Source organism: Chiloscyllium punctatum, chromosome 1, assembly GCF_047496795.1.
Source record: "Chiloscyllium punctatum isolate Juve2018m chromosome 1, sChiPun1.3, whole genome shotgun sequence".
Taxonomy (NCBI): domain Eukaryota; kingdom Metazoa; phylum Chordata; class Chondrichthyes; order Orectolobiformes; family Hemiscylliidae; genus Chiloscyllium; species Chiloscyllium punctatum.
Genome location: NC_092739.1, coordinates 136,286,521 through 136,745,693, shown reverse-complemented (window position 1 = coordinate 136,745,693; position 459,173 = coordinate 136,286,521). Strand labels below are relative to the sequence as shown.

General features: G+C 41.9%; 5 protein-coding genes, 1 long non-coding RNA gene and 1 other non-coding gene across 24 annotated transcripts; 3 read left to right on the top strand and 4 right to left on the bottom strand.

The window, feature by feature from the left end:
* Nucleotides 1-82,430: 82,430 nt before the first annotated feature.
* Nucleotides 82,431-183,438, bottom strand: st8sia5 (ST8 alpha-N-acetyl-neuraminide alpha-2,8-sialyltransferase 5). Of its 6 annotated transcripts, none has more exons than XM_072575015.1 (9): nt 182,188-183,438; nt 150,664-151,396; nt 138,267-138,374; nt 116,307-116,399; nt 114,169-114,255; nt 109,574-109,718; nt 105,358-105,470; nt 102,886-102,978; nt 82,431-102,459 (listed from the first exon to the last, which is right to left on the bottom strand). In XM_072575015.1, the coding sequence occupies exons 2-9, from the start codon at nt 150,786-150,788 to the stop codon at nt 101,997-101,999; spliced, it is 1,227 nt and encodes a 408-aa protein (XP_072431116.1). In that variant the 5' UTR covers nt 150,789-151,396; nt 182,188-183,438; the 3' UTR covers nt 82,431-101,996. The 6 variants fall into 6 exon arrangements, with proteins under 6 accessions (XP_072431116.1, XP_072431125.1, XP_072431136.1 ...); XM_072575024.1 differs by lacking the exon at nt 182,188-183,438 and adding an exon at nt 151,432-151,651 and having other exon boundaries at nt 150,664-151,043; XM_072575035.1 differs by lacking the exon at nt 182,188-183,438 and adding an exon at nt 151,495-151,651.
* Nucleotides 183,439-183,621: 183 nt separating this feature from the next.
* On the top strand, nt 183,622-197,572 carry LOC140480275 (uncharacterized). 9 transcript variants are annotated; one of them, XR_011961247.1, is made up of 7 exons: nt 183,622-183,867; nt 184,501-184,622; nt 186,060-187,161; nt 190,271-190,443; nt 190,626-190,815; nt 195,655-195,754; nt 197,047-197,572. It is a non-coding gene; the product is annotated as an uncharacterized lncRNA (long non-coding RNA). The 9 variants fall into 9 exon arrangements; XR_011961251.1 differs by lacking the exon at nt 184,501-184,622 and having other exon boundaries at nt 183,623-183,832; XR_011961248.1 differs by lacking the exon at nt 184,501-184,622 and having other exon boundaries at nt 183,623-183,867.
* Nucleotides 190,916-191,051, top strand: LOC140482937 (small nucleolar RNA SNORA5). The gene has a single exon (XR_011961828.1). It is a non-coding gene; the product is annotated as a small nucleolar RNA SNORA5 (small nucleolar RNA).
* Nucleotides 197,573-202,000: 4,428 nt separating the features above from the next.
* pias2 (protein inhibitor of activated STAT, 2) lies at nt 202,001-282,938 on the bottom strand. Of its 2 annotated transcripts, none has more exons than XM_072574972.1 (14): nt 282,853-282,938; nt 278,581-279,052; nt 271,184-271,268; nt 269,056-269,106; nt 259,444-259,534; nt 258,035-258,169; nt 247,525-247,630; nt 233,772-233,845; nt 232,941-233,101; nt 221,072-221,211; nt 218,716-218,896; nt 212,833-212,966; nt 209,565-209,602; nt 202,001-204,218 (listed from the first exon to the last, which is right to left on the bottom strand). In XM_072574972.1, exons 1-14 carry the CDS (start codon nt 282,874-282,876, stop codon nt 204,018-204,020), a joined length of 1,893 nt encoding a protein of 630 aa, XP_072431073.1. In that variant the 5' UTR covers nt 282,877-282,938; the 3' UTR covers nt 202,001-204,017. The 2 variants fall into 2 exon arrangements, with proteins under 2 accessions (XP_072431073.1, XP_072431079.1); XM_072574978.1 differs by lacking the exon at nt 282,853-282,938 and adding an exon at nt 282,685-282,825.
* Nucleotides 282,939-297,217: 14,279 nt separating this feature from the next.
* On the top strand, nt 297,218-380,810 carry katnal2 (katanin p60 subunit A-like 2). Of its 2 annotated transcripts, XM_072574935.1 has the most exons (16): nt 297,218-297,376; nt 310,730-310,800; nt 315,408-315,574; nt 325,189-325,231; nt 326,359-326,461; nt 340,943-341,032; nt 341,141-341,239; nt 347,557-347,634; nt 348,179-348,277; nt 348,362-348,425; nt 353,617-353,735; nt 357,009-357,100; nt 368,816-368,926; nt 371,522-371,684; nt 376,406-376,508; nt 380,001-380,810. In XM_072574935.1, exons 1-16 carry the CDS (start codon nt 297,320-297,322, stop codon nt 380,138-380,140), a joined length of 1,599 nt encoding a protein of 532 aa, XP_072431036.1. In that variant the 5' UTR covers nt 297,218-297,319; the 3' UTR covers nt 380,141-380,810. The 2 variants fall into 2 exon arrangements, with proteins under 2 accessions (XP_072431036.1, XP_072431038.1); XM_072574937.1 differs by lacking the exon at nt 376,406-376,508.
* hdhd2 (haloacid dehalogenase-like hydrolase domain containing 2) lies at nt 376,503-422,407 on the bottom strand. 3 transcript variants are annotated; one of them, XM_072574943.1, is made up of 8 exons: nt 422,038-422,407; nt 404,804-404,924; nt 399,359-399,567; nt 396,699-396,783; nt 390,345-390,561; nt 385,340-385,403; nt 383,364-383,484; nt 376,503-379,178 (listed from the first exon to the last, which is right to left on the bottom strand). In XM_072574943.1, the coding sequence occupies exons 2-7, from the start codon at nt 404,902-404,904 to the stop codon at nt 383,381-383,383; spliced, it is 780 nt and encodes a 259-aa protein (XP_072431044.1). In that variant the 5' UTR covers nt 404,905-404,924; nt 422,038-422,407; the 3' UTR covers nt 376,503-379,178; nt 383,364-383,380. The 3 variants fall into 3 exon arrangements, with proteins under 3 accessions (XP_072431044.1, XP_072431051.1, XP_072431057.1); XM_072574950.1 differs by having other exon boundaries at nt 376,503-379,118; XM_072574956.1 differs by lacking the exons at nt 376,503-379,178; nt 383,364-383,484 and adding an exon at nt 383,503-385,104.
* Nucleotides 422,408-429,359: 6,952 nt separating this feature from the next.
* Nucleotides 429,360-444,668, bottom strand: ier3ip1 (immediate early response 3 interacting protein 1). The gene is made up of 3 exons (XM_072574965.1): nt 444,515-444,668; nt 434,778-434,879; nt 429,360-429,626 (listed from the first exon to the last, which is right to left on the bottom strand). Exons 1-3 carry the CDS (start codon nt 444,603-444,605, stop codon nt 429,571-429,573), a joined length of 249 nt encoding a protein of 82 aa, XP_072431066.1. The 5' UTR covers nt 444,606-444,668; the 3' UTR covers nt 429,360-429,570.
* Nucleotides 444,669-459,173: the final 14,505 nt, after the last annotated feature.

Sequence of the window (459,173 nt, the reverse complement as noted above, 5' to 3'; positions counted from 1 at the left end):
TTCTGTCCCTCAGGAATCCCCCCAACAACTTGCCCACCACTGACATCAGGCTCACTGGTCAATAGTTCCCTGGCTTGTCCTTACCCCCCTTCTTAAACAGTGGCACCACATTAGCTAACCTCCAGTCTTCTGGCACCTCACCTGTGACTATCGATGATACAAATATTTCAGCAAGAGGCCCAGCAATCACTTCTCTAGCTTCCCACAGAGTTCTAGGGTACACCTGATCAGGTCCTGGGGATTTATCCACCTTTATGCATTTCAAAACATCCAGCACTTCCTCCTCTGTAATCTGGACATTTTGCAAGGTGTCACCATCTATTTTAGTACTTTCTATATCTTCCATATTGTTTTCCACAGTAACCACTGATGCAAAATACTAGTTTAGTATCTCTCCCATTTTCTATGGCTCCACACGAAGGCCGCCTTGCTGATCTTTGAGGGGACATATTCTCTCCCTAGCTATCCTTTTGTCCTTAATGTATTTGTAACAACCCTTTGGATTCTCCTTAACTCTTGACCTGCTGTACTTTTCCAGCACCACTCTTGACTCTAATCTCCAGAAGACACTAGAGCAAAAATGGCAGGAGTTTGTAGGTATAATTGAGGACACTGTACAGAGGTTCATTCCCAAGAAAAGAAAGATTAACCGGGGAGGGATTAGACAACCTTGGCTGACAAAGGAAGTCAGGAAATGTATTAAAGAAAAAGAGAGATCCTATAAAGTGGCTAAGAACAGTGGGAATCAGAAGATTGGGAAGGATACAAAAGCAAACAGAGGATAACAAAGAGTGTAATAAGAAATGAGAGGATCAAATATGAAGGTAGGCTAGCCAGTAATATTAGAAATAATAGTAAAAGTTTCTTTCAGTACATAAGAAACAAACGACAGGCAAAAGTAGACATTGGGCCACTTCAAACTGATGCTGGGAGCCTAGTGATGGGAGATAAGGAAATAGCAGGAGAACTTAACAAGTACTTTGCGTCAGTTTTCACAGTGGAAGACATGAGTAATATCCCAAAAATTAAAGGGTGTCACGGGGCTGAGTTGAGTATGGTTGCCATTACGAAAGAGATAGTGCTAGAAAAGTTAAAAAGTCTTATAATTGATAAATCTCCTGGCCCCGATGGGATACACCCTAGAGTTCTGAGAGAGGTTGCTGAGGAAATAGCAGAGGCATTGGTTGAGATCTTTCAAGAGTCACTGGAGTCAGGAAAGGTCCCGGATGATTGGAAGATGGCTGTAGTAACCCCCTTGTTCAAGAAAGGATCAAGGCAAAAGATGGAAAATTATAGGCCAATCAGCTTAACCTCGGTTGTTGGTAAAATTCTAGAATCCATCATTAAGGATGAGGTTTCTAAATTCTTGGAAGAGCAGAGTCTGATTAGAACAAGTCAACATGGATTTAGTAAAGGGAGGTCATGCCTGACAAACCTGTTGGAATTTTTTGAAGAGGTAACAAGTAGGTTAGACCAGGGGAACCCAGTGGATGTGGTCTATCTGGACTTTCAAAAGGCCTTTGATAAGGTGCCACACGGGAGACTGCTGAGCAAGGTGAGGGCCCATGGTGTTCGAGGTGAGCTGCTGGGATGGATTGAGGATTGGCTATCTAACAGAAGGCAGAGAGTTGGGATAAAAGGTTCTTTTTCAGAATGGCAGCCGGTGACGAGCGGTGTCCCGCAGGGTTCGGTGCTGGGGCCACAGCTGTTCGCATTATATATTAATGATTTGGATGAGGGAACCGGGGGCATTCTAGCGAAGTTTGCCGATGATACAAAGTTAGGTAGACAGGCAGGTAGTACTGAGGAAGTGGGGAGGCTACAGAAGGATCTAGACAGGTTGGGAGAGTGGTCCAGGAAATGGCTGATGGAATTTAACGTGAGCAAGTGCGAGGTCTTGCACTTTGGCAAAAAGAATATAGGAATGGACTACTTTCTAAATGGTGAGAAACTTAATAAAGCCAAAGCACAAAGGGATCTGGGAGTGCTAGTCGAGGATTCTCTAAAGGTAAACATGCAGGTTGAGTCTGTGATTAAGAAAGCGAATGCAATGTTGTCTCTTATCTCAAGAGGGTTGGAATATAAAAGCAGAGATGTACTACTAAGACTTTATAAAGCTCTGGTTAGGCCCCATTTGGAGTACTGTGTCCAGTTTTGGTCCCCACACCTCAGGAAGGACATACTGGCACTGGAACGTGTCCAGCGGAGATTCACACGGATGATCCCTGGAATGACAGGTCTAGCATATGAGGAACGGCTGAGGATACTGGGATTGTATTCGTTGGAGTTTAGAAGATTAAGGGGAGATCTAATAGAGACGTACAAAATAATACATGGCTTTGAAAAGGTGGATGCTAGAAAATTGTTTCTGTTAGGCGAGGAGACTAGGACCCGTGGACACAGCCTTAGAATTAGAGGGGGTCATTTCAGAACGGAAATGCGGAGACATTTCTTCAGCCAGAGAGTGGTGGGCCTGTGGAATTCATTGCCACGGAGTGCAGTGGAAGCCGGGACGCTAAATGTCTTCAAGGCCGAGATTGATAGGTTCTTGTTGTCTAGAGGAATTAAGGGCTACGGGGAGAACGCTGGCAAGTGGAGCTGAAATGCGCATCAGCCATGATTGAATGGCGGAGTGGACTCGATGGGCCGAATGGCCTTACTTCCACTCCTATGTCTTATGGTCTTATGGTCTAATCTGCAGTCTTCATGTTCGCCAGATATGGAACTGACATCAGTGAATAGTTCACAATTTCAATTACAATTGACAACTGAACCTTAAATGAAACTTTCTGAAACTTGATAATCCAGATGGTCAAGCAATTGGGATTTCCAACCATTTTCACTTTACTAAGAAGATGTCAGAGATAATAAGGAACAATCACTGTATCATGAGGCAGAATTAATCAGCCTTTTATCTGTGCTGTATCCATGTCTCGGAGTAAGTGATAGGGAAGTTTGCCATTAAATATAGAAGTGAAATTCAAATACAGCAGAACCAATTTGCACTGTAGTCCCACAGGGGTTTAGTTAACAGCAAACATCTTTGCCCAGAATTTTGTCGTGGAGACTTTCCTATGTATGTGGCATCTAAGTACAAAGGCTAACTGAGAATCAGGCAGATCGGGGGCATGTCTGTGAAACAGGCTGTATTCTTCTCCTTGATTAAATTGGATGAAAGAATGTCATTTCTCACACCCACGTAATTCAGTTCATCTGGGAACAGGAGAAACCAGGTTTGACATTTCTTTTTTCGAATTTCCTCCTTTCTTTCTTCTATTGGGTTGAATACATTAGTCGACTATTCTAAATATGTTAATGCACACCTTTTGGGGCTGTGAGCAGAAATGAGTGAATGGAATTAAATGCTCTCCCTCTTAATGAATTTTTTTGGTGAGGGGGCATTTAGTCAGGTGAAAGGCTGGTGAGTGGACATCCCATCATCTTCCCACGTCCACTCTGATTATGTTAATTTAATGTAGCAAGACCTTTGGTGAGGTCATACATAGCAGGCTTGATTTAATCCACTAGAAGGTAGGGGTTCATACATGGTTGAAGTACAGCAAGGAAACCAGTGTGGGGTCTTTTGCAGGTTCCTGGGTTCCCTCTTTCAAAGGCACTCAATGCCTGTGGGAATCCTGCCCTGTCTGCTGATTCCCATCAACTCTTACACCACAACTTGTAGCCTGCAAGCCTTCTCCTGGTATTATACACCTCACAGTGAGGAGTCAAACCCTCAGGTGGGTGTCATACCAACTGCAGCCACCTGAGGTGCTGCTGCACGACAGAGCTGCCAGTCTCTTCTCTTTCCCAAGATCCTGGGAAAGCCCACAACTGTCAGGTTAAGTCCCTGAGTGGCATTTAAATATGCCAGATCTTCCCCAAAAGAGGGGACCTGAGACCGTCATCAGCTTTCCAGCTGACAGGTGATGCTCCCATCACCTATTAAATATCACACAAGGTTTTGGGTGAATTAAAGAATTCTGGATTAGTGGTGCTGGAAAAGCACAGCAGTTCAGGCAGCATCCGAGGAGCAGTAAAATCGACGTTTCGGGCAAAAGCCCTTCATCAGCAGAGTACCTGAAGGGCGGAGAGATAAATGAGAGGAGGGTGGGGGTGGGGAGAAAGTAGCATAGAGTACAATAGCTGAGTGGGGAGGGGATGAAGGTAATAGGTCAGGGAGGAGGGTGGAGTGGATAGGTGGAAAAGAAGATAGGCAGATAGGACAAGCCATGGGGACAGTGCTGAGCTGGAAGTTTGGAACTGTGGTGAGGTGGGGGAAGAGGAAATGAGGAAACTGTTGAAGTAGCTTCAGAGCAGAGGAAATGACCTGGGAATTGCAGTGGGAGAGGGAATGCTCAGACTAAAACCTGAGCAGCTGTTAGATATGGACAGTGTTTACTTGCATTAAAGTACTTGATCTTTTTTTTTAGTCATAGCTGAAGTTGTCCATTCCTGACAACCTCCTTGTAAACCTCTTCTTTACCTTTCCTATATGAACTCATCCTTCCTGAGCTGACCAAAATTGTACACAATACTTTAGCTGTAGTTTCATTTGTATTTTATACAATTCTAGCGTAATTCCTGTCATCTAGTATTCCTCTCTATTACATTTCTGACCTCATTCTCCCGTTCTCTACAGTTGAGCCACACATGTTGCTGTGGAATAGGCTCTGATTGTGATTCCCTGAGGAACCATCACTCTCATCAGTATTCAAAACTGAATACTGGCTGTAGAGAATGATGTACTCATGAGTCTCCAGCGTTACTTGTCTGTTCCTCTTTGGCCAGTTGATGGTTACCAATTGCCTTTCAATCAGAAAATCCTTAAACAATGGGGTGAACACCTCCAGCAATGTGCTATCATGTACCTCACAGCCTCGTGCATGCACTTCCATAACATTATCTGCTACTCAGGTTCTGAAACCTGGAGCACGAGCTTCTCCAGCAGATAATGTTTTCTGCACAGTTCATGGTCTGGAACATGATCTGGTTCCTGATGTTCACATATGGAACAGGATGTGCATTCCACAGGAATATCATTCCTCTATTTATTCAACTAACTAAACCTAACAGAAATAGACTCAAGAACAACATTAGTTTCTGATCAGTTTGCAACCTAGTACATTGTTACTGTATTTAAAAAAATAAAGCAAGTTAGTCAGGCATAAATTTCATTGATAATGATTTTGCCGATTGATCCTGATATTTCTGCAACTTTCTAAACTAAAGAATTGCTCCATGAAGCAGATATGGTCTGCGAGTGACAGCACCTTCTTTCCTTCCTCTTTCTCCCTCTTCTATCAGACTGCCTTCTTCATATGTACAAATATACATATCATCCTATAGATTAGAAGCAGAACACCTTTCAGTTTATTTACCTTTCTCCACCATTCAATAAGATGTGTTTTTCAATTCAACATTTCTATCTACTCCTGATAACATTTGCTTCTTTTGACTAACAAAAATGTCTTAACAATACTCAACTAACCCACCTCATCACCTTCTGAGGCAAAGAGTTGCACAAGAGTAGCATAACTCTGAGTGAAAAAAAATTTACTCATCTCTGCCTAAAAAAAGAGCAATCCCTAATTTTTAATCAGGGCTCCCTAAATCTGGGATGCAAATGGAAGATACTGGAGAAAATCAGCAGGTCTGGCAGCATCTGTGTGGAGAGAAACAGAGTTAACATTTCGATTCAAAATGACATTTTTTTCGGCATTCAAGGGGGCTAGCAAAATGATAGTATTTATGTTGTTGAAAAAGGAGGTAGGGAGCAAATGGAAAAGTTTGTAAATGTGTCAACAACAAAAGGCAGAAGGAGAGCTCAATGGTAGTAGAGGAGCAATACAGATGGAAAGTAAGTCTTAATGGTAGGCATTAGTGGCAGAAAACAGGTAAACTCTGCTGAGAGCAAACCCATACAAACAAGACATGGTTTGTTGGGGTGGGGTGGCAGTGGTTGGCTATAGGATGGAGGATCAGTGGTCTGATATTGTTAAACTCATTGTTAAGTCCTTAAGGTTCTAAAGTGACTAAGTGGAAAATGAGGTACTGATCGTCAGCTTGCATTACACTTTGCTGAAAATTTCAGCAAGCCTACTTTTGCGTGCTCTGTATTCCGCCAGCCAAGCAACCTTGTCACCATGCTCATATATATCTCCATACACTATGAGTACCTACTTTACACAATGACTTCTTTTCTGGCCAAATGCCTTCTGTAAATACAAGTAAGGTATGTCTATAGGCTCCCCTTTATCCACAGCATGTCACTCATTCAGAAAACTCCAATAAATTGGTTAAACACAATTCCCCTTTCACAAAACTATCTGGACTCTTTTTGATTACAATAAGCTTTTCTAAATACCCAACTATTACCTCCTTTATGATCGATTGCAATGCCAAGTAACAGATGTCTAGCTAACTGGCTAACTAGTTTCCTATTTTCTGTCTCCCTCCCTTCTCAGATGGAGGCCATATGTTTGCTACTTTCCAATCTAAGAGTCTTTCCAGAACCTAAACAATCTTTTGAAAGCTAAAACCAACACATCTACTTCCTCATTAGCCACTTCTTGTAAGACGGGGAGAAAGTGAGGACTGCAGATGCTGGAGATCAGAGTTGAAAATGTGTTGCTGGAAAAGCACAGCAGGTCAGGCAGTATCCAAGGAACAGGAGAATCAACGTTTCGGGCATAAGCCCTTCTTCAGGAATTGGAAAAGCGCAGCAGGTCAGGCAGCATCCAAGGAACAGGAGAATCGACGTTTCGGGCTTCTTTCCTGAAGAAGGGCTTATGCCCGAAACGTCGATTCTCCTGTTACTTGGATGCTGCCTGACCTGCTGCACTTTTCCGGCAACACATTTTCACTTCTTGTAAGACCCCAAGATAAATTCCATCAAAAACTTCAGTTTGGTGTCTTGTCATTCTTCCTTCATGCTGTAGTCCAAGGAGAGTGTGTCAGACAAGCCTGTTATAAAGAGACATTGAAAAGCCAATTTTTTCAGCCAAGTGCTTTATATGTTGTTTTTTTTCTTACTCTCCTAATAGCCTATCCCTAAGTTCTAGAGAGGTGATGCTCTTCCCCTTATTTTTATTGCGGCTATACAGTCTTAGTTGAATTAACATTGGATTAAGGATGGCTATGGAAATTTTTCTCAGTTACTATTTATCACAGCTCTGGTTTGACCAACAGTTTGCCTTGTAATTTGCAAAACCAGCATCAAGTATCACAAAAGTTCTCTGCCTTGTCCTTATGGTAACATCAGTGCCCTAGAGCAGCCCAGAACTCCATCCAAACAATCCTGTGGTTTAGATATTTGCATTTAAAGGATTAAACAACAGGTGAAAAATGTCAGAAATTTTTTAAAAAACTTTTCTTCTGGCATTTAAAGCTCACGGTTGTTAGTTCCAGCTTTACATCCTGGTTAAGACTTTAAGATTTTGTAGAAACAGGTATGAAAACTAAAAATCTGTGGCATGCGTCTCTCTCTCTCTCTCTCTCTCTCTCTCTCCATCACACACAGAAATACTACTCCCTGCTTCTTTTCGATCTGGTTACCAAATGAAATGGATGGGTGCCAGATTTTCTGGTACTGTAGCTCTACAGAAGGCGAAACACCACATATCACCCACCATCATTGCTTTTCACACACAAGTTGCATTGTGTGCAGCAATGAAAACGTTTCAGTTAAAATTTCTAACGAGATATAGCAATGTCAAGATGATACGCTTGACTGGTATCCTCAGTTCAGTGCTCTTGTTATTTTGCAGTGTACTTGGAAACATAGAAAATAGCAACAGAAGTAAACCATTCAGCCCTCCAAGCTTGCTTTGCCTTTCAATATGACCTGGCTAAGTACCCTGTTCCTGCTTTTGCACAATATCCTTTGGTCCCTTAGCCCTAACAACTATATTGACTTCCTCCTTGAAAACTTTATTATGAATATGCTTATTTCAAAGTATTCACCGTGCTCATAGTTTGAAAAAAGTTAATCTGCATCTGGAGGTGTAGCCTCACTCACTTTAGGTAAAACTGAATTGTGGGTGACACATAAATCCTGCAAAATAGTCACAGGCTGACATTAAAAATACCAAAAATACACAGGAGACTCATTGACATCTTTAAGTAAATAGGATGGTTAAATATTGAAGGTACAACCCTTCATCAGAACACAGCTCATAATTTCTCTTTACAGCACTATCAGATCTGCAAGTTTTGATATGCTCTTTTTTTCTCAACAACCATTTCATAAGGAGAAGTTGTTTCTCAGTAAACATTTAAAAATTCAGCTGAATGTCAAAGAAAGTCCTAGTACAGGTTATGCTGAAGTCTAAAACTGTTTTCTTAATTTAAATATTAATTCAAACACAATAAACATTGTTTTCAGTCTCACCAGTTTTCTTTTCCTCCTTATTGTTCTCACGCTTCCACCACATCGTCACAAAATTGTTAACTGATTTAAAAGATATTCTTTTATTTAACCTTATAAAAGCTATGAGCCTGTCTTTGCTCTACTACATCTAACTGCAGCACCTCCACAGGCTGATGTGAAAGTAAAGGTGATGACTTTCTTCACTAGATGATATCAAACCGGGCTCAAACGAAACTGACACGATACAGAAATGATGAGAGCAGGACTTCCTCCAACACAAACTTATGTGGTTATCTGACATAGAAAGCTTTAAACAAAAACAAAAATGAGGCTCATGACTGTCTGGAGAAGGGATGGAGATAACAAGGAAATATAAAGAGAGAGCAAATTTCCAAAGTTTCCTTCTAAATTAGCAAATGGGCTTTCAGTTAACTGGCATTATACAGTTGCAATTAAACTCTCTGTTATTAGGACACTGTGACAAGAAATAAATAATTGTTTTTAAAAACGCCTCATTCTCTTTTCTGCAGTCCCTCTCTATTTCTCCAATTTCCTATGTGCCTCTAATTGTTGTGCATATTGGTATATGGTTGCTTTACTCTTTATATATCTTTAGAAATTGATTGTTCTATTATGAAGTGTCTACTAACAAAAAGAGATAGGTATTTTGGACCCCCTTCAAAATATAGCCAATCATTTCAATGGGGCAGTAAAGTTACTGATCCCATTTTACAGAACGGGACCATCTCAATAACACCAAGAGGTAAAAGCAAACGTTGACTTTAACAGATGGTAGACATGAGAAATAGCTCGGTCAATGAACATGTTGTAAGTTCTAACATGGAGCTACCAAACAATTAGTCTGCAAGGTATATGTATGTGACTATCAGCTATGATATGATCAACCGTGGCTGTGCTGCCTTAAATGCTTCTTCTGCTTTGATTGTATTGGTATCACAGTCTAATATCCACTTTCCATCAACATTTATGAATGTAGTTAGCAGTAGTTGAACCAGACCTGACTTGTTGATATAAGAATCTTAAATTAAGAGTATAAACCTTTTCAATGGAAGTAATGCTAATATTCATTGTCAAGGTTCACCTAAGTACAAGTGGCCACTTTTGTAAAGTAGAAACAGTGACCAAGTTTTAGGAAACATTTTTTATGATGCTAAAAATAAACTTATTAGCATCTTCAATTGTATCTATCAGTTTAGAACATAGAACAGTACAGCAGAAGAACAGGATCCTTGGCCCACAATGTTGTCACAAACATGATGCCAAATTAAACTAATCTCTTCTGCATGCATTCCTTGCTTATTCATGTGCCTTCTAATCCCCTTAAACACCCCTGTTGTATCTGCCTGTACCTCTACCCCTGGCAGCCTGTTCCAAGCACCTACCACTCTCTGTGTAAAAACTTTAGCTGAACCAGTTGTTTGTCTGTGGGTTGACGTGAATGTATCCAATCTAAATTAGCAAAACTATAACTCACATGAATTATTTATTAAGAAACTAATTGATATTGTCATGACCTTTGTGGCCCCATTCTAATTGTCAACATAGAAGGGCTTCTCAACTGTTTGCAAGATGCTCGGGCTCAGTTCAAGTTCCTTAATTCTGTGGAATGGTTGGTGGTTCATTATTGTATTATTTTAAAGTAATTATCACATGTTTACCAAGCTGAAGGATGATAATGCTTTGAACATTTACAGATATTTTCCAGAAGCGGCACGATGGCACAGTGGTTAGCACTGCTGCCTCACAGCGCCAGAGACCCGGGTTCAATTCCCGCCTCAGGCGACTGACTGTGTGGAGTTTGCACGTTCTCCCCGTGTCTGCGTGGGTTTCCTCCAGGTGCTCCGGTTTCCTCCCACACTCACAAAAGATGTGCAGGTCAGGTGAATTGGCCATGCTAAATTGCCCATAGTGTTAGGTAAGGGGTCGATATAGATGTAGGGGTATGGGTGGGTTACGTTTCGGCGGGGCGGTGTGGACTTGTTGGGCCGAAGGGCCTGTTTCCACACTGTAAGTAATCTAGTCTAATCTAATCTAGTCTAGTCTAAGTGGATGTGCTGTCAGATTGGCAATTTTATTCGCCAGTTGCTATACAGTTGCCATACCACGTAAAATGAGAGTCAGAAGTTTAATTCCAATACATTACATTCAGGCACCTGTGTTAGCTACCTAGTGCAGGGAATAATCACATATTATTATGCATACCTTCAATTAAGGGCATTGTGAGGGAGGTTCTGAAGATGTAGCTAATGATCAACTTCTTTTAATCTTATGTTTTATTAAACAATGATATGTATTTAATATTTAATTAGTATTTAAAATAAAACTTCCAAAATTGTCTCACCGATTTAAAATCAAACCATTAGCTTTGAAAAATAATCCCAATTTATTTTGATTCAAGTAATTAACATACTTAATGCTGATTCACTCAATGTTGTTCAGTTGGACTCTGGAAAACATCAGAAGGATTTGTCTCGCATTGAGACTTACTGATTGCACACACAGACTCCAATCTAATAATACTGGATAATTATCTCGTACTAACCGGTGTATTCATTACGTCTCCCAGTGACAGGAGAGAATGTGCGGCTCAGCTGGCAATCGGTATGAAATAGGGATAGCCAACTCTTGCAGGGAATGGTCCAAATCTTGTGGCGAGTAGTATTCATGATGGAAACCTCTTCCACGTACCATGCCTGCTGTTTTTCCAGACCATCATGCTGTGTAACAAGAAATATGTTTACAAACTTGGAATGAATACCATCAATAACCAAAGCCAGCTCAGTGTTAAAAATTGGACAATGTAAGGAAATGGTGGAATTAGCGCTTCAAAAAAACCATGTTGCAGGGCATAAAGGCATAGATTTCCAGCACTTCCTCTCAATGTTGGTTGTGATAGTTAATGGGTTTTGAGGGGACAAGCCTATATTTTCAGATTTTTAAGTTGCTGGTCCATTTAGCAACCAGGTTTCTTTAGGATGTGATACAATACCTGGCATTCAGTAAATGATCTTGTGATCAGGTTGACAAACAGTAGAAGGACAAAAAAGATCAACATATATTAATTATAGGTATGTGATTCTATGTTCAAGTGGCTAAGCTTTTAGTTTGGAGAACAAACTGCTGCCAAAGAGAAATAACCTCTCTAATATCGAGCTCAATTGGAATTTTGTGTGTTGGCCAATAGTTTTTGACCAACTTGACCGCTTGTTAACTGAAGGATTCCATGAATAGTGTTGCTAAGAGAGAGAATGGGAGGAGAGTTTTAGGTGCAAAACTGCAGAGTTAAAGAATATTAGAGCTTAGGAGAATTCTAACCTCAGTTGGCTATATGAGAGTCACCTCTTTTGAATGGCGAATTTCACCCAAAGGACAGTTGGAGGAGATTCAAAGAGAAAACCATGCTAGAAAATATGCAAGACTCAAGTAATCGCATCCCTTTTATAAATCTGAAAAATTATACTCAGACAGAATGTTAATCCTCCAGTGTTTGATAAGTGGCTGACTCAAGTTTGTTGGGATGAAAGCTGATTTGGTTCAGAGGATAATGTAATTTAAAGAGTTCAGTTTAGATTATAGATTAGGGACATTGCAAATGGCCTCAGGATCACAGAGTCATACAGCATAGAAATAGACCTTTGATCCAACTCATCTATGCTGACCAGGTTTCCCAAGCTAAACCAGTCCTGTTCACCTGCATTTAGTCCATATTCCTCTAAACTTAATCAGAATTCATGTACTTACCAAATGTATTTAAATGTTATCATCTTACCTGCATCTACTACTTCCTCTGGCAGTTCATTCCACATATGATCCACTTTCTGTGAAAAAGTTGCCTCTCAGGTCCCTTTTAAATCTTTCTCCTTAAACCTTTAACATTATGCCCTCTAGTTTTGAACTCCCTTATCCTAAAGTAAATACTCCCCTATTCTTATTGGCTGTGATCTCTGCTGGAAGTGCACATATGTGAGCAGGGCTGGACTAAACTCTGAGAGATGTTTCCTGAACAGTCAGACATCTTGACAATACTTATTGCACTAACTCATAACAGAGCAATACACACTCTGGAAAATAGTCACTCGGGCAAAGCACTGAAGGTTTTATGAAAACTCTGTACAAGAAGATATGTCACCAGTCAGGAAATTAGATCCATATGCAATCTGGGCAGCAACTTGGCAGAGTGATTGACTTTTGTGCCAATCTGTGCCAAGGATTTGCATTTGCTAAATTCAGCACCCGACCACATTCAGTTTCAATCAGTGGTTTAAGGGGGCAAACTCGACAGACACCTGTGCAATTTAAACTTGTTGCTTTGCTGCAGTGTCCCTTAGCCAGAGCCTGGATAAGGGAGAAGATGACCGTGAGGCATTGTGAGCTGGCAACAGCTTCTCTTGGGGTCACAAATACATCATCTTTGCTCCTTCTGACAAACAAAAACAGAAATTTGGACTGTCATGAGGCCAGTTTTCTGCAGCCCTGAGTAGTTGCAATCTTGTTTAAGAATCATGGATAAGGCTTAATAGAACCCAATAGCCTGAGGGATATGATAGAACAGTGGTTATGTTGCCAGATCAGTAATCCACCATTTATTGATTCAGAGACATGAGTTCATAATTCCACCATTGCAACTTGGGATTTTAGCTCAATTATTTAAAGAACTCTGGAGTAACAGCTTGTTAGTAGTGACCAATCTCCAATCAATTGATCAACAGGAAAGAGAGCCTCAAGCACCTCTTCCTTACCATAATGTGTATGTCCACAGGCAATAGATCTTTCCATGGTCAAACTTGATACAGTAGCCACAATGACTGTAGGGTTCAATGGAAGCAAATACAAACAAAAATTACAACTTTCTCTCATTCGTTCATCAGATGTGAGCACATCTGGCCAGGCCAGCATTTATTGTCCGTCCTTTAATGCCCAGAGGACTGTTAAAGGTCAGTCACATTGCTGTGGGTCTAGAGGCATGTCTAGGCCAGATTAGGTAAGGACAGCAGTTTGCTTCCCTGAAAGAGATAAGTGAACCAGAAGGGATTTTTCCCTGACAACAGTTTCATGGTCATTATTAAACTCTTTATTCCAGATTTTTAAAAAATTAATGAATTCAAATTCCACCGTGGCAGGATTAAAACATAAGTGCCTTGAACATTACTTGGGTCACTGCGTTAACAGTCCAGCAATAATATCACTAGGCCATCACCTCCCCAATTGTGAAAATTGAAAGGATTCAGAAAAGATTTTCAAGGATGTTACCAGGGTTGGGGAATTTGAGCTATGGGGAGAGATTGAATAGACTGGGGATGTTTTCCCTGCAGCGTTGGAAGCAGAGGGGTGACCTTATAGAGGTTTATAATATCATAAGTGGAATGGATAAGGAAAACAGACAAGGTCTTTTCCCTGGGGCAGGGAGTCCAGAACTAGAGGGTATAGGTTTAGGGTGAGAAGGGAAAGACTTAAGCGGCAACTTTTTCACGCAGAGGGCAGTGCATGCATGGAATGAGCTGACAGAGGAAGTGGTGGATGTGGTACAATTGCAACGTTTAAAGGCATCTGGAAGGGTACATGAATAGGAAAGGTTTAGAGGGATTGCCAAGTGCTGGCAATCGTGATTGGATTAGTTAGGATATCTGGTTGGTATGGACGATTTGGACTAAAAGGTCTGTTTCCATGCTGTACATCCCTATGACTATAATAACGACTCTATAAAGTTGTTTTACAGAAGTACCTCTAAAGTGATGCTTTGGAGTTCCCCAATTTCTGGTCCATAGACATTAAACGTGTGAGATGATCCCATTCTGAACTGAAAGGCTACAGGCTTCTGAGATTTAGTTGATACATTCGTCTTGCACAGATGTTTCTTGTTCATTTTTCCTTTTGATCCTTTCATTTGAAGGAAAACCTTGCAAAGATGGAACACAATTAACTATTTTCTCAATTTCCATTAAGATTAAAATTCAAATGTTGTTCTTTCCTCCTCTGTGGACTATTTTCACAATTAAACAGTATCAAACATCCACTGGTGTGTGGAGACTTCTTTCCATGTGTGAATAGCCACACATAGCTTCCTTTCTGAGGGAATCTATTTTCCTCATACTCCCAACCCCTTGCCATTTTCCTCTGGCCTTTATGTGGCCTAATGCTGCTCAGGTTGCCAAACTCACTGAGGTTAGAGTCATGGAGTCACAGAGATGTACAACTTGAAATCAGACCCTTTGGTCCAACCCATCCATGCCGGCCAGATATCCCTACCCAATCTAGTCCCACCTGCCAGCACCCGGCCCATATCCCTCCAAATCCTTCCTATATACCCATCCAGATGCCTTTTAAATGTTGCAATTATACCAGCCTCCACCACATCCTCTGGCAGCTCATTCCATACATATGCCACCATCTGTGTGAAAACATTGCCTCTTAGGTCTCTTTTATATGTTTCTACTCTCACCCTAAACCTATGCCCTCTAGTTCGGTACTCCCCGACCCCAGAGGAAATACTTTGTTTATTTAGCCTATCCATTCCCCTCAAAACTTTGTAAACCTCTATAAGGCTACCCCTCAGCCTCTGATGCTCCAGGGAAAATAACCCCAGCCTGTTCAGCATCTCCCTATAGCTCAAATCCTCCAACCCTGGCAACATCCTTGTAAATCTTTTCTGAACCCCTTCAAGTTTCACAACATATTTCCGATAGAAAGGAGACCAGAATTGCACACAATATTTCAACAGTGGCCTAACCAATGTCCTGTGCAGAGGCAACATGACCTCCCAACTCCTGTACTCAGTACTCTGACCAATAAAAGAAAGCATACCAAACACCTTCTTCACTAACATATCTCCTTGTGACTCCACTTTCAAGGAGCTATGAACCTGCACACCAAGGTCTCTTTGTTCAGCAACACTCCCTAGGACCTTACCATTAAGTGTATAAGTCCTGCTAAGATTTGCTTTCCCAAAATGCAGCACCTCGCATTTATCTGAATTAAACTCCACCTGCCAAATCTTGGCCCATTGGCCCATCTGGTCAAGATTCTGTTGTAATCTGAGGTAACCCTCTTCACTGTCCATTACACCTCCAATTTTGGTGTCATCTGTAAACTTACTAACTATACCTCTTATGCTCGCATCCAAATCATTTATGTAAATAACAAAAAGTAGTGGACCCAGCACCGAATCTTGTGGCACTCCACTGGTCACAGGCCTCCAGTCTGAAAAACAACCCTCCACCACCACCCTCTGTCTTCTACCTTGGAGCCAGTTCTGTATCCAAATGGCTAGTTCTTCCTGTATTCCATGAGATCTAACCTTGCTAACTAGTTTCCCATGGAAAACCTTGTCGAACGGTTACTGAAGTCCATATAGATCACATCTACCACTCTGCCCTCAGCAAACCTCTTTGTTACTTCTTCAAAAAACTCAATCAAATTTGTGAGACATGATTTCCCACACACAAAGCCATGTTGACTATCTCTAATCAGTCCTTGCCTTTCCAAATACATGTACATCCTGTCCCTCAGGATTCCCTCCAACAACTTGCCCACCACTGATGTCAGGCTTACTGGTCTACAGTTCCCTGGTTTGTCCTTACCCCCCTTCTTAAACAGTGGCTCCACATTAGCCAACCTCCAGTCATCCGGCACCTCACCTGTGACTATCAATGACACAAATATCTCAGCAAGAGGTCCAGCAATCACTTCTCTAGCTTCCCACAGGTTTTAGGGTACACCTGATCAGGTCCTGGGGATTTATCCACCTTTATGCATTTCAAGTCATCCAGCACTTCCTCCTCTGTATTATGGACATTTTGTAAGGTATCACCATCTATTTCCCTACATTCTATATCTTCCATATCCTTTTCCACAGTAAATACGGATGCAAGATACTCGTTTAGTATCTCCCCCATTTTCAGCAGCTCCACACAAAGGCCGCCTTGCTGATCTTTGAGGGGGCCCTATTCTCTCCCTAGTTACCCTTTTGTCCTTAATATATTTGTAAAAACCCTTTGGATTCTCCTTAATTCTATTTGCCAAAGCTATCTCATGTCCTCTTTTTGTCCTCCTGATTTCCCTCTTAAGTATACTCCTACTGCCTATATACTCTTCTAAGGATTCACTCGATCTATCTACATACGCTTCCTTCTTTTTCTTAACCAAACTCTCAATTTCTTTTGTCATCCAGCATTCCCTATACCTACCAGCCTTCCCTTTCACCCTGACAGGAATATACTTTCTCTGGATTCTTGTTATCTCATTTCTGAAGGCTTCCCATTTTCCAGCCACCCCTTTACCTGCGAACATCTGCCCCCAGTCAGCTTTTGAAAGTTCTTGCCTAATACCGTCAAAATTGGCCTTTCTCCAATTTAGAACTTCAATTTTTAGATCTAGTCTATCCTTTCCCGTCACTATTTTAAATCTTATAGAATTATGGTCACTGGCGCCAAAGTGCTCTCCCACTGACACCTCAGTCACCCGCCCTGCCTTATTTCCCAAGAGTAGGTCAAGTTTTGCACCTTCTCTAGTAGGTACATCCACATACTGAATCAGAAAACTTTTTTGTACACACTTAACAAATTCCTCTCCATCTAAACCCTTAACACTATGGCAGTCCCAGTCTATGTTTGGAAAGTTAAAATCCCCTACCATAACCACCCTATTATTCTTACAGATTGCTGAGACCTCCTTACAAGTTTGTTTCTCAATTTCCCTCTGACTATTGGGGGTCTATAATACATTCCCAATAAGGTGATCATCCCTTTCTTATTTCTCAGTTCCACCCAAATAACCTCCCTGGATGTATTTCCAGGAATATCATCCCTCAATACAGCTGTAATGCTATCTCTTATCAAAAACACCACACCCCCTCCTCTCCTGTCTCCCTTTCAATCCTTCCTGTAGCATTTGTATCCTGGAACATTAAGCTGCCAGTCCTGCCCATCCCTGAGCCATGTTTCTGTCATTGCTATGATATCCTAGTCCCATGTTCCTAACCATGCCCTGAGTTCATCTGCCTTCCCTGTTAGGCCCTTTCATTGAAATAAATGCAGTTTAATTTATTAGTCCTACCTTGTCCCTGTCTGCCCTGACTGTTTGACTCACTTCTGTTCTCAACAGTCTCAGATTGATCTCTTTCCTCACTATCTCCCTGGGTCCCACCTCCCCCACCCACCCATCCGCTCCCCCCCCCCCAACCCCCCAACCCTCCCCTCGCCCCCACTAGCTTAAATCCTCCCTAGCAGCTTTAGCAAATCTCCCTGCCAGTATATTACTCCCCTTCCAATTTAGGTGCAATCCGTCCTTCTTGTACAGGTCACTTCTACCCCAAAAGAGATTCCGATGATCCAAAAATGCGATCCCTTCTCCCATACACCAGCTCCTCAGCCATGCATTCTTCTGTGCTATCCTTCTATTCCTGCCCTCACTAGCTCATAGCATCATGAGTATTCCAGATATTACTAATCTCAAGGACCTCCTTTTTAAATTCCTGCCTAACTCTCTGTAATCTCCCTTCAGAATCTCAACCTTTTCCTTTCCTATGTCATTGGTTCCAATGTGGACAATGACGTCTTGCTGGCCCCTCTCTCCTTGAGAACATTCTGCACCCTCTCTGAGACATCCTTGATCCTGGCACCAGGGAAGCAACACACCATTCTGATTTTTCTCTGCTGGCCACAGAAACGTACCTTGGACTCGAGAATCCCCTAACACAATTGATCTCTTGGACCCTGACATACCCTTTGATGCATTAGAGCCAGTCTCAATACCAGAAACTTGGCTGTTTGTGCTATGTTCCCCTGAGAATCAATCACCCCCTACATTTTCCAAAACAGCATACCTGTTTGAAATGGGTATAGCCACAGAATACACCTGCACTAGGTGCCTACCTCTCTTAGCTTTCCTGGAGTTAACCCACCTATGTGACTGTACCTGAGACTTGCCCCCCCTTCCTATAACTGCCATCAATCACATATTGTTGCTGTTGCAAATTCCTCATTGCTTCTAACTGTCTCTGCAACCTATCCATTCGAGCTGATAAAATTCTCAACCAACAGTTTTATTGCAGATATAATCCGCAATAACCCTTAAACTCTCTTTAAACTCCCACATCTGACAACAAGCACATATCACTCTACGAAAGGCCATTTCTGCTCCTTCACAGTCTACAGACCCAGAAGATAACATCGTCTTATTCCTCTACTAAACAGTGCCCTGAACCAGAGGACACAGCTTAAAAATACAGGGTAGACCATTTAGGACAGAGATGAGGAGAAACTTCTTCACCCAGAGAGAGTGGTGGCTGTGTGGAATGCTCTGCCCCAGAGGGCAGTGGAGGCCCAGTCTCTGGATTCATTTAAGAAAGAGTTGGATAGAGCTCTCAAGGATAGTGGAATCTAGGGTTATGGAGATAAGGCAGGAACAGGATACTGATTAAGGATGATCAGCCATGATCATATTGAATGGTGGTGCAGGCTTGAAGGGCTGAATGGCCTACTCCTGAACCTATTGTTTCTTGTCTATTGTTAGGTTGGGATATCCATTTTAAATGGGAGATAACATGTGGCTTTCTTCCACATACCATTCATGTCTTGTAGCACAGGATTTAAAAAGTTTGAGAATTCACAAAGTAAATGGAAAGCGTGGTGAGGAGTTTAATGTGTGTATGTTTGATTGGACAGTGAAAACTTCAGATTTACTGAAAATCTGTAGTTTATTTTTCACCTTTCACTTCTGGCTCTTTTTCCTGTCCAGTGGCCAACCCTTCAATGGGAAAGGATGCACCTTATTTTATTCAAAATAAACTCAATCACCAAATAACAAATAAAAAACAAGGGCCAAAGACCAACAGCTAAAAGCCAGGTGAAACAAGGACGACCGTTATCAAAATAGTGTTTGAGCGGGAGATAATACACTCTTGCTTGTGGAATGACACAGTTTTCTTTGCATCAGATCATCTAATAACTAATTAAAATAAGCAACAAATTACAAGCACTGCCATCCAAGGGCTATAAAATGAAGGAAGGGAAAGAGGGAGGGGCTAAACTAAAATGGTGCTGGAAGGGGTAATACTGCATCCCAGACCTGCGGTGGCCACTTTTCTCTAAAGCCTTAAGGATGTTGGCAGATAACATGTGCTTGATCTCTAAGAACACCAGGCACAGAGTCAAGCAGTCAGGAACAATGACCACAACACAGCCAAACACATATTTTCCTCTAATCAATCAGTTAGACAATTAGAAGTAAGTTATTTGGCCCCTCAACCCAGCTGCACCATTGAATAAGATCATTGCTGATCTGACATTCCTCATGATGACTTTGTGGAGTCAGGAGGTGACTTGCTCCCCGCAGAATTCCTAGCTTCTCACCTGCTCTTGTATTCACAGGATTTATGTGGCTAGTCCAGTTCAACTTCTAGTCAATGGTAACCCCTAGACTGTTGATAGTAGAGGATTCAGTGATGGTAATGTAATGGGGGCGGCATGGTGGCTCAGTGGTTAGCACTGTTGCCTCACAGCGCCAGGGTCCCAGGTTCGATTCCAGCCTCGGGCGACTGTCTGTGTGGAGTTTGCACATTCTACCTGTGTCTGTGTGGGTTTCCTCCGGTTTCCTCCCACAGTCCAAAGACCTGCAGGTCAGGTGAATTGGCCATGTTAAATTGCCCGTAATGTTAGGTAAGAGGTAAATGTAGGGGTATGGGTGGGTTGTGCTTCGGCGGGGCGGTGTGGACTTGTTGGGCCGAGGGGCCTGTTTCTGCGCTGTGGGTAATCTTTGCAATTGAACAACAAGACTTTTTCTCACAGAGGGTGTTGTGTGTATAGGATGAAATGCCAGCAGAAATGGTATAATGACAACATTTAAAGGTATCTGAATGGGTATATGAATAGGAAGGGTTCAGAGGGATAGGGGCCAAATGCTGGCAAATAGGACTAGATTAATTTAGGATATCTTGTTGGTTTGGACGAGTTGGATTGAAGGGTCTGTTTTCACGCTGTACATCTCTATGACTGTATAATGTGATGTATAATTCTCCCCTGTTGGAGGTGGCTATTGCCTGTCAGTTGTGTCTTGTGACTATTGCTTACCATTTATCATATTGTCCGGGCCTTGCTGCATAAGAACACAGTATCTGAGGAATTGTGAATAAAGGTGAATATTGTGAAATCATTGGCCAACATCTTCACTTTCAGCATTATGATGGACAGAATATAATTAATAAAACTACTAATGATGGTTGGGTGTAGGACACTATCGTGAGGAACTCCCACAGAGATGCCCTGGAGCTGAGATGATTGACTTTTGAAAAACACAACCATCTTCCTTTGTATATAACCTGGCCCTTCTCACTAGTTAAGATGAGCGCTGTTAAGTTGTAAGTGTCAATTCCTAATGTTTGTTGCACAGCAAGTCTGTCTCGCTAATACATTTCTAACTTTACGTGTTACTACAGTAATGATTTGTGTGTGTTACAGATTCTATAGGACAGGAATATTTGATTATGTTTCCCTTCAAACAGTCACCTCCTGTCTGAAACTTGATGACTCCTCCTCTAGAGGTTATTCCTCATTGTATTTTCTATTCCATCCATTCAAGATGACCCTGATAAAGCTATGGGATTTAATTATCATATAACCATAGCAACTGTGTTCTCACTCCTGTCACAATTGAGATGGGAGGGGCTATAAAAAGCTGAGTTTACTACCCAAAAATCTCAGTTTCATCTGATTTGAGTTTGCATCTACAGATTTGATCTAAAGAAATCATGTAAACATTAGACTAACAGAAGTTCTGAAGAAGATTTGAACAAGTTTGACTCCATGGCTTTCCCATATGAATCATAGTGTTTTCGCCTGCTTAAATCTACAATGCTTTGTGGCAGTCAATTTTCATGGCAATATCAAAGGAGTCAAGATCAATTTTTTTACCCTGGAAGTCAATCCTCAGTGAACCTCAGAAACTCTCAATGGGAGTTCAGAAAAAGATATCATGGAGTCAAATCTGAATAATATTCCTACAGTCATACCCCTGTAAAACTTGAAGAATTCAAGTGGAAAACGCTGCAAATGCTGAAGAACTCAAATCTGAACATCATCAGTCACACCTCTTGGAAAATCTATAGAAGCAAGATATTGTGAAGTCTGAAGTAGTCATGAACCATGGAAGTCCAAAGGGAACCAAGCACAATAGCAGACAAATTAGCCACAATGAGAGTCCAATTGAATTCAGGCCTAATGGGCAGTCAGGTGAAGTCAGGCCCCAAATAAATTCAAGAGACATAAGCTTCCAATGGTGCCCAGTAGAAACAGAGCGCTATGAAAGTTCACTACAAACAAGGTTCAATGGGAGTTCAACAGAAACAAGGTCCTGCTGGTTTCCAGTAGAAACAGGATCCTGTGGAGGATCTACAGGAATGAGGTTCCATGAAAGTTCATTAGGTACAAGGCCTCACTGCTGTCCAGTAGGAACAAGATCCCATGCAGGTTCGATAGAAACAAGGGCACAATGGTGTCCAATAGAAACAAGATGCCATGGAGGTTCAATCGAAACAAGATGCCATGAAAGTCCAATAGAGACAAGACCTCACTGGTGCCCAATAGAAACAAGACTTCATGAAAACTCAATAGAATCAGGATTCAATAGAAATTCACTAGAAGCAAGGCACCATTGGTGCCCAATAGGAACAAGATGTCATAAAAGTCCAACACACTCAATGCCTCACTGGTACCCAATAGAAGCAAGGCCCCATGGAAGCTCAATAGAAACAAGGTTCAATGAAAGTTCAGTAGAAACAAGGCCCCAGGGAAGCTCAACAGAAGCAAGACTCAATGAAAGTCCAGTTGAAATAAAGCCCCCATGCTGTACAAAAGAAAGTAGATCCAATGAAAGTTCAATGGAAACGAGATTTAATGGAAGTCCAATGGAAACAACGTCCCACTGGTGTCCAATAGAAATAAGTCCATATGGAATTCTTACAGAAGAAAAGTTTCCTTGGAATTCAGTCAAAGTGAAACCTGAAAGAAACCTCCTAACAGTTAAACCTCAGAGATGTCCTACAGTTCATTGGAATCAGGATGAGGATCTGAAGATGGGAACTTTGGATCATTCCATGACAATCAAATCCAAGGAGAGTTTTCCAGGAGAAAAGTCCCACAGTAATTCTCTGGCAGTTGAGTATGCAGAAAACTTTGGAGAAGTCATGAGGGTTCAAACTCTAGACAGCTCTGTGGCAATGAATTATTATGAGAGGCCCTTTAGAATTGAACTTAGTGAGGATCATATAGCAGCTAGATCTGAAATTAGAGCAGAATCAGCCAAAACTAAAATTGGCATCACAACTGTCAAATCACATTGGAGTCCAGAAGAAGATGTGAAGAATTTAGATCTCAGTACTTATGCAGCAGTCAAGCCTCAGGGAAGTGAATTCATGCTCAGCCCAGAAAAGTTTTCTAAAGACCTGAAGAACCTGAATGTGAGCACTCCTGAAGAAGTCAATTCCAATCTCTTTCTTCCTGTAGTAAATTCTCAGTGGGGGCTTGGAAACTGTGACTCTCAGGATGTTAACAGAGAAGGTAGGCTTCTGTGCAACCTGGAAAATAATGAGTCAATCATAGGTAGCCCTGCAGTAATTAGATCCTTTTGTTACCCTATGTTAGACCTGTTACCTAGAAGTTTTAGTGAAGATCAGATGACATCAAAGATACAGAGTCCATCTGAGGTTGAGTTCTATGGGAGGTCAACAGACAGTAAACCAGAAGAAGAGGAGTCTGAAGCACACTTTTCTGGAGAGACTTTTCTAGCAGTGAAACCAGAACAATATCTGGAGTATGATATGCAGATGTCAAATCTGTACTGCTTTGCAATGGACAGCCCCCCTTGCAGTCTCACATCATTGCCTCCTCAAGAAGAGCTGCATCATTTAAACATAGATACTCCAGTGGCAATGAACACCCAAGAGAGACTTGCAAAAACTGAATACCACTGGAGAACTACAGAAACTCTGACTCAGACTGACCCTCTAGCAGTAAAATGTGAAAATAGTCTTTCAAACGTTGCTTCTGAAAACAGCCCTGTAACTATCAAGCCTTTCATGAACACCAAATACCACTTAAGGAAGTCATGCATAGATGTCTCAACAGGTGTCAGATTCCATCACAGTCCAATAGAAATCAGGACTGAAACACAACCTAAGGGAGTCAAAGCTCAAGGCTTTGCACTGACAAACCAAGAATATCCTTCAATGGAATTAATGAGAGAAACTGACTCAGCAGCAACTGAAACTCAAGAGATTCCCATAGATCTGCAATATCACTCGAGACCAAAGTATGGCAAAGAAAATTTAAAATTATGTAATTCTTTAACAAATGAATTCCAAGGAAATCTTGTGGATGTTCAATCTATTATGAATTCTTTACCAATAGAAGACTATGAAACTACTCCATCAGGCAAATCCTACAATGGTCCTGCAGAAATCAGACCTCACAACCGTTGTAGTATAATGTTGCATGAGGATTGCATTGGAGAAGACTTGGAGATTTCAGATTGGGAAAATCAAATAAAACATCCAATTAGTCTTGTAGGAGTTGATCCGGATGTGAGACTGGATGAGAGTCTGGAAACTTTAACATTTCAAAAGATTCCTGAAAATAACTTGCAAGAGCCAAACTTCATTTGTTATATAGATCCTTGGATCCATGGAAATCCTGTACCTGATGTCTCACATGTAATCTCTGAGAATGAGCTGGAATACGTAGAGTTGCATAGTTCTGCAGACATCCAACCCAGTTGCAGTTCTGAAGGCCTCGGGACTATGATAAATTCTTCACAGCTTGGAACTCATGCAAGTCCCTTGACAGTTAGATCCTGTAACAGGCTGACCAGAGTAAGATATGAAGACATTTTCAGTGATGATCTGAATAATTCAAATCGAGACAATCTTGTGCTAATGAGACCATGTGGGAGTCTTGCAGAAATTAAATCTCAGGGAAACATTGAATCTGATATACCTCAGGGGAATGCTGTGAAAGTCATACCTGAAAGAAGTGTAAATGAAAATCTTCAGCAGAAACTGTCAGAAGTCAACTGTACAGAGTATCTTGCCAGTACAACCAGTTCTGAAGAAAATTTAAATATAGCAAAAATACCCTATAACCCTCTAGAAGTTAGACAGCTCCAAAGTCCTGCAGAAGTTAATTCTGAAGGAATTAGTGTAGTCAATGATCTAAAAGACATAGAAAAGTTACATAATGTAATTAAAATGAATGACCATAAAAAAGCAATAAGATGCCATAACATTCCTGTGGAAGTGAATCCTGAAGGAGATCTTTTCAAATGTAGAGCTCCAAGCAGTGGTACAATTATCATACCTGCTGAGATCCAGGACAATGAACAGTCTTCACAAGTTAGGCCCACTGGCAGTCATGAGGCATTCACACCCCAGGGGACAGTTCCAGTCACTACCATGGGGAATCCTGAAGAGAGCTCAAAGGCAACTATCAATATTTCTATACAAGTCATTCTCCCATCAGAAGCAACTACTGAAGAAAATTTTCTAAAGATCCAACCAAAACAGAACCTTACAGAGGAACTAGAGCTAAGTGTGATAAACAAACCACCAGGTAGAATTAACGGGAATCCTCAACCAGTCAAACCATGTGTAAACCCTACAAATGTAAGACCAACTGTTAGTACTTTACCACCTAGTTCCCATGACAATTCTATATTAGAACCATATGTAAAATGTTCTGAAGAAGTCCCATTAGAAAACACTATAAGATACCCTGTAACAATTGGACTTTGCAACAGTCCTATAAAGGATAAACCTCAGCAAAGTGCTATAGCATTAGGTCTTCAAAATAATTCAAGAAAAGGCCAGACATCAAACTTCATAAAACCTGACTCTGGTACCTCACATGAGAGCTTCTTAGACATCACTTCTGAAAGAGATTTCACAATTTTCAGATGTCAGGAATGCACTGAAGATCTTGAAATGCCAAATTTGGCAAATGAAGAGACAGCCACTGTCTGTCAGGATGATCTATCAGTACAGCCAAAAGAAGCCATCAGAAAAAAACATTTACAGACAGTTGAAAAAGTCAATCAGGTAAACTGTCTTACTGAAGTGAGACCAGAAGAGAATCCTGCAGGAACCACACTCTCTTTGTGCCATGAAAAATTTGCAAGTAAATCAAACCTTGATACTTCTTCCACAGTTGTTTCTCAAGTCAGTGATGCTGCTTTAACAGTCAAAGGCTCTGGAGAAGAACTGCAGTCAAAAGCAAATAACCTTCCGGTAGATGCCAATTATGGGAATAAGAGTGCAGTACAATACCAGAAGAACTTAAATCTCAACAGCTCTGTAGCCAACAGTTGTTCAGGAAACTTTGTAGGAATTAGCAGGACACTTGTACCACTTGGGAAGTCTGGAAAAAATCTGAACATCACTATAAAACTCCATCAAACTCCTAACAAATCTAAGCCTCAAATAATAATCACACCTAAAAGCAATGCTGTGGCAAGAAATGATCAGGCAAGTTCTTTTGAAGCCAATTTGGAAGAGAATTCTGCAAAGGTTAAATCATTTTTAAATTGTCCACAGAAAGCAAACAACTCAAACGTATATGGTATGGAAGAAGACAACCAAAATAAACATTGCGTTTTGAGCTCTATGGATGTTACAACTGGAGTTGACTCAGAGATACCAAACCTAAATCATTCTGTCGATACTAGTTTCAATCAGAGTCAAACCGACATCAATCTTAAAGATACACCTGCAGCAAACACATCTCCAATGTGTCACACAGAGGACAGGAATCAAAGGACTCCTAACACACTCAAGCTGCAAGAGTATTTTGTAACAATGAAACCTGAAGACGGTACTAATTCAAGCACATTATCAGAGAGTCTTTCTGAATTCAATTCTCAGAGTAGCCTGAGTGCAGTCACTGATGAATCAATTTCTAGTGAAAACCAAAGTATATTAATTCTGCCCAATCTTGCAACAGGTAATCAACAAGCGAGTGCTACTTTAGGAACATCAGATAAATTTCATAAGCAAGATTTGAGTCCTAAGGCACTCAAACCTGAAGTTAGTCCTTTAGGTGACACATCCCTTCAGAATCCTGGTTTGCCTACTACTGAAAGAGGTATTGCTGCAGATACACCTCAGTGGGGTTCTGCTGAAGAACTGAAGAAGTTAAATCTGAAGGATTTTCTGGCAGCAGCCATTGATCAAGGTAGTGACAATACTATAACAATGGATAAAACTGATGGTGGCTTAAACAATTCAAGTGTGATTAGTTCTATAGATGTGACACCTCAAGGAAGTTCAGAAATGAGAAAAACAGTGCTGAACAGTCCTTTTGCAAGAACATCTCAGGATAGTCTTTTGGAAGTCAGTTCTGAGGAAGGCCATAAAACAATTAGATCTCTTGAGAATTCTGGAATGCAACTCAACAATTCAAACATATATGGTATAGATGAACTTCAACAAAATGATACTGTCAATGTGCAGAAACCTCAGGGGAATGTGACAGAAGATATACCTAATGATGGCTCGGATAAATCAGGTTTGAGTAATCCAGAAGAAGTCAGCTTCAGTGAAAATGAGGTGGACATCAATCCTGAACACATTCCTGGAGCAAATACAACACAAAGAAGTGACATAACAATGAGGAACAATGTAAGTCCTACAAACTTGATCCCTCAACAGGCTTCAACTGAAAACAAACCTGAAACTAATCCTAAAGGAGACATACCAATCAACAGTGCTCCTGCACCTACTTCTGAAAGAAGTACTAGTGCAGCCATACCTCAATGGAGTTCAGATAAAGAACTAAAGAAGGACAATGCTCTTCCAATAAAACCAGCAACAATTCCTAAAGAAGATATGAGTTTACCAAATATGGACAGCTTTGTAAATATACTGGAGAGACCTAAGGAGAGTATAAACCTAATGAACTCAAACATTACTGGTTTTGAAGCAGGGAAATTTCAGGGCAGTCCTTTCTCAGTGATTATTACCAAAGAAAACATTTCAACAGTTGGATCCTTTGAGAATTCTGCAAAGCAGCTGAATGGTACAGTAAATAAGACACAGGAAGAGGTTTCTGCACTGGAGACACTTCAAACAATTCATATCAACATTGTGGCGGAGACGCCACTTGGGAGTCCCACATTAAATTCTTCTGAAAGAAGTTTTGATTCATTGACACCTCAGTGGCATAATGATGGAGAACAGAGAAAACCAAATCAAAACAGCCTCAAAGCAGGCAGTCATCAACAGAGTAATGTTACAGGAACACAAGAAGGGACTTCTGAAGAAGGTAGGAGAACATCCATAGTAATTATTTTTATAAATGACAATTCTGACTTGGGTAACAACTTGGAAGAGCTTGATCCTAATAGTTTCTTAGCAAGATATTACAAGAGAAGACTTGCAGAAGTTAATTTTGAAGAGGAACTTGAGATATTTAGATCCTATGGAAATTTTGGACATCAGTTAGCCATTTTATCCATTAATGATGTAGGAGAAGCCAACCAACAGGATTCAGATGAAGCAGAGGGGAACTTGGGCAAAGATATTTCTGAAGATCTATCAAGCACATCAATATTGAATACTCCTGAAGTTATCCACCTGAAAGCAAGTCGTGCAGAAATCGATCTTACACATTTTCTGATAGTAAACATACCTCAGAGGCGTTACATAGATTATAATTACAGTGAGAATAATCCAAATTTCATGCCTCAAGCAAGATTCATGGTCGACAAATCTGATGTTAGACACAAAGGTAGTGCACTGTTTGGCAGTCCTGCTGTAACTGTTCCTGAACAAGTGCTTGGAGTAGGTACAGCTCAGAGGAGTTCTGATGAAGAACTGAAAAAGCCAAATCTGAAGAATCTTGAAGCAGTCAACCATTGGGGAAATATATTATTAGTAACACTAGAAACATCAGCTGGGGATTTTATGAAATCAACTACTAATAGTTCTGTAAATACCACACTTAATGACACTGCAGACTTAGGAGAGTCTTATCCTAATAGTCTCATAGCAAGAACATATCAGGCATGTCCTTTGCAAATCAATTCAGAAGAGGGTTTAACAAGAGATAAATCCCATGAGGATTCTGAACAGCAATTAAATGATTCCACCATTAATGGTGTAGAAGTAAGCCAAAAGGAAATTTCAGGGGAGAAACCTGAAGACAATCCTCAAAATAGTATACCTGAAAATGATTCACTGTCAAATCTCAAATATCTTGTAGATATTAGCCATCATCAGAGTCAAACAAATACCAGGCTTAAACACAGTCCTGTACCTACCACTTCTCAGGTAAGCCACACTGAGATCACAGACCACAAAGGCCCTGCAGAATTAAAATCTCAAGATTTTGAGGCACTCGAACCTGAAAGTAATCCACAAGCTGCCTCATTACTAGCAAGTCCTTCTGTGTTTGATTTTCAAAGTAACCTTGGTGCAACATCACCTCAGTGGAGTTCTAACACAGAGGTGAAGCTGTCACATCTGAAGACAATTTTGGCAGACAGTTTACAGACGCCAAGTGCAACAGGAAGCCAAGTAAGGTCACCTGGAGAAGATCAAAGGACATCAATTACACAAAGTCCTGTGGATTTTACACCAGAGGGAAGTATAGACATGGGAAAACTAAACATTAATAGTCATAATGAAGGAAAGTATCAAGGGAGTTCTTTGCATATCAGTTCTGAAGATCATCTTGCAGCAGTTAGATCCCGTCGGAGTTCTGCACAGCTACTTAACAGGTCCACGCTGCTTGGTTTGGAAACAGAGAAACTGCAGGAGACTCCTGAAGAGATTTTGTCTACGTTTGACTCCAGTTCATCAGTTTTGAATATTGATGAATATACTGGCCTCAAACGGAGTCAGGCAGATATTAACCTTTCACGTATTTCTATAGTAAACACACCTCAGAGAAGTTACACAGATGTCAAACTTGATCAGAATAATGGAAAATTAATGTCTCAAAAGAGTTCTATGACATCAAAACTTGAGGTTAGTGCTCAAGGACAAATACCATTTGAGACTTCTGCTGAAAATATTGCTTCAGCGACATCTCAGCAGCACTCTGACGAAGAACTGAAAAAATCAAGTCAGAATGACCTTGGAGCAGTCAGTCATCAGCAGAGTGCTGTTACAATAACATCAGAAAGGACTTCAAGAGAAGACAAGAAACAATCCTTGCTGATTACTTCGATAGATACCATTCCTAACAGAAGTAATGTTTTGGGAAGATTTGATCCTAATAATTTCTCACAAAGAAAAGATATGAGTTATCCTTCGGTCGTCAACTTTGAAGAGAGTTTTAGGACAATTAGTTTGCATAGAAATTCTGGGCAGCAACTAGACAATTCATACAAAGATGGTAGAGCAGCAGTCAAAACACGCTCCATTTCTGTAATTGACGGGCCACATGAGAATTTGATACAAGATCAGTCTAGCTCAGAAATGTCATTTTTGACTTTAATGGAATCTATCAGTCTCAAAGCAAGTCATGCTGATGTCAATCTTACACGTTTCTTAAATATGTCTCAGAGAAATCAGATAGATACCAAACTCAATGAGAGTTATACAAAATTCATGCCTAAAGAGAGTTTGATAGCACTCGATTATCATAAAGAGAGTATAATATCTGTTGCAACTGTTTTTGAAGCAAGTCTTGATGCTGATACATATGATTGGAATTCTGACAATGAAGTAAAGATGTCAAATCTGAAAAGAGGCAAATCTGTTCATCAGGGTAGTGTTACCACATTAATAGCAGAAAAGTCTACTGGTGATATGAAGAAATCAAGAGTGGATTCATCAGCAAGTATCACAGGTAAACGCAGTGCTGACTTGAGAATGCTAATTCTTAATAGTCCCACAGCAAATAAATACCAGGGAAGGCCCTTCGCTTCCAATTCTGAAGAGCACCTCACACGAATTAGATCCCATCTGAGTTCTATACAACAATTAAATCTATCAAACCTACCTGATATAGCAGAAGTCAACCAAGACAAAATAGTTGGGGACCATGAAGAAAATCTGAAGAATATTACATCTGGACATAACTTGAAGATGTTGGATCGCATGTATCCATTAATGGCCAGCATCAGTCAAACCCATGTGAATGTTGCACTTAAAGATGCTGGTGAAGTCAGCACACCTCAGGTGAGTCACACTGAGCTCAGACAGTATAAGAGTTTTACCATATACAAATCTGCACAATTTCTTACAGCTGGCTCAAAGGCAGGGAGTAGTCCTCAAAGTAGTCTTGGTACAATATCAGTTATATGGAGCTCTGATGAAGATCTGAAGAGTTCAAATCTATGGCAATTTACAGGAGCCAGTGTTCAGGGCAGTAATGTTACTTTAGGACCAGAGAGATCTAGAGAAAGTGTGAGAACAACAACTATGGATAGTTCTACAGATGACACAACTAAAGGGAGTATAGACCTGAGGAAGGGACACATCATGAATTCTAGAGAACAGCTAAATGATTTCCAGCTGCATATTCTTGAAGAAGTCAAACAAGAAGAAACCTCTGGAGCTGAAATGGCACAGGGCAGTCCTAAAACAGATACGTTGGAAAAAGGCTTAGATATGTCAAATTTAAATCAGCCTGAAGGTATCCGTTTCAACAGAAGTCAAGCAGATTTCCTGCCTAAGCATGTTTCTGCAGTAAACACTCCCAAACAGAGTTCCATAAGGCTGGATGATATCCCTATGAACCTTCAGCCTCATAAGGCTCCTCAGCCTCTCAAATCTGAAGGTTGTCCCAGTGAAGGCACATCACTTGCGAAACCCCTTGCTGCTGAAACTCACAGACGTCTTGCTGCAGGCACACCACAGCAGAATTCTGACGAAGAGCTAAAGAAATCAAATCACAGTCCTGAGGATGTCGGATTCTATGAGAATCTTACAAAGGTTGAGCCTAGTCAGACTACTGCAGCAGAGCAGCCTCAGAAGAACCAGATGGAAATTACACTTAATGGCAGTCTTACAAAAATCAATGCTGAATGTTGCACTGAAGCAGCCAGACATGAAGAGAATATTTTAGGAGCAACATTGCATGGGGATCCTTTTGTTGAAACCTCTAATAAAATGCACAAATCAGCAGCACCCCTATACAATTCCAAGGAAGGCCTGATGAATGAGAATTGTCTTCCCAAAGTGGCGTCGGAATTGCATACCAGAGATGTCAGCTCTGAACTGAGCATTGGTGAAGTCAGACCTCACCTCAGTTTTGAAGAACTCATGACTGAATTAAATATTGGTGAAGTAAGATCTGATTTGAGCTTTGGAGAAGTTATAGTTGAAATAAATATTGGAGAAGTTAGGTCTGATTGGAGTATTGGAGAGGTGAGGTTTGAGGTGGGGTAGACCTGAAGAGCTCACAAAAGATATCGCAATGAGATCTTGAAATGGTGCTGCACACAGTTGATAAATAGAGTTCAAATGAGCAATTGACTTATTTTTGAGTTTATTCTTTTGTCTTTCTGCTTTTCGTAATCCAACATATGATAAACATAATTATTCTTGGCGCAATTAAAAAAGCTTGTAATATTTTTATACACATTGCCATATTAGTTTCAAAACACCTTTGAAGATCGCCGATGTTCATAAGCTCTTTTGAAATCAATATTAAATTACTGAAAAAAAGTTGAAGAAATATATGTATATATAAAATTGAATATGAAAAAGTAGTTTGCAGTGCTCCTCCTCCTCAAAGTTGTCATGTCTTCTTTTATCTTGCAATAACCTGACAGACCACTCCCATCCAAATTCTACTGCCCCCTACTCCTCTCGGTGGAAACTACATTGAACTTTGCCCCCAAATATCTTAACTAGACCTTGGCACTACACCTGATGATGCCCATCCTGTTCCGCTATGCTCCCCCTATCCCCTTATGGAGGCCACTGTAGTGATCATTAACAGTAAACACCCCTCCCAGTCCCCCATAGCTACCATGCCTTCCCAAGCCTTGACTCTCACACCCCTTTTGGCAGTGATACCTCCAACCCCTACACGCTGCTTGTTTAGACCTCCCTCACATCATCCTGACTGATCAATGGACAGGATATTCAACCCAGAAATTCAACCCAGGATATTCAACCCAGATCTCCACTGCCCACTCAGATCTGTATCAAATTCCACCCTAAAATTCTTCCAACTAAAATCATTTCAAAATTTCTTTACTGAACATTTTGAAAAAAACATTTCAAAAGCACAACATATTCTATAATTTCTAAATGATCTCTTTGAGGCATCTTTGGCCGAAGTGTTATTTAGGTCACCATACACAGGCTGAGGAATTCCACAATGTTTTAATGTAATTCTGACATTTAATTGTACATGAAACACCATGGAATATGGAAGATCTGTTTTCTTTCGCAAAAAATTAATCTCTTTATACTATCCTTTTTTCTGTCTCTCTACATGATCCACATATAAGCTCTTCATATTCTCTCCCTTACAGAATGTTTGAAGGTTGGGTGGGAACACCCTGGAGCCCCCTCCCAAACTGCATTGTGAGTCTCTGTACAGCACTTGGACTGCGGCATTTCAAGAAAGCAACTCACTACCACCTTCTCAAGGGCCAGTGGGATAGGCAATAAATGCTGGCCCAGCCAGTGTTTTCACTGACATGTACGGATGTTTCACCTGATAAGACTTGATCAGAATGAACTCACCTTTGCACCAGTGCCTGCATCTTTCTTCTGTCCTGTCTTCACTGTCACTTTGTACAATATGTCGCCATCTGTTGCAGTTCCAGGCCTGGAATGCTCAGTTCGATAGTGGAATGATTGCGGGTACACAGCACTTTTAGGACGCTGAATGTCACAATGAATTGAAACTCATTATAATTTTGAATCAAGTTTGTCATTTAGCTAGCTTTGTCAAATAAGTAAACTCATAGTAATATCACAAAGAACATACAAAGGCAATTCAGGTTAAAAAGCCAGTATCCTCCCAGACTCACTTCATGTGCTCTAACAATCAATTCAGTGCATTTATTCTGTTGGAAAAAATCCTGTAAAGCACCCTCATGCCCACAAAACTCAGGATATTTATTTAACTTTACAACCTATGATACTTTTCCTAGTCATTCTCCCTGACAGGAATTCCTTACTCATGCTTGAGGCATAACCATTTGGTACCTATGACTTTTAGTTTATTTGCACTGATGACAGCAGCGAAGGTTATGAGAATTTTAAAGAGCTGAATTTTACAACCCCATACAAGAAACTGAAAACCTAAAATCCTGGAGATCACAGCAGGTCAAGCACCATCAATGGAGAGAGAGCAAGTTAATGTTTCAAGACCAGATGACTTTTCATCAGAGCTGAAGTGAAGTGTGGAGGAGACAGCATTTATCCTATAGTTGTGGGGGTGGGTGGGTGGTGGGAGGAGTTAGGGGAGGAGTGTAGGGTGCAGGGGAGAAGGGATATTGATAGTTCCGATTAAGTGATCGGAATGTGAGAATGGTAGAACAATGGTGTGTCTAACTACCAGACTGGAAAGAACAGATAGTTCCACTAGAGTGGGGGAAGGGGAGAAAGGACATGGTGACAGAGAATGTAACAAGTAAAGCTAAAAAAAGGGAACGGGAGTGTGTTCACATCTGAAGGTGCTGAACACAATGCAAAGTCCAGAAGGTTATAAAGTGCCTAGTCTGTAAATGAGATGTTGTTCCTCCAGTTTGCGCTGTGATTCACTGGAACACTGCAGCATGCCGAGGACAGACTATGGGCATGCGAGCAGGATGTGGTGTTAAAATAATCAGCTACAGGAAGGTCGGGGTCCCGCTTACACACAGACCACAAAGCAGTCACCCAGTCTGCGTTTGGCTTCTCCAATTTGGAGTAGGTCATACTGTGTGCAGTGAATACAATAGACCAGATTGGGAGGAGAATTTTGTCTATATTGGTGGCCTGATTGAGTTTTCTTATTCATTCAGGGGATGATGGCTGTCTAGGTCGACATTTATTGCCCATCCCAGAGGGCAGTTAAGGGTTAACTACATTGCTGTTGGTCTGGAGTCACATGTAGAGCAGGCCAGATAAGAATGTCAGTTTACTTTTCTGAAGGACATTACTAAGCCAGATGGGATTTCCATGAAAGTTTGGCAATGCTTTCATGGTCATCATTAGATTCTTAAAATTGAATTCAAATTCCACCATCTGCCATTGTGGGATTCAAACCTGGGTCCCCAGGGCATTAGGTGGGTTGCTGGATTAACAATACAGTGATAATATCACTAGGCCACCATCTCCCTTAGCCTTTGTAAAATAATTTAATTTTCTTCACATGAAGGCAAGTTTAGCTCAGCTTGAAATCAGAACCCCAGAATCATGCTTGTTACATTTGTTTCAACTTTACCCAATGCATCAAGGAATTTATTCCAGGCAGAGATATCAAACAGAACAGCCTTCTTGATTGGCACCACATCCATAAATGTTAACTCCCTCCATCATCAATTATCAGTCACAGCACTGTGTATTATTACAAGATGCAGTGCAGAAATTCACCAAGGATCCTTAGACAGCATCTTCCAAACACACAACCACAGGACAAGGACAAGGGTAGCAGATACATGCAAACACTACTACCTTCAAGCTTCCCTCCAAGCCACTCACTATCCTGATTTGAAATATACCTCTATTCCTTCAGTGTCACTGGGTCAAAATCCTGGAACTCCTTCCTTAATGGTATAGTGATTGTAATGTGATCAACCAGGTAGACCTCACACACTAGGAGTTCTGGGATTAGGGCTGTTAATCAGGGAGCCCAGGCTGACAGATAAGAACAGGAGTTGGCAGATCATTGTCGAGAACTCTCCATGTGTAAATAAAGGGGGGCTTGGAGATGGGATACCGGCCTCTCTGGAGTTATTTCAAATAGCGTTTTGGGCAGTTCAAGGTGGCAGCTCACCTCCTCAAGGGTAATTAAGGATAGAACATAGAACATAGAACATAGAACAATACAGCACAGAACAGGCCCTTCGGCCCACGATGTTGTGCCGAACTTCTATCCTAGATTAAGCACCCATCCATGTACCTATCCAAATGCCGCTTAAAGGTCGCCAATGAATCTGACTCTACCACTCCCACGGGCAGCGCATTCCATGCCCCCACCACTCTCTGGGTGAAGAACCCACCCCTGACATCTCCCCTATACCATCCACCCTTCACCTTAAATTTATGTCCCCTTGTAACACTCTGTTGTACCCGGGGAAAAAGTTTCTGACTGTCTACTCTATCTATTCCTCTGATCATCTTATAAACCTCTATCAAGTCACCCCTCATCCTTCGCCGTTCCAACGAGAAAAGGCCGAGAACTCTCAACCTATCCTCGTACGACCTACTCTCCATTCCAGGCAACATCCTGGTAAATCTTCTCTGCACCCTCTCCAAAGCTTCCACATCTTTCCTAACAATAAATACCAACATCCCCTGAATGAATAAAAACAAATTGCTACTCCTATTCTCAATCTTGTCTCAGGGAAGTTTTATACAATCTGGACCGCTGGAGAGGGTGCAGAAGAGATTTGCCAGGACGGGGTGGCATCATGGCTCTGTGGTTAGCACTGCTGCCTCACAGTGCCAGGGACACAGGTTCAGTTCCAGCCTTCGGTGACTGTCTATGTGAAGTTTGCACATTCTCCCTGTGGCTGCATGGGTTTCCTCTCACAGTCCAAAGATATGCAGGTTAGGTGAATTGGCCATGTTGAATTGCCCATAGTGTTCAGGGTTGGTTTTACCTAGGTTATGTGCATTAGTCAGGGGAAACACAAAGTAATAGGGTAGGGGAATGGGTCTCGGTAGGATACTGTTTGGAGGGTCAGTGTGGACTTATTGGGCCAAATGACCTGTTTCCACACTGTAGGGATTCCATGAAATTTTATATTGCCTGGAGAGTTTCAATTACGAAAAGAGATTGGACAAATGAGGATTGTTCTCCTTGGAGCAGGAGAGAACTGAGAGAGGATATGATTGAAATGAGTACAATTATGAGGTGCATTAATAGGGCAGGCAGAAATCATTTTTTTCTCTTTGATTGAGGGATCATTGACCAGGAGCACAGATTTAAGGTACGGGGCATAGGTTTAGAGGAGATGTGAGTCAGAATATTTTCACTCAGAGGGTAGTTGGAATCTGGAACTCACTGTTTGTAAATATGGTGGAACAGAAACCCTGATAATATTTAATAAATATTTAGATGTGCATTTGCAATACCAGGCATACAATGCCATTGTCAAAAGTGCTGACTTTTTTTAAGGTATAGATCTCTATGACACAGTACAGTCATTTTATTTTTATCAAATATGTGAGAGTAATTCAAAGCTCATTGTAGAAAAGCAGCTCTGGAGAAGTATAAGATGGACTGTCAGATCACTACCACTACTATCATTCAGTAACAAACATTTTCCCTTCAGCTCTGAACCACACATCCTCAAAATGCTAATATGACATTAATTGAATATTTCACAATAACTGGAAACTTTCAACCAATAATGAGACAATTCAGTTTCATTTCTTCTCTCTTTGCTGAAGGGCATCTATTAACTTATACATATTTTTGTTTCATTTAGCAATCTTATCTCATTTGTTAACATTAAAACCAGTCTTCCAATTCTCAATTGCAGATACACACAGTTCTTGTTCTGTTCAGGGCATTGGGAATATCATTGGATTGCATACAAAGTACATTAAAAATGTTACCTTGTACTTCTATTATCTAGCTAACTTCATATAGTCAAGGAAAGGTTTCAGAAGTTGTGCATCATCCCCATTAGATTAACACCGGGATTTTCATTACCTACTGGAAAGACAGTTGGTATAAATTTACCAGCATGCTTTGGATCCCAATATCAAGACCAAATATAGCCCTCAAGCCTTCATGTGGATGCACCAATGCACCCTGGGGGGACGCTTAATTGGCACCAGCCAATTAAAAGACGAAACTCTTGACTGATTAATGATAGTGCCCTGCATTTCCAAGTAGCTAACCCAATCAGAGAGTGAGATGTCTGCAGCCTCAGGCACCAGAAACAACAACGGTAAACACAGCCCTGTTGATTCTGCTAAGAGCCTTGTGTCAAAATGAAGAGAATTCTCCCCTAGGCTAGCCTGATATAGTTATACCTGATAAATCATACCTTACCATCAATGTTCCAGACCCCTCCACCATCATCTCTCTAACCAGCATGACAGACCCAGCAGAGGTGGCAGCACAATGCATATAGTCAGGAGACAGAGAGTTGCCCTGGGAGTCTTCAACATTGACTCTGGATCCCCCAAAGTCTAATGGCATCAGATCAAACATCTACAAGAAAACAACTCTGTCCCCAGCTGATGAATCAGTCCTCCTCTATTTTGAACACTGCTTGGAGGAAACATTGTGGGTGTCAATGTTGTAAAGTATAACTGCAGTGGGGAAGAGAGGCTCAGCAGTATCACTGGTGACTGAGCTGGCCTCGTCCTAAAGGACATAGCTGCGAAACTAGGTCTGAGGCAGGTAGCAAGGGAATCAACTACAGGGAAATAAGTAGTTGACGTTGTTCTCACCAATGTACATATCACAGATTGATCAAAACGCTGGAAATCCTTCCGAACAGCACCCTGGGTATCCCTACATGGCAAGGACTGCAGCAGTTCAGGAGGCAGCTCAACACATTCTCCAGGACAAATAGGCAAAAAGCACATCCCGTGATGAAGTGCCACGTTCAAATTGAGGATGTTCTACATCGTGCTGTGTGGCATTATCACCATTCTAAATGGGATAGAATTCAAACAGGTCTAGCAACTCAAGAGTAATCATGAGATGCTGTGGGATATCAACAGCAGCAGAATTTTTACTCTATCACAGTCTGCAAACCTCATGGCCCAGCATATTCCCTCCAAAGGGGCAACCTTTTCATGCAGAGGGTGGTACGTGTATGGAATAAGCTGTCAGAGGAAATGGTGGAGGCTGGTACAATTGCAACATTTAAAAGGCATTTGGATGGGTATATGAATAGAAAGGATTTGGAGGGATATAGGCCGGGTGCTGGCAGGTGGGACTAGATTGGGTTGGGATATCTGGTCAACATGGATGAGTTGGACCGAAAGGTCTTTTTCCATGCTGTACATTTCTATGACTCTCTGATTCTATGGACGAAAGAGTAAGGGTGCCTGCCCTTGACATCAATCTGACATTTGTCAGAATATTGCATCCAAGGAGCCCGACCAAAGTTGAAGTCACTGGGAATTCGAAGGAAACTTTCCCCTGGTAGAGTCATACCTGGCATGCAGGAAGATGGTTGTGGTTGATGGAGGTCAATCATCTCAGCTCCAGGACATCTCTGCAGGAATTCCTCAGGGTAATGTCCTAGGCCCAACCATCTTCAGCTGCTTCATTAATTACCTTCTCTCCATCACAATGTCAAAGATGGAGATCTCTGCTGATAGTTGCGTAGTATTCAACACCATTCACAATTTTTCAGATGCTAAAGCAGTACATGTCCAAATGAAAACAAAATACTGCAAGTGCTGTAAATCTGAAATACAGACAGAAAATGCTGGAGAAACTCAGCCAGTCTGGCAGCATCTATGGACAGTGAACCAGAATTAAGATTTTGAGTTCAATGATTCCACTTCAGTTCTGGAGAAGAATCATACTGGATTCAAGTAATTAATTTTGGTTCTCTCTCCACAGATACTTCCAGATCTGCTGAGTTTCTTCAGCACTTTCTATTTTTGCCTCAGAGGATTCTGGGTAATCCATGATGGGTGACAGGAAAAAAATGGCTGTAAGAGCTGCTCCTATTTTGAGATACTTTCAGTGTTGGAGCTGATTTCCTTGAATTCTATGAGCAATAATTAATGATTTATAAGCTACTGCAATGTTTTAGAGCTTTGGGAAAATAAAGATCAAAACAATGGCACTTTAAAAAGGAGGAAGAAAGACAAAGGTCGTGACCACATGGGAAGTGATTCAAATGGAGAAAGAAACCTATACTGCTGTCTGACCTAGCAGTGAATCGGCCCATTACTGCCTTTGCTGTTTGAGTTTAAGTATCTCTGGACACCAGAGTTCATCTAGGAAAATTAATGAAAAGTGAAATTCACAGCTATCCTTGGAGATATCTGCATCGGAGAGCTCACAGCATGGTAGCAGCTAAGTGGATAGTTTTTAAAGTGTAACCTTATTAACCTTTTTTGTAAAGCTACAATAGAAAATAGAATGGGTTCTTTTCTGTTTACATTTTTTATTGAGACCTGTCTCTTGATTAAGTTTTCAAAATATAAGACCCAGGTACTAAATTAGCATGGAGTAGTATTTTAAAGCAGTAAGACTCTGGTATTTTCTAGATTGTGAAGGTGCAAAATGGCCTTTAGTAGAATGATGTGCTCTTCCTGTCAAATGTGGAGATTAGGGAGAGTTTCTATGTTACTAATGAATATGTCTGCAGGAAATGTGTTTGAATCCTATTGGATGACATGGATTGGTTGGAAAGGTAATTAGAGCCAATGAGGAATTTACAGGAGTTGGGGTAAAATGGATGCCAGTTGTAGGAAGGGAGAAAAACTGCAGATACAGTCAGATAGATGAGATACCTCTAGGAAAGGTAGGAGAGGGAGGCAGGCAGTGCAGGAATCTCCTGTGACTATCCCCATCTCAAACAAGTATGCTGTTTTGGAAAATGTGATGGACTCTCAGAAGAACATAGCATGAGCAGCCAAGTTTCTGAATTGAGACTGGCTTTAATGTAATGAGAGGTACATCAGGTTGCAAGCAATCGATTGTGATAGGGGACTCTCTATCAGAGGTACAGACAGATGTTTCTGCAGCTGACAGCAAGACATCAGAATGGTGCCAGGATCAAGGATATCTCACAGAAGGTACAGAATATTCTCAAAAGGAAGTGGGACCAGCAGGAGGTCATTGTACACACTGGAACTAACAACATAAGAAGGGAAAAGGATGAGATTCTGAGAAGAGAATATCGAAGTTAGGCAGGAATTTACAAAAGGAGGTCCTCGAGAGTAGTAATATCTGGATTACTCCTGGTGCTACAAGCTAGTGAGGGTAGGAACAAGAGGATAGAGCAGATGAATGCATGGCTGAGGATCTGGTGTATGGGAGAAGGGTTCACATTTATGGATCATTGGAATCTCTTCTGGCATTGAAGTGACCTGTATAAGAAGGACGGACTGCATCTGAATTGGAAGCGGACAAATATGCTGGAAGGGAAATCTGCTAGAGTTGCTCAGGAGAATTTAAGCTAGTAAGGTTGGGGGGAGGGTGGTGGAGTCATGGAAATAGTGAGGAAAGAGATTAATCCAAGACTGGTACAGTTGGGTAATGGAGCAAGTAGGGCAGGCAGGAACAAAGCAGAGAATGAGATAAGACTGACAAATTATTTCAATGCAAGAGGCTGAGCAGGAAGGCAGATTAATTCAGGGCATGGTTGGGAACATGGGACTGGGATATCATAGCAATTACAGAGATATGGCTCAGGGATGGACAGGGCTGGCAGCTTAATGTTCCAGGATACAGATAGTATAGAAAGGATAGAAATGTGACTAAGAGAGGAAGTGGAATAACATTATAGCTGTACTTAGGGAGAATATTCCTGGGAATGCGTCCAGCGAAGTTATTTGGATGCAAGTGAAAAATAAGGAAGGGATGATAACTTCATTGGGATTCTACTATAGACCACCTATAGTCAGCAGGAAATTAAGAAACAAATTTGGAAGGAGATCTCAGTTATCTGTAACAATAATAGGGTGGTTAAGGTAGGGAATTTTAAACCGAGACTGGGATTGCCATAGTGTTACAGGTTTACTGGTTCAGTATGTGCATGCACTTACTAGAGAAGGTGAAAAACTTGGCCTACCATTGAGAAATAAGGCAGAGTAGATGACTAAGGTGTCAGTGGGTAGCACTTTGGGGCCAGCGACCATAATTCTATTAGATTTAAACTAGTGATGGAAAAGGATAGACCAGATCGAAAAGTTAAAATTCTAAATTGCAGGAAAGCCAATATTTATTGTATTAGGCAAGAACTTTCAAAAGCTGATTGGGGGCAGATGTTTGCAAGTAAAGAGATGGCTGGAAAATGGGAAACCTTCAGAAATAAGATAACAAGAGTCCCGAGATAGTATATTCCTGTTTGGGTGAAAGGAAAGGCTGGTAGGTATAGGGAATGCCGGGTGACTAGAGAAATTGAGGGTTTGGTCAGGAACAAAAAGGAAACATATGTCAGGTATGGACAGGAGAGATCGAGTGAATCCTTAGAAGAGTATATATACTTAAGAGGGAAATCAGGAGGGCAAAAAGGGGACATGAGATAGCTTTGGCAATTAAGGTTAAAGAGCATCCAAAAGGGATTTTATAAATACATTAAAGCCAAAAGGGTAACTGGGGAGAGAACAGAGCCTCTCAAAGATCAGCAAGGCAACCTATGTATGGAACTACAGGAGATGGGGAGAAACTAAACGAGTATTTTTCATCAGTGTTTACTATGGAGAAGGACATGGAAGATATAGAACATGGAGAAATAAATAGCAACATCTTGAAAAATGTCCATATTACACAGGAGGTGCTGGACATCTTAAAATGTGTTAAGGTGGATAAATCCCTGGTACCTGATCAGGTGTAACCTAGATCTCCATGGGAAGCTAGGGAAGTGATTGCTGGGCCTCTTGCTGAGATATTTGTATCATTGATAGTCACAGGTGAGATGCCAGAAGACTAGAGGTTGTCTAATGTGGTGCCATTATTTAAGAAATGTGGTAAGGAAAAGCCAGGGTACTGTAGACCAGTCAGCCTGACATCAGTGGTGGGCAAGTTGTTAGAGGGAATCTTGAGGGACAGGATTTACACGTATTTGGAAAGGCAAGGACTGATTAGGGATAATCGATATGCTTTTGTGCATGGGAAATCATGTCTAACGAACTTGATTGAGTTTTTTGAAGAAGTAACAAAGAGGATTGAAGGCAGAGCAGTGAACATGATCTATATGAACTTCAATAAGACATTTGACAAGGTTCCTCATGGTAGACTGGTTATCAACATTAGATCTCATGGAATTTAAAGGGAGAACTAGCCAGTTGGATACAGAACTGGCTCGAACGTATAAGACAGATGATGGTGGTGGAGGGTTGTTTTTCAGACTGGAGGCCTGTGACCATCAGTTTGTCACAAGGATCAGTGCTGGGTCCACTGCTTTTTGTCATTTATATAAATGATTTGGATGTGAACATAGGAGATGTAGTTAGTAAGGTCACAGATGACACTAAAATTGGAGGTGTAGTGGACAGCGAAGAAGCTTACCTCAGAATACAACAGGATCTTGATCAGATGGACCAATGGGCTGAGGAATGGCAGATGGAGTTTAATTTAGGTAAAGGTGAGGTGCTTTATTTTGGAAAGGCAAATCAGGGCAGGACTTCTACACTTAATGGTAAGATCCTGGGGGATGTGGCTGAACAAAGAGACCTTGAAGTGCAGGTTCATAGTTCCTCAAAATTAGAGTCACAGGATAAACAAGAAGTGAAGGAGTCATTTGGTATGCTTGCCTTTATTAGTCAGGGCATTGAATATAGGATTTGAGAGGTTATGTTGCTGCTGTACAGGCCATTAGTTAGGCCACTTTTGGAATACTCTGAGCAATTCAGGTCTCCCTCCTATGTAAGGATGTTGTGAAACTTGAAAGGGTTCAGAAAAGATTTACAAGGACATGGCCAGGGTTGGAGGGTTTGCTCGATAGGGAGAGGCTGAATAGGCTGGGGCTGTTTTCTCTTGAGTGTCAGAAGCTAAGGGGTGACCTTATAGAAGTTTATAAAATCATGAGGGGCATGGATAGGGTAAATTGACAAGATCTTTTGCCGGGAGTTGGGGAATCTAAAACTCAACAGCATAGGTTTAAGGTTGGAGGGGAAAGATTTAAAAGGAACGTAAGGGGCAACTTTTTTATGCAGAGGATTGTGCATGTATGGAATAACCTGTCAGAGGAAGTGGTGGAGGCTGGTACAACAACAACATTTAAAAGACATCTAGATGGGTACATGAATAGGAAGGGTTTAGAGGACCATGAGCCAAATGTTGGCAAATGGGACTAGATTTATTTAGGATACGTGGTCAGCATGGACAAGTCAGACTGAAGGATCTATTTCTGTGGTGTACATCTCTGTGACTCTGACTCGATGTCCAAATATCTGTGTTTGACCAGAGACAGAAGTCTACAATCGATATTCACTGGCAATACTTTATTGTATCCTTCATCAATATCCTGGGGTTACTGGAGATCAGAAATTGATGTGGACTATCCATACAAATACTACGGCTACAAGAGTCAGATGCTAGGCTCACCCTCTGTCACTCAAAAGCCTGCCCACCATCTATAGGGCACAAGTCAAGAATGTGATGGAATACTCCCCACTTTAACATATGCAGCTCCAACAGCAATCTATCTGCTCAACTTCTTCCAGAACAAACCAGCCCACCTGATTGGCAATCTATGCACTTCCTGCTACATTCAACTCCCTTACCATTAATGTATAGTTGCTGCAGTAACATACCACCTTCCAAACCCATGACATCTACCACCCAGAAGAACATGGACAACTTTGTAGCTCCAGCACCTACAATCCCCCTATAAGTCAGTCACTGTTCTAGCTTGGACCTATTCACATTCCTTTACTGACACTGGGTCACAATCCAAGTATTGTGGGTATTGCTACACATGAAGAACTGCAGTGGTTCAAGAAGGCAGCTTACCAACACCTTTGCCAGTACAATTAGGGATGGATAATAAATGCTGGCCCAGCCAGTAATGCTCACATCCCTTGAGGGAATGAAGAATTTGAACTGAGGGATTCCTACTGAGGATTACCTTCAGTGGCAAATGAACAGACACTGTCAGGCCTATAAAGACCATAAGACAGAGTAGCAGAAGTTGGCCATTTAAGTATCCTTTACTGTTCAAGAAAATCATAAATCTGATGATCCTCGACTGCTTTTTCCTACCTTTACCCACAATTCTTACTGATTTAAAAATCTACTTTTCTGACATAGTGCTTCACACACTAAAGCTCCACAATTGCTAGAATTTTTCAGTTGAAGCTGAGATCAACATATTCTTTATAAAATCTGAAGTATTTATGTTCATGCAGAGTAGAGGAATATTGAAACCCAGGAAGCTAACTGAAATCAAACTGCACGTTTACCAAGGCTGTGCACTCCTCTTGATGGTGAGACCGTTAACATATGCTCAGCTGGAGGAAAGACCAAACAGTTGCTATCTCAGATGTGTCCTCAAAAACGTAGGCAGGACAAAGTCACCAAATGTGAGGCCCTGGAGCATGGTAATTCTAACAACGTACATGGGTTGCTTAGCCAAATATTTTTGCACTGGGTTGATCATGTTCATCTCATGCATGAAAGCCATATACCCAAAGCCCTTTTTGGACGGTGCAATGGCCACTGTCTCATGCCTCCTGAGTATCCATATCTCCCTGACAAGAACACCCACAAGCAAGATGTGAATGGATAAGGGAACTGACACACAAGATACACTGAATAATGACTCTGGGAACTGGGAGACAGTAGCCTTACTCTTTGTAAACTGATCATCTGGAGAACCAATGGAAGAAGCAAGAAGAAAAGAAAAGCTCAACTGGCCAAGAAGAGGGCCCAGAGATATCAAAGGCTAGCAAATTGTGCACCTTCGCGACCAAATTTCTTCCTCTGCAGAAAATGTAATAGGGACTGCAATACCAGAATGGGGCATTACTTAACACATAGTCAGTGACTATACACTAACCATCATGTTATGAGATAGAAAGCTGCTGCATGACATTGCCATTGGTCTGGAGTTACCAGCTAAGAATGGTACCTTTCTTTCCTTAAAGAGTATAAGTGAATCAGTTGCATTTTTACTACAATCTGGTCATTTCATGGTCACCATTGCTAATTTTTATAGTTTCTATACAGATTTTTATTCCAAATTTACCTAATTAATTGAATTTAAATTTCCCAAGAGTCCTAGTGAGATTGGTACTTTTGGCTCTAAAACAATTGTCCAGGCTCTACCTCACCAGTCTAGCACCAGAATTGAGTTATTACCAATAAACTGGAAGGAGGGAAACACAGGGAGTAATGTGGGTTGCATGACTATTCAATGATCAGCTGTGGTGAGATCATAATTTGAAAAGAAAATTCACTGCTGGCATGTTTTCCATCTTAGATTATTTACAGCATGGAAACAGGCTCTTCAGCCCAATATGCCCACACCAACCCTCTGAACAGTAATTCACCCAGACCCAATCCGCTGCCCTATATTTACCCCTGAGGTAAAAACAATGACTGCAGATGCTGGAAAGCAAATACTGGATTAGTGGTGCTAGAAGAGCACAGCAGTTCAGGCAGCATCCAACGAGAAGCGAAATCGACTTTCGGGCAAAAGCCCTTCATCAGGAATAAAGGCAGAGAGCCTGAAGCGTGGAGAGATAAGCTAGAGGAGGGTGGGGGTGGGGAGAGAGTAGCATAGAGTACAATGGCTGAGTGGGGGAGGAGATGAAGGTGATAGGTCAAGGAGGAGAGGGTGGAGTGGATAGGTGGAAAAGGAGATAGGCAGGTTCGACAAGTCCGGACAGTGCTGAGCTGGAAGTTTGAAACTAGGATGAGGTGGGGGAAGGGGAAATGAGGAAGCTGTTGAAGTCCACATTGATGCCCTGGGGTTGAAGTGTTCCGAGGCGGAAGATGAGGCGTTCTTCCTCCAGGCGTCTGGTGGCGAGGGAGCGGCGGTGAAGGAGGCCCAGGACCTCCATGTCCTCGGCAGAGTGGGAGGGGGAGTTGAAATGTTGGGCCACGGGGCGGTTTGGTTGATTGGTACGGGTGTCTCGGAGATGTTCCCTAAAGTGCTCTGCTAGGAGGCTCCCAGTCTCCCCAATATAGAGGAGACCACATCGGGAGCAACGGATACAATAAATGATATCAGTGGATGTGCAGGTAAAACTTTGATGGATGTGGAAGGCTCCTTTGGGGCCTTGGATAGAGGTGAGGGAGGAGGTGTGGGCACAGGTTTTACAGTTCCTGCGGTGGCAGGGGAAAGTGCCAGAATGGGAGGATGGGTCGTAGGGGGGTGTGGACCTGACCAGGTAGTCACGGAGGGAACGGTCTTTGCGGAAGGCGGAAAGGGGTGGGGAGGGAAATATATCCCTGGTGGTGGGGTCTTTTTGGAGGTGGTGGAAATGTCGGTGGATGATTTTGTTTCTGCGAAGGTTGGTAGGGTGGAAGGTGAGCACCAGGGGCATTCTGTCCTTGTTATGGTTGGAGGGGTGGGGTTTGAGGGCAGAGGTGCGGGATGTGGACGAGATGCGTTGGAGGGCATCTTTAACCACGTGGGAAGGGAAATTGCGGTCTCTAAAGAAGGAGGACATCTGGTGTATTCTATGGTGGAACTGGTCCTCCTGGGAGCAGATATGGCGGAGGCGGAGAAATTGGGAATACGGGATGGCATTTTTGCAAGAGATAGGGTGGGAAGAGGTGTAATACAGGTAGCTGTGGGAGTCGGTGGGTTTGTAAAAAATGTCAGTGTCAAATCAGTCATCACTAATGGAGATGGAGAGGTCCAGGAAGGGGAGCGAGGTGTCAGAGATGGTCCAGGTAAATTTAAGGTCAGGGTGGAATGTGTTGGTGAAGTTGATGAATTGCTCAACCTCCTCGCAGGAGCACGAGGTGGCGCCAATGCAGTCATCAATGTAGCGGAGGAAGAGGTGGGGAGTGGTGCCGGGGCGTAGCCATGGGCACACGTATGGTCCCCAGCTATGCATGTCTCTTTGTTGGCTATGTAGAACAGTTGATCTTCCGTAATTACACGGGCACCACTCCCCACCTCTTCCTCCGCTACATTGATGACTGCATTGGTGCCACCTCGTGCTCCCGCGAGGAGGTTGAGCAATTCATCAACTTCACCAACACATTCCACCCTGACCTTAAATTTACCTGGACCATCTCTGACACCTCGCTCCCCTTCCTGGACCTCTCCATCTCCATTAGTGACGACCGACTTGACACTGACATTTTTTACAAACCCACCGACTCCCACAGCTACCTGGATTACACCTCTTCCCACCCTATCTCTTGCAAAAATGCCATCCCGTATTCCCAATTTCTCCACCTCCGCCGTATCTGCTCCCAGGAGGACCAGTTCCACCATAGAACACACCAGATGTCCTCTTTCTTTAGAGACCGCAATTTCCCTTCCCACGTGGTTAAAGATGCCCTCCAACGCATCTCGTCCACATCCCGCACCTCTGCCCTCAAACCCCACCCCTCCAACCATAACAAGGACAGAACGCCCCTGGTGCTCACCTTCCACCCTACAAACCTTCGCATAAACCAAATCATCCGCCGACATTTCCACCACCTCCAAAAAGACCCCACCACCAGGGATATATTTCCCTCCCCACCCCTTTCCGCCTTCCGCAAAGACCGTTCCCTCCGCGACTACCTGGTCAGGTCCACACCCACCTACGACCCATCCTCCCATTCTGGCACTTTCCTCTGCCACCGCAGGAACTGTAAAACCTGTGCCCACACCTCCTCCCTCACCTCTATCCAAGGCCCTAAAGGAGCCTTCCACATCCATCAAAGTTTTACCTGCACATCCACTAATATCATTTATTGTATCCGTTGCTCCCGATGTGGTCTCCTCTACATTGGGGAGACTGGGCTCCTCCTAGCAGAGCGCTTTAGGGAACATCTCCGAGACACCCACACCAATCAACCAAACCGCCCCGTGGCCCAACATTTCAACTCCCCCTCCCACTCTGCCGAGGACATGGAGGTCCTGGGCCTCCTTCACCGCCGCTCCCTCACCACCAGACACCTGGAGGAAGAACGCCTCATTTTCCGCCTCGGAACACTTCAACCCCAGGGCATCAATGTGGACTTCAACAGCTTCCTCATTTCCCCTTCCCCCACCTCATCCTAGTTTCAAACTTCCAGCTCAGCACTGTCTCCTTGACTTGTCCGGACTTGTCCGACCTGCCTAGCTCCTTTTCCACCTATCCACTCCACCCTCTCCTCCTTGACCTATCACCTTCATCTCCTCCCCCACTCACCCATTGTACTCTATGCTACTCTCTCCCCACCCCCACCCTCCTCTAGCTTATCTCTCCATGCTTCAGGCTCACTGCCTTTATTCCTGATGAAGGGCCTTTGCCCGAAACATTGATTTCGCTGCTCGTTGGATGCTGCCTGAACTGCTGTGCTCTTCCAGCACCACTAATCCACTATATTTACCCCTGACTATGGGCAATTTAGCATTCACCTAACCTGCACATCTCTGAATTGTGGGAGGAAGCCAGAGTACCCAGAGGAAACTTACGCAGACACCAGGAGAATGTATAAGCTCCACACAGACAGGCTCCCAAGGCTAGAATTGAACCCAGGTCCCTGGCGCTGTAAGGCAGCAGTGCTAACTACTGAGCCACCATGCTGCCCCGGATCTTACACAATTTTAAAACAAGGCTCCGTTTAAACAGGAATAACATTCAAAAGTTTGTATTAGGATAGTGAGATGCCTTCAAATATTTACATTTGGGCAGTTAGACATCATTGAAATTCTCTTGTAAATATGGTCTTCCGCAGGATAAAGCATGGGATGCATGATCACCCCTCTTGGTCTCAGAACAATCGTCATGATCAAAGCTGAACTTTCTGTGGCCCTTATTTCCCTACAAGGATTGTCTTATCTGAATGTGATCCTAAGGCATGAGTTCACTCTTAGGTGTCTCCTAATCTGCATAAAACATCTAAATAAACTTCATGCAGTTTGTGACACCCCTATTTGCTATCCTTCAAGTATCTGGAAAAAGATATAATGGGCTTACAGAAGGACAGTGTGGCTGCAGTTGGTGTTCAAACTTCTTGGCATAGTAGTCAAAGAGATGTGGGTCATTGAGAGTATTATACTGAGGAAAACTGACGATCCGGTTATCCTTATGCCTGTAGCCAGTGTCCATTGTCCGTGCTATAAACACAGAGTGGTTGAAATTAATGTGCTTGAACATTCTATTTGACACACTAGCAATTTCTCATATAAATTTACTGTGTTTTATATTTTAAACAAGTTGTTACCTACTTAAAATAAATTATTTTGTCAAAGTAGCTCACGCAAGAAGTAACAGAAGCAACTTAATGACTGTGCTAAACAGAGCACTCAGTGGAATCTCAAAATGATAGAAAATAAGGATTTAAGTATGATTGATCATGGTGTACAAAAAATTTTGAATCAGAAGGACTGACACCATCTTTTTGGTCTTTCACTGCTGGGATCTGGGTTAAAATTCAGAATGCTGATAAATTTGATAAGGATTCCTCAGAGCTAATTTAAATAAAGCCTAAAACATGGCAAAACTGTAAACAGTTACTTGACATCAGTCTTCAATCCTGTAGCCTTCAATCCTCTGTTACCATTTTAGTTTTAAATACCATAAGTGCAATGTTTTAATGCAACATGAATAATGTTGTAAATAATAAATAGATGCAAATGAAATTCTGGAGAGCATGAGGATTTCAAATCAAAACAAGCCACCTGTCCAATCTCAGGACTCTGAAAGATGTTGGGCCTGTGCTATGGGATGTCTTGCTTACATATTTTGTGAATCGCTGAAGTAATGACTGTTCTCCTGGTGTACTGACTTTCAAAAAGGCCAACGAGGTTGAATTGGAAAGCCAAATAAACTGAAAAAAAAGGCTTCAGTTTCAGGAAGGTTTTCAGAACGGTCAGACTGTAGGACAGGCCTTCGCAAAGGAGTTGTTAGAGACATGGAAAATGGTTTCGGGAAAGGAAAGCTATGTGTTACCAACCTGGTTGGATCCTTCATGAAGATTAAAAGTAATATTAGCAAATTTGCTGATGACACAAAGCTGGGTGGCAGGGTGAAATGTGAGGAGGATGTTAGGAGATTACAGGGTGACCTGGACAGGCTAGGTGAGTGGACAGATGCATGGCAGATGCAGCTTAATGTGGATAAATGTGTGGTTATCCACTTTGGTGGCAAGAACAGGAAGGCAGATTACTACCTCAATGGAGTCAAGTTAGGTAAAGGGGCAGTACAACGTGATGTAGGTCTCCTTGTACATCAGTCAATAAAAGCAAGCATGCAGGTACAACAGGCAGTGAAGAAAGCTAATAGCATGCTGGCCTTCATAACAAGAGGAATTGAGTATAGAAGCAAAGAGGTCCTTCTGCAGCTGTACAGGGCCCTGGTGAGACTGCACCTGGAGTACTGTGCGCAGTTTTGGTCTCCAAATTTGAGGAAAGACATTCTGGCTATTTAGGGAGTGCAGCATAGGTTCACGAGGTCAATTCCCGGAATGGCAGGACTATCTTACGCTGAAAGATTGGAGCGACTGGGCTTGTATATGTTTGAGTTTAGAAGGCTGAGAGGGGATCTGATTGAGACATAAAAGATTATTAAAGGATTGGACACTCTGGAGGCAGGAAGCATGTTTCCGCTGATGGGTGAGTCCCGAACCAGAGGACACAGTTTAAAAATAAGGGGTATGCCACTTAGAACAGAGTTGAGGAGAAACTTCTTCACCCAGAGAGTGGTGGGTGTATGGAATGCTCTGCCCCAGAACGTTGTGGAGGCCAAGTCTCTGGATACTTTCAAGAAAGAGTTGGATAGAGCTCTTAAGGATAGTGGAATCAAGGGTAATGGGGATAAAGCAGGAACAGGATACTGACTGAGGATAATCAGCCATGATCATAATGAATGGTGGTGCTGACTCGAAGGGCAGAATGGCCTACTCCTGCACCTATTGTCTATTGTTACTGAGATATTTGACAAACCTTGCATGTTTGGATTTTCAATAAAGCTTGAGTCAAGATCTAACCTATACTATAGGCTGCTGTTCAGAATAGATTGGGATTGGAGGATGGTTCCCAGGTTGGATAAAGAATTACTTTTGTTCTTTTACATAGCGGGCTGCTGGGGTAACTGTGCTGGCCAAGTGTATTGGAGTTCTGGAATGATTTGTGTTACAATTGTTCTTGAAGTTTCCAAACAGATTACACAGTTTTTGGGCTGGGGGGCACTGGGGTCATGTTACAACAGGATTGTATAGCAGAGACTGAATAGAAGCCAGACTTCTTTTATCTGTACCTTCTGGGGTGACCTCAGTTGGAACATTGAACACTTAAAATTACTGCGTCCTTTGTGGTAATTATATCATGTGACAAACACATGTAGCGCCACAGACCAATTATATTTCCTGTTCCACACTCTGTTGGATTGTTCCCTCTTTACCCACTTTCCCAGGCGATTGCTCCCTTCAAGCCTTGATACTGATGTCTGTCTCCCTGACTCCCAATGATCACATCAGCTCAGCTTCTCTCTCTGATTTCAGTATCAGTACGGTCAATAACCAGAGAACACAAAGGCAGAGTGGGAATGGTATTCCCGCCAACCTCCCACAGCTGTGAGATGACAAATGGTGCATCCAGCAGTACTTACCAGCAAATGGGGCTTTTCTGCTAACCACAGACTCCATGGTTCTGTGATTTAGAACGACTTTGTATTTCCTTAGACTGCTAGTCCACTGTTCATTCTTTTTTCTGGGATCATTCCATACAGGTTTACCTCTGGGAGGAGAAATGTCCCTGTACTGAAATCCTGATTTTAAAAGAACAGAGAAAGATGTCAGTCCATGATTATCTCACATATGATTTTACAGGTTATTAATGCCAGGAGATAGTTATTCAAGCACAAGCTTTGATAAATCCATGACTAAGGTGAGAGAATGCAGTGTCAGAGGTAAGTAGCAGATTAGATTGCAAGTTGTTTACAAAACCAAAATTAGAGGGTTAATGGTTAAAGGTTCAACAGCAGAGACTGGCAAAAGGTAGGAAGTGGTATTCAACAGGCTCCTGATGAAGAATTTATGCTCGAAATGTCGATTGTCCTGCTCCTCAGATGCTGCCTAACCAACTGTGCTTTTCCGGCACCACATTGTTTGACTGTGGTATTCAACAGGCTACAACAGGCTACAATTTACATTAATAATCTGGATTCAGGAATTATAAGTATTAAATCACATTATGGAAGAAGCCAAATTGGGAGTTACAGTTAACACTGAGGAAGACTAAGCTGTTAATAATATTGCAGATACTGCAAAAGTGCTGCAGAATGACAAAGTAAATGTGAAATTAAGTTCAGATAGGTATGAAATGGTCTACTTTGGTAAGACCCCTTATAAAATAAGATTCTGAATGTGATAAAGTCACTAAGAGGTTTAAACTTCACATTCAAATCACATCAATAGAGAGCAGTCTAACCAGGATATAAAAATTGTAAGCAAAACACCAATGTTAATTTATATGTGAATAAAATTCAAAGTTGAAGAAAAATGTTAAACCCATATGGAACCCTGGTTATACTAAACTTAGAGTATTGTGCATTGTTAGCTCATTAGCTCCTTAAGACAATTAAACATAGGAGCAAGAATAGACCATTCCGTCCATGAAACTTTGTCCACCATTCAATAGGATCTTGGCGAATCTGATTACGGCCTTTTTCCTATATGCTCAGCCCAAAACCTTTGACTCCTTTTTCACTCAAAGGTCTGTCTAGCTCAGCCTTGAATATATGCAAAGACCCAGCCCCCAATGCTCATTATAGAAGAGAATTCCAAACATGAATGACCCTCCAGAAGAAGACATCCCTTCTCATTTATGTTTTAAGTGGGAGGCCCGTTATTTTGAAGCCATCTCCCAGTATTAGTTTCCCACACGAGTGGAAACATCCTCTCAGCATCAACCCTGACCCTCTCAGAATCTTACATGCTTCAATAAGATTGCCTCTCATTCTCCTAAACTCTAATAAGTAGAATGCCAACCTGCTCAGCCTTTCTTCACAAGACAAACCCCTCATCCCAGGAACAAACCTCTGAACTGCTTCCAATTCAAATACGTCTTTTCTTAAGGAAGATGACAAAAACTGTACAGGTGATATTTACAGATATAGCAAAACTTCAAACTTTTATAGTCCTCTTGCAGTAAAGAACAACATCCTGCTTTTATTTCTAATTACTTGCTGCACCTGCGTACTAACTTTTTGTGATTCATATACAAAGATACCCAGAATTCCTCCATACTGCATCATTCTTAAATTGCTCTCCTTAATTTTCTACCTTTCTAACTTCCTGAAAAATGATAACCTCACATTATCCCACTCCCATCTTCCAAATTTTTGCCCATTCACTTAACCTCTCCATATCCCTTTGCAAACTCTTACACCCTCCTAAAAACTTGCATTCTCCTCATTAAAAAATATGCAGGCACTACCAAATGTAGAGTGTCAGACTGGGAGCACTCATCAGGAAAGACTGACAGCCTAGGTGCTTCTCATTTTTCTTTTTGTGCGAGACTCGCTATATTTAGATTAGATTAGATTAGATTCCCTACAGTATGGAAACAGGCCCTTTGGCCCAACAAGTCCACACCGACCCTCCAAACAGTAATCCACCCAGACCCATTCCACAATCCTACATTTACCCCTGATTAATGTACCAAACACTATAGGTAATTTAGTATGGCCAGTTCACCTGACCTGCACATCTTTATTTTGAGATTTTTACATCTACACCCTTTTTCTCATTCAGTATCCACTAATTTCCTCTTCAATTGAAGGTGTTGAATTAATTCAATTATTCCATGTTCTTTAGACATTTTGCCCAGATGAGCAGCCTACATATGGAAGTCTAGACAAGAAAAGTTTAGACAAGTAATTTGACTGCAGACTGGGCACCAGAACTAAATGTTGGCAGAGGGGATCCTTATAGTGGGAAAAAGTGAGGACTGCAGATGCTGGAAATCAGTGTCTAGACTAGAGTGGTGCTGGAAAAGCACAGCAGGTCAGGCAGCATCCAAGGAGCAGGAAAATCGACGTTTTGGGCAAAAGCCCTCCTTATAGTGGTTTGAGTGATGTGGGTAAGGGTAAAATGTGTTGCTGAATTGGACAGGAAGCCTGACAAGGCCCATCTCAATTTTGGGAGTGTCGTGTTCAATTGTTTATGCTTTTGACAAGGCGGTGTGGTAGAATTCTGGCTAGGCAGCTGCAAGTTTGCAATTGACAAGTTATTGCTTGTTAAATGGCCCAGCTCACCTCATTAATATTCAGATTTCTACTTACCAAACTTGTCAAACATGCAAGCCAATACCTGGTGACCTCAGCTTACCACTTGCTCGCAACTACCTCCACAATGGACTCCAGGCATCTGAGGACACGCTCTGTGGGCACCAGTCACACGCACTCTATGTCCATGGACACTAACAACCAACATGCACCAACCTCTAAGAACCATCATGGCACACCTCTGATCCACTTAAAGGTAATTTCTGAATGTCCGTGCTGCACCTCAGGCTGCACCAATGACTATCACTGTGATGCTGAAGCAAGGACACTATGCACTCAGAGACATGCAGCCAGCTCAAGGATTGACACAGAATAGATCTCGGACTTGTCACTCAATGTTCGAGGGTATGCTGATTCTGAGCCCACCTGGATGCTCACGGCAACTTTGTCTTGCATTACCTTGCCTCGTTGATCAGCGTATACCCAATGAAACATGTCATGGTTGTCAGGTGTCCTCAGTCAAGTCAAGAGGGACATCCTTCACTCAGGGGATCCTAGCAGTAAGGTGAAAGTGAGGACTGCAGATGCTGGAGATCTGGGTCACGATTAGAGTGGTGCTGGAAAAGCACAGCAGGTCAGGCAGCATCCGAGGAGCAGGAAAATCAATGTTCCGGGCAGGATGCCTTTATCAGGAATAAGCCTTTATCATCTCATTCTCTAACCTTGACTCGGATCCTAGCAGTAAGTCAAAGGCAGCCTTCCATACAAGTGCAGAGCTTGGAAATGGTCAGTCAGCCACTTGGGGTTACACAGTCAGGATACTCTCCACATCAGGGGTGAAGTGCTAATTTTGGGCATCAACCTTTTCTCCTCCCCTGTGGGCTGTTTTACTCTTGGAATGAGATGGGGCAAGTATTAGTGAGATGTCTGGGACAGCTGTTACTAATAGTGTAGGTGGGGAGGGTCCTGAGAAAGTGTAGCACAAAGGGCATGCAGGGTGGATGGTGTGGAGGGAGTGAGGTGAGTGACAGTGAGTGGGGCAAGATGCTGACATTAGTGAGAGAGTTAGAGCATGAACATTGGTGGGGTGAGTGTGAGATACTGGAGGGATGACAAGTGAAGTTTGTCCTACTGAGCATAGCTCCAGTCGGCTGAGACTGCTGTAACCTGGATGACAGTCTCAGACCAGGTGGCATGGTGGTGTCATGGCCTCCACTGGTGGAAGAGACCATCCCATCTCTGCATCATCTCAACTAGCAGAACCTCCGGGTCCCTGTTCTCAAAGCAAGATGCCATATTTCTCCCATCTGCCCTGGCCAGACCAATGTCAGGAACTGTGTGGGCAGCTCGAGACTGACTGTGTTTTACAAAGAGTATGGTGCAAAGGATGCCAGAGAATTCCTGGATATCCACTGACCATAAAGCCATGAGACATAGGAGCAGAAGTTAGGTCATTCCACCCATCAAGTCTGCTCCGTATGACTGATACGTTTTCTCAACCCCATTCTCACACTTTCTCCCCGTGATCCTGATCCCCATGACAATTAAGAACCTATCTATCTCAGTCTTAAATATGCTCAATCACCTGCCTCCATAGCCTTCTGTGGCAATGTATTGCATAGATTCACCACTCTCTGGTTAAAGAAGTTTCTTCTTATCTCTGTTCTAAACAATCTCCTCTTTATTCTAAGGCTATGCCCTTGTGTCCTAGTTTCTTCCACCAATGGAAACATTTTCCCAACATCTACTCTGTCCAGGCAACTGGACAGAGTAGGAAGAACTCCACTGAGTGGTGATTTGCTCTGTGAACAGTGTGTGGTAAGATGGGGCTAGAATTGGATGTGAAGGATGTCATGAGGTGAGTTTGGCAAGAAATGGTCAGATAATACACCTCGTGGAGGGAATGCCTCCAAAAATTCAAACATGACTCACTCAGGTGCAGTCAAAAAAGCGTAAGAGTCAGCCTGAAGTCATTAATCCAGCAGATGTCACTAGCTAGAGAGTTACAGCAGAAATCCTTGTTGTGGGACCAGGGGATGAACTATATTTAAAAATAAAAGAAATATACCTAGACATTCTGCAGACAGCTGTCTGCTGCTTTGCCTTTTCTTGGTCGAGTGGAAAATTTTGGCTAAAGCTACAGTTGACATAATGTGCATGTCCCCAGAATATCATCAGGATGTAACTTTGTCCTTTCAACGAAGCCCATGCTTCTCTGACATGTTAAGAAGGCAAGACAGGAACATAACAGGAGCACAAACTAAGACTCCAGGCCATTTTAACCACCTGCAAACCCCAACCTACCCACCTAACATGCTCCGGTTGCTGAGAACAGCTGGAGGTGAGTCACAACAGATGTGTGGTCAGGAATTTCAACCCAAGTGTGAAAATTCTTGGCTGGACTTGGGCTGAGGGTGAAACTAGGAAGCAGATTCTCAAGTCAATTTGTAAATCTTTAGTATTAGGAAAATTGGAATGTGATAAAACAACCACCAAAATACTGAGGAGGCTGGGATTGTGAAATAAAAAAAGGAAAACGTTTGAATTCATTCCACTAAACAGACTTACCAGTGGCTGGGCGAATGCGCGGTACTGTGTTGATGGGGTATGGGTCTATTGGCCTAACAGTCCTGACTGAACACTCAGAGATCTGAGGCTGTAGTACACCAGTCATCGCTGCTGAGGAAGTAAAGTACTGAATCTGTGTGGGCATTGTGTTACGCAAACCTTGAAAATGAGGAAATATTAATTAGAAAATATGGTCACACAATGCATTTAACAGCAGATAATACAAACACGTGGATTAGAAGCAGGAGTAGGCTGTTTGGTCCCTTGAGTCTGCTCTGCCATCCAACAAGACCAAGTCTGATATGAAGGGGAAATCATGTTTCAGTAAATTTTTGGAAATCTTTCAGAAGTAACAAACAACGTGGATAGAAAGTAACCTGTGAATGGGTTGTACCTAGAGTTCCAGAAGGCATTTGACAAGATACCACATCAAAGATCACAGCACAAAATAGGAGCTCATGGTGCAAAGGGTATCCATGAAAATAGCTGGTGGATTGGTTAGCAACAGATAACAGAACATGGGTATAAGTGAGAAATGTTCAGGTTACCAAGTTTTGCTCCAAACAAAGACCCCTGTGGAACTGCAAGGTCTTGCACTTTGGAAAAAAGAATGCAGGCATGGACTATTTTCTAAACAGTGAGAAAATTCATAAAGCCAAAGTACAAAGGGATCTGTGAGTGCTAGTCCAGGAGTTTCTAAAGGTTGACTTGCAGGTTGAGTCCATGGTTAAGAAAGCAAATGTAATGTTGTCATTTATCTCAAGAGGGTTGGAATGAAAAGCAATGATGTACTACTGAGACTTTATAAATCTCTGATAGGCCCCACTTGGAATACTGTGTCCAGTTTTGGGCCCCACATCTCATGAAGGACATACTGGCACTGGTGCGTATCCAGTGGAGATTCACACGGATGATCCCTTGAATGGTAGGCCAAACATTTGTTAGAGTTTAGAAGGTTGAGGGGAGAATTAATAGAAACTTACAAGATAATGCATGGCTTAGAAAGGGTGGGAATTTGTTTCCATTGAGGGGGGGAGACTAGGACATGTGGGCACAGTCTTAGAATTAGAGGGGATCAATTTAGAACGGAAATGAGACATTTCTTAAGCCAGAGAGTTGTGGGCCTGTGGAATTTATTGCCACAGACCGCAGTGGAGTCTGGGACATTAAATGTCTTCAAGGCAGAGATTGATAAATTCTTAGTCTCGCAAGGATTTAAGGGATACGGGGAGAGTGTGGGTCAGTGCCATTGAATTGCCCATCACCCACGATTGAATGGCGGAGTGGACTCGATTGGCTGAATTGCTTTACTTCCACTCCTACTTCTTATGGTCTTATGGTCCTATGGAACTCCACTAGTCACCAATTGCCATCTTGAAAAAGACCCCTTTATCCCACTCTCTGCATTCTGCCAATTGGCCAATATTTAATTCACACCAGTCCCTAACACCATGGGCTCTTATTTAGCAGTCTCCTATATGGTATGTTGTCAAAGGCATTCTGGAAATCCAAATAGATCGCTTCACTGGCTCTCCTTTGTCTAACACTGTTCGTTACCTTCTCACAGAATTCTAACGGATTTGTCAGGTGTGACCTCCCCTTGATGAATCAGTGCTGATTCAGCTCTATTTTACCAAGCATTATCAAGTACTCTGCAATCTCATCCTTAATAATGGACTCTAAAATCGTACCAACCACCAAGGTCAGGGTAACCAGCCTATCATTTCATGTTTCCTGCCTCCCTCCCTTCTTAAACGGGGGTTTATGTTAGCCATTTTCCAGTTCTCTGGGACCATCTTTGGCTCCAATGATTCCTTGAAGATCACTATCAACGTCTCCACAATCTCCTCAGCTATCTCTTTCAGAATCCTGGGTTGTAGACCATCTGGTCTGGGTGACGGATCCACCTTCAGACCTTTCAGTTTCCCCAGCACCTTCTCCATAGTGATGGCCACTAAACTCACCTCTGCCCCCTGACTCTCTTCAAGTTCTGGTATACTACTGGTGTCTTCTAATGTGAAGACTGATGCAAAGAACCTATTTAGTTTCTCTGCCATATTTAAGTTTCCTGTTACTACTTCTCCAGCCTAATTTTCCAGCAAACCAATGTTCATCCTTGACTCTCTCTTATCTTATAGACATCTAAAAAACTCTTGCAATCTTCTTTTATATTACTTCATCTTTCATAGAACATAGAACATAGAACATAGAACAATACAGCACAGAACAGGCCCTTCGGCCCACGATGTTGTGCCGAACTTCTATCCTAGATTAAGCACCCATCCATGTACCTATCCAAATGCCGCTTAAAGGTCGCCAATGAATCTGACTCTACCACTCCCACGGGCAGCGCATTCCATGCCCCCACCACTCTCTGGGTAAAGAACCCACCCCTGACATCTCCCCTATACCTTTCACCCTTCACCTTAAATTTATGTCCCCTTGTAACACTCTGTTGTACCCGGGGAAAAAGTTTCTGACTGTCTACTCTATCTATTCCTCTGATCATCTTATAAACCTCTATCAAGTCACCCCTCATCCTTCGCCGTTCCAACGAGAAAAGGCCGAGAACTCTCAACCTATCCTCGTACGACCTACTCTCCATTCCAGGCAACATCCTGGTAAATCTTCTCTGCACCCTCTCCAAAGCTTCCACATCTTTCCTAAAGTGAGGCGACCAGAACTGCACACAGTACTCCAAATGTGGCCTAACCAAAGTCCTGTACAGCTGCAACATCACCTCACGACTCTTGAATTCAATCCCTCTGCTAATGAACGATAATACTCCATAGGCCTTCTTACAAACTCTATCCACCTGAGTGGCAACTTTCAAAGATCTATGTACATAGACCCCAAGATCCCTCTGTTCCTCCACCTGACCAAGAACCCTACCATTAACCCTGTATTCCGCATTCTTATTTGTTCTTCCAAAATGGACAACCTCACACTTGGCAGGGTTGAACTCCATCTGCCACTCCTCAGCCCAGCTCTGCATCATATCTAAGTCCCTCTGCAGCCGACAACAGCCCTCCTCACTGTCCACAACTCCACCTATCTTTGTATCATCTGCAAATTTACTGACCCACCCTTCGACTCCCTCATCTAAGTCATTAATAAAAATTACAAACAGCAGAGGACCCAGAACTGATCCCTGCGGAACTCCACTTGTAACTGGACTCCATGCTGAATATTTACCATCTACCACCACTCTCTGACTTCGACCGGTTAGCCAGTTTTCTATCCAATTGGCCAAATTTCCCTCTATCCCATGCCTCCTGACTTTCCGCATAAGCCTACCATGGGGAACCTTATCAAATGCCTTACTAAAATCCATGTACACTACATCCACTGCTCTACCCTCATCCACATGCTTGGTCACCTCCTCGAAGAATTCAATAAGACTTGTAAGGCAAGACCTACCCTTCACAAATCCGTGCTGGCTGTCCCTAATCAAGCAGTGTCTTTCCAGATACTCGTAAATCCTATCCCTCAGTACCCTTTCCATTACTTTGCCTACCACAGAAGTAAGACTAACTGGCCTGTAATTCCCGGGGTTATCCCTATTCCCTTTTTTGAACAGGGGCACAACATTCGCTACTCTCCAGTCCCCTGGTACCACCCCAGTTGCCAGTGAAGACAAGAAGATCATTGCCAACAGTACTGCAATTTCCTCTCTTGCTTCCCACATAATCCTAGGATATATCCCGTCAGGCCCGGGGGACTTGTCTATCCTCAAGTTGTTCAAAATGTCCAACACATCTTCCTTCCTAACAGGTATCTCTTCTAGCTTATCATTCCTCTCTTTTTTAAAAAATATTCTCTGCTGGTTTTTAAAGACTTCCCAATCCTCTGGCTTCTGACTAATCTTCACCACATTGTATCCTTTGACTTTTGATTTTATGCTCTCCTTTACTTCCTGTCATTGCTGCTCCACCATCTTCCCTGCTCGGATCCCCTTCCAATAACTCTAGCCCCCAGCTCCTCTCTCATGTCTTTATAGTTACCTTTACTCAATTGTAATAGCATTATGTCTGATTCCAGTTTCTCCCTCTCAAACTGCAGGTTGAATTCCATCATATTATGGTCACTAACTCTTAGAGGTTCCTTCACCTTAAGCTCCCTAATCAAGTCTGTCTCACTACACATCACCAAATCCTGAACTGCCTGTTTCCCTAGTGGGCACTACCACAAGCTGCTCTGGAAAACCATCTCATAGACATTCATGAATTCCTTTTCTTGAGATCCGCTACCAACTGGATTTTCCCAGTCAACCTGCATATCAAATCCCTTATTATTATTGTAATAGAGCCATTCTTACATGCCTTTTTTTAATCTCCTGATTTGCTTTCTTCCCCACATCCTGAATACTGCTGGGAGCCCTGTACATAACTCCCATCAGGGTCTTTTTCCCTTTGCAGTTCCTCAACTCTACCTGCACAGATTCTAAGCTCTGCAGTCCTGCCACATCTTGTCATGAGTGGTGATGAACAATTTAAAAACTCACTTGAGGAGAAGGCTCCACAGATATCCCCATCCTCAGTGATGGGGAAGCCCAACACATCAGTGCAAAAGATAAGCATGAAGCATTGCAGGGTAAAAACAATGACTGCAGATGCTGAAAACCAAATTCAGGATTAGTGGTGCTGGAAGAGCACAGCAGTTCAGGCAGCATCCAAGGAGCAGCGAAATCGACGTTTCGGGCAAAAGCCCTTCATCAGGAAAAAAGCTCTTTTCCTGATGAAGGGCTTTTGCCCGAAATGTCGATTTCGCTGGTCCTTGGATGCTGCCTGAACTGCTGTGCTCTTCCAGCACCACTAATCCAGAATGAAGCATTGCAACCAACTTCAGCCAATACTGCCAAATAGGTGATCCACCTCAACCTCCTGCAGAGGACCCCCATCATCACAGTCTTCACCATAATTTGATTCACGCCACCTGATATCAACAAACAACCAGAAGGCAATGGATACTGAAAAGGTTATGGGACCTGACAACATGCTGGCAATAGTACTGAAGACTTGTAATCCAGAACTTGCCACTTCCCTAGCCAAGCTGTTCCAGTAGATACAATACTGGCATCTACCCAATAATGTAGAAAATTGCCTAGGTATTTCCTGTACACAAAAACAGGGCAAATCTAACCTCGCCAAATGCTGCCCTATTACTCTATTATCAATCATCAATTAAGTGGTGGAAGGTGTCATCAACAGTGCTGTCAATCAGCACCTGCTCAGCAATAACCTGCTCAGTGACGCCCAGTTTGGGTTTCTAGATTAGATTAGATTAGATTACTTACAGTGTGGAAACAGGCCCTTCGGCCCAACAAGTCCACACTGACCTGCCGAAGCGTAACCCACCCAGACCCATTCCCCTACATTTACCCCTTCACCTAACACTACGGGCAATTTAGCATGGTCAATTCACCCAACCTGCACATCTTTGGACTGTGGGAGGAAACCGGAGCACCCGGAGGAAACCCACGCAGACACAGGGAGAATGTGCAAACTCCACACAGTCAGTCGCCTGAGCTCTGGACCACTCAGCTCCTGACCTCATTACAGCCCTGATTCAAACATGGACAAAACAGCTGAATTCCGGAGGTGAGGTGAGAGTGACAGTCCTTGACATTGAGGCTGCATTCGATCAAGTGTGGCATCAGGGACGCCTAGCAAAGCTGGAAACAATAAGTATCGGGGCAAACTCTCCACTGGCTGGAGTCATACCTGACACCTAGGAAGATGATTGTGGCTCTTGCAGGTCAGTCATCTCAATTCCAGGACCATCCCTCCATTCAAAGTTTGGGAGAAGATTTGTAGCTTGGGTGCTCGTTGTCTGACACTCAGACAACAACTCACCAGATTGAAGGACCCGATACCCAACATGAGCAAAAACTAATGTAGTGTACAAAATCCCATGCAAGGACTGCACAAAACACTACATAGGACAAACAGGAAGACAGCTAACGATCCGTATCCATGAACACCAACTAGCCACGAAACAACACGACCAGCTATCTTTAGTAGCCACACACACAGATGACAAGCAACATGAATTCGACTGGGACAACACTACCATTATAGGGCAAGCCAAACAGAGAACAGCCAGGGAATTCCTAGAAGCATGGCACTCATTCACAGACTCTCTCAACAAACACATCGACCTGGACCCAACATACCGGCCACTACAGCGGACAGCTGGAACTGACAACCGGAAGCGGCAGAGACAGGCCACTATAAATGCTGGAGGAAACAGCACCGAAGCGCTTCACGGGAGGCTCCCAAGCACTGAGGATGTCACCTAGACACGGGACGAAACGTTGGCAAGACAAATTCCCAGCTCGGCAAACAGAACCACAACAACCATCCCTCCATCATAAGGACAGAAGTGAGGATATTCGCTGTTCATTGCACAACGTTCAGCACCATTGGTGACTCCTCAGATACCAAAGTAGTCTATTTCCAAATGCTGCAAGGTCTGGACCCCTAGTTTGGGTTGACAAGTAACGTTCATGCACACAAGTGCTAAGCAATAATCCAGTAAGGGCAAATCTAACCATCACTTCTTGGCTCTACCATCACTAAATATCCAGCTATCAACAACCTGGAGATTACCATTGACCAGAAACTGAACTAGACTAGTCATATAAATACTATGGCTACAAGAACAGATTAAGGCTAGGAATCTTGCAGTGAGAATCTCACTTCCTGAATCCCAAATTCTGTCCTCATCTACAATGCACAAGTCAAGGTTATGATGGATGACAGCAGTTTCAACTACACTCAAGATACTTGACTGGGAGAAAGAGAGGACTGCAGATGCTGGAGATCAGAGTCAAAAAGTGCAGTGCTGGAAAAGCACAGCCTCACAGCATTTGAGGAGCAAGAGAATCGATGGTTTGAGCATAAGCTCTTCATCAGGATCAAGAGCTTAAGCTTGAAACGTCAATTCTCCTGCTCCTCGGATGTTGCCTTACCGGCTGTGCTTTTCCAGCAACACACTTTTTGACTCAAGATGCTTGACATCGTTGAGGACAAAGCAACCCACTGATTGGCACCACTTCCATTATTGACACTCAGTAGCTGCAGATTGTAGCATCTTCAAGATGTACTGCAGGAATTCATTTTGACAGCATCCTCCAAACTCATTGCCATCTAGAGGGACAAAGGCAGCAGATATGTGGGAGTACCACCATCTGCAAGCTTCCCCCCCCAAGCCACTCACTGTCCAGACTTGTAAGTATATTGCCATTCCTATACTGTCACTGGATCAAGATTTTGGAACTCCTTCCCTAAGGGCATTTGTATCTACTAAACCAAATGGACTGCAACAGTTTGACAAGACAGCTCCACCACCTTCTCAAGCTTAACTAGGGATGGGCAGTAGATGTTGGTCTAGCCATTGATGTCCACAGGAATGTACTTAAAAACATCTGAGTGGGGTGATGGCCTAGTATTATCACTAGAGATTAATCCAGAGACCCAGGTAATGTTCTGGGGACCAGAGCTCTGCAAGTTTATTTCTTTCAAATAGTAATACCCTGGATACAGTTTCCTTTTGAAATGACTGATCAACTCCACATCCAACTTCTAGCCAGCCTACATGATAGACCAAATAGCCTCCTTCTATAAGGGTCACTGAACTCGAAAAATTAACTCTGCTTTCTTCCCATTGATGCTGCCAAACATGGGGAGTTTCTATTTCTGTTCTTGTTTCAGATCTCTAGTGTTGTCTTGTCTCTCCCTAAAACAATTTAGACAATTCTGACCAGAATGTTATGAATGAATTTGCCCAGGTGTCGCACAATACCGAAGCGGTCAAATTAATACGAACACAAGCCAGTATCAATGCAAAATAGTCCTAACTTTAATGGGAACAAAGTTACAATAATCTTTAATATTGAACATATTATCTCTAATCTTGTTTGGCCCCTTAAGGTTACAATTATTTCTGAGTCTCTTGTAGATTTACGCAGTTGCTCTCTATGGCTCTGCCTCTGATTTTACCTCTCTCCCTCTGAATGGTCAGCTGGTCTCTGCTGCTTGCCATGCTGGTCTCCTTGGAAGGCCATAAACAATTCAAGAGATTCCAAGAGAGAGGTATGCAGGTGAATCCTTTTAGATAGTTTTCTGGAACTTTCTATAATTCTGGCTAATCAGAGAGACACACTTTATAGTTTGAAATATTGTCAATCATTTGGATGGCTTGCTACTGTTTGTTTCTTTGTGTTACAGGATCTAGTACCTTTCTGGGCCCCTCCCTTTGTTTGGTGGATATGTTGTTGGGAATGTCTGTGCAGAATAACTGTTGCCTTGTACATTATGCTAATGTCATTAGCACCTGGCTGCTGTTTTAGCACTGTGCCTTGTGTGTGGGTTTTGTGATCTCAGAGATTTACTTGGCCAGTGTACCCAGCATTCCTTGCTGTTTGACCAAGTTAGCAATCTATCAGTGTTTTAACAGCCAGATGGCTTCTACACTAGTATCCACAGTTCTTTGTTTATATTAGTTGATTTCTGTGCTGTAATCATTCTGTGAATCAAAATCAATACCACTCACAATCTAAAAAGGATTCTTTGTCATATCCACCCGCTGCAGTTTAAATCTGTGTAAGACTATAAGAAATAAGTGGTAGGCATTAGGCCCAATAGGTGTGCACCATGGAATATGGTCATTCCAACATTCCTCATGTCCACTTACCTGCTTTTTCCCATAACCCTCAATTCCTCTACTGATCAAGAGTCTATCTCTGCCTTCAGTACACAGAAGGACTCTGCCCCTCATCTCTCCGTGACAAGAGCTCCAAAGACTCACAACCCTCTGAGAGAAGAAAATCCTCCTCAGTCTTAAATTGGTGCCCCTTTATTCTGAGACTATGCCCTCGGGTCCTAGACTTTCCCATGATGGAAAACATCATCTCAGCATTTACCTTGTCAAGCTCCTTAAGAATCCTATACGTGTCAATGAGATCACCTCTCATTCTCCTAAAGTCCAATGAGTAGAATCCCAAACTGTTTAACCTTTGCTCATAAGACCTCATCCTTGTGAACCTTTGCAGAACTACTTCCAATGAAATGGGTTGAAGGGATATAGGAAGTGGACAGGAAAGTGGAGTTGAGGCCAATGTGAGATCGGCCACATCATGTTAAATGGCAGAGCAGACTGCTCCTAGTTGTTCTGTTGACTTTATTGTCAAGGTTGGCATTTATTGGCATTGACCTGATTGGCTCTCTAAGCCATTTCAGAGGGCAGTTAAGATTCAGCTACATTGCTGTTGGTTTACATCACGTGTAGGAGAAAGTTAGGACTGCAGATGCTGGAGATCAGAGTCGAAGAGTGTGGTGCTGAAAAAGCACAGCCGGTCAGGCAGCACCCAAGGAGCAGGAGAGTCAACATTTCAGGCATAAGCCTTTCATCAGGAATGAGGCTTGTGGGCCAAGGGGGCTGAGAGATAAATGGGAGGCGGGTGGGGGGAAGGAAGCTGGGAATGCAATAGGTAGATGAAGGTGGGGTAGAAAGTGATAGGTTGGAGAGGCGGGTGGAGCAGATAGGTGGAAAGGAAGATAGAGGACCATTCAAGAGAACACTTAACTCCCCTTGGAGTGTCCTTGGTGGAGTGGGAGGGGGAGTTAAGTGTTCTTTTGAATGGTCATACCTGTCCATCCTCCTTCCCACCTATTTGCTCCACCCGCCTCTCCAACCTATCATTTTCACCCCACCTTCATCCACCTATCTCATTCCCAGCTACCTTCCCCCAGCCCTACCTTCCCTCCCATTTATCTCTCAGCCCCCTTGACCCACAAGCTTCATTCCTGATGAAGGGCTTATGTCTGAAAGGTTGATTGTCCTGCTCCTTGATGCTCCCTGATTGGTTGTGCTTTTCCAGCACCACACTCTTCAAATACATCACATGCAGACCAGGTAAAAACACCACATCAAGAACACTTGTGAACCAGATGGGTTTTTAGACCATGCTGTTATAATTAGTCTAGCTTCTATTAACTTCACATTCCATCATCCATCACAAGGGGGATTTGAACCCATGCCCTCGAAACAAGAGTCTTACAGTCTGGATTATTAGCCCAGCGATATTACCACTAATCACAACATCTAGTGCGCATAGAAGGATGGAGTCAATAACTGAAAAACACAGGCCCCACAACTACAGGCACCTCCAAACAACCAAAGTAACACAGACGATAGAGTGGGAGAGTTGTCCCAGGCCTAATTAATCTGAAACTATAGAGTAAGCGCTCTGGGGGAAACAGAAAAATGGGCAAAATGGAAACAAAACACTCCTTCCTAACAGAAGTAACATTTAAACAGCGACGCACTTGCCTCGTATAAACCAGTTGCAAAAACGCAAAGGCTGAATTCTAGTTCAGCGTTTTCTGTAGTGAGGGAATGAATAAAATAGGTAATAAAAACCCCAAACAGTTTAAAAGTCTGATCAGTACCATACTGGGACCAGGTAGACTAAGCTTACCTTAAATCACTGTCAATCACAGGGTTCCAATGTCTAATCAAATTATTCAGCTGGTCTGACTAACTCTGTAAATATTTACTTTACAGTAGCGACAGCTCTTGTATTGGGGGAATTGAGGGAATAATTCCCGTGCGCCTCGTTTGCCAAAGTCTATCAGCAGCTGTCGGCATCCAGTCGGTGTCCCATCTGTGTGTGTGTTTAATGATTTTTGTTGCTAAGGAAGCAAAAGCAGTAACTGGGAAATTAAGTAAACGTCATTGTTTTAATTACCAATCCTCTCAAACAAAATTAGGAACGAAAACTGAGGTCAAGTTTTGGGAGGATCTAAAGAACAGATATTGGCGATGCCCTGGTGTTTTTTTTTCATGCTGGAGATATGTTCGTGACACAGTGGAATTGGCAGAAGGCTGCTATTTAACTGGGATGTGTGGCGTCAGGATCATCCCATTGACAAGGGCGGACTCTCCCAGAGCATTTTCCCTCTGATTGTGTTGAACAATCCCAGATGGAATTCTGCAAAATTCTCTTCTCGGTTCCTCGTTACAACAGCTCAGGGATGACAATTATATCCTTTTGGTTTAACACAGGGGCGGGTTTTTTTGATTTTTATGAATGGGGCTATTTTTCCCGGAAAGTTTGGAGTTTTAATTTAGAAAATTGCAAAACAGACGATAGCACCTGTTCCAATCCATTTTGGACAACAGTGTCAAGGTACAAAAAAGCAAAATGCACCTTTAAGTTCTTTTTGCTTTACCACATGGTAACTTCTGCCATTCCCTTCCATTTTGTACAGAAGTCTGAGCAAAGACTGTACAGAACTACTGTAGAACCTTTGTACGTACTTATAGATTTTTTAATGAATAAAGTGTATTTTTGCAATATTTTTTATTCATTCGTAGGACATGGGCATCTTTGACTGTTCAGTATTTATTGCTTGTCCCTAATTGCCCTTGAGAAGGTGGTGGTGAGCTGCCATCTTGAACTGCTGTAGTCTGACTCACAATGCCATTAGAGGGGAATTGGACCCAAGCACAGTGAAATTATCAAATCGTTTCCTTTTGTGTTTCGAAAAAGCCTTTTCTTGCAACTGGATTGAAATTCTAATGAGGAATGGCAAAATTCTACTGTATTTTGTGCAAAGTACTGTCTTGTACTTATGTTTACCTGTAGATAATTAAGAATAAAGTATATTTTTGAAATAAAAATATGTATTGCGTTATCATCACCCATTCCCAAAAAAAACTAACCCTTCTGTCCTTGCAAACTGTCTCCCATCTCCAGCCTCCCTTTCCTTTCCAAAGTCCCGAATGTTTTGGACTGTCCTAAAGCTGTTCTCATCTTTCCCAGAGCTTCATATTTGAATCTTTGGTGGTCAGCACTATTGTTGTCACAGGTACAGTAACGGCTCTTAGTAAAGTCACAAAAAAATCCAACATGACTGTAACAAATGTGATCATTCCCTCCTCATGCTTCTGAACCTATCTACAGTGTTTTGCAAAATTGATTACAGCATCATCCTCCATTGCCTGTCCACTGTTGTCCAGCTTTTGCCTGACTTCATTTTTATTGATCTAATCAGAATCAATTCACCTGCAATGGTTCCTTTTCCATGCCATTGTCTCTGGGGTCACCTGAGGATCTATTGTTAACCTCTTCCTATCTCTCACTTACATGTTGACACTTGGGGACATTATCCAAAAGCCATACTGTCAGCTTTCACATGTATGGTGATGGCACCAAGCCTTCCCACCAACGTCCAGACTCTCTCTCAAACATCACCTTTGCCATCTCTGGAAAAGTCTTGTTTCATCAGCAGGACAGAACTACCAGGGGTGCTGGCACAGATGCTTATAATTGGAAGGGCATCTTCAATATTGCTTTCTGACCCCACAAAGTTTTTTTGGGATCAGGTCAAACTTTAGCAAGGAAATTTGTGGTGAAAAAGTTGACATTTAACCTATTGGATTAGTCAGCTCACTGCTTTCACAACTTAACCTTCCCAGTAGAGGGCAGCAGGACCACACACAAGAAATCTTTTCTTGAGCAAGTCAGATAGTGACAGTTAAAGAACAAAAACAAGGTTAAAGAAAACCTCAGGGAAAGGCTCGCTATAAAAATAAAATGTAAAACAATTAACTACAAGAGAATAACTACATCAGAGAGAAGAAAACATGTGGAAGAACTGGAACATATTATTCTAATTATCCCATAACCACCACTGAAAGTGCAAGCTGCTTACTGAGCAATGATCAACAGGCATTAACAGGACGACTTGTCACATAACCCTTTAACATTCTAACTCACAACTCTTGATGAAAGATACGTAATCATGCACTTAAATTTTTTAATTGGGACTGAAAAATATTCTGAGTATTTTTGCATGATTAGAAACATCCTAGTCAATTACAGACTCTGTTGTATCACTTAAAGATGCTGATTAAATATCCCCATTTATGAAACAACCCAGCATATCAGTGTAAAAGATAAGGCTAAAGCATTTGCAACAATCTTCAGGGAGAATGCCTGGTAAACGATCTAACTTGGCCTCCTCCAGTGATCCCCAACATCACAAATATGTCTTCAGCCAATTCACTCCACGTGAAATCAAGAAAAGATTGAAGGCACTGGTTGCAAAGGCTTTGAGCCCTGACAATAGTTCAGCAATACTACTAAAGACTGGTGCTCCAAAACCTGCTACTCCCTTAGCCAAGCTCTCCCAGTCCCGTGACAACACTGGCATCTATTCAGCAATGTGGAAAATTATCCAGCTACATGCTAAATTGCTCATAGTGTTAGGTGCATTAGTCAGAGGGAAATGGGTCTGGGTGGGTTACTCTTTGGAGGGTCGGTGTGGACTTGTTGGGCTGAAGGGCCTGTCTCCACACTGTAGGGAATCTAATCTAATCTAAATCTAAATCCAACTCGGCCAGTTACTGTCCCATCAGTCTATTCTCAGTCATCAGTAAAGTGATGTAAGAAGGGGTGTCAAGGGTGATTAGCTAGCACATGCTTAGCAATAACCAGCTCACTGACACATACTTAATTTGGACTCACCTCATTACAGCCTCATTACAAAACAGAAGGTGATGGCCTAGTGCTGTTATTGCTGGACTGTTAATTCAGCGAACTAGGTAATGTTGTGGGAATCTGGGTTCGAATCTAGCCATGGCAGATGGTGGAATTTGAATTAAATAAGTATCTGGAATTAAAAATCTAATGATGACTATTTGTCAATTGTTGGAAAGACCCATTGGGTTCAATAATCCCTTTAAGGGAAGGAAACTGCCATCTTTACCTAGTCTGGCCTACATGTGACTCCAGGCCCATGCAGATGAGATTGATTCTTAACTGCCCTGTGGGCAATAAATGCAGCAAAGCCCTCATCCCGTGAATGAATTTTTAAAAAATCTGAATTCCAGAGTTGAGGTGATGATAAGGCTGCATCTGACTGAGTGTGGCATCAGGAGCCCTCGCAACACTGAAATCAATGGATATCAGGGGGAAAACTCTCTGCAGGTTGAAGTCATACCTGGCATGGCAGAAGATGGTTGTGGTTGTTGGATGTCAGTCATCTCAGCTCCAGAATATTTCCAGGAGTTTCTCAGGGTAATGTTGAATCAATATTTCCAGAGATGCTATTACACACTATAGGAGCAGGTAGAATTTGAACCCAGGCCTCCACAGCCACTGTGCCATAAATTCCTTTAAAGACTTAGTGTGTCAGCTACCAGCACAAGGCGTAGCAGTGGGATTCCTCAGGATGGTGTCCTAGGTCCAACCATCTTCAACTGCTTCATCAATGACCATCAGAAGTGGGGATGTTCACCAATAATTGAACAATAATTGATCAATCATAACCTCTCAGATGCTGAAACAGTCCATGTTCAAATGCAGCAAGATCTAGACAATATCTATTTGTGCCATTTAAGTGCAAGTGAATAGTCATTTCCAATAAGAGAGAATCTAACCATCATTCAGTGGCATCATAGAGTCATAGAGATGTACAGCACAGAAACAGACCCTTCAGTCCAACCTGTCAATGCCAAGCAAATATCCTAATCTAATCTAGTCCTATTTGCCAGCACCACGCCCATATCCCTCCAAACTCTTCTTATTCATATACCCATCCAAATGCCTATTAAATGCTCTAATTGTACCAGCCTCCACCACTTTATCTGGCAGCTCATTCCATATAAGCACCACCTTCTGCTTGAAAAAGTTGCCCCTTTTAAATCTTTCCCCTTTCACCCTAAACCTATGCCCTCCCCCACCCAAGGGAAGAGACATGTCTATTTATCCTATCCATGCCCCTCATGATTTTACACACCTCTATGAGGTCACCCCTCAGCATCCGATGCTCCAGGGAAAACAGTCCCAGCCTATTCAGCCTCTCCCTACAGCTCAAATCCTCCAAACCTGGCAACATCCTTGTAAATCTTTTCTGAGCCCTTTCACGTTTCACAACATCCTTCCGAAAGGAGGGAGACCACAATTGCACACAATATTCCAAAAGTGGCCTAACCAATATCCTATACAGCTGTAACATGACCTCCCAACTCCTATATTTAATGCTCTGTCCAATAAAGGAAAGAATTCCAAATGCCTTCTTCACTATCCTATCTACCTGCAGTTCCACTTTCAAGGAGCTGTGAACCTGCATTCCAGGGTTCATTATTGTTGCATTACTGTTGTTGAGTCTTCTACTTTAAACATCCTGGGCATCACCATTGATCAGACATTGAACAAATTAGAATTATAAATACAGTGGCTGCAAGAGCAAGTCAGAGTCTAGTAAACCTGAAGTGAGTAACTTACCTCCTGATACCCCAAAACCTGTCCAGCATCTACAAGGCACAAGTCAGGGATGTGATGGAATACTCCCCACTTGCCTGGAGGGGGGCAGCTGCAACAACACTGAAGAAGTTTGACACCATCCAGGAAAATGCAGCCTTGCTTGATTGGCACAACATCCACAAACATCCACTCTCTCCACCGCCAATGTTCAGTAGCTGCAGTGTGTACCATCTACAAAATGCATGCAGAAATTCACATTGACATCAGATATTGGAACTCCTTCCTTAATAGCACTATGGGACACCAGCAACCAATGTTCTGCTACCTCTGAGGTCCCACGTGCAGCAACCAGCATGTCAATGCCAACCAACTCCTGGAAATCACTGAATTATGGCCATATATCAGCATGACACATATACAAATTGCAATTTACACAGGAAACCGTTGTCACACTCAAGGCTTAATGGGAGTTTATGGGTTAACTCCATCCAAATCATTCTAACTTCAACATACATGTCCAGTTACTGATGTAAGAATGATCTGCAAGGTACGCACAGGCTTATCATTGTATTTGCATCACATATTTGCAATATCTATTACAGTGACGTACAACTAAAGGATCAGAAACTAAATTAAGGAAAACCCAGAAAATCCCATTGACAAATTGGTACTGAACATCTGAAGGAATAGAAGTTGAAGCTGGAGATCACTGGATCATACATAATAGATCCTTATTCCCTGACAGAGACAAAGCCATGATAACATCACAAACAATACTTTGTCCACTCAAACCCATCTTTTGAACCAGCACACTCACTCCTAAGTTGCTTTTAGCCTGGCAGGATTGATTGCCAGCAGTGCTAATGATACAGAACAGCCCAGCATGCCACAGCTCATTAACGTCTGCTGGAAGGACACAGCAGAATGAATACAGGTAGTTTGCTACCTGAGCCAAATGTGGCTTAGTTCTTGACACTCCTGTCTGATTAATACAAGGCTGTGGATTCAATTCCAGATTCATAGAGTAGAGTCCTACAATACTGAGACAGGCCCTTTGGCCCAAACTGGTCCATGCCAACCAAAATGTCCACCCACGCTAACCCCATTTCCCTGCATTTATCCCATGTCCTTGTAAAATTTAGGCTGAGTACTGCAGTGTTGGAGATAACAATCTGCTGATATGTTAAACTATGGTCCATTCTGATTTGTCAGTTGAATGCAAAAGATTTATAGAACTGCAGGAAGTTGTGAAAGAACAAAGCTGATACGTTTTCTGTCAACAGAGAACCCAAAACTATTGACAAACTGGAGAAGGTATATATTGGTCTGTCCAAATACAGTAGTTGCATTTATTATCAAGTGCAAACAATGCTTCGCTTTTTACAGAATCACCGGCTAGGCCAGCATTTATTGTTTATCCCTATTTGCCCAGAGGGCAATTAGAAGTCATATGTAGGCCAGCTCAGGAAAGGATGACAGGCTTCCTTCCCCAAAGGACATTAGTGAACCAATGGGCTTTTACAAAAATTGTCAAAAAAAAGGTCAATAACATGGGGACTTTTTTAATAGATATTTTTATTGGAAATTTAACATTTTTACAAGTTTACAAAAATAAACAAAAATCTCAAGTACAAACATTGATATACAATTAAATCTTAAATAAATAATAACCAAAATTTAACAAAAGAAAAATACTGAGAAAAAAAACAAAACTCAACTAACTACTAATCTAACCTACAACTAACCAGAGTGTATAATTAAGTCTCTTACATCATTCAACTAAGAGAAAGAAAAAAAAACAACGGATAACACAGAAATTGGATAGTGAGATACATGCTCAGAATGTGTTAACATCAAATGTAACAAAACCCGTATTCGTGCGGGATTCCTCTCCCAAAGGGGACATATTTTTTAAATGAAAGGCAGGAGGCTTAGAGGGTTTTTGAGGAAAATTGTTTTCACCCAGAGGGTAGTTCGTGTCTGGAATGTCTGGGAGAGTGGTTGAGAGAAGGAATCTCAATCTTTAAAAAGTACTTGGATGAGCGCTTTGAATTCAAGGCAATGGACCTCCTGTAGACAGTAGTATGTATTAGTAGTACAGACCCGATGGGCCTCTTCTGTACTACTAATATGGTCACATGGTCACCATTAGACCAATAATTTTTTAACTTCATATTTTTATTGAATTCAGATTTCACCATCTGCCATATTGGGATTCAAAGCCACGTGACTAGAACACTAGACTGAAGCTTTGGATGTTTAGTTCGGTGACAATCAAACCTGTTCATCAACTTAAGCATTTTTAATTTTTCAGTGAGATCACCTCTAACGCATCTAAATTCTAGAGAACATAGGATTAGTCTACTTAACCCCTCCTGCCAGGACATACTTTCAGCCTAGGAGCCTCCCTACACAACATTTTCCACACTTCCCCTGGGACAAGTATTTCATGCCTTAACTAAGAATCTCACCAAAAATTGCAACAATTGCATTGTTGCTCTTATGCTCTAATTTCCTTGCAATAAAGACTAGAATAGGGGAGATGATGACCTAGTGGCATTATCACTGGACTGTTAATCCAGAGACCCAGGTCACGTTTTTGAGACCCATGTTTGAATAATGCCATGGTAGATGATGGATTTGAATTCAACCAAAAAAACAAATTTGGAATTAAGAGCCCATTGTCAATTGTCAGAAAAATCCTGATGGTTCATTAATGCTCTTTCGGAAAGGAGATCTGCCATCCTTACCTGGTCTGGCCTACATGTGACTCCAGACCATGTGGTTGACTCTCAACTGTCCTCTGGGCATTTAGGAATGGACAATAAGTGCTGGCTTGGCCAGTGACACCCTCATCCCATGAATGAATGAAAATAGGGACTTGCCTTCCAAATGGTTTGCTGCTCTTCTATGTTAACCCTCTGTGATTCATGTATTTTCAGGATATTTGGATTTGTCTGAATACCAATATTTTCAATCTCTTACTATTTAGATAATATGCTATCATCTATTTTTCTTATCAAAGTGTATAACTTCACATGTCTCCACAGTATGTTCTATCTACCGAATTATTATTCATTCATTAAAGCTGTCTAAATCCTATTGCAGCCTTTCTGGATCTTCTTTACTGCCAATTTCCTTATCCAACTTGGGATCATCAGTAAACCTGGATAAATTACACTTCATCCCCTCATCTAAGAGAGTGACATAGTTTGTAAAAAGCTGAGAGAAAAGCATTGGTTTATGAGTATCCCACTAAAATAGTCGGTTTCTTCCTACCAATCGTCAAACAATTATGATATACTCACTGAAATGATTGAGTCTTACCTTTACGCAATAACTTCTGGTATGACACTTTATCAACTGATTCACACCTATGCATCCAACGAGTTGGACCCTCAAAAATCTATTAACCTTGTGAAACATTTTCCTTTATTAAATCTGTATGGACTGATCCCAATCACATTATGATTTTTGATGTATCCTGTTGCTATACAAACCAACAATGTTCTGAATTTGTCTCTCTAATCTTATTAAATTTGACTGTGAGAAGTTAAGTTTTGTCCATTTAAAAACTGCTTTGCATTTTGAAGTATTTCCTTGGTTGTGAAGTATTTTGGCACATCCCAAGTGTGTAGATGCTTTATATGTTCATCCTATTAACAGGCTGATGATTTGTGAGAGGGGTTATACTATATGGAGTAATGCATCATAGTGCTTCAAGTCAGTGTCAACTCCATTACACAATAAAGAGTCAAAGAACTTCACTTAGAGATATTTTATTGTTAATGTAATGTTTTCCACTGAATTGTAAAGAGATTCACCATAAGTCCTCTTTGAAAATCTATTTAATGAATTAGAGGCATTTACAGTACAGTAGGAGGCCTCTTTTTTGTGCTGACACTCAAGAGACAGCAGCTGTGCTTAGTCCTAAATTCCCATAACTAAGGGCTAACAAACAAGTAATCAATTCCAAGAACAATTTACTATAACATTGTGTACAGTTCTAGTCGCCACATTATAGGAAGGATGTGAAAGCATTGGAAAGGGCGCAGATGAGATTTACCCGGATGTTGCCTGGAATGGAGGGTAAGTCTTATGAGGAAAGGTTGAGGGACTTGAGGCTGTTTTCATTAGAGAGAAGAAGGTTAAAAAGTGACTTAATTGAGGCAAACAAGATGATCAGAGGATTAGTTAGGGTATTCAGTGAAAGCCTTTTTCCTCAGATGGTGATGGCTAGCACAAGGGGACATAACTTTAAATTGAGCAGTGATAGAGGTAAGTTCTTTACTCAGAGTAGTAAGGGCATGGAAAGCCCTGCCTGCAACTGTAGTGGACTTGCCAACATTAAGGGCATTTAAATGGTCATTGGATAAACGTATGGATGAAAATGGAATAGTTTAGGTTAGATGGGCGTTAGATTGGTTTCACAAGTCGGTGCAACATTAAGGGCCGAAGGGCCTGTACTGAGCTCTAATATTCTATAACGGAACAGTGTATCAGATTGAACAAACATCAAATCAAATGGTTTATATTTTGAAGCAGTGTATTTGGTGATTGGTCAGTGCAAACAGGAAGACTCCCTCCCAGCAACCAGTCCACAAACTGTTTTTAAAAGTTTTTAAAAATTTAGTCAGAATTTAGTGCTGGCAATTTGGGGGTTTGTCCAATTTCCACCCGATGGCCACACTTCACTTCATGGTTGTACACTTCACAGTTTCTCTCCCAGATAGCTGATCCTTTTATCAGGTAATCAGGCACATTGTGGGCTCTGAAACAAAAACAGAAATCGCTGGAAAAGCTCTACAGTCTAATAGCATATGTGGAAGGAAACCAGAGTTAACAGTTCAGGTCCATAATAATTCATGGGTTCTTGTGGTGCAGTGGGAGGATTCTTACTTCTGGACCAGACAGTTCAGTTTCAAGAGCACAGCAGGTCAGGCAGCATCTGAGGAGCAGGAAAATCGACTTTTCGGGGAGGGGCCCTTCATCAAGAATTCCTAATGAAGGGCTCCTGCCCGAAATGTCCTTCTGTGCGTTTCCAGCAACACTCTAATCTTGACTCTAATCTCCAGCCTCTGTAGTCCTCACTTCCATCTGGTTCAGGTTCATGTCCCATTTGCCCTAAAATTATCTCATAACATTTAAAAGGAAAGATCAATAATACTTACAAACAGGTATCTGGAGATCCAGTTTATATTTGAGCCTAGCTTAAGGATTGCAGGATGCCAGTCACAGAGAGGCAATGACCAGCAATGAGGTTGGGAAAGGAGTCAGAAGCAAGAGTGAGATGTGAACCTCAGCACTACCGCTACTCTTTGACACCAAGCCCTTCATTTAGGCATAAAAACTCTGGTCCAAATGAAGCTGTATATAAACCTTAGAGAGTTTGAGGTGGCATCTGCATGTTGTGTCAGAGATCCTTGTGATGAGGCTCTCAAGTGGCAATGTAAAAGGTTGAACACATGGTGCTCCACCCTAACCACTCTGAGCTCAACTGTGTGATGTAGGAAGATGGTAGGGTCTCCAAACCATATACTGCCCCAATCAAATGATCTTCTCCTCTTCCTAATAATTTCTGCCATCCTTAAACTTTGTCCATTAAGTCAGAGGCAATCAAAACAACATTTTATGTAAAACTGCTTTAGTAAGGCCTGGTAAATTATTTATTCATCCATCCATATTGTGAATTGGAAGGATTAGCTGTAAATTAATAAAGTCACTGCAGCACCACTGTAACACAAACTGACTGGTCTCCAAATATACTCCAAGAGGGGCTGAATCTCAAACGTACCTGCCAAAGTCTCTTACAAAATGCTCTATATAAAACAGTAATGATTTAGTCAGATACATGGAACAGAACGTAAACATCAGGAATATCAGGACACTAGCACATATAATGTAAATCTTTCGATACAGTGATATGTGTTTAATTGCTGTTAATTCAAATGTAAATTGCCACCTACTTGGAAGGCAAGCCTAAAAATATTTTTTCACATATCAAAGTTTGTTGGCTACCACCAGGAAAGTAAGCATTCCTGTCAAGGTGCCATTGTTTACCTCCGATAGCAGCATTTAACAGGATATGCTTCAGCTCTGTGCTGCAATCAGCAAGATGGTGACAACACACTGACATGTTTTATGGTGAGTTGCACAATGTACTGTCAGTCTTGGGGAGTTCCAGTTAACTGTAGTTACACAGAAAGCTCACAGCTGGCAATTCTCCACTAACTCTGTCTTTGGATGGGGTGGTTTGGCAACTGCTCTTCCCAAGATTCCAAGAAATTACAGAGTCGTGAACGCAGACTAGTCTGTTATGAAAACCAGTTTTCCATCATCAACTCCATCTATATTTCCCGCTGCCTCAAGAAAGTAACCATCATAATCAAAGACCCTTCCCACCTTGTTCATACGCTCTTTCACCCTCTTCCGTCAGGCAGAAGGTATGAGCATTTGGATACACATATGAACAGATTCAAGAACAGCTTCTTTTCTGTTATCAGACTTTTGAATGGACTTCTCAAATGTTAATTCTGATCTCTCTCTTCTCTGCAGCTGTAATCCATTATTCTGCACTGTGTTCTGCTATCCTGATGCATTTTGTATGTAACAATCTGTTTGTATACCACACAAGACAACATTTTTGATCGTATCTTGGTATCAATCAGTCAAGAAACTACTATCAGCTTGTTGGGGTCAATGTAGCTCTAAGGCGATATACTTGGTGATGAATGTTTAATAAAATGATGGATTTGATTCAGATAAGTTTACAATATCCCAGGACACTACGAATTTACCAAAACGTTCTCTTTTAGAGCCTAATGTAATGGATGAGACACTGGTGGATGGGATACTTTACCCCACATAGATCTTCCAATCAATGCACCAAGGGAAACCACAGAATACTTACTCATGCCATATTGGCTACGTGCTGTTATGGATTAAATTCTAGCAATTCATGACAGATGATTCTCCTATAATATCATAGTTGCACTCCAGCGAATCCTCATTCAATGAGGCTGATGGGAAAAGAGGGGTTGGGGCAGACCAGCAAAAAAATCACTCAAAACAGCCTGAATTAAGGTTTAAATCATATTTATTAATGAAACAAAAGTAAATTTGCATTGAAGAACTATTGTTAATGCAGGGACAGAGGGTCACCACCTTCAGGTGCAGTTGTGATTGCAAAAGTGGATGGCTGTGGTTAATTGTCTTCTGACTGTTTCTTGGGGGTTGGTTCAGATTGTGTGATATGCAGGTACAAGAGCAAACTAAAAAAGCAAATAATATGTATAAGAGTAATACAGTCCTGCGGGAATCATACAGGACTTATACAAGAATATTCTTGTCTCAGAGGGAGAGCAACGAACATTTATTAGTTTAATTTTTTAGATGAGGTGCTCAATGTTCAGTACTGTACTTCACATGCTGACAGCAACTGACATTGGTCACATGCGCAGAATGAAATGTGCAAAACAGTTGCCACTGGAAGCGTGCTATTACGAACAGAGGTAAGCGTTCTTGAAAATACCGTTCCCTAATTCTTTAGCCATGTTATAATTGAATTGCGCTGCTGAAGCACACTTTATATGAGAACTATGCCAACACAATGGTTCCTACCTTTCAGCCTACCTGCACCTCACCTGACCTGACTGGAGTGTGCCATTATGTGAAGGTAGTGTGCATTCCATATCAGGTACATGAAACAATTTTAAGGTTGATGAATTTAATCATATGGTTACGATCAGTGCTACAGAGTCAACATTTATTGCCCATCAGCAATTGGTGGTTGTGAGCCACATTCTAAGAAATATTTTCAGAGATGTTATTACACTCCTCTAGAGCAGGTGGGATTTGAACCTGGGGCTCCTGGTTCAGAGGTAGGAACATTACCAGTGCATCACAAGAGCCACCTTCTATAATGGCTACAATCATCTGCTGAAGGTACTCAGTATACTTGGCAATGGAGTTACAGGATTTTGACCAGCAATGATGAGGGAGGGATAGTGGATGACTAGGACAGGAACTTGGAGGTGGTGTGTTGTTAATGGGTCCCTTACTTTTGCCCTTGTGGGAGGCAGAGACTGTAGATTTGAAAAAGCCTTGGTGCATCTTGTAGACCATAGACACCAACATCCATTGTGGAGGATGCAAATGTTTAAGGCAAAGAATGAGAACTATTTTGGTCTGGATGATGTGTTTGAGGGTTGTTGGAAGTGGTCTAGTGGACATCGTTCAGCACACTGCTAACTTGTGCTATAAGGATGCAAAAAGGCATTGGTGCATCAGGTGGTGACTGAGTGTCACTTAAACAGTTCTAATTACAGTATTTATGTGGTTAGTCAAGTTCAGTTTCTGATCACAAAAAGGTTTGATTTGGCACCAAAATCATGGTGATATGTTTCTATACTTTTCAAACACCTTGCTGACTGAAAAATCAATGTTAAATAAATCACTTTGTTTGATTTTGTTCTCTATACTTCATTCACTTTCTGTTTCTTCAAGATATTATTGTCACAAACAATTCTATCAATTTGGCAACTCGTTCTTCAATTTTCATTACTCCCTGTGAGGAAATAACGAGCTTTCTTTAGAATTGTAATCATAATCATGAGTTCAGGGTATTGGTAATACTGGGCATAAACACATGCTCCATCATTTTCTTAGATCATACATTTGAGCCTGCACCAAAAGATCAAAAATGACCTGCACTTAAATTAAATTCTTAACATGGCAAAATGTTGCTTGGTGCTTCAGAACTTTGGGGAAGATCTTTGACCTGAGAAAACATTTAACAAGAGATTGATAACTAGGGTTGTACTTAAGTGACAGGTTTTAACCAATTTATTTTGGAAGGCAAAAAGAGGGGTAAGGGTGGAAGTAGAGTATGAGAGCAATATGACTGTGTTCCTGAGATTATTATATCACTAACATAGTTGTAAAAATCAATCCATGCAATGGCATGAACTAATGGCATCAAAGAGAAACTTTTAAAAATATCCTTTGATGCAAAAAGTGTTGATAATACAATATTTATTACCCTTGCCACATGGCCTAAATACATAGGTAGTCAAAATATGCAGTGCTGAAAAGCTCAGCCATTCAGACAGCCTCTGAGGGGCATAAGCTCTTCATCACAAATGACAGGGTGGCCCAAGGAGGCTGAGAGATAAATGGGAGAGGGGGGTGGGGCTGGGGGGAAGGTAGCTGGGAATGCGATAGGTAGATGGAAGTGGGGGGTGATGGTGATAGGTCGGAAAGGAAGATGGAGCAGATAGGTGGGAAGGACGAACAGGTAAGGACAGTTCGAGAGGGCAGTGCCAAGTTGGAAGGTTGGACTTGGGATAAGGTGAGGAGAGGGGAAATGAAGAAATTGGTAAAATCTACATTGATCCCGTGTGGTTGGAGGGTCCCAAGGTGGAAGAAGATGCATTTGTCCTCCAGGCATTGGCTGGCTAGAATTTGGTGGTGGAGGAAGCCCAGGAATTGCATGTCCTTGGTGGAGTGGAGGTGTGGGGGGGGGGGGGTTGCGGTTAAAGTGTTCGGCCACAGAATGGTGGCGTTGTTTAGTGTGTGTCTGTCCCAGAGATGTTCTCTGAAACATTTCACAAGTTGGTGTCCTGTCTCCCTAATGTAGAGGAGACCACACCAAGAGCAACGAGCACAGATGACGTATGTGGAATTACAGGTAAATCTGTCAGATGTGGAAGGATCCTTTGGGGCCTTGGATGGAGGTGAGGGGGGAGGTCTGGGCACAGGTTTTGCACTGCTTGCGGTGGCAAGGGAAGGTGCCAGGAGTGGAGGGTGGGTTGGTGAGAGCCGTGGACCTAACAAGGAAATCGTGGAGGGAGTGGTCTCTGCGGAACGCGTACTTTCTCCAAAACACATAGGTAGTTGACTGAACAGAGAATACTTTAGAAATAAATCAATTAGTAGGAACTCAGTGTTAGGAAGATGATGAGTCCAGTGGGAGTGGAGGTGGAGATTTAAAAAGAAATATTGTTAGAATCTGATGAGCAAGTTTTAGAACATAAGAGTAAAAAGCAGCTGAGTGCCTTCAGTTCATGTATCACTTTTAATTTTGTAATTGCTTACCCTTAAAGAGAATCCTGGTGAGTAAACTGCTCTTTAAGAAGAATAGTGTACACAACAAAATTTTTACTAGTGATGATGAATTAGCTTATAGCAGACACAAATGTGAACACACAAAAATTAACGAGCATTACATCTCAACTTACAAAAAGAAGATTATGCTTTACAGGACAGTGGCACATAAAATGGAATCAGAAAGCTTTATGATCTTGGTTAATATTATATATGAGATACTTTGATGCTACAGGCATTTTGTCTCAGAAAGTCTGTCATTGACCTTATGTGTTTTTAATTGTTCCTGGTCTGATCTAACTATCCAGCTATTAAGACACTGAAATATTTGGAATAAAAACATTCTAAAGGTTGTGGGTTAGCTGCATTATCCTTTGCCCAATTGTTTACTGTTTCTTTTTCTTTACTCTCCCAGAGGATATGGAATTGTTCCTGTCCCTGGTTGCCCCTTGAATTGAATGGAGAGAGTAGTTCATTCTAACATTGCTATGACGTGAAGAGATCAGACCTAATCATTCTACTATAAATGCCCTCACTTGGGCCAGTGAAAGAAAATTCTAATTTCTGCTCAAGTACTGAACAGAATTTTAAAATAGTGGCTTGACACAACTTTGCCATGAAACGTAAATAGCATTTCTATGTAACACTGTCAAACTTCCTTTTATTACTACAGAATATATTTCAGAAGTACCCAGCTGAATATTTGGAAACGAGTCAGAAAAACTGACTGAAATATTAATCTGTGCTGGTTTACAACTAGAGAACCAAACACCAAAACCTGTCTGTAATCCTTGATGTATTAACTTAATATCAGTATTAAATTGAGTTCTGAGCGGTGTAGTACTGTACTAATAAACTTTTAGATTGGATGCTACATAACTGACTATATCTGCAAAAGGAAGATGACCACAAATAAATATCCAATAAAACACAGCAATCCTCCTCAACTGAGGAATTGATTTGATTAGAGTGAGTCCACATGAATTGGAGTTGGGTAGGTCATGTCTAATTAAGCTGACTAAGGAATTTAGATAGATTTTTTAAATGGATGTAGGTGTGTGGGCTTCCAGACATTCACTAACCTTCTAAATAAGAGGCAGTCAGCTGAAATACAATTGTGAGATTGAAGAACTTACATTAGTCTAGTTAAGATTTTGATTAGACAATACAAGCTCTTGGGACTGAAAAAATCATAGTGGTCTGGTTAAGATATTGGTGAGACAGTAGCAATAATAATGGCTGTTCATTGAAATCATAAGGAAGTGAATAGTGGTGCCCATAAGAGTCAGAGCTAGAATCTCAACTCTTCACTAAATTTATTAATAATTCTGCATAGTTGAAAGCCTTATATTTCCAATGGCACAAAGACTAAGTGGTTTTTAACAATGCAGATATGAGCACAAAAATACAAACACACATTAATCAATTAAATGAGTGAACAGAACATGGCACTTAAATTTCAATATACATAGAACATAGAACAATACAGCACAGAACAGGCCCTTCGGCCCACGATGTTGTGCCGAACTTCTATCCTAGATTAAGCACCCATCCATGTACCTATCCAAATGCCGCTTAAAGGTCACCAATGATTCTGACTCTACCACTCCCACGGGCAGCGCATTCCATGCCCCCACTACTCTCTGGGTAAAGAACCCACCCCTGACATCTCCCCTATACCTTCCACCCTTCACCTTAAATTTATGTCCCCTTTATCTATATAGATAAAGAAGAGATTGTATATTTTAACTGAAAATAGATCAAACTATTTTTGAATGATGAAAAGCCACAAACAGCTTGGAGGACTAGACAGTGGTAGGGATCTGTGTTCACAGATCACAGTAATGTAATCAATAATAATATAAAAAGCTGTTTGAATGTTTGCTTTTCGAAGCTGAGGTCTGGAACTTAAAAAGGTATTTTGCTGAAGCTAATCTAAGTGCTGGCTATACAACATCTAGATTACACTGTAACTGTTTTCTGTGTGCCACATTTTAGAAAGGATATGTTGGATTTGGAAGGACAGGAGTGCAGATTCACTAGAACGTCATCAGTGTTCCAAGGGTTAGCTTATGAAGAAAGATAACACAAACTGGCTTTGAATGCATTTCTTGGACAAAAGGGTGAGGGTGATTTGGTTGAAGTTTTAGAATTTTGAAAGGAATTGATAGAATAGTTTAGAACGAAGGGCATAAAGTCATAGAACATAGAAAAATACAGCGCAGTACAGGCCCTTCGGCCCTCGATATTGCGCCGACCGAAGCCTACCTAACCTACACTAGCCCAATAACCTCCATATGCTTGTCCAATGCCCGCTTAAATGACCATAAAGAGGGAGAGTCCACCACTGCTACTGGCAGGGCATTCCATGAACTCACAACCCGCTGAGTAAAAAATCTACCCCTAACATCTGTCCTATACCTACCACCCCTTAATTTAAAGCTGTGTCCCCTAGTAACAGCTGACTCCATATGCGGAAAAAGGTTCTCACTGTCAACCCTATCTAAACCCCTAATCATCTTGTACACCTCTATCAAATCTCCCCTAAACCTTCTTTTCTCCAATGAGAAAAGCCCCAAGTGCCTCAGCCTTTCCTCATACGATCTTCCTACCATGCCAGGCAACATCCTGGTAAACCTCCTCTGCACTCGTTCCAATGCCTCCACATCCTTCCTATAGTATGGCGACCAAATCTGCACACAATATTCCAGATGAGGCCGCACCACAGTCTGATACAACTGCAACATGACCTCAGGACTCCGGAACTCAATTCCTCTACCAATAAGGCCCAGTACACCATATGCCTTCTTCACAGCACTATTTACCTGGGTGGCAACTTTCAAAGATCTGTGTACATGGACACCAAGATCCCTCTGCTCATCCACACTACCAAGTAGTCTACCATTAGCCCAGTAATCCATCTTCTTGTTACTCCTACCAAAGTGAATGACTGCACATTTAGCTACATTGAATTCCATTTGCCACCTTACTGCCCAGCTCTGCAACTTATCTATATCCCACTGTAACCTGCCACATCCTTCTTCGCTGTCCACAACTCCACCGACTTTCATGTCATCTGCAAACTTGCTCACCCAGCCTTCAAGCCCCTCCTCCAGGTCATTTATAAGAATGACAAACAGCAATGGTCCCAAAACAGATCCTTGTGGAACACCGCTCGTAACTGCGCTCCAAGATGAACCTATACCATCAACTACTACCCTCTGTCTCCTTCCAGCCAGCCAATCCCTAATCCAAACCTCTAATGCACCCTCAAATGCCATACCTCCGTAGTTTTTGCATTAGCCTGCCATGGGGTACCTTATCGAACGCCTTGCTAAAATCCATATATACCACATCTACTGCTTTACCCTCGTCCACTTCCTTGGTCACCTTCTCAAAGAATTCAATAAGGTTTGTGAGGCACGACCTGCTCTTCACAAAACCATGCTGACTATCCTTGATCACATTATTCCTATCCAGATGTTCATAAATCCTATCCCTTACAATTCTCTCTAAGACTTTGCCCACAACAGAAGTGAGACTCACTGGCCTATAGTTACTCAGGCTATCCCTGCTCCCCTTCTTGAACAAGGGGACCACATTCGCTATCCTCCAGTCTTCTGGCACTATTCCCGTAGACAACGACGACATAAAAATCAAGGCCAATGGCTCCGCTATCTCCTCCCTAGCTTCCCAGAGGGTCCTAGGATAAATGCCATCAGGCCCAGGGGACTTACCTATTTTCATCCTTTCCAAAATTTCCAACACCGCTTCCCTACATACCTCAAAGCCGTCCATTCTAATTAATTGTGACTCAGTATTCACATCGGCAACAATGTCCTGTTCCTGAGTGAATACTGACGAAAAGTATTGATTTAGTGTCTCACCAATCTCCTCCGCCTCCACACACAATTTCCCACTACTATCCTTGACTGGACCGATACCTACCCTAGTCATCCTTTTATTCCTGACATACCTATAGAAAGCCTTTGGGTTTTCCCTAATCCTACCAACTAAGGACTTTTCATGTCCCCTTCTCGCTGCTCTTAGCTCTCTCTTTAGATCCTTCCTGGCTATCTTATAACTCTCAATCGCCCCAACTGAACCTTCACGCCTCATCTTTACATAGGCCGCCCTCTTCCCTTTCACAAGGGATTCCAATTCCTTGTTAAACCACGGCTCCCTCACAAGACCCTTTCCTCCCTGCCTGACTGGTACATACTTATCAAGGACACCCATTAGCTGTTCCTTGAACAATCTCAACATATCATTTGTGTTCTTCCCTTGAAGCCTATTTTTCCAATCCATGCATCCTAAGTCATGCCTCACCGCATCATAATTTCTCTGCCCCCAGCTATAACTGTTGCCCTGCAGTGCACACTTATCCCCCTCCATCACTAGAGTGAAAGTCGCCGAGTTGTGGTCACTGCCCCCGAAGTGCTCACCTACCTCCAAGTCTAACACCTGGCCTGGTTCATTACTTAGAACCAAATCCAGTATAGCCTCACCTCTTGTTGGCCTGTCTACATATTGTGTCAGGAAACCCTCCAGCACACATTGGACAAACATCGACCCATCAAACGAACTCGAGCTATAGCTTTCCCAGTCACTATCTGGGAAGTTAAAGTCCCCCATAACAACCACCCTGCTACTTTCACTCTTCTCCTGAATCATCCTCGCAATACTTTCCTCTACTTCTCTCGGACTATTAGGAGGCCTGTAGAAAACTCCTAACAGGGTGACCTCACCTTTCCTATTTCTAACCTCCGCCCAAACTACCTCAGATGGCAAGTCTTCCTCCATCACCCTTTCTACTGCTGTAATACTATCCTTGACAAGCAATGCCACACCTCCCCCTTTTTTACCCCCATCTCTGACCCTACTAAAACATTTAAACCCTGGAACCTGCAACAGCCATTCCTGTCCCTGTTCTACCCACGTCTCTGTAATGGCCACAACATCGAAGTCCCAGGTACCAACCCATGCTGCAAGCTCATCTACCTTATTTCTTATACTTCTGGCATTGAAGTATACATACTTCAAGCCACCTTCCTGTTTACAGACACCCTCCTTCGAGATCGATGCCATGTTCCTAACCTCCCTACACTCAAGGTCCTGTACCCTAAAGCTACACTCCAGGTTCCCATGCCCCTGCAGAGTTAGTTTAAACCCTCCCAAAGAGCACTAGCAAACCTCCCCTCAAGGATACTGGTGCCCCTCAGGTTCAGGTGTAGACCATCCTGTTTATAGAGGTCCCACCTTCCCCAGAACGAACCCCAGTTATCCAAATACCGGAATCCCTCCCTCCTGCACCACCCCTGTAGCCACGCATTTAACTCTTTTCTCTCCCTATTCCTCGACTCTCTATCAGGTGGCATGGGTAACAAACCAGAGACAACAACTCTGTTCGTTCTAGTTCTGAGCTTCCAACCTCGCTCCCTGAAAGCCTGTCTAACATCCTCACCCATCTTCCTACCTATGTCGTTGGTGCCAATGTGGACCACGATCTGGGGCTGCTCCCCCTCCCCCTTAAGGACCCGGAAAACACGATCAGAGACATCACGTACCCTTGCACCTGGGAGGCAACATACCAATCGTGAGTCTCTGTCGCCCCCGCAAAACCGCCTATCTGTGCCCCTCACTATTGAGTCCCCAATAACTATCGCTCTACCTTTCACCACCCTTCCCTTCAGAGCAACGGGGACAGGCTCCATGCCAGAGGCCTGAACCTCGTTGCTTACCCCTGGTAAGTCATCCCCCCCACAAGTATCCAAAACGGTACACTTGTTCTTGAGGGGAATGACCGCAGGGGGTCCCTGCACTGGCTGCTTCCTCCCACTCCCCCTCACTGTCACCCATCGCTCTATAACTTTTGGAGTAACTACTTCCCAAAGCTCTGATCTATGACCACCTCTGCCTCCCGAATGATCCGCAGTTCATCCAACTCCAGCTCCAGTTCCCTAACACGGTCTTGGAGGAGCTGGAGATGGGTGCACTTCTTGCAAGTGTAATCAGGAGGGACGCTAATGGCTTCCCTCACCTCATACATGTTGCAAGAGGAACATTGCACTGCCTTCGCTGCCATCCCTCTAAAAGGTAAACTTTAAAAACTAGATCTAAAAAAACAAACAAGCAAAATGCAGCACTTACCTGCTTATCACAACGGGTCGTATTATTAGGTTAGAGGAGGAGGGCGGGTGCGAGGCTCTACCCCTGTAGTGCTTCGGGTTCCTCGCCTGCGCGCTTTTATAAGAAAAAAAACCTTCCCAGGTAAGCTAGCGCGACACCAGCTTCCGGGTCCGCTAGGCGCTTAAAAAAAAACTTTAAATTTTAGCCGTTAAAAAAGCAATAACTGGACTATACCGCGACTTAAAAAGAAACACCATCAGACAGCTGTTACCTGCTCCACCAAGAGAGTGAGTGACTCATAATCAGAGTCTAGAAAATCTGTCTTTCGAGTGAGGTACTAGTGTGGAGCTCATTCCCACAGAAAAGCAGTTGATGTTACATCGATTCATAATTACTGGTTGGAGGTAATGCTTTTGCCCCGGTGGTTAATTTATCTGCTTGAGTCTCAAACTGCTTCTCAAAACCTTTTTACACAGATATGGTATGGCCAAAGACAGAAATGATTTGTTTTGGCAAAGATGCATTAACACTGGGTGTAAGGGAAAATTAACATCGTTTTTCGGAATATTGTGGATCATTTAATTTAGAATGTTGCTGATTATTTTAGAATGTTGTGGGCTGTCTAGCTGCTACCATCCAATTTGCCACAGCTGTCAAAATGTGAGCAGAGTTTTCAGAGCAGATTATCTGAGTTGGAATGGTCTGAAACCTTCTCAGTAATATGGAAGTTCTTAATAATTCAACCACATTTTTGTGTATCTGGAGTCACACATAGGCCAGACCATTGGTTAGGCCCCTTTTGGAATACTGCATTCAATTCTAGACTCCTTGCTATAGGAAGTATGTTATGAAATTTGAAAAGATTCAGAAAAGATTTACAAGGATGTTGCCAGTGTTGGAGGGTTTGAGCTATAGGGAGAGGTTGAATAGGCTGGGGCCATTTTCCCTGGAGTGTTGGACGCTGAGGAATTACCTTAGAGAAGTTATAAAATCATGAGGGGCATGGATAGGGTGAATAGCCAAGGTTTTTCCCCCCAAGGTAGCGGAGTCCAAAACAGCTCTGGTTTAAGATGATAAGGGAAATATTTAACAGGACCTAAGAGGAAATCTTTTCACGCAGAGAGTGGTGCATGTATGGAATGAGCTGCCAGAGGAAATGGTGGAGGCTGAATAGGAAGGGTTTAGAGGGAAATGGGCCAAAGGGTAGCAAATGGGACTAGATTAATTTAGGATACCTGGCCGGCATGGACGAGTTGGACTGAAGGGTCTGGTTCCGTGTTGTACAGCTCTAAGAATCCATGACCAGATAAGGATGACAGATTTACTTCCCTAATGGATATTGTGGAGCAGATGGATTTTTACAACAATCAATGATAGTTTCGCTGTCAATATTATTGAGACTAGCTTTTTTGGATATATCAATTGAAATTAAATATCATAAACCATGGTGGCCAGACTTGAACATGTATCCCCCAGCATCAGCCTAGATTGCTGGATTACCAGCACAGTGACATTATCACTACACTGTTCTGTCTCACAGTCAGTAGCTCAGTATAATTTTAAGAGACACGCTCATCATCGTATCATAATAGTAAACCTGATGGAATAAAAGTCCAGCTTACCTCAGATCACTTGAAGCATAATATGCTACTGGAAGCATGTTCCTCAGTTGGTATCTATTAATCTAATATAAGACACATCTAGCTGCCTGGATTGTAAGTGTAATGTTTGTGTATAATAGTTAGATGTAATAAACATCTGCTGGATTTTACAATGCCATAAAATCTCATGTTCAGCTCCTTATATTTTATGTGGAACAAAGCAAGCACTGATATAACATGTGCTGCTGTACTCATGTCACAGTTAGTAGTAACAACAATATATCAAAAAACTCCAACATCATGGTGTCAGACACTTGGATGACTAATTGAAGGCAAACTGACAATTGTTTTGAACGTCAGAGCATTTAGATAATTAGCAGCATGAGTTTCTGAGAGTACAGATCTATAGATAGGGTACTGACCAACAAGAAGACAGAACTATTTTTGTTTTGACTGGACTGTAAGCTCTTTCAAGGTAACAGAAATTTCTAAGAATTACTCAAGCAAAAAGTTGAAAACTGAAGCCCACTTTTGGGCAGAGACCCACAGAGAGCTGGAAGCCCAGTGTACATTCTTACAGAAGAGTGATGCAAAAGTTAAAATCTCAGAAAACAACAGCAGAAGTTGGTTCTTAAAGAAGCAACACATTTCATTTCCACTGACAAAATCAAGAGCTTTTTAAAAGAAATTACACTGCCTTAAAAAGGTATCATTCAAGGGTCTTTAAGGATTAAACCATGGACAGCAGCAAACACATTGGGCAATGGACATACAGTTATACCTCTTGTGAGCTATAATTGTTCAAACAACATATGCAGGTTTATTTTACAGATGAAGTGATATATGATTCAGGGAAAAGAGCTCTGAAAATCTTGTTTGCCATTGCTAAGGAGGGGCTTTGCAAAATTGACACATCTGTTTTTTTAAGGATGACTGGAAAGATCTGGAAAGTTCAAAGGCCAGCTCAAAATAAGAATCAACTTGAAGATATACAGACAGAAACTCCAACAGTGTATTGGCCGGCTTGTTGGAACGCAGCAAAGCACATGCAGGTAATTTTTCTGACGGGGTGCAGCCATAGAGGCTCATTGAGTTCCTTATAATTTCCATACTAATTAGAAAGATTTAGGAAGGATATTTTGACTAAGAGAAAGAGACATACCATTGACAAGCACTGCTTGTGGTTGGACACACGCATGAAGTCATAGTGGCAGGTGAACAATAATTACACAAAGCTAATACAATTGCTCCGGTTAGCAAAACTATCTAAATCTGTTATACTGTACATATGGTTAGTTGCACCTACCCAAAAGCTATCATGCAATTTTTGATATCTGTAAAGCATCCTGCACCAAGGGACACTGGGCATACATGTGCATGAAATCTGGTTTTCAGAATAGCAGCTGGTGACAAATGGTGTCCAGCAGGTTTCAGTGTTGGGGACGCAGCTGTTCACTTTATATATTAATGATTTGGACGAAGGGACTGGGGCATTCTGGTGAAGATCGCCGATGATAGGCGGACAGGCAGGTCGTACTGGGGAGGTGGGAGACTGCAGAAATATTTAGACACTTTAGGAGAGTTGTCCAGGAAATGGCTGATGAAATTCAACATGAGGAAATGCAAGGTCTTGCACTTTGGGAAAAAGAATACAGGCATGGACTATTTTCTAAACGGTGAGAAAATTCTTAAAGCCAAAGTACAAAGGGATCTGGGAGTGCTAATCCAAGATTCTCTAAAGGTTGACTTGCAGGTTGAGTCCGTGGTTAAGAAAGCAAATGTAATGTTGTTATTTATCTCAAGAGGGTTGGAATATAAAAGCAGCAATGTATTTCTGAGACTTTATAAAGCTCTAGTTAGGCTCCATTTAGAATACCATGTCCAAATTTGGACCCCACACCTCAGGAAGGACATACTGGCACTGGAGCATGTCCAGTGGAGATTACATGGATGATCCCTGGAATGGGAGGCCTAACATACAACGAACGGCTGAGGATCCTGGGATTGCATTCATTAGAGTTTAGAAGGTTGAGGGGAGATCTAATAGAAACTTAAAAGATAATGCATGGCTTAGAAAGGGTGGACACTGGGAATTTGTTTCCATTAGGCGGGGAGACGAGGACACATGGGCACAGCCTTAGAATTAGAGGGGGTCAATTTAGAACAGACTTGAGGAGACATTTTTTTCAGTCAGAGAGTGGTGGGCCTGTGGAATTCACTGTTATGGAGCGCATTGGAGGCAGGACATTAAATGTCTTCAATGCAGAGATTGATAAATTCTTGATCTCGCAAGGAATTAAGGGCTATGGATAGAGTACGGGTAAGTGGAATTGAAATGCCTATCAGCCATGATTAAATGGCGGAGTGGACTCGATGGGCCAAATAGCCTTACTTCCACTCCTATGTCTTATGGTTCCAAAGGACAAGTGGGACTCTAGAACAAAACACAGGTACCAACAAGATAGTACAACTCCACAACACTAGCTACAAGGAAAAAGTGTTAAGATGCCGTGCAAATGCAAAACCACCAAGGAGATTCAAAATCAACCAAATGAAAGGCAAATTTTAGATGACTAAGCTTTTCAAGTTATTAACCTACCACATCATGTTGACAGCATAAAGTAATAAAGAGCTTCAATAATGATCAAATGTACTTAGAAGGCAGGGTAATGCATATTCAAAGCTAAAATCAACACGGGGGCTAGTGCCATCATATCATCACTACACACCCTGAAATCCACATTCTTCAGCAAGGAGTACTCCATAACATAGCTATAAAAGATTACCTCAGAGTGTATAATAGACCATCAATTCTGTCCTATGGCAGAATCACACCATAGTGCAAGTATGTAAGATCATTTTAGCTTTTCAAAATTTTCTACCTTCGAGATGCCAATGGTTGAGCTGTGGCAGGACTGCATAGCTCTCACAATTCAGTAGATTCATGCCACATGTGAAGCAATTGAATCAGTTAATGATGTGCAAGATTACGATTTATAAATGAGATACATACCAGGTATGAGGACAATTATGCTTCACGCATTGTGTGGGTTTGGTAAATGCTCAAAGACCAAGATATTCTTCTGAATCTACATGTTGATGGTCTGGATTACAAAGTTGAAGACATTCTCAAGGTTAATGTGTTATACTTTGTCCACAGTCAGTGTGACCAGTTGCAATTAACTATGAGCAAAATATTATTCTCTAGGAATGACCTGACAGTTTGGGACATCTAACAAGGTTTACTCATTTGGCCAAACAGGGTCAAACTTTGTATAAAATGGCAAGTCTTTCTCAAGGGCAAATAAGTGCTATACTTAGTTATCATGTCCATGTTGCACAATGGACATATGTGTATTAGATGTACTGGAATGTGAATCTGTGCACAGGCCAGGGATGAATCAGGACAGTCAATGTTTTTTGAGTGCATGCAAGTCATGTCAAACATATTAACCCCTGCTGCTGAGGGAGCCTCTACAATTTAGAAATGTTCCCTACACTCCTTGAACAAAAGTAGCAAGAGATTGATTCTCAGTACATGGGGAAGATTACATCTTAGTGTCATACAGCATAGAAACAGACTGTTATGCCCACCTTATCCATGCCAACATATCAGCACCAAGCTCCACTAATCCCATTTACTGCACTTGGTCTATAGCCTATTATGCCTTGGCACTTAAAGTACTCATCTAGATGTCCCTTCTTCTGATAGATTACTTCCCTACAGTTCAATGACTTAAAATCGCAAAGCTGGTCGTTTTTCTCAAAGTAACTGTGTCCTTCATTTTTCTCAGAGGGGTCGTAAAACAGCCCAGGCTCCGAAATGGCTGAGTTGGTGCAGAGATTGTTTAATGGGGCCCTTTTCGTTTACCCCTAAACAGGGGATACCTCAGGCCAAAGGCTTTTATGTTTTTGAACTAACTTGTATAATGAAAGGGAGTGGCAGCTGAGGATTTCTGGTTCAGTTCAGCAGTTGTGTGTGAAGAGAAAGGCTAGGTACTCTCTCTCCTTCTGCCCTTCTGATTTTGAACTGGGAGTTGCCTGTGCTGTTTTACTGTTTGTGCTCAGGGGTGTGTGTGTTTTTGAAACAGCACCATTAAGTTGGGTTTGGATAGGATAAGGTATTTTCTGTTCTTTGTGTTTCATTCCGTCATTTTGTAAATAAAGTTTGTTTGTTTAAAAGTTGGCAGTCGACGCAGCTAATTTACACTGGGAATATCCACTATACACTAAAAAAAAGCAAAGTATGGTCTGGGTTACTTGCTTAATGAGGTTTTGAGGAGTCTGGCCTGGTTCAGAACATTAGCAAAACACCCAGCAAAACCATCACTGACACAAAGAGCATTATTTTTAGTTTAATTGTTATCCTGGAATTAATACTGACAATGGACTGCTGTACACTGGCAAGCCATTTCCAAACATGTTTATTAAATGGGGAGTGTCCCACCATCCAAGCTGAAATGGTCCACCAGACTGTAGTACTATCAAATCAATAATCATCAGGTATTAACTAACAAAGCAAGATTTTCATATTTATTCCTGCATTTTCACGCAATACCAATGATGAAGGGATTACCAGCCCGAGCACAACATTTGCTCAGAAAGCAAGTGTGAACAACCTTGCCCACCAACTGTCTAAACAATTCTGTGAATATTTCTTCAAAGACAGAGAAGTGTGACAGAGATACACAAGTGAGTAGGTAGAGAACAACCAAAACTCTGCACTGGGCAAAAATTGCAAGTTAGAAATCTAAATACAAATTTTTGGATACCACAAAGGCTTATAACATAGGTCAAATCAGTACTGGTAATGGTGCTACATTGTAAAGAAAGAAAAGTCAGTTCAGATCAATGTTCAGCACACAAACATGCAAGAAGGACAAACACTCCAAAGATGATGACTGTGCAAAGATCTTGAGTAGCAGCAACCAGCAGAAAGATGACCAACTTGTCAAATAACTGCAACAGAAAGCAACATCTACCTCTCCAGACAGGTACACAATCACCAACCAGAACAAAACGTCAAGCCTCCAAAGTGATACAATAGATTTCAGAATGTTAGTCTTGTAAACTCTATTTCACCTGTTGGTATAAGTATTGAATTGACAATATATGCCGATGTACAAACACTTAGATCTGTTCAGAAAAAGGGGGATTTTGTGTTGTGTTTCATTGTCAGTATTCTTTTAAGAGGCAAGCTCACACTATCATCGCTCTATAACAGCATGTGACCTGAAGCTACAGACGTCTCACACTCTACCTCAGATCACTTGAAGCATGCTCCTCTGTTGTAACTTCTCGCCTAATATTAGCCCAGACACGTACAGCCGGATGAATATAATGCTGCTACATAATGGAAATGTCTGTTAGATTATTTAATATGATATCCTGTCCTGTCCTGATTAGTTATGGGAGAATAAATAAGCATTGCTGCATCACGTAAAAAGGTATCACAAACAAATTCAAAGCTTCTTGCATGGCAAAGGAAATAGAAATTGAAGTTGAGAAAATATGTTTAAAACGGGTTTCAGGTAGAACAGTTAATTGAGAACCAAGCTGAATTCAGAACATTCAGAAGGGAAGTATGAAAGCAAATACTAGGACCAAAGAGGGATAATAACAAAAAATTGGTAGCTAACATTATGATTAGATTCCCTACAGTATGGAAACATGCCCTTCGGCTCAACAAGTCCATACTGAACCCTCCGAAGAGTAACCCACCCACACCTATTCCCCTACCCTGCATTTCCCCCCAACTAATGCACCTAACACTATCGGTAATTTAATATGGCCAATTCAGCTGACCTGCGCATCCTTGGACTGTGGGAGGAAACCGGAGCACCCAGAGGGAACCCAAACAGACACAGGGAGAGTGTGCAAACTCCACACAGTTATCTGAGGCAGGAATTGAACCCAGGTCCCTGGCGCTGTGAGGCAGCAGTGCTAACCATTGAGCCACCGTGCCACCCCAGATTAAAGAAATCTCAATGGCTTTTATAAGCATATCAATAGTAAAAGGGTATAAAAGGAGTTGTGGGACCAACTAGGGACCAAAAATGTAGATTTACATCTGGAGGCAAGTGTCATGGCAGTGGTTAAATATGAATACTTTCCACCTACCTTTACCTATGGGGCAGATAGTGCCCAAGCTATGGCAACAGAGAAGTAACAAAAACAGAAATTACTGTAAAATTTCAGTACGTCTGGCAACATCTGTGGAGAGAAATCAGACAGGTCTTCAGAAATGATATAACAAGAGTCCAGAGACATTATATTCCTGTTCAGGTAAAAGGCTGGTAAATGTAGAGAATGCTGGATGACTGAAGAAATTGAGGGTTTGGTTCAGAAAAAGAAGGAAGCATATGTCAGGTGTAGACAGGAGAGATCGAGTGAATCCTTCGAAGAGTATAAGGGCAGTAGGAGTAAAATTAAGAGGGAAATCAAGACGGCAAAAAGGGGACATGAGATAGCTTTGGCAAATAGGGTTAAGGAGAATCCAAAGGGTTTTTACAAATACATTAAGGACAAAAGGGTAACAAGGGAGAGAATAGGGCCCCTCAAAGATCATGCAAAAGTGAGGACTGCAGATGCTGGAGATTAGAGTCGAGAGTATGGTGCTGAAAAAGCACAGCAGGTCAGGCAACATCAGAGGAGCAGGAAAATCGACGTTTCGGGCCAAAACCAAGGCTCTTCCCGAAACGTTGATTTTCCTGCTCCTTGGATGCTGCCTGACCTGCTGTGCTTTTCCAGTACAAACACACTCGCCCCTCAAAGATCAGCAAGGCGATCTTTGTGTGGAGCCACAGGAGATGGGAGAGACACTAAACAAGTATTTTTCATCAGTGTTTACTGTGGAGAAGGTCATGGAAGATGTAGAATGTAGGGAAATAGATGGTGACATCTTGAAAAATGTCCATATTATAGAGGAGGAAGTGCTGTATGTTTTGAAACTCATAAAAGTGGATAAATCCCCAGACCTGATCAGGTGTACTCTAGAACCCTGTAGGAAGTGAGGGAAGTAATTGCTGGGCCTCTTGCTGAGATATTTGCATCATAAATAGTCACAGGTGAGGTGCTGGAAGACTGGAGGTTGGCTAATGTGGTGCCACTATTTAAGAAAGGTGGTAAGGACAAGCCAGGGAACTATAGACTGGTGAGCCTGATGTTGGTAGTGGGCAAGTTGTTTGAGGGAATCCTTAGGGACAGGATGTATATGTATTTGGAAAGGCAAGGACTGATTAGGGATGGTCAACATGGCTTTGTGTGTGGGAAATCATTTCTCATGAACTTGATTGAGTTTTTTGAAGAAGTAACAAAGAGGATTGATGAGGGCAGAGCAATAGATGTAATCTATATGGACTTCAGTAAGGGTTTCACAAGGTTCCTCATGACAGACTAGTTAGTAAGGTTAGAACTCATGGAATACAGGGAGAATTAGTCATTTGAATACAGAATTGGCTTGAAGGTAGAAGACAGAGGGTGATGGTGGAAGGTTGTTTTTCAGACTAGAGGCCTGAGACAGAGAAAGCAACTCAGTTACTCAATTTTTAATTAATAAAGAGGAAGTATTAGATAAGCTGTCAATACTTTAAGTTGATACGGTGCCAGAACCTGATAATATGCCTCAAAAATACTGAAGGAAATTGTAGTGACGTGTACAACAATCTCTTAACCTTTCTTGGACTCAGAGGTGTTGCTAGGGTCTGGAGAATTGCAGTTAGTCCTTGTTCATAAAATATTGTAAAGGTAAGCCCAGTGAATTAGCTTAACGTCATTGATGGGGAAACTTGTAGAACCACAAGGATCAGTGCTGGGTCCACTACTTTATATCATTTATATAAATGATTTGGATGTGAGCATAAGAGGTATAGTTAGTAAGTTTGCAGATGACACCAGAATTGGAGGTGTAGTGGACAGTGAAAAAGGTTACCTCAGACTACAATAGGATCTTGATCAGATGGTCCGAGGAGTGCCAGATGGAGTTTAATTGAAATAAATGCGAGGTGCTGCATTTTGGGAAAGCAAATCTTAGCGGGATTTATACACTTAATGGTAAGGTCCTAGGGAATGTTGCTGAACAAAGAGACCTTGGAGTGCAGGTTCATAGCTCCTTGAAAGTAAAGTCACATATAGATAGGATAGTGAAGAAGGTGTTTGGTATATTTTCTTTCATTGGTCAGAGTATAGAGTATAGGGGTTGAGAGGTCATGTTGCGACTGTACAGGATGTTGGTTAGGCCACTGTTGGAATATTGCATACAGTTTTGGTCTCCTTCATATCAGAAGAATGTTGTGAAATATGAAAGGTTTCAGAAAAGATTTACAAGGATATTGCCATGGGTTGGAGGATTTGAGCTATAGGGAAGGGTTGAATACGCTGGGGCTGTTTTCCCTGGAGAGTCGGAGGTTGAAGAGTGACCTTATAGAGGTTTATAAAATCATGAGGGGCATGGATGGGATAAATAGACAATGTGTTTTCCCTGGCACAGGAGAGTCCAGAGCTAGAGAACATAGTTTTAGGGTGAGACGGGAAAGATATAAAATAGACCTAAGGGGCAACTTTTTCAGGCAGATGGTGGTAGGTATATGGAATGAGCTGCCAGAGGAAGTGGTGGAGGCTAGTACAATTGCAACATTTGAAAGGCATCTGCATGGGTAGATGAATAGGAAGAGTTTGGAGGGATATGAGATTGGTGCTGGCAAGTGGGACTAGATTAGGTTAAGATATCTGGCCGGCATGGACGAGTTGGACCGAAAGGTCTGTTTCCGTGCTGCACATCTCTATGACTCTATGACCCTTCTTCAAAACTTCAGAAATGAGATTTTACAGTAATTTATGGTTTTGTTTCAGATTTCCAGCATTCAAAGATCTTTCAGATTTTTGACAGAGAAAGCAATTCAGTTACTCAATTTTTAATTAATAAAGAGGAAGTATTAGATAAGCTGTCAATACTTTAAGTTGATACGGTGCCAGAACCTGACAATAGGCCTCAAAAATATGGAAGGAAATTGTAGTGACATGTACAATAATCTCTTCATCTTTCTTGGACTGAGAGGCATTGCTAGGGTCTGGAGAATTGCAGTTAGTCCTTGTTCATAAAATATTGTAAAGATAAGCCTAGTGAATCAGCTTAACTTCATTGATGTGGAAACTTGTAGAAACATTTATTCAGGACAGGACTAGTAGTTACATTGAAAAATATGGATTAATTTGAAAGGGTCAGCATTTATTGAAGGAAAATTTTTATCTAACTAACTTGCTGAAGTTTATGAACAGGTAACACAGAGGGTTAATTGGAAAATGCTATTGATATGCTGTACCTTGACTTCCAAAATACATTTGAGCAGTGCAACACAATAGACCTGTGGGGAAAGTTATAGCTTATGGAAAAAAGGGACGGAGCAGCATGCATACAAAATTGGCTGAGTGATAGGAAACAGAGAGAATGGTTAATGGGTAATTTCAAGCTGGAGGAAAGTTTGCTCTGGAGAGCACCCATGCTTTTTCCAGTATGTCCAGTCTTGGAGTGCAATGTACAATTTCCAAGTTTTTGGATGACACAAAACCTGGAAGCACTGTAATCTATGAGGAGGATAGTGTTGAACTACAAAAGGACATAGACAAATTGTTGGACTGTCAAGTAGGTACAGATGAAATTCAATGTTAACAAGTATGAGGTGAAACATTTTGGTACAAAGAACACAGACAGACAATATAAGATAAAGGGAACTATTCTAAAGGATGTACAGCAGCAGACAAGCCTGCATGTATATGTGCATAAAACACTAAATGTGGTAGGACAAGAAATGAGATTGCTAATAAAGTATACAGTATTCTAGGCACAGGGAACAAGAGCTGGGAGGTTAAGATTAGATTCCCACAGTGTGGAAACAGGCCCTTCGGCTCAACAAGTCCACACCGACTCTCCGAAGAGTAACCCACCCAAACCAGTTTCCCTCTGACTAATGCACCTAACACTATGGGCAATTTAGCACGGCCAATTCACCTGACCTGCACACCTTTGGATTATGGGAGGAAACCGGAGCAAACCCACGCAGACACAACGAGAATGTGCAAACTCCACACAGTTGCCCCAGGCTGGAATCGAACCTGGGTCCCTGGTGCTGTGAGGCAGCAGTGCTAACCACTGAGCCACCACGCCACCCTTACTATAAAAGTTCAGTTGGAGCAAGTGCAGAAAAAGTTTACACAAACAGTTCCAGGAATAAGAAACTTCAATAAAGGAGTTTAAAAAAAATGGAGAAGTTGGGACTGTTTAAATTTGTGCTGTCTAGTTCTTCATCATCTTACCAACAGGACGAGCAGTTTATCCCTATCTACTATGTCCAAATACCTCATAATTTAGAAAGTGTCTTTGCCTTCTCTTCCCCTTGGAAAACAGTCCCACCCTGAAGTGAGATTAAAAAACTCTTCACAAAGTGAGCAGTTAAGGTCTAGAGTGCTGAGTCTGGAGGTGTGGTGGAGGCAGGCTCCACGGAAGCATTCAAGATGGAGTTTGATGATCATTTAAACAGAAATACCATGTAGGGCTACAGGGAAAATGGCAAGTGATCGGTACTGAGTTAGAGAACTTGTGCAGGCAATAATGGTCTGTAACAGTTCTGTGATTCTGGAAGCACAACAGTGATTGAAAGAGCAGGGAAAGAGTTATTAAAACTGCATGATGGTGACTGCCAGCTAGAAACACACATGCAAATAATTAGATACCAGCCAAGGTTTCTAGAATATGCAAGCAGCCCAGACCATACAAAGTCATTACTGATCATAGTCCTACATAATTTCAGGACAATAATCAAACCATGATACTAACACCTGGAACTAGTTGCACTGGTTTCTTGAAGTTTCTTCCAACTTCATGCAAGGACAAATGAACAAGTATGTCAAAGATTTATCTATTTTTCCAATAATCGCCCTTGTCTACGTATGTTATAAGGGAGAGACAGTCATCAAAATGTACTGGATGGAAACATTTTGACAGCATGCCTATAAATTTTCAATACACATTCCAGGCAAGAGACACTCCTTGCAGATTTAATGAAATTAAGCTCTGAAACTTGCATAATTTAAAACCTGCTTATTTTGATTTTCTCCAACTGTACTCACTCTTATCATTTTCAGTCCATATCTTCCTCTGATTTGGGAGCAGTGAATGTTGCTTTTTGTCAGGATGGCAAAGCAGGGTAGGAAGGTGATATTCTTTACACTTGGATGCAAAACCAAGTAACTAACCCTAACTGAGCCTTATAAACTCAAAAACAATCCATAATTAAATCATACTAAATAATGGAAGAATTTCTTGAGTTCTTTGGAGAATCAGGCTTTTGGAAAACAGCCTGGTAAATACTGATTGTCCTATGAAGCCTTGAGTAGACAGGCAGGAGGCTGGAAGAACACAGCAAGCCAGGCAGCATCAGGAGGGGGAGAAATTAACGTTTTGGGTGTAACCCTTCTTCAGGACTGGGGCAAGATTCCAACACCTGCAGTGCTTTTGTTTCTACGAAGCCTTGAGTCAGTGTGTTAATATTTTAACGTTCTAACAATCCCATATCCAACTCTTAGGAGGGCTTAAAACTACACACCTACGTCCCACCCAAGAACTTTGAATGGCTAATCACAGTGAAAGTATCACTACCTTATTTATTGTGTATTTATCTAGCCAGTAATGTGGAAGGATGATCCATTCCATGAAGCTCAAAGTGTACTAAGTAAAATTCAATCTAGTTGATATGATTTATAGGTAGGTCCACCCAACTGGTAAAAGGGTGTTGAAGTTTAGCTACAAGTCCCAGTATGGACTTGGAGAATCCCCTTACTGTGCATGTGCAGAAAGTTAAAGATCTCAGTAGTCATCTTGTGGAAGCCAGGCCGAGGTTTGACATTGTCATAGTAATGGTGGGTGATGTAGAAACCCGAGGGGTCCATTGAAAATGACCAAAAACCATAGAGATGGACCTCTTCACACAGCTCCATGGCAGCTGTCACCAACATTAAGCCACTGCTGAGTCGTTTGGCTCTCAGCCCCTGTCTCATCCAGAAACGGGAGACATTCTCAATATATCGTGGATGGAAATAGAACATGGATTGTTGAGATTCAAAATCATCCAGGACATACTTGACCCTGAATGAAACATCTGTGTTGCGGGTGTTGTAGAAAGCTGGCATAACCACTGATGCATTTTCATAGGCTTGTAGGACTTCATAAAATGGTCGTCTCCACTTCTCTAATTTTTGGAATCTAAAAGCAGAAAATACAGTCTTCAGTTTCTTTTCGAAATTTTGTTGTTTTTGAGCAATGAAAACATCGCTCAATGCTATTTGTTTCAAGTGCCTCTGTCCGAAACCATCACTACCCGCCACCCATCCCAGGTCAGCTGCATCAAAAATACTACACAGGTTAAAACAATCTCAGCTTGGGATTCTGCACCATCACAGCAGGACAGTACCAGCTTAAAAATACCACCACTTCCTACTCACAATACAGTCCAATTTTCATCAGGGTGGCCAACTTCAGGTACAGCCTCAACGTTAGGAGCAAACTAAGATCATGTCCTGGTTCGAAGGCTGCAATTCAATTTTGTAATTTCCAATGGATGGAGCCTGAAATATCTTTGAAGGCAATTTATTGAATTTCAATGGCTGGATAAAAAGTGAGCAAACTCACCTCTCAGTTACAATACTCGGATTTATGGTCACAATATCAGTCTTTGCTCCAACATCTGTGGTATACTTTTCAGAAATTGGTGGCAAATTACATCTAATGTAAGAGTTGATAGTAAAATAAATAGTTGGCAAGGTTATTCTCACACGCGGTTTATAAATGCAAACTTCTACTCGCGTTTTAAATGCATTACAGTGCACTATTGCTTGCAGAGCATGAAAAAGGCATTGTTATTCTACATTGGTGCAAACTTTGCTCTACTCTTGTCAGTGATGGATGAAGGGCTTTTACCGCATTGCAATGGCATGACAGACCCTGCAATTAATCTGTTTATAAAGCAGTTACATCCCTTGGCCAGATTTCAGCCTATCAATTTCTCCAATTGTCCCTGCAGTCACATCCTGTGTGAGCTAGTATTTTCTGAGGGGAAAGAGGAAATTCTCAGTTGTAGCATACATAGCTATGTCATAGAAATTTCCACTGTATTGGCCAGGCTACAGTTCCATGTGAAGCATAGCCACAATGGGAGGGTTAATGTAATAGCAGTTCCCACACTATGGCGCCCAATCTGTAGGGATACGTATCCTTGGGGGCTCTTTGGGAGCAATCATTCGTCATTACATTTAAGATCCATGGTGAACATTTGCCAAATTTTTAAAAATAGCAATGATTAATTTGTGGTGTTTGGGTGTTCATTCAAGGACAAAAACATGAGGATTCTCCCTGGTTTGTTTTTCTCCCTCAAATAGAAGGACAAATAGTGAAGGATGGTCTGGTGGGTTTCCTCACAGGACGTGTGATGTGTGGTCAGCAGTGACACGAGACTACTTTGAAATTCTACACAGAGGACTCATTTCCATCCTAATGCATGGAGCCAGCAGTCACTTCAACAATGTGATGAGCATTTGCAAGTAAATGATCTTTAGTTTGGAGAAAAAAGGCAAGCCGAATGCCAATAACTTTCTGAGACCGTGGAATTCCTGGCGGCATTTGGAGCATGGAGTGATGACATGGGGGAGCTGGTAGGTGTCGTGCATATTTGTGAAACTGCTCCAGCTTGCTCCCACCAACTACTGACCATGAACTCTAAAGATGTTCATGTGCGTGAGCTAGCTCCTTTGGAGATAGAGCAGCATGTTGTTCACACACTGTGGAGAATCTCTATATCCTGAGAGGAGCCTGGACCCTGGATCATGTTGCTGCACAAGGGGGCTATGCAAGGTAGGTAACGCTGGACAATTCCACATATAATATGGTACAGGGAGGGACAGCTTAATGTACTGGAATAAGAAATTCAGTTAGAAATAACTTCCTTATACGTTCTGTTGAAAAAAATCCAATCACTGAATCAGAAAGTCTATAAATTATTTAACATTCCACTAACAAAATATATCATTTTCTAACATAAATGTGTGTTTAATGGCACAAATATTACAAGAGACCGTGAAAAGATCCAATTGACTTGTTTATAGATACAGAGTTTTAAAAAGCCCACATTCATATAACATTTTTAACACATAAATAACAGCATAGTCAGGAACTTCACAAATGGAAACGGGATGGGAAAGAAATGCTAAATAAAAAGATGGATTTTGAGATGAATTCCTTAAGGACTTGTAAAAGTGGTTGGAAGGAAAGTGGAATTAATGCCACGGGCAGGTGAGGTTGCAAAAATCAGTCAAAGCACTTAAGGATATGATAGAAAGTAATATAAAACTTGGAAAAAATGTAGATGTAGGATACAAAAGGGCCATGGAAAATCTGATGAATGAATCATTGAAATTTAACATGCTGTGAGATGGTTGCCAGTATAGATCAAGAATGGATGGGATTTAATGCAGAATAGGATGCAAGGTGCTATGGTTTGGCCAATTTGTACAGAATCGGAGGACATGAAGTCACGGATGACAAAAAATGGTCAAGGGTTTCAGGTGCATTTTTGCACAATTGTTGATTTTATAAATGAGGATCAAAATTAGGCTTAACATCAACAAAAGGGCAAGGTTTCATACAACTTGTTCCAATTGAGAAGGGAGTAAAATCAATACTTGAAAGATTTTGAGAGTTTCCTCATTACTTAGCATTAGGATCATTGCATTTTCAGTTATATATAAATGACTTGGACTGGTAAAAGGTCATTTTCTCTGCTGTATTCTGTACTTCTTAAGGGTGTTTCTGCCAGTTTCATATTTCAAAATACAACAATGTGAAGTGATAGCAGACAGTGAGATCATTCCCATAGACCAATCATTAGCAAAATAATGGAAAACAGTGATCAACCAAAGGTAAAGAAAGGTGGAACGGGGCAACAAATACATTGTACAAATCAAATGTGGAGTACACTAAAAATTGCCATGACCCTTCTGTATTCAATTTATCAAACAACTTAGAACTGAAATTGTCAGCTACTATTCCACCATTAAAGACTGAAATATTGGTCATCTATAACAAAGGAAAGGCTCAGTTCTATCATACCTGAACACAAAGTCTGCAGAGTCAATCTCATTCCCACACCTACTGTTCTTCAGGATTCCTCCATTCCCAATCACTGCACATTTCTTAAACTGGGAGCGTGAATAAGGCATTTCCTGTGAAGAAAAAGACCCTTACTGTAGTTAAAAGAAAGCAGAAAATGGCGGATGCTGAAAATCTGAAATGGGCTCCCTGACCTGTAGCATATTTCCAGAATTAATCTAGAATCAAAATGAAACTCCAACAAGCATAGACAGACACACCTGTATATATAGGCGAAAATGAGGACTGCAGATGCTGGAGATTACAGTCAAGATTAGCATGGTGCTGGAAAAGTACAGTAGGTCAGGCAGCATCCGAGGAGGAGGAAAATCAACGTTTCAGCCAGGAGCTCTGACCTGCTGTGCTTTTCCAGCACCAGTCTAATCTTGACATCTGTATATATGTGCATGCACAACTAGGTACTGTTATAAGTTTGTGTGTATATGTGTATATCTATTATCTATGGATATATATATATATATATATATAAAATTTATGAATATGCACAAGTTTCCATATTTGCATAAATATTTTAAATATAAACACAGTAAATACATTCTATACATTACAAATTGTGTCCATAAAAATACAAAAGAGCTATGTACATTAGAATAAAACATGTGCTTTAGCCAATTCTCATTGGGATGAGTATTTTTTCTACCAACAAAGTTAATATCTTGAAAACAAAAATTTGCTGGAGATCACAGCAGGTCAGGCAGCATCCATGGAGAGAAAGCAAGTGACCGTTTTGAATCTAGATGACTCTTCAATCAGAGCTGAAGTGAAGTGTGGAGGAGACAGCATTTATGCTATAGTTGAGGGTGGACTTGAGAGTGCTGGGGGAGAAGGGATGTTGGTAATTCAGATTAAGTGATCAGAATGTGATAATGCCAGAACAATGGTGTGTCTAACTTCCAGATTGGAAACATTCAGGTATTTTTAGAGATAATTTAACGAGCCTATTGTAGATACAGGCAACAGCAGGCCAAACATTGTGCACAAGAGGCAAGCAATAAAATTGTGTTGCGTTCAAATCTTTAATTTGACAACTGTAAAACATACCCTTATAATGTCCTGACAATGATATGCAAATCAACATTTTATGGTATCAGCAAGCTCTGCTTTGATCTGAAATTGAATCAGTTCAAGCAGATTTTGAGCTAGATATTTATCTGCATGATTTTTGGTGGATCTAGTGCCATCCTAAAACTGGAGGAAGGTTTTTCATTGAAAAGGTACAGACAACTGTATCATGAGGTATTTGGTATCCACTGATTCCCAACCTTGAAGCTGTATGCTTAGATTTAGCTGTACCTACTGGAGTTTATGTGACAAGATCTTACGCCTTTACCATCTGCAACACTTTCTCAAACACAGTCTATTAACAAATTAATACATCCTATTACCATAGTGTACAGAAGAGGTTTACCAAGAGGTTACAAGACTTCAGTTATGTGGTGAAATTGGAGAAGCTGGGACAGATCTCCTTAAAGCAATGGTAGCGAAAAAAATCATTTGCAATTATGAGGTTTTTCTACTTATCGTATACACTTGTGTAAAAGTCAAAGTCAATTTCATGTAAAAGTCAACCCCTTATTTTTGGCCAAAAAATCTTATATTTTCCATATATCTCATGTAATAGTCGACCCTACTATATTGCATTATAAACCTAACACAAAGGAAACTGCACGTTCCCATTAATCCACTTAAATGAAATCGCATTCATTCAGTCATAACTCTACTTAGTTCACTTGGCTTACTACAGCATATTTTGATTCAGACTCATACCAAGTCTATCGGTACTTTGTTCACTATACATCCAAAACTTAATATCCTTAAAAAGTTAATTATGTTCATTATGCCATTATATCTGAATAAAAGATATATATCTTTAATTCTTTGACAAATTTGTTAATGTTGCTGAGGTTCATTACATACGAGAGTAAATGGGAGGGAGGTGGAAGAATTTGGCGGGTAAGTTCAAGACACTGACACATTCAGAATTTAATAAATGTTTCATTTTAAATGTGTCATTATACCAGGCCATAATGATGTTGAACAGTGTGATTTTGCAGGATTTCAATGAATCTTTGACATGGTAAATTTTCAAACCAGTATGTATAAATAAAATTTATAATCAGTAGTAATTCATTCTTGTTTCTCTTGCTTTTATCCGGTAATTACCTTTACTGTAATTCACTGTGTGTTTCTTCTTTACCCGTGATTAGTTGAGCGATCAAATTGACTTCTGCTAATAATACGGTATTTCAAACTGTACCATGAATTTCAACCCCTCAAAACTCGTGCCCGTGTAATAGTTGACCCTATAAATTGAACCTTTAAAAATATACTAAAAAATTTGACTTTTACACAAGTATATACGGTATTCAAACTGTTTCATCTGGTAAGTGGGTCAGCAACCATTGATTTAAGATGAAGGTCAAAACAACTTGAGGAAATCAGGAAAAATGATTTTCACACAGCTAAGATCTGGGGTGCACTATCTGAAAGGGTGGTGGAAGCAGACTGTGCAGAAATATTCAAAAAAGAACTGCACAAATACTTCAAAAACAACTATTTAACAGGGCTCTGAGGAGGAAATACTGCAATATGGGAATAAGGTCCAATAACTGAAGCCTAAAGGCAGACTGATAGTCCAAAAGTGACATGCAGCCTGTGGACAGCACAAATTGCCTCTTACTATGCTGTGAGATTCTATGATTTAAGATGTTCATCAATTTTCCCTAGGCGGAAGTACATGAGACCACAGCATTTCTGTGAAATGGTAGATTTTCTGAAAGTAAAACAATCTCATTGATGGTACACACAAACTCTTTGCTTTTATGGGTAGGAAAAGTTTCCATTAATGTGCAGTTGATTGTAGAACATAAGAATCAGACCATGTACGTATTTGCCAGATAGCCTAAAGACAACTAAAGCAACTTATTGCAGGGTGCAAAGGGAAAACAGAATTACAGTCAAGGTAACAAGTTAGTTAAAGGAGGAAGTTCCCAACCTTCCACAGCAGGTTCTATCTGATCCCACTGTAGAGTTTAAAGCTGTGTTTAAAGTGACTGAGCCTGATATTTGTGGGTGACTGGAGCGGTGTCCAGCAATATCAAAGCCTGGCATCTGTGGAAATGTTCAATTCCACAACCCACACCAGGGGCTCATCTGATGAGTATTCACACTCAGGAAGATAACTCCTCTCCTATGATGGTTTCTAATAAAGAAGGTAACCTGATTCTCAATTGAGCCCCACAGTTATTTCTTTCATGTGAAATGGACAGGACTATAGACAATCATGGACAAAATGGCATGTTCATCTGTTAAGGCTTCCAGTTGGGCGTAAAAGTGAACCAAAGTTGAACTGGTTTCATATTAATCAGCTAAAAACTATTAAATAATATGTATTTCACCTCTTTTAGTTTCAGATTAATTAGGAAATGTTTCAGCTTATAGAATTGGAAATGGAATTTATCAACATTGTTCCAACAAAGGGCTTTCCTGTCAGGAATCAGGTCGTGTATGAATTTGCACTGCAAATGAGACTACAGAAGATAAATGTTTTACTCAGGACTATTTAATATGATTGTTTATTGTGAATATTGCAAATGAGAATCTGACATGTTAAACTAATATGCTGAGAACAAAACATGGAACACAGTTGTGTACAATTTCAAACTCATATTTTACTTCAGATCAAACAAATTGCCAGTAACAATTTGTTCTTAGGTTCAGTCTTTAACATTTAGCTTAGAGTTCATTTTAAAATCCAGAAGGAGGTATTGGAGATAATAGTTCAGCTGGAATATCCAATACCCACACAGTTGTTAAATTTAAAAATGATAATGAAAAGAATGATTATTTCTCAGAATTATCTGATTAAAAAAACCGAGAGAGAGAGAGAGACAAAGGAAATAGTGATCTAGGAATTAAATCTTGTTGCTTAACTATTCTCAATGTGGGTACGCTTCCTCGCTAAGAATGTAGTCCATAATGTTTCCTTTGATACAAATTGTGGCAACAATTGCAATACTATTTACATTTTACTACCTGAAGACACCTTACTTCAAGACTTCAAAAATGCACCACTGATTTGACTGCTCCTAAAACTCCTGCTCATAATATTGAAATGGCTAAGCTCCCACTGCAACCCGCTGGTCAATCACTTTACCTTCGGAAACAACTGGAAGACTTCAGCATCAATGAAGATGAAGCCACTGCTGTCTACTTCATACTTCAGTTTAATGCCCTTGGGGGTGTTCTTCTGTGTCGTAAATAGATACACTGGTGCATTGCAGCATCGAGTCAAATGAGATCTGAGTATGGAAACAGAAGTTGAGTGATTTCGGACCCCACATGGACAGCTCAGAAATGAACCTGACTAACGCGTAAGATTGATAAACAGTGGAAGATCACCAGCAGATAAAGAAAGTTAGTAAGAGAATTTTCCAAAGTCCGTCCCCAGCCTGGCCACAGTTTTGAGGCAGATAAGAGTTCAGGGGATAAGAACTCTCAAGTCTCAGATGGGAAGGGAGGGAGCAAGTGTACTTTCTTCAACAGCCTCCTTTCCTGTACAGCAGTTCCTCTAAAAATAAACCTGCCATATCAAAATTGCTCCTCACTCTCTGGCATTTCATCAAGATTCCCTACCCCTTCTCCCCATTTTCATGGGTCCACCCTCTCTTCTCTCCTTCCTTCCACAACATCAACCCCGCTTACCTGGATATGGGTTTGTCTTGTTCTAGTCATCCTGTTATAGGAAGGATATTATTAAGCTGGAGAGGGTTCAGAAGAAATTCACTAGGATATTGCTGGGAATGGAAGTTGATTTATAAGGGAAATTGAGTTATAAGAAGAAGCTGGAAAGGCTGGGACTTTTTTCACTGGAACTTAAGAGATTGCAGGGTGACCTTATAGAGGTTTGTAAAATCATGAGGAATATAGATAAGGTAAATGTAGGTGTCTTTTCCCTAAGATGGGAGACTTTAAGGCCAGGGGGCATATTTTTAAGGTGAGAGGAGAAAAATTGTAAGAAGACATGGAGACAATTTTGTTTACACATAGGACGTGGTGGATGTGGGTACAGTTACAACGTTTAAAAGTCATTTGGATAAGTACATGAATAACAAATGTTTGGAGGGATATGGGCCAAGTATAGGCAAATGGGAATAGTTTAGTTTGGGCCTATGATTGGCATGAACTGGCTGGAGCAAAGGGTTTGTTTCCTTGCTGTATGAATCTACGACTATCCGTAGTCCCAGTCCTGGTGCTACTGTGACTACTGACCTATTGGTCAATCCGATTAACTGGTAACAGTGAGCATGTGAGTAAAGTACAATCACAAGATGGGGCTTGGTTTCCATTCAAGGATCCCTTCATGAGATGACAGTTCAGCAGGTCTAGGTGCGTTAATGTAGAGCCATATGGACATCGAAGCTCTATCTTTGTTGTTCGCCCACTTTTTCAGAAATCAGACCTGTTTGATCCAGCCTTAGGCAACTGTCTGTGTGGAGTTTGCATGTTCTCCCCATGTCTGCGTGGGTTTCCTCCGGGTGCTCCGGTTTCCTCCCACAGTCCAAAGATATGCCAGTCAGGTGAATTGGCCATGCTAAATTACCCATAGTGTTAGATGCATTAGCCAGAGGGAAATGGGTCTGGGTGGGTTACTCTTCGGAGGGTTCGGTGTGGACTTGTTGGGCTGAAGGGCCTGTTTCCACACTGTAGAGAATCTAAATCAGAATATTCATGTGACTCATAAAATGCATGTCAACGTGGCAAACATATTAACTCAGCACAAAAAGAGTCTCTGCAACCACATAATATTCCATACACTGCTTGATTGAAAGTATCAAAAGACCTATTTACAGTGCAAGGGAATGATTACATTCTTATTACAGATTATTTCTTCCAATTGCCCACTGGTTAACAACTTAGCAACACAATCATAATTGTTGTTGACATGACGAGTGCTATTTTGAGTTTATACTGCATGCCAGATCAAGCAGTATCTGTCACTGTATTGCAGTACACAGACAAAGCATTTAAAATCATAAATACTAAGTGGGGAGTGACCCATCATCACCTGTGCTCAAATGGTCCAGCTGAATATATGGTACATGCTACCAAATAAAAAAAAAGATTAAAATGTTGAGCAAAAAAGCAAGATTTTCATTTTGCTGTATTTTTGTGCATCGAAGGACAAGGAATTACCATTCCCATCACAACTTATGCTCAAAAGGCAAATTTGAACAAGTTGGTCCATCAGTTGTCAAATCATACCAAGACATGACATTCTTCTTCAAAGACTGTGGAGCATGTCAGAAAGACATAGCGAACAAGCGGGTACACACCTACCAAAACTCTGCATGGACAGAGAGTGCAAGTTAGAAATACAGCTACAGATACTTGGATACCACAGAGGCTTCCAAAACATGCAACTGTCCAGATCATACCAATTTATTATTAATCATGATGCCAATTGTGAAGGAACAGAAGCCAACTCAGATCAACTTACAGCACACAAATCATGCACAAAGGGAGGGAGGGAGAACATTCCAAAGATGTTGCCCTGTGATGTTGAGTGATAGCAACCAGCAGCAAGACAACCAAGTTGTCAAACAAGTGCAACAAGGAACAATGCATCCTTCTCCGAATGGTCGTACAATAATAAAATCAGGACAAATGATCAAACCACTATTGAAATTTGAAATGTTAATCTTGCAACTTTGTTGTACTTGTTTGAAAATTAACAAATTTACTATGTATAATTAAGCATGTGTGTTTGGAATAAGTTTTTATTGTTGGGGAAAAGGGGGATGTTGTGTTATATCTCAATCAGTAATTCTGTAAGAGACATACTCATGATAATGTAACTGCATTATAGCACATGACTTGAGGATTTAAATGATTTAATTCAGATCATTTGGACTGAAGGGTTTTCTTCTGCGCTGTATGACTCTATTTGAGCCATGGGATGTTACTGGAAATATGCCCCTCTGTTCTACCTAATAGCCTAGTATTAGCCCAGTCAGTCATGTGCCTGAGGAATTTAATGTTTGTACATAAGTTACCTGGAAAAATGTCTGTTGGTCTCTTCAATAAAATATCCTGCCTGGTTTCTTATATTATGAGAGGTAATTGCCATGTCAGGTAAAATATCCTGCAAGAGATAAACTTACAACACTGTGTACCACCCCTCCACGTCTCTCCCTCACACACCACACCCCCCCCACCCCCCACCCATGGTAAATTGTTGGATATGCTAATCCATGAGCAAACACATTGTAGATGAAGACAGTATATGTAAGTGAAAGCCAAGCAAAATTCAAAGGAAAAGCTCAAAGCTCTCAAAAAGAGTAATTTCTGAAAGGTGTCATCATCAATGTTCAAGAGAAAGGTTGAATGGATAAAGGCAGTTAGAAGAAATCAAAGAATTAAGGAATTTGTGACTTCTTTTTCCTCATGCGTTTTAAAAAACATTTCCTCATCTGGGTCATGCTCAAATCCTGATCATGTAGTTATGCAAGAACAATCCATTCTGACATGGCAGCTGTTCTTAGTATTGTCTAGTACTTGAGTTTGTATGTAAATAAATCACTCAAGAACAGCATCTGAAAGATGTAGAATAATTAAATCTCGGAAGGCAAAAATATATCATTCATTAACATTGCAGAAATGTAAACATCATCTTACTTGTAATATTTGGACAAAGGGTCGCAGACGCTTGGAATGAAGTTGAAGTTGATCTCAAAATTGCTAAAAGTTTACTTCCAAGTGTGGAATATCATATATAAACCTGATGGTACGGAGGGTGATTACTTGTGAAATGGTGATGCCAAAGTTAGTATTAATGATCCTGTGATAAAGATGAAGAGAATTTGTACAATGATGTTTAACTATGAGGCAACTGGAATGAATTGTTCAGTGATTCAAGCCAAAGATTTTGAAGAATTTCAACATGAAGTATTGTACATAATTAATTATATATTTGTATTTACGGATCAAATATAGAGTTTGTATTGTCTTAAAATTAATGAATGATAAATGTATAATTAATATGAATTCTTTAATGTTATTTGTTTTATTTTATACCATTGCAATGATTGCACTCAGACCCAAATCAAGCATCATGTCAACCCCTCTTGTAAAATCTGACAACTTTTAGACTAAAATAATGGTCTCAAGATTTGGGATTTTGAGTATGGAATAAGATTTTATCATTGGGAAAAAGGGGGATGTTGTATTATATCTCAATCAGTAAACCTTGAAGAGACATACTCATGATAACATAACCGCATCATAGCAGTCATTGTATTCCTTTCATTCTGGGTGACCTATTTCACTCTCTCTCAATCTATTCTTACCTATTTCTGTTATTCTCTTTTACTTTTACTCCTACTCCACCCCCCTCTTCTGTCCTTTCCCCTATTCCTCTCTCTTCTCTCCCTTGCTTTCAGTCCTGAATTTATGATTTATTTAAAACTCCTGAGCAACTAGTAACTGTTTCTCAAACATTTCCTATTCTCTTCCCCAAATGTTTTCCCTACCCTTTTCCATTTATACTTTTACTTTGTGTTCCTATTTGTTTCATTCAAATTGTCTTTGTTTCCCTCACCTTCTTCCCAACTATCCACTCAGTCTCCTTTTCCTCCTCTTGCACATCTACTGAAACTCCTCCTCCTGAATTGCTCCAGCTCTTTTTTTTCTTCACCTCCAGCTTCTCTTTCACTTCTCATTTTCATCGTTCCTGCCTTCTCATTCACTTACTTGAAAATATTGGCTGCGGTCTCATTCAATTCCCATTTACACAGCTGTAGGGTCTTCCATCTGTCAAACAGTTCAGACTGTTTCACCCTGCAGAACAAACAGTCAGCATTACACAAACAGCTATGTCATGTTCAAATGTAAACAGAGCTAATTCCATTATATGGAGCCTAGAATATGAAATAAATTAAACTATTTGAGACTTGTGTGTAAAATCTGTGTTCCTCATCAGAAATAGGAGCTGCAGCAAGCCATTTGGCTCTTCAAGTCTGCTCCACCATTCAAGCAGATCACAACTGACCTCTGACAGTGTGGTTATTCTCAGTGGCAGAAAATGGAAGGTCCACTTGCCAGTCTTGTGACTGAGGGGAGTCTTTGCATCCCCGTGGTGTGAGAGAACTGTTAGACACTTGCAGCACGGAGGTTGCTGGCCTGCTCCTCCCTGAAGGCATTGCTCTTATTGGTGGTGTTGGGGCGAGTACGAATCCAGGAAGGTCCAGTTCAGAGTCCGACAGAGAGGCTGTCACATTCTGCTCCTGAATTAAAGTGTCCCTGCTCCTGGTTACCTGGAGCTGTGGTGAGGTGGGGACACTTTGGTCCCCAGTGGCTAGAGATTGCGTTTCACCGGGTCTCTCGCGACATCTGGCAGCTCCGGGTTGGGGGGGGGGGTTGCTCCTCTCCTTCTCCCCTGTGGTGCTGTACCTCTTTTTCTTGGTGGCCATTCCCCTGCATAGCTTCATCATCAGAGGAGCTGCTGGTTTGCCCATCATGATGCTGCCTCTTTCTGCTTTGCTGTGGGCCCTGGGGGCCTGAGGCATTTTCCTCTCGTGTTGTTCCTCACCAGTATCCATTCCCCAGCTTCCTTCATTTCTTACACTGACTCTGTCTGTTCAGGTGGAGATTGGGTTGGTGCTGTAACTCTGCTCTGGCTACCTTTTCCTCTTCTCCAGCCTACCTTTCCTACTGGGTGATACTTGTTTCTGTTTTCTTACTGGACATTGACACCTTACTGACCTTTGGGAGTTCATGGCTCACGTTTTCACTTCCACCCATCTGAACATAGGTGCCCCCTCCATCCTGCTTCCCCACACAGGGTGCAGCTCGTGGACTCCTTGCAGTCCTCAGTCAGGTGACCCTCCTGTTTGTAGTTCCTGCAGAGGGTCACTTTACAATCCGCTGCCACATGCCCTGACCTCCCACAGGTTCAGCACATTCTAGGCTGCCCCATGAACGTCAGCTCAGCTCAGCTCCCTCCAATCGCAAAACTAGAGGCCGAGTGGAGGATGTCCCCTCTGGCATTTACTTTCAGGGTCACTTTGTCCTGTCGCTTGCTGATCTACATTCCAAAGGGGTCCACTACATCGGTGCTGGGCTCCTTCAAGCGGCAGGAAGGTTAGGACACCTGTTGCCAGGACATGCAGGTTGTATAAATGCATTATAACTACCTGGCTCCTCTGTGCAGGGAGAACAAACAATGTACCATGGACAAGACGGAGATGGGGTCCTCACCTCCTTTCTCCTCAAATACCTTCATGGGATGCTCACATTGCTTCATGCTTTTGAAGGTCACATCGAAGTACACCCCCACCCCCAACTGCTGGAGAATTTCTGCAGACAAAAAATATTGGCTGCTTGGAACTCACAGGAATCCAGGAGGACTCTCTTCACAAAGAAGGTTCAGTCGACCGGGGATCCTTCCTGCAACGTTTTCACAGTCTTGGATCCTCTGGCCTGGGACACCAGCACTAGCAGAGGTCATAGCTCTGGTTAGCTGGTCACTGAAATGTCATTAAGTGAGGCCAGCATAAAGATCGACCAAATGCAACTCAGCTCAACCGACAATCCTTCAAATTCTGGTCACAATCACGATACAATGATGACGAAGGTCCTCAGCTCAGACTCCTCTTGGGAGAACCATCTTCTGGATCATGGTCTCTTCCCTTCCAGGTAAGCTGATAAGAACAGAGACTACACTTGATCTTAGCCAAAAGACGGAGAAGCAGCAGACAAAGTAGGTTTCCAAATCCTAGTTACTTCTCACCAGTAATCTCTAGTGTGGATTAGATAGGCTGATGTACAGTACAGAAACAAGTCTATGTTATCCTGTGTAGGTCTCCACTTTTAAAGTAACAGTGACTTACATGGAAAGTATCTTCACCTCCATGATCTCATTCCGTAGCTTCCAGCATGTTGAGGAGTTGTATTCAAATGAAGCTTCACGCAACTCAAAGTACCTGCAGGGAATAAAATTTGCATTTTTAAAAACAAACTCACACAACATGTTTTCATCAACTCCACACTGTACTGCCTTCTTATTTCTTTACAAATATTGGGAGAATGATTTTGAATAGTTTTCTTCTCTGTGTATTGTTCAAACTGGGGAAGGAATGAGTGCAACAGGAAACAGCACAATTGTGTGTTGTGCGAGATCTCTAAGATGTGGATTCGAATTTCCTGTGTGGTGAATTCTCAACCCTCAAGAGCTGATCCTCTGCAGAAATGTGTTTAGTTGAAGCCAGTTGACCCTCCCATCACCTCCCCTCCCCCATTACAAAGGTCAATGGTTGAGTAACCAGTGGTGCCCTCTCACATAGATTTGATGCCCACATATACAGCATACTGGCAATAGTTCAAAACTAATCTCCACATGATCAGTTCAGTCTGAATAATGTATGTGGAATGGCAGGGTGCATATTGGGAACTCATAAATACCCCTCCAACCTTAAAAGTGATACTTTAAATAAATCAACAGGCCACTTACAAGAAAGAATAAAGTCTGAAGGATTTATTTGAATTTCCTCTCTTTTGTACTGCCCTCAATATTTCAGGACTTTCCCTCTCCTTTCTTTGCCATTTTTTTTTGGCTTTTTCTCACTAATGTCACTTGTGTCCCATCCTTATCATTGTTAGTTGCACAGCTTCCTATTGATGAAGATGGAAAAGCTCCAAACACAAGGAGGGATTTATTTTTCAGGTCATCCAAGTACAAAATGTGCCTTTCGCCCAAGGCTCCAAAGAGTGATGTAGGCTACTGTCAACTGGAGTTTCCCCCACCCTCGTCTCTCCGAGGTCCCATTGTACGCCGCTTCCCCCATCTCCTCAGGTATAACTGTATGCCAGGCAGATCATATTGTGCCAGTTATGAAAAGTGCTCAGTTAGGAGTTCAGGGTCAGTATGGTAACGAGGACTGGCCCTCAAGGCAGACCGTGGCTCTGTTGAAAATTGGGGCCCCCTTCAAAACTGTATGCTTTCAGTATTCCATATAGAGCTGTCACTGTGTAGCGTGAGCCCTCATTTAAATATGGTACAGTAGTGACTAACCTCCTACCACGGTAAACAGAAGGTTTATAAATGCAATGTTGTTGAAAATAAGGAATGAAAACTAAACATCAAATACAGGTGGTCAAGGGGACAACAAGTGATCAGACATCATTGGTAGATGTAACACAGTCTTCAGCCAAAAGGATTCAGGCAACTGATTGACAGGGTGTAAGTTACCTGCCCCTAGAAAAAGGGTAAATTAACAAGTGATCAGGGCAGAGGGCAGTGTTTAGGGAGCTGTCTGATCCAGGTGGAAGGCAGACTAGAAGGTGCAGGAGGAGGAAGCCCCAGTGAAGAGTTCCCTAACACCAGCTAGAAAACAATGCTGCCGTCACAACTTTATTGAGACCAATGCATTCCATACCAATAGCCGGTTTGTCCTCTGGTTTCTAAACTTGTCATGGTTCTATACTTTCTTTACTTAATTATCTAATGTATCGTATCTAGACTCTACTGCTTCTTAAACTCAATAGACTATCAGAAAATTTTCACAAATTGTTGACTGCCAATATTATGTAACTATGATCACGAGCCCCCAAATAAACATATACACTACAGAAATGGGCAAGTGTCGTACCCACTGCTTGTCCATTCCACATCTGGATTTTAAAATCTACCCTACGCTTCCTGCCTCTGCTCTGCTGTGTCAAATGGTCCTTACTACAACCCTCTCAGCAGCTGAACATTTTGCTAAGACATAAAGTGGGCCAAGAATTGACTCATTATGCAGGGCTTCACTACCAGAGACCACAAGAAGTTTTCACTGAATTCACAATTTTCAAGAGTTAAAAAATTGCTTTTATAAAAAAGCTCCACTCCAAATAAAAAAAGGAGCAGTTAATTCAATGTACCATATCACGTAATGGTGGGCCAATGTGATGCCTGTAATCCTAATATTGGAGATGTGGAAAATCTATCCCCTGTCTTCTTCCACATGCTATGGTGACAACAGGCAATTTGTTTTTACTTAGCAGGTCATGGGGTATGCCCTCTTCTTCGGCCATGGTTAAACCTGATTGGTGGAGGTTAGTGAGGTTTAATTATTTTATTTGCAGGGTAATCAGTCAGTGAATTAATCAGAGACTTATTTCAGCGACTTAGTTCAACTTATTTCACTTTCCTTTTGTAGGGTCATTGTGTGTCCTAACTGATTACAGAGTGGTTGATCAATCTGCCATCACTGCTGCCAATTTTCACATACTTGGACTTTGGGCAACATATTGCTAGATGCAGGCAGCCATGAAAGTTGATCTAATTTTTAATTCTGGCAAGTGAATTTGGGGCTCTGATTCACATTACCCCTGACAATGCACATCATATCATGTTATGACCAAACTATGCACAACTTTGCTACTGGCTTTTGTAAAAAGACAGGATCCAGTCTTCCAAGAAAAGCATTGTGTTCTATGGAATTTTCCTAACAGTAAGGAAAAGCCTCTGAAGTGAAAAACAGGCTGTGTTCCCCTAGATCAACAGATGACTAACTGAGCATCCAGAAATATCTTTTGTACCTACAAGACTGCATGCCGGATTAGCCCATGACATTCATCCCAACTTGGAAAAGGTTCTTCAAGAATTGTTTTTTTTGCAAGGGATACTGAAACAATCAGATCCCTGTACCTAAGATGGACAGCTGGATTTTCACAGAGTCAGGGAATTTCTGTGGACCTTTAGAAAAATGTTTGGTAGGACTCCAACACACAAGTTTTTATCACACACCCCAGTCCACTTCCAAAGATCTAGCAGGTACCAAGGCATGAGTCACATGGGAGGAAAATCTGAACTCAGTGGGGCCATTTGAACTTAAAGCACCAAGTCTATACAGACTCTATCCTAACTGATCTAAGGGCCTTAACCTGTAATATGGGAGTCACAAATTGATGCAGTCAACATAAATGCTCCTGAAGGGTGAAACAGGTCTGCTAACGTGTCATAATAGGAGGCATTTTTAATCCTCCACTCTTTAAAGATGAAAAAAATAGGCATAGATTGTAAATAAAAACCCATCTGCTGACTGCTTAACCCAACAGTTGGCTTGGCCCAAAGATGTCCACTCCTCCCAAAAGCTGAAAATGTGTTGCTGGAAAAGCGCAGCTGGTCAGGCAGCATCCAAGGAGCAGGAGAATCGACATTTTGGGCATAAGCCCTTCTTCAGGAATCCTGAAGAAGGGCTTATGCCCGAAACATTGATTCTCCTGCTCCTTGGATGCTGCCTGACCTGCTGCGCTTTTCCAGCAACACATTTTCAGCTCTGATCTCCAGCATCTGCAGTCCTCACTTTCTCCTCCTCCCAAAAGCTGCCAAGGTCAGAGAAAAAGACAGTCTTCAACTATTTTGAAGAGCTGTTATTTTGGTGCAAAGGCAAGATAATATTTCACTACAGCAGTTATTCATCAATAATCTCAAAATTCTGTAGTCTCCCTTAATAATTCACTCCTCTCTTTGTCCTATCTTGAGAATATGAAACAGGGGGCTCAAGACACAACCCGGGCAGAAGAAGCCCAAAAATCTCATTATTTGGTCAGTGAATTGAGATGGTCATACCTATTATTCAATATTGCAACAGCATTGTTCAGCAGTATTCCATTGTCAAATAATCTTTTCTACTGAACATACTGTGAAAGATCACTGTAAACAGAGACAAATCAATGCCAATCATGAGGAAGTGCTTATTGAGAACCAAATGGTCTATATACTACTGCAACTCTTGTCAACCAGTTCATTTAGTACCATAAGCTCTAGGATGATGGTATTGATCTCACTTTTGCATTCCAGCTGCCAAAAGCACAGTTTGAAGTCAGGGTAATGGCCATTGTCCCTATGTCATTTCAAATCATCAGATCAAAGAGAACTGTGAAGTTACCACAAGGTTGAATCCATGAACAACAGGCATGGAAGACTGATGTTGCACTTGGAAATGCAAACATTTTAAATAAATTAGAATATTTGTAGTTAAATGTTTTCAATGAATAATTTTAAGAAAATCATGTTGTTTAATAATGTTGGTACCTTAGAATGTCATAATAGATGGGGAGGAAGTTGTTAGATTGGGAGCTTTGATCAAATGCTCGATCATATGTTGGAGACTCTGATTGAAGGTTGGAACTAGAGCAGCTTAGAGCAGGGAGCCCACCTAAGAGATCTGGGGCCTTGTCACAGCTGTTAAAGGATCAAAGAAACAAAAACCGAGAAAACCTTCTAACCCTTTCCATCGCATCCATTTACTCCCCATACCATCTCTTGCCTCCCCACCTCCGCAAATCTGTGTCTCTTCGCCCATACCACAGTCCTTATTCACCCCATTGTCAGTTTAATGTTTGCCCACAGCCACAAACTTTTGCCCTTAAATGCCAACTGACCCAGTTTCCACCATGTGCTGAGATTAAACAATATAAAGTTTACTGTCTATTAATTAATTCACGATACTTATCAAATCTTTAACTGGCAGACAGACTGACAGTTTGACAAAGGGTCAGTTAGACTCGAAACGTCAGCTCTTTTCTCTCCTTACAGATGCTGCCAGACCTGCTGAGATTTTCCAGCATTGTCTATTTTGGTGACAGTTCCACAGGTTTATCCACTTTTTATTCATGTTAACATCTACATTTAACAATCCTGGTGGCAACGTTGGATCTTTCTAGGATACACTGCTATTTCAAAGACTTCTGGCAGCTTTAGAACTACTCCTGAAATGATAAAACCCACAAGCTACATTTTGACCTCCCAACAGCGAAAAATTAATCTATTTGGAAGCATCCGCACTTCAATGTGTACTGCTGCAATAGAGTTCGTATTCAGTTTAGCTGCACTTTAATATGGGCACAGAAAGAGAAACTGCTGAAAAAGTTCAGCAGATCTGGCAGCATCTGAGGACAGATATCTGTTTATATTTTGGGACAGGTGAATGGTGAATTCTTTGTTTGGAGGTGGGAACCCCAGATTTGGGAGTCCAACACACTTCGGCTAGAACGGAGTCCCACTCCATCATTACGAAAATACAGGCCACTGAGTCCCAAAGGTGACAAAACTATAAAGAACATAGTGGGACCATTCAGGCCATAACCCCATTCCTTCCACAGACCGAGTATAATTCATGGCCTTATCTCATTCAATACATATCTTTGCTGGTCATCTAATCAACTTCATCATCCAGACCTGGCTTCTGAATATATAATTAGCAATTGAAAAATTCTGTTTGATTTGGAGCTACATTTTACAGTCTAGAGACACAAGGATCAAGTATACTTACTGTGAGGAAAGATCAAAGCTAAATTTAGAATCTGCCTAGACCCAAGTGTTCAGTTTCACTTTGAGTGACACAGTTATTGAATCACCAAGGAAGCAATAACAATATCTGAAAAGTCACTGTTTATTCTGCATGATCCTAATGTCCTTCAAATGAACAGCTGCACCACATGACTAAACCGGCTCAGATTTTGTCCTGCTTGCACCCGCCAAGGAAGCCATCTGGATAAAGCGGCCTTATCATTAATTCATTACAAAGGGGTGGCTGATAGAAGCAAGCACAAGAGACAGACAGACATACAGAGCACAAGGGTGGGTGTGCATGTGCACAAGAGAAAGAGTGAGGGACGTTACAAGCTATTTTTACAAACTTTATGGGAGGGGGCACAGAGAAAGATACGAGGTAATCAGGTCATTTTATTATGGAAGGGAAATCATGTTTAACCAATTTGTTGGCTATTTATTCAGAACTTCCAACGAGTGGGCGGCACGGTGGCACAGTGGTTAGCACTGCTGCCTCACAGCGCCAGAGACCCGGGTTCAATTCCCGCCTCAGGCGACTGACTGTGTGGAGTTTGCACGTTCTCCCCGTGTCTGCGTGGGTTTCCTCCGGGTGCTCCGGTTTCCTCCCACAGTCCAAAGATGTGCAGGCCAGGTGAATTGGCCGTGCTAAATTGCCCGTAGTGTTAGGTAAGGGGGAGATGTAGGGGTATGGGTGGGTTGCGCTTCGGCGGGGCGGTGTGGACTTGTTGGGCCGAAGGGCCTGTTTCCACACTGTAAATAATCTAAAGAACCATACTGGACTCAACATTAACTGTTTGTCTCTCCACAGAAGCAGCTAGACCTGCTGAATTTCTCCAATACTTTATGTTTGTTAATTTCAGATTTCCAGCATTTTGCTTTTACAGAAATAGGGAAGTTATGTTTCACCTTAACAGGACACTGCTGAGACCACATCTGGAGAATAATGTACCGAACAGGTCTCCTTATTTAAGGAAGCAGAAATGCATTGGCAGCAATTTAGAAAGATTTCCTGGACAAATACTTCAGATAGATGGGTTGTCTTGTAGGGAAATGGGCAAACCAGGCTTGTAGGAGGTAACTTCATTGAAGTGTGCATGATTCACATATTGAAGGAATAGATGTCGGAAGAATGTTTCCACTTATGGGAGAATTGAGAATTAGGGCTCCCTGTTTAAAGCAGGAGTCAATCATTAAAGACACAGATAAAAAAGACCATTTTTTTTCTCAACAGGTTGAATGGGCTTGGAGGTCTCTTCTTCAAAAGGTGCTGGAAGAAGGGTGAATATACTGAAGACAGGGGTGAATAGAGTTTTGATAAACAAGGCACTGAAGGATTATCAGTAAATATAGGAAAATGAGTTTTTGAAGTGGACAATTAATTTTCTTTACCCACCCCACAGCCAAGGCCTTGTTATCACATGGGCTACTCTCATCACAGCCAACCCATTTTTACCCACTAATGGTCCCCATCAATAGCCTTTCTTTCCACCAGTTCACCATCATCCAACTGATGTTTTCTCTCTTTCTGTCTCCATCTTCACCACCTTCATCGCTCCCTTCCCCTCTCCACCCTGATCTTCAGCATAAATACCACCTTTTCCTGGCTACACAACAAAAAGCACTTCTCAATAAGGATCATTAGGCCAGAAATATTAACTCTGCTTTCTCTCCACAGATGCTGCTACACCTGCTGAGATTCTCCAGCAATTTCAGATATCCAGCATCAGCAGTTCCTTAGAACACAGAACAGTACAGCACAGTACAGGCCCTTCGGCCCTCAATGTTGTGCCAACCTTTTATCCTACGTTACGATCCGACAAACCCACATACCTTTCATTTTACTATCATCCATGTGCCTATCCAAGAGTCGCTTAAATATCCCTAATGTATCTGATTCTACAATCACTGCTGGCAGTGCATTCCACGCCCCTACCACTCTCTGTGTAAAGAACTGACCTCTGACATCTCCCCTAAACCTTCCTCCAATCACTTTAAAATTGTTTCCTTGTGATAGCCATTTCTGCCTGGGAAAAAGTCTCTGACTATTCACTCTACCAAGTCACCTCTCATCCTTCTTCATTCCAATGAGAAAAGTCCTAGCTCCCTCAATCTTTCTTCATAAGACATGCCCTCCAGTCCAGGCAGCATCCTGGTAAATCTCTTCTGAACCCTTCTAAAGCTTCCACATCCTTCCTACAATGAGGCGACCAGAACTGAACACAATATTTCAAGTGTGGTCTAACCAGAGCTCCACAGAGCTGCAGCATAACCTCGCAGTTTTTAAACTCAATCCCCCTGCTAATGAAAGCCAACACACCATGTGCCTTCTTAATTACCCTATCAACTGGGGTAGCAACTTTGAGGGACCTATGGACATACCCCAGTTGATAGGGTAAGCAGACAGCCAAATGCCCCCGTATCCCATGCCTCCTTCCTTTCTGAATGAACCTGCCATGGAGAACCTAATCAAACGCCTTGCTAAAATTCATGTGCACCACATCCACTGCTCTACCTTCATCAATGTGTTTTGTCACATCCTCAAAGAATTCAATAAGGTTTGTGAGGCATGACATGCTCCTTACAAAACTATGCTGACTATCTCTAAACAAACTATGGCTTTCCAAGTAATCATAAATCCTGTCTCTCCGAATCCTTTCCAATAATTTGCCCACCACAGATGTAACACTGACTGGTCTGTCATTCCCAGGATTATCCCTATTCCTTTTCTTGAATAAAATTTGCCACCCTCCAATCATCTGGCACTACTCCAGTGGACAGTGAGGACGCAAAGATCATTGCCAAAGACGCAGCAATTTCTTCCCTTGCTTCCCATAGTAATCTTGGGTATATCCCGTCAGGCCCAATGGACTTATCTATCTTTACTTTTTTCAAAACTTTCAGCACATCCTCCTTCTTAATGTCAACCTGTTACAGCATATCAACCTGTTTCATGCTGTCTTCACAAATGTCAAGGTCCCTCTCAGTAGTGAACACCGAAGCAAAGTATTCATTAAGGACCTCCCTATCTCCTCTGACTCCAGGTACAAGCTCCCTCCACTATCCCTGATCGGCCCTACCCTCACTTTGGCCATCCTCTTGTTCCTCATATAAGGATAGAATGTCTTAAGGTTTTCCTTCATCCTACCTGCCAAGACTTTTTCATTTCCCCTCTAATTCTCCAAAGTCCATTCTTCAGTTCCTTCCTGATTACCTTGTAACTCACTAGAGTCCTATCTGATCCTTGCCTCCTCTTGCCTCCTCAACCTTAAGTAAGCTTCCTTCTTCCTCTCGACTAGATGTTTCACATCCCTTATCACTCAAGGTTCCTTCGCCCTACCAACCCTTCCTTGCCTCAGTGGGACAAACCTATCCAGCATTATCAGCAAGTGCTCACTAAAACAACCTCCATATCTCTGTCATGCATTTCACTGAGAACATATGTTCCCAATTTAGGTGCCCCAGTTCCTTCCCCCAATTAAATACTTTCCCATACTGTTTGCTCTTAACTCTCTCCATGACTATAGTAAAGGCCAAGGAGTTGTGATCACTATCACCGAAATGCTCTCCAAACAAGAGACAGACAATAGACAATAGGTGCAGGAGTAGGCCATTCAGCCCTTCTAGCCTGCACCGCCATTCAATATGATCATGGCTGATCATTCCTAATCAGTATCCTCTTCCTGCCTTATCTCCATAACCCTTGATTCCACTATCTTTGAGAGCTCTATCCAACTCTTTCTTAAATGAATCCACAGACTGGGCCTCCACTGCCCTCTGAGACAGAACATTCCACACAGCCACTCTCTGGGTGAAGAAGTTTCTCCACATCTCTGTCCTAAATGGTCTATCCCGTATTTTTAAGCTGTGTCCTCTGGTTCGGCACTCACCCATCAGCGGAAACATGTTTCCTGCTGCCGGAGTGTCCAATCCTTTCATAATCTTATATGTCTCAATCAGATCCCCTCTCAGTCTTCTAAACTCAAGGGTATACAAGCCCAGTCGCTTCAGTCTTTCAGTGTAAGGTAATCCCGCCATTCCAGGAATTGACCTCGTGAACCTACGCTGCACTCCCTCAATAGCCAGAATGTCTTTCCTCAAATTTGGAGACCAGAACTGCACACAGTACTCCAGGTGTGGTCTCACCAGGGCCCTGTACAGCTGCAGAAGCACCTCTTTGCTTCTATACTCAATCCCTCTTGTTATGAAGGCCAGCATGCTATTTGCCTTCTTCACGACCTGCTGTACCTGCATGCTTGCCTTCATTGACTGGTGTACAAGAACACCCAGATCTCTCTGCACTGTCCCTTTACCTAAATTGATTCCATTGAGGTAGTAATCTGCCTTCCTGTTCTTGCCACCAAAGTGGAAAACCACATATTTATCCACATTAAACTGCATCTGCCATGCATCTGCCCACTCACCTAACTTGTCCAAGTCATCCTGTAATCTCCTAACATCCTCATCACATTTCACCCTGCCACCCAGCTTTGTATCATCAGCAAATTTGCTAATGTTATTGCTGATACCATCTTCTATATCATTAACATATATTGTAAAAAGCTGCGGTCCCAGCACGGATCCCTGCGGTACCCCACTGGTCACTGCCTGCCATTCCAAAATGGAGCCGTTTATCATTACCCTTTGTTTCTTATCAGCCAACCAACTTTCAATCCAATCTAGTACTTTGCCCCCAATACCATACGCCCTAATTTTACTCACTAACCTCCTGTGTGGGACTTTATCAAAAGCTTTCTGAAAGTCCAGGTACACTACATCTACTGGATCTCCCTCGTCCATCTTCAGAGTTACATCCTCAAAAAATTCAAGAAGATTATTCAAGCACGATTTCCCCTTCATAAATCCATGCTGACTCTGACCTATCATGTTACTACTATCCCCACGTGTCGTAATTTCATCCTTTATAATAGACTCCAGCATCTTTCCCACCACTGAGGTCAGACTAACTGGTCTATAATTTCCTGCTTTCTCTCTCCCACCTTTCTTAAAAAGTGGTATAACATTAGCCACCCTCCAATCCTCAGGAACCGACCCCGAATCTATCGAACTCTGGAAAATAATCACCAACGCATCCACGATTTCCCGAGTCACCTCCTTCAGTACCCTGGGGATGTAGACCATCAGGCCCCGGAGATCTGATGCCTGGCCTAGTTCGTTGCCAAGCACTAAATCTAATATGGTTGTTTTTAGTTCATTTTGTTCGTCAGTACTATCTAGAAAAAAAGAACAATGATACTATGATAAGATAAAACAAGCTAAGGACTACACTACAGAATGACACCAGCAGCATGGGTTCATTCCTTGTAAAGCCTGTGGTAGTTCACAGATTTCTATGTTCTTGCCTTGGCTGACACCTCATGTGGATGGTTCTCCTCAAGCTATGTATCCTGTACCTCTAAAGGAGACAGATATCTATAGTCTTTTGTGGACTCTGGCTAATGGGGTGAGGTGTATCAAAACTACATCCTTAATTGAATATGTATCCATAAAATAATTAAGCTTTTAAAAAGAAAATCATGGATGACTTTTATCACATCAAATGCATAGTCAAAAGGGTTTAATTATAAATATCAAACAGTTGTCCTTCAGAACATTATGTGAATTCCATTCCACTCATTACTTCCTGTCTTGTAATATCGCAGCAAACATTACCCAGATAGCACTGGAACTATAAACATGTGACAAGATAAATGAGAGCTGCTCTTATTTATAGCAAATGCCCTAACTGGACAGTCTCACTGGGTATAGATCAGCAGAAGGTCTTTGATGATGCAAGAATGCTATGTATGTACAGTAACAAAAAGTTTCCCATGTATTTTTTCCTGATTTTTAAAATTGCCTGGCAAAAAAATGATGTCAAAGGCAAGCTAGCATCTACTGAAGCCCAAAAAAAATGATTTACTTGTGCAGGCAGAATGCATAACTTGGATTTAAAATGATTAGTTTGCATTTGTCTTCACTAACATGGATGCTATTAATGACAGTGTGTACACAGGCAGTAAAGAAAGTCATTAGAATAAAAATTAATACAGGAGATTCTTAAAAAGATAGACACTGTTCACAGAAACATACAGCACAGAGCAGGCCTGTCGGTCATCGAGTCTCTGCCGATCTATCTACACCAATCCCACTTTCTACCATTTAGTCCATAGCTTAAATGTTTGACATTTCAAGTGTTTATCCACTGACTTTTTAAAAGGTTGAGGTGTTCTGCCTCTACCCCCTCCCAGGCAGTGCATTACAGATTCCCACCATCCCAGGGAGAGAAACTTAAAATTATGCCCATCGTTACTGACCCTTCAACTAAAGAAAACAACTGCTTCATATCTTTCCTGTCCATGCCCCTCATAACATTTTACAACTCAAAAGAAAACAATCCAAGCCTATCCATTTTTTTTTTGTAGCTAGAATATTCCAACCCAGGCAACATCCTGGTGAATCTCCTCTGTACCCCCTCCAGTACAATCACATCCTTCCTACAATTTAACTACCTGAACTGCACATAGTACTCTGCTGTGGTCTAACCAAAGGTTTGTTCAGCTCTAATAGAAATTCCCTGCTCTTATTATCTATGCCATGACTGATAAAAACAAGGGCCCCATATGCCTTCTTAAAAACCCTCTGATCCTGTCCGGCTGCTTTCAGGGATCTGTGTACAAGTACACCAAGATTCCTGTTCCTCTGAACTTCCTTGTGCCTTGCTATTCATTGAGTACTCCAAGTGTACCATCTCACTTTTCAGGATTAAATTCCATCTGCCCTTCTGACTGACCCATCTATAGCTTCATGTAACCCAAGAAGTTCTTCCTCACTATTAAACACCTTGCTAATTTGTAAACTTACTTATCATTTCCCCACATTCTCATCTATATTGTTATCTATATCAAAAACAATAAAGGGACCCTGCCCTGATCTCTTGGTGTGCCACCAGACACTGGCCTCCAGTCTCACACAATGCCTTCTACCAGCACCATCTGTCTCCTATCATTAAGCCAATTGGGATCCAATTTGCCAAGTTACCCTGAATCCCACGTGTTTTTACTTGCTTCATCAGTCTCCCATGTGCGACCTTGTCAAACATTTAAGCTGAAATCCACATAAACATCAACTGCACTATCCTCAAGTGTTTAAAATAAGAAAGTCACCTGGTTATTGGTTGTTATACTGAGAGAAGCAGGGGTGGAAGTTGACAGGTTATTCCAATCTTTCTTAGTTATGGTCATGCCAGAGGAGTGTAAACCCACCGACTCCCACAACTACCTGGATTACACCTCTTCCCACCCTACCTCCTGTAAAAATGCCATCCGTATTCCCAATTCCTCCGCCTCTGCCACACCTGCTCCCAGGAGGACCAATTCCACCACAGAACACAACAGATGGCCTCCTTCTTTAGGATGGCCTCCAACGCATCTCTTCCACATCCCGCACTTCCGCCCTCAGACCCCACCCATCCAACTGTAACAAGGACAGATCCCCCCGGTGCTCACCTTCCACCCTACCAACCTACGCATCAACCACATCATCTGCCGACATTTCCGCCACCTCCAAATGGACCCCACCACCTGAGATATATTTCCCTCCCCACCCCTTTCCACATTCCGCAAAGACCGTTCCCTCTGTGACCACCTGATCAGGTCCACACTCCCCAACAACCCACCCTCCCATCCTGGCACCTTCCCCTGCCACCACAGTAATTGCAAAACCTCCGCCCACACTTCCTCCCTCACTTCCATTCGAGGCCCCAAAGGAGCCTTCCACATCCATCAAAGTTTTATCTGCACATCCACCAATGTCATTTATTGTATCCGTTGCTCCTGATGCAGTCTCCTCTACATTGGGGAGACTGGACGCCTCCTCGCAAAGCGCTCTAGGAAACATCTCCGGGACATCCGCATCAATCAACCCCACTGCTCTGGCCCAACATTTCAACTCCCCCTCCCACTCTGCCAAAGACATACGGGTCCTGGGCCTTCTCCACCGCCGCTCCCTCACCACTCGATGGCTGGAGGAAGAACACCTCATCTTCCACCTCGGAACACTTCAACCCCAGGGCATCAATATGGACTTCACCAGTTTCCTCATTTCCCCTCCCCCCACCTTACCCCAGTTCCAACCTTTCAGCTCAGCACCGTCCCCATTACCTGTCCTACCTGCCTATCTTCCTTTCCATCTATCCACTCCACCCTCCTCTCTGACCTCCCACCTTCATCCCCACCCCCAATCACCCATTGTACTCTTTGTTACCTTCCCCCACCCTCCTCTCGACCTATCACCTCCATACCCACCTCCATTCACCTATTGTACTCTATTTTACTTTCTCCCCACCCCCCCCCTCATTTATCTTTCCACCCTGCAGGCTCCGCCTCTATTCCTGATGAAGTGTTTTTGCCCGAAACATCGATTTTCCTGCTCCTTGGATGCTGCCTGACCTGCTGTGCTTTTCCAGCAACACTCTAATCCAGACTGTAAATATTATATGCCTGTTCAAAAAGGAAGGATAAAACTGGTAACTACAGGCCAGCCAATCCAACATCTGTGGGGGAGAAATTCTTACAATAGTACAATGGTTGGCATTGCTGCCTCACAGCGCCAGGGACCTGGGTTCAATTCCAGGCTTTGGTGACTGTCTATTTGGAGTTTGCACGTTCTCCCCATGTTTGTGTTAGTTTCCACCAGGTGCTCCTGTTTTCTCGCACAGTTGAAAGATGTGCAGGTTAGGTGGACTAGCCATACTAAATTGTCCATTCTTTCCAGGGATGTGCAAGGACTGGTGGATTAGCTATGGTAAATGTGGGGTTACAGATAAAGGGTGAAGAGGTGGGTCTGGGTGAGATGCTGGTTGGAGGCTTGGTGCAGACTCGATAGGCCAAATGGCCACTATCTGCACATGAAGTAAATTCTATGAAGTAAACCACTGGCACCATGAAACATAAGTTAATAAATAAAACACAGATTTACTAAAAGAGAATTATGTCTAACTAATGAAATTAAATGTAATGATATCAGGAGTAGGGTTAATAGGAGCAGTATGATTTATTTATGGACTTCAAATAGGCATTTAATAATGTACCATAATATGGAGATGTTTGCAAATTCAAAGCCTATCGACTTAAATGGACTAATGGCTCCATAGATACAGAATGCTTAAAAAGCAGAGAGTGTGGTGAATTGTTGTTTTCAAACTGGAGGAAAGTGCTCAGGGAGAGTCCCCCAGAGATTGGTTTGAGATCACGGCTTTTTTTTCTTAAATTAATGAATTGTTGTACTAACAACGTGGGCTTGCAAATCCCAGACATAATTTCAAAACTTGCAGATGATACAACTTAAATATAGGAAAGGTTGAGGTACACAGTATCAGATTTCACCAGAAAACAGCGATTGCTGAAATGGTCAGACGTGGGCAGAATTTTACAGTTCTCTGCTAGTAGTTTTGCAAGCACCGTAGCTTTGTAGCTCGTTACAACTGTTGCCGGAATGACTACTTTTTTCAGAAATCCTACCTACTTGAAGCATGCAGTGCATCAACTTGAGCTACCAAATCAAATGCAGACGTTCAAATGCAAAGCAAGTTTCTCATTATTCTGCCTTAATACTCCTGAGCCTCAAACTTATTCTTTTGTTTATTTAACCTATTTTTCAAAAGAGATGTTATTACACACCTCTGAAGCAGATACCAGTCCAGGGGTAGAGACACTACCTTAACCTTGAATTCTTACAGCCGTGTCAGATTTTCAACACCTATTGTGCTTTGGCTTCCATGTTTGAGATTTCCGAGGTAGTCCCTAAAGGATTAGTCTAATTATAAAAAAGACTGATAAAAGTTCTCAAGGTACAAGCAATCGGAGGAGACTTTCAGACTCCAAGTTGAAATGCTAATGCTTCTAGGATGTATATAGCTGTTATATTGGGTCTGTGGTAGCTAGAGGGGGAACCAACAAGAGACAAAAACATGTTTCACCTCATTTTCACTAATCAGTCTACCACACATACAGCTACCCATGACAGTATTGATAAGAATGACCACCATACAGTCTATGTAAAGATGAAGTCCCTTCTTCATGTTGAGAATTCCCTCCAATTTGTTGTGTGGCATTACCACCATTCTTGGAGAAAGTGAGCACTGCAGATGCTGGAGATTAGAGTCGAAGAGTGTGGTGCTGGAAAAGCACAGCCCTTCAGGCAGCATCTGAGGAGCAGGAGAATTATGCCCGAAACATCAATTATCCTGCTACTTGGATGCTGCCTGATGGGCTGTCCTTTTCCAGTACCACACTCTTCAACTACCACCATTCTAACTGGAATAGACTTCACACATATCTAGCAACTCAAGACTGGGCATCCATGAGATGCTGTGAGCAAACAGAATTGTACTCCAACACAATCTGCAACCTCATGGCCTGGCAAGTCTTCTCACTCTATCATTACCATCAATACTGGGGAACAACCATGGTTCAATGAGAAGTGCTGAAGGACATGCCAGGCCTTCCTAAAATGAGGTGTCAATTTGGTAAAAGTACACAACAAACTAATTGCGTGCCAAATACCATAAGCAATCAACAGATCAGATCTAAGCTCTACAGCGTGACCACATTCGGATGTGAATGGTGGTGAACAATTAGACAATTCACTGGATGCAGCAGCTCCACAAATATCCCCATCCTTAATAACGTGGGAGACGAGCACAATCCAAAAAAGATAAGGCTGAAGTAATTTTAATACTCTTCAGCCAGAAGTGTCAAGTAGATGATCCATCAGGGACTCATCCAGAAGAAACCAGCATCACAGATGGGTCTTCAACCAATTTATTTCACTCCACGTTATATCAAGAATGACTGCACTTAATATTAAAATCACGTTTGACAGTGTGGCATCGAGGTGGCCTAGGAAAACTGGAGTCCAGAGTTTCTCAAGGCAGTGTCCGCAGTCCAACTATCTTTATCTGCTTCATCAATGGCCTTCTCTCCATCACATGGTCAAAGATTGAGGTGTAATCCAATGATTACTCAACATTCAGCACCATTTAAAACTCCTCAGGTCACAAAATAATCCATGAACAAATGCAGCAAGAACTTCATCCAGGTTTCGGCTGACAAGTGACAAGTAACATTCATGGCACATATGTGCATTACCATTGCTGAATCCCCCATTTTCAATATTCTGGTGGTTAGCATTGAACAGAATCCAAATTGGATATACTGTTGTACTGCATTGGCTATCAAGGTCACATTTTACAGAGTGTGGCTTCAAAGTGCCCCTAGCAAAACCGGAGTCATTGGGAATAAGACCATAAGGCATTGGAGCAGAATTGGGCCATTTGGCCCATTGAGTCTACTCTGCCATTTGATCATGGGGACTATGTTTCTAAACACCAGTCCCCTGTAACTCTTGATTATCCTTGTAGTCAAAATCCTATCTTATCTTAAAGAGATAATGATTTGGCCTCTCCAGCTTTAAGAAGGAAAAAAAAATTGCCTCTTGGAGTCACTCCTAGAGCAAAGGAAGATGCTTGAAGTCAGTCATTCCTGTCACACAAATGTTGGGCAATGCAGGGTACTATTTACATACAATGAGTCAATGAGAGGGTTTGATAACTGAACAAAACCTTGTTATACTTCAGCAGAAAGACCTTAGACAGTGGTCTTTCCCCACTGTGTATTGGTGGGCAGCTGCCCCAAGCTTTAGTGTGTCCCTCAGAATGTAGTCCTGGTGCTTGGAATTTGCCAGTCTCCGACACTCAGTCTAAGTCAGCTCTTTGCTCTGGAATACCAACAAGTTTCGGGCAGACCAAAGAGCGCCTTTCAGCGAGTGGATGCTGCTCCAAGCACAATCGCTGTTTGTCTCAGTGTGTGGCTCAGGGAACAGACCATAGAGCACAGAGTCCTGCATCACAGAGCTGCTCGAATAAACCCGGACAAAAACCATTGTGTCTCACTCCGGACCTTGCGTTTGTACAATTCAGAAGGAGATGTGTGACAGTTTCTTGACCGATTTTTAATTTCAAAAATCTAATTTATTCTTAAAAATATATTATACAGAGGAACCTCGATTATCCGAATGAGATGGGCGAGCACTATTTCATTCGGATAATTGATTACTAGGTTAATTGATTTCCTCTGGGGCTCAGTGTTTTCTGTGAAGTCTGCTGCCCATTCAGGAGACTAGGCAGCAGCATATTGCGCGGGCCCTCGCCCGACCCCAACCATGCTCCCAACCATGCCCCCCAAACGCCATCCCCGCCCTCGCCCATCCATCCAACACCATCAGCCCCCGCCCGCCCCCAACCTCATCCAGCCCCGCCCTCGCCCCAACCTCGTCCGCCCCCAACCCTGTCCAACACCACTCCCCCACCCGTCCACCCCCACCCACTGTCCAACCCCCGTCCGTGGCCCCGCCCCCTGGCTGACCCACCCCCGTCCGCATCCCTTCCCACCCAGCCGGGGCAGCCGGACTGTACACTAACAGTAAGACTGCTGCTGCCTTTGTGGGGTAAGTCTCCAAATAGCACACATACACATATTCACACAACTATTTACTGCAATGTTTTGACAGGTTCCACCTCTGCCCTGTACAGGACAATATGGGAGAGATTATCTGGGGAAGTGGGGTTTAGGATACACCCCTGTGTAGAACTCCAGGGAAAGAGAGGGAGAGAGAGAGAGGTCAGTCATTTGGAGACGATGCCTGGACTCTCCAGGACTGTTCTCGGCAGCACTTAAGTGAACCGAGTTAATTTTTAATCATCATACCTGTAAACAAAAGACGCGATCAGGGTTGAAACAGCTCTTTGACGTCATGTTTTATCGGGACCTCGAGATCTCCTTCAGATAATCCGATATTCATATAATTGATATTCGGATAATAGAGGTTCCTCTGGATACATATATAACCACGAGAGCACTTTGGTTCTGCACAGTCTTAGCATATTGAGAACAAACAAACTTTGGAGTTTGACTTTCCTGACCATTCCTAAAACTCAAAGACATTTCTTACATTTATAAGACTATATTTACATATATTTGAGGCATGGGGAGGATTCAATACCTGAACAGATTGCCATTACACTTCAGCAGAAAGGTCTTTCCCCACTGTGCCTTGGCGGCAGCTGCCCTAAACATTAGTGTGTTCCTCAGCAGGTAGTCCTGGACCTACGAATGTACCAATCTGCAACACTCAGTTGGGGTCAACTTCTTACTCTAAAAGACCAAGATGTTTTGGGCAGACCAAAGAGCGTCTTTCACTGAGATGGACTGTGACTGGAGGACTATGACTGTCTCAGTGTGTGTCCCAGGGAACAGACCACACAGCAGAGTCCTGAATCAATGAACTACTCAGGATGAACCTCAACAAAAACCACTGCTTCTTTCTCCAGACTTCCTCCACAAAGGCACATTCTAGAAGGAGATGTGTGACAGTCTCAAACCCCCTGCAGCTGCTTCGAGGGCAACATGTTGTGGCACAGAGTGCACAGGCATACATGAAGGATGTCACACATAGTGCCCTTCTCACCATCAGCCAAGTGATGACTTGGTGCTTGTTACAAAGTTCTGGTGATGAGGCATTCGGCCAAATAACTTTGACAGCCTGCTCAGGGACAGCTTAACAGGACCTACCCTTTCTTTTTTCCCCACAGGGTCTCGAGGATGCTATGTGCCGACCATTTCCTGGTGGACTTATGGTCAAAGGTGTTTTCCTTTGCATATTTCTCCATGAGGGACTGGTGATATGGAATGGTCCAACTATTTGGGTCATTCAGCGGCACCAAGACCAATCCCATCCTTCATAACACTGGGGATAGGAAGAACCTCAGTAAGTAGTGACATTTGGTGTTTGCATACACAGGGTCTACGCGCAATTGATGCAGCTGCACATTAAGATCGCCATCAGAATGAGTGTGGTTTGGGTATGCTCTTCTTCCCCTTATCCAGAGCTTTATACATGGTGTCCCTGCAGACACAAGCTGTATTAGACCTCCAGATGAAGTGGAAGATGGCTCAAGTGACTGCAACAGTGCAGGTTTGGGGAGTGGGCCATACCTGCGCCACATGCAACAACAGAGAGTGCCTCACACCTGATGACCAGGTCTCCATCCACAATATAGAGAGGGAACAGTGCTCTCAAAAGCACAGTCTCTTCACCAATGCAGCAGCTTCAAGTGCAGTGTGCTATATTTCTCTCCAGGTACTCCTCAGCCTTTGAACCTGGTTCCTGAGAAGCCAATTTCCGTGATCCCCTTCTCAGAAGTCAACTTCTCTCAGAATCCTCCTTGGTCACTTCTCACCAGCACCCTCTGCTCCTTGGAGCAGAGGAGGCTGAGGGGAGGGGACATAATTGAGATGTGTGAAATGGTGATGGGCATTGACAAGTTGATGGGAAAGAGCTTTTCCCATTAATGGAGTGCAGAGAAAGACAGGAAAGGCAGACTGGAAAATGGGATTACAACAGAATAGTTAGATGGTTGTTTTTGATTGGCATAGACTCAAATACTGTGGCTAAAATAACAGGTCAGAGGCTAGGATAATGGGGAGGCAGTAGTCTAATTATTGCCAGAGTAGCAATCTGGAGACTCAAGTAATGTTATGGATACGTGGGTTCAAATCCTGCCTTTCCAGATGGTGAAATTTGAATTAAATAAAAATCTGGAATTAAAAATCTAATGAACACCATGAGACAGTTATCGATAATCGGAAAAATACCCATCTGGTTTACTGATGTTCTTCAGGGAAGGAAACTGCCATCCTTACCTGGTCTGGCCGCCATGTGGCTCCAGAGCAATAGCAATTTAGCTGACTCTCAACTGCCCACTGGGCAATTAGGGATGGGCAATGAACACTGGCTTAGCCAGCAATACTCTTATCCTGTGAAGGAATTCATGAAAAGACAAAGCCTGTGGGAATTCATCTGTAGACTCTTCAAAGCCTGTCCACAAGACACAACTCAGGAATGTGAAGGAATGTTTCCCAATCACTTGGATGGATGCAGCTCCAACAGCACTCAAGAAGCTTGACACCATCCTGGAATAAGCAGCCGACTTGATTGGCACCACATCCACAAACAATCCGACACTCAGTAGCAGTGTACAACTAGATGCACTGCAGAAACTGACCAAGGCTCCTTCCACAGCATCTTCCAACTCCACAACCATGTCAATCTAGAAGGACAAGGGCAGCAGATACGGTGGCTCAGTTGTTGCCTCACATGGGTTCGATTCCGGCCTTGGGCGACTGTCTGTGGGGAGTTTGCACATTCTCCCCGTCTCTGTGTGGGTTTGCTCTGGTTTCTTCCCACAGTCCAAAGATGTGTAGCTCAAGTGAATTAGCCATGCTAAATTGCCCATAGTGTTAGGTGTATTAGTCAGAGGGAAATGGGTCTGGGTGGGTTAATCTTCAGAGGGTTGGTGTGAACTTGTTGGACTGAAGGGCCTGTTTCCACACTGTAGGGAACAATCTAAGATACTTGCAAACATCATCAACTGCAAATTCCCCTCAAATCCACTCAACATTCTGATTTGGAAATAGATCATTCCTTCATTGTTACTCGGTCAAAATCCTGGATCTCCCTCCCTAACAGTACTTTGGATGCAGCAAGGCCAAATGGACTGCATCAACAGTTCACTATCACATTCTCAATGGCAACTAGGGATAGTTAATAAATGCTGCACAAATATCAGAATGAGTTGCTTCAAGAATTCAGTTTAACTTTCAACCCACATTGGAACCTCTAATTTTCCTTAGGCACTTTCATACCAACAGTCTACTAAGACGTGATTCAAGTGAAGATGTTCACAAATATCTAAGGATATTTGTGACAAATATCTTTGTCACAAATGCTGACAAAGAACAGCATTCTGGCTTGAAGGATTGAGAAATCACAGTTATGAGGATAGATGGAGAAGTTGGGTTTGTTTTCCTTGGAATGGATATGGCTATGGGGAGATCTGATGGAAGTTTTCAGTATCATGAAGGGTCTGGACATAGTAGATAGGGAGAAACTTGTCCTTTGTAAGAGGATTAAGACAACACAAACTTAAATGTACTTTTGCAAACGTAGCAAATACAAAACGAGAAAATATTTTTCATCAGGTGGTAAGGATCTGGAACTCACTGCCTAGAAGTGTGTTGGAGGTTCAATTGAGGCATTCAAGAGGGTAGAGGTGATTGTCTTTAATTGAAATAATATGCAGGGTTACAAGATAAAGCAGGATTAGCAGAACTTCAAAATGCTCAGAAAGCAGATACAGCTACATGGACTGAATGGCTTCCTTCAGCACAATAGCAATTCAGTTATTTGGTTAATTATGTTGCCATATGGGGAAACCAAAGATGAAAACACAGCTTTATTCTGCTTCATGGTATGAAAGCAAATAAATATCAAGAAGCTACTCAACTTTAAATTTATCTGTGACTTTAAACTTGAAATGTAGACCCACTTGTCATCACGAAAAATTTCAGAAATAATACTTCAAAGAATTCAAATTAATCTGTTTTGAAAGTACCTGCTGTTCAAACCACTGTCAGTCTTCTGTCCTCCATCATCCGTGAAATTATAGGTCCCTGTCATATTATCCAACTCTTCCGCATTCTCCCTTTTATAATGTAGTCCACTGACAAGAAAATCATTCAGTTGATTTACATTGAGAGTCTACACTCATTGTAAAAAATGTTTTGCTATATTTTATAAAGATTTTAACCATTATATTTATCCTGAGTATTTTTCCACATGATCATTTATTTTAGATGAAGTATAATCTTGGTTGTAGCATAGGCTCCTAGGGGTAGAAAAGAAACAAAATCTGATTTAATCTACTTCCCATTGTGAAAGAGCAAAAGTGTAAACCAAATTCACAAACTAAGACAATAAAACAAACAGATTCTTAAGAGGAACATCATATATTTCCGATTCCATGTAGACAGTTCTAAACTCAGCAAAGCTTCCCAGCATCATTAGAGATTGGAGACGGTAAGTGCCACTTCAGGCAAATGCTATAACTCTCCAAAACTTTTGCACTCCTCCAAATCTAACCTGGTGTATTTCCCTCTTTCTTCACTCCACCACTAAAGTTGGTGCATTCAGCCACCAGGCCTAAGTTCTGGAATTTCCAACTGACAAATGAGGAACCTCAGTTACAACATAGTTTGAAAAGGTTGAGATGGATTCCTTCAGTGAAGAGAAAGTTTATACCGATCTTCCAAAATATGAGGGGTCTGGACAGAGTACAAAAAGACAAAACAACTTTCATTGGTGAAATGGTGTAGAACACGAGGGAACAGATTTAAGGGAACTGATAAAAGGAGCAATGGCAGCACAAGGGAAAACTTACTCATGAGCTTCATATAGAGTCACAGAGTCATAGATATGTACAGCACGGAAACAGACCCTTCGGTCCAACTCGTTCATGCCGACCAGATATCCCAACCTAATCTAGTCTCATTTGCCAGCACTCGGCCCATATCCCTCTAAACTCTTCCTATTCATATACCCATCCAGAGGCCTTTTAAATGTTGCAATTGTACCAGCCTCCACCACTTCCTCTGGCAGCCCATCCCACACATGCACTGTCCTCTGCGTGAAAAAGTTGCCCCTTAGGTCTCTTTCATATCTTTTCTCTCTCACTCTAAACCTATGCCCTCTAGTTCTGGACTCCGCACCCCAGGGAAAAGACCTTGTCTAAATCTCTATAAGCCTGCCCCTCAGCCTCCGATGCTCCAGGGAAAACAGCCCCAGCGTATTCAACCTCTCCCTATAGCTCAAATCCTCCAACCCTGGCAATATCCTTGTAAATCTTTTCTGAACCCTTTCAGGTTTCACAACATCCTTCCAATAGGAAGACGACCAGAATTGCATGCAATATTCCCAAAGCAGCCTAACCAACATCCTGTTCAGCCACAGCATGACTTCCCACCTTCTGACTCAATACTCTGACCAATAAAGAAAAGCACAGTGGCTCAGTGGTTAGCACTGCTGCCTCACAGTGCCAGGGTCCCAGGTTCAATTCCAGCCTTGGGCAACTGTCTGCGTGGAGTTTGCACATTCTCCCTGTGTCTGTGGGGTTTCCTCTGGGTACTCTGATTTCCTCCCACAATCCAAAGATGTGCAGGCGAGGTGAATTGGCCATGCTAAATTGTCCATATTTGTTAGGTACATTAGTTAGAGGGAGGTGGATTACTCTTCAGAGGGTTGGTGTGGACTTGTTGGACCGAAGGGCCTGTTTCCACAATGTAGGTAATCAAATGATACCAAATGCCTTCTTCACTATCCTATCTAGTTGTGACTCTACTTTCAAGGAACTATGAACCTGCACTCCCCAGGACCTTACCATTAAGTGTATAAGATTTGCTTTCCTAAAATGCTGCACCTCACATTTATCTAAATTAAACTCCATCTGCCACTTCTCAGCCCATTGGCCCATTTCATCAAGATCCCATTGTAATCTCAGGAAACCTTCTTTGCCATCCACTACACCTCCAATTTTGGTGTCATCTGCAAACTTACTAACTACACCTCTTATGCTCACATCCAAATCATTTATATAAATCATGAAAAGTAGTGGACCAAGCACCAATCCTTATGGCACTCCACTGGTCACAGGCCTCCAGTCTGAAAAACAAGCCTCCACCACCACCCTCTGTCTCCCACTTTTGAGCCAGTTCTGAATCCAAATGGCTAGTTCTCCCTGTATTCCATGAGATCTAACCAGTCTCTCATGGGGAACCTTGTCAAACACCTTACTGAAGTCCATACAGATCATGTCTACCGTTCTGCCCTCATCTTTATTACTTTTTCAAAAAACTCAATCAAATTTGTGAGACATGATTTCCTTCGCACAAAGCCATGCTGGCTATCCCTAATCAGTCCTTGTCTTTCCAAATACATGTACATCCTGTCCCTCAGGATTCCCTCCAACAATGTGCCCACCACCGATGTCAGGCTTACCGATCTATAGTTCCCTGGCTTGCCCTTACCACCTTGCTTGAATAGTGGCACCACATTAGCCAACCTCCAGTCTTCCGGCACCTCACCTGTGACTATTGATGATACAAATATCTCAGCAAGAGGCCCAGCAATCACTTCCCTAGCTTCTCACAGAGATCTAGGGTACACCTGATCAGGTCCTGGGGATTTATCCACTTTTACTCATTTCAGGACATCCAGCACTGCCTCCTCTGTAATATGGACATTTTTCAAGATGTCATATCTATTTCCCCATATTCGTTATCTTCTATGTCCTTTTCCACAGTAAACACTGATGCAAAATACTCACTTAGTATCTCACCCAGCTCTTGCAGGTCCACACAAAGGCCGCCTTGCTGATCTGTTAGTGGTTAGAATCGAGAATGCACAGGCTGAGTGTGGAAGCAAGGAAGTGCACAATTATCAGAAAAATATCCGGCAGCCTTAAGAGATGACCAGGTGAGTGGCACCGGGTGAACTATTCCTTTGGAATCTCAGCATACACAAGATTGGCCTTTTGTGCTGAAACCATTCTGTTATTTCGTATACATCTCTGTTTCTATCATTCTCTCTCTCTCTCTCACTCTCACTCACACTCACGTTTTAAAAAAAAATTAATAAAATCAATGTATTCATCCAAGTTTTCAATCACTTGTCTCAATTTCTCTTTCTTTAGCTCGGGGTCAGATTTATAGCTCTTGAAATTCTGGTCACTGAGATAGAAGTGGGGCAAGATCTTGGAGAGATCTGAATGGCAGAATGGAAATTTAAATTCTAGGTGTTAGTGATCCATCAGCCAATATAGGTCAGCGATTATATAGGTAATGGGTGAGTGGAACTTGGTGCAAGATATTAGATTTGGTCTTCCTGATGGTTTTTGTCTCACCCATGACTTGATACTGCAGGGATCATCACACAAATGTTGAGACATTGAGAAAAGCAGTGGATGAGCTAGATAACCTCAGCTTGCATGTGGAATCTGGCCTCATTGCTCCAGATGAAAGGATCAAAGAAGATAATAATTTGGTACTTCAGAAGTAATGGGTAGAAGGTAGGAAGAGAAGCACACGTTCAAGGACTTTGGAGGCAAAACAAATTGAGATTGGAACTAGAGTAGCAGTTTGTAAAGATGACCTTTGAAGAGTCGACTTAACAAAGGGTAGCTTGATTTTATTTTCTAACAGCTTCAACAAAATGCAAAAGTCGTCTGGCAGCCAAACTGATCATGTCATGTTCTCACCAAATGATTAAGTGAATATTAACCCTTTAAAGTAATGTTAACCCAACCTGCATTGAAGAAAGGTCACTGAACTCAAAACGTTAACTCCGATTTCTCTCCACAATTGTTGCTGGACCTGCTGAGATTTTCCAGCAATTTCTGTTTTTGTTAACCATATGATGCTCTTTCCCAAAGCAAAAATCTGTAACATTTGGAAAGAATCTCCTGGTCTACTAGAGCTCAATTTTGAAATATGGAAGGCAAGACCAACCAATGTGTGTTAAGTACAAGTTGCACTGGTTTTTATTTCTGGGTTCTGGGAGCACTTCTCCACCTCCATCTCAACCAGCAATAAAGTTGGAGAGGCTTCCATTCTCTGAGGACCTGGCTACTGAACTGAGCCATCCCTTACAACTTGACCTGCAACTTCACATCAAGGATGAAAACAATGCAGCGAGTGGCTGTCAAAATCATGGTTGAAGAGATTCTGACTTGGGTAAGTGAAGAATGAGACACCGTGGAAGGACTTTGGATGCTGTCCTGGAGGAACTGATGGAGAAGGTTGAAAGGAGACAAGTTATCCTGTAACCACGGCTGGGCAAGGAAAACAGGCTATCCAGTCACAAAAGCAGAGACTGTGGAGCACGGGAAGAGCTCTAGGAGTTGACCATGGAATCGAGACTAGAGGACTTCACTATAATGGCACAGGTTCACTAACCTCACACAAGTGATCATGGTTAGTGAGTGCAACCAACTGCAACATTAGCCTCAGGCACTGATCATATGACTGCATCCACATCATTTACCTAACAACCACTCTCAACCAGACTTCATATTTAACATTCATATGCTTCACCTCATCCCAATGCTCTTTGCACTGCTGCTAGCCCTATACCCACATCTCATGGTTTGTCACTGCCAGCTATTCAACCACATCAGCTAAACAGAGTCTCAGTGATACATGGCATACAAATGAATCTAACCCAAACAGGACAGACATGTTTTCATGTCCTAACTCCTATACAAGAAATGATGCTGACCATTATTGGGACACCCATTGCCAAGGCCATGGCTAGGAGCAGGGCTGAAACCATCTTAGATGATGGTACCTTCATTCTGAAGGCCCATTTCTTCCTCTTCCCATAGTCTCTTCTGATTTACAAGCAGATGGTGAAGCATGTATCTCTTCCCTTCCCTCCCATCCTGGTCATCCTCAATCACTTCTCACTTTGCATTTTTTTCTCATTCAGATATCCAGGAGACGCACCATGCAGGCAGTGGACCAACACCAAGAACAGACTGAAGGTCAGAGTGATAAGGACGACACAGCACTGTCATTTGATTAAAAAGTCATGATCACCAGCTCAGCAAACGACACAGATATAGTTTAAAGGCTAGATTAGCAGAAGAATCTGCAGATGGTGTGATACGAGGCACAGGGGGTAACTAGATTACTAGTGCAAGTGCAGGATAAGTTGGTGCAAACTCGATGGGCTGAAGGATCTCTTCTATGCTGTTTGACTCTATGAAGTTACAAGGTGCCTACTCAGCAGAGAGTGAAGTCCCACCTCCGAATCCAATGCATCACCCTCCAACATTTCCACCACCTACAATCAGACCTCACCACCAAAAAGATATTCCCTTTCTGACCCCTGTCCACTTTCTGCAGAGACCTTTCATTCTGCAACTCCCTCTCCAACTCTACACTTCCCACCACCTTTCCCGATAACTGCAAGAGGTGCAACACCTGCCCCTATACCTCCCCTCTCACCTGCATCCAAGGCCCAAAACAATCCTTCCAGGTCTGAGAGAGTCACCTGTACTTCATCCAACCTCTTCTATTATATCCATTGCTCCCGAGGTGGTCTTCTCTAGGAAGACCAAATGCAGACCCACGGACCGGTTCGGGGAGCATCTATGCTCTGTATGCATCAACCAACCCAACCATCCAATTGCCAACCATTTTAATCCCCCCTCCCACTCCCCTGGAGATATGTTTTTCCTTGGTCTCCTCCCCATCAGAGTGAGGCCAAACGTAAATTGGAGAAACAACACGATATTGGGAGTTTACAGTCCAATGGTCTCAAAATTGACTTCACCTGTTTCAAAATTCCTCCTCCCTCAGCTTTATCCCATATCCAGCCCTCACTGGCCTGACCTTACACGTCCATCTTCCTACTCATCTATCTGCTCCACCCTTCCCAATCACGATAACTCCCTAACTGTATTCAACTATCACTATCCTACCTATCCTTCGCTCAGCCCCAACCGCAACGCCCCACCCCCCCTTCCTCTATTTACTATTGGGCTCCCCTCCCCCTCCACAGTCCTGAAGGGTTTCAGCTCAAAATGTTGACTTCCCTGCTCCTTGGGTGCTGTCAAGAATGTGGTTCTGGAAAAGCACAGCAGATCAAGCAGCATCCGAGGAGCAGGAGAATTGATGTTTCGGGCATTCCTGATGAAGGGTTTACGCCCAAAACATCGACTCTCCTGCTCCTCGGATGCTGCCTCACCTGTTGTGCTTTTCCAGCACCACACTCTCAACTCTAATCTCCAGCATCTGCAGTGCTCATTTTCTCCCTGCTCCTCGGATGCTGTCTGACCTGTTGTACTTTCGCAGCTTCACATCTACTGGATTCCAGTATCTGCAGTCCTTCCTGTCTCCAAGAGAGTGATGTCTACATGGGACCTGCTGTGGTGAATGTACTTACTGTACCAGTAGTTCTGAGGGAAGCAAGCCCTGTAATCAGAATAGCCAGAAATCATGAAGGAAGTTGCTTCCTAGTGTAGGTACAGCGAGCATAATGAACAAAAGAAAGAAGGAAAGTAAGTTAACCACTGACAAGGCCTTGACCTAGGGGTTACTGATATCGAGGAGGGGCAAGAACTGGAGTGAGAAATGATTTCCCTCTGGAATTAAGAATCTAATGATGAGTGTGAATCCATTGTCAATTGTTAGGAATAAAACCCATCTGATTCACTAATGTCCTTTAAGGAAGGAAACTGCTGCCTTTACCTGTCTGACCTCCATGTGACTCAACGGTTGATTCTTAACTGCCCTCAGGACAGCTGGGGGAGGATAATAAATGCTGGCCAATCCAGCGATGCCCTCATTCTGCGAATGAGATTTTTTTTAAAAAGAGCTGCCTAGTTAAAAGGTTCTAACTTTGCCTATTTGAACAAAACACATTAACTGTCAGCCCACAAATCTGTGTGAGGTGAACTCTATGAATGAGGCACCAGTGGGCTGCTGAATTAATAGAGCTTGACATAGCATGAATGAACATTTTCAGTAGAGGATCCAAACTACAGTGGAAGGATAGGGGTAGTGTGTAGCACAGTCATTACTATTCCTTACAAAATATTATGGATGTAGCTTTAATGGATGTTCTATAAAAGTGTTCTATAAAAATATATCTTGGCTGTAGAACATGGAGACATCCTGGTGTAATTACATATTTACCCCAATCACCACAGTGAGATCTGGGCATTATTGGCAGAGTTGGCTCATCTCCAACTGGCGTTGACACCACCTGCGTGTCTGGAGTCACACGTGGACCAAGTAAGAATGGCAGATTGTATTCAATAAAGAATATTAATGAATGAAGAGGGATTTTACGAAAGTTGATGATAGTTTCAGAGTTACCATTAGAGACTAGTTTTCGATTCCAGACATTTTTAAAACTGAAGTAAAGTTGCACAAGCTGCATCCCTTGGGCCTTAGCCAACATCCTTGGAAAACTTGTCCAACAACACTGTCAGAGCTGAAAATGTGTTGCTGGAAAAGCGCAGCAGGTCAGGCAGCATCTAAGGAGCAGGAGAATTGGCATGAGCCCTTCTTCAGGAATAAGGCAGCAGGAGAATCGATGTTTCGGGTATAAGCCCTTCTTCAGGAATGAGGCTTCCTCCAATAACACTGTCATGCCATCTCCCCAGTAGTAGCAGACATTAAATTTCATAAACGTTTAAGCTGTGGTATACACGTTATGCACAGAACAAGTTAATGTTAGGAGAAGAAAATCAATCATTAAATGGAGACAATACTGTGGAGTAATGAGTGAAGATGTGCAGATAGAGCTAACCCCAGGAATGTGTAGCATCCTCTGAAATGTCCGATACTTAGGAGTGTTTGTACTAGATGGGAGTGGAGAGCTATAGTTCTTTTTAAAGGTTTACACTCCATCCGTACTGACACAAATTCACAAAGGTTTTAAAGTAATAGAAAATTCACAGAAAATTCACAGAAAAATGCAATTCAGGAAAGGATTTTAAGTACATGGCCTTGATTTTGCAGTAAGAGGTTATTTCTGAGTCAATTTAATAACTTCCTGAGCAGACTACATGAGCATCATTAAATTCAGGAGTTGGAAAACTGCTGCCTAAGTTGCTTGTGATGCTTCTCCACAAGCTTTGCTACACTGCTCAACGAGAGATTCAGAATGCAAACATACAAAAGGTGTGAATAGGGAGAAGCTAAATAGGCTGGGGCTATTTTCACTGGAGCATTGGAGGCCAAGGGATGACCTTAGAGTAGTTTATAAAATCATGAGGGGCATGGATAGGGTAAATAGACAAGGTCTTTTCCATGGGGTGGGAGAGTCAAAAACTAGAGGGCATAGGTTTAAGGTGAGAGGGAAAAGATTTAACGAAAGGAACTGAGATGCAACTTTTTCATGCAGAGGGTGATACGTGTATGGAATGAGCTGCCAGAGAAAGTGTTGGAGGCTGGTACAATTACATTTAAAAGGCATCTGGATGGATATATGATTAGGAAGAATTTATAGGGACATGGGCCAAATGGGACTAGATTCATTTAGGATATCTGGTCACAATGGGTGAGTTGGACTGAAGGGTCTGTTTCCGTGCTGCATATCTCCATGACTCCATGGCAGACTGAGAGAAGAAATCAGGGCTTTTCCATTCATATGTAAATTTTTTTAAAATGATAGGATAAGTCCTAACTTATGGAAGTGCATTTTAAGTGCGAGGGAAATTGTTGGGGAGATGTTGAGTCACATTCCTCCTGACTTTAATTATCACAAAATATCTTCTAAACTTTTTTACCTTTATCTTTGCCTCTTTTTCTTATCCTCTTTTATTTCAGTAAAAGCTGTAGAGAGCAGGAGAGTTCAGCCTCAGTTTTGGTGTGTACCAATGGGGGAAGTAATCATCTTGTGATATTAGCATTGAACTGTTAATTCAGAGACCCAAATAATGTTCTGGGACCTGGGTCTGAACGCTGCCACAGCAGATGGTAGCATTTGATTCCATTAAAAATCTGGAATTAAGAGTTTAATGACGACCACAGATCCATTATCGACTGTCCAGAAAATCCCACTTGGTTCACTGATGCCTTTTAGGAAAAGAAATTGCCATCCCTACCTGGTCTGGCCTATATTGGACTCCAGATGCACAATGTAATTGACTGTTAACCACCTTCTGTGCAATTACAGATAGGCAATAAATGTTGGCCTGGTTGGTGACCCCATCACCCCATGAAAGAATAAAAAAAGATCCTTAAACTTCAGGTATTCATCATTTCAAAGAAGAAAAATAGCTCAGCTGTATCTCACTGACCTTCAATGGTACCATCAGTGGTGTTCTCCTCAAGTCACTACCAACATATTGGAGCACTACTGACCATTAGAGTCATAGAGATGTATAGCACGGAAACAGACCCTTCGGGCCAACTTGTCCATGACGACCAGATATCTTAACCTAATCTAGTCCCACTTGCCATCACTTGGCCCATATCCCTCCAAACCCTTCCTTTTCATATACTCATCCAGATGCCTTTTAAATGTTGCAATCATACCACTTCTTCTGGCAACTCATTAAATATTGTAATTGTACCAGCCTCCACCAAGTCCTCTGGCATCAACCTCTCCGTGAAAAAGTTGCCCCTTAGGTCCCTTTTATATCTTTCCCTCTCACCCTAAACACATGCCCTCTAGTTCCCACCCCGGGGAAAAGATTTTATCTATTTATCCTATCCATGCCCCTCATGATTTTATAAAACTCTTATCTATAAGGTCACCCCTCAGCCTTCGGCGCTCCGGGAAAGCAGTCACAGTCTATTCAGCCTCTCCCTACAGGGGTATATCCTGGCAACATCTTTGCAAATCTTTTCTGAACTCTTTCAAGTTTGACAACATCCTTCCAATAGGAAGGAGACCAGAACTGCAAGCAGTATTCCCATAGTGGCCTAAACAACATCCTGTACAGCCGCAACATGACTTCCCAACTCCTATACTCAATCCTCTGACCAATAAAGGAAAGCATACCAAACATCTTCTTCACTATCCTATCTATCTGCGACTCCACTTTCAAGGAGCTATGAACCTGCACTCCAAGTTATTTTTGTTCAGCAACACTCCCTAGGACCTTACCATTAAGTGTATAAGTCCTACTAAGATTTGCTTTCCCAAAACGTAGCACCTCACAATTATCTACATTAAACTCCATCTGCCACTCTTCAGCCCATTGGCCCATTTGATCAAGATCCCATTGTAATCTGAGGTAACCTTTTTCGCTGTCCACTACACCTCCAATTTTGGAGTCATCTGCAAACTTACTAACTATATCTCCAATGTTCATATCCAAACCATTTATATAAATTACAAGAAGTAGTGGACCCAGTACCAATCCTTGTGGCACTCCACTGGTCATTGGGCCTCCAGTCTGAAAAACAACCCTCCACCACCACCCTCTGTCTTCTACCTTTGAGCCAGTTCTGTGTCCAAATGGCTAGTTCTCCCTGTATTCCATGGCTGGATCTATCATATCAACACTGTGGGTATTATAGTAGGGCAGAGGTTGTGAACATTGCAATGAATAGCTAAGCTCCCAAACCATCAAAATCTAATCATCCATCCATACATGGGAGTACATAAGAATTAAGAGAAATAGGCTAACTAACCCTTCCAACCTGTCCTGCCATTCAACAGGACCATAGCTGATCTGATTGCCTCTTGCTTCTCATATTCTCATCATGTGGCTAGATGGGTACAACTGCAACAACATTAAGAAATTCAACACTTTGAGGCAAAGTGGCTCTCATTATTTTGTAGCTGCAACATGCACAATGTAAAGAACACATTGTAGCAACTTACTGCCAGTTCACAGTCACTGCAGCAACTTACTGGAACTATGCTGTCATTCCTTCACTCTCACAGTGGTAAAGTCCTGAAATCCCTCTTCCTAACAGCACTGTGGGTGTCCTTGTACACCAAGGACTGCAGTAACTTAAAATGGCAGCTCCCTACCACCTTCTCCAGAGCAACTGGGGATGGTCATAAATGCTCACCCGGTCAGTGCTTCCCACATCCCATGAACTAATAAAAATTTAGGAAGATTACATCGTCATTCATAATACAAAATAGCCATCTCACCTGAGTCACAAAGGTGTGCAAGTCCCATTCCAGAACCTGGAGCACAAAGTTTAGCTTGACATTTTTGTGCAACACAAGGGGAGTACTGCACTGCTGGAGGTGCCAACTTTCATAAGAGGCATCTCAAATAGTTGCAAAAAATTCTAAGACACTACATTAAAGAACAAGGAAAATCTCTGGAGTGTTTTCACCAATGTTTACCAACAACACTGAATCAGGCTGGCTGACCAATATCATACTTCTCTCTGGAACACTGCTGTGCACAACTTGGTTGCCCTGTTACCAACACTACAACCAACAGTAATTACACTTCAAAAAGTGCTTCCTTGATTATATTGATGTCATGAAAGACTTCATTTTAAATGCAAGTTCTCTCTCCCTCTCCCCTTCCATTGTCTGTCAATTTTTTTTAATCACTGTAAAAGGACAGACACAGTAATATCTTGGAAATATGATCATTTCAAAGTTCCAGTCCAAGTCACACACTATCCTAGTTTGGATAGCTCAGTGAGACAATATCCTGAAATTCCCTACCCATTATCATGAGGGCCGTATCACCACAGTTCAAGACGAAAGATCACCATCATCCTTTGTGGGCGGCACGGTGGCACAGTGGTTAGCACTGCTGCCTCACACCGCCTCAGGCGACTGACTGTGTGGAGTTTGCACGTTCTCCCCGTGGGTTTCCTCCGGGTGCTCCGGTTTCCTCCCGCAGTCCAAAGATGTGCAGGCCAGGTGAATTGGCCATGCTAAATTGCCCATAGTGTTAGGTAAGGGGTAAATGTAGATGTAGGGGTATGGGTGGGTTACGCTTCGGCGAGGCGGTGTGGACTTGTTGGGCCGAAGGGCTGTTTCCACACTGTAAGTAATCTAATCTAATCTAATCCTTTTAAGGGACCTCATCATGGACATTAAATGTAATCTTGTGAACAATGAAGATAACTGACCCTCAACCAATATCTGCAGTCAGGATTTCTACCTTATATGCGTCTCTGAGCACTGAATAAAAAGCATCATTGGGCTTCACTATGACAATGACCACTGTGGAAATATGCTAAACTTTTCTGGCTCAGATCACAGATGAGGATATTGGATTTTATGAGTGGGAGCAGTGGCAATCGTACACAAGTGATCCTAGAGGCCATGGCATCATGCAGATTCTGGCCCCAATGCAGTCATTTTACAATAAAAATCAGAGATAAAAGTAAGGAATTGCGATGAAATGAAACTTCATCTAATTAGGGACTGCAGTGCCATCCAGTTCTTTAAATATATAAACCGCTAACTGTCACCATTGGAAGGCAAAACAGATAATTAACAAAAGTTCTTACCTTTTAATATAGTTCTTGCCATACAGAATCTGCTGCAGCAAAGTGACTATTGCAAAAGAACAAATAAATATGAAAAACAGGGTTCTGTTTCCCAACAGATCTCTTCCAGAGGGATCTGAATACATATCTCTCGGAGGGAGAGGGTCGTGGGTGAGTACTGGTGTCTCTCTGGTCTTGTTTCAAGCCCTCTCCTGGGAAATCTCTGATTTGCAGTAGTTGTACCCAGTATATATTTCTAAAGAGCAGCAGTTTTATCTACTGTTCCAGCGAAACCGAGGCGCCGCTCTGCGTTCAATTAAGTCCCATCAATCGCCCAACTCTGTGATTCTGTCCGTTCGCCCTTGAAATCTGTTGTCGCAGATGACTGAATCTTCTTAAAGCTGTGAAACCGCCAATTTTAAAGAGAAATAAGTTCCTCCTACTTTTGCAATAAGATTAAAATCGCAAAAGAAAATATATTCTTGGCGTTTCAACTAAACAAAGCAACACAAATTAACAGATTTAAAAGAGGTAGGGGTATATGCTTCGGGTGTTAAGGTTTTAATTGTAAACTTAATCGAGAGAGGCAGTTCCAGGACAGAAAGCGGTCGCTCGGAAACATTGTTTTATTTTCAGACGCTGCTGTGCTGCCGGTCTCCAGCAGCGTCTCCAGATGCCCCCCAAACACACACAAGGCTCTCGCTGCAGAATGACTGACCTCCAGCCGCTCCACAATTCAACTGCTCAATCCAACCTGCAACAACATGCAAACAGACTCCAGTTACTTACCCCGCCAAATAAAACCGTATGCTGATATTAACATTTAAAAATAAGCGTTTAAAAATGATAAACCAGTCCACAGTTGCAATCGAGTTAGCTTCTGTATCTCGTTTCACATTGCGCTGCCTTTCCGGTTTGCTCGCCACTGCTTTTTCGATCGAAAGCCCTCAGTCTCCCTCAGAATAATAAACAAGGTCACTAGCGCATCTCGTCAAGGACAGAGATTAGCCCCCCTTTCGAACACACACACACACGTCCACCGATTCCACAGCCACACATGTATTCCAGTTGGGCCAACTATTTAATTGGTATACAAATGAGCATATTTTAAATTTGCTTCCACCATGCCACTAAAAATAACGGCGAACGATTACAAATGATCTTCAAAAAAAATCCAGGATGCTCAAGTAATAACTGCTCACAGAACACTGTCATAAATTAAACGTTTGAATTATGCAGCACTAAATATGCATGAATGTGCTACAAAGCATGGGAGTTTACGAATGACTGTTGTTGGCGTTAGTATACTCAACATCATGAAATTCCATTTCTTGTTCCTGCAATATTATTGAAGTGGAAGTAGCATTTGTAGATATCTGACATCTCTCTACACGATTTGGAGGTGCAGATATTCGACTGGGGTGTACAAAGTTAAAAATCACACAACGCCAAGTTATAGTCTAACAGGTTTATTTGGAAGCACTAGCTTTCGGAGCGCTGCTCTAGTTGTCACCCACCTGATGAAGGAGCAGCGCTCCGAAAGCTAGTGCTTCCAAATAAACCTATTGGCCAAAACCTGGTCATAGAGTCATAGAGGTGTACAGCACGGAAACAGATCCTTCGGTCCAACCCGTCCATGCCAACCAGATATCCCAACCCAATCTAGTCCCACCTGCCAGCACCCGGCCCATATCCATCCAAAGCCATCCTATTCATATACCCATCCAGATGCCTTTTAAATGTTGCAATCATACTAACCTCCACCACTTCTTCTGGCAGCTCATTCCGTACACATACCAGCCTCTGCGTGAAAAAGTTGCCCCTTAGGTCTCTTATATTTTTCCCCTCTCATCCTAAACCTATGCCCTCTAGTTCTGGACTCCCCCACCCAGGGAAGAGACTTTGTCCATTTATCCTATCCATGCTTCTCATTATTTTATAAACATCTAGAAGATCATCCCGCAGCGTCCAACACTCCAGGGAAAACAGCCCCAGCGTATTCAACCTCTCCCTATAGCTCAAATCCTCAAACCCTGGCAACATCCTTGTAAATCTTTTCTGAACCCTTTCAAGTTTCACAACATCCTTCCAATTGGAAGGAGACCAGAAGTGTATGCAATATTCCAAAAGTGGCCTAACCAATGTCCTGTACAGCAGCAACATGACCCCACAACTCCTGTACTCAATACTCTGACCAATAAAGGAAAACATACCAAACGCCTTCTTCACTATCCTATCCACCTGCAACTCCACTTTCAAGGAGCTTTGAACCAACACTCCAAGGTCTCTTTGTTCAGCAACACTTCCTAGGACCTTACCATTAAGTGTGTAAGTCCTGCTAAGATTTGCTTTCCCAAAATGCAGCACCTCGCATTTAACTAAATTAATCTCCATCTGCCACTTGTCAGCACACTGGCCCACCTGATCAAGATCCCATTGTAATCTAAGGTAACCTTCTTCGCTGTCCACTGCATCTCCAATTTTGGTGTCATCTGCAAACTTACTAATTATACCTCTTATGCTCATATCCAAATCATTCATATAAATGATGAAAAGTAGAGGTCCCAGCACCAATCCTTGTGGCACTTCACTGGTCACAGGCCTCCAGTCTGAAAAACAGCCATCCACGATCACCCTCTGTCTTCTACCTTTGAGCCAGTTCTGTCTCCCTGTATTCCATGAGATCTAACCTTGCTAACCAGTCTGCCATAGGGAACCTTATCAAATGCCTTACTGAAGTCCATATAGATCACATCCACTGCTTTGCCCTCATCAATCCTCTTTGTTACTTCTTCAAAAAACTTAATCAAATTTGTGAGACATGGTTTCCCACTCAAAGCCACATTGACTCAGATGGCAATGAAACAGACTACAGATGGTAGGTGGAAGACCTGGAAAAATGGTGTACTGAGAACAACCTAGCACTCAATGCCGGCAAAACCAAGGAACTCATTATTGACTTTCAGTGGGATATTACTCATGCTCCCCTACACACTAACAGCATAAAGGTGGAATGAGTGGAGAGTGTCAAACTCCTGGAAGTGGTCATTCACAACAAGCTTTCTTGGACTTCATGTGGACGCACTGGTTACAAAGGCCCAACAATGTCTCTTCTTCCTCATACTGGATTAGTGGTGCTGGAAGAGCACAACAGTTCAGGCAGCATCCAACGAGCAGCGAAATCGACGTTTCGGGCAAAAGCCCTTCATCAGGAATAAAGGCAGTGAGCCTGAAGCATGGAGAGATAAGCTCGAGGAGGGTGGGAGTGGGGAGAAAGTAGCATAGAGTACAATGGGTGAGTGGGGGAGGAGATGAAGGTGATAGGTCAAGGAGGAGAGGGTGGAGTGGATAGGTGGAAAAGAAGATAGGCAGGTCGGACAAGTCCGGACAAGTCAAGGAGACAGTTACTGAGCTGGAAGTTTGAAACTAGGATGAGGTGGGGGAAGGGGAAATGAGGAAGCTGTTGAAGTCCACATTGATGCCCTGGGGTTGAAGTGTTCCGAGGCGGAAGATGAGGCGTTCTTCCTCCAGGCGTCTGGTGGTGAGGGAGCAGCGGTGAAGGAGGCCCAGGACCTCCATGTCCTCGGCAGAGTAGGAGGGGGAGTTGAAATGTTGGGCCACGGGGCGGTTTGGTTGATTGGTGCGGGTGTCTCGGAGATGTTCCCTAAAGCGCTCTGCTAGGAGGCGCCCAGTCTCCCCAATGTAGAGGAGACCACATCGGGAGCAACGGATACAACAAATGATATTAGTGGATGTGCAGGTGAAACTTTGATGGATGTGGAAGGCTCCTTTAGGGCCTTGGATAGAGGTGAGGGAGGAGGTGTGGGCACAGGTTTTACAGTTCCTGCGGTGGCAGGGGAAAGTGCCAGAATGGGAGGGTGGGTTGTAGGGGGGTGTGGACCTGACCAGGTAGTCACGGAGGGAACGGTCTTTGCGGAAGGCGGAAAGGAATGGCGAGGGAAATATATCCCTGGTGGTGGGGTCTTTTTGGAGGTGGCAGAAATGTCGGCGGATGATTTGGCTGATGCGAAGGTTTGTAGGGTGGAAGGTGAGCACCAGGGGCGTTCTGTCCTTGTTACGGTTGGAGGGGTGGGGTCTGAGGGCGGAGGTGCGGGATGTGGACGAGATGCGTTGGAGGGCATCTTTAACCACGTGGGAAGGGAAATTGCGGTCTCTAAAGAAGGAGGCCATCTGGTGTGTTCTATGGTGGAACTGGTCCTCCTGGGAGCAGATACGGCGGAGGCGGAGAAATTGGGAATATGGGATGGCATTTTTGCAAGAGATAGGGTGGGAAGAGGTGTAATCCAGGTAGCTATGGGAGTCAGTGGGTTTGTAAAAAAATGTCAGTGTCAAGTCGGTTGTCACTAATGGAGATGGAGAGGTCCAGGAAGGGGAGCGAGGTGTCAGAGATAGTCCAGGTAAATTTAAGGTCAGGGTGGAATGTGTTGGTGAAGTTGATGAATTGCTCAACCTGCTCGCGGGAGCATGAGGTGGCGCCAATGCAGTCATCAATGTAGCGGAGGAAGAGGTGGGGAGTGGTGCCGGTGTAATTACGGAAGATCAACTGTTCTACATAGCCAACAAAGAGACAGGCATAGCTGGGGCCCATACGTGTGCCCATGGCTACGCCTTTGGTCTGGAGGAAGTGGGAGGATTCAAAGGAGAAATTGTTAAGGGTGAGGACCAGTTCGGCCAAACGAATGAGAGTGTCAGTGGAAGGGTACTGTTAGGGACGTCTGGAGAGGAAAAAATGGAGGACTTGGAGGCCCTGGTCATGGCAAATGGAGGTGTAGAGGCATTGAATATCCATGGTAAATATAAGGTGTTGGGGGCCAGGGAAACGGAAGTCTTGGAGGAGGTGGAGGGCGTGGGTGGTGTCTCGAACGTATGTGGGGAGTTCCTGGACTAGGGGGGACAGGACAGTGTCAAGGTAGGTAGAGATGAGTTCAGTGGGGCAGGAGCATGCTGAGACAATGGGTCGGCCAGGGTGGTCAGGGTTGTGGATCTTGGGAAGGAGGTAGAACCGGGCAGTGCGGGGTTCCCGGACTATGAGGTTGGAAGCTGTGGGTGGGAGATCTCCTGAGGTGATGAGGTTCTGTATGGTCTGGGAGATGATGGTTTGGTGATGGGGGGTGGGGTCATGGTCGAGGGAGCAGTAGGAAGAGGTGTCCTCGAGTTGGCGTTTGGCTTCAGCGGTGTAGAGGTCAGTGCGCCAGACTACCACTGCGCCCCCTTTATCCGCTGGCTTAATGGTGAGGTTGGGATTGGTGCAGAGGGATTGGAGGGCTGCGCGTTGTGAGGGTGAGAGGTTGGAGTGGGGGAGGGGGGTTGACAGGTTGAGGCGGTTACTGTCCCGGCGGCAGTTGGAAATGAAGAGGTCGAGGGCAAGTAATAGGCCAGCGTGGAGTGTCCAGGTGGATGCAGTGTGTTGGAGGTGGGCGAAGGGGTCCTCGGAAGGTGGGCGGGAGTCCTGATTGTGAAAGTAAGCTCGGAGGCGGAGGCGACGGAAGAATTGTTCAATGTCACGTCGTGTATTAAATTCATTGTATTAAATGTGTGGAATTTGGCATGATGGCGAATACCCTTGCCAACTTTTATAGGTGTGCCATCGAGAGCATTCTGTCTGGATGTATCACTACCTGATATGGCAACTGTACCATTCAAGATCGGAGATGGTTACAAAGAACGATGAACTCAGCCCGGACAATCACAAAACCAACCTCCCATCTATAGAATCCATCTACCAAGACTGCTTCAAGAAAAGACCGCCAGCATTCTCAAAGATCCATCCCACCAGACAAAGCTTTTCACTGTGTCTTGGTACACATGACAATAAATTCAATTCAATTCAATAATCAGTCCTTGACTTTCCAAATACATGTACATCGTGTCCCTCATGATTCTCTCCAACAACTTGCCCACCACCGACATTAGGCTCACTGGCTTATTGTTCCCTGCCTTGTCATTGCCACCCTTTTTAAACAGTGGTACCACATTAGCCAACTCCAGTCTTCCAGCACCTCACCTGTGACTAACGATGATACAAATTTGTTGTGTGATTTTTAACTTTGTATATCTCTACATGCCTGGACAACAGGGCACTGGCACCCTCATGAAGATTGTGAATAAACAATGCAGCGGCTGTTTAGCTCATCATGTTTGCACTAACTATCAATGTTCCCTTTAAGTTTTGAGGGTCTGCGCATGCCGATCAGCGCTGACTGCCGGTTTCGGAAATTGCTGCCCCGTGCGGACTTCAAAGGTTCTGACAGACCAAAACAAAACCAAACAAAACGTTCAGCTATCCAGCAAGCATTATGGTTTAATACCATGCTCCTGTCTTGTCCGGTACCCTTGCATATTATTTCTATTCAAATATTCATGTAATGATCTCTTAAAAGCCTCAATTTAATCTGCCTCCACCTCATTTTTACATTCTAACTACTTATTATGTGAAAAAGACTTTTCTCGTATCATATTTGCTAGTTTGCAAATCACTTTAAATCTGTGCCCTCTTAATTCAAACCTTTCACAAACAGAAACAGTTTCGTCCTATCTCCTCTATCCAGTCCCCTCATGATTTGGAATTTTTTTATCAGATCTCCTCTTAGCCTTCTGGTCTCCAAAAAGAACAGTATCACTCTCTCCAGTCTATTCTCATAACTGAAGTTTCTCATCCCTAGAACTATTTTTGTAAATCTCTTGTGTTCACATTCTTTCTATAGTGAGGCATACAGATCTGTACACATTACTTCAGTGAGGTCTAACAGTGTCTTGTATAATCATAGAATCCTGACAGCACGAAGAGAGGTCATTCAGCCTATAAATCTACTCTGGTCCTCTGAAAAGCATTCCACCCAGACCTCCCATCCCAATCATTCCACAGCCTAAATACTACAGGACAATTTAGCATGGCCAGTCCACCTAACCTGCAAATCCTTGGACTGTGGGAGTAAACCAGAGCACCTGATGGAAATCCAGACAGACACAGGAAGAACATGCAAACTCCACACAGTCAGCCAGTGCTAGAATTGAACCTAGGTTCCTGGTCCTGTGAGGCAGTAGTGCTAACCACTGAGCCACAATACTACCCAAGTTCAGCATAACTTTCTTACTCTTGTACTGTATGCCCCGTTGATCAAGCCCAGAATACTTCATGCTTTATTCACTGCTCTCCACTTGTCCTGTTACCTTCAATGATTTGTGCACGTTCGTGTCCAGGTTGCTCTGCGCCTGCAACCCCTTAAGTGTTGTGGCTCTCCTATTTTGTACTTGCTGCCTGTGTTGTTCCTACCAAAATCCATCCTGACTTAATCTGCCAACTATTTGTCCATGCTCACTCCACCAACTTGTCCATGTCCTTATAAATGTCTGTGAAAGTCACAGTGCTTCCAAGTTTAAAATAAATCACAAAATTTGAGATTGTCCCCTACACATCAGATCTAAATCATGAATAGGTATCAGGAAAAGCAAGGGATCCAATACTGACCCTTGGAGAACTCCACTACAAACATTTCTCCAGCTCAAAAAGTAAATATTGATCACTACTCTATCTTTCCTATTATTCTGCCAATTTTGTATCCTTTTCCTTTTATTCCATAACCTTTCTACAAGTCTGTTGAGTGGCACTGTAATTACTGCCTTCTGGAGGAGGTTAGAGTGGATGAATGCTTAGCTGAGGAGCTGGTACAGGGGAGAAGAATACACATTTTTGGATTATTGGAATCTTTTCCGGAGTATAAGTGACCTGTATAAGATGGATAGGTCACATCTGAATTGGAAGGCAACTAATATACTAATGGGGACATTTGCTAGAGCCACCAGGGGCTACCGAAACTAGTAAGTGGGGTACGGGGATCGGGTTTAGAGAGTGGTTGGGGTGGAATCCAGAGAGATGGAGAGAAAAGGGATCAGTCCAAGGCTGGTACAGTTGGGAAAAGGAGCAAGTCAAATAGTCAAGGCAAGCAGGAGTAAAGCAGAGAACAAGGTAGGACTGATGAATTAAAATTGAAATTATTTCAATGCAAGACGCCTGACAGTAAGGCAGGACATGGTTGGTAACATAAGACTGGGATATCATAGCTAGTACAGAGACATGGCTCAGGGATGGAAAGGACTGGCAGCTTAATGTTTCAATATATAGATGCTAATGGAACGATAGAAAGGGGGAGGGGAGCAAGAGTGGAGGGGATGTGGTGTTTTGATAAAGGATAACATTACAGCTATACTCATAGACGATATTCCAGGAAGTATCCCCAGACAAGCTATTCGGATGGAACTGAGAAACAGGAAAGGGATGATCACCTTATTGGGATTGTACCACAGACCCTCCAATAGTCACTGGGAAATTGAGAAGCAAATTTATAAAAAGATCTCAGTTATCTGTAAGAATAATAGAGTGTTGGGGGATCCAAGATGGTGGCAATCTGAAAGGTCTGCACCTGCTGATCTCTGCACCACAGCTCAGACAAAGTGGTGCTTTTACCCTCCCTACTTAAATTATTTTGGAAAAATTCGATAATTAAATACTGGTGGAATCATTATAAAGCCTTTATTTTCGCAAGAGAAGATGACTAAAAGTAAAAGCACGGCTAAGTCCCAACACACAGGGTATTCCCTGGCAGCGTCAGACACGCCCGGAACCATAACTGTGACCACAGCTTCAGCCTCCTCTACAACTCCACTGGAATCACTTACCCAACAGACCTTGGCTGTTGAGTTTGTGAAGCTCAGAGAGATGATCGAGGCGTCGATCAAGGAGAATGGTAGCAGGCTGGAACTAATCTTGGCCATGCTGCACAAACATGAGCAGGAGGGGCTCGGAAAGTAAATGGAGGAGGTTGAATGGCGGACTGCAGCATTGGAGACCGTGATCAAGTCCTTGACAGAGACGATCCAGGCCCTCGAGAAGCAGGTCCGAGCCTTAACCAAGCAGATTGACAAACTTGAAAACAGAGGTCAGAGGAAGAACATCCAGGTCATCAGGTTGCCAGAGGTGGAAAGTGAGCAGCCATTACGTTTTTTTGAAGTCTGGCTACTGCAATTTCTTGACTGGGAAGCCGAGGCGGGCTGCATGAAGGATGACAGAGCTCACTGGGTTGTGGTGTGCAGGCCCGGTTTTGACCTACATCCCCGCCACTTCTAGTGCAATTCCAATGCTACAGGAACAAGCAAAGAGCAATGGAAGCTTCCAGAATGCAAGGGAAGGTTCCACAGAGTTTGATTTACAAAGAATCCAAGACAATGTTCTTCCAGGACTTTTCTGCGGCCACGATCCCTTTGATGAGGTGAAGAGAAGACTGAGGGACCTCGGTATTCAGTACTTCATTTTACTTATGATTAGTCTGTACGCTTGTTTGATTCTTCAATAAAAGCAGAAAACCTTCGGGACGTTCTAAAATAGACAGGATAATCTAAAGGATATGGACAATCATGATTAGATTAGATTCCCTACAGTGTGGAAACAGGCCCTTCAACCCAACCAGTCCACACCGACCTTCCAAAGAGTAACCTACCCAGACCCATTTCCCTCTGACTAATGCACCTAACACTATGGGCAATTTAGCATGGCCAATTCACCTGACTTGCACATCTTTGGACTGTGGGAGGAAACCCACACAGACACAGGTAGAATGTGCAAACTCCACACAGACAGTTGCCCAAGGCTGGAATCAAACCTGGGACCCTGGAGCTATAAAGCAGCAGTGCTAATCACTGAGCCACCATGCTGTCATGTTTTCTCTTTTTCTTTTGTATGTGTCTCCTTTTCTTAAAGAAAGTGTTGTTGGATCTTTTTCTGATGTTAATTGGGGTTAATGCATAGTTGGGGATGGGTTGAGTGCTCACTTTTAATGTCTTTGTTAATAGCACTATTTTTTTTCTTTTGCTTCAGTTTGGGGTGTGGCTTAAGCTGCAAGGAGTTATGGAAGTGTATGGGAGATGCGTAAGCACCCCCCTGTGGGCACTGGGCAGAGTCCCTCAATAAATGCCTTTTGTATTTTGTATTTGTTTTTCTAGATTAGATTACTTACAGTGTGGAAACAGGCCCTTCGGCCCAACAAGTCCACACCGACCCGCTGAAGCGCAACCTACCCAGACCCACTCCCCTACATTTACCCCGGCCCGTAACACTACGGGCAATTTAGCATGGCCAATTCACCTAACCTGCACATTTTGGGGCTGTGGGAGGAAACTGGAGCACCCAGAGGAAACCCACGCAGACACGGGGAGAATGTGCAAACTCTACACAGTCAGTCGCCTGAGGCAGGAATTGAACCCGGGTCTCTGGCGCGAGGAGACAGCAGTGCTAGCCACCGTGCCGCCCATAAAGTTGTTGGAGGGAATCCTAAGGGACAGGATGTACATGTACTTGGAAAGGCAAAGGACTGATTAGGGATAGTCAACATGGCTTTGTGCGTGGGAAATCACATCTCACAAACTTGATTGAGTTTTTTAAGGAAGTAACAAAGAAGATTGATGAGGGCAGAGCGGTAGATGTGATCTATATGGACTTCAGTAAGGCATTCGACAAGGTTCCCCATGGGAGACTGATTAGCAAGTTTAGATCTCACGGAATACAGGGAGAACTAGTCATTTGGATACAGAACTGGCTCAAAGGTGGTGGAGGGTTGTTTTCCAGACTGGAGGCCTGTGACCTGTGGAGTGCCACAAGGATCGGTGCTGGATCCTCTACTTTTTGTCACTTACATAAATGATTTGGATGCGAGTATAAGAGGTACAGTTAGTAAGTTTGCAGATGACACCAAAATTGGAGGTGTAGTGGACAGCAAAGAGGGTTACCTCAGATTACAACAGGATCTTGACCAAATGGGCCAATGGGCTGAGAAGTGGCAGATGGAGTTTAATTCACATAAATGCGAAGTGCTGCATTTTGGGAAAGCAAATCTTAGCAGGAGTTATACACTAGCGAGTGTTGCTGAACAAAGAGACCTTGGAGTGCAGGTTCATAGCTCCTTGAAAGTGGAGTCACAGGTGGTTTTTGGTAGATGTAGTTTTTGAAAGTTCTGTTGGCTTGTTAGGTGTAGTAGTTTTAGTTTGCATTGTTTTTAGGCTTCGTTCATACTCGACGATTTTTAAGTCGAATTCTGCCTCTCGGAAGTTCAAGGGTTGTTGCAGAGGGTTATGGCTAATTGTAGTCTCACATGGTGTACATGGTGAACATTAAAGGGAGTCATTCGCCGGTCAAGAGGAAGAAGGTACTCTTGAGTCTTAAAAAGAAGAGGGTTGATACTGTCCTGTTGCAGGAAACTCACCTTGGTGAAAAGGGTCATTTTGATCTGGTGTTTCTTTTTATCCTTCAATACTAACAGGAGGACAGTGGCCATACTCATTTGGAAGAATTTCCCATTTAAGTTACTAAATCATATTAAAGATGAGTATGAATGGCTCATAATTCTTAAGCCTCAATATATGGTGAAGAGTATGGTATTTTGAATGTTTATTGTCCTCCGGTGCACCCCCTTAAATTTCCGATAGATGCATTCTCCAAATTGATTGCCCTTGCGACATATTATTATAGGGGGAGATTTTAATTTTCTCATGGAACCTACGGTGGTTAGAATGCTCAAAGACCTCCCAAAATATTCTCTGCAATCTAAGCAACTAGTTGATTTATGCATGGAATTGGGACTGGTGGCTGTTTGGAGGCGTCTCCACCCTACAGATAGGGACTTTATGTTTGTTTCTGATCCGCACAAGTGTCATACTTGGATTGATCTTTTCACAGCCTGTTTTTGGAATTTGTGATGTCCTGCACAATTGGGAATATTACCATTTCCGATTATGCAGCAGTATATCTAGTGATCAAGATTAAGGGCAATGTAGCAGGTTCACGGGACTGGCGAATTGACCCCTTTAATCTCAAGGACAGTAAGTTCATTGAGTATTTTTCTAATGAGTTTAAAGCATTCTTGGCTAATAATTCAGATACGACTTGCAACCCTTATATTCTCTGGGAGACTATTAAGGCTTATGTTAGGGATAATTATTTCTCACTTTGCCAGTTGGAAGCAACAGAAGGGAGAGCAACAGCATCTGCTCGAGGCACGACTGAAGACAGCTGAGACGCCACATTTTAATAGGGCATTGGTGGCCAAGTTGCAGTAGGTCAAAGCACTTCGGTCCACCCTGAATTCCAAGCTTACACAGATAGTAAGGAAGGAAATTTCCTTTGCGAAACAAAGGTTGTTTGAGCATGGTGATAGACCGGGCAAGTATCTGGCATATCTGGCTAGGAAAAAGAATGCCCCCCAATCTATTACCCCAATCAGGGAAGGGACTGGAATTCTTGTGATTCTAAGAAGATCAATGCTGCATTTCAGAGATTTTACTTCAAATTATACCAGCCAGAAGGCTGTGAGGACAGATGGTTTAAGATGGAGTCCTTTTTTAGGAGCCTGGATCTTCCAGGAGTGACCTCCAAGCAGGCGTCTCTCCTTAATTCTTGATGAAGGGCTTATGCCAGAAATGTCAATTCTTCTGCTCCTTGGATGCTGCCTGACTTGCTGTGCTTTTCCAGCGCTACACTCTTGTCTCTCCTTAATGCCCCTTTAACGGTGCAAGAGAAACAAGAGGTAGTGAAGCAGCTTCAAAGTGGAAAGGCACCCGGCCCTTATGGTGTATCTAGTGAATTCCACAAAGAATTTATAAATATATTGTCAGGGCCAATGCTGGGCATGATACAGTCATGACTGCCTCCCACTATCCATGAGAGAAGCCAATATCTCTCTCACCCTTAAGAAAGGGAAGAGCCCAGAGGACTGTGCTTTATAGGCCCATCTCGTTTTTAAATTCTGATTTTAAAATTTTGTCCAAGGCTCTCACATTAAGGCTGGAAATAGTGTTGCCTTCCATTGTCAAAGAGGACCAGTTGGGTTTTATAAAGGGCCGCAGATCCTTCAAATGGTCCAAGTGTGTCAGCAGCAATCGTTTCAGAAATTAGTAATCTTTTTAGATACAGAGAAGGCATTTGACTGGGTGAAGTGGCCATATCTTTTTTACACCCTGGAATGGTTTGGTCTAGGTAAAGTCTTTATTAGGTGGGTAAGGGTTCTTTATAGTGATCCTCTGGCTGTAGTTCTCACCAATGGATTAAGATCCAGTAATTTTAGTATCTGTAGGGGCAGTCGGCAAGGTTGTCCCCTCTCACCTCTCCTTTTTACACTGGTGATTGAACTGCAGCAGAGGCTATCCGTAGGGATCCTAACATAACTGCCCCAGAAGTGGGTTCAAAGACACATTAGATCACATTATATGCAGATTACGTTTTTATCTTTTTGTTGAAACCAGTAGTTTCTGCACCCCATTTGGTACAATGTATTAATTCATTTGGCTTCTTTTTGGGCTATAAGATTTATTTTTCCAAATCGGAGGCTATAGGGTCTTGGGATTCTTGTTACTTCCGTCTTCAATCATTTATTTAAGGCAAATTTTATCCACTTGCTTGACAAGATTAAGTAAGATGGGAGGCCCCTCCAATAGCCTGGTTCGGCTAAATGGCCCTTATTAAAATGGGGCCTTATTCCTCATCCTTCCTCATTTGTTCTACTCTATGTGATTTGTCCCAGGCAAATATTAGGACACTTAATTTCTGGTTTAGTTCTTTTATCTGGCACCACAGTCCCCTTATTAAGCTTGCCAAATTACAATTGCTCCAAGAGCTGGGAGGAGTAGACCTCCTGAGTATTAGAAGATATCAATTAAGCTCCCTTTTATCTTTTGAGAGCAACTGGGGTTGTGAAGACCCGGCATCAATATGGTTGAATATTGAGGACTCCCAGGCAAAGTGTTTCCTTATTAGTCTGTTGTTCTTAGATAAAATGAGAACAGTTGCGGAGTACTGTGTAATCCAATAATCATTAATACTATCAAAGCATGGAAGGCAATGTGGCAGAGTGAGGGTAATATATCTGAAACTTCTTTTCTTACCCCAATGCTTGGTATGCCAGGATTCCAGCCAGGGATAATGGACCCATGGTTCAAACTCTGGGTAGCAAGAGGAGTTTCCTGTTTGGGTGACTTATTTAAGGGTGAAACATGATGTCCTTTGACCAAATAAGCCACAAGTATGGATTACCTAGCAGAGACCTTCCTTGTTTTTTTCAGATTAGGGACTATATTCAAAAAGAAACTATGCTCTTGACTGACTTTTACAGACTGGATACAGAGAAAAGGGTGCCCCTTACCAAGAGCACTCTCTCAGTTAGTACTCTTTATCATCTCTTAGGGATGGTCCCTCGGATGATATTGAGCGACTATGTGAGGTCTGGGAGAGAGAGTTAGGAGTTGAGATGTCCTCGGAGACATGGGGGGACACTTGTGAATGTGCAAGAAAGATTTTGATCTGTAATAGGACCCATGCCATGCAGCTGAAGATTCTTCATAGGGTCCAGCTGGCCCCAGACCATCTTTTAACATTTAAGGTTGGAGTATCCTCAGTGTGTCCCAAGTGTAAAATAAGTACTGGTACTCTCACTCACTGTCTGTAGTCCTACCACAAGTTTTGTATGTACTGGAGTGTTGTGACAGGAGTAATAGAGAGGGTCTTGGGGACCGAAGTGAAGATGGACCCGATTTTTCTTCTTTAGACACTCACGGGAGAAAGTTTTTTTAACTTTCTGCTCAAGGAAAACTACTTTGATGTGTTGGGTATCTGAAAACCTCCCCTGGCCTGTTGGGTTGGCATAAGGTAATCATGGAACATATCCCCCTGGACTTTCTTATAAAAAGAGTGCATCCAAAAATGGAAAATTTTTATAAGACATGGCAGCCCTACTTGAATTACCTAGACACAGATTTGTCTGCCATTTTAACGAGGGCTTTTGTGTAGCCATGACAATCTGATTTAGCGAACATGGTGCCCTGAGAGGAAGAATTTTGAATAAATGCGGGTGTTATATTCAATACTTTCGAAGGTCGAGAGCTATTGTTTCGTTGTGCTGAGTGGTGCTATTCATTTATTACTTCTACTGGACTGTTTATCTTGAACATGACAATAGTTTTGTTTTGTTTGCATGACTGATTTTTATTTCTTTTTTTATACATAGTGGTGTTATTTGTTTATTTACCATTGTTGTAATTTTGTAATTTTATGTAAAAAAAATCTTTTTCCAAAAAAACATTTTAAAAAAAGAATAAACATGTGGTAATGGTAGGGGATTTTAACTTTCTCAACACAGATTGAGATTGCTATAGTGTTAAGGGATTAGATGGAGATGAATTTGTTAAATGTATACAAGAAAATATTCTTCATAGAATCCCTATAGTGAGGCACAGGCCATTTGGCCCAACAAGACCACACCGATCCTCCAAGGAGTAACCCACCAGACCCATTCCCCTATATTTACCCCTGACTAATGTAGCACCTAACCTACACATCCCTGAACACTGCGGGCAACTTAGCACAGCCAATTCACTTAACCTGCACACCTTTGAATTGTGGGAGAAAACCAGGACACCCAGAGGAAACCCACGTATTCACATGGAGAATGTGCAAACTCCACACAGACATTGCCCAAGGCAGAAATCAAACCCAGATCCTTGGCACTGTGAGACAGCAGTGCTAACCACTGTGCCACATTCTTATTCAGCATGTGTATGTACCTAGTAGAGAAGGAGCAAAACTTCAATACCTCTTGGGAAATAAGGCAGGGCAGGTAATTGAGATGTCAGTGGGGGAGCAAGTTAGGGCAAGTGATCATAATTCTATTAGTTTTAAAACCATTATGGAAAAGGATAGACCAGATCTAAAAGTTAAAGTTTTAAGTTGGAAGAAGTTCGGTTTTGACGGTATTAGGCAAGAACTTTCAAAAGTTGATTGGGGTGGATATTCGCAGGGAAAGAAACAGCTTGAAAGTGAGAAGCATTCAAAAATGAGATAATTAGTGTCCAGAGATAGTATGTTCCTGCTGTGAAATGTAAGATTGTTTAGGTATAGGCAATGCTGGATGACTGGAGAAGTTGAGGCTCTGGTCAAGAAAAAGAAGGAAGCATGTGTCTGGCATAGACAGCAGAGTTAAGTGAATCTCCAGAGGAATATAAGGGCAATAGGAGTATACTTAAGAGGGGAATCAGGAGGGCAAAAAAGGACATGAGGTAGCTTTGGCAAATAGGGTTAAGGAGAATCTAAAGAGGTTCCACAAGTACATTAAGGGCAAAAGAGTAACTAGGGAGAGAATAGGGCCCCTTAAAGATCAGCAAGGCCGCCTATGTGTGGAACCACAGGAGATGGGAGAGATACTAAACAAATACTTTGCATCAGTTTTTACTGTGAAGAACGATATGAAAGGTAGAGAACTTGAGGAAATAAATAGCGATATCTTGAAAAATGTCCATGTTACAGAGGCGGTGATGCTGGACATTTTAAAATGTATAAAGGTGCATAACTCCCCATATCCTAGAACTTTGGGAGAAGCAAAGGAAGTGATTGCTGGCCCCCTTGCTGAATATTTGTATCATCAACAGCCACTGATGAGGTGCCGGAAGACTGGACATTGACAAACATGGTGCCAATATTTAAGAAATATTGAAGGGATAAACTAGGGAACTATAGACTGGTTGGTCTGACATCAGTGACAGGCAAGTTGTTGGAGGAAGTTCTAAGGGACAGGAATTACATGTATTTGGAAAGGCGAGGACTGATTAGGAATATTCAACATTGCTTTGTGTGTTGGAAATTGTGTCTTATAAACTTAATTGAGTTTTTTGAAGAATTTGGATAGGGAAAGGTTGAACAGGCTAGGGTTGTTTTCCCTGGAGCGTCGGAGGCTAAGGGGTGACCTTATAGAAGGGCATAGAGAGGGTAAATAGATAAAATCTTTTCCTTGGGGTGGGGGAGTCCAGAACTAGAGGGCATAGGTTTAGGGTGAGAGAGGAAAGATCTAAAAGAGACCTAAGGGGTAACTTTTTCATGCAGAAGGTGGCACGTGTATAGAATGAGCTGCCAGAGGAAGTGGTGGAGGCTGGTACAATTGCAACATTTAAAAGGCATGGGTATATGAATAGGGAGGGTTTGAAGGGATATGGGCCTGGTGCTGGCAGGTGGGACTAGATTGGGTTGGGATATCTGGTCTGCATGAACAAGTTGGACCGAAGAGTCTGTTTCTGTGCTGTACATTTCTATGACTCTATAAGTGCCAAAGAGGACTGATGAAGGCAGAGAGGTGGACGTTGTCTATATGGGCTTTAGTAAGGCATTCAACAAGGTTCCGCATGATAAACTCGTTAATGAGGTTAGAAAACATGGAATACAGGGAGAACTAGCTATTTGAATACAAAATTAGCTCAAATGTAGGAGACAGAGGGTGGTGGTGGAGGGTTGCGTTTCAGACTGAAGGCCTGTGAGCAGTAGTGTGCCCCAAGGATCGGTGCTGGGTCCACTACTTTTTGTCATTTATATAAATGATTTGTACTTGAACATCGGAGGTATGGTTAGTAAATTTGCAGTTGACACCAAAATTGGTAGTGTAGTGGACAGTGAAGAAGGTTACGTCACAGTACAATGGAACCTTGATCTGATAGGCCAATGGGACAAGGAGTGGAAGATGGACTTTATTGTAGATAACTGTGAGGCGCTGCATTTTGGAAAGGCAAATCAGGACAGGACTAATACACTCAATATGATAAAGGGCTTTTGCCCGAAACGTCGATTTTACTGCTCCTCGGATGCTGCCTGAACTGCTGTGCTCTTCCAGCACCACTAATCCAGAATAATACACTCAATGGTCAGGTCCAGGGGAGTGTTACCGATCAGAGACCTTGGAGTGGGGTTCAGAGTTCCTATGAAGTAGAGTCGAAGTTAGACAGGGTAATGAAGAAGACTTGCCTTTATTGACCATGTTTTGAGTATAGGTGTTGGGACGTCGTGTTGTGGCCGTACAGGATATTGGTCAGACCACTTTTACATTACCGTATTCAATCCGGGTCTCTCTGCAATAGGAATGATATGAAACTCGGAAGGATTCAGAAATGACTTACAAGGATGTTGCCAGGATTGGAGGGTTTGGGCCAGAGGAAGTGGATGAGGCTGGTACAATTAAAATACTTAAGAGGTATCTGGATGGGTATATGAATGGGAAGGGTTTAGAGGGATATGGGCCAAATGTTTGCAAATGAGACTGGATTAATTTAGGATATCTGGTTAGCATAGATGAGTTGGACCGAAGGGTCTGTTCCGTGCTATACATCTCTATGACTCTATCTCTATGACTCTTAAGTCCACATGCAGCCTATCAATTACATTATTCTCATTAGTCTTTTCTGTTCTATCTTTCAAAAACTCCAGCAAGATTGTAAAATATAATTATCCCTTTAGAAACTCATGTTGGTTCTTCATAGCCAGCCCACCTTTTTTCATGTGACTACTAATTTAAAGTTTTTAGAAGTTTCTCTTAAATTTAAGTTAACCAAAACAAAACCAACTGCTAATTGAACTTAGCAGTATAACGTTTTTGAATAAGGCTATAGTGTCTACAATTTTCCAGTCCTCTAGCATCTTCACTGAGTTCAGGGAAGACTGAAAGATTGCCAGTATCGCTACAATTTTGATTCTTATTTCCTTCATTATCCTTGGATGCATTTCATCTGGTCCACAGGGAAGGGGAGTCCAAAGTTTAAGATGAGATGGGAAAGATTTAAAAGGGACCTGTAAGTATTGACAGTCAATACAACATTTTTGAAATAACTCCACCACCCCATCACCAAGTCACACTTTATTTACAGGTGGAAATTCCTTGACGTTGATTCAGCTTCCTCAGAGCCAACTCTTAAGAGTGTACAAAACTTCTGGCACGACTGTTTATAATCTGTCAGCCAAGGCTCCTGATTCAACCACATTAACAGCTCCTTATCGATTTTGCACCCATTCCCGTGAGTTTCCACCACTGGCCTGGGTGACATCTACCCCCTTGGTGAAGACAAATGTATTCATTCAATTCCTCAACCATGCCTTTTGCCTTCATGTATAAATCCACCTTTGGGCCTTAATCAGCCCCACTCCTCTTTTTACCACCCTTATGTGTTTTGGGATTCCCTGATATGATGGCCATCAGCTTTTCTCATAATCCCTCCTCAGAGTCACAGAGACTGACAACAGAAATGAACTATTCTAAGCCCATTTTCTACTACTTGACCAATAGCAATGTATGCTTTGGTATCACAAGTGCACAGCTAAATATTTCTAAAATATTATGAGGGTTTCTGCCTCTACCATCTTGCAGTCAGGGTATTCCAGATTCCCACCACCCTTTGGGTGAAAAGGTGTTTCCTCACATCTCCTCTAAACCTTGCCCTTGCCTTACTTAAATCTATGTCCTTGGTACTTGGTACTTCTCCTTCAAGGAGAAAAGTTTCTTTCTGTCTACCCTATCTCTGCAGTGTGGTGACCTTCAGGTTAAATAAACTCCAGTTTGTGTCTCTGTAATGAGAAAGCAATATTATGGTCTAGGACTGCGGCGACTTTACCTATCTATGGCCCTCATAATTGTATGCATCTCAATCATTTCCTTTCATCTGTAAACATACTGCTCAACCCACCCTCATTCAGGTCTAAATGATTTATATAAAGCACAACCAACAAGGATCCTAGGGGACACCACTAGACATAGACTTCAAGTCGGTGAAAAAACCCTCAACCATCTGCTTCCCGCCATGGATCCAATTTGCCAAATTTCCTTGGATCTCTTGGGTTCTTATCTTTGTTATCAGTGTCCCATGCGGAACATTGTCAAAACCTTTGCTGAAGTTCAAGTATAGACGACATCAAAAACATTGCACTCATCTATACATTTGGTCACCTCTTCAAAAAATTCAATTAAGTTGGTCAGACTTGACCTCCCCTTAAATAAACCATGCAGACTGTTCTTGATTAAGCCTTGTCATTCCAAATACAGATTAATTATGTCTATCAGAATTGTTTCCAATAGTTTTGCCTTAACCAAGATTATATGACTGTTGTGTCCTTGTTTATATATAGAAGAATCACTGAATCACTACAGTGTGGAAAGAGGCCTTTTGGCCCATCACCTCCTCGTCAAAAAAGTGTGGTGCTGGAAAAACAAGTCAGGCAGCATTCCTGACATCAGACATTCCTGATGAAGGGCTTACGCCCAAAACATTAACTTGCCTGCCTGACCTGTTGTGCTTTTCTAGCGCCACACTTTTCAACTCTGACTCTCTAGCACTTGCAGTCCTCACTTTCTCCCATCACTTCCTAACCTTGCTCCCTTATCTCTCACTGCACCTGACAATAGGGCTGCGCTCCAAACGTTTGTGTGATTTTAACTAAACCTGTTGGACAATAACCTAGTGTCGTGTGACTTCTGACTTTGACCACCCAGTCCAACACTGGCACCTCTACATAACATTGTCTGTCCAGCAGCACCTCTCCTGTAGCCAGAGAAGAACTGAAAAAGTTTGGAAGCGTCCCTGCTATTTGTGCCCTTGTCTCACTAAACAACCTGGTATACATTTCATCCGGCCAAGATTTATCTACTTTTAAGCCTGCCAGACAACACAGAACCTCCTCTCTGTCTACGAACCTCTATTATGCTTTTCCACCTCCTTATTGGATATCAAATGTATTCTGAATCTAACACCAGTCAGAAGCATACACTTTCTTCTTTGCTTTAATTTCTATCTCCTTTTCCATCAGGGAATATTGGATTTCTTTGTTCCCCCTTTCCCCTTTGAGGGAATAAACACTGATTGTAATCAAATTGTTTCCTCTTTGAAGGTTCGTTGTTTTAAAGATTAAGAAAAAAATGACCAAGGGTGAAAAAGATAAATTAGAATTCTTTTATTTGTTCAATGAACGTGCATATGACCAGCACGTATTGCCTATCACTCCACTTCCTTTCCAGTAGTAGATTATCTGTACAGTACACTAACCAATGCAGTTGCACCCTTGTTCCTTAGTTCTAGCCAAATTAATTCTTGAACCCTCCGAGGTATCCTCTTACTCCAGCACTACTCGCCCTAAACTAATGCAACCAACATCGCTGCTCCCTTTCCTTCTCTAATGACATATGAGGGAAGGCTGGATTGACCAAGCTTGTATTTACTGGAATTTCGAAGAATGGGGGGAATCTCATAGAAACATATAAAATGCTGATGGACTAGACAGGTTAGATGCAGGAAGAATATTCCTGATGTTGGGGAAATCCAGAACTAGACATTACAGTCTAAGAATAAGGGATAAGCTATTCACCTGATGAAGGAGCAGCACCCCAAAAGCTAGTGCTTCCAAATAAGCCTGTTGGACTATAACCTGGTGATTTTTAACTTAATTCAGGATGAAGATGAGGAAAGATTTCTTCACTTAGAGACTTGTGAACCTGTGGAATTCTCTCCCACAGGAAGCTTTTGGGACCAGTTCATTAGACATATTTAAGAGGGGTATGGGGAGAGGGCAGGTATGGGCTACTGAGATTGAAGGATCAGTCATGGTTAAAAATCACACAACATCAGGTTATAGTCCACCAGGTTTATTTGGAAGTACAAGCTTTCAGAACACTGCTCCTTTGTCAGGTAGCATATGGGACAGGATCAAATGACACAGGATTTATAAACTATAAAACTGAAAAGCTAGTTTCAGTGTGAGATCATGTTTCTCAAAATCTGCAAGCCTTTTATTATATTCTTCAATCAGGGAGTTTTGAACAGCTGTATATTCTTTCGTCACATTTCCTTAATGATTTGCTTATAACCTGTTCATTAATTACCTTTGCCAGCTCAGGAAAGTGTTTAGCTGAAAGTTCTGATTGGGTAAGGAGAGGGTAGAAGGTTTAAAGGAGATGTGAGGAAACACCTTTTCACCCAGAGGTTTTTTTGCAATTTACGTGTAGTCCGAGAATTTTTGAGTCAACATTTTGCTGCCGTGACTCTTTTCTCTCAACACAGGTAACATTTCTCTAGGCTGAGTAAGTGGTTGGGGCTGTGGCAGGGGCCGATTTAGGGTTTTATTTTACCTTATGACCACTGCTTGTGTCCAAATAGACGACCTGCCCCTCGCCTAGTGAGACTTGTACCTTGAAGAGGTCAACCAAACCGATCGGACCGGGGAAATAAAGAATAAAAGTTCTTTTTTACAAGGTTACTGCGGGGTGACCTTGGCTATTCTCTATATGGCTTAGAGACATGACTCCTTCAGATATGGCAGCTTGAACTCATGAGATTATAGAAAAAGGAAGACAGGCTCGGTAAATCTTTCACTCCATTTTATTGATTGGGCCGGTTGAAATTTGTTTATTGTAGAGCAAGGAGTTATAAGGCACAATGGGACAGTCTCTCAATGCAGTTAGAAAGGGTAATCCCTTTCAGACTATGTGTGAGAGAATACCTGATCAGGAAAATGATTTATAGGCGTTAGAGCCCCTCAGGGAAATTGTACATTTTGGTAAATTCCTTGTGTGAATTGGGCAACTTAGTAAATTGTTATATATGAATTAAAGGATGTCCAGTTTGAATTATTGAACGATTGTGCTAGTGTTTGTGTTTGAGAGACAGCTTTCAATAGAATGGGAAGTGATGCCAAAACTAAGACTTTGTCAAGATATGGACAGAGAGAGACAGAGAGAGAGAGACAGACAGAGAGAGAGAGAGAGACAGACAGAGAGAGGGAGAGAGAGACTGCTCTCACTGATCTAAGTATTAACTCTTTGTGATCTGTATTGAATGTATTTTTGTTCATTGGTGATAAATGTAGTCTTATGCAATCTTTGCTTTTTTTTGTCCCTTTGAACGAGAGATCCAGGAACGTTTTGATTTAAGTCTGCATTTTGGAAATCCATGGTGATTTTAAAGTGTTGTCTGTACCTTTTATTAGTTTAGCTCATGCATAGTTAATGTTATTTCCTTTTGAGGGACATTCTGTACTAATTTGAATCTATATCTGCCATGGAAGGTTCATTTTAAAAAAATTGGGTTGTAAAGATTGGTTAAAATTATCTCTTGGAAATTTAGTTTATCACATTTGGAATTTCATTTTCTGGCCAGAGTGAATTTCCAAATACTATTTTGTAGGATAAGCTAATCTTTAATTCCGGAAATGCAATCCCATTTGAACTAGATTTTGGAAAAAAGTTCAAATATCTGAGAAATCTGATGAAGATATTGGCAACATTGAACAATATTTGGGTTTTGAGGGAGATGCAGGCACACCTGCCCTTGTATGTGCTGTTGCAGATCTATAATAATTTTTTGCTTGAATACTTAAAATCTCCAAAGGCTATTATTTTTTTTAAAACTCTCCCTTCTTTGGAAAGGAAGGGTAGTCTGCCGCAGTGGTATTAAGATGTAGGCATTTCAGCCAGTATTATGATATGGAGGTGTTTTTTCTTCTTGACCCTTTCAGACAGGTTCACGTACAAATATAGCATTTACCCAAAATATTCAATGATGATATTAATATTTCCTTAATATTTCAGTAAGGCGTTTGATAAGGTTTCCCATGATTGTCTATTGTACAAAATACAGAGGCATGGGATTGAGGGTGATTTAACAGTTTGGATCAGAAATTGGCTAGCTGAAAGAAGTCAGAGGGTGGTGGTTGATGAGAATGGTTCATCCTGGAGTTCAGTTACTACAGGGGAACCTCGATTATCTGAACATGATGGGTGGGCACTAACCCCACCTCCCCCCCCAACACTGCCTCTGACCCACCCAACAACACCCTCCAGCCCCCAACACTGCCCACACCGCCAACTCCAGCACCCACCCCCAACCCCGTGCACACCTCTCCTCACCCCAAAACCGCGCCCCCGCCCCTTATCCCCGTTCCCTCTCCAGGACAGCCGGAATGGCCACCAACAAGACTGCTGCTGATGCTGCCTTTGTGGGGTAAGTCTCCAAATAGTATTCACACAACTTTTTACTGCAACTTTTTGACAGGTGCCACAATTGCCCTGTATAGGACAATGTTAGAAAGATTATGTGGGGAAGAAGGGTTTAGGGTACACCCCTCTGTAGAACTCCAGGCAAAGTGTGGGGAGAGAGAGAAAGGGCGGGCAGACAGTCATGGAGACGGTGCCTGTGTAATCACTGTAAACAAAAGACGCGATCATTGTTGGAAACACATCTTTGATGTAATGTTTCCATCGGGACCTGGAGAACTCCTTCGAATAATCCAATTTTCGGATAATTGGTATTCGAATAATCGTGGTTCCTCTGTAGTGGTGTACCACAAGGATCTGTTTTGTGTCCACTGCTGTTTGTCATTTTTATAAATGACCTGAATGAGGGCATACAAAGATGGGTTAGTAAATTTGCGGATGACACTAAGGTCGGTGGAATTGTGGACAGTGCCTAAGGATGTTGCAGGTTACAGAGAGACATAGATAAGCTGCAGAGCTGGGTTCAGTTTAATGTGGAAAAGCATGAGGTGACTCACTTTGGAAGGAGCAACAGGAATAAAGAGTACTGGGCAAATGGTAAGATTCTTGGCAGTATGGCTGAGCAGAGATCTTGGTGTTCATGTAGATAGATCCCTGAAAGTTGCCACTCAGTTTGATAGGGTTGTTAAGAAGACATACGGTGTGTTAGCTTTTATTGATACAGGGATTGAGTTTCGGAGGCACGAGGTCTTGTTGCAGCTGTACAAAACTCAGGTGCGGCCGCATTTAAGAGTATTGTGTACAGTTCTGGTCACTGCATTATAGGAAGATTAAATTAGATTCCTTACACTATAGAAACAGACCCTTCGGCCCAATAAGTCCACATCGATCCTCCGAAGAGTAACTCATGCAGACTCATTCCCCAACATTTACCCCTGACTAATGTACCTAAAACTATGGGCGATTTAGCACGGCCAATTCACCTGGCCTGCAAATCTTTGCATTGTGAGAGGAAACCGGAACACCTGGAGGAAATCCATGCAAACACGGGGAGAATGTGCAAACTCCACACAGTTGGCCAAGGTGGGAATCGAACCCAGGTCCCTGATGCTGTGAAGCATCAGTGCTAACCACTGAGCCACTGTGCCACCCCATGGATGTGGAAGTTTTGGAAAGGGTTCAGAGGAGATTTACTAGGATGTTGCCTGGTATGGAGGGAAGGTCTTATGAGGAAAGGCTGAGGGACTTGAGACTGTTTTCATTAGAGAGGTGGTGGTTAAGAGGTGACTGAATTGAGACACATTAGATAATCAGAGGGTTAGACAGGGTGGACAGTGAGAGCTCTTTTCGTCTGATGGTGATGGCTAGCATGAGGGGACATAGCTTTAAATTGACTGGTGATAAATATAGGATGTCAGGGGTGGATTTTTTACTTAGAGAATAGTAGGGGTGTAGAATGCCTTCCCTGCAACAGTAGTAGACTTGCCAAATTTAAGGGCATTTAAATGGTCATTGGATAAATATATAGATGAAAATGGAATAGTGTAGGATAGATAGGCTTCAGATTGATTCCACAGGTTGGTGGAACATCAAGGTCTGAAGAGCCTGTACTGCGCTGTAATGTTCTATGACAATTATGGTAGTCAATGAAGCCATAATTTAGATTTTATTGGTATGTCTATAAAATAGAATTACTGGAACAGATTTACCTGATAATTCTAATCGCAATCTGTTCAGTCACTTGGTTAGTTGGAGTTAAAATTTATTCAGTAAATTACATTTTTTTTCAGTTTTGAGTTTGTCCTTTTTTAAATTTAAAAACAGACATAATAAATCGATTATTTCTAAGGTTATAAATTGTTTGTGCTCACAGACATTATAACATTCCTTTCCTATGTGGCCTTTACAATTTTAATTTGTGTTCTGGATTAAGTGCCTTTTTAAAATCTGTGGGATTAATGTGGGTTAAATTGCAATTCCAGTAGTGTAAATCAAATGTACAGCATTTTAGAATGCTTTAAATTGCTTTTAGTTTTTCTTTGAAGGCAGTGACTAAGGAAATTGTGGATGTGGTTTAAGATGGATTTTAAATTTGTTTCAACTATACTTTGTGTACAGTCCAATTTCATCCGAGATATGTTGGTAGTTTAATTAACTAACTTGACTTATGGAGTGATGCACTGGAGGTATTACACAAGTGTTTCAAATTAATTTTAAATCGTTACTTTTTTTAAAAAAAACATGCAATCTAATAGCTGAGTGGAACTAAGTTATTTTGATGCAGACTAAATGTTGTTTAGTGTGCACTTATTAGGACAATCCTGATACAATTTTCTGTATACAACCCTAATGAGATTTTAATAATTTTGGGACATTTAAATCTGTTTGTTATTCTTAATTAACAGTGAAATGTCTCAGCCACTTGGTCAAAATCCATCTCTCAATTAGAGAATGTGTTTATATTAGTATATATATTTTTAATACCATTTGTATTAGTCCTGAATTTAAAAAGTCAATTAATTGGCAAGTTCAATTGGGTTTTACACAAATTGAGCAATGTACACACAATTGGCAATAGAAGTTATGGCAAAATGTGGGAAAATGTAGGAAGCAGAGCAAGAGAAGACATGTTAAGGGAAAGTGAGACTTTGTGTTCCTCCTGCAAAGCATTGGCACTGAAACAACAGGTTGAATAATCTTCTGTGTTGTAGCCTTTTTTATTTTTACTTGCCGAAGAGTAGGACAAATCTAATAGTTGGGATTTCGTACACTGCTACTTCTGGATATTACAGAGGCATTACTTATCTTAGATGTTCAAATTGAATGTATTAACAACAGGTCAAAAAGGAATATTTAATTAATTGACATCAGAAGTTTCTGAAGAAAGGTCACTCTGAGGAAATTGCATCATTGGGCATTAACAAACAGATCAGCAACGAAAATAGCTGATGCTGTGAGTATATTAAAAATTTTAATACATAACAATAGTTGATTAGCCTATTTTAGATTTTAGAAAATTTAAAATAGACATTACAGATATGTTGAGTGTATGATGCTGGAAAAGCACAGCAGGTCAGGCAGCATCCGAGGAGCAGGAGGATCGACATTTCGGGCATAAGCCCTTCATTAGGCAATTCCTAATGAAAAGCTTATGCCCAAAACATTGATTGTCCTGCTCCTCGGACACTGCCTTACCTGCTGTGCTTTTCCTGCACCACACTCTCAATTCTAATCTCAGCATCTGCAGTCCTCACTTTCTCCAATTCTAGACATGTTACTAATGATGTAATTGTTTTTATTTTAATACTTTATTATACTACGTTTATGACATTTAAGTCTCAATTCTGTACCCTCTGTATAGGTCAGGAAACCAGAGACCTCGGATGTGACCTCTTGTGAACAGGCGGTAAACCTAATTTGAAAGAAAAAATTTGAGAAATAGTGTAAATTATTAATTAAAGAATGGAAGGATAGAGCTGATATTAACTGGAAAGATACCTTACTGGCCATTTGGAGGAATAATACATGTGATAGGAGGATAGAGGTACGTACAACTGATAGAACTCCCAAAAGCTGGGGGATGTTAAAATCGGTAAACGGGAGGTTAAAAAAATGGGAACAGCAAAAATATTATAAGGACACTAAGGCTGAGGAGGGTAAAAAAGGGGTTGAAGCAATACTGCTGTAAATATAATCTAAGTTCTACCCGAGCCTATGTCTGGCATACTGATAACTTTTGGGGAAGGGGATGACACTGATAGGGATGGGGAACAGGGATTTTATCCCAAGACACCAAGTGAGCCCCGAACATCTCCTGATAGTCCCCGCACATCCCTGATTCTAAACCTCCCCCTTACTCTGAAGCTGAAGGGTCCAGTATCAGTCACCAGGCTCATAGCCAACATCATGGGGACGAGCGGCCTGGACCATCTTCAACCAAGGGCCGTTCCAGGAAACAAAGTAATGATTATGAATCAAGCCCCTGACTGTAGGGAGAAACCAGCCCAATTTACTCAATATGTCCGAGGACAATACAGAGATATAATGTCACTCCTCAGGACTTGCTTGCTCTTTGCTTTATGATCCTGTCCCCTTAAAAAGTTACCAAGTGGCAAGGACAGATTGCCCAGGGTGTTGCAGGGGAAAGTGAAGACTGCAGATGCTGGAAAATAGAGTCAAGGGTGTGGTGCTGGAAAAGCACAGCAGGTCAGGCAGCATCAGAAAAGCAGGAGAATCGACGTTTTGGGCAAAAGCGCTTCATCAGGAATGAAGCTCTGAGCCGAGGTGGTGGTGAGACAAATGGGAGGGTGGTGGGGCTGGTAGCTGAGAGTACGATAGGTAGATGGAGGTGGGGGTAATGGTGATAGATCGGAGAGAAGGGTGGAGCGGATAGCTGGGAAGAAAGTTGGACAGATAGGACAGTTCAAGAGGGCGGTGCCAAGTTGGAAGGTTGGAACTGGGATAAGATAGGGAAGGGGAAATGAGGAAACTGGTGAAATCCACATTGATGCTGTGTGGATGGAGGCCCCAAGGCAGAAGATGGGGTGTTCTTCCTTCAGGCGATGGTTGGGTAGGGAGTTGCTATGGAGGAGACCCAGGACCTGCATGTCCTTGACGGACTGGGAGGGGGAGTTGAAGTGCTCAGCCACAGGATGGTGAGGTTGGTTGGTGCGGGTATCCAGAGATGTTCTCTGAAGTGTTCTGCAAGTAGGTGTTCTGTCTCCTCAGTGTAGAGGGGACTGCGTTGGGAGCAAGAGTTACAAGGCCTGTCTGAAGTTACAAGGTCTTGAAGAAGAGTTTCCCTAACAATGATGCCCAGGCGGACCACTTAATCCAGTCGTTAGAATGGGCCTTACAACAATCTGTAAGCATTGGTGAAGTACTGGAATTAACCCAAACCTGGGGAACTGGGAAGTCATTACCGGGAACAATTTGTTGCCTATTACAGAAAATTGCAGGTAATCAAGCCTTTAATCAAGAAGATGACTCACCTTTGTTTAACGGTGTGCTTTTGCTATGTATTCCTTCTAGTACCACTGACACGGACAAACAATATAAACTGGTGCAAGAATTCCCAGTTGCTAATGAGGTGAGCAGTGGTCTTCTACTGGGATGGTCAGAACGAGAACAAACCATCATCCAAGTTATCGGTAAAAACCAAATATGTCCAGTGGCCTTATCATCCCTATATGCCATGTGCCAGCCCTGACAGGGTTGGATTGGACCAGGATACCCACTGGGAGCAGAACCGACCATGTATGCCTGCCAGCAACTACTGCTGAGTAACCCTTTCCCAAAAGGACCCTGGAAAGGGGGACATGCAGGCCCCAGTATTACACCTTAGGGACTGGGACCAATACAGCGAAATCCCCTCTGGGACAAATGTTTTAACTGTGGGAGATATGGCCACTAGAGTGAAGTTTCCTTATTGTTACCTTGGAACTACTGCAGGGATCGACACGCTTTCTTAAGGAAAAATGAGCAGATATATATACTGACTCTTGTTATATGTTTGGTGTGGCCCATGAATACAGAACCTTGTGGAAACATGGAGGGTTTTTAACTTGCACAGCCTTTCAGTAATTTCTTTTCATACAGGCTTTACAATTGTCAGCGAGTCTAAAGGTTCAGCTCACACTGGTGCTACGTCTACAGTCTTTTAAGGCCATGCATGCAGCCTTACACCCCAAACTTCTGATCCTATTGGATTCCAGCAGAACCTGGTTAGAAACAGTTTAAGGATGGGTATGCCAGACCTGGATGAGATACAGAATGTATGGGGGAAGTTCCTGCTGTGAAGCACAAACTATGGACTCAACTGGGGTGTTCCCTCAATACTCAAACCAAACTGTCATTTACCACTACGGGACAAGTTTGTGTTCCTTCTTTGCTCCTACCTATCTTAATTGATTATGTGCATAATTGTACATGAGTTTTGAGAAGATTTGTAGCTCAGCTTGAGATTCCAGATGTAAGTTTGCTCACTGAGCTGGAAGGATCATTTTCTGATGGTTCGACACCATACTAGATAACATCATCAGTGAGCCTCCAGTGAAGCACTGGTGTTATGACCCGCTTTCTATTTCTGTGTTTAGGTTTCCTTGGGTTAGTAGTGTCATTTCCTGTGGTGATGTCACTTCCTGATCTTTTTCTCAGAGGGTGGTAAATGGAGTCCAAGTTGATGCGTTTGTTGATAGAGTTCTGGTTGGAATGCCATGCTTCGAGGAATTCTCGTGCATGTCTCTTTGGCTTGTCCTAGGATGGATGTGTTGTCCCAGTCAAAGTGGTCTGCTTCCTCATCTGTATGTAAGGATACTAATGATAGTGGGTAATGCCATTTTGTGGCTAGTTGATTTTCATGTGTCCTGGTGGCTTATTTTCTACCTGTTTGTCCAATGTAGTGTTTGTTACAGTTCTTACAAGGTATTGTGTAAATAACGTTTGTCTTGCTTGCTGTCTGTATAGGTTCTTATAAGTTCATTAACTGCTGTTTTAGTGTGTGGGTGGGTTTGTGGGCTACCATGATGCCAAGAGATCTGAGTAGTCTTGCAGTAATTTGAGATGTCTTTGATGTTGGGGACTGTGACTCCCCTCAGACTGGTTGGATCATGTTATATAAGGTATGTAGTTCCTCTCTTTCAGGTTTTAGACAAGTTGCCTTCACCCCCAAGAACCAAGAGGTACCTCCCTGCTCTTCTTACATGTACTGGGATAGCTTCCCCTCCTATTGCATTCTATTTACAGGGTTCAGAATTATGTAGGTTAAGGAAAATACTGGAAATTGTTACCAATAATACTGCAAATGCCCTGATTCATATCAACGCAGAAATGTTCACAATCAGAACAGTAGCCCTTCAGAATCAATTGGCCTTGGACTTTCTACTAGCCAAGGAGGATGGTCCTTGTGCCATTGTAGAAAAGGAATAATGTACCTATATTCCTAACAGATCCTCCAATATCACTAATCTCTCCAGGCACAATACTCAGGAGGTCCAAAGACTTAGTGAAATGGAATATAGTGAGATCAGTAGTTTCACTGGATGGTGGCCATTTAAGGGTCTCTTTGAGAATATTGGTGGCATTTCTTTTCATTTTGGGACTATATTACTTACTATAATTGTCTGCGTTCTTGCATTCAAATGCTTATGGTCACTGAACAGCTGGTTGCTTTTGTCGTAAACTTTAGGAATGGCCTGGTTGATCATTAAATGATGATGTATTGGGGAAATAATAGCTAAAATCCAGTATTTTGCATGTCTCCTTTTTGTCATAATAATTTGACCTTTAAAATGGCTAAGCTCAGTGACTATGAGAATGGATTAAGGAATGCACAAATCTTGGCATAACCTAGCATCTGTCTCTTTCCCAGACAGTTGCTATAATATAATGACTGACATATTGAATGTAACCTTAGATATTATCTGTATTGATGTAAATAACACATTAATAGATTTGTTTAACAATACTAAATGTATTATCTAATGGGAAACTAATTAAAACAAGAAACATTATCTGGTGAGAATTGGAGAAAAACAAGATAATCACACACATTAAGGGTATACATTCTGCTGCCTCTTTACTAAGAATTAGAAATCCATTATAAGCATATTCAGGAATATCTATGACTGATACTCTGAATTATTGACTTTTGATCTCTCGCTGTCTTAATTACAATAAAGTGTGCTTTTTTGCAACTTACGTGGGGTCCGAGAATGTTTGAGCCAACACTTCCAGTTTAGCATATTTGTGGTCCTTATAAGTTGCATGATGCTGGTATTCATTGCATTTCTTCACTATTAAAATTATGGCGTCACAGTGCAAACACATCATTTTATCCTTCATAGCAACTACATAATACTTCAAATTCCATTCTTCTTTGAATACTCTGCTCTCTCCCTTCAATGTTCGTTTCTTAGCTTCTGACATGACTGGGTTATGAGCAAAACTTTTAAAAATGGAACACAGATTTAAGCAGGTGGCTTTAGTATTTATATTTAGTATAGGCAGAAAGCCGCAACTAAATTCCTGAAGAAAGGCTCATGTCCGAAACGTCGATTCTCCTGCTCCTTGGATACTCCTTGACCTGCTGCACTTTTCCAGCTCTGATCTCCAGCATCTGCAGTCCTCACTTTCTCCCAGAAAGCCATAACTAGTACCCCAAAAGGTCGCAGGTCCCTCACCTAGTCCATTCCAATACCACCAACACCACTGCTCCTCCCAAAACCTTCCCATGTAACTGCAGAAGGGGCAACACCTGACCCCTCACATCTTTCCTGGTCACCATCCAAGGGTCTAAGCAGTCTTCCCACGTGAAGCAGCAATTCACCTGTACCTCCTCCAATCTTGTGTATTGTTTTTTTTCTGCACCAATGTGGCATACTGTACATTGGAGAAACTAAATGCAGGCTGGGTGACCATTTTGCAGAACACCTCCAGTCTGTGCATTTGCAGGACCCTGACCTTCCAGTACAGTCATTTCAACACAGTGTCCTGCTCGCATGCTCATTTATCTGTCCTTGCATGCTCATGTCAGACTTTGCACTTTACAGCCTTCTGGACTTAACATTGAGTTCAACATCTTCAAATTGTGAACCATTTCTTCCCTTTCATTTAGCTTGTTATCATGTCCTCTCTCCCCTTCCCCATCCCAGAGACACTGTCTGTCCTTTCAAGTCTGGCAGGAAACACACCATTGTTCTGCCATTCTCACATTCTGATCACTTCATCTGAACAATCAACATCTTTTCTCCATCAGCACTCTACATCCTTCCATCGCCTTTCGCATAAATGCAACCTCTCCACACTTCACTTCAGCTCTGACGAAGAGTCATCACACTCAAAACGTTAGCTTGCTCTCTCTCCATGGATGCTATTTGACCCGCTGTGATCTCCAACATTTGTTATTTTCAAACTGTACTGAAGACTGCGGTCACGGTGAGGGGCGAGGCCGTTGGCGTGCGCGTGTACTGGAAGGGGCGGGGCCGTTGGCAGGCGCGTTTACAGGGAGAGGCGGGGTCTGGCCGTTGACGCACGTGTTTATTGGGAAGGGGTGGGGCCGGGCCGGGCCGGAGAGGCGTGCGATTACAGGGAAGGGAGGGGACGTTGAGGCGCATGATTACGGGGAGAGGCGGGGCCGAGCTGAGCCGTTGTCATGCGCATGTGTGTTCGTCTTTCTCTTTCTTTCTTCCCTGCCCCATATTGGTTGCTGACGTTGTTGTGATTCTGCTAGCTACAATCTCCCTGCATCTGCAAATATGTTGGGACGTTATCTATCGCTATCACCGACAAAAGAGAATGCAGTGTTCCAGCTACCGTTACGTATCTGTATTTCAACTTTATTCCAGGTACATCCGATGGAATTCGCGAAACTTTATTCCAGGTACCTTTTTTCCCCGCGTGTGTGGTAATGTTGGAGAGGGGGTTCCAAAACCATCAGCTACTGTGGTGCGAGTTATTTCTAACGGAATTTTCTTAGAAAGCCAGTCTACAAACAGCTTGGAGTTTCGAACAGACCGAGAGTTGAGGACGATCATCGGCTTCCCCTTCAGTTTAGGCGCAAGTGTTATTCTCATCTGTGTTAACGTTTGGTTCAAATTTCTGGGGAACGCTGTCAATCTCCTTTATTTCAACATTCATTACTCGGAGGGAAATGGGTCTGGGTGGGTTACTCTTCGGGGGGGGGGGGGTGGGGTCGGTGTGGACTGGTTGGGCCGAAGGGCCTGTTTCCACTCTGTCGGGAATCATCGTTGATCATCCGCCTCCCCGACAAAAAAAACGTGTGTCATACAAAAAAGATATTAATTAAGAGGCGATTATGTTGAAAGATCTTAGCGTAAAAATCGAAAAATACAAACTTTTCCCCGCGAGATCGTTAATAATTATTCAGTCTTGCCAATTATACTGTTTAATTTCTCCATCCATTGACGCTTTCCAGCCTTTTTCCTTAAGCAGAAATTGCTTAAGCTTTCTTTTCAGCTCTGATGTCCTGGATGTTTCTTTCATATTCTCACAGCCTGGAGACTTGTACAGACTAAACTACTGTAAATCAGTTACCATGACGTATTTTTTCTGAACTCAACCATGTATTTATGTGGTAAAGCTCAACGATGTAAACAGTTAACATGAACTCCCCAGGTAATTGATGAAGTTATTTAACTTACCTCACATGCTTTCCTAGAAAAGCTGTCTTGAGATCATTGTTCAAAATGACTTCTGCCTTTGTTTAAGGAACAATCACATTCGCAGAACTGAAAACTAGCGTCTTTATTTTCTCCACTTCCAAATCCATATTCCCAAATAATAACATTCTATAATCCTACGTCACACCTTCTTTCTCCCCCTTGCATAAGAAATAAGAACAAGAGTAGGCTGTTAAAGTCTACTTCGTCATTCCATAGGATCATGGCTGATCCAACATTTCCTCACACATTTGGTGTATTTTCCCTGTAACCATTTATTCCCCTCCTGGTCAAGAATCAATTTCAGCCTTAAATATACGCATGAACTCTATTCATTCAGAGTTTTTACAAATACATTAAGGACAAAAGGAGAGAATAGAGCCTCTCAAAGATCAGCAAGGTGGCCTTTGTGTGGAGCTGCAGAAAATGGGGGAGATACTAAATGAGTATTTTGCATCAGTATTTACTGTGGAAAAGGATATGAAAGATATAGAATGTGGGGAAATAGATGTGACATCTTGCAAAATGTCCATATTATGGAGGAGGAAGTGCTAGATGTCTTGAAACAGTTAAAGGTGGATAAATCCCCAGGACCTGATCAAGTGTACCCTAAAACTCTGGGAAGCTAGAGAAGTGATTGCTAGGCCTCTTGCTGAGATATTTGTATCATCGATAGTCACAGGTGAGGTGCCAGAAGACTGGAGATTGGCTAATGTGGTGCCACTGTTTACTGTTTAAGAAGGGTGGTGGAGGGTAGTTTTTTTAGTCTGGAGGCCTGTGACCAATGGAGTACCACAAGGATCGGTGCTGGGTCCTCTACCTTTTTCCATTTACATAACTTATTTGGATGCGAGCATTAGAGTTGCAGTTAGCAAGTTTGCAGATGACACCAAAATTGGAGGTGTGGACAGCGAAGAGGATTACCTCAGATTACAAGATCTTGACCAGATGGGCCAGTGGGCTGAGAAGTGGCAGATGGAGTTTAATGTGAGATGCTACATTTTGGGAAAGCAAATCTTGGCAGGAGTTATGCACTTAACGGTAAGGTCCTCAGGAGTGTTGCTGAACAAAGAGACCTTGGAGTGTGCCGAGTGCTGGCAGGTGGGACTAGATTGGTTTAGGATATCTGGTTGGCATGGATGGGTTGAACTGAAGGGTCTGTATCCATGCTGTCCACATCTCTGACTCTATACAGCTCTCTGTGGCAAGGAATTCCAAAGATGCTCAACTCACTGAGAGAATAAATTCCTCATCTTTGAGGCATTTTCATTTTCTGTTAGTTTCCTCAGTTTGTGAACTGTTGTATTACTGAGTTATTCTCTCTTCATGTATTGTTATGAAAATCAATGTTTCATGTAAATATATTACTAATATATTCACATTGATTTTTCAGAACAATCATTTTCTACATGAGTCCACCTCAGTCATCGAACGTTGAACATTACAGTGCAGTATAGGCCCTTTAGCCTTCAATGTTGCGCCGATCTGTGAAACCAATCTATCTGTCCAAAACTATTCCATTATGATCTATATGTTTATCCATTGACCATTTACATGCCCTAAACATTGGCAAGTCTACTACTGTTGCAGGGAGGATGTTCCATGCCTCTACTACTGAGTAATGAACCTAACTTGGGGATTGGCTGACAGAAGGCAGAGAGTTGGGATAAAAAGTTCTTTTTCGGAATGGCACCTGGTGACAAGTGGTGTCCCACAGGTTCAGTGTTCGAGCCGCAGCTGTTCACTTTATATTTTAATGATCTGGATGAAGGGACTGGGGGCATTCTGGCAAAGTTCACTCATGATCCAAAGTTAGGCGGACAAACAGGTAGTACTGAGGAGGTGGGGAGGCTGCAGAAAGATTTAGGCATTTTAGGAGAGTGGAACATGAAATGACTGTTGAAATTCAACGTGAGCAAGTGCGAGGTCTTGCACTTTAGAAAAAAGAATACAGGTATGGACTATCTTTGAGAAAATTCATAATGCCAAAGTACGAAGGGATCTGGGAGTGCCTGACCAGGATTCTCTAAAGGTTGATTTGGAGGTTGAGTCTGTGGTTAAGAAAACAAAAGTAATGTTATCATTTTCCTCAAGGGGGTTGGAATATAAAAGCAGCACTGTGCTTCTGAGACTTTATAAAGCTCTATTTAGGACCCATTTAGAATACTTTGTCCAGTTTTGGGCCCCACACCTCAGGAAGGACATTAGATTAGCTTACTTACAGTGTGGAAACAGGCCCTTCGGCCCAACAAGTCCACACCGACCCACCGAAGCGCAACCCTCCCATACCCCTACATCTACCCCTTACCTAACACTACGGGCAATTTAGCATGGCCAATTCACGTGACCTGCACATGTTTGGACTGTGGGAGGAAGCCGGAGCACCCGGAGGAAACCCATGCAGACACGGGGAGAACATGCAAACTCCACACAGTTAGTCGCCTGGACATATTGGCACTGTCCAGCAGAGATTCACACGGATGATCCCTGGAATGGTAAGCCTAACATGATCGGCTGAGGATCCTGAGATTGTATTCATTAGAGTTTAGAAGTTTGGGGGGAGGTCTAGTAGAAACTTACAAGATAATGCATGGCTTAGAAAGAGTGGATACTGGGAAGTTGTTTCCGTTAGACGGGGAGACTAGGACCTGTGAGCATAGCCTAGAGGGGGTCAATTTAGAACTGAATTGAGGAGACATTTCTTCAGCCATAGAGTGGTGGGCATGTGGAATTCATTGCCACGGAGCACAGTGGTGGCTGGGAAGTTGGGTGTCTTCAAGGCAGAGATGGATAAATTCTTGATCTCGCAAGGAATTAAGGGCTATGGGGAGAGTGTGGGTAAGTGAAACACCCATCAGCCATGATTAAATGGCGGAGTGCACTCGATGGGCCTTCCTTCCATTCCTTTGTCTTATGGTCTTATCTATCATCCCTCAGTTTAAAGCTATATCCTGTCATCATCCAAAGAAAAAGGCTCTCTCTGTTCACTCTATCTAATCCTCTGATCATCTTGTCTCTATTAAGTCACCTCTCAACTGCCTTCTCTCTAATGAAAACAGCCTCTCCTTATAAGACCTTCCCTCCATACCAGGTAACATCCTGGTAAATTGCCTCTGAACCCTTTCCAATGCTTCCACATTCTTCCTTTAATGCGGCGAACAAAGATGTATGCAGTATTCCAGGTTTGGCTGCACCAGAATTTTGTACAGCTGCAACATGTCCTCATGGCTTCGAAATTCAGTCTTTCTACCAATAAAAGCTAACACACTGTATGCCTTCTTAACAACCCTAACCTGGATGGCAATTTTCTTGGATTTGTGCACATGGACACAGAGATCTCACAGCTCATCCACACAGCCAAGAATCTTATCATTAGTACTCTGTATTCCTGTTACTCCTTCCAAAGTGAATCATCTCTCACTTTTCTGCATTAAGCTCCATTTGCCAGTTCTGCGTCTTATGTGTGTCTCTCTGTAACCTGCAACATCCTTCCGCACTGTCCACAACTCCACCGATCTTAGTGTCATCTGCAAATTTACTAACCCATCCTTCTGTGCTCTCACCCAGGTCATTTATGAAAATGACAAACAGCAGTGGCCCGAAAACAAATCATGCAGTACACCGCTAGTAACAACTCCTGGATGAACATTTCCATAGACCACCACCCTCTGTTGTCTTGGAACTAGCAAATTTCTGATCCAAACTGCTCAATCACCCTCAATCCCATGTCTCCGTATTTTCTGCAGTAGTGTGGGGAACCTTATTGAACACTTCACTGAAATCCATATACACCACATCAACTGTTTTACTGTCATCCACCTATTTTGTCACCTTCTCAAAGAACTCATTAAGGTTTGTGAGGCATGATCTACCCTTTCACAAAACCGTGTGACTATCCCTAATCAAATTATTTCTAGATGATTATAAATCCTATCTTTTATATTCTTTTCCAACACATTTGTGATCAAGGGGACAATGTTTACTAGCCTCCTGTCTTCTGGCACTATTCCTGTAGACAATGAAGACCAAAGACTGCAATTTCCTTCTTCGTTTCCCAGGGAATCCTAGGATAAATCTCATCTGGCCCAGGGAATTTATCTATTTTCACACTTTCCAGAATTGCCAACACCATCTCTTTATGAACCTCAATCCTGTCTAATCTAATGGATTAGTATATCAGTATTCTCTGCGACAATATTGTCTTTTTCCTGTGTGAGTACTGATGAAAAATATTTATTTAGCGCCTCTCCTATCTCCTCGGACTCCACACATAACTTTGATTGATCATCTTCCCCCCATCATCCCCCAAATCCCAGTCCTCCACCATTGGAGGCAGTGCGTTCAGCTGCTGGGGCTGTGGGCTCTGAAACTCCCTCCCTGAACCCCTCCATGCCAGAGAAATTGCTGGACACAGGTACAGTTACAACATTTAAATGACATTTAGACAGGTACATGGATAGCAAAGGTTCAAAAGAATGGGAGCTAAATGCAGGCAGATGGGACTAGTTGAGTTTGGAAAATCTGGTCGGCATGAATGATTTGGGCCAAAAGAGCCTGTTTCCGTGCTGTCCGATTCAGACTCTTAATTGCCCAGAGAGCAGCTGAGAATTGGTGACATCTGATTTGAATGGTTTCTGTTCCGCATTTAGCTCTTGCTCCAAGTCTGATATTCTTGGGTTGTTTGACTGACGCTGCTGGTACTCCTGCTTACACCTGCTCTGTTACCTTCAGTGTCACTGTCTCTCAATCTTTGGCATCTCCAGTTTTTCTCTGGTAGGCTCTATGCTGCAATTCCTTCCTGTTAGATGTTGCCTTCTGTTATCTGTTGGCCTCTGACATTGTTTGCCTTCATGTTCATGCTCTGTTCTGACTACTCTGCTGCTGTCTCTCAATATTTCATCTTGAGCACTTTCACTTGCCACCATACTTTTCAGTGTCTCCACAAGTTGGCAATCATCTCAACCCTTTGCTTATTAATCTAATAATTTGTTCAGGATCAAAGGTAAGTGTGTGATAGCATACTTGCCTTTTTGATGAGGGAAAAACGTGGGTAAAAGGCTTCAATCTCATTGTATGCTGGAGTGTGTGGGTGAGGGTGTATTTTACCTGTTGTCTTCTCATTGTGTTCCAGACTTGTTAACACATTCTGGATGGACTGTTTAAGAGAAAAGTTACAGTTTTTTAAATAGTTCTATAAGCTTGGGTGGCACGGTGGCTCAGTGGTGAGCATTGCTGCTTTAAAGTGCCAAGGAACTGGGTTCAATTTCACCCTCTGGTGACTGCCTGTGTGGAGTTTGCACGTTGTCCCCAAATCTGCCTGGGTTTCCTCCTGGTGCATCGATTTCTTTTCACAGTCAAAATATAAGCAGGTTAAATTGATTGACCATGGTAAATTATCTGTAGTGTCTAGGAATGTACTGGCAAGGTAGATATGCTATGGTAAATTTGGAGTTACGGGGCTAGATGCTCTTTGGAGCGTCAGTGTAGATTTGATGGGCCAAATTGTCTCTTTTCATACTTTAGAGAATCTGTGATTATAAATGTTAACTGATAAATAGGGATTATTTATTTTGTATTCTGACTTTTAAAAATTTTCTTCAACAGAAATATGACCAAGTTGTGACATAATTTTGAAATAATAATTGAAAAGGCAAGCTAGCTCTGTCTATGCAATTATCCATTGAATATGAAGGATTGCCCCTTCCCCTGCAGAAGGGCAAAGGGGATGCATCTGATCACCAAGTCGGTGCTGAGAAATAGAATAGACCATTTCTAAGGTGTGTAAGATCTGGTGTTCAGGGCTCACAATATAAGACCATAAGACATAGGAGCAAAATTTAGCCATTCGGCCCATCGAGCCTGCTCCATAATTTGATCATGGATGATATTTTCCTGTTTTCTCCCTGTAGGTCATGATCAACCCTTGCTAATCAAGAGCCAATCTATCTCTGTCTTGCAGACACTAATGACTTGGCCTCTAGTCTTCTGCGGCAATGACTTCCACAGATTCACTAACTTCTGGCTGAAGAAATTCCTCCTCATCTTAGCTCTAAAGGGATGTCAAAGGGTATCTTAGTTGACATTACCAAGGAAGTTCAATATCTGGTTGAAGAACTATTTTTTCAAGTGTCCAGCGGGTGTTCAAAGAAGTAAGTTCTGACAGTACAAGGTTTTGTCATGGGAAATATCAATTAAATTAATATTGAAAAAGGTCAAAGTGGGGTAATTGGTGGATTAAAATTTTGACCATGCAGTCATGTATACTTACGTGTATTCTTTATTATAGTCTACACTCTGAAATGGCTGCTGATACTAAACATGTAGCTCATGGGCCTCTGTGCTCTGACTTGTGAACATGGAGGATAATAATATGCTACGTACAAAATAGTAGATTTTTCAAATAATTTTGCTAAATCTGGATCTAGGCTGTCAGCCTTCTTGATGAGATTCTTCATTAGGATGGAAAGTGAAATTATAAAATGGCAACTCGGACCCTAAGCCTAACAAGGGAAACTGCCAAGGTATGAGTAGTGGGTTGGCTATGATAGATTGGGTAACTACATTGAAAGACATGATGGATAAGCAATGGCTAATATTTAAGGAATATAGGCATTGCAACAGTTATACATTTGTTTTTGGTGTTCACTCACAACAGGAAAAGTGGTCCAACCATGTCTGACAAAATAAGTTAAGGATGGTGTTAGATCCAGAGAGGAGTACTATAAAGTTGCTGGCAAGATAAGCAAGCCCGAGAATTGGGAGCAGATTGGGAGTTTAGAATTCAGCACATGAAGACCAAGCGATTAAGAGGCGAAAAATAGAGTGAGAGGTAACTTACAAACAACATAAAAGCAGATGGAGTGTTGTGAAATTTGACCAGACTAATTGCTGAGATGGCATGGAGAAATTTGGTCATTTAGGCCTTTATTCACTAGTTTAGTAGAATGAAAGGGGATCCTGTTGAAACATAAAACTCTGCCAGGGCTAGGGACAGAGGATGCAGAGGTGATGTTTCCTGTATCTGTGGGTTCTCAAGTAAGGGATCATGTTCTCAGGATACAAGGTAGACCATTTAGGATTGAGAGGAGAAATTGTTTTGCTTGGGGTGGTGAATGTATAGAATAGATTTCTAAACTGTAAAGTCATGGGTGGTTATGGAAGACAGCAGGAATATGGCTTTGCAATAAAGGATCAGTGATGGACCTCTGTGAATTTGAATATGATTGGCCACCAAATGGCCTACTCCTCTTTTTGTTATGTTTCTATGATTTTGTCCTCTCCATAGAGAAAGAATAAGAACGTTGTTCCAAGGTAATTGAGGGGAGAGAGTTGCATAATGCCACTTGATTAGCAAACCAGAAGCCCCAGCAAATTCACTGGTGATGTGGATTCAAATCCCACCATTGTAACTGGTGGAATTTAAAATCTGTTAATTAAAATTCTGAAATACGAAGCTAATCTCTGTTATGATGACTATCATCCATCATTGTTAAATTCCATCTGGTTCAATAATGTCCTTAAGGGATGAAATCATCCGTCCTCACCTGTTGTGACCTAAATGTGACACCAGATCCACAGCAATGTGGTTGACTCTTAACTCGCATCTGAAATCCTTTCAAGAGGTGAACTTGTCTATGCAGCCCTTGTACTTCTGTGAGGTAATCGTCACTGGTTAGAAGATGTAGGTCAAAAGGAGCCTTGGTGAGTTGCCACAGGATATGTTGTTTATGGTAGACAATGTCACAGTGTGTCAGCAGGAGAGGAAATGAATGTTTTGGATGTCAGAGGGGTGTCAAGTAGACTGCTTTATCCTGGATGTTGTTAAGTTTCTTGGTTGTTGTTGGGAACTGTACTTAATCTGGCCAAGTGAAGAGTATTCAATCAAACTCTGACTTGTACCTTGCAGATGGTGCACAGGCTTTGGGGAACAGGAAATGAGTTACTTCCCATAGAATTCCCAGCCTGTGACCTACAATTACAGCCATGATACTTATATGATCTTTTGAGTTGATTAGAATGCAGGTCAGGCATGTCCTGTGAAAATGAGTGGTAGAAATGGCAAGACTATGGAACCATGGATGACAGGTGAACTTGTGAGACTAGCAAATAGAAAAAAACATACATAAGGGCGAGGAAACTGAAAACAAATGAAGCTTTCGAAGAATATCGGGAAAGTAGAACCAATTGAAAATGAGGAATTAAGAAGGATAAAAGGGGTCATGAAATATCTTTAGTGAACAGGGTTAATGAAAATCCCAAAGCTTTTTATCTCTAAGATAGACCAAAAGGGTAACTAGAGAAAGGGTTGGTCCGTTCAAGGACAAAGAAGGAAAATTATGCGTGGAGTCAGAAAATGGGTGAGATTCTTAAGGAGTACTTTGCATCAATATTTACTGAGGAGAGGAACATAACATGTTGGGGTTAGGGATGGTTGTTTGTTTACTTTAAGTCAAGTCGGCATAAGGCAGGAGGAAGTTTGGGCTATTCTTTAAAAGGCATTAAGGTGGGCAGATCCCCAGTCGAGATGTGATTTATCCCAGGTTACTGAGGGAAGCGAGAAGGAAATAGCTGGGGCATTAGCAGATATTTTTGCATCATCCTTGAACACGGATGAGGATCTGGAGGACTGGAGAATTGCTAATGTTGTCCACTTATTTAAGAAGGGTAGCAGGGATAATCCAGGATAATGATAGACCAGTGAGCCTGACGTCAGTGGTAGAGAAGCTGCTGGAGAAAATAGTGAGTGATAGGATCTATTTACAATTGGAAGAAAATGGGCTGATCAATGTTGGGCAGCGTGGTTTTGTGCAGGGAAGGTCATGTCCTATCAACTTAATAGAATTCTTTGAGGAAGTGACAGAGTTGATTGATATGGGAAAGACTGTAGATATCATATATGTGGGCTTCAGTAAGGTGTTTAATAAGGTTCTCCATAGTAGATTGGTGGAGAAGATGATGAAGCTGCATGGGGTCCAGGATATACTAGCTAGATGGGGAGAGAACTGGCTGGGCAACAGGAGACAGTAGTAATGGAAGGGAGTTTCTCAAAATGGAGAACCGTGACTAGTGTTGTTCCACAAGGATACATGCTGGGAACTACTGTTGTTTGTAATATACATAAATGATCCAGAGGAAGATATAAGTGGTCTGATTAACAAGTTTGCAGATGACACTACGGTTGATGGAGTAGCAGATAGTGAAGGGGACTGTCAGAGAATGCAGCAGAATATAGATAAATTAGAGAGTTGGACAGAGAAATGGCAGATGGAATTCAATCCAGGCAAATGTGAGGTGATGCATTTTGGAAGATCTAATTCAAGCGCAAACTATATAGTAAATGGAAAAGCACTGGGGAAAATTGATCTGAGTGTTCAGGTCCATTGTACGCTGAAAGTGGCAGGTCGATAGAGTGGTCAAGAAGGCATACTGCATGCTTTCCTTCATCAGACGGGGTATTGAGTTCAAGAGTTGGCGGGTCATGTTACAGTTGTATAGGACTTTGCTTCGGCCATGTGTGGAATACTGCGTTCAGTTCTGGTCACCACATTACCATAAGGATGTGGGTGTTTTGGAGAGAGTGCAGAGGAGGTTCACCAGGATGTTGCCTAGTATGGAGGGCACTAGCTATGAAGAGAGGTTGAGTAGGTTAGGATTATTTTCATTAGAAAGACAGAGGTTGAGGTCTACAAAATCATGAGGTATAGACAGGGTGGATAGCAAGAAGCTTTTTCCTAGAATGGGGGACTCAGTTACTAGGGGTCACGGATTCAAGGTGAGAGGGGAAAAGTTTAAGGGAGATATGCATGGAAAGTTCTTTACGCAGAGGGTGGTGGGTACCTGGAATGCGTTGTCAGCGGAGGTGGTAGAAGCAGGCAAGTTAGCATCGTTTAAGCTGTATCTTAACAGATACATGAATGGGCAAGGAGCAGAGTCATAGAGATGTACAGCATGGAAACAGACCCTTCGGTCCAACCCCTCCATGCTGACTAGATATCCCAATCTAGTCCTACCTGCCAGCACCCGGCCCATATCCCAGATAAAGGATCTGAAGAGGCGCAAGCCTGGTGGGCCAAAGGGCATGTTCCTGTGCTGTACCTTTTTGTTCTTTATGACTGATCCAATTCAGTTCAATTTTTGGTCAATAATAATACTGTCTTTTGAATGTGAAGAGGTGCTAGATTCTTTTGTTGATGGCGGTCATTGCCTGTCATGTGGTGTGAACACTACCTGCCCCTTATTAGCCTAACTTGTCCACATCTTGCTATGTATGAACTGTTTCAGTATTGGAGGAGTGGCAAATGGTGCCGAATATTAGCAATCATCAGTGTACATGCCCACTTCTGACCATACAATGGTGGGAAGGTCATTGATGAAGCAACTGAAGATGTTTGGGCCTGGGACACACCTGATGCGATGAAGTCCTGGAACTGACCTCCAATGACAGCCATTTTCATTTGTGCTAGGTAGAACTCCATATATTGGAGAACTATGCCCAGTCCCAGATGATTCCAGTTTTGCCATGGCTTCTTCATACCACGTGCAGCGAAATACTGCTTTGATGTTAAGGACAATCACTCTTTCTTGCTGTGATTCTTGTACTAGTTAGATAGAAAGGTGCATGCAACATATTTCCTGGGAAGGATCTTGTAGCATTGCAATTGATTGTGAACTTTAACATTTAGCTGCATTGGCACCCAAAGTATTGATTGTCTATTAAAGATCACAATGATATAGTCTCAAGTTTTCATGGCCTTTACTGGTCAAAACAATATTACCATTACAGTGGTTGAATTATTATGTGGGGAAATTAAGTAATGAATGTCTTGAACCAGCAATGAGTCCATTAAAAAGAGCTTGGAGCATGACACTGACCATCTTTCAGAGCTATCACTTCATGTGATTGATATTCAAAATGGGAGATAAGCAATGGAGAAATGAAATCAGCAGCAAGTGTTGTGAAAATCTGAAACCCTTTTCCGCCTTGCCAGCACTGCCAAAAAGACTGCTGATGCTGAACCAAGTGCACGTTTCATGGCTATGGTTGATACCCTTGCTTTATAACAAAACATCACAGGGTTTGGAGCAAAGGTAAGTAAATAGAGGTACAGTGAAGTTCATAAAAACCCTGTGTATTTTGGCTTTCACAAACACAGGACTGCTAAAAACGTTTCACAATTGGTTAAATATCTTAGTGTTGTTAATATTCTATGTAGAAAATGCAGTAGCTGATTTACATATGGAAAACTCATACAGCAATATGATAATGGCTATATAAACTGTTATGATGATGAAGGGGACATAAATGGCCAGGACACCTGTTTTTTGCAATAATGCCATGGCATTTTTCTAAAATCCACCTGAGATTACATACATGGCTTCAGTTTCACATCTCATCTGAACTGAACCATAGCTGACAGAGCAGACATGATCTAATTTAGTAAACCAAAATCAGTTGTGTTCATTGGATTTGGCCATTGCTGGCTTGGCAGTATTTATTGCCAATTCCTGGTTGCCTTTGAGAAGATGTGAGCTATTTTCTTTGAACCACTGCAGTCCCATATTGACCCAGTGACCTCGAAGGAACAAGATATATTTTGACATCAGCATAGTGAGTGGTTTGGAGGGGAACTTGTCGGTAGTCGTAAGCCCATGTATTTGTTGCTTCTCTCTTTCTAGATTGATGTAATTGTGGTTTGGAAGATGCTAAAGAGCTTTGGTCGGTTTCTGCAGTGCATCTTGCTTTTTGTGCACAACTCCTCTCTGAGCAATTTTCTACACTGGTAGTTGTTAAATGGACTTGTTCTGTTTTTTTTTTCACCTGCTATTTTAACAAATAAACCAAGACTGACATTTCAGTGCAGCACTCGGGATACCGAACTAGTGGAGGTACCATTTCAGATTAAAAATTAAGCAGAGGCCCAAACTGCTATATTTTCTGAATATGTCTTTTAAAAAATCCATGGCACTGTTTCAAAGATGATTAAGATGAATAAGGCCCAGTGCCTTATTCAATATTTATTCATTCAATCAATATCTTTAGGATAGATTTTGTTTTTACTGAGGGTTGAGACTTTGTAGCTTTCTGCTTCTGAAGTTGGGTGGGGGTGGTCATTGAGTATTTTTAAGATGGAGGTAGATAATCTTCTTCATAATCATGTTTAACAAAAAAATTATCAGGAGAATATCATCTTATAAATTAGGAACACAAGTAGCTTACTCCGTTATTCAATATGTTTGTATGCTAGTATTAATCAGTGGGGAGATGGAAATATTTCTGCAAAAAATGCTTCAAAAAATGAATGTGTTATGAAATGAGAGATTCTGCCAGTTTCAAACTGATTATGAAATTTTATTTTTGTTTCTTCTAACTACTTTTGCAGCTGCCTTGAAGTCTACACTATTGGCCAGGCTTTTCCTTAGCATGTCTGAACATTGGCAGACCCTACTGAAAACAAATGCTGGAGATCACAGTGGGTCAGACAGCAGCTGTGGAGAGAGAGCAAGCTAATGTTTTGAGGCTAGATGATTCTTCATCGGACTCTACCTAGAGACTCATTGCAATGGCCTCAGTCTAGCCAGATCATTGCAGAGACCCACAAGTCGAGAGTGTGGTGCTGGAAAAGCACAGCAGGCTAGGCAACATCCAAGGAGCAGGAGAATCTGTTTTGGGCATACATCCTTCATCAGAGAACCACAAGTGCATGCAAGAGCCTTGGAAAACTCATGTAAAATCATTATTTCATGTTGTAAATGCTTTTTCTATTTCAGCATTCTGCATCAAGTGCAGAATTTTAAGATAATAAGGTATTAGATCTAATTAATATAAAACAGCATATACGGTTTAAAAATTAATCTTAACAGAAAAATCAAAACCAGTGAATGAATTAATAAAACTTTTAAAAGTTGGCTATTGTGTATTATTAATTTATGCATGTAACACTATAAGTAATGTTCCTAAATAAATAGCTTAAAAATGTGTTGCTGGAAAAGCGCAGCGGGTCAGGTAGCATCAAAGGAACAGGAGAATCGATGTTTTGGGCATAACCTTCCTGAAGAAGGGCTTATGCCCGAAACATCGATTCTCCTGTTCCTTTGATGCTGCCTGACCTGCTGTGCTTTTCCAGCAACACATTTTTAAGCACTGATCTCCAGCCCTCACTTTCTCCTTCCTAAATAAATACACAACTGTGGAAACTGGAAATCTGAAACAGAATGCTGGAGAAACAAACAGGTCCAACAGCATCTGCGGAGAGAAAAATAATTGATGTTTGTGTTCTAACACCAGGTCAGTGGACTTGACACTGAGTTCCTGTCAGCAGACCTGCTGTGTTTCTTTGCAAATCATGTTCCTATTTGTTGAATCCATATTCTTATCAATTATTTGTATGTCATTAGTTACAAAATAAAGTTTGAACACTTGTGTTAATCTTGAGCACTATAATGCAGTATAACTATGGCATTTATCCCTTTTGAATAACTTCTACAAATTAAAATTGTTCTCTTTCACAATTTTTCTCCACTTGTTCAAATGGTGTGAGCATTGTTGTCTAGATGTTTTTCCTCTCTGACAGCATTTACTGTCGAGTGTGGTGCTGGAGAAGCACAGCAGGTCAGGCAGCATCCAAGAAGCAGGAGAATTGATCTGAAGGGCTTATGCCCCTGCTGTGCTTTTCCACCACACTTGACTGTGATCTCCAGCATCTCCAGTCCTCGCTTTCTCCTGACAGCATTTATTGTCCATTCTAATTGTCCTAATGTAGATGACTGTGAGCTGCCTTCGAGTTCATGGGGTGGTCAGCCACCTATAATGGTGTTAGGAAGGGAAATTCTTGAGGAGTAATCAATATGCAGTATTAATTAATCAGCTGGGTATGGTTAAGGGAAAATGGTAATCAGGCAGTTTCTTTACCCCAGTTTAGTTGGATGGCATAAGATCCAGGATAACTACACCTTAACAACAGTTGACTCTGTCCTGCCAGTGGGATATGATGTGTTAGGTCTAGTTATGGTTATGCTTGTGATTGTGTCAGGTTGTTGCTTGACTAGTGTGAGACAGCAGTCTTCCTCAACACTGCTTGTGCCAAGTCAAAAGGTAAGATGTTCATTGTTGATTCTGCTGCCTAGCTTGATGCCAGACTTGGTTTACTTAAAAAATTTGATATGGTCAACTAATGTGACAATACAGTTGGTTCCCATAAGCTACATTGTAAAAATACCAACTGAGGTTAGTAATCTTCAAAGCATGTTGATAATCATTGCTGGTCCAAAAGTTTGTGCTAGCAATATCATCTTTAAAGTATTTTTAGAAATTAAAGTTTACATCATTGATGAGTTCTCCTGTGTCTCAGATGTACAAGTTCACCTCAAAGTTTTAATACCATTCCAACTTGGACATAAAGTTCCTACACTGTCACAAACCTTTGGCACTCTGGGTGTTTATGCACCCAAATGACTGTAGTATTCAAGTCAACAGCTCGCCATCTTTCAGGCCAAGCCAACTACACCTATATCTTGTGACTGGATTTAAGATAAACTTCTGGGAACTTTCCCAAGGATATTGCAAGGGTAGAAGTATTTTGAGTTGTAGGATGAAGCTGGGGCTATTTTCCTTAAGAGATTTATAAAATCATGAGGGGCATTGATAGGGATGTCCAAAACTAGAGAACACCAGTTTAAGGTGAAAGACTTAAAAGGGACCTAAGGGGCAACCTTTTCATACACAGGATGTATGAGCTGTCAGAGGTAGTGTTGGAGGCTGGTAAAATTAAACATTTAAAAGGCACCTGGATGGGCATATGAATAGGAAAGATTTAGAATGATATAGGCCAAATGCTGGTAAATGGGACTATATTAATGTAGGCTTTCAGGTCAGCCTGAACAAGTTAATCTTTCCTTAGTGTACAACTCCATGACTCAACTTCAGAAAATCAGTGGACTACCTGATGAGAGAGAAAAGAAAATCAATGTATTCCAACATTTTCTCAAAGGCAAGTGTTAAGCTAACTGGGTGTAGTTCCCTGCTTAAGTTTCTGCATATTATATTGGATTTTTCAACATTTAAAAATTCTTAACCCTCTGCTACTATTTTGATTTTGTCTGAACCCTGTCCAGCTTAACATCTTTCCTATAATAGGGCAATCAGAACTGGACACATTAATCCAAAACAAGCCTCACCAATGTCCTAATTCCTATACTCTAAAAGTTTGAGCAATGAAGACAAGAATGCTAAACAACTTAACCATTCTACATGTGATGCGAACCCCTAGGTGTCTCTTCCAACAGTATCCAAGACCCTTCTATTAATTGTATTAAGTCTTGTCCTAGTTTACCAAAATGGAATACATGGATTTATCAAAGTTAAACTCCATCTGCCACTGTTCAGCCCATTGATCCAATTCATCAAAATCTCTTTGTAAGATAACCTTCTTCACCGTCCACTATACCACCAATTTTGGTATCTGCAAACTTTCTATACTCATTAAAATTTATATAAATGACAAGATCATGAACTTAGTACTGATTTCTGTGGAACAGTGGTCATAGGCCTTCCAGCTGAAAAGAAGACCTTCATCACTGTCTTCTACCGTTAAGCCACTTTTGTATCCAATCGGCAAACTCTCCCTGAATCCCATGTGATTAACTTTACTGATTAGTCTACCATGCAGAACCTTGTCAACCTGTTCATCGGGATTACCTCTTAATAATGAAATAGAATTCCTATGATCTAGACTTGGAGGGAGGAAACCACAGGAAAAGTTGAGATCGCAAAAGGTGACACCATTTCTGTTCTAGAATTTCTCAGTCATGGTCATTGGAAGGTAGGGTAGATTCTTTGCAATGTTTCTGCAATAATGCAATTATTACACAAATACTTTATGAAATCCTGGAATAGTGCTTCAAAAATACTTAAGGCTATCAGAATATTTAATTTCAGAACTTCTCTAAAAGTTACAATCATTGTTCATATCAACAAATTTTAAACCACTGCCTTCATAACTTGAGATGTAACACAAAAATGAAAAGACCTGCTTCCTCTGTAATTTTAAGATGAATTAATTTTGCCCTGAAGTGTTGTTTGGATTATTCTGTATTTCTCAGTACAACAATGTTCTTTTTCCAGAAATCTGATTTCCTGGAGACTTAGGTGCTTTTAAACAGGATTGTATGTTGCTAATGATGAATTCTGGAGTTAAAGAATAGCATACTGGAAGCGGATCCATGAGATGTTTTCCGCCAATAGCTAATGGATCTGGGAACCTGTATGGACTCAAGATTCTTGAACTTTTCAGAGGCACAGCTCTCTCAAAAAAAACATAGTTACAGACATTTCAACAGAAAATGTTAAAAATCTAACTTCTCTTGTAAATGTTTTGAAATTAAGTAACAAGGACTCTTAGTAAAGCAATCAATCAAGAGCCCTCAAGTGCTATACAGTAAACTTGTAAATAGCTTTAGTAGCATGTTTTTATTTGCATATTAATTACATTGTGATTTAAAGCTTTTTTAGGATTACAAAATTGAGTTGATGTAATGCATATGTGACACAAAACTGCTATAACATATAATGGAATGGATTCAATCTCAGTACTGTAATGAAGTTTTTTTTTTTACAAGTGGTCATGTGGGTAAAATGTTCATATTTCTGAGAATTTAGCAGATAGTTTGATGAGGTTTGCCCTTAACCTTCACAACCAGCTTTATTAATTGGAAGCTATGCCAAACAGGCCAGAAAATTCAGAAACTGCATTATTCAATATCTTCCAACTGTTTACAACCTAATGATTTGATGTTGCATCAAAATATAATAATAAATGGAATCTTGACACAAGTACAGGCACTTTGTAACCAGTCAACAGGGTGTTCTAAATACCACTGTGGCATACAGCATTCACATTCCAATCAATTATGGCTTCCAAGAATTATTTCAGTCATTGCACAGCAGGCCTACCAGTGGCTGATATACATTCCTACATCTGCAAGGTCATGTGTACTGACATTTCTTGCATCAATTTCAAAGAAAGATTTATGCACTAAAGCAAATATAAGTTAACACTAAATTTTATAATTTAAGCCACAGGGAAACAAAGGTACAACTCAATGTTTAGCTCATCTTGTTCAGGGCAATTAGTGATGGGCAATAAATGTTGGCCTAGAAAGTGATACCCATGTCCCAGTAACACTTTTTTAGAAAACTGGAGCACCACACACACATCCCAAAGAAAAAAAAAAATCATCTCAAAGAACAGAGGCAGATATTAGGCTTCAGAGAACATGTTTTAGTTTTTAGGTCCCAAATTTATATAACACTACAAGCTTCTTTAGCATAGAAGAAAATAATGACACAAGAACTTTATTTCAAATCCCATGACAACAAAAGAGACAATATCAATTGCTTCAAAATATTAACTTTCTTTTAAAAGGAATCAGAGCTTTCTCTAAAAAAATTCAGAACACATCTTTAGATAAATGCTTTGCCCTACTTTAAGTAGATGAAAAATAGGTTTGACCTATTTTGACCCAGTCAATGCAGCCAAGATGATTTTTTTAAAGAATTGCATAATTTCAAAAATAAAATTTAAAACGTTCAACCAAATTAATGAAAGCCTTTTTTGCTAACTCCTCCATCATTCTCTCCTGAAGGCACTATTACTGGGGTGCAATTTCAAAGGCACCATCTTCTATCACAAAACTGCAGAGCAAACACTGCTGCTCTGATGTTATCCAAGGCTCACTCACCAGGGCAGATTTGGGAGGATTCATTTAAATGGACATTAAACGAGTACTCCCATTTAGCTTAGAGATGAGACCAATCAAAATATCACAATAAATAGTCTGGCTGTGATCAACAAGCTCAGGATTGACTAGAAATTGTACCTTGAACCTTCTGGACTACATTGCTTACTACAGCACATGGTGCATTTATCCACACTAGATTATTAAGTGACCTAGAAACTAAAGATAACCAACTATTTTCAGCATGTCCTGGCTTTCAAGTACTAAGCACTTCCAGGTCAGAATTGTGACTTTTCTGAAATGCAGAATTGGAATCCAAATCAGAAACTCCAGGGCTTGGCTCTAGTTAAACTCTATTAGGATTTGTACAAATATTGTGTAACTTTAGGTTCTGCTCCAATCTGGCCCCCATAACACGAAATACAGATTTCCCTTTCAGATCAGATTCATCAACGTTTCAGGCTCAAATGAAGGGCTGTGGCATACGGCAAGAGGAAGTAATCCAAGTGTATACGATTTAATAATTAAATTTTACTACTTCTAATTTTCTCCTATCTTAAACCATAAGAGTAGAGGAATGGGATGTTGTCCACAATTGGTGGTCCATTTACCTCATCTGCATTTCCATTGTGTGTGTAAGAGACCACACAGTGACTGCCAGCAAGATATTAAATTGGACAGTGCATATCTAAATAAATCTTGCCTACAGTTTCTTTTCTCCCCACTTCTAAACAGCAGTATCTGGATTTTCTCTTCTGAATCACTGACACATTACTTCATACTGATATTATCTCAAAATCGGCTAGATCAACAGGTACTGAAATCAGATTCTTCCTAATTTTAATGAAGACCATGCAGTGTTTGCCAGAAGTACAGATTGTTTGCTTATTCCCTGCTTTCCCCAAGAAAATTGCATTAAAATTACAAAAGGAATGCAAACCATTTTTAAAAAGTGTATTTTCTCCATCCTAGAAACACTGTACATGCTTATAGGTAATTCAATCATTGATAAAGAATTACATCTCAGAACTGGCTACTACAATATCTTATACTAAAGATCTCAACATCTGGCTCAGTTATTGCATTTGAGTCAGAATTACAGTACTTAACACCTCAGCAACTGTGAAACAAAGGAATTCTTCACAGTAACCAAGGGTATAGTATACTTCGCAATAAAGCACCAATTATTTGAACTGTTCAGAGACGATGCATACATTTTGGGTTTGGAGGGGCACCTTGAAAATTCAGAGTCAATAGAGGAATAAAAAATTGCTGTGAACTTCAACAGTGGTTGTAAATGGAACTACACTACATTAATCGCAACAAAATATTACAATTTTGTCTTCTGCTTCCATCAGACTTCAAGCCAAGGATTTCAGACTCCATTTCTGTCATCCATTTTTGTTCTCATTCCAAGGAAGTGCTGCACCAGCACTCTGAATGCTGCCAGTCAACAAAGTTTTTGATACTTTGAAAGCAAAAAAGTGGCAGCATTGCGGAGAATGCACAAAATGTTGAAATAGAGTTCTTGGCTGCAGCGTGACTGCTGTTTCATTCTTCTTCCCTTCAACCACCCCATCCAGCTCCTGAATACAAAATCAAGTCTATGCAAAATTTATCAATCTAAAGAGATGATGTCTGGTATGCTGCTGCCTCCTCCGGCTCCTGCTATCACCCCAGTTTCTGCTCGACTGTTGCTGCTGCCGCTGCCCTCATGATGCTGGGTTGATGAGATGATGCTTCCACCCACAGTGGTGGGTGTTATAGTCGGTGATCCAACAGCAGTGGAGAGATTGTCCAGAAATATAGATTGACAGTACTGTAGTTGAGGAAATAGAGGGAACAATAAAAGTAAATGAGTGCTCTATGATCCAGTATGACCTGACAGTTTGTTAGGAGAAGGGGGAAAAAAACTGTTTTCCCTCTGAACCATCCCACAGTCGAAGTTATTCAAGTAAAATGTTCATAGACCTCCAACACATTTGCAAGGAAGTAGCAAGGAGAATACTAGAGCAGACGATGCAGTAGATCCTCCCTTCTGGTAGAGTACTTGCTAGACTGTTTAGCACACATCAATATCTACAGGAATTACTGACATGAAAACTAGAGTTCTTTGTTTCCTTTATGGAAGGGTTTTTGTTTTAAAAACCTGTCAAGGTTTAATTTTAAAAGGTTATTTAATTCCCAATCAATTTACCAAAACATCATAGAATCCCTACAATGTGGAAAGAGGCCATTCGGCCCATTGAGTCTGCAATGACCCTCCCAAAAACATCCCACCCAGAATCTACACTCAACCTATCCCTATAACCCTGCTCTTCCCATGGCTAATCCATCTAGCCTGCACATCCCTGGACACAACAGGGTAATTTAGCATAACCAATCCACTGAACCTGCGCATCTTTGGACTGTTGAAAGAAATGGGAGGACACTGTGAAAGACACAGACAGAACAAGGAAACTCCACAGAGTCACTCAAGGCTGGAATCTAACTCTGGACCCTGGCATTGTGAGACAACAGTGCAGACCACAGAGCCACCATGCTGCCCCCGCCTTGCTAAACTACTAATCATGCTAACTTGCGATCCACTATACAGTTAAGAGAAAGCACAAAATTATACATATCATGAAGATGATCTTGAACACTATTGTTTCTGTGCGAAGATGCACCTGCATAATTTTGTATTTAAAATTAATAGGAGGGAAGTCGGTCTGGATTACAGTCTGGAACAGCATTGCAACTGTTAGAGCAAATAAGTTATTTTAATTAGACAATAGGTGCAGGAGTTGGCCATTTGGCCCTTCGAGCCAGCACCACCATTCATTATGATCATGGCTGATCATCCTCAGTCAGTATCCTGTTCCTGCTTTATCCCCATAACCCTTGATTCCACTATCCTTAAGAGCTCTATCCAACTCTTTCTTGAAAGTATCCAGAGACTTGGCCTCCACAGCCTTCTGGGGCAGAGCATTCCATACACCCACCACTCTCTGGGTGAAGAAGTTTCTCCTCAACTCTGTTCTAAGTGGCCTACCCCTTATTTTTAAACTGTATCCTCTGATTCGGGACTCACCCCTCAGCAGAAACATGCTTCCTGCCTCCAGAGTGTCCAATCCTTTAATAATCTTATACATCTCAATCAGATCCCCTCTCAGCCTTCTAAACTCTAGTGTATACAAGTCCAGTCGCTCCAATCTTTCAGCGTAAGATAGTCCCGCCATTCCAGGAATTGACCTCGTGAACCAACACTGCACTCCCTCAATAGCCAGACTGTCTTTCCTCAAATTTGGAGACCAAAACTGCGCACAATATTCCAGGTGCGATCTCACCAGGGCCCTGTACAGCTGCAGAAGGACCTCTTTGCTTCTATACTCAATTCCTCTTGTTATGAAGGCCAGCATGCTATTAGCTTTCTTCACTGCCTACTGTACCTGCATGCTTGCTTTTATTGACTGATGTACAAGAACACCTAGATCTCGTTGTACTGCCCCTTTACCGAACTTGACTCCATTTAGGTAGTAATCTGCCTTCCTGTTCTTGACACCGAAGTGGATAACCACACATTTATCCACATTAAACTGCATCTGCCATGCATCCGTCCACTCACCTAGCCTGTCCAGGTCACCCTGTAGTCTCCTAACATCCTCTTCACATTTCACCCTGCCACCCAGCTTTGTGTCATCAGCAAATTTGCTATTATTTTTAATACCTTCATCTATATCATTAATGTACACTGTAAAAAGCTATGGTCCCAGCAATGATCCCTGCGGCACACCATTGGTCACCGCCTGCCATTCCAAAAGGGAGCAGTTTATCACTACTCTTTGTTTCCTGTCAGCCAACCAATTTTCAATCTATGTCAGTATTTTGCCCCAATACCATGTGCCCTAATTTTGCTCACTAACCTCCTATGTGGGACTTTATCAAAGGCTTTCTGAAAGTCCAGGTACACTACATTCACTGGATCTCCCTTGTCCATCTTCAGAGTTACATCCTCAAAAAATTCCAGAAGATTAGTCAAGCATGATTTCCCCTTCATAAATCCATGCTGACCCTGACCTATCCTGTTACTGCTATGCCCATGTGTCGTAATTTCATCTTTTATAATTGACTTCCGCATTTTTCCCACCACTGAGGTCAGACTAACTGGTCTATAGTTCTCTGTTTTCTCTCTCCCTCCTTTCTTAAAAAAAAGTGGGACAACATTAGCCACCCTCCAATCCGCAGGAACTGATCCTGAATCCATAGAACATTGGAAAATGATCACCAATGTATCCACGATTTCTAGAGCCACCTCCTTCAGTACCCTGGGATGCAAACCATCAAGTCCCGGGGACTTATCTACCTTCAGACCTAACAGTCTCTCCAACACCATTTCTTGCCTAATATAAATTCCCTTCAGTTCAGGTCCTTCAGCCACTATTTTTTAATTAACCTGAGAACTTTTCTAACTGACCATGCAAAGAAACCAAAGGAGTACATTTCTCATGCTTCTTAGGGAAGGAAATCTTCCTTACTTATCTGTGGGGTCTGGCCTACATGTGACTCCAGACCCACCTCTGGGCAAATAGACATGGAAAATCAATGGATGTTTAGCTAGCAATATCCACATCCCATGAATGAATGAAATAAATTGTCCATGGGACTATCAATTTCATCCTATTGTTTCTAGAGGATTTAAAACCATCTAAGTTAAAATTGGATTGAAAGTTGGTTGGCTGATAGGAAACAAAGAGTAGTGATAAACGGCTCCATTTCGGAATGGCAGGCAGTGACCAGTGGGGTATCGCAGGGATCAGTGCTGGGACCGCAGCTTTTTACAATATATATTAATGATATAGAAGATGGTATTAGTAATAACATGAGCAAATTTGCTGATGATACTAAGCTGGGTGGCAGGGTGAAATGTGAGGAGGATGTTAGGAGATTACAGGGTGATCTGGACAAGTTAGGTGAGTGGTCAGATGCATGGCAGATGCAGTTTAATGTGGATAAATGTATGGTTATCCACTTTGGTGTCAAGAACAGGAAGGCAGATTACTACCTAAATGGAATCAATTTAGGTAAAGGGGCAGTACAGAGAGATCTGTACTGTACACCAGTCAATGAAGGCAAATCTTGTACACCATTCAATGAAGGTAAGCATGCAGGTACAGCAGGTATTGAAGAAGGCTAATAGCATGCTGGCGTTCATAACAAGAGGAATTGAGTATAGAAGCAAACAGGTTCTTCTGCAGCTGTGCAGGGCCCTGGTGAGACCACACCTGGAGTACTCTGTGCAGTTCTGGTCTCCAAATTTGAGGAAAGCATTCTGGCTATTGAGGGAGTGCAGCATAGGTTCACGAGGTCAATTCCTGGAATGGCGGGATTACCTTACACTGAAAGACTGGAGCAACTGGGCTTGTATACCCTTGAGTTTAGAAGACTGAGAGGGGATCTGATTTAGACATATAAGATTATTAAAGGATTGGACACTCTGGAGGCAGTAAACATGTTTCTGCTGATGGGTGAGTGCTGAACCAGAGGACACAGATTAAAAATACAGGGTAGACCATTTAGGACGGAGATGAGGAGAAACCTCTTCACCCAGAGAGTGGTGGCTGTGTGGAATGCTCTGCCCCAGAGGGCAGTGGAGGCCCAGTCTCTGGATTCATTTAAGAAAGACTTGGATAGAGCTCTCAAGGATAGTGGAATCAAGGGCTATAGAGATAAGGCAGGAACAGGATACTGATTAAGGATGATCAGCCATGATCATATTGAATGGTGGTGCAGGCTCGAAGGGCCAAATGGCCTACTCCTGCACCTATTGTCTAAAATAGTTGCTTCGCTTATCTTTGTAAATTTTTTTGAACAGAATTATGTTTGCAGCTCTCTGGTACCATCCCTGAAACTAAGGAAGATGAAAAAATTATTGCATGTGCCGCTGCAATTTTAATTCCAACATCCTCCATATTCTTGGATGGATCTTAACTGGTCCAGGTGCCTTGTCAACTAAATACAAAACAGCCTATTCACTCAAATTCTAAACTCTTCTAGCAACTAAATTTCCAAGCGCTATTTAGAATCTTCCTCCTTGGTAAAAAAATTCATAAGCAAGACAAAGACATTTGTTTAATATTTCAGCCATGACTTATTCCTCCACATACACAGCAGCTTTAATTTCTCCTTTGCTCTGACCTCACAACTTATTATTCTCAATTTTAATGTTATCCTTTTCTCCCAGTATTCTGTGCAACTTGGTATTCCAGCCTATTATTTCCTGATCTCCACATCTTTGCTGAGTTAGCATAAATTCTCCTGATCACCAAAAGCAAAGCTACCTCCATCACACTCCCCCCATAGTCCCAGCTCTGTCCAGGTGCAAAACGCCTGTCGAGGTTCCATTTTCACCACAGCCGGTCCCAAGAATCTAAAGCCCTCCCTCCTGTACCAACATTCCAGTCATGCATTCATCGATCTTATCCTCCTATTTCTGTTATGAATTGCATGTGGCCCAGGGAGCAACCTGCAGAGTGCAGGCGCAACGCCTGAGAAAAAGTTGATCTAGATTTCTTGTGTGCTGGGCAAAAGGCCAAGAGACAATTTGGAGAGATGCTAAATCTGTATTGACTGGTATGATGAGTATGATGAATTTTCATCTCCTGCCACTGGCTCCCTTTGAGCAGACTAATGCTGAAGGAACAATGAGCAATTCCCAGTCAAGTCTACATGCAGATGCTGAGACTCCTACTACAGGGGTATAAGAAGCAGTCACTGAATCTATCACTGTCCCTGCCAAGAACTTGATAATGAATAATGTGTGGGGGAGGAAGAGTTAGAGCAGAGGACAGCAGTATTGGGGTACTGTTAGAATCAATCTCGCAAAAGATGTGCAACGTGACAGTTCTGTTCTCTTGCCACCTCGTGTTAAGAAACTCACAAAATAGTCACGCCATTTAAACTAATGGGATTGGAATCGCTTTATAATCAATACAGTTCGCGTTCTACACATAACCATCTAAATTCTTCAATCGTATTAAAGTGAATATGCATTGAAGAAACGTGTTATAGCAGAACTGAATGTATATACAGCACGAAGTGTTTCAGGACAGGTGACAAGTATGCCTTGGTGTATTATAGATAGCACCAACTATCACAGTAAAAACTACATTACATGCATACATACCTGAGGATCACTCTGAAACAATGAGAAAAAGTCCAAATCTGAAAAAGAAATTGCATTTACAAATCAGATGAGATACTGTAAAACGATTTGAAATTTAGAATCAAATCAGTATGCTCAATCTTCAAATGTAGTTTAAGTGCAAGCATCATTTGGGTATGTCTTCCATTTCAGAGAGAAGCACCCATTGAGACACATGGTGTTGCTTATTTTCCAAAGGAAGTGAGGCAAATTGTTGGACAGTAGGAGGGGCCTGAGTGAAGTTTAATTAACATGGGTTACCGCTAATCACATGACAATTCGGTGATCATTGCTGAAAGTGTGATGTATATTAAAGTCTGCACACATTGATAATAGGAAACGTTCAAGTTTATTCACACAAAACAGGAAGCATTGTCACAAACTGATCCTAAGAGGCCAAAGATGCCATCATAGCCAACACAGTTTTGGAAACTTTACAATTTAATTTTATGTTAATCTGTTAGTATGACCACCTTAAATCACCTGCATCACTATGATGGCCAGTTGTGACAAATGAGGAAAATTTCCCAGGTTCACGAAAAAAAAAGGACAATTCCAACCTGACCAATTATCTCTATCAGTCTACTCCCATTCATCAGTAAAGCGAAGGAATGGGTCATCAACTGTGCTACTATGTGGCACATGCAAAGGTCTAACCTGCTCACTGGTGCCAAGCTTGCATTCTGCCTGAATCACGTCTCCTGACCACATTACAGACGAGGTTCAAACATGGAAAAGAGAGCTAAACTCCAGAGGTGAGGAAACTGTCCATGACATCAACACAGCATTTGACCAAATATGGTAAGGAGGAGCTCTAACAAAACTCAAGTCAATGGAAATCAGAGGAAGTCTCTCCATTGATTGCACAAAATTAAAAAATGGGTATGGCTCTTGGAGGTCAAACATCTTAACCCTCACTGCAGGAGTTCTCAGGCACTGTCCTCTGTGCAACTACCTTCAGCTGCTTCAATTACTTTACTTCCATCATAAAGGTCAGAAATGCAGATATTTTCAAAGTTTGGGAGAAGATTTGTAGCTCGGGTGCTCGTTGTTGTGGTTCTGTTCGCCGAGCTGGGAATTTGTCTTGCAAACGTTTCGTCCCCTGTCTCGGTGACATCCTCAGTGCTTGGGAGCCTCCTGTGAAGCGTTTCTGTGCTGTTTCCTCCGGCATTTATAGTGGCCTGTCTCTGCTGCTTCCGGTTGTCAGTTCGAGCTGTCCGCTGTAGTGGCCGGTATATTGGGTCCAGGTCGATGTGTTTGTTGATAGAGTCTGTGGATGAGTGCCATAGCACGGAGGATGTCACCTAGACAGGGGACGAAACGTTTGCAAGACAAATTGCCAGCTCGGCGAACAGAACCACAACAATGCAGATATTTTCCGATGATTGCACACGGTTCAGCACTACTCATGACTTCTCACACACTGAACAAGTCTGTGCTCATATGCAGCAAGACAGGCTTTGGCTAATAAGTAGCCAATAACATTCACTCTACACAAATGCCAGGCAATGAGCATCTCCAACAAGAGCATCTAACCATTTTTCCTTCATGAACAATGGCATTACACTTACTGATTCTGTCGCATCAACAACCTGGGTAGGTGCGTGGGTTTACCACTGATCAGGAATTGAACATCCACATGATGTGGTGGGTAAAATAGCAAGACACAGGCTAGCAAATTTGCAGTAATGCATCTCAGTCTCCCTAAAGCCTCTCCACAATCTACAAGACATGTCAGAAGTATGATGAGATATTCTCCACTTGCTTATTTGCAGCTCCAATAACATTCAAAAAGCTCAAGACTATCCTGGACAAAGTAGTTCATTTGATTGTTACCCCATCCTTCCTCTACCACTGATGCACAATGCCAGCGTGTACTACAAGCAGCACTGTGGTAGTAAACCACTGAGGTTCCTTCAACAGCAGTTTCAAAACCTGTTACTCCAACCAACTAGAAAAGACACGTTCAGTAGATGCAGAGGAATTCACTGCTCTGGGAGACAAGGAAGAAAATTACAGGGGCTTGGACCAATAGTTTTAATCCCTCTCAGGTCACAGAGGATTGGAGGACAGATGATACGGTTCCATTTTGAACAGAGATGGTTGAAATAAAATAGGAAATTTCAAATCAGTGTGGTGTAGTAGGTGCAATGGGTCATTGAATATATTGTTTTGCATATTCCTCAAGCTCTTATTGGGTGAGAAGTGCAAATAGTTCCTTGTGCCATAGTTCAAAGATTACACCCATCCTAACCTCATTCTGAGGATTCCACAAATCCCAGTACAACATGAGAGATTGGGTTATCGCTCCTATTTCTCATCATTAGCACACAGAACAAATGGTCCTCGTGTTAAACAGGAGACAATTCAATGCTCAGTTTGTATCAGCTATTAACGAGTGAGGGGTTTTACAAGAACTACAATTGCGTGGGAGAAAGAAACATTAACAGATACAGGGAAGCAATGAGGATGAGAGGGCGCACAGTGGCTCAGTGGTTGACACTGCTGCCTCTCAGCATCAGGGTCCCAGGTTCGATTCCAGCCTTGGGTGACTGTCTGTGTGGAGTCTGCATATTCTCCCCATGTCTGCGTGGGTTTCCTCCCACAGTCCAAAGATATGCACGTCAGGTGGATTGGCCATGCTAGATTGTCCATAGTGTTAGGTGCATTAATCAGAGGGAAATGGGTCTGGGTGGGTTACTCTTCAGAGGGTCAGTGTGGACTTGTTGGACCGAAGGGCCTGTTTTCACACTGTAGTCAATCTAATCTAAGCTAATTAGAATAATTCACAAGGAGAAAAGTACTGACCCTTAATTAAGCAAAGGGTCCATTCAGTGGCATAGACACACTGACATTTTGTGCAATTATTACTCAGGGAGACTACATGCTGCTTTACAGCTCAGCAGGTTTTGCAATTAAAGTATCCTCAGAAATGGGCACGCTCCTAACTTTCTCCATTTATATTTAGGCAGCACTAAAACTAAAGCTAACAAGGGAAATGACGAGAAGAGATAGTTGGAAATAATCTTTAAGGATGCTGAGTGAGCATAGGCTTGAGTACTGGGTACAGCTGTGCTGCACACCACCTATACTTGTGATGTTTTGACGAGCTCCCAGGCCACAGACACCTGTCGTACTATTCTCCAAGAATCATTGCACTCAAAATCAGGGCAGGCTAACTGGGACATTGACAAATTGCCTTTCTTAATACATAAAAGGAGGTATATGTCATTTCATAACCTGTCCTTACTTTGAATGTCAGGTGGAAGGGCCATTGTTGAGTGATGGAATGTGGCTGGATAGTCTGCCAACTGAGGCAGAAAACTTGTATCAACAGTCGTGACATTTGGCAATCGAACTGCAGGTGGCTGATAGGCAAGGACCCTGTAATTCAGAGAAATAAAAAGTAGTAAGCTTTTTCCATTAACATGAAGAGTGTTTAAAATAAGCCATTTAACACTTAACACAGCCATTGTTATTACAAATTCCGTGAGGAAATGCATCATTTGTTGTGTACTCAAGACATATAGAAATTTTTAGATTTGAACCTTAGGATTTCTAGATTCAGTCTCCATCTTTGGCACTTGCTAACACCATAGTGGTAAAATAAATGGCCAATTTCTGACTTCCATAACCTGACTTAAATATGAAATGGACTAAAATGTTTTCTTATTTAAAAAAAAAGGAAAAAAAAACACTGACTTACGACAGTCACAGTGATCATTCGACTATTATGATGTGGAGGAGTTGGTATTGGACTAAGGTGGACAAAGTTAAAAATCACAACACCAAGTTATAGTCCAACAGGTTTATTTGAAAGCACTAGCTTTTGGAGCGCTGCTCCTTCATCAGGTGGTTGTGGAATATAAGATCATAAGACACAGAATTTATAGCAAAAGATTATAATTCAAAGTTTGTGAGAAGATTTGTAGCTCGGGTGCTTATTGTTGTGGTTCTGTTCACCGAGCTGGGAATTTGGGTCACAAAACTAGCCACAAAATGACATGACCAGCTATCCTTAGTAGCCACACATGCAGATGACGAGCAACATGAGTTTGACTGGGACAACACTACTATTATAGGACAAGCCAAACAGAGAACAGCCAGGGAATTCCTAGAGGCATGGCACTCATCCACAGATTCTATCAACAAACACATTGACCTGGACCTAATATACCAGCCACTGCAGCGGACATCTGGAACTGACAACCGGAAGCGGCAGAGACAAACCACTATAAATGCCGGAGGAAACATCACAGAAGCGCTTCACAGGAGGCTCCCAAGCACTGAGGATGTCACCTAGACAGGGGACGAAATGTCTGCAACACAAATTCCCAGCTCGGCGAACAGAACCACAATAAAGATTATAAATGTCATACTGTGATATATTGAACACACCTGGATTGTTCAATCTTTCATATTTTAGAATGGGTTGCAGATTTTGGTTTATTAATATGTAAACCCCAGAACTTCTTTTACATCACCTTCGAGATAACTTAAGGTTTTATAACAAAAGGTGACATTTCAGCTCAGACAATGCATTAAAGGTGTGAAGTCAGAGTCAGTCTGTATTCAAAGTTTGGGAGAAGATTTGTAGCTCGGGTGCTCGTTGTTGTGGTTCTGTTCGCCGAGCTGGGAATTTGTCTTGCAAACGTTTCGTCCCCTGTCTCGGTGACATCCTCAGTGCTTGGGAGCCTCCTGTGAAGCGCTTCTGTGCTGTTTCCTCCGGCATTTATAGTGGCCTGTCTCTGCCGCTTCCGGTTGTCAGTTCGAGCTGTCCGCTGTAGTGGCTGGTATATTGGGTCCAGGTCGATGTGTTTGTTGATAGAGTCTGTGGATGAGTGCCATGCCTCTAGGAATTCCCTGGCTGTTCTCTGTTTGGCTTGCCCTACAATGGTAGTGTTGTCCCAGTCGAATTCCTAGCAGCACTAGAATGCACACTCAGGAACAATGGACTGACAGAAGAGACACAACAAACTGTGAGACAAAGTATCGTCCGGCTGATAACAAGAAAAGAACAAACACATAACCTCAACACCAAGGAGAGGGAAGCACTAAAATCGCTAAGAAACGATAAGAACATAATTATACTACCAGCAGACAAAGGCAGAATGACAGTCATCCTGGACAAAGCAGAGTACATGCAAAAAGCACAACAACTACTTGCAGATACCAACACCTACCAAAAGAGGGAGTTTGACCCCACCCCACAGCTCACCAATAGGATAAACAACACACTGAGGAATCTACAAAAAAACGGACAGATAACCAGGTCTGACCTACAAAGAATGAAATCTGAAAGCAACAACACCCCCAGATTCTATGGACTACCCAAAGTGCACAAACCAGACATCCCACTCAGACCCATAGTATCATTACCAGGGACACCATCACACAAACTGGCCAAAGAACTACAGCAGAAACTGAAACACCTGATCAGCGGATCCAGACAATCTATACAATCGACACAGGAATTCTTGGACATCATCAGAAATATACACATAGACAAGGAAGAACTATGGTCTCATTCGATGTAACGGCACTGTTCACCTCCATTGACAAAACACTAGCCAAAGAAACAATAGCCAACCTGCTGGACAGACATAGGTTCAACGTCCTGTTGTCTGTTATCAACAAAGACGGCCTACTTAAACTACTGGACTTGTGCCTCACAACACACTTCACATTCAATAACCAAATATACGAACAAATCAACGGAACACCCATGGGTTCACCGATCTCTGGACTCATAGCAGAAGCAGTAATGCAAAAGTTAGAACAAACAGTCTTACCACAACTTCAACCCAAACTCTGGGTCAGATACGTGGATGATACCTTTGTAATAATTAAAAACACAGAAATAGAGAACACACACCAGATCATCAACGCCACACTCACAGGAATCCGATTCACTAGAGAGGAAGAAAAGGACAACCAACTCCCATTCCTAGACGTGATGGTACAGAGAACACCGAACGGAGAATTCACCACAAAGGTTTACAGGAAAGCCACACACACAGACCAAGTCCTAAACTATGAAAGCAACCACCCCAACACACAAACGAAGTTGCATCAGGACACTATTCAAAAGGGCCACAACACACTGCAGCACACCAGAACTACAAAAAGAGGAAGAGGAACACCTATACAAAGTATTCGCCAAAAACGGATACCCTCGCAATTTCATCAACAGATGCCTAAGGGAGAGACAATGGAACGAGGACATGCCGCAACCCCAAAGACCAGTCACACTACCATACATCAGGAGCATTTCTGAACTGACAGCCAGACTACTGCGACCACTAGGACTCATAACAGCACACAAACGAACAGCCACTCTCAGCCAACAACTCACCAGAACAAAGGACCCGATACCCAACATGAGCAAAAACTAATGTAGTGTACAAAATCCCATGCAAGGACTGCACAAAACACTACATCGGACAAACAGGAAGACAGTTAACTATCCGTATACACGAACACCAACTAGCCACGAAACAACACGACCAGCTATCCTTAGTAGCCACACACACAGACGACAAGCAACATGAATTCGACTGGGACAACACTACCATTATAGGGCAAGCCAAACAGAAAACAGCCAGGGAATTCCTAGAGGCATGGCACTCATCCACAGATTCTATCAACAAACACATCAACCTGGACCCAATATACTGGCCACTACAGCGGACAGCTCGAACTGACAACCAGAAGCAGCAGAATCAGGCCACTATAAATGCTGGACGAAACAGCACAGAAGCGCTTCACAGGAGGCTCCCAAAGACTGAGGATGTCACCGAGACAGGGGACGAAACGTTTGCAAGACAAATTCTCAGTCTGTATCCCAATCTTGAGTCAGACTTGTTCTATTTCTAGGTGTATGCATGAATAAGCGAGACAGAGAGCGAGCAACAGAGAGCGCGATAGACAGAGACAGGGGTTGAGAGACAGACAGTCAGAGACAGAGGTTGAGATAGAGAATGAGAGAGAGCATATGAGAGATGGTCTGTGTGCGCGCACATGAAAGAGAGTATATAGTGTAGAAGGGTCAAGGGAGTGTGACATGAACCCAAGATCCTGGTTAAGACCAGCCTCATGGGAACTATATTTGGCTATCAGCCTCTGCTGGACCAGTCAACACACATAATATTTTGTAAATTCCACTTTGGAAATAGAAGCAGTCTGACTGATGAATGGGATACAGACAGACTCTGACCTCACACCTTTAATGCATTGTCTAAGCTGAGATGTCACCTTTTGTTATAAAACCTTAAGTTATCTTGAGAAAATGACTTAAAAGAAGTTAGATTAGATTAGATTAGATTACTTACAGTGTGGAAACAGGCCCTTCGGCCCAACAAGTCCACACCGACCTGCCAAAGTGCACCCACCCATACCCATTCCCCTACATTTACCCCTACATCTAACACTACGGGCAATTTAGCGTGGCCAATTCACCTAACCTGCACATTTTTGGACTATGGGAGGAAACCGGAACACACGGAGGAAACCCACGCAGTCACGGGGAGAATGTGCAAACTCCACACAGTCAGTCGCCTGAGGCAGGAATTGAACCTGGGTCTCTGGCACTGTGAGGCAGCAGTGCTAACCACTGTGCCGCCCACCGTGCTGGGACTTACATATTAATGAACCAAAATCTACAACCCATTCGAAATGAACAATCAGAGGGTTAGATAGGGTGGACCGGGAGAGCCTTTTTCCAAGTATGGGGACGGCAAACGTGAGGGGAGATGGTATAAGACAAATGTCAGAGGTAGTTTCTTTACTCAGTAGTAAGGGTATGGAATGCTTTGCCTGTAACGGTAGTAGATTCGCTAAGTTTAAGTGCATTTAAGTCGTCATTGGACAGACATATGGACGTACATGGAATAGTGTAGGTGGGATGGGCTTCAGATTAGTATAACAGGGTGGCGCAACATCGAGGGTCGAAGGGCCTGTAATGCATGTAATGTTCTATGTTCTATGTAAGCCAGGTTTGTTCAATATATCACTATATGACACTGTAATCTTTTGCTATAAATTCTGTGTCTTATGTTCTTATACTCCACAACCACCTGGAGCAGCAACTAGTGCTTCCAAATAAACCTGTTGCACTGTGGTGCTGTGCGATTTTTAACACTTGACTACTGGTTGAGCCAGTTCATGAAACCATCAATAAGCTCAACCAAGTATGAACCGAAATCAAATTGACTAAAACCAGTCACTTAACTCTGTACCTCCCATTTGAGTTACATCTTTTGGGATGAAAGTTGCTGAGATATCATCCAGCCTGGGGAGTTGCAAGTGAAACAGAGGAGAACACATAGGAACTACCTTACAGGCGACATCTTTTGGGTAGGCAAAGAGAGAAAAAATGGGATTTCTTTTATAAACTGGAAGGTTTGTTCTCTTTCACTCATCTGTCTCAAAAATATTTTGATTAAACAATTTGGACAATTTGTTGAGGACTCAAGATATTTTCAAATTTTGCTAATGTTGAGAATATACGTCACCAGTTAACCAACCATGATTTCATGTTAAAGCTAGCACCAAGGAATTTTTTAAACTCCATGTCATGGACAGTCACTCCTTTTAAACTTTCATACTTGTGCTCATGTGTGCACTTGAAGTTGCATTTCTTAGTAATAGAATTCCTCTCTTTCACTCACTTGTAATTGGCTCCTAAGAACATAGAACATAGAACAATACAGCAAAGAACAGGCCCTTTGGCCCTCAATGCTGCGCCGACCTGTGAACAGCTCATCCCCCTATGCTATCCCATCACATAAGAGTTGAATAGTACTGTTTTAATTAAAATCTGAGATAACTGAATTCAAAACAGTTTTGCAGCTATCCAATGGAAGGGGTTTCACTCCACCTCACATATACACTAGCACCTGATGACAGCAGGTGGTCAGTTACAGTTACAATGCTGCATTTTCACCAGAAAATTATTTTTTATTCTCACGTGAAAAATGCATCAAGTGAACAAGGAAAAGATGGTTGGCAGCATCTACAGAATCATGATACAGCAACAACAGCTACAGGAACAAAGATCCAGAAGAAATAAAAACACCTCTTGCCTGCAAAAATCATTTGTTAAGAATAACATCTTAATATACATCTTACTAACCCTTTGCTGGCAGTGTCCTCTGTATCTGCTGGATATAAGCACCTCTTCTTTAGTGGAGGTTCTGTCTCCTCATCAGAAGATGAACTTTCAATAGTGAGATCTATAACCTCAACCTTCTTGTTGATATTTGCTTCACTGGTTGGCACTGCAGAAGCAGTCTTGTTAGTTATGTTTGGAGTTGCTGGAATTAGAAAACAATAGGAAAATAACAAGGGAAGGAGGTAAAGGCTGGAATTCTAAAATAAAACTTGAAAATAGAAATACGTAGCATGTCAATTGCCAACTGTGAAAAATAATCAGTCTGACATTTCAGATGTATATCTTTCATCAGAAATAAATCAAAATCTCTTATTCCTACAGATGACGAATATATTCGTTTTTGTTTTTATAAGTGAACAGGTCTCAGTTTTAAAATGATCAAAGGCTTGCTATGATGCTGATTGCCAAGATAAGTCGTGTTTAAAAAATGCCTCCTATTCTTTCCACCTTAAGTTTATTCTCCCACATCAAATATCATTCTCTGATCAAGAGAGCAGGCAAATTATTTAACACATCTGGACAATCCTGATTTGCAAATGTCATTAGACTGTACACTCCGAGCAACTTTTTTTTTTCAATTGCAGAGTACCAGCCTGGATAAGAACAGAAGAATAAGGAGCAATAGTTGATCAGCTTCTTCCAGAAAACAAAAATTAAAATAGCAGAGTCTGGAGGTGACAAAGGCTTGGGTGGAGGGTGGTGCTATGGAGATGGATGAAAGTGACATCTATGAGATGATTTAGAATTGAAAACTCAAATAGGTTCCTGAAGTTCAAAATAGTCCCATGCAACCCGAGACAAAGCTCCAGGAAAGGGGGAAGGAAAGTTTGATTCTAGGTACAAAGGGATTTTCTTACGAGAGGTTGAGTAGCTTGGGCTGGCACTCATTGGAGTTGAGGAGAATGACAGAAGACCTATTAAAACATGCAATTCATAGGGGGCTTTACAGGGTAGATGCAGAGAGGTTATTTCCCATTGTGGGACAGTCTAGGGCACCATGACATAATCTCAGAGTAGGGGGCCACCTATTTAACACAGAGGAGGAATTTGTTCTCTCAGAAAGTAGTGAATCTGTAGATCCTTTACCACAAAGGGCTCTTGAGATTGGGTCATTAAGTACATTTGAAGCAGAGATGGACAAATCTTTTAATCAGGAAGGGAATGGAAGATTACATGGATAAGGCCGTAAAGTGGAGTTCAGGATTATAATATCAGCCATTGGATCACTGAATGGCAGAGTAGGCTCAATAAGCCAAATGGCCTACACATCCTTCTAAATTTACTGTCTTCGGAAATGGTGGCGAGGGCATGGAGCTGAGACAGAGGTCAAATACAATAACTTTGAGCTTTCCAATATAGACTAAATCATTCCTATATTTTCCTTGTCAGTCTTTCATTCTGTACTCTCCAAAGGCACCCGATTACTCAAGCCTCTAATGTTTACACACCAATCTCAAAAACAAATCTGCACCTTCCAAACATTTGCCTTGCTAATCTAACAAAGACCTCAAAATATAAAAACAAGCTCTTATTTAAACTCCTTCACTGTCACACTTTGCTCAATATCCACAAACTTCTCTAACTTTACAATATCTGTTCCTCTGACATGACTATTTCTGTATTCAGTTCCTCCTTGTGCTGCCTCAATAGCGGCGCTGCCTTCAGTTGCCAGGTTCCACTCAAAATTTTCTCCCATTTCCTCCTCTTTTAAACCTCATCCTTTTTAAAACTTATATAGACACCCTTCTAAGTACATCTTCTTTGTATCAGTACCTCTTTTCCACATACCTCGTCAAAGTAACTAGAGCCTCTTTAACTAGTGAAACCATTACAGAAATGCCAATAATTAAATAAATGTTGAAGGTTTGAGACAGATTACATGCTAATTTGAAGAAACACTCTATAGGTCACAGACTGTAGAAGATTGGTTCATTCAGCATATTACATCAAAACAACGTTTTAGCATCCAACTTGACTATATTTCTTTAGCAAGAAAACCTGTGCATCTCTGTTGCTGGCATGCCAAATTCTCACCATTACACTTCAATGAATCACAGCACAATAAAAGAATAAAAAACATAATGAACTCAAATAACCACTGTCTGCTAATTATGTAGATTGGCTCAAGGCAATATAGTCAGTTATGAAAAAGGAGAAAAATGAGCATTTAAAAAAAGTGTGCGTGCACTATTTTTCTGGCTAATTTAACCCCCAGATTTATAATGTACCAAATTACATAAACATTAAGAAAGCAAGAATAAACACTTAACATTGAAATCACTCTCCAGAGAAAGTATCCACACATCTCAGAACTCACATGAAAGTTCAACTTTTGTACATTGAGAGTTGGGTAGTTTTAAAGATTCCTTTTTGGGCCTCATCGGACACCAGGAGCCATCTTCTTGGAATTTAATCTCATCTACATCTGTGCAAGAATTCAGGATTTCCATAAACAGACTGGAAGAGAAAACTAAGAGTTACTGCAATATTAATAAAGAGTTGAAATCTAAAATACCATCAACCAAAGCTTAAATATTTCACTTTCCACACCCAGACAGGGCACCTCTTATTCTACAAAGGAGAAAGAAAAGGGTTATAAAAATGAGCATACTGCCACTATTCCCCGATAGTGAATTTTGGCATTACCAATATCATCTTGTTACGGACCTGTCTGTGGCACAAATCTAAAATACAAAAACACTTGACAACCTGCAATTGTGTACAGATTTTAATATAATACAACCCAATTACTTGAAAGATACAAAATTTTGAGGGGTCTTGAATGCATATGGACTGGAGTTTGCACATTCTCCAAGTTTCTGCATGGGTTTCCTTTGGGTGTTCCAGTTTCTCCTATAGTCAAAATATGTGCAGGTTAGATAGATTGGCCACAGCAAAGTGCCTCGGTATGTTCAGGCTAGGTGAGTTAGCCATGGTAAATGCAGGGTTACTGGGATGCTGGTGGGGTTAGGTCTGAATGGGATGCTGTTTGGAGAGTCAGTGTAGAGTTGATGGGCTGAATGATCTATTTTCACACAGTAGAGATTTAATGGTTCTATGACTGGATGTTTCCTCTTATGGATGAGTCTAGAAATAGTCACTGTTTAAAACTAAGTGCTTGTCCATTTAAAACAGATGAGGCAAAAAAAAAGAGGATCATAAATCATTAGGCAAAAATGGAGGACAACATATGCTGGAACCCAGAGTTTAGATCATAGTGGTGCTGGAAAAGCACAGCAGAAAATGTGTTGCTGGAAAAGCGCAGCAGGTCAGGCAGCATCCAAGGAGCAGGAAAATCAACGTTTCGGGCATGAGCCCTTCTTCAGGAATGAGGAAAGTGTGTCCAGCAGGCTAAGATAAAAAGTAGGGAGGAGGGGCGTTGGAAATGCGATAGGTGGAAGGAGGTCAAGGTGAGGGTGATAGCCCGGAGTGAGGGTGGGGACGGAGAGGTCAGGAAGAAGATTGCAGGTGAGGAAGGCGGTGTTGAGTTCGAGGGGATTTGACTGAGACAAGGTGGGGGGAGGGGAAATGAGGAAACTGGAGAAATCGGAGTTCATCCCTTGTAGTTGGAGGGTTTCTAGGCAGAAGATGAGGCGCTCTTCCTCCAACCGTCGTGTTGCTATGGTCTGGCGATGGAGGGGTCCAAGGACCTGCAATGTCCTTGGTGGAGTGGGAGGGGGAGTTGAAGGGGGAGGTGTGGGCGCAAGTTTTGCATTTCTTGCGGTTGCAGGGGAAGGTGCAGGAAGTGGAGGTTGGGTTGGTGAGGGGTGTGGACATGATGAGGGAGTCACGGAGGGAGTGGTCTTTTCGCAACGCTGATAGGGGAGGGGAGGGAAATATATCCCTGGTGGTGGGGTCCATTTGGAGGTGGCGGAAATGACGACGGATGATATGATGTATATGGAGGTTGGTGGGGTGGTAGGTGAGGACCAGTGGGGTTCCGTCCTGGTGGCGATTGGATGGGCGGGGCTCAAGGGCGGAGGAGTGGTGGAGGGCATCGTCGATCACATCTGGGGGGAAATTGTGGTCTTTGAAGAAAGAGGCCATCTGGGTTGGACGGTATTGGAACTGGTCCTCCTGGGAGCAGATGCGGCAGAGACGAAGGAATTGGGAATATGGGATGGCGTTTTTACAGGGGAAGGGTGGGAGGAGGTGTAGTCTAGGTAGTTGTGGGAGTCGGTCGGTTTACGTCCGTGTTGATTCGGTCGCTCGAGATAGAAATGGAAAGGTCTAGGAAGGGGAGGGAGGAGTCTGAGACGGTGCAGGTAAATTTGAGGTCGGGGTGGAAGGTGTTGGTAAAGTGGATGAACTGTTCAACCTCCTCGTGGGAACACGAGGCAGTGCCGATACAGTCATCGATGTAGCGGAGGAAAAGGTGGGGGGGTGGTGGCAGTGTAGCTGCGGAAGATGGACTGTTCCACATATCCTGCAAAGAGGCAGGCATAGCTGGGGCCCATGCGGGTGCCCATGGCTACTCCTTTGGTTTGGAGGAAGTGAGAGGATTGGAAAGAGAAGCATAGCAGGTCAGGCAGCATCCGAGGAGCAGGAAAATCGACGTTTCAGGCAAAAGCCCTTTCATCAGGAATAGAGGCAGGGTGCCTCCAGGTTCCTACCTGCCAATCTTCTTCTGGGAGCGGATAGGTGGGAAGAAGATTGGCAGGTAGGACCCTGAAGTCACCCTGCCTCTATTCCTGATGAAGGGCTTTTGTCTGGAATGTCGATTTTCCTGCTCCTCGGATGCTGCCTGACCTGCTGTGCTTTGCCAGCACCACTCTGATCTAAAATCATGAATCATTAGAACTTTCTTTGCATAAAAGGTGAAGTAGAGAATGCAAGATTACTGGTGTAGGCAGGAATGTGGATTTGAAGTTAAGATCATGGCAATCTGATTGTATTGAATAATATAGCAGAATCAAGGGGCCAAATGATCTACTCCTGTACCTTATTTATATGCTCCCAAGACACTTCACAGGAGTATTATAAAACAAAAATTGATAGTGAGCTACAGAGAAAGATGATGCCCTAGACAAATGATCAAAATTTGAGAAAAAAATATGTTTTGAAGAATATCTTAAAAGAGGAAAAGGGGGTAGTGAGATAATTTAAGAAATGAGTTTCACAGTTTTGGGCTTTGCAACAGATGGCACACCTAATGATTAGATTAGATTAGATTAGATTACCTACAGTGTGGAAACAGGCCCTTCGGCCCAACAAGTCCACACCGCCCCGCCGAAGCGTAACCCACCATACCCCTACATCTACATCTACATCTACCCCTTACCTAACACTACGGGCAATTTAGCATGGCCAATTCACCTGACCTGCACATCTTTGGACTGTGGGAGGAAACCGGAGCACCCGGAGGAAACCCACGCAGACACGGGGAGAACGTGCAAACTCCACACAGTCAATCGCCTGATGGTGAAGAGACTAAAATTACACAGATGAAGTTCAAGACACTAGGATAAGAACAATGCAAGTACTTCAAAAGGGTTAATGGCTCCATGATATTACAAAAATTAAAAAGGGCAAGGCGACAGAGGGATTTGGAATTGGACTGAGATGAGCATTTTAAGATCGACGAATTATCCCGATAATACTCAAACTCACAGGCAACAGCAAATGAATCACCAACAATTGGATTTAGGAAGCATTTATAGCACAATAAACTACTCCAAGGCAATGTGCATAGGAAAGAGAATGACTAAGCAGGTGATTTAAGAGAGCTACCTTAGTGATTAATACCAAATGGCAAGTGTTGAGGATTGCTTTTTGCCTTAAAAAGGCAGGAGAAGTAGCTAATGACTTGAGACAAGTGCTCAAGGAGTACAATCAATCTGGCTGAAAACTCTTAACAGAGAATGTGAGAAGGGTGTACAGAGGGACCGACAGATGAAGGACAACTGCGTGTATCCAGGAAATCAAGTTACACAGAAGTAAAATGGGATACAGGTATTTAACATTGGAAAAGATTTAGACTCATGCTGGAGAAACGCTAATTTAAATGAGTTGTTATGCGACGTGGATAGATTCAATTTTAGAAAAGTGTATTGCCATTTTGCGCTGGTCATTAGGAAAAGGACAGATGAACCAGGACAGAGTGGAGTGAAGTTGTTAGAGGTAGCTGGGATTGGCCTTGCTCTAAAGGAAGATGTTAGAATAGTAAAAAACATAGGCTGTGAAGTTTGAGTCACACCATTCCTCTATGTGAGGATTTTAGCTGGCCACCTTATAGGGAGATCCAGGAGGTAGTACTGAAGGAGTGAAGGAGTCTTAGCCCTTGAGTTCATCTAACAGCTTTGAGATTCTTGCTCCCTGTGTGGATGAGAGTGGGAGCTGTAGGGAAGATAAGCAAATTGACTATAGCATCATATTACAAGGAATCACTTGGGCGGGGGAGAAAAGAGAAATGAGATTGTAATCGGGCATAGCATGGTCACAAGGAATAGACACTGTTCACTGTGGTCAGAATCCAGTGTCCCAAAAACTGTGTTGCATGCTTGGTGCCCAGGATCAGGCTATCTCATTTAGGCTGCAGATGAACTTGGATTGGGGAGGCAAGATCCAGGTGTCGTGGTCCACAGAGGCACCAACAGTATAAAGAGAAACACAAAATGCCATGCATCTAGAAAAGTGGCATTCCAACCAGAACTCCACCAACAAACACATTGACTTGGACCCGATTTACCACCCCCTGAAAAAAAAAGAACAAGAAATGACATCACCATTGGAAATGGCATCATCAACCCAAAGAAATCCAAACATATAAACAGAAAGCAGGAATCATCAGCAATGCTTCGTCTAGAAGCTCACTGAACGTGTTACCTAGGATGGTGTCAAAATGTCTGAACATGAACCTTGCAGCTCAGTGAGCAAGCCTACATCCAGTAGTCATGATGTGGGCAAGAAAATAAATCAGGAGACAGAAAAGGCATGCAAGAAAGGCACCATTACAATAATCATGGGGGACTTCAATATGCAGACGGACTTGAAAATTCAGGTTGGTAGCAGACCTCAAGAAAAAGAAATTTGTGGAATGTTTATGAGATGCTTTTTTTGGAGCAGCTTATGATACAGCCCACTAGGGAAGAGGCAACTCTGGATTTGGTGATGTGTAATGGGGCAGACTTGATTAGGGAGTTTAAACTGAACAAACTCCTAAGGGGCAGTGACCATAATATGATAGAATTCACCCTGCATTTTGAGAGGGAGAAGCTGGAAACAGATGTAACAGTATAATAAAAGTAACTACAAAGACATGAGGGAGCAGAAGGCCAGAGTTGTTTGGAAAAGAAGCCTGGCAGGGAAGATGGTGGAGCAACAATGGGAGAAGCTTTTTGTGAGGCACAGCAGAAATTCGTCCCAAGGAAGAAGAAACATACTAAGTGGGGAGCAAAGCAGCCATGGCTGACAAGGGAAGTCAGTGTATGCTTTTGCTTTTATGCTGTCAATGTAGTGAAAGTTAGCAGGTAGCCATAGACTGAGAAGCCTTTAAAAACCAGCACAGGATAACTAAAGAAAAGATGAAATATTAGGGTAAGCTAGCTAGATATATAAAACCTAAGAGATAGGCAAGAGGACATTGAACCACTGGAAAATGAGGCTGGGAATAAAGAAATAGTGGAGGAACTAAACAGGTACTTTGCATCAGTTTTCATGGTGAAAGACATTAGCAACATACCAGAACTTCAAAGGAAGTCAGGGTGCAGGATTCAGTGTCGTGGCCATCACGGAGGAGAAAGTGCTGGAAGAACTGAAAGGTCTGAAGGTGGATAAATCACCCAGATTGGATGAACTGTATCCCAAGATACTGAAGTGAGATAGCTAAAGAAATTATAGAGACATCTTTCAGGAATCACTGGAGTCAGGGACAGTCCCAGCAGACTGGCAAATGGTTAATGCAACACTCTTGCTTAAGAGGGAGGCAGAAGACAGGAAATTATAGACTAGTTAGCCTGTTTTGGTTGTTGGAAAGATTTGACAGTCCATTAAGGATAAGATTACAGAGTACTTGGAATTGCATGGTAAAAGTCAGGTTTAGTTGGCAGCTAGAAAGGCAAATGGAATATTAGCATTCATTTCAAGAGGGCTAGAATACAAGATCAAACATGTAGCCTTGAGGATGTATAAAGCTTTGGTCAGACCGCATTGTAATGTTATAAGCGGTTTTTTGGCCCTGTATCTAGAATGGATATGCTAGTGTTCTGAGGGGAGGCTTGCAAGAACGATCACAGGGGAGAAAAGACTCGTTACGTGAGGAGCAGTTGAAGACTGTGGGTCTGTAACTCGAGAGAGTTTAGAAGGATACTGGAAGGAGAGACTAGGAACCAAAGGCAAAGAGTGAGAATGAAGGGATGATCCTTTAGAACGGAGACAAGGAGTATGAATCTGTCGTACACATTGCCACAGACGGCTGTAGAGGCCACATAACTGAGCGCATTTAAGACAAAGATAGATGGGCCCTTGATTAGCAAGGAGATCAACAGTTAGAGTCATATAGAACATAGGACATAGAAAAATACAGCGCAGTACAGGCCCTTTCGCCCTCGATGTTGCGCCAATCCAAGCCCACCTAACCTACACTAGCCCACTATCCTCCATATGCCTATTCAATGCCCGTTTAAATGCCCATAAAGAGGGAGAGTCCACCACTGCTACTGGCAGGGCATTCCATGAACTCACGACTCGCTGAGTAAAGAATCTACCCCTAACATCTGTCCTATACCTACTACCCCTTAATTTAAAGCTATGCCCCCTCGTAATAGCTGACTCCACACGTGGAAAAAGGTTCTCACGCTCAACCCTATCTAAACCCCTAATCATCTTCTACACCTCTATCAAGTCACCCCTAAAACCTTCTTTTCACCAATGAAAACAGCCCCAAGTGCCTCAGCCTTTCCTCATACGATCTTCCTACCATACCAGGCAACATCCTGGTAAACCTCCTCTGCATCCGATCCAGTGCCTCCACATCCTTCCTATAGTATGGCGACCAAAACTGCACACAATACTCCAGATGTGGCCGCACCAGAGTCTTATACAACTGCAACATGACCGCAGGACTCTGGAACTCAATTTCTCTACCAATAAAAGCCAGTACGCCATATGCCTTCTTCACAGCACTATTTACCTGGGTGGCAACTTTCAGAGATCTGTGTACATAGACACCAAGATCCCTCTGCTCATCCACACTACCAAGTATCCGACCATTAGCCCAGTACCCCATCTTCTTGTTACTCTTACCAAAGTGAATCACTTCACACTTTGCTACATTGAACTCCATTTGCCACCTTTCTGCCCAGCTCTGCAGCTTATCTATATCCCGCTATAACCTGCCACATCCTTCCTCACTGTCAACAACTCCACAGACTTTCGCATCATCCGCAAACTTGCTCACCCAACCTTCTAGCCCCTCCTCCGGGTCATTTATAAAAATGACACACAGAATAAAAATGACAGATGTACAGCATGGAAACAAACCCTTCGGTCTAACCTGTCCATGCCGACCAGATATCCCAACCCAATCTAGTCGCACCTGCCAGCACCCGGCCCAAGAAAGCAGGAGAGTGGGGGTTGAGAAACAGATCAGCTGTGACTGAATGGGGCCGTAAGGCATAAGGAGTTGAATAGTCTACTCCTAATTTTAACTTTTGACTGAACAAAACTCAAAAATTTGATTCTATATTTCTACAAATAATATGGTAGACTAATGAGAAAGTGAAGTCACATGGTATGCAGGGTGTTCTAGCTAGGTAGATGAAGAACTGGTTGAGCAACAGGAGACAGACAGTAGTATTTGATCCACAGGGGTCAGTGTTGGGGCCACTGTTGTTTGTAATATACATAAATGATCTGGAAGAGGACACTGTTGGTATGATCAGCAAGTTTGCAGATGACGCAAAGATTGGTGGAGTAGCAGAAAGCATAAGGGACTGTCAAAGAATACAGGGGGATATAGATAGACTAGAGAGTTGTGCGGAAAAGTGGCAGATGGATTTCAATCTAGACAAATGTGAAGTGATGCATTTAGGCAAGACTAATTCTAGAGCAAATTATACAATGAACGGAAGAGCCTTGGGAAAAGTTGATGGGCAGAGAGATCTGGGAGTGCTGGTCCATTGTACCCTGAAGGTTGTTGCACAGGTGGATATTGTGGTCAAGAAGGCATATAGTATGCTTGCTTTCACTGGATGGGGTGTTGAGTATAAGAGCTGGCAAGTCATGTTAAAATTGTATAGGACGTTGGTTCGGCCGCATTTGGAATACCGTGTACAGTCTGGTCGCCACATTACCAAAAGGATGTGAATGCTTTGGAGAGGGTGCAGAGAAGGATTACGAGGATGTTGCCTGCATGGGGTGTGGGCATCACTGACGAGGCCATTCTTTATTGTCACGGAAGGTGCTAGCTATAAAGAGAAGTTGAGTAGGTTAGGTTTATTTTCATTAGAACAATGGAGATTGAGGGGAGACCTGATTGAGGTTTACAAAATCATGAAGGGTATAGACAGGATGGATGGAGACAAGCTGTTTCCAAGGGTGAAGGATTCAATATTGAGAGGTCATGCTTTCAGAGTGAGGGGTGGAAAGTTTAAGGGGGATACACGCAGCAAGTACTTCACACAAAGGGTGGTGGGCATTTGGAACGAGTTGCCAGCACAGGTGGTAGAGGCAGGCACGGGAGATTCATTTAAGATGCGCCTGGACAGATGCACGAGTAAGTGGGGAGCAGATGGATACAGATGCTTAGGAACTGACCGTTAGGTTTAAACAGTACATTTGGATCGGCTCAGGCTTGGAGGGCCGAAGGGACTGTTTCTAAGCTGTAAATTTTCTTTGTTTTTTGCACAAAATATTTAGGGGAGTCAGTGGTGTAGCAGTAAGGTTGCTGGACCAGTAATCCAAAACCAATGGTTAAAGTTTTGGAGATATGGGTTTGAATCCAACCATAGTAAATGGTCAAACTTCAATTCATTAAAATTCTGGAATAGAAATCTAGCCTAATGGCAACAATATAACAACTATTGATTGTTATCAAAACCCAGCTGGTTCACCAGTGTCCTTTAGTGAATCTATTAATAGCAGTAACTCTGCCAGCTTTTCCTGGTTCTATCCAACATATGACTCTGGATCCATGGTAATGTGGTTGACTCTTAACTGCTTCCGTGACAATAAAGAATGGCCTCGTCAGTGATGCCCACACCCCATGAATGAATTAAACGAAAATAAAATATCAAATTAGATATAACAATTATTATTCCATTTATGCTTTTGCACTATTTTCAAGCCTTGTTTCTTGAAGAAACAGATGACCTCCATAACGGATTGACTTTTTTCATCAGTTTAATATCTACCTACAACAGGGTAAAAACAAAGACTGCAGATGCTAGAAACCAGATTCTAGATTGGAGTGGTACTGGAAAAGCACAGCAGTTCAGGCAGCATCCGAAGAGCAGGAAAATCGACGTTTCGGGCAAAAGCCCTTCATCAGGACTAGAGGCAGGGTGGAGAGACAAATGAGAGGATGGTTGGGGTGGGGAGAAAGTAGCATAGAAAGTACAATGGGTGAATGGGGGTGGGGATGAAGGTGATAGGTCAGAGAGGAGGGTGGAGTGGATAGGTGGAAAGGAAAATAGGCAGGTAGGGCAAGTCATGGGGACAGTGCTGAGCAGGAAGTTTGGAACTAGGGTGAGGTGGGGGAAGGGGCAATGAGGAAACTGTTGAAGTCCACATTGATGCTCTGGGGTTGAAGTGTTCCGAGGCAGAAGATGAGGCGTTCTTCCTCCAGGCTTTAGGTGGTGAGGGAGCAGCAGTGAAGGAGGCCCAGGACCTCCATGTCTTTGGCTGAGTGGGAGGGGGAGTTGAAATGTTTGGCCACAGGGCAGTGTGGTTGATTGGTGCAGGAGTCCCAGAGATGTTCCCTAAAGCGCTCTGCTAGGGGGTGTCCAGTCTCCCCAGTGTAGAGGAGACCGCATCGGGAGCAACGGATACAATAAATTATATTGGTGGATGTGCAGGTAAAACTTTGATGGATGTGGAAGGCTCCCTTGGGGCCTTGGATGGAGGAGAGGGAGGAGGGGGGAATGTGTTGGTGAATGTGTTTTACCCTGACCTTACATTTACCTGGACCATCTCTGACACCTCCCTCCCCTTCCTGGAACTCATCTCCATTAATGACGACCGACTTGACAATGACATTTTTTTTACAAACCCACCAACTCCCACAGCTACCTGGATTACACCTCTTCCTACCCTACCTCCTGTAAAAATGCCATCGCGTATTCCCAATTCCTCCGCCTCCGCCATATCTGCTCCCAGGAGGACTAGTTCCACCACAGAACACACCAGATGGCCTCCTTCTTTAGAGACCGCAATTTCCCTTCCCACATGGTTAAAGATGCCCTCCAACGCATCTCGTCCACATCCCGCACCTCCGCCTTCAGACCCCACCCCTCCAACCGTAACAAGGACAGAATCCCCCTGGTGCTCACCTACCACCCTACCAACCTTTGCATAAACCAAATCATCCGACGACATTTCCGCCACCTCCAAACGGACCCCACCACCAGGGGATATATTTCCCTCCCCACCCCTTTCCGCCTTCTGCAAAGACCATTCCCTCCGTGACTACCTGGTCAGATCCACGACGCCCCCAACCACCCACTCTCCCATCCTGGCACCTTCCCCTGCCACCGCAGGAATTGCAAAACCTGTGTCCACAAATGCAGCTAACACATACACTTAGGTAAAAGTCAAATTTTTGAGTGCAATTTTTTTAGTCAAAGATAAGTAGTAAATTTTACACAGGTAATATTTTTGAGCAGTTTACTTTCTATTAAAATACACCTGCCTGGCACACCTCATGGTTCTCAAAAGAATCCACAAGGTAATGGGGAAAGGACCACCCACACCATGCACTTGTTCTTTTTCTCTTTCTCTCTTGGATTCTATTTTAACACCCTGCGATAGGAAATGGAAGCACCCGCTGTTACAATGTTTCTCAGGGGACAGGTGACGAAAAAAGAATAACGACTGCACTATTTGAAAATATCATGCTGATGGCCCCCAGCCCCTTACATAACCTCTATTACAGGGGAATCTGAACTAGGTATTCACTCGCACCTAATTGATGAGGGCTGAGCCACCTTTTTGAAGGAAGGCCGAGGCACAATGAATAAGGACGTAAGACCCAAATATTTATTTATTTATTTATTTAATGCTCACTCTAGCAGTTCGTCCCTGGATTCTATTGCTATGTTAATTTTTTTGTTACTTTTTTTCTTATCTGTAAGCTTCTGCATATCAGGTAGGAACTGGACAGAGTATGGCAAGTATAATTTTTCTGAAATGGATAATGAATTGAGTTTTTCAATATATCTGCAGAAGTTATAATTCCATATTTGGGATGTGAGCATTTCTGGCGAGGCTGCATTTGTTGCCTATCCTTAATTACTCTGGAGAAGGTGGCAGCAGCTACCTTCCTGAACTAATACAGTTGTTAGGTATACAGACACCCACAGTGCTGTTAGGAAAGGAGTTCTATGACTTAGACACAGCAATAATGATGGAACATTAATATGGTTCCCGGTCAGAATAGTGAGAGACTGGGGAACTTAATAAAATGTATGAGATCTTGAAGGGACATTTCAGAGTGGATACAGGAAGATGCTTCCGCTGGTGATGGGAGACTAAAATTTAAGGAGTGGTTTTACTTTTAAGACAGAAGACAACATTTTTCTCTGAGGGTCAATGTAGTGTAGAATTCTCTTCCCCAGAAGTTAATGGAGAGTAGTGTTTAAATTTATCCATGGCTGAAATAAACAGATTTTAGATAGACCAAAGTCATCAAAGGTTATGTTACAGACAAGAGAATAGATGTAAAAGAACAGCTAAATAGCCCACAATCCACAACGGTGGAGCAGACCCAAAGGATCAAATGTCCTTCTCCTGTTCCTATGAGGTATATGAAAACCTACTTTAAGCTAAAAATCATGGAATCAAGTTTCATTAGATTGACTTTTACACTAGTATATACAACATTTCTCTACTAACTCCAAAGCATTATATAATTTCTGCAACCTATTAAAAATTCATTTCTCTATTCCTGAATCTTGTGGAAAATTCAAGAGACAATTTTGTTTTAAAAAGGTTGTACTGAATCAATTTTGATACTAATGGTCTGGACATACCCATCTATTATTAAACTATCATAGGATGCCTTTTTATCACAGACTGGACAAATCCACGTGGGCTTCTTTTCATTCATCTGAAGATAGAGGGCAGCATCGAAGCATTGTAGATGTGTACAGGTGACTGCACGGCAAGGGACTATCAGTCGCATCTTCCCCAACTATAAAATAAAAAATAAATCGAGGTTAACTTATTAATACTCTTAAAAGGGTTACTGAAATATCAATACTGAACCATACCTGTAACGTCTGCGCTTGTGAAATTAAATGAATATGTCTACTTTAATCATGATAATAAAACTAGTTAGTACATTTATCTATAATGAAATTGAGCAATGTGAAATATTAGGGAAAAGAAATATTAAAGAAAATTGTACAAAATTTAATTTTGAACTTTTAAGCCATTATCTAACATGCAGGAAAATTGGAAACTACAAAAAATCTTTTGAAAACACACTGTAACATAATAACATTTTTCAATTTCTCTTATGAAAAACATTTATAATTCCAAATAGCAAAACATTCTTTTGTAAAAGACTTGGGAGGTAAATCTCTGCAAGGAGAACTTATGCTAGCTTACAAAGTCAAAAGAATCCCTGCCACAAATATTTGCTCAGATCACAGCATCTGAATGATCATATTCCACAGAACTTTGCTTTGTAAAAAAAATGACTATTTCAAAGCTTCACATAACTCGCACAATAAAAGCAAGAATACAGAGCATGGAGTCCAATGTGTGCTTGCCTGAGGTATGAAGAAGAAAAGCATTGCTTAATGACCCCCCCATTTCCCAACTAAACCCTGATCAAGTGACACATTTAAGAGACTTACGGGACACATCAACGAAACTCTTAGGCTTGTAGTTGCAATCTCGCTATCAGGATCTGCAGTCAGCTTTTCTTTAACTATTGAAAAGACACAAGTTGAGAAATGGTCACAATTGTATAAGAGTAATTGGCACTTTACAAAAGATTGAATTTGGGTTGCTCATTGAGTCATGCAATTGAAGGAAAAGTTCATCAAAATGGTTTGCTAATTGATTATTAGGATAAATTCAAGTTTCTTTGGCTGATTGCCTTGGTAAAAGTACCACTACAGTTTTTTTCACTGTATATAATCTCAAACAACTTTCCTTACTTGAGCACACTAGCCAGAAGATTACCATTAAATAACTAATGTAATAAATGCCAATTTTTGTAATTTTAAAAAAGAGAGTTATTTAAAAAGGGTTCAACTAAAAGTCTGATGGACAGCTCGATGTATGTTGCATCTGTAAATACACACTTAATTACAGGCCGTCCTTGTGATTTTCAAGTCCCATGCTTTCTAAACTGAAATACACAGTAATTTTTGTTAATTTTGTCATTTTTCTGGGATATAAATTCCTCTTATTAATTATTTCATACCATAAAACCTTGAAAAGCAAAAAGACAGACTGTTTTTCAAGTGCAAATAGAAACTGCCTTTGATGGAAACAGCAGTAAAAACGAACTTTCAAGGAAGGCTTCCATTCTCACTGAAGTTAAAAGCTTGTGCAACAAGGTGCAAAAGTCAGCATATTGGAAAGGCAGGGAGACAATAAAAGCCACACAGTTTCTAATTAGACCAAAATGAGACTCTTGTGAAACAGAACTCAATAGAACATAAAACATTCTAATAGGCAAAATATCTTCCACCAGCACCCTGGTGAAGACAAGGCTCCTTAAAGTCTGTAAATAATATAAGTTAACAAGAGCCACTCTGGCAGCCAACAGCATTTCTCTACCAGAGTTATACTTAAACAGTGGCATCCTGGAGTCCGAGTAAAACTGGAAACAATGGGTATTGGGTGGCAAGCTCTCCAGTGGTTAGAGTTATACCTAGAGTTACATGTAGGAAGATGGTTGTGATTGTTGGAGGTCAATCCTCTTGGTTCCAGGACACCTCTGCAGGAACTCCTCAGGATAGTATCCTAGGCTCAAATCGCTTTAAGCTGTTTCATCAACCATAAGGTCAGAAGTGGGGATATTCAGCACCATTCACGAATCCTCAGATACTGAAGCAGTTCAAGTTCAAATGCAACAAGGTCCAGACAATATCCAGGCTTGGACTGACATGTAGCATTTGTACCATACAACCTCCAGGCAATGACCATTGCTGAAGAAGGGCTTATGCCTTTGATTCTCCTGCTCCTCAGATGCTGCCTGACCTGCTGTATTTTTCCAGCACCACACTCTCCACTCCGATAAGAGGCAATCTAAACACTGTCCCTTGACATTCAAAAGTGTTACCATCACTGAGTTCATCAACTATCAACATCCTTGGGGTTACCATTGACCAGAAACTTAACTGGACTCACTACATAAACACAGTGGCTACAAGAGCAGGTCAGAGGCTAGGAATACTCCTGCTCGTAACTGAGCTCCTCAATTCTCAAAGCCTGTCCACCATTGAGAAGTCAGGATAGTGACAAAATACTCACTTGCCTGGATGGATGCAGCTCAAACACACAAGCAGCCTGATATCATCCAGGAAAAAGCATCCTGCATGATTGCCACATCTACAAACATCCACTACCACCCAACACCTCCGTAGCAGCAGTGTGTACGATTTACAAAATGCACTCCAGAAAGATTAGATTAGATTCCCTATAGTGTGGAAACAGGCCCTTAGGCCCAACCAGTCCACAATGACTCTCCGAAGAGGAACCCACCCAGACCCATTTCCCTCTGACTAATGCACCTAACACTACGGGCAATTTAGTATGGCCAATTCACCTGACCTGCACATCTTTGGACTGTTGGAGGATACCGGAGCACCCGGAAGAAACCCATGCAGACACAGGGAGAACGTGCAAACTCCACACAGACAGATGCCAGAGGCTGGAATCAAACCTGGGAGCCTGGTGCTGTGAGGCAGCAGTGCTAACCACTGAGCCCTCAGCAAAGAACCTGAGGCAGCACTTTCCAGACTCACTACCATTGCATTCTAGAAGGACAAGGGTAGCAAACGGATGGGAAATACCACCTGCAATTTTCCATCCAAGTCACTCATCATCCTGACTGGGAAATATATTGCCATTCTTTCACTGTCACTGGATCAAAATCCTGGAATTCCCTAAAAGCATTGAGTCTACCTACAGCACAAGGAACAAAGAAAATTACAATGCCGGAACAGGCCCTTCGGCCCTCCAAGCCTGTGCCAATCCAGAAACCTGTTACCTACTTTTCAAAAATCTGTATCCCTCTGCTCCTTGCCCATTCATGTATTTGCCCAGATACATCTTAAATGAGAATATTTGAGAAGATTTGTAAGTTTGGTCGCTGAGCTGGTAGGTTTGTTCTCAGAAGTTTCGACACCAAGCCAGGTAACGTCAGTGAGCTTGTGTTGAAGCGCTGGTGTTCTGTCCTGCTTCCTATTGTGTGTCTTGGTCTGTTAAAGGTGGGTGATATCATTTCTGGTTCTTTTTCTCAGTGGTTGGCAAATAGGGTCCAATTCAATGTGTTTATTGATAGAGTTCCTGTTTGAATGTCAAATCTCTAGGGTTTCTCATGTGTTTCTCTAGAATGTTCTAGGATAGATGTGTTGTCTCAGTCCAAGTGGATCCTAGGACAGGCTAAACAGAGACACGCACAGAAATTCCTAGAGGCCTGGCATTCAAACCAGAACTCCAACAATAAACACATTGATTTGGATCCCATTTATCAACCCCCGAAAAAGAACCGGAAATGATATCACTCATCTTTAAAGACTAGACACAAATAGAAAGTGGGACAAGAACACCAGCATTTCAACAGAGACTCACTGATGATGTTACCTAGCATGGTGATGGACTATCTGAGAACAAAGTTACCAGCTCAGCAGGCAAAATTAAAACCTGAACATCTCAAATGACGCTATCATTCCCATCTCTACCACCTCTGCTGGCAACACATCCCAGGCACCTACCACCCTCTTGTAAAGAACTTTCCATGTATAATCTCCCTTAAACTATTCCCCTCTCAACCTGAACTCATGACTCCTAGTAACTGAGTCGCCCAATCTGGGAAAAAGCTTTTTGTTATCCACCCTGTCTATACCTCATGATTTTGTAGACCTCAATCAGGTCCCTCCCTCAACCTTTGTCTTTCTAATGAAAATAATTCTAATCTACTCAAGCTCTCTTCATAGCTAGTGTCCTCCATACTCCAACACTCTGGTGAACCTCCTCTGCAACCTCTCCAAACATCCACATCCTTATGGTAATGTGGCGACCAGAACTGTACACAGTATTCCAAATGTGGCCAAACCAAAGTCCTATACAACTATAACATGACCTGTTAACTTTTGTATTCAATACCCCGGCAATGAAGGAAAGCATGCCATATACCCTCTTGACCACTCTATCGACCTGCTTTGCCATCTTCACCTGAATATCCAGATCTCTCTGTACATCGATTTTCCCCAGGACTTTTCCATTTACTGTATAGTTCACTCTTGAATTGGATCTTCCAAAATGCATCACCTCACATTTGGCCAGACTGAACTTCATCTGCCGGTTTTCTCCATCAGTCCAACTCTCTAATCTATCTATATTCTGCTGCATTCTATGACAGTCCCCATTCACTATCTGCTACTCCACCAATCCTAGTGTCATCTGCAAACCTGCTAATCAGACCATCTATACCTTCCTCCAGATCATTTACATATATCACAAACAACAGAACGGATCCTTGTGGAACACCACTGGTCAAGATTCTCCATTTTGAGAAACTCCCTACCACTACTATTGTCTCCTGTTGCCCAGCCAGTTCTCTATCAATCTAGCTAGTATATCCTGGACCCCATGCAACTTCATCTTCTCCACCAGCCTACCATGGAGAACCTTATCAAATGCCTTACTGAAATCCATGTATATGATATCTACAGCCCTTCCCACAATCAACTTTGTCACTTCCTCAAAAGATTCTACTAAGTTGGTAAGACATGGTTTTTTTTGCAGGGAAAGTCATGTTGCCCATCACGAAGAAGCCCATTTTCTTCCAAAATGAATAGATCCTATCCCTCAGTATTTTCTCCAGCAGTTTCCCTACCACTGACGTCAGGCTCACTGGCCTATAATTACCTGGATTATCTTTGCTACCCTTCTTAAACAAGGGGTCAACATTAGCATTTTTCAGTCCTCCACGTCCTCTCACGCGTTCAAGGATGCTGCAAAGATATCTGTTTAGGCCCAGCTATTTCCTCACTTGCTTCCCTCAGTAACCTGTGATAGATCTCATCCAGACCTGGGGTCTCATCCACCTTAATGCCTTTTAGAATAACTAACACTTCCTCCCTCCTTATGCCAACTTGACCTAGAGTAATCAAACACCTATCCCTAACCTCAACATCCGTCATGTACCTCTCCTCGGTGAATACCGATGCAAAGTACTCATTAAGAATCTCATCTATTTTCTGACTCCATGCATAGCTTTCATCCTTTATATACAAATAAGACTTTAGGATTTTCCTTAACTCTGTTGGTAAAGATATTTCATGACCCCTTTTAGCTCTCTTAATTCCTCGATTCAGATTGGTCCTACTTTCCTGTTATTCTTCCAAAGCTTCGTCTGTTTTCAGATTCCGAGACGTTATGTTTGCTTCTTTTTCCCCTTAGCTAGTCTCACAATTTCACCTATCATCCATGGTTCCCTAATCTTACCATTCTACCCCACATTTTCACAGGGACATGTCTGCACTGCACTCTAATCAACCTCTTGAAAAGCCACCCATATTCCCATATATCAAATGTGGATTTACACTCAAACAGCAGCTTGCAATCGACATTGCCCAGCTCCTGCCAAATTTTGCTATAGTTGACCTTCCCCCAGTTTAGCATTCTTCCTTTAGGACTATTCTCATCTTTGTCAATGACTATTTTCAAACGTACGGAATTGTGATCACGACCAAAGTAATCCACTGCTGAAACTTCAAACCACCTTGCCGGGCTCATTCCCCAACACCTGGTCCATTATGGCCCCTTCCCGAGTTAGATTATTTACGTGCTGCTCTATAAAACCCTCATGGATGCTCCTTACAAATTCTGCTTCATCTAAACCTCTAACACAAAGTGATTCCCAGTCAACATCGGAAAAATTAAAATCTCCCATCACCACCACCACCTGTTGCTCATATACTTTTTCATAATCTGTTTACATATTTGTACCTGTATCTCACGCTCGCTGTTGGGAGGCCTGATGTACAGTCCCAACATTGTTACATTACCCTTCCTATTTCTGAGCACTGTCTCTATTGCCTCATTGCTGGAGTCCTCTATACTGCCTTCCTTCAGCATAGCTGTAATATCCTCTCTGACCAGTAATGCAACTCCTCCATCCTTTTTACCTCCCTTTCTATCCCACCTGAAGCAGCTATATTGTGAGATATTTAGTTGCCAATCATGCCCTTCCCTCAACCAAGTTTCAGTAATAGCAATAACATCATACTCCCAGGTACTAATCCAAGCCCTACATTCATCTGCTATACCTACTACCCTTCTCGCATTAAAACAAGTGCACCTCAGACTACTATTTATCAACTGCTCCCTGCCTACTCTTCCCTTTAGTCGCATCAACTTCATTATCTGGTTCCTGCAGCTTTTAGTTATTACCTCTTCACCATCCACTAACCTCATTTGGTTCCTTTCCCCCTGCCACATTAGTTTAAACCTTCCCCAGCAGTGTGAGCAAAAGCATCCCCTAGGACATTAGTTCCAGTCCGGCTCAAGTGTAGACCATCTAACTGTAATAGTCCCACCTCCCCCAGAACTGGTCCCAATGTTCCAAAAGTCTGAACCCCTCCCTCCTGCACCATCTCTCAAGTCACTCATTCATCCTGCCTATTCTTTCATTTCTACTAGCATGTGGCAATCGTAGCAATCCTGAGATGTTACCTCTGAGGTCCTACTTTATAAACTCCTTAAATTATGCTTATAGGACTTTATCCTGTTTATTACCTATATCATTGGCGCCTGTGGGCACCACAACAGCTGGCTGTTCACCCTCCCCCTTCAGAATGTCCTACATCCTATCTGAGACATCCCTGACCCATGCACCTGGGAGGTAACACACTATTCAGGAGTTTCATTTTCGACCACAGAACCCCTAACTACTCCCAATACAAGTGAATCCCCTTTGACATAGAACACAGAATGTTACAGCGCAGTACAGGCCCTTTGGCCCTTGATGTTGAACCGACCTGTGAAAATAATCTGATGCCTGTCTAACCTACACCATTCCATTATTATCCATATGTATGTCCAATGCCCATTTAAAACGCCCTTAACATCATTGAGTCTACTATTATTGCAGGCAGGCCGTTCCTCACCCCTAAGTAAAGAAGCTACCCTTAATATCTGTCCTAAACAGGCCCTTCGGCCTCAATTTAAAGCTAAGTCCCCTCGTATTAGCTTTCACCATCTGAGGAAAAAGGGTCTCACTGTCCACCTCATCTAACCACCTGATTGTCGATTAGGTCACCTCTCAACCTTATTCTCACCAACTAAAACACCCTCAGTTCCCTCAGTCTTTCCTTGCAAGACCTTTCTTCCATACCAGGCAACATCCTAGTAAATCTCCTCTGAACCCTTCCCAAAGCTTTCACGTCCTTCCTATAATGCGGTGACCAGAACTGTACACACGGTGGATCAGTGGTTAGCACTGCTGTCTCACAGTGCCAAGGACCTGGCTTCAATTCCAGCTGGGGCAACTGTCCGTGTGGAGTTTGCACATTCTCCCCGTGTCCATGTGGGTTTCTTCCGGGTGTTCCGGTTTCCTCCCACAGTCCAAAGATGTGCAGGTCAGGTGAATTGCCCATGTTAAATTGCTCATAGTGTTAGGTGCATTAGTCAGAGGGGAATGGGTCTGGGTGGGTTACTCTTTGGACTTGTTGGGCCGAAGGGCCCGTTCCCACACTGTAGGCAATCTAATCATACTCCAGGCACGGCCTTACCAGTGTCTTGCACAGCTGAAGCATGACCTCGTGGTTCCGAAACTCAATCCAGCTACCAATAAACACCAATACACCATATGCCTTCTTAATAAGCCTATCAACCTGGTTGGCAACTTACAGGGATTTATGCACCTGGACACCGATCTCTCTGTTCATCTACCCTGCCAAGAATTTTACCATTAGCTCAGTATTCTGCATTCTTGTTACTTCTTTCGAAGTGAACTACCTCACTTTTCTACATTAAACTCCATTTGCTACTTCTCAGCCCAGCTCTGCATCTTATGCCCCTCTGTAACACACAACATCCTTCAGCACTATCCGCAGTTCTGCCTACCTTAGTGTCACCTACAAATTTACTAACCCACCCTTCGATGCACACACCCAGATCATTTATACAACTTACAAACAGTAGTGGCCCCAAAACTGATCCTTGTGGCACACCGGAGGTAACTGAACTCTAGGATGAACATTTCCCATCAACCACCACCCTCTGACTTCTTTCAGGTTTGAAAGAAGTCAGAGGGTGGCGGTTGATGGGAAATGTTCATCCTGGAGTTCAGTTACCAATATCTGATCCAAACTGCTAAATCATCTTCAATCCTGAACTTAATAGCCCAAGTGTGGAACCTTATCAAACACCTTACTGAAGTTCATATACACCACATCAACAGCTTTACCTTCATCCACCCGTTGTCACCATCTCAAAGAACTCAGCAAGGTTAGTTAGGCAGAACCTACCCTTCACAAAACCGTGTTGACCATCCCTAATCAAATTATTTCTTGCTAATGAATCCTATCTCTTATGACCTTTTCCAACACCGTACCCACAACTGAAGTAAGCTCACTGGCCTGCAATTACTAGAGTTCACCTGACTCCCCATCTTAAACAAGGGAACAACATTTGCTGTCCTCAAATCTTCTGGCAATAATCCAGTCGACAATGATGACAGAAAGATCAAAGCCAAAGGCTCTGCAATCTCCTCCCTGACTTCCCAGAGAGTTCAAGGATAAATCCCATTCGGCCCAGGGGTCTGATCTATTTTCAAATCTTCCAAAATTGTTAAAACCTCCTCTTTGTCAACCACAATTCTATCTAATCTAGTAGCCTATATCTCTGTATTCTCACTAACATTGGAAAAGGGCAATGTAAATACTGATGAAAAGTATTCATTAAGCGCTTCTCCTATGTCCTCAGATTCCACACAAAACTTCTCACTCCTGTCTTTGATTGGCCCTAATCTTACTCTAGTCATTCTTTTATTCCTGATGTACCAATAGAAGGCCTTTGGGTTTTCCTATCTGCCAACAACTTCTCATGTCCCCTCCTGGCTCTTCTTAGCTCTCTTTAGATCTTTTCTGGCCAACTTACAACTCTCAAGCCCTCTAACTGAGCCTTCACTCCTCATCTTCACATAAGCCTTCTTCTTTCTCTCGACAAGAGCTTTAACCTCTTTAGTAAACCATGGCTCCCTTTTTCAACAGCTACCTCCCTGCCGGATACATGGCAGACACAGCAAAATTATTTGCTATACTAAGGAACTTTAGAACAAGACAACATAATTTTAAGATAGAACTGGGCTAATTTTCCCCCAATGAGTATAGCAGTTGGGATGTCACATTGCAGCTGTATAGGACATTGGAATACGGTGTTCAATTCTGGTCTCCCTGTTGTAGGAAAAACATTGTTAAATTTGAAAGGGCTCAACAAAGATTGACAAGGATGTTGCTAGGATTGGAGGGTTTGAGTGATAGGGAGTGGCTGAATATGCTGAGGCTAGATTCCCTGGAGCATCACAGGCTGAGGGATAATCTTGTAGATATTTATAAAATAATGAGGGGAGAGGGGTGAATTCCCCAGGGTAGGGGAGTCCAAAACTAGAGTGCATAGGTTTAAGGGAAGGAATTTAAAATGGACCCAAGGGGCAACTTTTTCATGCAGAGTGTGGTACTTGTATGGAATGAGCTGCCTGAGGAAGTTCTGGAGGCTGGTACAATACATCATTTAAATGGCATCTGGATGGGTATAAGAATAAGAAGACTTTAGAACAATATGGGCCAAATGTTGGGACTAGATTAATTTAGGATATCAGGTAGGCATGGACAAGTTGGACCAAAGGGTCTGTCTCCACGCTGTACAACTCTGACTCTAGGATAGGTACATACTTATCAAGGACCCGCAGTAGCTGTTCCTTGAAAAAGCTCCACATTTCAAGGGAGTCCATCCCCGGCAGCTTCCTTCCCCATCCTATGCATCCTAAATCTTGCCTAATCGCATCATAATTGCCTTTACACCAGTTATACCTCTTTCCCTACAGTATATACCTATCTTTGCCTATAGATATTGTAAACATAACCAAATTATCACTATTGCGAAGCTGTTCACCTACCTCCAAATCTAACATTTGGCTGATTTCATTTCCCAGTACCAAATCCAATGAGGCATCGCCCCTTGTTGGCCTGTCTACATACGGTGCCAGAAAGCCCTCCTGCACACATTGAACAAAACCTGACCCATCTAAACTACTTGAACTAAAGAATACCCAATCAATATTGGGGAACTTTAAATCCCCCATAACAATTACCGTTACTCTTGCTTCTATCGAGAATCATCTTTGTTATCCTTTCCTCTACATCCCTGGAACAATTCAGAGGCCAACAGGGTAACCTCTCCTTTCCTGTTTCAAACCAAAGCCCAAACTACCTCAATGGACGAGTCCTCAAACCTTATCTCAACTGTTGTCATACAGTTGATTAACAATGCCACCTTTCTCCCCCCCTCTCTCCTTTTACCATCTTCTCTGCTCTTACTGAAACATCTAAATCCTGGAATCTACAACAACCATTCCTGTTTCTTCTCTAGCCATAAGTCTGAAATGGCCACAACATCGAAATACTAGGCACCAACCCATGCTGCAAGTTCATCCACTTTATTCCAGATGCTCCTGGCAGTGAAGTACACACACTTCAAACCAACATCCCAATTGTCAGTGACCTCTCGCGACCTTGTAAACCTATCCCTGACCTCACTATCCTCAACCTCCTGTACACTGGAACTACAATTTCAGGCTCCCACCCCCCTGCTGCATTCATTTAAATCCTGCCGAAAAGCATTAGCAAATTTCCCCCAGGATATTGGTACCCCTCTGATTCAGGTGAAGACCATCCTGTTTGTACAGGTCCCAACTTCCCCAGAAATAACTCCAATTATCCAAGAATCCAAAACCCTCCCTCCTGCACCATCGTGTTCAGCTCCACACTCTCCCTGTTCCTCGCTTCACTAGCACGTGGCATGGGCAACAAACCAGAAATAACATCTTGTTTGCTTTAGGTCCAAGCTTCCTCCCTAGCTCCCTGAATTTCTGCCTTAGATCCCCACCTTTCTTTTCCACACTGTAGGGAATCTAATCTAATCTGTTTATGTTGTTGGTGCCTATGTGGAGCACGACTTGGAGCTGCTCCCCCTCCTCCTCAAGGATCCCAAAAACACGATCAGAGACATCACGAACCCTGGCACCTTGGAGACAACACACCAATTGTGACTCTCTCTCAACTATAGCCACCCCACCTTCAGCCATCTCCGCCAACAGAATCCAAAACAGTATGCCTGTTTTGAAGAGTGATGACCACAGCGGACACCTGCACCATGTTCCTGCTCACTCTCTGCCTTTTGGTTTCCGTTCCCTTTCTCCCTCAGCAACCTTAATTTGCAGTGTGACCAATTCACTGAATGTGCTATCCATGACCTCCTCAGCGTAGCAGATGCTCTAAAGTGAGTCCATCTGCAGCTCCAGAGCTGTCATGCAGTCTAACAAGAGCTGCAGCTGGACACACCTACTGAACGTGAAGGAGTCAGGGACATCAGCTGTGTCCCTGAGCTCCCACTTAAGCAAGAGGAGCATAATACTGGTCCGAGATCTCCTGCCATATTTACTCTTAAGCTTAATTTAGTCTAAATAATAGATAAATTAAATTTAAAAATTTTTTACCAACCATACTACTTACCAGGACACGATAAAAAAAAGAAAGAAAACCCTTACCTTATCAACAAACCAAGTTTTTTTTAAATCGTTAGAGGAGGAAGGAGGGTGGGAGACACTACATGTGTAGTGCCTCGGGTTTAGTCACTGCTCAAATATATCATTCACTCCCATTCCCAGAGTGCAATTCAATCGCTCCCACTCAGTTCCCCTCTCACTATGGTAAAAACAATGACTGCAGATGCTGGAAACCAGATTCTAGATTAGTGGTATTGGAAGAGCACAGCAGTTCAGGCAGCATCCAAGTAGCTTCGAAATCAACGTTTCGGGCAAACGCCCTTCCTCTCACTATTCCCACTGCTGCTGCAAAATGGAGGCCGCTTCAATGAGCTAAATATTTAATGGTAAATATACCTTTTCAGCAGCCCCCCGGTCATCGCTACCACTGCTCCCATCGCTGCTACATCAGGTGGACTACAGTGGTTCAAGAAAGCAGCTTACCACCATGTTCTCAACTGCAACTACAGGCAGGCAATAAATGTTGACTGCCCAGCAATATCCATGTCCCATGAATGAATAAAAGGAATTTGATTTTATAAACACTACTCTTATTGGGCAGAACAGTGATCAGCAGTGCAAACCGCAGACAGCATTCAGCTTTGGTTGCCCAAGCAATACCAGGCTAGCCACAAGAAAAGGGCCAAAAGAAAAAAGGATATTGCATTAAGTTGCAATTAGATTATAGTCTGGGCTTGAACTGCCATTGTCAACTGAATCACAAACATATTTGTAGGCAACAGTGTAGAAGTTGGGATACCTTTGTTCACAACTACTGAAGGAAAAAATAAATCCTGTAGCAAAGGCTGTGATCCAATTTGAAAAAGAAATAGATAGTCCTGCTGAAAGGTCACAGACCTGAAACATAAAGCTTTGTGCCTCCACAGATGCTGCCAGACTCTGAGTATTTTTAGCATTTCCTATTTAATTTCAGATTTCCACTTATGTGCCAGAACAAGCGCTGCTAAAAATATAGATTCTTTCAGAAGGTGACAGAAATACTAAATGGAAGAAAAGAAGTAGATGAGGTGAGCACGGAATTTCAAAAAGCCCTTGATAAAATATCATTCAAGAAACTACTGAAGACTAAGAACAATAAAATTAAGGGTAGAGTAACAAATTGCACTAAAGGTTGATTAGAACAAAGAAAGCAGCAGCATTTAGGGGCAGTCATTCAGTGGCTTGAACTATGGTCAACTATGCTGAGGCCATGTCAGTTCACTATTATGCCCATAATTTCAAAAAAAGACTCAAGGGAATGACAGCTCAAATTGCAGGAGATCGTGAAGTAAAAGGCATAATAATCAAACCTGAGAATCAATGAAAGGACAACTTGACAGAATGGCAAAATAGACAATGTCAGAGGGAATTCAATAATAATAATGAGGTGGTACATTTTGGCAATAAAATTAAAAATACTTTTAATATGGAAGGGTTAAATGATATGCAACAGCAGAGAGTTTGAGGTTTAGTTCAGGTGGGCAAGTTATTAAATCACAACAGCTTAAGTCTATAAGCCCTTAAACAAACAAATAGAACACTGAGTTTTATGGTAAAACCTGAAAGGCATGATGGGAATCTCCATCATACTTGGAATACTGTGTAAAAACAGAACTACCAATGCTGAAAATCTGAAACAAAGATAGAAATTACTGGAGAAACTCTACAGGTCTTCAGCATCTATGGAGAGAAACCAGAGTGAACATTTCAGGTCTAGTGATCATAAATGGCAGAGCAGGTTCGAAGGGCTGAATGGCCTTTTCCTGCTTCTATATTTCACTTATTTTCTATGTTTTCTTCCTAAGGCCATTATTGGAACCCTGTATGCAAACAATAGGAGGGATGATACAATGATAATTCATTGAGGGCATTCATAATTACCAAAGATAATGAGGCAAAATTTCCCATCATCATAGAAATTGACAGCACGAGGTAATTGAGCACATTAGGCTGTTTCATTTTGTGTGTCTTGGCCTATAGCTTTGTAGACTGTTGCACTTCAAGTACACATCAGAGTACTCTTCAAATAGTCAGAAGACCATCTTTATCATTCTTTTAGGCTTTCAGTTCCGGAATCCAACCATTCTCTGGATGAATAGATCTCCACGCAAATTTCCTCTAAATCTTCCACCTCAATCTAAATCTAAACCCCTCAATCAAAACAAATAAGAACCTCCCTGTAGTCTACCCTCAATTTTATACAGTTCAAGTTTCCCCTTGGCCTCCTGTTGCAAAAACAACCTTGTCTATCCAAACTTACCTCGTCTTTTAAACTGTTTTCATCAGAACTTGATAATAGACATATTTAAAATTATGAAGAAATGGAACAAAGTTAGAAATAGACCATAGTTAAGGAACCTAGAAAAGCTTAAAGTTGTATAAGCTATTCACAGCTTATGATGTATTACCGAAAAACAAATATACATTGACATTTTCACAAGCTTTTAACCCTGCTAAGCTCATCAGCTCAAATGATCTTCAATGTTATTGCTCACATGATAAAGGAGTTGTTCCAGAGCTGAATAATCAAAATTAATTTTCTCTCAATCAAACACACAAAAATGACATCAACCCAAAAAATGTATTAGTATTCAACTTACTAAGTGCTCTGGAATGGTCAGAATTCCTAATGCCTTTGTTCCGCAGTCTCTGCAGTAATACAGCAGATGTCAGTTGCTTCACCAAGAATACAGACACGGAATAATTCTAGAAAACAAAAGATATAGATTTGCTTCACAAATTTACTTTTAAGTTCAGGAGTTGGATTAGTATGAAAAGTGGTAACGCACATGTGCAAGTTATCAATTATGTAAGACACTGATACGTTGTACTATGTATACGCACAGCAATTCAAATCCATAACTATTTACTCAGTTGCTGCAGTAAGGTAATCTTGGCTATTGTCATCACAAATTGCAAAAAGACAACAGTGACATACACAGGGAAGATTTAAATTGCCACAAAGAAAAAAAGTTCTCTTTTAAGAGTAGCTTGCAATAGTGCCTTTAAGGGCTATTTTTAAAAAAAAGTTGATTGTAGCAATGTATTACAGCTTGAGATGCAGTTAAAAGGTCCTACTTAACACACCTAAATCTGCTCCCCCTTATTTTGAAGCTATGGCCCATGTTCTCATTTCACCCGTCAGTGGAAATAACCTCCCGGTTTCTACCTTTTCCCTACCCTTGCACAGTGCCCTCAAATGCCACAACTGAATTAGGGCAACACAATGGCACTGCTTCTTCAGTGCCAGGGACCTAGGTTTGATTCTAATCCTCACTAATGATTTGGAGATGCCGGTGTTGGACTGGGGTATACAAAGTTAAAAATCACACAACACTCAAATCGCTCCGAAAGCTAGTGTGCCTCCAATTAAACCTGTTAGACTATAACCTGGCGTTGTGTGATTTTTAATCCTCACTATGTCTGCGTGGGCTTCCTCTGGGTGCTCCGGTTTCCTCCCACAGTCCAAAGATGTGCAGGTTAGGTGGACTGGCCATGCTAAATTGCCCATAGTGTCTAGGAATATGCAGACTACATTGATTAGCCATGGGAAGTGTGGGGTTACAGGGATAGGGTAGGTGGTGGGTCTAGGCGAGATACTTTTGGGAGGATTGGTGCAAACTTGATGGGCAGAATGACCTGCTTCTACACTATAGGGAATTTATGAGTCCTCCTCCAAGCAGCACATTCCAGACCTGAACCACTTATGCGAAAAAATGCAACCCCCAGTGTCTCCAAAACATCTGGAAAATTCAATCACCAGAGCAAAAAAAAAATCAGAGAACAGTAATCTCAATACTGTCTTCAAGATGTTTTTCCAATCAAAGGCTGGTTTCCTCATGTTTGATGTTAATAAGCTCATAACAAGCCTATCAACAGATGTGGGAGAGTGCCAGCTGTGATTGTAGTAGCACAAAGAAGGTGAATGCAGCAGCAAGGTTGATAGGAAGTGAGGGTTACCACGATAAGTGGAGAAGAACTGTTTGCAAGGGTGGCTGACCCCAGGAGATGATACTGTCAGGCCAGGGCTGGGGAGTGGATTAGTGAAGCTGGAAAGAGGAGTGAGGAGTGTGTGTGTATGGAGAGTAGTTTCAGTCTTTCAACAATGGAATATTTACCTAACTGGGAACCAGGAAATCATGTAAATTATTGTACAGTGTGTACCTCAAGGTTGCAGAAGTTCAGAAGCTACTAAATAAGGAAAATTACAGTGGATGCTGCTTTAATGTACAATGTACATTGGATAATTTAACACCAGTTTTATTTCATAAGGATTTGCATTGATGTGCTAGCACATCTGAAACATTTTATGTATTGTAAATCATTTGAAGCACAGTGATGTTTACAGATTCAACCCATTACTTGCTCCAATTTAACTGCTACTATGCCCAGGAAATTGATTGTTGTGGCCTTAGGTTTAATGGAACAGTGATGATTGTTGACCATAGTGATGGATTATTCAATTGAACCAAGGGATACTAATATCCTGGGTGGGAAATTTATTAGTGCTATACGGGTGGGTTTAAACTAGCTCAGCAGGGGGAACCTGTGGTGTAGTTCCAGTGCATAGGAGGATGTGAGTAGGGAGAACATGGACAGGATTTCACAGTCACAGGAGTATGCTGGCAGACAGCAAGCTGGTTTGAACTGTGTCTACTTCAACTCCAGGAGGATCCGGAATAAGGTAGGTGAGTTTGCAGCATGGATAAGTACCTGGGACTTCGATGTTGTAGCCATTTCGGAGACATGGATAGAGCAGGCTCAGGAATGAATGTTGCAGGTTCCAGGGTTTAAATCTTTCATTAAGATCAGGGAAGGTGTAGCCTTGTTAGTCAAGGATATTATAACGGTGGCTGAAAGAACTTCTGACTAGGATTCGTCTACTGAGATGGTATAGGCTGAGATTAGAAACAGGAGGAGAGGTCACACTGCTGGGAGTTTTCTTTTTATATAGGCCCTTCGCAAAGTTCCAGGGATGTGGAGGAAGGGATTGGCAAAATGATTCTAGGTAGGAGTGAAAGGTACAGGGTGGTCATTATGGGGAACTTTAACTTCTCCAACATTGAATGGAAAGGATATAACTCTAGTGCGTTGGATGGATCAGTTTTTGTCCAATGTGTGCAGGAGGGAATTTCCTGACACAGTATGTCGAAGGGCCGATAACAGGGGAGACCACACTGGATCTCGTACTTGGTAATGAGCCAAACCAGGTGTTTGATTTTGTGGCAGCTGAGCACTTTGGACAGTGTGACCATAATTCAATTAAGTTTAGTTTAGCAATGGAAAGGGATAGGTACATGCCACAGGGCAAGAGTTATCGATGGGGGAAGGGCAATTATAATGCGATTAGACAAGACTTAGGAGGCATAGAATGAGGTAGCAAAATACAGGGGATGGGGACAATCGAAATGTGAAGCTGGTTTAAGGAACAGATATTGCATCTCCTTAATAGGTATGTCTCTGTCAGGCAGGGAGGAAGTGTTAAGGTAAGGGAACTGTGGTTTACTCAAGAAATTGTATCTCTTGTTAAGAGGAAGAGGGAGGCGCCCATGTGACATTGAGACGAGAAGGTTCAGATGAGGCAATAGAGAGTTATAGATTAGCTAGGAAGGATTTAAAGAGAGAGTTAAGAAGAGCAAGAGGGGACATGAGCAGTCTTTACCAGGTAGAATAAAGGAGAACCCTAAAGTTTTCTATAGGTATGGGAGGAATAAAAGGATGACTAGAGTAGGAATAGTGCCTGTCAAAGAATTGGGAAGTTGTGTGTGGACCCTGTGGAGATTGGAGAGGTGCGAAACTAATATTTCTCATCTGCTTTCACTGAGGAAAAGGAGAATATTGTAGAGGAGAAGAGTGAGATACGGGCTATTAGATTAGAAAGGGTTGAGGTTAATAAGGAGGAGGTGTTATCAATTCTAGAATGTGAGAAAGCAGATAACTCCCAACCGGCCCAGGGACTTATCAGAGGGTTTTCTGGGAAGTTAGGGCAGAGCCTTTGGCCTTGATCTTTGAGTCATCATTGTCTACAGGTTTAGTACCAGAGGACTGGAGGATTACAAATGTTGTGCCCTTGTTCAAGAGCAGTAGAGACTACCCAGGTAATTATAGACCAGTGAGCCTTACGTCTGTTATAGGAAAAGTTTTGGAAAGGATTATAAGAGATAAGATTTATCAGCTACCAAGCAACAATTTGATTGGAAATAGTCAACATGGTTTCGTCAAGGGCAGGATGTGTAACACAAACCTCATTGAGTTGGCCAAAAATGTGGATGAGGGTAAGGCAGTTGATGTGGTATACATGGACTTCAGTAAAGCCTTTGATAAGGTTCCACATGGTAGGCTATTGGAGAAAATGCAGAGGTATGGGATTGAGGGTGATTTAGCAATTTGGATTTTAAACTGGCTTTCTGTAAGAAAGCACCAAGTGGTGTACTACAAGGTATTGTTTTGGGACCACTGCTGTTTGTCATTTACATAAATGACTTGGACGCAGGCATAGGTGGATGGGTTAGTAAGTTTGCAGATGACACTAAAGTCGGTGGAGTGGTGGACAGTGTGGAAGAATGTTACAGGTTGCATGGGGACTTGGATAAACTGCAGAATTGGGCTGAGAGGTGGCAAATGGAGTTCAATGCAAATAAATGAGAGGTAATGCACTTTGGGAAGAATAATAGGAAGGCAGAATACTGGGTCAATGGAAAGATTCTTGGTAGTGTGGATGTGCACAGGGATCTTGGTGTCCATAAACATAGATCCCTGAAAGTTGCCACCCAGGTTGATTCTGCTGTTAAGGCTGCATACTAGTGTGTTAGGTTTTATTGTTGGAAGGATTGAGTTCCCGAGCAATGACGTCATGCTGCAATTGTACAAAATGCTAGTGCGGCCTTGCTTGGAATATTGTCTAGAATTCTGGTCGTCCCATTTTCGGAAGGATGTGGAAGCAGAGGAGATTTACCAAGATCTTGCCTGGTCTGGAGGGAAGGTATTATGGGGAAGGCTGATGGACTTGGGTCTGTTCTCATTGGAGAGAAGGTGGTTAAGAGGAGATTTGACAGACATAAAAGATAATCAAAGGATTAGATAGTGTGGACAGTGAGAGTCTTTTTCCTAGGATGATAATGTCAGCTTGTACGAGGGGGCATAGCTGCAAATCGAGGGGTGATAGATTTAAGACAGATGTCAGAGGCAGATTCTTTCCTCAGAGTGGTAAGGGTGTGGAATGCCCTGCCTGCCAAGGTAGTTAACTCAGCCACATTAGGGGCATTTTAACAGTCCTTGGATAAGCATATGGACGATGATGGGATAATGTGGGGGATAGGCTTAGATTAGTTCACAGGTCGGCACAAAGTGCCTGTTCTGCGCTATATTGTTCTATGTTCTATATTCTAATCTTGCTTCTCAGAGTGTCCAAATACTCAACAGAATAATATACTGGACACACTTATTACAAGTGCATCAGCTGATAAAGTTGCCAAAGCCCTACTGGACCATAGGGCTGCTCTATCATGAGACAGCGAGAGTGAAAGCAAGGATTGACAGCAGTTTAACCAAAGAACCACAATGCCTTCCATGAGAGAGTTGGAAAGGAGTTTCCAAGTTCTGAAAAAATGTCACTGTACTTGAAATGCTAACTCTACTTTCTCTTCACAAAAGCTACCAGATCTGAATTCCTCCAGCAATTTCTGCTTTTGTTTCAAATCTTCAGCATCCGCAGTTCTTTGTTTTATTTTAAACTGGTTGCTAGTGTTATTCAAACACTTAATTATTCAGCAATTGCTGCCCAACTGACATTTACATTTAATAGCAGGCACTTTCTTTTGCATTGAGTACACAGTTTGTACTTTGCTTCTTATTATTATACTTTGAGCTCTGACAATGGTTTAAACAGTTATGACCTGACAGCAAGGTTGTCACCACTACATTATAACAATGTCCAAGATACATTCTTAGAAAAATAGAAACAGAAAACAGGAGCAAGAGTGGGCCATTCAACCCATCAAGCTCATAAGACCATAAGACATAGGAGTGGAAGTAAGGCCATTCGGCCCATCGAGTCCACTCCGCCATTCAATCATGGCTGATGCGCATTTCAGCTCCACTTGCCAGCGTTCTCCCCATAGCCCTTAATTCCTCTAGACAACAAGAACCTATCAATCTCGGCCTTGAAGACATTTAGCGTCCCGGCTTCCACTGCACGCCGTGGCAATGAATTCCACAGGCCCACCACTCTCTGGCTGAAGAAATGTCTCCGCATTTCCGTTCTGAAATGACCCCCTCTAATTCTAAGGCTGTGTCCACGGGTCCTAGTCTCCTCGCCTAACAGAAACAATTTTCTAGCATCCACCTTTTCAAAGCCATGTATTATTTTGTACGTCTCTATTAGATCTCCCCTTAATCTTCTAAACTCCAACGAATACAATCCCAGTATCCTCAGCCGTTCCTCATATGCTAGACCTGTCATTCCAGGGATCATCCGTGTGAATCTCCGCTGGACACATTCCAGTGCCAGTATGTCCTTCCTGAGGTGTGGGGACCAAAACTGGACACAGTACTCCAAATGGGGCCTAACCAGAGCTTTATAAAGTCTTAGTAGTACATCTCTGCTTTTATATTCCAACCCTCTTGAGATAAGAGACAACATTGCATTCGCTTTCTTAATCACAGACTCAACCTGCATGTTTACCTTTAGAGAATCCTCGACTAGCACTCCCAGATCCCTTTGTGCTTTGGCTTTATTAAGTTTCTCACCATTTAGAAAGTAGTCCATTCCTATGTTCTTTTTGCCAAAGTGCAAGACCTCACACTTGCTCACGTTAAATTCCATCAGCCATTTCCTGGACCACTCTCCCATACTGTCTAGATCCTTCTGTAGCCTCCCCACTTCCTCAGTACTACCTGCCTGTCTACCTAACTTTGTATCATCGGCAAACTTCGCTAGAACGCCCCCGGTTCCCTCATCCAAATCATTAATATATAATGCGAACAGCTGTGGCCCCAGCACCGAACCCTGCGGGACACCGCTCGTCACCGGCTGCCATTCTGAAAAAGAACCTTTTATCCCAACTCTCTGCCTTCTGTTAGATAGCCAATCCTCAATCCATCCCAGCAGCTCACCTCGAACACCATGGGCCCTCACCTTGCTCAGCAGTCTCCCGTGTGGCACCTTATCAAAGGCCTTTTGAAAGTCCAGATAGACCACATCCACTGGGTTCCCCTGGTCTAACCTACTTGTTACCTCTTCAAAAAATTCCAACAGGTTTGTCAGGCATGACCTCCCTTTACTAAATCCATGTTGACTTGTTCTAATCAGACTCTGCTCTTCCAAGAATTTAGAAACCTCATCCTTAATGATGGATTCTAGAATTTTACCAACAACCGAGGTTAAGCTGATTGGCCTATAATTTTCCATCTTTTGCCTTGATCCTTTCTTGAACAAGGGGGTTACTACAGCCATCTTCCAATCGTCCGGGACCTTTCCTGACTCCAGTGACTCTTGAAAGATCTCAACCAATGCCTCTGCTATTTCCTCAGCAACCTCTCTCAGAACTCTAGGGTGTATCCCATCGGGGCCAGGAGATTTATCAATTATAAGACTTTTTAACTTTTCTAGCACTATCTCTTTCGTAATGGCAACCATACTCAACTCAGCCCCATGACACCCTTTAATTTTTGGGATATGACTCCTGTCTTCCACTGTGAAAACTGACGCAAAGTACTTGTTAAGTTCTCCTGCTATTTCCTTATCTCCCATCACTAGGCTCCCTGCATCAGTTTGAAGTGGCCCAATGTCTACTTTTGCCTGTCGTTTGTTTCTTATGTACTGAACGAAACTTTTACTATTATTTCTAATATTACTGGCTAGCCTACCTTCATATTTGATCCTCTCATTTCTTATTACACTCTTTGTTATCCTCTGTTTGCTTTTGTATCCTTCCCAATCTTCTGATTTCCCACTGTTCTTAGCCACTTTATAGGATCTCTCTTTTTCTTTAATACATTTCCTGACTTCCTTTGTCAGCCAAGGTTGTCTAATCCCTCCCCGGTTAATCTTTCTTTTCTTGGGAATGAACCTCTGTACAGTGTCCTCAATTATACCTACAAACTCCTGCCATTTTTGCTCTAGTGTCTTCCCGGTTAGCCTCTGCTTCCAGTCTATTTTAGTCAGTTCCTCTCTCATGCCCTCATAATTACCTTTATTCAACTGTAACACCATTACATCAGATTTTGCCTTCTCCCTTTCAAACTCCAGACTGAACTCTACCATATTATGGTCGCTACTTCCTAAGGGTTCCCTTACTTTAAGATCTTTTAGAGTCTGGTTCATTGCAAAGCACTAGGTCCAGAATAGCCTGCTCTCTTGTGGGCTCCATGACTAGCTGTTCCAAAAAGCCATCCTGTAAGCATTCCATGAATTCCCTTTCTTTAGATCCACTAGCAACATTATTTACCCAGTCCACCTGCATATTGAAGTCACCCATGATCAATGTAACCTTGCCTTTCTGACATGCCTTCTCTATTTCCCGGTACATGTTGCGTCCCTGGTCCTGACCACTGTTAGGAGGTCTGTACACAACTCCAATTATGGTTTTTTTGCCTTTGTGGTTCCTCAATTCCACCCACACAGACTCCACATCATCCGACGCTATGTCATTCAATACCATAGATTTAATTTTGTTCTTAACTAACAAGGCAACCCCACCCCCTCTGCCCACCTCTCTGTCTTTTCGATAAGTCGAAAAACCATGGAGGTTTAACTGCCAGTCCTGACCCCCCTGTAACCAAGTCTCTGTGATGCCTACTACATCATAATCATTCACTATTATCTGTGCCATTAATTCATCGGCTTTGTTATGAATGCTACGAGCATTCAGGTAAAGTGCCTTAATGCTAACTTCCTTATTAGAGATGTTGTAAGTCATATGTCCTAAGTTATCCTTGCTTTTTTCTGCATTCTCAGTCTGCCTCAATTTTAAATCCGCCTGGAAACATGCTATCCTGCTGCTTATCTTTCCATTTACCTCCATACTCCCTGTCGCTTTCACTTTCCCTTCCCCCCAACTCAGAAGTTTAAAGTCCTACTGACCACCCTATTTATCCTCTTCGCCAGAACATTGGTACCTGATCGGTTCAGGTGGAGACCGTCCCAACGGTACAGATCCCCCCTGTTCCAAAACTGATGCCAATGCCCCATGAAGTGGAATCCCTCTTTCCCACACCAATCCCTTAGCCACGTGTTTACTTGCCTAATTTTCTTGTCCCTATGCCAATTGGCACGTGGCTCGGGCAGTAATCCGGAGATTATGACCCTTGAGGACCTGTGCTTCAATTTCCTGCCTAGTGCTTCGTAATGCCCAAACAGGTCCTCCACCCTAGTCTTGCCTATGTTGTTGGTACCAACGTGGACCACAACAACTGGATCCTCCCCCTCCCGCTCCAATATCCTTTCAAGCCGGTCAGAGATGTCTCGCACCCTGGCACCGGGCAGGCAACACACCATGCGAGACTCCCGATCCGGCTTGCAAAGGATACTATCTGTCCCCCTATTCAATAGCTCACTCCACTATTCAACATGAACATGGCCAATCGTCTAACTCAAAGCAATGCTCTTGCTCTCACCCACACCCCTTTAAGCTTTGAACTCCAGAAATCTATTTCTCTTAAATATATTTAGTGATATTGACTCCATAGTCTTCTGTGCAACAGAATTCCACAGATGAAGAGATTTCTCATCAATGGAAAATCACCGACTGCACATCCTGAGACAGTGACTTCTTGTTCAGAGATCCCCTCTCATTCCTCTAACCTCCATTGAAGTGACCCAATCTCTGCCCATACATCTGCCTTTCAAGCAATCATTTGGTGAATCAAAATGGCAAGATGGTGCTAGACCGTGGCAATTCTTTGCATCTGTCCCCAGAAGATCATCTCCTTCCATGTTTTACAATTGTTCTACTCTTGTAAATCTCAACTTTAATACCAAAAAGTGGTGCTGGAAAAGCACAGCCAGTCAGGCAGCATCTGAGTATAAGCTCTTCATTGTTCTGCTCCTCAGATGCTGCCTGACCAGCTGGTTTTCCAGCACTACATTTTTGACTTTGATCTTCAGCATCTGCAGTCCTCACTTTCTCCTAAATCTCAATTTTAAGTCTGATAAATAACAACCATGACCATCTTCTTATGTGCCAGGGTATGACTCCAACCAGCAGAGTGTTCTCCCTGTGAAGCCAAGTGATTCAAATTTTGCAAGGGCTTCTTGTTGCCATATTCTATCAAATGCAGCCTTGACATCAAGGGCTGCACTCTCACCTCACCAATACTCCTTGGGGCAACATTTTGATTTTATGGGGTTATTATTTTCATTCTCTATAACTAACTTATTAGGTGACATAGTCAGTTAATAAATATATATTTCATATTTGAACTGAAATTTGGGATATTTGGACACTCGGTTGAAATTAGAAGAGCTCATCAGTATCCAAAACCTCCATTAAACTTAAATCCACCATACACAAGGAAGCCAATTTTTTTTAATGCAGCATTTGAATTGAAACAAGACAAGAAATAGTTAGCGATATAAGATTTTAAAATAATTGACACTTCTAAACACATTCCATACATTAGCGAGGTCACAGCTAATATGCTTCCAACATATATTCATTAAACTGATCAAAACAAACCTGAGGGACTGAAAAGTTTAGGGACAGCCTGGTTGAATTCAAATTCAAATTCAACAACTGAAACAGTGGTCATTATAAGAGCATCCACCACATTTTTCCCCATTTCATAGCACCTGAATATATGCAACCCAAAGCTAGCAATTCCACATTCATTTTCAAGGTGCACGCTGCCATAACAATTTCAAGTTTCTCTGGTCCCTAGTTTGCTGCAAATTACTTCCTGGACATATTTTAAACTCTTCTTTCTCCTTTGCAGCTGTTCTTTCCAACTCAACCTCTTTTTATATCTTCCTACTTACTGCTTCTCTTTCTTAGTGCTTTCCTCTCCCCACTCACCACCTCCAGCCTCTTACTCCTGCCTTGTATCTTTTAAAATAGGCCACCAGTACCCTTATGTAAGGCACAGTTTTAAATGTTAGCAGAAGTTACTTACTCTTCCCATTTCTGGTGCCCAAGAAACTGAAATTTGATTGGGTACAGCCGATGAGAGTCTAACTTGCGATGTGATGTTTAAAGGCCGACCAGGTCGCTTCTGCTCAACACCGTTTTTAGGTGGCGGCGTAAACCCCTGAAAATTAAAATTAAAAATAATGATCATGAAGGAAGGTAATGGGACATGAATTTGAATCCCACCCAAGTAGATAATGAAATTTGTATTCAACAAAATCTTTAATGTTAAAAAAATTGCTAGTCAAGCGGTGAGCACAAAACCAATGTCATTTGTCATAAAAGCACATCGTTCATTAATGCTCTTTAGGAACAGTAATCGGCCATCATCACCTAGTCTGGCCTATGTGTTAACTCCAGTTCCAGACACAAATCTTAGCTGGACTTATACACCTAACTGTAAGGCCCTAGGGAGTGTTGCTGAACAAAGAGACCTTGGAGATAGGATAGTGAAGGCGGCGTTTGGTATGCTTTCCTTTATTGGTCAGAGGATTGAGTACAGGAGTTGAGGTCATGTTGCGGCTGTACAGGACATTAGTTAGGCCACTGTTGGAATATTGCATGCAATTCTGGTCTCCTTCCTGCCGAAAAGATGTTGTGAAACTTGAAAGGGTTCAGAAAAGATTTACAAGGATGCTGCCAGGGTTGGAGAATTTGAGCTATAGGGACAGGCTGAACAGGCTGGGGCTGTTTTCCCTGGAGTGTTGGATGCTGAGGGGTGACCTTATAGAGGTTTACAAAATTATGCGGGGCATGGATAGGGTAAATAGATAAAGGCTTTTCCCTGGGGTGGGGGAGTCCAGAAGTAGAGGGCATAGGTTTAGGTGAGAGGGGAAAGATATAAAAGAGACCTACGGGGCAACTTTTTCCACGCAGAGGGTGGTTTGTGTATGGAATGAGCTGCCAGAGGAAGTGGTGGAGGCTGGTACAATTGTACCATTTAAGAGGCATTTGGATAGGTATTTGAATAGGAAGGGTTTGGAGGGATATGGGCCAGGTGCTGGCAGGTGAGACTAGATTGGGTTGGGATATCTGGTCGGCATGGACAGGTTGGACCGAAGAGTCTGTTTCCATGCTGTACATCTCTATGACTCTATGTGGTTGACTCTTAAGGCTTCTGAAATGATCAACAGAGTCAATCAATTCCAGTTGCAAGATAATAAATGCTGGCCTTACCAATAAAAGAAGATGAACATGTACTTAGCATTCTTCCCAAGGCAAGTCCTTCAAATAAACAATGCAGGCAATAGTTCTGCAAGATTCATTTAATTCAGATGCTCAATAAATAAAACATTCCACTTCCCAAGTATTGACAGATTTCCTCTGACCAGCAAATTTCCCTCTTAAATAAACCCCTCCCCTCAACCCCCAAATCTTTTAAAAATATAAACTTACCGGTAGCGGATAAAGTTTTCCATTTACTTTTATACATAAATTATTAGGATAATTGTCTTCCTGCGGACAGCTCGTCTCTGCGAGACAAAACCTGAAATAATACGATTGGGCAACTGGATTAGCAATTGCTCTGGTAAGAATTCTGAAGAAACAAAATTCCTCTTTTAAGAAACAGTAAATGCCAACTTGGTCAAATCCACTTATCAGATTTAGGGCTATGTCCAAAACTAACAATATTAATAACTTGCATTTACAGAAAAATATTCTAAGTTTTAAAAAGTTGTCCCAAGAATATCTTGAGATATCAATTTAGAAAAACAAAATCTAGAATTAAAATTCAATATAGCATATTGAATAAAAGGATAGAACTACTGAACATATTAACTATCTTGGAAGGCTTAAAATACAGAGTTATGAATATTGATAAAACAGGTTTACGACAAAAACAAATGACATTAATGTCCTCACCATTAAATCAGTTAATTCAAAATTCCAAACATTCAGCAACCAATTATCGGGTGAGAAACTGGGCTTGTCAGTGGAAACATTTTGGTTCAGGTGAAGAGTTTATGCCTGAAATGTCGACTCTCCTGCTCCTCAGATGCTGCCTAACATGCTGTGCTTTTCTAGGGCCACACTTTTTGACACTGACTCTCCAGCATCCACAGTCCTCAATTTCTCCACGTTTTGGTTGCCGAGTGCCCTCAGAGCTCCACTTGAGCACCAGTTCATTCTGTTTGCCATTGTGTTGCAGATGTGCGTGCGCACAGCAAACACCTGAACAGCATTCAAGTTATCTTGCCAGTGTGCAAATCAGGTTTAAGGGGTCTTATGGCATGGTGGCAGTGTCCCTATTTCTGAGGCAGGAGACCCAAGTTCAAGTCCCACCTTCTCCAAAAGTGTGTAATACCGTCTCTTAGCATGCTAAAAAGAAAATATCCAAAACAGGTTTCTTGCCAGTTGTGTCACTCAAGACTTCAACCAATATTGGCTATTTCTAGGACTGTACAAACATGTCCTTATTTCTATCATTTGAAGTTATAAATGTCTACAGGAAGAAATTGTATGGCAAGCGTTGGTGGACTTTTCACTGATTTCAAGGCTTCGGTGCAAACCAATGCTTCCCCGACATGGGTGCATTAAAATCACAGAATTGACTTCCTTCTGTACTGTACATCGACACACCACGTCTGTACTAGTTCCGAAAACAGCTACCCTGCTCACACTCCAGCCTCATCACTTTCAAATATATATCCAGCTCTCCTTTGCAATCCTTGTCCACCACTCTCCCAGGCAGCACTTTCCAAATCCTGACAACTGAGTAAGAAATTTCTCATCTCACTCCTAGCTCTCTTGCTGACAATCTTGAAATTGTGACCCCCTAGTTACTGACATATTAACTAGTGTAAATAGAGTATCCTTCTTTACCCTGTCAAAATAGTTCATAGAAGACAGAGGGTAGGGGAACAGGGTTTTTTCTCAAACTGGAAGCCTGTGACCAGCGGCATGTCAAAGGGGGATCAGTGCTGTGTCTACGTCATTTGTTATTCGTCACCTACATAAATTACTTGGATGAGAATTCAAGACTAATGGTTAGTATGTTTGCAGATGACACCAAGAATAGTGGTATAGTCGACAGTGAAGGAGGTTAATTGAGAATACATTGAGATCTTATCAATTGGGCTAGTGGATTGAGGAATGGCTGATAGAATTTAATTTAGATAAATGAAAGGTGCTGCATTTTGGTAGATTCAACCAGGGCAGGACTTACAGTCAATGGTAGGGCCCGAGGAAGTGTTTTATTGAACAAAAGATCTAGGAGTACAGGTTCATAGCTTCTTAAAGGTGGAGTCACAGATAGACAGGGCGATGAAGGCAGCTCTCAGCATGTTTTCTTGCTTTCATCCCTCAGAGCATTGCGTACAAGAATTGGTGCATCTTGTTGCAGCTCAACAAGACATGGGTATGGTCACATTTGGAGTACAGCGTGCAGTTATGGTCATCCTACTATAGAGAGGACATTTGAAACAGAGTGCAGAAAAGATTTATCAAGATGCTATCTGGATTGGAAGGTTTGAGTTATAAGGAGAGGCTGGATAAGCTGGGACTTTTTAAATCCTGGAATGTAGGAAGATGAGGGGTGACTTTATAGAGGTCTAACAAATTACAAGAGGAAAAGATTATGATAAATGGCCAACAGTTTTTCTTCACGGTATGGGAGTCTAAAATTAAATGGTATAGGTTTAAGGCAAGAGAAGAGAGGTACAAAAGAGTCCAGAGGGGCATTTTTTTCCACACGGAGGATGGTGAGTACCTGGAATAGGCAGCCAGAGGTAGTGTAGAGGCGAGTACAATTTTATTTTTTTAAGAAATATTTGGATAAGTGCATGGGTGGGATAGGTATGGAAGAATCTGGACCAAACACAGGCAAATAGGACTACATTAATTGTGAAACTGGGGGGCATGGAAACAATTGGGCCGAATGGCCTCTTTCCATGCTGCAGATCTCTAGGAATTCTAAATTCTAGGAAGGCCAATTTTGATTTTATTGGGCACATTTGGAGTACAGCGTGCAGTTCTGGTCTTTCAAAAGTTGTTTGGAGGTATATATTTGCAGCTAAGGGGACAGATGGAAAATGGGAACCTTCAAAAATGAGATCGAGAGTCCAGAGTCAGTATGTTCCTGTTAGGGCGAAGGATAAGACTGGTAGTGGAAGGGAATGCTGGACGACCAGAGAAATTGAGGTTTTGGTCAAGAAAAGGAAGGAAACAAACATCAGGTATAGACAACAGAGATCGAGTGGATCCCTAGAAGTGGTTAAAGGCAGTAGGAGTATGCTAAAGAGCGAAATCTGGAGGGCAAAAATGGGACATGAAATAGCTTTGGCAAAGAGGGTTAAGGAGAATCCAAATGGGATTCTACAAACACATTAAAGTCAAAATGGTAACTCGGGAGAGAATAGGGCCACTTATAAATCAGCAAGGCCACTTTTGTTTGGAACTGCAGGAGATGGGTGAGATACTAAATGAGTATTTTCATCAGCGTTTACTGTGACGGAGGATATGGAAGCTAGAGAACGTGAGGAAATAAATGGTGATATTCCAAAACACATACATATTAGAGGTGCTGGACATCTTAAAATGCAGGAAGATGGATAAGTCCCCAGACCTGATCAGATGTATCCTAGAACTCTGTGGGAAGTGAGGGGAGAGATTGCTGGGTCTCTTGCTGAGATGTCTATATCATTAATCGCCACAAATGAGGTGCTGGAAGACTGGAGGTTGGCTAACGTTGTGCCACTATTTAAGAAAGGTGGTAAGGAAAAGCCAGGGAATTATAGACTGACAATGGATGGTGGGTAAGCTGTTGGAGGAAATCCTGAGGGATAGGATTTACACTTATTTGGAAAGGCAAGGACTGATTAGGGATAGATAACAGAGCTTGGTACTTGGGAAATCTCACTAACTTGATTGAGTTTTGTAAAGTAGTAATGAAGAGGATTGGTGAGGGCAGAGCAGTGGATGTGATTACATGGACTTCAATAAGGCATTTGGCAAGGTTCCTCATGCTAGATGGGATAGTAAGGTTAGATCACACAGAATAAAGGAAAAACTAGCAATGCGAATACAGAACTGGCTCAAAGATAGAAGACAGAGGGTGGTGGTGGAGTTTTGTTTTTCAGACTGGAGACCTGTGACAAGTAGTGTGCCATAAAGATCGGTGCTGGGTCTACTTATTTTTAATCAATTATATAAATGAATTGAATGTGAACACAAGAGGCATGGTTAGTAAGGTTGCAGATGACTCTAAAATCTGAGGTTTAGAGGACAACGAACGTTACCTCAGAGCACAATGATATCTTGATCAGATGGGCCAATGGGCGGCAAATTAAGTTAATTTAGATAAATGTGAAGTGCCCCACTTAGTAAAGGCAAATCAGAGCAGGACTTGTACACGTAATGGTTAGGTCCTGGTGACTTGCTGAACAAAGAGACCTTGGAGTGCAGGTTTGTACTGCTTTGAAAGTGAAATCTCAGGGAGAGAGGAGGGTGAAGGTGGCATTTGGCATGCTTTTCTTTATTGGTCAGAACATTGAATATAGGTGTTGGGAGGTCATGTTGTAGCAGTACAGGACATTGGTTCAGCCATTTTTGATGTATTGCGTGCAATTCTAGTCTCCCTGCTATAGGAAGGCTGTTCTGAAACTTGAAATTGTTCAGAAAAGATTTGAGGATTTTGCCAGGGTTGGAGGATTTGGGCTATAGGGAGTCTGAATAGATGGGGGTTATTTTCCCTGGAGCACCAGAGGCTGAAGTGTGACCTTATAGAGGTTTATAAAATCATGAAGGGCATGGACAGCATAAAAGGCAAGGTCTTTGCCCCGGGACGGGGGAGTCCAAAACTAGATAGCATATAGTTTTAAGAAAAGAAGGGAAAGACATGAAAGGGACCTCGGGGGGAACCTTTTCTCAGAGCGGGTGGGGCATGTATGGAATGAACTGCCAGAGGAAGTGTTGGAGGCTGGTATGATTAAACATTTTAAAGGCACCTAAATGGGTATACGAATAAGAAGGGTTTAGAGGGATGCGGGCCAAATGCTGGCAAATGGGAGTAGATTTATATCGGATGTCTGGTCAGCATGGATGAGTCTGTTTCCATGCTGCACATCACTATGACTCTATTTGAAAATAATCAGTAAGGTCACCTTTCTTTATACGTAAATTCTTTCATTCCTGGTATCATTCTAGTAAATCTCCTTTGAACTTCATCCAGAGCTTTAACATCCTTCCTTAAATAAGGTGCCCAGAACTGAACACAATGTGGTCTGAGCAATGATTTGTAGAGGTGTAGCATCACTTCCGTACTTTTACACGCTATGCCTCTATGAACACCAGGATTCTATAAGCTTTCTTAATAACTATTTCGACTTTCTTGGCCACCTTCTGAGAATCATGCATGTGAACTCGGAGGTCCTTCTGCTCCTGCACTCTTTTCAAAGTTGTACCATTGAGCTGGTATTGTAGCCATGTTTCTTTTACCATTTCTCTGCATTGAAATTCATTTACCAGGTGTCTACCCAATTGGCCAAATTGTCAACATCCCAAATTGTCGCTGACATTGCTCAGCATTACCCTCCCAATTAATTATATTCTCTAGCTTAAAACACCGATCCCCAGAGAACACCTCTTTTAACTTACCTCCAGCCTGAGAAATGCCCATCCATGCCTACTTCTATTTTCTACCTTTTAGCCTATCAAGGGCACATCAATCCAAAACATTTCTAATTTGCTAACCAACCTGCCATGTGGCACCATATCAAATGCCTTTGGAAAGTTCAGAACTACCCTCATCTACCAACTGTGTCACCTTGCTAAAGAACTCAACTAAAATGGTCAGACAATGACCTGCCCTTGACAAAGCTCTGTTGATTGTCTAGTATTCATTCGTTTTTCTCTAAGTGCATACTTACCTTACCATATTACTTACTGTATTACGGCCTCCATCAGTTTTCCCACTACTGATATCAAGCTGACAGTTCTGTAGTTTCCTGGGTTGTCCTTTACCCCTTTCTTAAAGGAGTATCACATTCGCAATCCTCCAGTCACTCAACAGTTCCAGGATTTGTTCCCTTAATTCTGAGCAATCTAGGATGTATCCCTTCTGGGTGTTGAGTGTTTTCTATCTGGAGTTCACCAGCCTTTTTAGTACCAGTTCTTTACCTATCACTATACTGTTCAGTTGCTCAACATCCACACTTTCAACTCGGGCCATTGTCACATCTTCTGAGCTGGTAACGGCAGGAGGAATACATAAATGCAGCAGTTCTGCCATGACCTTTGCTTCAGTGAGCAGCTTTCCCTGCTTGTTCCTTTTGGGCCCCACTTTATCTTTCATTAACCATTTACTATTAACACATTTGAAGAACATTTCAAAATTTGTTTTAGAGCAACCTGACATCCATTCCTCATGCTTCCTTTTAGTCTTCCTTATGTCAGCCTTAGCCTCTCCCCTGCATTTGAGATCCTCTTCCTGATCTCTGTCGGAACTGTTACGCATCATATGCCTCCTACTTTTTCCTTATTTTCTTATCAATATCCTTAGTCATTCAGGATGCTAGTAGATATTTTTCTTGACTTTACATTATGACTTGAAGAATAAACAGAGGCCTTACAGAATATATCAAATTACTTGGACAAGGTGAAGGAGCAGCAAGAGAAAAGCTCTCACAGGAGTCCAAATCCACCCAGGGTGTTCAGGAAGCAACTTTTCTTCACTTGAACATCAACAAGGAACAATGTTGAAACATCTGCATTTGACTAAGATGTCCTTATTGAAATCTGCAACCAGCTGAAGTCACAGCTACAATGTCAAGCAGGGCAAGGTCTATGGTTTTAAAGTTGATCATATTGAAGAATTATTGGGCATCTTGCTACCCTGCTGTTGTACAAGAGATAATGGAGGCTCTCTATTCAAAGACAGTTGTCTCCAATTCATTCTATCTTTTCAGAAACAAGCGGCTGGAGTAAGCATGCAGCTCGGCTAGGATTGAAAGTTTACCACAAAATGTGAATACCACTAGTTTTGAGAAAAAAAACTTCTGTTACTGAAGCACTCCAAGGGTTCTGCAATATTTGGTGGAACAAATATCAGAATGATCATGGTTTGTTGAATTTCACAACACTGAAGAGGCAGTTCCTGCCACCAACCACACAGCAAGGAGAAATAGGGAAATGCTGAAGAAGAGGAAAAGGAGACGACACTTTATGACTCAGCTATCTAAGAAGCACTCGCCCAAATCCAGTATCAATAACAGCTATCCCAATTTCCCCATTCACAAATTCACCAGAACTAATCTTCTCTCTGTCCATCATAACACCTACCTGGCCATAACACAAAATAAAAGTCATTAATAAATGATGTCATGTTATAGTGCACACAAAATTGAAGTGATGCCTGTTCCACATTCCATTAATACTGCCTTCTGTGCGGCTCTGCCTATCGTAGTTCTCCTAAATCAGCTGCTCGATAGCTGCAGCAGTTTTGGTGGAAGGCAGCTGACTTTCATGGAGTGAAATTGCAGACAGCCTTGGTAGACAACCTCCAGCGTTTCTAGGTGGTCAGCTGTAGAACATGGCCTTTTGGTTGGATCTATAATTGTATGAAAACAGAACAGCAACACCACAGGAACAGGCCCTTCAGCCCACCAATCCTGTGCAAACACAGGATGCCTTTCTAAGCGAAAACCTTTTGCACCTACATGGCTCATATCCCGTCATTGACCTTCACCCCTCTCTGCAAACACAACACCTTTCTCTATCTTTCCACTCCTGCACCCAGACCTTGAGCAAAGAACTTGCTCGCTCCCTGTTCAGCTATTTCTCACTAATTCAGGCCAATTCTCTTCAAACACGAATCTTAACGTCTGCTCCAGCCACAATGGACCTCAAACAAAATGGTGTTCCTTGATCAACAGCAGTTGGCACTGGCTAGACATAGATTGTTCAAATACATCAAGGCTGCATTCATCCGGATGTGGTGTTGAGGAGCCCTGGCAAAACTGAATCAACAGGGGCAAAATCCCCTCTGGTTGGAGTCATACGTGGCACATCGGAAGATGATCATGATTGCTGGACGTCAGTCACTCAGCGCCAGGACATCTCTGTAGGAGTTTCTCAAGGTAGTGTCCTAGGCCCAACCAGCTTCAGCTGCTTCATCAATGACTTCTCTTCCACAAGGTCAGAAGTAGGGATGTTCCCAGATGATTACTTAATGTTCAGCACCATTTGTGACTCCTTGGACGCTGAAGCAATCCATGTTCAAATACACGATCTGGACAATTTTCAGACATGGACTGACATGTGGCAAGTAACATTTATGCCTCACAAATGCCAGGCCATGGTCACCATCGATAAGGAACAATCCAACCACTGCTCTTTGACATTCAATGGCATCACCATTACCGAATCCCAAACTATCAACATCCTTAGGGTTACCATTGACCAGAAACTGCCACATAAACAGAGGCTACAAGTGTAGGTTAGAGGCTAGGAATTCTGCAGTGACTAGCTCATCGCTTGACTCCACAAAATCTGTACATCATCTCAAGTGTGATGGAATACTTCCCATTTCCCTAGATGAGCGCATCTCCAACAATGCTGAAGAAACTTGACACCATTAAGGACAAAACATCCCACTTTACTGGCACCACATCTACTCCTTCCAGCATGACACTTGTACTATCTACAAAATGCAGTGCAGAAATTACCAAGGAACCTTTGACAGCACCTTCCAGACCTACAACTACTTCAGTCTAGAAGGATAAGGGTAGCCAACACACTAGCACATATGAAAACCTGCAAGTTTCCCCTCCAAGCCACTAACCATCTTTACTTGAAAATATATCACCATTTCTTCAACGTCCCTGGGTCAGAATCCAGAAATTCCCTGCTGAATGACATTGTGGGTCAACCCACGTCATGTGGACTGCAGTGGTTCAAGAAGGCAGCTCATTACCACCTTCTCAAGGGGCAACTAGGAACGGACAATAAATGTTGGCCAAACAGTGACACCCACTACCCATGAACAAAATAAAACAAAAATGATTAAGCAACAAAGTTGCTAGTGGTCTTCTTGAAAATTCTTAAAAACTTTGTCTCGGATATGGCTACCACCGATAAGGGCACCTTATTACCCATCTTTAACTGTCCTTGAACTAAGTGGCTACTGTGATGGGATTCAAATCCAAGTCCTCAGATCATTAGCTTGAGCCTCTGGATTTACATGTTCAACGAGGTTATTGCTGTGCCACCACCTTCCTGCACTGTCGTCAGCATTTAATAACATCACATTGTTTGCCCTTTTACACTATACCCATAGCAAATCTTTTTTATTCATTTATCAGATCCTTAATATCACTGTAATAACTCAAATAAGGTCTTCAGGATGCGATTGGTAATTTTATTTTATGTTTTTTCATACCAAATTCACACATCTTCCATGGAAGAGGGTGAACATGTACCTTGCTTCTGGATCAGTTCTGATGCATAATTCTTTCTTATGCATTACTCCTCCATACTCAGGAGAAAGTGAGGATTGTAAATGCTGGAGATCAGAGTCGAAAAGTGTGGTGCTGGAAAAGCACAGCTGGTCAGACAGCATCCGAGGAGTAGGACAGTTGACGTTTCAAGCATAAGCACTTCATCACAAATGAGGGGGTGGCCCAAAGGGACAGAGATAAATGGAAGGGGGTGAAGCTGGGGGGGGGGGGGTAGAGGAGGCGGGAAGAGAAGAGGTAGCTGGGAATATCCATTTTCCTTCCCACCCTCCTCTCCGACCTATCACCTTCACCCCTATCTTATCTACCTATCACATTCCCAGCTACCTTCCCCTCTCATTTATCTCTCAGCCTTCTTGGACCATCCCCTCATTCCTGATGAAGAGCTTATGCCTGAAACGTAGACTCTCCTACTCCTCCATACTTATACTCTACAACTCAGATTTATGACCAAAATATTGTGCAACTTATTTGTCTCTTTAAAGGTAGAAATGAAACAAATGAAAAAAACAAACTCAGCTCATTTGAACAAGTTGCGAAAAATGGATTAACTTACCTCAACTGAACCTGCACAATATAGTCTCTTCTTCCACCTGGCAAAAAGTCCCTATAAGGAATTTGAAAGATCAAGTTAGAGGTAAACAGCATTGCTTCAAGTTCTCTCAAACCGTAAACATTCACATACCTGTTTTCCAGCCATAAGAACAATCTTTGAAAAAAGTATTAGTCAAAGATAAAATACTGATAAAATCAAAACTACAGCCAAAAATCTCAAATGAGTACAAAACACACATAACTCATGGTTTTTTTTTAAAAACATACTCATTCCTGAAGGCATCAATTCATCTCAGAGGACTGTTTCACAAATCCCAGCTGTACTTTGTTTCGAGTGAGTCATTCCAAATTGAAGTATCTTGATATTTTTCTCAGAAATTGAAACCATTCAGCACAAAGCAGCCCACTCCATTCACCACCTTCAACATTCACACAGATCACCACCGATGTACAGTGGCAGTAGCTGTCTATCATCCATAAGTTGCACTGCAGCACTTCACCAAGGGTTCATCAGCAACATCTGAAACCCACAAACTTGACCCTCGTAAAGGACAAGAGCAGAAAATGCATAGGAACACCATCTGCAAACTCCCCCCAAAGTCTCACACTATCCTGACTCAAACATATTATGGCTTCTTCACTGTAAGTGGGACAAAATCCATGACAACCTCCTTAACAGTGAGAATGTACCTACACCCCAAGAAATGCAGTGAATCAAGGCAGCAGGCTCAGCACCAGCTTCTCAAAGGCAAATGAGGGACAAGCAATAATCTTTGTGTAGTCAATGATGCCCACATCCTGTGAACAAATTAACAACATTATTACAGTTGAGAACGCAGTGGACATTTACAGTGTGCAGTTCCCCCACAGGAGACAATAGATCATATATCAGAAGCAGATAACCTGGCTATTTTTTCTTTGGTAAAAACAATGACTGCAGATGCAGGAAACCAGATTTAGGATTAGAGTGGTGCTGAAAAAGCACAGCAGTTCAGGCAGCATCCGAGGAGCAGGAAAACCGACTTTTCGGATAAAAGCCCTTCATCAGGAATACAGGCAGAGTGCCTGAAGGGTGGAGAGATAAATGAGAGGAGGGTGGGGGTGGGGAGAAAGTAGCATAGAGTACAAGAGCTTCAGGGCAGAGGAAATGACCTGGGAGTTGCAGTGAGAGACGGACTCCCTGAAATTCTTGTAGAGAGAGGAGGAAAACTTCTTCAAGGTAGGCATCCTTGCAAGAGGGTGGCCTAATCTAGCATTGCTAGAGCCAAGTGTATGACCCCAGCTGAAATCACGTAACAATCTGATCAGGATAAAAACCTGTCAATAGAGTCATAGATATGTACAGCACAGAAACAGACCCTTCGGTCCAACTCGACCATGACGATCAGATATCCTAACGTAATCTAGCCACATTTGCCAACACTTGGCCCATATCCCTCTAAACCTTTCCTATTCATTTACCCATCCAGATGCCCTTTTAAATGCTTTAACTGTACCAGCCTCCAACACTATCTGGCAGCTTATTCCATACACGCACCACCCTCTGCCTGAAAACGTTGCCCCTTAGGTTCCTTTTAAACCTTTCCCCTCTCACCCTAAATCTCTGTCCTCTAGTTCTGGACTCGCCCATTCCAGGGAAAAGACCTTCTCTATTTATCCTATCCATGTTCTTCATGGTTTTGTAAACCTCTCTCAGATCACCCCTCAGCCTCCGATGCTCCAGGGAAACAGCCCTACCCTATTCAGCCTTTCCCTGTAGCTCAAATCCTCCAACCCTGGCAACACCCTTGTTATTCTTTTCTGAGACCTTTCAAGTTTCACAGCATCCTTCAGATAGGAAGGAGACCAGAATTGCATGCAATATTCCAAAAGTAGCCAAACCTGACCTTTTTTTTTGTTGCACAACTGGCAGTGACTTTATCAATTAAACTTTTATTGAAATAAACTTGAAGGTACTTCATAAAATAATTAAATCACTTTCAAGTAACGGAAACAAGTCAGAGAGCTCCAAAGTGCATCATGAAGCTTCTGCTGCTTTCCCACCCTCACCTCTTGAGGACAGAAATCTTCTAAAAGACCTTAAGGAAACCCTGGCACTACATTAACAGAAATACATTTGTCATTCTTACCTAGATATGCATATTTCTTTTACTTGTTGAGGAGTCAATGCGAAGATGAAGTACTTTTCCTGGAATCGTTGAATGTTTGATGGCACTGAAGTTTAAAAAAGTAAATAATCATTAAACTACACAATGGTAATGCAGTGGATGTGCTGTAGCTGCATTTTCAGTGAGCCTTTGATAAGGTGCCTATAGCCACCAACTATCAAAAGACATGACCCACTATCACTAGTATCTTTACGTACAGCCGAAGAATGACACCACTTTGACTGGGACAACACATCCATCGTAGGACAAGCTAAACAGAGAGACGCATAGGAATTCCTAGAGGTCTGGCATTCTAACCAGACCTCTATCAATAAGCACATCGATTTGGACCCCATCTACCATCCTCTGAGAAAAAGAATCAGAAATGATATTATCCACCTCAAGAAACCAAGACTCAAATAGAAAGTGGGATGTAACACCAGTGCTTCATCGGATGCTCGCTGATGTTACCTAGTATGGTGATGATACGTCTACAACAAACCTCCCAGCTCAGTGAGCAAACTTACAATCTGAACCTCAACCTGAGCTACAAATCTTCTCAAAAATCACAAAAGATGCCTATAATAGACTCGTGAATAAGGTGATAGAATGTAAAGCAGAATAGATTGCTGGTTGGCTTCTGAACAGAAAGCAGAGTGGCAGTTAAGAGTAATTATGGTGGCAGAAAGTAGGAAGCAGTGTCCCACAGGGATCTATACTGGGACTATGGTGTTCATAATATAGGTAAATGCAAAGTAGAATCTATTGGTAGCAACAATAAATAAGTTATTATTAACGTGTAAGTCAAGATGGATTAGAAGAACGAGTGATCTCATAGGATAAGTGCAACAATCACTAAAGTTGCAGACTTATTAAGTCTAAGTGTCCCTTGGCAGAATGGAGGATACAATGAATACTAATTCCCCCAACCTTCAGCTATGATGCAAGTCCACAGGGAATTCATTCTTCAACTCAGTCAGTCACAGATGATTATACTGCCTCTTGGAACACATTAATTCAGTTATGCTTTTTGTATATTGGCACTTTGAATAATTTACAATTTTAATAATAGATTCAAAGAATTGTGATTTGTACATGCTTGTACTTTCCCAGTATGTACGAAATCTGATGACAACTTACAAGATAAACAGCTCTTAACATAGCAAAATGTCCCAAAGGACTTCTCAATTCCCATGTTAGGTTTTCTCAATCTGGCAAGCAGTGTGCAAAGAGTACCTTTGCGTCCTCATGTTCTAGAAGAATTTGAAAAATAGGAAAATAAGCAACCAGTTTTGATGCCTGATTGATTGAAAAGTGTATAAGTGGACATATTAGAACAGACTGATATCAATGTTGATACCCCTTCAGGTTGATGCCATCACATCAGAATTGCCAGTTGATTCCTAGAAAATATCTAAGTCCATAGTATTAAACTACTGTCAAAGTTAACTCGTAAACTGACTAAAACTGAAACTGTGACATATTGAATTTGTTTTGTTAAATTCTATATTAGACTGTGAATTACATACTGATCTAGTGGGGAAATCATAAGATACAATAGAATATTACTTCATGCTGGAAAAGAACACGCCCTTTATACATTCAAAAACTCTATTATGAAAGAGAGTCATAGAGCCAGAGTTGTGCAACATGGAAACAAACTCTTCGGTCCAACTCGTTCATGCCTACCTGATATCCTAAATTAATCTAGTCCCATTTGCCAGCATTTGGCCAATATCGTTCTAAAGACTTCCTATTCATAGATCCATCCAGAAGCCATTTAAATCATGTATTGTACCAGCCTCCAGCATTTCCTCTGGCAGCTCATTCCATACAAGGACCATTCTCTGCATGAAAAAGTTGCCCCTTAGGTCCCTTTTAAAGTCCTTCCCTTGAACCTATGCACTCCCCTACCCAGCGGAATTCACCCTTTTCCCCCTCATGATTTCATAAATACCTACAAGGTTATCCCTCAGCCTGTGACGCTCCAGGGAAACTAGCCCCAGCATATTCAGCCTTTCCCTATAGCTCAAACCCTCCAATCCTAGCAATATCCTGGTCAATCTTTGTTGAACCCTTTCAAGTTTAACAACATCTTTCCTATAGCAGGGAGACCAGAATTGAACACAGTATTCCAAAAGCGGCCTAACCATTATCATGTACAGTTGCAACATGACATCCCAATTGCTATACCCAATGGGGAAAAATTAGCGCAGTTCAATCTTAAAATTATGTTTTCTTGTTCTAGAGTTCCTTAGTATAGCAAATAATTTCGGTGTATCTACCATGATCAATACACAGTACCATGATCATTTTAAAGATCCTGATTAGATCAGCCTTAAATATTATAAACTCAAATTAGTAAATGCCAAGCTGAAGCAACTTCTCCTTCCAAGTTAATATATAGCTAGTATCATTCTGACAAACCTCCACTGCATAGTTCTCAAGAATAATTCATCAGCTTGTTGCCTCATAATGCCAGGGACCCAGGTTCAACTCAGCCTCGGGTGACTATGTAGAATTTACACATTCCCCGTGTCTGCACGGATTTCCTCCGGGTGCTCTGGTTTTCTCCCCCACAGTCCAAAAATGTGCAGGTTAGGTCGATTGGCCATGCTAAATTGCCCACCCCGTCTAGGGATGTGCAGGTTAGGTGGGTTGTGCTCCAGAGAGTTAGTGTGGACTTGCTGGGCTGATTGGCCTGATGGAGAAAGAGAAGGCTGCAGATGCTGGAGAGTCAGAGTCGAAAAGTGTGGCACTAGAAAAGCACAGCACGTCTGTCAGCCATCTGAGGAGCAGGAGAATCGACATTTCAGGCATAAGCCCTTCAACAGGAATGGCCTGCTTCCACAATGTAGGGATGCTATGATGATCTTTTCTGATTTTTAGTATCAGAAACAAAATGCAGTTTTAACAAATCTGTTTAATTCTATCATCTCCCTTTTCAATCTAACCACTTTGAAGTAAAACCCAACATGCTACTTGTCTAGTTTATTTTTCTGCATATTCAACAGCTTTGAGCAACATGTTGTTATCTGTGAACACATTTCATTGTTTCTCCACAATTTTTTGTCCCTTGTTATTATGAAAGCATACTAATTTGTTATTCTCCGCAACCTGAGAGATCAGGAAGTTTAAATGTTTTAATCAATCCAAAAATTGACTTTTATTGTTACAATTCGGGTTTTCTCTTCCCCCATCTAGTCATGGTGGAAAGGGTAGCTTTTGACTTGTTTTGAAGGTCGGATCACTCTGTCTGAATCTTATTTGGGAGAGGGGCGTTGAAGAAAGCATGGTGGAGATATCAAAAGGACCATCCAAACTCATATGCGCCTACCGAGGTCCTTAGGTCACTAATTCGCGGCCACTAAACAGCCACATTCCACACCAATTGGAATTTAAAATCACAGCAGGGCTGGGTGTGCTCAGGCCATGTAGAAAACCTAGTAGCCCTGAAGGTGATGCAAGCTAATATTGAGTTTATTTGACTTTTCAGCAGAACTGTGGAGGGGACAGCATTTGTGGAGGGGACAGCATTTGCGGAGACAGAGGGGTCAAGGAAAGGAAGTGTCAGAATTGGACGACATAAAAGTTAGAGGGATGGAAATGGGAGTCAAAATGAAAAAAAGCTTTCAAGGTCCTGACCGCACTGTCTCCATTTCAGGGAATAAACTATCCACTGCCATCCACTACAAAGCCACTGACTCCCACAGCTACCTTCACTACAGTTCATCGTACTCTACATCGTGCAAGGATTCCATCCTTTTCTCCCAGTTCCTTGGGCTACGTTGCACCTGTTCAGATGATGCTACCTTCCAAAACAGCACTGCTGACATGGCTGGTTTCTTTCATGACTGTAGTTTCCCACCCACTGTGGTTGACAGGGCCCTCAACCGCATCTGACCTATCACCCGTTCTTCTGCCCTTGCTGCGTCCCATCACTCAACAGCATGACTGGGTTCCCCATTTTCCTCACTTTTCATCCCACCAGCTTCCTCATTCAAAGGATCATTCTCTGCCATTTCAAAGAACTGCAGCAGAACACCACCAAATACATCCTCCCCTCAAATCAGTCTGTATTTTGCAGGGATTGTTCTCTCTCAGAAACCCTGGCCCTTTCCACAACCACCAACACCACCCATCTCCCACCCCACCCTCTCCTTGGCACCTTCCCACGTAGCCACAGACAGTGCAACACCTGCCCCTTCACCACCTCCCTGCTCACCATCTAAGTGCCTAAACAATCTTTCCAGGCGAAGCAGCATTTCACCTGTACCTCCTCCAAACTTGTGCATCATATTCACTGCACCCAATATGGCCTACTCTACACATTGGAGAAACCAAACGTAGACTGGGTAACTGCTTTGCAGAACACCCCCGGTCTGTGTGCAAGTGGGACTCCAACCTTCCTGCAGTCAGTTATTTTAACACAGCATCCTGCTTACACGCCCACATGTCTGTCCTCGGCAGTGAATCACAATGCCAACTGGAGGAACTGAAAAATGTGTTGCTGGAAAAGCACAGTAGGTCAGGCAGCATCAAAGGAGCAGGAGAAACGACGTTTGGGGCATAAGCACTTCTTCAGGTTCCTGAAGAAGGGCTTATGCCCGAAACATCGATTCTCCTGCTCCTTTGATGCTGCCTGACCTGCTGCACTTTTCCAGCAACATTTTTCAGCTCGGATCTCCAGCGTCTGCAGTCCTCACTTTCTCCTTGCCAACTGGAGGAAGAACATCTCATTCAGATTAGGGACATTACAGTCTTCTGGACTTAATATGGAGTTCAACACCTTAAAATCATGAACCAACTCCCATTTCTTCCCTTTAATTTGTTAAAATGTCCTCCCCTCCTCCCCATGCTACTTACTGTCCTTTCAAGCCTGCAGGAGACACACCACTGTTCCACTATTCTCACATTCCAACCACAATGTGAACTTAGAATATCTTTTCTCTATCAGCACCTTCCATCACTAACTGCACTAGCCCCCGCACACCCCCACAACCCCCCCCCCCCCCCCCCCACCCCCACCCCCCTCAAACTATGGCATAAATGCTGTCCCCTCTGCACTTCACTTCAGCTCTGATGAACAGTCATCTAGATTCAAAACATTAGCTTGTTTTTTTGTTCTCTCTCTCTCTCTTTCTCTCTCCATGGATGGTGTCTGGTTTAGAGTGGCGCTGGAAAAGCACAGCAGTTCAGGCAGCATCCGAGGAGCAGGCAAATCGACGTTTTGGGCAAAAGCCCTTCATCAGGAATCCTACATTCCTGATGAAGGGCTTTTGCCTGAAACATCAATGTTCCTGCTCCTCGGATGCTGCCTGAACTGCTGCGTTTTTCCAGCACCTGCAGTCAGTCATTGTTTTTACCATGGATGGTGTCTGACCAGTTGTGATCACCAGCATTTGGTGTTTTCAGTACAAATTCCAGCATCTGCAGTAATTTGTTCCCACCTTTCACAGGGTGATTAGCTAGCTTTATCACATTTAGCTCAGCCTTCTAGAAAACAGTCCAGAATCTGCACTATGACAGGAAACTAGCACAACAAACTGCAGTGGCAAATTATAGGCCTGCCCATCTCTAGAACTAGTCCACAAGGTCTGGCCCATCAAACCAACATAATGAGTGCAATATATATAACAATGAAGTAAGTCCCTAAGGAATTTATGATAGCTCCTCTAGAGTGTTTTTGATTCAGTTTGACTGAAATTTTTAAAAATGCATTTTGCTTTAAAAAGGAACAATAATTGAAATGGCTATTGCTCAGAAAATTTAAAATTTTAAAATTTTAAATATGTGGGGTGCGTGTATGTGTTCAGATTTATCCTGTTAAAGCTTCATATTCTTTTCTTTGAAAGACTAAAGTAGTTCATTTTCCCACTCAAAATATTAAAAACAATTATTCAAAGATCAATTCTTGCACTAATCAGGAGGCCCTTACATATCACAGTTAATATTACTTTTACTTCTCTCCGCATTAGGGTCATCTCAAGAGATTTCCAATTAATTACTGAGACATTTTACACTATGAAGAAAACTTTGAAGATTAAATCAGATTATTAAACTCACTAATCATACCGGTCATTGGCCTGTGTTCCAATCCCAAAAGACTATTTTCCAAATGTGAGTTAATCGAGCAATTATTAGCAGGTTCTTTGACCTTTTTAACTATTATAAGGCAGAAACTCTGACTAAACCTTTCCGTCAGTCAGGACCACAGGCCAATTACAATACCTCAAATAGTAGCTCAGCGAACAATATGCATCCAAGAAAACTCAGGTTAAGTTATGCAGTACAGTTCCCAATTAGGATAACGCTGTGGCTTTCTTTGCCTATAAGATTTACTAATTTAGATTGTGGTAATTCAACACAGGACAATTTTGGTGCAAAGGAGGCTATTTGGCTCAGCTAACTGACATTACCCAGCGTCAGTGTCAATTTCCTACTTTTCCCTCTTGCCCTTGCACACTATTTCTATCCAAGTAATCACTCAATGTTGTCTTGAATGCCTCATTTAAATGTGTCTCCATCACACTTTCAAGCAGTGCATTCCATAGCATGTTCCTGAGTGACAACATTTTTCACATCAGCCTTGCTTTATTTGCACATCACTTTAAATATATGCTCCTTTGCTTTTAGGAGTGGGAGCAGCTTCTCCCTATCTGCTCTATCCAACCCTTTCAGGATTTTGGACAGTTCTATCAAATCTCCTCTCAGATAAGAGTGCCAACTCTTCAATCTACCCTCACAATTGAAGTTTCTCATTTCTGTACTCTTGCCAATACATTCATGTCTTTCCTAGAATGTGACACCCACAACTGTACATCATACTCCAGCTGAGATCTAACAGCGGAACAAATGCAAATTAGGAAAATTCTCAATGTATATTAGATTAGATTCCCTACAGTGTGAAATCAGGCCATTTGGCTCAACTTGTCCTCACCGACCACCCAGACCTATTTCCCTTGACTATTGCACCTAACACTATGGGCAATTTAGCATGGCCAATTGACCTAGCCTGCACATCTTTGGACTGTTGGAGAAAACCGGAGCACCCAGAGAAAACCCACACAAACATGGGAGAACGTGCAAACATCACACAGACAGTCGCCTGAAGCTGGAATCGAACCCGGGGCCCTGGCGCTGTGAGGCAGCAGTGCTAACCACTGAGCCACCGTATATAGTCAAGTAACTTACTAACACTTGCAACTGAGACAAATGTACTCAAATTTTACCCATTTTTGCAGCTGTATACCATGAAAGTTGCTACCCTGCAGAAGTATGGGCTGGTTAAAAAAGATGCACGCAGCTACTTGGAACTGTGTTCTGCTTAAGATATGCCTTCATTCAATTTACTGTAATGTTTGAATAACAAAACGTACCTAGACTTGTCGGTTTAATAAGCACGTCCAGCACATCATAAAAGGGTATGCTTTTCAGTTGGACATCTGGATGGACAGGATGGATGGAGGGAGAAGCCTCTTGCATTTCTATATTTGGCTTCGTCTCATGTAGCAGCACAGAGCTAACCAATGGAGATGAAGTCTGAGGTGTGGCTGATGTGGATGCCGAAGAATGCGCAATCCCCGAGGTCAACTCAGAGTCACTAGACAGGTTATTGTCCAAAGAGAAAACTGAAGATTTTATAGCTGACAAGTCAGCAAGGCTTTCAATAGTTCTAGGAAAACGTCGTCTGTATAGTTCCTTAATTTTGATCTGAACAGCCGGACTACAGCCACTCTTTAAAAGGTGTAGTGCTCTCACAAGGAGTTCATGCTTGCGACCACTTTTGTTACGACCAGCAAAACCTAACAACACTTGAAGCTCTGAGACACGAAAACTCGAAACCATATTCTGAAAGATAAAGCATTCAATGTAAATAATTTCATCAACCATCAATGTTTAGTTTCAACAACGTTTAAGCTTCTAATGCTTAACAATTTGAATTAATACTTATCTCAATAGTCCTATTTTACTCAATACTAAATGCTGCATAACCTATACAGAAGTTATCTTAAAATTGGTAAATGATGTGGGAGCTGGAACCTCCTTAGTTTTATTCCAACTGCACAGGTCTTACATTAATGAAATAACTGTGTATGTTATTTGTATGTACTAAATAAATGCTATTCCAACAAAGACTTATGTTTGATTGAACTTATAGCAATTTACTGTCATTCATTTAAACTGGGTACATAAGAACAGGGATAGGCCATTCAGCCTATTGAGCCAGTTTTGCCGGTTAGATCAGAGTTGATCATCTGCATTCCAGCTTTCAAGCCTAATGGATGACTATCTCCACAGTAATTTATGACAAAAAGTCAAGGTTATCATTAAATCTATCCTGCAGAGAAGAATGCAACTTACAATATTTTCTGACAAAGTAACTGGTGAATCACTGATAAGAATTGTTAGACAAAGAGAAATCAAGATCCATCAAGTTTAGCTCCTCCTATTCTGGTAGTCGTTTAATAAAAGGGAAAAGAGTTATTGACTGATGATAACAATGAAACTCCAATTAATTTGCAATAGACCCAGAATTGATAGAGAAAACCTCAAGGATGGGGAGCTTTGGGAACCATAGATCCAAAGTCATTATTTTCCTTCCAAATATGTCATGTTGTGTCGTGTCTTATCACATCACATCTCAACTTATTCATACATTGCCTCCTAAAATATTATTTTCTGAAGTAAATATACTTAGATTAACGTAGATTTACTAACTGCTTCCTCCATCTCCCAAAGGAGACTGTCCCCCATGGATCTTTTATTGTCTATTTGTTTTCCCCCAAGGAGAGAATGAAGGTTAAGGGAGGTATAAAACAATTTAATGATTCATATCTATTCACAGCTCACCAAATGTTTCAGTCCTCATTCAGATGGGTTACAGAACTCAATAGAAATACATGTATAAGTTACAACAGCCAGCTCAAATCATAAGAGAGCTTTCTGTTATGCATCTGGATCATTCACATATAATAAGTAGTAAAAGATAATTTATGGAAGTCACCAAAGGAACACAGGAGTAGGCCATTGATCCTGCCATCCAATTAGATCTGCTATATCTATGTCCCTTGATGTTTTTAGCTGCAGAAGTCTGTTGATTTCAATCTTGAAGCTGGTCAACAACAGAACTTTCACAGCCGTCTGGGGTAGAGAATTCCAAAGATTGACCATATGCTGAGAAATTCCTCATCTCTATTTTAAATAGGTAATCACTTAATCTGAAATTACATTGCATTTTAGAAACTCCAGCCAAGGTGATATCCGACTTACAACTAACCAATCATGACTTAAGAATTGTCTTTAAAAACAATGCAATTAAATTAACTACCATTCTTTGAAACTCTAGAGAATACAGGCCCAATTTCCCCAATGTCTTATGAAACAATCCTGTCATCCCAGGGATTAGTATCTAAACTCCCTACCTGCAGATTTGAGAATTGCAGAAAGCACTCTTAAAACATAGTACTGTATGTAAACACCCAGAATTTGCATGCGCAACTCAAAATATAACAAAGCAATCAAAAGCCAAAGTTAATTGCAAAGGAGGATATAAGGTCAGAACTTTTCACAGAGCAAAATACTGCTTCAAGGTTGTAAACAGTTCAGTAAAGACTCAGATAGTGGCAAGGAAGGTGACTGGAACTGGCAGTAAGTGAATAGTTACGCATGGCATCTGAAAACACTGGCTTGCCTTCCCAATGTTCAATTTGGTGAAATTGCAGTTTATCCAGGCTGGACATCAGTGAAATTAGTCTACCAATAAAGGCACTGGAGAATCAAAAAGACATGTGGTGAAGTTGAACCAGGTGATTCCAACCTACGTTAAGAACCTGACATGTCCTCAGATAAAGCAGTCAAGGGACAGCATCGAAATGAAATGAGCTGAGAATTAGTATGGGTCAAGGATAGATCTCTGGATGACTCCAATGAGAACAGGGCTGGGATGTGTTAAAGTGGTATTAGAAACAGAAAATCTTTGGAGGAGATTTTCTGCCTACAACTCGGTAGTTCAGAGCAGTATCATAAAAATACACTTTAAATCAGCTGTGGATCACCAAAAGCAAAGGTTATAGTGTCAATTTGTGAATCTCTACCTAGCTCCTGTTAAAAATTGTTTTCATAAATTAGAAAAACTTTTATGTCTTACCAACTTTCAAACAGATATTAACAAAGCTCTAAGTTCTTATTTGATTGAGTATATGCTTTTCATGAAATGACCATGCAAACAAATGAACGTGCCGAGTCGAGTGATTTCAGGCTGCCAAGTCTAAGAAGTCTCTACATGAATCTACTCTCCAACTAGGGAACAATTTCTTCTTAGTTTGCTAATTGTTTGTGAAAATACACCACTAAAATAATACTCTTAGCTTGTCAATATATATTTAATCCATTATTTCAAGTTCATCCATCAGTACTAAGCAACACCCTGCATAACTTGGAGAATTTTCCAGAATTGATGGAAAATCACTTCAACAATAAACTGTATTTTAGCACTGGGTTATCATTTACATCAGTCAGACCCTCAAGTTAGGTAAATCATAATATTTTAGCATTAAGCTAATTATATTAATTCAATCTGATTAAATCATCAACCCTCTTCCTCCTTTTCCATCTGTACATCATTAATACCTTAATGACAAAAGAAGTGTTCATCAGAATCATAGCAATGGCAGTATTCTATATTCTTTATCTTATGACACTATCAGTACTCACATTGCACCCAGCTGAACCCAAATATCAACTTGTGCTTTATTTGAATCAGTTTATTTGACCTAACAGCAGACATCCCTTATTTGGATTCAAAACATCCAATCAGATTATGACACTTTAGGTTTGACTATTCAAGTGTGTTAAAAAAGGACGAGGTTTTTTTTCCCCACAAGGGAAACTTGACATGGCGAAGTTGTCACGGACTTAAGACAACGGGAACAGACAGCTCTTTATGTAAAAAGGGAAGCTTCTTATGACTAAAGTTTTTTTTAAATGTTCATTCAAACGACATTTGTACATTACATCACAATTGAAAAAAACATTTTATTTACTTAGATAAAAAAAACTAAAGATCTGAAGAATTGGCACCATCATAAATGCCCACCAAACATTAAGACAAAAATAGTTTGAAACATCAACATTAAAAGATATGGAAATTGCTGTCTAAATCATAAAAGACAAAAGAACGTGGCAGGAAAGAAATCACCGAAAATGCAGTTTAGCAAAACGAAAATTTAAAGTAATCAGGACTAAATTCCCTTTAAAGAGTTAGGAGATAGCCTCCTGCTCCCAGGAGCAGCTGCCCAGAGAGAAAAGGCGGGGACAGTTGTCAAATCAAAGGCCTAACGGCCCGGTCACTAGTGGGAGGTGAATATCTGGGCTTTCCAGATCATGACAGACCGACTGATTTGTTTTATATAAATTTTCTCGCGGCAGCCAATTAGTTGTTGAGGTTCCGGTTTGAGGATTTTTTTAAAAAATCTAATTACCAGGAACGCTTCCCTGGTCAGGGTTGCTCGTTCCTCAGTGTCTTGCCTTGCCTCTTTCCCCTTGGCCCGCCGCTTCCAGCTGGGCTCTTTCTTTTCTCCAGTTTCCGCTCCCCCCTCTCTCTCTCTGTCTCTCTGACTCCCTCTTCCCTCTCTTACTAGACCACTCACCCTCAACTCGTCAAAATCCGCCATCTTTCGGCCCGTCCCATTATGCGCTGCACCATGACGTCATTCCCGACGTAGCGTCGACGTCGTGACGCAGAACGTCACCCATGGCCATACCCCCATGCTCCAAAACCCACTTCAATGACTCACATGGCTTCAACTTTGGTCAATCTGTGATCACTACTGTATGGTGCGACACTCATCTCAACTGCTGAAGTGCAAAGGCAATTTTGGAGTCCATAAGTTGCACCCCACCAAAATGGAGGGAAAATAAAACAGCACGGTGTAGATCCCAATGTCCCGAGGTCTCTGTCAACAAGTAATCTCAACCCTTGAGAAGAATGAGGTTAGGCCCTCACAGAACAATCTTGTGTCTTATCAGCCTTTCCAACAATACGATATTTCCAACCTTATCTGGAAATCAACCTTTGTCTGAACGCCATGTAAGTCTCCAATCTATATGGTGAATGATTAGTCTCCTTGCTTAACACTTAATTTCAGCAGTTTCCTCCCTCCAACTCAGCACCATCCTCTTGAACTGTCCTACCTGTCCATTTTCCTTCCCACCTATCCGTTCCACCCTCTGCTCTGACCTATCATCATCACCACACCCCCACCTGCATTCACCTATTGCCCTCCAGCCACCGTGCCCTCCCGCATTTATCTCCCAGCTCCCCACCCCCCCGCCCCAAAACTGCTGATGAAGAACTAATGCTTAAAACGCAAACCTTCCTATTCCTTGGATGCTGCCTGACCTGCTGTGCTATTTCCACGCCACACTTTGACCCTTGCTTGTCATGCAACTGTCTAAACGAGAGACAAATCTTTCATCCCCATGAAAGAGACCAAAGGTTATGATGATGATACCCTCATCAAGGTGTTGGAGAACTGAACATCTTTGCTATTCCAGTCACTTCATATTGACTACCAACCACAGAATGTATTTGTAACAACTTTAACATAACACATTCCAGAGGTGTTCAAGAGAACCTAATCAGCCAAACCAAAATCCTGAGCCACAGAAATGTACACTACTAGAGGAAGAGAATTGAATGGAATTGAATTTATTGTCATGTGTAGCAAGGCACAGTGAAAAACTTTGTCTTGTGAGCAATAATGACAGATCACAGAGTTAAGTAGCATAGACAAGTAAATAATAGGTAAACAGCGGCAAAAACAAAAACACATGTATAGGCAAATGTTAAGAGTTTAAGAGTCCATTTGGTATTCTAACAACAGTAGGGTAGAAACTGTTTCAAAACCGGCTGGTGCTTGTGTTCAGGCTTCTGTACCTTCTCCCCAATGGTAGAAGTTGTAGAAAAACTTTGTCAGAGTGGGATGGATCTTTAAGAATGCTGGCGGCTTTTCCTTGACAGTGGGCTTGGTAGACGGATTCTAGAGACGGGAGGTTGGCCTTTGTGATTGTCCGGGCCGAGTTCACCACTCTCTGTAGCCGTCTCCGATCTTGAATGGTACAGTTGCTATACCAGGTATGATACACGGGTGCTGTGTTGCCTCCCAGGTGCCAGGCTTCTTGAAGTCTCTGATCGTATTTTCGGGATATTTGTTGGGGAGGGGGAGTAGCCCAAAGTCGTGGTCCACATAGGTAAGAAGATGAAGGTTTCCACACTGTATGGAATCGAATCTAATCTAATCTATATCTCTAAGCACAGGGGGTGGAGGGTGTGGGGGTGGGGTGGAGGGTGTGGGGGCGGGGGGGGGGTGGAGGGGAGTCTCTCAGTTCTGCGATTAATCAAAAACACTAGCAATTCAGTCTGGTTCTGCAAGATTTCACACTTTATTATCACGGCCAGGCACAGGTTGTTCAGCAACACAGAGCTTAAACACTTATGTGTTTGTAGGAGAAAGCTGTGCGCATGGCTTAAGACAAAGACATTTTTATATCTTTTTTTGAAAAGGAGTACAGCCATGATTACAGAGCAAAATCAAACAATTACCAATCAAATTTAATAAAATGACATTATTGACAGCCACTTAGCCCAATGATATTTCCTGGGAACCAACTTTGTTTTACACAAACAATCTTCTTTATCTCTTTTTGCAGCTGCAAATGCAAGTTAAGATGGCTAGTAATTTCTTATCTATTCTAGTTATTTCTATGCTGTAAAGGAAGTATCATCTGCTGATCTTTGATTCAGTACTCAGGAATGCAGCTTTTAGCAAGGTTAAAAGCCATTTTAAGCAAAATTGTCAATTTGCAGCCTCGAAGCTGTTTTGTCATACTACTTGCATTAAGAAGCCATTTTGTTGTTAGTAAGAGCATGTATTAAATGGTTACTCCTGACACAGCCTGTATTCAGATTTTAGGTCCTCCAAAGAGAGTTGGGGATTTAAGGCAGAAATTCAGGGAGCTAGGGTGGAGGTTTAGAGCGAGGACAAACAGAGTTGTTATCTTTGGTTTGTTGCCTGTGCTATGTACTAGCGAGGCAAGGAATAGGGAGAGACAGGAGTTGAACACGTGGCTACAGGAATGGTGCAGGAGGGAGGTTTTTGGATTCCTGGATAATTGGGGCTCTTTTTGGGGTAGGTGGGACTTCTATAAACAGGATGGTCTTCACCTGAACCAGAGGGGTACCAATATCCTGGGGTGAAATTTGCTAATGCTCTTTGGGTGGGTTTAAGCTAATTCAGCAGGGGGATGGGAACCTAAATTGTAGTTAGAGTATTGAGGAGGTTGAGAATAGGGAGGTCCGAAATAAAGTTTCAAGGTCACAAGAGGGCACCGGCAAGCAAGAAGTTCATTTGGAGTGTGGCTATTTCAACGCCAGTAGCATCCAGAATAAGGTGAGTGAACTTGCAACATTGGATTTCGATGTTGTGACCATTTCAGAGACATGGGTAGAGCAGAGACAGGAATGGTTCTGGGATTTAGATGTTACAGTAAGAACAGAGAAAATGGTAAAAGAGGTGGGGGTGTGGCATTGTTAGTCAAGGGCAGTGTTGCGGTGGCAGGAAGTACATTTGAGGACTTGTCAACTGAGGTAGTATGGGCTGAGATTAGAAACGAAAAGAAAGGTCACCCTGTTGGGAGTTTTCTATAGACCTCCAAATTGTTCCAGAGATGTTGCAGAAAGGATAGCAAAGATGATTTTCGATAGGAGCAAGAGTGACAGGGTAGTTGTTATGGGGGAACTTCAACTTCCCAGATATTGACTGGGAATACTGCAGTAGTTTAGATGGGTCAGTTTTTGTCCATTGTGTGCAGGAGGGTTTTCTGACAGTGTGTAGACAGACTAACAAGGGGCGATGCCACATTAGATTTGGTACAGGGTAATGAACCCGGCCAGGTGTTAGGTTTGGAGGTAGGTGAGTACTTTAGTGATAGTGACCACAATTCAGTTGTGTTTACTTTAGCTATGGAAAGGGTTAGTGTACACCAGAGGGCAAGAGCTACAGCTGGGGGAAAGGCAACAACGATGCGATTAGATAAGATTTAGGATCCATAGGATGGGGAAGGAAACTGAAAAGGATGGGCGCAATAGAAATGTGGAGCTTATTCAAGGAACAGCTACTGTGTATACTTGATAAGTATGTACCTGTTGAGCACAGGAGCCGTGATTTACTGAGGAAGTTGAATATCTTGTCAAGAGGAAGAAGAGGATTTATGTTAGGATGAGATATGAAGGCTCAGTTAGGGTGATTGAGAGTTACAAGGTAGCCAGGAAAAACCTAAACAGAGAGCTAAGATGACTGAGGGGAGGACATGAGAAGTTATTGGTGGATAGGATTAGGGAAAAACCCTAAAGCTTTCTATAGGGATAAAAGAATGACTAGAGTAAGATTAGGGCCAATCAAGGACAGTAGTGGGAAGTTGTGCATGAAGTCAGGAGATAGGGAAGTGCTAAATGAATATTTTTCATCAGTATTCATACTGGAAAAAGACAATATTGTTGAGGAGAATACCGAGAAACAGGCTACTAGGCTAGATGGGATTGAGATTCACAAGGACGTGGTGTTAGAAATTCTAGAAAGTGTGAAAAAAGATAAATCCCCTGGGCCAGATGGGATTTATCCTAGGATTCTCTGGGAAGCCAGGGAGGAGATTGCAGAGCCTTTGGCTTTGATCTTTGTTATCCTTGCCCACAGGAATAGTACCAGAAGACTTCCCTTGTTCAAGAAGACAACTTTGCTAATTATAGACTAGTGAGCCTTACTTCGGTGTGGATAAAGTGTTGGAAAGGTTATAAGAGATAGGATTTATAATAATCTGAAAAGGAATAAGTTGTTTAGGGAAAATCAACACTGTTTTGTGAAGGATAGGTCGTGCCTCACAAATCTTATTGAGTTCTTTGAGAAGGTGACCAAACAGACGGATGAGGGTAAAGCCGCTGATGTGATGTATATAGATTTCAATAAGGCTTTGGATGTAGGCTTGCTTTCTGAGCTGAAAGGTTCATTTCCAAGCGTTTTGTTACCTTACTAGGTAACATCCTCAGTGGGCCTCATGCGAAGCAACACTGAAAATTTTCTATTTATTTGTTTGGGTTTCTTTGGGTTGTGATGTCATTTCCTGTGATGAAGTCACTTCCTGGTGGTGATAGATGGGGTCTACCTCAATGTGTTTGTTGATAGAGTTCCGGTTGGAATGCTATGCTTCTAGGAATTCTCGTGCGTGTCTTTGTTGGGCTTGTCCTAGGATGGATGTATTGTCCCAGTTGAAGTGATGTCCATCCTCATCCGTGAGGGCATTTTTCCTCGGATGGTGATGGCTATCATGAGGGGGCATAGCTTCAAACTGAGGGGTGATAAATGTCAAACAGATGTCAGAAGTAGTTTCTTTACTCAGAGTGTCCTAAGACTGAGATGAGGAGGAATTTCTTCTCTGAGGGTGTGAGTCTTTGGAACTCATCTCCACCGAGAGCTTTGGGGCAGAGTCCTTGTGTATGTTTTGAGATAGATAGATTCTTGATCAGTAGGGAGTGTAAGGATGATGGGAAAAAGGCAAGAAAGTGGATGTGAGGAATGTCAGATCAGTCATGAATGGTTTCACTGTTAAATGTTGAAACATACTTGAGGGGCTGAATAGCCGACTCCTGTTCCTATTTCTTATGGTTTTATGGTCTTATACATAAACAAGGAAATTCCACAACATGGTTTCTAAATTGCTAAAGGTATGTTCACCGGTAGTGTAGCAAAGGAATAGGGAACTAACAGTAATATTAGAGCCCAGAATGTAGTAGGGCTGAAGGAGATTAGAGAGATCAAGAGTAGTAAAACCATTCAGAAATTTAAATACTAGCATGTGAATTTAAATTGGAAGTAAAAGCCATTGAAATTCATCAAGCACAGGGGTGATGGATTAATGGGACTTACATTTGTCAAAGTTAGAAGAATGGAGGCTTGCTAAGAGAGCATCGATATGGTCTCAAAGGTAGTGACAGCAAGTATGGTAGAGAAAGAAAGTAGCATTCTTTGTGGTGAGAAGGATGTAAAGTAGAAATAAACACAATTCTAGTAGACTCAGTAGGTCTGGCTGTGGAGAGGAAAAAGAGTTAACATTTCAAGACTAGTACGTCTCTCCTCCAGAATTGAGGCTGGAGATAGGAAGCTCATCATGTGATCAAGTAGCATGCAGACTTTGAAACAGTGACCAGGGAATGGAATCAATGTCTGTGGATTGAAGTTTGTGATTAAGATGAAAGGCATTTTTTCCTGTCATCCCGTTGTTAGTTGAAAGATACCTTCTAGGTCACCCAGGACCGGACTTTGGAAAAACAGTTTGAAAATATTAAGACAGCAAAGATGTCTTGTATACAATAAAACATCTGGATGGATATATGAATAGTAAGAATTTAGAGGGATATGGGCCAAGTGCTGGCAAATGAAATTAGATTTATCTAGGATATCTGGTCGGCATGGACAAGTTGGATTGAAGACTCAGTTTCCATGCTGTAGATCTCAATGACTCTATGACTCTAGGTGATGGACACTAACTGAATACCCTTTATTTGCTTGTGCTCATAACTGCTTTCTTATTAACTGAAACTGTGGAATGGAGTGCTGAACTCCCTCAGCTGTAAAGGAAAGGAATGGAAACCCACTGAGGGAAATATCAGCTGTTGTGCAGCCATTTAATTGCCAGTTGGCCAGTAATACGTTGGAGGCAGGGCTTCCACAACTCAAGTACAGAAAGTCCTAACTTGGAAAGCTGTCGGCTGGTCAGAGACTGGTGGTTTTGGCATTGTCACCAATAATATTACACCTGGGATTTGAGGTGATGATTTGCATTGTTTCAGTCCAACAGGGGAGTACCAACCTTACAGCCCTGGGCAAGGTGCTTCATGCCTTGGTGAGAGAGAAATCTGGAGGAGATGTCTTACAATGTGCCTAGGTGGTTACCAAATGCCAGTTAATTCTCAGTAGACAGGCAGGAGGCTGGAAGAACACAGCAAGCCACGCAGCATCAGGAGGAGGAAAAGCCGACGTTTCGGGTGTAACCCTTCTTCAGGACTGGGGGTGGGTATAGGGGGAGCTGCAGATAAAGGGTTGGCGGGGGGAGGGTGGTGAAGTGGGGATAGGTGAAGACAGGTATAGGATATGACCAGTTTGGTTAATGGGAGGAATGAATCCGGTTGATGGCAGGGAGGAGTGGAAGGGAGGGGGAGGGCCTAGAAATGGAGTCAAGGGATGGGAAAGGAGATTATTTGAAACTGGAGAACTCAATATTGAGTCCTCTGGGCTGTAGGCTGCCCAGCCGGAAGATGAGGTGTTGTTCCTCCAATTTACGGTTTAGTTTATTGTGACCATCCTTGGCCTCCTCCATTGCCACGATGAACTAAACCGTAAATTGGAGGAACAACACCTCATCTTCCGGCTAGGCAGCCTACAGCCCAGAGGACTCAACATTGAGTTCTCCAATTTCAAATAACCTCCCTTCCCATCCCTCGACTCCCTTCCTAGCCCCTCCTCCTCCCTTCCACTCCTCCCTGCCACTAACCAGATTCATTCCTTCCATTGACTAACCAGGTCATACCCTGTACCTATCTTCACCTATCCCCACTTCACCACCCCGTCCCCCGCCAACCCCCTTTATCTACAGCTCATTCCTTCTCCAGTCCTGAAGAAGGGTTACACCTGAAATGTTGACTTCTCCACCTCTTGATGCTGCCTTGCTTGCTGTGTTCTTCCAGCCTTCTGCCTGTCTACTTTGGATTCCAGCATCTGCAGTTTTTTTGAATCTCACCAAGTTAATTCTGGGAGCCAGTGAGGTAATGGCTTTAAGTGGACATAAGTTATTTTATAACCAGAAATAATGTTGTTAACACAAAATTTATCTTTGATTAAGTTACAATCAAACAGTGGATCAAGATTTTAAAAAATCACAGTGTACAGAAGGAGGCCCATCAGGCCATTGAGCCTTTGGTAGATCTTTGAAAGAAAGACACAATTGGTCCCACTAGCCACTAGGTTCCAAAATTGTTTTTCATGTGAAATATTTGTACAATTCCCCTCTGGGATCTCTGTGTTCTCAACAACGCATAACCTTCTGTCTTTTCTTCGAATTAAAAATCTAAAGCTTCTTTAGTTTCAGACATTGAGGTGTCATGGTGAGTTAGGTGGGGCCGTGGCAAAACAGTCATCTTTAACTAAAGTTGAGAGTGTGGTGCTGGAAAAGCACAGCAGGTCAGGTAGCATCCGAGGAGTAGGTGAATCAATGTTTTGGGCATAAGCCCTTCATCAGGAAACTCCATCTTTAACTAAAGGGCTGCCGCAAAAACAGAAAATACTGCTATTAAACCAACAGCCTTAATATGAATGCAAGTCATTGATTATGATAGTAATGACTAATACAACAGTTAAAAAGATTTACTCTCATTACATTTTCTGCTGTTTTTCAATCCAGATTCCAGATGGGTAACTCACTACATTGTCCACATTAATAGAGATGATATTCATGTAAAACTTTTAACTGCTGTAAAGTCAGCGTGAAAGAGGAGCAATTGCAACAACAACATATACTTATAGCCTTTAACAATAAGAAAGCTAACAAGGCATGCATAGAAACATTGTGGAGGGAAACCATTCCAGAACCTGAGGCCTAAACAACTGAAGGTGCAGCCATCAACAATGGAGCAATTAAAATTGTGGGTGCATAGGGGCCAGAAGCAGAGGAGCACAGATGCCTTAGATTGTTGTGGGACTGGAGAAGATTATAGAGATAGGGACAGATAAGACCATGGAATGACTTGAAAGCAAGGATGTGAGTTTTAACAGCAGAGTTTTGGAGAATAATGACAGAAACCAGTGCTTGTCTTGGAAGCGATATGATTAAGGTAGGATCTTCACCAAAGTGGTCTTCCAGTTGCAGCTGTCATGCCCAACAAGAAATCTTGCTTAGATCAGCGACAACGTGATACATTGGAATTTGTTCTAAAAGATGTGTGTAGGGTAGGTGGATATGGATAAATTTCCAATATGTGGTAAGGCACAAGAGAAGACAGCTTAAACAAATTTTTGTAAAGCATTTGACCAAAGCTTCATGTGGCCATTTAAATAGCTGTAGGTTATCAACATGCTTAGCTAAATTACATATCTTTTCATGGTTGGCTTGACTTAGCTCCGAGATCCACATAGTGTTAAGTAGAAGTTTCACAGCACTATTACTCTATAACTAAGGTGTGAGACACATGTCACATGTCATTTTCAATGTCTTTAATACACTTCAGAAGTTCAAAATAACTTCAACAGCTATTCAAATCTCTCTACGACTTCATAATTAATATAAAGGAAAGGCCTGTGAAATGAAAATAATTATTTTTATAAATATGATAATGACTGATTTTTGCCATAACTAACAGCCAATTAATAAAATTGTATTCTTGATACTTTATTAATTGTCACAGAGGTATAGAAAAAGTAGTTCACTCTCTTTGTTTGTGTTATAGTTCAACTTCCAGTATTAACTTGGAAGTTGAAATTTAAAAATAAATAAACATATATAGTTGAATAAGAAATTGACCAATTAATAGAAACATTTTGTTCTATGTGCAAATTAGGAGCAGAAATAGGACTCTTGTCTGCTTGAACCTGTTCACCATCAATAAGATCAGAGTTGATTTGATTACTCTACATTCCAACCTACCACCTTTCACCCCTTTGCAAATCCATTTCTGCCTTAAAAATATGGAAACACTCTGCTTTCACTACCTTCTGAGGAAGCACCCCAAAGACTCATAACCCAGTGTGAGAAATATTCCTCCTCATCGCTCTTTAATGGGCAACTTCTTATTCTCAGTAGTTGTAGATTCTTCCAAAAGAGTTAATATCCTTTCCACATCCATCCTATAAAAATGCAATGTCATATATATATATCAAACAAATTGCAGCTTACTCTTCAAAACCCCAGCTGATATAAGTCACGCCTTCTCACTTTTCCTAATTAGACAACTCACCCATTCCAAATATTAGTCACTTGAGCCTTCTCTGAACTGCTTAAGATGCATTTACATCTTTCCTTAAATAAAGAGACTGATATTCCAGATGTGCTCTCACCTGAAAAAAACTGAAACATTGCTTCCTCACTTTTCCAATGAAAAACAGTGCTGGAGAAACTCAGTAGGTCTCACAGCATCTATAGACAGACTATAAAAATAGGAATAACTGGAAAGCTCAGAAAGTCTGGCAGCATCTGTGAACAGAAATTAAAGTTAACATTTCAGGTCCGATGACCCTTCCTCTGAACATACTGAAGAAGGGTCACCGGACTTGAAACGTTAACTGATTTCTCTCACAGATACTGTCAGACCCACTGAGCTTTTGCCATAGGTCAAGAGTTATCGATGGGGCAAGGGCAATTATAATGTGATTAGGCAAGAATTAGGATGAATAGAATGGGGTAGCAAAATGCAGGGGATGCAGACAATGGAAATGTGGAGCTGGTTTAAGGAACTGAAGGGAAGGAGGGAAAGGAGGAGAGTGTTAGTTATTGGGGACTCAATAGTTAGCGGCTCACATAGAAGGTTTGTTGGGAGCGAACGAGACTCACGATTGGTGTGTTGCCTCCCAGGTGCCAGGGTCCGTGATGTCTCGGATTGCATCTTTGGGGTCCTGAAGGGAGAGGGTGACCAGCCTCAAGTCGTTGTCCATGTAGGTACCAACGACATAGGTAGAAAGAGGGATGGGGATGTAAGGCAGGATTTCAGGGAGCTAGGGTGGAAGCTGAGAGCTAGAACAAACAGAGTTGTTATCTCTGGTTTGTTACCCATGACACGTGACAGCGAGGCAAGGAATGGGGAGAGATATCAGCTGCAAGGATGATGCAGGAGGGAGGTTTTTAGGTTCTTGGATAATTGGGGCTCATTCTGGGGAAGGTGAGACTTGTACAAACAGGAGCACTGTACTGGTCACAGGCCTCCAGTCTGAAAAACAGCCCTCCACCACCACCCTCTGTCTTCTACATTTGAGCCAGTTCAGTATCCAAATGGCTAGTTCTCCCTGTATTCCATGAGATCTAACCTGGCTTACCAGCCTCCCGGGGGAACCTTTTCGAACGCCTTACTGAAGTTCATATAGATCACATCTACTGCTCTTCCCTCATCAATCCTCTTTGTTACTACTTCAAAAAACTCAATCAAGTTTGTGAGACATGATTTACCACGCACAAAGCCATGTTGACTATCCCTAATCAGCCCTTGCCTTTCCAAATACATGTACATCCTGTCCCTCAGGATTGCCTCCAACAACTTGCCCACCACCGACATCAGGCTCACTGGTCTATGGCTCCCTGGCTTGTCCTTACCACCTTTCTTAAACAGTGGCACCACGTTAGCCAACCTCCAGTCTTCCGGTACCTCACCTGTGACTATCGATGATACAACTATCTCAGCCACAGGACCAGCAATCACTTCTCTAGCTTCCCACAGTGTTCTAAGGTACACCTGATCAGGTCCTGGGGATTTATCCACCTTCACCTGTTTCAAGACATCCAGCACTTCCTCCTCTTTCAATAGATATTTTTCAAGATGTCACCATCTATTTCCCTACATTCTTTATCTTCCATATCCTTTTCCACAGTAAGTACTGATGCAAAATACTCATTTAATATCTCCCCCATTTTCTGCAGCTCTACACCAAGGCTGCCTTGTTGATCTTTGAAGGGCCCTATTCTCTCCCTAGTTACCCTTTTGTTCTTAATGTATTTGTAAAAACCCTTTGGATTCTCCTTAATTCTATTTGCCAAAACTATCTCATGTCCCCTTTTTTCCCTCCTGATTTCCCTCTGATAGGCTTCTGATAGTCCTCTCATTAGCAACTCAATGGAGGTTCAGAGAATAGAATCTCAGTTTTAATAATTAAACAAATATTCTTCGGAACTTACTGAAAGGTATCTGCATGCCTTGGTGTCATCTGAAGCCAAGCAAAATCTAATTCCACGTCCTAGTTACATTATGGATTGTGGAGTCTGTTTAAGTGAACTGGCAAGTTACATCTCATTTATTTATTTTTGATTTATTCCTTAACTGTATCTGTTTGTCTATCTGTCTTTGTATGAGAGTGGGGTCTAAAATCAAGGAAGATTGGTTTTAAATCATATAAATGAATTAGATTTATCTTGTGGTTTAACATTGCTCTGCGAAAGCTGCTGTACTGTATTATTAATGTATTGTTTAACCTTTTGCTTACACTATAAATGTAGTGTCTGGTAATGGTTATTCACAAAATCTGATATTGGTTATTAAAAAGGCCTGGTTAATTTTGAGGGTTATTGAGTATATTACCTTTACAGTGTTATGAGTATAAGGATAAGGAGGCTCATTTGATTTGGCTGCCTGTCTCCATGTTGTAATACAGCCCACTGCTAAAACAATTTGTTCAGTCTCAATTCTCTGGCAATTGTAATTTTCTTCAGACCCTCGCTCCCTTTCTTATCCTGATTTACAAATATTTCTGGGATGTTATTTATACCCTCCAAAGTGAAGACTGATGCAAAATATTTGCTCAATTCATTTACTATCTCCTTATTTTCCATTAATAACTCCTCTGTAATGGAGAAACAATTTTTAAACTTTAAGAATGGAATAGATTTTAATTACTTAAGATACTCACTTAAAAACTTGCTTCTCTAGCAGAGCAGGAACAAATTCCTACATTATGAAAAAGTTAGAAAAAGCAAAAGGAACGCCATCTTTCCCACTTTACCTAAGTGCCTTACTCACTCAACCCCCAGCACTTTGTTCAGTCTCAGTCAGTGACAAGTCACACTGAGTTACATCAGCCCTGGTTAAAAGAAAAACCAGAACAGAAGTTGCTGGAAAAGCTCAGCAGTCTGGCAGCATCTGTGAAGAGAAATCGGAGTTAACTTTTCTGGTCTGATGACCCTTCCTCAGAACTGAAGTTACAAAATTCATAATTTAAATAAATAAATTTCAATTAAATGTTAATTGTGAAATACAACAAATTCAATTTTTTAAAGACAAGAAGATTTCACCTACTTACCAAACTCTCAGCACTCATTTCAAAGTTCCATTTGTTCTTACATGTCTAAGTCATATTTTTTGATCTTAGCTACCTAAAGAGGAATGGAACTTGCTCAGTGGTTGTCTATTTTCTTTCATAATATTATTGCACTTGGAACTTTCAATACTTGAAAGTATAATATAACTTTTAACTTATGCATTTCAGTGCACATCATGGTTTTTTAAATGTCTTTGTTGTTAAAATTGTATGCTACTAAATCATCTAGACTAAAAAGATACAGTTCAATCCCTGGTCTATTAACTCATTAAATGAGTCTCCTGCTATTGAACTGAGCCACGCAGAACAGGAGGGCCTTCATTTGTCCTTCAGATTGCCAAACCTGGATCTCAATTTTTTACTCCACAACAGCGACAGGAGTGATAAGTTTATATTATTGAATCATTGGCTTCTCTGTGTTTGCAATCTGTGATATTTCATACTGGAATTCGAGGCAGGGTGGTGAACTGGAAGGGAATGTTCTCAATACAAGAAGCTACTTATATCTATACACAGGGGCCTGTCCACTGCAGGGAAAGGGAACATATACATGTGCTGTGACTTTTATACAATTAAACAAAATTGGTAATAATGGGATAGAACATAGAACATTACAGTTCAGTACAGGCCCTTTGGCCCTCGATGTTGCGCTGACCTGTGAAACCAATCTGAAGCCGATCTAACCTGCACAATTCCATTATCATCCATACATTTATCCAAAGACCATTTAAATGCCCTTAAAGTTGGCAAATCTACTACTGTTGCAGGCTGGGCATTCCATCCCTTACTACACTAGGAGTAAAGAAAAACTCAAATAGTAGCACAATGGTGCATTCTCCATAGTAATGCCTGAACCAGTCAGATTTGATTTACCAACCACTTATTGCTATTTACTCACATGGTAATATTGTTGCTGTCTTTGAAATTTGAAACTCTTGTGTCAGTTCTGATGAGTTGTTGTTCGCAAGATAGGGAAAAAGAAAATCTAGAAGGCAGAGACTATGAGTAGGTGAAAATGGGTTAGCTATGCTGAAAGCAACATGTATTATGACAGTGCTTGAAGTGTGTCATAATGTTCGAGGACCACAGTTTGGATGGATCCTGGCTTACAGCATCGAGAGTGGTGTCCAGCCTAGACTTTAAATATGGTGCCAGTGGCATGTTTGCAGTAAGGTCTTGGCATGGCAAGTACCTTGGATTCTGCAAATCTATGGGGATTGCCAGAGTGCCTGGTTCAGTAATGAATGAGGTTAAAATGGGAAGACAGTATGAGAAAAGTCATTCCAAGCCATGGTAGACCAGGTGCCATGAATGTCACTTGACAATACGAGAACATTTCACCTCATGTTTCTTTTGGTGATTGTAATGAGGTCAGCCAGCTGGACTTTATAGAATTTAAATTCCCTGTATGGGGCTGTTAATCTGTTCCAATCAGGGAGCCCTGGCTGTCAGATAAAAAGATAAGTGTCTGGGATCCTGATACTCTGGATAACTGGACCTGGAATGTTACTCTGCTTTCCTTCCACAGATGCTGTCAGACGTGCTGAGTTTGTCCAGCAATTTTTGGCTTTAAAATGGATTAGTTGTGCTGGGAGAAGCCCATCCACAGCAGGACTTAGGGGAAGGTAAAGAACTAAAAAGAGATTATTCACATTCTAAAGTGGTTAAACTCAGTGTTGAGTCCTGAACGTTTTATGGTTTAAATGCCTCTGCCCTCCCTCCCTACAGTTTGAAACAATCTCAATGCCATCCTCCAAACCGTCAATCACTGGAGCCCCGCCCACTCTGATAGTCACTAATGATTGGATACAAATTCCCAAGATGGCGGCGTTTATGTATCTCCGGGAATCGGATTGGTTTATGCTCACGTCAATCACCCCAGTGATTAAATTGGGTGCCCGCCTCATTTTGTTCACCCTTCGTCTTTTTGTCAAATATTTAATAAGATAACATTTCAATAAAGTAAGGAGACAACAAAAGTGCTACAAACAAAACAATGTCTTTGGAACTCTCCTATCAAACTCTAAAAACGGCGCATCAAGCGAGAGAGGCAGTAAGTTATGACAATGACGCGGCTCTTAATGAAATGAGAATGAAGTTTCCCAAATGTTCAAATTTAGTTTTATCCTAGATTTTATCACCTTATTTGTTATCTAGCATGCTGTTTCAATTCATAGTGGGAATATTAGAAGTGCGGCAACTTTTTTTTGCGATTGTGTTTTGACCATTGATGATGGCAACTACATTGGACTCCGCAAATCCATGATTAACTCGCACCACAACTGGATTAAATTAATATTCAATACAAATGTGATTTTTTAAAAGTGCGGTTGAAACACTAAATTACAACTTGAAACTATTAATTCGAGTTCATAAGGTTTGAAGTTATTTGTATGAGTTACTAAAGTTAAAGCAGCGACAGAAGTCTGACAAATGAGGAAATTCATTATTATTGAACCAAAATTTGACTATTTTATATCACACGGTGAAAGAGTGAAATTTCCTTTTTATTTCATTATTTTTTGTTGAAGTTTATTGTAAGCGTCAGGCCAGTAGAATCGACCGTTTCCATGGAGACTGACTCTGGAGCGCCCTCGGCTGCACGGGAGAATCTTTTCACACTCACCTGGATACGGCAAGGAGAATTGGATGCCAGAGCAGGTTGGCCTTCTGGGCTCAATATCAATTTCAATATTTGTAGAGCCTGAGCACCTTTTCCCATGTCCTTACCTCCAGCCTCCGTGAACCAGGCCTTGTCATTCACATGGGCTGTTGCCACACCATCCCATTATCAGAAAGTAATGGTCCTGATTAGTAGCCATTGACCCCCCGGTTGACCCTTAGCTAGTCCTTTGTCTGTACAACTACTGTTCTCTCTCACTGGCCTTCATCGCCACCTATTGTTTACTGCACTCTTTCCCCCCCCCCCCCCCAGCCCCCAAAGCCAAAACACATCTTCAGCATATATAGTAACTTTTATTGAGCTATGATCAGGTCTGAAAAAGAGGCACTGGACTTGAAATGCTAACTCTGCTTCCTCTCCACAGATGCTGCCAGACCTGCTCAGCTTTCCCAGGAATTTCTGTTTTTGTTCAGGTCAATCAAATTGATAGACAAGTCAAATGTGTTGTATATCAGAATCCAGTCGGCAAAGGCGTGTCGCAAAGTTGCAGCAGTATTAATTTGCTTGTGTCAGATGGTTTCAAATTCCTCAAACTCTGTGCTGCACTCTCCAGTTCAGCCCCAAACCAAGGGCAGAGAAGACAAGCTTATTCTTCCTTCGCCTGATAATTGCCATATTTTAAAAACAAATCATCTTTTACTTCCTGCAGTTACGACATGGAGTTAATCTCTTGACCAATTTAAACCAGACATACAGAAAAGCTGACCTCGCACTGTAACCTGTAAAATTTTGAGTGGCAAAGAACTATTCCAAATACCATTATTTAAAGAAAAGATTTAACAATTTTATTCTTTAAGTCCAAAACAGAACATTAAACAACAACTATTTACAACTTCTTTCTCTTAAACCTATTTTTTATTTCCCACTCTAAAATACTGGCTCCATAAATTCCCTCTTAAATTTATGGTAAATCAATTTTCAAAACCAATTTCCATCTTCAGATGTCAAACTTCCTCTGTAAATTCCTCTAGATTGTCTTCTGTCTTCTGCTGAACAACTTTCTTATGGACAGGTATCTATCAAAGAGCTATTCTGCTGGCGGTCTGTTGGTGCTTGGCTGCTCTTTGCTGTTCAAAGTAACCAATTTTATATATCCCAAAACATTGGACTGTCTCATTGTTTCAATGTCATTAAAACATTAAAATTCAAATTCATTGGATTTTGGTATCTTGGGGCATAATTTAAACTGGCCGAATTTCAATTTGTTATGTACCTTGGCAGCGCTGGTCCAGCTATTTGTTTCACAACCAAATGTTACATTTTTAAATTGTTCAGCACACTCTGTACTTTCAGTCAATCCTTGCCAGCTTTCATGGCCTCTTAAAGGTACAGTACACAGCTACACCTTTATAACACTGCCAATACTTACAAGTTTCTGGCTGCTACCTCATTGATTCCCAGTTGGCCTCTGATCACATCAAATCTCTGAATGCTCAGCTGGCTGCGACATTTTGTTTTCCTGCAATGGCATAAAGGGAAGGATTGAGTGAGTGGCTCAGAAGTGTTAGTGGTGATGCAGGGACAGGAGAGGTAGTGAAGTTTTCTCAGTGAATGAATAGAAAGTGCAGAAGGCAAGGAGAATGAGGTGGGTGAGAGTCATCGAATGGATATGCAAGACCAAAAGAAAAAGAAACAGGAGTAGGTTGTTCAGACCATTGAGCCTACTCCACTATTCAGTAGGATAATGGCTGATCTGATATTCCTTACATTCCCTTTCTTACCCTTTCCCAATAATCCTTGATTTCTCCTACTGATCAAGAATCTATCTATCTCAGCCTTAAGTATGCACAAGGACTCTACTTCCACAGCTCTCTGTCATAAGGAATTCCAAAGACATTCCTGTCTTAGAGAAAAAAAATCCTCCCTTGGCAGTCCTAAATTGGTTGCATTTTACTCTAAGGCTATACCTTCTGGTCTTAGACTTTCCCATGAAGGGAAACATCCTCTGAGCAGTTATACTATGAACCTCCTTAAGAACCCTAAATAAAACAAAATTAACTCTGTTTTCTCTCCATAGATGCTGCCAGACCTGCTGTGTTTCTCTCGCACTTAATGATTTTGTTTACTTTAGAATCTTGTATATTTGAATAAGCTCACCTCTCATTTCTCTAAATTGCAATGAGTACAGTACCAACCTGTTTACTTTTTCTCATCAGACAATCCCTCCATACTGGAATCATTCTGTTGAACCTTGTCTGAAATAATAAGACCATAAGACCATAAGACATAGGAGTGGAAGTAAGGCCATTCGGCCCATCGAGTCCACTCCGCCATTCAATCATGGCTGATGCGCATTTCACCTCCACTTACCAGCGTTCTCCCCGTAGCCCTTAATTCCCCGAGACAACAAGAATCTATCAATCTCGGCCTTGAAGACATTTAGCGAAGTGAAGTGAAAGATGACATTTAGCGTCCCGGCTTCCACTGCACTCCGTGGCAATGAATTCCACAAATTATTTGTCCTTTAAATAAGGGGACCAAAGCTGCTCACAGTATTCCAGATTTAGTGTTACTAGCATCTTGTTCAGTTGCAGTAAGACACCCTACTCTTATACTCAAACCCCCTTGAAATAAGGGCCAACATTACATGAGCTGCCTTGTGTACTTATATGCTGGCTTTCTGTACTTTGTGCACAAATAACCCAAGTCTCTTTGGGATTTAAATGATTCTTTTGTTCTCGCTTTTCAAAATGAATAGCTTCATGTTTTCCCACATACTCCTGTTGTTGTTTTGGTATTCATGTTTGCAATAAGGCACTTGATAATTTGTAAGTATTTTCTGATAGTTTGTGATGAAGCAGTTATATAGCTGCGATACATTAGTTATTATATGAAGAATCTGTACAACTACGACAAATGGGGATGGTTCTCTGATACCAGAGGACAAGCAGGTTGTCATTACACAATGTTGTCTTGTTAAAGCCATGGGAGCTGTATCCTGCTCACAGCTGAGGTGTTAGAGATCTCTCCCATCAGTCACCCTCCTCTCCTTCTGGTTTGTCTTTCATCAACCTGCTAAGGGGAAAGTGAGGACTGCAGATGCTGGAGATCAGAGGCGAGAGTGTGGTGCTGGAAAAGCACAGCAAGTCAGGCAGCATCCGAGGAGCGGAGAATTGATGTTTCGGGCAGAAGCCCTTCAGGCATCATGCCTGAGGAAGGGCTTATGCCCGAAAGGTTGATTCTCCTGCTTTTCCAGCATCACACTCTCGGCATCTACCTGCTAAGGACTGTTCAATGAAGATCGATTTTGACAAAATCTGCTTGATGAGAAACTCCTCTTTGCTCTGAGTCTACCTACTCTTGGTCCCTGTGTGGTTCCTCTAGCGCAGGCCCTACACAGTTTTTTCCAGTATGAAGTGGCTTCCCTAAATTCCTTGTCCCTAGTGCATTTATTCCAGTGCAGAATTGGCCTAGACTCTGTAGACTTCTCATGTTGCCTCCCATCCTGACACTTGTTGTTTATATCATATTTGTAGGGGCAGGTAGCTTACACAGTGTCAATCAACTGTCTGAACCCTTTTGACTAATGGCCATATGACAGCCACTCATGGTGCTGAAGGATTATCATTCATCGCCTGCCTTCAATTGAGGATTAGTTTACCATTCTTTCAAAATTATTTTCAAAAATGACCCACTGATAATAGGGTGTATTTGGTGCCAGATACATTATTGGTGCTGGTTCATCTGGCATTATGACTTGTTTTTTGTATTTCTTCCCTTTATTTTCATATGTTAACATTTTTGAAAGTTGATATCTGTTGTAACAGCTGTTAAATCAAATCTCATGCTGCACGGTAAAGACTAGGAATGTTCAGCTTTTAACAGATCCTGATATTCAACACTTCATTTGCCAACATTTTGCATACTTGCATAATCTATCAATATCTCTCTGTAAACTGTTTAAATCCCTCTCGCAACTTGCCTCTCCACCTATTTTCTGTTTTGTTTGCAAAATTGCTACAGTACATGCAGTTCCTTCCTCTGAGATGTTAATAAGTTAGTTGAGGCTTCCTCAAAACCCTCTGATAAATGAGACAACTGACCTGGGCTGCTATCTCCATTCAGTCCATCTGTGTTGGTATAATTTACTCTTTGCAGAAAATGTGTTGCTGGAAAAGCGAACCAGGTCAGGCAGCATCGAAGGAATAGGAGAATTGACGTTTCGGGCATAAGCCCTTCTTCAGGAATGAGGAAAGTGTGTCCAGCAGGCTAAGATAAAAGGTAGGGAGGAGGGACTTGGGGGAGGGGCGTTGGAAATGCGATAGGTGGAAGGTGGTCAAGGTGAGGGTGATAGGCCGGAGTAGGGTGGGGGCGGAGAGGTCAGGAAGAAGATTGCAGATTAGGAAGGCGGTGCTGAGTTCGAGGGATTTGACTGAGACAAGGTGGGGGGAGGAGAAATGAGGAAACTAGAGAAATCTGAGTTCATCCCTTGTGGTTGGAGGGTTCCTAGGTGGAAGATGAGGCGCTCTTCCTCCAACCGTCGTGTTGCTATGGTCTGGCAATGGAGGAGTCCAAGGACCCGCATGTCCTTGGTAGAGTGGGAGGGGGAGTTGAAGTGTTGAGCTATGGGGTGGTTGGGTTGGTTGGTTTGGGTGTCCCAGAGGTGTTCTCTGAAACGTTCCGCAAGTAGGCGGCCTGTCTCCCCAATATAGAGGAGGCCACATTGGGTGCAGTGGATGCAATAGATGATGTGTGTAGAGGTGCAGGTGACTTTGTGGCGGATATGGAAGTATCCCTTGGGGCCTTGGAGGGAAGTAAGGGGGGAGGTGTGGGCGCAAGTTTTGCATTTCTTGTGGTTGCAGAGGAAGGTGCCGGGAGTGGAGGTTGGGTTGGTGGGGGGTGTGGACCTGACGAGGGAGTCACGGAGGGAGTGGTCTTTTCGGAACGCTGATAGGGGAGGGAAGGGAAATATATCCCTAGTGGTAGGGACCGTTTGGAGGTGGTGGAAATGACGGCGGATGATACGCTGGACGTGGAGGTTGGTGGGGTGGTAGGTGAGGACCAGTGAGGTTCTGTCCTGGTGGCAGTGGAGGGGCGGGGCTCAAGGGCGGAGGAGCGGGAAGTGGAAGAGATGTGGTGGAGGGCATTGTAGACCACATCTGGGGGGCATTTGCGGTCCTTGAAGAAGGAGGCCATCTGGGTGGTACGGTTTTGGAACTGGTCCTCCTGGGAGCAGATGCGGCGGAGATGAAGGAATTGGGAATATGGGATGAGACGGTGCAATTTCTGAATCAGGCTGTGAAGAAGTTCAGGATACTCAATGAACCATCTGTAAAATGCAGTGAGGATGGGAGGTGTGGGCGGGGGAGTGGTGTGGTGGTGGTGGTGGGTGTGGTAGGTGGGCTTTCCTCAGCCTGTGCAGAAAGTAGAGACACTGCTGGGCTTTCTTGACTATGGAGCTGGTGTTGAGGGTCCAGGTAAGATTCTCCATCAGGGGTATTCCAAGGAAATTTGGTGCTCTTCAGGATCTCCATGGGGGAGCCATCGATGTAAAGCGGAGATGGTTTTTCCAGGGGGTAGGGTGGGAGGAGGTGTAGTCTAGGTAGCTGTGGGAGTCAGTCGGTTTATAGTATTTACAGTGTTGAAGTTTTTTTATCTGGTGTACTGTGTGTGAAAAACATCTCTTATTCTATTTGTTTTATGTCCTCTGAGTGATATGGTTCTCTATTTCATTTGTGCCTTGAATTTGCTTGGGAATTCTGATGACCCCATGCTACAGGGATTCCTTCAAATCACAAACTGTCCATTTTTGCCTCCTATGGGTCATCTAGTATGTAAAGACCAATTTTAGTTTTTTTCTTGACTATGGGCTAAAATGGGAGAAGATAGTACTTTAAACCAAAAATAAACAAAGGTTTTTGCAATAGTTAAACACAAGTTACTGAAACACATTGTGAATTGTTTTTCTAATGAGTAGAGTAGCTTTTATTTGTCATATCTACCATATACAACTGATACAGTAAAAACGAGACAGCGTTCCTCTGGTACTGAGGGTGCTACATTGACAGCATAAACTACACAATTATACACAGCATAAAGTGCATAAGTGCAAAACACGCAAGTTACAGTATAACAGAAAAATGATGAATAATAGACATTTTCTAGCAGCAATATGGAAGAATTTCAGATGGGAAAGAGTCTGATTATACTGTGTTAAGGAGCCTGATGGCTTGAGGAAAGAAACTATTGCACAGTCTGCCCGTGAGAGACCGAATGCGCCGGTATCTTCTGCCAGATGGCAGGAGAGAGAAAAGTTTGAGAGAGGGCTATGTGGGGTCTTCCACAATGCTCTCAGCCTTTCGGATGCAGCGTGTGGTGTAAATGTCTTTAATGGAGGAAAGAGAGATCCCGATGATCTTCTCAGCTGTCCTCACTATCCGTTGTAGGGTCTTACAAGCTGAGACGGTGCAATTTCCGAATCAGGCTGTGAAGAAGTCCAGGGTACTCAATGAACCATCTGTAAAATGCAGTGAGGATGGGAGGTGTGGGCGGGGGAGTGGTGTGGTGGTGGTGGTGGATGTGGTAGGTGGGCTTTCCTCAGCCTGTGCTGAAAGTAGAGACACTGCTGGGCTTTCTTGACTATGGAGCTGGTGTTGAGGGTCCAGGTAAGATTCTCCATCAGGGGTATTCCAAGGAAATTTGGTGCTCTTCAGGATCTCCATGGGGGAGCCATCGATGTAAAGTGGAGAGCGGTCACTCCGTGCCCTCCTGAGGTTAGCAACCATCTCTTTCATCTTGTCCACGTTCTGAGACAGGTTGTTGGCGCTGCACCAATCCGTTAATCGCTGCATCTCCTCTCTGTATGCTGAGTCATCGTTCCTACTGATATGACCCACTACAGTCATATCATCAGTGAACTTGATGATGTGATTCAACCTGTGCTTCGCTGCACAGTCGTGTCAGCAGGGTGAACAGCAGTGGACTGAGCACACAGTCCTGGGGGTTGTGTGATGGTGTTGGAGATGCTGTTCCCGATCCGGATTGACAGGTCTTCCAGTAATCGCCAGACCATAGCAACATTTTGGCTGGAGGAAGAGTGCCTCATCTTCCACCTAGGAACCCTCCAACCACAAGGGATGAACTCAGATTTCTTCAGTTTCCTCATTTCCCCTACCCCCACCTTGTCTCAGTCCCAACTCTTGAACTCAGCACCACCTTCCCAACCTGCAATCTTCTTCCTGACCTCTCCGCCCCCACCCCCACTCCGGCCTATCACCCTCACCTTAATCTATCACATTTCATACGCCACTTCCCCAAGTCCCTCCTCCCTACCTTTTATCTTAGTCTGCTTGGCACACTTTCCTCATTCCTGAAGAAGGGCTCATGCCTGAAACGTCGATTCTCCTGCTCCTTGGATGCTGCCTGACCTGCTGCGCTTTTCCAGCAACACATTTTCAGCTTCTAGTAATGTTGCCTTGTTCAAGGAGTGAGGGAGAATTTAAAACAAAAAAGACAGCGCATGTGGCAAAGTTGCCCAGAGACAGAGTTTTGATTGGCTTTTTAATCAGCAATAGATATTTGTTTAAGAGGACTCAACATAATAACCGCCACTTGATTTAGTTCCTGGACAGGTTAATACAGTCTTGTGTGTTTCAATATAGCTGAAAGCATCAAGCTCTCTTGCTGTCTCTCCTGTCTTTGTAGAGAAGTAAAATAAAATTCCTAGTAGTTAACTGTTCTCTCTTTTCTCTGCAAGCTGAGCTCTCTGCAAATCCCCTATTAAAAAGAAAAAGAGGGCAGGGGGGTATACCATGAACACTTTCAGAGCCCCTGAAAGGATGCAATTTCAGTCAGCAAACAGAAGACTGAGAATTGGTGTATCCATCTTGTATCATTTAGCAAAAAATCAGAAGGAATCGAAAGAACCTGAATTTATCGGCATCTGTGATTCAAACTGGTGCCAGAACTCTGCTTTCCTATTCCACTTTGCACCTTCACCATCCCCCCACCCACCACCCCCAACCACGACGGAATTTGTCTTTCATTGTCCTTTACATGTCTATATATGTACAAGAATTTTATGAAAGAGGTAGAATTGAAATTAGAGTTATGGATTAGGAACTCAAGATTACAATAAAGGTTTTGTTGTTAATGGTGGGGGGAAGTTGTGCATATTCTTTTTAACCTGAACTGGAAATTGGATAGAATGGGCAATCATGGTTGAATCAAATTTTCACATTTGTAACGACATAAACAATTGAGAAATTTGGTGAGGATAGAAAAAAGAGATTCTGGATATCCAGAAAATAAGACCAATCTTTGCATGCAAGGTGTCAATGACTAAATGAAAATCTTGCTAGTGAGCAGCAAGGGGTCTATTTATATGTATTAATGTCTCATTATTACCTACTCTTGACTTATTTGTACACAAGCTTCTATTTTCTGAAGAAACAGGTAGAAACTAGATAGCACCAATTCCTACTGTGCCTCTTTTCTGGGCATCCACCTTGGTCAGCATTCCCCAGCATCTCCAGGTCAGTGATCACCTGTGCATTCAATCCATGGAGGCTGGAGATTAGCGAAGCAGCAGTTTCATTGCACATCTTTCTTACTTTTATAAGATAGTTCACTGCTTCAATATTGCACTTTGGAGCTTGTTGATAATGTTCGTAGCAATTTTGTAAGCAGGGATATGCACACATCTCATGGATTGGAGCAGGGTGCATCTCAGGACTCTAAGCTCACTTGCTTACTTATTTTGTGCCTACTTGGATGTCACAGCATCTCTATATCCTTTCGGTATTGTACACTGCTGCCTCATTAAGAACAAATACAAATCCAGGCATTCTGTAGTGTTTACCAGCAATGGTCAGTCAACGGGGATGGACTTGTTGATGTTTAGCCCTGTGTTATGTCAATGCCACATCAGCAATATGTGCGAGCAACTTATATAATGAATGTATTGAATGGGCCTCAACCAAATTACCCTGATCAAAGAGTAAGAGGAATAGTCTTCAGTTAAATCAAAAGGTCTGTCATCAGCTAGGGGTAGAGTTGTTTGGTGGATGGGAGAGGAGGACGAGAGATGTTGGAGTCACGGTCTGCTCATTGAAAGTTGAGATTTATCCAGGGCTGCTAAATCTGTTGTGAGGATTGGAGGTGCTGGTATGCAGAGGAATTAATTATTGTGAAAAGGGGCAACCCAACTTGAGGTTGGGAGCTAATAGAAGGATAGATCATGGGAAGGCACTGGAAGGGGTCATTGATTGATTGGCTTTGAATGGGGAGGGAGAATGATGTATCGTAATGTTTAGCATAACTGAGCTGTAGAGTTATAGAGATGTACGTCACAGAAACAAACCCTTCGGTCCAATTCATCCATGCTGACCAGACATCCTAACCTAACCTAGTTCCATTTGCCAGATCTAGGCTCAAGATTAAGTAGGGAGACGTAAGTTAGTGGGACACTCAAATCTGACGGAATTGAGTGCAAAACACAAAAGGAACATGAAAGTTTGGGGGTCACCTAGATTGATGGACTGAGACTAAAGTAATAGAGCCAATGCAGGCAGGTTGGGCCAAATGGCCACCTTCTGCACCATAATGCTTCTGTGAACTCGTTCCAAATGAGTTATTTTCTATCCTCATCTGAACCGAAATGGAAATGTAAAATGGCTACTGCTACAAGCCAGAATGGATAGAGTAAGGCTTTTTTTCTGCCTGAGGGTCTGGGTTCTGTGAGCAATCTGAGGCCTTTCAAAGGGCACTTGTATTAGCTAGGCACTGAGTGCAGGTTAATTAAATCTGTCTTCACAGAATTCTGCAGAGAGGCCTCATGCAGACACCACCTGTGTCAACTAAACACCTACGCCACCAGCACTCTTGACTATATCATTGATCATTACAAGTTATCCATAGTAATGACTGTGAAGCAGAGGTAGTTTCTGGCGAGCTGTAAAGTTTCATCTACATTCAACAATAAACAAACACATTCCAAGATCTCCCAGCCTGTACAGATCCAGGACCTGCTTACCCCACAACTTGGAGTACAAAATGTTCACACTATTATCTTATATACAATACTGCCCTTCTTGGATAATGTGGGGTTGGGAGCAGAAGGTTTATTTTAATCGTCCCATATTTGCAACATGGCTTGTACAGCATACAGCAGATCTGCTGTGCAAACGTAGAGGCAAATCATTGCCCTCCTTCTCAGATGCCTCAATGTTTTGAGGATCTTGTTTTAATATTTATTTGTGATGTGACTGCTTACTGCCTTGTTTCTGATACTCCTCACATGGCTAATTCAAACCATTGACAGTGGATTTAGACACAGAATCTGTTGTTGTCTGTGCAGTCACTACACTTGGAGCAGAAGTTGTTGAGGAACACATGCATCTGGAAGCCTAGGATTAGCCTAATGCAAAGGTTCCAACAAAAGGCTGCCATCCTGAAGCAGAGAAACTTGGGTAGGTACATGAATAGGAAAGGTTAAAGGTATATGGGCCCATTTAACTTGGGGAAACATAGCATGGACGAGTTGGACTGAATAGTCTGTTTTCATGCTGTATGGCTGTATAAGTGCAGGAGACTTCCAGTCATTCCATCTTCAATGGAATGCCCTCTAGGTCAGTACGGATCAATGTCACTGAATGGGAATAGTTTTATCATCTACTACAGCATTCTAGGTACTGGGTGCTAAAGTTTCTACAGAGGTAATGGTCAGAGCATCATGTTATGAAGCTCACCCTACATACAATGCAACAACAACTTCAATTGGAGCCATTGATGACTATAACATGTCTCCTCAACATGAAGTTCCCATGCTTTCTCAAATCTGGTGGTTCACTGTAGTACAATACAGACTTACGGCATCATATAATCCTTACATACTGTACTCTGGACTGTGAGGAATATTGGAAATGAGGCAACTGCTGAAGGTCACAGCAAGTGTACATGGAGGACAGTGAGGATTTGTGGAAGCTGCAGCATTGGACCGAGTTGGAAAATGAGAATGTACACCAGAAGGAATGTTACTTTTTATCATCTGGCAATACAGCATCATCAACTGTAGTAATCCATGACTTCTTTGGCAACCACTTTCAATAGAAGTCATTTAGGTGAAGACGACTGTAAATATATATTTTTACTATAGAGGCAAGCAACCGCTGTTTAATTCCCAGCCTTAAATGCAGCTTATCAGTTTGTTCCTTCTTTGCTTTTCCTCTTTTGTGACTAGGTGGCTCAGACAATTTTTTGTCCTGGCCAAATGAAGGCTCCACTTGATATGCTGAATTTCCACAGGGTTGAGGTTTGGAGGTAGATGGACTGGACATGTCTGGAGTGTCCTGAGGGGAGACCTTTTGGGTGTGGGGTGAGGTGGAGGCCGAGTGCTTATGTGCAGTTTCCCTTCTATCTGGGTGCCTATTGGCACCACCCTGGCCCCTTACAAGGAAGGGGCACCTGAAATGAGGTCAAGGTCTCTCATATCCTTGTTGATTTTGTGTGCTAACTACCAATGGGTAAAGCGATGATTTGCAGATCTGAAAGGTCTGTCATCTTCCTCATAAGTGCATGAGGAGATGTGTCCAGGAGGTGGTCTCTTCATGGTGGAGGTTATGTGGATGCTGCTTGTGCTTGCAGAAGACAAAAAATGAAATGAGTTATAAAATAGGGATAGAAACTTGGGCATGTTAACCATACATTCACAGTGATAATGTAGAGCAGAATAGCGCACTGCTTGGTATTAAATATTTCTTGGCATCATCACATGATCAGTTGTAGTCCTCTCATTTGGTAAGCATTTATACCTTTTACAGTGGTGGGCAGACACCACTCGGGCACCTGACTACCTGTCTTAACCCATGGCTGCTTTCTCCTGGGATGAAACAAGGGCAAGGATTGAGTGAGATGAATATGGCTGGCACAGCTGTTTATGGTTGGTGCAGGTTGAGAGAAACCTCACCATTTTTCCAAGTGAATAGGAAGCACGGAGTGCAGGAATGATAAGTAGTCTGGGAAACTGGGGTGGGTGAGGGCAGTTCATGAAAGATGCAACATGTAGTAGTGGGAATGGTAGACCATGAGCCTTGGAGAGGAGTGTGTAGTGGCAGAGTTGGAGTCAGTGTGTGGTTGCAGAAAGAAGATCCACTTATCTTGGAGTTCAGAACGTCATTAATCTTTTTGCATGGATTGCCATTCCTCTAGATTGTGGATGTTGCACTGAACTGGGTGGTAACTTCAGATCAGACTAGCAGGGTCTGATGCTGTGGTCTACTTTGACAGTCCTGAGGAAATAAGTTGGCCCTCTGTCTACAACCTGGCCTACCAGTACTTCCGGGTACCAGTTAACACCCCTCTGAAGCAATTCCTCACAAATTGCAACTATTTCTGGTTTGTAGCAATTGCAGTGGTGCACAGCTGGGCTTTAAAAATGGCACTGAAAAATCTTGAAGGTCCTGGGGGCAGTGAGTGTACCCACTGCTGGTGAGCACAAGCTAGTGTGACACAGGCGCCATGGGGATGTGGTGCATACTTAATGGGGTCCGCACAGTAAAATTGCGTGGGAAAACTTGGTAGAGTTTACAGAGAGAAACCTTCCATAAAAATCCCTGAAATTGACACTTTGACAGAATTTTCCCAAATTCTGTGGAGTCAGCTCTGGGATTCTGCTGACAGATTTTTGATATCCAAAATATTTTGTCATCAATGCTAATTCAGTGGATATATGGTATACTTGCCAATACATTAACAATACTATAAATCCCTGTCTCTTATTTATAGGATGAAATTCGATCAGAAGCCCGGCGTAAGAATCTTTTGATTCTAATTTTGCACTACTTAACTGAAGAAGGGTGAGTAAATCACTCGGAGAAAAGTATATTTTTGACTGTCTGCTCACTGTGGACTTAATTTTTTTTCACTAAACCAATTTTCTCTGCTTTCTTTACCCCCTCAAACTTAACATCTGATGAAAATAATTTCTTGCCAAGTCTGTTCATTGTTGTTCCTGTGTCATATCTTGCAGTCTTCAACTCTAAGAGTGTCTGTAGCAAATTAAGTTCTTTGCCTTTGCTCCTCACCAAAAAATTTGTTCCTATTTACTAACTCCATCTCTATCCCCAGACATTGTCTGATTGAAGTACGCTGTTCACAACCTTTGCATCCTGTTTAATCTTTTACTGAGCTTTCATAGCATGGATAGGGTGAATAGCCAAGGTCTTTTCCCCAGAATAGGGGAGTCCAATGCTTGAGGGAATATGTTTAAGGTGAAAGGTAAAAGGGACCTAAAGGGCAGCATTTTCACACAGAGGATGGTGTGTGAATGGAATGAGTTGCTTGAAGTGGTGGAGGCTGGTACAATTACAGCATTTAATAGGCATCTGGATGATATATGAACAGGAAGGGTTTAGTGGGCTAAGAGCCAAATGCTGGCAAATGTGACTAGATTAATTTAGGATATCTGGTCAGCAGGCGATGAGTTGGTCCGAAGAGTCTGTTTCCATGCTGTACAGCTCTGTGACTCAAAGGTTTGCCAGACAACCCCCCATTAAGAACCTGGAGTAACACTGTCTTTGTCATAGAGATGTACAGCACGGAAACTGACCCTTCGTCCAACTCACCCATGCCGATCAGATATCCTAACCTAATCTAGTCCCATTTGCTAGCAACTGGCCCATAACCCTCTTAATGCTTCCTATTCATGTATCCTTCCAGATGCCTTTTAAATGCTTTAATCGCACCAGCCTCCACCACTTCATCTGGCAGCTCATTCCACACACGCACCACCCTCTGCATGAAAAAGTTGCCCCGTAGGTCCCTTTTTTAAATCTTTCCCCTCTTATCCTAAACCTATGCCCTCTTGTTCTGGACTCCTCGACCCCAGGGAAAGAACCTTGTCTATTTATCCTATCCATGCCCCTCATGATTTTATAAACCTCTAAGGTCACCCCTCAGCTTCCGATGCTCCAGGGAATATAGCCCCAGTCTGTTCAGCATCTCCCTATAGCTCAAATCCTCCAACCCTGGCAACATCCTTGTAAATCCTTTCTGAACCCTTTCAAGTTTCACAACATCCTTCCGATTTGGTAGGAGACCAGAACTGCACGCAATATTCAAAAAGTGGCCTAACCAATGTCCAGTACAGCTTCAACATGACCTCCCAACTCCTCTACTCAATGCTCTGACCAATAAAGGAAAGCATATACCAAACACTTTCTTCGTTATCCTATCCACCTGCAACTCCACTTTCAAGAACCTATGAACCTGCACTCCAAGGTCCCTTTGTTCAGCAACACACCCCAGTGCCTTACCGTTAAGTGTATAAATCCTGCTCTGATTTTCTTTTCCAAAATGTAGCACCTCACATTCATCTAAATTCAACTCTGTCTGCCACTCCTCAGCCCATTGGCCCATCTGATCAATATCCCATTGAACTCTGAGGTAACTTTCTTCGCTGTCTTCTACAGCTCCAATTTTGGTATCATCTGCAAACTTACTAACTGTACCTCCTATTTTCACATCCAAATCATTCATGTACTTGACAAAAAGTAGTGGACCCATAACTGATCCTTGTGGCACTCCACTGATCACAGGCTTCCAGTCTGAAAAGCAACCCTTCACCACCACCCTCTGTCTTCTACCTTCGAGCTGATCCTATATCCAAATGGCTAATTCTCTCTGTATTCTATGAGATCTAACCTTGTCGAACGCCTTACTGAAGTTCATATAGATCATGTCCACCGCTCATCAATCCTCTTCATTACTTCTTCAAAAAACTCAGTCAAGTTCGTAAGACATGATTTTCCACGCACAAAGCTATGCTGACTATCCCGCCTGTTCTGAAGAAGAGTCACTGGACTTGAAATGTTAGCTCTGCTTTCTGAGGTTCGACAGCAAATTATATTTTTGTTTCCGACCTTTAGCATCTGCAGTTCTTTGTTTTACTCTCTTGTTTTACACTTTGCTCCTCCAAAGGTTGCAAACAATTATGTAATTTCATTGTCTACTAGCACTTCATCACTCATTGTATCCATATACTAGAAAAAGCAGTCCGTTTTAAAGAAACACTTTATGGAATCATGGAAAGTTTACAGAACAGAAATAGGCCACTTGACCCATCAACTGTGGGTGAGCTCAAAAATGAACACTCGATCTAATCTCACTTTCCAGTTATTTGGTCTGTACTCCTGCAGTATAGAGCACTTGAGGTGCGGATCCAGACATGTTTTAAATTACCTGAGTGTATCTGTTTCTGTTACCATTTCTGGCAATGATTTCCAGATGTGTCTCCCCCTCTGATGAAAAGTTTTTTTTTGTCAACTTCCCTTTTAATATTTCTATCATTCAGTTTACGTCAATGACCCCTCCCGTAATGATTGATTCCTCCCGTAAGATAGGTAGACCTTTCCCATCCAATCCCCTCACAATTTTACACCTCTCTATCAAATGTCTGCTCAGCCTCCTTTTATACCAAGAAGAACAAACCCAGCCTATCCAATCTTTCCTGTTAGCTGCACTTTTCAGCCCTGGCACTATCTTTGTAACCTCCTCTTCTCTTTCCTGGTGCGATTTTGTAATGATGTGACTAGAACTACACAAGATACTCAAGTTTCAATACCGTTTTTGTCCCAAATGTTATGGAGAGGACGTTTTAAAGTTTCTGTTAGTAGAAGAAAGTGAGGACAGTAGAAGCTGGAGATCAGAGTCGAGAAGTGTGGTGTTGGAAAAGCACATCCGGTCAGGCAGCATCCAAGGAGCAGGGGAGTTGACGTTTCGAGCATAAGCTCTTCATCAGGAATGGGAGGGGTCCAAGGGGGCTGAGGGATAAATGGGGAAGAAGTGGGCTGGGGGGAAGCTAGCCGGTATTGCGATAGATAGATGAAAGTGAGGAGTGATGGTGATAGGTCAGAGAGGACGGTGACGCAGATAGATGGGAAGGAAGATGGACAAGTAGAACAGTTCAAGAGGGCGGTGACGAGTTAGAGGGTTGCATCTGGGATAAGGTTGGGGCAGGGGAAATGAGGAAACTAGTGAATCCATGTTGTTAGAAGGTCCGAAGGTGGAGTTTGGCGGAGGAGGAGGCCCAGGACTTGCATGTCCTTGGCAGAGTGGGAGGGGGAGTTGAAGTGTGGAAAGATCCTTTGGGCCTTTGACGGAATTGAGGACAGAGGTGTGGCCCCAAAGGATCCTTCCACATCCGAATCCACACCTCATCCTTGTCCAAGGCCCCAAAGGATCCTTCCACATCTGACAGAGACTTACCTGTACTTCCATACACGTCATCTGTTGTGTCCGTTGCTCTTGATGTGGTCTCCCCTACACTAGGGAGACAGGACCAACTTGCGGACCATTAAGAGAGCATCTCTGGGACACACGCACCAATCACCCCACGCCCTGTGGCCAAACACTTCAATTTCCCCCTTCCAGTCCGCCAAGAACATGCAAGTCCTGGGCCACCGCCGAACTCTAGCTACCCAATCCCTGGAGGAAGAACGGCTCACCTTTCACCTTGGAACCAACCTCATCACCTTCCAACCACGCAGGATCAGAGTTGATTTCACCAGTTTCCTTACTTCCCCTGCTCCCACCTTATCCTAGATCCACCCTCTAACTTGGCACCGTCCACTTTTTTTTAGATTAGATTACTTACAGTGTGGAAACAGGCCCTTTGGCCCAACAAGTCCACACCGACCCTCCGAAAAGCAACCCACCCAGACCCATTACCCCACATTTACCCCTTCACCTAATACGATGGACAATTTAGCATGGCCAGTTCACCTAACCTGCACATTTTTGGACAGTGGGAAGAAACCGGAGCACCCAGAGGAAACCCACGCAGACACGGGGTGAATGTGCAAACTCCACACAGATTGTTGCCTGAGGCGGGAATTGAACTCTGGTCTCTGGTGCTGTGAGACAGCAGTGCTAACCACTGTGCAACCGTGCCGCCCATAATAGCAGAGGATGGTTTCGATCTATCGACGTCTGGGTTATGGGCCCAGCACACTCCCGCTGCGCCACTCTGCTCCCCAAATGAACTGTCCTACCTGTCTATCTCCCTTCCAACCTATCCGCTCCACCTTCCTCTCTGACCTATCACCATCATTCCCCAACTTCATCTACACATCACATTCCCAGATAACTTCCGCAGCCCCACCCCCTCCCATTTATCGTTCAGCCACTTTGTACGGCCCCCCCCCCCCCAACAATTCCTGATGAAGAGCTTATGCTCAAATCGTCGACTCTCCTGCTCCTCAGATGCTGCCTGATTGGCTGTGCTTTTTCAGCACCACACTTTTCGACTCAGTTTCTGTTAGTAGTTGGAATAATCTTGAGGTTTTTTTTCTAAATGTTCCTTTTGGATAGTACAATTCTGTCAATGTCTTTGAGTGTTACATTTATTTGAATTATATAATCAATTGAGACTTACTTTACATTTCTATCCTGTGTATGTGAATAGTTATATAGATACAGCAAACACTCTGGAACAAGAAACTAGTCTAGGCTTACGGCGTTTTGAAGTTTGTGATAATATTGACCTGGAGACTATCCTAATGGAGTATGAAAGCTACTATTACGTCAAATTTCAACGGTATCCAAAATTAACTAAAAAAACAGCGGATGATGGTAAGTAAAACATAGTCCCAGATTGTTAAAATGAAAACTGCTGTAGAGAGTTAATTCATTCTACCCAGCAAAGTCAAAATTCCAATGAGTACTTTGATATGCATGTAAAATTATCATATTTTATGTGAACTGGAAGCAGAAATAGACTCTACCATTCAATAACATTGTGACTAATTTGTTTGTGTTTCAAATTCCATATTCCCAACTACCCCAATAACTCTTGATTTCCCCTGTCTATTCCAGAATCTAACCACCTTTTGTCTTGGAAAAAATGCTAAACTCTCAGACACATTCTCTCACACAGACTCACTCTCTCACACCACTCTTGCAGATATAATTTCTAATCTCCATCTCAAAATTTTAAAATACTGCCTCCTAGGTCTGGAGTGGAGAAGGAGGAGAAAGTGAGGACTGCAGATGCTGGAGACCAGAGTTGAAAAACGTGGGGCTGGAAAAGCACAGCAGGCCAGGCAGCATCCGAGGAGCAGGAGAATCGACGTTTCGGGCATAAGCCCTTCCTGAAGAAGGGCTTATACCTGAAACGTCGATTCTCCTGCTCCTCGATGCTGCCTGGCCTGCTGTGCTTTTCCAGCCCCACATTTTTCAACTCTGGAGTGGAGAAGAACTATCCTTTGAACGCTCACCTTTTTCAAGACCATTCTGGATCTTGGACATTCCTTCAATCTAGTCACCCCAGAAATTTCTCAACTTAAGAACATAGAACACAGAAGAGTACAGCACAGTACAGGCCCTTCGGCCCTTGATGTTGTGTAAACCTTTTATCCTACTCTAAGATCAAACTAACAGATGTACCCTTCATTTTACTATCATCCATGTGCCTATCCAAGAGTCGCTTAAATGTCCCTAATGTATCTGACTCTTCTACCACTGCTTGCAGTACATTCCACACACCCACCACTCTGTGTAAAGAACCTACCTCTGACATCTCCCCTCAACATTCCTCCAGTCACCTCTAAACTTACACCCCCTTGTGAAAGCCATTTCCATCCTGGGGACGAAAGTCTCTGACTATTCACTCTATCTATGCCTCTCCTCATCTTGTACACTTCTATCAAGTCATCTCTCCTCTTCCTTCACTCCAATGAGAAAAGCCCTAGCTCCCTCAACCTTTCTTCATAAGACATGCCATCTAGTCCAGGCAGCATTCTGGTAACTCTCATCTGCACCCTCTTTAAAGCTTTCACATCATTCCTGTAATGAGGTGACCAGAACTGAACACGATATTCCAAGTGTGGTCTAACCAGGGCTTTATAGAGCTGCAGCATAACCTCAATCCCCCTGCTAATGAAAGCCAACACGCATACGCCTTCTTAACAACCTTATCTACTTGGGTAACTTTGAAGGATCTGTGAATGTGGATCCCAAGATCCCTCTTTTCATCCACACTACCAAGCCTCCTGCCTTTAACCCTGTAATCTGCATTCAAATTTGATCTTCCAAAATGAATCACTTCACGCTTTTCCAGGTTGAACTCCATCTGCCATGTCTCAGCCCAGTTTTGCATCCTGTCAATTCCCATTGCAACCTACAGCAGCCTTCCACACTATCCACAACTCCACCAATCTTCGTATCATCGGCAAATTTACTAAACCACCTTTCCACTTCCTCTTTCAAGTCATTTATAAAAATCACAAAGAGCAGAGCTGCCAGAACAGATCCTTGTAGAACTGTTCAACGAGCTGAATACTCTCCATCTACTACCACCCTCTGTCTTCTGCGGGCAATTCTGTATTGACTCAGCCAACTTTCCCTATATCCCATGCCTCCTTACGTTCTGAATGGGCACCTCCTTACGTACCATGGAGCACCTTATCAAACATGTTGCTAAAATTCATGTACGCCACGTCTACTGCTCTACCTTCATCAATGTGTTTTGTCATGTCCTCAAAGAATTCAAGAAGGCTTGAGAGGCATGATCTGTCCCTCACAAATAATCATAAATCCTGTCTCTCAGACTTCTCTCCAATAATTTGCCCACCACCAATCGAACACAGACTTGTCTCTAATTCCCAGAGTTATCCCTATTCCCTTTCTTGAACAAGGGAATAACGTTTGCCACCCTCCAATCATCTGGTACTACTTCAATGGACAGTGAGGATGCAAAGTTCGTTGCCAAATGCGCAGCAAACTCTCCCTTGCTTCCCATAGTAACCTTGGGTATATCCCGTCTGGCCCAGGAACGTATCTATCCTCATTTCTTTTTCAAAATTTCCAGCACATCATCCTCCTTAACGTCAACCTGTTCAAGCATATCAGCCTGTTCCATGCTGTCCTCATAAACGACAAGGTCCTTCTCACTAGTAATTACTGAAGCAAAGTATTCATTAAGGACTTTCCCTTTCTCTCCAACTCTAGGCACAGGTTCCCTCCACTATCTCTGATCGGCCCTACCCTCAGTCTGGCCACCCTCTTATTCCTAACATGTAGAACACCTTGGGATTTGCCTTAATCCTACCCACCAAGGCTTTTTCATGCCCCCTTCTAGCTCTCCTAAGTCCATTCTTTAGTTCCTTCCTAGCCACCTTGTAACCCACTATAGCTGTGTCTGATTCTTGCTTCCTCAACCTTAAGTAAGCTTCCTTCTTTCTCTTGACTAGATGTTCCACATCTCTTGTCATCCAAGGTTCCTTCACCCTACCATCCCTTCCTTGCCTCAGTGGGACAAACCTATCCAGCACTCACAGCAAGTGCTCCTTAAACAACGTCCACATTTCTATCGTATATTTTCCTGAGAATATCTGTTCCCAATTTTTGCTCCACAGTTCCTGCCGAATAGCATTGTAATTCCCCTTCCCCCAATTAAATACTTTTCCATACCTTCTGCTTCTATGCCTCTGCATCACTATAGTAAAGGTCAGGGTGTTGTGATCACTATCACCGAAATGAGCTCCCACCAAAAGATCTGACACCTGACCTGGTTCATTGCCAAGCACCAAATCCAATATGGCTCCCATCTACATACTGAGTCAGGAATCCTTCCTGAACACACCTGACAAAATCTACTCTAACCAAACTATTTGCACTAAGAAGGTTCCATCCAATATTAAGGAAGTTGAAGTCACCCATGGCAACAACCCTGCTACTTCTTGACCTTTCCAAAATCTACCTCACAATCTGGTCCTCCATATTTCTCTTGCTATTGGGGGGTCTATAGAAAACTCCCAATAAAGTGACAGATCCTTTGCTGTTTCTGACTTACACCCATACTGACTCTGTAGACAAACCCTCCTCAATGACCCCCCCCCCCCCCCTTTTCTGCAGCTGTGACATTATCTCTGATTAACAATACCACTCCCACACCTTTTTTACATCCCTCCCTATTCCTTTGGATCATCCAGCATCCATTCCTGCTCTGTGATATCTAAGTCTCCATAGTAGCCACAATATCTTGATTCCAAGTACTGATCCATGCTCTAAGTTCATCACCCTTATTCCTGATATTTCCTGCATTAAAATAGACATACTTCAGCCCATCACACTAACTGCAGCTTTGCCCTATCAACTGTCTGTCCTTCCTCACAGACTCTTTGCGTGCTGTGTCTGCCTGTTCACCAGCTACCCGACTCTCCGATCTGTGACTCTGGTTCTCATCCCCCTGCCAAACTAGTTTAAACCCTCCTAAAGAGCTCTAGCAAACCTCCGGCCCAGGATACTGGTGCCTTCCAGTTCAGGTGCAACCCATCCTCCTTATAAAGGCCCCATCTTCCCCAGAAGGTATCCCAATGATCAACATATCTCCTTCCTACACCAGCTCTGCAGCCATGTGTTCAGCTGCACTTGCTCTCCGTTCCTAGCCTTACTAGCCCATGGAACCAATAACAGTCCTGAGATTGCAACTCTGCTTGTCCTGCCTTTTAGCTTCCACCCTAACTTCCTATATTCACTTTTCAAGTCCACTTCCCTTTTCCTAGCTATGTCATTGGTACCGATGTGTACCGCATCTTCTGGCTGCTCACCCTACCCTTTAAGAATCCTGTAGACTCAATCCAAGACATCCCTGGCACCCAGGAGGCCACATACCATCTGGAGGTCTCATTCGCAACCACAGAATCTCCTCTTACTATCATTTTCCTATTCTCCCCGTTTCCCTTCTGAGCCATAGAGCCAGGCTCAGTGGCAAAGACCTAGTCGCTGTGGCTTTACCCTAGTACACTCTCAAAGAAAAATAGTATCCAAAGCGGTATACTTATTATTGATGGGAATGGCCACAGGGAATCGCTGCACTATCTGCCTGTTCCCTTTCCCTTTCCTGACGATCACACAGCTATGTTTACCCTATAACTTATGTGCAACTACCTCCCTATAACTTCTTTCTATCGCCCCCTCAGCCTTCTGAATGATTCAAAGTTCATCCAGCTCCAGCTCCAGTTCCCTTACTTGAGTGGAAATATGACCAGTCTGTCCAATCTAGCATCATCACCTCTGAAAAGCCACCAATGCATTTACATTCATTTTTAAGTCAGGAAATCAAAACTGCACATAGTTTCAAGATATGGTCTCGCTTCCCTCCGTTTTTACCAGTATTCCTCGAAACCTTTCCTATTCATGTCTAAATGTCTTTTAAATGTTGTAACTGTACCTGCATCCACCACTTCTGGCTATCCATTCTAAATACTAACCATTCTCTGTATGAAAAAGTTGGCCCTTACTTCCCTTTTTTAAATCTTCCTCTTCTCACTTTAAAGATATGCCCCCTAGTTTTGAAGTCTTCCAGCTGAGGGATAAGATCTTTGCTGTTCACCTTATCTATGCCCCTCATGATTTTATAAACCTCCATAAACTCACCCCTCAATCTTATGCACCAGTTTTAAAAAACTCCCACCTTATCCAGCCCCTCCTTATAACTTAAACTGTCCGGTCCCAGCAACATCCTGGTAATTTTTTTTCTGAACCCTCTCCAATTTAATAATCTCCTTCTTATAGCAGGGTGACAAGAACTGTACACAATTACTCCAAAAGTGGCCTCACCAATATTTTGTATAACCTCAAAAAGATGTCCTAATTCTTATAGTGAATCACCTGAGCAATCAATGCAGCCGTGCTAAAATTTTTATTAGATTCTTCTCTCCCTACCTCTCTTGAGTTTCTGCTGTTACTGGAATATTTTTGTATCCTCTATAGTGAAGATAGAAACAAATTATTTGCTAGTTTCAGCCACCATTTCCTTATTATCTGCGATTCACTCCCCTCTGTGTTTGCATCTCTCTTCCTGTGGAGCATAGGTGTTAAGAAGTATTTACTGGATTAGTGGTGCTGGAAGAGCACAGCAGTTCAGGCAGCATCCAACGAGCAGCGAAATCGACGTTTCGGGCAAAAGCCCTTCATCGGGAATAAAGGCAGTGAGCCTGAAGCATGGAGAGATAAGCTAGAGGAGGGTGGGGGTGGGGAGAGAGTAGCATAGAGTACAATGGGTGAGTGGGGGAGGAGATGAAGGTGATAGGTCAAGGAGGAGAGGGTGGAGTGGATAGGTGGAAAAGGAGATAGGCAGGTCGGACAAGTCCGGACAAGTCAAGGAGACAGTGCTGAGCTGGAAGTTTGAAACTAGGATGAGGTGGGGGAAGGGGAAATGAGGAAGCTGTTGAAGTCCACATTGATGCCCTGGGGTTGAAGTGTTCTGAGGCGGAAGATGAGGCGTTCTTCCTCCAGGCGTCTGGTGGTGAGGGAGTGGCGGTGAAGGAGGCCCAGGACCTCCATGTCCTCGGCAGAGTGGGAGGTGGAGTTGAAATGTTGGGCCACGGGGCGGTTTGGTTGATTGGTGCGGGTGTCTCGGAGATGTTCCCTAAAGCGCTCTGCTAGGAGGCGCCCAGTCTCCCCAATGTTGAGGAGACCACATCGGGAGCAACGGATACAATAAATGATATTAGTGGATGTGCAGGTAAAACTTTGATAGATGTGGAAGGCTCCTTTAGGGCCTTGGATAGAGGTGAGGGAGGAGGTGTGGGCACAGGTTTTACAGTTCCTGCGGTGGCAGGGGAAAGTGCCAGAATGGGAGGGTGGGTCGTAGGAGGGTGTGGACCTGACCAGGTAGTCGCGGAGGGAACGGTCTTTGCGGAAGGCGGAAAGGGGTGGGGAGGGAAGTATTTACCCTGTATAAGGAATTAATATATCAGAAAACTACAAGTAAATAAATAATTGGCTTTAAAATTCAGCTTTGATTTTATATTGACAATAGGGCTAGCAGTTGCCTAAAAAATGTAGGACTTTATCATTAAGTGTATAAGTCCTGCTAAGATGTGTTTTCCCAAAATGCAGCACATTGCATTTATCTAAATTAAACTCCATCTGCCACTTCTCAGCCCATTGGCCAATCTGGTCAAGACCCTGTTGTAATCTGAGGTAACCCTCTTCACTGTCCACTACACCTCCAATTTTGGTGTCATCTGCAAACTTACTAACTATACCTCTTATGCTCACATCCTAATCATTTATATGAATGACAAAAGTAGTGGACCCATCACCGATCCTTGTGGCACTCCACAGGTCACAGGCCTCCAGTCTGGAAAACAACCCTTCACCACCATCCTCTGCCTTCTACCTTTGAGCCAGTTCTGTATCCAAATGCTTAGTTCTCCCTGTATTCCATGAACTCTAACCTTGCTAACCGGCCATCCTTGGACTGAAGAATTTAAATTCACCAGTGTCACATCTATTGTCAAATATCAATGTTGAATCCATGTTTTTCAAAGAGACAGAGGTCTGAAATTTATTAATTAATGAAGAAAATATAATGGATATATGTAATCAAATTGATTGTGACGCATGTATTCGCTAAATTTTATTTATACTCTTTTGGATATTAGAAATTTGACTTGCAGTTTTTTTATACATTTAAGGTAGTTGTGAGATTTTCTGGAAACTCCGTGTAAAAATTGTAAAATTATTGATGTCTTTGCATAATGAAGATAGTGTTTCAAAAAAGGGCACAGTTTCAATCTAAAACACCATGGCGACATACTTGATCATACTTAAACATACATATGAAAAGTAAGGCTTTGCATAATTTGAGCAAAGCTTTTAAAATAAGGAAGGCACTACTTTGAGATTGTGAGAACCAATTAGTTCAATTGGGTTTTCAACTTAAGCACCTAGGCTATTTGTGGAGAAAATCTGGAAATTTTCCTACAACCACTTTTAGATTGTAACAATGATTATTTTTACAAGGTAGGTAAAGGCAAACTTGCTCCCATGCTTAATTTCCATCTTAGTGCCAGTAAGTGTTCCCAAGGAGGCTCAATGAAAACTGGAGCAGCAACATAGCACTTTCTGCTTGGGTACTGTACAGCCTTCAGGACTCAGTACTGAGTTCGGCAACTTCAGAGCATGTTCTCAGTCCTATTTTCCTTGTCTTTCCCTGGCCATGTCTTGTTTACGTCTTGACGTTTCACTGAGTGAATCCATTTTCTCCTTATCACACCTGTCTTTTGCATCTAGTTTACATGTTTATTGCTTCTTTACCACCATTAACTCTCCCTTTGTGTTTTGGTCAGGGCACTCTCACCCACTCGCTCATCCTCCCCTCTTTGTCACCAACATCTAAAAATCCCTTTCCAGTTCCAAAGCTGTCAGATTGCAATGTAAATGTTGATTCTCTTTCTCTCTTCAGAGGTTGTCAGACTTGCCAAGTTTCTCCAGCACTTCCTGCTTTTATAGAAGGGCAAGATTGGGTTGGATGTTAAACTATTATTTCCACAGATGTAGAAGACAGAGGGTGCTGGTGAAGGGTTGCTTTTCAGACTGGAGGCCTGTGACACAAGGATTGGTGCTGGGTCCACTGTTTTTCTTCATTTATAAAAATTATTTGAATGTGAACGTAGGAGGTATAATTAGTAAACTTACAGATGACATCAAAATTGGAGAAGTAGTGGACAGTGTAGAAGGTTAACTCAGAGTACAACAAGCTCTTGATCAGATAGGCCAATGGGCTAAGGAGTGGCAGATAGTATTTAACTTAGATAAATGTGAGGTGTTGCATTTTGAAAAGGCAAATCAGGGCAGGACTTATTCACTTAATGGTAAGGTTCTGGGTAGTGTTGCCGAACAAAGAGACCTCTGAGTGCAGAGTCATAGTTCTTTGAAAGTGGAGTCTCAGGGACAGAATAGTGAAGGAAGCATTTAGTGTGCTTTGTTTTATGGGTCAGAGCATTGACTATAGGAATTGCAAGGTCATGTTGCGGCTATACAGGACATTAATTAGCCACTTTTGGAATATTGTGTACAATTCTGGCCTCCCTCCTATAGGAAGGATGTTGTGAAACTTGAAAGGATTCATGAAAGATTTACAAGGATATTGCCAAGGTTGGAGGGTTTGAGCTATTGGGAGAGGCCGAATAGGATGGGGCTGTTATCCCTGGAGCGTCGGAGGCTTGAGAGGTGATCTTTTACAGAGGTTTAGGGGCATGGATAGAGTAAATAGACAAAGTATTTTCGCTGGAGTGGGGGAGTCCAGAACTAGAGGGCACAGGTTTAGGGTGAGAGGGGAGAGATTTAAAAGGGATTTAATAGGGCAACATTTTCATGTGGAGGGTGGTGTGTGTATGGAGTGAGCTGCTGGATGAAGTGGTGGAGGCTGGTACAATTGCAACATTTAAAAGGCATCTGGATGGGTGTATGAATAGGATGGGTTTGGAGGGATATGGGCCAAGTGCTGGCAGGTGGGACTAGATTAGGTTATCTAGTTGGTATGAACGAATTGGACCGAAGAGTCTGCTTCCATGCTGTACATCTCTGTGATTCTATTTGGGCAGTAGAACATTTTGTATGATGAATGCTTATTTCCAGAATCCTTCAAGAAAATGTTGGATCTCTTTTGGGTGAGATGGCAATTAGGAGATTAGTTTGCACAGAAAGTGGGTATTCTGTAATCCATTCAGGGTTAATCTGATCTGAATAATTGCCTAAAGGGGTTGTGGAAAATTTGAAGTTTTTCTCCACAATTGGCCCAGCTTTATAATACTTTTCACCTTTTATTTGTTTTCAAAGTTTGGGAGAAGATTTGTAGCTCGGGTGCTCGTTGTTGTGGCTCTGTTCGCAGAGCTGGGAATTTGTCTTGCAAACGTTTCATCCCCTGTCTAGGTGACATCCTCAGTGCTTGGGACCCTCCTGTGAAGCGCTTCTGTGATGCTTCCTCTGGCATTTATAGTGGCCTGTCTCTGCTGCTTCCGGTTGTCAGTTCCAGCTGTCCGCTGCAGTGGCCGGTATATTGGTTCCAGGTCGATGTGCTTATTGATTTGAATCTGTGGATGAGTGCCATGCCTCAAGCAATTCCCTGGCTGTTCTCTCCAGGGAATTCCTAGAGGCATGGCACTCATCCACTGATTCAATCAATAAGCACATCGACCTGGACCCAATATACTGGCCACTGCAGCGGACAGCTGGAACTGACAACCAGAAGCAGCAGGCACAAATCACTATAAATGCTGGAGGAAACATCACAGAAGCGCTTCACAGGAGTCTCCCAAGCACTGAGGATGTCACCTAGACAGGGGACGAAACGTCTGCAACACAAATTTTATTTGTTTAATCATTCCAATGTGCTTAAATGAAAAGATTGGTGATTGTTTTAACTTAACTTTCTTTCTTTATTTTGCTTTTAGAAAATTCAAAATTGCAATCTCGGAGTGGAGGTAAATTAAAGAGGTAAAAATAAATAATCCAAATATAACATCAAAAAGAAACGTTATATCCAACACCATGTAAAAGTCAATTTTCTTAACTTATTAACTTATTTTCTAATTTTAAATATCACCTTAATTTCCTAGGATGGAATAAGATATAGAGAAACTTTTTATTCACTATCTCTCTGCTGAACATGCCACTCAATGGATGATGGTCACTCTGAAGTTAAGTTAGCAATGAGTTATTAAATCATGAATCACTGACCCCAGCAATCTGTCTCTGTGGCAAGATATTCACCTCTCAATGTTCAGTTAATTGAAGCATTCTTTAATGGAAGATTGTGTCTGGATTTGCTTTAATAAGCAGCAAAACAGAAAATAAAAAGCAAAAACAAAAATATTTATTTTTTAAAAGTAAATTCCACTAAATGTAATAAGAATTAGAACATGCACATAAGGTGAAATAGCTAGTAAAATACTTTCTTCAAGGTATTTACTTTTTAAACATGACTTTTTTGTAACTTGTTATAATACAGACATTAACAAGATGCTGCATTTACTTTCAAAGCACCATAGTTTGTTCAATAGTTGTTACTCAGATGATGGTCTGATTTTGGAAGGCAGAGAAATGGCTGCTGGGCTTGGGCAGGAATCTCATAAGTGCTAATTTCTAACTTCTAATGTTGATTCATTTTAAGTAGGGTCAAAGTAGCATTTTAACATTCCCACCATGGCTTCCCTGCCAGGCTGAAGCATATTGGCAATCAATAGGAGGACAAGTGTAAAATGTTGTATTTTGTGCTCTTCTGGCACCATTAGGTAAATTGCAGCATCTTTTGCTGGGATTTTTCTTACCACATGAAATCTTTCTGATACCCTCCTCTCTGCAAGTCAGTGATTATGACAGCACAATTGTCATGAAAATGTATATACATATAATTTATATAAATCTAGATTTGGAAATTATAATGAAAAACCTTAATAAAAGAGTATAGCAGAAGTGTCACAACAGCAAGTAATTTGTGTAGACAAGAAGTGCATACAGATGTAATATTTTTAGTGTAGGTATTTAAATTAGAGAATAGTCTTGAAACAGTCTCTAATGCAAATTTATTCTAAATGAAGTTTCTGCTGCATTCTTCAATTTAGGACACTAAGCTGTGCTTCTAAAGCGCTTCCTAAAATCTCCACAGTACAGCGTCCATGTTCCAAAACTGGAATGAAAAAAACTGAGCAGAAAAATCAAAGTCAGGTCAGTTCTGGCGAGTGTTGTATAAATTGAAATGTGACCTCTAATATTTCTAATTCGGATTTATCTCTTTTAAATTGAGGTCTGTGCAATACCAGAGAATGAACGTCCTTAGTGGTACACTATATTTGAGTGTTGCACATCTTTCTCTTTAGGATTTGGATTTCGATTTGTCATACAAACCAGTTAGTTCCTGAAAGGGTTAACTAACATCACAAGATGAATTTGGTGAATCAAATTAAATGACTGTTTCTGAGAAGACATTTCCAGAGTTATGTTTCCTATGAGGTTTTCATGTGTTCCTGAATTGTTAAAAGTATTAACAGCATGTAGCTCATTTGTACTTGGTCTTAAGTTGCACATGACTCTGTGCTTGTTTGTGGATGTGGGCATTGCTGGCTGGACAGTGCTTATTGCTTATCACTAGTTGCCCTTGAGAATGTGGTGGTGAGTTGCCTTCTTGAACCACTGCAGTCCACCTGCTGTGGGTTGCCACACAATATGATTTGGGAGGGATTTCCAAGATTTTGATCCAGTGACAGGGAAGGAATTGCAATTATTTCCAAGTCAGGATGATGAGTGGCTTAGAGGGAAACTTAACGTTGTTCCCATGTATCTGCTGCCCTTGTCCTTCTTGATAAAAGTAGTCATGGGTTTGAAAGGTGCTGTCTGAGGATCTTGGGTGAATTTCTGCTGTGCATCTTGTAAATAGTACACACTATCGCTGCGTCTGACTGTCGGTGGTGGAGGGAGTGGATGCTTGTGGATGTGGTACCAAACCTGAATGGTGTCGAGCTCCTTGAGTGTTGTTGGAGTTGCATCCATCCAGGCAAGTGGTGAATAATGCATCACGCTCCTGATTTATGGTTTGTAAAAGATGGACAGGCTTTGGTGAGTCAGGAGGCGAGTTACTCAAAATATTCCGAGCCTCTGACCTCCTCTTGTACACATTGTGTTTATGTGGTGAGTCCAGTTGAGTTTCTGGTCAATGGTAAGCCCCCCCTCCCCAGGATGTTGATCATGGGGGATTTGATGATGGTAATACCATTGAATGTTAAGGGGTGGTGTTTGGATTGTCTGTTATTGGTGATGGTCATTGCCTGGCATTTGTCATACCCAGGTAAAAACAAGGACTGCAGATGCTGGAAACCAGAATCTAGATTAGAGTGGTGCTAGAAAATCACAGCAGGTCAGGAAGCATCCGAGATGCAGGAAAATCGATGTTTTGGGGAAAAGCCATCTATTTCTGATGAAGGGCTTTTGCCCAAAATGTCGATTTTCCTGCTGCTCGGATGCTGCCTCACCTGCTGTGCTTTTCCAACATCACTCTAATCTAGACATTTGACACACCCAGTTGTGTGAGGTCGTCAGAGGCTAGGAATACTGCGAGTGACTCACCTCCTGACTCCCCAAAGCCTGTCCATTTGGCAATTGTGGCATGACTGTTATTTGCCACTTGTCAGTTCAAGCCTGGATATTGCCCAGCTCTTGTTTCATTTGAATATGCACAGTTTTGATATCTGAGAAGTTGCAAATGGTGCTGAACATTGTGCAGCAATCGGTGAACATCCCCACTTCTGACCTTATGGGGTATCCAGCGTCACCAACCGTTTCATAATATCACTTGGAGTGAATTGAATTGGCTGAAGTCTGGCATCTGAATTGGTGGGGACACTGGAGGAGATCAAGATGAATCATCCACTCGGTGTTTCTGGCTGAAGATTGCTGTGAATGCTTCAACCTTATCTTTTGCACTGATGTGCTGGGCTCTGCCATCATTTGAGGCTGGGGATATTTGTGGAGCCTCCTCCTCCATTGAATTGTTTAATTGGCCACCATCATTCACAACTTGGTTTGACAGATTTGCAGAGCATAGATCTAATCTTTGTTGTTAGACCTCTTAGCTCTGTCTATCACTTGCTGTGTATGCTGTTTGATATGCAAGTAGTCCCGTTTGGTAACTTCACCAGGTTGACACCTTTTTCACAGAAGACAGTTATATATCTTAGTGGTGGATATAAACGGGCAAAGGAATGGCTGGAAATTGGGAAGCCTTCAAAAATAAGATCAGAGTCCAGATAGAGTATGTTCCTATAAGAGTGAAGGGGAATGCTGGATGACTAGGGAAATTGAGTTCTGGTCAAGAAAAAGAAGGAAGCATATGCCAGGTATAGACAGCAGGGATTGAGTGAATCTCTAGAAGAGTATAAGGTCAGTATGAGTATACTTAAAAAGGAAATCAGGAGGGCAAAAAGGTGACATGAGATAGCTTTGGAAAACAGTGTTAAGGAGAATCCAAATATATTAAGGACAAAAGAGAATGTAGGAAGAGAATAGGGCCTCTTAAAGTTCGTAAGGCTACCTATGTGTGGAGCCACAGGAGATGGGTGAGATACGAAATGAGTATTTTGCATCAGAGACAAAATAGAATTGCTGGAAAAGCTCAGCAGATCTGGCAGTATCTGTGGAGAGAAATCAGAGTTAATGTTTCGGGTTCTCTGTTCAGAACAGAGTATTTTGCATCAGTGTTTACTGTGAAGAAGGATAAGGAGCCTTGAGAACTTGGAGAAATAAATAGCGATATCTTGAAAAGTGTCCATATTACAGAGGAGGACATGCTGGATGTCTTAAACAGCGTAAAGGTGGATAAATCCCTGAGACCTGATCAGGTATACCCTAGAACTCTGTGGGAAACTAGCAAAGTGATTGCTGGACCCCTTGCTGAGAGATTTGTTCATTGTTCAGTGAGGTGCCAGAAGACTGGAGGTTGGCTAACAATGTGCACATTTTAAAGAAAGGTTGTAAGAAAAAGCCAGGGAACTATAACCGGTGAGCATGACATGTTGTTGGAGGGGATTCTGAGGGACAGGATTTATATGTTTTGGAAAGCAAAGGACTGAAGAGGGATAGTCAACATGGCTTTGTGTATGAGAAATCATGTGTCACTAAGTTTATTGAGATTTTGAAGAAGTCTAAAGAAGATTGATGAATACAGAATGGTGGATGTGATCTATATGGACTACAATGAGGTATTTGGCAAGATCCTGCATGGTAGACTGGTTAGGAAGCTTAGATCATATGGAATACAGGGTGAACTAGCTATTTGGATACAGAACTGGCTTGAAGCTAGGAGACAAAGGGTGGAGGCCTGTGACCTGTGGTGTGCATAAGGATTGGTGCTGTGTGTGCTGCTTTTTGTCATTTATATTAAATGATTTGGATGTGAACATAGAGGGTATGCTTAGTAAGTTTGCAGGTGACACCAAAATTAGTGATGTAGTGGACAGCCAAGAAGGTTACCTCATCATACAATGGGACCTTGATAGGATGGGCTAATGGGTTGAGGAGTGGCAGATGAAGTAAATTTAGTAAATGAGAATTGTTGCATGATGGTAAGGTGAATCAGGGCAGAACTTATACACTTAATGCTAAGATCCTGGGGAGTGTGTCCAATCAAAGAGACCCTTAGAATGCAGGTTCAAAGTTCCTTGGAAGTGCAGTTGCAGGTAGATAGGATAGTGAAGAAGACATTTGGTATGCTTGCCATTATTGGACAGTGCATTGAGTACAGGAGATGGGAGGCCATGTTGCAGCTGTACAGGACATTGATTTGACTGCTTTTGGAAAACAGTTCTGTTCTGGTCTCCCTGCTATAGGAAAGATGTTGTGAAACTTGGAAGAGTTCAATGATTTCCAAGAATGTTGCCAAGATTAGGGGTTTGAGCTGTAGGGAGAAGCTGAATAGGCTGGGGCTATTTTCCCTTGAGCGTCTGAGGTGGAGGGGTGACCTTGTTTACAAACTCATGAGGGGCATGAATAGAGTGAATAGTCAAGGTCTTTTCCCCTGCGTAGGGGAGTCCAAAACTAGAGGTTTAAGGTGAGGGGGTAAGAGTTAAAGTGGATCTAAGGGGCAGTGTTTTCACATAGAGGGTGTTGCATGTATGAAACAAGCTGCCAGTGGAAGTGGTGGAGGCTGGTACAATTATGACATTTAAAAGGCATCTGGATGGGTGTACGAAGAGTAAGTATTTAGAGGGTTATGGGTCAAATGCTGGCAGATTTATTTAGGTTATATAGTAGGCATGGACAAGTTAGACCGAAGGGTCTTTTTCACTGCTGTACAGTCGATGACTCTGTCATATGATTTGCTGGTAATACTAATAAAACCAAGAGTGAGGCACACTCTCAATGAACAAGCTTTTGCTGAAGACCTCATGTGTACGTCCTTCCCTACTTTCCAACTGAGGTACTGATACTAATAAGGATTCAGTTGTTGACAGTGAATCTACCCATGTAATGTTGGTTGCCAGTGTGCCAAAATTTAAAGAGCATTCATCTCTAATGATGTGGGAACTTATTCAGAGGACATAAAGGAATTATGAAATTAAATTAATAAGAAACTTTAAACACAGCAACATATTCTACAGCACATAAATAAAGTGAATGCAAGTCAAAATGGAACTAAAGCTGCAAAGATGAGGATAAAATAAATAGTGAAATGACAAATATTAAATATTTATTTTGCTTTCATATATACAGACCAGGGAAGTGGTTTGGTTGGACACTATCAGAGGATGAGATTCAAAGTCATATAATTGCATTTAAAATTAAAAGCCAAGAAATAACAAGCAAACAGATGATAAAGCTCTTACTCTGGAAAGATTGCTTCCAGACATTTTAAAATGATCTGGTGACGAGCTTTTAGTAATACTTTAGTAAAATGGTACAGTTCTGCAGGACTGACAGATCATATTGTACTTATGCTTAAGAAGGGAAATCTGTAGAGAAGTCAGCTTAACGTTAGAATTAAAGGGGGAAATTCTTAGAACTATTGAGATTTTGGCATTGAAAGGGGCCATTCTTGTTTCATCAGCTTAATTAAATTGTGTGAAGACTTAAGAGTAGACGTATGATGGCTCAGTGGTTAGCATTGCTGTCTCAGTGTTAGGGACCCAGGTTCAATTCTAGCCTTGGGTGACTGTGTGGAATTGGCACCTTTTCCCAGTGTATGCGTGGATTTGCTGTGGGTGCTCCAGGTCCCTCTCACAGTTCAAAGATGTACAGGTTAGATGGAATAGCCATGGGAAATGCAGTGTTACAAAGATAGGGGTGGATTTGGGTGGGATGCTGTTCAAAGCGGGATGTGGACTGATAGACCAAAAGACCTGCTTCTGCACTACAGGGATTTATGATTCTAAAACAATAAATATATTACTTACCTTGTCAAATATATGTTTAAAATCTCACACATAACAGACTGATGAATAAGATCAAAGCATGTGCGGCTAGCTAACAGTCTACAAGTAAACCGGGGAGTGGGGGTAAAGATTACCTATTCAGAATGACAAAGGTGGGGAATGTACTTAGATCACAGCTCACAACCTATATTTTAAGATTTGGTCTTTGGAATCAGAAGCTCCATTACTAAATTTGTGGACAACACCATATTGGGAGGGATTGTTAACACTGAAGAGAACCACAACAAATTACAAGACACAGACTTTCAGACTGGGCAACTGGTTGGCAAATTAATAGAAAAAAACATTAAAATTTGGTAAGAATCAAGAGGTTGGATATAACATTAAAGTATAGTAATAGGATCAGAGAATCGAGATCTGGGGGTGCATTAGCTAAACCTTTAAAAGTTCAAATAATGCCATACAGTATTAAAGAAATAATGTAGAGCAGATCATTAAACTAATGTTTAATTCCAGAGGGAGAAAATTATAGAGAATTTATGCAAAGCTTGTATTAAATGTTGATTAAACTGCACATTACGTATTATGTACAGTTATGGTTGCTGTATTACAACAAAGGATAGAGAAGCATTGGATAGAGTGCAAAAAAGATTTTCGGGAATGCTGTGTGAACTATGATTTAGCAACAATCAGGAAAGGAGGAATGGTCTGATTTGCTTTACCTTTGACCTAGTAGATAAACTTGGGAAAAGTTTTGATAAAATACACCTAGAAAGATCTGCGTTAGTTTTTGTGGGGAACATCAAATCTAGAAGTCATCCATACAGGATAGTTGAATAAAATTTCCGGTTTGATTGCAGTAAATCACTTGATATGCAAACTCAATTCTCCTGATACAGAATGTTGATACAGCCTATTTCGAGAAAGTGGAACTGGTGTAGGTAGTAGTACATTTTCGATAATACAGACTGCAAGGTTTGTGAAGGTTTGTAGCTCAGGTTGAGGTTTAGGGTTAGGTTTGCTCGCTGAGCTGTAGGTTTGATATCCAGATGTTTCATTACCTGGCTAGGTAACATCAACAGTGGCAACCTCCAAGTGAAGCGAAGCTGTTGTCTCCTGCTTTCTATTTATATGTTTGTCCTGGATGGGGTTCCTGGGGTTTGTGGTGATGTCATTTCCTGTTCGCTTTCTGAGGGGTTGATAGATGGTATCTAGATCTATGTGTTTGTTTATGGCACTGTGGTTGGAGTGCCAGGCCTCTAGGAATTCTCTGGCATGTCTTTGCTTAGCCTGTCCCAGGATAGATGTGTTGTCCCAGTTGAAATGGTGGTTTTTTTCTTCATCCGTGTGTAGGGCCACGAGGGAGAGAGGGTCGTGTCTTTTTGTGGCTAGCCGGTGTTTGTGTATCCTGGTGGCTAACTTTCTTCCTGTTTGTCCTAGGTAGTGTTTCTGGCAGTCCTTGCATGGGATTTTGTAGATGACGTTGGTTTTGTCCATGGGTTGTACTGGGTCTTTTTAGATTAGATTAGATTACTTACAGTGTGGAAACAGGCCCTTCGGCCCAACAAGTCCACACCGCCCCGCCGAAGCGTAACCCACCCACACCCCTACATCTACCCCTTACCTAACGCTACGGACAATTTAGCATAGCCAGTTCACCTGCCCTGCACATCTTTGGACTGTGGGAGGAAACCGGAGCACCCGGAGGAAACCCACGCAGACACGGGGAGAATGTGCAAACTCCACACAGTCAGTCGCCTGAGGCGGGAATTGAACCCGGATCTCTGGCGCTGTGAGGCAGCAGTGCTAACCACTGTTAGTTAGTTTTTGTTTGAGAGTGTTGGTGGGTTTGTGTGCTACTAGGATTCCGAGGGGTCTTAGTAGTCTGGCTGTCATTTCTGAGACTTCTTTGATGTATGGTAAAGTGGTTAGGGTTTCCGGCTGTGTTTGGTCTGCTTGTTGTGGTTTGTTCCTGAGAAATCTGCGCACTGTATTTTTTGAGTATCCGTTCTTCTTGAATACGTTGTATGGGTTGTTCTCCTCTGTTTTCCGAAGTTCGTCTGTGCTGCAGTCTGTGGTGGCTCATTGGAATAGTGTTCTGATACAGCTTCGTTTGTGTTGGGATGGTTGCTGGTGTAGTTAAATATTTAGTCAGTGTTTGTCAATTTTCTGTATATGCAGGTTTGTAGTTCTCCATTGTCCTTTCTTTCGACTGTGACGTCCAAGAATGCGAGTTTGTTGTCGGTTTCTTCCTCCTTGGTGAACTTTATGCTTGTGAGGGTGTTGTTGAAGATGTTAAATGTCTCTTCTATCTTGTTTCATTTTGTGATGACAAAGGTGTCATCTATGTAGCAGACCCAGATATTTGGTTTGATGGTTGGTAGGGCTGTTTGTTCTAGTCTTTGCATTACCACTTTTGCTATGAATCCTGATAGTGGAGATCCCATGGGTGTGCTCTTAGTTTGTTTGTAGATTATGTTGTTGAAGGTGAAGTGGGTGGTGAGGCACAGGTCCACTAGCTTCATGATGTTTTCGTTGGTAATGTGATTGATGGTGGTTGGGGAGTGTGTGATGGTCTCATCTAAAGGTGTGGTAAGTGTTTCCTTTGCCAGGTCGACATTGATGGAGGTGAACAGTGCTGTTATGTTGAATGAGATCATTGTTTCATTTTCCTCTATTTTGGTGTTTTTGATGATTTTTAGGAATTCCTGGGTGGAGTGGATGGAGTGCTGTGACTCTTCTACTAGGTATTTCAGTCTTGCGTGTAGCTCTTTGGCCAGTCTGTAAGTTGGTGTTCCGGGTAGTGAGACTATAGGTCTGAGGGGGGGCTCCTGGTTTATGGATTTTTGGTAGTCCGTAGAATCGTAGGGTGTTGGTCCCATCTGGTTGCATTTTCTGGAATTCCGTCTTGTTTAATTGTCTGGAACTGTGTAATTTTCTTAGGAGATATGTAATTTTGTTTCCTAGATGTGGGGTCGGGTCTAGTGTCACCTGTTGGTAGGTGTTGGTGTCTGCGGGTAGTGCATTGGCTTTCTCTACGTAGTCCCTTCTGTTCAGGATGACTGTGAGCCGACCCTTGTCTGCACGTAATATGACGATGTTTTTGTCTTTTTTGAGGTTTTCTTGGGCTTTCTTTTCTTGTGTGTTCAGTTTGTTTCCTTCCCTCTTTCGGCTCAGAGTAGGTGCAACTGTCTGTCTGATCGTTTGTTGTGTTTCTTCCGTGAGTTTGTTGTCCTTCAATGTGGTTTCCAATGCCGCTAGGAAATCCTTCTTGTCAGTGTCTCGGTAATTGAAATTTAGTCCTTTTACTAGTACCGCTTTTTCTGTGTCCGATAGGGTTCGGTCTGATAGGTTCTTTATCCATGCCCGTGTTATCGGTTTTGTCTTTGTTTGTGAGTTTGTCAAGTTTTTTCTTCAGGTCCTGATTTTTCTTTATCTGTGTTTGTCGTTGTTTAGTGTTTATGGCTCATTCTACCGCATCTGTCCATTCTTGATTTGTTGCTTGTTTGAATAATGGTTTTTGGCATGCAATTTCCCCGTTGTATTTTTGGGTACAAACAAACAAAGAGCACACCCATGGGATCTCCGCTATCAGGATTCATAGCAGAAGCAGTAATGCAAAGACTAGAACAAACAGCCCTACCAACCATCAAACCAAAAATCTGGGTCCGCTACATAGATGACACCTTTGTCATCACAAAACGAAACAAGATAGAAGAGACATTTAACATCATCAACACCCTCACAGGCATAAAGTTCACCAAGGAGGAAGAAACCGACAACAAACTCGCATTCTTGGACGTCACAGTTGAAAGAAAGGACAATGGAGAACTACAAATCTGTGTATACAGAAAATCGACAAACATTGACCAAATACTTAACTACACCAGCAACCATCCCAACACACACAAACGAAGCTGTATCAGAACACTATTCCAATGAGCCACCACACACTGCAGCACAGACGAACTTCGGAAAACAGAGGAGACTCACCTATACAACGTATTCAAGAAGAACGGATACTCAAAAAATATAGTCCGTAGATTTCTCAGGAACAAACCACAACAAGCAGACCAAACACAGCCAGAAACCCTAACCACTTTACCATACATCAAAGAAGTCTCAGAAATGACAGCCAGACTACTAAGACCCCCTCGGAATCCTAGTAGCACACAAACCCACCAACACCCTCAAACAAAAACTAACAAACTTAAAAGACCCAGTACAACCCATGGACAAAACCAACGTTGTCTACAAAATTCCATGCAAGGACTGCCAGAAACACTACATAGGACAAACAGGAAGAAAGTTAGCCACCAGGATACACAAACACCAGCTAGCCACAAAAAGACATGACCCTCTCTCCCTCGTAGCCCTACACACGGATGAAAAAAAAACACCATTTCGACTGGGTCAACACATCTATCCTGGGACAGGCTAAGCAAAGACATGCCAGAGAATTCCTAGAGGCCTGGCACTCCAACCACAGTGCCATAAACAAACACATAGATCTAGATACCATCTATCAACCCCTCAGAAAACAAACAGGAAATGCCCTCACCACAAACCCCAGGAACCCCATCCAGGACAAACATATAAATAGAAAGCAGGGGACAACAGCTTCGCTTCACTTGGATGTCGCCACTGATGATGTTACCTAGCCAGGTAATGAAATGTCTGGATATCAAACCTACAGCTCAGCGAGCAAACCTACACCCCATAATACAGACTTGATGGCCAAAGGGCTTTTACTGTACTACATGATTCAATGAGGCTTATAATGAAATTTGTTAGATTCTTTTTCTCCAGGTATTGTTCAGATAATGTTCATCTTGCAATCATTTTATTCAGAAGTTTAAAACTAGCTTCAACCTGTCTGCCTGGATGTAGTTATGTGGTAAAGCCACTGGGTGTCAGGATAGGAATTGCATTTGGTTCAATGTTGCAATATATTAACTGGATTGTAATGCTACTTTGTAGTAAACCATTTGAGATTTCATTTGAGATTTTTAAAAAATTACAACTCTTTCTCCAATGCAATATGGCTTATCCAGTTTAGGGTGGCAAGCTGGTTAGTGGCTAGTACTGCTGCCTCATAGTGCCAAGGTAAAAACGAAGTAAAAAGGTTCAATATTAACCTCTGGTGACTGCCTGTATGGTGTTCACACATTATCCCTGTATCTGCATGGGTTTTCATCGGATGCTCCTGTTTTATCCCGCAGTCCAAAGATGTGTGAGTTAAGTGGATTGGCCATGCTAAATTGCCCATAGTATTCAGGGATGTATGGACTTTATGGGTCGAATGGCCTGTTTCCATACTGTGGATACAATGATACTACAATTCTGAGTTTTCTTTCTCCTGTAGCCAAATCACCAAGTGTTATTATAATTTGGGCCATGATGTGACTGCTGAATTGTAGCACTTTTTTCATTAATAAAATTTTGAACCCCTATATCCCAAGCTAAGTTTGTCAAGTTTGGCTGATCCTATTCCTGAGGGTTAGGTCACATGATATTCAACAGCATGACATTTGCTGCAGTCTAAGTCAGGAGTTGAAGTACACATTGGTAAAGACAGAATAAGGGATGAGGTTTTGCATCACGAATTAATTGAACTAAGCAGTAGATTAAAAAGCAGGACCTCAAAAGATTGTAACCTCTGGATTATCCCTCGTGCCTCATGTTAGCAAGTACAGAAATAGCAGAAAAGAGGCAATGAATGTGTGATTCAGGAGTTAGAGCATGAGGGATGGTTTTAGATGTCTAGATCATTCGCACCATTTCTGGGGAAGGTAGGCCCTGTACAGAGGGATGGTCTGTACCTTTACCAGAATGGGATTAACATCCTTGTGGATGGGTTTGCCTGTGTGTTGGGAGGAACTTAAACATGTTTGAGGCAGGGCATTAGGTCAATAAGGACAAAGCATACTTTTATAAAGCAACTAAGGCTGAAGGAGTTCAGTAATGTTGAATTTCAAGAGAGTTGGGCGAGGCTGGATGGCCTGTATATTAATGCTAGGAATATTATAGATAAGACAGATGTGTTAAGGGCATGGATTGAGATGTGGCATTGCAGTGTTGTTGCCATCACAGAAACATGTTTGAAGGAGGAATAGGACTGGTAACTCAACATTCCAGGATGTAGGATCTTCAGGTAGGATAGGAGTTGCAAAATTACTTTTATTAATTAAAGAGTCAGTTTCTGCAGTAAGGAGGAACAATACTTTGGAAGGGTCCTGAGAATCCCTACAGTGTGGAAACAGACCCTTTGGCCCAACAAGTCCACGCTGACCCTCCGAAGAGTAACCCACCCAGACCTATTCCCCTACATTTACTCCAGACTAATGCACCTAACCTACACATCCCTGAACACTATATGGGCAATTTAGCATGGTCAATTCATCTAAACTGCACATCTTTGGATTGCGGGAGGAAACTGGAGCACCTGGAGGAAACCCATGCAGACACAGGGAGAATGTGCAAACTCCATACAGACAGTTGGCCAAGGCTGGAATCGAACCCGGATCCCTGACGCTGTGAGGCAGCAGTGCTAACCACTGAGCCACTGTAATGAGGGTCTTTAAATGAGGTTTTGTGGATAGAGCTTAGGAATAAAAAGAGAGTAGTAATACTGCAGGGTGTGTATTATAAACCCCCAGACAGTCAGTGGGGAATAGAGGTGCAGATATGCAAACAGTTCACTGAAGTGTGGAAAAATAACAATCCTATTTTGTGCATCTAAACCAAAATTTTCCTGGCTAACATCAGTTCTGAGGTAGGATCTCTGGACTGAAACGTTAACTCTGATTTCTCTTTACAGATGTTGCCAGACCTGCTGAGCTTTTCCAGCAACTTCTGTTTTTGTTTCCAATTTACAGCATCCACAGTTGTTTTGGTTTTGATTTGTATCTTCAACTGCTCTTGGAGACAGGGAAGGAAATTACAAGGACTCTGACCCAATTTTCAATTCCCCTCTGGCCTAAGAGAGGGCAGCTAATATGTTTCCACTTTTCAAGAATGGTGGTGGAGAAAAAAATGGGGAAATGACTGGCTATTAAGTCTCTCTTACAACTAGTATGAAAACTATTGGAGCTAATTCTGAAGGAGAGACTTAATCTCCACTTGGAAAGTCAAGGTATGATCAAGGCTAGCAAGCATGACTCTGTCAGAGGGAGGTAAAAACAATAACAGCAGATGCTGGAAAGCAAATACTGGATTAGTGGTGCTGGAAGAGCACAGCAGTTCAGGCAGCATCCAACGAGCAGCGAAATCGACGTTTCGGACAAGGGCTTTTGCCCGAAATGTCGATTTCGCTGCTCGTTGGATGCTGCCTGAACTGCTGTGCTCTTCCAGCACCACTAATCCAGTATCTGTCAGAGGGAGGTCATGACTAGCAAGTTTGATAGAATTTTTTGAGGAGAAGACCTGGTGTGTAGATGAAGGTAGTGTAGCTGATGTAGTATGTATAGATTTCAGCAAAGCCTTTCCTGAGGTCCTTACGTGGAAGACTGATGAAGGTAAAAGCACATGTGATCCAGGGTAGTTATGGTAGTTAGATCCAAAACTGGCTTAGGATAGGAGATATAGTGGTGGGAGAAGGTTGTTGTGTGACTGCAGGCTGGTAACCTGTGAGATTTACAAGAATCAGTGCTGCGTTCCTTATTATTCTTCGAGAAGAGAATGTGGAGGAGATGATAAGTAAGTTTGCAGATGACACAAAGATTGACCAGATAGTTTCCAGTGGGAGAAGGTCTTAGTTCACAGGAGGATTTGGACATGTTGGTCAGCGCAGCTCAGTTGTAGATGAAATTTAACTCTGAAAAGTGTGAGGTGATACACTTTGGAAGAAGTATCAAGACAAGGGAATACTCAATGAATGGCAGGACATGAAAAAGCTCAGAGGAATCTCCCAACATGTCTCCACAATGTCATGGCATCTTGTCCTGCAATTGCAGAAGGTGTAACACATGCCCATTTACTTCCTAACTCCTCAGTATCTAAGGCCCCTAACAGACCTGCTAGGTGAAGTAGCACTTTAACTGCACTTCACTCAATATAGTCTATTGTATTTTCTGCTCACAATGTGGTCTCTTCTACATTGGGAAATGAAGTGCAGACTGGCTGACTGTTTCACAGAACTCCAATGTTTTGTCTACAAAAAAGACCAAGTTTCCAGTTACTTGCAGCCTCAACACACCAGTGTGTTCTTTGGCCAACATCTGACTAATGCACCATCGGGGGTGGCATGATAGCTCAGTGGTTAGCACTGCTGCCTCACAGCGCCAGGGACCCAGGTTCAATTCCAGCCTTGGGTGACTGTCTGCCTGTATGGAGTTTGCACGTTCTCCCCGTGTCTTCATGGGTTTCCTTCAGGTGCTCCAGTTTCCTCCCACAGTCCAAAGATGTGCAGGTCAGGTGAATTGGCCATGCTAAATTGCCCGTAGTGTTAGGTGCATTAGTCAAACGGAAATGGGTCTGGGTGGGTTACTCTTTGGAGGGTCAGTGTGGACTTGTTGGGCCAAATGGCCTATTTTCACACTGTAGGGGATTTATTCTAATCTCTGTCTCAGGCTTGCTGCAGAGCTTCAGTGCAAGCTAGAAGAACAGTGCCTCACTTTCCGCTTGGGAACCATGTAGTCTTCTCAATTCAATATTGAGTTCCATAATTTTGGGGCCTGAGCAACTTTTCCCATGCTTTCCCCTATCCCCACACACCAAACCTTGTCATATGGGCTGCTATGACAGTCTACCCATTGTCAGCCACTAATAGTCCCCATTCGGAGCTAATCATTCCTTTAGATGGATGTATTGACACTCCTTTATGTGTCCAACTGTTTTTCTCTCTCTTTGGGCTCTATGCCCACCTAACATTTACTCCCCCACCCCCACCCCCCATACCTCCATCTTCTGTATAAAATCCATACCTTTCTGATGAAGGGTCACTGCTGAGATTTTCCAGCAATTTCTGTTCTTGTTTCAGATTTCTAGCATCTGTGCCTTTTTTTAGAAGGTTTAGAGGGACATTGTGAAAATAAGTTTTCCCCCAGAGGGTGGTGGGAATCTGAAGTGCACTGCTTGGGAGGTAGTTGAGGTAGGAAACCTCAACCTTTAACAGGTGCTTGGATTAGTTACCTGAAATATCAAACATTCAAGGTTGTGGTCCAAATGCTGAGAAATGGGACAACTGTAGATTTAGAGTAGTTTTTGTTGGCGTACACTCAATGAGCTAAAGGACCTCTTCTGATCTCTGACACTATGATCACTTTTTTTTTGGTGATTAATTCAGGAGAATGGGCAGTCTACACCTCCTGAGACATCAGAGTTTGGTTTGAATGTGTCTACTATTAAAGTTGGAGATGGACTTCATCCCAGACGGGTAGGTGCTAAAATGCTCATTCTTGTTCCTGTGACTGATAAGAGAAATGTTGATGTTGAAACTTGAGCAAGTTTTCTCAATTTTATTTCACTTTTATTTTATATACAGGGTCAGATCATTGACTTACGAGGTATGATTCAAAATGCTGTCAAAGATTCATCAACTGAAATAGCAGTCAACAGTCTACATTACAACCAAGATCCTTCAGTGAGTTTGGTTATGAAGATATGAAAGGTTTTGAGACCAGATTTGATTTTCTTGAAAATGATGCCGCTTGAAATCCAAAAATACACCAGTACAGCACAGGAACAGGTCCTACGGCCCACCAAGCCTGTGCTGATTTCTAGTCCTTATTTAGACCCACTACTTATTGTCCATGTGTGGTTTCTATCCCTGTTTGCCTCTCATTCATTTGTCTATTAAGATGCACCTTAAATGTTATAAACATGCCTACTTCCATCACTTCCACTGACAGTGTATTCCAGGCACCCTCCGTGGGAAAACTTCTCCCTTAAATTTTCCCCTTCTCACCTTGAACCTGTGCAGTCTTGTAGGGCCTTTCTACCAGGGGAAAAAGCCTTTGAGTATCCGCCCTGTCTATGCCTCTCATCATTTTGTAGAGAGCTACTAGGTGGCTCCTCAGCCTCCATCTTTCCAGTGAAAACAATCTGAGTTTATCCTACCTCTCCTCATAACTAAAATCGTCCATACCAGGCAACATTCTGGTAAACCTTCTCCGCACCCTCGCCAAAGCATCCATGTCCTTTTGGTAGTTTGGCAACCACACTGCATGCAAAATTCCAGTTTTGTACAGCTGTAAGATAACTTGCCAAGTTTTATATTTGATGCCCCAGCCGATGAAGGCAAGCGAGCTATCTGCCATCTTGACCACCTTATCCACCTGTGTTGCCACTTTCAGCAGTCTGTGGGACTGTACGTCCGGATCCCTCGGTATGTCAGTGCTCCTAAGGGCTCTGCCATTCATTACATAATTTGCGCCTCAATTTGATTTTCTGAAATGCATCACCTCACATTTGTCCAGATTAACCTTTATCTGTCATTTCTCTGCCCATATCTGCAATCTATCTATATGATGCTGTATCCTTTGACAATCTTCCTCGCCAATTCTAATTTTGGTGTCATCTGCAAACTTGCTAGTCAGACAATCTACATTTTTCTTCAGATCATATAAAACAAACAGAAGTCCCAACACTGATCTCTGCGGAATACCGCTAGTTCCTGATCTCCATTCCGAAAAGCATCCATCCACCACTATTCTCTGTATTCTATGACCAGACCAGTTCTGGATCTATCTAAACAGCTCACCCCAGATCTCACGAGACTCTGTTTTTGTATCAGTCTGCTATGAAGTGCCTTATCCACTGCCCTTTCCTCATCAATCTTTGTCACTTCACGAAAACTCAATCAAATTGGTAAGACATGACCTTGCCTGCACAAACCCATGCTGCCAATCAAAACCTATCTACCTCTGCCTTAATTACACTCAATAACTTGGCCTCTACAGCCTTCTGTGACAATGAGTTCCACATACTAATCATCCTTTGACTGAAGGGATTCCTCGTCATCTCCGTTCCAAAGGGTTGTCCCTTGCGCTCAGGTCCTTGTCATCCCCAATCTACATTCCCCAGTCCCTGCCTAATATTGTCATAGGTGGCCTTCCCCAAATTTAGTACTTTTACCTGAGGACTAATCTTTTATCTATCAGTAACTTAAGACTTATAAAATTATGACCTCTGTTCTCAAATTGCTCCCCCCATTTGAAACTTCAATCACTGGTTGGGCTGATTCCTCAACACTAGGTCTATTATGGCCCCTTCCCTAGTTAGATTAGATTAGATTCCCTACAGTATGGAAACAGACCCTTTGGCCCAACAAGTCCACATCGACCCTCCGAAGAGTAACCCACCAAGCACCATTCTCCTACCCTATATTTAGAGATAAAAAATCCATTTACCCTTGACTAATGAACCTAACACTATGGGCAATTTAGCATGGCTAGTTCACCTGACCTGCACATCTTTGGATTGTGGGAAGAGACCAGAGCACCCACGCAGACACAGGGAGAATGTGCAAACTCCACACAGACACTCACCAAAGGTGGGAATCAAACCCGGGTCTTTGGTGCTGTGAGGCAGCAGTGCTAACCACTGAGCCACCGTGCCACCCCATATTGCTTCACAAAACCCTGCTGGATGCACCTAACAAACACCCTCCAGCAGAAATAGCAGCACAGTGGTATACAGTTGGGAGGGAGTTGCCCTGGGAGTGCTTGCCACTGATTGCGGACCCAATGAAGTTTCATAGCTTGAAGTTAAAAATGAGCAAGGAAATTTCTTGCTGATTACCACATACTGCCTTCCCTCCACTGATGAATTGGTACTCTTCCACGTCAAACAACATTTAGCAAACACTGTACACCAAAAGTAGCTCAGCAGCAGTACTACTGATTGTCCTTTTGGACGTGACCAGCTCATAGCTGCTAGACTGGGTCTGCAGCAGGTGGTGAGGGAAAAACGTACTTGACCTCATCCTTACCAATATGGATGCCTCTGTCCATGACAGTATCAGTAAAAGTGACCATTGTGCAGTCCTTGTGGACACAAAGGCTTGCTTTCACATTGAGAATACTGGCCATTGTGTGTCTGGCACTATCACTTCACTAATTAGGAAAGAGTTATATCAAACCTAGAAACTTAAGATTGGGCAGTCATGAGGCGCTTGTGGGCCATCAACAACAGCAGAATTGTAGTCCAGAGTGTGGAGCTGGAAAAGCACAGCAGATCAGACAGCATCCAAGGAGCAGGAGAATTGAAGTTTTAGGCATAAGCCCATCATCAGGAATGAGGCTTGTGAGCCGGGGTCTGAGAGATAACTGGGGTGGGGGGGTGGGGCTTGGGGGAAGGTAGCTGAGAGTGCGATACCTCTACTGAGGTGATTATCCCAGTGAGGTGGTTACCCCGCCCCCCCGCTTCATCTACCTACCACACTCTCAGTTACTGTCCCCACCCCCCCCAGCCCCACCCCTTTCCAATTTATCTCTCAGCCCCCAGCTCACAAGCCTCATTCCTGATGAAGGGCTTATGCCTGAAACATTGATTATCCTGCTGCTTGGAAGCTGCCTGACCTGCTGTGCTTTTCCAGCACCACACTCTCTACTCTGATCTCCACCATCTGCAGTCTTCACTTTCTCCTAGTAGCAGAATTGTACTCCAGCACAATCTGTAACCTTGTGGCCTGGTATATCTCCACTCAATCATTACCACCACCCCTTATTGTTTGGAGAGTGCAGGCGGTCATGCTAGGAAAAGTACCGGGTATACCGAAAAATGAGGTCTCAACCTGATGAAGCTCCCAAACAGGGCTACTTGCATTGCCAAACATTATATGCAGCAAGTGACAGATAGAGCTAAGTGATTCCCACAACCAACAGATCAGATTTAAGCTCAGCAGTCATGCCATATCCAATCCTGAATGGTGGTGGACAATGAAATAACTCACTGGAGGAGGAGGTTCCACAAATATCCCCATCCTCAATGATGGAAGATCCCTGCACATCAGTGCAAAATATATGGTTGAAACATTCCCTGCAATATTCAGTCAGATGTATTGAGTGGATGATCCATCTTGGCTTTCTGCAGTGGCTCCAGCATTACAGATAGCAGTCTTCAGCCACTTTGATTCACTCCACATGATATGGTTGGAGACACTGAAAAGCTATGAGGTCTGACAATATTCTGCCAAGAACACTGAAGACTTGTACTCCAGAACTTGCCACCCCTCTAGCCAAGCTCTTCCAGTACAGATACAACTGTGTTCTGTTTGATGTTTTAAAACATTGCCCAAGTATGTCCTGAACATAAAAAGCAGGACAAATCCAACCTGACCAGTTACTGCCCCATCAGTCTACTCTTGATCATCAATATATGCTGGAAGATGTCCTCAACAGTGCTAACAAGCAGTAACTGCTCAGCAATAACCTGCTCAGTGAAGACCAGTCTAGGTTCTGCAAGGACCATTCTGCTCCTGACCTCATTAAAGCCTTTGATCAAATGTGAACAAAGGAGCTGAATTCAAGAAGTGAGAGTGACATTCCTTGACATCAAGGCTGCATTTGACTGAGTGTGGTACCAAGGAGCCCTTGCAAAACTGGAATCACTTGTATCGGAGGCCAACTCTCTGCTGGTTGGTGTCATACCTGGCACATTGGAAGATGGTGATAGTTATTGGGGGTTAGTCATCTTGGCTCCAACACATCTCTGCAGGAATTCCTCAGGGTTGTGGCTTGGCCCAACAATCTTCAACTGCTTTATCAATGACCTTCCTTCCATCATAAAGACAGAAGTGGTGATGTTTGCTGATGATACAATGTTCAGTACCATTTAAGATTGATTGCTTCAGTATCACAATGTTCAAATGCAACAAGATCTGGACAACATTCAGACTTGGGCTGACAAGTGGCTGTAATATTCGTGCTGTACAAATGCTATGACCATCACCATTAAGAGACAATCTAACCACTGCCCCTTGACCATCAATGGTCTTACTATCACTGAATATCAAACTATCAACATCCTGGAGTTACCATGGACCCAGAGCTTCCCACATAAACACAGTGGTTGCAAGAGCAGGTCAGAGGCTAGGAATACTGTGACAAGTAGCTCACTTCCTGACTCCCCAGAGCCTTTCTATCATCTACAAGGCACAGGTCAGGAATGTAATTGAATACTTCCTTCTTGCCAAGATGAATGCAACTCCAACACCAGTCAAGAAGCTTGACACTATCCAAGACAAAGTAACCGCTTGATTGGCACCACATTCACAAACATCCACTGCTTCCTCCAAGACACTCAGTACACACTGCTGCTAATCTATAAGATCCACTGCAAAAATTCACCGATGAATGTTTGACAGCACCTGCCAACTCCATGACCACTTCCATCAAGAAGAATAAGGGCAGTAGATACATGGGAATGCCACCACCCACAAGTTACCTTTCAAGCCACTCAACATTTTGGCTTGTATATATTGCTGTTCCTTCACTGCTGCTAGATCAAAATCCTGGAAATCCCTCCCTAACAGCATTTTGGGTCAACCCACAGCAGATAGATTGCAGTGGTTCAAGAAGGCAGCTCACCACCAGTTTCTCAAGGGCAACTTGGGATGGGCAATAAATGCTATTCAGCCAGCGACACCCATCCCAAGTTGCCCTTGAGAAACTGGTGGTGAGCTGCCTTCTTGAACCACTGCAATCTATCTGCTGTGGGTTGACCCAAAATGCTGTTAGGGAGGGATTTCCAGGATTTTGATCTAGCAGCAGTGAAGGAACAGCAATATATACAAGCCAATATACAGACAAGAAAAATGACCAAGGAGGAATTAGAGACTAAGGTCAGTAAGGCTAAGAGGAAGAACAGACAAATGAATGAAAAAAAAGAGTAATTTCTCCCTGTCTGTTCTTCCTCTTAGCCTTACTGACCTTAGTCTCTAATTCCTCCTTGGTCATTTTTCTTGCCGACCTACTGCTCTTGTTTCTGTCATTAGTGCCAAATCACTTCTGTACCATTTTTACCTGTTGCATAGTTTTATATTTTTGTGTTCATCATTGAAAATATGATAAGTGATTCTATTCTTGGTGATATTTTAACTGAGAGTTACCTGAACCCTTTCATTTGTTTGGGAACAGGATTGACTGCATTCCGTATTTTAAAGTGGACAAACAGGAGGTCAGAAGAACACAGCAAGCCAGGAGGTGGAGAAGTCAAAATTTTGGGTTGAAACCCTTCATCAGGACTCGAGAGGAAAAGAGAGTTCAAAATTTAATAGAGGGAGAGGGTTGGGGCTGGGGGAAAGGTAGGTGGGATAGTAATAGGTGGATGCAGGTAGAGGGTTATTGTCTTAGTCAAGATTAGAGTGGTGCTGGAAAAGCACAGCAGGTCAGGCAGCCCAGGGCTCCTACCTGAAATGTCGATTTCCCTGATCCTCAGATGCTGCCTGACCTGCTGTGCTTTTCCAGCACCACTCTGCAGTCCTCATTTTCGCCTGGTTATTGTCTTAGGTCAGTGGAAAGGGTGGAGCAGATTGGTGGGAAAGAAGATGGTCAGGTCAAGGAGCCAGGGAGGAGAGTAATGTTGAGGGTGGGGAGATAGTGAGACAGGAGGTGAAATGGAAGGAGGAGGCAGGGCTGGAAAGGGAGCCGGGGATAGGTGAAAGGTTATTTGAAATTGGAGAACTCCTGATGTCACCTGGCTGCTGTGTTCTTCCAGCCTTCTCTTTGTCTACTTTGGATTCCAGCATCTGCAGATTTCTTTTCTCTCTGTATTTTAAAGGCCAGTTCAGAGATTTTCAGTATTTGTCAATGAAGTGTTAGAAATCTAGCAACGTGATCCAGACATGTAGCCTGATGGATGTTGCATTCCATCATGAGATATGTTGATAGGTATACATTTTCAAAGTCATCTACCATGTACTGGTGTACTAACGTGCTTGAAATTTTTGTTTGGTAGGAACGCCTGATAAAACCTCTGGGTGCCTTCATCGGAATGAATGGTGAACTGAGAGACCTTGCTGTTGTTGTCAGTAAGGTAAGTTGTAGAGAAATTTAATTTCTAAACCTGAATCACCTATAGTCGAACAGCCTCTCAATAGCTTCAGCAAAAGAAAGTAAAGGATTGTGAGAAAACAATTTTTCAACTTGTAGCTTTGGTTTTGCATTATAGGCAGGTATTTGTAGTGCGTTTCAGCATAAGTAATTATGAACTATGAGCATAATGCACAAATGTAAGATGGAACTTAGAAATTTTTTTAAAAATTTGCAAACATGAAATTGAAGCAGAACTAGTAAAAATGGACAACAAGTCAATCTGGTGAAGGATCTTGCACAAAATGCAAATCATATTTTGTTGTTTGGCATTGCTATCATGTTTTTGTTCTTTAGCTGCTATTTAAATATTTATGCAACTGTAATCTTGAGAAGGAGCAGTGCTCCGAAAGCTAGTGCTTCCAAATAAACCTGTTGGACTATAACCTGATGTTGTGTGATTTTTAACAAAATCTTGAGAGAAATTTAAAGTAATAATTCCAAATTCTAGATATTTTAAAAGTTTAAATTGATTTTATCTACTTAAGGATATTTATCTACATAATCCAAATGTGAGATGGGATGACATAATTGGGCTGGAACCAGCCAAACGACTTGTCAAAGAAGCTGTTGTCTATCCTATTAAGGCAAGTTATTTTTAATTTAAAATAATGTTCTGTGTTTTCCTGATTATACATATGATGCTTAATCTTGTACATCTTTACCTCTAGTATCCTCAGTTGTTTACTGGGATTTTGTCCCCATGGAAAGGACTGTTACTTTATGGACCACCAGGTAAGGATTTTTTATTTTGGAATTAAAAACAAGAACATTTGGAAATACTGAGCAGGTCAGGCTGATTTGTGCAGAGACAACCAAAGTTAAAGCCTGATGGCCTCTTGTGAGAACTCTAAAGGAATTTTATGGCATGTTTTTGAGAATTAGCACAGACAGAAATTGTTTAATAATAAAATAAATAATGATCTTGCTTTTGGATCAGGAAATCATAAACTACAATGTATTTTAAGGGGCAAAACTAATATTATCAAATAACGGCAGCAAAAACAACTTAGACAGTGCTTTTCACCGTATGACCACTTCTGCACACTTTTCAGAAGCAGATACTGGATAGGAATCCTGGCTGATATTCATTCTCAAGGGTACTGAGTTAACTCTGGTATTCCTTTAAGAAGCTCTGAACAGGTCATAGCCAGGATCCTCATGGTCTTCATTTCTGATATGATATTGGGAGGAAAGGTTGCTCACCAAAGTGAACTAGTGTAGCAGAAGTGACAGGTTCATGTACAAAGAATGAGAATGAGGGCCAAATGTTGGAAGCTGCAATTATCAATAGAACTTAAGTCCAGTATGACTGATTGCATACAGTGGCTTTTGGCTTTTGAAAGAGTTCAAGTAAGTTGCTGGACAAACCAAAGTCCTGTTTGTCATTCTCTCTGGAGGAGAGTTGTTCAGTTACGTGTTCAGGGCAACATTACAATTTTTTTCTCACTCAGGGTGGGGATCAGTTGGTCGAGGTGTCCTGTGTGTATGTGTGTGTGGCAAATGAGCACATTTCAGAAAGAACAAGTTGGCCAGAACAGTGAAATTCAAATGAAAATGGGGGTTGCCTTTCATTGTAATTTCCTCCTTTTGTAAATAGTACTTATGGAGATGGTCCAGCTGAATCTCAATCTTGCAGTCTCTCCTCCCATTGTCAAAATCCTCACAGTGATGCTCTCCCACTCCCTGCCAATAGTCTGTCAGATATTCACACCATCCCTGACCGACAGAAATCCTGCTATTCATTAATGAGCCAATCAGAAATAAATGCTTTGAGGGAACCAGCTTCTGATTGGGGTATAGCCCCTTTCAAAATCTTATTGTTGCGTTTGGCTGCATTTTGAACAACAGATTGGCGGACCACCTAGAACCCCTTTTCTGGCCATATTGTGGTTGCTGTTGTTGGGCTGCTGTTAGACCTGCCCCTTATAGATGCTAAATATCATGGAAAGGATTTAGTAACAGAACGTAAAGCTATTGAAGGCTGTTGTCAAGTCTTATTCCTTTTAGGCTTTCTCCCTATATATCTTTAAAGAAGTACATGCAATAACGATCGTTTCATCTCTTAAAGAAGAATAAAAAACATTATAAATGTTCTGTTAGTTATGCATGCTTTAAAAGAAACTACATACAGTCCAGTATGGTTAGAGTGCAAATGGGACCCATTGCTTATATACAGGTATATATGAGGCTCATTCATCACTTGATTGTCAAATTAAGTGACTGTCCTGTTGTAACTGGAGCATATCAGTAATGTTGCAGCTGCATTGGTCTCACATGGAATAAATGCTGAAGAGGAGGCAATACTGTTACATAAAGAAAATTCCAGGGACTCCTAACCCTTGCTGCTCATGATGCAGACTTTCATTCTATCTGAACTGAATTCAAATTCTGACCTCAATCTATTCCACCAACCTGTCCCCAACTTGTTCTTAACAAAAATAAACATAAGGGGCTGCAGTAGATCGTTTGGTCCTACAAGTCTATTTAATTATTCAGTAAGATCATAACCAATTTTCTTCCCCATAGTATTCCCATAAACTATAATTCCCCTATTAACCCAGACTGTTCCCTTGGTTCTGGTATATTCAGTGACTGAAACACCCACATCTTCCTCGGATAGCAAATTCCCAAAATTCAGAATCTTTTGAAGAAATTTCTCCTCATCTCATTTGTCAATAGCTGACTCCTTCTGAGACAGCAACCCTGTGTTTAACATTCCCAGCCTGGAAGAATATTTTTGCAACAACAAGCCCTTCAAGAATATTCTATATTTCATTACATGACCTCTCATTCTTCCAAACTCTCGGCCCAGTCCACTTAATTGTTGTCAAAGAACAATCCTCTTGTATTGGGTGCCAGTGGTGATGGAGGTCACTTAGCAAAGAAACAGAGCAATTCTGAGCCCTTCACCAGCAATTGGCAACAGCAAGGGAGAGCTGCTAGAGCAGTTGAACAGGCTGTCACTGGGAAAGAGTGTTTGGTGAAGAGAGGGTAGAAAGGAAGGGAGACCGAAGAACTTTTCAGCCCAATATAACTCACATGCTAATTCCATGTACATAGTGTAAATAGTTCCTTGCTTATCCTACGTTTCCCTTCCTGTTTGTAATGACCTAATAGTAGCAGTTGAATAAGGAAATACTGATTTATGATCCTTTTGGCTGTCCATGTGTTCAGATCTCACATTAATTCATCGTAAATGGCTGACTTTATTCTGAGACTGCAAGCCTATGTTCTAGATACCTAGCTATGGGAATGTTTTTCAGCAATAAGCCTCTTAAGATTATTCTACAGTTAATTAGATCATCTCTAATTCTTCAAAACTCTAAACCTAGTCCACTCAATTTCTCCTCAAAGGAAAATCATCCTATTATATGAACAAGAGTGTGGTGCTGGAAAAGTACAGCTGGTCAGGCAGCATCTGAAGAGCAGGAGAATTGACGTTTCGAGCATATGCTCTTCATCAGGCATGAGGTGCTTGGAATGATGAAGAGCTTATGCTGGAAATGTTGATTCTTCTGCTCCTCGGATGCTGTCTGACTGGCTGTGCTTTTCCAGCACAACACTCCAGATTCTGATTTCCAGCCGCTGCAGTCCTCACTTTCTCCTTATTATAGGAACAAGTCCAGTGAGCCTTTTAGGAAAATCTACAAGCCATACTATCGTTGTCGTGTTCTCCTACAGAGAAAAGCATGGAAATGAAGAACCAATTGACTGGCCCTTTAATATAACTGTTCTATGATTCTATGTTCTTCCTTGGGTATGTACAGATTCCTTCAAGAGTGGCCTCACAATTCCCTATTTATAACTGCAGTAAGACATTTTTACTCTTGTATTCCAGTTTTTTTTTTAAAACGTCAGCACACCGTTTACCTTTCTAGCTGCTTTCTGCAGATGAGTTAACTTTCTGCAATTCTTGTACAAGATACCAAAGTCTCTTTAAATACAAGCATGTCCGAATCTTACGTATAGGAAAAACATAGAACATAGAACATAGAACATAGAACAATACAGCACAGAACAGGCCCTTCGGCCCACGATGTTGTGCCGAACTTCTATCCTAGATTAAGCACCCATCCATGTACCTATCCAAATGCCGCTTAAAGGTCGCCAATGAATCTGACTCTACCACTCCCACGGGCAGCGCATTCCATGCCCCCACCACTCTCTGGGTGAAGAACCCACCCCTGACATCTCCCCTATACCTTCCACCGTTCACCTTAAATTTATGTCCCCTTGTAACACTCTGTTGTACCCGGGGAAAAAGTTTCTGACTGTCTACTCTATCTATTCCTCTGATCATCTTATAAACCTCTATCAAGTCACCCCTCATCCTTCGCCGTTCCAACGAGAAAAGGCCGAGAACTCTCAACCTATCCTCGTACGACCTACTCTCCATTCCAGGCAACATCCTGGTAAATCTTCTCTGCACCCTCTCCAAAGCTTCCACATCTTTCCTAAAGTGAGGCGACCAGAACTGCACACAGTACTCCAAATGTGGCCTAACCAAAGTCCTGTACAGCTGCAACATCACCTCACGACTCTTGAATTCAATCCCTCTGCTAATGAACGATAATACTCCATAGGCCTTCTTACAAACTCTATCCACCTGAGTGGCAACCTTCAAAGATCTATGTACATAGACCCCAAGATCCCTCTGTTCCTCCACCTGACCAAGAACCCTACCATTAACCCTGTATTCCGCATTCTTATTTGTTCTTCCAAAATGGACAACTTCACACTTGGCAGGGTTGAACTCCATCTGCCACTCCTCAGCCCAGCTCTGCATCATATCTAAGTCCCTCTGCAGCCGACAACAGCCCTCCTCACTGTCCACAACTCCACCTATCTGCTTTCTTACTTCTCCTGCTAAAGTAAATAATTTCAAACTTCGCCACATTGCTTGCCATACTTTTGCCCATTGTCTATATATTTTTGTGGCCTCTTCACCATTTACATGCCCACCTAACTTCACTGTACTTGGATATGGCACATTTAGTCTCCTCATCTAAGTCATTAACAGCTGAATCTTAAATCCTTGCAGTATCCTGCTGGCGTAAATATGTCCTATTTTCATCTACTGACTTCTCTGTCCACTAACAGATTTATTAATAACTCATTAAATAATTTTCAATATAGTTTTAAGCAGCAACACTGACATTGAGAGACTAAGACTCCTGCCATTTCTCCAGCTGAGATTTGCCAAATCAATATGGATGAGATGGATCAAGTACAGGATCACCCTGGTCAGCATAACTTGGTTGATCACATCCATGTTAATGTTTGAGAATATGTCAATTAACTTTCCTATTTTTCTCTCCCCAATTGCTCTTTACCTAACTCTTATTGTTACTAGTGTATGGATCCACAGAGCTGAAAATCATCCCAGTGACGGGCAGTAGAGTAAGTGTTGACAGACGAATTGATCATAGTGAGCATTATAGTCATGCTCACTCAGCTACCAGTCACACATTCACACTTGTAACCTTTTCAACCAGGCTCTCTGTTCTTAGTTAACTTTTTTTACTAAGTAGCCCAGAATTCTAAGTGCCCCAACTGCTACCTGTTGCATTTAATAAGGTCAGCATCAAAAAAGAATGAAAGCTGAAGTTTCTGTTTTGCAATTTAATGGTATCTTTGCCAGTACCTTTGACCTATTAGGCCCATTGAGGGAGCTATGTTTATGATTTTAAGTGAATATTTTGTTTTGGATCAATGTTATTAGCCACAGCTTGATGTTCTATGGTTTTTAAACAACACAAAGTGAGTTGTACATGGTTATCAACAAATTATTCAAAAGTATCCTCATTGCTATATACTCCTTTATAAATTTTGCATAATATCTGATTATATTTTTTAAAGACAAACAAGTCTTTTTAATTTCTTTGAGTGTCTTAAGAAATATTAATGACTATATTTTGTTAAGGTACTGGAAAAACATTGCTCGCAAAGGCTGTCGCCACTGAATGCAACACGACTTTCTTCAACATTTCCGCCTCTACCATTGTCAGCAAATGGAGAGGAGATTCTGAAAAACTTGTCAGGGTAGGGAACTTTTATTAGTTCCTCTGTCAAATATTTTTGTTTCATAGGTGTCTCCCTTGTAAGGCTTCTACTATTAAATATGGTAAATACCATGTGTAATGTGACATTGAGCCATACATCGTACTTAGTAACTTCAGTTTCAAAAAGGACTAGAAATGGGATTAGACATCTAACCTCTAGGCAAAAGTGAGGACTGCAGATGCTGGAAACCAGAGTTTAGATCAGAGTGGTGCTGGAAAAGCATAGCAGGTCAGGCAGCATCCGAGGAGCAGGAAAATCGATGTTTAGGGCAAAAGCCCTTCATCATTCCTGATGAAGGGCTTTTGCCCGAAATGTCGATTTTCCTGCCCCTCAGATGCTGCCTGACCTGCTGGGCTTTTCCAGCACCACTCTGATCTAACCTCTACAGCCTATTCTAAGGCTGATCAATGGCCTTAACCTGATTTTTCTGTTTGCTACCTCTATGCTTTGGCTTCCAAAATTCCATCTATCCCAACTTGAATTTACTCAACACTGGAACATCTGCAAATCTCTGGGGTCAAAAATTCCCAAGATTCACAATCCTTTGAAGAAATTTCTCCTCATTGGCACTGAGTCAAAATCCTGGGAATCCCTCTTTAATAGCATTGTGGATCTACTGACAGCACACTGCAGCAGTTCAAAAAGGCAGCTCACTAACACATTCTCAAGGGCAATTAGGGATGGGCAATAAATGCTGTCCCAGCCAGTGATGCCTGTGTCCCATGAGTAAATATTTAAAAATTCAGTTCTAAACAATAGACCCCTTATCTTGAAGCTGTGCTTCCATGCTGTAGATTTCCCAGTTGGCCCAGTATTGAGCCCCTTCAGAGTCTAAAATGTTACAAGGACCATAAGACCATAAGACATAGGAGTGGAAGTAAGGCCATTCGGCCCATCGTGTCCACTCTGCCATTCCATCATAGCTGCTGGGCACTTCAACTCCACTTACCTGCATTCTCCCCGTAGCCCTTAATTCCCCGAGACAACAAGAATCTATCAATCTCTGCCTTGAAGACATTTAGCGTCCCGGCCTCCACTGCACTCTGCGGCAATGAATTCCACAGGCCCACCACTCTCTGGCTGAAGAAATGTCTCCGCATTTCTGTTCTGAATTTACCCCCTCTAATTCTAAGGCTGTGTCCACAGGTCCTAGTCTCCTCACCTAACGGAAACAATTTCCTAGCATCCACCCTTTCCAAGCCATGTATTATCTTGTACGTCTCTATTAAGTCTCCCCTTAATCTTCTAAACTACAATGAATACAATCCCAAGATCCTCAGCCGTTCCTCATATGTTAGACCTCCCATTCCAGGGATCATTCATATAAATCTCCGCTGGACATGTTCCAGTGCCAGTATGTCCTTCCTGAGGTGTGGGGACCAAAACTGGAAACAGTACTCCAAATGGGGCCTAACCAGAGCTTTATAAAGTCTCAGTAGCACAACGGTGTTTTTATATTCCAACCCTCTTGAGATAAGTGACAACATCGCATTCGCTTTCTTAATCACAGACTCAACCTGCATGTTGACCTTTAGAGAATCCTCGACTAGCACTCCCAGATCCCTTTGTACTTTGGCTTTACGAATTTTCTCACCGTTTAGAAAGTAGTCTGTGCTTTTATTCTTTTTGCCAAAGTGCAAGACCTCGCATTTGTTCACGTTGAATTCCATCCGCCATTTCCTGGACCACTCTCCCATACTGTCTAGATCCTTCTGCAGCCTCCCCACTTCCTCAGTACTACCTGTCTGTCCACCTATCTTCGTATCATCGGCAAACTTCGCTAGAATGCCCCCAGTCCCTTCATCCAGATCATTAATATATAATGCGAACAGCTGTGGCCCCAACACTGAACCCTGCGGGACACCGCTCGTCACCGGCTGCCATTCTGAAAAAGAACCTTTTATCCCAACTCTCTGCCTTCTGTCAGACAGCCAATCCTCAATCCATCCCAGTAGCTCACTTTGAACACCATGGGCCCTCACCTTGCTCAGCAGCCTCCCGTGTGGCACCTTATCAAAGGCCTTTTGGAAGTCTAGATAGACCACATCCACTGGGTTTCCCTGGTCTAACCTGCTTGTCACCTCTTCAAAGAATACCAACAGGTTTGTCAGGCATGACCTCCCCTTAGTAAATCCATGTTGACTTGTTCTAATCAGACTCTGCTCTTCTAAGAATTTAGAAACCTCATCCTTAATGATGGATTCTAGAATTTTATCAACAACCGAGGTTAGGCTAATTGGCCTATAATTTTCCATCTTTTGTCTTGATCCTTTCTTGAACAATGGGGTTACAACCGCGATCTTCCAATCATCCGGGACTTTCCGTGACTCCAGTGACTCTTGAAAGATCTCAACCAATGCCTCCGCTATTTCCTCAGCCACCTCTCTCAGAACTCTAGGATGTATCCCATCGGGGCCAGGAGATTTATCAATTTTAAGACTTTTTAGCTTTTCTAGCACTATCTCTTTTGTAATGACAAAAGGAGATCATTTCTCATTCCTCTAAACTCCAGAGTATATTTCCAATTTACTTAACCTCTTCATCACAGGATAAACCTCTTTCCCAAACTAGTGATCCTTCTCTGACCATCCTTCCCTGATCATCCTTCCTTAAATATGGAGACCAAAATTAAACGCAGCACTCCAGAAGTGATCTTATCAAAGCACTAAACAGTTCCCTTATACTTATGTTCCAGTCCCCTTGCAATAAAGGCTCATGTGTTTTTTGACTTTTTAACTGCTTGTCATATGTTTCTTGTTTGAGTACAGCCAGAACTTGCACTTCATTTTGATATTTAAAAGTTCCACACCTTTTAACAAACCCTGCTTTATTGAGAACTCACAAGGCAAATCCTTCCCAGCTGTACACCACTGTCAGCAATTCTGGTAGGTCTGCACTGCCAGTGCCACAGCACACTTTGGGTGGTAATGGTGGTATCTGGGTTTTTACAAAGTATGATTCCATGTGTATGTCTGTGTCAGGCTGTATTGTTTGTAGGATAACCTTCCCCAGATTATTGCTGAGCAGCTTTAGCATTGTTGATGACACTTTCCATCACTTTACTGATGGTTGAGAGTAGACTGATGGGACGGTAGTTGACTGGGTTGGATTTGTTCTTCTTTTTATGCTTTATCACCATATGAGAGTTATTAATATTGTGGTTTTACTCCCCATTTCTCGGTTGCACAATGTTATTCTTATTTTAATATATAATTTTTATTTCTAAAGCGCATTACCTTTTGGTTTTTCCAGGTATTGTTTGAACTTGCTCGATTTCATGCTCCCTCTACTATCTTCCTGGATGAACTGGAGTCTGTGATGAGCCAACGTGGTAGTGCCCCAGGGTCAGTATTCTCAGTTGTATTTTTTATTTTTAAAATTATTTTTCTCTCACCTTGTGGGTGAATGTCTGCCCTGGTGTGCGCACATGGGAGTAAGTTGTGAGGTAAGTGACAGAGGTAGGCTTCATAAACAACAAAGGAGAGAACAGGGGCAGCCATTTCATAAACAGTATGTGAGTGAGACAGAGAAGGAGGCCACATTAAACTCTGTGTGTATGTGTGTGTGTGTGTGTGTGTGTGTGTTAGAGACAGCAGCTTCTGAAACTGTCTGTTTGTGCATGTGAGAGATGTGAGTGACCATGAGAGAATGGGGATAGCAGGGACTTGCCCTCAAGAATTGAGGGAGGGAGAGTTGGTGTCTCTGGAACATGATGTAGCAACAAAGAAACATAGCAATTATGAGTTATTGAGCAGCTGATGATAGTAACTGTTACAATTACAATAATTTTAAACAACAGAAATTTCCAAACATGGGCAGGGAAGGTAAGGATTTATTAACAAAGTGAATGATGTTGATTTGTCAATAAAAGTAACAAATTTCTATTCAGCTCTATTGTAAGTAGTACATGATTACACTTAAAATAACTTAATGTAAGTAAAAGTAACTAAAATTGAAGTAAAATACATATTCAATATATGGCAGGGCAGCTCAACCAAGTGGAATCTCTTTCAAGTGATATGTAGGCAGTTGTGGACATTCTCGTGACCTAAATGACTCCGTGTTTAGGAGGTCTAGGAGCAATTGAAGTTACTGAGGTACATTCACAAGGCACAGAACTACATGGAAAGCACTTTCAGAGAGGTGGTCACACTGCAAGTTAAAGGTAAGTGGGCAGATAGAGAATGGGTGACTGCCAGGCAATCTGAGAGACAGACAGGTATTGCAGGAGTCCCCAGATGTCCCACTACCAACTGGCTTTAAAGTCTGGATATTGGTGAAGATGATGGATCCTTGAAGGAGAATAGTGAGAGCAAAGCCTGTGGCATCACAAGTGGTCCAGCTGTGTAAGAGGGGAGGAAGAAGAGTAGAAACCTATTAGTGATGGGGGATTCTCCAGGGGAACAGACAGGCTTAGATTAGATTCCCTACAGTGTGGAAGCAGGCCTTTCGGCCCAACAAGGCCACACTGACCCCCCGAAGAGTAACCGACCCAGACTCGTTCCCTACGTTTTTCCTTGACTAAAGCACCTAACAATATGGGCAATTTAGCATGGCCAGTTCACCTGAACTGCACATCTTTTGGAAAGTGGGAGGAAACTGGAGCACCTGGAGGAAACCGGAGCACCTGGAGGAAACCCATGCAGACATGGGGAGAATGTGCAAACTCCACACAGTTGCCCGAGGCTGGAATTGAACCCGGGTCCCTGGTGCTGTGAAACAGCGTTGCTAACCACTGAGCCACCGTGCCACCCGTAATTGATATGACTCCAGAATGGTATGTTGCCTTACTTGTGCTAAGGTCGAGGAGTCACAGAATGGCTGCAGGATGTTCTTCTTAGGAAAGGTACAATTATGATCAGATGTCATGGTCTGCAGTGGTACTAATGACCAAGGTAGGAAAAGGATGTGGTCCTGAAGTCAAAGTTTAGGGAGCTAGGTAGAAAATTGGCAAACAGGACCTCTTAAATTAGTAATCTCTAGATTACCCTCAGTGCCACGACCAAGTGAGCACTGAAATATGAAAATAAGACTGGTGAGTGTGTGATTTGAAATATCATATAGGAATACATGTTATGCGGTTTTAGATTTATTTTTCATTCACCCTATTCAGAGATGTTATGGATTTGAACCTGGGTCTCCTGGCCTAGAGGCAGTGAACTAGGAAGCAGTTCAGAGAAGGTTTACTAAACTATTACCTGGAATGAGCAGATTGCCTTATGAGAAAAGAGTAGACAGACTTAGCCCGTATCCCCTGGAGTTAGTCAAGGTGACTTAATTGGAATATACAAGATTGTAGGGAATTTGTTGGGTGGATATTGAAAGGATGTTTCTCTTGTGGGAGAATCGAAAACTTGGCATCATTGTTTAAATATAAAGAGGTGCCCATTTAAAATAGATGAGGAAACTTCTTTTTCTGAGAATTGATCTTTGGAATTCCCTTTCTCAAGAGGCATTGGAACCTTGAAATATTTTTAAGGTAGAGGTAGATAGATACTTGATTAGCAGGGGATGAGTGATTATTGTGGATATGCAGGGATGTAGTGTTGAGGTTAAAATCAGATCAGCCGTGATCCTACTGAATGGCAGATAGACTTGATGGCCCTATATGGCCAATTCTTGTTCCTTATTTGTAGATGAGCAAGTATTTAGGATGCAATATGAGAATACATAAAATGCTGGGGGAGGCAGATGAGACTGAAATAAAAGTTGAAAAAGTAAAAGTGGATGGATCAGAGTAAGGGAGAGAATTGGCAAGTCTGAATATGGGTGACATTGTTCGGCTGCATACATGTGAATGTATATAGTTAATAAGATTGGGGAATTACAAGTGCAGATTGCATCTGGAATCATAACATTGTGGTGATAATGGAAATCTGGCACAATGAAAGGCAGGACTGGGGTTAAATATTCCTGATTTACATGTCTAGAAAGTACAGGAAACCTTTTAAAAAAAAGGGAGAGATGGTGTTTTTGTTTAAGGAGAGAGAATGTTTCAAAGGTTTAAAGAACAATTAATTTGACTCGAGCTGCAGAATAAGAAGGGTCCAATTACGCTGCTTGGTTTAATCTATACACAACCATAAGTAGGAAGGGGTGTAGAGGAACAAATATTCAAGGAAATTAGAGAAGTGTAAACATCATGCAGGTATAATGCAGGACTTTAAATATATGTGGACTGTCATAATTGTAGTGTAAGGAGCAGCACCGGACAGCCATTCCTAGATTGAATTCTGGAGCATTTTCTACAGTGGTGTGTGTTCAATCCAAATGAAAGGAGCCCTGGATGTGATTGAGGTGAACCAAATAGATTGGTGTCAGTAGGAGAACATTTTAGGACCAATGATCATTGTCAGCTTAAACATTATGGTGCAATTTGAAAAGGCATTTATCAATCCAGAGTAAGAATAACAAATTGGTGGAGATCTGATTTCGGTGAGACAAGAACATAGCTGGGCCAGATATCCCATGGACCTTTGGTTCCAATCTAAGTAATGGCTGAACAATAAGCTATCTTCAAAGATGAGGTGGTTATGAATGTCTGAACGAGGAACAAGAGGCCAACTCGGTCCTTTTAGCTTACTGCGTCATTCAATAATATCATGGCTGAGCTGATTTTCACCTCAACCCAAATTCCTGGATATCCTTGATTTAATCATTAATCTTCTGGGTAATCAAGAATCTATCTGCCCCATGGTTCAGGCACAAGGTATATTTCTTCAAAATGAAAAGGTAGCACAAACAATCTAGTGCTCTTAGAACGTCAAATGAGGTGTTAGAATCATAGAGTCATCGAGATGTACAGCATGGAAACAGACCCTTCAGTCCAACTTGTCCATGACGACCAGATATTCCAACCCAATCTAGTCCCACCTGCCAGCACCCGGCCCACATCCCTCCAAACCCTTCCTATTCATATACCCATCAAATGCCTTTTAAATGTTGCAATTGTACCAGCTTCCACCACTTCCTCTGGCAGCTCATTCCATACACGTACCACCCCTCTGTGTGAAAAAGTTGCGCCTTAGGTCCCTTTTGAATCTTTCCCCTCTCACCCTAAACCTATGCCCTCTAGTTCAGGACTCCCCGAACCCCAGGGAAAAGACTTAGTCTATTCATCCTATCCATGCCCCTCATATTTTTGTAAACCTCTATAAGGTCACCCCTCAGCCTCTGACGCTCCAGGGAAAACAGCCTTAGTCTATTCAGCCTCTCCCTGTAGCTCATATCCTCCAACCCTGGCAACATCCTTGTAAATCTTTTCTGAACCCTTTCAAGTTTCACAACATCTTTCCGATAGGAAGGAGACCAGAACTGCACACAATATTCCAACAGTGGTCTAACCAATGCCCTGTGCAGCCGCAACATGACTTCCCAACTCCTGTACTCAATACTCTGACCAATAAAGGAAAGCATACCAAACGCCTTCTTCAATATCCTATCCACCTGCAACTCCACTTTCAAGGAGCTATGAACCTGCACTCCAAGGTCTCTTTGTTCAGCAACACTCCCTGGGACGTCACCATTAAGTGTATATAAGTCCTGCTAAGATTTGCTTTCCCAAAATGCAGCACCTCGCATTTATCTGAATTAAACTCTATCTGCCACTTTTCAGCCCATTGGCCCATCTGATCAAGATCCTGTTGTAATCTGAGGTAACCTTCTTCGCAGTCCACTCTAAATTTGGTGTCATCTGCAAACGTACTAACTATACCTCTTATGCTCACATATAAATGACGAAAAGTAGTGGACCCAGCATCAATTCTAATGGCACTCCACTGGTCACAGGCCTCCAGTCTGAAAACAATCCTCCACCACCACCCTATGTCTGCTACCTTTGAGCCAGTTCTGTATCCAAATGGCTAGTTCTCCCTGTATTCTGTGAGATCAAACCTTGCTAACCAGTCTCCCATGGCGAACCTTGTTGAACGCCTTACTGAAATCCATATAGATCACATCTACTGCTCTGCCCTCATCAATCCTCTTTGTTACTTCTTCAAAAAATTCAATCAAGTTTGTGAGACATGATTTCCCACGCACAAAGCCATGTTGACTATCCCTTATCAGTCCTTGCCTTTCCAAATACATGTACACCCTGTCCCTCAGGATTCCCTCCAACAACCTGCCCACCACCAACGTCAGGCTCTCTGGTCTTCAGTTCCCTGGCTTGTCCTTACCACCCTTCTTAAACAGTGGCACCACGTTAGCCAACCTCCAGTCTTCCGGCACCTCATCTGTGACTATCGATGGTACAATATCGATGATATTAATTAAGGCAGAAAGTATGCTTATGATAGTGTCAGATTGTAAATACAGTTGAGAACCAAGCTGAATACAAGAAGTTCAGAGAGAATGTGAGAAAAACAAAGAGGGAATCTGAGAAAAGACTGACAGCTGACAATCCTGAAGTTTCAGTAAGCATGTCAGTAGTAAAAAGGGGTAGTAAAAGGAGGCATGATTAAAGAACCAAAAAAAGAGGATTTACACACCGAGGGAAGAGGCATGTTTGAGGCACTAAATAAATACTTTGCATTTGTCTTTAATGATAAGCCAGATGCTACCTAGGCCGTAATGACAAAGCAGGAATCTCAGTCAATCTGAAGCATTTAAAATTGATAAGGAAGTGGTGTTTGATAAGTTGTTAATACTTCATGTTGCAAAGACAGTGGGATGAGATCAGATGGATCTGAAAGTTAAAGTTTTAAATTGGAGGAAGGCTAATTTTGATGGTATTAGGCAAGAACTTTCAAAAACGGATTGTGGGCAGATGTTCACAGAGAAAGGGACGGCTAGAAAATGGGAAGCCTTCAGAAATGAGATAACGAGAGTTCAGAGAAAGTATATTCCAGTTAGGGTGAAAGGAAAGGCCAGTAGGTATAGGGAATGCTGGATGACTAAAGAAACTGAGGGTTTGGTTAAGAAAAAGAAGGAAGCATATGTCTGGTATAGACAGGAGAGAGAAAGACAAAATAAAGAGACAGTAAAGAGAGTATAAAGGCAGTGGGAGTATACTTAAGCAGGAAATCAGGAGGGCAAAAGGGGACATGAGATAGCTTTGGCAAATAGGGTTAAGGAGAATTCAAAGAGGTTTTCACAAATACATTAAGAACAAAAGGGTAACTAGAGAGAGAATAGGGCCCTTCAAAGATTAGCAAGGTAGCCTTTGTGTGGAGCTGCAGGAGAGGGGGGAGATAGTAAATGAGTATTTTGCATCAGTATTTACTGTAGAGAAGGACATGGAAGATCTAGAATGTAGGGAAATAGATGGTGACATCTTGAAAAATGTCTATATTACAGAGGAGAAGGTGCTGGATGTCTTGAAACGCTTAAAGGTGGATAAATCCCTAGGACCTAATCAGGTGTACCCAAGAACTCTGTGGGAAGCTAGAGAAGTAATTGCTGGGCCTCTTGCTGAGATATTTGTATCATCGATAGTCACAGGTGAGGTGCCGGAAGACTGGAGGTTGGCTAACGTGGTGCCACTATTTAAGAAGGGTGGTAAGGACAAGCCAGGGAATTATAGATCAGTGAGCCTGACGTCGGTGGTGGGAAGGTTGTTGGAAGGAATCCTGAGGGACAGGGTGTACATGTATTTGGAAAGGCAAGGGCTGATTAGGGATAGTCAACATGGCTTTGTGCGTGGGAAATCATGTCTCACAACTTGATTGGGTTTTTTGAAGAAGTAACAAAGAGGATTGATGAGATAGATGTGATCTATATGGACTTGAGTAAGGCATTCGACAAAGTTCCCCATGGGAGACTGATTAGCAAGGTTAGATCTCATGGAATACAGGGAGAACTAACCATTTGGATACAGAACTGGCTGAAAAGTAGAAGAGAGAAGGTGGTGGTGGAGGGTTGTTTTTCAGACTGGAGGCCTGTGACCAGTGGACTGCCCCACGGTTCAGTGCTGGGACCAGTACCTTTTTGACATTTATACAAATGATTTGGATGTGAACATAGGAGATATAATTAGTAAGTTTGCAGATGACACCAAAATTGGAGGTGTACTGGACAACGAAGAAGGTTACCTCAGATTACAATGGGATGTTGATCAGCTGGGTCAATGGGCTGTGGAGTAGCAGATGGGGTTGAATTTAGATAAATGTGAAATGCTGCATTTTGGAAAAGCAAATCTTCATGGGACCTATACACTTAATAGTAACGTCCTAGGGAGTGCTGCTGAACAAAGAGACCATGGAGTGCAGGTTCATAGTTCCTTGAAAGTGGAGTCGCAGGTAGATAGAATAGTGAAGAAGGCTTTTGGTATGCTTTCCTTTATTGGTCAGAGTATTGAGTACAGGAGTTGGGAGGTATTTTGAGGCTGTACAGAACATTGGTTAGGCGTCTTTTGGAATATTGCATGCAATTCTGGTCTCCTTCCTATCGAAAGAATGTTGTGAAACTTGAATGGGTTCAGAAAAGATATACAAGGATGTTGCCAGGGTTGGAGGATTTGAGCTTTTGGGAGAGGTTGAATAGGCTGGGGCTGTTTTCCCTGGAGCGTTGGAGGCTGAGGGGTGACCTTTTATAGAGGTTTATAAAATCATGAGGGGCAAGAATAAGATAAATTGATAAGGTCTTTTCCCTGGGGTGGGGTAGTCCAGAACTAGAGGGCATTGGTTTTGGGTGAGAGTGGAAAGATATAAGAGGGACCTTGCAGGCAACATTTTCATGCAGAGGATGGTGCATGTATGGAATGAATTGCAGAGAAAGTGGTGGAGGCTGGTACAATTACAACATGTAAAAGGCATTTGGAGGAAAATGGGCCAAGTGCTGACTAAAGGGACTAGATTTGATTGGGTTATCTGGTCGGCAAGGATGAGTTGGACCGAAGTGTCTGTATCCGTGCTGTACATCTCTCTGAGTTTATCTGAGGATATTGGAGGAAGTGAGAATGAAAATTGCAATGGCATTGGCAATAATCTTTGTCTTCCCTGGATTCTGGAGGAATGACAGAGGATTGGAGAATTGCGGCCTTGTAAAGGTAGGCCCAACAATTATGGATCAGCAACTTGAATTTTTGTGGCGGTGAAACTTCATTAACTGTTTCATGAGTGGTCTTTCCTCCATCCTAAGGTCAGAAGTGGGTATGTTTGCTGATGGTTCAGCACCATTTACAGATCAACTCTCTTATCTGCATTGATGCATTAATCTTTACTCATCACTGTCCCATGCAATTTTATACCTGTGCTTTGTGCTGAACCTTCTGGTCTACATTACTAATTCATGAACTGAAACAAACATGTGCAGCCAGTGGATTCTTGAATCAATGTCTTTGGCTCTGGTCAATGCCCCATGATGGTGAAAGTGAGGACTGCAGATGCTGGAGATTAGAGTCAAAATTAGAATGGTGCTGGAAAAGCACAGCATGTCAGGCAGCATCCAAGGAGCAGGAAAATTGATGTTTCGGGCAGGAGTCCTTCATCAGGAATAGTGATGAAGGGCTCCTGATGAAGAGTTCCTGCCCGAAACATTGATTTTCCTGCTCCTCGGATACTGCCTGACCTGCTGTGTTTTTCCAGCATCACTCTAATCTTGACTCAATGCCCCATGATTCCTAGTCACTCTCTTTCCACTGCGTAACCTTTTGACTAAATATCCACAGATTCTGTCTTTTCTCATAAAAGTCTGTCACTGTCTCCACAACCTTCCCAAAACTGGAAATACTTTCCTCCAAACTGATTTCCAACCTATCTGCAAGTCAACTTCATCTCTCCAAGTTTAGCTTCGAATTCTCCTATATCAGCTCAACCGTGCTGACTCATAATCAAGCAATATTTCTCCTTGCTGCCATGGTCTTGTAACTCCTCCCCCCCCCCCCCCCCCCCACACAACTCACCATGTTCACATGTTTTGGTTGCTGTTCTGGGCTACAGCCCATTACATGAGGGAGCATAAGAACTAGGTGTAGGAGGAAGAAATTTCAGCCCTTGAGCCAACTCCACCATTTAATACAATCATGACTAATCTCAACTCAGCCTCAATGATGCTTTCCTGCCTCCCTCTCTCCAACCCATTACTAATTAAAAATCTGTCTCTCTCTCTCTCCTCAAATTTACTCAATGTCCTGGCATCCACCACACTCTAAAAGTGAATTCCACAGATTCACGGCCCTTTGAGAGAAGTAATTTCTCCTCCTAGAAGTCTACAGCATGGAATCAGGCCGTCAGTTCAACTTGCTCATGCCACCCTGTTTTCACTGTTTATACTATTCCCATTTGCCTGCATTTAGTCAATAATCAGAGTATGGAATGCACTGCCTAAAAGTGTGGTGGTAGGCAGGTTCAATTGAGGCATTTAAAAGGGTATGGGATAATTATTTAAATAGAAACAATAAACAAAAATATGATGCAAAGGCAGCAGAATGACACTAAGCCATGAGGCTCACTTGAAGAGCCAATACAGGCATGATGGGCCGAATGGCCTCACTCTGCAGCGTAATATATCTGTGATTCTTTGACAAGTCCTATCACTTTGCACCATCCCATTCAAAGTCCTTCAGAGTCCGTGCACTTGAAGCTTTTGAAGATATACTATCATCCACCACTTGTAGTAGTCTGACCTGCTCTTGCTCAACAATATTTCTGGCCGCAGTTAGGGATGTAAAGAGCTTATTTCATGGATGTCAAAGTTGAATTTCTGCAGTTGTTCAAACAGTGCTCATTGACCCGCCTTGGTGGTGTTAGTCACAAATTGCACAGCGACAGGATCACTGCGCAACTTCTGTAGTGCTTCACATTTCTGTTTTAAATTTGCTACCATGTATCCTAAAATGATGATTTCCTTGTTCATACTTCTGTATGGTTTCTTCTTTCCTGTCATTCTCGCACCCAGTTGTACCACCTTTACATTTCCTTTGTCTGGATACTTCACATCCCCTTAATTCCTAACAAATTTTTCACTACTTCTCAGTCTTCCCTCTGTCATAGAGTTATAAAGCAAAGAAACAGACCTTTTGGTCCAACCAGTCTATGCTGAACATAATTCCAAACTAAATTAGTCACATTTGCCTGCTCCTGGCCCATATCCCTCCAAACTCTTCCTATTCATGTATCCATCCAAATGGCCTTTGAACATGGTAATTGTACCCATATCCACAACTTCCTGAGGAACCACCTCTGTGTAAATGATTTGCCTCATGTCGTTTTTAAATCTGTCTCCTCTCACCTTAAACATGTGCCCCCTAGTCTTGAAATTCTCCATCTTGGGGAAAAGGCAAGTACCATCAACTCCATTAATACCTCTCATTATTTTATAAACTTCCATGAGGTCACTTCTCAACCTCCTACCCTCCAGTGAAAAAAGTCCCAACCTGTCTTTATAACTCAAACCTTCCATACCCAGCAACATCATGGTAAATCTCTTCTGAACTCTCTTCAGCTTGATAATATCCTCCCTAAAACTGGGTGACCAGAACTGGACACAATATTCCAGAAGAAGCCCCACCAATGTCCCATACAACCTCAACATAATATCCTAACTCCTTTACTCAAAGGACTGAGAATTTAAGGCAAGAATGCCAAAAGCTTTTTTTAAGCATCCTGTGTATATGTGACATAAACTTTAAAGAATTACGTACCTTCTAGGTCCCTTTGTTCTATAACACTACCCAAGGCCCTACCATTAATTGTATGCACCTTTCCCTCGTTTGTTGTACCAAACTGCAATAATTTGCAGGTATCTAGATTCTTCAGCCCATTGACACTGTCCTTTAGCTATCCTCTCCTCTTTCACCCTCTGTTTCACTTGCCATTCTCTTAAGTATCTGATTGAGGTGGATGTTGGACCCTCCATATGTCTGCAGTCCTAATTTCTCCATCCTCCTTTTCTTGCTAACGCTCTTTCTTTGTGTACCCGCAGAAGGCAAAGCTGCAGCCCCACTCATGTTACCACTACTGTTTCCACAAAGATTGCTGGCAATCTGTTATCTCTCTACAATATGTTCATTTGTAAACAAGACCCTTACCGTGTTGAAGTAGGTTATTTTACAGAATAATCTGTGGGAGACTCAGCAGGTTTAACGATCATTTATTGAGTCAACATTAGAAGACTTTCGCAGAAAGGATTCTAAGGCGGGTCTCTGCCAAACAGCAACATTCATCAGATATTTATACACCAAGTCACAGAGACAGTCTATCATTTTATTTGTAATAAATAAATAACTTGTTTCCCACAAATCAAAAATGGCATGGGTGCCAAAAGTCTAAATCTACTTCCCCTGTCTTCTGTGCTACTTTTGGCTTTGAGTTCCCCATAGCAGACTACCAGACACAGTTATAGCAGCAGTTCGAACTTGCTTGTGTGTTTATTACTTTTTAATCTGACAACCTTTATTTCATAAAAGTAACACAAATTACTATCAGGCTAACTAAATTCCCTGGAGAAAGTGAGGACTGCAGATGCTGGAGATCAGAGCTGAAAATGTGTTGCTGGAAAAGCGCAGCAGGTCAGGCAGCATCCAAGGAACAGGAGAATCGACGTTTCGGGCATAAGCCCTTCTTCAGGAATGCGTAACTAAATTCCCTACCTATTTTTAATGTAATTGTTGAACCCATCTTAATATCTTTTTAATCTTCCCCATATAAATTGATGTGGGTTTAGCCCATGTCGTAGCCAAGATTTTCTTCTTACGATTTCTGGGATGTTGTATTACTGGAAAAGTCAGCGATGTCCATCCCTAATTGTACTCACACACATTAGCTTGTATTGAAAATTGCTTTGTGTATGTGGCACTGTCTTACCTCTTATTGCAACCTCCTGTTTGGCTATATCATCCTTAGTTAGCTTAGTTGTCACAGTTATCACAATTTGGGGCTTTTATGTCAGTAGAATGAGTTGTGTGATTTGATAGGAAAATTTTGTTTCTAAATTCCAATTCCTGTATGACTTCTTCAGAACTTATGTTCTGGAGAAGAGTATGACTGGACTTGTTAACTCTTTCTGTCTTTATGGAGGCTGCCAGACCTGACAAGTTTCTCCAGCAAACTCTGTGCTGCACATTTCCAGCATTCACAGTATTTTACTTTTTGAGGAAGCAGTTTGTATTTTCGTTACAGGGGAGAGCACGAAGGAAGCCGACGGATGAAGACTGAACTCTTAGTCCAGATGGATGGTTTGGCTCGTTCTGATGACCTTGTCTTTGTTTTGGCAGCTTCTAACTTACCTTGGTAAGATTTAAATTTTTTTTATACTTTCAATTCTTTCTCATTTTGTACATACATTTTCTGCCCTTTTTTAATATTTGATGAATCAATATTATTAGCTGTAATCTGTGTCCTGTCTCAATGGTTATGCAAAAGGGGTCCAGCTTCCCACCTCTGCTGCCCCTTTTAATACCAATACTGCCAGAACTGAATGCATCAGAGGGAATAAGTTAGCAATTTAGTGCATTGGGAAGGAAGTGCTGCATTTTGCCTCCAAAATGTGAAGTATTTCGCAAGTAAATATTGATTTTAATTAACCAGTAATTTAAACTGGAAAGAAACAAAAAAAACCTCAAAAAACTAAAATTTAAAAGTTAAGCATAAAGAGAGTGGAGAGTAGACACAAGTGAGAGCACAGAGCTGATTAGAGGTAATTTCTATTTAGTAAATCCAAAAATAATACACACAATCAAGGTGTAATGTCACAGAACAGTAATGGTTTGACAACGAGTTTTACTGCTATCTATTTTTCCCCTCTAAATTAGGGGAGTGACTCAAACTGAGACATTTAGTTAGTAGTTTGACAAATGGAAGCATGGAAGTACACCAGAGTACCACTGAAGGCATTCTGTGCCATGTGGAAACTCCAGTATGTTTCTGCATATGGTGGATACCACATGTTTTTATCTGGAGCAGCTCAATCTCTGGGTTTGAAGCTTAAGTAGCAACTGCAACTCAAAATGTCTAGGCTAAGTAATATTTTAGACATTAAATGAGGTAGTGACCCCACAAATTAGCAGGTAATGATTGAAAACTTAACCACCATACAAGGAGGTGGGAAGTGCAAGAGTTCCTAACTGCATCTTGCTTTTGAATTGGTATTCCAGTTCTGAATACTGCCTTCCTCTGGGAAGTATAGCCAGAACCAAAGACAGCAACACCACTGGTGTGTCAGTTTATAAGGCGAAGGGGGAATGAAGGTCAGGAAAGCAATGGTGACAGGGAATTCCATTGTAAGGGGTAGAGAGAAATTTCTGCTGTCATAGACTCAGTTCACAATGGTATGCTGCCTTCCTAGTAGCACCGTTAGGGAAACTATTGCACAGTTAAATAACAGTCAAATAGGGAGAGCAAACAGCTAGAGATTTTGGTACATATTTGTACCAACACTGGAATGGATGGTGAAATAGAGTCAGAAAGACACACAGCATGGAAACAGACTCTTTGATCCAACTCATCCACCCCACCCAGCCATCCCAGTCTGACCTAGTTCCATTTGCTAGCATTTGGCCCAAATTCATCTAAACCCTTCCTATTTATATACCCATACAGATGCCTTTTAAATTTTGTAATTGTACCCATCTTCACCACTTCCTCTGGCAGCTCACTCCATACATGGGATAAAGTTAGTCCTCTGGCCCTTTTTAAAATTTTTTCCTTCTCACCTTAAACCTAGTTTTAGACACTCCCAGCCTATGAAAGTGACCTTAGCTATTCACCCTATCTGTGCCCTTCATGATCTTATAAACATCTATAAGGTTACCCCTCAGCCTCCTAAATTCACATCCAAATCATTTATATAAAATGATCCTTATGGCACACCGCTGGTCACAGGATTCCAGTCTGAAAAGGAACTTTTTTACCACGACCCTCTGTCTCCTACCTTCAAGCCAATTTTGTATCCAATTGGCTAATTCCCCCTGGATTCAATGTAATCTAACCTTCTCAGCCAGTCAACCTGCTGAACCTTGTCGAAGGCTTTGCTGAAGTCTATAGAGACATTGTCTGCCACTCTGCCTTCTTCAATCTTTGTCACCTCTTCAGAAAACTCAGTCAAGTTAGCGAGACACTATTTCCCATGCACAAAACCATATTAACAATCTCTAATCAATGCTTGCCTTTCCAAATACATGTAAATCCTGTCCCTCAGAATGCCCTACAACAACTTACCCACTATTGACATAAGGCTCACCAGTCTATAATTCCCTGGCTTTTTCTGACAGCCTTTCTAAAATAATGACACGTTAGCCAACCTCCAGTCTTCTAGCACTTCACCCATGGCTGTCAGTTATACATATATCTCAACAAGGGGCCCAGCAATCCCTTCCTTTGCTTTCCAAAGGTACAGGGATTTATCTACTTTTATGCATTTCACTACTTCAAAATGCTTGAATATATTCATCTCTAGAGGTTTGTTGAGCTGTGCTTTAGAATCCCATTATGAAACTTGGTTGTGATCTAATACCCCACTAATATGGCTATGATCAGCAGGGGTCATTTACACATAAATCAAATGAATTGTGAGCTTTATTTGACTGACCATTTTATGGGCAGTTAATAGCCATTTAAAAACTTATTTTAAAAAATTCTATCAGTTGAATTTGATATTTACGTAGGCGTTTCAAAGACTTCTAAATGTTATTATGGGCCTCATGAGTTCTGGATATATCGCTATTTACACTGCTCTCTAAGGTTTCAATTTCTGCACTTTTTTATTAGTCTTCAGAACAAATGATCTGACAAAATGGTTAAGTTTGGTCATCAGGCCAACTGAGTGCAGACGAGTTGAAGCTTCAAAACATCTTTATATTAATGGGGCCAATCAAACCTTTTCTGCAGGGAATTGGACCATGCCATGTTACGCCGATTAGAGAAACGGATTTTAGTAGATCTTCCTTCCAAAGAAGCACGGCAAGCAATGATTCTTCATTGGCTGCCTCCTGTCAGTAACAGTGGGGGTGTGGAACTTCAGACAGAACTGGACTATAGTTTATTAGGAGAGGTGGGTATTGCATCGACGCACAAGTTCATTAAAGTATTCTGAGTTACTAATGCAAAATGTGTTCAAACAATACCAACACCACAATGTCATAGTTGTTGATTTATTTTGTAGCTAAGTAACAAAGATATGACTTGGATTAAGTGGTTTATATTTACTGCTATTTAATATTTCACAAGTTAAATTTGTTAACTAGTCATGCTGATTGGATGAAAAGCTTGTTCTGGAGCTAATATTGGACAAGAAACAAAAGAGGGTTTAGAAAAGCTCTAAACAGCAACTGCAGAACCATTGCTAGGTGATGCTGTCTGAAAAATTGATTATCATCTGACATTGATGCACACATTTTCTGGAAATCTATAAATGTTCTATGAAAAGATAATAGATGCAAGCAGAATGTTGGATAAGACTGTATGGGAGAGGTAGCAAATCTGGAGGGGAACCTAGGTGAGGGAGTGGATCTCAAAATATTCCCCCATAAATTTCCCCCATATTACCTAGAAAAATTCACAGAGAGAACTCAACTCCGTTATTAAGGTGGAGAAAGTCAGAAGTCACAACACCAGGTTATAGTGCAACAGATTTATTTGAAATCACCAGCTTTGAGAGCGCTGCTGCTTTGTTGGGTGACTACACCTGACAAAAGAGTAGCACTCTGAAAGCTTGTGATTTCAAATAAACCTGTTGCACTATAACCTGGTGTCATGTGACTTCTGACTTTGTCCACTCCAGTCCAACGCTGGCATATTCACATCATTGAAAGTGAGATAATCAGTGAGGACCAACTCCTCCAATCATAAGCGGTTTCTCTCCAATGCTTGGAGTTTGGCTCACAGAGCCTAAGCCTGAGAAACTGCCTGTGATGGAGGAGTGGTTAGGGAAGGGAGTGCAGGTAGCGGATGAATTGTTGGGGAAGGTGGAGGCCAGCTTTCACTGTATTCATTGGGGCTGGGAACTGCAAGGAGGGAGGAAAGAACATAGAACATAGAAGAATACAGCGCAGTACAGGCCCTTCGGCCCTCGATGTTGCGCCGATCAAAGCCCACCTAACCTACACTAACCCACTATCCTCCATATACCTATCCAATGCCCGCTTAAATACCCATAAAGAGGGAGAGTCCACTACTGCTACTGGCAGGGCAGAAGTTGAGACTGTAAGGGTTTCTTCAAAGTGGACATGCCCAGAAGAGATGTGGCAGTGAACTAAATACTAAATAAAAACCGAAAGAACTGTGCATACTGTAAATCGGAAACAAAAACAGATATTGCTGGAAAAGTTCAGCAGGTTTAGCAGCATCTCTGAAGAGAAACAGAAGTTAATATTTTGGTTCCGGTGACCCTTCCTCAACCTTGGGTCACCATATCTGACAAATTAACTCTGATTTTTCTTTACAGATACTGCCAAACCTGCTGAGCATTTCCTGCAACTTCTCTTTTTGAGACTGTAAGGGTTCTGGTTGAAAGGGGTCATACTGAAGTAACTGGGAGAGGTTGCAATGGAGGTCATTGGAGAGAGTGGGAACACTGCAAGGGATGTAATGCAGAATACTACTTCAAATCATTTGTGGGATGTGGGCATTGCTGGCTGACCAGCCAGCTTTTATTACTCATTCCTAGTTATTCTTCAGAAAGTGGTGTTAAGCTGTCTTCTTGAACCTCTGCAGTCCATGCGGTGGAGGTACACCCAAAATGCCCTTAGGGAGGAAATGCAGGCTGTAAAGGGATGTAGGGGAGAGGGGAAGGCTGCAAGGGCAGGTGCATAGGGGAGAAAATAGAAGATTGCTTAAGGGTGGAAGAGAGAAGCCTCAAAAGAAAAAAGTTTCAATCCAGTTGACAAAGGAATACTCAGCTATCTGGATGAACTTAAAATCACTAAGGCGCAAATAAATGTAGAATTGGTACCTTAAGGCTATGATGTGGAGGTGCCGGTATTGAGGTGGGGTGGACAAAGTTTAAAAAAAAAATCACACAATATCAGGTTATAGTCCAACAGGTTTATTTGGAAGTACTAGCTTTTGGAATGCTACACCTTCATCAGGTAGCTGTGGAGCAGGATCATAAGACGCAGAATTTATAGCAAAAGATTACAGTGATATGCAACTGAAACAATATATTGAACAAACCTAGATTGTTTTGAAGTCTTTCATTTTTTAGGATGGGTTGCAGGTTTCAGTTCATTAATATGTATATCCCAGCACTACTTTTAAGTCACATTTTTGAGATAACAAGGTTTTATAACAAAAGGTGACATCTCAGCTCAGACAATGCATTAGAGGTGTGAGGTTAGAGTCTGTCTGTATCCCAATTTTAAGTCGGACTGGTTATTTCCAAAGTAGGAATTTATAAAAATGTTACATGGATCGACTACCAGCATTGACCTCTTGCAGATTGTGTGTTTTGAGCCAAATAGAATGTATCTGCAAATACATATAAATCTATGGGGTGAAGTTGTGTGTGTGTGTGTGTGTGTGTGCATGTGAGAGAATGTGTGAGAGAGTGCATGAGTTACAGATAGTGAGGAGGATTGGCAAAGGATACAACAGCATATAGATAGATTGCAGATTTGGGCAGACAAATGGCAGATGGAGTTTAATCCGCACAAATGTGAGGCGATTCATTTTCGAAGATCAAATTCAGGAGGAATTATCCTATAAATGGCAGAACCTTTAGCAGCATTGACTTAGTGAGGGATCTGGGCGTACAGGTCCACAGATCCCTGAAAGTGACAACACAGGTGGATGACGCTTGCCTTCATCAAACAGGGCATCGAATATAAAAGTTGTCAAGTTATGTTACAGCTGTGTAAAACTTCAGGTTAGGCCACATTTGAATATTGTGTGCAATTCAAATTGCCGTACTACCAGAAGGACATGGATGCTTTGGAGAGGGTACAGAGGCTGTTTAGCAGGTTGAGGGGATTTTTAGGTAGGGGGAGAGGCTGGGGAAGCTTTGCTTTCACTGGAAAGGTGGAGGCTGAGGAGTGACCTGAGAGGTCTACAAAATTGAGAGGCATAGATAAGGATGGGTAGTCAGGGGCTTTTTTCCCCAGGGCAGAAACGTCAACTACAAGAGGACATACATTCAAGGTGAGAGGGGCAAGTTTATGGAATAAGTGCAGGCAAAATATCTGACGGTGGTGGGTGCTTGGAATGCAGTGGAGTTGGTAGAAGCAGTCATGTTAACAATGTTTAAGCCATATCTTGATAGACAACTGAATGGGAGGTGAACAGAGAAATAGAAACTGCCTATGGGCAATAAGTAGTTGGTCTAAATAAGAATTAGGAATTGGTGCAGGCGTGGTGAGCCAAAGAGCCTATGCTGTATTCCTATTTGTTTTTTGCCAGTAGCCACTAAGTGTCCATGTGTCAACACAATTACAGAAGGTAATACGAGAATGCATCAACTGAATAATCTTTGCTATGGCAGGCATTTGACTTCAATATAAATGTGGAATGAAAGGCTAGTCTAATTGCAGCCACATAACTACAGTTGATTTTCATTTAAAAACTCTAAAAAATTTGCCATCCTATGAATTCTGGCCTGTATGTGACTTTGGGCTTACAGCAATGTGTTTGACTTGGAATTGCTCTCTGGGCACTTAGAAATGGGTAATAAATGCTGGCCTAGCCAGCAATACATACCCCCATGAACTTTTTTTTTTAAAAAAAAATGAGAATGAAAAGCTAGTCACGAAAAGTCTCAAGTGCCCTCAAGGAAAAATAAATGATTTGTGCTCTGCAACACAGCAGACATTGGGTGCTGAAGCCTTCCAGTTGCAGGAATTCATTCAGAGGTCAGTTGTTTAGGACCATGCACAATTTTGACAAGTGTTGAGCATTTAGGAGCAGACAGAAGATAGGCCGCTGCAGAAATATACATTGAAGGGACATGAGAATTCACAGAAAAGGGAGACAACTATTGCAGTTCTGCAGTTGAAGGAAGGAAGCTGACTCAAACACTTCCCTACTTTGTTCATATCACAGGTTAGATATTATGTGCCCCCATACTAGGTGTATTTTTGGCAGGAAGCACATAAGATAGTTTGCCAACTTCAAGGCAGACTGATTTTACATACCTATGTAAGGAAAGGCAGGAAGAAATGGATAGACTTCAATTTTTGGGGGGGGAAAAGAGGAGGAGCATGGGTGCCTTTATGGATCAAGAGCACACTTCTTCCACACCACTTGCTTGACAACCTCAATTCCCACCCTGTCCGTGGACTCAGTAATAGCCACTATTGACTCCTGGTGCTGACAGGAATGATGGACGACCAGCTGCTCCCAAGGCAGGGCTCCCTCTCAAGTGAGGGATAAAGGTGCCACTTAATTAGGATTCAGCCAACCGTAGTACAACGCAACTGCAGGGCAGGCTTGCAAAGAACAAGTCAGCATCCAAGAATTTTCTTCCAAGCTATCTTGTAGTTCCACCTCCCCTCAACGCCACCACTATCCCAGCACTCCATTTCCCATATCATCTTGTCTTCCTATTTAATTGATTTCTTTTTGCCAGTTTTGATTTGCCAATACTCCTTGTCATGGTTTAATTTTCACAGTAACTTTGCCTTCTAATGACACATCTGGTGGATTTGGGTCAAGATGCTCTACATTTCTGCTCTTTTCTTTGTGTGACATTCATGTGGGAGCAGTTCAAGAGACATCAGTTTAAATTTGTCAAAAATGCAACCATATTCCTTGTATCATTTAATTCTGTACTTTCTATAACAGGAGACCAAAGGTTATTCTGGCTCTGACATCAAGTTGGTCTGCAAAGAGGCAGCTATGCGACCTGTGAGAAAGATCTTTGATGCATTAGAAAATCACCAACCAGGTAGACTAAAGAAAAAAACTGAGCAGCAAATACATTTGCCACACAAAAAAAGTGATTGAAATCGTAACTAATACATTGTGTGAAACAAATTACTGTGCTTTCTGGTTTGCTCCTTTTGGAATATACAAACTAGGAACAGGAGGAGGACATTTGGCTCTTCAATTCAACATCACCATTTAATATGAGCATGGCTGATTTTCTATCTCAACGTCTTAATCCCACTTTCTCCAATTACCTTTTGATGCCTTTAAAGTCGAAAGATGTACCTCTCTTTCTGAAATATATTCAGTGACTGGGCCTCCAGAGTCTTCTATGGTTGAGGATTTCACAGGTTCATTGTCTTTCTAAGAAATGTTTCCTCATCTTGATCCTAAATTAATCTACTCCATATTCTGAGACTCTGTCTTCTGGCTCTAGAGTTCCAAATGAAGGAAAACATCCTCCCTTGTAACTGCTCTGTGCAATTTAGAATGCTCAAATTTTATATTAAAATTTTATACATTTCAATCTTCTCCAATCCTTCTAAACTCTGACATTTACAGGCCCAGTCAGATCAATATCTTATTACAGTACACACCTGCACTTTGGTTATCAGCCAATGAGACTCTGCTACACTTCCCCATGTCAAGTATATGTTTCCTTACGTAGGGAGACCAATACTGCATGTAATACTCTAGGTGTGGTCTAGAGTAATAACTGTAATAATTGTAATAAGACATTCTTACTTCTTAACTCAAATCTTCTTGCAGTGAAGACCAATATACACTTGTTTTTCTAATTGTTTGCTGCATCTATCTGTCTACTTTCATTGACTGGTGTACAAAGACACCCAAATTCCTTTGTGCATTCACATTGCCCAATATATCACAATTTAAATAATACTCTGGTTTTCACAATGAAAGTGCATAACTTTTGGCAATGTTATATTGTCATATGCTTGTCCACTCATTCCACTTATCTAAGTCACTTTGCAGCCTCCTTATAAACCCATACTCCTGCTCAGTTTTGAGTCACCAGCAAATTTGAAAATATGCATTTAGTTCTCCCATCTAGATCATATATTATATATCATGAATAGTTGGGTCCAAACATTAAACCTTGTGGTACTTAATTAGGCACTGCTAACTGCTCAAAACAAAAAAACATTTATTCCCACTCTCTTGCTGTCTAACAAACAATTCTTGATTCATACACCACACTTCGTTTGCCCACTAACCTTTTATGAGGCACCTTATCAAAAGCATTCTGGAAATCCAAATGTACCATATCCACTGATTCTCCTCATTCACTTTACTAGTTAAATCCTGAAAAATAAAACTTCAGTAGATTTGTTAAACAGAGTTTGCCTTTCACAAACCCATGTTCAATATCGTTGATGCTTTTCAGATGTTCGGTCATCATATCGTTTATAATACTGTAGCATTTTCCCCACTACAGATGTTAAGCTAACTGGTCTGTAATTTTTTTTTAAACCTCTTTCCCTCACTTTTCATGTACTGGGGTTATGTTAACTGGTAGGCAATATTCGAGTGGTATTATCACTAGATTATTAATCCAGACACCCTTGTAATGTTCTGGGGACCTGGGTTCAAATTCCATTATGACCTACGGAATTGGAATTCAATAATAATGTGTAAATAAAAGTCAAACCATGAAACCATTGCCAATTGTTAGAGAAAAACCCTTCTGGTTCATTAGTATCCTTTAGGAAAGAAATCTGTCATCCTTATTTGGTCGAACCTACATGTGACTCCAGACCCACAGCAATGTTGTTGACTCTTAACTGCCCTCTGGGCATTTAGGGATGGGCAATAAATGCTGACCCAGCAGTGACACCCACATCTCATGAATGAATAATTAAAAAAATTTGCAACCCCCCAATCTGTAGGAATTGCTCCAGAGTCAATAGTCTTGGAAGGTGAGCACCAACGTATTAAATGTTCCACAACCATTTACTTTAGTACTTAGGAATGTAGATTATTGAGCCCTGGTAATTTGTTACCGTTTAACACCATTAATTCTGCTAGACCATTTACTTACTAATACTGATTTCCTTCAATTCCACAATTTTACTAATCCCTTGGTGCTCTCACATTTCTTTATGTCATCTTTGGTGAAGACAAAACCAAAGTACTTGTTCAATTCTTCTGCCTTTGGCTTCTCATTATAATTTCTCTTGCTTCTGGCTATAAGGGATTTGGCTTTACTGATCTTTTCTCTTCGCAATATATTTATCATATCTTTATTTCACAAATCCTTAAAAACCATAATCATGACTAAAGAGGAGTTGTTTGTTATTTAAACAACCATAATACTGTTATTTTGTGATGTTCTGAAGGTAGACTTCACAAGACTGTTCCATCTGGGGTGGAATTTTATTCCTCTGGACGAAGGTTCAAAAGGTGGTCTAGGCTGTGCTGGGTGATTGAACAGGAAGATACAGGAAGACATCCCATCACCTTCATGTCTTCTCTTAGTTAGGTCTAGGCCATGAGGTCTCTTGACGGTTTTCCCACCTCAGGGACAACTGAGGTCCTTAAATGGCTATTTTTAACGGTCTTGCTGTTACTGGTATCTCATGAGCATCAAGTGAGGCCAGGATATGCAGATCTACAACGAGGAATACACTGGATTTTAGGATGTTCTCTCCTGAACATTTTAGCATTGCCCCTGTCAAAAAGAGTGAGAATGGTGATCTTACCAGTAAAACAACCTCCCTGCCCCCACTTCACCTCTTAACACAATCGCTCTAACTGCCCCTGGCAAATCCTCTCCACACACATTAAGTAAGTGGCTCCATCGTCAATCATCTTACTATGCTGTAGAGCAATAGCTGGCAGCTTTTCAGGGTGGGATGGTGCCCTGTGCACTAGATTTCTGGAAGGCCTGATAGTGAAAAGTAGGTGCCAGATGGAACTTAATGCCATTAGGCTTCCTGAAAATGGCCAGTTGCAGTCACCATTAGTTTTCCAGTTGGTAACAAGCCTACACTGATACCATTACATTGAGCCTTTAAACCTGTTGTTTCTTTGACTAAATATACAAAGTTTGGCCTTACTTTGATCACCTGGTGAACTACAAACAATGTTTTGGGCTGTTGTTTTACCTTTGGGCAAGTTTCATTGAATGGGTTAGGGGAATGATGATGGGATAACATGCTGGCTGCATTCAGAGTAAAGAAATTTGTTATAAGAGGCTTCAAATGGGATGTCAGGAAGCTTATGGATGCAACTAAAAGGTAGTCTCAAAACAATTTCTGGTATCCCTGGATAGAACAACGACCAGAAAATACTAGAAGCATTTGGCCAGTCTGGCACTGTCAGTGGAAAGGGTAGCAATGAGTATTCTAGGTCTTGGCCAATCAAGTTCAGATCAAATCACGTAGTTGAGCTAAATGTGCTATGACTGGGAGAGCGTGGCTATGATTTTTCACTTGTTCAGGTACTATATTCCAGATAAAGCATCTACAATTTTCACTTCTTTTACATTCAGGAAAAAACAGCCTACCCACTTTTCAACTGGAAACAATCTCCACAAATGATGTTCTTGACGTGATAATTCATACCAAACCATCTGCTAAGAATCTTTGTCAGAAATACACTGCCTGGCAGCGTGAATATGAATCTGTATGAATCAAGAGATGCAAAAAACAATTACAACAAAAAATGTTTCTTCCAGATTGAAGGCTGGCTATGGTGACCTCCTATGACATTTTAAAGCAAAACTGTTTCTTTAAGAATAAGTTGGCATCTGTAAGTTGAAAATTCAATAGGAACATCATTTCTAAACTTTTGACTACAGGTACTTTTAACATAATGGAGACATGCAAAACTATAGCTCAAACAAAGGTCACCAACAACAACACTCACATGCAGTTCAGTGATTGAAGCAAATGTTAGAACTGTCATTGATGGCAAGCATTTCCCGATATACAGAGGCAGCAGAGGAAGAAACATTTTGGTGAAAAAAATCTCACTTTTAAATTGCAGTTTTTATGATATGTAGGTATCTAAGTAATTTCAGGTATTAGCTGGGAGTTATGATTTATTGGCCTCTTTATCCATTCATCACTCATGGCTGCTTCATACCATGCCAAGATTAAATCTTGTGTTAGAAGGTTAATGCTGTTCAAAAGCCATTATTTGCCTCATTGACAGTCAATGGACAAAAATTTGCTCAGCATTTTCTCTTAGTTCATTATCTTTAATTCTAGATACTTTCCTATTAAGTGTATGAATTTTAAAATGCTTTGATAAATTATACCTGTACTTATGAACTGTGAGATGGGAAAATAAAAGAAATGCTGCCTAAAACTTTCAAATGTCTCAAGTCTTTTCTCATAATATTAAAAATTGTAGTTTCAAATGTCCTTGAATTTAGTACTGTTGCAGAATTTTTCTCCCAAAACTGTGTCATACTAAAGTATCCTGTGAGGAAGGCGCGTGCAGATTATCTTTGGTAGTAATCAGAACTGAAAAACATTAACTCTGATTTCTTTCCACAGATGCTGCCAGACCTGCTGAGTTTTTCCAGCAATTTTGTTTTGTTTTTCTGACTTACAGCATCCACAGTTCTTTTGGTTTTTAATTTGTTTTGATTTATTGTAGTTACATGTAGCTAAGTACAGTGAAAAGATTTGTTTTACAAGTATAAGGCAGATCACAGCAAACTAGGGTATTGGTTGGATTATGGGTCAACTCATTTTAGCATATGGATTATTTCTGTACCTAGTGCATGTCTGCCTTCACCAATTTCCATCCAATGGAGTTTGTTTGGTACTTATTAAATTTGCACCTATTTACATTCTGCTCACGAGAAAAAAAATGCAGTACTACAGCATTAAAGATGAGGCTAAATGAATGAAGTACTAATGTGCCTTGGAAAAAGTCATTCATAATTTTTTGCCATTTTTAAATCTGAAGTTATATAGATCTAAAATGTTTTCACAAAACTGAACAGTAAGATTGTTTGTTACCATAATTTTATTAAACACTATCATTTAAAACAAAATTTTCTGGTGAATAAACGATACCTATAAATTGGTCTTATTATACACAAGTTAAATGACAGCTTAGATTTTCTCCTTTAGCAGAATTGGAGCATATTGGGCAAGTTCTAGCTGCTGTGAAGATCCTACCTTCGTTCTGCCTATTTTGTGACTCCAACATTTGTATAACCTCAGCAGTTAACCTGTATTCTGAAAAATCTTTTTGGAATTAAACTGAGGAACGGCTATGATAAGGATTCAAATTTGCTGGAGTGTGGGCCCCTACAGGTCATCAAACATGGAATTTTCTTATACTTAATAACCCCAAATGCAAAATTTACAACTGATCTCAATTCAAAATCCATTACCTCCAGGTCTTCTGGATTTAAACATTTAAATTACATTACCTCTCAGGCCCTTGTAGCTAAGTGGTAATGCCCCTGCGTCTGCCATAGGCCTGGGTTCAAGTCCCACGTGCTGCAGAAGTGTGTCATAATATCTCTGAACAGGTTGATTAGAAAATGTCTACTCAACTTCCTCTCACTAGCCCTATTGGAAATATGCCCTCCTTTTATTCAGAGTATCTTGAATGCAAACTTTGGAAACGAATGAAGGCACTAAATTTAATACATGGACAATTAGATTATAAACAAATGGCTGGCACATTATACACCACTTTAAATGTTTAAACTTCCAACCAAAATAGAATTGGAATCAGGAAAGTAACTGTGCCAAACAACTAATGCCAGTGCTAAGAATTTTTTAAATTTTGGCAAGATTTACTATGAGCTCCAATTCTGCTGTAACTGCTGGAATTTGCTAAAGCAGAATTTCTAGACCAATTTCCATTTTCCAAAATGGTGACACAACCAGATTTGACAATTACACAGATTCATTAATCTGAACTCAACAAGTAGTTAAATTATGAACAATGGCTTGGCAAATCGAAATGGACTGGTAATTGAATGGGGTGTATAAAGGTGCTCTGCTGGCTCTCATTTCTGATCTAAATAAATGCTTGGACTCAATGCAACATTTAAGTTGTATTGGATTCAAAATTAGCAGCAGTAAGAAAGCAAGCAAGATATTATGGAAAATTGAGAGAATATGTATCAGCATTCATTAATAAACAGTGCAGTACAATTATATGCAAGCTTCTGTACTTCCATATTGAAAATAAAATTAGTAGGCATAAACATTGCAAGCTTGAAACAATGTGTTAAGGGAAAACTGAAAAGAACCTGGTATGTTTGATGACTTGATACAACTTTGTTCAAACATGTGAACCTTTAAATAACAGTGAATGAGATACCAGGTAACATCAGTGAGTCAGTTGGGGTCTATTTACAAAGAAATTTATGCCAAAAATTTTTGAAAGATTTTAATTGCTATGACATGACAGGTACATGCTTACTAACAGGCCAGAGAAAAGTGAAGAGATTGGTCTGTGGTGGTAAAAATATTTAGATAAATTATGGATCCGCAACCTCAGATGTCTTACAGGGGACCATATATTTCAGATTAAGTAGATATACAAAGACAAGTGAGCACCACAATAGAGGTTTAGTTCTAAGCTTTGGAAACAGTCAAGAACACCAGATGCTATTAGGTGATAGATATTTGCTCCCACAAGAACAGAGGCTTTTGGTTCTTGGACAAATAACAATCTTCTTCCAAAATTAATTTGACAATTTTCCAGGACCATAGGTATTGAAATACATGACATATCAGTTTGATCCATCATTGACACAACTGTGCAAAATTTTGTATTTTGCTTTGTGTTTGATTGAATTTCAACACATGAAATTTTGATATTGTCATTTGAAAATAGCTTTAAGTTGTTTGGTGATCTGTAGTACGTGGCCTACCTAGGATATTATCCATTTTACAGAAGTTTCTTTAGTATGTGGTCGACAGCCTGTGGAAAAGCATCACATATCAAATATGGAGGAGGGTTTGTTTTTCCTCCATCTCCAGGTTGGTATTTTCCTGAAGGAAATAAGCAGCAGTAAAATGAGTGTTGGTGATACATCAAAGATTTATTTTTGTTTTTGCAAATAGCTTATATGAACTAGCAACAGAGAATTCACTTGATGATTACAATCTTTAAAAAATTGTTCAATATCATAAATCACAGAGCTTTTACAGCAAGGGAAAAGGACATTGGCCCATCACGTCTATGTTGGTCATAGAGTCAGATGTACAACCCAGAAACAGACCCTTTGGTCCAAATCATCCATGCTAACCAGATATCCTAAATTAATCCAGTCCCATTTGCCAGCACTTGGCCCATATCCCTCTGAACCCTTCCTATTCACATACCCATCCAGATGCCTTTAAAACATTGTAATTGTACCAGACTCCACCACTTCCTCTGGCAGCTCATTCAATATATGCACCACCCCCTGCGTTAAAAAGTTGCCCTTTGGGTCCCTTTTATATCTTTCCCCACTCACTCTAAACCTATGCCCTCTAGTTCTGGACTCCTCCACCCCAGGGAAAAATCTTTGTTCTAATCCCATTTTCCAGCACTTGACCCATACTGTTGTATGCTAAGGTGTTTCAAGTGCTCATCTTAACCTTCTGTGCATTTTGAGGGTTCCCACCTCTATTACCGTTTTAGACAGTGAGTTCCAGAAACCCACAATTCTCTGGGTGAAAAATGTTTTCCTCAAATTACCTCTAAACATCCTGTTTAATAGAGAGATTAATAACCAACGGGGCACAGATTTAAGGAATCTTTCAAACACACACCTCAGAAGTTTGTATCTCAATCATCTGAGCCTTCTCTGCTCTCGAGAGAACAACCCCAGTCATCTAGGGTCTCTTCATAGCTGAATCATTCCAGCCCAGGCAGCATCCTGATGAATCCCCTCTGCACTCTCTAGTGCAATCAGACCTTTTCTATGATGTGGCAACCAGAACTGTACAGACTACTACAGCCATAGCCTAAAAGATACAACTCCATCATAACCTCTTTGCTTTTTTATTCAATGCATTGACTAATAAAGGCAAGTATCCCATTAGCCTTCTTAACTTCCTTATCTACTTGTCCTGCTGCCTCCAAAGTTTAAACCATCCTGTAATCTAAGGCCTTCCTCCTCAAATTTTCATGTAATCTGTAAATTTACTGATCATTACTGCCTACGATCATGTCTACATCATTAATGTATACAACAAACAGCAAGGATCCCAGCACCCCTTTGGTATGCCACTGGACATAGTTTTTTTTTGCTTCAACAACCATTATCCTCAGCTTCCTGCCACTAGGTCAATTTTGGATCCAATTTGTCAAATTTCCCTGGATCCGTGGGGTCTTACCTTCTTAACCTGTCTGCCATGTGAGAATTTGTCAAAAGCCTTACTGAAGCCCATGTAGAGTACATCAACTGTAATATCATCTACACACCTAGGCATATCCTTAAAATTCAATCAAATTTGTTAGATGTGATCTCCCCTTTACAAAGCCATGTGGACTTTTCTCGACCCATCTTGGTTAACTTTGGCTCTCCAAGTGGAGATTAATTCTGTTCCTGCAATTTTCTTCCCCAGTGGTTTCCATTTCACAGACGTTAGACTCACTGGACTGTTGCTTCTTGGTTTATCCCTCTTAAAATGATGGTAAGTAATAACATCATTGTGAAAATGTCACACTTTTTTATGAGCAATTTCAGAATATAAATAAAAAGAAAACAAGAGAGACAACATATTAACCTAAGTAAACATCTAAAGAAAATTCAGAAGGCAAAGTATTACCTCTTTTTACTGAATTAGTCTGGATGGGTGGCGAGAGCAAAATAAAACATTCACTATAAGTTTTGGAAATAGTTATAAGCATACTTACCAGTTTTTACCAAAATCCCCAACATCCCAGCATTTTGTGCTCCACCAACGTCATCCCTAGCATCCTAGAGACAAAAAATTAGTCAAAGTTAACATTTCTCCTTTTCTACACAAGATGGAACAGAAAAAAAATTAAGCAACAGAAATAAGCAAGGTAGCAGAGTAGATTAAGGGGAGATAACTGTAAACAAAGCTATATATCTCCCAAAAACTGTAAAGGATTTCTTAAACAGTAGAAAAAGGGTGGTTTAAAAAAAGTGTAGGCTAATTAGAGATGGAACACAAAATATTTTCTGAAGGATGAAAGATGCTAAATGTGAACTTGGCCTATTCCCACAGAAGCATATTGCATAGTGATAATGAAAACGTTAATGAAATAGTCGCCAAATGTAGAGATCATGAAACTCAAATGATTGATGCACCAGGCCCTGATCATTTACATTCTAGAATGCTGAATGAAGTGTGAAATAAATAAAAGAAACTTTAACTACAATCTTTTAACTGTTATTCAATATGGAAATTGGATGGGAAGGTTACCAATGTAACATCTCAGTTTAAGAAGAGATAAGCAAGTTATGCATAGACCAGTCAGCACAATGTCAGTAATAGGTAATCTTCCTAAGGCCATAAGACTTAAAAGAATATTTACTTAGACATGAAGATTAATCAAGAACACAAGTTATTGTTGTGTTAAAGGCAAGAATTCAAGATGATTCTCGTGAGCAAACCATGGTACACAGATGAAAAAATGCCACGAACGTATGTTTTAAGTTGCTGTATAGTTCGCTTGTTTATAATATGAAGTACGTGCCAAAATGGAATATGAAGTGATGTTTAGGAAGACAGATAAAATGTAGTCAGTAGTTAACAATTGCATTTCATTTAAAACAGGTATAAATAAATCATCATGCATATATTTCACAGAGTGGTAAAAACCAATTTTGAATATTCCACAAAAGGTGGACATGGAGGGTAGTGGAAGACAAGAGAACTGATCGGAGTTTGAGGGGACTGGAATGAGGAGAGGCTTGAGGTGAAGCACTAAAATAGGAAGGTAACAGTTCAGGCAATGCAATTGGAAGTGGAGAGGGAGGGACAACAGAGTGGGACAGGGAGGGAAAACAGAAGGAAGAAAAGTGGAGGTGTGTGGGGAGGTGGAAAAAGAAGGGAAAGAGAATGGAGGGAGAGCAAGAGGAGGGGAAGAAATAGGAAAATTTAGATCACTGCACTAAGTTTTTCATGAATTCAAGAAACCAAACTGTATTTTGAAAAACATAAGTCTCCCTTCAGTTTGTGATTTTAAATGTATATCTTAAGGATACCATCACAATAGACTTTTATTCCAAATTACTTGATCAAAACTTTCAGAATTTTGGATGGCTCTCTTAACCTTCATATCCCATACCTTCTCTTAAAAATATAATCCCAACAATATTTTCTGCAATTTTCTTAAACTGCTCCATTGCCAAAATTGGACACATTCCTCCATCATTGACTCAATCAACACTTTATTCAACTCTTTAGCTTACACCTTCTACGCCTTATATTTCAAAATCCGAGATCTTGTTTCCTCATCAAGGTCAATATAAATAGAGATTCTTATAGGCAGACATTTTAAATCTTTTAAATGGCTGACTATCTAATACTGCTGTGGCATATTCTTAATGTCATACATCATAGAATCATAGAATCCCTATAGTGTGGAAGCAGGCCATTTGGTCCATCAAGTTCACACCAACCCTCCAAAGACCATTTCACCCACTCCCAACCCTACCCTATCCCTGTAACCCTGCACTTTCCATGGCTAATCTACTTAGCCTGCACATTCCTGGACACTAGGGGCAATTTACCATGGCTAATCCACCTAATTTGCACATCTTTGGACCACTGAAGGAAACTGGAGCATCTATAGGAAACCCACACAGACACAGCAAGAATGTGCAAGCTCCACACAAACACCTGAGGGTGGAATCGAACCTGGGTCCCTGACGCTGTAAGACAGTAGTGCTAACTGCTGAGCCACAATGCCACCCCAATCTATTTATTTCAGTGAATTTTTAATTACACCATTCAAGATATTTTGAAGATGATTTTGCACTAGTCAGCATTCAATCTGAAACTACTGGTTAGGGTGAAGCTAGAAATTCCATAAAAGCAAAAATGACCATATGATAAAACACAGGTGTACAAGTAGGCCATTCAGTCCATCGAATCAACTCTGTCACCCAATGAGATCACGACTGATCTGATAATTTTCAACTCCACTTTCCTGCCTTCCCCCCGCTATAACCCTTGATTCTATTACTTATTAAAAAAAAATCTACCTCAAACTTGAATATATTTAATGACCCAGCCTCGACAGCCCTCTGCAGTAAATAATTACAGATTTACTACCTTCAGAAGAAATTCCTCCTCATCTGTTTTAAATGTGTGGCACCTTATTCTGAGATTATGCCTGTTGGTCCTAAACTCCCACTGAAAGAAATCAACCAATCCACATCTGTCCTGTTAAGTCCCCAGAGAATCTTGCCTATTTCAATAAGGACACCTCTCATTCTTCTATATTTCAATGAGTACAGGCCCAAAACTACTCAAAAGACAGAATTCTGTTCTGAAGGGGGATCAGTGGACCCAAAACATTAACTCTAATTTCTTTCCACAGATATTGCCAGACCTGTTGAGATTTTTCAGTAATGACTTTTTGTTTCGGATTTCCAGCATCCACAGTTCTTTTTGTTTTTTGGTTAATGCCCAAACCACTGAACCTTGCCTCATTAGGCAATCCCTCCATAGCTATTATCAGCCCATTGAATCTTCACAGGACTGTCTCCAATGTCAATATATCTTTTATAGAGTCATAGAGATGTACAGCAAAGAAGCCCAAAGCTGTTCACAAAGTTCCAGCAGTGGTCTGACGAGCGCTTTGTTAAAATTTTAGTCAAACTTCCTTACTTTATACTCCATTCCCTTTGAAATAAATGCCAGCATTCCATTTGCTTTCCTATTACCTTTAAAGTTGGATGCTTACTTTTTTTTTGAGATTCGTGGACAAGGACTCCTAAATCCCTCGAGTGGACAGGATGGATTAATAGCTAGCATTGCTGCTTCACAGCACCAGGGACCTGGGTTCAATTCCGCCCTCAGGTGATTGTGTGGAGTTTGCACATTCTCCCCATGTCTGCATGGGTTTCCTCTGGGCTGCACCAGTTTCCTCCCACAGTCCAAATATGTGCAGGTTAGGTGGACTGGCCATGCTAAATTGCCCAAAGTGTATAGGGATGTGCAGGCTAGGAAGTTTAGGAGAAAGCGAGGACTGCAGATGCTGGAGATCAGAGTCGAGAATGTGTGGTGCTGGAAAAGCACAGCAGGTCAGGCAGCATCTGAGGAGCAGAAGAATCGATGATTCAGGCAGGAGCCCTTCATCAGGAATGAGGCTAGGAAAATTGCCATGGGAAGTTCAGGATTATAGGGTAGGGGTCAGTTCTGGGTGGTATCCTTTATTCTTTCACAGGATGAGGATGTCGCTAGCTAGGCAGCATTTATTGCCCATTCCTATTTGCCCAGAGGACAATTAACCATATTATATCTGATATCTGATGTAGGCTAGATGAGGGAAGGATGGCAGTTTCCTTCCCTAAAGGAAATTAATAAACCAGATAGGATTTTTCTGACAATAGACAATGGATTCATGGTCATCATTAGTCTCAAATCCAGACTTTTTTTATTGAATTCAAATTTCGCCATCTGCAGCAGCGAGATTCGAACCCAGATTCCTAAAACATTAACTGAATCTCTAGATTCACAATCCAGTGATAATACCACTAAGCAATCATCTCCCCCTGCTCTTCAGAGAGTCTGGTATGGATTCAATGGGCTGCTTCCACACTGTATGAATCTTATGATTCTCTGTTCTGTAGCTTCCTGCATGCAGTCTTTCTCAAATTTAAATATTATACAGCTCCTCTTCTTCAAAAAGTGATGCAAAACCAATAAGAAGTGTGTTTTAAGGGTTATCGTAGTACTGAGCACCAGCATGGAAGTGACTTTACTGTTATCTATAAGAGATACAGTTAATGCAAACTAATTTTTTTTCTACCATTTGTTTGACTTAATTTACAAAAACCAAATTCAACGCAGTGATTTATAGCCTTAACAACTGGCAGAGCTCAGCAGGTGAGGAGATATCTCTGTATATGGTAAACTAAAAATCATGTCAAGTATTCTCTGTCGGACCACAGGGCTTGCTGCATTTATTATGGACAGGAAAAGAAACATTTCCAATTCAACAGAATAGTGACTCACCCACTGAACCTGAGGAAATTAGTGAGTGTAAAATACTTAAAAACTCACGAATTCATTCTAAAAAGACAGATTTCAGCAATCCCACATCACTGTAAACTGGTATCCATAAAACAGCTAGAGTCAGATGTAATCGAAATGCAAAAAAACCAACAAATCAGACCAAGTACTGTGACACTTCGCTTAGAGACCCCCATCCCAAGTACCACTCAATTCTGGAGAACCGAGGCAGGTGTAATGATAAGTGATATTCTTTCTGTATCTAGGATTGAAACAAATTTCTAGGAAATATTACTCTGTCTGACCAGGGCATGGCTGCCCAGACTCAATGTCAAAGATGTTCTACTTACCCAATAACGATACTGCAAGAACACAAAGAATTGCTTAAAAGTGTGAAACAAATGAAGTTCTTACATGTGATAGGAGTGACCACCTGACCAACTCGTAACAGACGGTGCTATAAATTCATTCTGAATCTGAAAGTATCAGCAGATTCTAACCTCCAAAGAAAACAAACTGATAGAAGGCAATATTAACAGTACATTAGCTATGCCATTGGTCTTTACTGTTTCCTTTTAAGGCCAAAGGAGACCAAACAGAAGGAGAGCTAAAGCCAAATACTGAATTTAAAAAAAAAGGAAAGGAAGGAGTGAAAGAAAGGCAAGTTCAGTTGACAAATTCAGTCAGTTGACAAGCTCAGTACATACATCACCAATCATAACTGCCTCTTCTGGTTGGCATCCAATGCTTCGGAGAGCCTCAAGGAAGAATGGTTTCTCTGGTTTTCCTACTACTGTGGCCTTGACATCTGTTGCATATTCCAGCCCAGTGATAAAAGGTCCTGGCCCAAGTGATAAGCCATCCAGTTTTTTGTAGTACCTTGCTTTGTGTATAGCAATTAGAGGAGCACCATCTAAAATTAACCTAGGTGAAAGACCGGATAAGAGAAGACAGACATAGACCAAGTTTATATGAGGAGCAATTGTATGTAGAGAAAAAAAGATTTTTGTTGTCCTTTTCTGTAAACATAGTTCTATGGGTACAGTACCTTGCCAGGATTGTTTTTTTTTGTGTGAACCTAGAGAATATTTCAACATGTTATTAAACTCTGGAGTAGAAGCAAGCCACGTCTGGCCCTCAACTCATTAAGATACTCTGCATAATACATTTAAGGTGTATCTGCAAAATTATTATTGTTGTCCATAACCAAGAATCAATGCTTCCCCCTTCCCTTTTCAACACTACAAGTATTAGGAAGCAACTGATTCATTTAAACACATTTATGATCACACTCTTAATACAGTATATTAAGACATTCCAAAGTGCTTCACAGAAAGGAGGTGAGAAAAGTAGAGAAGTGGAGAGGTTTACAGAAGTAATTCCAGAATTTAGGCCCCATTGTTAAGTTACCAGTTCAAGACACAAGTGAAATTACTCAAAATATATTTTTCCAAGAACTCAAAATCTTCCATAACCCCTTTCTGCCTATAAAGCCAAGTCCATTAGACAAACTGCATTCAGCTCAGCTTTGTAAAACACTAAGCTACTGGTCAACACTAACGCTGATATGTCACTTTGTGTACCCCCACAAGCAAAGGTTGAGGAAACTCTGGATGTGCTGTACTCCACCACTAACACCCTAGAGACAGAACACCCCGAGGCCCTGTTTATTGTAACTGGTGACTTCAATCAAGCCAATCTAAGGAAGGTGTTGCCCAAGTACCACCAGGACATTCTCTGCCCCACCAGGGGCCCGAACATTTTAGACCACTGCTACACCACTGTGAAGGATCCCTACCATTCCACCCCCCACCCTCATTTCAGGAACTCTGACCATAATGCCGTGCTTCTTCTCTCGGCTTATAGGCAAAAGCTCAAACAGGAGACCCCCCTCACGGATACAGGTCCAGTGCTGGTCGGAGGAGACAGAGGATCAACTCTGGTGCTGTCTGGAGTCGGCTGATTGGGCCGTGTTCAAACAGTCTGCAGGTACCTTGGACGAGTACGCCACCACCGTCACAGACTTTATCAGCAAGTGTGTGGAGGACTGCATACTGAGGAAATCAATCCGGGTGTTCCCCAACAGAAACCCTGGATGAATCAGCACATGCAGAACCTGCTCAAAACCAGGCGTGAGGCCTTCAGATCAGGAGACATACTCAAATTAAGGAATCTAAGTATGACCTTCGCAGAGCCATTAAGACAGTCAAGGACCAGTTCTGATCTAAACTAGAAAGCCAGACAAACATCCGATGACTATGGAAAGGACTGAATGATATCACAGGTTCTAAAAAGAGACAGTGCAAAATAGCAGATGACACATCCCTCCCAGATTGTCTCAATGCCTTCTATGCTCACTTTGAGCAGTATTTCGGCAGAGAGGTAACACCTATTCCGACAAATCCTGACGAATCTATCTCAACAGTCATTGCATCAGAGGTATGACCAGTTTTCCTTTGTGTGAATCCAAGGAAAGCGATGGGACCAGACAGGGTAACAGACTGCGCACTCAGAGCATGCGCAGATCAACTGACAGAGGTCTTCTTGGACATCTTCAACCTCTCCCTGCAGCAGGCCACTGTCCCTGCCTGTTTCAAGAGAGCCAACATCATCCCTGTGGCTAAGAAAGCTCATGCAGCATGTCTCAATGACTATTGCCCAGTGGCCCTAACTTCATGGTCACGAAGTGCTTTGAAAGACTGGTCATGGCATTAATCAACTCCAGCTTCCCCACTACTCTTGACCCAACAGATCCACGTCAGATGCCATATCACTTATCTTTCACTCCTCCCTAGAGCATCTTGACACTAAGAACAGCTACATAAGAATCCTACTCATTGACTACAGTTCAGCCTTCAGTACTATTATCCCCTCGAGACTGATTACTAAACTTAATGATCTCAGACTAAGCCCCACTCTCTACAACTGGATCCTCCATTTCTTGACACAGGCCACAATTAGAGAAGATTGGGAAAATATTTCATCCTCATTAACACTCAACACTGGAGCCCCCCAGAGGTGCATACTCAGCCCCCTACTGGACTCACTGTATGCCCATGACAGCGTCACCAAATACTAGACTAACGCCATTTACAAGTTCGCTGATGACACTATCATAGTCGGTTGAATCTCAGATGGCAACGAAACAGACTACAGATGGGAGGTGGAAGACCTAGAAAAAATGGTGCACTGAGAATAACCTAGGTCTCAATACCAGCAAAACCAAGGAACTCATTATTGAGTCTCAGTGGGATGTTACTCATACACATTAACAGCACAGAGGTGGAACGAGTGGACAGTGTCAAGCTCCTGGGAATGGTCATCAACAACAAGCTTTCTTGGACTCCATGTGAACGCACTGGTTACAAAGGCCCAACAATGTCTCTTTTTCCTCAGGCAGCTGAGGAAATTTGGCAAGACAACGAATACCCTTACCAACTTTTATAGGTGCACCATCGAGAGCATTCTGTCTGCATGTATCAATACCTGGTATGGCAACTGTACCATTCAAGATCAGAGACAGTTACAGAGAGTGGTGAACTCGGCCCGGACAATCACAAGGGCCAACCTCCCATCTATAGAATCCGTCTACCAGGCCCGCTCTCAAGGAAAGGCCACCAGCATTCTCAAAGATCCATTCCACCCTGGCAATGTTTTTCTACAACCTCTACCATCAGGGAGAAGATACAGAAGCCTGAATGCACACACCAGCTGGTTTTGAAATAGTTTCTACCTTATTATTGTTAGAATACTGAATGGACTCACAAACTCTTAGCATTTGCCTGTACCTATGTGTTTGTTTTTGCCGTTGTTTACCTATTATCTACTGTCTATGCTACTTAACTCTGTGATCTACTTGCATTGCTCGCAAGACAAAGCTTTTCACTGTGCCTCGGTACACGTGACAATAAATTCAATTCAATTATGTGAGTACATAAAACGTTCATCTTCCTGTTAGATCTCATATGAAAGTACCAAATTCATCCTTCACCCAGCATTACCAAGTAATTATCACCATCACATTGCTATTTATGGAAGCAATTGACCGCTGTATTTTCTGAATAGTGAGTACTTTAGGTAGTTCATTGCTGTAATAAACTTGGAGATTTCCAAAGTCCAGAAGAATGGTATATAAATGCAAGTCTTTCTTTCTGTTCCAATTTTTAGTCATTTTCCAGATTAACTGTCCTAGTACTGAAATAAGTTCATATCCAAGGTGGTTCACCACCAGATAATTTCAAATGCAGTTTAGAAATGCTAAACAGTTTACTGTTTTTCATGGGAGAGAAATCAGACTTTACATTTTGGGTTGAGTGACCCTTCCTCAGAACTAATAGTGTTGGAGGCGAGTGAAGGGGTCTGTGGGACAGGGAGAGGACACTTGTCCAAAGAAATGAGTTTTGAAGGCAACAGAAGAAGAGTTTAATGTTATGTTGTGCCCAAAATTCATCAAGGTGGGGACAGAGGGATAAGACTGAGACCTTTGCTGAGTGCAGAACATTTAGCATCGGAGAGCAGAACGTCAGGAGGGACAGTAAAGAGGTAGGGTTCAGGGAAGGGATGAAGTCAGAGGGAAAGGGATGAAAGTTTTCAGAGGGGTGTAGGTATCTCTGAGGTATTGCATCTTGTGCCTTGATGTCTGAAAGGAAAAGAAAAGGTTTCTTGTTAGCACACGGACTGAACCAGCGGATGAAGTGGAACCGGGGAGTGGTGCAGCCCTGAGCCAGCGTGATGATGCTGTTGGAGAGAGATCTCAAGAGTGTGCATATGATGAAACATAGCATTGAGTGTGGATCTCAGGGTGCAGTGAGAACAGCTGTCTGTAGAACTTTGAACGTCACGAGATACCTATGGTCCTGGGTGGATTCAAAGCACTAAGGATGAAACTTGTGTTGAAATCCACATGGGGTGAGTCTGAGCCAGAGACAGTCACTGAAGAATGTGGTGTGGTTGTGGGAACAGGTTTTAGCAAATACCTGGTCAAACATGAGGAGGAACATCGAAATTAATGAGCATGGACAGCAAAAACGATTAGAATGTAAATCCTGTCGGAGAGGGGTACAGAACTTCTTAAAGGTGGGCATGCTTGGCAGTGGTGTACCAATGAGTTAAATACCAAATAAAACTCAAAGGACTGTGGATGCTGAAAATCATAAACAAAAACAGAAATTGCTGGGAAAGCTCAGCAGGTCTAGCAGCATCTGTGGAGAGAAAGCAGAGTTAATGTTTTAGGTCTAGTAACCCTTCCTCAGAAAGGCAGATTTTTTGGTTACTATTTTTCCATCTTATTTCATAGTTTCAGCAGTTTTCCTTTTAATTTGGAATATTTTTTGTTTTTCTGTCATGGTTGATTAAAGAATATAATTTTCTCATGTATCTATCTTTGATGTGTAAATATCTCTTCTTTACAAGCAGACAAAAAAGTGCTGTCAACAGCCTTGCATACTTGGGTTTGGTAGGCAAGATATTGTATCTGGTAAGTTCTGTCTGATTAGCTCTTCCATGTAGTCAAGGCTGTTCCAAATCTTAACTCCACCTACACAGAACCTTGATCTTCGAATAGTTTAACAAAGTTGTAAAATTGTTAAATAATTCACAGAAGTCTAGGTACCTTCATCCTTTGCAGTTGCTATCTATCACCTATTGGAACTCTGAAGTTGTCTGAATCTTCTGCATTTTTCCATTTTAGAACTCTCGACATAGAATCCCTACAGTATGGAAGTAGGCCATTCAGCTCATCAAAACCACACCGACCTTCCGAAGAGCCACGCCACTACCCTATCTCCGTAATCCTGCATTTTGCCTTGGTCTATCCAACTAGCCTGTACATCCCTCGACATGATTGGACAATTTAGCATGACCAAACCATCCAACCTACACATCTTTGGACTGTGAGGGGTGGAATGCTGACTGTCATATTCACCTCCAGAGAGGAAGAGGAGATGTATCTTGCAATCTTTAGCTATAGGGATCATTTGTAGCAGCCTGTCCAACTGTACTTTTGGTTGCTAAGGTAGCTGGACCCAGGTTGTCTTAAGATAAAGGATAAAATAAGAAAGAAGCAAAATTAGTTGAAAAAAAAACAATGAAGAAAAGAATAATCAAGAATGATATTCACACAGCAAAGTTGGGGGTGGGGGGGGTGGGGAAGAGATGAAAACTCTGCTAAATAGGGAGACATAAGTTTTTGGAAACAAGGCAAGGCAAGCGAGAAGATGGCAGATTATATAATCAGGATTGATGGTCATATATTAGCACCAGATGTGGACTGGATATCAGAAAACAGAGATTAGGTACAATCCTGTCATATTTTACATGCAAGGCGCAATTAACAGAATGGCTCAAGGATCATTGCTCAACCCACAGCCGTTTATTACCTAATAACAATTACTTCAATGAAGGACTGAATGCAAACATATCCGTTTTCATATTCCTGATGATACAAACCTAGGAAAGTCAGTTAGCAATGAGGAAGATGCAAAGAGGTGCAAAATGATGTAGACTAGTTAAGTGATTGGATTGGTAGATAAATTATAGTTACGCACTTTAATATAGAAGAACAGTAAATAAGCTGTGATCACTTATTCTTAGAGGACTTGAAGGATAGCCGCTGAGCCGTTGTTTCTCCTGATATCTATCTAATGTTTTTTAAAAACAGGGTAGGCAATTTATCTCCTGTCTGTTTTTTTGATACTAAAAAAACTTTATTATTCAAAGATTACTTGCCATGACAATGCCAGTTTTTGTGCTTATACCTGAAAATGAAGATAACTCCAGGTCAATTCCAAAAAGTTCCTCCCTTTCCCTTGGAGGTGCTGAGTTTCTCGGCTATGGTACAACAGGCTCCCTCAGTAACCTCATACATTCCTCACTTGCAAGCTGAGACAGTGAGTGTCACGAGGCTATTTCCATCCAACATAACAATATTATTTCATTTTCATATACATTCTAATCAACCTGTTGAGTGATGTTATTACACACTTTTGGAGCAGTTGGGACTTGGACCCAGGCTTCCTGACTCAGAGGCATGGGCCTCTCCATTATTTTACTGTTACTCTTACCTGAATGCCTTGTTCAATGTAGTGTAATTGAAGTGCTGTGGAGCTAATCCAATAACCACAGCATTAGGATCACTTGTGTCTATTCCTGAAAAATAAACATTTTGATTAACTTTTCGAACTCGATAGAAAGTGCTCCAAGAAGAGACAATTCTTGATTATTTTTTGTTACTTAAAAGAGAAGTTCTCAAACATAATTTGATTTTATTTCCTCCAAATTTCTGGTTGCTCCACCTATTCACATGCAGTTAGATAAACTTCCATTGCTCTGTCAGCTTCATATCTTGTTCAGTCCTGGGTCGGACGCAAATTACCTCACGTCAATAGAATGTATCAAAGTGCAATATAACCAAACAATATTAATGCATAGTTGATATTGTTATGGCAAACAAATGTGGCAGTCAATTTGTGCATAGTTTCACAATCAACAAGATAAGTGACCAATTCATCTGTTTCTATTGGTTTATTTTTGAATTGAAATGGCTTTCAGGGGCACTGGAGTAGCTCCCTGTGCCACAAGATATTTTCCACCCACTTCAGCAAGCAAAAAGGATCTCAGTTTAGTCTAATCTGAAAGTGAGCAGCCTGACTTAACTTTTTTTTTTGAGCAAATTCAAACATCTGATTCAGGGTGACAGCTAGCCTTCATACCAACATCATAATAGCGAGTTTTAAATTACAAAGACAAAAGTTGATAAAGGTGAAGTGTCAGATAGAGTTTTGGTACTTAAAGCTAATGAGGCTTTGGGACCAGATGAGATGCATTAAAGGATGTTGAAGGAAAGGTGTGCTGAAAGTGCTGAGGCACTGGCCATAATCTTTCAATCTTCCCTAGCTGCAAGGAAAGTGCCAGAAAACTTGAGAACTGCAAACCTGACAACCTTGTTTACAAAATAGTTGCAAGGATAACTCCAGAGTGTCAGTTTTAGATTAGATTAGATTAGATTACTTACAGTGTGGAAACAGGCCCTTCGGCCCAACAATACCACACCGCCCCGCCGAAGCGCAACCCACCCATACCCCTACATCTACATCTACATCTACCCCTTACCTAACACTACGGGCAATTTTAGCATGGCCAATTCACCTAACCTGCACATCTTTGGACTGTGGGAGGAAACCGGAGCACCCGGAGGAAACCCACGCAGACACAGGGAGAATGTGCAAACTCCACATAGACAGTTGCCCGAGGCGGGAATTGAACCCGGGTCTCTGGTGCTGTGAGTCAGCAGTGCTAACCACTGTGCCACCGTGCCGCCCCTTAAGTTTAACTTCAGTTATTGGAAAGCTTCTGGAAACAATCATTTGGGAAATAATTAGTAGTCACGTGGATAAAGGTGGGTTGATTTGGAAGAGTCAGCACACATTTCCAAAGGTGAAATGGTGTTTAACTAACTTGTTGGACATTTTGAAGAGGTAACAAGGGTTGCAGATGGTAATATTGTTGACATGGTATATATGGACTTGCAGAAAGTATTTTATACTTTACTCAATTGTTTTACACAAAAAAGTTGGAATAATAGTGACAGTAGCAACATTGTTACAAATTGGTTGAGTAATAAGGAAGAGAATTCAGCTCAATGGGTATTTTTCAGGTTAGATGAAGGTTTGTAGTAGGGTTCCTCAACGGTCAGTAAGGGGACACTTTATGGATGTTACAAAACCTGGATATATTGAAAACAGTGAGAAGGACAGTGCAAATCTCAAAAGGACAGAGATAAGGTAAGGAAGTTAGCAAAGAGGTGGCAGATGAAGTTCAATACAGCGAAGCACGAGGTGATGCATTTTGGCAGGAAGAGCATCGAGAGACAATATAACAATTTCAAAGGGTACAAAAGCAGTGGGATTTATATATTTGTGCATAGCTCATTGAAACTGTATGACAGGCAGAGAGAGCGCAATTAATGAAACATACACCATCCGAGACTTTACTTGATGGGGTTTAGAGCAAAATAGCAAGGCGTTGATGCTGAACTTGTCTAAGATGGTTGTTAAACCATCTTGTGTACAGTTCTGGGTGCTATCTTGTAGGTCAGATGTGAACGCATTGGAGAGAATGCAGAAGTCTTTCCAGGGATGAGAAACTTCAGATATAGGAGGATCGACAGGTTGGGACTCATCTTCACAGGTAAGGTGGCTACAAGGAAATTTTATAGAAGTATTCAAAATCATGAGCAAAGGGGGAAAAACTGTTCCCATTTCTAAAAGGATCAAAAACGAGAATGCACAAATTTAAAGCGATTTGCAAAAGAAATCAATGGACTGTGAGAAGAAACATTTTCACACAGTGAGTAGTTATAGGAGGTCTATAGCATGGAAGCAAGCCCAGCTTACCCATGCCGTCCAGTTTACACAATTTAAACTGGTCTCATTTGTCTGCATTTGATCAATATCATATTAGGAGTATGAAATGCACTGCCTAGAAAAGTGAGAGGAGGCAGGTTCAATTGAGGCATTTAAAAGGGATAATTATTTAAATAGAAACAATCTGCAAAGATATGATGCAAAGGCAGTAGAATGGCACTAAGTCATCAGGCTGACTTGGACAGCCAGTAGACATGATGGCTGAATAGCCTCCTTCTGCAGTGCAGTAGTTGTTTGGTTCTTTGACAAGTCTTATCCCTCTGTACCATCCCATTCAAAGCCCTTCAGAGTCAGCATACCTTCAAAGTCTTCAAGTGCACTATCATCCACCAAAAGTAACGGTCTGACCTGCTCTTGCTCAACAAGATTTCTGGCTGCCGTTAGAGATGTGAAGATCTCTTCCTCATGGATGTCAAAGTTGAGCTTCTGTAGTCGTTCAAACAGTGTTCGTTTACACTCCTTGGTGGTGTTAGTCACAAACCTCACAGCTACAGGAGCACTACGCAACCTATGTAAATTACTGAAGTCAATGCTAGCTTCTTTCTCAGCTCATTGCATAAAACAGCTTCTTTCTTAAAAAAATAATTGCACAAACGTAGAGGTTATCTTTGAAATGTCATTAGAAACTATAATCAAAGTTAAATCCAAACATATAGAAACATCCACCAGTTACTTTTGACAATTTATTTCAGAAATCAATGAAATTTTAAGACTTCACTGAAGATTTTTTTTCCAATCAAAGAAATTGTTAACCACAACTAAGCATAAAAATCTGTTAATACAATACAAGCTTTATAAATTGAAGAGAGATGCTTAGTAGCAAAAAGGAAGTTGCATACACATTCTGTTCTATAAATATGCTATCATATTAATAAAGGTATCAGCACATTTGTCCAGAGTCTAGGCACAAAACAGACAAGGGATGAACTCAGGGTGGAGGAATTCAAAGTTCAAAGTTCATCGCCAAAAGCAGCTCGGTGACACCATGACGACTTGGCCAACTTGGTCAGTAAAGTACAGAACTGCTAAAGGTAAAGCTGGCATATTTGCAACTATCCTCGGCCATAAGTGCCCATGTGGATGATCCATCTCATTTCAAGTCCCGAGCTGTCATTAAGTTAAATTATTCTTTTTCAAGCATTCCCCTTGAGATTGGTTGAAAGTTATTTTTTGACTTTTAGGGACTGCTTTTTTGTTCTTACAAATTCATTTATTAGCTGATGTGATCATACACTAACAAGATCGTCTGGAATTCTGTTGATACATGAAGTACTTGGACCAGCACAGAAGCAAGTTAAAATAATTTATAAATACCCACAATAATAACCAACTTTCCATTAATCTTAACGTCACAACAAGAAAAGCATTAACACCACTTAATTAAAATTTGTATAAGGTTATAGGCACAAGTTAATACTTATTTTCAAAAAAATAAGCAACAACCACTTCTACGCATGAAAAACCATCACCCCAAACATAACTTTCACAGACTGGTGAAAAACTATAGTTAACATATGAAAAAAGAAGAGAGTCAAACAGTTAGGGCAGGCAGGAACAAAGCAGATAACAAAGCAGGACTGATAAATTAAACTGCATTTATTTCAATGCAAGAGGCTGAACAGGGAAGGCAGATGAACTCAAAACATGGTTGGGAACATGGGACTGGGATATCACAGCAATTACGGAAACATGGCTCAGGTATGGACAGAACTGGCAGTTTAATGTTCCAGGATACAAATGCTATAAGGAGGATAGAAAGGGAGGCGTTGATAAGGGTTAGCATTACAGCTGTACTTAGGGAGGATATTCCTGGAAATACATCCAGGGGAGCTATTTGGGTGCAACTGACAAATAAGAAAAAGATGATCACCTTACTGGGATTGCATTACAGACCCATAGTCAGCCGGGAAATTGAGAAACAAATTTGTAAAGAGATTTCAGTTATCTGTAAGAATAATAGGGTGGTTATGGTAGGGGATTTTAACTTTCCAAACATAGACTGGGACTGCCATAGTGTTAAGGGTTTAAATGGGAGGGATTTGTTAAGTGCGTACAAGACAAGTTTCTGAGTCAGTATGTGGATGGTACCCACTAGAGAAAGTGCAAAACTTGACCTACTCTTTGGAAATAAGGCAGGGCAGGTGACTGAGGTTTCAGTGGGGGAGCACTTTGAGGCCAGCGACCCTAATTCTATTAGTTTTAAAATAACGATGGAAAAGGATAGACCAGATCTAAAAGTTGAAGTTCTAATATGGAGGAAGGCCAATTTAGATGGTATTAGGCAAGAACTTTCAAAAGATGAATTGGGGCAGACATTCACAGGTAAAGGGACGGTTGGAAAATGGGAAGCCTTCAGAAATGAGATAATGAGAGTCCAGAGAAAGTATATTCCTGTTAGGGCGAAAGGCTGGTAGGTGTAGGGAATGCTGGATGACTGGAGAAATTGAGGGTTTGGTTAAGAAAAAGAAGGAAGCATATGTCAGGTATAGACAGGAGAGATCAAGTGAATCCTTAGAAGTGTATAAAGGGAGTAGGAGTATACTTAAGAGGGAAATCAGGAGGGCAAAAAGGGGACATGAGATAGCTTTGGCAAATAGAATTAAGGAGAATCCAAAGGGCTTTTACAAATACATTAAGGACAAAAGGGTAACTAGGGAGACAATAGGGCCCTCAGAGATCAGCAAGGCGGCCTTTGTGTGGAGCCGCAGAAAATGGGGGAGGTACTAAATGAGTATTTTGCATCAGTGTTTACATTGGAGAAGGACATGGAAGATATAGAATGTGGGGAAATAAATGGTGGCATCTTGAAAAATGTCTATATTACAGAGGAGGAAGCGCTGGATGTCTTCAAATGCATATCAAACGGAAATCCTGAGAGACAGGATGTACATGTATGTGGAAAGACAAGGACTGATTAGGGATCATCAACATGGCTTTGCACATGGGAAATCACAAGTGTCTCACAAACTTGATTTGAGTTTTTTGAAAAAGTAATAAAGAGGATTGATGAGGCCAGAGCACTGGACATTATCTATATGAACTTCAGTAAGGGGTTCGACAAGGTTCCCCAAGAGAGAATGGTTAGCAAGGTTAGATCTCATGGAATACAGGGAGAAATAGCCATTTGGATACAGAACTGGCTCAAAAGGTAGAAGACAGAGGGTGGTGGGGGAGGGTTGTTTTTCAGACTGGAGGCCTGTGACCAGTGGTGTGCCATAAGGATTGGTACTGGGTCCACTACCTTTCATAATTTATATAAATGGTTTGGATGTGAATACAGGAGGTATAGTAAGTAAGTCTGCAGATGACCCCAAAACTGGAGGTGTAGTGGACAGCAAAGAAGGTTACTTCAGATTACAACAGGGTCTTCATCCGATGGGCCAATGGGCTGAGGAGTAGCAGATGGAGTTTAATTTAGATAAATGCGGGTTGCTACATTTTGAGAAAGCAAATCTTAGCAGGACCACACATTTAATGGTAAGGTCCTAGGGAGCGTTGCTGAACAAAGAGACCTTGGGGTGCAGGTTCATAGCTCCTTGAAAGTGGAGTCGCAGGTAGATAGTATAGTGACGAAGGCTTTTGGTATGCTTTCCTTTATTGGTCAGAGCATTGAGCATGGTGATTGGGAGGTCATGTTGCAGCTGTACAGCACATTAGTTAGGCCACTTTTGGAATATTGCATGCGATTTTGGTCTCCTTCCTATCAAAAGGATGTTATGACATTTGAAAGGGTTCAGAAAAGATTTACATGTATTTGCCAGGGTTGGAGGATTTGAGTTATAGGGGAGGCTGAACAGGCTGGGGCTATTTTCCCTGGAGCGTCGAAGGCTGCAGGGTGACCTCGTAGAGGTTTATGAAATCATGAAGGACATGGAAAGCATAAATAGACAAAGTATTTTCCCTGGGATGGGGGAGTCCAGAATTAGAGGGCATAGGTTTAGAGTGAGAGGGTAAAGATATAAAAAAAAAGAGACCTAAGGGGCAACTTTTTCACACAGAGGGTGATGCATGTATGGAATGAGCTGCCAGAGGAAGTGGTGGAGGCTGGTACAATTGCAACATTCAAAAGGCATCTGGATGGGTATATGAATAGGAAGGGTTTAGAGAGGTACGGGCCAAATACTGGCAAACGGGACTAGATTGGGTTGGGATATCTGGTTGGCATGGATGAGTTGGACTGAAGGGTCTGTTTCCATGCTGTACATCTCTATGACTATGTTTCAACATGTACATAGACACAAAGTTGTAACATTTTCATCAGGCAATTTTTCAGCACCATTCCTGACCCTTCAGATATTGAAGCAGTCCCTGCCCATAAACAGCAAGCATTGGACAATACCCAGGTTTGGGTTAATAAATGGCAAATTATGTTTGCGCTATATTAGTGCTAAGCAATGTCACTGGAAAGTGAACTGGACCATGATATCAAAATTGTGGTTGCAATATCAGGTCACAAACTGGGAATTCTGTGGCAGGTAAGTCACCTCCTGACTCACAAAAGCTTGGTTATTGTCTCCCAGCCACAAGTTAGAAGAATGATAGAATATTCTCCCCTTACCTGGATGATTGGTGCTCTAGGTACACTTCAGAGGCTCATCACTACACAGATCAAAGCAGCACAACTTTTCACAGCCCCCAAATAGGATCTTTGAAACCTGCCACCTCTACCATGTACATGTTCCTCTTTAAACCACACAGCACCCTGACTGTGGCTGGGTCAATGTGCTGGAACTCCCTTCTCTTAACAGCACCAACACCACGTGGACAGCAGCAGATGATGAAAACATCTCACCTATGTTTTCTCAAGGACAGTTTGGAATGGCAATAAGTAATGTCGAGCTAGTGACACCCAAATCTCATGATTCCATAATAAAGTGCAAAGGGGTCAATGCCTATTTTAGCACTGTCTGTGATCCCTCCCTTCCTTTGAACCTGAGCACCACTTTACCAAATTGGCTAACTCTCAGACCAGATGGCCCTGAACTTGCTGGCCCACATGCATCCATTGTCCCTGAAGAACCCAACACCAAAACAAAAACTCAAATAAAAAAAACTGGTGAGAATCTAAACTCTGGATTTAGGCTGTTGTCAGGAGCAACCAATTAATACATGCCCTTACTAACAGCAAAATGGCTTCTTAATGTAGTAATATAAAGTAACATAACAAAATAGTTTCTAGGCTGAAAATTGACAATTCTGTTTAAAATGGCTTTTAACCCTGCTAAAAGCTGCATTCCTGAACTAGCTGAACCAAACATGAGCAGACAATGCTTCCTTCACAGTATAGAATTAACTAAGCTAGGTAGGACATTACTAACCATCCTAGCTAACCTTGGAGACGCTGGTGCCAAAAGATAAAATGTGCAAAACAAAGTTAGCTCCCAGGAAATATCATTGGCTTAACACATGTCTATAATGTCATTTTATTAAATTTTATTGGATTTACTCTGTAATTAAGGCTGTACTATTTTTCAAAAACAGTTATAAAAATTGAATTTCTTTTAAGCCATTTGCACAGTTTCTCCAAGGAACATGGAAGTGTTTAATGTCTGTCCTGCTGGACAACCTGAGCCCGACTGTGATAATAAAGTGTGAAATCGTGCAGAACGAGAATTGCTAGTGTTTATTTGACAGATTGCGGAAGCCAGGGACCCCTCCTGTGGGTCGAGATCTTCACTGGAATGTGGATCTGGAAGGGAAAGTAAGAAATCTTAGGTAATGAAAGTAAGTGGGGGCAAACTTACTTCTGTAGTGCTTCCTGTGCACCAGATATGGCTGTATCTTCAATGTGTAATGTTCCACTGAGATCTACTAGGACAGCCTTTAATGCTCGTCGTGTTGCCATTCTCTATTAACAAGTATAATCTGTCAACATAAAATAGAGAAAGTAACAAAAAAGAAACACTCAGATTGGCAGATCTACTTCTTATTTGCTCTAGGTATATGAGTAATACTAAAAAGGCTGTATTTATTGCTTGTCCACGTACTGAAATATGTGCTGCTAGGCCTTCCTCTTGAATTATTAGTCTTTGTGGTGGTACTGCACCCATAAATTTGTTAGAAAGGGCATGCTAAGGTTTTGATCCAGGTACAAAGGCATACATTGATTCTCAGATCCACACCACTGTTTCTTCACATCCAAGATAAACACAGCGTAGAACAAAATCATACAAACAAATATATTGCTATGGAGGTCAGTTAGTTCAATTGGTTGACAGCTGGTTTGCAATACAGCATGATGTGAACAGGGTGGGTTCAATTCCCAAGCTCCTCGGATGCTGCCTGACCTGCTGTGCTTTTCCAGCACCATTCTAATCTAGACTCTGGTTTTCAGCATCTGCAGCCCTTGTTTTTAACCTCAATTTCCACACTGGCTGACATTACCATGAAGGACTCTCCGTCTCAAACTCTTCCCTCACTAGAGACCTGGTGATCCTCAGGTGAAAACCAGCATCAATCATCTCCCTCTAATGAACGATTCTCCTAATCTCTTATCTTAAAAGGAAGACCCTCTATTTTTAAATAAAGTCTGCTTGTTCTAGATTTCTCCTTGAGGGGAAATATCCTCTCAGCATCTACCCTGTCAAGACCCCAGAATCTTATAAGTTTCAGTTTACATTCTCTCATTTATCACATTGTAGGCCTTGTGGCTGAGCCTTAAACAAATCCTGGAACCAGTGTACTACTCTACTATTACCCAGTGATAGGCTGTTTCAAAGTATACCAATGTTAGAGGTACACAGTTAAGCAAGACTGTCACTGGAATTTCCAATATTAAAGACAGTATCAGTGTCAATTGTTGTACAAACCCATCCTGTCACCTCTAGTGAAGGAAATCTGCCATCTTTGCCCAGTATTCACACCTGCTCTGGCCCATTTAGGACTGCAGACCTCAGCAATGTTGACACTGTTGACAACTCTTAAAGGTTCTCTGAAATGGCCTTGTCAATTGTGGTAAAGTCACTACAAAATCTAAACCAAGGAATGAAACAGGACAGACCACATGGCATCAGTGTAGACACCAGAAATCCCAGCCACATCATATCTGCAAAGTTCTGAACATCTGGATGTTGTGCTAAGATTAGGAGAGACAAGTCAAGCAACATTACAAACATGGAATCTTATCTTACTATGTTCCAGACACCATCATCTCCATCCTCCAGTATGTTCTGTCCTACCAGCAGGACAGATCCACTAGAGGTAGCAGAACAATGGAGGTGGTGGTGGTGATGATGATAGGGAATGGGGGAGTCACTGTAGAGGTCCACAATATTGAAGTTTAATGGCATCATCCAATCATAGAGTTGTACAGCACGGAAATAGACCCTTTGGTCCTACTCATCTGCTCTGGTAACCTAAACGCATCTAGTAGGAGAAAAAGTGACGACTGCAGATGCTGGAGATCAGAGCTGAAAATGTGTTGCTGGAAAAGCGCAGCAGGTCAGACAGCATCAAAGGAGCAGGAGAATCGACGTTTCGGGTATGAGCCCTTCTTCAGGAATGAGGAAAGTGTGTCCAGCAGGCTAAGATAAAAGGGAGGGAGGAAGGACTTGGGGGAGGGGCGTTGGAAATGCGATAGGTGGAAGGAGGTAAAGGTGAGGGTGATAGGCCGGAGTGGTTAGGAAGAAGATTGCAGGTTAGGAAGGTGGTGCTGATTTCAAGGGTTGGGACTGAGACAAAGTGGGGGGGAGGGGAAATGAGGAAACTGGAGAAATCTGAGTTCATCCCTTGTGGATGGAGGGTTCCTAGGCGGAAGAGGAGGTGCTCTTCCTCCAGCTGTCGTGTTGCTACGGTCTGGCGATGGCGGAGTCCAAGGACCTGCATGTCTTTGGTGGAGTGGGAGGGGGAGTTGAAGTGTTGAGCCACGGAGTGGTTGGGTTGGTTGGTCCAGGTGTCCCAGAGGTGTTCTCTGAAACATTCCGCAAGTAGGCGGCCTGTCTCCCCAATATAAAGGAGGCCACAGAGTGCAGCGGATGCAGTAAATGATGTGTGTGGAGGTGCAGGTGAATTTGTGGTGGATATGGAAGGATCCCTTGGGGCCTTGGAGGGAAGTAAGGGGGAGAAGGTGTGGGCGCAAGTTTTGCGTTTCTTGTGGTTGCATGGAAAGGTGCCGGGAGTGGAGGCTGGGTTGGTGGGGGGTGTGGACCTGACGGGGGAGTCACGGAGGGAGTGGTCTTTTCAGAACGCTGATAGGGGAGGGAAATATATCCCTGGTGGTGGGGTCCGTTTGGAGGTGGCGGAAATGACGATGGATGATACAATGTATATAGAGGTTAGTGGGGTGGTAGGTGAGGACCAGTGGGGTTCTGCCCTAGTGGCGATTGGAGGAGCGGGGCTCAAGGGTGGTGGAGCAGGAAGTGGAGGAGATCTAGTCCCATTATTTGGACCATATCCCTCTAAACCTTTCCTATTCATGTACCCATCCAGATGCCTTTTAAATGTTGTAATTATTCCAGGCTCCACCATCTCCTCTGGCAGTTTGTTCCATACACACACACCACCCTCTTAATGAAATCGTTGCCCATCAGGTCCCTTTAAAATATTTCACCCTCAACCTACGCCGTCTAGTTTTGGACTCCCCTACCCTAGGAAAGTACCTTGGCTATTCACCTTATCCATACTCTTCATGATTTTATAAATCTCTATAAGGTCACCCCTTAGCCAAGTAAAATTTAAAAAGGTAACCTCCTGCTCATTACTGTGTACAGCCCCTTGGCTGATGAATCACCACTTCTCCACGTTAAACACTATTTAGCAGAAGTACTGAGAGTGGCATTTCACAGAACAGAACCTGGATTAGGGATTTTGATGCCCATCACAAAGCGTGGCTTGACAACAGCACTCCTGACCAAGTTGGGCAAGAACCATTCATCTATTGCAGTAAGTAATGGCAGAAACAAAGGGTAGCACACCTCATTCTCCACAATCTACTTGTCACAGAAGATGCATGTTTCCATCACAGTATCATCAGGAAGGACCACCACAAGTCTTGTGAAGACCAAGTCCTATCTTCACATTGAGGATACTGTACATATGTTGTGTGGCATTACCACCATACCAAATGGGACAGACTTTGAACAGATCTAGCAACTCAAAACAGGGAAACCATGAGGTGCTTTAAGTCATCATCATCAGCAGCAGCAGAAGTGTACCAAACCACCATCTGTAATCACATCTATCCAGTGTATTCCCCCATGCTACCATTAAGTCAGGGCAACAACCCTGGTTCTATGAGAAATGCGGGACAGCATGACAGCGGAAAGACTACATGTTAGCCATGGGTAAGGTCCCAGAAAACTGGAGGGTAGCAAGAGGGTGGTGGTGGAGGGTTGTTTTTCAAACTGGAGGCCTCTGACCAGTGGAGTGCCATAAGGATCGGTGCTGGGTCCTCTATTTTTTGTCATAAGAGATGTACAGCATGGAAACAGACCCTTCAGTCCAACCCATCCATGCTGACCAGGTCCTAGGGAGTGTTGTTGAACAAAGAGACCTTGGAGTGCAGGTTCATAGCTCCTTGAAAGTGGAGTCACAGGTAGATAGGATAGTGAAGGCGGCGTTTGGTATGCTTTCCTTTATTGGTCAGAGTATTGAGTACAGGAGTTGGGAGGTCATGTCGCGGCTATACGGGACATTGGTTAGGCCACTGTTGGAATATTGCATGCAATTTTGGTCTCCTTCCTATTGGAAAGATGTTGTGAAACTTGAAAGGGTTCAGAAAAGATTTACAAGGATGTTGCCAGGGTTGGAGAATTTGAGCTATAGAGAGAGGCTGAACAGGCTGGGGCTGTTTTCCCTGGAGCATCGGAGGCTGAGGGGTGACCTTATAAAGGTTTACAAAATTATGAGATAGGATAGGGTAAATAGGCAAAGTCTTTTCCCTGGGGTCGGGGAGTCCAGAATTAGAGGCCATAGGTTTAGGATAAGAGGGGAGAAGGTAAAAAAAAAGACCTAAGGGGCAACCTTTTCACACAGAGGGTGGTATGTGCATGGAATGAGCTGCCAGAGGAAATGGTGGAGGCTGGTACAATTGCAACATTTAAGAGGCATTTGGATGGATATACAAATAGGAAGGGTTTGGAGGGATATGGGCAGAGTGCTGGCAGGTGGGACTAGATTGGGTTGGGATATCTGGTCGGCATGGACGGGTTGAACCAAAGGGTCTGTTTCCATGCTGTACATCTCTATGACTCTAAGACCTTATTCAAGAAGGGCTGCAAAGAAAAACCTTACTGGTCTACAGTTCCCAGGTTAACATCTGTGATAGATAAGTTACTGGAGAAGATTCTGAGTGATAAAGTATACACATATTTGGAAAGACAGCCTTGGATTAGGAATAGTCAGCATGGCTTTGTGGGTGGGAGATCATGCCTCACAAATTTGTTAGCGTTCTTTGATGAAGTGACCAGGAAGGTTGATGAGGGCAGGGTGGAACACATAGTCGATACGGATTTCAGTAAGACTCTTGATAAAGTCCACATGGTAGGCTGCTCTGAAAGGTTAGTTCGCATGGAATCCAGGGGGTGCTAGCACATTGGATACACAATTGGCTTGAAGTAGGAAATAGAGGGTAATAGTGGAAGGATGTTTGTCAAACTGGAGGCCTGTGACTAGTGGTGTACCTCAGGGGTCAGTTCTGGGCCGATTGCTGTTTGTTATCTATATCAATGATTTGAATGAGTATATACATGGTTAGTAATTCTGCAGATGACACTAAAATAGGCGGCATCGTGCACACTGAGGAAGGCTATCAGAAATTGCAGCTAGGCTTTGATCAGCTGGGGAAATGAGTCAAGAAATGGCAAATGGAGTTTAATACAGATAAGTGTGAGGTCTTGCATCTTGGAAAGTCAAATCAAGGTAGGAGTTTCATGGTGATTGGTAGGGCCTTAAGAGTGTAGTGGAACAGAGGGACCTTGGAGTTCAGGTGCACGATTGTCTGAAAGTGGACTCACAGGTAGGCAGGGCAGTGAAGAAGGTTTTTAGCACACTGGCCTTCATCAGGGCATTGAATATAGAAGATGGGAAGTTATGCTGCAGTTGTAAAGGATGTAGATGAGGCTGCACTTGGTGTATTGTGTTCAGTTTTGGTCACCTTTTTATAGGAAGGATTTTATTAACTAGAAAGAGTGCAGAAGAAAGTTACAAGGATGTTGCCAGGACTCAATGGTCTGAGTTACAGGGAGAGTTTGGACAAGCTAGGACCTTTTCTTTACAGTGAAGGAGATGGAGGGAAGATATTATAGAAGTGCATAAGTTCATGAGAGGCATAGATAGGGTGAATGCACTCAGTCTTTTTCCCATGGTTGGGGAATCGAGGTCTAGAGGGCATCAGTTTAATGTTATTGGGGAAGAAGAAAAGGGAATCTGAGGGGCAACGTTTTTCACACAGAGGGTGGTACGCATATGCAGTGAGCTGTCAGCAGAAGTGGTTGAGGCAGGTACATTAACAGTATTTAAAAGGCATTTGAATAAATACTCGGATCAGAAAGTTTTAGAATTTATGGGCCATGTGCAGGGAAATGGGTTAGCGTGGATGGATATATTGGTCAGCATGGAAGATTCTGTCTCTGTGATATAAGAATCTGTGTGGAGTTGATGAAGCTACAACACAAAACTGTGTGGCAATCAGATTATGCTGCAAATAAAAGACAGCATTAGAGCCACACAGCACAGAAACAGACCCCTCTGTCCAACTCATCCATGCCAACAAATTGTCCAAAACTAACCTAGTCCCACTTGCCTACGTTTGGCCCATATCCCTTTAAACCTTTTCTTGTGTACCTATCCAAATATATTTTAAATGTTGTAACTGTAACTGCATCTCCCACTTCATTCCACATACAAACCACCCTCTGTGGAAAAAGTTGTCCCTCAGCTCCCTTTTAAATCTTTCTCCTCCAATCTTAAAAATATGCCTCCTAGTTTTGAACTCCCCACCCTGGGCAAAAGACCTTTGCTATTCACCTTAGATAAGCCTTTCATGACGTTAGAAACCTTTTTAAGGTCACCCTTCAACCTCCTACACTCCAGTCAAAAAAGTCACAACCTATCCTTATATCTCAATCCTTCCAGACCTGTCAACAGCCTGGTAAATCTTTTCTGAACTCTCTCCAATTTAATAATATCTTTCAAAAAGTGGCCACACCAATGTCCTCTACAAACTCAACATAACGTCCCAATGCCTCACACTCAAAGGTCTGAGCAAATGAAGCAAGCATGCTAAATGCCTTAATCACCTTGTCTACATGTGATGCAAATTTCAAAGAATTATGTACCTGACTCCCGAGGTGTCTCTGTCCTATGCCACTCCCCAGGTCACTACCATTAATTGTATAAGTCCTGGTCTGTGTGTTTACCAAATTGCAAAGCCTCACATTTATCCAAATTAAACTCCACCTGCTAGTCCTTAGCCCATTGACCCAGTCGATCAAGATCTCTGTATAATCTTAGATAACCTTCTTCCCTGTCTACTATACGAACAATTTTATCATCATCTGCAAACTTATTAACCATACCTCCTAAATTCTCATCCAACTCATATAAATTACAAACAAAACTGGACCCAGCACCAATCCCAGTGGAACACCGCTGATCACATGCCTCTAGTCTGAAAAACAACCCTCCACCACCATCTGTCTCTTACCACCATTGTATCCAGTTGGCAAGGTCTCTCGGAATCCCATGTGATCCAGCTTTACTAATCAGTCTACCACGCAGAACCTTGTCAAAAGCTTTATTATGTAGATGTGTACCACACTTCTCTCAATATTTTTGGTTCCATCCTCAAAAAACTCAAATCAAATTTGAGACACACAATTACCCACGCACAAAGCCAGAATCCCCTACAACAACGTACCCACCACTGATGTCAGACTCGTACTTCTATAGCTCCCATTTATCTCCTTATGACCTTTCTTTAAACAAACAAAGAAACAAAATTTACAACCCAGGAACAGTCCCTTCAGCCCTTCAAGTCTGAGCCGATCCAAATGTACTGCCTAAACCTGTCGGTCAATTCCCAAGCATTTGTATCCCTCTGCTCCCCACCTACTCATGCATCAGTTCAGACGCATCTTAAATGAATCTCCCATGCCTGCCTCTACCACCTCTGCTGGCATCGCGTTCCAAATGCCCACCACACTCTGTGTGAAGTACTTGTCGCGTGTAACCCCCTTAAACTTTCCACCTCTCACCTTGAAAGCATGACCTCTTGTTATTGAATTCTTCACCCTGGGAAAAAGCTTGTCTCTATCCACCCTGTCTATACCCTTCATGATTTCGTAAACTTCAATCAGGTCCCCCCTCAATCTCCTTTTTTCTAGTGAAAGTAAACCTAACCTACTCAACCTCTCTTCATAGCTAGCACTTTTCCTTACCAGGCAACATCCTCGTAAACCTTCTCTGCACCCTCTCCAAAGCGTCCACATCCTTTTGGTAATGTGGCGACCAGAACTGTACACAATATTCTTAATGCGGCTGAACCAATGTCTTGTACAATTTTAACATGACTTGCCAGCTCCAATGCTCAATACTCAGTCCAATGAAGGCAAGCATACCATATGCCTTCTTGACCACTCTATCCACCTGTGCAGTAACCTTCAGAGTACAATGGACCTGCACTCCCAGATCTCTCTGCCCATCAACTTTTCCCAAGACTCTTCCATTCATTGTATAATTCGCTCTAGAATTAGACTTGCCTAAATGCATCACCTCACATTTGTCTGGATTGAAAGCCATATGCCACTTTTCCGCCCAACTCTCCAGTCCATCTATATTCTCCTGTATTCTCTGACAGTTCCTTATGCTTTCTGCTACTCCACCAATCTTTGCGTCATCTGCAAACTTGCTGATCATACCAGAAGTGCCCTCTTCTAGATCATTTATATGTATATTACAAACAACAGTGGACCCAATACTGACCCCTGTGGAACACCTTTCTCCATTTTGAGAAATTCCCTTCAACTACTACTCTGTCTCCTGTTGCTCATCCAGTTCTTTATCCACCTAGCTAGAACACCCTGCACACCATGTGACTTCACTTTCTCCATTAGTCTACAATGGGGAACCTTATCAAACGCCTTACTAAAGTCCACGTATATGACATTAACAGCCCTTCCTTCATCTAACAACTTGGTCACTTCCTCGAAGAACTGTATTAAGTTGGTAAGGCACAATCTCCCCTGCACAAAACCATGTTGCCTATCACTAATAAGCTCATTCTTTTCTAAGTATAAATAGATCCTATCTCTCAGTACCCTCTCCAGCAACTTCCCCACCAGTGACGTCAGGCTCACTGGTCTGTAGTTACCTGGAATATCCCTACTACCCTTCTTGTACATGGGGACAACATAAGCTACCCTCCAGTCCTCCAGCACCTCACCTGTATTTAAGGATGCCACAAAGATATCTGTCAGGGCCCCAGCTATTTCCTCTCTCGCCACCCTCAGCAACCTGGGATAGATCCCATCTGGTCCTGGGGATTTGTCCACCTTAACAACCTCTAGCATACCCAACACATCTTCCCTACTTATGCCAAAGTGATCCAGACTAATCAAACTTCTATCTCTAATCTCAAGATTCATCATGTTCCTCTTCTCAGCGAGAGGCACATCAGCAATCCTCCAGTACTCTGGCACCTTACTCATTGCTGTGAATGATATGATAATTACTGCTAGGAGCCCTGACATGTCTTCCCTAAATCCCGAAAATATCATGGGATACAATTGATTAGAAAGCTGTATAAATTTCCAGGACATGTTTTTGAAGGCCTCCAGCATTTCCTCTTGAGTAATATATTTATTTTCCCTGAGTTCCCTATCCTCTGGATTTATGGGCATCGCTGGCTGGGACAGCATTTATTACTCATCCTCAGTTGCCTTTTCTAAGGTAGTGGTGACTTGCTGCCTTGAATCACTGCAATCCATCTGGTGTGTACACACATGCACGCACAGCCTTTGAGGGAGGTATTCCAGGATTTTGACCCAGCAACAGTGAAGGTACAGCAATACATTTGGAAAACAAGATTAGGTAACTTGCAGGCGGTAGTGCTCCCACACATCTGCTAGCCTTCTCCTACTAAGTAGTGGAGGTCACAAATTTGGAAGGTCATGTTGGAAGGGCCTTAGTAACTTTTGATAAGGCATCTTGTAGATGGTACACACTGCTGGCACTAAGTTTCAGTGGTGCAGGGAGTGAATATTTGTGAATGTGATGCTAACCAGACTGCTCTGTCTTGTACATTCTTGAAAACAATGTTGAGTTGCACTCATCCAGGCAAATCGAGAGTATTCCATCATATTCCTGACATGCGCATTATTAAAGACAGAAAAGGTTTTGAAGAGTTTGAAGTTAAGCTGCAGAATTCTAAACATGCTCTTATGTGACTATATTTATATGGCTGGGCCAGTTCAGCTTCTAGTCAAGGACTGGACCTAGGATATTAACAATGAGGATTCAACAATGATAATGCCATTAAACATCAAAAAATGATGGTTAGATTCTCTCTTGTTCAAAATAGAGTCATAGAGATGTACAGCATGGAAACAGACCCTTCGGTCCAACCCGTCAATGCCGACCAGATATCCCAACCCAATCTAGTCGCACCTGCCAGCAGCCGGCCCATATCCCTACAAATCCTTCCTATTCATATACCCATCCAATGCCTCTTAAATGTTGCAATTGTACTAGCCTCCACCACATTCTCTGGCAGCTCATTCCATGCACGTACCACCCCTGTGTGAAAACGTTGCCCCGTAGGTCTCTTTTATATCTTTCTCCTCACCCTAAATCTGTGCCCTCTAGTTCTGGACGCCCCGACCCCAGGGAAAAGACTTTGCCTATTTACCTTATCCATGCTCCTCATAATTTTGTAAATCTCTATAAGGTCACCTCTCAGCCTCCAACGCTCCAGGGAAAACAGCCCTAGCCTGTTCAGCCTCTCCCTATAGCTCAAATCCTCCAACCCTGTCAACATTCTTGTAATTTTTTTCTGAACCCTTTCAAGTTTCACAACATCTTTCCAATAGGAAGATCAGAATTGCACGCAGAATTCCAAAAGTGGCCTAAGCAATGTCCTGTACAGCTGCAACATGACCTCCCAACTCCTGTACTCAATACTCTGACCAATAAAGGAAAGCATACCAAATACCTTCTTCACTATCCTATCTACCTGCGACTCCACTTTCAAGGAGCTATGAACCTGCACACCAAGGTCTCTTTGTTCAGCAACACTCCCTAAGACCTTACCATTAAGTGTATAAGTCATGCTAAGATTTGCTTTCCCAAAATGCAGCACCTTGCATTTATCTGAATTAAACCCCATCTGCCACTTCTCAGCCCATTGGCCCATCTGGTCCAGATCCTGTTATAATTTGAGGTAACCCTCTTCGCTGTCCATTACACCTCCAATTTTAGTGTCATCTGCAAACTTACTAACTGTACCGCTTATGCTCACATCCTAATCATTTATGTAAATGACAAAAAGTAGAGATCCTTGTGGCACTCCACTGGTCACAGGCCTCCAGTCTGAAAGACAACCCTCCACCACCACCCTCTGTCTTCTACCTTTGAGCCAGTTCTGTATCCAAATGGCTAGTTGTCTGTATTCCAGGACATCTAACCTTGCTGATCAGTCTCCCATGGGGAACCTTGTCGAACGCCTACTGAAGTCCATATAGATCCCATCTACCACTCTGCCCTCATCAATCCTCTTTGTTACTTCCACAAAAACTCAATCAAGTTTGTGAGACATGATTTCCCACACACAAAACCATGTTGACTATCCCTAATTAGTCCTTGCCTTTCCAAATACACGTACGTCCTGTCCCTCAGGATTCCCTCGAACAACTTGCCCACCACCAATGTCAGGCTCACTGATCTATAGTTCCCTGGCTTGTCCTTACCACCCTTTTAAAACAGTGACACCACGTCTTCCGGCACCTCACCTGTGACTATCAATGATACAAATATCTCAGCAAGAGGCCCAGCAATCACTTCTCTAGCTTCCCACAGAGTTCTTGGGTACACCTAATCAGATCCTGGGGATTTATCCACCTTTATCCATTTCAAGACGTCCAGCACTTCCTCCTCTGTAATCTGGACATTTTGCAAGGTGTCACTATCTATTTCCCTGCAGTCTATATCTTCCATATCCTTTTTCACAGTAAATACTGATGCAAAATACTCATTTAGTATCTTCCCCATTTTCTGCAGCTCCACACAATGGCCGCTTTACTGATCTTTGAGGGGCCCTATTCTCTCCCTAGTTACCCTTTCGTCCTCATGTATTTGTAAAAACTCGTTGGAATAATAATTGCCTGGAATTTATGTGGCACGACTATTGCTTGCCACTTACCAGCCCACTCCTGGATATTGTCCATGTCTTGCAGTCCATATCCAAACACAGCCTCAGTATTTAAGAAGTTATGAATGATGCTGAACATTATGTAGTGAACATCTTTACTTCTGATCTTCTGATGGAGGAAAGGTCATGAATGAAGAAGCTAAAAAATGGGTGAGCTTAGGACCAGGCTGATAAGTGGCAAGTAATAGTCGTGCTACATAAACTCCAGACAATTATTATTTTGAACAAGAGAGAATCTAACCATCAATCCTTGATGTTTAATGGTGGCTGAAAATGGCTGAGCCAAGGACATTACCTCATGAAACTCCTGTAAAAATGTCCTTGAACCGAGATGACAATCTCTAACGATCATATCAATCTTCCTCTATGCTGGGAATGATTCCAACCAGCAAAGAACACTCCCTGAAATTTCCATGTTTTGCTACACCTGCTGATGCTACACACAAGGCCATCACTCTCACTTCACCTCTGGAGTTCAGCTCTTCGGTCCATGTTTGAATGAAGGGTATAATGAGCTCAGGAGTTGAATGGCCCTGGTGGAACCAACACTGAGCATCAGTGAGCAGATTATTCTTACTGCTTTGCGAGATGAGATGAGATGAGATGAGATGAGATGAGATGAGATGAGATGAGATGAGATGAGATGAGATGAGATGAGATGAGATGAGATGAGATGAGATGAGATGAGATGAGATGAGATGAGATGAGATGTAAGATAGCATTTGGGAAAATGGTGAGAAAGTGACTTTAAGTAATGTCCTTCAGAGAACATCGTTATCGTGAAAGCACAAGTTCAAAGTGACATTTTGGACAGAAAGGGTCCTGATTAGTAAGGGGTCGATAGGCAACTTTTCGTTCTATTACTTTCAATTTCCATTAACTTTTACATACCCATAATGTTTTAGAGTAGTAAGATTTAGAATAATAGAATCCCAACAGTGCAGTTGGAGGCCATTCAGCCCATCAAGTCTGCGCGACTCTCAAAAAAAAGCATCCCCCTCAGTATCCCACCCCACCCAATCCCCATAACCCAGCATTTACCATGTCTAGCACAAGGGTCCCCTGTGGCTATCTCCTCTGTCACAAATACATCAATTTGGGTATTCAGGGATTGATGACAGCAGCCAGATCACTGGCACCACCACTGCGGTTGTACAGCAGGGAGTGTCAAAGTGCAGAAGAGCAGTAGCATAAGAGTCTACAATTAGCAGCACAGATAAATGTTCATGTGGCTGCAAAAGAGATCCAGGATGGTGTGCTGCCTCCCTAGTGGCAAGGTTAATGATGTCTCAGTGGTGTGGGATATTCTCAAAAGGGAGGGTGAGCAGCCAGAGGCCATAGTACATATTGGTGCTAACGATACAGGCAGATAGAGAGCTGAGGTAGTGCAAAGGGAGTTCAGGAAGTTAGATAGTGAGCTGAACAGGATGTCTCAGGTTGTAATCTCAGGATTACTCTGTGCCACATCCCAGTGAGACTAGGAATAGAAAGATTGTACAGTTAAATACATGGCTAAAGAGCTGGTGTAGGAGGGAGGGTTTCAGATATGTGGGTCATTGGGATGTCTTCCAGGGCGGGAAGACAAATACCCTGGTTTGCTAGCATCACTCAGGAGGATTTAAACTAGTGTGGTGAAGGGTGGGAACCAGGGCAGTAGATCAGCAAGTAAAATGACCGAGGAGTTTGAGACTAAGGTCAGTAAGGTTAAGAAGAAGAAAGACGGGGGCGGGGGGGGGTGTTATTGAAATGGAGACACTGGCTGCCTGAAGTCTATTTGTTTTAACACAAAGAAAGAGTGTGATAGGGAAAGCAAAAGAATTTAAGAGCTCAGATTAGTACATATAGTATTGTAGTACATATGGCCTACATATGGTATTGTAGCTATTTAGAGGTTAGTCAAAAAGAAAAAGGAGACATACATAAGACTTAGGAAATGGAAGACAGACAAAGCCTCGAAGAATACAAAGGTAACAGGAAAGAACACAAACAAGGAAGTAAGAGGGCTAAAAGGGACTATGAAATGTCTTTGGAAAACCCTTCTACATATATGAGAGAGGAAGAGGGTAGCTAGAAAGGGTAGGTCCATTCAAGGACAAAAGGAAGAAATATATATATGGAGCTGGAGGAAGGGGGTGGTCATTAACAAAATCTTTGCATCAGTATTCACAAAGGAGAAAGAAATGGTGGATAGTAAGTCTCAAGAGGGGCATGTTGATAAACCAAAGCATATCGATATTTAAAAGAAAAAGGTGTTGCTGGGTGTTTTGAAAACAAGTCTGTCCTCAGGACCTGATGGGATTTATCCCAGTACACAGAGAGATGAGGGAGGAAATTGCTGAGGTCATGCACAAAATCTTTGTATGCTCTTTAGTCACGGGAGAATAGCCATTGTTGTTCCTTTGTTTAACAGTAAATCCAAGAAATTACAGGCCAGTGAGCCTTATGTCGGTAGTGGGAAAATTATTGGAGAAGATTCTTAGGAACACATTTATTCACCTTTGAAAAAAAATACAGACTTATTAGCTATAGGCAGCATGACTTTGGGCAGGCAAGTTCATGTCTCACAAACTTGATTGAGCTTTTGATAAAATGACAAAGATGACTGATGAGGGCAGGGCAGTGAATTTTGTGTACAAGGCCTGATGAAGGGCTTTTGCCCGAAACGTCGATTTTCCTGCTCCTCGGATGCTGCCTGACCTGCTGTGCTTTTCCAGCACCACTCTGATCTAAACTCTGGTTTCCAGCATCTACAGTCCTCACCTTTGCCTACTGCAACTTCAGAGTCAATATTAGCAAATATTTCATTGAAGCAGCAAATCAACATCTGGATCAGGGTGATTGGAATCAGGCCCAAAGTCACAAAGTAGATGCTGCATATGAAAAATGGCAGGATTGATATTCTGAAAGGAATAGGTGTATGGTAAAGGAAGGATTTATTAAATTGGAGAGGGACATAAGGGGCAATTATTTTCCACAAAGGATTATTCATACATGGAATAAACTGCCACAGGAAGGGGTAGATTATACAATTAGGTACAGTTACAACATTTAAAAGACATTTCAACACATACATGAATAAGAAAGGTTTAGAGGAATATAGGCCAAATGCCCATTGGTGCACAAGTTGTTGGAGGGAATTCCAAGAGACAGGATTTACACGTATTTGAAAAGGCAAGGACTTATTAGAGGTAGTCAACATGGCTTTGTGCGTGGAAAATCATGTCTCACAAACTTGGTTGAGTTTTTTGAAGTAACAAAGAGCACTGATAAGGGCAGAGCAGTGGACATGACCTGTATGGACTTGGGTAAGGCGTTTGACAATGCTCTCCAACTGGAGACTGGTTAGCAAGGTTAGATCTCATGGAATACAGGGAAAATTAGCCATTTGGATACAGAACAGGCTGGAAGGTAGAAGACAGAGGGTGATAGTGGAGAGTTGTTTTTCAGACTGGAGGCCTGTGACCAGTGGAGTGCCACAAGGATCAATGCTGGGTCCACTACTTTTCATCATTTATATAAATGATTTGGATGTGAACATAGGAGGTATAGTTAGTAAGTTTGCAGATGACCCCAAAATTGGAGGTGTAGTGGACAGTGAAGCAGGTTACTACAGATTATAATGGGATCGTGATCAGACAGATCAATGAGGAGTGGCAGATGGGGTTTAACTCAGATATTTGCGAGGTGCTACATTTTGGGAAAGCAAATCAGAGCAGGACTTATACGCTTAATGCTCAGGTCCTAGGGAGTGTTGCTGAACAAAGAGACCTTGGAGTTGGGAGGTCATGTTGCAGCTGTACAGGACGTTGGTTAGGCCACTTTTGGAATATTGTGCACAATTCTAGTCTCCCTCCTATCAGAAGAATGTTGTTATGTATTTAACATGTTTTACTATTTTGCATTTCATTATATTTTAAAACATCAGTCAGAACTTTTTTTTTTAAATCATTCACTCTAAGTTGAGCCACTTCTGGGATATTGTTTCAAATTCTGCTCTCCCTCCTTTAGGAAAATCATTGTGAAATTTAAAAAGATACTGAAAAAAATGACAAGGATGTTGCCAGGGTTGGAGAGTTTGAGCTAAAGGGAGACGGATAAGCTGGGGCTGTTTTCCCTGGAGCAACAGAGGTTGAGGGTTGACCTCACAGAAGTTTTAAAATCATGAGTGGCATGGATAGGATAAATAGACAAAGTCTTTTCCCCAGGGTGGGAGAGTCCAGAAGTAAAGGGCATAGGTTTAGGGTGAGAGGGGAAAGATTCAAAAGGTACCTAAGGAGCAAACTTTTCACACAGAGAGCGGTGCGTGTATGGAATGAGCTGCCAGAAGTAGTGGAGGAGGCTGGTACAACTACAACATTTAAAAGGCATCTGGGTGGATATATGAATGGGAAGTGTTTAAAGGGATATGGGCCAAATGCTGGCAAATGGGACTAGATTAATTCAGGAAATCTGGTTGGCGTGAACATGTTGGATCGAAAGGTTTATTTCCGTACTGTACATCTCTACGACTCGAATAATCCTTAAAAATTAGGTTCAATTGAAAGCCTATTTTTGGGGTTGGTATCTGATAATTCATACAGCCAGATTGTTAACACATGATTTTCTGGTGGAGTCAGAAAATCATACAGCACAGAAACAGACCCCTTGGTCCAACTTGTCAGGGCTGATATCCCATTCTGACCTAGTCCAGTTTGATCACATTTGGCCCATATCCCTTTAAACCCTTCCTATTCGTATACACAGTACCCACCGAAATGGAGAAAATGAGGACTGCAGATGCTGGAGATCAGAGCTGAAAATGCGTTGCTGGAAAAGCACAGCAGGTCAGGCAGCATAAAAGGAGCAGGAGAATCGACGTTTCGGGCATCAGCCCGAAGATCAGAAGATAAGCTATGCTTATGAAATATTGTAATTGTACCTACCTCCACTGTTTATCTGGCAGTTTGCTCCATACACACGCTGCCCTGTGTGAAAACATTACCACTCAGGCCCTTTTTAAATCTTTCCCTTCTCATCTTAAAACTATGCCCTCTCATTTTGAACTCCTCCACTTGAAGAAAAAGACCTATCCCTGTCCCTCGTGATTTTATGAACTTCCATAAGGTCACCTCTCAACCTCTGACGCACCAGGGGTAAATAAGCCCCTGCATATTCAGCCTCTCCCACTATCTCAAACCCTCCAGTCTGATATCATCCTCATAAATCTTTTCTGCATCCTCTCAAGTTTAAAAACATATTTCCTCTGGAACGGCGACCAGAACTGTACGCAGTATTCTAAAAGTGGTCTCAATGTCCTATACAGGTGCAATATGACGTCCCAACTCCTTTACTCAATGCACCGACCAAGCGTGTTCCGGAATTCAAAAATAGCCCGTAGTTAATCTGCAAATTGACGTTTTTCATTTGCTTTGAATGAATAGATACATTTCATGTACACTTGAAGTCAATCTAATGTTAAAATACTCTCCCTCTCCACATCCCACTAAATACTGACTAAACTCCATCCAAAACGTATGGCAATGCCTTATGTTCGAGCTCTTTGAAACACTTTAACACAGTCAACAATTTTCATCGAATCCTCCTTAATTTTAAAGGGAAAAAGTTCTATTACGTCACCTGAATCGCCTCCGTTGCAATGAAGACCGTGTGCTTGCTTATTTTTTCTTCATAAAAGGTAAAATACTGCTTGTGAACAAATAAGCAGAGCTTCCGCTGTTAAAATAACATTGAATATAATCCTCCACCTCCTGGTGTCACCCTGACATTGGCAGCTACCATTCACCTATTTCCGGTTTGTCACCCACCCGCGTTGCCAGGACAACCGGCCAACCCCTGGTCAACTCGCCCGGCTCGACCTGGCCCCTCCTCCGTTACGGGTCCTGGCCCTTTCGGCCTATATCAACCTTTTTAATTACTTCATTTATTTTCCATTTGAAGTTTAAATTACGTCTGTCACTGGCGTTTATTAACCGGTTTACACGAATGATTTTTTGTTAGTCTTTATTCTCTCTGTCAGCATCCACACCGGCCGCCAACTAAACGGACCTTTGGGCGGAGTCAGAAAGATCGTGAAGTCTCAGCCACGTCAAGAGGAATCCTTGTTGGGAAGGGATGACCTCCCAGATGGATTGGGAGGACTCCTAATGGTTACTGTCCTGTCACTGCATTAGTAATGCCAAGCTAATGTTATGGAACGTGAGTTTCACGATGGATGGCGAAGCTTGTATTTAATAAAAATCTAGAATTAAAATCCAGTTAATGAGAACCAATGTCATTTAAAAAAAAATGTCTGTTTCATTAATGTCCTTTAGAGATGAAAATCTGCTGTCCTTACCTACAGGCTACAGCCTACATTAATATGGGCACTTGCATAGACCCCAGCTGTGTCGAACAGTCCCTTTTCAGCACCTAGACAGGCACTGTTCCCCAACTCTTCCACCGTTACATTGATGACTGTGTTAGTACTGCGTCCTCCACTCAGGCTGAAGTGGAGCAGTTCTTCACCCTGGAGGCTCCCTGCCTCCATTCCTGAAGGGCTTTTGTCCGAAATATTGGTTTTCCAGGTCCTCGGATGCTGCCTGACCTGCTGTGCTTTTCCAGCACTACTCTAAACAACAGTTCATCGACTTCACCAACAACTTCCACCCTGCCCTTAAATTCACATGGTTGTGAGAAACAAAGCTCACACACCTCAATAATTGCAGTCCGAGACAAAATTTATTTTACACTTGCAAGTGGGTGAGATGTCCAGTGCCTATAAGGTAGAGGACATACACACACCAAGTTCAATTCATACATAATATTTATATGATTTGATGTCTTTTGTTTTACATTGCTCCTCCCCTGCTTACATCGTCCACTTCCCTAAGACCGGCCCCCATTACCCCTGTTTATCTCTTGCCTTATCCGGCCTTGTCTGTGACAAAATGCTTATTCCTGGCCTCACAAGGCTGTTTGACCTTATCCTGCTGTAGGTCATTGTTAGGCATATTCTTTCTTCATCATTATCTACCCCCTTCATCTGTGCCTTTCCCGAGGCCGTTCTGATCCCTATGACCCTTTTAATTGGGGTTTGTTCCTGTGTTTTTGTAAAAGTGGGAAGCAGATGTTTATACCTACTGTTTGTACAGGCGTATCGAGCTTAACTTCATCCCCTCACAATATCTTATCTATTTGCCCATAATGTCTATCATTGTTTTGCTGGCACATCTCATTCTGACATACAATTTTAGCTAATACAAAAACAATTATATATTTCCTCCATATCGTTTCCATTCTTGTTGACTCAGCTCGTGGCTAAAACAATTACACACTGGCGTGAGTTCATTTTACTTTGTAAAGTGGAATTGCAGAATTGCAGAAGTAACATTAATTTACCTATATCCCACATGGTCTATCTTGGACGCCGCTTCCCCTGTCGACCCTCTGGCAACAGTCTACGAACTTACATCTACTATAAACCCACAGACTCCCATAACTACCAGGACTACACCTCCTCTCACCCAATATGCTGCAAGAACTCCATTCCATTTTCACAATTCCGTCACTCCCCTCCCCAGCCCTCTCTGCCTTCCACAAGGACTGCTCCCTTTATCACTCCTTGGTTTATGCCACACTCCCCACCAATCCTCCACCACCAAATCCCCTAGTACCTTCCTCTGCAACCGTAAAAGATGTAAAACCTGCTGGTACACTACCCCCTCACCTCCATCCAGCGCCCCAAACAGTCCTTCCAGGTGGGAAAGAGGTTCACCTGCCTCTCTTCTAACCTAGTTTACTGTATCAGGTGCTGCCGATGCGATCTTCTCTACATCAGTGAGACCAAATGTAAACTAAGAGCATGTTTCGCCAAGGATCTCAGCCGGGCCACCTAGTCACCGCCAATTTCAATTCCCCTTCCCATGCCCTCTGCGATATGATCATCCTCAGCTTCCTCCATTGCCACAGTGAATCAGACTGCAAATTGGAAGAACAACATCTTGTCTTCTGCTTAGACACCCTCAGCCCAGAGGACTCAACATTGAGTTCTCCAATTTCAAATAACCTCCCTTCCCATTCCCCGACTCCCTTTCCAACCCCTCCCCCTCCCTTCCATTCATCTGATCAACCCTTCCTTCCATCAACCAACCAGACCTTAGCCTCTACCTGTTCACCTATCACTACCTCCCAACCTGACCCTCTCCCCATCCAAAACCCTCCCCTACCCTTTTATCTGCAGATCCCCTCACCCTCTACCTGAAGTCCTAAAGAGGGGTTATACCCAAAACGTTGACTCCTGATGCTGCCTGGCTTGCTGTGTTCTTCCAGCCTTCTGATTGCTTACTTTGGATTCCTGCATCTGCTGTTTTTTTGTGTCTACATTAATGTGGTTGACTGCCTTTTGAAATAGTGTAAAAAGACAAATAGGATTGGCAGTGAGCAAGAGTAGGCAGTAGTGGCAGAATCAGAGCTGGGTTAATTAATTCTTTCATTTTAACATTCATATTTGATCCTGAGCATGATTAATTTTAACTTATACACCTCTCTGAGGAACACCACTCTAACAACTCAGTTTTTCATTTAGTTTATATTGGCTGTGTGAAAAAAAATGCTACCAGATAAATTTTTACATTGAGAAAGAGCATCACATTTCTGATGAGATTCCAGAGCTCCTTTGAAATGCAGAGTGCACTCAATCTGACAGGTCTCTCAGTGCAGGCTAGTTGAAGAAAATCATCACATCCTTTTATTTCACAGTCATAGATATGGTATTCTGCGACTTAAATATCCAGCATCACAGACAGCCACTTTGACAGGTCCTGCGCAAGTGTAATGTTAGGGTGAAAGGTTCTGACTGTGTAATCATTATGCTGGAGCACAAAGTCAGAAGGGGCTAAGTAAGCAGTGAAACATGTTTGAGAGTGCACAGGGGTTATCAGGTTTGGCTGGATGGGATGTCAGATTACAGTGGGAAGGAGGGGTGTAAGAGTTTGGGAAAGTATAGTCAGAGAGGTTGAATGAGAAGACCAAAGAACAGTACACCACAGGAACAGGTCCTTAGGCCCACCAAGACTATGCATGATGCCTTTCTAAACTAAAAATATTTTGCCTCTACACAGGTCCATATCCCTCTATTTCATGCCTATTCATTTATCTGCAAAGATATCTCTTGAACATTGCTTTTGTATCTGCCCAAGGAGAGAGATGAGTTTAGTGACGAATGGGCAGTCAGTTCCTGGATTGTTGTCTGTAAGGTGGAGGATCAGTTTGATAGTTATCCAGGAGTTAGATCAGGTTTTTTAATTGTTTAACTTTTCACGGATAACAATTTAGTTAACTGCAGTGGAACCCTTTGAATTCTCCAATTTAAGTGGACGCTTTCAGAAGGTTTCAGGCATAGAGGAATTACCAATAGTAAACTTCAATTTCCTGAGCAATTCCCTCAGAGTCTACATCAGTGATTCCATTGGGCCCTGCTATACAGCTCCCATCTACATTGCAAAAATGGCTATGTGACTCTTGGAAAATCCAGGCCAATGTATTCAGTCCCAATTTAAATTTCAATTTATTTTCCCTCAACATTTATCCATTTTACTGGATTCTGCTTCCATTACTGTCTTTGGTGAACCATTCCATGTGCTAACAGGTCCCACCTGCATGACAGTTGTGTTATAACATCGACTTACATAGAAAATAATTCTTCTAAATGTCCCCTTTATCCTTGCAATGATTTTAAATAGATGCCTTCTGGTTACCTTGAAAGGCCCTGTACTCTCATAAATGTTATTGTTTTAATGATGTATGAGAACTTTTTAAATTTTAAACTAATTAATAGGGTTGCAGAATTGTCTTTCAGGTGAGCAGAAAATAAAAGCTGTATTTTCACCAGATTTTCTAATTATTGTGGATAAAAATCCTATCTTTCTCTGATAGACCGCCTGAAAATTAATACATTTTGTAAAGTGGTTCTTTCACTGGTATCTTTTGTACCAACTTAGCTGTATTTGTGGTTTCAGTACTATTTCTCACTCTGGATCACTTTCAAAAATGAAAATTCATTTATTAAACCCTGAGGGTCCCTGACAACTTGTATTATTATCATCTTTAATGAACTCATTGGGACAGGTTGTGACACACCTCCAGGGCAGGTGGGATTTGTATCTGGTCATTCTGGCCTAGAGGTAGTGACACTACCATTATACCAAAGTCCCCTTAAATGTTTTTTGATCAACCTGTTCAGACATGTACAACACACCTTCCTTTGCACATGCTCAGTAGCTATTCAGAGGGATGCTATAATTAAGAGGCAGCACGGTGTCTCAGTGATTAGTACTGCTACCTCACAGCACCAGCAATCCATGCTCGATTCCAGCTTCAGGTAATTGTCTGTATCGAGTTTGCACATTCTTCACATGCCTGCCTGGGGTTTCCTCTGGGTACTCCAGTTTCCTCCCACTGTCCAAAGATGTGCAGGTTATGTGGATTGCCGCTTTACATTGCCCATAGTGCCCAAATATGTGCAGGCTAGGTGAGTCAGCCATGGGAAATGCAGGGTTACAGAGTTTGGGTGGGATGCTTTTCAGAGTGACAGTAAAAGACTTGATAGGCCGAATGGCCTGCTTCCACTCTGTAGGGATTCTATGATTATAAACACTTTATTTCACAGTGAAGGGTAAGGCCATGATGGAATTTGAAAATAAAAACCAAGAGTTTTGAAACTGAGGCATTGCTTGACCAGGAGCCTATGTAGGTCAGTGAGGACAAAACTGATTGACAACTAGACTTAGTAAAATTAAAGCAGGGGTAACAGACTTTTGTATAACCTCACATTTGCAGAGGGTTACCGACCAAGAGTGGGTTAAATGATCAAGTTAATTTGAATGAGAGTATACAGGGCATAGTTAGTAACTTTGCAGATGACACCAAAATTGGTCATTTGTAGACAATAAGGAAGGTTATCTAAGATTACAAAGGGATCTTGATCAGTTGGGCCAATGAATTGTTAATTTAGATAAATGTGAGGTGTTTTATTTTGTAAGATGAACAGGGCAGAACTTACACAGTAAATGGTAGGACCATGGGGAATGTTGTAGAACAGAGAGACCTAGGGATTTAGGTACATAGGCAGAGGTGGGTACTGCAGATGCTGGAGATTAGAGTCAAGATTAGAGTGGTGCTGGAAAAGCACAGCAGGTCAGGCAGCATCCGAGGTGCAGGAAATTTGACGTTTCAGGCAAAATCCCTTCATCTGGAATTAGGTACATAGTTCATTGAAAGTTGCATCACAGGTAGATGGAGTGGTAAAGGCGATGTTTCAAATGCTTCCCTTCATTGTTCAGACTATTGAGTATAGGAGTTAGGATGTCATGTTGCAGTTTTACAGGACATTGATGAGACCATTTTTGGACTAGAATTAGAATTAGAGTTGGGTTTATTGTCACATGTACTCAAGTACACAGATATAGGAGTACAATGCAAAGTGTACAAAGTGCCAGTGCCAACCCAGGTACAAGGATACCTAGGTACAATATCTTAGATACAAATTAGAAAAATAAAGAAATAAAGGTAAAAGATCAGCATTCCAGTCCTTCTAAAGCGAGTTCACGCTGGACTTCACCGTGAAGCCAGAAGTTTGGGCTGGGCTTCCACGAGGAGGCCTGCAATCCATTGAATCCACGCTGTACTGTGCAGTTGTGGTCCTGCTATAGAAAGGATATTATTGAATTGAAGAGGGTGCAGAAAAGATTTACAAGGAGGGTTTGAGTTATAAGCTGAGGCTAGATAGGCTAGTACTTTTTTTTCACTGGAGCATTGAAGGTTGAGGGGTGATCTTTTTGAGGTTTATAAAGTCATGAGGGGCATAGATATGATAAATACCAAACATTTTTTCCTTAGGGTGGGATGTTCAAAACTAGAGGGCATAATTTTAAGGTGAGACGAGAAAGATTTAAAAGGCACCTGAGTGAAAAATTTTTTTCACATAGAGGGTGTTTTATTTTATGTGGAATAAACTGCCAGAGGAAGTAGTAGATGCACTTACAAATTTGTATAGGTCCACAAATAGGAAAGGTTTGGAAGGATATGGGCCAAATGCAGACAAATGGGACTAATTTAGTTTGGGAAACTTGGTTGGCACAGACGAAATTGACCTAAGGGTCTGTTTCTATGCTGTATGACTCTGAGTGGTGACAGAAGTATAGGTGAGAGTCTCAGCAATAGGTCAGCTAAGGCAGTGGTAGACCTATGTGATGTTAGAGAAATGAGAAAAGGTGCTGATATTGATCGTTCAGATATGTGACCAAAAATTCATTTCAGGATCAATATGGCACTAATGTGATGAAGTGTATGGCTCAACTTCTGATAATTTCCAGAGAAATAGAGCCAGTCGCTAGGGGAACAGAGATTGTAGAAGAGTCAAAAACAATTGTTTTATCTTTCCAATGTCTAACTGGAGGAAATTCATACTGATCCAGTACAGCACATTGGTTGAGCTGTGTGATAATTTAAGAGATAGTGGAATGATTAGTGATTTATCAGAAGTCACAGAAGACACAAGGATTGAGACTATGCTATCCTCCACATATCCAGCTTCAGCACACATACCTTTTTACCATAGAACTTCTTTTTGATTGGTCATAAAATACTTGATTTTGTCACTTGGTTGCAATTCCTGGAAAATTCAAAAATAATTGTGTCCGAGAGCTGCAATCTGTGAAATTCAACAGTGAAGCACCAAATAGACATGATAAGAAATGTCTGGAACAAATCAAATCTTCTTCAAAGTGTTCTATCCTGTGTGTCTTCCCTCATTTATCCAACTCTCACCTGTATGTTGTTCCCAGTGCAATAAAGTGACTTGTGCTCCTCCTCTGCATTACTCACATCACCATGTAACACAATGTTCAGAACTGTACATTTCCACAGTTTAACTGGAACAGGACACTGAAAAGTTGAAATCATTTTTTGCATTGATCCCATTTTCTTTTATTTAGGTCTACAAAAGTCTGAATTATGCAATGCCACAAGTTTGTCTTTACTACAGTTCAAAGGAACTTCAAAGGAGATCATGAAGTTAAACAGTAAAATGTGCTGTAATTTTCTACTTGTGTAAAAAAATCCCACGTTATCTTATCACCACAGAGGAAAGTGTTGACATTCTTTTGCATTTCTTCATCCAAAAAGTAACAAGAGTACAATTGTTATGGAGTTCAATACTATCAACGGCACTAGAAAGAAACAAATAATGTCAGTTATTTTATTGTTCATCAATGTGGAATAACCTCAATACATGTACTGTTAGCTCAGATGACAAATACATTGCACAGTATGAAAACTGGTCAGGTAGATTCTGTAACTAGCTTCTACTAAATTAGTGGGATGTAGCCAAGTCAATGGTGGACAGGCATGGTGCCATAACTGGCCTTAGAACACAGACTGTCAAAACAGGGAAACATAACAGGCAAGATTTCACCCAGGCTCTTGCCAGAAAGGACATTGAAAAGAATAGGTTGAATGATGATGGGCTACAGCTTAATAGACTTTCCCACATGGTAAAATATTGTGGAGCATTTAGCAGCTTAGGAGTTGTGCCTGTCTTGGATTCAATTCCTTCAGGACATGGGAACGGAAGAAGCTGGGGTGAAGAGGCAACTTCAAAAAAATAAATCAATGAATCACCACTTCCCACCTGGAACTGGAAGGAGTGTGCAGCAGGTTAGCACTAAACGTGAAGCTAACAGATTGCATGGAGTTGTGGTAGAAAATAGACAAAAGCCACAAAGAACCCCTTCCAATCCATTTCTACTGTCAGAGCTAAAATGTGACATCACAGGAAAACAGGTAGGTGATTGGTAGGTATTTCTCCTGAGTTTTTTTTTGTTTGCCAAGCAATTTAAATCAGGAGACATTATTACAGTTGAAGAATACAATTAAGAAATTCACTTTTAAAATACTTAATGTCCAAAATAGTTAAGTAAGAGATAGCGGGGCAGGTGATGTGCTGCAGCTGTAGTTTGTGTGAATTGGTGGACACCAGTGCAATCCATAATCAATATATCTGCAACAAGTGTCAGCTGCTAAAGGAACTTCAGCTCAGAGTTGATGAGCTGAAGTCTAAGGTTGTAATACTGTTACATATCAGGGAGGGAGACAGTTACCGGGCCACAGTGTATCGAGAGATAGTCACATTCCTTAGGTTCATTACATCAAATTTAGTCTGTATCAGAGACAGGGGTTTGAGACTTTGACTGAGGCAGGTATTAGTATCTAGAACCTAGCTTTGGAGGAGAGGCTGCGAGTGGTCTTGTTCAATAGGAATGAAGTTTTTGGTCCAGTTGTGAATGAAGATATTGTCTGCTGGGAGGATGAGCAAACTGACCAGAGCATGATGGGGGAAGAAATTGAGACAGATAATAATAATAATATAAATAATACATAGTACAGCGAGGAGAATAAATACTAACAGAGTCCAGAAGGCTATGTTGCCTACCAAGTACCAGGGATCAGGACTAGAGGGGAACTTAGAATGGGAGGAGTAGCATCCAGTTGTCATGGTACACACTGGTAGGCCTAGGAAGGAGGTTCTGACAAGGGATTATGAGCAGGTACAGTCTAAAAGCAGAAATAACATATCAGGATTATTATTGCCATGTGCAATTTGGTATAGGGTAATTAATTCTAAAGAACTAGGCTCGAAGACTTGTCTGGAACAAAAAGGTTCCAATTCATGGGGCAATGGCACCTTTACTGAGGAAAGAGAGAGCTGTTCTGTTGGGACAGACTTTACTTGAACATATTGGGACCTGCAAGCTAGTGAATTATATTATTAGAGTTGTGTGTAGGGATATAAAATAATTAGTGAGAGGAGGGTTCAATTGACAAAGTTTAAAAATTCAAAAAGAAACAAGTCGAGAGGAAGAGATGACCACTAGCAAATTGTGACATGAGGGGGCAGAAAATATAAGCAAGGGTGCAGTTGAAATTAGAACCAGAATAATTGTTGACAGTAAAATGTCAAAGTTTAAGACTTTTTATCTAAATGCATACAGAATTTGTAACAAGACAGATGATTTGACAACACAAATAGAAATAAATAAATAACTTCTTAGCCAGGTTGTTTGCAGAGTGAACAGAGCTGGAAATTCAATATTCAAAGGTATTTGACATTCCAGGGAAAAGCCAAAAAAAAGGTGGTGTTATGGCATTGTTAATAAAGGAAGATGTCAGTGTGGTGGTGAGAACTGGAGTAAATGTGATAGGTTGTGCTGTGGAATCAGTTTGAATGGAAATAAGGAAATAGCAAAGGAAACAAGTTGCCTATAGTCCTCAAAAGAGTTACCTCACTATAGGGTAACGTATAAATTGGAAATTAATGAAGGCATATAGAATGTTCATGGGTGATTTTAATCCACATATTGACTGGACAAATCAGAATAGCATGAAAGACAAATTTGTAGTGCATGTCAGAGATTGTTTCTTAAAGCAGCAAATTGCAGAATGTACTCCAGAATAAGTGACTTTCGATCTCGTAATATGTAAAGAGGTAGGATTAATAAGTGATCTTATATCTAAGGATTCTCTACAGAGTAACGATCATATTTTACAATATGGTGGAACCTCAAATTCAGTTCAGTTGGAACCTCAAGGTCTCAATCAGGCATCCTCAACTTAAATAAGGGGCAATGAATAAGGTATGAAGAAAACATTGCCTGAAGTGGCTGGGAAAATAGAATAAGGGGAAGGTCAGTAGGTGAGCAATGGAATGTTGATAATGAGGAAGAAGTGAAGTGACAGAGAGATTGACAATTCTAGAAGAGTTATGAAATAATTCAAATAGTGAGAGTAAAGATGAAGAAAGAGACAGAATTTAAAAAAACCTATAAATGACCTGTTAGACCAAATAGAAGATAATATTGCCAAAAATAAGCATAATATGGGAAAGTTGTAAAATAATGGATGAAATTACTACTAGGTTATTAAATTAAAAGGATAATGGAAAGAAGAAAAAGATGATAAATAGTAAGAGAGGAGATCAAGTCCGGAAAGGAAATAGCTCCCAGATGAATAATGCAAGAAGGAGGTATGTAAAAAGGAAAAGTAAGTTTAAGAAAATGCAAATGCTATTTAAATACAAAAGGCAGTACCTACAAGGGAAATAATGGGAGCTTAAATAATATTGAAGCAGATATTTCAGAATGCACAGCAAAAGTTATTTGGGCCAAAAAGAAGGACTCAATAAGAAAGATGAACTACCCATGGTTAACAAAGGTGGCCAAAAAAAGTATCTATTAAAAACTAAGGCATATAAAGCAGCAAAAAATTGTGATAGACCAGAGGAGGAGGAGTATTTTAGGAAGCAGCAATGGATGACGAATAAGCTAATAAAAAGGAAGAAAGTTGATTACGAAAGTAAATTGGTAAGAAATAGAAGAACAAGCAGCAAGAGCATCTATGCGTTTATTAAAAAAAAGCTGAAGTTACTGGGGAATTGAAAATGAGGAACAAGGAAAAGGTAGATAATTTAAGACACCATTTTGCATCAGTTTTTATAGTGGAGATGACCATAAACATCCCAAAAATATCACACTAGTAAGATACTAATGGAAATAAAGGTCTTGCTGACCGTCTCTGTTGCAAAAGACCAAGTATTTGACAAACTAATAGGACTGAAAGCAGATAATTCATTAGAACCTGATTACCTGCATCCAAGGATTTTAAAAGATGTGGCTGCAGTTATAGGGAGACATTATTCAAAATATTCCAGAACTCACTAGATTCTGGGAGGATTGGAAAACTGATAATATGATGCCTTTGTTCAAGAAGGGAAGGAGTCAGAAAGCAGGAAGCTATAGGCTGGTTAGCTCAATACTGGTCATTGAGAAAATTCTTACGTCCATTATTAAGGAAGAAGTTGCAGGAAAATTACAAAAGCTTAATGCAATCCAACAATCAACAGGATTTTCTGAAAGGGAAATCATGTTTGACAAATTTGCTAGACTTCTTTGAGGATATAACAATCAGAAGGCAATGAACTGGTAGATATAGTGTTTTTGGGCATTCAATAAGGTGTCATATAAAATTTTATTACACAAAACAGAAGCTACATTATGGATTGACATTTGGTTAACCGAGAATTGGAATTAATGGGTCTTTTTCGTGTTGGGAAGGGGTAAATAGTGAAGAGCCATGAGAATTAGGCCTCAAACATGTATCATGACTTGGAGGTGATGATCGAGTATAAAGTACTCAAATTTACATATGGTACAAAAATAGGTGGGAGGAATTTGCTGAGGTCATTTAATGGGTCCGAGGGGTTACAGATAGGTTGAGTGAGTGGGTAAAACCTTGTCAGATGTAGGAAAATGTTGGAAAATGTAAGGTCATGCTCTTTGGCAAGAAGAGCAAAAGGCAGCTTATTACTTAAGTGGAGAGAGACCCACCAAAAAAGTTAGCAGTGAGGGATTTCAGTGTTCTGTGCATGAAATGTGAAACATTAACATATAGGTGCAGCGAGCAATTAAAAGCTAAATAGAATTTGGCCTTTATTGCTTGGAGGTTGAAGTTTAAAAATAAGGAAGTCTTGATCCAACTATAAAAAGGTGTTGGTGACGCCATACTTGAAGTACTGTGTACAGTTTTGGTCCCTGTTTTTAAGAAAAGATATATTGGTATTGGAGGTTATTTAAAAGTGATTCACCAGAGTGATTCCTGGAATTAGGGCTTGACAGGTTAAGAATCGATAAATAGATTAGACTTTTATTCATGAAAATAAATTAGAATCAAAAGAATGAGGATGTGATCTTATTGAAACACACAAGGTTTTGAGTAGGTTTGACCAATGTTGATAAAATATTTCCACTAGTAGGGGAATCTCTAACTGGTGAACACAGTTATAGCATAACTGGTAGTCATTTAAAAAACTGAGATACAATGGAATTTCTTCCTCAAAGAGTAGTGAATGTCTTGAGTTTTATATCCCAGAGAAGTATGGAGGCCAGATTATAAAATATTTAAAGAGAGTGTATAGATTTTGAAATATTCAGTAGTTGAGGGCTATGAGGAGATGGCATGAAAGAAAAAGAGTTGATGCCTGGGACAGATTAGCCATGATCTTATAGCATGGCAGGCCAGATGCCCCACTCTTGGTCCAATTTCTTAATGTTCTTATGAAAAATAAGAGAGATGATTTGCACAAGAGGGCAAGCAGGAATCTACATTTGTCCTGTGGCTGGTAAAAGATCATAATCACCAAGCTTCATGCTTGCTAGGGATAATTTTAAAAAAAATCAAAATCCTTTACTAAACAAGAGGCATATAGGGTTCAAAGTCTTTGCAGATTAAGTATGATTGAGATCGGATAACAGATCTGCAGAACTTACATCTCATCACCATTCGTACGGATCGGATTAGATTTACAAGCTGTGATTTAATCCCTGGCTCTTCTCCAAAACCACCAATGCTCTGGTCTGTTCCCCAGCCAACTACAAAAACAATGTCAAACAAAGTTCACTTATAAACTTTAAAATCCCATGCACTTGTTTTGACAGTTTATAAACAATGGTAGAGCTCTGCAATAACTTTGTTAGTTATAGGTCATTTAAAACAGCTGTGTTCTCATTGAATTCAGTCTCTTCATCATTACAGAAATACAAAGAAAGGTACCAGGAGATGACACTGACAATTCGCCATGGTCTCCTAGACCTGCCCAATCATTTTCTAAACTGTCTGCTGCAGCACTAAAAACAGATAACGCTTGAGAAAGATTAACTTGCATAAGATTAGGAGTAGGCCATTTAGCCCCTTTATAATTTGTTTGTAGAGCGTGGTATTGCCAGCTAGACCAGAATTTATTGCCAATCCCTAATTGCTCACAGAACAGTTAAGAACTGCCCAAGGTCTAGAGTCAGATAGAATAGGAGATTTCCTTTCCTCGAAGACATTGGTTAACCAGATGGATTTTTATGACAAATAACAGTTAATGGTTCACATTAGGCTAGTTCTTATTCCAGATTTAAAATGAATTCAAATCTCACCCTTTGCTACAGTGGGATTCAAACCCACATGCATAGAACAATAGCCTGAGTTTTTGTATTATTAGTCCAGTGATATTACCACTACACCACCATCTCCCCTTCAGCCCATTCCACCATTTAGTGAACCCATGGAAAATTGTGACTTATCTTATAAACCTGCCTTTGGCCAACATCCCTTAACACATTTGGATATCAAGAATTCACCATTCATTTAAAAGTTACAACTGACCTCACTTTAGAGAAGACATTTGAAACTTGAATAACAACCCCATTCTCCTATCTTCTCCCTGTAATCCTTGATTCCCTTAAAAATCAAGAACCTGCCTATTTATCTTAGATATACTCAATGACAGGGCAACCATAGTCCTCTGCGGCAATGAGTTCCACAGATTTACCACCCTCTGGCTGAAGGATATTCTCCTCATCTCAGTTCTAAAGAGTTGTCCCTTCACTCCTGAGGCTGTGCCCTCAGGTCCTAGTCTCTTCTACTAATGGAAACATCTTCCCCAATATTCTGTAAATTTCAATAACATCCCTTTGCCTTCTAAACTCTATCCAATACAGACCCAGAGTCCTTATCCTCTTGTTGCGCCCTTTAATCCCTGGGATTATTCTTGTAAACCTCCTGTGGACGCCCTCCAATGCTAGTACATTCTTCCTTAGTTACAGAGACAGAAACTGCTCACAATATTCCAAATACGGTCTGACCAGATCCGTTGAGTAAAAGATTTTTCACAATACTGATGCAGCCACTGTGACTCCAAACACAATATCCAAAAACAATGGGTGAGAAAAGCATATTTTACCAAAATGGTATATGAATCTGGACTCCATTGCCTACCAATAGTCAAACCATTAGAAACTAATTGAGAGAGTAATTGGAAGAGATTAGAATTGCTCTAGTCACATAACAAAGTTTTTGCGAAGGGTTTTAAAATGCATGTTCTGGTTAGACAGAGAGAAACATATATGCTAACAAATAGCAAAGACCCTGCCTAAGAACATCTGTCATAAGCCACATGTGGCTTAAGATGGCCATGACATTTCTACCTGAGGAACTGTATCAGGGTTTCATTATTGTACCTCGACTGCATCACTTCACGTCTTCAACCTGGGAAAATACAAGTGTAACAGAGGTCTTGAATCATAAATGGATGCTACTTTGATAATTACAATCTTCTCCTGAGTGTGTGTATATCTGAATAAATGCAGGGTTGGGGGAAGTTGTGCACATTCAGGTGTTGAATAATAAACATTTACCTTTCTTTTAAAACTTACAAAAACCTGTCTCTTGCCTGTTCCTGATAACTAAAGTTCTCAGAAGTCATAAAACGTCTTGTTTAATAAAATATGGTGTCTTCAATCAGTGCAAAGATGAATAAAGAAGGAGAGCTTTGCTTATCATCTGTCCTCTATTCAAAACAAAATTTCCTGTCCCAGTTAGTAATCTGACTTTCAATAACTTCAATTCCATGAACTTTAATTTTAGCAGACCTTATCCTCAGACTGGATCTGCCAAAAACGTCTTCTGAAAGTCGTGATGTGATTTATATATATTTTCATATCATTTATCTTTGAGTTTGGATTTTTGTATTTTAACCAATAATATATAGATTTTCCATGTCAGAAGGAATTTAATAATGAGCTTGTAAGTATTTCTGCAGCCATGGTGATTTCTTTTAAAAGCACAAATCAGAGAAAATGAAGGGCTTTTGTTTTCATTAGAAGAATTAAGAATGGACAAAGTAAATAGCTGCGCATTAGGCTCTAGGTTGGAAGGTCATGAATTAACTTTTATTTCCTCTTTAATCAGGACTTGGGGGAGAAAAAGAATTAAGCTTCAGGTTGCGCAGTTCTGCTGGGTCTTAGCTCAAGCTAAGCTCATGTAAAGTGGTTGCTTCGAAGAAAATGAGTTTATTTGAAATGTTAAGAAAAAGATTACCTCAATGAAAGGAATTCAGTCAAAGTTCCTGACCGGAAGTCTTAGATTAAAACCTTGACAGGGTTTTTTTGAATCTGAGAAAGTTTAAGCTCAGTTGTAGGAAGGGTCCAGCAACAGGTTATTAGACTGTCAAATGTTGGATTTGAAGCTACAGTTAAATTAAAGCCTGTATGGGTGATAAAGAAAGGAATTCTCTTGGTTATAAGTACTATCATGGGGTGTTTTTGGGATTAATAGGATTATATTCTTATTGTATCTTAAAAAATCCTTAAATTTGTGCTGTATATAAATATATTCTCTATTTAAATTTTTTGTATACTCAACTGTTTTATTGTTCAACTCAATTCTGTAAATTTGACAGTCTGGCAACATCTGAGGGTAGAGATACAGCTGTATAATACTTGAAACATTAACTGTGCTTCTCTTTCTACAGATATTTTCCTGAACACATTTTAGTCACCTTACCTATCAGTTTTGTCATACATGACCTACACTTTACAAATTCATGCTGCTTCTCTCTAATCAACTGAATTTGTTTTTGAGATGTTCAAAGACTGAGTTCCAAAATTCCCTTCACCCACCTTTCTTAAATAGCAGATTGAAAAATTCCATGCTTCAATCGAAAGGAGTGGTTCCCAAAGCAGGAGACTTTTGGAAGGTTAGAATTACGACATCTACAATGTTCTCCTAAAACACTGAATAGAATCCAGCGATTCCTGAAAATTTGGCACTTTTTAATGCTATTAGCTTTACCATAACTCAGTTTCCTTTCATTAATTTTGATAATTCACTGATGCAAAATATTTGTTAAATGGTGAGGCGAATACAAGAAAATGGCAGACATTAGCAATTTTCAAGAAGCCATATATCTCTTCACTACCCTCTTTATCCAAATAATTCAAAAAATTGCATACATTTCTTTTGATTTCCCTTTTGTAGCTCAATATCTGCTGTCATTTCTTTCCTTTGCCATAGAGTCAGACTCATGGAGATGTACAGCACCCTTTGGTCCAACTTGTCTATGCCAACCAGATATCCTAAATTAATCTAATCTCATTTGCCAGCATTTAGCCCATATCCCTCCAAGCCTTTCCTATTTATATATCCATCCAGATGTCTTTTAAATGTTTTAATTGTACTTGCCTCCACCACTTCCTCTGGCAGCAGTTCCTTGTCCCTCAGACCCCTTTTAAAACTTTCCCTTTTTACTCTAAACTGCACCCTGCCCAACCCTGGAGAAAAAAAACCTAGTTTATTTATCCTATCCATTCTATTCATGATTTTATAAACCACTATAAGGCCACCCCTCAACCTCCAATGCTTCATGGAAAATAGCCACAGCCTATTCAGCTTCCCCCTGTAGCTCAAACCCTCCAACCCTGACAACATCCTTGTAAATCTTTTCTGAACCTTTTCAAGTTTCACAACATCCTTTCTATAGCAGGGAGACCACAATTGCATGCAGTATTCCAAAAGTGGCCTTACCAACACCCTGTACAGCCGCAACATGACCTCTCAACTCATACCAAATGCCTACTTCACTATCCTGTCAACCTGGGACTCCACTTTCAAGGAGCTATGAACCTGGACTTCAAAGCCTCTTTGTTCAGCAACACTCCCCAGGACCTTACCATTAAGTGTGTAAGTCCCGCCCTGATTTGCCTTTCCAAAATGCACATTTATCTAAATTAAAATTTAGATGATCTACACTCATCTGCCACTCCTCAGCCCATTGGCCCATCTGATCAATAACCTGTTGTTCTCTGAGGTAACCTTCTTTGAGGTATACTACACCTCCCATTTTGGAGTCATCTACAAACTTACCAACTGTGCCTCCTATGTTCACTTCCAAATAATTTATATAAATGATGAAAAGCAGTGGAGATAACACCAATTCTTGTCTCACACTGCTAGTCACAGGCCTCCAGTCTGAAAAGCAACCCTCCGCCACCACCCTCAGTCTTCTAACTTCGAGCCAGTTCTGTATCCAAATGGCTACTTATCACTGTATTCCATGTGACCTAACCTTGCTAACCAGTGAACTTATCGAATGCCTTACTGAAGTCGATATAGATTATGTCCTCTGCTCTGCCCTTCTCAATCCTCTTTGTTACTTCTTCAATAAACTCAATTAAGTTAATGAGACACGATTTCCCACGCACAAAGCCAAGTTGACTTTCCCTAATCAGTCCTTGCCTTTCCAAATACATGTAATTCCTGGCCCTCAGGATTCCCTCCAACAACTTGCTCACCACTGATGTCAGGCTCACTGGTCTATAGTTGCCTGCCTTTTCCTTATGAACCTTCTTAAATAGTGGCACCATGTTAGCCAACCTCCAGTCTTCCAGCACCTCACCTATGGCTATTTACGATACAAATATCTCAGCAAGGGGCCCAGCAATTACTTCCATCACCTCCCACAGAGTTCGACGGTACACCTGATCGGGTCCTGGGGATTTATCCACTTGACTCTTTCTCCCCGCCATGATCCGTACCTTTCTTAAAAAAAAATGACAATTTTTCTTTTATTCTTATGTTGTTCCTTATCTCTGTATGGATAACCAAGGCTGTATTTTTGAAAAATTGTGCTCTTGCCCCTTAAGGTTGTAAACTGATTTTACATCATTTTCACTTGTTTTCTGAACACATTCCACTAATCTTCTGTCGTTTTGTTCACTAACAGAACTGTCCAGAACAATCCATCGCTCATTACAATTTAGTTAATCTTACCTAAATCTACAGTCTTACTTGCTGTTTCACATTTCCTTCTTTCAAATTCAAACCTATTATGATTGTTATTTAATTAATAAATAAATAAATAATAAGCTATTAACTGAACCTGGTTCATTAATGAATCCAAGAAGACCAGTCCCTTGTTGGTTTTAGGACGTAATTCACAGATTCACAAATGGTTGTAGCAAAGGTATAGGCTTTTCTTCCTGCTATTTCTGCACCGATCTCCATAACAGCAATTCACACGGTGCTACTCCTGTTCCCCTCCACATAGCCCTGCATATTCTTCCTTTTTTAGATAATAATCAATTCCTCAGCCTCGGCTGAGACTGCAGGACATAGGTACAGACCGTCCGGTCCCTCAAGCCTACTCCACCATTCAATAGGATCATGGCTGATCCAACATTCATCCCATCCACTTTCTTACCTTTAGCGCATAACCCTTAATTGTTTACTAATCAAGAATCCCTCCATTAGCCTGAACCTGACTTGACCACATACTCAGCTTGTGTATTTCTGATTGTGAAAGTTTCTCATTTTTCATTGTTTCTTTTGCCAATTGCCTTGAATCTGTTCTTAATCATCCCACCAATGGAAATGTTACTAGAGTCACAGAGATGTACAGCACAGAAATAGACTCTTCAGTCCAACTCATACATGCCAACCAGATATCCCAAACTAATCTAGTCCAAATTCGCACTTAGCCCATATCCCTCTAAACCCTTCCAATTTGTATACTAATCCAGATGCCTTTTAAATGCTGTAATTGTACCAGCCTCCACCACCTCCTCCGGCAGCTCATTCCATACACGCACCACTCTGTGTTAAAACGTTGTCCCATAGGTCCCTTTTAAATTTTTCCCCTCTCACCCTCAACCTTCTGGTTCTGGACTCCCCCACCCCAGGGAAAAGACATTGTCTACTTACCCTATCCATGCCCCTCATAATTTTATAAATCTCTGTAAGGTCACCCTTCAGCATCTGATGCTCCAGGGAAAAGAGCCCTAACCAATCAGCCTCTCTCTATAGCTCAAATCCTCAAACCCTGGCAACATCCTTGTAAATCTTTTCTGAACTCTTTCAAGTTTCACAAATTCCTTCCAATAGGAGGGAGACCAGAACTGCATGCAATATTCCAAAAGTGGCCTAACCAATGTCCTGTCCAGCTACAACATGACCTGCCAACTCCAATACTCAATGCTCTGACCAGTAAAGGAAAGCATACCAAAGACCTTCTTCACTATCCTATCTACCTGAGACTCTACTTTCAAGAAGCTATGAACCTGCACTCTAAGGTTTCTTTGTTCAGTAATACTCCCCAAGACCTTACTATTAAGTGTATAAGTGCTGCTCTGATTTGCCTTTCCAAAATGCAGCACCTCACATTTATCTAAATTAAACTTCATCAGCCACTCCTCAGCCCATTGGCCCATCTGATTAAGATCCTGTTGTACTCTGAGCACTCCCTTGTATTTTTTCACTGTTCATTACACCTTCAATTTTGGTGCCATCCGCAAACTTACTAACTATACCTTCTATGTTCACTTCCAAATCATTTATATAAATGATGAAAAACAGTGAACCCAGCACCAATCCTTGTGGCACACTACTGGCCACAGGCCTCCAGTCTGAAAAGTAACCCTCCACCATCACCCTCTGTCTTCTACTTTTGAGCCAAATCTGCAGTCAAATGGCTAGTTCTCCTTGTAGTCCATGAGATCACCCTCTGCATGAAAAAGTTGTCCCCTAGGTCCCTTTTAAATCTTTCTCATCTCACCTTAAAAATGTGAACCCCTAGTTTTAGGTCCAATATCAAACAATGATGAGACAGAATACTGGAAACAGACAGAGTGCTTGGTGATGTGGTGCAAACATAACAATTTCTCCCTCATTGTTAGCAAAAGTAAACAGCTGATCATTGACGTCAGGAAGCAAGGAAGAGGCCTCTTTGGAGCTACGTCAATGGACCTGAGGTACAGACTGTCAAGAGAGTCAAGTTCTTAGGAGTGACGATAACCAACAATCTGTTCTAGGCCACCCGAGTAGATACGACGGTCAAGGCGACACAACAATGCCTCTTCATCCCTCAGAGGCTAAGGAAATTCAGCTTGTCCATCAGGATATTCACCAACTTTTACAGATAGAACACCTTCTGTGGTGCATCTGGATGCATCATGTCTTGGTACAGCAACTGCTCTGACCGTGAACATAAACTACAGAAAGTTGTGAACACAGCCCAGAAAATTACACATGCCAACCTTCCATCCATTGACTCCATCTACACTTCTCATTGCCATGGAATGGCAGTCAGCATCTTCAAAGACCCCTCCCACCCTGGTTATTATCTCTTCTGACCTCTTCTGTCAAGCAGATGATACAAAAGCTTAAACAGATGTACCAACAGGTTCAAGAATAGCTTCTTCCCTGCTGTTATTAGACTTCTGAATAGTCCTCTCAAATTTTAAATCTAATGTTGATCTCGCTTTTTGTGCACCTACTTTGCAGCCATAACATTGTATTTCTCGCTCTGTTCAATCACGCTATGATGTTTACATGTTATGATCTGTCTGTATAGCATGCAAAACAAACCTTTCCACTGGACTTAGGTACATGTGACAATAATAAATCAAATCAAAAATCTTTCTGAACCCTCTCCAATTTAATAATATCCTTATTGGCTTCACCACCTTGTAAACCTCAGCATTACATCCCAACTCCGATTATCAATGGTCTGAGAATTAAGGCAAGCTTGCTAGCAAGCTGAGGTGCAACTTTCAAAAATCTATGGACCTAAACCTCAAGGTCTCTCTATTTGACAACACTACCCAGGGACCAACCATTAATTGTATAAGTCCTGCCCTTGATTCTTTTACCAAAATGCAATACCTCACATTTATCTAATTTAAACTCCATCTGCCACTCCTCAGCCCATTGGCTCAATTGACAGGATCCCATTGTAACCATAGATGATCTTCTTCACTGTTGACTATACCACCAATTTTGGTGTCATCCACAGACTTAATAACAATGCCTCCTAAATTCTCATCCAAATCATTTATATAAATGACAAAAGTGAACCCAGCACCAATCCCTGCGGAACACTGTTGGATACAGGCCTTCAATATCACACTCTGTCTCCTACCGTCAAGCCAATTTTGAATCCAATTGGCTTGGATATAATTGGATTAGTCTGTCACGTGGAATCTTGTCAAAAACTTTACTAAAGTCCATGTAGACGACAACTATCGCTTTGCCTTCATCAATCTTTTTGGTTACATCGTCAAAAACCACAGTCAAGTTTGGGAGACATGATTTCCCATGCACAAAGTTTCAAAATAGTTTGAAAAGAATATCTTGTAATCATTCAACCCAAAAGGACTGGCATTTATATAGCACTTTAAAATGCTTTACAGACAATAAAGTATTTTTGAAACCTACACATGGTTGTAATGCAGGAAACATGACATTCAATGTGTTCAGCTAGTCTCACAACCAGCAATGTGGAAATTACCAGTTTTTTGTGGTCAACAATATCTTAAGTGCATGATTTAAAACACAGAGTGCATGTTGTCAACACCAATATGGATGGCAAAGGTGGCAAAAGTAGCACCAGTGACATCCCACCACCGCGACTCAGGATGCGCAAATGATCTCAGTGACACCTAAGAAACTGTCAACCATCTCAGATCTTGCATCCTTTGCCATAATCCACTGCACTTGACAGTGTTACTGTACAGGCCATCAGTATACCTCCTGCAGACATGGTGGCAATAAATGCAGTCTAGGAAAAAGGCAAAAAATTGGGATTTTGCCAGATTGGGAATTTGATGCAGAGGAAGGGTGTGATGCTTTTTGCCTCCAATTCCTGCAGTGATACCTGCAACGGATAATTAAGCTTTTTTTTAAAAAAAAAGAAAGCAAAAGCGCTGTGAATGCTGGAAATCTTAAAGAAAATCAGAAATAGCTAGAGAAACGCAGCATCTAAGGACAGAAGACAGAGTTAACGTTTCGTGTCCAGTGACCCTGCCTTGGAACTGAGCATCGCTGTTTTGAGCTTCTCCAACTGGGCAGTGCCTTCAGCTGCCAAGATCCCAATCTCAGGAATTCCCTACTTAAACTCTTCAAGGAACCCATAAAAATCTCCCCTTTAATCGGGTCATCTGAGCTAATATGCCATCTAAAATCTACCAAAAAAACACCCTACACTTCCCCTTTTCTGACTTTAAAATTGTCCCGCTTTCAAGCACCGGGGGTGTTGTTTTCCATGAGAGGCAGGCGCTATCCTGTCAGTTGTTGTTGTTCCCTGGGTGAGATGTCCTGCTTGCGGTGTCCCTTTAACAACAGTCCCCTTTAAGAGGATTTTTTAAAAAAATACTTCGTTTCCCGGGGTGTTCAGGTTCACACTTACTCTTGTTGAGGAAGCGTTCTTCATGCAGCACAGCGACAGCATTAACACAGAGCAGCGCGGCCTGGAGCAGCGAGTACAGTGTGAAGGCCATGGTTACTGGGAAAGGGGAAAGGGAGTCACTAGGACCAAACACGCATGCGCTGGTGTCAGCTACCGCTGCCACCTCACCTCGTCCCACCCCCGGCGACTACAGCAACACACCGCAGACAAACTTCGCGACGAGGCGGGCAAATGCCAAAACTCGAAACAAGACCTGAAAGGGGAACAGAGGGCTGGGCCGGGTATTGGAGATCTCAAGCCAACTGGCACGGTGGCACAGTGGTTAGCACTGCTACCTCACAGCGCCAGAGACCCGGGTTCAATTCCCACCTCAGTTTGGAGTTTGCACGTTCTCCCCGTGTCTGCGTGGGTTTCCTCCGGGTGCTCCGGTTTCCTCCCACAGTCACAAAGATGTGCAGGTCAGGTGAATTGGCCATGCTGAATTGCCCGTAGTGTTAGGTAAGGGGTAGATGTAGGGGTATGGGTGGGTTGCGCTTTGGCGGGGCGGTGTGGACTTGTTGGGCTGACGGGCCTGTTTCTACACTGTAAGTAATCTAATCTGCTGAAATTGCTGAAGAAACCAACAGTTTGTGGAGAGAAACAGAGTTAACGTTTCGATTCCATTTATCCCGTTTCGGAACTCACCGTAAACTGGAGATGCCAATGTCAAATTAACATTTTGGCTCCAATGATGAGACTCAGCAGTAATTTATGAACTTGGTACATTAAAAGCCATAGTTACAGCGCATTCTACAAGGTGTAAACTTTTTTCAAGGGATTTTGCAGTAAAACCTAACAACAGAAAACTGGAAGGAGCAAATTACTGGAATCTGAACTGAAAACAAAAAATGCTGTGGACCACAACGGGTCAGGCAGCATTCTTGCAGAGAAAGCAAGCTAACTTTCAAGCTTTTAACATCAGAGCTGAAATATTAGCTTGCTTTCTCTTCATGGATGCTGGCCTGACCTACTGTTATCTGCAGCATTTTTTGTTTTCAGCAGAAACGTGGAAGCCTTGTGAATTCGCTGCTGGATGAGGAATTTTACTTTGACGGCACCTCAAAGGTGCAGCCTCTGGAAGGGTCGAGAATAACCTCTGGTTTTCACGTTACTTTCCACATGGTTGTGACCTCAAAGTTGCTACATTTTAATTGCCATTGCCATAGCAAGAACCACATCAATGACCCGTATTTTCCACTGGCCAGATAGTTGTTATTCCGGAAACAAAAATAATTTGCTGGAAAATCTCAGCAGGTCTGGCAGCATCTGTGGAGCGAAAGCAGATTTAACGTCAGCCATCCCACTATCAGAACAGATCACTGGGCCCAAAACATTTTGTTTCTGATCTTCAATATCTGCAGTTCTTTGGGATTTTGCTTTGTTTAGTTGTGGTTCAAGGGTAGGTGGAAGTTGCACACAATGACTTAGCGTAAGCCCATTGTAACACTCTCTGAAGGAATTGCCCAGGAAATTGTCTTTTTGCTGGGCAATTCATCTATGCCTGGAATCATCTGAAAGTCTCAATTTGAATCATAGACTTGTGTGGGATATAGGTGGATTAGTGTTACTTCTGCAATTCCATTTTACAAAGGAGGTGAACTCACACCAGTGGGTAATTGTTTTAGTCAAGAGCTGAGTCAACAAGAATGGAAACGATGTGGAGGAAATATATAATTGTTCTTGTATTAGCTAAAACTGTATGTCAGAAGGTAGACATTATGGGCAAGTAGATAAGATGTTGTGAGGGGATGAAGTTAAGCTAGATACGCCTGTACAAACAGTAGATATAAACATGTGCTTCCCACTTTTACAAAAACACAGGAACAAACCCTAATTAAAAGGGTCATAGGGATCAGAACGGCCTCGGGAAAGGCACAGATGAAGGGGGGAGATAATGATGAAGAAAGGATAGGCCTAACAATGACCTATAGCAGGGTAAGGTCAAACAGCCTTGTGAGACCAGAAATAAGCATTTTATCACAGACAAGGCCGGATAAGGCAAGAGGCAAACAGGGGTAATGGGGGCCGGTCTTAGGGAAGTGGACGATGTAAGCAGCGGAGGGAGCAGTGTAAAACAATAGACATCAAATCATATAAATGTTATGTATGAATTGAATTTAGTGTGTGTATGTCCCTTGCCTTGAGAAAGTGACATCACACCCACTTGCAAGTGTAAAATAAATGACACTACTGATTCAGATCTTGTCTCGGACTGAAATTATTGAAGTGAGTGGGCTTTGTTTCTCACAATTGGGGGCTGTCCGGGATTTTCTTCCATCACCGGGGGGAGTGGCTGGCCTTGGACACCGGGAAGACGCGTCCCGTTCCCCATTGAGGAGCGGTCTCGTGTCCTGGTTTGGTCTGCTCCCTTGGGCGACTGGTACGAATCCCACAAGAGAGACATCTGAATCAGACAGTGATAGGAGCTCGATAGACAATACGGCACAAAGGGGCCAGGCAACTCTGTGCACAGACCAAGGTAAGAAACCTGACTTTTAAGTATTGCCTTGGTGGCCGGGATTGAGTTTTAGTAGTTAATAAGGGACTAACAAAGGAACTCAATATGGGTTGTGCCGTGGGTAAGGAAAAAGCCTCCGGGAAAACAAAAGAAGGAAAAAGCAATGGATTTGGAGGCGGGGTCCATTACAACATACCTCCAGAAAGTTCTTTGGGGAGGATGTTGTGGAATTGACAAAATAATACTTGTACAGGGGAAAAAGATGATTAAATATTGTTGCTTCATATGGACTAAGGAATCCATTCTTCGTCCCGCCTCTTTTGGCCAAAGATTCAGGTCGGACAAAGACTGGGTTTGTAAATATCTGAATTTATTTGTCAATGAGTGAGAGAGAGAGAGAATGAAAAGAGCTGTACAGCTGGTAGAAAGTTTAACCCTTTGTGATTTGGTTTGAATGCACATTTGTTTGTTGGTGATTGAATGTTTGCGTTTTATTCCCTGGAGCTTGAGTTCCAGGACTGTTTTGAATCTGATTTTTATTATGGAAACTTAACATGATTTCTTTTAAGGTTAAGGATTCTATAGAGATTATGAAAAAAAAAAGAATGATAACTCCTGTTCTTCTTACAGGTCATGACTGCCTTACTATCAGTTTCTAACTAATCTCTTTTATCTTTACATGAAAGCGATTTATGGAGGACAGTTGAAGTTTCAGTTCAACATTAGATTGTAGTAAAAACAAGATCCTATGGTTAATATCTGTGACCTTGGATTCGGCCATTATTCATGCATTAGAAGTTTTTTTTAAACTTGAATAGACAAATAATTTTAAGGCAGCTCTGATTATTTCACGACCTATAGTATTGTAATTGAGCAATGATTGGTCAGCACTACTTAAGAAAACTAATTTTGGATTTAAATTAAGGGACTAAAACTGGGTGATTACAGTGGATTTCAAAATTGAGAACTGTATGCATTTTACATTTTGAATATTGAATACTGAATAAATGAATGTAAATATATAAATATATTTACAAGTTTGGAACAGGCTTTAAAGTTAGTCAAGCATGAATTGATGAATTGGTGTCTGAAGTTATGGGGAGCTAGAAATATTGCAATATTTCTTTAAAAAAAAAAGAAAAAGGGGAAGAACGTAATGACTTATCCCCTTCGGGAGGTACCAATAGGGGACAAAGAGATTGGGTTTGTAAGTGTCCCCCTCAGCAGTGGGGAGGTCAGAACATTTAAAAAAAAAGAAATGAAGGTCCTGGTTGAGGATCCGGTGGGGCTGTCTGAACAAATTGATAAATTTTTGGGGCCCAGTCTGTATACCTGGGCTGAGTTAATGTCTATTTTGAATATACTATTTACTGGGGAAGAAAGGGGACTTATATGGGGAGCAGCCATTAAAATATGGGACAGGGAACACCCCATTGGAGATGGGGATGCTGGACAGGGAGAGGTGAAGTTTCCCCTCAGAGACCCCCAGTGGGAAAACCAAAATCCGGAGCATAGAGAAGAAATGAGGGAATTGAAAGACCTGATTCTAAAAGGAATAAAAGAGGCAGTTCCGAAGTCACAGAATTTGACTAAAGTCTTTGAAGTTAGACAGGAGAAAGATGAGACTCCTTCAGCTTTTTTTTGCAAAGATTAAGAGACTCAATGCGGAAATATTCTGGAATGAACCCTGAGGACCCAGTGGCACAGGGTCTTTTGAAAGTACATTTTTGTGACAAAGGAATGGCCAGACATACAGAGAAAGATACAGCAAATAGAAGGGTGGAGTGAAAAGCCATTAGATGAATTGTTAAGAGAGGCACAGAAAGTGTTTGTAAAGAGAGAGGATGAGAGACAGAAACAGAAGGTGAAAATGATGGTAGCTGCGGTTGATGAGGTAGTTAAGAAAAGAGTAGAACCAATAGTGACCAACCGGAGGGGCGGGTGGCAGCATGTAGGGCAGAGAGGACAAGGGGGAGCGTTTGATAGAGGGTTCGAGCGACAGGGGCAGAGCTGGAAGACTCCACAGGCAGGATGCTATTATTGCGGAAAGATAGGGCACTTTAAGTGGGAATGTCTGGCTCTGAAAAGGGAAGAGAGGGCAATTCCGCTTATGAATTTTGATGAAGAATAGGGGTGTCAGGGGTTCCTGCCCTCGGGGGCCCACCAGGAACCCTTGATAAACCTGAAGGTGGGACCCTATAAGGAAGAGGTAGTCTTCCTAGTAGATACGGGGGCAGCACAGTCATCGCTGAATTTTAAACCAAAGAAAGTAGAAATGTCGACACGGTCAATTACTGTTTCAGGGGTTAAAGGGGAGGGATTTACTGTTCCAGTATTTGAACCTATGATGATAGAAGGTCCTAAGGATAGGGTCACAGGGGAACTGTTGTATATCCCTGATATAGGAAGTAACTTATTAAGGAGAGATTTAATTATCCTCTTAGGACTGGAGATTGGAATTCAGGAAAAAGAATTAGTTGTACAAAAGGCAATGTTGGCAGAGGATGTGGAGAGAGAGATAGACCCTATTGTATGGGCTAGGGAAGGGAATTGTGGAAAACTACAGATCCCTCCCCTTGAAGTAAATTTTTTTAAAAGAAGGAAAGGGGACTTTGTCTGTGAGCGACAATATCCCATTTCCATCGAAGGTAAACGAGGACTGCAGCCAGTAATTGAAGGACTGATTAGAGATGGACTGTTGGAGCCATGTATGTCTCCTTATAATACCCCAATTCTACCAGTGTGGAAATCTGATGGAACTTATCGATTGGTGCAGGATTTGAGAACATTAAATCGAATAGTACAGATCAGGCACCCAGGGTGCCAAACCCCTCTACGTTATTAAGTAAGATCCCTCATGACCACAAATGGTTTAGTGTGATAGATTTAAAGGATGCCTTTTGGGCTTGTCCCTTGGCAGAGGAAGGTAGGAATTTGTTTGCCTTTGAGTGGGAAGACCCTAAGACAGGACAGCAACAGCAATACCAGTGTACTGTGCTTCCCCAGGGGTTTACGGAATCCCGGAATTTATTTGGACAGATGTTAGAACAAATATTGGAGAAAGTTAGTAGCCCCAAGGGGACTACCCTGTTGCAGTATGTAGACGACCTCTTAGTAACAGGAAAAAGAAGAGAAAGAGTAGTAGAAGCCACTAACAAATTATTGAATTTCCTGGGTTTAGATACTGAGGGTATCTAAAAACAAACCACAATATGTGGAGCAAGAAGTGAAATACTTGGGACATTTAGTTAGTGAGGGAAAGCGAAAGATAAGCCCGGAACGGATAGAGGGAATAGTGGGGATGCCACTGCCCAGCACTAAATGGGAGTTACGCAAATTTTTAGGTCTAACGGGTTATTGCAGATTGTGGATTGATTCCTATGCACTGAAGACTAAGAAATTATATCTCAAACTATTAGAGGGGGAACCCAAATGTCTAAGTTGGGATGATGAGGAAAAAGAACTAGTTGAGAAACTCAAAAGAGATTTGATCCATGCCCCCGTGTTAGCCTTACCTTCCCTAGATAAACCTTTCCACCTCTTTGCTACTGTGGATAAGGGAGTGGTTTTGGGAGTATTAACCCAGAGGTGGGGGAAGGAATTAGTACATGAAGAATTGATTAAACGGGTCTTGGAGTCCCTATTACTTCCCCGAGAAATAGCAGTAGTGCATGTAAATGGTCATCAGAAAGGAAATGAACTAGAGGTTAGGGGAAATAGATTAGCCGATGAAGTGGCAAAGGAAGCAGCCCTGAACCCACAAGAAGTGGTGATTCATTCCCTAATACCTACTGTTCCAGGTCCTTGGGAAGCTCCTATATTTACTGAAAGCGAAGAAAAGGAATTGAGAGATTTAGGGGCTGTAAAAACAGCAGGCGGGCATTGGAGGTTACCTGATGGAAGGAGAATGTTGAACAAAATGATGATGCGAGACATTATGGCTGTCCTACACCAAGGCAGCCATTGGGGAGTACAAGCAATGTGTGATTTGGTTCTTAGGGAATATGGATGTAAAGGAATATATACAATTGCTAAATAAATATGTGAGGGATGTATCATATGCAGAAAGGTAAATAAGAAAGTCTTGAGAAAACAGACCCCGGGAGGAAGAGACCCAGGATTGAGACCTTTCCAGAGTATACAAGTAGATTATACTGAACTCCCCAGGGTAGGGAGACTAAAATATATGCTAGTCATAGTAGATCATTTATCTGGTTGGGTTGAGGCATACCCCCTAGCTACCGCCACTGCGAGTGGAGTGTTTAAAACAATATTGGAGCACATAATTCCCCTATATGGGCTCGTGAACCATATTGATTCCGACCAAGGAACTGACTTTACCTCTAAAGTGTTACAGGGGGTAATGAAAGGGTTGGGAATTTCCTGGGAGTTCCATACTCAATGGCACCCGCCATCATCGGGAAGGGTTGAGAGAATGAACCAAACACTCAAACGACAGCTCTCTAAATTGATAATAGAAACCAGACTCCCTTGGACCAAATGTTTACCTATAGCTCTCTTGTGAGTATGAACAGCCCCAAGGAAAGATTTGGGACTATCCCCCTATGACATCTTATTTGGATTACCTTACTTGGGAACGAATGGAGAATTGCTAAGTCCCGAAACTAAAGATTTGTTTTTAAAGAAGTATATACTGGGCTTGTCCTCCTCTTTGTTTTTCCTCAGGAAACAGGGTTTATTGGCACAGACTCCAGCCCTTGAATGCACCATTCATCCCATCCGGCCAGGCGATTGAATCTTAGTAAAATCATGGACAGAGACTAAATTACAGCCGGACTGGGAAGGGCCGTACCAGGCTCTTTTGACTACCGAAACAGCGATAAGGACAGTGGAGAAAGGCTGGACTCACTACATTCGGATCAAAGGGCCAGTGGACCCTCCAGTTGAGGAAGAAGTCTGGACAGCCGAATCAACGCAAGATTCGCTGAAACTCAGGCTAAAGAGACTTTGAGTAACTGATTATACAGTGGCGACGCGAGCGCGGGATTATTTCTGTAAGATTGTATATTAAGTCTTTTTGTGCTTCAGCATGATGTTTAGAATATTGGGAATGCTTAGAGTTATGATGCTAGCTCTCTTAGTATTGGCATTTCATCAAATATCATTTTCATATGTATTATTAACGGTTCCTGAATCTGATAACCCACAAGTAATAGATGCTGATGTATGTAGCTTAGTAAATTGTGGGGACGTAGATAATCAGAGACAGTATCGCAGCTCTGAGATACATCTTAAGTCCTATGGGGATGGCCTTGGGGACGGTACTTGGTATAACGGTCTTGTCACAGTACACCGGGCCCCCTTCCGACCAGCTCGCGATTGCCCTGATAAAAAGTGTAACCCAATATACCTAACAATAAGGAAAACCACATGGCACGAAACAATCCTGGGTGGGGGCACCTATGAGATACAATGAAATGAAACATTTGGGATAGAAATGAAAGCAAATGGGAAGGATTTCTTGGGCTGTTGTTTCCGAATTAGTGTAGGACGGGGAAAACGGGTAGAACTACTGGGTAATAAGATACAATCTTTCACCCCTCCCGATGATCCTAAAGTAGTAAAATTTATAGAGGTAAAGGACTTGAAACAGACCATTGAAATAGAAACTGGGTACGGCGATGCAAATGCCTGGGTTGAATGGGTAAAGTATACTGTGAAAAGTCTGAACAAGAGCAATTGCTATGCATGTGCCTCCGGTAGGCCAGTGGCCCAGGTGGTTCCCTTTCCGCTCGGGTGGAAGGGAGACAGGAAGGGCATGAAATGTATGATAGCCCTGTATCAGGATGAGACTGCGTGGAATGATAGGAATTGTACCTCCCTATCTCAGATGTTCCCTCCCTTGGAGAAGAAAGATGTAAAAGTTCCCCCCCTGTTTTCTGCCGCAGTTGGAAATCACACCTCGTGTGTGCGTAGACGAGGTACAAGTCGGTCGAAAGATTTGGGGGAGCTGAAACTATGTACAGAGATTAAGAATGTAACCGAAATGGAGAAGGGAGGGAACTACTCAGCACTAAAGGTTCCCCGAGCGGATCTGTGGTGGTACTGTGGAGGCAAAATATTGAGACCCACCCTACCTCCGGATTGGAGAGGGATATGTGCAATTGTACAATTGGCAATTCCATTTACCCTGGCATTTGAGAAGGAAAAGATAGGAGGGAAAAAGGGAAGGGGTAAGAGATTACTGTTAGACACTTCTTTCGATGACAGGATTTATCTCAATTCGGTAGGAGTCCCTAGGGGGGGTACCTGATGAATTCAAGGCTCGTAACCAGATTGCAGCAGGCTTTGTGTCAGCTCTCTTTTGGTGGGTAACAATTAATAAAAATTATCATACCCTGTATACGAGGGCTCACCCAAAGACTGATTGAAACAGCCTTAATGAAACAGATGCCCCTAAAAGGGAATCAGGCTGAAGGACTTTATCGACTAAATAATGAGGAGATGAGTGAGACCAAGATGGATGAAATCTCCGGAATGATGCTTGCGAATTTCGGGAGCGATGCTTAAAAATAAAATATTTGCAGAAGATAACAAATGGTAACTAAAAGAAAGAGGGGGAATTGTGGGATATAGGTGGATTAGTGTTACTTCTGCAATTCCATTTTACAAAGGAGGTGAACTCACACCAGTGGGTAATTGTTTTAGTCAAGAGCTGAGTCAACAAGAATGGAAACGATGTGGAGGAAATATATAATTGTTCTTGTATTAGCTAAAACTGTATGTCAGAAGGTAGACATTATGGGCAAGTAGATAAGATGTTGTGAGGGGATGAAGTTAAGCTAGATACGCCTGTACAAACAGTAGATATAAACATGTGCTTCCCACTTTTACAAAAACACAGGAACAAACCCTAATTAAAAGGGTCATAGGGATCAGAACGGCCTCGGGAAAGGCACAGATGAAGGGGGGAGATAATGATGAAGAAAGGATAGGCCTAACAATGACCTATAGCAGGGTAAGGTCAAACAGCCTTGTGAGACCAGAAATAAGCATTTTATCACAGACAAGGCCGGATAAGGCAAGAGGCAAACAGGGGTAATGGGGGCCGGTCTTAGGGAAGTGGACGATGTAAGCAGGGGAGGGAGCAGTGTAAAACAATAGACATCAAATCATATAAATGTTATGTATGAATTGAATTTAGTGTGTGTATGTCCCTTGCCTTGAGAAAGTGACATCACACCCACTTGCAAGTGTAAAATAAATGACACTACTGATTCAGATCTTGTCTCGGACTGAAATTATTGAAGTGAGTGGGCTTTGTTTCTCACACTTGGGAGGGATGAAATGAAATAAAGTGAAACAGTTACTCAGGAAAAGTTAGAATATCTAACAGACAGCATTCTTACTTTATAGCCCCCAACTACACTTCACCCCAGACCACTAACACCCCTCCAGACCCTGTCCTATTACTTCCTCCTCACCCAGGGGCTTGACCATCCCTTCATTCCTGTTGGACCCTGACCTGGGAACTGACTCCCTACCCCTTTCCCACTGTTGGAAAGTGGGATCAGAATAGATAGTTGCTTGATGACTGGTGCAAACACAATGGGCTGATGGGCCTCCTTCAATTCAAGAAAACTCTGTGACTCTATGTCTGTGAGATCCATGCATAACACTGCAACTGAGGACAAACAAGTGTTGATAAATCTCCTGGCCCCGATGGGATACATCCTAGAGTTCTGAGAGAGGTGGCTGAGGAAATAGCGGAGGCATTGGTTGAGATCTTTCAAGAGTCACTGGAGTCACGGAAAGTCCCGGATGATTGGAAGATCGCTGTTGTAACCCCATTGTTCAAGAAAGGATCAAGACAAAAGATGGAAAATTATAGGCCAATTAGCCTAACCTCGGTTGTTGGTAAAATTCTAGAATCCATCATTAAGGATGAGGTTTCTAAATTCTTAGAAGAGCAGAGTCTGATTAGAACAAGTCAACATGGATTTAGTAAGGGGAGGTCATGCCTGACAAACCTGTTGGTATTCTTTGAAGAGGTGACAAGTAGGTTAGACCAGGGAAACCCAGTGGATATGGTCTATCTAGACTTCCAAAAGGCCTTTGATAAGGTGCCACATGGGAGGCTGCTGAGCAAGGTGAGGGCCCATGGTGTTCGAGGTGAGCTACTGGTATGGATTGAGGATTGGTTGTCTGACAGAAGGCAGAGAGTTGGAATAAAAGGTTCTTTTTCAGAATGGCAGCCGGTGACGAGCAGTGTCCCGCAGGGTTCAGTGTTGGGGCCACAGCTGTTCGCATTATATATTAATGATCTGGATGAAGGGACTGGGGGCATTCTAGCGAAGTTTGCTGATGATACGAAGATAGGTGGACAGGCAGGTAGTACTGAGGAAGTAGGGAGGCTGCAGAAGGATCTAGACAGTTTGGGAGAGTGGTCCAGGAAATGGCTGATGGAATTCAACGTGAACAAATGCGAGGTCTTGCACTTTGGCAAAAAGAATAAAAGCACAGACTACTTTCTAAACGGTGAGAAAATTCGTAAAGCCAAAGTACAAAGGGATCTGGGAGTGCTAGTCGAGGATTCTCTAAAGGTCAACATGCAAGTTGAGTCTGTGATTAAGAAAGCAAATGCAATGTTGTCACTTATCTCAAGAGGGTTGGAATATAAAAACACCATTGTGCTACTGAGACTTTATAAAGCTCTGGTTAGGCCCCATTTGGAGTACTGTGTCCAGTTTTGGTCCCCACACCTCAGGAAGGACATACTGGCACTGGAACGTGTCCAGCGGAGATTCACACGGATGATCCCTGGAATGGTAGGCCTAACATATGAGGAACGGCTGAGGATCTTGGGATTGTATTCATTGGAGTTTAGAAGATTAAGGGGAGACTTAATAGAGACGTGCAAGATAATACATGGCTTGGAAAGGGTGGATGATAGGAAATTGTTTCTGTTAGGTGAGGAGACTAGGACCCGTGGACACAGCCTTAGAATTAGAGGGGGTAAATTCAGAACAGAAATGTGGAGACATTTCTTCAGCCAGAGAGTGGTGGGCCTGTGGAATTCATTGCCGCAGAGTGCAGTGGAGGCCGGGATGCTAAATGTCTTCAAGGCAGAGATTGATAGATTCTTGTTGTCTCGGGGAATTAAGGGCTACGGGGAGAATGCGGGTAAGTGGAGTTGAAGTGCCAAGCAGCCATGATCGAATGGCGGAGTGGACTTGATGGGCCGAATGGCCTTACTTCCACTCCAATGTCTTATGGTCTTATGGTCTTATATAAATTTATCATTACCTTGCTCTTGTACTCTACATGCCTATTAATAAAGATTAGGTTATTGTAAGTTTCATTAACTGCTTTCTTAATGCATCCTGCCACCTTAAATGGCTTATACATAGACCCCTTTAGCATTGTACCTTTTATTTCATATGGTCCACCAAAATGCATCACCCCACACTTCTCCGCATTGAATTTTCTTCACTACCATCCACCCATTCCACTAGTTTGTCTATGTTCTTTTGAAATTCTACACCATCCTCTGCACAAGTTACATTGCTTCCCCAAAGTTTGTATCAACTACAAATTTTGAAATTACTCCCTGCCCACCAAAGTTTATCAATATAAACCTTCTCAAAGCCTGAGAAACATGGATTAACCACTACTGTCAGTTTCCTATCACTCAGCAAATTTTGTATCCACATTGCTACTGTCCCTTTTATTCCATGAGCTTGAAATTTACTCACAAGTCTGTTGTGCAGAACTGTACAAAATGCCTACAGAAACAGAAACTGTTTTGAATCCAGTTTGAAGAAGGGTGGCTGGACCCGAAATGTTAACTAGTTTCTCTCCAAAGATACTGCCAGACCTGCTGAGTTTCACCATAAATTTTTGTTTTTGTTTCTGATTTCTAGCATCCATAGTTCATTGGGTTTTTTAAAAATATAAAATGTATTTGCATTAACTACATCAACAGCATTCTCTGGATCAACTGCCTTTTTCTTTATTAATTCAGAATTTGTGGGCTTCGCTGACTCGGGCAGCATTTGATGCCCACCCGTAACTGGGGCAGGTGATATTGAGCTGCCTCCTTCAACTGCTGCAGTCAATACGGTGTATGTGCACTCACAATGCTGTTAGGGACAGAGTCCCAGGATTTTAATCCAGCAACAGTGAAGGAAAAGGAATATATTTCCAAGTTAGGATGATAAATAGCTATTTTCAGATAGCGGGATTCCCATATACCTGTTGTCTTTGTCCTTCCAGACGTTACTGATCATGGGTGTGGAAGATGTTGTCTAGGGAGCCTTGCTGAATAGCTCCTGTGAATCTTTTAAATCAGTGCTGGAGGTTGTGAATGTTTGTGGATGTGGTGCCAATCAATTTGCCATGATGTCACAAGCAATCACTCTTATGCCACCTCTGGAATTCAGCTCACTTCATCAAAAATTCCAAAATGTCAGTTAAGCATGATTTTCCCTTAAAAAATTAAAGCTATCTCTTCCTAGCTGAACACATTATTCCACTTAGTTACTAATTTTGTCCCAAATTATTATTTCCATGTTTCCTAACACCAAAGGTAAAACAACTCCATTTTTGCAGTTGATGGCTAATCTTTAACTGTTTTTTTGAACAAGGACATAATATTTGTAATTTTCCAGTCCTCTGGCAGCACCAGCCTAAGGAAAGCTGAAAACGTATCGCCAATGCCTCCATAATTTTCATTCTTTTCCTCCATTATCCTTAGATGTACATCATTTAACCCTAGTGCCCTGTCAAAATTCAATTCACAAGCCTATTCTCATCAATTTTATCCCTTCTAGCTACTTCATTTCCTCTCCTTTTACCATTGACTGGATAACATTTTCCTCATTGATTAAGATGGGTGCAAATTATTTATTGAATGTCATACCTTTGTTTCCATATGTAAATCTCTTTTTGGTCTTTAATCAGTCCTACTCCTTTTACCACCATTTAGCATGATATACCTGTAGAAGGCTTGAGGATTCTTTTCTATCTTAGTTGCCACTCACTTTATATGCTCCCACTTTGCAATGATGGGACTTTAAATTATTTCTATATACTTTCCATTTTATTTGATTCTCTTTTTTTAAATTTTGCGGCATAAGGCTATTTGATCGGTTGGTTCTACTATTAATCTGGTAACAAAGAATCTGCTGCCTTTCCAACAGAACTGAAGAAGGAGAGAGGTTATGAAGATGGAGCTGCCAGATGACCCACACGTGAATGAGGGGCAATATAGATGTAAGCTGTGATAAAATCTCTGAAATCACTACAATTCTGAGTTGGTAAATCTCATTGTGCAGGAAATGTTAATTCTATTTCTGATTCTAAAGATTCCACCTGACCTGCTGCTTGATTTCAATATGTATGGTTGTGACTTGCCAGGTTCTCTAAAGTCCTACCAAGTGTTCTTATTTAGATTGACAATGCATGCTACTCTTAACCAGATAGTTGTCGACATGGTGAGTATTTTACTGATCTCAATTAATCTCTTCAGGAAGTCTCCAAGGTCTGTTAGCAGCACGGTAGTATCTTAATTGCTTACTGGGGTAGACTTAGAAGTGTTTTTGACAGAACAGATGGAATATTGCATGCAATTCTGGTCTCCTTCCTATCAGAATGATGTTGTGAAACTTGAAAGGGTTCAGAAAAGATTTACAATAATGTTAGCAGGGTTGGAAGATTTGAGCTATAGTGAGAGGCTGAATAGGCTGGGGCTGTTTTCTCTGGAGCATGACTGAGGGGTGACTTTATAGAGGTTTATAACATCATGAGGAGCATGGATAGGATAAATAGACAAGGTCATTTTCCTGGGGTGGGGGAGTCCAGAACTAGAGGCAGAGGTTTAGGGTGAGAGGGGAAAGATATAAAAGAGATCTAAGGGGCAACTTTTTCACGCAGAGGGTGGTGCATGTATGGAATGAATGCCAGAGGAAGTGGTATAGGCTGGTACAATTACAGCATTTAAAGGGCATCTGAATAAGAAGAATTTAGAGGAATATGGCCCAGGTGCTGGCATATAGGACGAGATTAGGTTAGGATAACTGGTTGGCATGGACGAGTTGGACCAAAGGGTCTGTTTCTGTGCTGTGCATTTCTGACTGTACGACTCTAACTATGGTGTAACACAGCCAGATCTGCTGAAGTGGACTGTTAGCTTTTATTGGT

Bases quoted from the DNA above. Each gene is read 5' to 3' on its own strand.
- st8sia5 (XM_072575015.1), bottom strand. From the start codon at position 150,788: ATGTATTCAGATCCCTCTGGAAGAGATCTGTTGGGAAACAGAACCCTG. The intron at 116,400-138,266 runs GTACTTTCAAAA...TATTCCCTGCAG, and splicing joins GACAGTGGTTTGAACAGCAG to GTACTTTGAGTTGCGTGAAG. The intron at 102,460-102,885 runs GTGAGTTTGCTC...TTCTGCTTTTAG, and splicing joins CCGAGTATTGTAACTGAGAG to ATTCCAAAAATTAGAGAAGT.
- pias2 (XM_072574972.1), bottom strand. From the start codon at position 282,876: ATGGCGGATTTTGACGAGTTGAGG. The intron at 271,269-278,580 runs GTACGTTTTGTT...TTTAAACTTCAG, and splicing joins TATTAAACCGACAAGTCTAG to TGCCATCAAACATTCAACGA. The intron at 233,102-233,771 runs GTAAGTCTCTTA...TTTATTTTATAG, and splicing joins GAGTTTCGTTGATGTGTCCC to TTGGGGAAGATGCGACTGAT.
- katnal2 (XM_072574935.1), top strand. From the start codon at position 297,320: ATGTCTTTGGAACTCTCCTATCAAACTCTAAAAACGGCGCATCAAGCG. The intron at 310,801-315,407 runs GTGAGTAAATCA...GTATGTGAATAG, and splicing joins CACTACTTAACTGAAGAAGG to TTATATAGATACAGCAAACA. The intron at 315,575-325,188 runs GTAAGTAAAACA...TTTTGCTTTTAG, and splicing joins TAAAAAAACAGCGGATGATG to AAAATTCAAAATTGCAATCT.
- hdhd2 (XM_072574943.1), bottom strand. From the start codon at position 404,904: ATGGCAACACGACGAGCATTAAAGGCTGTCCTAGTAGATCTCAGTGGA. The intron at 390,562-396,698 runs GTAAGAGTAACA...TCTTTCACCTAG, and splicing joins ACATTGAACAAGGCATTCAG to GTTAATTTTAGATGGTGCTC. The intron at 383,485-385,339 runs GTAAGTATGCTT...TATTTCCTTCAG, and splicing joins GGGGATTTTGGTAAAAACTG to GAAAATACCAACCTGGAGAT.
- ier3ip1 (XM_072574965.1), bottom strand. From the start codon at position 444,605: ATGGCCTTCACACTGTACTCGCTGCTCCAGGCCGCGCTGCTCTGTGTT. The intron at 434,880-444,514 runs GTAAGTGTGAAC...TTGTTTTTGTAG, and splicing joins AGAACGCTTCCTCAACAAGA to TTGGCTGGGGAACAGACCAG. The intron at 429,627-434,777 runs GTAAGTTCTGCA...GTTTCTTTCTAG, and splicing joins CGTACGAATGGTGATGAGAT to TGCCGTTGATAGTATTGAAC.